Genomic DNA, 576,716 nt, shown 5'->3' on the forward strand with positions numbered 1-576,716 from the left:
ATGAGCTTGCAAGTGGCAGGTGAAACACTGAAAGACTTGCTTGTAAAAGAACATCTAAACCTTGCTGCAGAGAGCTCATACTGCTTGAACAAGACCTGACATTAAAGAAGGGCATAGTCCATCTAGACCACGCTGATGCACAGCTCACTGTTTAAGCTATAGGAGCAGTACAAACATGGCTTAGAGAACAGCCAAGAGAAAACCACAGTACTGCAGACACAACCCCTGGGAAGCTCTGGGAAGGGCAGACGCATGGCAGGAACCAGAGTGTGGCTCGCATCTCAGAAAATCCGCTTTATATGACTTACATTCTTGTGAAGAAAGTTTGATGGGAACACTGCAAAAAACAGTACTTCCTTTTGTTTGGGTGACACAGTCAGTTAATGTTTGGCATTTGTACAGAAACAACATGTCAATGTTTCTGTTGTGTCATCAGGCAGAGAAGAAGTTTATTTAAGTAACATTGGATGCAAATTACTTACTTCCCATAAAATAAAACTGTTTATTTGGAATGTTTAAAACTTGCCCAGCTTCTGTGTAGTTTGTTACCTGAAGATGAAATTCCTGAGAGTGGTTGTTTGCATGTAGATGGGACTATGGGTATGACTTGTGTACTTGCTGAATTCTCTACCAGATAGAGCACACAGGTCCAGGACTACCACAATAAACATGCAAATACATAATGGGAACTGTGCTTGATTACCAGCAGATGTTAATGCAGTGCTGAGCCCAGCCAATTATTTTGACAATCACGGATGAAGGAAATTCTGCTGAAGCATTTGTTCACAGCGGTAAAATTTAGCATAATCCGATCCACGCGACAGAAGTTACTTCAGCAATCTTTTACAGCAAGAGATGATCAATCACAGAAACTTGTGTCATATTTTAGGAGAAACTGAATCTTGTGAATGACAAACTATGGTCTGCAATGACAACAAAGTCGCAGAGCACCAGAGGAGGTCTCTGTGACCAAGAGAGTTCAGGTCTGTAGAGGTAGCAGGGCTAGGAGGGGTATTTGTGAAACTCTACAGGACAAAAATATATTTCAGATTGAATGAGTAACACCAAGATACAATGATGTTAATGACAAAGGACTCCAGATGCTGATGCTTCATTGTAACCTTACAAGCACGAGACAGACCCAGAGAACTGAGGGACAGCGGAAGGGTGAGTGTAACAGCAGGAAAAGGGGTAGGAACTGGAAAACGTGTACATAACAGTTTAAGTTGTATATTATTATTATTAACACTTTCTTTCTGTGTAAAATATTTATTTTCTGGTAGTCCTTCTTTCTTCTTCTGCAATCCTTAAATCTGGGCCAATGGTGATTCTTGGATGAATCTACTAAGGTTTCTATTGTAAAAACATAGATTCCTGACTTTACATAAAAGATGTGTTTCCTATTTGTCCACAGCCAAGATTATAAATTTAACTAATTGCACAGCCTTTCAGGACAGTTGTTTGAGTGCTTCTCAGAAATGGTGCCTATGTTTTTCATTTATCTTCTCCAAAACCCAGTATTGCTTGGATGTTATTTTATTTTATTTTATTTTATTTTATTTTATTTTATTTTATTATTTTATTGTATTTATTTTATTTTTTTATTTTATTTATTTTATTTTTTTATTTGATTTGATTTGATTTATTACTCCTAAGGAATACAGAAGAAAAAGCAGTAGTGGCACCGATCATCTTATCCTGCACCAACTCAGCAGGCCAGAAGCTGAACTTTGCCAGACAACACTTCACGTAGAGAGAGTCATCTTTTCTTAACAATGCAATTCTTCCACCAGGACAAGAATCTAATCTTGACATTATAAACAAATAGTTTGCAGGTATCAAAGTTTATAACTGTCAGAAAAATGACAGGCATATTATTTTTCATAGGCTTATTTCTTGCATGTTTTTAAAGACACTTTGTCCTCATCACTGCTTCAGGTGTAGATCATCACCACCAGAGAATTTCAAGCCTACCCTAGGCAGACCCTGCAGAAATCCATAGAAACAGTGAAATCCTGGATCATAAGTAGCACAACCCCTACCTTATTTATTTTTGTGCTACTGCAGCTCTGATTCCTGATGCCTCAAAAGACGGAGTTCGAGCTCTGCTTAAGTAAGCCTTTGGGATAATAGGAAGGCCACTATATTTGAGGCAAGAACACTTGATAAAACTGAGAGAGTATATTGCTCTTGAAAGACTTGTGAACATAAAAATAGAGAAACTACCCCTCAAGCCATAGATGCAAAAAGCATACAGATTATTTTCTTCTGTGAACAGCAGAGGGATTCAAAGGAGCAGAGATATAAAATGCCTAATGGTCAGTGAGGTAACTTGAATTTACAGGCATAAATTCAGATTTTCACTGACATAAAAAAACCATCAGAAACTGAACACAGGATAGATGTTTCACCTGTCTTTAGTTTTACTAGGTGTCTGGACAATGACATGTAATTGTTGACAGTACTGGCATTGTTGGTGCAATTATTTGAAAGAGAGTCTTTATCACATCTGATTCTACAGAAGTTAAGTGGCTTTCTGTCAACAAGATGGGCTAACAACCCTAAATACCTTAATTTGAGATTACAGATGGATATGCCCCAAATGCAGTTGTGCAGTGTAGGTTACTCACTATCTTGTTATTCATTAAACTGATACACAAAATATATACAATTGGCTCATGCTAAACCTCAACTCATTTTCAGAAGAAAAACCTGACAGCAGAGTGTATATTGGATAGTCTAGTCTGAATTAACATGAAATATTTAATTACTCATAGAGTTCCTAAGAAGATAACAGTGACCAATAAACCAACCTTCCATCCTGAGTCAGAGGCATCATCAAGGCACAAGTGACATGATGGGCCCACGACCTGAGGCACCACTTAACTGCTGCTCTGCTCTGCTCTGGGTAGGAAATTACCAGAAATAGCACAAATTACACAAATTTCACCTGCTACTATAGCTCGCTTTTCTTTCTGCTGCTTTTAGCCAGGAAGACAATCTCAGAATCAACATCTCACCAAGGATCACAATTCATTGTCTCGGGATTTGAACTTCTCTTTAAGGAAGAAAAGCATGATGCAGGGGCACAACTGGAAGCTTACCTTCAGGCAAACCACAGAACCTGAAAATGTCAGAAGAATTTTGAAAGAAATTAACTACAGGAAAGCAGAAAAGTCTTCACTGGAAATTTGCTATAAAGCCTTCTATGGCAAAACAGTAAGATGTTAAGGTGTGATTTTTCAAACATTTTTGAAAGCCTATTCTGCCTTCAGTGGAAGATTCCTTGCTTCTGACATGGGGTGAACTCACCATGGGGCAGAGGGTCACCACAAAGCAGTATTGATATCTCTTTTCAGGCCTTATTCAAGGCAAGGCCTTGCACAACAAAGGGTTCATTTAATTTTGTGGAAGACATTGTGTATTTCCTCAATGGTGAGATCTGCAGTACTTTGCTCACCCCATACTGCTGTGTACTGCTTTGCCTTTCTGATACAGTGTCACTAGATAAGAAAGGATGCTTGTAAAACAGGTACACTGGCAAGCATCACCCATGTTGTGGTTGGAATATTGTGTCTACATTCTGCAGCTAATAAGTATTTCTAGTGTAGTTCTGGAATAGGCAGAGGTGAAATACAGAATAAAGAACTTCAAACATATTACGAAGACTTATGAATTCACTTGGAGTACAAACTGCAGCAGTTACAGAGAAGCAGTTCAGAGCACAAAGTTAAAATGAAGCAGTCTTATGAGAGAAACTGAAGGAGGCAGATGGCAATTAGGTGTCAGTAAGTTCTCATTAAAAGTGGAAGGTTTCCAGACTCAATTAAAAGAAAACTCTTCGAAAAGATCTTTTGGAGCAGTAGAGAGGAAAAAGAAACATTAAACCCCTTACAAGGCTCTTGTGTGTTACAAAATCTTTTTACTCTTATTTGGGAAAAGGGGGAAAAAGTCATATGTGGAATCTGTAGTTCTGTCACAAACTCAGACTTCTGCTGCTATAGGCTTGTGAAACAGATTATGTTCAAACTATTAAAAAAACCCAATAAAGTAGAAAAATAAAAGCATAACTAAAAGATTGTGTTTTGCTTTCTTACAATGTGTTAAAAATAATGAAGTCATTAAAATTTGTGCTCTTAAAAATAACTTGCAGTAGCAATCTTAGGAGAAAACATAGATTTCTCACCTTTAAGACACAAAGTTAAAGATTGCTTTTGCCTCTTATCTTGGACAAATAGTGCTGTGAAAGCCACTGGGCTCAGAGTACGGTTGCTTATTGCCCTCAGAAGTCATGCCAGTAACACCAGCTCTGTTTACAATTCCCTCAAACGCATGAGTTGAACCAAGAGCATCCCCATGACTGCTCAGAATGTATTCATTAGGGCTGAGTGTGGGTCAGAACCATGCCCCTGTGCACCAGGATTTCCAGCAGGTCTTGCTGGTGCATGTCCTCATGGAATGCTTTGTCCCAGATCAAATCCACACTGGGGATGTGTGTGGCCTTCAGGACTTCTGCAGTGTGTACTGGGTGGAGTGCAGGCTGACAAGCCTGAAGGCAACCAGCACCTTCCACGTGAGGCAGAGGAAGAGAGGGCTGAGCTGTTCCCAGATCGCTGATATTCCTGTCAGGCATTTCCGTGCAGCTGCGACAACAAACGGTAACTACACAACTGCTGGGCAGAGCCTCTGCCCCAGGGCCCAAAAGGACAGTCACACAGCTCCTGCTGCTCACTGGGAAGCTGGTTTGTGATGGAAAACTCCACCACAAAGACTGTCAGAGATGTCACTGAAAGAATCTCAAAGGGCACCAGACACTTGTATTTAGACAGCTGAAATGATGCTGGAACATCTACACACCACAGCCACAAACATCGCCTGCATTTCTGGGCTTATAACTTCTCCATCACAAGGTGTCAGAGCAGGGCATTTGGGACCCTTCCACCCAGTTTAGTATAGCTGCATAATGACTGCAAGGGCACTTCAGTAATGTACTCAGCCTACAAGGCTGCCTGGCACTGCTGTCTTCCAGGATTTCCTTTTTCCCCCCTCTTCTTTTCCCCAAGGCTTCTCAGCAGGTCCAAAGACTTGGGGAAAAGAAGCAAAGCCACTTGCCAAGATGAGCACAAAATAACTTACAACTTATTTTGTCCTTATCTTTGGGATGGCAAAATCCAGCTGTACAATGGAATGGGCTTTTCTAGTTACTGTAGCACACTGGGTTAAGGAAGTAAGATGTCAGTGGATTATGGGAGGGTTTATGGTCATACAAATGGAAATGGAAGAGTCTCATGTTCTCTCACTAACAACACTAAGGGATCCTCCAACCCCTGTCCCCAAATAGACTGTGTTCACCTCTACATAACTCTGAGGCAGGCAGACAAGTCAGACAACAGGCTTCTTTGGCCACAGGGAAGCTTGAAAAGGGGCCAGAAAGCTGGAGAAATGCCTCAGAGCTGGGCTTTTTGCTTCTGCTGGTGGGTGACAATGAGAAAGACGCTTTTCCTCCCCTAGAAACCAACATGTCTCACAACCCAATTCCTGTTTGGACAGCAGCAGTGCCTAAACTGGGCATATAGGTATGTGCTCTTCCCCAAATTGGTCTTTTCTCCAGCTAGAACAGGAAGATAAGTATCATAGGGCATTATTTGCCTCCCCTCAGCAGCCTCTGACCTACCCTTGGCACTGTCAGCAAGGCCCACATACAGCCAATTCAGCCAGTGTAAACAGGGACTTCTGTTCTCCCCAGCTGAGAGTCAACTGAACCATGCTAGATATTGCACTTGGATCCTCCTCTTGCTTCTATCCTGACCTAATCTAACACAACTGCATCCCCTTTCCTGGGATGATGTTTTGTGGGTGCAAGAAAGCAAGAACTGAGGACTTGGCACTCCCAAAGCTTGTCTTCATTTGCAATCATTAGTTTAACTTAATACACCTGAATGACTTAATTTGTGCTTAGCTTAGCTTTAGGGAGCACTGGCATTCAGGAAACACCACTCCAGCTACTCGAGTGATTTGATTAGCAGTGCTGAGCGATTAGATTAGCAGAGTGGTTGGACAGACCGTTAATTACTTGTTGTCATTCCAGCTGATGTATCCCCACTGCACCAGCAGCTTGAGCTATCATTTGCATAGACAAAATCTGTGAATGCCTGCACTCAGTGGTTTGTTTGCAATTCACAACCTTGCCTCCAGTCAGTGCTTCTAGTTCACAGCTTACCTAGCAGAGGTCCGTAGTAGCTGCAAGCTCCATTGTTAGCCTTCCGGGAGACCATTGTAAGGTGCCGAAAATATCAGTGAGAGAAACTATTCGTTCTTTGTCATCGCTCCAGCTGAGACGATTTCAGATTCCCTGGGTAATGCTGTTTCTGCAGTGATGTTTCTTGGCAAGCAACAGTGCCTCACTGCAGAAATACAATACTTTTGTGATGCTGTTGCAAATAGCAGTAGTTTTTGCTGTCTCTTAAGCTTTACTGTGTTCCTATCATGGCAAAAAAGCTTCCTAGGAAACAACCCTAGTTTTAAGGCTGGGGCTGCAGAGAAGTGTGTGCCAATTTGCTACTTGTGACCATTTCTGTTAAAGGGCAAATGAAAATAAAGCATATAAGCAGTGAAATCTTAGATTTCCCTCTGTGAACCTAGTCCTCTATGAGTTTAAGCTCATTGGTCACCTGAGCTACAGTTGCCATCAGGACAGAGGAAGACAAGAAGCTTCAACACCTGCTTTTTCTTTGTGATTTCTAGGAAATGCCGTTTACTGAGGGCTTGATGCTTTAATAGATAAAGTTCAGTGAGATGAATCCTACCCTTCCTGATCCCTGCCAAGAGGAAGCAGACCTATGTTGCTGCTCCTCTGCCAAGGAATAGCAGACATTATGTTTGCCCATCTGGAACAGCACTCTGAATTCTTGTGCTTGGAATACATGTGGAATTCCCTCTCTATTAAGAAGCAAAACAAAATAGGCTGTTCAGAAATAATTGGAAGACCTTTAGGAATGTGGAATAGGTGTCCTTTCCAGGATGCCAGGGACAATTTAATGTTCTGTTGGATTGTTAAAAATTTCCTTGTCTCTCTGGGTAGTAAAAGCAGGTAAAGTACAAAGGGAAAACATAGAGTAATGCTGTAAAAATTATCTCAAAATATAACACTGATTAAGAAAAGTCATGTAAGACTGGGCTGAGATGCTTTGCATTGCTGCTAGTAGTTGATTTTTACACAGTAAAAGTGTAAAATCCTTCAATACTGGACCTACACCTCCTTTGCACTGGGAATTTCACTATATGAGGTGTGAGGCAGTGAAAAATCATGGTCATAATATCCTACTGAGCTTCTGAGTCATCTTATTGCATTGAAGTAAAAGCACTTTAGAAAATACAAGCCATCTGTGATGCTAAATGCAATTATCTGATTTGCCTGAATAAATGCTCACAAATCACTGCCAACCACTTCAATTTTTCAACACTGTTCTGAGTCATTCGTAACAGGTAAAGGTCCTCATGCTAAGATGTTATCAATTCTGATCATTATCAAGTTTTCTGCAGTAACACAACTGCTTCCATCCAAATCCAGCACATAAAAGAACTTTAAAGGAGACATGTAATTTTTTTTTTCTCTGTGCTGGTTTTAGCCTAAACCATGACAGCTCTGACATTCAGAGGATGACACTAGGTATGTTATTACATTGTAGTCAACACAGTACTAGTTATTACTTATAGCTTCTTCCTACTGGCATCAAGGTAAGTGGCAAACACCACTGTTGTTAAAGGTCAGATCCCAAGCTCTGTTTTTCAGATTCCTCATGGTTGGAGCTTTGCTTATCAGGAATTATCCAGATATGTCCGTTTTCCATTTGCCCAATAATTTTGCCACAAATACAAATTGTATGTTCTGGTTGTAAGTGCCCTGTGCTCAGGATGCTCAGGATTTTTGGCACATGCATCATGTTCTGCGCAGGCTCTGTACAGATACATGTCACACTGCACAGGTTCATGTCTTTCTTGCCAGAGAGACCCAGAAGAGCTATGATAATGCTACCTAAAACTTTGTTTCTCAGAAGTTATTTACACCTGTAACAAAAGTTACAAATATGAAAGTTAAATCTATTTTGCATAAGTGTAAAAGTTTGCAGTTGCCTATCAGGAAAAGCTGCATAGGTGTTACCAAATCTGAGCACAAAGGCTTCACAATACAAATATCACTGTGCACACTAGTCAATGTCTAATGTGTGAGTGTAGCAGGCGTGGCTCGAATAGTCAATTAGTAAAAACCAGTATAGAATTACCAAAATAAAGACCTTACATAAGCAGAATTGACTTAGTTCCACAGCAGATCCTCAAAACAGCAGAGAAGAAAACTGTTATAACCAAGACGAGACACTGTCTAATCATGCAGAGATGGTGTTAGGAATGCCAAAGCACACCTGGGGATGTATCCAGTGACAGATATGAAGAGCAACAAGAAAAGCTCTACATCCAAATTAATAGGAAGATTGGGGGGAAATATCAGCCAATTGCTGAGTGGGGAATGGGCCCCAGTGACAAATGACATTGAAAAAGTCAGGATACTCAATGCCTGCTTCACTACCTCTTTACTGGTAAGACCAGCCTTCAGGAATCCTAGACCCCCCCAAGAGCAGTGAGAAAGCCTGGAGGAAGGAAGAAAAACCCTTGGCTGGATGAGGATTAGGTTAGGGAACATTTAAACAAACTGGATATATATAAAACCACAGGACTTGATGGGTTGCACCCAACAAGTGCTCTGGGAGTTGGCCGACACCTTTGCAAGATGAGTTTCTGTTTGAAAGCTCACAGCAATTTGGGAAGATTGATGACCACAACAGAGCAAATATAACTCCTTTCTTCAAGAAGAACAAGGAAAATCTGGAGAACTACAGAGGTCGGTTTGAGACGGTCAAAAACTGACTTTATTCAGAGGGAGGAATAAAGACATCTGTTACTGGCGTCGTTTTCAAGTTCTGCTGGTTTTCCAAGGGGCTGCAGACTTCCCAACGAATCTTCCCACATTCGGGGTGGTTTGTGATCCCACATCAGTTGGCCTCCCCTTGAACCCTGTGAAGGTGACGGAGCAACAAATCCTGGAAACCATTTCCCATGTTTAGGATAGGAATGGCGCTGGAGTGGAATCCATGGTCAAAAATGAATTTATAAAGGGGAAATCAAGCCTGACTAGCCCAACAGCCTCCTATGCTGAAATGATTGGCTTTCAGCTCTGTGTCTGATAACACTATCTCAGAAAACTGATAAAGTTCAGATAAGTAGTTGGTGAGGTGGATTGGAACTGGCTGATATTCTGGGATTGGCAGCACAAAGTCCATTTGGAAGCCAGACGTTAGTGGTCTACTCTTGAGGTCAATACTGGGGCCAATACTTTTCTGTCATCATTAATGAACCGGGATGATGTGCACCTTCACCAAGTATTTTTATAATCTAAAACTGGGAGGAGTGGCTGATATACTGGATGGTTGTGCTGCCATTCAGAGGAACTTGGACATGTTGGAGTATGTCCATCTAAGGGACATGTAGATGATTAAGGTATTGGAGCACCTCTTATTCAAGGAGATGCTGAGAGAGATAAGCCTGTTCAGCTTGTAGAAGAAAAGGCTTTGGGGGCATCTCATCAATGTGTATACATACCTGATGATGAGGAGAAGACGGAGACAGATTCTTCTCAGCTGCGAAAGGAAACAAGGCAATGGCCACAAACTGAAATATAGAAAATTCCATTTAGATGGAAAAAGAAGCTGAGGAGTGATCAAACACAGGAGCATGTTGTCCAGAAAGACCATGGCAACATTCAAACCTGAATAGACATAACACTGAGCAACCTCCTCTAGTTGCAGGGGTTAGATGAGCAACCTGCTCTGAGCAGAGAATTAGACTAGCTGATCCCTAGAGCTGCCTTCCAGCCCCAATGGCTCTGTAATTCAGTGCTTGCAGGTTACTGGGAGCACTGAATTGTTCCAGCCCATAATAAGTTGCAGTTCAGCAAATAGCAGGAGTCAGGATTGTTTAAACAACTTACTCAGCTGTTTGCCAACTGGTCACGTGAACCTGCCATAGCAGACTGTTTCTTTAGTTCTGTTGACGTACACATCCTCTGTTAGGTGTGGTTCTTTCCCTTTCTGTGAGTACTGCTTATGTAGTAGGGCTCAGTGATTCGCACCCTCCAATCATTAGCAAGGAGGGCACTGTATGTGCTACTTTTCTCTGCAGAAAAGGGATACAAGCGTTTTCCAGGAAACCACAAATCTCATGCACTGCTCTCAGATCTCCAGTACAAACTAAATCATCTGAGGGTATTGCTGAAACAGACAGATTCTGTATCACTGACACTACTCTTATTTACTTGTTCCCATCTTATACTGCCCAATTCCATATGCTACCACAGTTTGGGAAGTCACCGGTGAATGAGTGCAGGTAACCGATGGGCATTACACTCAAGAGGCTTTGTGCCAGGCTACATTTCAGTAGGAAGGAAGGCTGTTTGAGGTTCATGATGGCAGTAGTCAGCAGGAAGGTAATCCATGACTTTAAATAGCAATGGCTCTTCCAGGGTAGCTAAAAGAGTTTGTAAGATCACAGGAAGATTTACGGTGGGAGGGACCTCAGGGGAGGTCTGTAGTGCAACCCCCTGCTCCCAGCAGGGCTAGATGTGAGATCAGAGCAGGTTGCTTAGGGCTTCATCTAGTGGGAGTTTGGAAATCACCAAGGATGGTGGCTGCAAAACTGCTCTGATCACCAACCGGCTCCAATACATGACTATCCACGAGGTGAAAAAGATTTTCTTTATACACAGCCTGAAGCTCTTTTTTTTAAGTCTATGCCTGGTTTCTCCCAACCTCCCTCCATACATGACTGCAAAAGCCTGACTCCAAAAGCTGTCGTCCAAGGCAGCCACAGCTGTGGTCTCTGCCTGCAGCTCCACTGCTGATTTTGGACTGTACTGCTGGGCAAGTTGTCACAAACTTGCTTCAGGAGGAAGACGTCTGGCAAGTTTCTACATTTGCATGAAAATTTTCTATAGTTTACCACCAAACAATTTCATCAATGATGGCAAAAGTCAATACCATCCTACGTGCATAAGACATTAGTGTTACTGGAGAGTGGAATTAACCTCACACATATAAAAGGAGTGATAATTGTATAGACTGCAGTCTGCCTCAGACATGTATGAATCATGTTAACCCATCCACTTCCTCTCCCTGGTTTTCTGTAACATGAAATAAAACATAATAAATTCTATGAATTTTCTGAGTATTTTAACACTCAAATTCTGTTTGTTCCCTGAAATTAAGAGTGTAGGATATGACTATTTAAGTATCTATTTTTTTCTTTAAAAATTAATCAAAGACTGGAAAAAACAAAATTAGAGAAAACACCAGAAATTGCCACAGTAAGGATAAACTACACCTTGCAGACATCCTGAGATTGCTCCTGAGTCTCCTACAGACCCCCACATGCACTTTCTGTAGTATTATGTATGGATTATAATGCAAAATATTTTTGACAATAAGGAAATGTAGGTGTGTGAGATAAACACTACTCAAAATACATTTCATCAAAAGTATAGACAAAAATTATTAATTATGTAATTAGACTGACCTGTATGTATGTATGGCCAGACTTTGCGAACGAAGATTTGGGAAGGGCTCTCCCCACGTGGGTGTGCCCTTCCAGCCTGCGCAGTGGATTTTTTAGGTGAGGCACAGCATGCACAGAACTGGCCCCACCGCTTAAGTCCTGAGGTCCATTTGCCACGGCCAAGCGAGCTTGGACAGTGACAGTGAAGTCCTTGGGACTGTCTACAGCACCCAGTACTAACCGGGGCTGACCCTGCTGAGCATCCGAGATCTGACAGGATTGGATGGCAGAGAGGCATTGAACTGTCAGGGGATGGTTTCCACTGAGACTCGAACTCAGGATCTCGGGATTCAGACTATTACACTATTAAAACCTCAATTTCATATTAGGTAAATTTTAACCATATTTTATCTATTTTGGGGCAGACTACAACTTCCCTGCAATCCCGTCAGATCTTGGAAGCTAAGCAGGGTCAGCCCTGGTTAGTACTTAAGATAGGAGACCTCCTGGGAATACCGGGGGCTGTAGGTTCTAGTCCTGAGCACTTCACTGTCACCGTCCAAACTCACTTGGCCATGGCAGATGGACCTTAGGACTTAAAACGGTGGGGCCCTGTGCCTCACCTAAAAAATCCACTGCGCAGGCTCGAGGGACACACCCACGCGGGGAGAGCCCTTCCCAAATCTTCGTTGACGAAGCTGACCCATACATACATACAACTTCCCTGACTAATAGCTCATTTGAAGTCATTCTCAGACAGCAGTAAACTGTATCTGAACATTGGTGTTTACACTTTAACACATACTATACCAAGGTTCATTTTGTGGTGGTAAGGCTGGATCACACTAGCATAAGATTCTGTTTTCATGGATCAGAGCATGGGACTTATACCGAAACTCTGCTTCTCCCCTTTTTTCAGTATATGTTTAGTTGAGTTCAAATGTTTCTTTTTATTTGGGGGGGGAGGGGAATGGAGCAATGCACCCAGCATTTTCTCCCTGTACCTTTCAGGAATTTGCACGAAACTGAGCAGGTTTCTTCAGAAATTCCACTTTCTAGACATTAAAAAAAGAGAATGCAGAGAAACTCCACCCCCTTCTCCTCTCACTACAGATCTGGCACCCACTATGCCTCAGACTGTGTTTCCAGCTGTGTGGCTGACTCTGACAAAGAGAGGGAAATTGGAAGGGAATTCTCTGCTTACCACTTCCACACCTGTATTTCCACCTACCTCCCACACTGTAGTGTTTCTGCTGAAACTTCCTTGGTTTTCATTACCAAACAATAGCAGCTTGTGGCCTAGGGTGTGTCCTGAGAGTTTGCCTGAATCACCATTACAGCCCTTCCCTTTTCCTCTTCCAGCCCTTCATACCGGCAGAGGTAGTGAAGTGGAAAGCCCCACTTCTCCCTTCCCATCAGTATCAAATCTGTACAGTCCCCTGCATGTCCCTCCCACACCTTTCCCCAGTCATCAGTTACCTTGGAAATATACACCCATTTCCATGTATTTTTTCACAGGAATATGCAAGGTAACATAAGAGTCTGGATACAGTTATAAGGGAGGTGGTATGGTCCTGTGACAGGGCTGTTTCTGTCACACTTGAGTTTGGTGACAAGCTCTGAATGGTTTTAATCCCACCATCACAGTTTAGGCCCACTCTGCTAAGCAAATCACAGCCAAAAATGTTCAGTCACAGCTGTGTTGCAGTTCACTGCTAGAGACATGTGGTGCCTGACTCGAGGTCAATGATTTTCAAGAGGTTTCTTCAACTGTCTCTGAAAGCTGCCTCTGTGCATGTGTTTGGGCATGTAAAATAATATCCTGTTTGAAAATCTTGGGTCACACTACATGTCAGAAGTACTTTGCTGGCAGGATCATCAGATGAAGATGAGTAAGAATTTCACTGTTTTACAGAAAGGACTTAGGAGAACAAGGGCTTGCTTAAAACTTGACTGTTGAATTTCTGTAAGGTGAAAGGGGAATAAAAAGAGAAAAATTATGATGGATGACAGTGCATGGAAGTTTATATGTCTAAAACTTTGTTTAGACTTCAGAACTCTTGTAGTAGAGCAATGCTGCTGATGAATATACTTTCATCTGATGTTTGCTGGCAGAAGTCCTATTCAGGAATAATTCAAATGGCTAAGGAGCCTCTGGTCAGTATTTCCTATTTCATCTGGTGACCTAGGGCAAAGTACACAGCAAACAGACTTTGGCTGTAACAAACCAAGTCTGTTTAAAGGCAGTTTGCTACACTTTTAAGAGATTGAGAAGAAATCTGCCCAAGAGAGACAAGGTAAAATGAGAAGCAAGAAAGGAAGGCAGAGAAAGAAAAAGAGAGCTCTTTCTGAGCAGAGAAAGCCAGTCTTTTTCTACTCTATAATTTAGCAAGTTGTTATAAGAAAGCTCACTCTCACTGATGTTTTTGAAAGCTGTTCTCAAAACAGCTTGTACTTTACCACAGATTAATTGAATCAATTCACAGCCTCTTTTCTCTAGTGAGTGACGCACAGTAAATTACAATTTGGCTAGTTTTGATCAGAATTTGGTAAGTTTCTGATGGTTTTAGATACTGTTAAATACTAGCTTTCACTAGCTATCATGTAACACTAGATATCAAACACTATACCTTTTAACATCTGTCATGCCCTATTTGCAATCTAGTCATAGCCATAATTTTGCTGTTCTTCAATAGTCACAAAGTTGTAATTAAAACTACAGGATTGTTTAAAGGGCTTAGTAAAACTGTACTCACTGGGGATGTCCTCAGGGCCCACAGCTGACATGCAGTTACCAGTCAGAAATTCAGCATATTAATGGGGATAGAACTCCAGCTCTTCATGTCCATGTCACTTGAACTCTGAGCTTTGATTTATTCTCTCTATGGCTTCCAACTCATTCCAACCAAGAAAGCAGTGCTGCACATATGCATTAGCCAGGTAATTTCTCTAACACACCTCCAAATATTGTCACAGTCAAATAAATTAATATTTGAATACATACGTTTAATAAAAAATGTCATCAAAATGACAGAAGCTTATTATGTAGTGAATACTGTATGTGTCTATTATATATATTTGAAAGCTGTGAAAGCTAGGAATATCCTGTTTTCTTGACAGAAAGTATGTGAAGATGAGCCCATTTCTCCCAGCATAAGGGATCAGGTGTGAGATTGCACTGCACTTGGGAGTACCAACATATCCTCTCAATTACTATTACTTATAATGCACTGTGAGTGTGCCTACCACTCTGCAGACATGTGAATGACAAGGCTGCTGCTCCAGGACGCTTGTATCTTGACTCATGTACAGCACAAAGGCTAATAGTTCAAGTGCTTACGGGAGCAAAGAACAAGTCAGGTCTTCAGGGCAAAGTTGGTTAATAGAGGGTTAGAGGAAACACTTGGGCTTTAAGGCCATTCCCTATAGGCTCTGGTTTTCTTTCATAAAATAAAGAGCGAAGACACAATTTTTAAGTACTTTTAGATATTTCGAGAATGTCAAAATTCCAGAGGTGTATGTACTATATTCACTTGCACACTGAATGTTCTTGCACTCTAATTTGAAATTTGAATTCATGGAGTTTTGTTTGGCAAAAATAACACTTGTTAGCTCCACTAGCCACTACTAATAAACAAAAAGAACATAGGACAATGTTTTCATGCCCTATCTGTATTTGCCCTTGTATACTCAGTCCCTTTGCTGTTGTCATCTTGATTTTAGTAATTACATAACTTTGGCGAGTAAAGTAACTCAGACTCTTTCTGGGCAGGTTAATATTTACTGATACTTTATAAATGAAAAAATGGCTGCTTTCGAAGCAAAAAAAATCTTTAAAACCTTTTTGATAGCTCAAAATGAAACTGAAAAAGGTACAAGCCCACAGCTGTTAATCAGACAACCAATGTCTCAGGACAGATCTGAGCGTGCCAGGCTGTTTGGTGTAAGATTTGTGAGGACTTGAAGTAAAGGGTTTCTATTCTGTGTCCCTCGTCTCCTTCGTTTCCTGGATTTTTAGGACGACCTGTCAGAGTGGGACAGGATGGAGTATGGACAATGAGGGCCGCACTGTGGGCTGAGGTGCTCCCGGTGCTGTGTGCGCCTTCCTCCTTCCCCGCGGGTAAACTCCTCCGGCCGGCGAGGGACAGAGCGGGCTCTCCCCTCAAGCCCGTGGAACCGTCGGCTGATGTCTGAGCCGACCGAAATCCTGCAGGGAAACACTCCCGAGTTGTGAAATGAAGTTTCGTGGGGCGGGAGCCCGCGCAGCCCCTCTCGCACAGGCACCTCAGGGGGCCCAGCCCTGCGCCCCTCCTGGCCCGGCTCTGCCCTCCCTGCTCGGCCGGGACGCGCCGGGGGCCAGCAGTGCCTGGCGGGGCGCCCATTCATTCCCCGGGACTACGTTTCCCAGGGATCCGCGGCGCGGCCCCGCCCGCTGTCAGCGAGCGCTGCAGGTTGATCGCGGCGGCTGCAGATGAGCGGAGCCCGCACGGGCGGGGGGGCCGGGGCAACGCCGCCGGGGCCGGGTCGGCGGCCGCCGCACTATGCGAGGCCGGGAGGATGGCGGTGGAAGGTAAGGGCTCCGCGTCCCATGCCCGGCGCCCCCGGGGTCCCTCCCCTGTCTCCTCCCCCGGGCACTCACCTGCGCCGCGGCGGGGCCGCCCCGGCCCGGCTCGGCTCGGCTCGACGGGAGGGGACGTAGGGCAGTGCCGGCGAGGCCGCCCGCTGCCCCGGCCCCTCCCGCCCCCTCGGCCCGGCCGCCTTCGGCGCTGCGGCTGCCCCGGGCCAGGTGCCGTGGGGCCGGGCCGCGGCTGCCGCCCCCGCCCACGGAGGGTAAGGCGGCGGGGGCTGCCCGGAGGCTTCGGTCGGCAACTTCCCGGCGGGCCCGGAGGTGCCGCCTCTCCCGGCACGGACGGCCGACCTGCGCCGGCTCCCTCCGCAGCGGCCCCGGCGGCCGCGCTCAGCCCCGGCAGCCTCCCCGCCCCGGTCCCCGGAGCGCCCCGGGCCGCGGTGCCCGCGCAGCCCCGGCCGGCCCCGCGTGGGCGCAGAGCTGTGCCCGATCCCTCCTTCCCTCCTGCCAGCGGGATGCAGCAGCCCGAGGGCCGAGGTGCTCAGCGCCTGGGCAGCCGGGAGCTGTGAGGAGTGCCCGGCTCCTGGGGAAGGACCCGGTAACTGAGGCGATGCCTGCCAAGACTTGGAAAGGTGGATGCTTTGCAGAGGTCTTGCGGTACATGCCGGGCTCCTGCAGCCGGTCTGACATTGACTACGTGTTCCCTTTCCGTGTGACTTTGGGGAAGTTGGAGGAGAGAGGTAGCTAGGTGTATGGCAAAAGGCAAATCTGCTTTCCTGCTGTCCACTTCCAAAATTCACTCCGTTGTCTAGTGCTTCAGAGTGGGGCACTGGCAGGGCGGGGGTTTGTGCCTCATCTTGCTTCACTTGGTGTCCTTCAGAAAGTTTAAGAAATCCACAGTGTGTAAACCAGCTATATAGCCCCTTTTCCTGTGCTGAATTTGGGGTATGTCAGTATTTTCAGAGTGTTCATCTTGAGACTACCAGGAGCTTTGCCTCTCAGTCATGCTGAGATCTACAGTTCCTTCAGAAGCACTTGCTTTATAGATGAAAATCATGCTGAAGCTGTCTTTGCTGAGTACCCAAGTGAACAGCACAAATGATCGTCCAACAAAAACTTGGGCTTCCTGAAGGTAGTGTGGAGCTTAACATCCCTGAAAACCATCCTCCTATGGAAATTGAAGTAAAGACCACTGTCTCAAAAGGTGTCTGTGTACCTCCCAAGCTGTTCGAACTAAGCCTCTCCATGAGGCAGAGTTCTTAGGCTGCTTAACTCAAGGGCAGTTTTGAAGCCTGGAATGATACAAAGAAGGCAGGTAGTGGTCCTGAATAAAAGCATTACTTCTTTGGTGGCAAAGAACTGGGCATGCGTGCCCAGTAGTGGGTAAGTAAGTAAGTGAAATGGACTGCCATGCACCAGATGGTTCATATGCCAGCAGCAAACCCTATTTCAGTGTGTTCACTAATGTCATCCTTCTTTATTTACTTGAAGTCCTTCTCAGTCTGTTTGCTAGATCTTTTCAGGTCTATAATAATTCCTGTCGTATCTGCAGTGCCCTCCATCTGAGAATCTCTAAAAGCTTTGTAAATATTAATGAAGGAAAGCTCTGCTAAAGCTTTGAGAAGCAGTGCTTTTCCCTTCTCCTGAGATGGGATTTTTTTCTTTAACTCCTTCTTCCCATTTTGTTCCCTCAGGATGCATCCTGCTGTGGTGTTTCAGTACAGGCTTTCTTGTCTGTGTGTTCTGCATTCCTCCCATTTTGTTTTTTTCTCTCTCAACTTTCTTGCCTTTGCATAGTTCTATTGTCCTCACACTTACCCAGGAATATGACTATTTCAGCATAAGTAGCCGTGTGGCTGTGACTGCCTTGTGTGAACATAGTGCATGTGTATTTCGGGCCTTTTATTATCCATCCTTTTCTATTGGAACTATGTTTCTTTGTGTGACTGTGTTTAAAAGCATGTTTTTATCCTAATGCATATTCTACTGTACTGGAGCCCTGGGAGTGAACTCTGTTGTCTTCCTGAACTGTGACTTTTGGTAGGGAACATGTGGCATTATGACTTGTGTTTGGAAGAGGTTACCTGTTCCTCATGGCTCTGATGTACCACGGTGTACAGATCCTACTTCAGACAAAAGTAAAGTTATTGTCAAATCTTCTAAGTCAATAGTTTTGTAGAAAAATGGCAATTAGCTGAACTCAAAAATTTCCTGAACTCAGAAAGCACAGGCAGTTGGGTTTTTTTATTTTCCTGTTTGTTTGATTTGTTTATTTTAATTAGAAAAGTGTTTTCCTGGTTTGCAGCTTGCTGTACATCAGCTCTGGATGCTTTGAAATATGGAAAGCCCTGAAAACCTGGTTAAGCTGAGGTTGTCTGGCCTTCCAATCTCTGTAGTAGTCAGCTTGGAGCTTGGCTAGGATGGCCTTCCAGGGTTTTCAGAATTTTTTATAGTCTGTAGCAAGGCTTTTGAATGGTTGGGCCAACAGGCTTCTTGTGCAAACTTGCAAGTGGCTGGCTTTGTGATGCAACTGGCAGGGAGTGGGAAGGTCCCTGGGGCACAAGGGAGTCATGGATTCTGGAGCATGGGAGTTCCTGGCTGGAGCCAATATCCGCTGCCCCACCAGCTCCACCACGGCTATTGTTCTATGGAAACTGGCTGTTTGGCAGCTTCAGCCACAAATCCAGAGACTTTCTTTTGTTTCTCCTTTCAGAAATGCTTTGTGTGGCTAAGGTGAAAATAATTTGTAACTTATACTTTGTGGAGAATCTTTGAAAAAATTGTTGTCTAACATTGTTGAAATCCTTCCTCAAATTTGATTGTTTTAATCCTGTCTTAGCGTGGAGTGCTGGGGTCTAGTTATGGCAACAAATGTCCATTGGTTTACTTAAGGAAAATATCCAAAATTTTTTACTGGGATAGCTGACAGTGATAGACTTGCAAATACAAAGGAGGAATTTGGAGGATACTACAGTTACTTGCCAGTTATATATAATACACACTTGAGTGTCCCAGAAGAGATTATGTGGACTGGGAGGTCCTTTGGGCTGCATAGAGCCAGTGCTTCCAAATTGATGAAAAGGATTGGGGTGTGTATGGGAGAAGTGAGTTTGCACTCCTTAATATGAGCCCGTCTAGATGGGAGCACTGCCAAGGTAAGTCTATTTTTAGAGCTAACAGTTTTGACAATGTTCCTTTAAGTGGTTTTTTTCCCTCTAGTAAGAATGAAAGAACTAGGTCAGAGCCAGTAGAAAAAGGCTTTTGATCTCTGCAACAGTGTTCTCAATTTTTTTACAAATTTTGCTCTTGTGCAGCAGAGGTGAAGAGGAAGAGAGAAATGGTGATTTCTTCCCTCCCCCTCTCCATCCCCCCCCTCCCCCGCTCCCCCTCCCGTCCCAGTGTTTATTGCAGGAAAGTGAGAGACTGATGGCACCCACCAGATGACGTGTGTGTGCAGGTGATCCCACACCGTTCTTTTGAGTCCCTGCAGCTCTGACCTGTGGCATCTTTGAGATTTCTGAGCAAAAGAAGGTGCTAATTATATCGTGAAGTTCTTTCATAGTAAGTTTTTAACAAAGTTTAGTCTAACACGTTTCTTGCTGTGTATAGGCTTTGGAAAGTGCACACATACATTTGTTGCAGGTCTTCTCCTGGAAGTTCATGTAAACTTCCACTCTCCTATGGCTCTTCTGTAGTAGGCTTGTGCTATTCAAACCCTGGATCTTCCTACAGGATAATATTTTTTACTAAGAAGGGGAGCCTTGCTGACATAAAATGACAGTGGCTGGCCTTACCCCTTGGTAATCCTCAAGGGATTAAGACTTGAAGGAGTTTAGGGCATTCTGGGGGGTGATGTCAAGGTTACTTGCTGCAGGACTGAAGTTACTTGCAGCTTTTAACCAACTTCATCAAAGTGATCCCTTGACTTTCAGCAGTGTGATGTACCTGCGTGGAATGCCTTCAGTGCCTGGCAACTCCATGCATATTGAATGGTGCCATGTGTTTCCTCAGACTTGAGATACAGTGAGCTCATAGATGTGCTGCACCAACTCTGCCAAGAATGTTAAAGCAAGTTCAGGATCCCCAAAGGACATCTTTGAAGCAGCTCTCAGTGTAGGTACCTATCATGCTGTTCCAGGGTGTGCCCAAAAGTGCAACTCTTTTTGACAGGTATTAATTTATTCAACTTTGTCTTAGCCCTCCACCCACTTCAAGCTCAGACTAGCTGTCTCCATATCTAAGTTTCCAGAGAATGTGATCTAATAGATGGTGTTTCAGCACACTTTCTTGCCTGTGGAGCAAAGAAGTAACAAACCCTCTGACTCAAAAATAGCACATGCTTTCATCAGTGTGTTTGTTTTCATCAGTAATTTCTAACCACTTCTTAGCTAGAGGGACTCCAACATATGGCTTGGAAAGAGCTGCCAGTTGGAAATAGTACTGGGAGATGTCTCATTTCAGTTCTCCATCTGAAACAGTCACATTGGGTCATAGCAGAGGAGATGGATAAGAGCGGTGCTGAAGGTGCACACAGGACAGCAAGGCACAAGATTTGAACATCAGCGCCTGATCTTCTGTTCTGTATGTTATTTTGTGGCCATTTACTGCAAAAATATATTAGCAGTTATGGGATACCAGAGTGGAACATAGATCTTGTATCCACATTCATGTGGCACCCTTCCTTTTGAGCTGTGACATCTACACCATTATTTCCTGCTCAGCAACAGCATAACCTCCCACCCACTCCTGTAGTGTGCATACAGCCTGGCGGCAGTGAAGCTGCTCAGAGCTTTCTAATCTGTGTTGCTGTACTTGAAGTCACAGCTCATGATCCCTATCCAAAGGACTAATGTAACTAAGTCCAGGAGTCTGTTTTGAATTGCTAAGTTCTCATTTTGAGCCATGCTTCTCAGGCAGGTAGGGAGACTGTGAGCTGAAGTTCAGAAGGTGCATTCTGTGGTGGGAATTGGAAACCCCAAAATGAAGCTGTGGTGACAAAGAATGTAATTGCAATGGAGTCTCTTTGGATGTATTCAGACTGAGTGAAGAGTGGATATGACTGCAGATATGTGATCATTCTCCCCTCTCTGCTTTTAGAAATTAACCTGTATTAATCAGGAATCAAGGTACAGTATAGACTTGGTGTGACACTGTTTCCCTTGGATGAAATTTGGTTATGGGGCAAGAATGTTCCTGGAAACTCGGAAGTACTTTCAGATCAACCACTTTTAGGTACAGTTCCTTGAGTGTTTGACCTTACTCTTTAAAATACTTAGAAGACTTAGAAGCTCAAGGAGGACATTGGTTAATATAAATTTACTATTTCAGTACAGTTGAATTCCATCATAAGAATAAAACTTGTCAGGTGGCAAGGGGAAGGAGTGATGCTCTGGAAGTTCATGTCTTTTCCACCAAGGAAGGAATGCAAGTGAGCAAATAACAAGAGTTAGACGTTGAGTGCGTTTCCTAAAGCACTACTGGAAAGTACTGACGAAACCTGTAGCAACATTGTAAGATCTCATGTTTACTGCTTAAATGGAAATTTATAAAATAGAACCGTTCTTGGGAAGTTTTGAGGGCTTTTTCATTCTGTGATATCCAACCATGGCACGCAGCATCCAAGGAGGTTGCGTAGCTTTGTTCCTGTGTTTACAGCTCAGCTTATGAGGCCATGGCAAGCTGCTCTGAGCCGGTCACTAGTACTTCCCAGTATTACTGCGTCACGAGAGTTGTGGCAGGACAGCAGCAGTGACAAGCTCCAAGTAAAGCACTGTAGCTGAATGGTGTCAGAGTTGCAGACTGGTGCTGGTTGTTGAGCTGATAACCCTGGGAAGGTTTCTGTCCAAAACATCCTCTGTGCAGGCTGGTGAGTGCAGACCTATGTATCTGTGAGCACTGCAAGTTTCTCTTTCGCCCTTTAGTCTCTGCAAGTGGTACAGCTACTTTGCAGAGGTAGTAGAGCTGTTAGGAGGCTACTTTTCAGTGCACTGCATATTGAGTTTCTGGATCTGTTAGGGATAGATACTCTGTCTGGTTCTTGAGCCAGCTTTCTCTGCTGTCGTCGCTGGGACAATTTTACCCACTTGTGCCTGGTTTTCTCTCTTCAGTGTCTCTCTCTTTATCCAGACTCTGTGATCTCTGATGCAAGGACGCCCCTTTCTGTGAACAGGAGATACTCTGGGTTTGGAACTGAGCAATCCTGTTGTGGGTTATTTCTCATGAAAGCTGTTGCCTTCGAGTGGATACAGATATTTACCCTTGCAGAGTAACAACTGAACAATTCAGCCCTCAATTACGTGCTCAAAACATGCAGAGAATGTGGAGGGAGTAGTTCTAAAATGTGCCAAAGGGAAAGGTGGAAAAAAAGGCTAGAAAATGGAATAATTTGGAAGTCTTCTGAAACTGGCTGGTAGGTGCTGGTCAAAATAGCAAATAAGATTTTAAGAACTATGAGGAGAGCTCAGAACAAGGCAAGGAAGATCTCTTTTTCGGTATCATATAGTGCTGTTGTATTTTGAATACTCCCTGCGGATTTTGCTTGCCACACCCCAAAAGAGGGAGAGGACTGGAAAGAATACAGAAAAGGGCAGTCAGCTAGTTAGAGACAGGGTGTGTTTTCTGAAGGCAGGTTACAATGTTTATCATTCTTTAAATCGGACAAGAGATGGGCAGGTTACAAAAATTATTATTTTTTTAGCTTGGAAAAGACATGATCATGAGGAGAATCCTTAGGTCTTGATGAATGGTTTGGAGAAGGTAGAAAAAGGAACTGGGTCACAACGTAGAACAATGAAGCTGCAGGGCTTTGTACTTTAAATAAAAAAAGGAAATAGTTTTCCATATAACACAGGATTCCCCAGGTGCACCTTCAACCTTGTGTCATTCCTAACCTGTGGAGGCAGGATCAGTTGATGTATGCCCTGCTCTTACACGATTATCTTAAGAAGTGGCATAAAGGCCTAGACTTCTGGTCTGACTGAGCCTGATGACTTTTATGATAAAGACTGGCTCATGTGGTGTGTATCCAGAACAGTTCCACTCACCACAAGAGCTTGATTTGCATCAAGTAACCGAGAGGAAAGTTTGATCAGGACAGCCCAGAAACAGAGAGGAGATGGGGAATTAGACACAGCTATAAAATTGTTAACAGGCAGGGTCATGATGAATAAGATATGTAGCTCTCATTTTCCCAGTGTATGAGAACTGATACTGTTCTGTAAGAGGAACTGCCTGCTGTGTCAGGTCGATGGGACTGGGGCGAAGGAGGGGTCCCCACATGGGGCTGCAGCTGTACATATGCCATTCTGGAAAATACTGATTCCCCACAGCGGGTAGGGTTGGAAACACCTGTACTGACCTGCATAAATGAGGTGAAGTATGGTCTAAGAAAGACCTTTGGGAAAGCCTGAAGCAGATTGGATCTACAGATCTACCCTTAGTGGCTTCTGCCTTGGGTGGGTTGTGTTCCCTCACCTTTCTCTCTCCAGAAGTGCCCTGTAGCACAAGGACTACTAGTACGGGTCTTGGACAGAGAACATAACAGCTACTGACAGCAGCATGAGCTACACTTGGCATTAAAGGGGGTGTTCATTACTTGAAACAACAAGAATTCACCCTTGTATGTGCTGCTCCTGGATAAGACAAACAGGTGTGCAGGGGACTGAACTTGGGCCGAAGTGAACTCCACATTCGATTACAGGATCTAATATACTTGCAGGCAGTATGTGACTGACCAGGAAAAGGATGCAAGGAAGACATTTGGTGTGGATTTTACGCTGTCTTTAGTGCAGCCCTGTCCATCTTTTATGTAATGTGGAACTTTCGTAGCTCATGTTCTCCAGATGAACGTTCAAGTCATTACTTCATTCCCCCACTCATTTGCTCTCCTCTGCCTTGTTTTTGTGGCTTTTTTAAAAAAAGTTTTATTTTCTTCCCTCAGTGGGTATTTGAGTTGAGTTGCTTTGTTGCTGCTCTGCAAATAACCTAGTAAAAGCAAGAAAGAGACTTTTAATAATGCTGTTTCACAAACATAAAGAAAGAGAATTGTAATGTGTGTCAATAGAATCTTTCTCTTGGGTTGTGCTCTGCATGCTCTTGGCTAGTGGTTTGTTGCTACACAAATCGTCTGGGGTGCTGGAGTGAGTAGGATACAGTGGTATGAGTAAGCAGTAGGAGGTGAAGAATTTTACTGAGGGAAGGAAAGAAGGCATTTCCAGACTCTTCAGTTAAATGTGCAAGGGAAGGGGTAGCCTTGAACAATCATAAAGGAGATAGCATTTAAGCAGTTGAGAGAAATTCAGGACTGAAAACAAGTCAACTGCCAGATTGCAAACTAGTAATACTAGTGACAATGAATAAAGATATTTTCCTTTGCATTTTGGTGACTGTGCATCCTTCATGTGAAAAGAAATAAAGCCTGGATATGGCTGAATTGCAGCCATTTCTGTGCCAGGCATTCAGCAGATATCAGCTTTCATAAGGAGGGCAAAGGCAGCGATCGGTGATACATGCGTGGGACAGTGCACCTCTAGAGCATGTAATTAAGTCTTAATAAAGACTTAACCTGTGTGTCTGAGCTGTTCTTTATGTGCTGGACGGGCTCGCTAGTGTTAAAAATGGTTTTTGATGTAATGCTGGCTGGGTATAGAATTGAACAATAATGCCACTAGGACTGGAGAAGAGGCATTCTCAGAAATATTTGTGATGAAGCATGACTAGCTAATTTCCTAAGTAGTCATTGCAAGACAAGTTTCTTCCAGGAACAGTGAAACCAATGAAGACTTGTTGCACACCCAGGTGTGTTAATTCTCTTTTCTCTCTCTCCGTATTCTCTGTGGAATCTTAAGGGCAACAGCGATACCCAGTCTGGAGTTTGCCTAAGTTGGTGACTGGCAATTGTCATGTATGGTGAATACTTTTCCTTGTGAGCAAGGGAATTATATTAGGTCTTTCTGCCTCTATCTACCAATTCATTGTCTTTGTTTTTCATACTTCTTATCTCTTGTAGCACTCTCTTTGATTGCAAGTCTGTGCATCTCACCATCTTGAAATCCAGAGTTCTTCACTTTTCAAGACAAACTCTGTAAATGCTCACACAAGCTTTCTTATGAACAGAGGATGCAATCAGTTTGCAAAACAAATTAGCAACTATTTTTGACTTTAATCTATTGCTCAAATTATCTTCTAGTGTACATGTGATGCTTGTTACTGACCTTTACTTCTTTGTTCACTAAGATCCATTTTGCTCTCAGCTAATTGCATAGCTCACTTGGTCCTCTTTTGTGCCAGTATTCTGCTCTTCGTCTGTATCTGTACAGGATTTGTGGTAGTCTGGCCTTATTTATTCACTGAATTGGTTCATTTTTCAATGAGCCTCTATTACTAGTGTGAATTCAAGAGCTGCTTGTACCGACTATACCTTTATTAAAATGGAATGAGAAAATGCTTCAGAAATAATTTGGCTGTCCAGTCACTGTGCCTGCTGTTTATAATGAAATCCCTTTGCTGTTACAAGGGCTGAACTTGCTGAGGCTCCAAGGTCTATCTAGCATAGTGACGACATGCAGTCTGTCTCCTGAAGAGCAGGTGTAACAGAAACTGTCTTTTATGTTTACAGCATTTGCTGACGTCTGTGAGATAAGAGGTGACAAGCAGATATTGCCATACATAAAATAAGTAGTTTGCAGGAAGAAAATTGTAAACAATGTACAAGGAAATTTTTTAGCTGAACAAATTTAAGTACTTACATATCCTGGTACAATGAGAGTCTTAGAAGGCAAACAACCCCTACAAGAAGAGCATTTCTTATTCTCAGCTTAGTGTTTATGTTCTGTAGAGAACTAAGGAGGCATCTCTGTCTACACTCAAGATTTGCATGGCCTTCAACAAAATTATGAGTTTCGTTTGATTCTATGTATGAAACTGCTAAGTTATTCATTCTGGTTTCATGATATATTCCTGATGCTATACAAGACTTTATACCATTTTATAGCTGAAGTGTGTTTGGGAGATTGTGTGAAGTCTTGTAGATTGTCTTGGAAAACACACTTTTTCTGCGTTTTTCTATGGCTTTAGTTTTGGGTATGTTTTCATTGTTTCTGGAGAGAGTGAACGGCTTGTAGTAGTAATTGGTTGATACCATGGGATGACTACCCAGTTGTCTAGCCAGAGAGGTTCAGAGATAGTTGCATCAGGAAAATGGTTACTTTTAAGTTTTCTTGCTGCTGATAGTTCTAAAGGGGTAAAAAAAGGCAAAAACCTCACAACTCACAGTTACAAACTAAAATGAACACTCCTCTACTGAGTGTTTTATCCCCTTCTGCCTCTGTCCTCTTCCTGCACCTGTCTCCCCTTTGCTCTGCCCTCTCTGCTCATCTTGACCTAGTTCAATGTCCACTTCCTTGCTGCTGAGCTCTGTCTTCCCTTGTCCTTCAAGATACCTCCCAGCTGTTGGGCATGTCCTACTGCTTGAACCAAATCTTGATTGTAAAATTTCATATCATGTAAAAAAAAATCTTGTTGTTTGTTAAACTGATTAATCCAGTAGATGATTAGTAGTTGTAATAATGAGAGACTCAGAAGACAAGTCCCTGGAGGGACCTGCAGGTACAGCAGTGTGTGTCTGTGCTAAGCCTTGCTGCCGGGGTCCATCTGAGCTTTGTGTTCAAAGCTACAGGCACAGCTCCTCAGTAGCTTATAACACACTCCGCAGCTCAGCACTGGGCTGCCTTTTGCCACAGCCTGTTTGCAATTGCCTCATGCTGATTTTTTGATGCTGACCAGCAGAAGCAGATAGCTAGACACCAATATTACTTCGGCTAAGTACTTTGGGATTTCAGCCTTAGAGCAGGTTTCTGATAAATTCATGTTATCTGTACCGAAGTAGAAAATGTCTTGACTGATTTGCTGGGCTTCTTTGCCCTATGTGAATGCTGCTGATTTGGTGTCCATTAGATAGGCAAGTTTGAGAAACAGAGTGGGCAAAATCTTGAAGCTACTTGCTCAGCAGGTGCCAGCAGTATTTATTAGGTGGCAAAACCCAGCAGATAATATTCGTGTGAAATTTTAACTACAGTTTCAGCTGGTCCAAAGGGATAGGTTGGGGGAACTGTGCCAAGTTACGTTAGGTGAAGATAGGACTGTGTAGAGAAGTAATTCAAAACTGGAAGCTGATTGGTGATGCAGATGGACCATCCATAGCAGTTACGGAAACTGATTACTGGGGAAAAAACTTTCTGCCATACAAATAATTGTAAATTTTATAGTACAAATTAAAGCCATCATTATTAGCTAGTTTTAGTCTTGCTTTTTAGTATTGTAGCAGCCATACTAGCTGCTTAGGTCAAATACAAATCTTGAAATAATACCGTGTTGTCTAGGGTTATTCAGAGTTACTAATGAAGTATGGGCTTTGGGAAATGCAGGAAGGGCATGGCAGTGCAGATCCTTCTTTCTCATTTGACCATCTCCATCTGAACAAGACCTTAGTGTTCTCACTGTAAATGTCTGCTCTGATCAACCCAGTTAAAGCAGGTTGTGAATTTGCAGGCAAAAAGCCTCAGGGATGCTGTTTCACTATTGATATTGAAATGCAGCATCTGGAAGTGTATAGAAATGTGATTGAAGGTGCTGACTGCAAAATTTGATGTGTCTGGAGATTTGCTTTACTTTGGGCAAATAAATGGGCAGAGATAGAAGGAACAGGTCCAGTGAGAACTGCTGTCCAAAGGTCTTTTTCCCTGGAAATACCTTGTAAAACTTCATGATCTTCATGACCTTTATGACTACTGAGATGACAGAAAAGATGTTTGGACCCTGTCTATAAGGTCCCTGCTATGTCCAACCTGATTTTGTTAATGTTCAAACTACATGGATGACCTTCTGTCTGTCCTTTTCAACAATGTGTCATTTTATGGTGGGAGTATGAGGTGTATTGTATGGACTTACCTCTTAGCATTGTGCAGCTAAGTCTGTGAAAGGAATACATAAAATGGAGCTTGCAAGGTTGCCAGTATTTGACACATGAAAGTTTTCTAAGGATTGGTACCAGGTTGATGGGTATCTCCTGTGCCTGCTTTTTGTCTCTGAATAGCAAAAGCAAGCATATGACTATGATGCACAGAGAACAGGGGACATGAGTAAGATGATGCTATTTTTACTCTATCACTTTTTAGAATAGAACAATTGTTATTTCATGTAACTCAAGTACTTGCCAAATATGCTTTAATGTAGCTTTAATTGATCTGCTTAAAATTTTAAGCAGCCCGCAGTATTCCCACTGAAACAAGTAGTTATGAAATGTTTGGCACTGTAGGCAGTGGAGTGCACAGAGGTAGCGATTGATCATAGATTTATCTGATAAGCCTTGAGCCTACAGATGGAGAGACGAAGACTTTCCATCTGCCTGTGCAAAACTTTGGCTATATCAAGGCTATGTTTTGAAGGCTGCCTTCAGGCTTGTTTCCAGACAGGATTCACAGAGTACCCTCTAGGAAAAGGCAAGGCTTGCCCCCAGATGCCAGTAACTTACTATGGCTCTTGGTGACTTCTGTGTACCCTCAAGCATGCTCAGACAAGCTGTCTCTTGGCTGCTTGCCACCCTGGAGGCAGACATGTAAGGGAGGGAGGTGGCGAGGGGAGCAGAGCATTCATGTTGCCCTCTGCGTGCTCCTTTCAAACTGCATGCATGTGTTGTAAGGGATCTGTGTGGGCACGGAGCTCGGCTCACATGTATCTGGCAGCTTCTGCAGGGCAACAAATTCTTATGCTCTTTATGCATGGAAAGGACTTGGGTTTGTGTTCCACAATGTAGAACGAAATACACAGTGTAGTGCATCTATTTTGTTCCTTCCTTATTTTTTAGGACAGACACAGGGTCATTTTTCCAGTTTGAGTGCTCCACTTACTAGTTTTCTCACAGAGCTGTTGACTCTCATGACTTGGCATATCTCAGCAGTCTTTTCTTTAAGTTCTGGAAAAGTGGATACTTTCCAGTAGATTCAGCTCTACTATTGATTTAGGAGTACAAGGGCACTTAAGTACCTTTGTTTTGAATAATAGTTTGTTTCATAAATGTAATCTGTGAATCTATGTTACTGTGTCTGCCAGCACCATTCATCATGTGCTTGTTGATGTGCAGTCAGAGCTCTACAAAACATCCAGCCTCCCTCCCCAAATAGCAGCAAGTTCCCACCACAGAAAGCTTTCCGTGCAAGTTAAATGACAATTGTTGGGGAACATGAAGAGGGATGCGGCATTAATCAACTCTGAGGTGGGGTTTCAGCAGGGAAAGAAGAGAAGTGATCTGAAACTGGATGAAGAGTTGTATTACTGAGACATATGGATATATGAATATTGAGATTGTATGGAAGAATATGGGAAAAGGTTTGGTTTCAAAATCTAATGATACTGCTGATATCTAGTGGTATTAGGCTGATACTTTCAGCTGATTTGGAGGGTGTTTGTTGTCTTAATGGACTTTTAAAGTCTGGGGCTGATGATGTGGATGTAGTTTGGTAGAATGAAGAGATGCTGAGGCAGTAGGAATGTTGTCAAGGCAGTGGTGTGAGAAAATGATCTGAATGCAGAGGGTAGGATGAGCTAGCATTAGGGCAATGAGAAGGGTGTGGACAACACTGTAGCAAGAAACTACTTTTTTCTGTAGGTAGAATCTTTTCCAGATGAATGTCAGAATGTTCAGAAAGAGATTTAAGAAGTGTCGGCTAAGAGGGTCAGAGCACTGTGGTAAAGTTGGTGATTTGTGATTGTTTTTTGAGAGCTGTTTAAACTCAGTTCTGTGGGATGTTAACCCTGGGTTGTGTTAGCCCCCCAAACCCCATTAGGTTTGATAGTTGATCCTGAGTTTATAGATAAAATTATATAAGATGCTGATTTAAGAAGGGAATAAGTTATTATTGACCAAATATTGACCTCTTTCCCTACTTCTAATAAATCTTGAAAGAGACCAATTTTAGTTTCTATTGACATTTAAAAGGAGGGAAGAGCTTCACCTCTGTCTGCCACAGAGAAGGATCTGTGTATTTCTGTGTGGTAACAGGAAGTAACAGACCCATGCAAGCAAATACTCCTTGCTTCCTATCCTGTGTAGCTGATGGGTGGAGAAAACAGTAGAGCTGGTTACCTGAAGATACATCATGACAGAGAGATTAACTTTGCCAAGTGAAAGAGATACTTAATCTCTTTAGGAAATAAATACCAGTAGGAAATAAAAAAGTTGGCTCCCCTCCCCATATTCACAACTCTGCAAAGGTCTCCTGAGACAGCCTTTGTTTTTTTTAATCAGTCACTTGCTTTCAATTAAAAGGTAATGGCCATATATCTGACTGGTAGCAGCCTCTTCCAGTTTTTCTCTTTTATATCCTGAAGGAGCCCAATAAAAAGCACTGCTGAAACTGCACTAACATTTATTACTCTTGGTAGAATGATGAGCTAAGTCAAGCAGCATCTTGCCAAGTGATTTATTAATTTTTAAGCCATTCAGGTGATGCTTATAGAATTATAAAATCATTTGAGATGGAGAAGACCTCAGAGACTGAGTCCAACCCTTAGCCCAGCATTGGCAAGTCCACCACTAAACCATGTCCCCAAGTGCCATGTCTGTATGTCTTTTAAATACTTAGAGGGATGGTGACTCCACCACTTCCATAGGCAGCCTGTTCCAATGCTTGACAACCCTTTCTATGAAGAAATTTTTCCTGAGATCCAATCTAAACCTCCCCTGTCCCAACCTGATGCCATTTTCTCTTATCCTATCACTTGGGAGAAAAGACTGACTCCCACCTGGTTATAACCTCCTTTCAGGTAGTTGTAGGGAGTGATAAGGTTCCCCTGAGCCTCCTTTTCTCTGGGCTGAACACCCTCAGCTCCCTCAGCTGCTCCTTTGCCAGTTTGTTTGGAGACATTCCAGCCCCTCAATGTCTTTATTGTAGTGATAGGCCCAGAAATGAGTCCAGGGTTTGAGGTGTGGCCCTACCAGTGCCAAGTACAAGGGGATGATCACTGCTCTGGTCCTGCTGGCCACACTGTTTCTTATAGCAGCCAGGATGCCCCTGGCCTTCTTAGCTGTGTGGGCACCTGGGCTGGCTCATGTTCACTCCTGGCCATCCAGAGAGCTTTTAACCCAGTGAACAGTATACCTATCTAAGCCATGATAAGCCAGTTTCTTCAGGAGAGTATTGTGGGAGACAGTGTCAAAGTCTTTACTAAAGTCCAGGGAGACAACATCCACAGCCTTTCCCTCATCCACTAAGCAGGTTACCTGGTCATATGTAGAAGATAAGGTTAGTCATCATGCTACCATGTTATCAGAAACCTCTATCATTTGCTTCCTGTAATGCATGGTAAATGAGTGCTGCAACCCAGAAGGATTTCCTTGTTCATTCCCTATCAGCCCCCTCCCAAATCCCTATTGTGTAGGGGCACTGAGAAGGGAGGAGTTGCTATTCACAGGAAACTTGCTGCTGGCAGTGTTCTTCCAGGCAGGCTTGAGTTCCACTGTCCTTTGTCATTTCTCTCTGGTGAGCACTGGAAAGGGCTGACAGCCAAAACCTGCCTGTTTCTGGGTGTTGCTGGGGTCTGTTAGCATTTCAAACATGTGCAGGAGTCTTCTTATTCAGCTGGGCAAGATCCTTGCAGAGGACAGTTGGAGGGATTTTTATGGACCACATTAGATACCACGTGTCTTTATGGCTAATTTCCAGCCCTTGCTGGAGTAGGGTATACTGGGAGTACTTGTACAGGTTGGTTGGTTGGCTACTAACAGAACAGTTTCCATCCTTCTTGTGCTGTGAAAAAAGTCTGTCTTGGTGCATCACATCCATCTTTTCTGTGGTCTGCAGGATAAGCAAAGTAGTTGTTAGTAATTGTTTCTTTCAGGTAAGTAAATATGTTCTAGAGGAGTTAGATAGTAGTAGGTGGATGTGATCTAGGAAAGAAAGAATTTGTTTGGTGTCTTAAGACACACTGGTATAAATATAAAGCACAGAATCACAGCTGATTTTTAAGTTTCTATAGGAGGTATTTCTGTCCTGGCTTGCAGATAAAGGTGTTGTAGAGATCAGAGAGATCACTCATCTTTTATAAATACTTGCTTGTTTTTAAAAGTCCCAAGGATTTTCGCCTCTGCTTTAATTCTGTACCAAGGAATTGCTGTAACTTAGGCTCAAAGTTTTCAATTAAGACTGTGGGCTTTAAGGTGAGTGAATTTTCAAAAGGTGCTGTAGAAGAACCCTTTGCCTTCCCTGGGAACTTGAGCCAGTTCCTCCCGAGAGGCTTTCAAGGGCTGATCTGTAGCTGGTAGAAACTGGCAGTTCTGATTCCTTCCCCTGCTCCTCACCCTTTACTTCTAGGCCAAGCAAGAGTAAAATGGCAGCTTTTATTTTGGCTTTCTATTGTGGTTTAGGTTTCTCTTCAGATTTGTCAAACATTGCATCACAGTATCTGAGCAAAGTTCTTTTGCACATAGAGGATGTTGGGACCATTAATTACAAATAGCATTAAAAGTAGCAGTTATGCAGGAATATAAATTCAAAAGTGGGATAGTCTCATGAAGGGGAAGTTGCCTCAGGATTCACACATTTTAAATCACCACGCATGCCAAGAAGGTTGTTAAGGCTACTGTCTATGTGAGTGCTGGAACTGTGAAAATCTGGGCAGAAAACAAGATATTGACATAGTTCTAAATGGGCATTTCTGTGGTATGGTTTGCATTTGTTTTACTTTTTCCTCTGGATGCTTTCCTTATACTGCTGTCATTAGTCCACACCTCATTATCTACTCTGAGAGAGTACATCTCTCTTGCTTGTTAGGATGGTGTAGGTGGTAACTTGCAGTGGTACAAAGGACTGAAGGAGAGATAATCAGCTGAATAAGTCATTATTCTGTGCAGAGACTGACTTGCTGACTTGCTGTGTACAGCTTACTTATTCCACATTATTTAGGACCTAAAATGTAGGAATTGAAAAGGTAATAAAAAAACTTCAACTTGCTTGCCTAGAAATGAAAAAAAGTACGATCACAATGATGAATACCTAGTTAAAGCTCTTAGGTTGAGGGTCTTGGATGCTGCAGTGAATCTGGTGGAGCACAATTCAACACAGTAGCCTGCACTAAATAGTCTTGTACAGTGCTACATTCCTCTAATTTTCTTTCTCAGATATCTCACCTTGAATCCACATCAAGGTACAGATGGTTCATTTGTTATGGTCTGACATAGCTCTGGTTACCACGTGGTGCTTCTCAGTAGTTTGTGCTTATTGAAACAGTGGATGCACCTTTCCTAAGCAATGTTTCTCTTTCTTGTGTTTTGTTTCCCAGCTATCCATTGCAATCTGAATCCAAATGGTATTGATCACCCTGTCTCCACAGAAGGTATTAATCTACAGCTTGAAGGTGAAGGAGTGGAATCGCCCTCGGTTAAGAACACGAGTGCTCCAAAAGGGCCTGAGTCAAAAGAGACACCCAAGAGACAAGTGGAGCCAGAAATATCTAAGGTGGGTGGGACTGGATTCTTATTTATTTTGCTGAGTCTTAAAGAATCCAGGCTTCTTGAAGTCCTGGCTGGTGGTTACAAAGCGTTTATAATTCTGGTGACATATAAAGATGCAGAAGTAACAGTCTGGGGATGTGGGTGTTACAGAATCAAGGTATTACCGTGGAGTTCTAGCATTGCATTATTTTGTTTTTTGCTAAAGGAAGATAATTAAAATAATGGAATCTCTCTTTTTCAGGCCCTTTGGAGACTTTTTTCCCAAATGACTTGGATAACAATTTGCATGGGAACAGATATGTTTTTCTTGAGTGTTTTTTTGTTTGCTTATTTACTTTTTCCTGGGGCAGGTAAAGGAAGAGAAAGGTTCTATGGGTATATGAATATGTGGATTTTTATATGGGTGACTGATTTTATAAACTGTTAAACTCATTTTAGGTAAAATACTAGGCCAGTTCTTCTGTGTCTGATATGATGGTGAGCTAACATAGTTCAGTGGTGACTTCCTAAAAAACAAACGTAGGGCCTGTTCTCATTCATGAGCTGCTGCCTTTTGTCTGAGTGCAGCAGATATGACTACCAACTGCAGGTAAATGTGTGTGCTCCGGATATTTCGGGTACACGACAAAAATTTGTCATGTGAGATATGTTTTTAACTAGAATACAAAGGAAGAATGTTATAAAAATAATTGTGAGAGATTCTTTAAAAGCCTTATCAGCCTTTTTCATCTTCACAGGCCTAAACCCAGGGTTTGAGGATGATTTCTGCAAAGTGGAAAATAGAGTTTTTGCTGAATCTGACACTTTGAGTTAATAGAGCAAATAAAATGAGTGCCTTTTTTTAAAGTTTCAAAAAAGACTATAGATATTATTTCAATGAGTGAACAAGTAGGAATATTTCCTGCTGCCAACAGTACAATAAATCTAACTAGTAGTACACATACAATTGTGAGGTATTTCACTCCTAGAATAAAACAGCATTAAATGTTTTATGCAGTAGCCTTGAGAACAGAGATTTGGTATAAATTCTCCATTCTGATTTTTATCTAAAATATCTAGTTTTAAATTAATACAATTTAAACTAATTTAATTCTGATTTAATTCATCAAACTAGATCCACTACAGGTTGGCAATGATTGAAATCACTGCTACTTGCAATCTGTTTGGTGGCCACTATGGAGCACATGGCTGGTTTCTCTTGAACCCTTGGAGAACAGGTTTATGCTTACTGCTTTGAGTCATCCATTTGGTAATAAGAACACCAAATTTTGAATGGGCTTTGAGGTAAAGCTCAGCTAATAACTCTTTTACTAAGCTTTTCACAGAGAAAGACAACTTAACCCTTCTCATGTTTCAACATCACCAGATGAAAATCTGCCCTGTATTGAAAGCTGAGGAGGTCTCAGACTTGGAGCAGATCTTTCAGGCTTGGAAGTGGAGAAACTGAAGGATGCAGTGGGGCTCCCAGTTGAAAATGGGCTCCTGTGTAGCTGACATGGAACACAGTCACATCAAACTTGTCTTTGCTTGCAAAAAACTTACCCTAATGAAAAATCAGGATGAAATATATCAGTGGTTTAATGCTATGAACCCTGTTTTCCACTCTCTGAGCTGCAATCATTGGACTGATGAATAGAAAACAGGCTGTCCTTGCTGGAGACAGCTGGGGAAGAGGGGAAACATAGGGCTCTTGAGGTAGTGGAATCCACTGTTGTTTTCCCACATCTGAATGCAGTAGCTTTATGTAGAAAACTGGGGATGCTTCAAATTTAAAACCAAACAAACCAAACAAAATTTTGCTTATTGGAGTAAGCTTGGCATAATTGTATCAAGCTAATGGAATGAACTGTTTTTCGGAATGTATTACTGCCTTGTTAGTATCTTTGTCTTTTATGTATTTAGTGATATTTTTCTTGTGGATTCACATGTTGTAGCCTGAGGTGGCCTGTCTTTTCTGGCTTGCTCTACCTAAATTTAAAGTCATATTTCTTTCTCCTTTAAAATGTGAATATAGAGTTGGATTTTAACTTGTGTGGCTTTAAGAGTTGAATTAAGTTGTTGTTATGAAACCTTATCCTTGCAATCATATCTGTACAGTGGAAAGATGAGCATGAATAGAGGAAAGTATGGTAAATAAAACATTGTGGGCAGAGCCATTTGTTTTATATTTCTGCATTGCTCAGATGTTTTTAAAAAGGTTTCTTTGCAATCCTATGTATCCAAATAATATTAACATACCTCATATCCACAGTAGTGAGACTTACACTGCACAAACCACTGTAATGTATTGAATATAATTTAAGATTCCTTTTAGATCCTTTTCTCTGCTTTCAGCTTTCTAATTTGTCTTCATTGAGGCCACTTCCAGCACTTCATAAACACCTGGTTTTGTTGTCTAAAGAAACAAACAAGATGTTCTTTATAATTAAATGTGTCCTTTTTTCCCGTATCCTCAGCTGTGGAATTACAGAACAATAGTAACTCATGGGTTACAGAGAGATTTAAAGGTACTTTTTATGCAGCTACAGTAATGTAAATATGGGAGTAAAAGTGTTTGTTTCTATAGTTGGGATGCAGATAACAGAAAGTGTAGCATGAGTGAAGGATCACTCATTTAAAAGTTCCTGATGAGTATGGAATCTAATTTTTATAGGCTGACTGAAGCAGAATTTTAATGGAAAATGGAACAATGATCTTGGTCTCCCTCAGCTGGTTCCCTGAGGAACCACTTTGCTCAAATATAAGGAAGCCCAGAAAAGGCCAAGATTATTAATATCTAAACTGATGTGCATAATCTAGTCAGACTCTAATAATGTATGAGATATAATACAAATTAAGAAAAACAGATGGAGTGTAAAAATACTTTGGTTTTTATTTATATAGAATCATAGAATCGTAGAATCGATTGGGTTGGAAAAGACCTCTGAGATCAATCGAGTCCAACCCTTGGTCCAACTCTAGTCCATTTACCAGGTCATGGCACTCAGCGCCACGTCCAATCTGTGTTTAAAAATCTCTAGGGATGGTGAATCCACAACCTCTCTGGGCAGTCCATTCCAATGCCTGATTACTCTCTCTGTAAATAATTTTTTTCTGATATCCAACTTAAATTTCCCCTGGCAGAGCTTAAGCCCGTGCCCCCTTGTCCTATTGCTGAGTGCCTGGGAGAAGAGACCAGCCCCCACCTGGCCAGAACTTCCCTTCAGGTAGTTCTAGACAGTGATGAGGTCACCTCTGAGCCTCCTCTTCTCCAGGCTAAACAACCCCAGCTCCCTCAGCCTCTCCCCATAGGACTTGTGCTCCAGTCCCTTCACCAGCCTTGTTGCTCTTCTCTGGACTTGCTCCAGCACCTCAATATCCTTTCTGAACTGAGGGGCCCAGAACTGAACACAGTACTCAAGGTGTGGCCTCACCAATGCAGAGTACAGGGGAAGGATCACTTCCCTGGTCCTGCTGGCCACGCTATTTTTGATACAGGACATCCCATTGGCCTTCTTGGCCACCTGGGCACACTGTTGGCTCATGTTGAGCTTCCTGTCAATTAGTACCCCCAGGTCCCTTTCTGCCTGGCTGCTTTCCAGCCACTCTGTGCCCAGCCTGTAGCGCTGCAGGGGGTTGTTGTGGCCAAAGTGCAGGTCCCGGCACTTGGCCTTATTGAACTTCATCCCATTGGAATCAGGCCATCTCTCAAGTCTATCCAGATCCCTCTGCAGAGCCCTCCTGCCTTCCAGCAGGTCGACACTCCCTCCCAACTTGGTGTCATCAGCAAATTGCTGATGATGGACTCAATCCCCTCACCTAAATCATCAATAAAGATGTTAAACAGGACTGGACCCAACACAGACCCCTGGGGAACACCACTAGTGACCAGCTGCCAGCTGGATGCAGCTCCATTCACCAGCACTCTCTGGGCCCGACCCTCCATGTGTATATATCAGTATACACATTTTCTTGGTCAGAAATTGTTTTTTCAGCATTTATGGTATATCGAAACAATTCAGGCCGTTGAGTGGTTACTTTTACAAAGCAGAATTCATTGGAAAAAATTCATGGGATGGTTTTTAATACAGATTTTTAAAATATAAATAATAACACCACCTACATCTAACCTCTGTTATGTGTGTTTTCTGGAATTCCTATCTTTTTTTCATTGAAATTCTAATTCTCACCCTTATGTCTGGTCTGTTTGGTTTTAATATCATAGTTACAGAGTAGAGATCTGTTAGCAACAAGTAAACAAAAAGTTTTGCTATGCTTTCAGAGTACTTCTCTGAGTATGGCTTTCACAGAAGGCAACTTTTCTAATAAGGTTCAGAAAATGATCTCTTAGAGAATATTAACTTTTACCGGGGCCTCCCACATGTTGCACTCGCAAATGAACCCTGTTCATTGTAAGCGTGAGACCCAAACCTGGTCTGTCACTTGTTAGAAGATTATTTATTCAGAGAGTGTTGATTCCTAAGTAAGGTGTGCATATCTGGTGAAATACTTTGCCTCATTATGTGATAGCAGCAGTACCAAATAATAAAGGCTTTCTAACAGCAACCAGTTAGACTTTTTAGATTGCGTTTGCAATTGCAGGTTTTTCTATCTGACTCAAGACTGTTTAACAGTCCTTTAAAATACTCATGAAAACTATGAAAAAAACTGGTAAAAGAAGCGAAAAGCTTTGATATTGTCTTCTCTTGCTAAGTGCTGTATAGACACCAATAGAGTATACTTTTTGTTGCAGTGTAGCTCATTAATTATTTTGGTTGGTTTTGCTTTCTTAAAAAATGTCCTTTTTCCCAAAATGACATTGAACAACACTGAAGGGCTGACTGAATTCAGTAACAAGAGGATGAGAACATATCTGAGCTTACTGGGCTCAGTTCAGGACAGACTGGTGTGGAAATAAGTCCTCTGGCTTCCCTGGGAAGGGAGCTCTGCTCTGATCGGAAAGTATTCAGGGTGGGTGTGTGTGTCAAGTATGTAATGAAAAGTCCAAGCACAAAAGAATGAGGCTTTTGAGTAATAAGGATGTTACAGAATTCTTAGAACTACAAAAGTTTTGCCAGTTATTTAAAGAAAAAAATGTCCTGGTGCTATTCTCTAATGAGAGACTAGAAAAAGTGAATTTCTAGAAGAATTCTCTAGGTTTTTTAGTCAGTGGCTTCTGCTTCAGAATGTTTATCCTTTTTGGTCAAACTTATGAAATGGGTGAAATGAGAAAAACAGTATTAGGCCAGGCTGGATGAGGCTTTGAGCAGCCTGGTCTAGTGGAAGTGTTCCTGCCCATGGCAGGAAGGTTGGTACAAGATGAACTTTAAGGTCCCTTCCAACCCAGACCGTTCTATTCCCTCCCCTGCTTTTCTTTTCCTTTTTTTTTTTTTGCAGTTAGTTGAGAAACACCAATGCCCACTGAACTGGGGTTTTAACATTTTGTGTTGTCTTCCTGCTGTCCTCCTGTGATTCTTCTGGTGGCCACAGGATATGGGAACAAGAAGCCAGACTGGACTGACCGAAGTTAACAAACATTTTGCCTATTGAAGGGAAGGTTCATCAAAACCCCAGCTGGGCTGTTCCACTGCTCCAGATTTTGCTGTAAAATTGTGTGTGAGTGTGGGAGGGTGTTTGAATTGCAGACCTGTGTGTTGGCTGGTGGAGGTGCTGACCCTGCATGGTGAAATTTCTTTAGTTACAGAAAGTTTGCTTTTCTTAGTTGATTTTTGTGGAGAAGTATTTTACAGATTACCAATGTCCACATCAGCTCACCACAATGAAAGTGGTGTGAGTGCAATTTTATTTTTTTTCCACTTTTTATTTCCTCTCCCCAGTCTTAAACGGCAACGGTGACAGAACACCACTTACTGCATTGGGTCTCCTTTAATACCAACAAAAATGGGTAGAGAATCTGAGCGTACCATATGCCTGAAGTGGATTTAAAAATGTTTGGTAAATGTTACCATCACATAGCTGAAGTAATTACACTTCAGGGCGATGTGGCTTTCTAATGTCTCCTGTGATTATTAGTAATGCACAGTAATTAGTGTGCTTGCTTCTATCTTCATTTTTAATAGACTTTTTCTTTCATGTGTTGCATAGTTAGGAGTATCCATGTTGTCTTGCTTTCAGGTCTCTCAGTCAGGGGCTGAAACATTTGATGTGTGTGTAGGGCAGTCCCGTGATGTAATGGTGAGCACTCCGAACTCTGGATCACAAGGGGTCGTGAGTTTGAGTCTCAGTGGAGACCGTACTGGGCAGTTAAATGCCTCTCTGCCATCCAATTCCATCAGATCTCGGATGCTCAGCAGGGTCAGCCCCGGTTAGTACCGAGTGCTGTAGACAGTCCTGAGGACTTCACTGTCACTGTCTAAGCTCGCTCAGCTGTGGCAGATGGACCTCAGGACTGAAACGGTGGGGCCAGTTCTGTGCACGCTGTGCCTCACCTAAAAAATCCACTGTGCAGGCTCGAAGGGCACACCCACGTGGGGAGAGCCCTTCCCAAATCTCCGTTCACGCAGTCTGGCCATACATACATACATCTCTTCCTCTCAGCCTGTCATCACAATTGTGACCTCTGGCTGAAGCCTGAAGTTTCAGAACCGTGCAGTGAATAAGCCTCTTATGCTGAGCAGTGAAACAGGAGTGCTGGGTGCCTCCCTACATTTCAAGCAGCTGAGACTGATGTTTTGTTTATCGCTCAGGGATTTCACTGGTGTGAATGAAGTGCTGGAGTAACCCTACCTGTAGTGCAAAATATAGCTGCTTAGTGCAGAATCCACATTCTCATGAGCCAGAAAAACAAGAAACATTTCTCTCTGTTGGGGTCCCATAAACCAGCTTATCACAAATGTCTAGTACAGAATCCCAGTGTATTCTTGGTGTAGCATGTTTTTCACCATTGCTGTATCATCCATTATGTTATAAATAGTGTAATATGAAGGCCCATGTTTTTGCAGCAAGGTTTCTACATTCAGTGTGTAAAAGATCTGGCTTCTCTTGTTCATCCTGACTGCAGAGACTCTGAAAAATATTTGCCCTGACAGCAGCCGTGTGGAAGTGGGAGATCTTGCCCAACTTAGTTTGTAGTGCTCTGTCCAGGCCAGTGGGGGTGAAAGAAGGACAGCTGCAAAGGACCATTACATGTGCTTCTCCTTTGCCCCCCCCCATCAAAAAGTGGGATTATTTTCCTATTGCTTTTCGCCCCATAAGAAGTCAAAATAATTACTTCAGAGGAATACTTAGCTTTTTAGATGGGTGTAAGTGGAATAGGTGAAATTTATTCACAAAGACATTTTTAGAGACCCATTATGAAATTCATCTGTACAAGCATCAGGTGGTAATAGAAATTTCTGTTATGCTTTTTACCCTGCATTGTGACTTTCAGAAAAAAATGAAAGATGAGAACATTTTCAGTAGTTGCATGCACACAATGCATGTATGTGGAGTGTGTCAGGGTGCTGGCCCTTGGGAAGTGGTGCGGTCTGTGACCCTGTGGTGTGCTCGGGGCTGCACAAATGCACAGCAACACAGTGGCTTCTGCTGCAGGGAGTGACTGCAGTCCTTGTATAGGGCTGGCCTGAGCAGATGGTTACAAAGAGGCAGCTGAGAGAGCATAAGGAGGGAAATGTAGTCTGATCTGGCTCCTGTTGTCCTGTGAAAGCTATCAATGTGAAATTTGTGTTCTTTCCCATTACACTTGTGTGAAAACGAGCAGCAATTGCAGTACATATTAGCAAACATAAGCAGTAAAAAGCCAGGGTAGTACTCTAGAAATAAGTGGGATGTCTAATATTATAGACGCATGTAGGCACAGACACCTTATTTAAAAGAACTTCTCTTCAGGGAAAAAGATGGAGCAGCTTTTAGAGGAAAAAGCAATTCCCTGCAGCGTGTGGATGCATAATGTAGTTACAGTGCCAGTTCTGCTGCTTGCCTCATTGTGAAGCTGCTCAACAAAGCCATCCAAACCCTCTGCTTCCACTTTGAAGCTATTTTAAGGATTTCATAGATATTACTTCAAAAATAAAGGAGTATTTTAATGACACAGCTGCCTTGTTAGGGAAGGAATAGTATAGAATTGCCTGGTCAAGAAAATAATAGCATTGTGATTAGAGGGATTACAAAATGTTCTGTAGAACCAATTTAGCCTTTTAAAATGGGAAAGCAGTTTAATGCTCCACTGCTGGCACCGTGGTCTGCAAATGGTGCATCTTGCCTGAGTTACAACAATAATTTCATTAATCTGCCACGTGTTTGCTGGACACTTCGGACAAAACTGATTGGCAGTTGCTGTAGTCATCATAGAATCACAGAATGGTTTGTGTTGGAAGGGACCTTAAAGATCATCTGGTTCCAACCCCTGTGCTGTGAGCAAGGACACGTTCCACTAGACCAGGCTGTTCAGAGCCCCATCCAACCTGGCCTTGAACACTGCCAGGGGTGGAGCACCTTCTCTTAGCAACCTGTTCCAGTGCCCTGCCACCCTCACAGTACAGAACTTCTTCTTAATATCTAATCTAAACCTACTCTCTTTCAGTTTAAAGCCATTTTGCCTTCTCTGGTCACTGCATGTCCTTGTAAAATGTCCCTCTCCATCTTTCTTGTGGGCTCCCTTCAGGTACTGGCAGGCAGCAATTAGATCACCCAGAGCCTTCTCTTTTCAGACAGAACAATTCCAATTCAATCAACCTTTCCCTATAGGAGAGTTGGTCCATCCCTCTCATCCTCTTGGTGGCCTCCTCTGGACTCGCTCCAGTAGGTCCTTGTCATTCCTGTGCTGGGGACCCCAGAGATGGATACAGTACCCAAGGTGGGGTCTCGTGAGAGCAGAGTAGAGGGGCAGAATCACCTCTGTCTTTTCCTCTACAAGTGGGAACATTTTCCATTTTGAAAAATCTTGGAGCACTGGGAGTAAGAATTGTCTCAGACACAAAAGGGGCGTGGGACTGTAGTAGACTTGATAATGTCTAAAGGAGTTTCTGGTGTTATCAGTGCAAAGGAGGGAAAGGATTTCATTAGAAGAGGCTGTAGAAGGTTGGCCAGGGGCAGAATGGAGTCTGTCTTTCCCTGAATTACCATGGGTAGAGTACAGTTTGCTGATGAGAGCAACTTAAATTACGTGTCTGTGTGTAAGCTAGGTGTGTAAGCCCCTCATACATTTGGTGGAGATCTAGTCAGTGTGCTCAGAGGAGCTTAGAAAGGGATCAGACTCTGAAGTAAACACCCCTCAGCTGAACCTGTCTCCACTTTGGGGACTGCTTGGACTCTTGAGCTTACATATTTGGATCTTAAACTCCGTTCTTTACCTTACTGTCTAACCAGCCTCTGTGTTTGATGTTGAAATGGTTATCCATGGCTGACGGAGGTGAGACATTGCATTAGGAGACCATTTCAGAAGCTGCATTTACCTCAAAAATTGTCCTTGGAACAATTAGGATAGACTACTCCCACGTATGTGGATATGTTCAAGATGATATTCTGGCAAGCAAATACTGTGTAATCTGAAAAGCAAGGGTGTCTTTTGGTTCAAAAGGAAATGAGTGGAGTGTGCATGTTTCATTTCCCCCCCCTTTCCTGTAATTGGTCTTGGATTTTAGAAACCTGTTGCTCTTTAGTATAAGTGAAGTTCTTGCTCTCTGGCTAAGTTTACCCAAATATAGAACAATGTTCATAATTAGGACCAGTTAAAACTGTTTTCAAGTAGAAATCTGATATTTGGAATAAATTTACTAACTAAATTTTGCCTTTTGCATGTGTATGTGTATAAAATTGATTGTCCAGGTCAGGCTGTCCAAGAATGACAAATGCAGCAGTGCTTTTGCTGCCTGTTCCAGTTCTTCTCTGCGAGATAGATTCTCCATCTGCTTTCCATACTGGGTAGTGGTAAAAGCCTGCACTGATGCTTTGTCTGTGTCATGCCTCTCATTTTGACTGGCAGCACTTGGTGGATGGAGACTGAAGTGAACTGGAGTTTGGCTCTGAGGGACCTCTAGGCACTGCAAAAATGCCAACAACAATGACCTCAGACCTCAAGGAGGCTTTTCAGTATTCTTTGATTTCATACTTTGCAGATACCAGTTCTTTTTGGCTGTTTCTGAATGTGGACTTCTGTCAGAAGTGTTTTGGTTTTGCCTCTATTCTACAGTCAGCTGCAGATTACTGTGCAGCTGATGTGCCACTGCAGGGAGCAGGGAAACAACTCCCAAATGTTAAAGCATATATTTTCTGTGATACTGTGTATCATCTGTGGGGCAAGCAGAAGGTAAGGCCAATGCTGTGTTTAATGAGAGACAATTTTTCCCTTTTCCTCTTTAGTTTTTTTTTATCAACTCTTTTGTGAGTAGCATGGGGTTTCCTTGGTTGTGATGCCATTAAGTGTAACTTTGATAGAGTGATTCAGCCTGGGGATGGGTTTAAGTGCCTGTGTCCTACTTCTAGTACTTCTGTGCTTCTAGTTGTGTTGATGAGGTGTTCTTACACTGTCATTAACCACTCTGGGCATTTGCAGAGTTAGTTCAAAATTGAGAATGATATCCAAGTATGACAGACTCTTAAACTGAAAGAAGTGTTGCAAGTTTGCAGTAAGAGGGCAGAGGGAGTGAGGAATCAGTACAACAGCATGTTTCTTTGAATTTGGGAGATGTTAATGTGCAACTGAGGCTTTGTGTTAAGGAAACTTTCCTGTCTGACCATTCAGGCCCCACTCTGGCAGTAACACCTGCACTGCCTGAGCTGGGACTGAGGCCCTTTGTCAGCTACACTCACCACCCTAACACAGTCAGACCAGGTTTCCTTACCAGCTCGACCCCAGCTTTCCCATAGCAGAGTCTCAGATGTCTGGATTTTTAAAATAATTTAATCATGGTGCAATAACAAACTTACAGCTTGAGCTGGTGCTTCCAAGGAGGGACCCTGAACAAAGCAGTGCCTGGGCTTTTATACCCTCACAGTCTAAGCACGCAACAGTTGGGTCCTCAGATCCTGCTGTGTCTCTGAGTGTTTGGTCACCTGGATGGTGCCACAAGTCCCTGTGCCCTTTGCTGTCAAAGGGTCAGTGTCAGTTCATGGCCTTTTGCCTTGGGCTCCCACCACCCAGAGCTCAACCTGCAGCTCTCGCTGCAGCTGCACCCCAAGCTGCTGGCACTGAATGTATTCCTGAACAGTTGGAAAAGGCAAATACTGTTGGTGATAGTAGCATGAAACCTCACAAGTAAATTCCATGTAAGAGATTAGAGAATGTGAATCCAATTCCATCAACAAATCAGCAGTTTAAGAAGAGAAAAGAGATTACCTTCTCATTTTAGTCTGTTCACTTATTTTAGGTTTTGAACTCTCATTCATTTATGCAAATTCATGATGTTTTCCTGTCTCTGAATGTTCCAGCTGCCATCTTCTGTCTGCCATGGCTGTGAGACCCTGCAGACCAACACAAACAGCCATCTTCTGCCCACCAGTTCAGTCTTCACTCTATCTGCAAGCTGATTTTATCATCCCTAGAGCATGTATCTTTTCTCCTCATCTATACCTCTATGGAGAGCAAAGATTACACTAGAGTCAGAATTAGCTACAACCAGTTAAAACTGATCTAATAGTCCATCTTGTTTTGCAAACTGTAGCATGGAATGGGAGGTCCTGGTCCTGGTCCCTGTGGTGCAGTGCTAAAGCTGTGCCTGATTCAGACTGAATAACCAGTAGAATCTGCTTAGGGCTTCCCATCAGTCTGGCTGGGAATATGCAGTGGGAGAAGCTGAACATGGGTTTGAGGCAGCTGTGCTCATCTTACATCCCTTGACAGCTCACAGTTGTGACCCTTCTTGCAACTTCAAGAGCTGGAACAGTAGCAGCAGGTGGAGTTTGCAGCCTGGGCTGTGTGGAGAGGGAGCAAGGCCACCTCTCTGGGTTACAGGAAACTATAATATTGGACATTTTTGTCAATGGGAGCATTGCATTTCCTGCTCACACAACTGCTAGCAGTCGCTAACATGCTCTCGATCATCACTTCTTCTGTCTCCACCTCCTAGTTCCTCACCCAGAGATCGTAGTTATTACTGGTAGGGGTTGTCGTCAGATGTACCTGGTAAAATGAATGTTCCCAATTCTACCAAGGTCTGGGGATTAATATTGTGATGATGCATCAAGCTGCACTTCTAGGGTTAAATGTGTCCTTGACATGCATATCTAAAAATAGAAAACCTTCAGCACTGAACAAGGTAGAGTTGCTGCATATCTTGAGGCCTTTTTTCTGTCCTTAGCATAGAGAATCTCGTAAGTGGGTATTATGTTCTGCCAATTTTCCTTTTTTCTCTCTAATGTCTGTAAGTGCATCCATCAATTACTGATGACTTTGCTGACCTAGACACCCTCTACTTTTTTGGCCTTTTTTTCCTTTCTTTAAAGAAAAGCAAGACAATAGAGTCTGTACCTAATGGTTTTAGAACTGCTATTAATTCATTTTTCATTCAAGGCTGATTGCTTTCAATCTGAGCAGTACACTTCAGATTGCAGAAGATTTTGTGAATGTGTTTTCATTATTAAAGGGCAGATGTGGCTGAACTTCAATACACCTATGCTGAAAATACAGTCTTTTAGCTAAATAAAGCTTGTGTGTAGGTTTGAAGATGTACTTTTAAATAATCAATATTCTTACTGATAGAAAAACTTTTTCTGGAGATAAAGAATATCACAATAGTATGTTCTCATTTAGATATAAGACTGTCTCAAACTTACTTATCCTTTAGTAAGTCAGCTTTTTGCCTTTTTTTTCAGGTTTGTTCTAAAAACCAAACAGCTTAATTGTCAACATTTCAGCATTAGGTAGTGATATGTGAAGTTGATGAGGACAACTGAGATTGTTATTTCCTGTACTAAGCTTTCCTGAACCTTTATTGTTGTCTGCAGAAGAAGAATCTGAAGTGCTTGTTAAGGTTCATGCTTATTAAACTGTCACCATGGTTTTCTTTCTCTACAGGGAAGGCTACTTTGTTGCCTGCAAGCTGTAGTTAATTGTCCATACTAACTGGTAGCAGATTATTTTGGAAAAGTTTTTACCTGAATAATTATCTACTTTGTTTTCCATGTTCTTTTGTTGTTTCATGTTCTGTTACTCTCTGTTGAAATAATTATTGAAATACCGAATTATTAGAAAGGCTTAATTTTTAAAGAGTATTTTTGAAGAGGAGAAAGAAAGAACAGTGCCAAATGAATTGCTCAGATCAGGTAGGTACACAGCATGTTGATTAAACTGTTAGATTTAGATGAAATTCAATTAGTTACGTGGATCCATTGTACATACTGTGCCTTCTGCCTTTTGCTGGGAGGAAAACAGTATTACATACTACCTTTTTGTTTGGTTTTAATTGAGTTTTTGTTTATTTTGGGGTTTTTTCCCTAATGACCTTTTCTGTCCTGCCCTGGTTTCCAGGTTCCAAAGGACACAAAAATGCTGATATAAACCATAAAGAAGTATAACTAGAAAGGAAGTTGTCTTAACTTTTGATTCCAAAAAGAATACTGTAAAGCATAGTTAGGCTACATGAGCAGGGCTGACATCTGGGGGGGAAAAGCTCACACCAAGAATGCATGCTATTCCTGAGTTCTGAAATACTTTGTACAAAATGCAAGTAATTCTAAAAACACAAACTGAACAGATGAAATTGAACTTGAAAGTTAAGTTAGCTTCTCTATATGTGACAAAGTGATGACAAATAAAACTGGTGGATCATTGTTAATGAAATTCTTCTTTAACCCTTTTGTGCATGTTTATCATCATCTCCTATACCTCTCCCATGGTTAGGTTTTTGTTCTGGATTTGTGCATGGTCATGTGCTGTTGTATCCCCATTCCCCCCCCCGCCCGCCTCTTTTTTTTTTTTTTTAAAGAAACCTGGTTCCCTTCAGGATCTTACAAAGACTTCTAGAAGTCTGGAGAGGAAACAGGATGCAGTGGAAAGGTTTCCTAGTGAAACTGAGCTGATGATGGAGCACCCCATTTAATGATGTAGCACACTTCAGTCCCCAGCCCCACCTGCTCTCATTTTATTGAGTTGACAGCTCAGCTCTGACTTGATCAATTTATCATCCACCTGAATTATTTCACTCTGGCTTTTGTTAGCAATAGAGTACTCTGTACTAGTTGGTCAAAAGCAACCACTGAGAACTGTCCCCTTTGGCAATGTTTCCATGTTAATTTGGCTTATTTTAATCACTTTGCCATGCTGGCAGTAGTTCAGGAGAGTATTGCTTTGCTGCTGAGAGGAAACTCTGTGGAAGTGCAGTCTAAATAGAGCTAAAGGGAAACTGAATCAGATTAGGAGGAGGAAGAGGGGATATCAATCTGAGAGTAGTAACATAAATAACCAAGCTTTACCAAATGCTTTGGTTTGTCCTAATGCATAAGAGATGAGAATTGGATGATCTTACAGTGAAATGTTATGAACAATTTTTTGTTCAGAGAAATGTGGCAGCCCTCTGTGTCCAGTGCTACAATTATGTGAATAGTATAATGGGGAGCAGTGAAATCATCCATCTCATAGCCTTCAATATATGATTGAGCTCAAAGTATCAAAAGAAAAAGCCAAGGAAAGCGTAGGCTGCCTGCAGGGATAGTGGGTGAGTGATGGAGATTGGACAAGGTAACAGAGAATGTGCAGCAAAAGAGAATTTGACTGCAGAGGATAAAATACGGTGCAAAGGAAGAATAATTTCCAGGACGAGTCTGAATATCCCACTGTATTTATAAATCTTAAAATTGAGAAGGAGATAACAGAAAATTGTTGCTGCTGCATGCAAATACACCAGAAGTATAAAACTGCTGTGCTGACATAAGCAAGTAGGACTATGAAACAAGGCAGAACGTGAAACTTTCCTACCTAAGAGAAAGTTCCTGTCATAATTTTATTAGTGGGTATTAATCTGCCACATGTATAAACAGATTGACTGCAACCTCTCCCTTAGCAAAGCTTCATGAGCTGTTTTTCTTTTAATCCTGGTCTAAATAGATTGACAAGGATTACTGTGTAGGAACAGTAAATTGCGTTTCACTGACCTTTGAAATCACCATGAAATATAAAAATGGAAGTGGGTGAGCTTTAGGTGTGTTACTGATATTTAATCAATGAAGCAACACAAAGGAAAAATCATACATGGATGTTTCTTCTCTACTTTCACTTTTGAGAGTAATCATCACACACAGTTTTTATAATTGTTAGTGGAAACCTTTAAGACCAGTAAATTTTGACCAATTTGTTAGAAAAGTTATTCTGATTTACTCTTTTTATTATTTTGAAGCATATACATAAAAAAAAAATTAACTCTTACTGTGTCGCAGCACAAATTTACAAGGTAAGAAACTGTGATAGTGCTGGCAAGCACTTTCAGATGATGTGCCAGAGTAGATTAGTGCATCTCTACTGTGTGTTATGTCTGGGTTTAGAAGTGATCAAGATGTTATATAGCATTCACAAAGGTTATTTCTGTTAATACTAGCCAAGAGAATTTGTGGATATTGGTAGTATTTTCTAGACTGTCAGGAAACAGCCTTATGTGCACCTGCTAATAATTTTGTGTAGTAAAATAATAAAAGGTTATAGTACTGTGTTCAAAGAAATAAAACAGCAGCAGGATAAAAGTGAGGAAAAAAACTCTGCCTCCATTTAATCTTGTCCATGAGAACATAGAAAAATATTTCATCACATGAAGTAAGACTTGAAGGAGGTGATTGCTTCTCATCTAGGGACAGTTCAAAAGCGTTTGACTTCAGTGGAGAATCCTTGTTGACTAAGCAGGTTTCGGAAATGTCTTCAGCTGGTAATAACCATGTTAATTAATAATTGCAAGGTGGTGGTACAGCAGCTCCATACAAGGGGTGAGCAGCTCCATATGGGCAGCTTCAGTCACACAGTGAAGTGGGAGAGAAATGGGAAGGTGGAAGGGCTGACTGCTAGAACTATGCTGCTGCATCTTGAGCCATTGGGCTGTCTGGTGAGCCACGAGCAAGAGAGCAGCTCAAATGGCATAGCTGAGACAGGGCAGGTGAGAATGTGAAAAGTACTGCACATCTCTAAGGGAAAGCCGATTTCCTTACAAACTAGATTATCTGGACGGCCCATGCAGTACTCTGCAAAACTGTCCAGGGCTGTGAAAGTGCTGCCTGTCAGTAGATGGTGCTCTTTATATCAGATAATTACTCTTGCTGCCAGTGTTTGGCTGTGTTTTCATGTAAAAGGTCTGGTAACATTCTTTAACAGTTCATTTCTCTGAATTCTAATGTTAGGGAGATAAGAAAATGGAGGCTTTTGAGGAACTGCCAAACAAAAAAAAAAAAAAAAAAGAAAAAAAAGAAAAAAGTGTTGACTAGGTCCCTTTGAAAACATTTTACATCCTGGAATTTTTTCAACTTCTTTTTCTGGTGTATGTGTACTGTTTTAAATTTGTACAAATTCAGAAGCTTCCAGCATAAAAACCTTGAACAGACACCGTGGATTGGAGAATATATAGCAGACTGAGAATGTATCATTTTACTGACCTGTGAAACACTGCAGTAATGTGGTCTAAAATAAAACTGCAAAGCAGATTTGTCAAGTCATTTGCGATTTTTTTCTTTTGCATATTGACTTTGTAGTTTTACCTGCTGTTTCTGGATAGATAGGAATGAGCTTATTTCTAAATGTAATGCTTCTCAGAAAGACTTAAATGAATCAATGCAATTCTGAGTTTTACCTGAAGTCATTTATTCATCAGTAGTTGGATGGATGTAAAAAGCAGCATAAAAATGATTTCCTTATTAATGTGATTGGAGTGTTATTGGACCTGCCTGCATTTTTATCATTCAGAAAATATGCCATCTCTGAAGGAAAGGAAGTTAAATATGTTAATAGTGTAAAAATACCATGTGCCAAAGGCTGCTGTTGAGTGAAAAGCCCCGATCTGGGCAGCAGAACAGCATGAAAGATCTAATGGGGAATTTGAGATGCTTAAAGTTACTTCTGTTTTTATGTCATGGTCTTACTGAACATCAGCTACTTAACCAAGAGTTAAATTTTGGCTTGTGAGACGAATTTGCCCCTGAAGTGAATCTTGAGAACTGCCTGCTGTTCACTGCCTGATGCTACTGGTCTTTCTGCAAACAGAAACTGAAGGATTAGCGTGAATTTTTCATGTAATCTTAAACTGCAAGAAAATGGTCCAGGAAAGAGAAGGGAACTGAAAGCTAATTAAAATATTTCTAGTTCTTATTCAGGGCCAGTTTGTCTTCCCAGCACATTAATTTAGTTTTCCGTTCACAGATCTCTCTCCAGAAAGCATATATATTGTATGCACTCAACACATTACAGCAGATGAATATCTTTCCTCAGTATGCTTAATTTGCCTTCCCTCAGCCCTTCTCTCACACTCATCTTATGACCCAGGTTCCTTACACTGAGGCCAGGTGGGCATAATATTTTTCTTGAAAACCTCAACACCACATTTCTGTATTCTCACATGTCACAGGAGGATGTTGCTGGGACATTTTGGGCTGTATTTTTTAATGATATGTAGGACTGAAGATGCAAATCTTCACTGGCATTCCTGCCCTGCTTAGGCTCCCTGTGGTGCTTGCTGGATGTTCCTGGGAAGGTCCCACTTTCCCATGAACGGCCTGATCTAGGAGGTATATTTCACCCCCCCTCATCCCTCTTGCCCCTACCCTTGAATTTGGTCTCCCAAGTGCCATCTGTGTGGGCTTTAGAGCTCCAGATCTTCAGGTTTTTGAGCAGAGACAGTGCTGCTGTCACATCCTTCTGTTTCCTTTTAAAGGACAAGCTTCTGATCTATCTTTTGCTTTTGAGTTTATTTGCGGTACTGCAAGAAGAGATCCTTCCTGTGACTGAGAAGAGATATCTCCTGCTGGCCTGGGCTGGCCTTGATGTGAATACAGGACTTCTGCTCTGTGAGTTTTTCTCCCTCTCTCTTGTTGGCTAGCTTAGGCTGCTTCCTAGCCAGGAGAGGATGGCCTTCATGGATCTCAGTTTGAAGCTTTTGGCTTTCTCTAATAAAGGGGATAAAAGGACATTGTAGTGCTTAAGTTCTTTTTATGAATACAGGACTTCATAAGGATGATAAGTGAATACAGGGATTTTCTTATTAGGGAGCGAAGACTAGTTTCTCAAAAGTAGTTAGCAAGAAATTACATTGACGTCAGAAGTGCCTTGCTTGTTTTGAAAAATAAGTGATGGATCTGCTGTCTAGATATTTATTTGTGGGATACGTTGCGATCTTCTGTACACAGGCATTGTGGTGCTATTGCATGATTCTGATGGTTGGGCTAATCTGCCTCTTCTATCAACATTTGCCTTTTTTCTCTTGTTTTTGCTATAAGTGGAAGCAATGTCTTACTGGGAAGCAAGAGGCTGACCTGTCAGCTGAGGCTCAGAGACCTTTTCTAACTCATGTACATGTCTGGCCTATAAAGTTGTTCTCAAAATGTATTTGGCTCAGGAGAATATAGTTAAGAGTCAACTGGCAAAGATATCTAGAAAACTAGATTGCCATTGAGGTATAAAATGCTTTGGCTGCTGCACTTGCCTTCTGCATATGAATGAGCCCATCCACAAAGACTGAAAGTTGGCATGGAAAGGTTATACTGCTTCTTACAGTACAAGCCTCTTAATTGGCACGTCTGCTGGAAACAAAGGTGCCAAAAATGTGATTCACTCCAAAGGAGTAAACCTTGTAAGAAAGCAACCTGTCATTACTTAATAGGGATTAAGATCCCCTCACAATATTAGATGTTCTTCTACAAATGTACTGTTGTTGAGCTAACAGTGGAATTAACCTCACCACTTGCTAATAACAGAAGTAACAGCTTCTTTTATAGCTCTTCTCATATAGAAATGCTTTGTTGTTTCTGTCTTTAAGGTGAAAAACCTTTCACCTCTTGTACCTTTCACCTCTGACATACATCAGCTATTAAAATACACAGGTAGTACTCAAACTCTTAAGTTATGATGTATAAAGTGTCTTTTCTACAGAATACTGTCATTAGAAATGGAAGGATTGAGGTGTGGTCTGTGCTGGACAGATTTCCTATATCAGAGTAACTCCATCAGTACATCCCAAGAATAAAAAAAATCTGTCAGTATCATTAATAGCAAGAGAAAGGTGTGGCAAAAGCCATATTATGCCATAGATGTCTATTTCTTTAAAAAGCCTGTCTCCAAAAAACCCATAGCCCCTCCTGACACGGTTGGGTACATGTTTCTTAGGTCAGGCTCAACCTGTATTTGAACAGGCTTTTTATTAGACTGTCCTGAATGTTTAGAAACATAGAAACATTTATGTTGCTACTAATGTTACCTGAAATCTCTTGAAACGGTACAGCTATATTACAAGCTCTTGTTCTGCCTCGCCCCCAGCTTTAAATAGGAACCTATTTGTATTGTTGTAGTATTCCGAGTAAAGAAAATTAATTTTTATAAGCCTTAGAATTCTGCCATTAGTCTACACATCATAATTTTTAATTGCCACATTTCAGTTTATATCCATGTTAGTATGGATAATGTGAATATATGCATTTAACACTGTCATGGTCCTGTCTAGTTCTTCTCATTTCAGGGCAGCTGGTTTTGTGCTTCTTATTGCTAACTATTGATAATCGAGAAAGAATCCAGTAAAGTGATTGAAGGGCTGTAGATAAGACATTACCAAATATGTGTAATGCTTATGAGTTAGATGGAGTCTCATGATTCACAAAACAAATACAGGTTGACCAATTTCCTTTAACTCTTTTTATTGGATTTACAAGTGTAAAATCAAAACTTTGTTCTGTCCTTCAGATCTTTCAGTTTTTAGCTCTTCTTTTAGCAGTTTATTTTTCTGTAATTAGAGAGTGACAAGATTTCAGTGTATTTTTTATATTTTTGTGCAAATTAAACCATTTTTCAGACTGGTTTGGTTATTGGAGTCTGTTACTGCTACATGCTGTATTTTAGGTAATAAATCCTTCTATGTGACCTTCTTTAAACAAGTATGTGACAAATTCCAAGAAAAGTGGTGTACCTACTTACATACCTGCTTTGTATGTATTTTAATCTACTTCCAGATAAGTGGTCTTGGTTTAGTTTAATTGCAGATGTAGCTGCCTGAGATGTAACTTGCAGAGGTGCCAGGATTGGTTAAAAAAACAAAATGGGAATGGAGACTCATTTGTAATTGTTTTATATTACAGGTAGGTTTTGGGCTATTTTTTAATTTTTATTTTAATCTAGACAGGGAAAAACTATTTTTTACAAATACTGAACTCCCTCAAAATTGGAATTTCAGTTGCTCTGACAGTATTTTTGAGTTCAGGACAAACTGCCAGGAAATGGGAGCTACATTTCATCATCATCTCCATTATTACATATTCCTGTTTACTTTCCTGTATGTACCTGAATGGATTTGAACTTACAGCTTTCACCAAGATGGGACAGTCTCTTGTGGCTACTACCACTCTGAACAGAGTATTCTGTGGTGAAGACATGCCATATGTCTTCTTCCTAGTGGGTGTAGTACTTAGTCCTTGAGACAGGATAAAAGATGAGCTAACCTGCAAGTTATGTGTACCATGTCAGGGGTAAATGTCTTGAATTTTTATGTTTGCTGAGGGGGATGGTTAAGGGCAGTAAAAAACATTTGCTAGTAGGAAAATGTACTCAATTACTTGTAATTTTCTATTAATCCAGAACTGTTAATTAAAATTCATTCGGTTTCCTCTTTACCTGAATAGTGGTAAGAAGCAGTGTAGAAGAGTTCAAGAAGGAACCTTTTCTCTTCATAGCTGCACAAGGCACCTGCTGTGTGAACAGAAATTGTCTGTTCTGCAGATCTGTGCAGGATACAAAGTTTGTGTTTGTAAAACCAGGAGGATTTGTAGTGACTTGTAACAACTGTAATCTGTGATATAAGATAGTGAGCCAGACTTGGAGAGGTTTGAATTGTCTCAGGTAGAGAAGAGGAATCAGAGCTATATCAGTCAAGAAGCTTCAAACAACTGACATATCTTGTGAAGTAGGAACCTTCACCTTGACAGAGCAACTCTCCCTCTCTGCATTCTCTTGACATATATCCCAAAGCAAATATTTAATTTTTGGACTAGAAGGAATTTTTTGCGGTGAGTGAAATGGATCTCTAGTTTGACAGGATTAAAAATATGGGGTTTTTAGATGAAGTGAAGTTTAAAACATTACTCTTTGATTTGGATTTGGCTGTCAATAGGCTCCTGGCCCTATTTGTGATTTTGTTGTTGGCCTGTCTGTTCCAGTTGTAGCTTTCAGGATTTTTGATACCAATTAGAATGATGTCAGGCAAGGTTCTTGACAATGCTGAGGAATGCTCTGTCTTTTCCTTTCTCATTCTGACACTTCAGTTCTCCACAGTTTGCTGATAGTGCCACTGCCATTTATATCAACACAGGCATCTGCCTATCATGATTCTTGCTTTCAGTGTGGGATACCTCATTGAAAGAGAGTACTCATGGGAAACATGGCACCTTATTTTTTCTTGGTGTTTTGATACTGTCTTTACCCTGATCGGGACAATGCTCAGTGATATTTTTTTGACAAGTTTATCCTGTTTTTGATTATACTCGTGACAGCCTTAAGATGGAGTTAACTCCCTCTAACAACCTCTTACTTTTCAGATACATCTCATTATATTTCATAATTTGTTTCTCCTCCCCTGCATTGTCCCCTTGCAGTCTATTTGTAGTACACCTCTTTGTGGCACTGGTACAGAAGGTACTGGGTTGGGTCAATCCTGGAGTTCCTTGAAAGCCTGGTAAAACTTCCCTCTTTCTTCATCAGTCTTAAGCAAGTGGGGCAACACTGATATGGGTAGAAGGTTCTGTTTGTGCAGAGCATTGTCTTGGCTGGGAGAGCCATTTATAGCAGTCCACTGGAGGCAACAAGGAGCAGCCACTGACTGACCTGGGCCTTGGCAGTGTGAAAAGGTGGAGAGTGGGAGGCTGTGGATCACTGCTGGTACCCTTGAAGGGAGGCCCTTGTAGAAGCATCATTTCAGAAAGTAGAAGCACGGGAATAGAAAATCTACTTTACAGGACTTTTTCCACTTCTTTTGTAGCTTCCATGACTTCCCTGCCTGTCTCCAGTCTTTCCCCTACATGGTCCTTCCTGGAGAGGTCTGACCTGGCCCTGTTCACCAGCTTAGAGCCCTGAGGTGGTCTTGCTCAGCTGTCCTCATCTCTTTCTCTAACTCTCTTCTTTCCCCCCTAGTCTCAGAAGTCTGTCCCCATCTGTGCAGTGGCTATATTGAGTGGGCAGTGATATCTCTGTGGGTCCAGTCTGTGTCTCTCCCTGGACTTCAGAGGTGTTTGAACTAACTTAGTCATTGAGGATATGGTTCTCCTGGGTCCTCAGATACCTTTTCTGGACTTAATTTGTGCTCCTGCCAGAGACAGCAAGTTGGCTGCACTGAGTTGCTTCTCCTAAAATCCCAATGTATTCTGAGTATGTGGATTTAGGTAAACCAGAAGGCATAACAACTCCAATCCTTCTGCTGACCAGTGGTGAAAAACAGTACCCTATTGTGTGCACTTGGTCTTGTCTTTTGTGGGATCCTGCTGTGAGGCAGCACGATGTGCCAGCAGAGTGATCCGTGTATAGGACAGCACAGGTGGGAGTGAGGAGGGGAGGGCTGAGATCTGGGCTGTGCTGCTCTCGCAGCAGTTCTGGTGGCATGCTCTGAGCATCAGGCTGTCCTCATAGATGTGGGTGCCCTGGAGCTGCACAGCCTCCAAGGCTTGCTCATGGTGTCATGCTTTGACTCTGCCACGCTCAGGAGGTAGCAGATTGGGATAAAAAGTTGCATTTTGCATCTTGACACATGGAACAAGTGTTTGGATTGCAAATGTGAGACACAAGCTTGCAACTCAGGCAATGCAAGATGCTAGTGGCCACACTTCCAGCACAGTTTGAGAGTTTTGTTAGGTCTCCCAAGTATCTGTAGGTTTTATTTAAAGCAGACACTGAGTGTTGATTCTGAATTCTGTATAATCAGTTTAATGTTGGAGAAGTAACTTGGAATATATGAAAAAGATTCTTAATTTCTCAGCTTAAGAAATGTAACCCAAGCATGTTTTTAAAAAATCATGCTTTTGAAATTCTTAGCATTGCTGTTCCAGCTGCTCTTGTCATAAAATGATGAAGTTGATGCTGTTAGTCTTGCTTCCAGAGCAGCCTGAAAGATTTGATAATAACTTACGTGGCTCTTGGAACTGTGTAGTTTATGTATCTATACTGGATACACATAAATTTTTATTTTTCTAATTTTTAAATATATCATTGGCCCTTTTTAGTTTGCTTACAGAAATTACTTTTTGATTTAACAAATATTTCCTTCTCAACTTCATGGATGAAACAATCCTATTTCTTTCCTTCCAGTCTCTTGCTCTGGTCACAGACACATCAGTGGTTTTCTGAGGCATTTTAATGTTTCCTGCCCCAGCTGACTCTGTATTATTCTCAGGGTGACATCTTGTTCTCTCTGTCCCTGCTAGGTGGTAACAACCTTTCTACTTCTTTCCCTTGCTCTCCTCACACCTCCCTTCACAGCTCTCAGCCCCCTTTTCCCTCGAAGTGCCTGACTGGGTTAACATCCCAGTTCAACATTGAGCAGCTGTACCCACGTCTACTCCTATGAAGATCTCTGTGTCTGAAACACAGCTGGCAGAACCCACACTATTGGTCTAGTAAATATTTGATGGTGCTTTTCCTTGCAGCCTTGCCTTGCTTGTGTCCTGTCCTGATTTTGTCTGGAGTAGACTTAGCTTTCTTCTCAGCAGCTGGTACAGTGCTGGGATTTGGATTCAGTATGAGAATAATGCTGGTCACAAACTGATGTTTTGGTTGTTGCTAAGCTGTGCTTACCCGAAATCAATTAAGGACTTTTAATTGTCTCATTCTCTGTCCCTGAGGAGCTGCACCAGAAGCTTGGAGGGAGCATAGCCAGGAGCACTGCCCTGAACTGGCCAAAGGGATGGTCCATACTGTGGGATGTCATGCTCAGTATGAAAACTGGGATGGGTGTTGTCTGGAAGGGGCTGATCTCTGCTTGGGGATGGGATGGTCATTGGTGAGCAAGTGGTGAGCAATTGTATTGGTCATCACTTGTTTTAATAGGGGGTTGTTTCTCTCTCTTTCTCCTCTTCCTTTTACTTGTTACTATTTTCATTGATACCATTATCATTAGTATTATTATATTTTACTTTGTTTCACTTATTAAACTGTTCTTAACTCAGGAGTTTAACTGTATTTTCCTAATGCTCCTCCCCATCCCAGTGTGTGAGGGAGAATGAGCAGCTGTGTGGTATTTACTTGCTGTCTGGGCTTAAACTATGACAATCCTTTGATCAACACTGTAATAAAATTGGTTCTGCTTTGTCTTTTTCTAGTTAAACTGGAAACTCCAGAGCTGAGTCTCCCAAGATGTATCTTGGAGCAAAATCTGCCTTAATACTTTCAGCAGTGCCTCTTTTATCTATCTGTTTCATGCAAAAACTGTAGTGTCTGACTTTGGGTAAATTTGAATGCAAATGCGCATTGACTTTGTTTATATGTCAGGATCAGTGTGCTGGCATATTGGATGGTACAAATAGTGTGAGGCAGCCTCCTTCCAGCAGACCTGCAGCACTGTTTGGCTGAGGGCTCTGATCTCCACAATCCCTTGATTTTGTAATCTGAGCAGTTTTGTAAATACACAATATGTTAAGGTTGGAGACGCTCTTCTAAATAACTTGTCTCATGGTATGTAACATAGTTTTAATAATGAGATTGAATCTTTCGTCACTCAAAAATACAGAAGCCCTTCTTTCTTGATGGAGTAATATGATAAATAAAGACAAAGAAATTCTAGTGAATAAATTGACCTTCAGAACTGGCAGGTTTGGTAAACTGCACCTAAAAGGCTGACGAGATAACCTGTATGTCATTGCTTAGGAAGAGCAGAGCTTAGTTGCTAATACTATTCTGAACACTGAAATACACTCTCTAATAATGCACAAGCTGTAATTTTTATTTATTTATTTATTCTTGGATTGGTGATTTAAAATACTGTCTTCCCTATGCCGTGGAACAAAGAGAGTATGGAATTTTGTCATGTAGTAAATGCACTGGTTTCTTCTTCTTGGGAATCATTTTCATACTTTGAGATTCATTCAGCAAAAACTGGGGTTGAGCAAGAAAGAGTTTGTCACAAAGTCCAGAAGGAGCAGGATTTCCTTCAAATATACAAGAAAATATCATAATACTAAAGACTTATTAGGTCTATATCTGGCACATGAGCTGACATAGTGTTTGGTGGGATTAAAACTCTTAAAACGTTGCCAGCAAAGGTGATCCTGTGATGAGTTTATGCCAGGAAAATGGAAGGCAAGGCCAGACCAAAGATAATTTTTTAATGTACTTTTTATTTTAGTCAGTTTGGATCAGTTGTTTGACTGAGCTGATAAGCATAAAGTAAAACATAGTGTGGTTTCCACCTGTCTAGGTAGTTTATATGGAGTTAATGGCAGAGGACTGATTTATTAGGTTTGTTTATGGTAAAGGTAATTTTCCTTGGTTTGCTGGCATTTTTTGTATAGGATCTAGCTCTAGAATAAGGAAGAAATAAGAAATTAATTTTGTGTGAGGGAAGCATATTTTTAATAGTTTTTCATTTAGAGCATCTGCTGGAAAATTATTTTGTGTAAGCTGTTCCAAAAATGAAAGTGACTACAATAGACTTTTTAGAACCATTGCTTTAAAACCCCTGTATTCCTCTAGCTCATTAAGTCCTTATGAATGAGAAAATTAAACCTAATATTTGATGGTGTCAGTGTAAAAATGTACTCTTTGGATGCATTTATAAGCTTAAGTGCAACATGTTTCTGTAATGATTCTGAACAGCGGACAGTAAGAAATCAGTGTGTATGTTTGCAGTGCAGTGATCTGTGTATTGCACGGCATAAAAGCTACATTTGAAAACATCTTTGAGTTACATAGGCACAGAGGGATGTGTTAAATTTGTGCTGTAGTTGTTGATAAACTTGTTCTTCAGCTATTTAACATGATGGTGCTTAAACCTTTTAAGAGGACAGTAGTTGCTGAACTGAAAAGAACAGCCTCTCAGTTAAAACAAACATTGGCACTGCTTGTGTACTTTCAGCGAGGAATAAATAGCTTGTAAATCTATAGCTAGTTATACATATTTGTATACAAATATTTGTCTTTTAAGTATTTCTATGATGTACAAGGAAAACCCATGAAGAATTTATTTTTCAAGGGCTGAGAGACTTTTCTCTAGTCTTCAAAAATTCCAATGCTCAAGAAATATCCTTAAATTTAAGCAGTAACTCAAATATAGATAGACGTTGAAGTCTTGACCCTGTTGTTCAGGGCTTTCTGTGGAATCAGAGAGATTGTGTTATGTGGCTATTTTCACTTGTTTATTTCTTCGATGTAATTGTGAACAACACACATTTATATGTCATAAAACCCAGCTAACTGATACCATAAGATTGGGCTCTTCGTTGAAATTCAGTTTCTTCTTTGACTCAAACAGCAGTAACAAGTAGGCCAGAGAAGTTCAAAGAGGAGCCTTTGATCTTCTGAGTGGCATGAGGAGCTTGGAGTTACAGGGCACTTGCTCTCCCTACAGAGGTTGCCCCTTGTCCAGACCTATGCAGGTTCCTGTATGCGTAGAAGACTGATGAGCTTCTCAGAAAGGACAGAGGTAGAGCAAGGACTGTCCTGCTTATAGTGCATCTTCAATGCCTCTGGAAGTTTCTTTTTCTCTGTCAGTCAAACTTCTGCCTGCTGTAATGTTGGTGGGTGGCAACACAAGATGAGAATGATGATTTGGGGTGTTTTCTGCATTATTGTGATACCTTTAAATGTGAATGATGCCTATCAGTGTTTCCGATGAGTGTATTTGTCTTCAAATCAAAGAAGGCAGAGCTAGGGGATGTGCATTGTTATATATTCAACTATAATTTTTCTGCTAGTTATCTAACTTATACATGGGCAATAAAAAAGAGATAGGGACAACTGTGCATGAGAAATTTTAAGACACATTTGCCTGCTGGATTTTTAGGTCTGCCATATTCCCTCTCCCTAATTTAGTATCTTTGCATGATGTACTTTATGGACTTAATAGGACATGCAAAGTACTGGCTTAAAACTGCTTTGGTCCTTAGGGCTTCTTGTAATGCAAAATTTCAAAGCAACTTTGAAAAGGTTTGTCTGACAGAGTACATCTGTGCAAATGCTGGAATAAACCCTGGCTGTCAATATTGAAGGAATCTGCCATGAGTCCTAATGGAGAAGATGGGTTGAGATGACATTCCTTTTCACCTCAAATTTATGCAGAAAAACTTCTCTTGAACTTCTACATCACCAGAGAGCTGGAGGACAGTATTCTGCATGCATAGAATAGAAACAGAGACACCATGATTTTATTCCCTGGATGCAGTTGCTTGACAAAATAATGAAGTGAAGGAATACATTGGTGTTCACACCCACTTAGATCAGCAGTGTCCAATGTTACACATTTATTGGTAATAACCACCCATCTGTTTAAGATTTTCTTAGTCTCCTAGGCAGACTGTGTTGCAAAAAAAAAAAAAGTAAATCACTTTGAATCTATTTTCTTTTTAGGTTGTTTTGCTGGCTTTGACAAGAGGTTTTAAGTCCCAGCAGTTCAGGTTGCTTAGAACTCAGCATTCTTGTATGGTTAAAAAAAGTCAGTGTGCAAGGGGGAATTGTTTGATAAAATGAATTGTGACTTTGTACATATAATAATGCAATCAATTTATGTATAAACAGTGTATTATAAAACTGAATTTTCAAGAATGTATTGAACAGTGTTCCTTTTTAAATTGTTATTTATTACAAAGGAGCAACTGGTTTAAGTAGGAGTCCTACTTGTTTCATATAAAAGTGATTGTAGGAGGGTTAAAAGTAAAAAGGAAGCCTAAAAACTATAGCTGCTTGTAAAAATCACTCAAATTAGAACCTATGTCATCTGAAATGCTTGGTATGAACCAATATCCCCAGCCCTACACTCTGTTGGTGTGTAGTCTCCTTTTCCCAGGCAGAACTAGTCTTTAGGCTCGTCTCCATTAAAGAACTTTGTTGCAAGATCTTTCCTTATTGTAGCTAAGGCCCATGTCTGGCCTGAGGATATTTCTGGGCTTCCATGGTTAAATCCAGACTGGGACACAAATGGACATATCCCTTGTGAGTTTGAAGGATTCTAAGTGTGCCTCTGTTGCCCTTTGACTGTCATCCGTTGGTCACTCTTTAAACTGTGTTTCAAGTAAGAAATGGTGCAAAATGTTTCTGTGATGCAAGAAACATACATGCAATGCATAGTAATGTTAAAAACCTTTCACTGTGTGCAATTTCTGTGTGATGTATTTGAATAACTGGGTCTTGTGTAACGTGCTGGGGATTATTGGATATCTGCCAGTCAGGGCAGCTCCTATCTTCATTTATTATTTTAATATCCTATATGGGTGTCACAGATAAATATTTCTGAAACTTATGGGTGGACTAAACATCATTTCTGTTCTTCATTCTGTGTTTCTAGTCTGGGACTGTGAAGCTGACCAAGCCTGTGGCGCTATGGACCCAGCAGGATGTCTGCAAATGGCTGAAGAAACATTGCCCTAATCAGTATCAAATCTACAGTGAGTCATTCAAACAGCATGACATAACTGGTAAAGTATGCACTATCAGAAATATTTTACTTATTTAAAATGTGTCAAATTGTTTTATTTTGCTGGTAATAGATTGTGACTGTGCACTGAGGGCTTTTTGTTGATTATATGACTAAAGTGCTGCAAAGTTTAGGGCAGAGAGAATGTTCCAGCTTTCCTAGGATGTGGTAAGTGATTTCCCCATCTCTCTAAAATATAAATTTCGGATTATTCAGGGTCAATGAAACAAGGAAAGAGGCCAGTCTTTATATAGGTAAAGGTCCCACCTTGTTCATTCCAAATAAGTAAAAACCCCAAACCCAAAATAATTAAGAAACATCCTGAGAAAAAATGTCATTTATGTAAATGTTCTTTTTCATTGAGGTGTTTCACCTTGAGTTCCTACTCTTTTTTGTGTCCTCTCCCTCTTTTTAAAAAAAAACCTGAACATTAGAGTCCTTAATGCATAGGATGGGAAGCAAGCCCAACTGAGCCCCTCCCTAGGCCTGGAGCAGGATCAATACAGCAAGTTCATTTCTGGCAGGTGTTTGGCTAACTTTGTTCTGGAAAATTTGCAGTGGAGAAAATTTCTGCATCTCTTTTTTAGTGTTTTGTCTTCGTATTTTATGATCTTTAAAGTTGGTACTTCTTAGTATCAATCTAAACTACTATTTCCAGCAAATGAAACTGCTTTCTGTCTCAAATGTGGTTGGAGTACAACCAACTATTCTTTCCTGCTGCCTTTCCTTCACTGAATAAGGTGCTTCCCAGTTGCACATACTTTCCTTGTCTAGTCTGAAAAATAATTCTTTCTTCTGTCATGGTTTGTCCCTAGATATATGCAGGATCTTCAAACCTTCCAAACTTGGTGTCTTTTCTTAAAAGAATATATTAAAAGCATAATTGTATTTTATTTTCCTATTTTCTTTAGAAGTTGATATTGATTTTATTGATCTGCTTGACTTGTCAGCTCCTACTCAGTTTGCTGTAGTTGTCTTTTTGGCTGACTACTTTGAACTGACATCAGTTTAGCAAATATAACTTGGGAGTTAAATAGGACTTACATACCAGGCAGTAATTAATCTGTAAAAAGTTTAATTTGGAACACTAATTTGTTCTCTGAAGTTTTGGTATATGAAACTGGGAACTGGAATTCAGGCATTTAATGTTAAGCAGAGATTTGAGTTTCACTTACACGTCTCAGTCTTAACAACAATACATTGTTAACTAATGTGTGTTTCAGTCAGTGTCTGTATATATGCACTTGCGGTGTTTCCAGTTTTACCTTGATTCCTGTTGCTGTTTTCTTTCTGATAATACATGAATGATTGCTAGCATGGCAAACTGAACTACCAATATTTGTTTACTCTGTAGCCATGAGTACCTATACACACCTACATGTGAAAGCTGGTTTGTGCTGGTTTGGTAAGTGTTGAGGTTTGGTACATAACCATTTGTGCCCATTTCCTCTCAGTCACCATCTGCTGAATGCAGTCTGTAGGAATGCAGTCTGTGTCTCCACCCATGTGTACAGAGCTGACTGCATCCAGAGCACGACCAGAAGAAACTGAAGCTATTTTGAAATATTTTCTAATACTGTTTTACTATCATATTGTCTGTTTCTAGAATTAAGGACAAAATTGTTTTCATTTCAACAGAAACACAGATGGAAACCTTATAGTTTCCTTGCAGATGTGCAAAACTTTGAACTTTATAGACCTTTGTGAAAAAGTAGAATAGAGATCAATTTTTCTTAATTTACACAAAAGAGGTATAAGGAAAATATTGGTAGAAGTGTTAGAAAGTAAATCTGCAGGAAAGAAAATAACTTCAATTCAGCAACTACCAAAGAAGAAATACAATCACTGTTTGTACGGATTTTATGAAAGTATACTGTAATAGTATTATGAGTGAAATCTTTAACTTGGGAGGATATTTCCAGTGCTGTTTGTCCCCATAACTCTGATTATTTGAATTCTAATAAAGGGATAAAACAATGTGTTTGTGGTTCAGAAAGGAGTACGGAAATTAATATGAAGATGAAGCCAAGGTAGTGTAACTGTTCCCAGACATGGCTATGGAAAACTGATGTGATTTTTGAAAATTTCTCAGGAATTAATATGAATTTACAGGCTATTTTGATATGAAAAAATATGATGGAAAAGAACTTGAAGAAAATGACATGAAAAGATACTTAAACTTTATTTTTGAAGATAAAATCTAAGGCATGATCATAAGCCAGGAAAATAATCTTGAGCAAACGTATCTAACAATTGTTAACCATAGGTGTTGGAAAGTGTGGCATTTCTTTGAGATTGTTAGTTGCTGATTACAGTTTATTTATTTGGGGACAAAAATGCAACCCAAAATGACCTTTCCTTCCACAGATTTTATACCTTTTATTTCTGACAAAGAGCCAGCTGCAGGTGTATAAAAAATGCTTCATCTGGAAACTTACCTAGTAAGAAAAAAATCTTCATATCAACAGTGATCTTGAGGGTGTCATGGGACAGAGTGTCCTCTCATCTGATTTGCAGGTGACAGAAAATCGGAGGTAACAGTCTGTAGACTCAAGAGTTGGGCCCATCCATAAGTATCTGGGCCTAGGGACCAGATGCAGGCTTGGAGGAATGTGTCAATAGGAACCTTATGAAATTGAACAAGGACAATTAAAAGTTCTGCAGCTGGGAAGGCAGAGCCTCTTGCACCCCACCCAGTGTGGGGCTGACTGGCTGGGAAGCGGCTTTGGTGAAGAGGACCTGTGGTCCTGATAGTCAAGAAGATGAAATGAACCAGCATTGTGCCTTGGCAGCAAAGAATGCTAACAGAGTGATGGGCACTACTAACAGGACCATAGTAACCTGATGAGGATTGTCATTATTCCTTTTACTCTGCACTTTTTAGACCTCCAGTGCAAGTTAAGGGGAGGGCCACCAAGATGCTCAGGCCTGGAGCACTTGCCCTGTGACCAGTGGCTGGAGGGAGCTGGGCTTCTTCAGTCTGGGGAAAAGGCAGCTTGCCAGGGTGGAGTGGAATGGGGTGACTAGCAGCAGCCCCTGGTATGCAGAAGAAGGTTGTCAAAAAGATGGAACCTGACCCTTGGCAGTGATGTATAAGAGACACCAGACTTTAGCTGAAACAAGAGTCTGAGGCTGAACATAAGGAGAAACTTTTTCCCCATGTAGACAATGAAGCATTGGAACAGGTTGCTCAGTTTCTGCCCTGGGAAAACTTCAAGCCCTAGCTAAATAAAACCTTGCAAAACCTGATCCAATCTCATAGATGTTCTTGTTTTAAGCAGAAGTTTGGGCCAAAAACTTGCTGGGGTCCCTTCCCATCTAAATTCTTCTGTGGTCCTATGATTTGCTGAGTACTTACTGAGTACTCTAGAACCAGTGAAATGCTTCTTGCAGCCAGTTAGGGAGAATTAAATATGAAAATGTCTAATAAGAAATTGGGATTTTTTTTAATAGGTAACATCCTTGGGTTCAGGGAGCGAAACATTTGGTTGACTTATTCAGCAACAGGTCAGAAGGATTTTTCATGGTGTTGGACACAGAGTGAGAACCAAAAGAATTTGAAGGAGTTATGCTGAGTGAGATCTAAGGGTGTCTGTTAGGAATTAATAGTGATGGGAAAAATAAGACTGAAAGGAGGAATGAAGATGACAGTAGCCTGTGCAACCAAGAAGGCAATGTCATGGTAGGGCCATGTCACTGGAAGCTCTACAACTGGTATTGGTGTTTACACCAGATGGAGGAGACATAAAAAATTGCACTGATTTGCCAGTTTTTCACACACTAATTTTATACTGATATATTCCAGGGGATAAACCTGAGAAATGGAGCTTGCTTTGTGTGCATTTGTGGCTTTGAATTTGCCAGGCAGCAATACTTTTAAATGACTGGGGAGTTGTAGAGATACGAGCTGTTCTTTTATGGTCTTGTCCTGTACCATTGAAACAAATGAAGATTTTTGCAAGGTCATAGCATTAACAGAAACAAGACTGGGCATAGAGTGACTAAGGAATAACCATTTGGGGGCAAACGGTCCATTGAAAAAGTAAGAAAGATGAAATGTAAGCAATGGCTTATGGATGTGTATTTGTTGGAAGGAAGGAAGGAAGGAAGGAATGAAGAAAACCCTGGTTCACCTTTTGTTTTTGTGCCATGTTCCGCATTGTGCTAATGCATGTCTTCAGAGCATGAGGTTTTAATGCTACGATCATTAAACAAACCTCATTCTGTCAAAGTAATACCCAAGAGGTACCTTGGTCCAATTGAAAGAATTTGATAGGAGGTACTTGAAAGGACTGAAGCCTTTTTAAATTAAAATTTTAAGGAGGAAAGGAACAGGACTCAACCTCATTTTAGTTTTAGCAGGGACCAGAACTTTTGAATATTCATTAAGTACCAAATGGCACCACAGAAAATGAAATATGAACTGCTACTGGGAACCTGCTGCAAATAGGCTCAAAATCGGGCTAATCCTATAACCTCTAAAGATGCTTGAATTAAATCAGCTTTATTGACATGTATTTATGAATACTTTTAAAATCTGAATTGATTATTTTTTTTCACTACAGTAATATCTTCATAGATGCTGGAATTTATCATATCAGATGAAATGCTCAAGTTGCTAAGCATGTTGGTGAAGGGATGGTCTTGTGGTTTAAGGTACTACACTGGAATTTGGAGACATCTTGGCTTTGTTTCAGGTTACACTGGTATTCTTTGGGAGCTCACTGAATCCTCAGGGTCTAAGCTACTCTCTCCATACAGAGAAAGTCTGGGGTTTTTTTCATCAAAGCGTTGCTCGATAATCTTTCCAATCTTCAGAACATAAATAATTTAATTCTGCCCTTCATTTCATGAAACTCATCTGAGTTTTGTGGTGCAACCAGTGCAGTGACTTGGGGATGAAGGGTGTGCAGTGGAGCACAGGAGACTTGGGTTTCATTCCTAGCTCTGGGACAGGAAGGGTGACCAAAACCAGGTGGGTTTATTCACCCCATTGTGACCTCCTGATCATGTTCATCCTTTGCCATATTTTTTACGATTATACAACACAGATAAAGATAGCAGTGTTGTTAAATGTGTTGTGATATGTGTACAAAAGATGTTGAGTCAGCTGAGTCTTCCTGTTAGCAGGTCTGTTTCATTTGGAACAATTTCTGCTCATTTTCTGATCCTTCTCCTGGAAGTGATTCCAACATTATCTTTGATCCTTCCATTATTGATGAGTATCACACTGACCCAAATTATCTCCTGTGCCAGTGATGTAGCACACCTAATGTGAGGCCTGATGCAAGAAGCAAAATGAGGTCTTCTGTAAAGTGGCCTCTGTAGGTGTCCCCAGTCTGTTACCTGACACCTATCCCTCAAGAGTCTTCTCACAATTCTGACTGTAGTTACAGTGTAGAAGACTACACAAACTGGCACCTTTATTGGACATTGTTTTGCTGTCCCCTAGAAACTGGTCACAACCTACCCTCTAGGTTGTTATCAGTAGAGGAGTCTTTAGGGTGAAGTGTAGGACTGGTACCAAGGACAGAAGGTCCTGGGTCAGGTCAAGCTGTTCTAGGAAATATTTAAGCCTCCTTTAAAGTATTGTTAAAGTTTTGCTTGCCATGTTTTTCTTTTATTAGTCTCAAACCTGTAGAAAGAAAGAACATTCTTCTAGCACTGTCATGTACCTCAGAAAACACCTTCGTTGTGTCCAAATAGAGGCTATTTCCAATAAAATATTTATTTTTCTTGTTTTGCATGTGACAGTGCTCTTCAGCACAACAGTTGTCTTCTGTGTTTGTCTAGTAGTGGATAGCAGAAAGAACTTCCATCTCCAGCCATCTCTGTGAAGCCCTTCCCTCTCTGTGGTGCAAAGCTTAAGCCAGCCTTACCCTCAGTCCTTACTTATGCCAGTTTTCCATGCTCTTTCTGGGAGCTCTTAATAGACCTTAATAGGTTGGTGGGCTGTCAGATCAATCCATCTGCAGTTTGAAAAATAAAATAAAATCACTGCTTCACCCTGGAGAGAGCTTTTATTCTGCTGCCTGGACAAGGTCAGACCTATTTGCGGCATTCTTTGTGGAGTTGTGATGCTCGTGGTGGAAAATGTGAGGTACTAAAGAGTTTTCCCCATTTCATACTTGCCTCCTCTGAAATTTTTGACATGTGGAACACATCAAAGAATGATGGGAATTGGGATAAGGCTCCTGTTTGCATAATATGTAGCAACTGTTCTTTTTGCATGGAAAAGAGTATCAGAAATTTATTAATGTAACTGTGTTTATATAGTGTAGAATTGAAAGAAGTTTGAAAAGTGGAAATCTTCTTTTCATTATTCAGCCTCCTACTGATACAGAAAATTTTGTGTGAGAGTAATCTCTCATGTCTTAGAAATGGTTTCTGGGTCTGGCTTTTCAGTCAGATTGTAGCTCATGCAATATATAGCCAAATTCCACAACAGGAGACAGGACTGTAATGGCTCATGAGAGATTTGGTATGACCAGGAAGGCTCATCTGCAGTTGAGAAGGGAACAGTGGGACACTGGAACACTTTATGAGAGTTGTAGCTTAAGTATTAACATAGTTTGATTATTTTCTGATCAATTGCCTTTTCTGTGAAAAATAATCTGCCTAGTTTATCAATTAGTAATGAAATGAAGTTATTTTCTGCTCTGTGCACAAACCAGTGGGGAGTGTCTGATGCCATTATTTGTTACATAAAATCCTGTGTGAAAGAAGTGATAATATCAACTGTTCTGTTTGATAGGAAAGGGGAGTTGATAACAGGCGATGGAGGCATTTTTGATCTTGCTTGCCAATGATGTATTAAATTCTATATATACTAAATTCAGAATGAAGTTTCCACTCTCCTGCTCCATTATTAGCTGTGAGATCTGCTGTGCAAGTAACTGATGAATGTTTTACACTGTTTTCTGTCACACTGAGTATTTCTTGGGTCTGGTAGCCTTTCCATGGCAGGTGCTCTCCACTTGAAACTATCTGTGAAGGTCTCTCATGGTCTCAGTAAACAATTGCCCTACAGTGTACTCAGAAGTGAATTGCACTGTAGCCGCTTCTTTTTCTTTCCTCTGTCACTATATAAGAATTCAGTAAGAACCATGGTAGCCAGATTTGCTGTAGCTGTTAACTCCTGCCTGATGTAGAACACAGAATCCAAATCATCTTTGAACTGAAAAATATAATTCCTGTCCTTTAGCTTCAGATTTGAAAATTCCTGTCAACTTAGCTTAGACAAGTTCTTCTGTACTCATAGGGTATGAGTATTTAAGGGACAGAAGAAAAAGATACATCGCTCTTTATTTGAAGCAGTGTTTACTTACTCCTCAGTACTCCTCATGTACTGTCAGTTGTTGGAGAATTAATGATTCATAATTATACATGCAATGATAATTGGATTATTCCTTTCCTCTAACATTAGGGTTTTTCATTTTTAATTTAATCTTGTTTTCTTTATTTAGTAATTTTTTCATAACTACAGATCATATCATGTTTTACCATTCTCCTTGAAAAGATCTTGGTTGTACAGTCTTTGTAAACCTGATCCACTGTTCTCTATAGAACGCTGATTCACATCAATATCGTGTAAAATCCACTGCCAGAACCTCTCACCATGGCAGCCAGTTTCAAAATCAATTTCTGTTTCTTACTCAGAAGGGATCTGAAAATGTGACTTAGGGTAAGATATGGAAAACTGTATCAAATGTCTTAGCAAAGCCTATTTCAGGAATTCTCAATCCAAATTGTAAAGCTTCGTGATATTTCCTGGTTTGCTGATAAGGCTACACAGTATATGTGCAAGAAGAACTGAGCACTGATTGTGATCCACTGACAGAGCCAAAAAGCTTATAAGCTACTGATTTAGCCTTTGGGTGCTTACCAGTCTGTCTTAGGTGATTCAGGCATCCAGCTGAAGTGAGATTTGTAAAACCAAGAATAACAGAATAAGTTGCTGTAGTAATCAGTCAAGAGGCAAGGGATGCCTCCAAGAAGATGAATTTGATGGACTTAATATAGCTAAGAGATGATATTATGAAAACACCCCTTCTATGTTCACCCCGTTTCCTTTGTCCACCTTTTGTTTTGTGACCCTTCGCATGATCTTGACGAAGCATGCTTTCTATCAATTGTTTTTTCCTTAGCTGCTTTGCAAGGGGCTTGATTACTTGATTACAAGTTCTGTCATTTTGGTCAGTATCAAAGCTCTACCCTTTTAGTTCTTAGGATATTCTTTTTCTACACATTTTTGGATCCATCACTGACTGTTACCATCATTACTTTACCATGTTCCTTGATCATTTGCTGGGCTGTGGGATCCCTTTACCCAGAATCTAGGCAAGGTCAAGCACTGTTGTTACTTCAAAGACCTTCAAGAGTAGCCTGAAGCCATAGAATGCAGCATTGCTAACCCTGATGGCACTTCTTTTTTTCCTTTATTTCCCCACTTGATTAATACTGATGAACCACTTCAGTATGGTGCATAATGGTCTGAAGTCTTCCTCCTCAAAGGATGCAATACTTAGTTTAGTACTGGCCATTGAGTATTTAGGCTTTTGCATTAATTGTGTTGGTTCCAAGTGTTGTGCTCTGACTGAAGTCTCATTAGGCTGTTATTCTGTGTTGCTCTTTAAAAACTCTACTGTATCTGTGGAGTCTGGAACTTATATTTCCAGCTCAGTTAAACTGATTGTTAGTACTGCTGAGCTCTCATTTTCCATCAAGTCAAGTTTTCCTGCAGCACTTCAGAAGTTCTGGATCCCATTCTGGTGGGAACCAGGACAAAATGGGAGATACTGCAGGGTCTCCTTTCAGGTTACTTGTGCTATTGTTTGAGAAGAAGTATTTGTCACCTTTGCTGTGCATCTGCAAAGTCAATTTTATGGCTCAGTTGTAGGTAAGAAAAACTTAGGTGAGAAAAACTAGGATGAAGTTGAGAAGTTGTTAGAAGACCTTACTGTTCTTCACTTTGAAAAAGTGAATTAATTTCCTGCTTAGTGGGTGTGTGTTTGAGATACCATTGAGCAGCTAGAGCTGATTCTATTTATTTCAGCTTGTTACTTGCCAGCATGTGCTATTCATGATACGGGGATTTAGTCTTAGTGTAATCTTGTAATTATTTGGCAGTGTTCCTCAGTCTAATAACACAGCCAACCTCATGGTGAAACATGGAAAGAAAACTCTCCTGAAATCTGAACGTTCCTGAGGCCACAGCTAAAAGTTTGACTTCTGTTCTGAACATCAGGAAGAACTTTTCCACTGAAAGGGTGGTCAGGCATTGGGATGAGCTGCCCAGGGAGGTGGTGGAGTCACCATCCCTGGAAAACGTTCAATAAACAAGTGGATATGGCTGGCTCTTAGTGCCACGGTTTAGTTGACATGGAGGTGTTTGGTCAAAGATTGGACTCAACAATCTTGGAGATATTTTTCAACCTTAATGATTCCGTGATTCTAAATGGGTAGTTAATCTCTCTCATCTGGTCAGTCTGCAATACGTTGTGGTCCTTTTCTCGCCTCTGAGTCTCGACATTGCCTGATCCCCAGACCAGTAACGCTGTGGTTCCAGCTTCCATATAGTCTCTGTTTTTAATATATATGTAGACAACAACTCCACTCTTGCACCAGGTCTGACAAACGGGTTAGTCAATCTGTTGCAGCCCTGTATTCTCAGCTGTGTTCTGGTTTCACTCCCCAGACCCTCTGCAGGGACTCAGGGCACGATCTGCAGGAGTTGGGCTCAGCCCCTGCAGCTCACCCCTCCCGAACTTCTCCACTGTGGCTGGACAAACAGCCGTCTGCAGGCTTCATGACTGTCCTGCAGTGCCTCAGCACTGGAGTGGCTGCGGGCTGGTGTTTGGGAAGGGCTGTGGATGCCCCCAGGAACACTGCGGGTTTCCCCTGTGGGTTGCGCAGCGCGCGGACCCGGCGGCCCCGCCGCTGCAGTACCGCGCTCTGCCCCCAGGGGGCGGCGGCGCACCGGCTACAGCCTGAGCCGTGCCCGCGCTGCGGGAGCGATCCCGCGGGATCCCCGCGTTCCTGCATCCCCTGCCATCCATCGGTGACCACTGCCGTCCTCACCCCCGGCCTCCCCGCTCTGCTAATGGGCTTGTCAGCGCCTCGTTTGTCATGTCCCTCTTTGAAAATGATTCTGTTTGTGGAAATACCAGCCCAGCCAGCTGAGCCTTTTGCAGAGAGCAAGGAGACAGGGAGAAAGGATTTCTCCCTTCTCTACCTCCCCTATAGTACAAAAAAAATAAAATCCACAGCTGCTGTTTTGTTGCCTTTTTTTTTGCCTTTTTTTTAAACTGCTGAAGTGCTAAAGCAGCTGCCCTCTGCTCCTCAGGGTTTGCCGAGGGAATAGCCTTCACTAAAAAAGAAGTGCCTCTGGTGCTCCAGTAGAAATTGTTTGATTTGATATAGTTAATTGAACTGGTTGAAAGCTTGGCAGGGTCCAGTGCAGTGTACTTGACACTGAGCTTCGTCCTTGTTATCGTAGAATGCACAGCAGAGGGGAATACCTGGCTCTTTCAGCAAAGATAGGAGGACCCAGCTCCAACATTTTCCTGTGAATTCAGTGGAAGGAGTTCTTGAAACAAACAAAAGAATAAAAAAAAGGAGGCTGGATTCTGTTCAGCCCTTACTGCTTTCAGGAGCTGATTTTCATCCCTTCTCACAGCAAGATCTGTGCATCCTATGAAGCATTTACCTGGTTAGATCCTAGTGGTGACCAGCACAGAACTGATGCAGGACAAAGCTCCCTGTCCTGTGTGCATCCAGACGAATGCTTGTTGCTCAAACAGAGGAATCAGCTATGAGAACCTGTATCTTTTAATTAATTTTATTATCTGTGAACCAAAACCCTACACTTAGAAATATGAGCCTAGAGACACAAAAAACTAGGTTCTTAATAAGCAATTTTGGTCTGAAACATGGACATGTGGATTAATCCATGAACTTTTTTAACAAGGTGCACTAAAGACATGACTCTTTAAGAAAAAACATGACAAAATACAGTCTTTCCTCCCCTGAGATTTCATTAAGGTATGTTACTGAGTCCCAAAGTACTTACTAGAGGCAAACTCTTGTTATGCAGCAACCAACACTAAGTGGTTGGCCTCAGGTAAAACTTAATAATAACTCATCAGAACAGGAATTATCCAACTACAGCTACTATCGAACATAATCCAATATGTGAGTGCTTATATTTGATGTCTGTGTTGCTGCTGAAAATCATGTTCTCTGTTCTTCAGTAGCTGCAGTCTGATGTGGATTCTAGTCTTTCTGTAGTCTTTATTTTAGTCTTTTAGCCTTTCATAAAAGTATGAAAAACAACCCCAACTCAAAGAAAGTAAAATAAATCATGTCACGACATGAGCTGTCTGTTCCACAGAAGTTTTCAAAACCTCAAGAGCCTGCAGCCCATCAGGCTGCACAGACCTCACTCTGCTCCCCAGTGCTTGAAGCACAACGAATTCCTGCCTACCAGGTTGGTAAGAGAAGCCTCCAAGTTCCAGACAATAGTGTTACTTCTTGGTAACTGAAGAAAAGACCTAAATCTTCTCCATGGGGAATTTGAGGTTTTGTTCTGTTTTGTGAAATGCCAAACAATGATACCCTTGAGGAAATGTGTATCTTTTGTCAGTGTGCCATGTGTTTGAGACAAGCTGTCAGTGTAATCCCAGTCCTGTCAGCTGTACTGACATGGCACCTGTGTTGCACAGGGCCCAGTGACATTGTGCTGTGATTAGAGGGAAGCATTGGATCCCCCAAACAAGTTATGTCTATATACCCCAGTCACTTTCTCTGCAGGTTCTGTTGGGTGCAGGGAATTGCAGATTTGAGATGATTTACCTGTTTGTAAGTCAAATCACTAGATCCTGGAGTTATTTTGTTTGGAAGGGTCCTTTTGAAACCAGGTAGTCCACCCCCCCGCTCAAGCAGGGTCAGCTAGAACAGATTGTCCAGGGCTATGTCCAATTGGGTTTTGAATGTTGACACAGTTGTTCTATTTAGTCAAGGTTTACCTTGACAGTAATTTTGAATTTACACTTTTTAATGTTTATTTTACACAGGTTATGTATATTTTATCTTGCAGTATGTGTTTTTGATCTAAATATAACAGCTCAGAACCTGAAGATGGATTAATAAGGTTATTCAAATAACAGTGACAAATGTGGAATAATCCCAAATGGCCTATAAGGAAATGTTTGTTACATGTTCTAATATTTTGTTGCTGTTTATAAACAGTATAAACACTGTCTGGAGAAATGCCAGGAATATGACTGTCTGTTATGAGCATATCAAACCTATGAAGTACTGCAATCCAATCCGCTGTCAAGCACTGGTTGAATTGCCATGCAAAGTTGCTTGTGTCCACTGGTTTATGGATGCTATACACATATAGATAAAGCTTGTCATATATTGGCTTATCAAAAACAAAAGACAGCTTGATTTTGATGAATGTCACCTGTAACCATTATCCTAGGCTAATCTGCTGCTGAATTTGCCATTCACAGATGTGTACAGTCCTATTTTATGTCACATTAAGCCATATTCAAACCCATATCATACTGACTCCTTCCTAGTCTATCTCATGGAGAAAGCTTCTTTCTGTTAATAAATGACAGTTTGGGATTTTTTTTATTGCTGTCAGCAGAAAAAGCAACAGACCTGTTAGCCTCTTGCCAATTCTACCAAAAGAATGGAACAGTTAGTTTGGGTTTCTGTAAACAAAGAATTGCATTGTATAGGTAATACAAGTTATCTTGATGCTCAGTCTGTAAAACTAACCTGGTACTTTTCTTTTTCCCCATTGGCAAGGGTACAAGTTTAGTATTTAACAGCTACCATGTGGAATATAGTACCTTTTTATGCCCCGAAAGCATGCAGCTTAGGATCCCATGACATCTTAATTAAACATGTGCCTTTTAATTCCTTATGCTGTGTGCTGGAATCATGCTGGTTCATTGACAGATGCCCATACACAGTAGGGAGACACTAATGAAAAGGGCCTTTATTGGTGTCCCCTGGTTTAGCTGGTTGTGCAGCATCTTTCAGCCTTCCTGTGTTGGTTGCCTAAGTGTAGCAGCTGATGTGGAAAAAACAATCAGCAGGATGGGTAATGGTACAGGTGTGTTATAAATAATCTAGCTAAATGGTTATAAGAAAGTTTGTTTTATTGTAACCAAATGTAGTGCAGTATATGAGAAAATCCTTCATCCCACAGCTATTGCCCATTCTCCCTTGGAAAGCAGGCTGTCAAGGAAGAAAATTAGTTGGGAGTTAGTATAGGTAGCCAGGTACATGTACTCTGAATGAAAAGCTAATGGGACTAATGTAATCTCTTGTTATAAAAGTTGTATTGAATAGCAGGGATTGTTGTAACATACACAGGTCAGGCTGCTTAAGTCTACAAGGATAGTGTGTGCAGTTGTGATGTTTTAATTCTAAGAACAGTGTAGAAGTAGGTGGAAGGCAGAACACAGCATTTTCCCAAGTCTGGAGGGTGTGCCTTGTGTTGTCCTGTTACAGGAGATGAAGTTGCTGAAAGGAAGGTTGATAGGTGACTTGATAACTGGATATAGGGACTTAGCAGGACAACAGCGTGTGATCAAAAGCTGAAATTGGAAACTTGAGTGATTCAGTAATCAGAAAATGAATCCTGGCTTTGCAGGTCATTCAGCAGTGGAAGCATTTACTAGGAAAAAGGGTAGACTTGACCAAATCGAGTTTTCAAAAGGTGAGGAAGGTGGATGGAAAGATGCATGGTAAAAACATGTCTGCATGCAGCTCCCAGGCTCCATGGTCACAGTGGTCCTTCAGCAGGAATGTCTGCGGACTCTTGATTCTGGTGCACTCTGCAGCCTCGCTGTGTGAATTTGGGTATGTGGGAGATTTGTAATTTTGGCTTTATTTTTCTGCTGCTTGAGAAGCAAACACCCCTCAGAAGCTACAGGCCTTGAATTAGGTATGCCATGTAGCAGGAGAAACTAATTAGCAAAACTGCAGATAAGGTGATCTGCCAATTAACCAGTTGTTCTGGTGCTCTACAGGTATTTTTTCCTGCTTGTTCAATCAGTATGTCAGACTAGGTCTAGGATAATTCTTTTGATATAGAGGCATTCCCACTGTGAGCAGTCCTGCATCGTACTAGATGTACCCCTGTTGTAAACATCATGTTTGGAGTAAATACTTGTACTTAGGAAACTATATGGTGAAACCAGTTAGTAATTTATAGATGTACCGTGGATTTTCCCAACAGCTGTCCTAGGGTTTGAATCTATTTTCTCATGTTTGACCAGAGAGCATGCCAGGCTAGATACATGTAGTATGGAAAATCTAACTCTCAGGTATAAACTCCTCCTCTGTATTTTCTTTGAATTCCCTTGTGACTTGAATTCTGTAAATGTACCAAATGTGACATAGGCAAAGATGACATCTGTAAACAAACTATTACACACTTCTCACGAGCCCAATGGGATGCTGGGACATGCTCACATACCTGCCATTTCTTTAATTCTCTTCTTAGATATGATTAGCCTGTTAATACCATCTGTTTTCCCTGTCTATATACACATTCCTTCTAGAGCAGATAAAAATTTGCTGCTGAGACTGCATGTGATGCTTTTTTTTTGCTGGGATAGGTACCAGAACCTGCAGCCTGGTAGGAGACTCTGACTTCTAGAGCTGTTGCCTGGGAATTTCATTACATTTGCCACTTCAGAAGTGACTCTTGCACTGTCCTAAAAATTATAATGAATAACTATTGAAGACCATTTCTTCTGAAAGCATAGCCATTCAAGTATTTTTTCTGATTCAGAAATGTGTGACCATCAGGTGATGTAGCCTGGATCAGATCAACAGAAGCACTTCAGCTATGAAAGTGTCTTTGGCCTCCATGTGCTGCATGCAGTAGTGCCTGAAGGTTTGCTGATCTAACTGTGGTGCTAGAACATCAAATCAGTCTTGACAGAAAGCAGCAGGGTTCACACTAGCTGTTTGTCCCATTTCTAGGCAAGATTATATTCCACTCGTGCAAATGCTGTTCCTTCTTTTTTTCTGAGTTTACAGCTTCTTTGGGTTTAAATAGACAACCTAATCCTAGGGTTTGAGATTTTGCAAAACCACTTGAGCTATTTGGATTGTGAAGTTCAGGTGTTCTCTGATGTCCATTCAGAAAAGTAATTCAATGACTGCTGGCTGCCAGGAGATTTTACTTTGGAGCATGAATTTTCTTTAACAAAAGCAGAAACAGTTACCTTCTTAGGTCAGAAGACTACATCGGCCATAAAACTGTACAAGACTTCTTTTATAATTTTTAAAGGCTAATTCTTAAACTACTACATGAATGGTTCAAAGAGAAACTGGATCATCTGAATCTTAATTTCCTGCATCTTTAATATTGCTTTCATAATTTGTAGATCTGCATTGTTGCAGCATGGCACAGGTTTGCCTGAGCTCAGCTCCCAGGCCAGTTGAAGGAGCATTCATGAGCAGTCTTCTCTCTGGGCCATGAGTGAGGTGGAGCCTTATGAGGGAATGGTCCATGGTACTGGAGTGAAGCAGTACATTCTTCAGTGCATATGCACCTGCAGACTGCAGCTTTAACGTGCAGTGCTGAACTGCATTGATTCCCACACTGCTCATCGTCAGAGCTGAATTCAGTGGAGCTGTCCCTGACTGCTTATGGTGATTACAGATGTATGTGATGGTTTCTGATCTTCTACAGGGACCAGTCCCTGGAGGACAATGAGCTTCTTTTTGCCAGTGAATTTCAGCAACTGTCTGACAGTGGAGAAAGTCTTGACAGTCTTCTGTTCCTGACTAATGTCCATTCAAAGCACTGCAAATTCAAGCTCTGTTTTGGTCATGCCTAAGTGGGACCCTCCAGTGTTTTTTTATTCTAGTCTTAATCTCTTTTTAGCTCTGTTTTCAGATTTCTTGTCCTATTGAACAATTTTCTTTTCCAGTAGAGGAAACCTCTTAGAAGTACTGGAGATACAGTTCTCTCGTTGTATCCGGCTCCATGAAGCACTACATGGCACTACTCTGTCCTGTAGCCTGGGGTTGGAGCATGCACAGTGTCTTGAAGAGACTTTTTGAGTGGGTCTATTGAGTGGCTGCAGACTGCAAGTTTTAAAGATTCTAACATGAACAAATTTAGGTTGATCTTCATGAAGAGGACACATTGGCACAAAGGCTTACTATCAAATTATATCTTCCAGCTAGAAACTGTGGGGTATTTTTCTTCTTCCCAACAGTTATTTAATTCTTTTAACTGAAATGCAAGTATTTACCCTGACATTGTATTGAAAACCGTTGAAATTTTGGCAACAGCAATGAAGACTGAAAAATCAGTCTGATGCAAAATAACTGACTTGGAAATTTTCAGCCTCGGTGGTTGTGGTTCAGCAGCACTTGATGATTATGAAAGGTGTCAAGTGGCTATAATCATAGTCATTGACACCTGTGCTGTGTGTGTGTACCAAAACATATATTTGTTCTCCTTTGTTAGGAATACATTCAATATCTCATTTTTGCGAGTCTCTGTGTTGGCTGCATTGTGCATTTGTGTCTGTACAGGGAATGTCTGTTTAGAGGGGCTGTTGCTATGTGGTGCATCAAGGGTATAATTTTATGAAAGTTTACATTTTCTTCTCATATAGCTTTATTTAAAAATGAATTTTTCAAACTAAAAATGCACTAGCATTCCTTCTATACGAAATAATTACCAGTAAGTTTTATTTCTTATGCATAATATGTTGTGTATGCAGTTTCCAGGTGTTGTAATGATTTTCATAAGGGCGGACCCGTGGTGTAAAGGAGAGCACTCTGGACTCTGAATCCCAAGGTCCTGAGTTTGAGTCTCAGTAGGGATCATCACCCCCCTGGCAGTTCGATGCCTCCCTGCCATTCCATCCTGTCAGATCTCGGATGCTCAGCAGGGTCAGCCCCGGTTAGTACCGGGTGCTGTGACAGTCCCAAGGACTTCACTGTCACTGTCCAAGCTCGCTCGGCCATGGCAAATGAACCTTAGGACTTAAACAGTGGGGCCAGTTCTGTGCACGCTGTGCCTCACCTAAAAAATCCACTGCACAGGCTGGAAGGGCACGCCCTCGTAGGGAGAGCCTTCCTTGGAGAAGTTTGGCCATACACAATGTTCATGGGTTCTCTCTCAAAACTAAGTACTCAAATACTTTTATGTCCAGAAATTGCAGTCTAAATGAGCACATAAATGCTCATGTGAGTCTGTGTCTGTTTTCATACATGATCCAGATTTGTGGTGCTTGATTCATAGAACAGCTTGGGTTAAATGCAACTTCTAAAGGTCATCTAGATCAACCCTCGGGCCATGGGCAGGAACATCTTCAACTAGATTAGGTTGCTCAGAGCCCTGTCCAGCCTTGAATGTTTCTACGAATGGGGCATCTAAAGCCTCACTGTGCAGCCTGTTCCACTGTTTCACCACTCTCGTCATAAAAAATTTTGATCTATCTAGTCTGAATGTACCCTCTTTTAGGTTAAAAAACAGGCCTTACTAAAAAGTTTGATCCCACCTTTCTTATAGGCCTCTTTTAAGTACTGAAAGGCTGCAATAAGGTCTCTCTGGAGCCTTCTCTTCTACAGACTGAACAGCCAGATTGAGATATTTCTGTCAACACTGATGGAGGTTAGCTTTGAAGAACTTGCAGTATTTACTTACAGATCCCTACTGTTGCAATACAGTTCTGACCTTCAGAGACACCACTTCTGAAGAACTCACAGAGCCTTTTTATTTTGTTGGATTTGATGAATGATGCCTGGCTTTCATTTCCCTGACAGACTGTTTATTTTCACCAGGTGTGCTTCAGGGCTGAATCTTTGTTTGTTTGTTTGTTTTTTCCCTTTATTAGAGAGCTAGTTAGTTGTCAGTAAAATAACAATTACAGTACCTGAGCACTGATTGCTTGCTCTGGAATGCCAGATGCCAGAACACATCTTAAGGAAAAAGATGGAAGCTTTATTTCTTTCTAGTCATAGTAGTCTTGAAAATTTAACGCAAAGTAGAATATGGTTTTTTACATTCCATCTGAGTGAATCCTTCAGTAGTAAGCAAGTATTTGCATACTCTTTATGTAAGCAAGCTCTAGCTAAACAGCATCCACTAAATCTTGTGCAGTCGATTGCTGACTTGCAAGAATTGCTGGGAACTGTTACACCGATATGGTCATCCATCTGGGAGAAAAAAGCGCTGTAAACTGCAGTGCCATTAACACTTTTGTGTGGCAAAAGCTTTGATGTGCTGGATCCATTCTGCACCGCAGTGAATTACCCACAGTAAAAGAGTAGTATAAACAATTGTAGTCTGAAAAACTCCACTGTACAAACCTGCAGTTATAATTGGTAGCAAAAGACTGGGGAAAGCAGGGAGTTTTTATAATATCTCTCAAAAATGTAACAAAATTATTAATCATATTTCCCAAAGAATCTGGGGACTTGATAATTCCAGATTGATATGTGAGTTTAAAAAATACTCAGCTTGCTGTTTTTCAATAATTAATGACTTTTTTGTTTACAGAAAAACGAAGTTGCCAAATTTGTCCTTGAACTAAAATCAGAGCTCGAATATTGAACTTTTTTTGTTTTATGTAAACCACAGTGACAAGTCATGTAATTGTCCTCTGCAGGAGGTTATTGAGAAGCCCTGAACCTGATTGCAACTGCAGTGCCCCAACATGGGCAACAAATCAGTTTGACTCAATTTCAAATTGTTTTGCACTAACATGCCTTTTGTCCATAAACTTTGGGTGTCATCTGGTTGTCAAACCATGTTGGAAGTGGGTTAACTTAGAAGTGGGTTGGATTTGCCCTCAACAAAGTGAGCATGGATGCCCTTGTGTCCTCTTGCAATTTTTGCAAGCATACTAAGTTTTGTTAGTAGTTCTTTATAACTCCTACAACCAGTAAAGCAGCATCTCTTTACAGAGTGATGTGTTCCCTGCTGCTCCAGGGGCATCCAGGCAGATTTTCTTCTCTAGTTTTAAATATTGGTGTGTGGCTGTGACCATCCTGTATTTTTGTCCCGATTAGTCCCCAGCCATGTGTCAGACAACCGTACTATGGTCATGTACTGGAAATGCTCAGTGTAATTGACACCTGGAGAAGGGAACTTTATCTTTGCCATCTGTCAGGCAGTCGTTTAATAGAGCTATAAAGGCAGGAGTCAAGCAGGTTCCAAGTAAAGGAGCAGCCAGGACTCTCTCCAGTTACTTTGTAAAATGGCATAGCTGTGGCTAAACTATATAGTATTGACTATTGCTTCTCAACAATGTGGTGAGAGGTCTGATGCTGTAACTTCAAAATCTTCTGCATCTCTTGTTAGTTGTGACATGTTGCTTTCAAACCTTGTGGTGGTGTGAATAGTATAATTCATATCCAAACCCATGTGCTGTAACCTGCTGAACCAGGTGGAGTCATAGAAATCTTCAGTGAGTCCAAGTTAGAACAGGAGAAACTTGGACCATAGATCTCTGCCTCAACTGATCATGTTTCCAATTCCTGTAAGTATTTAAGACTATGTAGAAATAGAACTTAATGGAAGGAGAAGTGATTTATTTACTGCCTTCCTGCCACACCACCACTGGTCTGAATGTAGCAGGTAGAGGTGATGCAAATTCTTTATTCCTCTTCTAGGGTGATAAGAAAGCTCAGAAAAGTTACACTTATTTGTCTTTCCAATGTGTGAGTCTTTACCACAATCCAAAAATACTAATAAAGGATAAAAAAATAACCGTATCATCTGACTAAAAGAGTTTTAAGAACGACACCGGAGACAACTTGTGTGCTTTATTTTCATTTAGTTTCAGTGTGAGAAGATGGAAATGTAACTGGTAGAGCTCTAATTTAGCCTCCTTAAGCAAATGATGTTCTAGCCTTGGACAGCCTTAGGACTCTGCAATAAAAATGCTTTAATGCTAACAACTATTCAGTTTTTATTATTAAAAATACTATATAATATTCTGAAATGTCATGTCATTTGCTGGCTTTATACTCCTCTCTTTATGTTTTGAAGCACAACTGTCATAACATGCAAGCAGGTCCTATAGCAAATACAGAACAAGAACTGTGTGAAAATAACTTTATAAGTAGCAGCTGATTAAAATTGAAGCTGTAAAATATGAATGAGAGCCTTAATGCCTCAGTTATAAGTAACACTTTGCATGAGTTCACACTCAGGTGTTGTCCTGGTTTTGGCTGGGATAAAGTTCATTTTCTTTTTAGGTGCTGGTACAGTGCTGTGATTTGGATTCAGTGTGAGGATAAAGGTAACACACTGATGTTTTGGTTGTCCCTAAGCTGTGCTTACCCCCAGTCAAGGACTTTCCAGTCTGTCCTTGAGGAGCTGCACCAGAAGCCGGGAGGGAGCATGGCCAGGACAGCTGACCTGAATGGGCCAAAGGGATATTCCATACCAAAGGGACATCCTGCTGTGTATATAACTGTGGGACTTGGCCAAGAGGGGCTGATTGCTGCTGGGGCTGCGCATTGGTCAGTGGTTGGTGAGCAGCTGTGCTGTGCTTCACTTGTTTATCCTGGGTTTTGTTTTCAACCCTTACAATTGTTATCATCAGTAGTAGCAATAGTATATTTTATTACCATTAGTAGTATTATATTTTACGTTGTTTCAATTATTAAACTGTTCTTGTCTCAACCTGTAAGGTTTTTTTCCTGTCCTGATTCTCCTTCCCATCTCATGGCTGTGTGGTACTGAGGTGCCAGCTGGATTAAACCATGACAGTATGTATGGAGCAATATTTTACTTTATCACACAAGTAAAATTTCTTGTCTAAAACCACAGATTTCTTATTCACCCCTCCTGGATTTGAAATGAGTCTCTCTCTCTCATTTTAAAATCCCTTCATTTCATAGTGACTGTTTGTGTAACTGAGGTTATCTGATACTGCATATTAAAGTGTAGCTCTCTCTTGCTTTCAGAAAACTCTTGATTGCTTTGCAAAAGTCAGTCATAGCAAGAAGCATTTCTATGTTAAGTGCCTGTTAACTGCATGCTGATCTATTCTTCTGCTTCTAAAAGCCATTTCTCCCTGTCATTCTGGGACTTCCTAAGGTAGTCTTGAATTGATTCTCTTTTCTAGTTAAGGTTCAGTGAAAGATTTTGCAGACTTTGGTAGTGCACTGAATGGCTGGCAATTCCAAAAAGCTCCAAGTCAGGACTCATCTCAGGAGACGCTCCCCTCTCTCTGTAGATGCAAATGTTTTTGTTGTCAGCATGTGAGTGGGTGTAAGTCACGACCTTTCTAAACTCCTGGCACTGTGGTTCTTTCTAATCTCTTTCATCACCTCTTCAGGTAAACCTTTTGCAGTGGTCAGTGTGGTGCTTTAAAGCTTGATGAAAATATCTGTGGTGAGTCTCAAAACTTGGAGTGGGAAGTGGCAATGTTTCTTATTAACAGTTTTATAACATTCAGAAACCCCAAAAGAATAAACCATTAAGAGCTGTCTCCATACTGACCACTTGTGTGACAGCAGAGTAGTGTTCTTGTCTGTTCCAGCAGTCCCATAGCAGCTCTGCTGGTACCGTGCCATTCTGCAGCAGCAGGACCCTCATCGCTGGCAATGAGCAGGTACTTTCCCATGCTGGGGAAGTTACTTCACAGAAGGTGTTCAGTCTGCAGAATTGTAGGAAGGTGATTTATTACATGGTGTTTATCCTAAGTCTGAAATGGTATCCCCATTAATTAGTGTGCTGAGGTAAAGACCAAAGCCTGGTAACTGACTTTAGAAGTATTAGATTTTTGTCTGTCTTCCTTTCTCTCTCAGATCTTCTATTGCCTTTGCTTTAAAGCTGTTCCAGTGGAGTCTGTGCTAGTGGTCCAGTTGTACTTGCAGGTGGGAGGAGACCAACAACAGTTTTCCCATGTGGCCTGACAGTGCTTCAGAAGCAGTACCAGTTTAGAGGTCTGGATTGTAGAACACATTAAGGGTGCTCCCAAGAATTACAAGTGAACTGACACAGGCATACCCTACAATGATAATTAACGGTCTCTGTGAGTCAGGCATATGTGTAAAAATTCTTGACAGCTCTTCTGACTTGGGCAATGTGATATGCTGCATGTTGCCCTTTGGAAGTAATCCAAAATTGGATGTGACATTACTGCTTTTGGGCTCTTTTTCACACATTGTCTCTTACACGACTTCACTGAAACAGCATTCCTTGAAGAAAGGTGTTGTTTTCCTCAAACACATTATCCCAGTCATTTACACATCTTCTCTTTCTCCTCATTTCCGGTATTTCAAGATGTTGGAACAACTTTCTCATAGGGAAGAGCTGAGACAGGCTTAAAGCCAGCAGAATCCTTAAAATGCCTAAAAGTGAAAATTAAATCTAAATAAAATTACCATAAACACAGAGAGTTCAGGAGGGAGGAAATAATTTTGTCTCACCTCTGAATCTCTAGTTTCTGAGAAACCAGCTTATGCTTTTTTTTTTTTTTCAGGAAGAGAGAATGAATCCTGGAAGTCTTCTTCCTTTTTAAGATGGAACAGACCCTTGTGCAGCAGCTGCATTATGTTAGTGGAGCTGTTTGGATTTTGCCAAGAAAACTTGTGGCTCTGTAATGTTTCTGTGTTGATGTCAGTGATGTTTCCTTAAACATCATTTGGCACTGAGGCTAATTACTAAGGAAAACTTGTGCCCATACTGCTAAGGGCTCTTAAGAAGAGGATGTCTGTGTTCACCCATCTCTGGGGAACAGCCCCCAGTCGCTGCTCATTCCTGAGCTATACCTGGGAGTTTCTGGGAAAGTATTAAGTGGCTCAGGCCACTATCATGCCAGGAAACACTGGGGTTATTTGATAGTACAAACAACTGAGTTCCAGTGCCTGGACCTCAGTGACAGTGGTTAATTTAATGGAGTGGTTGGCAGTGGAGAATGGACATTGTTAGAACCAGCCACAGTCCTCTTTTCAGTGTGTATGAGCTTCAAAGGACTGAAAAATCCCCCATGTTTTACATACTGTGGTAGTTTTGGCTTTAGTTTCAGCTAGGCCTTAGCTAGGCCTCAATTCAGCAGGCCCAAAAGATGTGATATAGATTAGAAAGGACAAACATCACCTGACTTAAGCAACCAAAGAGATATTTCATATCATCTGACATCATCAAGAAGTATCAAGAGGTATAAAAAGAGAAAGAGGTGGAGCTTCTGTCTCTTTTGGTCTTTGCCTCAGACCCGTGAGGATGCACTGCCCTGCCGAGATTAGGCCTTGATGCCAACCCTACTGTGTTATCTAGGGAAGTCAACATTTTCTTGTTAATTTTCTCCTCTCTTGCTGGGAAGGTTTTCTAGAAGAGTTTTTGAGAAGTTTTGTGAAGTTTGGGCGGTTATAATCTGTATTATTTAGTTGGGTGACACAGTAGTTATTGTTGTTAGTTTGTTTTTTCTCACATTTTTATTATTCTCACGTGTTTTATTCTGGGTTTAATTGTCTTTTTTTTGTATAATATAAGAAGCTTGCTACTTCGAGTTTTAGGGTTTTTTTCCTCTCCCTCCTTTTCCCTTGGTTGGGAGGGAGACCCTTTCACTCTGTGTTGGCCAGTTGGCATTTTGTCAGCTCAGCCTAACACACACACCTACTGGTCTCCATCCTTTATAACACTGCTACTTACAGCATTTCCTTTAGAGCAATCCAATGTCTGGATGCTACTACTGAGGGATTCTGCAGATTGTGTACACCTGTATCTGAAAACCTTTGAGTTCCAGGTAGGTGGTAGGTATTTTTTCAGCTGACTCCTTAGTTTGCACATTTCAATTGAATATATTGATATATAAATTATGTAAGACTCTTGTATTCAGTAGCTGCTAATTGTGACCTTGTTAACTGCTTTGAAATTCAGTCAGCCCGATCTGCTGCTCTGTACCTTCATGGAATGGAATCACAGGCACTGAGGTTGGAATGCGCCTCTGGAGGTCATCTTGTCCAGCTCCCTGCCCACAGCAGGGTTAGCTAGAACAGGCTGTCCAGGGCTGTGTCATGTCAGTTGTGAGTATCTCCAAGAAAATCTGCAACTTTTCTGAACATTTGTTCTAATGTTCAAGCACATTCATAGTAAAAAAGGTTATTTACATTTAAATGGAACTTCCTCTTTCAGTTTGTGGCCAATTGTCTCTTTACTCCTTCCCGTCAAGTATTTACACATACTGGAAAGCTCCCCTTGAGCCTTCTCTTCTCCTGGCTCTTGACTCTCTCAGCCTTTCCTTATCTTACAGATGCTCCAGTCCGTTAATAAACTGCATGGTCCTTTGGTGGACTTATCCATTTCTGTCTTCTACTGGGGATTCCAGAAGTGGACACATTACTCCAGGGGTCACGTAGAGGGAAAGGATTATCTCCCTCGCTCTGCTGGAAGCTTTCTGCCCTACTGCAGCCCAGGAGGCTGCCAGCCTTCTTTTCTAAAAGGGCACATTGCTGGGTTACGTTCAGCTTGGATATTCACCAGAATCCCAGGTCCTTTTCTGGCTCACTGAACAACAAAAATGTTTCTTACACCACAGTTCATGGATCTTACATGATCTCATCCTTCTCATTTAAGTAGTGTGAGGCACCTGAGAACAGATACAAGGCCTTGAGACTGTGACTGGGATTGCCCCTGTCTTACTGGATGTTGCAGAAAGAATCTTGGCCTGCTCACCTTCAAGGGTCACCAGAAATTCCTGGGGAACAAGACAGAAATAACTTGATTTAGTTCAGCTTCTAACGTGTCCTGGGTTGAGATGGCAAATGGCCAACTGTCCAGGACAGAGGGAAAAGGGTTCCTCCTCCCCCCAACCAGCCAAGGGAAAAGAAGAGGGAGAGAGGAAAAAAAAACCCTCAAACCAGGTTTATGCTGAAACTAACTTCACGTATTTATACAGAAAGGAGAAAATTAAGAGGAAACTACAATATAACACACACGCACACAAGTTACATATATATAACAAGGAATAACTTCCCACTCCCCAATTAATACAAAGCAAAGTCTATTACACTAGATCTGTAAGTACTCTAAGAGACACATAGCAAGAAACAGAAAGAGTAACAACAAAAATGTTTCTACTTCCCTGAATGTAAACAAAATGCAAGCAGAGGCAGCAGGGGCAGGAGCAAGGCCTGCTCCAAGACAAAAGCTGGATCACGTCCGGCTTGTACCTCGGCCATAACAGAACTGACAAAGCCACTCCCACACACTGGATTTTACACCCTTTGAGATGATGTAGTATGGTATGGAATACAATATTATTAGCTAGAAGAAGTCAGCTGACAATTTCAGGCCTGGTTTGAACTTTGCCAAAGGATTTGTAATTGATTCTTCAATCTATAGACAGGTGTGATGCTACTTACCATCCAACTGATTTAATTCTGGGGTATTGACAGGATTTCATACTGTCAGTGCTCACAGGGTGTACAACATATGGCTTAACCAGGAAAGCTTTGTGGTCTGACCAAACTGCAGAACATAACTTGTTCCAGTGGGAAGAAAACAGAAAAATAGTGGTGAAGAAAACCAAAGCACAATGTGTAACACAAAGAGGACTCACAGGAGAACATTACAGAGGAAATATAAGTAAATTGAGTGAAGAGTATTTACAAATCTGGATATTTGGTGTAGAATTTTAATTATACACTGGATTATGAAGTAAATAATTTCTGAGTATCTGTTGTTGCTTTTTGGGGGTTGTATTGCTGCTATTCAGATCTTGCTGTGTGAATATTGTTACTTGCAGGAGTTTCACAAGATACGTGTCAACAACCCAGGAAAAAGTGTTAAGCCTAAATGTTTATTTATGACATAGAAACAAGAAATTGTGCTTTGTGTATAACCAAAATTACATTTGAAACTAACCCTAAAATGATTTGGTTTTTGTATTGAAGACTGAGTGCAAGCTAATGAATGGAGATGAAGATAAACAATTTAGTACTTGACTGAGGATTAAATTTGTGGCTCAGTGTTAGTAGTCAGAAAACACTCTCTAGACTGTTGTGGTTTAGGAAAGTTTTTGCCAGTTTTTGCTGATCACAGAATCACAGAATATGCAGAGTTGGAAGTGATCCACAAGGATCATCAAGTCCAGCTCCCGGTCCTGCACAGAACCCTCCCCAAGAGTCACTCCATGTGCCCAGAAGTATCATCCAAACACTTCTTGAACTCTGTCAGGCTTGGTGCTGTGACCACCCTTCTGGGGAGCCTCTTCCAGGGCCCAAACACACTTTGGGTGAAAAACCTCTTTCTAATATCCAGCCTAAACCTCCCCTGACACAACTTCAGGCCATTCCCTTGGGTTCTGTCCCTGGCAACCACAGAGAAGAGATCACCGTCTGCCCCTCATCTTCCACTCATGAGCAAGTCATAGACTGCAGTGAGGTCTCCCCTAAGTCTCCTCTTCTCCAGGCTGAACAGATCAAGTGGCCTCAGCTGCTCCTCATGTGGCTTCCCCTCAAGGCCCTTCACCATCTTCATTGCCCTCCTTTGGACACTCTCTAACAGCTTAAAATAACCTGTTTTAGACTGTGGTGCCCAAAACTGCACACAGTATTCAAAGTGAGGCCACCCCAGTGCAGAGTAGAATGGGACAATCCCCTCCCTCGATCGGCTGGTGATGTTTTGCCTGCTGCCCCCCATGACTCAGTTGGCTCTCCTGGCTGTCATGTTCAACTGGCCACTGACCCCCAGGTCCCTTTCTGTGGGACCGCTTTCCACCATCTCATCCCCCAGGCTCTATGTTACACCCTGGATTGCCCCATCCCAGGTGCAGAATCTGGAACTTTCCCTCATTGACTGATGCTTTTCTTTCCTGTGGTCTTTTGTGTGTGTATAAACCAGTGGAAAAATGATTTTGCATATTTGTGTCTGAGCTCTGATACGAGTGAAAGTATCTTCACTGAACCTGTCAGAATAGTCTGTGTTTGCATCAGGAAAGTGTCTCGCTCTAGACTTAACCAGTGTGTCACTGGTACCTAATGCGTACTCTCTAAGGTGAAGCACTGTGTTTAAGCAACGTGTTGTCTGCTCTTTGGGTTTGCTTAGAGAGACAGTCTTCAGTATTACCATAGGTAATTTCTGTGATAACAGTTTCCAGTCGTTTTCCTCTGTATAAATTATTATATGCAAATTATTGATAAGGGTTACACTACATTCACTAGTCACATCTATTGGTTTTCTCTAATATGATTTTGTTGGTTGATTAGTGTTTGCTCAACTCAGTGCTTCTTTAAAAAAACAACTTAAAAGTGGATCATGTCATGTATTCAAATGTGTCCTCTCCATATACTCTTTCTTAAAAATAGGGTGTAAATAAAGATTCATACATAATGCAGTGCTTTAATGTTTGCTGTTCTCTCCGAAAGGAAAAAATTAATTTATAGTAGAAAGAGAACCCACTGAGGCTATAAGAAAGACAACATAAAATAAAGAAAAAGAAACCAAAAATGTGTCCTCAGGTTTGGGATTTTACTGGTACTTGTTTGGTTTATATCAATTTCTTCCTTTTACTCTCTCCCACATTTTTTTTTCCAAGACCTTTTGGGATGTGGGATCTCATTCAGAGGTAAAGCGCCCCCCAGTCCTGCTGCCTCCCTCTTCTGCAGAGCCCAATAACCTGAGCTCTTTTGAACAGGCTCCTCCAAAAACTTCATTTCAAGACCACAAGGACCTGAGAATCATGTATTTCACTGCTAGATGGCTCTGATGGTGAATTAACCTCATTGTTTACAGTCTGGAGAATGAGATGGTGGAAAGCAGTGCCACAGAAAGGGACCTGGAGGTCACTGGCCAGTTGAACATGAGTCAGCAGTGCCCTAGCAGCCAGGAGGGCCAACTGTGTCCTGGGGGCATCAGGCAAAGCATCGCCAACCAATCGAGGGAGGTGATTGTCTTGCTCTGCTCTGCACTGAGGCAGCCTCACCTTGAATATTGTGTGCAGTTTTGAGCACCACAATATAAAAAAGATATTAAGCTGTTAAAGGGTGTCCAAGGGAGGGCAATTAAGACGGTGAAGGCCCTTGAAGGGAAGCCACATGAAGAGCAGCTGAGGTCACTTGGTCTGTTCAGCCTGGAGAAGAGGAGACTTAGGGGAGACCTCACTGCAGTCTATGACTTGCTCATGAGTGGAAGATGAGGGGCAGACGGTGATCTCTTCTCTGTGGTGGCCAGTGACAGGACCCAAGGGAATGGCCTGAAGTTGTGTCAGGGGAGGTTTAGGCTGGATATTAGAAAGAGGTTTTTCACCCAAAGTGTGTTTGGGCCCTGGAAGAGGCTCCCCAGAGAGGTATTCACAGCACCAAGCCTGACAGAGTTCAAGAAGTGTTTGGATGATACTTCTGGGCACGTGGAGTGACTCTTGGGGTGGGTCCTGTGCAGGACCGGGAGCTGGACTTGATGATCCTTGTGGATCCCTTCCAACTCTGCATATTCTGTGATTCTGTGATTGAACTCATTTCTCATTTTAATTTGTTTTAGTTTACCTTGCAGCACTTGTTTCTTGTTTTGCCCCTTCCTGCTAGGTCAAATCTTATTGGAAATGGGAAAATTATTCTTCCATTTATTAAACATTGATGAGGTTCCTCTCACAAGCAGCTCTGTGTGCTGCTGTAGTCACTGGAAGCCATCCACTGACCTTGTGCTCAGCTGTAACTGAAATTAGCCAACTCTGGTTTTGTTAATTAGTCCCTAAACTGCAAGCTTTAGGAGGATGAGAGTATTTTGGGAAAGTGTTGTTATAGTCTTGCTTTGCTCCAAAGTTCTTTGTAAGGAATCCGCTGCTGAACAGCCAGAGTAAGTGACACACACAGATCCCATTACGCCTATCTTAGGACCTAGGTGTGATGATCTTGATTGAAAAGTGAACTCTTAAATTATCACCCAGAACAGTCACTTGTGTGGTTTCTGAAAATGCCTGGAGACACCTGAGCATCTTACTTCCTTTTTTATTGTAGCCATGAATTTACCTCACTGCCTGCAGTTGCTTGCTTGTGCATGCCCAAAATTATCCCGGTCTGAGCAGAAAAGCACAAGCAAAAATAAGTCTGCCTTCCCCTTCAGGCTGAGGGCTTTTAAATCCTGCCTCCAAACTATCCAACTGCCTGGGAAGCTGGTGATTTCCCTGCCATGCAGGAAAGGGAGGGCTGTGTAACACCGCTGCGACCTCCGGGACACCCCTTGAGAACTGGAGTGGGTTCTCTCAGTCTGGTCTTGGAAAGAGGCTGGAAGCCCACAGAGGTTTGAGCCCTTGCACCTTGCATTTACCTTCCCAAGTGCATTGCAGCAAGACCAGTACATCCTTAGCTCAGGAGTACTGGGGCCTCCTGACCTGAAGGAGGAACTGGACTTCAGCATGTTCCCCTGGTAGTTTGAAGATGGGCTGTCTCTCTCTTTTTGGGAGACTTCCCTTGCTCCTATGTATAGCAGTTATTTTTATAAAAAGGGCCACACAGCATTTTCCTGCACCTTATAGTGGAAAATGAGGTTTTATTTTGGGAGAGTGAGACCCAAATCCAGAGTGGGGGATTGGGATGCATATTCTGTTTTGACCACAGTGCCAGGCTGCAGCCTCTGATAAGGCTCCTGTTACTGTTGTATTATTATTGTTGTTGTTTAGTCAAATGCATAGGGTACAAAAGGCAGAATTTCAAAAAACAAGGTCTGGATTCTGTTACAGGGTTGAGTTGCTTACAAACTTAAGTACAAGAAATCATTGTTTAGGTATCTGGGTTTTTTCTGATCCAAAATGACTGTTGTTGTCTCACAGTGTTCTACGGGTCAAGTGCAAGTATTAAATAGGAGGAATAGGCCAGCAGAATAAAATCCTTATGTCCTGATTCTCCTCACAGCTACAGTAATAAAGGCTGAAAGAAATGCAGAGGAGCTCTGCAAGTTGTGTTGTACTACTGAGCCAGCAATGCAGCAACAGATTAGTGCCTGTGTCTGTAAGACTGTGCATATAATTGAGTAGAGGTATCTTTTACAACAGGAAAATTATCTTATTCTAGGTTATAAAATGAGCAGCATAAATTTTAAGTTCAGGGCCCATCAGGAATAGTGTGTGCAGCTTGACAGGTGCCAGACTTCTAATTAAAGCCCCCAGAGAATAATGCTAGAGCAAAAGATGCATCAGGAGAGATGTGGCTGGTTCATCCTTCAGGTCAGGAGAGTTGAAGCAGTCTACAGTGCTTAACCTATGAGCATGCTGCTTTTAATTTTCCATTTTTATTAATATGAATTATTAACATCATGAATATGAACATGAAACTTTTCTCAATTTCATTTTTTATTAAAAAAATGCAGGATAAAGCCAGTATGGGTGTGGAAGAAAGCACCATTGAAAGCTGCCTGGAGATAACAGCGTGGACCAGGAGAGAGCTAAGGGTATGGACAGGGAAAGATTTTAATACTGTATGTACCTAAGCATTGGAATATGAAAGCTTATTTTAATATTTAATAAAATTTTAATTTTTCTCTTTTAAACAAAACAGTGATTGGAAAATCTTATTAGAAAATGTAAGTTCTCAAATTCTGCTCTGCTGCAGCCTCTGATGGCCCCTGTGCAGACCTTTTGCAATGCAGTACAGTAATCTGTCTGGTTGTGTTATATCAGTCCTTCTTGCTTCCCCCAGGTTTGGCATTAAAAGAAACTTTGAAAATTAATTAAACATGTTTGAAATACTTCTTCTTTGTGTAGGTTTTTGCCTAAATGTTTTATGGCAATTAGGGTAAACAGGAGGAAGAGTGGGTGGCTTTCCCAGCATTGCAGAATGAGTGAGTTGGCCCCAACATCAGTTCCTGAGGTGTAACTGTGGTGGGTTCACCTTGACCAGGTGCCCACTCCTCACCTCAGCAAAGTGGGGGAAGAAATAAGATAAGCAAAGGAAAAGCCCAGAAGATTTTATTGTCTACTTCCATCAGCAAGTGACGTCTGACCACTTCCTGGGAAGCAGTGCTTCAACACTTGCAGTTGCTCTGGAAGGCAAACGTTTTAAAAGATTGAATGCCCTCCCTTCCTCTTCCTTTTTCTTAGCTTTTATATCTGCGTAGATGTCATATGGCATGGAATATCCCTTTGCTCAGTTTGGGTCAGCTGTCCTGGCTATGTCTCCTCACAGGATTTTGCCCACCCCAAACCTACTGGTGTGTGGGAAAACGTTGGAGACACAGTCTGGATGCCGTGGGGAGCACTGCTCAGCAGTGGCCAAAGGCACAGCACAGCTCTGTGGGGGCTCCTGTGGGGAAAATCAACTCCATCTCGGCCAGACCCCACACATGAAAACCATGAAAAATTTTACATATAAATGGATTGTTCTTCTTCATCCTTATATATATTGTATAGTGAAGAATCATGTCCTTGCTGTGTATTTAGTGACATAGCACCTTTGGGTTATTGCTTGGATTGCTTTCTAGAAAATCAGAGCAAACAACAATATTGACTGACAGTTTCTGTCACATGGAGAGGAGAAGGCAAGCTCCCAGTGTTTCATACCAGTGCAGTTCAAAGAACTTAGTGGGTACATTTGTCTGTGATAGGAGCAGGTGTTCTTCCTCACTTAATTAAATGGCAGCTTCTGTTGAGTTCACATGTGTACTTCACGGAGCCTGCTCCCTTCTTCGGATGCACAGGCAGAACTCCAAAACCTCTTTGCTTTAGCAAGATCAGTAGGTACGATAGTCTTCTGTGTGATTTCAGGGATTTTCCAGTTCCATTTGGGTTGGCCACTTTGAGGATGAGTGTGAGTTTTGTTTTGTGTGCATGTGTGTAGGCTTAATTTTCTTGTGGTAGTAAATGATCATTTTTTTTCTGGAAGAAGTCGGATTTTTGTGAGGTCCACCATTGTCAGTTAATGGAAAGACTCTTGTTTGAATTTGCTGGAAAGACTTCAGTGGATTCTAGTGCTTTGCAAATTGTCTTTCCCTTTCCTGTTCTGTGTAGAAGCTGTATATTATAACATATGAATATATGTTTACTCCTGAATAAATTAACAGAATTTTTGCCAGCAGGCATGATCTGATGACACTTTTTTAATTAATAAAGGAATGGGATATATAATGCATAATGGGTTGCACACTGAGCAACATTAGATTAACTAGGAATTGAAGAACTGTGTGTCCTGCTGATGGTGGACAAAATCAAAGCTGTTGACAGATTCACTTACTCCTTCATAAACAAAAAAGACCTTGAGGTTGTTTATTTGAATAGAGGGACCATAAATCTAGCACACAGATACCAACAAACAATAGTCCTGGATTTTTTTTCTTAAAAAATATGATCTGCAATATAATAGAAGCTCATTATTATATGCCTATATATTTATATATAGCTGTAGGTGGTATATAATTTTGTATGTCCAGGAAGTAGGTTGGCAAATGTATATACAACAAACAATGTGGATTTATAGACTGCCTGCTAAAGGTTTGCATTTCTCCTTAATTTACTTTGTGGGTCCTATCAGGTCCTTCCTGAGAGCACTAAAAATGGTTGTCTCACATTTTACAGTACACTTGAAAAGTGGTGTAATATGATTTGTGCCTGAATTTATATTTCAGAGGGGAATTCAAGTTATTACTATTTCCTCCTATTAAAATCATCAGGTCCTGAATATGTTCATCTGTAAAACAGGACTGTCTAACAGTCTTTTACTCAAGACTTGTAAGGAATCAATATAGTTCCCATCAGTACAGTAAATTACTAACTGAAACACTTCCAGTAATCATGATGCACAGTCTCTCGTTAACCCCTTCTCTTCTTGTATTGAGATTTGTATTCTAATATTGTCCTAGAATAAAGTTATTTTAGAATAGATCCGTAAATTATTACACACTAGAGTAGTTAATTCAAAACTTGACAGCTAAGGCTGTTGTATACCTGTACCAGTTCTATTTATGTCTTTATTGATGATCTGGACAAAAGGATCAAGGTAGGGGTGTTGACCCTCTGGAGGGCAGGAATGCTCTACGGAGGGATCTGGGCCAAGCAAAAATGTATGAAGTTCAACAAGGTCAAGTGCCAGGTCCTGCACTTGGGTCACAGCACCCCCACCAGGAAAGTTTTAGATTGGATATAAGGAAAAATGTCTTCACAGAAAGGGTTGTGAAGCATTGGAACAGACTGCCCAGGGAAGGGGTGGAGTCACCATCCCTGGAGGTCTTTACAAAATGTGGCACTTGAGGACGTGGTTTAGTGGTGGATTTGCCAGTGCTGGGTTAATGGTTGGACTCCATGATCTTAGAGGTCTTTTCCACCCTAAATGATTCTATGATTCCATGATATAATTATATGGATGCTCCCTCACAATTGAAGTGTACAATTAAATACTTCCTTGAAAATGTGTGGGTCAGTCAAAGACTAGGAATTGTTTGCTTTATTTATGGGAGGAGTTGGAAGTCAGGAGACTCTCACTTCTGAAGAGGGATTTTTAACTCTTTTGAGCTTCTTGGCCAGAAGAAAGTATCTACCAGGGAGAAAGCAAGGGTACTTTTAAAATGCAGTTCCTAAAATGAATATTCAAGATCCATGCTCTGTTAACTTACTGTATTTCAGAGTTTTTACATGACTTCACTATTACTTTAGGTTTGTTGTCTTTGTTCAATAGTATAAATCCATCATTGTTGTGACTGAGCCAATGGACATGCTCGAGCCTGTGTCACAGGGCACAGGAACCCGCAGGGCAGTGGTGGCTGCAGAGAAACAGCTGGAGTAGCGAGCTGGGAGACATCCTTAGGAAGAGCCAAGGGAAAACTGAGTGTGTGAAAGACATCTCCTAACCTGGTGCAATTTAAGACACCATCACTGAACAGGAGGTATATAGCTCGAAGGACTCTTTCAGTATTAAGAGAATAGAAAATGTCAGTGGTACTTTATGGAATATGGAGAGAATTGGGAAAGGCAGCGTTGAGGAGAGAGGAAGTTGTACCAAACTAAGTAAACTGAGTTAAATAGCTTCACAGAGACAACACTGACATCTTAATAAGTTTGTCAGAAACAGACAAATTTAGAAACAAAGTCATTCTTGGTTGTTGCTAATTTTGTATTTGATAATGCTGCTAAATTAAGCATTATGTTGAGTTACTTTTCTTTTGTATCCTGTTAATGCTTGTGGTTCCCAAGTGTGGAGGAAGGACAGAATTATGCAAGAGAACTGTGGCCTGAGAGGGCTTTTATGGAAATAAACTCATTTTATTGTAGATTTATTGGCAGCAGTAACAACTGTCATCATTTCCTCTTGACAGAAATACAAATAGACATGATGTTGAGACAAAGGATGCAGATAATATTCAGAAAGTGCCTTTGTTTACATAACTGGTTTTTTGAGTTTGATCAGACATTTATTGACGAATATGACAGTGTTTTCTTTGAGAAACTTTATTATAGAGATGATCTTATCCAGATCCAGGAAATAATAAATGAGAAAGAGCCAGAGAATCATCTTTGATGGTGCTAACAAATAGAAGTGTCTCCAAAGCTAATCTGATGTGTGAGAATATGCCTTCCTATGCTTTTCTGTGCTTCTGCTGGAGACATACTGGAGTCGTGTGCTTCTCCCATTCATGTGTCTTACCAGAAAGTAATTCCTACACCTTCATGTAAGTGTGCTCCTTTTCTACTTTGGTAATAGGATGGGAAAGCACAAAAATGCTGGATCTGATGTTGGAGAACTTCCTCAGCTGGGGATCTCCTATGTTCATCAAGGTTAAATAGACTCCTTTGTTCCTCCTGGTTCCTATTGTTAGAAATTATTGTTCCTTCTGCTTTACTTTTGTACCAGTATCCCTCGTGTCTCCTCTCTCTTTAAGCTGGTCCCCAGCTGAGAGTTCATTGTATAAGAAGCAGCAGGCAGCTACCAGCAGGTTTGGGAGCCAAATCTTTGCCTAGGCTGCAGGTAGATCAATATGTGTTTGCTGCTATGGTAAGTCTGATGAAAAATGAATCCAATTTTACTTTTAAAGCAAGTAAGTCTTCCCTGAGTAGTGACATACTAGATAGCTAAAATGAGGCAAAGAGGGTGGTAACGCAAGCTGCAGTTTACCAAGAGTCTGCATTAGTCTTCGGGCTAAAATGATTAGTAAGATGAACCATATCTAACTGCTTTTGCAAGAAAAGCTGTGGATTTGCCGCAAGGCATTGATGACAAAGTGGCTGATTTTTCTGGTGACTAGTGATGAGACAGGCATGAGAAGGAGAGATGTGCTCTCAAATTCTCATGCAGAAATCAGACAATGTAGGACTGTAGAAGTTATCAAGAAAAGCATCATGAAGTAATATCAAGTGTGCTCTGAAAATTTCTGGTTTGTGATGCTTCTTTTAAAAGATGTTTCTGAACCCAGTGTCCTCAATTGTATTCATATTCATTTGTTCTTTTTTCAAATCAGTTCCCTATTTTAATAGTTCTCTTTTCCCTGTGTGCATCTCCCTCCACTGCCATCATGAGGCCATTCTCATTCTGTGGGTGACTGTTCTTTTTCTTGCCTATTCTTATAATTTTGCCATTCCTCACTATGAAGTCATAGCCTCTCTCTTTGCCCATTCTTGTTTGAGTTTTTTTCTTGAATATATGATGAGAGTTTTATACTTGTGTCTCACCACCTGAACAATGATATTAATGTCCATGTCTCTGTCATGGAAAGTTCTTACTTGCTGTGTCTAACTAGACTTGGTTTTAAGCACTGAAGACAAGAGAAGCCAACAATCAGCCTATGTAAGCAAGAGGAAAGCTGTGATCAGACTGTTTCAAGTAAACACAAAAGCACTATGTTTGTAAAACCAGAGAAATACACTGTTACCCATTAACTAAGAACAAAACAGCATTTGCAGCATTTAAGTATAAAAGATTAAAAAGTTTTCATCTTGCATAATTTACATGTTCAGTGAATCTCATGTTCCTGTTTTCTCAGGTTTTTTGTCAGCTGAATCCATCCAGAAATATTACCTAAAGGCATATCACTGAAGTTTACAGATCATAGAATCAACAGATAAGCTGAACTGTTAACCAAATACTGCAATGCAAGACCTAGTCAACACTGGAAGCAATTATAGTAGGAAATCAATATAAAACAGACAAAAATGGGCGGTGAGCTTCTGGAATTTGCTACCCCAGGAGGCTACAGAAGCACATAGTACCAGGAAGATCAAAGAAACAAATTTAGGGACATCAGGACAATAAGTAGGTGTCAAAATTCTGTGCTCTCTCATAACTGTAGTATAAAACAGTTCTGGATGTTGGCGTGGTGCAGAGGGAATGACTTCAGAAAATAGCCCTCCCAGTAGCTCTCACAGAATGCATCTCCTACTGACACTGAATACAGGGCTGGATGAGCTGTTGGTCTGGCATTAGGGCCTTTTTCACTGTTCTTGGGATCTCCTCCATGTTTTTAATTTCCTGGGTTCTGTGCCCCATGGTAAGTAAATTGAACGTCTTGTCTTGATAATCAGGTATACCTGTCATGTTGTACTCAGGAGACAAGATCACCTTTCTCAGCCAGATCTCGCACACGTCATTTGTTCCCACTAGCGGGTTATCATTTTCATCAGCCTTAAATTACTCATAATTTTCTTCAGGGTTTTGTGTGAGATCAGCCTCTTACTATCTGCTCTTGTGTCCCTGTATTCCTTCTGTTCTTTCTACATGTTTAGTAAGTCCTTCCTTGCCTGTCTATTCCCTATGTCACAAGTGTTCTTTGAAGGTTTCTTGTGAGGTGCCCCTCTGTGTGTCTGTGAACTGGCAGTCGGGGGAAGAGCAAGAGACTAACCAGTGCAGGGAGGTACAAGCATTTCGGGTTAGGTGCAGCAGACTGTGCCGTGTTCCTTGCTCCAGGCCAATGCCAGCCTCATTGGACCAGTGCTTATACTCATCCTAATGTTCTGTGGCATGCAATGCTTCTCCCTCCATTCAAATTTTCATCTAATCCCAGCTTGATCAGATGAGATCTGCAGCAGCTAAGTCACATTAGAAAAAATTAGGCCATCAATCCATTATTAAGCTGGAAAGTGTTTTATATTTTGTGTCTACCCTCGGGGTGTCTCAGAACATTCCATGGCTGATCTGCCCTAAGTATGAGAGGGCTGGAGTTTATGTGCTAAAAGATGTATACAGATACTGAGGGAGCTGTGGGGTTTTTTGTAAAACATTTGGTTTCCAGCCTTGCAACTTGCTAGGGCCAAGGCCTAGGTGTTTCTCACTGCAATCTTTATGGTTCTATTGGTCAAGGTGCTTTTGAAAAACAGTTTCCTGTTCTCTCTTAGACAGGTAGCTGCTGCATCTAAGACGTGCCAGTTTTGTAGTATTGGGAAATTTTCCTGTGCTGGTAGTCAAGTTCCTTCTACTTGTGTCTGAGCAAAGATCAGTGTACACTTTTAGAAAATGTTGGTTTTGTCACATGTTCTGCTCTTGACAATATATTATATCCAGCACTCTCTGAAAATTAAAAATCTACCCCAAATTTTTATGGTATAGTTGTGTCTCTGTTTAAACCATGATACTTGACAAAATGATCACTCTTTGTGTATTTTTATTAATTGCCTTTGTTCATCTTAGCTTTTTTAAAGAAAATAGATCTTTAGATTGAGATCCCTCATGGAGGTTATTTCATAGGACAGATGATGTTGGAAGGCACCTCTGGCAATCATCTAATCCCACCCTCTACTCAAAGCAGGGGCAAGTACAGCTCAGGACCTTGTCAGACAGGTTTTCAATGCTTCCAAAGACACAGATTCCACAAATTTTCTGGACAATTGGTGTCAATGTTAAATAACATAGAGTTCTTAGCACCAAATGATAACTCTTTCAGATATGTACAGTACAGGAAGCAAGACAGTGAAGCATCCAAAATCATGTCAGGATCTTCGCATTAGTAACTAGTTGGCTTTGGTGACTGATCCAGGCATTAGCAATACAGGCATGATTTAGTATCAGAGTGAAATATTCCAGTTCTGGCTTGGATGTTGTTGTTCTAAGTGCTGAGGAGAAAGAAGGTATGGGGAGGATTGAATTTTCACAGTTCAGGTCACTTACTGCATTCGTGAAATACCACATTTGGATGTTTGCTTTCTTGCCTTAGCATGTCACTTTGGATTTGGTGCAAGAAGGAGTTAATTTAAGGCAACTTGTGCAAGCTGCTGCAGATAGTATGAGTCAAAGACAATTTTTTCCAATGGCATCGTGCTTTGAGCCCAAGCTGGAGGGGAACTGGCATGCCAAGAGTTGAAAAGAGATGTCTCTGTTTTGTGCACACTCAACTTCCAAAGGCAGTGACTGGGGTTGAAAACCTATTTGAATATGAAATAAAGAGTTGCACAGAGGAAGAAGAGAGTAATGACAATATCCATGGCCAAAAAGAGGTGGAGGGCACTGGATAAGATGCATGGCCTCTGTCTGTCCTTTCATATTACTGTTGCTGACTCCCGGCCCTAAGAGGACATGTGTGTTGCCACTCTTTAAACTGATGACTTGTTTTTAGATTTGCTTTCAGTTGCTAGATTGACATTACAGACCATACTCTTGGACTGTTGAACATCCTTTGTAAATTGCTTTAAGATGTTTTAGTGTGATAAGACAATATAAAAATTGAAGTCATTATTGCTGCCTTTATCACCAGGGGAATTGGACAGCTGGCATTGATCTGTAAGAGACTAATTTCCATATTTTGTTATTACATTAACCCTTAGAATTTTTCTTGTTCATGATTTGAAAGAATGTTTTCCTAATCAAAAGGTCATCCTCTGTAGTATGCAGTGCCTGAGAGACACAGAAGGGCAGAAAATACATGAACACTGTCACTTTTATCTGATCAATAACATCTTGCTATATTAATAGTAATATCCCAGTGTTTTGCATTGCATCATATCAAGATTTTGCTAACCACTTCAGAGAAATGCTCATGAGTGAAATCTAGCATTTAGTGAAGAGCATACCAGTAACTGCTTAGTTTGGGGCAAAAATTATGCACCCCTTTAAATTCTTGACATTTATCTTAATTTTTTAAATTAAAATAATTATAAAAATTCTCCACTCATTGCTGTTTTATAAGGAAAGAGATTGAACAAGGGCCTTATCTTGCTGTGTTGAGTAATACTTTCTTATGAGCAAAATTGTACCATTCATCCCAAGCCACAGTAGTGGTAGCACAGAGGCCACTATGTTGCAGAGGGAATAACTTACTCTTTGCTGTCTTCTGGTTTAAGAATAAAGCCTGAGAAATCAAGGAATGGATTTTTAACAATTGAAAAGAACTAGAGGAGGTAAAAAGTTGAATTTGTTTAAAAAATTGAACCAAACAACATATCATTTTTAAGGTAGTATCAATGTAGCTCCAGTTTGATTTGTTGGTATTGGCCAGGGCACCTTTAGATAAAAGATGCATATGCTGGGTATCAAGAGCCACTGTAAGGCTGCTAAGAGACTCCTCCCTGTGCTGCCTCACAGCAGTGGTGAAGACCAAATAAAGCAAGTTTTGGTTTTCTTCTCAGGGTGAAGTTCTGCTTGTTGCTTTGTTTCTCTGCTTGGTCCAAGTGCTTCCTTGGTGTTGGCCCAGCCAGTGTACAGCCTTCCTCCTGTTTATTTATAGCACAGCAATGCCCAAAAGATGGAGTCAGAGTTCCACTAGCAGAATCTGTGGAATGTAGACTGTTAGATTTCTAAACATTTACAATCTGCCTTGGACTCTGGTTCAACATTAACCCAATAGTAAAGATAAGTCACAAACTGGGAATGATGCCTGCAAAGGCCATAGGCTCCTTATAGTTGGGCAGATGTCTTTTTGTAGTTGGACAAAATATTTTTCAGGAATTATTTAGGTATAACTGATAGAAATCTATGACTTTTTTTTCTGTTTTGCTGTGATAATTGACTGTTGAGGGGGATTTGGAAGGCTGAACCATAAAGCACTGTACCATCTTGGGAAATGGTGCTGTTACACTATAGGCATATCTGAATTGCAACAATATTCATCCTCAGTATATCTTACATTGATTTAAATTTTAAAATCTACTGTCACTGGTTTCTTGACAGTAATACAGATGCTTGAAAATAGATGAGAATCTACTTAGGCACCCATGTCAAATGTTGACTTATACGGGACATCCTACCTGTGGGAGGCCAACTGGCACTGAGGAACAGCAGTTGGTTGACACCTATTTTACATTCTTGCATCTCTCACAAAACAGCAAAACAATACAGAAAATCAAAGGCAGGAGTGGCACTAGATCTTTAGAAGGAAGTACCTAATTGATGAAACAGTATCCTCTCAGACTGAGGCAAATCAGAATTTTGGGAATTTTTTCTGTAGCAAACTATCCTGTCAGATTGAGACTATTGCATTAATGGAAATCCTTGGGTGATTTTTAATTTTGCCTTTTGCACACAGGCCGTGCTTTGCTGAGACTCACAGACAAAAAGCTTGAACGAATGGGCATTGCCCAGGAAAGCCTGCGACAGCACATCCTGCAGCAAGTCCTTCACCTGAAGGTGAGAGAAGAAGTCCGAAACCTCCAGCTGCTTACACAAGGTATGAAAAATAATTTTGATACAGACAGTTACTGAGATCAGGTAAGAGACATTTGCCTGAGGGCATAAAAGGTGACTTAACATTCTCTCGCAAGAAATGATGCGTGAAAATGCCTCATAGATTCCACAGCCTTTCCAAGGGGGGAACAAAAGGTAAAATAGTGCATACATAAATAGAGCTGCCTGTTTTGCATGATGAAGAGGCTTGATGGTAGTTTTACTTAACTGTCTGCTTACCAAGATGAAAGTAATTACGTGTATAGGGAACAAGTAGTGAAGATACTGACTTTAAAAACATTGTACATCTTGCATCAATTGTTTACTTTCAGTGTTAGAGAAAAGAGTGATTTCTGTAACCTGTTTTATGGTAAGAGCTGTCAGTGGAAAATTACGTGTTAGACTCAGTTTTTTGCAGAGGGCTGATTCCTCCTTCATGTTGGAGTAATTTTATTGACTTGAATAGAGTTGCTTCTAATGTATGCTGCTAAGAAAATGGAAAACTGGGCTTAATATGGAGTCTACATTAGAAGACAGGGAAGAAGGTGTAATGAAAAAGGTTGCACATGTTTTTCCAGATGAGGTTGAGACGTTTTATGATGACTTGTGTTGCTAGCTCTCTATTAAGGCTTTTAAATGGCTATGGTAACATGGAATAAAAATAATAATTGTGGCAAAACTGTAAAGGAACATTTAGAGATCCTCTACTATATATCTGCAGTACTTTCTCAGTGTTAAATGCTGTTTGGTAGTCCACTGAGATAGCATAAACCACATACTTCTGTGGTGTTTTGGTTCAGTGCCCGTTATATGTCACATCATATGAAAAAATAGAGTTCTCCAGAACATGCAGTGTATTTTTAACAAAATGTCCTTTACACATGACATTATGTTCCTAATTAAGCCTTGCTCACTGTGTTTGGGGAAAAACTCTCTGATTAGTTGAGAAAGCTGCATTTTATCTGAGAGAGCTGATGTCTCAGCTGAATTGTTCCTTCAGGCTTGGTGTCTTGTGGATTGTGATGAGGAGTTTTAGGGCTCCTTCATTTTGCCATGAGCTGTAAATATGAGCTCACCTCATCTTGTGTCATGTCAAAGGCAGTGCACCTGCTGAACCATAAATGTCCTCCCCAGATGTTTAGAACTGTTCTTTTTCCCTTCATCTATTCATCCATTATTCCTTCACCCTATTCTTCAGAGTTGTCCAGGTGCTCTCTTCCCCTGCATCTGGAGGATTTGATAGACTGGTCATCCACCATCACTGTTATGGGCTAGCTCATGAAATCTGGGATTTGACTGATAGGGACGATGAAGACCCACTACCATAATTTGGATCAGTCCAGATATTTGGCATTGAGAACCTTGTGTTTCCTGGCTTCTCCTTTATTGTTCCTCTCTGGTTCTCCTATGGACACATCAACTCATGTACTCAGAATCAATCAGACAGTAGTGACTGCCATTTCATGGAATTCAGGACAGCATCCTCTAAGATCTATTCCTTGCCCATGCAACTGAGGATACAAGTTTGGACATTGGTAAACACGTGCTGGACTATGAAGGACAGGCAAGTAATGGATGTATGGATGTGTGTTTAATGTAGGCCCTCTCTACCATGTAGAGGGAATGTTGTTATTAAGTCTGATAAGATAAAGGCAAGCCATCATATGATCTATGAAAGGCAGCACAAGCTTAACACAAATTTGGTGTTCTGCAGCTCTAGCTGTCTTCCCCCACAGTCGTGCTGGCCACTGTGCTGCACTTCACTGCCACTCTAATATATCCTTGGTGAAATGGGTCAAAGAATTTATTCCTCGTTCTGTCTGTAGTTTGTTACAGCGTAGCCATGAGAGCAAGTACCCACAGCTGGTAACAGAGTGGGTCAGGTCAGAGAGGCAAAACACTCTGCATTCAGAGTTGTGGATTTAGGGCTGGGTCGCTGCTGGTGTGACCACCAGCCACAAGAGCTTGTGACTGCCCTGTTTTCCAGAGCTCAGCTGGGAATGGCTGTATGAGAGAGCAACCTGTCCTTGTGGGGAAGAGAACAGCACTAATGCAAACTCATATCAGTAAAACAACACAAATACCATTTTCGTAAACAAATCCATGAATGGCCCTCATGGACTGTAAAAACTCTTGTCTGAAAGACAGAAGGCAGAAATCTTCATATGCTATTGGTCCACCAAGGGTGATATAAGAGGAGGCTTCTCTCAGGTGTAGAAAAATAGAGTAAACAGAGTGTTTTAAAACTCTTTCTTTTGAAAAGTTAGAGGAACAAAAATTGTGTTTATTTTTATCTTCTTAAATAGAGCTGAACTTATGGGGCAGAGCAACAGTTTGTTTATAAGAACATTCCCCTGGGTAGCAAAGCTGTGTTAATTGTATGATTGCAGAGCTGGGGGAGGGTGAGTGACAAGATGACACCAATATTCCTGCCCTTTATTGCCTCATTTACACCAAGTTGGAGTGTGTGTCTGTTGAAAGTACTTGTTTAAATGTACTAAGGCTAAGATGCTTTTTCTCAGCTACAGTGCAGTCTGTAAAGCTGGTTGTATGTCAGTTGTTCTCCAAAACTGGTTCTGTCGCCTTTCCCAGTTTCTTCAAACTGTGTCCACTGATATTCGTATTATCATTTATATGTTCCTAATCCAGGTTGTTCCTGGAAAAGATTTCTGTAAGTGTTTTTTTGTTTTGGAGAACACTCAGAGAATATTTTTTCTCTGAAAAGCAGTTTCTGCCTTTTGGAAATTCCACTTGCAAAGTCCAGGTCATACAGTAGCTATTGCTATGCTGTGCTTTGCAGTCCTCCAAAAAAGTCCTCAGAAAAGATTGGGGAAAAAGCCCTCTGTCTTTCAGTGCACAGCTCAGGAGATTGTTAGGTGAAAGAAGCCGTTAAAATCCATTTCTGAATTAATGTAGCCCACAAGCTGGGTTGCAAGAAATGAGGTCCTAATTCAGAGCCCATTGATGTCAGCAAAAAGACTTCCACTGACTTTAGTTCATACCCCAGTTGAAACTGGAGCAAGCAGGGAAAGTTTTTAAAAATCATTATATAACACCAGATATTTTAAGTGGTTTTGTGTTCTGTTGTCTGCAGAGAAAGTTCAACTCATTTTAAAATCTCAATAGCATTCTTTTCTACTCCTATTTCAGAAAATTACTTAAAACTGTTTCATTCTTCTTCATTCAAGACACCTTCTGGTCTGTTCTGGAGACCTTAAAGCCCGAAGAGCACATGATTGTGTATTTGAAGTCTTGTCTTCAGTTTTAGGAAGACTTTTCATTGGAGCAAGAACTGCCTGATTGAGGCTATTATTGGCAGAAACACTATTCCAGCCTCCACTAGGATAGAAGGGCATAGGCCTAACTACTGATCTGTGCTTTATTCCCAGACTTACTGATGTTGAGGAACTAATTTGACGAAATATCTTCCAATGTCTCTTGGGGAGAGCTACACACTGTTGGAAACACCATTATTAGACTGTTATCACTGAAAGCCTGAGTTGAAAGATCATTAAAAAAAAAAAGCCTTAGATAACTACACAGAGAAGGAAGAAGTTATTCTGAGATTTTTCAATGCAAGTCCTGCTTTGGGCTAACAGAAGAGACTGTCCTCAATGTGGTAGAATCATAGAATCATAGAATCGATTGGGTTGGAAAAGACCTCCAAGATCATCGAGTCCAACCCTTGGTTCAACTCTAGTCCATTTACCAGATCATGGCACCCAGCACCACGTCCAATCTGCATTTAAAGATCTCTAGGGATGGTGAATCCACCACCTCTCCGGGCAGCCCATTCCAATGCCTGATTACCTTCTCTGTAAAAAATTTTTTTCTGATATCCAACTTAAATTTCCCCTGGCAGAGCTTAAGCCCGTGCCCCCTTGTTCTATTGCTGAGTGCCTGGGAGAAGAGACCAGCCCCCACCTGGCTATAACTTCCCTTCAGGTAGTTATAGACAGTGATGAGGTCACCTCTGAGCCTCCTCTTCTCCAGGCTAAACAACCCCAGCTCCCTCAGCCTCTCCCCATAGGACTTATGCTCCAGTCCCTTCACCAGCCTTGTTGCTCTTCTCTGGACTTGCTCCAGCATCTCAATATCCTTTCTGAACTGAGGGGCCCAGAACTGAACACAGTACTCAAGGTGTGGCCTCACCAATGCAGAGTACAGGGGAAGGATCACTTCCCTGGTCCTGCTAGCCACGCTATTTTTGATACAGGACAGGATCCCATTGGCCTTCTTGGCCACCTGGGCACACTGTTGACTCATGTTGAGCTTCCTGTCAATTAGTACTCCAAGGTCCTTTTCTGCCTGGCTGCTCTCTAGCCACTCTGTGCCCAGCCTGTAGCGCTGCAGGGGGTTGTTGTGGCCAAAGTGCAGGACCCGGCACTTGGCCTTGTTGAACTTCATCCCATTGGAATCAGCCCATCTCTCAAGTCTATCCAGATCCCTCTGCAGAGCCCTCCTGCCTTCCAGCAGGTCGACACTCCCTCCCAACTTGGTGTCATCAGCAAATTTGCTGATGATGGACTCAATCCCCACATCTAAATCATCAATAAAGATGTTAAACAGGACTGGACCCAATACAGACCCCTGGGGAACACCACTGGTGACTGGCCGCCAGCTGGATGCAGCTCCGTTCACCAGCACTCTCTGGGCCCGACCCTCCAGCCAGCTCTTAATCCAGGAGAGGCTACACTTGTCCAAGCCATGGGCTACCAGCTTTTTCAGGAGTATATTATGGGAGACAGTATCAAAGGCCTTGCTGAAGTCCAGATAGACCACATCCACAGCCTTCCCCTCATCCACCAGGTGGGTCACCTGATCGTAGAAAGAGATCAGGTTGGTCAGACAGGACCTGCTCCTCCTAAACCCATGCTGGCTGGGTCTAATCCCTTGTCCACCCTGAAGGTGCTGTGTGATTGCACTCAGGATGAACTGCTCCATAACCCTGCCAGGCACAGAGGTCAGGCTGACAGGCCTGTAGTTGCCAGGGTCCTGCTTGCAGCCCTTTTTGTGGATTGGGGTGACATTCGCCAACCTCCAATCATCTGGGACCTCCCCAGAGAGCCAGGACTGTTGGAAGATGATGGAGAGCGGTTTGGCAAGCTCTTCTGCCAGCTCCTTCATCACCCTGGGATGGATCCCATCTGGTCCCATAGACTTGTTAGGATCCAGCTGGCTCAGTAAGTCGGTCACTATTTCCTCCTGGAATACAGGAGGGGTATTCAGCTCCCTCTCCCTGTCCACCAGCTCCAGAGGCCAGTTGTCTTGAGGGCCACCTGTCTTACTGGTGAAAAGTGAGGCAAAGTAGGTGTTAAGTACCTCAGCCTTCTCCTCATCTTCCTTAACTATATTTCCCTCCAAGTCCAACAGAGAATGGAGGTTTTCCTTGCCCCTCTTTTTGTTATTAATGTATTTATAAAAGGACTTTTTGTTATCCCTAACTGAAATAGCCAAATTTACTTCAAATTCCACTTTTCTTTCCCTAATTTTTTTCCTGCATGACCTATCTCTATCTGTAAATTCTTCATAAGTAGCCAGCCCTTTTTTCCATAGTCTGTAAACTTTCTTTTTATCCCTGATTTCTTGCAGAATCTCCCTATTTAACCAAGCTGGCTGTCTTCCCCTCCGGCTGGCCTTTTGGCACACTGGGACAGCCTGTTGCTGTGCATTCAAAATCTCCCTCTTAAAACATGTCCATCCCTCCTGGACCCCCTTACCTTTAAGGGTTGTTTCCCAGGGTATGCTCTGAATCAGTTCTTTGAATAGGCCAAAATCTGCTCTCCGAAAGTCCAAGGTAGAGGTTTTAATGGTGACTCTCCTTACATCCCTGAGGACTGAAAATTCTATTATTTCATGGTCACTATGCCCCAGGCGGCCTCCAACCACTACATCATCTACCAGCCCCTCTCTGTTTGTAAATAGTAGGTCTAGCAGGGCCTTCCCCCTGGTAGGCTCATTTACCAGTTGATGAAGGAAATTGTCCTCTATACACTCCAGGAACCTCCTTGACTGCCTCTTCTCTGCAGTATGAAGCTCCCAGCAGATATCTGGCAGGTTAAAGTCACCCACAAGAACAAGGGCTGGAGATTTTGAGACATCTGCCAGCTGTTTGTAGAATAATTCATCCCCTTCATCATCCTGGTTGGGTGGTCTGTAACAGACACCCACAAGGGTGTCAGCCTTGTTGGCCTTGCCCCTGATTCTGGCCCACAGGCACTCAACCTTGTCACTGCTGACCTCAACTTCAACAGAGTCAAGAGACTCTCTAACATATAAAGCCACCCCTCCACCTCTCCTTCCCTGCCTGTCTTTTCTGAAGAGCTTGTAGCCCCCCATAGCAGCACTCCAGTCATGTGATTCATCCCACCATGTTTCTGTGACAGCAACTATGTCATAGTTTTCCTGCTGCACTATGGCTTCCAGCTCCTCTTGTTTGTTTCCCATACTGCGTGCATTGGTGTACATGCACTTCAGCTGGGCCATTGATTTCATTCTCAACTCAGGCTCTATGCCCTTAGGCCTGTCTCTGGAGAGCCCAGTTGCCGTCCCTTTCCCCTTCAAACGCAGTGCTGTGTGTGATTCTGTGCAAAGTACCCACAGCAATCTTCATAGGGCTGAGCTGAAGAAGCATTTTTGAATTTGGACTAAATCATACCTGCATTTAAGATGATGTTGGGCCCCTAAGCTCTTCTGTGAGTTTTATGTAGGGCAAAGTGCTACTTGAATATATTACCAGGTGATTATTTCTCCTCCTACCAAAATGTGTTAGAATAAAGCTTTGTGCTTTACTGAAAATCATCTCAGCAGTTGACCTGTTGAAATTACTTCTTCAGTAAGTTTTCTGCTCATCCTGCACTGATGCTTAGCTGCTGAAATTCATACGTGCCCAATGGTAGTCACAATAAGACCGACTTCCTTCCTTCCTGCCTTCCTGCTTCCTTCCTGCCTTGCCTTGCCTTGCCTTCCTGCCTACCTACCTTCTTATTTCCAACATAGTTCCATTCAAAACCTGTTAAGGTAACCCTAGCACTGTATTGTTCCGGGAAGTAGAGGACCATCGAAGTTGCATCTCATCTTTCTTTATGCTCAGGAGCAATGCATTCCAACAAAGAAGTCAGGACAAAGTGCCATAAGGCCTGTGTGGATGAACAAGTTACTCCTAGACAAACTCAAACACAAAAAAGAAGCCTTACAGAGGGTGGAAGCAATGACAGGTGGCCTGGGAGGCATGCAGAGAAACTGTCCCAGCAGTCAGGCATCAGGGTGGGAAAGCTAAAGCTCTTATATAATTAAAGCTGGCCAGAGATGTCAACAGCGACAGAAAAAAACTTTTATAGGTACATCAGATAAAAGGAAGGCTAGGGAAAATGTGAGCTTTCTCTGGAAGGAAACAGGAGATCTGGTTACCTAGCACATAGAGAAAGCTGAGGTTCTCAAGGAGTTTTTTGCCTCAGTCTTCACTGGCAGATGCTCCAGCCACGCTGCCCAAGCTGCAGAAGGCAAAGGCAGGGACTGGGAGAATGAAGAACCACCCACTGTAGATCAGAATTGAGACAATCTAAGGAATCTGAAGGTGCACAAGTCCATGTGTCTTGATGAGGTGCATCTGTGGCTCCTGAGGGACAGATGAAGTGGATAAGCCACTATCCATCTTATTTGAGAAGTTTTGACAGTCTCGTGAAGTTCCTGATGATGGGAAAAGGGGAAATATAACACCCATTTTTAAAAAGGGAAAAAAGGAAGACCAGGAGAACTACCAGGTGGTCAGTCTTATCTTTGTGCCCAGCAAGATCATGGAACAGATGTTAAGGAAACTTTGCTGTCTGACCATTCGGGAGCCACTCTGGGAGTCATGCTCCCACCGTCAGGGACTTTCACTGCTGAGACCCTTCACCACAGGTGGCTCCAGTGAGCTGAAGGGTGCCCCACTTGACTCCCTACACACACCACTCTCACACAGTCAGGCAAGGTTTCCTTACCAGCTCGACCCTGGGTTTCCCATTGCAGAGTCTCAAACCTGGATTCTTTATGTAATTTTATCACAGTGCAGCAACAGAAGAACAACTTGAGCTGATCCCTCTGAAGAGCGACTCTGAACAAAGGAAACCCTGGCTTTTTATACCCTGGTCTAAGCACCTGAAAGTCTGGGCTCTTCCGGCTGAGTCTTTGGCTCCTGATGTGTTTGGTCACCTGGCTGCTGCCAGCTCTGGTGAGGCCTTCTAGTACCTAAAGGGGACATGCAAGGAGCTGGAGAAAGAGTAGTCAAGAGCATGTGGTGGTAAGGCAAGGGATAATGACTTGGCACTGAACTCTCCCTATCTGTCAGAAATGGTGGTGCTACTTCCTGTTCACCTTATCCACTTTTTTCTGTTGAATGTTGAAGCTGGGAGGAACCTGAGCACTGTCATTCCAGCTTGCATCATTGCATGTGAGATTTGTTGTCATTCGCCATCATCAAAGCTTTAAAGTTCTAGACTCACTCCCATCTTCTGAATTCCCACATATCAGGACCTTCCCTGCTGTAGTGGCTCCAGTACACAGCATGAATGATTTGGAGTTACATACCTGCCTGAAAAGGGACTTGACTTGAGTGGTCAGAAATTTTGAGAGCACATGACCTTGCAAAACACAGAACTGGAAGGTCAGTTGGGATTAAGAGAAGGGAATTGCAGCTTCCTGTCCCTCTGCTGTGTAGGCTTTATGGATCCTGTGGTATCTGAACTGTTCTTGCCTACTGTCCTTCACATCCCTTGAAAAAATGTTGCTTGAGATCAGCCCTTTTCTTTGTCACTCCTGTAAAGAAGTCAGTACAACTGAAGCTTGGAATAGAGAGTCATCCTGTTACACTTCCAGGATGTATTATTTTCTTCCCTGGACTCAAGGTTTTGGCACCCGAGTAATCATGAGTCCCTTCCGTCAAAAGTATTCTTTCTTGTCTGTACAAAACAGCAGACAAAACAGCAGATGTTGCTCTGCGAGTGCTCCAGGTAGGCAGTGTGTTTGCCTTCCCAGGCAGCTGGGGGTGAAAGTGTGTAACACTTGAGGGAGGAGTCTTGGTTTCATGTCTCTGTTGTGTTCTGAACCTGCAGCATTTGAAATCTTGGCTATCCTCTTACTAGACACGTTCTTTTGTTTTCATGGTCTTGACCTCACCATTTTCTTTTCCCTAACCCTGAAGCTTCCAGCTAGTTAGGAGGGGCCTTTCTTTTTAAAGCACAAATTACTATGCAAATGTTACGTGCATATGTTGCATATATGGCATCTATCCAAGGCACAGAAAAAACTCACTTGATATTTCAGAAAAGCTCCAGCAAGCTTAATGCCCAGCTGATTTCCTTTACTCTGTGTTCCTGTTATGCTCCCAAACGTCTAAGAGACCTTGTGAGTTGAACACAAAGTGTATCATGGAGACACAGTCAGAAATTACCCAATAGTAGTAGTTTGTCCCTTATCATAGCATGAAAACTGTGTTCCAGAACTCAGCATGCTAAATTGCCTGATTATAGGTAAAGAAATCTTAATCTTCTTCTCAATATGGGTCTATTGTCACTATGCATCCATATCCCTTTTACTCCTTTCCATTTTATGTCCTTTTTTCCTGTACAACTGTAGGAATCATTGCAGTTGTATTTAACCACACTTTCCAAGAAGGTAAAACAACTTTGCTACCATCTTTAGACTACAAAAGAGCAGTCTTGGTTGTATTTTTTTCGACCTACGGCAAAGGACAGTTTCAGCACCTAACAGAGGACGTAGGCTCTGGAGTCAAAATCTGTGGTTGTTCCTGAGAGGCTTTTCAGACTTTAGGCATTGTTAAGACTTCTGAAAATAATTTTTTGCTCAGGTTACAAGTATGCACTTAGGAGTTGTGCACGGTTTTCATTTGTTTTAACTGAAACACAATATGACATTTGGAGTGTGTATATGAGCATAGATAAAATACATGCATCAATGATGATAAATATCAAATTCCATCTATGGCATCACTTGTTTGAATTTCATATGGCTGGTTTCTAACCTGAAGAATATACTTTGCAGTGCAATCAATGGTCCCTGGCAGACCATTGAATTACTGTGGTACTGTTAGTTACCTTTTAGCTATTGCTGTGATGCTAATCCATATTCATACAGAATAACTGAGTGATTCAACTGACAGGTAAAATAAGTTCCAATACACTGGACAATACATTGTAATACACTCTGGATAGGTTGAGCACAGAATTGTCCTTCAATATGTGTAGTATATTAGTTTGGTACATGAATAAGGAAACATGTAGCAACTTTGAAATTTGTATTGATGAACTTCTATGCCAAGAATTTAGCCGTATAATATTATGATGTGCTTGCATTTTTATGTGTTTCTATAAATAATATTGCAACTCATTCTAGTGGGAATGTAGTATTAGCTGTTTTGTATGATTGCAAGAACATGATTGCAGTTGTCTGGTTTTCTTATTATTTTATTAATGTTATTTTTTTCATTCCTGCTTTTCAAATTTCTCAGAACACAGTCTACTGGAAAATTTCGTCTGGAAAGTTTAGTCCTTCTGAGCTAATGCATACCCAAAGCAGTCTTACATGTTAGTGGAAACATATTACATATATATAAACGCACACACATATATGTATGTATTTTCACACTTGTGTAAATTGGAAAGAGAAAAAACAATTTTTCTCAAAGTTTAAGAAAAAAAAGTAAAATAGTGCTGTTTGTGCTGCAGCCAGTCATGAAAGACTTCTAGCTAAATAGGAAAGTTTTCAGCAGTCAAAGTCTGTTATTTAACAACAGCTGTTTTTGATCAGTGCCAGTGGAAATCACTTGTTTACACCCAGCCGAAAAGAACAGGCTGGTAAAAAAGATTCCAGGAATAGGTACAGTCTTTCACACAGATTTTAAATCAAGTTACCTACTCTAAGATGTACATTTACAATGTAACCTATTTGTCATTTCTAACGAGATTTTCCAGAAATCAGATACAGAATTAAATTAGGGTTGTTCATAGAATGGTTTGGGTTGGAAGGGGCCTTAAAGATCATCTAGTTCCAGCCTCTCTCCCACACAGAGACACCTTCCAGTAGAACAGGTTGCTCAAAGCCCCATCCAGCCTGGCCTTGAACATTTCCAGGAACGAGGCATCCACAACTTCCCTGGGCAACCTGTTTCAGTACTTTAGCACCCTCACAGTAAAAACTTTCTTCCTTATATTCAATTTAAACTTACCCTCTTTCAGTCTAAAGCCATTCCCCCTTGATAGTTGCTTTATAAAGGAATTGAGACAGAGCCCCAAATAGACTTCTGACCCCTTAGAAAGTAAATAAAATTTTTCACTGCTAGGCTTCTGTTTCAAACCTGTCTTCATCCACTAAAATTTCTACTGTCAAACAGAGAGGATAGCATCAAAAATAAGAAGATAAGAAATGCCATTCTCAGTTGAATCCAGTGTCCCTGTCCCAGTACTCGGCCTCTAACAGTAGCAAATCCTGTTTAGACGCAGGCCAGAACCCTGGCCTCTCTCTGCAGTCCCATTCACTTGGGCTCCCCAGCACTCTGATTTCTTGCATTTGGAAGAGTATTGCCCTGCTCAAATCTTCTAGTGTCCACTGGCAATCTGTCTCACACTCTTGTGAAACAAGTTGTGCACAAGAAGTTTTCTGCAAACTAAAATACAGTCACCGGCAGCCTCATTCGTGCTGGAAGTGCCAAAGCCTAACTTGGCAAGCCTTCAGCTGGGTATCTTCTGCCTTCCCCAAACACTCCGAGCAATCCTACTGTCGTGTGCACACTGTAGTAGCTCCCCATGCTCTGCATTTCAGATCCACCAGTCACACCTCAGACGCATCAGATGAATCATACCTGTTGTTCTCCATTGATTATTACAGACACTTGGGATGACTGGCAGATGTGTTTGTCTACACAGTAGATGTCTAAATGTGGGTGAGATAAATTACCACTTGCTAAGCCTAGATGTAAGCTCCTTACGCTAAAAAAAGTTGGTCTGAAAGATGGATGGATTGCCCTCTTTGCTCAGATGAGTTTTGGTAATACCATCCTTCTGATTTTATGAATCCAGTATTGCTGGCGCCTGCATGAATGTGTCCTGTTTGTAAAGTGTTCCACTATATTGACTCTTTTAACAAACATGAAAGTCACTTAAAGCCTTTTTGAAAATGTAAAATGAAGTTTTGCTGTTTTGAGTCCCTAAAGGTGAACATTGCTAAAGAGTTCAAAAGCTTTTTTCTTCCTGTTGTTACTGGTGTTTATGGCCAGTGCAATAAAAATTTCTAATTACTGGAAAGATTCAAGGGAGGCAGGAAAAAACCCTCTCCTTTTTATGCCTTTGTAAAGTTGTTTTTCTAAGTGTATAAAAAGAACCTGTTTTATTTAAAAGCTTCTCTTTTTTCATTCACATTCTTTAAAAACCTTTCTGTACTGTAATTTTAAAAATGATTGTGGTTCTATTTAAGCAAAAGTTTACTTTTAATGGCATTTATGCTTCATATGATAGAGCACCTTCATTTACTCAGTTATACATAGGCAGTCAGCAGTGTTATGAACTGCTTCTTTATTACTAAGCAGTATGCAGATCTCTGGCATCTTCCACAAAGGAGAGAGTGGGTTATTTTAAAGCCTTTATTTGACTTGATCATAAAGCATGGGTACTAGCCTAGTGTTTTATGACATGCTCAAGTATGATTAATAATTTTAACTATGCTGGTTCCCCCATAAGATCAATATTATAGAATTTTTCCAGTCACTATTTCAATGGATTTTAATTGAAATTGATTCCCTATAAAATAATAAATTGAAGTGTATTAACAATGATCTTGTGGTCCTTGATGTTCAGGTTTTGAATTATAAGCAAATTCTGAAGAGTTTTTAAAAAAATAGATGATTTACCTCTATACAGCCTAAGTACTCATGAAGCACATGTAAATTATTAAGTGTTAATTCCAGCAGATGACAGCATAAATACAGCACCCTTAATTTTCAACATGAATGTGAATGGAAATGTGTCAAGGATTTTTTTTTAAATGTGTTTCTCTATTTGCAGTTCAGCTACAGTTGTATTGTATCATCCTAAAATTGAAAAATACTTGCATCAGTAAAAATGCATCCCAGTCACCTGAATTATTAGAAGTTACCTGTACAAAGAAAAGATACATTCCGAAAATTTGCAGTGAGTCGCTCTGTAAGAATTTCAGTGTTTTTCCAAAGGTGTCACCTGTAAGGGCATTGAGTCAGTCTTTGACTATTTTTCTCAGTGTCAGTGATGAGTTTAGGCAATACTGCAGTTCTGAAGCTCCTTCACCACACTAAGTTTTCATCCACATCTTACACCTTGTTCTCAGTTAAGATTAACCACATGTTAGAAATGTTGGTTTACATACATTTGGCTTATACAATGACTTCTGCCTGGAGACAGCCTGGTTAGAAAATAGCCAGGCTCAGAAATGGCCTGGCATTTTATATCCAGACATGCATAATATAATATGTATTTATATATTATATATATATATATAATATATAATATAATATATATATTATATATATTATAGTATAATATGTCAGGACTCTGACTTGGCATGTTCACTCAACTACATAAGAGGGCTGGAGCTATTACCCTCATGAACTGTAGGGACAAGCAAGTTGGAGACTTTTGTATGTGAACAAAAAGGCCTGTCGAGGTTCCCCTTCAGGCCTGAGGGCAGTATGAGGGCACATACATTGACATGGTCTTAGAGTTCGGAGTCCTCTCCACTAGAAATAGGATTCAGATCTTCCCAGTCCATTCGTCTGGCACACACAGCTGCCATCAGGTGGCATTTGATGAAATGAGAGGGAGTTGAAGCAACTCCAACACCTGGGCCTTGAAACAAGTAATTTTGACATATTCTTTCACTCTTTAGTGAGACGAGTTGAGAGGCTCACTGCTGGTAATGTCAGCCAGCAGACTCTGAAGTTCAGTTCTCATTTTTCTGTGTTGAAAGAGTGCTGTTGTGTAGGACTTTCAGGAGCTGGATTTGGAGAGAAAGACATGAAGGGAAAAAAAGATCTTGCACAGCACCGAGACATAGTTTTTGCCAACTGATTTTGCCTTTTTCGGGAATGCAAAGCTTCTGTTCCTAAAATTTACTCTCCAAAACCCTCTAAGCTGTATGGGTTTTGTTTTCTTTGCACTTCAGCATATGTCAGAGGTAGAGATGAAGAAGGATGGTCATCACATGTCCTTCATTTTTAAAAGTGTTCGGTCATTCTAATCTTGAGAAATAAAGAGGAAAGACTTTCTTACTCTTATTTCTGTGGTTTTACTCCTTTAAGAACTCCTGAGGAACAGGATGGTTGTTAAAGTTGGGCCATGAGATGAGTATCTCCTGCTCTAGTTTTCTTTTGTTGATTTCCCTTTAGCCTGGATGTTTAAAGGGCTGATTATACTACAGTTGTCTGGTGAGAAATTTCTTTACCATGTGTCAGAGAGCGTAGCTATGTGAAACACTTTTCAGGGTTCCTTGTCATTTCCTGTCATAAGGTGCCAAGATGGTCCAACTGTATTTAAAAGAATATTGAATGACAGAAGAAGCAATCAGCATCATCTTAGACAATGGACCAGCTTTTGAAAGTGTTAGGCAATTAAGGATGAAGAAAAACCTTCGAAAATTCCCTACACTTATCACTGTCAGAGTCACAGCAGTTACAATTCTTAGACCAAACTTGAAAGACTTTGAAGCAAAGTGTGTTCCAGGTGAAAGGGAGAGGAAAGAGGAAGGGAAGGACAGCTCTACCTCTAAAGCTCCACTGACAAATCAGTTGTCACCTAGGTAGTTTCTGAACAGATCTTTCTCTAAACTCAAGAGTTGTTTTCCTTTCCAGCAGTGTGGCCACTGTTCATCTGTTAGAGCTGTTGACTGACACTGACCAGTGATACTGTTGACTTTTGTACATCTCTGCTTAAACCTGGAGCGTGTTTTTTTGAGGGTCATAGAAAGGCAGCCCTTATAGCCCATCAAAGTAATGAATGTCTTTTTGCTGGGATGTAACTTCATTCAATGAGACATCTATAAGCTATTTTTTTGTCTTTTTCTAGAAACGTTTCCTTTAAGTGTGGAGGTTTTTGTCAGATACCATAATGAATATTGTGTTTTATTTTCTTCTAATCCTAATAAGCTCTTTATTTGATACTTGCTTGCTAGATTTGTTGATAAATTTTACTTCTCCTTTCTTCCAAATCAACTGCTGTGATAAGCACTAAAATATGTGACCGTTGCTTTGTCAGCAATTCATGTTTTCCTTTTTTTATACTGTTACTGCTGTTCTTGACATCTTTTTGGTTCTCTCTGGTAATGGCAATGTTACTGTGGGAATTTTGCTTCTACGTGGCTTTGCTCATCACATGATAAATCTAGTATGATAATATATGTTTTACAAATTTCTTTGGTGTTTTCTGTGGATCCAGATGATCGGAATGCAGGCTGTATAGGGAAGGAATGCAAACAGATTCTGGGACCAGAAGAAAGAACTCCTTTTATCAAGGGTGTCTCTAGAAATTAGGAGCACCTAAAGCTAGTGCCTTCCTTAAGCTTCTGCTGCTTATAATTAATTTGACTAGAGTCTTTGAGAAAGTCTTTAGTTGACTTAAAACTGATCCTTACTCTTCATTCAACATTCTGTATCAATTCTAGCACAGTGAACAAATAGCAAGAGTAGCTACTCTACTAAGAAAAATATAAATTTATGTCTAATGCCAGCGACAAATTAGTTATATCCCAATTATCTCTTTCTGAAAATCAGAGACCTCAACTTTGCTCTTGGTTTTGTGAGGGCAGATGAAAGAGTAAGGCTCCATTGGTTACAGCAAAATGTGAAACTAGTAAAAATGAGGACAGGATCAACCCCATTTTTCCTGTGCAGCATGAAAACTATAAAGCCCATTCAAATCAATGAAGGGTACCCATGACTTTGCTGACCTTTGGATCAAATCCATAAGCCTTCTTAGTAACTTAATTAAAACCACAAATACAGAAACATAAGTGTTCTGTTCTCTAACCCAACATAGGTCTTTCTAAAACTGAAAAATACAACGCCTTACCAATTTTGTTGTATCAAAAATACAATTTTTATATTTTATTATCTTTACAACTTTTTTAACTATATAAAACCTATTTTTCGTTTGATCTCAAAATCTCTTTTGATGATGTGTGCTGCCTGTGTTATTTGCAATCCTAATTTCATAATCACTGCTGGAAATGAAACCCAAAAGCTGCTTTTATCTTACTCTTTTTAGTCATGCTCTATACTCAAATGGCATAATCAAAGATAAAAGCAATTATACTGTCTTTTAGCTTGAGCAGTCTGAGGAGTCTTTGTAGCATCTTATATTATCCAGCTAAAACTTTGGTGTCTGGTTGAACTCATTGCTTGCTCTGAGTTGCTCATCATTATGCTCAAATAATCAACAAAGAGCAGCAGCCATCCCCAGAGATAATCTGTACCCTTCTAAAACTGATGTTCATGATAGGTGCAATATATTGCCCCTGGAACTTCCTGCCTCTGGCGGCTGGAGGACTCCTCATTTAATTTGGGATACCTAAATTTAATGGAGAAAAAGTAGACAGTAGCTATTCTTGCTTTTTGCGTTTCAGCATGAAGCATATAACAAGTGATGTTACCCACTGTTCATTTGACACCAAACTTTCACTGCCTTAGTACAGAAATTTTGTTGTCTTTATCAGTACCTGGTAGCAAAATCTGGTTATTCTATGCCTTTAAATTACACCTTTTTTGTGCAATTGATAACATTGTCTTTCATATTCTGTAACTTTTAATTAACATTTTTAAACTGAGCCTAACTGCTGCTCACTGGTAGTAGAACTAAGCAATATTTAGGTGCTTTAAGGAGATGCAAGTTTTGGGTTAAGTGTTTTGAGGTTGTTTTCTTACTCGTGATTTAAATGATCCTTTAGTCTAAAGCAACAAGGACACATTTATATATTGTCTTGGGATAAGTTTATAACTTACCTGCACTTCAGCAATTTTTCTCAGACGTGAGTGCTTTAATAACTGCAGTTAGACAGATTTTAGTCCTCTGAGTTCTTTCATCTGGATGTGGTTGAGCCTGATACAAATATTAAACCATTTTTATTACTTTTTATGATTGTGAATTGTGTTGCCCCTGTGGAGCTGGATCCCATCTTGACAGGAAGGCCAGGACCAGGCTGGGAGCTCCAGATAGAATGCTCACTGTAACTGAACTTTTACCTTACAATTCAGAAAACTCACTGAAAACTTTTTCCCTTTCAGATAATTAATTAGTATGGGCAGAGAAATTGTATGTATGTTGAAAAGCATGAATTGCGTAGTTTCAATTGAAAGCTGGTAAAACCTACCCAAAAATGAAATAATAACGCGGAAGAGTGAAAAAACCCAAGCTTCTCATGTCTTTTGTTTGGTCTTTGTGTGTCTCCCTTAAAGCTCTCTTGCATTCTCATGCAGCTCAGTCGTTTTGTTGAAGCCTTTTACCATCTGCCAAAAGGTTTTATTTTGGGGCTTCCTCTTATGTAGGAGGGTGGTTTCCTCCTTCCCTTCGTGCTACTTTCATTGCTATCTTTAGTACTCAGAGCCTACTGGAGACCTTCCTGTCTCCTTTTCATTACACAGTCTCCTCCTTCCTTGCTGTGAGTTCCTGCTCCCGGGGGCACAGAAGCGAACACGAGCCGAGGATGCCTTTTCGAGCCGCCTGGCTGGTGCCGAGGGCTTTTGTTTCAGACACAGGACCCGTTCCCGCAGCGCGGCGGCTCCTTCCCAGGACCGGCGCTCCCGGCGCTGCGTGTCCCTAGGAACAGTCCTGCGGGAATCCGCCTGTGAGTGCCCTCAGCTTTGGCTTCTGGAAAGGGATGCTGTAAAATGCAGCATTTACTCTAAAAGCAGTTTATTCTTCTGTTTGTGTTTTACTTCAGCACGTGAATCCGTTCTGTTCTGCCCCTGTTAAGGTGTTCTATAGTCATGGCCCTGTAGTTCCTTCCTTTTATGGGAATTTTAGATATTTTTCTCTGAATATATCGATTTCCTATCTTTGCCTTACTTGTTCTGTAGAGAAAAATAAGTGAAATTGGAGGTGTTATATTTTCAGAGGAATAGAATTGCATCTTTTTTTTTATTTTTTTTTCCTGAGAACAAAATTAAGTAGATGGCAGTCTGGGTTTTTCAGCATAGCTCTCAATAATGCAAGGAATGCATCTGCACTGGAATGTGAGTATCCAGGTGTCAAGCCATGAACACAGCAGGAGAAAGCTGTGAGTCCTGATCAGGTATCTCCATTTAAATCTTTGCTGTGGAGATCCTCAGGTACCTGTCATCATGTCTCCTCCTTGAAGTAGATGTTACATGGGGAAAACAAAGAGCCCTGCATTTTCCATTCAGCCTCTGCCTGCTGGGAGCAAGAGCAGTGTCTGTGTGAGGAGCGTGCAGTCCTGTTACTGCCTGTCCTAATTTGCTGTGCAGCTGAGCCTGTGACCGGAGGCAGTCTGAATGTGGAAGGCACAGGCACAGGGGGTTGTGCTGGGTGTCGGATCACCTCCTGAGAGCTCTGCCAGGAGCCATATCAACCACATTATGCCTCTACTGAGTGCATTTCTGGCTCTCCTTTTTTGATTCTTTTCTTAATCACTGGCATTACACCAAACAGCATGTCAGGTAGTAATACGAATGTAATATTATTTTATTTGTGATTGCCTCATCTCTTGGGCACTGAGATGTTCTAATCTCTATCCTTCCATCACCACCCAGTTCTCTCCAAAGCTCAAGCCTTTGGTTTATTTACTCTTCCTCTGTAATTGAGAACTTTACAGTTGATCGCCATGAAAAATTTTCAGTGCTTAAAAATAAATGATCCATTTTCCATCCCTTCAGTGCATCTAGTTTTTTATGACTGTAGGGATCTAATGAAAGGTTGAAGTGTGGATGAGAAGGATGAGGGTGACCCAGGGGTGTTATCTGAGTGCCTGATCTACAGATGAAAAGCGGTGCTGGGATTTCTGTCCAGGAAAGTGCCAGTAAAACTGTCTGTTTCTTAGCATTGGCTATTTTAATGACATTCAATTCCAAACTCCAGGTATAGCATTGCACAGATTGATCAGTGGTGCCCATTTCTAACAACAGAATGGTGCAACATAACACAACAGCCTGAGATGGCATTCTCCTGAAAAATAAGTCAGCTATGTGAAAAAATTCAAGCAGGAGACACATATATCTCCTCATTTAGAGAGCAAGGCATTGTGCTTCTGAATAAACACAGGTTTCCATGTTCTCCCTGTCACAGATGCACACGCATGCATATACTCTAATTGGATAAAAATGTAAACAGTAAATTAGGGATATGATTAAAAATTAAACAGCCACTGCAGAAACCATCAGTACTAAATCAGTACTAAATGCTTATTAACTTACATAGTGCATGCTGGTGTGACAGCTTCAAATTGGCTGCTGAAACTGAATTGGCAGCAAATAAGGCCAGCTTTCCAAAAGGATATTTCTGGGGTTCAATAATCAGACCCTCAGCTCTGATTGCTTAGTTTTCTCCTTCACAATTTTTGCCAGCCTTTTTAAAGTACCTGATAATGAGCATGACTTTCTCGAACTACATTGTGTGATATACTTAATCCATTGCCCCTTCTGCTTAGCAGAATTAGACAGTATGGGTCTGAGCCACCTTTGTCCTCCCTCATGCTTTGCAAGACTTCTGTGGTTTGCCCCATTTTCTGCAGGGCTTCACCTGAGCCCCTATCCATTCTGTGACCCACCTTGGAGGCTGTTTACATATGTGTTACATGATAAGCTGAAGGGCAAAGATGATTTATACAAATTCACCTGCCCATCCAAGTGCCACATCCATATATGCACACCTGTGATCTCCAGACCAGCTCCATCTGGCAATGCGTGCAATGCGTGGCAGAGGCTACTGTTTCTGAAAAGGACACGCCCCAACTCCCTGAGCCCCTTCCATCCCATCTCATAACATTTATACCCTACTCTTGTATGTCCTTGCATGTCTAATCCAGTGCATCAGAGGACAAGTTGTTTGGCCATCCTGCTTTGTGAGAGTTAGGATGGTTTCCAGCTAGAGCAAGTGATATCAGGGGAACCCCTACAGCCTGGGTTCAACACCAGCAGCTTAGTGTTAGCTTGAAATATTTAGGGGAAGTTTTAAAAACTTCTCAAAACTGGGACTCATCGGGAAGGCCCGAGCAAAGCAGGATCTTTTCTAGTGAGCTCTGACTTCTTGCATTGTTGCTTTTCAGGTGGGTTGGATAATGTGGATATTTGACCAGTATATGGTAAAAAGGAGCTTATGGCCAAAACTGAAGGATGCTCCCTCTAGAAAAATCAGCTGAACTTTGTGCCTGTTATTTGGGGCTCCTGTGTTCTTTTAGCCTGGAAATCTCCTTCCCTCTCTTCTCATGCCATTCAAAAGCAGGACATGGATGGGTGTTACTTGACTTAAAGATAATTATAGTAAGCCCGTCATCAGAGGGTGGTATATATCCTGTAAAATTCCTTTAATTCTGTCTTCCTGTGAGAAAGTAGCACATACCCTGAAAGGCTGCCAAACTCCTTGAATGTGGCTGCAGGTGGCTCAAATGTGGTCTCTATTAAAACCCAACTGGAAGATGATTTCTGTCATGAACACCTCAGTCCTGTCACCTGTTTATGCTTGTTCTGCTCCAGCTGGTGTGGTTCATGTTGGAGCCCTGCAGAGGTGGCACTTTCATAGCTGCCAGTGTTGTAGGTCAGTGTTGGCCACAGCTGCGCTTTTGGGAGCTGACAAATGGTGGCACATCCTGGAGCACCTGTTGCCTGCTCAGGGTTGCTTTCAGTATGGGCTTCACTCTTTTTCCTGGGTTTTGTTTCCTGATTTTCCCAAAGCCTTTCCAATATAGTTACATTCTTGTGTCATCAACTAGTAGGGCGGTCCCATGGTATAAAGGAGAGCACTCTGGACTCTGAATCCCAAGGTTCTGAGTTCGAGTCTCAGTAGGGACCGTCCCCTGGCAGTTCGATGCCTCCCTGCCATCCCATCCTGTCAGATCTTGGATGCTGAGCAGGGTCAGCCCCAGTTAGTACCGGGTGCTGTGACAGTCCCGAGGACTTCACTGTCACTGTCCAAGCTCGCTCGGCCGTGGCAAATGGACCTTAGGACTTAAATGGTGGGGCCAGTTCTGTGCACGCTGTGCCTCACCTAAAACATCCACTGTGCAGGCTGGAAGGGCACACCCACGTGGGGAGAGTCCTTCCCAAATCTTCCTTCATGAAGTCTGACCATACATACATCAACTAGTTCTCAGACTGTGGAGAAGAGGGAGAGGAAGCCACGACTACACAACATGCTCAGGTGGAAGGCATGGAACAAGGTTGGAAACCCACTGGCTTATGGTGGTAGAGCTGAATTGCTGTCAGCAGCAGAGGGAAACCTCTCCAGGGTGATCTCAAGTGTACAGAATACCACAGGGAGCAATTCCTTTTCTTCTCCATGTCCTGAAGAACAGATGGATCTGACATGTTTATTGCCGTAAGCTGTCTTGTTTTATCAGCACTTCAGATCTAGGTACTTGACAGATGTGCCAAACAGAAAACAAAATTTATCCATGCCCAGCACTATGGGTTTCAGCATCTCTAGTTGCTATTTAGAACTGTTCTCTTTATTTTCTAACTTAGCTTGGGCATAAATTAGGAGAAATTTTCATTTATAGTTAAGGGAAGAAAGAGACAAAGTATTACAAGTGCACACCAGTTTGTGGGCTTTAAAAGCCTTGTTTGGAACATTCAGCTTTTTCATTAAAAGCTGTGTCTGAGATAGCAAAAATGTCAAACAATGCAAAGAGGCCAGAACCATACTGGCAGTAGTGAAGCAAGATACTTTACTTGTTACAGCTTGAACAGCTTGATATTTTAAAACCTATGTTATAATTGCAAAAGCATGAAATAAAAGCTTTTTGAAGCCAGCAACATGTTTGCCTGAAAATTATTTCAACGCTGTTTTGGATATCAAAAGACAATTGTATTCACATCTACCCCATTCCTGTTTCTTCCCCTCCCCAGCACACACTTGGGTTCTGTGGGGAGGGATGAAAGCTTCTTTGTCTTTTTTCACAGCAAGGTTCCTGTCATGGGGTTAATTTTTCTCTTCAAAAAAATCATAGAACTAAAAATTGATTAACATACTGCAATATTTTCAACAGTTGCAAACTGTGCAGTGCAAAGTCTGTATAAAATGTTTAATGTCACTTTAAATTAAAACTGTGCTACATATTTAATTTTTTAAAGAAAAGTACATTGAATTTATTTGAACTCCAGACTGCAGACTAAAGTTAGATCTTACAGGTTCTTGTAATTACTTAAATTCATATTTTTCTATGTGTAGCAGTGGCTGCTGCTGAAATGCAGCGGAAGTCAGGCAACAGGATTGGTGAAAGTCACTGGTTAAACACCTGTTGTTGAAGAGCTAAACTTTTTTTTACTTCTGCAGGTGCAGAGATAATATCTTTTTCATGTTTGTTCAGCTATTTCAATTCAGTGACTAGTACATTAAAAAATAAGAAACCACTTGGGAGGGGAAAAAAAAGCTGAAAAGCTTGTTTTTGTCTTTGAATCTATAAACAAAATCTGTGTGGTAGAGAATGAGATCTACCAGTTCTATGCTCTTGAGAAATATGGCAACCAGAACTGACATTCAGTTCACCAACATAATGCTTCCTTGCTTAATGAGACTGATTACTTAAAAACAAAACGAGAAGCTTATTTTTGCCTTGATTTTGTAGCTTAATTGTAAAATACTGTTCTTCAGCATTTACATTGCATTTCACTTTTACACTGAGATCTGTCTTACAACTTAATGGGAATCCCAGATAATAAAAAAAATTACCTAGCATAATCTATCATTACTCATACCCAAATATAATGAGAATGTAAGGAGTGGAAATCAAGGAAGAGTTGCATATAAAAGTGCAAATCATGTAAATACATAAGTGTGTGTTGTGTTGACTAAGAAATGCCATACATATTTATATATGCTGTCTTTATATCAACAAGCTGACAAATTACTAACATTTGGAATCTACTGCCCACAAGCTTGACAAGTAGTTTTTGTACTTTTTGAATAATTAACAGAAGTATTGGTAGGAAAGGTGCAAGAGGTAAGAAGCATTTTAACTATCAAGAACTGTTAACAGGATGCAGTTGTATGGATGACACAGTGGAGCAATTAATCTTTTCTGGTTTAGAGGTCTAAGCACATGATGAACAGGGAGGTAGCTAAGAGTATCTGTGTTGTAGTTTGGGATTATTATGTAAATTCTCTCCCCTGCCACTTAACTGCCCAGGCCAGCGGTTAACAAAAGAAGCAGTTAACTGTGATCGCTGGGGTGGGGGCAGGTTTGTCTCTTTTGGGTTTTTTTTTGGATATTCTCCGGAGTCTTGGCTCGGCGGAACGGGGGAGTGGGGGCTCCAAGGAGGCAGGCTGCCCTGCTGGTTACTGCTGGGGTTTTCCCTGGCTGTCTTGCCGCTGCCTACTTCGGACTATTTTTTTTTCCTGCCGTGCTGCTGCCTGCCTTGGATTTGCTGCTGGTTGCTCGTACCTTTCTGCTTCTTGGACGGGGAACACAGGGGAAGAGACTGAGTCCATCTGAAAAGCCCACTGCTCGTCTGTTTCGCTGGAGAGGGACTGAAACTCACTCTGCAGCCAGCTGGGCTGTGACAAGGACACTTAAGTATAACCTTTTCTCCCGGAGGAAAACCTGCTGGGTTTTGTTGTTGTTTTTTTTTTCTCTTATGGTGTTGGGGAAGTGGGTTGCACTAGTCTGTTTACATATATATATATATATATATATATATATATATATATATATATATAGCAGTTATCCTTCTTGTATTAAAATTCCTTTTCTTAAATTTGATAAAGAGTGGTGTGATTATTGTGGAGGAGGCCCCTCCCCTGCCTGTGGGTAAAACATTTTGGTTTTTCCCCTCAAACCCAGACATTTCTTGGCGCCCAACGTGTGGGGCTTGTAAACAAAGAAGGATAACTGCTATTTTGTGGCACCATGTGGGTCTTGAGCTTAGGGTTCATCAGGACCATCCTGTATAATATATTGGCTTTTTGTTGGTACAAATTCATGCCAAAAGGAGCGGCAGGTTTAAGTCTTATCAACAAATCAATGAGCAAAACTCAAATAGCCGCAATTATTATTGAGTTCTTACTCTGGATTTATGGTGCCATGAATTCGATGCCTTTGGATGTCATGTGGGTGGTGCTCTCCAGGCTGTTTTCCTGCCGCAACCTAAGCTGCTACCTCTGGGGATTCAGTGATAATAGTACGGACCCTTGGGAAGGAACAAAGGGGAATCTCTTCTCCCAACCCTTTGTCCATTCCCCATTCAAGTCTGCTACAACAGCTTTTGAGATGTTTAAATTCTCCCTGGATGCCAGAGATATCTTGCTCTTTATGGTTTTTCTGCAGGGTTGTATCCCTGCAGCTTACAGAATGTTTGAAGGTAGGGCCAGGGTTTTTCCAGAATGCATTCAGAAACCTAGCCCAGTGAAGGGGGAAAAGCGAGAGAATAAAACCCCTGATGCCACAGTGAAGGGAGAAAAGGATGAGGCTAAACCAGGAGGACAGGCCAAGCCTATGGAAGTTGCCCCTATTCAGAAAAGGAAATATAAGACCAAATTAGACCATCCAGCAGACGATGAGGGGACTGCTGCACCTCCACAGCAAGCAGACCCAGAGCCTGAGATCATCACTGAGTCATTGTCATTTGATAATCTCCGTAGTTTGCGGAAAGACATTGCTCGACACCCGGGTGAGCCCATCCTGACTTGGTTGATCCGAGTTTGGGACCTTATGGGTGAAACCTTACAACTGGATGGTGCTGAAGCCAGGTTTTTGGGGGCTCTGGCCCAGGACGTGGCTATTGAACAGGTGTTCGTGAGGGAATCAAAGCCCCTTTCACTCTGGGCACGACTTCTAACGAGTGTAAGAGAGAAGTTTGTTTATAGAGAAATCCTGCAGGAACATCATATTAGGAAGACTTGGAAGATGATGGAAGAAGGAATTTTACGTCTGAGGGAGATGGCAATGATGGACGTGCTTTTTGGAAGAGGTGGGCAAGCCAATAATGACCCTGACAAGGTCAGATGCACACCACATATGTGGTGGGACCTTTCACGCTCGGGGCCAGCTGAATACACCGATTTCCTGGCATCCATGTATAGGGAAGAGAACCATGAAACAGTGGGCGCTGTAGCAAATAAGCTCCGGATATATGAAAGCATGACCCACAGCCCAATGCAGGCCCGTATTTCTGCTGTAGAGACATTGGTTGAGAGTCTCAAGACGCTGCCTGCAGAGGTAAAAGCGATCAGAGAGGAAATTAGGGAAAGTCTCCAAGTGGCACCAGTGCGAATGAGAACCTCTGAAGTCAGAGCCAGACGCCCCCCAGCCAGAGGAAGTGGACAGACCTCACGAACTGAGATGTGGTACTTCCTGGCCAAACATGGAGAAGACATGGGACGGTGGGATGGGAAACCCACCCGTGCCCTTGCAGCCCGAGTACAAGAACTGAAGGAGAATGGAAGAAGGTCAGTGAGAGTAAGTGCAGTCCCAGTTTCCCACGGGCAAGAATCTGACCCACAGGAGGGCACCTCCCAGGTGTACTCATCGAGAAAAGGTTCTGACCGCTATGACCAGGATCAGTGTTAGAGGGGCCCTGCCTCTAGCCAGGTAGAGGCACGGGACAACCGTGTCTATTGGACTGTGTGGATTCGATGGCCTGGTACATCAGACCCACAAAAGTATAAGGCTTTGGTTGATACTGGCGCTCAATGCACATTAATGCCATCAGGACATGTGGGCTCAGAAACTATTTCTATTTCTGGGGTGACAGGGGGATCTCAAGAGTTGACTGTGCTAGAAGCTGAAGTGAGCTTGACAGGGAGAGATTGGCAGAAACACCCCATTGTGACTGGTCCAGCCGCCCCATGTATCCTGGGCATTGACTACCTCAGGAATGGATATTTTAAGGACCCAAAGGGGCATAGATGGGCTTTTGGAATAGCCACTGTACAGACAGAAGGGATTGAACAATTGAACTCATTGCCAGGTCTCTCAGAAAGTCCTTCTGCTGTTGGACTGTTGAAAGTTGAGGAACAGCAAGTGCCAATTGCCACCACGACAGTGCACCGTCGGCAATACCGAACGAACCGTGATGCTGTGATCCCCATCCATAAGATGATCCGTGAACTGGAGAGCCAAGGGGTGGTCAGCAAAACCCACTCACCCTTCAACAGCCCCATCTGGCCTGTGCATAAGTCTGATGGAGAATGGAGATTGACTGTGGACTATCGTGGCTTGAATGAAGTTACCCCACCGCTGAGTGCCGCTGTGCCGGACATGCTGGAGCTCCAGTATGAACTGGAGTCCAGGGCAGCAAAGTGGTATGCCACTATTGACATTGCTAATGCGTTCTTCTCCATTCCTCTGGCACCAGAGTGCAGGCCACAGTTTGCTTTCACCTGGAGGGGCGTGCAGTACACCTGGAACCGACTACCCCAGGGGTGGAAACACAGTCCCACCATCTGTCATGGACTGATCCAGACTGCACTGGAGAAGGGTGAGGCTCCAGAACACCTGCAATACATTGATGACATCATTGTGTGGGGGGACACAGCAGAAGAGGTTTTTCAGAAAGGAGAGAAAATCATCCAGATCCTTTTGGGAGCTGGCTTTGCCATCAAACGGAGTAAGGTTAAGGGACCAGCCCAAGAGATCCAGTTCCTGGGAGTGAAGTGGCAGGATGGACGCCGTCAGATTCCAACAGAAGTCATCAATAAGATCACAGCAATGTCTCCACCTACCAGCAAAAAGGAAACACAAGCCTTCCTGGGTGCCATAGGGTTCTGGAGGATGCATATCCCAGCATACAGTCAGATCGTAAGCCCTCTCTACTTGGTAACCCGTAAGAAGAATGATTTCCACTGGGGCCCTGAGCAGCAACAAGCCTTTGACCAGATCAAGCATGAGATTGCTCAGGCTGTAGCCCTTGGACCAGTCAGGACAGGACCAGACGTACAGAACATGCTCTACTCCGCCGCCGGGAATAATGGCCTGTCTTGGAGCCTTTGGCAGAAGGTGCCTGGTGAGACTCGAGGCCGACCACTTGGATTCTGGAGCCGAGGCTACAGAGGATCTGAAGCCAACTATACCCCCACAGAGAAAGAGATCCTAGCCGCCTATGAAGGAGTCCAAGCCGCCTCAGAGGTGATTGGCACAGAAGCACAGCTGTTTCTGGCACCTCGACTACCAGTGCTGAAGTGGATGTTGTCAGGACAGGCTGCCTCTACACATCACGCCACTGATGCTACCTGGAGCAAGTGGATTGCCCTGATTACGCAGCGCGCCCGTATAGGAAAATCAAATCGCCCTGGGATCCTGGAAATCATCACAAACTGGCCTGAAGGTGAAAATTTTGGTCTAGCAGATGAAGAGGAAGAGCAGGTGACACGTGCGGAAGAAGCTCCACCATACAATCAATTGCCAAAAGAGGAAATACGCTACGCCCTCTTCACCGATGGCTCCTGTCGCATTGTAGGGACTAATCGCAAATGGAAAGCAGCTGTATGGAGTCCCACACGACAAGTTGCAGAAGCTACTGAAGGAGAAGGTGGGTCGAGTCAGTTTGCAGAGCTTAAAGCCGTGCAGTTGGCCCTGGACATTGCTGAACGAGAGAAATGGCCAAAGCTTTACCTCTACACCGACTCATGGATGGTGGCCAATGCTCTCTGGGGATGGTTAGACCGATGGAAGAAAACCAATTGGAAACGCAGAGGGAAACCCATCTGGGCTGCCGATATATGGCAAGATATTGCCACCCGAGTAGAGAAGCTGATTGTGAGAGTCCGCCACGTAGACGCACACGTGCCCAAAAATCGGGCCAATGAGGAACATCTCAACAACCAACAGGCAGACCGAGCTGCGCAAGTGAAAGTATCACAGACAGATCTGGATTGGCAGCACAAGGGAGAGCTGTTCTTGGCTCGATGGGCCCATGATGCCTCGGGCCATCAGGGCAGAGATGCCACTTATAAATGGGCACGAGACCGAGGGGTGGATTTAACCATGGACATTATCTCTCAGGTTATCCATGACTGCGAGACATGTGCTGCCATTAAGCAGGCTAAGAGAGTGAAGCCCCTGTGGTATGGTGGACGCTGGGATAAGTATAAGTACGGGGAGGCCTGGCAGGTTGACTACATCACACTGCCACAGACCCGCCAAGGCAAGCGCTATGTGCTCACCATGGTGGAAGCAACCACAGGGTGGCTGGAGACACACCCAGTGCCTCACGCCACTGCTCGGAACACCATCCTAGGCCTGGAAAAACAAGTGCTGTGGCGACATGGCACCCCAGAACGAATTGAGTCAGATAATGGAACTCATTTCAAAAACAGCTTAGTTGCTACCTGGGCGAGAGAACATGGCATTGAGTGGGTGTATCATATCCCCTACCATGCACCAGCTGCCGGGAAAGTTGAGCGGTGTAATGGACTGTTGAAAACCACTTTGAAGGCGTTGGGTGGAGGGACTTTCAAACACTGGGATCAACACTTAGCAAAGGCTACATGGCTAGTCAACACTAGAGGCTCTGTCAATCGAGCCGGCCCTGCCCAATCAGAACCCCTTCACACTGTAGATGGAGACAAAGTCCCTGTAATACACCTGAGAGGTATGCTAGGGAAAACAGTCTGGATCAACCCTGCCTCAGGCAAAGGCAAACCCATTCGTGGGGTTGTCTTTGCTCAAGGATCTGGTTCCACCTGGTGGGTGATGCAGGAAGATGGAGAGACACGATGTGTACCTCAAGGGGAACTTATCTCTGGGAAAACGACTCATATTACTGTATTTGTAAACACTTAATTATTTGAAAGAAAATTTAAGTTTAATGTAGAGTATCGGCATGGAAGAGAATTTAGGGGTGGATAATGTTGTAGTTTGGGATTATTATGTAAATTCTCTCCCCTGCCACTTAACTGCCCAGGCCAGCGGTTAACAAAAGAAGCAGTTAACTGTGATCGCTGGGGTGGGGGCAGGTTTGTCTCTTTTGGGTTTTTTTTTGGATATTCTCCGGAGTCTTGGCTCGGCGGAACGGGGGAGTGGGGGCTCCAAGGAGGCAGGCTGCCCTGCTGGTTACTGCTGGGGTTTTCCCTGGCTGTCTTGCCGCTGCCTACTTCGGACTATTTTTTTTTCCTGCCGTGCTGCTGCCTGCCTTGGATTTGCTGCTGGTTGCTCGTACCTTTCTGCTTCTTGGACGGGGAACACAGGGGAAGAGACTGAGTCCATCTGAAAAGCCCACTGCTCGTCTGTTTCGCTGGAGAGGGACTGAAACTCACTCTGCAGCCAGCTGGGCTGTGACAAGGACACTTAAGTATAACCTTTTCTCCCGGAGGAAAACCTGCTGGGTTTTGTTGTTGTTTTTTTTTTCTCTTATGGTGTTGGGGAAGTGGGTTGCACTAGTCTGTTTACATATATATATATATATATATATATATATATAGCAGTTATCCTTCTTGTATTAAAATTCCTTTTCTTAAATTTGATAAAGAGTGGTGTGATTATTGTGGAGGAGGCCCCTCCCCTGCCTGTGGGTAAAACATTTTGGTTTTTCCCCTCAAACCCAGACAATCTGACATGGATTTACTGAGGAAAAAATACCCTGATTGCCTTCTGTGATGAGAGAACTGGCTGTGTGGGCAAGGGAGAAGCAGTGCACATGGTATACTTTGACCTTAAAAATGCCTTTGATGTGGTCTTCTACTGTGTCCTTGTAACCAAATTGCTGATTTATGGAACAAACATGGAGGCAAGATGTGGATGGAGAGTGTAGTGGAATCCTAAGGGATTGATAAAGGGGACAGCAGTGGCCAAATGGTTTTGTTAGTGACCATGATGATGAGACAGAGTGTGCCCTCTGCAAATTTGTGGGATGATACCAAATTGGAGATGGGGCTTGATGTGCTGCAGGTCAGCACTGTCATTCAGAGGGATCTGGACAGACTGGAGAAATGGGCTGACGGAGACTTGGGAAGTTCAACAAACAGAGTCCTGCATCTGTGGTGGAACAACCCACAGCACCAGGACAGGCTGGGGGCTGGCTGGCTTTGCTGAAAAACACCTTGATAAACAACTATTAAGTATGAACAAGCAGTGTACCCTCCCTGCAAAGGAGGACAGGAGCATCCTGGGCTGTACAAGCAGCAGTGTATCCAGCAGGTCAAGGCAACCCATCGCTCCCTGCCATTTGGCAGTAGCACAATGACAACCTTGAGCACTCTGTGCAGTTTTGTGCTCAGCACAGGAAAGACAATGAAACATGCAGTGGGTCCATGGACAGGTCACCAAGGTGGTCAGGGGCTGGAGCATATTATGCAGAGAAGAGGGTGAGGGCTGGGTTTGTTCAGCCTGAGGACAAGGTTTGGGTGGGTTTACTGCTCTCTGCAGCTGCCTGTTGGGAGGGAGCAGAAAAGACAGAACCAGATTCTTTCCAGATGTGCATGAGACCAGAACAAGAGGCAATGGGCACAAGTTGTAATGCAGAAAAATCTGACTAAATATAAGGAGGGGGGAAAGGCTGGTGAAACAGTGGAATGGGCCCAGAAAAAATGTGAATCTCCTTCGTGGTAGATATGTCAGACTCAACTGGACAGCCCAGGGCAACCTGCTCTAACACTACTCCTGCCCTGCTGATCAGGAAGTTGGACTAGAGGCCTCCAGAGGTCCTTTCCTTCAGGCACACTTCTGTGATTGATGCATGCCAGTGTGTGAGCTGGTTCTCAAAGCTTCCTGTTGTGAGTCACTCTAGGGAAAATAGGAACTATTAGAGATGTTTGATGTGGTTTGGCGTTAGGCATTTACTATGGTATAAGTTGAATCTCAGTCTGGGAGAGCCTTTTCTCTGGGGTGGTGACAAGGTGAAAAGATGCCTACCCTTGGTCGAGTGAATCTTGTCCAGGCTGCCTAATAATCTAAAGAGGGTTACTTTTCTTTCTGAGAGCAAAAGAAATTAGTGAAGGAATTTACTTTATGCTTTATTCTGAGCCATCAGAGGAAAGTGGTTGAGAATTTGAAGACAAGACAACGTGAGTGAAAATGATCACAAAAGAGTTTCTGATCTGAAGGGAAGGAAGGAATGAGTAAAAGCAGCTGAATAATGTCAAAGAATTTTAAAAGAGCTGGTTTCTTTGAACTATGGAATTGATAGGTAAGGGCTAGAAAAGGAGAGAAAAGAAAGTTCAAGGGAGCTGACAGGCTTTTGGAAGACAAGATATTATAGACATGGCAGCAGACCATCCAACTGAAGGAGGAAAACACAAAATATCACAAGTACTTCAGGCCCTCTGCAATTCCTTGAAAATCAGGAATACTGTAACTAATGACAAGAGAATTGCAAAGGGACACATCTAAAAAGTAGCACAATCATCTAGTTTAATGAGTGGAAATTACAAGGAATATTAACATTCAGGTTCTGCAATACTATAGAAATAAGGGGAAAATGCAGGAAATTAGAGTTCTGTTACTTTGTGGACAAGGAAGGGAAAGTTGGTCACAAAGAGGAGGATGAACGCCAGCCTTTCTTGGATTCAGTTTTCCCAAACAGGTTAGTTGTGATGGGGTGCCTGGGACAGTTTAAATTAACTTACATAGAGGGAAAAGAACACAATCTGGAATGGGAGGCAGAGATGAAGTAATAAGAGATAAGCTGGACACAGCCAAATCACCTGGTCTCTTGAAATTGCCCCCTGCATGCCTGGGAGTTAGATGAGACCATCCCTGAACTTTAACTTTTATCTTTAAGAACTTGTGAAGGATGAGGAAGGGCAAATTTGAACAGGAAAATGAGGAAGCCTGTCAGCTTAACTTTGATACATGGTGAAATGCTCCTGAAAATTTTTAATCAATTTGTAAACACCTAGAGGATAATAAGCTGATAGAAAGTGTGGATTTATTAAGAAAAAAATGTGTCAAACCTCTCTAATTTCCTTTTTGAGTGGAATAAGAGGTGTAGGAGATAAAAGTAGTAGGTGTGTCTTTAGTACAGCTTTTGACAGTGTTTTGAAAGCCATATAATCTTCTTAAAAGTAAACAGGTTAAAAAATCATCTGGGGTAGATTACTGTAAGGCCAGGTAAACAAGTTGTTGAAGTACAGTGTTCAAGGCACAGTTATTGTTTTCTTAGCAGGTAGGGAGGGAGCCTGAAGTGCAATGCTGTTAGATTTGCCCCAGGTCTGTCGGGCCCACAGCTTTCATGAAGCATCTTGGACAGTGGGCTGGAGAGCGCAGTGTGCGAGGGACTAAAAGCTCCAGTAGGCTTTGAATATAGTGGAGGGCAGGTTTTTTTCCCAAGTGAACTTCATAAAATGGAGAAATGGTTAAAATGAGTAAGATGGGAATTCAGCACATGTAAGTAAAGCCTGCAGTGAAGTGTTTTCCCCAGGAAGGAAAACAAATATATGTATACAGACAAGGGATACCTGAATAAGTAACAGTGAGAGAGCATGTGGTGTTGGGATATGAGTCACAGTGGGATTATGGCTGGTGGGGAAAAAGGGGAAGAGACCAGACTTTAATGCAACTCTGAGTCTTGTGTGTAAACCATAGGATATCCTTCACTCTTTCTGTTGGCTGTCTGGCACTCTGCTGGGATAGTGTCCAGCCCTGACTTCACACCATGGAACTGTGTAGACAAACTGGAGGATGCCAGAAAAAGAGCTGTAGGAGTATGCAGAGACTTAGGAAAGACCAGTGAGGAAACACTGAAAGAGTTAGGTCCAGGATGCAAGGACAAAGATGGAAAGAGAAACAATCTCAGAGGTATATTAAAGGATTTGTGATACAGAGTGGTGTTTAGCCATGCCCTCTCCATCTACCCAAAAGTAAGAAGGAGAATAATTAGTTCAGTTTGCACCCAGGGAGGTTTCGTTTGGGTATTAGAAACATATTGTAAGCGTATTGCAATGGAGTATTTGGGGGAACTGGAGTAGAACAGGATTGTAGGTATGAGGAATAGGTGAGAGTCACCTGTGTGGATATTTGCCTTGGCCTTAAGTGAAGGGGTAGACTAGATTATTTTTTTAAGTCCATTTCAGTTCTGTTTGTGGTTCTGTCCACTAAAGGAAAACACATATTAAAAATGTAAAATGAGAATAAAACTGATTTAAACTAGGAGTTACTTTTTGTTAATTTGAACTGTGGTTATATTCAACATTTTAAATATCCCTGGTTTAAATGAATCCCTTCTGTTGCAGTGTTACCATCTTCTATTTATGACGGTCTTTTTTATTTATTAAAAAATGCTCCTTGGTGTGATAATCTCTCTGAATATGCATTATACAAGTAATGATGAAGAGACTACAAGGTACTTAAAATTGTTCTGAGGTATTTGCTTTAATGCCACAGTATTTAGTAAATTGGTTGAATCCATACTGTAAAAATTAGACATCTCATGAGACAGTATTGTCCAAATAAATACCAATTTCTTTAACAAGTAACACTTGCATGAAGAAATTTCTGCCCTCTAAAAATGAACTACTCTCCAAACACACAGCTCATCCAGACAATAGCCTTGTATATCTTACTTTATCCAGTGTCATGCTGGTGACATTAATTCAATAAGGAGACCAGAATGTAGGACTGAGAGTTATTTTTCATGTTTGATTTTCTTCTCTATGAATTTAATATAAAGATGTTTATGTTTACCTAATTATACCTGGGCTTTTTGTTTTCTGCTGCTCAAATAATGTAGAAGGATTTTTTTTTTCCTTTTCCCCAAAGACTGGAACATTTGACCACAATTGCTATCTTTTACATGACATAGAGCACTTTACTGTCTATTACCACAAGTGATTTATTAGTACATGGGGCACACTGAGGAGCAGTGTCTGACCAGCCAATGAGACACAGTAATCACACCATGCAATGCCTGCAGAATCAAATTATGTTTAATGTTTAATATTAACCCAAACTTCAAAATAAGATGTAAAACAAACAAATGAAATCTTAAATAAAAGAAAGCCCCAAAGAAAACAGAAACCAGGGAATTGCTTGGATAAATTATTTTTGTACAGGAAATGTGTGTTGAGCAGTGTGTCCTAGTCAAGGGAAGAGCTGCTTTCTGCCCTTTTGCATTCTGCTGTCCCCAGCTGTCCTTCTTCCTGTCTGTCCCTGCACATATGTGCCACCCACCTAAGGAAACAAGTAGAAACGACTGGTCCCAGTTGGCACTTCGATCCTTTGAGTTGATTCTGACCAGGAAGATTTCTTGTGTACAGTAATAGCTTATTCACACACCTAAGGCCTGTGCTTCTCTCAGTGAGTAGGGCACTCACCTGTTGGCACAGGAGCCCTGTTATCCACTGAGTAGCGTTTAGTCAGATGCTGAGCACCTTTCATCTGAGAAAAAGGGATCTTTAACAGCCAGTGCCAAAGATGTTTCTGACCAGAATAACATACTAACAGCAGGGATGAAAGAGTTAATTCATTTTTCCAACTATAATTTTTTTCTTTGTAGAACTGATTTGACACAGTCTAGCAGGGTGCTGTTACTGAAAAATTGAAGCACCAGGTGTGATTAAATAAGATCACACATTTCATTCCCTCTTTAATTTTACATCATCCTTCTGCAGCTGTATCCCTTTGCCTTCTGATAGCTGGAGAACACACTGCTCTTGCAGCAGGCAGGTTGCCGTGTTGGTAGCATGCACCATTGGGCTGTTGTCATTCAAATCTATTTGTGCACACAAATTATTTATTGTTTGATGGGCCAAACTTATTAATCAGTTTGTTTCTCAAGAGCAGAAAATACAGTGTATTTGGGTAACGGAGACAAACCTAGCCTGGCTCCTCAGTATTTCCAGAGGTTCATGTATGCAGCAGAATATGTTTCATTCCACTGCAAAGAGAGTAAAAAGGTAAAGCCAGTGTAGACCTGGGATCACTTTTCTGTTCTTACAAAACGTAGCTCTATAGGATCTGATGATGCCACTTGCTTTGGTGAGATTCTGTGGCCTGCCACTGACACCAGGAGAATGAACCACTGCCCTGGCCACTGCAGCGCGTTAGTGCTGGCCCAATGCACAGACCTGTCCCTTCTCCCTTTGCTGCTGGGTCAGAAAGGTAACACTGAAGCCACAATGGCTATTTGCAGTTAGAATATGATGCCACAAAACGAAAATAATCAGGTTTTTAGCTATCCTTTGCTTTAGAGTAGTGTTCCTATGTAAAACTGAATTGGAGTCTTAGAATATTGCTGGTAGTTATTTCAGGCAATGTTTCCACTTCCAAACTTTGGCTGGCCTCACTTTTCAGCCAAAAGCAGCTCAAACCAGCAGCTTTTTATTCTTTTCAGTCCTCAGAGGAGCAGAAGATTTGTTCGCAATACTCTGACACTGTTACCTGTGGGAAAAAGGTTGTGCAGAAGTGACAGTGCTGTGGTCTCTGCCATAACGAATCCAAAGAACAGAAGTTTGTGCTCTGTTGTGCATCAGAAAATGATCTGATGAATTGCTATGCTGTGGTGTCAGCTCCAAGGCATACAGATCCTGGGAACATGGGTTTGGGTGTTTCTGAAGAGGTCTGCTGCTGTAGCTTTGGCTCCATGTTCTCCTCCTGCACCTCTGGTGCTGCACTCCATTGATTTCCTGCTGCACTCAGTGGTGATATTTGTACAACTGTGGTGTCCATGACACAGTGTGCTAACTCTTCTCAGCAATTCTGAGCAGTGTTTGGCTGTTGCCTGTTTATATATGTGGGTATGCAGCAGCCTTGCCTGTCCTCCAGCACCCTTAGCCCCCTGTGTAAACCAGCCAGTTTTGATTACCGAGAACTTATCAAAAATGCATCCATCAAAATTAAACAAATGAACTAGACAAGCAACAGGGTATCTGAATACCATAGCTCTTTCATTCCTAAGGAAATAGGGTCTTACTTGTGGTAGCATCATTCCCACATAAAAGAAAAAAGATGCTGGGGAGGGTGACAGAAGAAGTTTGGAGGTTCTAGGAATGCATCTAGGCCTGCATTTCAGTACAAATCATGCCTATGAACACCTGTCCCTTCTTAAATTTGATCTTGGAAGCAGCACTGGAACCAGCTCATTTGATGTCTCCTTTTTTTTAAATTGAGCTCTGCAGATAAAACTGGCTGCCTGTAGTACAGGGGTGTCCTTAAAAGTGAGCTGACATTTATGCAAACACGACTTAATTCATGCAGGAGAAGATACTCTTTGATCTATGGGAGAACAAAAATTCAAACTCCAAAAGAAATACTTTTTTCCTTTACATTAGTAGACCAGTCTTCATGGAGATGGAGAAAGCTGGTCTAACCGTTTTACCCCTGTGTGATAGAGACTGAGCATCAGTGTTTCATCCTAAGTGAGCTTAGCATCACGAGGTTGGAACTAACTGTGCCAGTTTCTGTGTAATTATTGCCATATGCAATGGGCTGTGCTTCTGTCATGACTGAGTTGTCTTAAGATTTACTGGTATTAACACAAATACTTTTATTTCCTAGCTGTGGATTCACATATATACAAAGGAAGTGTTCCAAAAGGTGAAATTATATTTAAGTAATTGTTTCTTATTTTACTGGAGAATTTTTAAAGTTATTTTTTGACATCAAAGTAGAAGGGTTCAGAAGATCTTTCAGGTTGTGAAAGTTATCCAGTAATGTGAACCTGAAGTCTTAAAAAAGCCAGTGTTGATCCTTTTCAAAAAAATAAGTTTAAAAGAAACCCACATTTTGCTCTGAATGTTTTGGGAGATGGAGTCTACAGGCTATTCTTGGTTTCAGGCTGAAGCATTAAACCTTTTATAAAACCAAAGTAGACATTTTCGTGCCATTCCCTGTTTTGTAGAACTGTTGCTTTAAGGGAAATGCTGGATTAATATTGGGAAAGTTGGCAGTAGCCCTTGTTCCTCCTGCCAATGCAAAGCAGAGTGGTTTTTTCCCTACTGCTTTCTCCATATTCCTTCTTTTCTTTAGGTGAATGAACTTCTCTTTCTAACTCAAAAGAACAAATGCTTTTGCTATCAGTTTTGCTTTTCCAGCAAGATCCTTTAATGAGGCTCTTTCCTCTCCACACACAAAGCAGCCTTCGCTCACACCTGCTGTGTGATGGGATCCTTCTCCCTGAGGAGAGCACAACATCTGTTTTGTTTCCTCCATGTAGAAGCAGAGAGACATTTTCAAAAATTTCTCCTCCTTTCCTGCTTACTAACAACAAAAGAGATTTAAAAACATTTGGTGTTCCGGGAGAGAGGAAAAACAGCCGAGTCCGAGACAGGAAAAAACCAGCCATGGAAAAGTAAACTGAACATAATTGGAGCTATAATTAAAAGCCTTAAAAAGAAGTCAAGCTGCCAAGTTGGAAAGAAAAATGTGCATCTTGAAATAAAGTACCTTTATGGAAGGATGTGCTTGGGGTTATAGTGCAGAACTGCTATTCAGGACATCTTGGCTCTATTTCTGCTCTGTACTTCCCAAGTGATACCTGACAGAAACTTAACCCGTATTTGCCTTGATGGTCCAGACATAAAATTTGGTGGTATTGTGAGTCTTGGTATTTCATGGTGCTTGAAAGCACAAGGACGTGATAGAAGTTACTTAAATAGAAGCGTCTGTGCCATTGCAGTGATGGCAGATTTTGTTTATGACACTAAAAAGGGTTTATATCCTTTAAAGTGTGGGAAAAACTGTGAAATGGTGTATAACTGCATCCCCAGGGAATCAGTTTGTTGTTAGCATAGTGTAACCTGCAGCTTCAGTAAGGGGCCTACTTCAGAATGAGTTAAAAGGTACAGGAAAAGAGACTTTCTCATGGAACTTCACAGCAAAGGACCTTGTGCTCTGCCACTGATGCCGTCTGTGCATGTTGCACAGACTTTGAAAGCAGCAGATTTTGTTGCATACATTCCCCTTGCTGGTTAGAAGCCAAACTGAAACCAAAGGCTCTGAGTTGAGTTGTCTGTGGTCTGGATGGGGAAAGATTTCACATCTGTGAGGGTGCTGCTTCTGCTGTGGCATGCAGTAAGATATGTGATCAGTGGGAGATAGGGCACTCCTGCTGCTGCCTGGAAAATCCACATGTGCAGCCTTCAGCTACTGAATAAGCATTGCGACTTACCAGTGCTCCCATCTGTGGTATGGTTAGAGCTGATGTCATACAGATGGCTAGTTCCATCATTCATAAGTTTTTAAACCCGTATTTAAATATTCAAATATTTTTATCTTTTAAAGGTGACCCAAAACTCTTTGAATTCTCTTCTGTTTACAGTTTAATACTTCAGCCATTCTGACAATATTACCAATTTGAATTCAGCACATCTGGATTTTGTGAGACAAATGAAAAGTCTATAACTTGCTGTGACTTCCTTCTGCAGTACCCATCAAAATAAATCAAAGATATCTTCTGCTCTCACTACTGGTATCAATACTGTCTCCAAATCAGTATGGAAATATGCTGAGAGGTAAAATGTAGGCTTTAGTGGCATCTTGGTTTAATCTTTTTATAGCTACAGTAGCAAAAATGCACATTCCTTGGTGGTTACTTTGTGTTTAAAGGGCCAGCACAAATAGCATTTTCTGAGGTGTCAAAGTAGGACATAGTTGTTAATTGCATTTTTGGTTTCTCTTAATTCACCAAGTGTATTCTTTTTATATGTTTCTGCGAATCAGTTAGAAAGGTCTTCTGTGTTTAAAAATTCACCTACCAATTTCACAGCCTAGAAGCAATCTTGCATCATGGTATTTGTCCTAGTCTGATGAATTTGGGACACATGCTGTGCTTTAAAATAGTCGAGCTTTTGGGTCCATTTGCTGTAACATTTCCATGGTAATCTGAACTTTGGGCCACTGGTGACAGTTCTGTCTCCTCTGCAGTGCTCACTGGATACATTTCCCAAACCTACCACTCACTTCCATTGTTAGCTCTGTTTGTTACTGGAGGAAAGCACCAGATTTCCATCATCGCCATCCACATGTCCCTCACTGAAGACAGTATAGCTTGCAGATAAGTGACAAAGAACCTGGGACCAGAAACACTTTTAAAGAAAAAAAAAAAGTAACAACCAAAGAAACCCTGACTGCTGGAAACTGAAGATTCAGAACTTAACATTGGTTGAGTTGCAGCAGAAGTAATGGAGCATGAAATGTGCTGTTCCCAACCAGTATGCCATGCTGCTTTAATTTACAGAATATATAATTATATAACATTAACATTCTGGTACATCAGTCTTTGACAAAAGTTGAAATGAAAACAGAAAAATGCATGAATCTATTTTTAAGACAATTATTGTAATAGCAGTGGATAAGAATACAAACATAAATTTTCATTATTTTAAGATTATGTCTTTAAGATCCTTTGATTTTGTGCCCTGGTAAATATTTGCATGCTGTTACAAAACAAGTTAGTTTAGTAAACTTGACAAAACACTTGTGGAAGTCCTTCCAGCATACTTTGAACCTTATCTGAGTCCTGTGAACATAAAACCAGGGATCTGCTTAGCAAACTGCTTTTGTACTTCAGGGATAAACTACATGTGAAATTGGTTTTCCCATCAGACCATGGTCCATTTAAACCTGCATTGAGCCTACAGGAGTGGTCCAAATAAGCTGGTTAACCAGATGCACAGTGCTATAGCAATTACAGCAAAAAGCATCACATCACATCACTCCAGTTATCTGTGTTAACCGCAGTTGTTGGGAGAAGCCCTTTTATTTCATTTGCAAGAGATGTCAAATGTTTATTAGTCATGGTTCCCACTATAGCATTACAGAGAAAGAGGAGAGAATACTTTCCTATTCTGCAGGCAAATTTCTCCTCTGGACACTGTTAGGTCCCAAATTGTCCCACTGTGCTTGTGTCCAAGTATCTTTTGCTTAAACTATTCTTGAGAAAATCCACCAAGTCTGCATTGCTCAGGAGACTCTTAGGAGTCTCTGTGGTCATTCACTTCCATGTAGCTCAGGCCAGAAGTAAACAGATGAATAAAATCAGATTGGATGGCTTAGGAAACACGCCCACTGAAGTGCAAGTGTCCTCATCACAAACTGCCACCAGGGCATCTCTCTCTTTGAACAGCCAAGTAACCACTTTCCAAGGCTAGTCAACCTCTCTTTCTCCTTGGATATGATGCTTTCTTTTAGGGTCAGTTCAGGAGGCCAGGAATTGCATTGTTTGGGGTCCTTTTTTCACTCATACCTTTCAGGTTTTTCTGCTGAAGAAGAACTGAGTCTCCAGGCTTTGTTTTGTTGTGGGGTTTGATTATTTTCTGGTTCAAGTTGTTGTTTCCAGCCCATCCCTCCCCCGTCTCAGAACATGTGTATTAAAAATCAGATTAACTTTTGTCTTTCTACTACTTGGAATTGATTTATACTGAGCCCATAGAGAACCTAGGGGATACAGGGTGCATATGCACAGCCTGGTTGGGTCAGGAGATGACCTTTCTGAGTTCCTGTCTCCAGAGGAAGCAGCGTTGTTTAGTCTCTGAGATGCGCAACAGCGTGGTGCTGAGAGACAAACTAATTTTGGTAGCTTCATGCAGTAAAAAAGCCCCTCTGAAACTTAATGACCTTCTGTAGGGGAAAAAGGCTTTAGGCATGAAGATACAAGCAGAAATCAACAAGGCTGTCATCTGGGAGAGAATACAGAAAAAGAAACAACTGGAATACACTGTATGTTCGAGTTAACTGAAAGTTATTATTTTGACATAGAAGCACAGTTGACAGAGCAGGTAAGGGACAACCTACCACATCACTCTATTTGAAACACAGCTCTTCATCCTTCACAAGGAATGAAGCAGGATTTTTATTAATGAATGCCTAATGGCTAGATATGTTGCATGCACATCATCAAAGGTGTTGAATCGATGCAGCACTAAATTCTCAGAATCATGAAGTGGTATATTATATGCAGGAAGGAAACTGAGGAGCATAGTAGGAGGTTGTACTGTATTTGAGGAAGAGGGATACATTTCTACAGGAACAACAAAAAACTCACACTATTAAGATTATTTTGCAGAACATCGCCAGACTTAAATGTTTTTGTGGGCATAATACTTGAAAAGGTGGACTTTTTAGAACACCTATTCTAGAAGTGTTTAGATTACTTTTATGAGCAAATAGTTTTCTTGCATGTACAGATTATGGCAGTGCTCGTGCAAGAGTCAATGGCAGAGTGGCATGGGGTTATTTGGGAACAGAATTGTTCTCTCTCGCCTTGGACCACGAAGTTTCATAGGAAAACAAAACATCTGGAAAACAGATATCCGAGTTTCACAGCTGATGTAAACCATCTCTTTGCACTAAAACAAAATCAGTGCATACAATTTGTCGTACTATCTGGAAAATGCATAGAGTTATTTTTAGTTGGCAATATTAATGGTTTGATAGTGTATCAAAATGTCAATTATGCAGTGACCTATTATAATACTAAGTGGACATATCATGTAGCAGCCATGTAATTGCTGAAGAACATGATAATGATGTAGTAACTTATGCAAATTAATTTGTATGTCACCAGGCCCCAGCCACACACTTTAGTGGTGACCAAGGGAAATAAGTTTATTCTTCCAGCAATGGTAAGGCTGCAGATCTTCAAGTGTACAGGCCTGGGTACTGATCCTGAGTATTGATTTGGTGTCATTGTTCCTATACCATTGGAGGGACTTCGATATTGGAAGCTGTCTTAATGCAGAGATTGGGATATTGTGCCAAAGCTGTAACTCAGAGGATGAGTTTCTGTGGGACTTCTCTAGCTGGTACTCCACATCAGACAGGTGGTGCAAGGTCTTGCTGAAACTCCTGCTGTGCAAAGGGCTGACAGATGCTTTGAACTGACACAACAATAATACCAACTTCTTATGATACATGTACTAGAGGAAATCAACATTATTTCTGACCTAGCTCAAGTCCTTCTGTGTTCCATTTAAGGAGTATTGACAACATGGGCCACATTATCACTCAAGTCATTAATATGTAACCTATAAAAGGGCCTGGACAAAAAAAAAATAAATAAAGGAAAAACTCTAAACCAAACCTATTTTCTGCTCCTATGCTTCCACTTGCTGGTTATGCAGAAGCAGTAAACAAGCCCTATTCCCAGAGCTGTGCTGACAGCACTGATGATGGTGGTGCACAAATTAGGAGGTAAACAAAAAAGCCATGTTAATTTCAAGCTCCATTAGAAACACAGGCGGTAAAAAAAATCAATGTCTCCCCAACAGAAAAGGTCAAAATTGGCAGGGAAAGAAAGTTGGTTTTCCAGTAGATGTAGGACTTTTTAAATTATTATTTATTTTTAATGGGGTGTGAGCAAGAAGAATCAACTGGTCAGTGTCACGTTAATGACTAATACATTGAAAATAAACAACTAGCAAAAATTGTTTTTAAAGAAAAATATGCTCATGGTTCACTCAGGTCATTCTGGTATTTAAAGGCTGTTTTTTAGTTTAAATTTTGCCTGTAGGTTCTGTGGATATTTGGTTACATTTATAATCTTGGCATGACACATTTGAGGGATCATTCTTTTGAAAAGTGTAATCGTCAGATTTCACTGTTTTCTCTTGGCATAGTCTATTCTTGGATCCAGATCCTTGGGGCCTGCTAGTTTAAATTTTAGGTTTTGTTTTGCATCCAGATTAGGTCTGGAAATACATGTGTGTCAGTTTGTTATCAAGTTGTCTAGCAGAGGATGACAGGAAGAACAAATATGGTTTTGTGTATTTCTGTTTTATGGTAGTTGTCACCTTCAACTCCACTCACATTAAATGTTTATCACTTCATGTGATCTTTGCTTTGCATATTAAAGTAAGCTTCACATGGCCATGTTAAATTATACATGGAGATGGAGTTTTGTGGTATGGTGTTGGTAACCAGTTCTTCAATCGTGAATGCTAAGACCTTGGGATGTAAACACCACAAACTGTGACCTTACAGAGCAAAGTTACACTCTGTCTAAGTGTTTGAGGAACTGGTGGTCTTAGCATAGCCACAGATTTTCTGAAAATTATTATTCTTACTCTTACTAATTATAGAACTGCTATGGTTATATGTATTTAGTATAATCTCTTTTGACCAAGAGCAATGTTGGGCATAAGGCTGTTAATGCTTCTTCCTTCTGCAGCACCACATGGTCACAGCCTTATACTTAACTGGTGTTCCTCCCTGTGTAGTAGGCAATATTCCCCTCTACAGAACAGGACCAAGATGCAGGGACTTCAAAGACCACGTTCTATGTACAAAAATGTATTTGTGTGATATTTAGATTGGTTTTAAACCATCTTGAACAAAAGTACAGTCAATATTTTTGTAGCAGAGTCAGGATGTCAGTGGTAGAGAGCATAGATAAGATCCTGGCTCAACACATTTCTTTCCAAACAACTGCATCTCCTCATTGTCCCTTCATCTCATCCCTAAAACACAGCTTGCTCTTCTAATTGTCATTCCCTTCAGTGAACATTAGCATACTTGTTCAATTGGCCATTTGTATTGCTGAACTCCCCTGCCTGTCCAGTGACTCACTCAGACCTGCATTTCACACACCCTGGGGAAGCCTGGAACAAGTTCTTTCTCTACTTGTAGCTCCTGGTCCTAAAACTATTCCGTATCAAATTCAGTCCTCCTTTATTGCTTCATTAACTGTAGTTCTTGTGAGGAAAAAGGAGACTTTTAAAAAGCAAGTCTAAAAGGTTGTGTTCTCTCCTATGGATTATGTCAACATCTTTATTTCCTTTTGTTGTTCCAACCTACCAGCTGCCCTTTTCCTCCCTGGCTGTGCTGTCCAGCCAATGGTACCTGCCTGCTTCATGTTTCTTAAGATAATCACCACCCAAAGAGACCTACTGTCTCTGGCAGTGCCATAATTAAGGCATGAAGGTAGCATATAGAAGGCTGTTCGCCCATCCATAGTTGCACTGCGAGTATATTGCTAAGAGCAGTCAAGTCTTGTTTGTCCAGGAAAGTAAGCACTAGTCACTTGAGGCTGTGTGGAAAGCTGAGATGTTGAGTGCCAGCTTTTAAAAGTTCCCCTGTTTACTTTTGTGCTTGTTTTAGCTCTCTAGGTTAATGATCACTTGTTTTGAGAACATGAAATTTTTGTTTCCGAAAATGATGCAATTGTCTCTCTAGAGGAGACAGACTTGTGTTCCTTCAAAAGATAAGTTACAAAGAGCCCCTGATCGCCAAGTGTGAGGCCACTGCCCCCTGGAATCACAAGAGGCTAATGTCAGTGAGTCTTGGGGTTTGGCTGGATGGTTTCTGTCTCTGAAAACAAACTATGAACACCATGTTGAAAAAGACTTTGAAACCAGCCTTCATGACATCTAAGTATTAATGACTTCAGTGAAGCTTGAGGGCATACAAAGTGCTCACCATTTGCTACTACAGTGAATTCTTTCACAAGATTTTTCTGTCTTGCAGCACAATTAATTTTATATTTCATTTACTCACATTGGCAAGCACTTAGCTTTGTAATATTAGTTAAAATCGGTTTATGATGTCAGTCTTATTTTTAGTGCACTGAAACCAGGGAAATAATTGAAGTGTGCTATTGTACAATTTAGGGCTTGTGATGGACTGGGAGAGATGAGGACGTGCCATTCCTGCTTCAGCTGGCCTAGAGGGAATAACTCTTGCCTTCAACATTTCACTGTAATCTTTCTGATGATACCTCAGAATGTCAGCTTGTGCCTCATAGTTTGAGTTAAGGTCCAAAATAACTTGTGATGTATCCCAGAAGTTTAAAAATTAAATCTCAGCGATACAAACCAATAATATTTTAATCTGAAAGACAGTTGAATTTCAGTATATCTTTTGGTTTAATTCTTTTTTTAAGTTCAAAGTTGTCTCTTAGAACTGAAGTTCTAAGTTGTTTCCTGTATGTTAATATCATGGAATTGGCTGCCACAGGGTACTCTGCTGGTCAAGATAAAAAGCTTTACCAGATTATGGTGGTGTATTCTAGTGAAGTCTGAGTAACTTTCCAGGATTAAATGAAATTAATAAGTATTTTGTATGGAGTTTTCTTACTTGCTTTGTACAATAGTGTTTTGGTTCTAAAATGCCTTTTTTTCTAATGAAAGTAATTTTTAACTTTTCCATAAAGAAATGACTGCATTAGGAGGTCAGTTGAGTACTAATTAAAATCTGGTTTGGAGCTCACAATGACTTCCACAACCTTCCTGAAATCTTGTGATGACCTGGAGAAAGGGACATTCACAAATGTTTCCTGTCAGGAGTGATGTCTCATCAGGAGTTTGAAGGAGGAAGAACACTCTGAGACATCTACATGTGAAAGGCATCCTGCTTTGACTTGCCTTCAGGGAAAATAATGTGTGTAGATCATAAGGTTGGCTCCGTTTTTGGAATTTATGGAACATTTGCCACTGTGTTTGCTTTTCCCCATGAGATAAGCAACCACTGGGAAGCATTGAAACTCAGTGTATTAGGATGCACAACACAGAGAGCTCAAAGAACAGCAAGACCTTCATCAGCCAAACAAGTTGGTCCACGTGCTGACCTGACCTTACTCACACTTTTTCTGTTAGAAGAGCAGGTTATTTGCCAGTGTCATTCTGAACTCTCACTGAGAAATGTGCTTTTTCTGCTGTGCTCATATCTAAAAACTATCCACTTTTATTGCTGACCCCATCAGAAATATTTCAGGCTAATGAAACAATATGATTGTTTTTATCTCCAAAGTATCTCATTTCTACTGACAAATGTCATACAGAAGAATTCAACTCTAAATCTGAGTGGTTATCTCTGCTGAGCCGCTTTTAAAAAAATGAATTGGCTTAGTAAAGAGCTGGCAGATACAAGCCGAACATTTTGTGAGGATCGCTGATTGTGAAGTTTTGTTAAGCTGTGATTTTTCCAAGCATGGACAAAAATAGCAAGTTTGGAAATCATGAAGCTGAGTCTTTTTCACAACTGACACTATTTAGAGACTGCAGGTAGCATTCTTTTTCCTTCTCTTCCCCTTTGAAAGCTGAACACCATCTTGGAAATGTAAGGGAGAAGTAAACTTGATGTTTAATGTGACTGACTGCTCAAGAAATAGGTACTATTTGCTGTTTTAAGCATTAGCCAGCAATTAGGGTTTGCAGCACTGAGTCTCATTCTTAATCAGGTCATTAACAAAGATACAATACAGTCTTTTCCTACTGTTACATGTGTAACTGAAGTAAGTGAAGATTTCAACATTTTGAGGCCAGTGTTACAGTCTTTATGAACCTTCTTTTGTGATGCCTATCAGTGCAAGCAAAGTGAACTCCAATCTTTGGGAAACTGCAACCCAGTGTGATTGGGAATTCTTTTCAGGCCTGCTTCTTGTGTATGTATTAAACCTAAACTTCTCTTTTGCTCCAGCCCTGCTTAGGCACACTCCCTCCCTGGCAGCTTTATGGGCTAGTGAGGTCATTCCCCATTGCTGCAATTCCACCCATGTCTAAATGATGGTATCACCTCTGCTCTTCCTTGGGAAGAGCTCCCTAGCACAAAGTCACCCCACAGTCTCCTTTAGATCCCACCTGCTGACTGTACCTTTCTGGCTGAAAGCTTGCCAGCATTTGAGCCATTGAAGTGTGCTGGCTGCTTGGTGTCTTGCCGACCAGTGGCTCACTGTTTCCATGTGTCTCTGCATCTGCTCCATTTGTGTTGTCTTTGGGTACGTCTGTACTGCCTTCTGCAGCGTGTCGTGGAGAAACATGACCCAGCCAGGGAGCTCAGAGCAGTCTGCCTGGAGGAGGAAAAGTTTAGTGCTCTGCTACCGTAGCTCCTTGTCTTGAGCCAGCTCATTTAAACTTGGATCGCTGTGCTGTACATTACACTCTAAAGCACAGACTTTCTGTTTATTTTGCACTGAGAACACACTTGACATGAGGAGTAGGGGGATATTTCCATTATTAATAGATCAATATGTTTTCACATGACTTAGCAAGCAATGTATTTCTATAAATCACAGAGATGCCTTATAATGCCAAGAAAAAACATAGAATCATAGAATAACAGGTTGGAAAAGACCTCAAGGATCATCTGTCCAACCTTTCTTGGCAAAAGCATGGCCTAGGCAAGATGACGCAGCACCCTGTCCAGCTGAATCTTAAAGTGTCCTATGTTGGGGAATTCACTTGCTTCCCTGGGGAGGTTATTCCAATTGTTCACACTGTGAAATATTTTCCACTTGTGTCCAGTCAGAATCTCCCCAATAGTAACATATATCCATTACCTCTCCCCTTTCCCCTGTGACTCCCTATAAAAAGGTTGTCTTCATCTTCTTTGTAGCTACCCATTACATGCTGGAACATGATGATAAGGTGCCTTCTTTTCTCAAGGTTGAACAAACTGAGTTCTCCCAGCCTTTTCTTCTTTGTGGCCTCTCTCTGGACCCTCTCCAGCTTGTCCACATCTTTTCTTGTATAGCAGGGACTGAAACTGAATGCAGTATTCCAGGTGTGGCCTGAAAAGCACTTAGTAGGGTGGGATAATGACTTCTTGGTCTCTGCTGGGGATGCACATGTTCGTGCAGGTCAGCATTCTGTGGGCTTTCTTTGCTACAGCAGCACACTGCTCACTCATATTGAGCCCCCAGATCCCTTTCCACAATGCTGCTCCCCAGCCAGGTAGATCCCAGGCTGTGCTGCACTCTTGGGTTATGTTTTGCCAGCTGCAAGACCTTAGACCTGTCCCTGTTTAACTTCATAAGGTTCTTTTTAGCCCACTATTCCAACCTAATCAGTCTACCTGCAGGGTGGCTCTCCCTTCTGAAGTGTCTGCTTGCCCACTCACTTTGGTATCATTAGCAAATTGTACACTTTATCCCATCATCCAGCTTGCATATGAAGATATTAAACACTGGAAGACCACTTTTTTTTTTTTTTTTACTGATGTGCTTCTTCTGTCCTATCTAATTTGTCTTACCAGGCTTCAGATTATCTCAGTTAGAGCATGGTGCTAATAATACCAAGGTTGTGTGTTTGATCCCCACATGGGTCCTTCAGTTAAGAGTTGGTCTTGATGATCTTTGTGTGTCCCTTCCAACTCAGCATATTCTGTGATACTGTTCTGTGATATTGTATCGGTGTAGGCTCCCTGCCTCTCTTGCATGTCTTTCAATAATACATTTATTTAGAGTATCATGTAAGAATTTTAATTTATTCTCAGATTTTGCTGCCTAAAGACCATTACAGGATGATCTCTTAAGGAAACTGCTGTTTTGGCATTTCCCTGTCTCTTGAGTGTTTTGATAAATTTATTATTTTATAGAGCATTTATACTTCTTTCTCCTTGATGCTGCTCCCATTGGACCTAAGAAATGCCTAACTGCTCTGAAACGTTGGTTTTTCTTATTAGCTGGCTAGAAAAGTGAGGGGGAGGGAAGGAATGCAAAAACTTGACATTTGAGAATATTTTTCAGCTCTTTTAGCATTTTTTTTAATTGCTCTTGTACCTGCCACCCTCTGATGACAACGGCTGCATGGGCATGGTGGAAGGCAGTGGCTCTCCTGAAGAGCTTGCTTCTAACCAAAACAAATGGTAGGAAGTGTCACCTGAGCGTTGCTCCCTGGAGGATGAGGCATAGAGGCACCAAGCCAAATGTTTTAGGTGCTGGGACCAGAATAGAATGGCAGCTCAAGGTTCCTTCAATCTCTGTTCCTGAAGGAAAAATCCTCTGCCTGATGGTTTCCAACCCCCTTCAGCAAAACCAATTCTCTGAGAGTCCATATGGGTAAAAACAAAAGCAGTGCCAAGCCTGGTGTCTTCCTTCCTACCTCTGTGCCACCTTCAGAAGGCACTAAAGAGACCTACCAGCCTTTTTCATCCAGCCTACCCACTGAAGACCGGAGGAAGATGTGATTTATTAGCTAGGACCAAAATGGATAGCATCATAAATCTCTTCTAGACAGCAACAATTAAAGTTGCCAGGGCTCTCTCCATTGCTACATGGAGTCCATGCGACTCTGACCAGATTTGACTGGCTTATTTTGCTAAATGAGTTTGTTGAAATGACCGTCTGGATTTTATTAATAAGTGTATAAATCTGATCTATAAGGGGAAAGAAGATGAACTGGTGCTAGTATATCTGTGACATATACTTAATAATAAAACCTAAACTCTTATACAGCCTGATACAAATTACTTGCTCTACTGCGCCAGTTCTGCCACAGCTACACATTTCATTTTTGTGATATGCTCTGCGACCACTCCGCTAGTAAGTGCTGAGAAGGGAGAGAAATAGATAGATAGATGCATCTGGTATTTATAGAGGACTGTTTTAATGGTGCTAAAAAACTGATGTGCTCAGCGTTCCTTGCAGCTGCAGTTGCGTTCGTGTCAGTAATCCTATCAGGAGGGTTGCTGGTTTCCAGAGTAATTAGAACCCTGAAGCAAATAAACAGCAAATGAATTCTCTTCTTTTGAAGTCATCTTCTTTTTTTTCCCTCTTTTAAATAGCCCTTCTCTGGTATAATTATGTACCAGTCATTATAGCATTAAAAATAATTTTAAGTGAATGAATGCTATTTTTGTTTTTGTTGTTCATTGCTAATTATTATGAACTAATTGTAATTTAGGATAGTCTTCTAAAAATCTCATTTCATTACAGAATGGCTACTGACTTGAATTGCTTCCCTCCTTGACCCCAGGGAGAGGCAGGAGCTCTAGGTTGGGTTCATCTAAGCTGGGCTGGTGGTTTATAGCATATGTGGATGGAGCACAAGTTGTTGCTCAAAGCCTTTTTGATAAACTTCTCCCCTTCTAGCATTTAAGCCTTAGGTTAAATATAAATTCACAGTACTGTATGCTTGTCACCAGGGAAGTGATGACAGAGATACTGCGTGATAATATAGGGAGGTAATAGCCCTCCTATCTGGCTCTTTGTGACTTTGTCTAGGGTAATACATTGAGCCCTGAGCACTCTTTCCTGAAAAGGTACTGGCAGGAGTTCAGATGACAATAACAACCCATGCAGTTGTCTGGGGAGGGTTTGACTGTAAGCAGTGGTATCTTCACCATTTATCTGGGTTATTAGTTTTGCAACTGTTGTGGCTTTTGTCAGATGTTTTCAATTTGTGCTCACATGTGCCGAGTTGTGGTGGATACACACTGGGTCATCCTTGTGTAAACTCTGTAGTCTGGTTTGCGTTTTTTGGTTCTTGTATTCAAACTTTGGGTTTCAAGATTAAAATAATAGAATAATAAGGATCGGTTACAGCTGCATAAGCAAGTATACATTAATTGATGTTTTCCTGGTAATGAGGTATGAGAATGAAAAGCCTACTCCACCTCTCAGATCCCAGCTTGAGTTTGTAAGATTGGCGGTTAGAAGAAAAATGTCTTTGTACTCACAAATTGCGCACATTCAGCCAAGAGTTACTAGCACATAATAAACATGGAAACATCTAGTGACGCTTTCTTTAATGGGCTCATTCTTTAGACTAGAACCACAGCTTTTATAACTCAGATTCCTCAAATGCCTTTTATAATGTCATTTCTTAAACAGCCTTAGCTTCTGTTGTCCTGTAATGACAATTGTCTCCTACCAAGAGGACCAAGACAGCACAGCACTCTGGCTGTAACCTGCCATGTTCACAGAAGTACCTGAGAAGGATGGTGTGGAGGTACTAAAGCTTTAAGGGTTTCAAATGTTTCTACTTGACTCAAAGTAGAGTTCAGGAGATATTTCTATAGCTTTGGCTGTGCTCAGGACTTCTCTCCTTTCCTCACCACTCCTGCAATTATTTTTGGGTGAGAGAAATTTTTAGCAATAGAGCAAATTGCCATGTTAAATCTGAGCTAAACTTTCAAATCAGTCATCACCGAGCAAGGTCATATATGCCCAAATACATAGGGGAAAGATAAGCCAAATCTGCTAATGCTTTAATTCTGTGTGATAGAGCTCATAAAATCCTCTAAGGAAAACTACAACATTGAGAGTTATGACTGCTTTATGCTTGAATGAAAGCATCTACTTGTTGGTTTGAGGGACACAACCTCCTACACAGTGACTTCATTCTTTAGGTTGATTACCTTAATTTTCCTCAATGTTTCCATATTTTGGATTGGACCTCATGTATGCTGACTTATAGTGGATAGACCTTAGAATCATAAAATCATAGAATTGATTGGGTTGGAAAAGACCTCTGAGATCATCAAGTCCAACCCTTGGTCCAACTCCAGTCCATTTACTGGATCATGGCACTCAGTGCCACGTCCAATCTCAGTTTAAAAATCTCCAGGGATGGTGAATCCTCCACCTCTCTGGGCAGCCCATTCCAATGCCTGATTACTCTCTCTGTAAAGATTTTTTTTCTGATATCCAACTTAAATTTCCCCTGGCAGAGCTTGAGCCCGTGCCCCCTTGTCCTATTGCTGAGTGCCTGGGAGAAGAGACCAACCCCCACCTGGCCAGAACTTTCCTTCAGGTAGTTCTAGACAGTGACCTCTGAGACTCCTCTTCTCCAGGCTAAACAATCCCAGCTCCCTCAGCCTCTCCCCATAGGACTTGTGCTCCAGTCCCTTCACCAGCCTTGTTGCTCTTCTCTGGACCTGCTCCAGCCCCTCAATATCCTTTCTGAACTGAGGGGCCCAGAACTGAACACAGTACTCAAGGTGTGGCCTCATCAACGCAGAGTACAGGGGAAGGATCACTTCCCTGATCCTGCTGGCCACACTATTCTTGACACAGGCCAGGATCCCATTGGCCTTCTTGGCCACCTGGGCACACTGTTGGCTCATGCTGAGCTTCCTGTCAATTAGTACCCCCAGGTCCCTTTCTGCCTGGCTGCTCTCCAGCCACTCTGTGCCCAGCCTGTAGCGCTGCAGGGGGTTGTTGTGGCCAAAGTGCAGGACCCGGCATTTGGCCTTATTGAACTTCATCCCATTGGAATCAGGCCATCTCTCAAGTCTATACAGATCCCTCTGCAGAGCCCTCCTGCCTTCCAGCAGGTCGACACTCCCTCCCAACTTGGTGTCATCAGCAAATTGCTGATGATGGACTCAATCCCGTCACCTAAATCATCAATAAAGATGTTAAACAGGACTGGACCCAACACAGACCCCTGGGGAACACCACTAGTGACCGGCTGCCAGCTGGATGCAGCTCCGTTCACCAGCACTCTCTGGGCCCGACCCTCCAGCCAGCTCCTAATCTAGGAGAGGGTACACTTGTCCAATCCAAGTAATCTTTTTCTGAACCCTTTATTTTATCATACCTTTTTTGCCTCTTGGCTTTGAAAGGCATCTCCTGAGGATAGAATGTGGTTTTGACACATCTCAGGGGCTATTTAGATAATGATTTCTTGACAAGGACGTGCTTATGGGTTTTTTGCTGTCTTTTTATTCCAATTGTGATAAATTTGTGCTGTATAACAGTGAAAATAAACCCCCTGTAGCTTCTTTTGAAATCATCTTAGGAGTGTACCATCCAAATGCCTCATACTGTCAAAGAAACTCTTTACCACCTACTGCTGCACACACTTCTGCTGATCCAGAAATTTTTAAGCAAGGAAAGTAAGGTATGCTTCATAGATGTCTATCAGCCCCAAAAGAGGAGAAAATTCTCTTTCCAGGAAAAAAAATTAAATTACTGTAGAAGGTTTTAAAATCTTGCAGTGGTCTTCCAGGCAGCAAATCCTGGAAAGATATCTGATCACAAATGGCACTGATATGTCTAGTACAGGCCTCTGACTGGTATTTCAGTGAGCTGGATAGAAGTGAAGATAGAAGTGAAGCAGAGTAAAGAATCTAATCATTCAAAAAACACACGTTCACACAACATTATCTCTCTTCTGAGAGAAAATGAACATAGCAGTTCACTTAGACTCATGGCAAGCATGAGAAACTAGTTTCCTAGTTCAGAGAAAAGTCAACAATATAGGAAAAGGTGCTCTTAATTAATTTTTACTCTCAAGAGCACATTAAAATTTGAACAATTCAGATACAATTAATGGGACTAGAAAATAACTAAAAAAAAGGCTGGGCTGTGATATTGTGCTCCTTGCAATTATTTCTTAATGCAAAATAAACACACTGGTGAAAAAATTGTAATTTGTAATTATTGCACAGTACTAGAAAGAGCAGTGTGACAGCCAGTGCCAGGTAAGCCCTCAGTGAATAAAACAGTTATTGCATTGTGCAGTGCTGCATTCTGACAGTGTATAAAGGGAGTGGATTTGGGTGATGATGTGTATTCAGAAAAAGACCATTGTGCCCACCTGTTCCAGGTTGGTTTTTGGAAGATTGAGAAAGGAGACAGGAGGGATAGCAATGTCTATCACAGAGAAAATGGCAATGAAATGTAACCCTCTTCTAATTAAAGGCTCCCACAAAGTAATTTCTGCCTTTAACTTGTGATAATATGGTTTTGGCAGGAAGAGTAATGTGAACAAAACATTCTTCCTAAAAACAAAATCAAGGAGGGCAGACAAATCGTATTCAGTAGCAATTTGCTGGGGAATTTGTCATTTGTTTTTGAAGAGTTCTTGGAGATGGACAGCAGGAGCAGGGTGTTTTGCTTGTGCCTTGTGAGTGGCAGCAGCAGTGGGGTTTGAAAAGCTTTTAGAGGAGTCAGGGGATAGTTTCCCATGGGAAATTATTGAAAATACCTGTCAGTTTTAATGGCAACTCATCATTCCAACAGGAGATACTCTTTGGAAGTATATTTTATCATCTCTAAGTCCTTTTTGTGGTAACATAAAATAGGGTAAATATAGTCAAGGTAGTGAAGTCTTATAAACGTCTCTCCAGCTTGGGAAATTTAAAGAAGGAGCTACATGGGTTCTCTCTGGATATTTGAACAGGTTGTAAATAAGTACAAAAATTGGCTTTTTTCTCCTATTTTGATAACGTCTGATACATTAATCCACTATTATCTGCCCATTTATGACCAGACTGAATCAATATGATTTATTTTCATTTCCCAGCTTAACAGTGCTTTTCTTGTGAAGGGGCCTGTTAAGGATATATGGCCAGAAGAGGTGAGGACCTTTCTTTTCCCCACTGGTTAGTTACACTTTGGTCTGTATCTTCAGAGGTTTTAGAGAAGTACACCATTCTTTTATATGGGATGTGAGAAATTATACAGCTGATATAACTTAATTAGTTTATCATGTCTCTCACTGTAGGATCTGCTGCATAATATGCCCCAGGAAGGGTTTTTTATAAAGGTGAAGTGCAGCATCCTGTTGAGCAGAGGGTGAATGACCCTGAAGTGGGTCTGCAATTAGTGAGCAGTAGCCAGGAGGAATTGTGCTGCATTTGACACACAATGCAGTGCTTTCCAGCCAGAAGAGACACATGCACAGTGCTAGAGAACAGCTGACAGCAAGCCTTTCTGGAAGAACAAGCTGTAACAGAGCAAAACTTAATCAGTGCTGTCCTCCCTCTTTCCTGCTCTGTATGTCTTTATTTCTGCCTTGTACATCTGCTGCTTCTATTGAAGACGTTATTTTAGACATTAATGTCTAAAACAGGAATCCTCTGGAGGAGTATTGCAGTGTGATGGGTTTAGGTGAAGGCATAGGCTTTAGGAAATGGCTAGAGGTCAGAGATGCAATAGTTGTTGTTACTGTCAAATCTATTAAAATTAGAGGGAAGTGGAAATACAAAGACATGAAGAAAGGCTAAGTGCCGTGCTGGTACTAGACTTTACTATCAGAATGATAATGGTAGGGTTAGATTCAATGTGACAGACTACTGTGCTGGTTTAAAGGTAAACCAGCAGGAGAAATGAACCTGACTCAAGAGAGATTACAAGTCAGTTACAATTTACTAAAAAGATCACAATAAATACAATGATACAGAGAAAAAAATGGTTTTAACCCACAACACCCAGATGTATAACCCAGCACCCTGTGGCACAAACAGAATGGTGTTCATTAGCCCCTGTGCTGAGCCCCATGTAGTTCCCCTGAGTCCAAAGTAAAATAAAGGAAAACCTGTTGGTGAGGATGATGGTTGGAGTCTTGTTGAGGGTGGCAGTCGTAGTCCTGTTGAGGTTCTGGTCCTCCTTTGGGTCTGATGAGTGGTACCCTCAAGTCCCAAAACCTGAGGATTGGACATACTTAAGTTCAGGTGGGAATGCCCAGTACCTCCCCCTGGTCAAGGAGTTTCACAATGGGTGATTTAACATTGTGAGTCATGGGATACTTTTGGAATCGTTGATGGCCCCTTAGCAGACATGACACCTCGGGCTGAGTGTGGAGGATCTAATGCCTCCCTGGAGGGGAGTTATCATGATTCAGTCATTGGTATGAAGCCAGGAATACTCCCCTATCTCACAGGTTCTCTAACACCCAGCTTGTAGCCTGAGGTGTCAGGTGTGCCCTGAGCGGCTGCTGCGAACGATCCATTATTAACAGTTCCTCAGAAATGACACAGAGGATGTAGAGTACACAGTTTTGGTTACACCCACATAGTGATAAATGGGTCCTGGCCGCTCTAACTAGGTCAACTACCTTGAAATAAGTGGTAACAGAGTCTTCGTTTTGATCTGCTGATCCATTTTGGCCCATTTTCTTGAGTCATCTACGCAGAGGAGCAAGGTATGGAGTATCTTGTCCACCTGACCGCCTTCTTGCAAGTTCTAAAAGTCCTCTTAGTAGTAGATCTTCCTTTTTTATTTTATTTATTAGCCTCATTACACCTAATTTGTTCAGCTTTTTGTGAGCCACCATATGGCACCAATGGAAACCTGGTGAGAAAGTGTTTATCATCTCACAGAACGTATATAAAGATGTCAAAAACACAAAATTAAAAGCATTCTTAAAGATATTTTCTTATGAATTAGCCATTTAGAGCCCTAGACCAAGTCTTATCGGCTGTCTGGCAGAGGATGTCTCGAAGATACATGTCATGAGACAGGATGAGATATAAAAGAAGTGTATCAGTAGTGCTATTTCAGGTATCACAAACTAATGCTGAGTTCTTGGAGATCTCACATTAAATGTTTAATTCTTGTTGCTTAGGAAAATCTCTCTTGGCACAGAGGAGCAAATGAGGCACAGTGGAGAAGTGTTGCTTTCCCTGGTATTGGAAACTTGTGGCCATGACATAGTACAGCCTGGGTTTTCCCACCAAACTGGCATTATACACCTGGACTTGCGAGATAAGAAACCGCTTTTAAGCCACCAGTTCAGATGGGCTTCCAGAGAGCTGTTCAAATTTGAGGCAGTATTCTTCCTCCAGTGAATATAAAGTAATCAGGTTCTAAACTTACAAAGGCATTTATTTAAATGTCTTCAGTTTGGTGAGATGAAGTGAGCTTGTAAGGTCTATCCCTGCAGCATGGCTGAATTTACTTGGACAAGAATTTGTCTTCTAGGAAGTGAAAGAGTTCTGTGGAGAAGCCAGGCAGAGCTCTCTTTAGTGGAAGAGAGTTTGCTCCACGGCTTTTGCTTTATGAAAATGTTTGATACCACTACTACTTAGCCCAAGATTTAGGTCAGTTGTTTCTCTCATAAAACTTTCTTCCTGAAAATCAGTTACATCATTCATTCTCCATTCATTAAATAAGGAAACTAATAGATTTATTTTTTGTTTCCTTTGGTGTGAATGTTACATAAATTCATCTGTGAGTCCAGGCTTGAGGCAGGTTGAGTCAGCATCTGCTTTCAAGTGCTGTGCACCTACTGCTGTAGACATGTCCATGATGGCAGCAAGATCCCCACCCATCACAACTTTCCACCTAACACAGCAATTAGATTATTTAGTAGAATGGCTCCGTTTTTGAGATGTTTCTGTAGCAGTTTAATGTCATCTGGTGCAGGCTGCTACAGCTTATCCTCCCCAACTTCTTGCAAGCTCGTAACTCTTCTCTTGAAACTCGTACATCAGTGTGGAGAACTGATTTGCTGAGTTGGTCACTGTAATAACTAATGACTACCAAAGCATTCAGGGGCTTGTGTACAGAAACATTCATCACAAGTATGTTCTCATCTTCTGCCTGCACACAAGCTTGTTCATGTTCCATTTGGAGTATGGAACTGTAGCATTTCTGTTCCATGTTTCCACCTTACTCTGAGAGACAGTACTACCAAAAGCAGAAGGACTTGTACTTTTTGTAAGATGGCACGTTTTGTGTTTGAGCTTTCAGGAATTGCTGCAAAAATTCCAGCTGTGTTTCAGACCACCTCCTGCATGGGCAGGGTATCAGTGTGGGAATGGTGCATAGTGGATTTGGTCTCCTTGAAAATCTGTGCCAAAACACTTGTTGTGTATTTTGGGTCTAGTGGCCCCAAACTCCAGCAGTGGAGTTGCTTACCCACATACACCAGGAGCTCTGTAGATTGTTTGCTCTCTGAAGGTTCTCTGTCACTTGTTCCTTAGGCAGACAGGATAGATCAGCTGCAGGTGCTGTCTGTGGAGAGACAGGTGTAGGTCTCTTCCCAGAGGGAGGCTGGGCAGTTCAGTGGTTCCCCACATCTGTGGAGGGCTCTGTCAGGGGGTGGGGGTGAGAGATGGGCAGGTGGGCAGAAGGAAGAATGAGATAACCTTGGGGCAGGTCACCACATGGCACAGACTTCACCTTCATGTGGACCTCTTTTTGCATGCTTAAGAAGACAAACAGGCAAAAGGTCCTTCCTTGTATATTTACCAATTGTTTGCTGGTGACAAGAGGAAATTTTAGGGAGGTGACTGCTTTCCTGTACCCATCCCCCTCATACCAAAGCCCTCTCTCTCTATGACTTCAGTAATTACTCTTCAGCATTAGAGTGCCTTTCTTTTCTGGTGATGTTATTTAGCACAGTCTTCAATTAAAAGAAAGCCAGGGAATATAGGGGGTGGTTGCCTAGTAACCAATTGCCTTGGGATCTGGAAAGATACAGCAGAATTAAGGGTTAATTTTTGCAGGTGAATGTAGAAATGTCCAGGGATGTGGGTGGTGGAGGTTTTAAGCTAAAAAGCTCTAGGACATTGTTCAGAGAAGTATAGTTCCCTCTGGATTCTTTCTCCAAATAACAACACAAGATGAACGGTGTTTATGTAGTAAGGAGCTACATTGATGAAAATTTAGTGAGAATACAAAAAAGATCCCTGTTTGAGGGTGCTTCCATGTATGTGATATTTACATAATTTGCCCACAGTGTTGCAAGGTCTTCTATCTCTGCATCTCATTCAGAGTTCAGAGCTTGCCTTAAATAAGCAACTGCACGTGGCCACACAGCCTACAAAAAATTGTGACTGCTTTTGTACACATGTTCCCAGGGGTAGCCTGGTTTCTCCAAGGTAACCATGGGTGTCAAAAGTTCAGCTTTAAATCCTTTAAGGTTTATTTTGAGAGAGCAGAGACCTGCAAAGAGCTTCTGGTAGCCCTGCACCTCTGAAAATCAAGCAGCAACTATGCCCCAAACTTCCTAGTTTGCCTTATCAGGTTCATATTTTTCTTTTTTTATTGGTAGTTTTGTAGTAGGATGAACAGAGGAGAGAGGTGGTTTGTGTGACAGTGCATGCCACTAATCCAAATATCCTTGATATCTTGAACCAAAGAGCATGAATCCAGTGAGTGGCCTCTTGAGACTCCTGTGCCCCCACCCCAGTAGAGAGAACTGTGGTGAAGGACCCAAGAATGAGGCAAATCAGACACGAAGGTACCTAAGAGTGCTTCAGCCTGGACTCTCCTTTACCATGTCATCAACAAGTATGAAGTTCCTCTGCAGATCTGCACACTAATTCCCTGTGAAGGCAATCAGGAGGCATCCTGTGAAATCCTTCTTTGCACGTTAACTGGTGCGTGTGGTCTGTGTGCAATATGCACTCCTTATTTTCTGTCCTCTTTTTTTACTGATGAAACCAGAGAGGGCAATTAATCCTTTCCACTTGCTGTTGTTATTTCTTTGCACTTATTTATATTATGACAGCATTCCAGAAGCCCTCCTTGTGGCCAGCCCCTCTCTGCTCTCGGTGCTTTATGAATGTGGACTGCCAAGGCTGCAAAAGATTGCACACTGACTGTCAGAAAGCAGCAGGTAAAAGCAACAAATAGATACGGGAGAAAGATAAGACAGTGGCTCTCTCTTAAATTAAGCCAGAATCCAAACAAATCTGTCAATTTTTTTGTAGACATCATGCTAAAGGAAAGTCTTTCTAGATTTCTTTTAAGATTTTTCAAGATGACAGTATGGGGTGGCTCACAGGTGTTTTGAACAAACTCTGCCCAGAAGTGAGAGCCTCTTGAGAAAAAATCTGATTGTCTTCAGAGATTTTTCTGACAAGGTAGCAAAGGCAGGTGTCCCTGGCAGAATTAGGATCAATAACTCAGTAACAAATTAGAACTGATGGGTAAAGATAGGCTCTACTTGGAGGGACCTTCAGAGTCTTCAGACATTTCTGAGTCTTCTGATGCAAATACAAATCCATTATCATCAAAGCACGGAAACAGAAAATAATCTCTGTGGCAGCATTTTGAATGGAGGGAAAGCAGGACCAGGAGAATCTGTGAACTGTTAGGACCCACAGTTGATGGACCCTACCTCTCCAAACAGCCACAAACCCAGACAAATTTCTGTTTGGAAATGAAAAATATTATAAGTGTAAGAGGGAAATACTGCCAAGACTTAAATATGTTTTTAATCTGTGCAAGATTGCCCAGATCCGTGACACAGCACTGTTGGAACTGTTACATTTTAACTGATGGCTGGATTGTTGTACATCAAATTTTACATCCTTTGGGCCAGATACGGGTACCTAAAGACATCCTAATGCCACAAGCCTTGTTTTAGGTACACCCTGGAGAAGAGGAATGTATATGTTTGGGAATTTTTCAGTGTTTCGTACTAAAATCCTTTGGAGTATAATTTATAAATGTATCCCTTTGCTCCTTCTGTTCCCGCTCAGAAAAGGATGTGTGCTGGGCTTCTGTGCAGGATCCTACTTACAGCACAACAGCCCCTCTGTACAGAGGCATTTTCCTCTGGGACAGCTGTATTTGGTGTTGGGATTTACCAATGGCAAAGCATTTCCCTTTGTCCCCATTTCCAGTAATTGAGCTTTATAAGTAATCCTTGTTCCTGAGCAATGAGGCAACTCTGTTGGTGATGATACAAGTTCCAAGCACAAGGTGTGCTCAACACTGTTTATATAGCACCTACAGGCAAGAATTTTTTTTTAATTAAATTCCTTTGACCTAGAATGAGGTTTAATTAAATACCATATTAAACAGACTTAAACAAAAAGGCATTTAGTAAACCACTATGCAAATTTAAAGGTAATTAAAATTTTAAATCTGTCGGCTTTACATTATCTCTATAATTGATGCTAAATGTGAACAGATCAAATATACTTTTTTATTGTTTCCTTTTTTTTTTCAAGCTAAGATTTCTAATGATTCCTTTGAATTATTTCTCTATTTATCTGATCTGTTGGATTCATCATTAGAGTGGGTGTCTTTGGGGTTGGTAGTTACTGCTTGGTTTGGATCACTAAAGAAATCTTGTGTGATACAGAGGTGACAGGGCACTCATTAGAGAAAATAAGCTAAAATATTAACTGGAGATAATAATGAAGAAAAGACTTCTAACCAGAAATATTGACTACTGGCTTTCCTAGTTAGGCTGAAAAGAGGCTCAATTGTAAAAAGTACATGAAAACGCTAAAAGAGAAAAATGTCCTCCAAGAGTTTCTAGAATTGGAACTGGACCAGCTCCAGTAGACAGGACTGTTGCATTAAGTCCACCGAGACAGCTGGCTAACTTAATCTTTGAGACTAAGGTCAAGAAATCATTGAGCAATATTCATAATTTTCTAGCTAAGAATAACCGACCTGTGCTCTGAGTGGTAAGTAAGTAATCAGTGCTTATTGAGAGGCTGCAGTTTGGGCAATATGGCCCCAAATGTTGAGAAAACTGGTTCTGCTGTCTGAACCAATAGATAAAACAGGTAGTGAAGGGAGTCCCTCTTCACCCAAACCTCACAAGGAGTCAAAAATGAGCATGACATGTGGGACCAGTCTGTGTCTGCCTCTGCAAAACCCAACACTTAACAAAGCCAACATATTTCTGTGCTGGTGACATCTGTTGCAACCACTCCTGCTCTGCAGCAGCTGATGTGACCCAGCTGTGGATCAGCATTTATGAAGGAGCTGAGGATTATGTGCTCAATATCTTTTCAATACATGCTGCTGCAAACTCCACTGATTTCCAGGGCAACCTCTGGAGAACAATCCAAATGTTCACAAAGCTGCCAGCTCTCCCTCTTGTTGACCTCCGCATTGTCCTCTTCTCCTGCTCCCCTGCCTGGCCCCCCTTACTTTGGGAATTCATCCATCCCCAACCACCTCAAGAAAGGACTGTGGTTTTTGCTTTCAGAGTTGCAGTCTGTGTCTCAGAAAATCATAAAATACCCACAGCCAGCTGAACAGGAGGCATTTAAAATGACCTGCAGAAATCTGGAGAGAACAGAATATAACCGTAGATAAAAATTACAATTAAACTTCTATTTTCCGAAAAAGAAAAACCACGTGAAAACAATGGGCTCTCCCATTTACCCTCCAGATTACAAAGTGACAGAAATCAGTTCTTATTGTATTCAGTCCTTAAAAAAGATCTGCCTTTCTCAGCATATTTATAAATTAGTCTGACTTTGAAATTGTGGCATGTGGATGGTTTCAGAGGTGAAAAGAGGAGCATTATTTGCATAATAAAATCACAAAAGGAGTGAGTATGCAAAATGTAATTTATTTAAAATTCACCTATCCAATATGCTGGGCACAGGTGCAGAAGATTAATAATAAAAATAGTCTCCTATGGCATATAAATTAATGGCAATGTCCAGAACTAACAGCTTCCTTTCCCACACTCAGAAAAACCTTTGAAGAAGGGATATGCAGCATGATCTGACTGTGCTAGATCCTGTTAGAGCAGGGAGGGTGAGGACAGGCAGCCCCATGCCTCCCTGGTGCCATCAGCAGACCTGTTGCAACACCCCACAGGGCTCCAAGCAGGAGCTGCTGTGGGCCAGGAGGGCTCAACAAGCAGGTCTGAGTGCAGCAGTGCCTCTGTCCAATGAAGGACATTGTAAGTGTCTTAAAGGTTCTGCTCTTGTGTTCCAGAGATACAAGTTTGTCACTTCTTTTCCTCAGTGAATGTCTCTGCAGTTGGTTGATGCAAAATGTATGACAGGAGGGTATTTGGTAGTCCTAGGACCTTGTTAAAAATAACTTACTTTCGGTTACAAGCATCAGTGACTGTAATGCTTGCAACAATGATGCCACTACATTTCTGACAAAAACTTTCTGAAGTGATGGGACTTTATTTAGTTTTTGTGTTAAGTGGTTAGTGATGTGTTACACTTGAAAGCCCAGAATCAGACACCCTAAATTCTTGTCGTGTGCCCTGCATTTTCTAGGAGATGTTTTCCGAAGCTCTTACCTGATAGGGACTTCCCTATTTGACCAAGGCATAGGGAAGGTCATTTGAGCTTGGATCTGAGAAAGAGTAATTTTGGGCTCTTGTCTTCTAACTATGGACCTGATGATCTGACCTACATCTTGCCTAGTTTAAATGTCTGCCTCTAGATGGAGGAGGTGATCTGCACACCAAAAATGTCTGTTGCTCTCCATTGTGGAAAAAAGGAAGGTACCCACTGACCTCCCGGCTGTTCTGCTCTGTAGAGAGCTGCTGTTGTTTGCATGAAACCTTTCCTAAGGGGACTGAACAATGGCCTGAAAATGTTCAATAAATAACTGTGCTCATGGTATTGAAAATAAGGCTTCATAACAGAGATTAAACTATCTGAATATCAAAGTGTATGGGAAGAACTCATCACTGTCTATAACTACCTGAAGGGAAGTTATAGCCAGGTGGGGACTGGTCTCTTCTCCCAGGCATTCAGCAATAGGACAAGGGGGCATGGGCTTAACCTCTGCCAGGGGAAATTTAAGTTGGATATCAGAAAAAAATTCTTTACAGAGAGAGTAATCAGGCATTGGAATGGCCTGCCCAGAGAGGTGGTGGATTCACCATCCCTGGAGATTTTTAAACTGAGATTGGACGTGGCGCTGAGTGCCATGATCTAGTAAATGGACTGGAGTTGGCCCAAGGGTTGGACTCGATGATCTCAGAGGTCTTTTCCAACCCAATCAATTCTATGGTTCTATGATTCTATGAACTGTTAGATTTTAAATGGTTTTATAGTTTGAATATATGATTTGCAAATATAATTTGGTTAATTTCAGCTGATTTTTTCAAAATCAAGTCCATGCCAAAAAGTACATTTGAGAACTCCTCAAGCAGCTTGAAATAGACAGGGATTGCCTGTTAATTACCATTTTGCTCACTTTACTACTGTGTGATCCATTGATATGAACCTGTCTGCTCACTGATAATGTTTATGGTGTCCATAGTGCATCCATACTGTGAGATCCAGTACTGCTCTCCAGCACCTGGATCTAGCTACTTCTCAGCTCCAAAGTGATGTTCCCTCTTTTCAGTAGACTCAAACACCCACTTCATAAACAGAGAAATCCCAAGCTGCGGAGCCTCACAGGATGCTCCAGCGATCTCTTCAGGTTGTCTGTCGGAGGGGAATAATCATTAAATCATAGAATTGTTTAGGTTAGAAAAGACCTTTAAGATTGTCAAGTCCAACTGTTAACTGAGCACTGCAGAGTTCACCACTAAACCATGTCCCTCAGTGCCACATCTGCATGTCTTTTAAATATCTCCAGGGGTGGTGACTCCACCACTGCCCTGGGCAGATGGTTCCAATGTTTGACAGACCTTTTCCTCATATCCAATCTAAACCTGCCCTGGTGCAATTTGAGACTGTTTCCTCTTGTCCTGTCACTTGTTACTTGGAAGAAGAGACCAATCCCCACCTGGCTACAGCCTCCTTTCAGGTAGTTGTAGAGAGTGATAAGGTCTCCCCTGAGCCTCCTCTTCTCCAGGCTAAACACCCCCAGCTCCCTCATCTGCTCCTCATAATGAGACTTCTGCTCCAGACCTTTTACCAGCTTCATTGTTCTCCTCTGGACTCACTCCAGCCCTTCAATGTTATCTTTCTTGTAGTGAGGGGCCTAAAACTGAGCATGGGATAATTGTGGGTGAGGTGCATTTTATAGCATGTTTCTGCCCTGTATTTTAAACTGAGCCTTGGAGATATAGTTCATCTCAGCCATATATGAGCACAAAGGATAGTACTAATTTAATGCTTGACTTTGCTCCCAAAGTCCATTGTTCAAAGGTTTATAGAACAAATCAGCAAAAGTTTTGTTACGATAGATAACATGATAGATTTTCTTCCTGCTTTGCTTTCTTCACCTTTCCATTTCTTCTGAACTGGTCCATATTGCCTCTTCCTCCTTTACCTCCAGTTCTCCCCGCAGTTCATGAGTGTCACAGAAGTGTCAGCTAACCCTTCTTCCACAGGGTTAGCTGCCACACAGGTGTTTGCAGCACCAGTGCAGGGGCTCCCAGCTTCAGTGACTGACAAATAGTAGTAAATGGCAGCTGAAGAGTCTGCAGCCTGAAAGGAATCAGATGGATGAGAACTGGGCAAGGAAGAGTTGTCCCCTGGGCATGGAGTTGCTCCACATAGGAATATACTCAGAAGCAGCAGCCAGAGGAATGGCAGTTACCATCTGCCTGGCTGCTTTTAAATGGTGCTGAAAAGTAGGAGTTATGGCTAAGACTAAAAAAGCCCTGAAGGTGGGCAATTGTGAGTGCTCTCTTCATTCAGACTGTGAGTCTCTTGCGGGGGAACAAGCAAGCCAGAATACAAGGTGTATGTCTAAGTTGAAAGATCTCTTCTAGGCAAATTTTATAGGTCGGAAGGGCATGTCCATGTGAGAAAGTCAGAGACAAGATGAGATGCTGAGGGTACAAGGGCAGAGCTGTCAGAGGCATGGGCAAGTGATGGCGCCCACATTTTGAGTGCAGCGGGGAATCAGTGGGCAGTGGGAGTGGAAGAGGAGCAGGTGTCAGGCAGAAAATGTGTGATGTGGTCAGAGATTGAAGGATAAATTTCAAAGTGCTGACAGCATATGGATTAATAGATCAGCAGGATCTACTAATCTAGATGCACATCCATAGATCTGCATTGATAGAGTTGAGACCAAATGCTGTCACTGAGAGAGCTGCAGAGCTGAACAGGAATTTAAGAAGAGAGGCAGCAGTAGGAAGGACTGACAAAGAGGCACACACGGGTAAAATGAGCTTAGGAGAGATCATCCAGCTGAGTTCCTCTGCCTTTACTACATTCCCTCTACACTAGAAAAAAAATCTTGAGGAATGAGGCGGGAACAAAAACAATTACCCTCATTTGCCATAAACCTTCTCCTTTTGGCCCAGCTTTCTCTTCCCCAGGTCAGTGGCATAACAGAAGGTCATCTCCTGAGAGCATTCCCTTTTCCAGCTTTTTAGAAGGTGCAGTTCACTGTGAAGGATGAAATGTGGCTGATGCCATTTGCAGAGGAAAATTGTTGAGGGTAGATTTGAGATTTAGTAGTGCTGGCAATACATAGTATCCAATGCTGTCCACATCTGGAGGATGCCTTTTTATTTATTCTTGATCTGGGAAAACTATGAATGATAGTAAATGCTGTCTGCTTCTGAAGAGATTTACGGCATGAGCTTGATGTGGGCTTCTCAAGAAGGTATGAGAGAAGAATATATAATGAAACATGGCTGTTTATAATTGAAGAACATTCTCCCCGGGGGATCATATCACTTTTTTTTTAATGAAAATTCAGTCAACTACATATTTAGTTAGCCCAAGGAAATGTTTTCAGTTATCAATTAAAGGGAGTATGTGTGTTCTGTTGCTTGAAGATGCCATATCTTAAAATGAATCAGGATGCTGGATAATTATCACTTTACTCTTTATTAAATTGCTTCTTTTCCTCCAGCAGTGGCTGTAGCAGCTGTTCAGCCACATTCATTATACTTGTAGAATAAAAAAAAAATACTTTAACCAGAAATACAAGGACTAAGGTTGCTTTTTTAAAATTAGTTTTTCAGCTGTCAGTTGACTACCGGAATCAGGACTTTAATCCATTTACTGTTTAAGTGTGATTTCACATAAAGGCAGATTTCTAAATATGTGTTAAGTTTGGGGTGGACATAATTATAAAATTCCTTTTAGTGCTGTTGTAAAGATCTGCATTTTTGAGAGTTTACATTAAAAATGCAAAAATGGATTGCTGGCTGTTTAAAGCAAGTGAATTGGAAAAAAGCATTTGTAAATGAAAAATGCTTTTTCCTGAATATTAATAAGGCAAGGCTCAAAAAAAATCATTTATTGAGCATTCACTAAGAATTTAAGCCAAAGCAGTTATGATGTAGATGAAAGGATGTTTAAATGCACTGGTCAGGGTGGGATTTCATTGATATTTACAAATGCAGAATGTTTTGAAACTCCGTGGTCATGGAGTAATGCACAGAAATAATGCTTCAGAAGAGTGAAGAGCTACATACATAGACACACACAAAGAAGTATTTAACTGTGATGTTTACTGGTATCCCTGTTTGGTAAGGGCTGAGACAAATTTGTATGCATAGCTTTTGCAGGGGCTGGATCTGGGCTGTAGTTCTGGTAGTTGTATTCCACATTCACACACTGACTCATGGCCATCTTTCCTCTCAGGTCTCGCCCTAAGCCTCCTATCGGTCTCAATAGGTCTGTAAATTTTATTTCTGAAGTTTTTCTGAGGACATTGCTAAACAGTTTTAGTTCTGTAGATTGAGGACAAGATGTTGAATTGGATGTCTACCCACCCCAGATGATGAAGTATGATACATAGAGATTTGAGTAAACTGTGCAATCATAAGCTCACCATAGGGTACCTTATGAGTTGAATTAGCATTAAATTTACTTCTGCTTTATTCCTGAAATATTACACTGTTTTACTTAGAAAATTAGAGGCCTTTAAGTAAAGCACAGCTACAAATCTTAAATTAATTTGCATTGTTGGAAAAACCAATTGCAGAAGAGAATAGCTGAGGTGGGAAGGGACCTCTTTGAGATTGTCTAGTCCAAGCCCCATGCACGAAACAGCGTCCTCTAGAGCAGGGTGCTCAGGACTGCCCAGTCAGGTTTTGAATATCTAGAGGCATACAGACTCCACAGCCACTTCAGGTAACCTTCCAGTGTTTGACCACCAGCACAGGAAAAAAGTATCTTCTTAGGTTTAAGTGGAATTTCCCTTACACTGATGCCAGTTGCCTCTTGACCTGTCACTGGGCACTGCCTAAAAGAGCTCCATCTTCTTCGCTTCTTCATCACATGTTGACACACAGGCACAAGTTTCCCCTAAGCCTCCTCTTCATCAGAGCTGAACAGGCACAGGTCTCAGCCTTTTCTCCAGTGACAGAAGCTCCAGTCCCTTAATCATCTTTGTAGCCTTTTCGTGGACTTGCTCCAGTAAGTCCATGTCTCTGTCATACCAGGGAGCCCAGCAAGGACACGGCACCCCTGACCCCTCACCAGTGGTGAGCAAAAGGAAAGATGACCTCCCTTGCCCTGCTGGCGATGCTGCTTGTTGCAGCCCAGGAGGCTGCAAGGGCCCATTGCTGGCTCATGGACAGCCTCGTGTCCACCAGGACCCCCAGAGCCTTTTTGCAAAGCTGCTTTGCTGACATTTGCCTGAGTTGTGTCCTGGTGCCTGGGGTTATTCCTCCTTGGAGACAGGACTTTATGCTTTCCTTTACTGAAGTTCAAAGAATCACAGAATCAGTTGGGTTGGAAAAGACCTCTGAGATCATCGAGTCCAACCTGTGACCTAACACCACCTTGTTAGCTAGAACATGGAACTGAGTGCCACAGCCAGTCTTTTCTTAAACACTTCCAGGGACAGTGACTCCACTACCTCCCTGGGAAGCCCATTCCAATGCCCAATCACTCTTTCTGTGTACAACTTCTTCCTAATGTCCAACCTAAATGTCCCCTGGTGCAGCTTAAGACTATGTCCTCTTGTCCTATTGCTGGTTGCCCAGGAAGAGACTGACCCCCACCTGGCTACAACCTCCTTTCAGGTAGTTGTAGAGAATGATAAGGACTCTCCTGAACCTCCTTTTCTCCAGGCTGAACAACCCCAGGTCTCTCAGCCACTCTTTGTAGGACTTGTACTCCAGACCTTTCACCAGCCTCGTTGCCCTTCTCTGGACCTGCTCTAACACCTCAATATTCTTCCTAAATTTAGAGGCCCAGAACTGGACACAGCACCTGAGGTGTGGCCTCACCAGTTCCAAGCACAGAGGAAAAATCACTTCCCTGGTCCTGCTGGCCACACTATTCCTCATACAGACCAGGATGCCACTGGTCTTCTTGGCCACCTGGGCACACTGCAGGCTCATGGTCAGCCTGGTGTCAATCCAAACCTCCAGGTCCCTTTTCACCTGGCTGCTCTCCAGCCACTCTGTCCCCAGCCTGTAGCACTGCAGGGGGTTGTTGTGGCCAAAGTGCAGGACCGGGCACTTGGCCTTGTTAAAACTCAACCTGTTGGATTTGGCCCATCTCTCCAGCCTGTCCAGATCCCTCCACAGAGCCCTCCTACCATCCAGCAGATTGAAACTCCTCCTCAACATGGTGTCATCTGCAAATTTTTAATGATACACTTTATCCTCTCGTCCAGATTATCCGTAAAGATATTAAGCAGGACACTGATCCATGCAGGACACCACTGCCAGCTGGATGCAGCACCGTTCACCACCACTTTCTGGGCCCAGCCATCCAGCCAGTTCTTACCCCAGTGGAGAGTGCACCATGGACTGCCAGCTTCTCCAAGAGTTCATGGGAATGACATTAAGACAAGGGGTCATGAGACTCACTGGAGCTCACGTTTGTTTCTTAAGGAGGGGTGCACAGAGTACATTGAATGTAATATGAACGGCTCTGCTTGTTTGCCATGGTAGGGCTGAACCTTGTCGTTCTCTAGACTGGCAGACCAGGAACTCTTTGCTGAACTGCCAGCGTTTGGCTCCCACAGTCAGATGGGAGTTTCTGATTAAGAAGCCTAAGCCTAAAAGTGCTGCAAGTCTGTGGGTGCCATTCCATGAGGTGGAATGTGGGAGTGATCCATCCTTGTTAATGCTGAGTCATTTTTAGATGCAAAAATAGTGTGGTTGGGTACCTAATTTTTGCCTCCTCTTTCTGAAAGCTTTTTCTTTCAAAAAGCTTAAAGAACACTTTTTGGATGATACACATTCATACCCAGATAAGCCCAAATGTACTGCAGCTTTCCCAAAAACTGCAGTCTCAACGTTCCAGCTTTCCTGGCATTCACAGCTGGTGCTTGAAGGCAGTCTGACATGTTCAGTCCAAGTGAAGGTGTTGTGCATACAATGAAAGACCTCTCATTGTTTTTAACCTTAGCTGCAAAATAGTATCAAGCAAGTGCAGGCAGGTTTTCTTTTGTGTGTTTTCAGATTAGCTGAAGTTTGAAAGCAGATTAACTGAATTGCAGTGTAGAGGAGAAGACTGAAAATAAAGGAGAAAAGGTCTCAAAAGGGTTATGAATAAGCATCTGCACAATATTTGAGATCATTATTGTCAAAGATATTAAGATACATAGACATTGCATGCTATTAAATATTTAAGCATTGATGTTAATAATGGCAGGGCCTGATGCTTTTCTGAGAATGTCAGTTCTCCAAGAAAACTGCTTGGCAGGGGTAAAAGAGGGCCCTTTTTCAAACATGACCAAATGCACTCAGAAGTTTGCCTTCTGTAAGTGTGATGAAGGAATGCCTGCTACTTAAGGAGGCTCTCATGATAAAATAGCTCGAAGTCACTCACAGTCCCACAGTGCCTTTGTCTTTGTTAAAAGTTAGTCTAGAACAATGACATGATACATCAAGAGTTGATTTTTGCCTGTCCTGGGTAATTTCAGTTAAAATCATATTTCTTTCTTATGTCATCTTCTGTTTATAAACCCTACCAAAATTACACACCAGGTCCATCACAGTGTTGACAAGCTGGTTATGTTTTCTGTTGGGTCTCCTTGAAATATAATCCAAGATAAACCTTTATGTATCAGTTCTACTGTAAATGAAAGAATGATTGCACTGCTGACTGTCCCACAACCCACGTTGCTGCATATTGTTTTGAAATGTAACACAAAGCCCAAAGAATCAAGATTTCTTGGCATGATAATGTATATTCAAAAAAATGTTGGCTGGTGTCAGGACTTGTTTTTAACTGTTTGGAAGGGGCTGGTGGAAGGAGACGGGGAGCATACGGGGGATGGCTATCTTTCCCAGACAGTTGACTGACGCTGTGAAAAACCCAGTTCACGCACAGGAGGCACGACTTCACAGCTCTGCTTCTCACATGTTGCTGTCAGCAAGTCTTTCAGAAAAAATCAGCACAGAAATAGTCAGGTTTGGTGCTCGCTGCCGATCCCACCCTAACACCATCTGGTGAAAACAAGAAATCCTGGGAGCAGTTTTGCAAGTGGGTTTTGCAAACGGGTTACAACCTCACCTGCAGTACCTGTAAAATGCTGCCTGGTGTCATTTTGCTAAAGGATAATGAAGGAAGGGAAAATATCTTAATATTATGAAAACTATGTTCTTGTGCAAATGTGCAACCTCGTATTTAGATTGACCTCTTCTTATCCTGCAAGATTTTGATTAAATGAGTTACACAATCCCTAGGCAAAAGCAAATTACTTATTTAAGTTTTGAAATTGTGTGTCATTTAGCATACATTTTGTTTAACTTCTTTTCTGTTCTCTAGAAAAACAAGGAATAATTTAGATTTGATTAAGAAGGAATTTATTACTATGAGAGTGGTGAGGCACTGGAGCAGGTTGCCCAAGGAAGTTGTGGATGCCTCATCCTTGGCAATGTTCAAGGCCTGGCAGGATGGCCCCCTGAGCAGCCTGGTCTGGTGGAAGGTTCCCTGCCCATGGCAGAGGGTTCTCTTAGATGGAGATCAGTACGATTCAGACATCACATGCCCTTTTTGGCCACACCTGGCACAGGCTGTGGAGAACTTAATGGGTCTGAACTTCTGTATTGAATGCCTTTCGGTCTTACCCTGTCAACAAAATTGCAGTCTGTAGAATAGGTGTTGAATGCATTGTTTTTGTGTAAAATTCTGTAAAGCAGCTAGTGCATTGCAGGAAACAGAGGGCCTTTGTATCATCATAAAATAGGTTTTAGCAAAAACATTTTAATAATTAGATTTTTCTTGTTTTCTAAAATTTCTTTGTATTTCAGTTTGCTTAAAAGAGCAAACACTGGGGAATATATAGTGAAATACTTTTGCTTCTTCTCTGAAATGAGAGGTTAATCTTTGGACAGTAGTTCTGGTTTTATTCTTCTGCTTTCAGATTCACTGCTAGCAATTTAATCCAAGCTTAACTGTAAATGAACATATGACTCATTCTCTAGATAGCAGTTTGAGAGGGGAGTCTTTACATGTCACACTTGTTACTGTTCTATTTCCTTTTTAATATTTTAAAATTTTCTTTCAATATTAAAAAAGTCTGTAAGAGAAACATGGTACTTCTCCAGAACTGATCAGTCATTAGTATTGACCCTGAAAGTCATTTTTGTGAATAGAAACATCTGATGATCTTTCAGAAGTATTAACATTTTTAGTAAATTTTACATTGCATAGTCCTGGGGATGGCTCTTTCTATTCTCATATTGCAAATCTTTTATACAAATTGTCAGTTTAGGAGAGGAAAGTTTAAAAAGTTCAAGAAAAGCAGTAGGCTCGAAAACAGTAGAAAAAGCACAAGAGGGCAAATAGAATCATAGGAGGGGTTTAATTTTTTTTAGTTCTAAATACATGGTATTGCTGTGTTATTTCTCTGAAGCATTTATTACAGTGGAAGAAAAATTAAGCCAAGTACTTTGGAAAGTAACCTCACTACTCTCCATGTATTTTAAGCTCTCTAATCAGAACTGCAGTTTAAATATTGTTTACTGACTTAATCATAAAATGTTGCAATACAGTAGCAAATGCAATCAAGAACAAGGAACTACATCTGAATCCATGGAAGAGCGTGGGATATCAGATGCATTACTTCCTCTTTGAGAAATCTTCTACCTTAAAATATTGCTACATGTACTGGGTTAAAGTAGGTGAATTTAAAAATAAATTGTGATTGCTGCAGTCCCTGCAGAAAAGTTTATAAAATATCCATGCTGTATTGGAGTTCTTTATAGAATAGCAATATTCTGTCTTTTCTCTTATGAAAAAATTATTTTCCAGATTTTTTTACATGTTATGCCTTGCTTAAAAATCTGTCTGCATGACTTGCTGCTGAAGATTGCGTTTCAACCCTCAAAATCTTAAAACTGTGACCAATCATATAGTTTATCATGACTGTGACAATATTTGTTATTTCTCTATGAGCTACTGCTTCTGAAGTCATGTGAAATTATGAGTTTTCAGCTTTCATTAAGCAATAAAAAAGAAGTTTTTGACCCTTCATGAACTGTAGAGAACAGCTTGGAAATATGACTCTAAAAACTGAAAAATCGGAAAGCAGATCAGTCTCTCAAATTGATTTTTCACCCAGCCTTACGGTTTTGTGAAGGGGAGTCTGACTCTGATCTTCTGCTGAGACTGACAATATTGTCAATATTCCGTGATCTCAGGCAGCGTATTTCGTGGTTTCTATCATCAAGATCAGAGTCTCAAATTTTATACAAAAATAAAACTGTTGATAGACAAAGTGACGGTAGAAATACGAAAAAAAGTGAATACTTCGAAAAGTAATTGTATGTGTGTGCAAGAGCTTCTATTTTTAAATGTGCCTGGAAAGTTCCTTTTCTGCAGCGTTATTGATCCATATGTAATTGTAGGTGTGTATATAAGAGTGAATATATGTATGTGTATATGTATATATATACATATATATGTACCAATGTGTGTGTTTGTTTGTACACACTTTTAAGTTGTCTTACAGAAGAAGAGACAAACCTGCACTGTCTTGGATAAGGCTGTATGGAGTTTATTTCAAGACTTTGGTAGCTCAGACACTTCTAAGACTCTTTTTTGATATTCACTGCTCAGTTTCACATGATCCATCCAAACTTGCATCCTCCAGCCAGGAAAGAAAAGTACAGGGCAAAGTTTTGCTGTAATTATAGATGTAATAAACCACTTTTATATTTCTTCAGGAGCAGCTAAATGAGAACACCCAAAAGTTTATATCCAGCAATCTACTATTTTGAGATTGCCCAGAACAAGTTAATTTTAGGTTTAGTGCTTTGTAATTTAACTACAGAACTGTACCTAAAATCTTGAGTTTTGCAGACCTTAAGAACATTTGCTTCTTTGAGTTTATTTGTATTTATACTTGAAGTGTGTTTAATAATTTGCTGTTAGGTGCACAGAACTACTGCTACAATGCCAGGTTAACTAATGGTAGTTGACAGAATTTTTGTTTTTTCTCTGGGCTTTTTTAGAGACTCTGTACTGATCTTACCCTGATCGTAATGAGATCCAGCCGGGAGCTAAAAGAGCAATACCCACTCCATGCAGACACACACACATACTCCAGAAATGTTGATGTGGCTGTTTCATTGTTGAAAGCAGGGATTTGGGAAGTGGCTGCAGCCCCAGCGGGGCTGTTGCAGGGGCTGGTGACCGGCCGTGGTCAAGAGGCTTCCAGGCAGCACACAGGACCCACGCCCCGGGGGACGGGTGTTTCTGAGGGGCCTGCAAACCTGAGTTTCCAGCTAAATCTGGAGGAAAACCTCAGTCCGTGACTCAAGACTGATCTGATAGTCCCCACCAGTAACAGCCCTGCCTTCATCCCTGTTTTGAGAGGATCAGTCTGTGTACAAGTTCTCCTGCTCCTGCAGAAGGGGAATTACCTGAGAAAGCAAACAACTCTGAGGAACCCGCAGCTGTCTCAGCCCATCCGACAGAAGTGCAAGTTAGCTGAAAAACTAGTCACTGAATTGCATTTATTTGCACATCTGAAGAGAGCAGAGGAAGAGACAGGGGAGCATTAACTGTTGTGGCTTTTGTTGTAAATGGCACAGAAATGTGATTCACGCCTGAGCAGCACATTCATGAGGCTGCTCTCAGTTTGATGTGGAAATCCAACTAGTTTGTACCACGGGCTTTCCCGCAGCCATCAGCTGGCTGTTAAATTTAACTCCCCTGCTTGGAAAACTGTTTATCTGAAAGTGGTTTTCCACACAAAAAAAGTCAGGCTGGATGGCGTGCATGCCGTAGACTTGCTTCATCTGCCTGTGGGTGCCCTTCAGACAGGCTACCTGCAAGAGGAAACTCCGGTTAAGTTTTCATAGATCTAGGGAAGCAGAAAAAAAAAGGAAGGAGAAAATGAACAGGATGAACGCCTGAGCATCTGTGACTACATCCTACCATAGTAAATAAAAAAAAGTTTATACCACTAAGAAACAACCCAAAATCAAAAGTGAAAAAAAGAAACCCAACAAAAAAACAAGGAAAAAGTCAAAGAAAACATGTTTAAACAGCCACGGGTGAGTCAGCATAAAGGAAGGTAATGCACATGACTGGTGAGATTATCCATAAATCTTTTTTCCTCACTTTTTCTCTCCCCCTCTTCCCCTAAATTACAGTTTAATGACTCTGCTTTTTAAAGCATGTTGCTTTCCTGAACCCAAAATTTCCCTCTCTCCTGTGGGAAGGTCAGCTTTCTTGCCCTGCAGCTGCTGAGCCCCAAACACATGTTGAAGCTCATTTGCTAATTATTAAGTTCAGGAGAGAATAACTTTGATTTCACAATAAGCATTTTCAAGGCCACTTTTTTAACCTTGCACAGAAAGAATATTTCAGTACCTTAGGTCATGAGTGTGTGTGTGAGAAGATAATACTGCAGGGTCTGGATTTGTAGCATCTGCTGAGGCCCCGAATGCCAAAGACAACCACACCATCATTAATTCAGGTATCTCATGTAGCTAAAGGTAACTAATAATCATTATAAGTTAAGGTATAAATTAGGTAGGGTGAATGCAGTTGTAAGAAACTCTGGTTGATCTGATTTCTGTGTGTAACAGAGGAAAGGGCTCTCAAGAAGTTCTCGAGCTCCCTTCTAAAGATCTCCTGTAATGTATCTTGCTTAGTTACCAATGCCAAAATCCCTCACAAACCCTTCACATCCCTAATTCAGGCTGTCAGTCCAGCATCTTTCACAATAGTTAATCTTTTACTGGGGAGGTGGGGAGGTGGGGTTTGTTGGGTTTTTTCCTGCCTTCTTCACAGTTGCAGTGCTTCCTGGAACGGATGGAGGCACATGCACTGGCAAGCCTGCTGCGCTGATCCTCACGGGATGCCCAACTGCCTCCCTTGATGAGTACATGCTGTTCAGAAGCGTAGGTTGACTGTGATGCAACTCCAGCCAACACCCTGAGTGTTTCATAGTCTTGACACAACTTGATTCCAGGAATGACTAGAGCCAAATCTGCTTTAACTTTTCTTCTTCCTCATTTGCACTTACTCACTTCGATTTTGTGCTCATGAACCACAGCTCCAGAGGGGAAGGTGTGGTTTCCTCCATTGTTCCTCCAGATAAACTTGAAATAGGAACAGGGAGATGGCAGAATTTCTCTTTCTTTAAAGCAATGCATCAATTCAAAGCATTAGGCACTCAACAGTGTTCATCAGCCTGTTCAAGCAAAGCTCCTACTGACTGAGTTCGGGTTTAGAACCTTGTTCCTTGGCACTGATGGAGATTTCCAGTGCGGGAATCCTGGTACCACATTATTAAGCCTTTAAATAAGGTGCTTAAATAAGTGGCCTCACTTCTATCAACAGCCATGTTTCAATACGAATGTTTGAAACAGCAATAACTGCTGTAGGCTGTTTTAAATGAAAAAGCAAAACCCAAGACCCACCACCACTGCCCTGTGCTGAAACCCTGTTTGTGCCTGCAAGGCACAAAATGCTGCTTCCTAATCACCCCCAAGCAAAGGGTAATAGCCGCTGTTGTGTTACTCTGATCTCAGAGATGACTATTTTTACAAAACAGGCTACAGTACATTTACTAGTACACGATGAAAAGGCATAAATAATTTAAATAACAGTTGTCAAAATAAATGAGCAAAGTGCATTTTGTCATAAATTGCATTTGCTTTTTTAATGTGTTTCTCATTTAGTTGCAAAATTCAGAAATTTGCAGTGGATCTCCCAATCCTTAAAGTGAATTAGCAAGCCTCTACTCTCTTAGCCATAAGTTTAATCTTAACTAGAAAGGAATTATTTAGTATTACTTTGGCAAGGGTTGCTCCTTAATATTCTTTTACAGCCACAGTCTTACAGTGCAATGTAAGTTATGTATTTATCCTGGTGACTTGGATTTTAGAGCTGAAAGCTGATTATGGACAATAAAGAATTTCAGCTGGCATAAATATATAATTGTTTTAATAGAGTTTTAACAGCAATTCATATCACTGGCTGCTTCATTCCTTCCATTGACGTGCAGTTGTCAACCAAATTTATAGTTGCTTGAGGAGTGCATAATGGTAAGTTATTTTGTAGAGGTGTAATACCAACAATATGTATACACAGAGCATGCATCTGCTTAATTTGTCTACTTGCACGTTTTTAGGTATAACTTAAGTGATGGAACTCTATTGTCACTAGTCCATTTTTTTAACGTGTCTATACAGCTGTACTTGTTCTCCTTTATAGTCAGAGTTGTTTTTTCACTTCCTTTCTCCTGAGGCTAAAGGAGGCTGCCACAGTTGAGCATCTCTGCAAATCAGAAATTAAGTCCTTTTCCCCTACCCTTCTGTGGGTGCCTGTGATGGGGTTTTTTTTGTTTTGTTTTGTTTCATTTTGAGACTGGCTTATTTAAGGAGAAAAAACATGGCAGAAAACCTACAAAAATTGGCAGTAGGTTTGCGGTGCACTAGTAATAACCAAAGTATATTTTTAAAGCATTTAGCTTGCATGGGCTAGTTATGGAGATGACAGTATGTTTTTAAATAAATCATCTCTGGATTAGTATTACTGTGAGTCCAGTTTAGTCCAACCTTAAAATCAAAGCACGAATTTCCTACGTGTTGCCCAGAATAAAGAGTGGTAAAACAGAAACACTTAAATACAGACTTCTAGAGGTAAGTCTGGCATGCATGGTGACACACCAAAGATGAACTGGAATAGCTAAAATTATTTTTGTTTGGAGCTGCTGACAGTGTGGGTGTATGCAGTAATCAGTGCCAACACAGAGAGACAAGATAAAAATCTGATATCCAGATAGATAGATAGATAGATAGACAGACAGATAGACAGATAGACAGATAGACAGATAGATAGACAGAAAGACATAGACAGATGTCAACAAGAGACAGATTTGATTGTCTATACAAGTTCAATTTTCATTCCATAGACCCAGATGTCAGAGGTCCTGGTTCCGGCCCTTTCGTCTTGGCCATCAGTGACTCAAATTGGGGCAAATCATCAGCATTACAAAGACCTTTTTTGGGGGGAATAAACCTCAAAAATAAGCCTTTCATTTAAAGGTACAAATAGGATCTTCACCAATCAAGACATCCTACCTTTAAATTGATTTTAATGTTTCTACTGGAGTGAGACTGCCTGTTTATATAATTTGATTTCACATTCCCCATAAAGTTTGCAGACAGTTCCAAATGTGTAACATGAGGAAAGGTGTTGGCTAACACTAGAAACTAGCTACTGGCTATTCTCTGATGCAGCAGGGTAACCTGGCATGCTTGTAGGTCCCCAAAAAGTGCTGGAGAAGTTGCTAATTCCTCATTCATAGTGCATGCATATGCACAAACACAGTTCTGTGCATTAGCTTTGTCCCGTCCTTACATTTAGCAAGTACGCTATGACTTGGGGAAGCAAGATTATAAAGTCCAAAAAACTAGGAGGATTGGGAGCTACTGTCCATTTAGGATGGATGTGCTTCTGGGTGAAGGGAGCTCCATCTGCACCAGTCAGAATAGACTGAGGTGATTTGTTGTGCAGTTTAACTGCTGGCAGATAGCTGGTGTCAGACCTTCACAGATTTCTATTCAGAGAAAGGAGAGGTCCAACAATTGAGGCATCTGTATGGAATTAAGAAAACTGGTCAACAGGGCACAACTCCCATTCAAGTCTTCCAAATCCTTTTTCTCATCCTTAAAATCTAAAACAAAATTTTAACACAATGTGTAGCCAGCTCTAAAGTTGGCAATGATTTATTATAACTTGGTATTTAAGCAAGGAGTCTTGGCTGTTCCCAGCAAAGTCGGTAATTCTGGTGCCATGCAGAGAAATGGACACCAGCCAAACTACTATCAGAAATGATCCAGAAGAGACTAGTTTTCACCTTTCTAGCAGTTGTCATGGTCTTCAAAAGGCAAAGTTTCCAAACTAATTGTGTCTCTCACAATAACTCCTCGAAAACATTTTTAGAAAGTGTTATTACACATCAGTATGTAAAAATGACACTGCCTTACTCAAAAAAAACCCTATTCCCTGTGTATATTCAGATTCATGCATTCAGTCTTGGTTAACTAAAATAGTTTCATTGCTTGTTTTTTCCCCTCAGCTCTGCAGATGCAGCACAACTCACAGTTCATTTTCTCACTTGTTAACTGATGTTGTGCGGTCCTGTGGTGTAAAGGAGAGCACTCTGGACTGTGAATCCCAAGGGCCTGAGTTCGAGTCTCAGTGGGCACCGTCCCCTGGCAGTTCGATGCCTCCCTGCCATCCGATCCTGTCAGATCTCAGATGCTCAGCAGGGTCAGCCCCGGTTAGTACCAGGGGCTGTGACAGTCCTGAGGACTTCACTGTCACTGTCCAAGCTCGCTCAGCCGTGGCAGATGGACCTCAGGACTTAAACGGTGGGGCCAGTTCTGCGCACGCTGTGCCTCACCTAAAACATCCACTGCACAGGCTGGAAGGGCACACCCACGTGGGGAGAGCCCTTCCCAAATCTTTGTCCGCGAAGTCTGGCCATACATACAAACTGAGGTTGGACAGATCAGGCACTTGGACTAGACCATCACTTTAGGTCCCTTCAAACTGAACTGGGCTTCCAGTGAAAGTCTTACTCTTCCGTATTACTAAATCAAATTTTGAGGTCCCATGTACCTGCAGGTACCTCACAGGTTTCCAGGTGTTCCCACTGTAGCCAGCAGTAAGGATGTCCTGAGAGCAGTCAGGCTTGGGGCTGGGCTCAGAGACGGGGCCTGGCTCTGCACTGCATAGACGGTCTGCAGACAGAATATAGGTAATAGCAGTGGGTGTCTAAAAATAGTTGGATGAATCTGGGCCACACTTTCATTTGCAAGACCTTTGCTGGTACAGCAGCCCAAAATACTAAGCATGGTAGGTAGACTTTGTGTTGAATGTGTTACATAATGTAAGTAGCTAATGTTGTGTGATGGGGAACAGACATCTCAAACCATTACCTGCTGTCGCTTCAGTGGTACTTCTGTCCTGCTCTTTGGTAGATGACTCAGTGTGGTTTCATAATGGATCCTTACCACAGATTTTAAAGACCATTTGGAGAGATCCAATTGTACTTTCAGCTGCGAGAAGCATGTAGGGCTGTGCCTTCACCTTGGCTTTAGTGGAGAAGGTTATCAAGCTTTCCAAAAACCTCTTAGAGGCTGCTACGAAGGTTTTGGAAACAGAATCTTGGAACGGGGGAAAAAACATGGTCTCAAAATTTTCATGTCAGATCAGGTGAATTGGATTTGTGTAAAGATATTAGCCACTCAATCATGAGCTAATATCCTAGACACTTGTCCTGCAGGCAGTCTGCTCTCTGGGAATAGGGGTCATCTTCTTTAAAGGTCATTGCAAATGATATCTCAGCATGGTGGTATGGATAAGTTGCTGGATTTGCAGAATATAGGTATTTAGTCATAATCACTTGTGGTTATTTTCTGTATATAGTCATGATCGGTAGATTTTGTGAGATATATATATACACACATAGATATAAATATATATTTATGGGGTTTGTGGCATTTCAGCTAGACGTAGCCTGTCTGGATTCTAGACACAGAACCTGTCTCTATTTTGCATTTATTGCGCGAAAGTGTTTTTAAAGTGTTGTGCATGCTGACGAGCACCTCACGTTGTCACAGCAGAGATGATGTCTGTCTGGTGACAGACACGGTGAGCTCCTTTGTTCACGGGCAAATGAGTGTGCGATTGTGCAGTTGGGTTGTGGAGCACGCCTGGATGAACAGCACTCGATAGAAGCAAGATAATCACTGTTCATTAAAATTTAAGATCGTGTACACATATAGACTTTAATTTCTGTAAGTTCTACTTTAGCTCCAAATCAGTATCATTAATGAAACTGAGTAATTTGCTGTTAGTTCACAATGTGTTTTTCGAGTATCTAAATTTAAATATCAGGGCTATAACTGCAGTGCATATTTTTCCCATGTAGTTTCTTTACAAATGGCATGTGCCCAATTTGTCTAATCCCCACTTCTGTGATTACAAAATAGCCAGGTTACATAAAAACAACTAAATTACATATTTGCACATAATACTGCTGTGGCTCTGCAGAAGCCATTTTGGGCTGTTCCATGCTTACATTTTCCTTCATTAAAATGGCTTGTTATTTCAGCAGCAGTACTGCAGAGTTCTTCCAGTCTTTTGCCTGGAAAGATTTTTTTCATCGTTCTACTCCAATTCCTGCAAATTAAGTAAATAATATTTAGTAAAATAAGTAATAAAATACACTAAAGCAAAGTACTGCTACTGTAGTTCTTTCTGCCATTTAAACCTATGGGATTTTTGCAAGTTGGATTTCAGAGTCTTTGGGCAGAAACCAGCCTTTATTTAAGTGTTTGAATAGCACAGTGGGACCCCATTTCATGGCTGGGCACGGACAAAGTCATGGAACTAAAAATAGTTTGCGGAGTTGGGCCCTCCAGTAGCAAAAGAAAAGTCAGAGAATGCATAATTTCAAGAAATGCTCTGGCTGTTGCCAGTGTGTCTGCTGTCCCTATTGTTATTTAAAACCAGAATTAGCTGTGCCTGTTATCTACAGCACAGTCTATCCATTCACAGCCTGCTGGCCTCGTTCTTTATTACCTTTCTAAATTGAGTTAAACATCGATGCTCTTTGAGAGACCATAGTCAGCATTTGGGGAGACACAAGCTAGGACTCCACGATATGAATACTTCAGTTTTGGAGCTGGCTGGAGAGGCTCCTGCTGCTGCCCACGGCCATTCCTCCTGCGCCCTGCCAGAACCTCTCTAGCTGTGTTGGAGCTCTAAAGCAGATCTGGGAAAGGAATTGGTTTAAAGCTTTGGTCTAGCTTTACTCGTGGGCTTATTTCACAGGTCCATTGTACTGTGCAGCAGAGTTGGCCCAGCAGCAGGTTGGTGGAGGAAGGGAAGGGAAGATGGGAGAACCATCTCCATCACTGCATGTTTCATCACATGGAATTGTGTTCCCAGTACTTTGTGCATGCTGGAAGCAGAGCCATGGTCATCAGCTCACAGGCTGAAGAGGAATCTCTCCATTGCTGAAGAGTGTAAAGAGAAAGCTGGCTTGGCGGGGAACAGAGGAACTCCCCTTAGGCACCCTGAAGGGACACTGAATGTGCATACTCTAACAGCAGATATCCCAAAATGCCATGTGGAGTTTGTATAGGTGGGGATATTCCCAATCCCAGAATCACAGAAACCATGCACTTTAGCATAAGAAGCTAGAACACAAATTAAAATTTGCTTTCCAGGGCAGAAGAGTAGAACTATTGGATCACCTTTTTTATATGCCAGATTCACAAATCTTACCTTTTTACCTGAATGCCACAGGTTACTTACTGGTAAAATTCTTGAAACTGAATCAGAAGCAAAAAGTTTTTTTAAAAAGCGCTTTTTCTTTCTACATAAAGCTATTAGTATCTACAAGATGAGTATCTGGGGTGGATTTCTATCCATGGATTTAGAAGTGCTCACTGGAGTGGTCTGGTCTGTGTAATGAACAATATTCATATGCAATGAAGAAACACCTTTCAGCCATATCAGACCATATAGTTTACTAAGATATTGTAATGAATTTCTCATCTAGAATCTGTTCCAAGAGGTTAGAGACAAAGTTCTTGTTGGCAGGCGGTACCCAGTGATCACAGAGACATCTCCAGGATGCTCCGTTAGGGCCACAGTTACAGTAATCTTACAGGATTCTCTAACCAGAGAAAGCCGGAAAAAACAGGGATGCCTGAGCTGCAGCAACATGTTGTAGTTACACCCTGGTGAGGTGAGATCATTTCCTTTTGTAATCTCAGAATGGAAAGTAGAAGCTGAATGATAGTGTCATTAAGAAGTTGATATTTAACACATTTACAGCTTGCCTGGTTCCCATACCCTTTGGGGCCAAAATTGAGAGTCCTGAGAACTGGGACTTTTTCAGAAAAAACCCCTTTGTTAGTGGGGCAAACCAAGTGGCTGTTCCTGAACATCTCACACTGCTTTTCTGTCAAGGTTGCTGTTCAGTTTTGCAGTCATAGCTTCTTTTTTCTCCATTTAGTCATTTAATGAGTACAGCATTTAAGTACTGTCTTTCCAGGAACATGAGGCATGGATCCTCTTAGCTAAGCTTTTAGCCAACCAGTGCCAGCATCCATTTCTTCATGATGCACCCAGCCTGGTGCAGCCTAAGTGGGGCTGATCACCAGATACAAAATCCTGGAAGGGTGGGTTGGAGGTGACAGTGAACAGGTTAAAATGGCTTTAGTGAAAGCTGTTCTCTCTGTGTTTATTCCTGGGCCATGTGTGATGGAGGCTGGGCTTGTGAAACAAATCTGATGGTGTGGCTACCTGGGCCAGGCAACAGTGAGGCAACTGGAAGATGGAGTGTGAATACTGGACATGTGCTGCCTGCTCCTCTTCAGTGCCCGTGCACTGAGCTGCCCTGCCTGCACCGTGGGGTGAGGGCTCACACATGGGTGGCTGCGGCAGAGCATCTGTTCTGCTGTACATCCAGACGCCCGTTCCCTTGCAGTAATGTGTTCACAGAGGCATGCCCTTAATTACCCTAAATAGACAAATGCACGATGCAGACTGAAGATTCCAGACATATGGACTTGCCAGAAGTTTTCTGTCTCTTGTGGGTGAGGCTTTAGAAATGTCTTGAGGGGTTACCAAAACTTGTTGCTACTCCAGATCTGCTTTTAAATGATGTGTCGGCACTTGTTTAAGATAAATGTTGAAAGTCTTGTAGGAATCATCAGAGAAAATTTTCACAACTAACTCAGAAATCAAAGTCTTGTTAACTTCTAATGAGACTTTGGTGTGCAAATCACTTGGGGATTTTTGAAAATCTTGTCCATCTTCTTTTTAGCCAAAATCTATTTCATGCTTTATGGGTGCAGAAATCCACCCTTCCTTCCTTCCTTCCCTCCCTCCCTCCCTCCCTCCCTCCCTCCCTCCCTCCCTCCCTCCCTCCCTCCCTCCCTCCTTCCTTCCTTCCTTCCTTCCTTCCTTCCTTCCTTCCTTCCTTCCTTCCTTCCTTCCTTCCTTCCTTCCTTCCTTCCTTCCTTCCTTCCTTCCTTCCTTCCTTCCTTCCTTCCTTCCTTCCTTCCTTCCTCCCTCCCTCCCTCCCTCCCTCCCTCCCTCCCTCCTTCCCTTCCTACCTCCCTTCCTCTCCCTGCCTTCCCTTCCGCAAAAGTTGATTTGGGATTTTCTGGCACTGGAAGAGAAATACCACATCCCATTAGATATTTTCCCTGATTTTTGAGGCACAGAGGTTTCTCTCCACATGAATTGTGATAAACTGTTTGGCCTGAGATAAAATGGTAGAACTTTTCCAGTTACACATTCTTACCAACCTAATTTCCTATCCTAGCAAAAATATCAAGGGTGTTTAATAACAAACAAACCATTATTTTTTGTTTACTCAAATTTTACTTACCCATGTGAATTTCTTGACTGTGATGTCCATTTGTTTGTATATTGCAAGAGGAAATGAAAAGCAAATCAGTGGCAAATCAAAACAATTTGGCAGCATGGACACAATAAATTATCCAGCTACAAAATGATACCAATGATGCTGAGTAAATAATTCCTTTACAAAACTTTAGTACTTTGTGGATTGTTTGCAGGAAACATCTCATTATCTCAGTTATGTGTATGAATTTCTAAGAAGATTATTTGGTGTTTAATTTCCTTGTCAAATTCCAGTATCCAAGGCCTCAAAGGAATTGAGGGCTTTTATCCCTCACCAGAATCTATATAATTTCTTATATGAGTAGAAATGTAAGCATTAAACATGCTAATCCTGAACATTGTGGTACCTACATTTCACATGCTAATTGGAAATTGTAACAGTCAAATTAAGCTTGAAGTTGCAATTCCTGTCACCTCTTGTTTGCCATTTAATTGCTGGATACCTACTCTGAGCTCATCATTCAGCTTCCTTGATAATCAGTGAAGAGAGGACCAGCCAAAGAATCAGTTATCCAATATGACAAGTAAGTAGGTGGGTCACTCTTCTAAGGGCCCTGTCTTTCCATTGCTCATTGAAGAAGCCTAGTTAACAGTGCGGGCTGTTTGCCTGTCTAGGATGGGTGAAATGAGTTTGTGCAGCCACCACGCAAACTTCAGAGCCAAAGGAGCTGGTGCTCTGCACAGGGAGTTACAGCTCAGCTGGCATAGGCAGGGATGGATTCTCCCATCCCACTTCTGTGATTTGCGTTTGTCTGGGGTTACAGACTGCAATTACGCATGGAAATACCCAGCTAGCTTTAATCAAGTTATCTGTAGAAGTTCAAGGGAATCATCTCAGAAATCCACACAAGCTTATTTATTTACATCTCTAACCTTAAAGACAAACTTCTGGGTTGAAAAGAGATGGGCTCTCTCTTTTTTTATGCTATTCTCCTTTGTGCAGAACAATTTCATATTTATTTAACTAGACAGCAAAGGGAAGTCTAGTAGTCTATGATATGGCAGATAAAACCTTCACCTTAACCACTGAGTTGCTGCTCTGCTCTATATTTCACTTTATTGTATCCATCAGTCCGTATTGGAGTGTTCTGCAAGCAAAGAAGCTGAATGATCAATGAAATTCTTTTTCCTTGATACGGCATTTAGCCCAAACTCCTTCTCTTTAAAGTGAGGCAATGCCCTTCTGTCTGACTTTAAAAGGTCAACTTCTACCTGGTATTGAATTACTTTCTACCATTAAGTACATTGGTCCCATCCCTGATTTATGCTGGGTGAGGCCCTGCCACAGCACCTGAGGGCCTGTCCAGCCCTGGGTCCTGATGACTGCCTGTGGGGTTGAGGATGGGGAGTGCACCATCCTGCAGGCCTGGGCTTCCTTTGAAAGGAGAACTGGTTTTACAGGCTCTAGGCGATGTGGAATCCTCCAGCGGGTCCTGTAAACTGCCCCACAGGACATAGTTGATACCACTTTGTTTGGGCAAAGGGGGACATTCACAACATCTTGCTTGAAATGGCAGCAACCACTTGCAGGAGCATCTCCGCAGCATATGTGTGCTCTGTCACCAGTTGTATACACCTCTGTGTGAGACAGAAAAACATGCAGATGCTTTGGATAGCCTCCAAATTAAAATGAAAGGAAGGGGCAAATCAGAATAGAGTACAATCTGCAATCCATCAGAGAGTTCCTGTGCTGAGCAGAAACTCCCCAAAACCCTGAATGACCAAACAGCTCATGCATTCTGAACGCTGGCAAGATACTCGTTGTTTCATACCTGTCATGTTCTCATGACTGACTTCTTTTCTTGGCTCTGTGGTCAATACAGCTCACGTAATTTAAGTACTTGGACTTCATGCCTGACTTAAGAACTTACTTGTTGCAATCTGCCCACCCTTTGTTTATCAAGCCCTTCCACCAAAGCAGCATTCCTGATATTTAGGGTCTCTGGTGGGTATACATCCAGATACAGTCTTAGTAATCACCTAGGGTACTCTTCAAATGTGGTAACTCATTCTGAGCTTGTAGTTCACTTTCCAGCTGCCCAGAGAGAGTCATGAAGCCTGATGTGCAGAGGGGCGAGCCCTCTCTGCTGCCTTGTCACAGCATCAGTTGCGGGGTGGAAGAGGATCCCTGCCTCGGATGGGACCTGCCTGCAGCTCTCTCCCTGAGCTTGAGCTGGGAGAATTAGATCAGGGCACTTTGATTCGATTTTATTTTTAAAACAGTAGTGGTGTATGCATCATGGTAGTTATTCTGTAGACCTTTCTGTGGGTGCCTGGGAAGACTTGGTCACTACCAGACTGATGAGGATGAAATGGTGACTGCTTTTTTCCTGCACAACCCAGTGCATGTGGAGGACCATGCTGGATTGTAACATTGATAGTCCAACAATTTCCCTTTCAGATGACAATCAGTAAGGGACAATTTCCAGAAAAAATCAGACTTCAGGCCAGATAAGGAGAATGCATCATTGGAAGCATATTGAGAAGTCTACACAGATGAGCAAACCCAGACTTTGCCATCTTACAGTCCTGCTTGTAATTCTTGCAGTTCCAGTTTCCACACCTGGAGTATGCATTCCAGAAGCCTCCTCAAACCTTTCCTCCATAGGGTTTTCACCTGACTCAGGAGCCCCAAAAGGCTCTGACAGCCTGAAGCTCTTGTGGGACAGAGAAGCTAGGCAGACAGCACCAGTGCAGCCTTGTAACTGTCTTTGTGCCTAACCAGGAACTGTAAAACAAGGCCATGTCTTCTCTCTGATGTATTATGAAACTGAGGCCTATTTTTTTGTGAAATAGTTAGACACTGTGTCCATGAGAATAGCAGTAATTATTTTCCAGATGGACATTGTGCTTTAAATGAAGTGGTGGGGCACATGCTGAACTGCAAGAATAAAGCAAGTACCAAATGGTACCAAAATGCCCTTTCTCTGCCTTCTGTATGTTTGATGCTCAGAGCAGCACAAAGGTCCTAGGAATAACACAATGATAAGACAATGTGATGCAAGTAAAGGGTATATACTGATTAATTCCTGCAAAAAGCTGTTCAATAAAAATGCTTGTTCAACAAATTAAGGAGTGGGAACTGGTTTTGTAGGCTTCATGATGTGTATTTATTTTGTTTTGTGGTAAATGGGTGTGTACATATGTGCAGTCTCTTAGGTGGTTTTAGTAGGTATAATTTCTTTTTTTGCTTGGTTAATCAATTCACAGAATGGAAATTTTTGTTTCAGGAAACCTCACAGTGAATATCTCCCCAAAGGTGGATAGTTTGTTCCACCTATTACTCCTGCATAAGCTCTGCATAACCACCAGGGGAGTTGTAGTTCCAGAGAGTTTCCAAACCTTTTTGCACTAATACTTTGATTTTTCTAGTGAGTATTTGGTTTCATCTGATTATGTTTCTTAATTTACTGCATGTTTCACTGAGGATCCTAAAACGAATAATAGGATGATATAATACACAGAACTAATTTCCAAATGCTGCTGCACACTTAGAAACAGGGCAGGCTCGAAAGTATCCTGCAGAATCTGCAGAAGAAATGCAAATACAAGTTCCAGGTGGTGATCAGAGCAGCCACTAAACCGCTGCAAGCCACTGGGGACTGTGTGGTTAAGCACCTTATGTGCATGCTGAAGATGCCACTGAAGGCTACGTCTTTTTTAAGTTCACTCAGTTTGTGCTGTTCCTGGTGCTTCATATTGAAACCTGGTCTCTGGAGATGAAAGCAATAGATATGCAAAGGCTCACAATGCAGTGCAAATGGCTATACAGAGCCACAGCGTCTGGAATGCCATTCATCTGTGACAACCTTTTTCACTTCCTGCAGAGCACCCCACAAGGACTTGTGAGACCAGGAACTGATTGCAAGCAGGTAGTGAGAGACATGCATGATAAGGCGTAAAGTGAGCAATTTCATCTGCATTTTCAGTTTCAGACAGCACTAGCTAAGACTACCAGACTCCTTAGCATTACATTCCTTTAAATCTTTCTGTTTGCTACAGTTTGAGTCTCTAGAGCAGAAGCTGCTGGACAGCCAGTTCACTGTTCACAGGGATGGGTAAGTGTGCAGTAGATCAAGAGAATACTTTGAAAGAACCTATAAATACCAAGGAAGAAGTTACATGCACTTACTCAAAATATTTTAACTTGCTTGTTAGTTCAAGGAAATCATCATAATCTATGGAATGCAAAAGCATTTTTCTGTTTGCAGCAGCAGGTGGGTGGTGGGATGTATGAAGCAGCATGGTTTGAGATGAGTTAACCCAAGAAGAAAAGAGTCTCTCCCAGGATTTTTCCTGATTTTCGAATCAAACTTCTAAGCTCAGCAAGTTTTCACATGCTGGTTAGGCACAGGTGTAAAAAGAACATCATTTCTTGGGACAGATTTTTATTCTGAGTTTCCCAGATTATGCTGTAAGATCAAGTTCAGAAGATGTAAAAGACTTTTAAGATACGTTTTGGAACAAGGCTAGAGTGTGAGCTCAAGCCCTTTAGAGAGTTGTCTACCAAGAGCTCTGATTTTTGAAGAATGGGGCAAGGAATTGAAATTGCTGCATAAATCATCTGCACATGGAATCAATATGTGTCTTCATTTTGTTTAACCTAGTGAAGTTGCTGAGAGATTTGCCTTGGTAGGGAAGCTGGGGTTGTGTGTGACTTGTGAAGAGGCTCTTGGCTAATCTGTTTGAGGACATTGAAATAGCTTAGAGAAACACATTTTGGACAACTACATTTTCCACCCATCCTGTGTGAACCAACAGTGTTCCACAGAGCAGCTGTGATAACCTCTGACTAATTGGCTTTTCAGAAGGTTACCTGCTGAGAGCATCTGCCATGACATCCATTCTCCCAGAAATGTTTCATCTCAGAATTGCCTGATGCAGGCTGTAGCATCCCAGGCAGGAAGTGAGTTATCTCTAGAGTCAGAATATAGAGGGAAGGGTTTGCCTGACCTTGTTGAATGTTTATCATCTGTCTTGAGGCTCTGAGCATCCTGTCCAAACTGCCTTTTGAAGGCCACCCTGAAGCCTTCCCTGAGATGTGCAGTTGATCCAGACAGAAAGTCTGGGAGCGAGCCAGGATCCCGCATTCCCACATCCTGGATGGCTTATTATGGCTTTCCCGCAGTGCCAGGCAGCATCAGGCCCAGCGCCATGCCCGAGCAGGCTGTGCACAGGCTGAATGCCAGCTGCCACCTCAGAGTCCTTGTGTGGACCTGGGACCACTCAGAGTGAGCAGTGCAGCAATACATAAATAACACCAAGGAGCTTCTTGCATGTAAAGTCATTCTCTCCCCTAGATCTCACACGGGAATATTTATTCAGGAGCGTATTTATGGTGATGGTATCAACAGATATTAAAACTATATCCAGGAGGATTAGGAGTACCTGCTTGTTGGGAGCAAGCTGTCCAGAAGGAGAAAAAGAAATCCTGAATTCATCCTTGCAGAAATAGCAATTCATGTGTCAGCTGCTGTTTGTTTTGAAGACTCTGCATTCGGAGTCTTTTGAAGGCACATCAATGTCCCTGATCATTTCAACAAAAAATCCTTTGTTTCATCATTTGGGTTTCATAGTTCATGACAAATACACCATACCTGTAGCCTAAAAATGTAGAGGTGAAGGGAAAGCAATATTTATTTTTAATTCTATGTATTTTCAGCTGTTATAAGTATTTTGCATGTCTTCATTAAAGTGCATTGAATGCTTGGGATTAGGATTACTGTGTTTGATGCTCTAGGTGTTGTGCTCATAAATCCAGCTTTTCTGTCAAGCTACTCCAAAACCAAAATCTTGGTTTCCTGCTTGGCAAGCAAATTAAAAAATCAAAGTAAGAAGAGCCTTCATTCCTTTTCCCCTTGCTATTTTTCCACCATATTGACAACTGCATTTGACAAACAATATTAAATGACCTTCAAGACTGTATCATCTACCAGTTCTTAGTGATGAGGGGAGAATCAGGCAAGTCAGACCAAGACATGACTAGTTGGGAATCAAAACAAATTTGACAGTCTTATCAAAAACCGTCCACCTCTCTGTATTCTCTCTTGGCTGCTGGGTGTTGCATTCAGTCCATTGATCAATGTGTCACTGCTTGCCACGAGCTGCTGGGCTGTGGCACGTGCAGCGAGGCAGTTTGCTGTCTCTGTGCAGCCCTGAGGCCTGACTTGGTGCCTGTCCAAGCCAGAGCTGCTCCGCTGGGAGGGGGCGGCTGGGGGGGTGCTGGCTCCAGCTGCATGCCTGCGATCCATGGAGTAACCTTGGATCTCTGGCATTGTTGACTCTCATTATCAACAGCCTGTTAGGTAATAAGGATGTGCAGCAATAGCTGCATTTGCCTACAGGTTAAAAGAACTGGTGCTATTCTCCATCCAGAATAGTAGTGGGATGGTTTTGTGATAGAGCGAAACCAAACAGTGGTACAATTTCAGTCTCATCTAACCTGGGGTAAATGGTTCCTGTCCCTTCCAAGGTTGACCCAATGGCAGCACTTCCCTGCCACTCCTAATCCTCCCTCCACCATGGTGACTGATCATGATCAGTTCCCCAAGCAGGTATTTTGCTTTTACAGTGACTTCCATGAGCCTAACAGAGACACCTCATGCTCTCACAGCTCAGAGATAGTAATTCAGTACACTAACAAAGAAAAAGGTAAATCAATGAATGGGCTGCCAGGCATTTTCTTTTACCAGTGTACAAAATTCTTCAAAGGTAGTGATATCTGTTGGGGGGGGCCCAGAGCTGGACACAGACACCACCTGGAGTTTTGTGTCTAGCTCTGGAGTCCCCAGGACAAGAAAGACATAGACCTGTTGGAATAAGTCTAGAGGAGAACCATTACATTCATGATGCGGCTGCAACATCTCTCTTATGAAGGCAGGTTGAGTTGGGGCTGTTCAGCCTGGAAAAGAGGAGGCTCCAGAGAGACCTTATAGCACCGTCCAGTACAGGAAAAATACTACTAAATGTATCTGAATGCAGTTTTTCACAGACTCCAAGGAATAGTTGGTAGACTGATGTTTGGAAATAGGCATTTTTCTTTATAATCGCATGTTTGAAATGTGGTGACTTTAGAAATATAGTATAAAATTAGTTCCAGGAGAGTAAACCTAGCAAAGATAATAGATGCCTGTTTTCTTTATCAGACCCCCCCCAGTCATGAAAATATGACAAAGAGGTAATACCTCTAGGTTGACTTGAATTAACCTGTGTTTAAAATGAATGTAAAATATGTCCCTTTCTCAGTTAAACAAAAATCACATAGTACAGGTACTCAAAAACTGACATACATCTCTGTCTTTGAAATTATTGTTGTCTTTCTACAGCAGCTTCTTGAAAATGTCACATTAGATTAGATCTGTACGCTGTTGTGTTGGTGAGCGTATGAACCCCCTGCAAGGGGCGGTCTTTGTTCCCAGAGCTTACAGTCTCAGGCAAGGTTTTCAAAGACAACTGCTCATTTGTGATACCTTTTACAAAGATCTTAGTTTCAGAAAGCACTGGATAAATACTGTTAGAAAACCAGAGTCCTTAGAGGAGTCTCCAGCTGGGCACCAAAAATTATATAGGTAATGAGGAAGAATAAAAACTCTGTCCTCAAAAGACAAAGTGAGAAGAATAGAAACAAGCTAGATGACCACTAAGTCCTCAGTTTACTTGCTCTAAATACAGAGCTTGACAGAATCACTACTGTTGCCTTACTCAGTGTTGCCAGTTGTATCCTCTGCTGGGTGTCCTGCGCAGCAAAAAGTGGTTGTGCTCTCTCTGCAGCGTGGACAAAGCTTGGGTTGGGAACAGTTCCATTTCTCCTCATTCGTGAGTTTCTGTCTAAAGGGCCACTGGCTCATTTCAGACTTAAGTACACGTACAAGCTGATGTCTGAGACAATGTGGATGATTGGGGAATTTCAGCATGAGTGCAATCCTGAGCCCTGACCTGCTATAATTAGCCAGATCACCCATTTTATTTTAGTCCTGCAACTCTGTGACTAGGCAAGGTATTTTCCATTGCTTGGGAGAGCTTTTCACATTTTCCCTCCTTTGCAGCAGACAAGCTCAAAAAAAGTCCTGTTTCTTCTTTTTGAGACAGGCCTGTCTCTGTTGATGCTAAAGATGGGAGAGATCCTCTAGTTCACCTGAAATCAAACACTTTTTGAGATGAGGTACCAGTTTGCTTCTCTCCAAGTTTAAAACCTCCCCACAGATTTTCCCTTTAACTTCAAACCTGCTGAATATCACCATTGCTTCCTTTTCTGTCCTGAAGAATGCAGTCAGTTACCTGTCCAGATCAGCTGAAGGCTCAAAACCTTCCCTTTGTTCCATGGAATGAAACAGTTGCTTGGTCCCAAATGTCTCTTTCTCAGGCCACTCCTGATGTGGGTATCTCTTGTAGAAGGTGGCAGTAGATGCTGGTGGGATCATTGCCCTAGAGAATCTGGAGAATAAAAGCAAGGCAACTATAAAAACAGATATCAAGAGCAGCACTGTACTCATACCCACATACGGAGGGAAATAACTAAGGAGACTGGTTGTTAATGTTCCTCTGTTTCATAGGGCGTATTTACACTGAGAGGTCAAGTGTTCATGGCAGGGCGTGGGTGGGGTTTTTTAGTTTTATGCAACACCTACTGATCATCACATCCTTTGCCTCTCAATCAGGCCTTCATGTCCATTGCTACAAGAGTTTGGGGTTGTGAGGGGCAAATATGGGCAAAGTGAGAGCTTGGCAGAGCCACTCAGCCCACACCCCACAGAGAAGAGCCCACAAGGCATGATTTTGAAGAAGTGAGAAGCAGAAATCCACTGCCAGCCTGAGTTTCAGCTGATGTGAATGCTGCCTTGGCAGCATCAGTATCCCATTAGCTTCAGAATTTGGAATCTGTCCCAAAACCCCCAACAATCCAGCTCTGCCCACACATACAGACACATACATTCATGAAAGGAGCAGGACATGAGCTGGAAAGGGTGCAAAGCCCACCCTGAGGAGTCCCATCCCAGCACTACCCTGGTGGTGGGTGGGGGCTGTGTAATAAAGAAAGCTGCATCCCAGAACATTTTAGTGGTGATTTGGCAGTGCTGGATTAATGGTTGGACTCAATGATTGTAAAGGTCTTTTCCAACCTAAATGATTTTATGATTCCATGAAATAACACGGTGAACTTGTCTCTGCGTGGTTCCTTGGCCCCAGAGGCCTGAACCTGCCGTGGGTTTGCATGCATTGACATGCTACACACTGAATAAATAAATAAATAAGTGTGCTTCAGTGTGAGCAGTCCTGCCTGGGCACTCGTCTCCTGATCAGAAAGGCAGAACAGGGTGCACAAATCTCCATCAGAAAATGTACAATCGTAAAAATATTTACCTTGGGAGAGGCTTTGGGAGATGGTTCCAGTCAACTGTGCCCAAAGCAGGGCCACGTTAGGTTATGTGGGGCCTCATCTGGTTGAGTTGCAAATATCTCCATGGGTGGAGGTCCAACAGACTGGTCAGGTAACTTGTTCCAAAATTTAACCACCCTTGCTAGGAAGATTTTTAACTTGCATCTAACTGGAATCTCTCTTGTTGCATCTTGTGTCCATTGCCTCGTGTCCTTTTGCTGTGCTTCTCAAGGAAGAGTTTGGGTGAAGGGGAAGAGAAGTTCCAAGTAACCTCCACTTTCTCTTTCTTTGCAAGGGCTTTCAGGCACAGAATAGCAAACAACATTGAGTGTACTGAACTGCTTTGAGCAGGGAAGTAGAAAGTCTCTGCCACCCCCCTCATTATCTCATAGGTTTTGAAGGGGGAAAGGATGTGGGTGAGCTGTTTTCGTATCTTCTACATGCCAATGGCAAATTGTCACCATCCTGGCCAGCAGAAATGGTGGAAGAATATCAAATCCTACTTGTGCACTTGGCAGAGCCTTTCCAGCATTTGGCTATCAAGCCTTCAGTAGTTAATACAAATCCACCCAAAGAGAAGAGCTTGCTCCCTGGGACTCAGACTACAGGAAGAGTAAGCAGTGCTTTCACATGAGGCAAGAAAATTCAAGTAGGATTTGTTAAATCATGCAAATGATTGCTGGTCTGCACTTTATCTAAGGAATTGATTAAGCACTGAGTTTTTTGGTTGGTGAGTAAAGTTGATTAAAATAAGTACTAGGGTCACAATATATATTCTAGGAGTACATTTACTGAGCTCAAACCTGACTTTTTTAATTTTAGTCGAAATACATGATAATTCCTTTGTTCTATACTCACTGTCTGGTTTTGAATTCCTGTTTTGTTTCTTACAGCCCCAGCAGAGAGCTCTCCATAAACATTTCCAGCCTCTAAAGCTGCTGTCCTGCCACTTGATATGAAAGTGAACTTTCCTTCATGAAAAAAACAGAATAAATGGCGCTGCCAGAAAATGACCATGGAGGATTGAAGACAAACTTGAAGTAGAATCAGCCGACTCAGATGATGCTTTCTGGGAAGACCTGGTTTGCTGTGGAGTAAAAACGTGGTGCAAAATATCCAGTGCAAATTTGTTGAAAATGGTCATTTACAGACCTTTAGCTGGAAAATTTCTTCCAGTTTTCATCACTGTGCATAACTTTTGAGTTCCCTTTAGGGGACTGTCTATGCCCTTCACTAGAAGTCCTGTTTTAGCATGGCAACTACTGGATTATTTTATTATGTATGCAGATGGCATGATGTTTTAGGAAAAAGTTACAGCAATTCTCCAATCTCAGTGGATATGTTCACAATATTACACCCTGATAGGAATGTAAACGTCTTGTATGTGTTAGTTTTGCAGTCTAATGGTATTCTGTTAAACAATATCAGCACTTCTTCTGTGCTTTCCTCACAGAACTAGCACAGTCCATATATATATAATGTCTTCTTTTTTAAATACTGAGGATATGTTTCAGTATTTGTGCTGAGACTGCATCCAAACTGAAGCCCACTACTATCATCCCTTCACCAGTTCACAGTAGATTGTGTAGATAGATTTGCACGTGGCAGAGATGTGACTTCTTTTATCAAGACTTAGAGAGCAGCTGTCACAGAGGTAGCCAAGAACAGGGTAGGTTGAATGAGCTGTAGGACACTGTGTCTGCTCTCCCTCTCATCCACCAAATATCAAAGATTCTCGTTTCTAGTGTGCCAATGCATTTTCTTACTCAGAGAGGGAGAGGCAAGGGAGAGAGCCTTTCTTAGAGATGTACATGACCCTGGGTTTGGTCTACAGTAAAACCAGAATAAACTGGAAGAATTCAGGTTCTTTATGCTGGCCACCATTTATGTTTTGGGCAGGGCTTGGGAATCATAGTCCAAACCAAACTCTCTGAAAAAGGTAAAGTGTAAGATTATACTTCTGAGGAGCAAGACACTCCCTTTGGAGAGGGCAGACTTCTTCATTAACGTTTTCCACTTTCTATCCAAAACAATATTTTGGTAGGAACTGGGAATAAGCAAATGGTTCCAATAAGCCTTTCAATATACTGTAGCAGGCTCAAGACTGTTGCATTCAACCTGAACATTGTTTTTTGTTCAGTCTCTGAATGGCTGGCCTCATCACTGGTTGTATCACAGCTGGCTGTGGTACAGTTTCCTCCATGGGAACTCAGTGGAATTACTGTCTGTCCCTTACATCAGGACCTTCTTACCACACTCTTTATAATGAACTGATACCATTGACATACTGAGGGGCTTGCCTATTTGTTCCTTCTTTCTTTAACATCAAAGCTAGGGTTTTGTGGATTTAAATCAAGATCGTCACTCTCTCCAGCCTGATAGATGGGGTACTATAGGGTTGTTGTTAGCGGTCATTCTGAACTGTGCATGAGTATTGTGTGAAGATGCAGCAATGGAGAGAATGTGCAGCTAGAGTGAGTCAAAGGCACCTTTCTAGAGGAAGCTCCTGTGTTACAATTTTTAAAATCTGTTGTGCAGTTCATTGCTAGAGAATGGAAGGTCAACCACTGAGAGTGTCTGTACAACAAACAGATAATTATCTTCAGGGTTTAATATTTTTCAGATGGTTATGGGCTTAGGTTTCAGCTCTCCACCCGTCTCAGATTCAGCATATTGGATGCTTCTATACTATTCAGACCCAAAGCAAATTATTTTTACTGATAACTAGGATTTTCAGAAGTTGCTAGTGATTTCTAATGGTTTGGGTCTTTCCAAGGGTTCTCAAATGGAGCTCCCAAGAATTACAAAGCAGTAAACTTCAACATTCTCTTTCTAAAAATCCTGGTTCCTAATTGTAAATTAAGTGGTGCAAAAATTCTCCTTAAGACATAGGAATCTTTGCCAACAGCAACATTTGCACTTTTTAGAGCTTTTCATAGGGTTGCAGGTTGGAATCTGATGCCAATAGAGCCAACCATGCACATGGCACAGGTCCACTGTAAGCTTTAGCAAATTTTACAGCTCTTTCTGCTACAGGTTTCAAAAATGCACTCTGGCAACTGATACCAATTTCATATTGGTACAGCAATTAAAAACCAAAATACTTTGACTGATATATTAAAAGGAGAATGCTATACTTCTACAGTAAGAATTCTCTTATTTTACTACCCACTGAAAAAATCCAGAATAATTTGAATGATGAGTTTATCAGAGAGTGTTATCTTAAAAGGGTGTATGAGAAGTTGCGTTAGGCAGAGAGCCACTAGAAGCTTTTTTTGTATCAATGTTAGTTTTGAACATCTTCCAGTATATGGGCATGAATTTAGATGTGTGCACTTCTCCTGTTAAAACAGTTTGTTTTAAAAGCTTCCCAGGATTTTAGCTATGGTGACCTAGAAAAGCAGTGTTGTAGGCCCTGAGAAATGTGAAAATCAAGTCCAGACCCTTGAGTAGCCAGACTCAGGGAGAAGTCTGTAGGTGCCTATCAGACAAACCTCCTCTGAAGCTGGTGTGGGTCTCCACCCTGCAGCCAGTCTGTGCATGGGACAACTGCAAGCAGAGTTCCCCCGAGCCCCGTGACACTTCTCATGTGTGTAACTGTCTGCCAGAGCCATAAGGAAGTTACTGTACTTTTTGGCTTGTATTTAACTATTCATTGTGTTTGGATTTTTTTAATCACTGTTATTCTCCCAAAGTAGGCCATGCTTCCTCAGGGATATTTATGAAATTGTTCTACATCTCCTGAACAACTATTTGGATCCCAGCGTATTCTTCTGAAAACTTTTTAATATAAATAAACATGTGGGAGAGATTTTTGTTCTTATGAATGGGGGCAGGTACTGTGTTCTCGGAAAGACTATTGAGTGCAGACAATCAAGTCTATTGCATTTTTTATGCTGAACACCTTATTAATAGCAGACATATCCGCTTTTGACTGGGTCGCAGGAACAGTTCGGGGGAAAGAATGCTTTATCTCTAGTCAATAAATCATTTATGTTGAGAGTGCCAAAGACCAAGTCAACATGAAAGGGAGCGAATAAGTTATTCCGGCAAAGGAAATGAATTTAAACATGTTCAGAGCCATTAGTTCAGTGCAAAAGAGTGGGAGACTAATGCTATTTTCATAAAGCAGCCATTATCAGCCCTGTGGAGATAGATAAATTCGCAAAGGCCAGTGCTGCCATTGCACTGATCACTGGTTATTATCTCTGAGACAGGGCAGCCCTGTGACTGGGGCACTGTTTCCCCATGCAGACCTGCAGCCTCCTCCTCTCCTGCCACCACAATCACCTGGCCTTTTTTGTCCAGAAAGGTTGCAGCATCAGATCCCACTAAGAATCCCTGACAGAAACGCAGCCATTCCAAGAACTCCAAGCCATGAGAAGTCCTCCATCTAAAGGAATTGCTCACTCCAGAAAGCACACTGCAGCTGAAAGCATCCCTTGCTTTTTTCATCTAGGTGGCTTTCCATGCCTGAACAGCCACCATTTATTCTGTTAAGGAAAAAGCAGCCTTCAAGGAGAGGAGTTTGAAAAAGCTTCACAAGCTCTTTGGTGTTGCTTGCCCAGGTGCTCTGCCAGTGAGTTCATCCCTCCCTGTCTGTTCCTTAGGGCAAGTGTTGTCACTTGACAGCAGATGTAACGTTATTGAGGAAATGAAACCATTAAAAATTACAAAATTCTGGTTTGGTTTTGCCTTGAATTTTTGGAAGACCCCAGGCGAGGCCCTGGCTATTCCATCAGTGTCTCCAGAGATGTGTTGATCAGTGCCAGCCATGGAGCCAGGAATGAGGGGGTTTTTTGTCATCACCAAAATGAATCTCCCTCCACCTGCCACAAAGTCACAAGATCTGGATTGTTCAAAATAAAGCAAAGTAAACCCCTGCATCTGTCCCATTGGTGCCCTTTAACAGTTGCCATCTCTGCCATCAGAGTCTCCTTGAATGGCCCTGCTGCAGGACTGTGCTGCATTGACCCTGCTATATTCAGGCTGTGGTCACTAAGATTTTAATTTAAAGAGAGAAGGTCCTTCTGTATAATTAAAATTGATGGGTGAGGGGAAAATATTAACAGCACTACCTGCAACCTCCTGTAGTAAAATTCAAGAGAGTAATCTGGAGTGCAAAAGAAATCACCAATATAATGTATGGGTGATTAGGCAGGCTCATGAGGATAAATCAGCAAGTAAGAAAAGTAGATGTTTAATGAAGGAAGCTAAAAAAAGTATGAGAAGTCAGTGGCAAATAGGTTAAGGCTGGTTAGACCAAAGGCTTTACATATATCCTAATAAATACTGTCATAGCAAATCTAAGTCTGATGTTAGGCAGGCCCAGCACAGTGATTGTTCACAGTACATTGAAAACACAACAAATAGTCTTGTTTTGTACTTGAAAGCAGTAGAAGGAGGGAGTCAAGATTACACATTAAAATGTAATTCCTCCTACTTCATCAGTAATTACAAGTAATATTAAGCAGCAACTATCCAAACATAATTTTAAATTTGTAGAACCATTGACTGAATCCAAAAGTGAAGGAAAACTTGCCTAGCACTCCTCAGAACCAGAAAGCATAAAAGAAGCTTCTAATGACACCAAACACACAATAATTCAAAAGAATGAGAGGTTTGGTCCAGAAAACTATAGGCTCATTAGCTTCCTATCAATCTTAGGCAAAATCATGGAAAAGTTGATATGGCATAATCATTAATACAATTAAAACTTGATAAAACCCTCCAAATTATTTTTACAGAACTGTATCATGCCAAATAAACTCTCTATCATTTTTTGTGATACCAGAGTTGCTGAGAAAAGAAGTTCTGCTGGCACACTGTACTTAGCCTCCTATAGAGCATTTGATCATGATAAAGAACAAAATAGCACAATGCAAAATCAGTATCACCCATATTAAGTGGATTAAAACTGATTACAGGCTAGATCACAAAAAATAACTGTAAATACAAAATTATCCTCAGACTATTTCTGATGAGGTCCTCCCAAGGTATATTCAATATACCTCCCAGGGGAAGAGAAAATTCCTGTTGGCAGCAGCCAGAGATGACAAAAACAGGAGTGCAGTAAATAATGATATGGGCAGGTCAGTGGTGGAGAGTAACCCTGAGGACAGAAAATCCAGGAGACATGGCAGCAAGTCCAATTCAGAAGCATGGGGAGTATGTCTGGAATAATACAGTGGCTGCAAAGCTGAAGCATCCATTCAACATCAGCCCCAGAGATGCTCTTGCCGGCTGGGAGGTAGGACCTGGAAATAGTGATGCTATTCCAGTTCATTTGGTTACTGTCTTTCAAAAAGGGTATTGACAACTTGGAAAGATTATTTTCAATAGCTCCCAGTGTCATTCAAGGGCAGGAAAACAGGTCTTATTATAGTGTCAGACTAATGAAGCTCAAGCTATTAATTTATCAGAGGCAATTTGAAGAGGTGACTTGATCTCAGTCTGCAATCACCGTCTTCTACCTGGGCAAGGAAGTGCTGTCTGAGGGCAGGTAGCTCAGCTCCTCTATTTAGAAGAAAAGGGAATAATGTGCTCTGCTGGTTGGAAACTGATTTCAGGCTAGAAATTAAGTGCAAATACTCAACAGGGAGGATTATTACGCATGGAGACAACTTACTTAGTTACCTGGATGTTCTCCATCACATAAGGTCTTTAAATGTATGCAGAGTATTTTTCTAAATCAATAAGCTCTACCTCAAACTGAAATCCAGGCTCGGTGCAGCAATTACTGGATGAAGTTATTAGGCATGTGTTATGCAAGGATTAGACTAGATCATCAGATGCAAACTTCTAAATTAAAAATATCTTGAAATTTCCAATATTAAAGGAAGGCAGGCAAACCTATAGCGATTTTTTCCCCCACAAAGTGGTCTTAATTTTAACAGCTTATATGAAAAGCTATGCTTACTAACATTTGGTATGAGCATCAGTACCTCTGCTTACAGCTGTAAGGTTCTGCTGCACATAATTAAAGGATGAGAACTGGGCAAGAAAGGATAACAAAACCCTTGGACATACTGAGAAAGTCTGTTGCCTTTCATTATTAGTATCCTGGCACAAAATGCTGCACTCAGATAATGGGGCCATGTGGATGTGTAGTCTGAGCAAGCAGTAACACCTGTGGGTTTGCCTCTTAAGGAGGTAGGATCGTGCTGGCAAGAAACAGATTTTCCCGCCTTCAACAACTGGCAGAGAAGCTGCAGTGCTGATTGAGGACGATTGTATCGCTGTGCAGCTGAGCATGGTGCACAAGTTCCTTGCTTCACACACAGCACTGTTTGCTCTCATGACGAGCCCCATTGCAGCTGGTTAATAAAGCCCTGGAAGTAAAATGGCATCAGTGGAATTACCCAGAGTAATGACAGCTGCTTCCAGCAGTGGGTTTTGCAAGACTGGGCCTTGTTACCATTGGCTGGTTCGAATGGTGTACTCTAGAAATAAGCAGTGGACTACTTGGTGTCTGATTAAGGTTTCACAAAAGTGCTGTTGATAGGTGTAAGGCAAGTGTGAACCTCGAGCATCTTCCATGTGCCTCACCAGGTGGTGGTACCAGCACTAACAGGGATGCACAGTCTGAAGAGTGAACAGTTCACACAAACGAGAAACTATAAAAGCAATGCTTACTGCAGATTGGTAGTGAATCAACATCAAGAAGCTAAAACAGGGAGCTAGCTACAGCCATAACTAAGAAGATAAAGATCTTTGGGGATTCTTGCTCTAATCCAGTGTGAAATCCTAAGAAAATGAGTTTGGGCTAGATTTATTGTTTAAAGAACATTGGTACATGCCTGCTGTCTTTCAAATAAATTGTGAGGAGTCACTGGGTTTGGTGTGTGGTGGCTTATGAGTGTCCTCACGCTGCTGAGACACTGCAGCTCTGGAGGAGGGCATTCCATAACAGGCATGGCTGGGGTCCAGCCAGGCAGAGAAGAAGCTGAACTTGCATATGAGTGGGATTGGCAGCATTATTATAACACAGCCAGGCTTAGTCTGAGAATGAGATGAAAATCTCCTTTCTGATACTAATTCCAAATATATCTAAATAGTTTTTCAGAAGAAAAATCCTCTGTAGCTGCTCTTACATCTCTAATCACATTCTTTCTATTAAGTAACTTGCCTTGAATTTATCTATTTAATATCATGTCACCAAATTACGTAGTGAAACACAGAGGGGTTTTTTTTTAAAGAAGGGAGATTGGTATTGCAGCAAAATGGCATTTAAGCAATAAGAAGCTGTGCAGGGAAGAAAAAAAAACAATTTGTCCCATCAGATGCTTAGAGAACTTGACTGGCTGGTTTTGTCTCAGTTTTGAGAGTGAGGTTTTACATCTAGACAGAAGTTTTCCTTACTGAACAGGCTTTGGTAAAGAAATGTTTGGACTCCTTTTAGCACTTCTGCATCCCTTGTATTCAAGAGGCTCCTTCTCTGTGCTTCTGAGAAAGGAAGAAAAGAGATTGACAGTAGAGAAAGCACAGATGAACAGGAGCTTCATGCACCTCAGCATGAGACCCACATCTCAGCCTTGTCCCCTGAATCCAACACTGCTGACAGGAGAGGAATGGGGCTGTGCTGGGCCAACCTGTGAGTGCAGCCCAGTGCCCTGCACCATGCTGAGCTCTCTCTTGCAGCCATTGCCCAGACATTGCCTGGCAGAATTGTACAATGCTATGGCAATGGCAATGACCAGCTTTTCCCCAAAGAGGCTGCGTGCTCTAAGGAGAAGACTCCTTTGCTTTGCACTGAGCTGCTGGGCTACCTGGTAAGGCTAAAGAGGCGTATTTCCAAATTTTTCACAGTTATTGCAGAATGTGAAAGTGTCAGGGCCATGCCTTAGGATGTGCTGGGCTTTGCTTTCAATTTTGCAGCTATCTGGACCTGCCCTCCAATTAATGTTTCTTTTTCACAAGTGGGGGTAAGTGGGAGGAATGCCTGCCTGGCTCTGCACATCGTAAACTAGCAAAGGCAGCTCTAAATTTGGGCTACTCTCTTCTGGAGAGTTGAATTTATTTGAACATGACTGAGGAAAGCAGGTGACAGCTCGAATTGCAGCCACACCTGAGCTATCTCCAAAGGTTGCCCTTGAATGAGTAGCCCATGGACAGAATCAGATGCCAGGCTGTGCTGGCATGTCAGCATCAGCAGCTGATGATTGATGTCAGCTGCAGGGAGTAAGAGAGAGACTGGGATCAAGGTCCTGGGAGACCTGGCCACCTGATGTAGGACAGCTGGATGCAGAAGACTGACTGCAGGCTCATGGCTGTGCTGCCTGGTCAAAACAGTCTCCTGAAGCCAGCAAGTTGTGTCTGGTCCTGCTGCCTTTGGAGTCAGTTCTGGTTTACATTCACTAAGGAAATATTCTAAGCCAGTGATCTCCCTTTAATGTTAACTTGGTTGATAATCTAGGAAGATGCCAGCACTCTAATGCTTAGAAAGTGACACACTGTTATTCCCAGTGCATCAATAACTGAACTTTTTAATGATGAGCCAAATGAGGTGGCAGGAGACAAAAGTGTGCCTTTTTGTTGGATGTACACTGCGTTTCCCTAGGCATCCAAGGTGTTCACCTGCACAGCAGTGCTTTTTTCCCAAAACAGAAATTACCATGCAATCTAATTTTTAGTATACAAAGTGGCCATCACTGTTAATTCCACCTTACAGTTTTTATAGTTAGCCTTTAATTCCTTCTGTTTTCAAAAATCAACGAAAAATAAAACCCAGGTGGGAGGGAGGAATTCTTTTAAACAATAAATTAAAATCAATATCAAGTTTTTGGTATCTTTGGGCAGGATCTATGGAAGCTTTGGGTATCTGCTTTATCATTTTGTATATTTGACAATTTTGTACTTGCATTGTTGGACTTCATTTGTGCATGGTGATGTATTAAAACATGGAATTTTTATTATACATTAAAAGTATTTTGTTTGATTTAAACGAGGTCAGGGCTCAATCCAGTACATGAACAGAAGGTGAAAAAAACCACAGGTTTTTGCCAGCAACAGCTCTTACCTGACCATGTGACCAGCCTCATTCAGGCAGTTTCCAGCACCTGAAGGGGCAGAGCTTTCTGCCCACCTGCAGGTCTCCCTCCCCAGCTGTGGTCCTTGCGTGTGTACAGTGGTTTGTTGTACAGGCTGCAGGTGGTACCTAAATGCAGCACATCACAGATGTTACAGAAGCAAAGGGCTCTGCTCTGCTGGGCATAGTTTGGGTGTAAATTCAGACCAATTCTACCAATCTTGCATGATTTAGTGCAGTGCAACAGCAAAGAAACACTGTACACGGTGAGGAAGAATCTTCCTTTCACAGCCTTTATTTTTCAAGATTTGGGGGATGCCCTTGTCAGCAGTGAGCCTTCCTCTAAGGGGACAAAGGTGCAAAAGGAGCAGGCACTAGACTGTTTATGGTGTGAGGCATTTCACTCTCATCCCACCCACCCCCATTTACTCAGCATTTATGGCATGTCAGTAATTTAAAAGTCAGTGGATAAGGTAGTTTCCAGAAAAAATGCTGAAATTCTGAAATTCCAGCATGATATCATGCTCCCTATAAATGTGGCTTTTTTTTCTTTTCAGACATATTTCTGAATGGTCTCACATTTGTAAGGCAGAGACTGGTGACATGTTTTGGTGAAACACAAGATACTGGGCTTAATACAAAATAATAGAACAAAATTATATACTGTGCACTATAACTGACAAAGTCAAGATAAATTGTTTTTAAAAAAATCATAAATCATGTTTTTTATTGTGATGGGGCTGCAGTTCACTAAAGTCTGTTTATATCTTTAAAAAGCTTTCTACTCCATAAACTTGGACAGTGAGAAGAATACATTAGCAGGGAAGGCTCTGGTTTTGATCAGATCTGTGCACGGTTATTTCAGGCTGACAGAAATTAGAAAAATCATACAAGAAAAAGTTGCCATGTCACACCCTTTTCACCATTGGGGTCTCCATAGGAGGTACAGTGGCACCATGTTGTTACTACACTTCTGGGTGCTGCACACTAAGAGAATTTCCATTATAAACAATATGCCCCCTAAATCAGATCTGCTTTATCATGAAACAGCAGGTGCCACAATCATGCAATATTTCTCCCTGGAGACAAAGAGAATAGTTACTGAAGCTGTGGACAAGCAGTTTCCATGTGTGCAAGTATGGGTTTTGCATTACAAATCTCAGCAATGGGGTTGCAGTTTCTCTATTCATGATTTGTTAGAATTCATCAGTGGAGCGACCAGTTGTGCAGTTTGTTCCTTCCAGTGACAATTAGTCCTTGATGTAGCTTGTATGATCTTGTGTATACCCATGTACATCCCGTGGCTCCATTAAAGCTTCCCTTACCCTGAGCAGCTGTGGTGGGTTGCAGGCCCAGGTCATGCTACTTGGACCCTTGGGCTCCACTGTCAGGTCCATGTCCAGAAACTGGATTCCTCATCTAAGATCATGTTAGCTGAGCAGATCTGTGCTCATTTGAGCAAAGCTTTCTGATGTGAACACATGTCCTTAGTCCACAGTGAAGTCCAGTGAATGACGTGCAACCCAAGAAACACAAGCGATGTTTGCAATCCCATTGTTGACCTGTTGTGTGTGAAAGAACAAGTTCCCTCACGTTGTCTCTACATGTCTTCATGTCCCAACTCCTTATCTGTAAAACTGGAACTACATTTACATGTCACTGTTAAACCTTGAAACTTAACAGAGGAACTGTAAGTCTTCCAAAAAGATTGTGTAGCAAGTTGGATTGATTTGAACAGACCACGCACCTTGGTGCAAAAGATACACCTTATTTGGGAGACAAGAAGATGCCATCCACAGCTCGTGCTTATCTGACATTTCCCTCTCACTGCACCCAGGCACTGATCTGTCAGAGTCTCAGTGCATAGCGTGACACTTTCACGGGTGAGGTATGGTATCATCCTGGTCTCGCTTTGTCTGAGGTCTCTTCCTCTTTTGTGCACTCCTTCATCTCATTCATGTTACTGCCTTGTCATTGCCTTCTTGCTTTTCTGCACCTGACATGATTTCTTTCCTTCTACTGTTATTAGCATCACATGGGAAATGCACTGAATTACTGCACATGAAAAACACACTGCCAAATAAAAGGGTTTTCTTTTAAATAAATGGCACCAGGGCACTGGCCCTAGGAGATAAAGCAGAGGACAGATTACTACAGGTTTGTTTTAGGGCAACATGTGGATTAACCTCATCTCCACATCAGTGTTGGAGTGAGAGGCTGAAATGGCAGTAAGTAGGATGCACACTGGACACTGGGAAAAGCTTTCTAGGAACAGCAATGCTGCTGCAGTAGCGACTACTTAAAGAGAAGGAGAACAGCTTTGATGAGCATCTCTCAGCATTCCTGACCCTGTGGTAGGGCAGGAGGATGGACCTGTTTTCTACCAAAATCTTGGTTAAGTTTTCCTGCAGGTAAGACTTAAATGGGAAGCAAAGAGTTACCTCTAATAATTAACGTCACTTTACATTTCAAGTTCAACAGGGGAAGTGCTGGATTCTGCACCTGGGATGGGGCAACCCTGGATGTTCATTATCTTGGTTTGAGACATTTTGGAGGGGCAGAAACCTCAGACAGAAGTCTCCTACTCAGATTCAATCCCTGTGGTTTCTCCAGTACAGAGAGGGAGACCAAATAGGCCCAGTTGAAAGTGAAAAAAAAAAAACCCTCTTTACCAAGAAGAATGCTAATAACAATACTGAAAAAAATGAGTTAAACCAAGCGATGAGGAGAAACTTTCCAAGCCCATCTGACCAAATTAAGATGGCAGCTGGCCTTTCCACCTGGAAAAAACACAGTAGAAGGAAAACACACAGTAGGAGGAAAGAAATCATGTCAGGTGCAGAAAAGCCACAGGACAGAGACAAGATGACCACCCTTTCCATACAGTTCACCTGAAAGACCTGGCAGAAATGGTTGGAGAGACAGCAGCATCAGGAAATGGAGGATAACCAGGATTCGATACTGGCAGACAGACGTGTGGTCCTGGAGTGAGGCTGCAGTGCTGGTACAGGCAGTCGGAGCATGGCTGCAGACCCCCCAGGCAACTGGAGGGACCCACAAGACACCCACTGGTTCCAGCAATGACACTGGGTTCGATGTTCATTGGTCGAAGAGGTGGTTGCAGTCCTGTGGACATGGTGGTTGCTGTCCATATCCATCAAGGTGATGATGGAAGCCCCTTGTGGTGAGAGGGAATAGCTCAAAGTGTTGAGTGAAGTCTGACTGTGGCTTAGGCTTGGCAGGAATATCACTTGTACCTCCCTGGGGGCGGGTAGTTCTACACTGGATGATGTATTACTGGATCATGGCACTTCTCAGGAGTCTTTCCCACTTTGTAAGGTGTTAGAGCTGCCCAGTACATCCACAGGTGGATCCATTATGGCCCATCAGCAGAGATGAATATCTTCAGGCTGTGTGTGTGAATTGTCTCAGTGCTTCCAGGGAAGAAGTCATGACAGCTGATCCATTTGCACAGGGACACAGAAACACTACTCTGCCTCACAGGATTTGCCTCTCTGCTCAGCACCCAGCCTGTAGCCTGAGGTGGCAGGTGTGCACACCCTCACACCTGGGTGGCTGCAAAGCACTGCTGCTGATTGAGCCATCAGCTCCAATAGGCCGCTCTCTTACAGCAGGTGGTCAAATGTTTGAGTCAATAATCACTAGCAGTTCAGTCTCCATTGAAGGAAAAACACCAAAAAGCCCAAAAGGCATATTTGGAGAAAAAAGAATACCAGAAGTTTTGTGTAATCCAGGACATTTGTACAGTCTGGGGAATGAGATGCTGGAAACCAGTGCCATGGAAAGGGATGGGGGATCCTGGTCACTGGCAAGTTGAATCTGAGTCAGCAATGCCCTGGCAGCCAGGAGGGCCAGCCGTGTCCTGGAGGGCATCAGACAAAGCATCATCAGCTGGTCGAGGGAGGGGATTGTCTGCTCTGCTCTGTACTGGGGCGGCCTCACCTGGAGTATTTTGTGCTGGTTTGGGTTTCACAGTCTAGAACAGATATTAAGCTGTTACAGAATGTCCAAAGGAGGGCAATGAAGATGGTGAAGGGCCTTGAGGGGAAGCCACATGAGGAGCAGCTGAGGTCACTTGGTCTGTTCAGCCTGGAGAAGAGGAGACTGAGGGGAGACCTCACTGCAGTCTATGACTTGCTCATGAGTGGAAGATGAGGGGTAGACAGTGATCTCTTCTCTGTGGTGACCAGTGACAGAACCCAAGGGAATGGCCTGAAATTGTGTCAGGAGAGGTTTAGGCTGGATATTAGAAAGAGATTCTTCTCCTGGAGGGTGTTTGGTGGTTGGGCACTGGAACAGGCTTCCCAGGGAAGGGGTCACAGCACCAAGCCTGACAGAGTTCAAAAGGCATTTGGATAATACTCTGGGGCACATGGTGTGACTCCTGGGCATGGTCCTGTGCAGGGCAGGAGATGGACTCAATGGCCCTTGTGAGTCCCTTTCAACTCACCATATTCTGTGATTCTGTGGTATCTACTGAAGGTCATGGCAGGCAGGCACTGATCTCTTCTCTGTGGTAACTAGTGACAGGACCTGGCCTGAAGTTGTGTCAGGGGAGGTTTAGAATGGATATCAGAAAACGGTTCTTCACCCAGAGGGTAGTTGGGCCCTGGGACAGGCTCCCCAGGGAAGGGGTCACAGCACCAATCCTGACAGAGTTCAAGAAGTGTTTGGGCAATACTGTCACACACATGGTGTGACTCCTGGGGATGGTTCTGTTCAGGGCCAGGAGCTGGACACGATGATCCTTATGGGTCTCTTCCAACTTATCATATTCTACAAATTTAGCTCTTCTTTTCCTACCCCTTTGAGGTAAAAACCTGCTGTTCTGTAACTATGAGTAAGTCCAGACTCATTTAAATCAGTATGTCGGGCTATCAGCTGAGAAACTGGGACATGACCCTGCTGTGCCCAGTCCAGATGTAGAGTCAGAGCCCAGGGTGACAGCAGGGACTGGGCCACCCTCTCAGCCAAAATCACCAGGCTTGGTGAGAGCCCAATTCCTGCGCTGTATGATGACAAAGAGCAGCAGTTTATGAGTCTTAAGAACAAAATGGGTGGTGCCCTTCAGGGCCAGGGTCAGCCCTTCTTCAACATCCAGGCTTTCATCTGGTCTTTACTAGGCACCATCAGGGGATTAGGGCAAAGAAGAGAAAAGCCTCAGAATGAGGGTTAAAACAACAACAAAAAATTACATTGAGGCCAATTATGAGCTGAAGAGAGGCAGTATTTTATAGCCAGCTGGCAGAGGCCTCGAGAGCTTCAGCTGTCCATTACAGAGGGCAGGATGTCAGGGTGTGCGTGGCCACCTCTGGCCTCCACCAACAGCTCCAGGTGGATTAGGAAAACTGCTTTTCCTTTGCTGGGGAGTTTTACTGCTGAGAAGTGAAGCACTTTAGGGCACATCATAAGTCTCAGCTTGAACACTCTGCTCTGGCACTTTCCTGGCGAGATGGGAGAGCACAGTTGGTGCTGAGTGCTGGATGCTCAGCCCGAGGGGTGCTTTGACTCTCGTCCATGCTGTGAAATGGGACAGAGATGCAGACTATGTGGGAGGCAAATTGTTTTATGGAAAATATTGGGAGCCATTGTACTATGCTGACTAACTCATTTTAATGATTTTATTTAGCTGCAAGAGTTGCCCCACATGAAAAGTGCAGCTGCAAGCATTTGCACAAGAAAATGCTCCCATATGCAGGAAAGCCAGATAAGCCCCTGCCTGCCATCATTTACAGCAAGAAATTTTAGTACTTTGGGGACATTGCAGGGTTATTTCTGCCTCTGTTTAAGTTTTAACTCAGAGCATGAAGGGTACTGTTATGCTAACTGGTTTTGTAGATGTCCCTCACGTCCAAGACTCCGCCTGGTTTAGGCAATTCTTGGCAGGTAAAGTTTTGCCAGAAACATGAGAAATTGCAGGAACCAGGGCTCCCACTGGTTAATTCCACCTGGAGACAACAGCTGCTTGTTTTATCCCGAGACAGTATCTCTTCTGCCCTCCTTCCTTCCCTGAGTTGTACAGTATCAGGCAGGGGAAATTAGGCTTTCTTCATGCTTCCCCCCTTTCTCCATGGCATTAGTCCCATAACAAGCTGCCTCTTAATCCTAAAATATGGACCTTTTGGACAGTGTTCTGCTAATCCCATGAGGGACTTGGCAACCAACAGGAAAACCAAGATTGTCTGGAATATTATCCAAACACGTTGGACCCAGGGACCACCCTCAGCCTTCAGCATTTCTCTTGGGTCACCAGTCACACAACCCTCCACACTAAATTAAAACCACTCTAAAAGCAGTGTGGTTTCAAGCACTAGCAGCAGGGCATTTATATGGGATTTTCAGACTGATCCTTCTCCATGGACCATTTTGGGACCCCCTGAGTGTAGGATATTGTCTCAAAATATTCCCTGAAAGCCACCAAGATGCGTTAGTGTCTAAGCACATAAGTAACGGTTCTGCCACCTCTGAAAGCATGAGCTGCAAATCAGTTTTACCCTCTCTAGATGTTTTGGAGCTCATGGCTGGTGCTTTAGCTCCAATTTCCTGTGTTTCCATTATAGACTTGAAGCAGCAGCAGACCTCCATCAGCAACAGGAGCTGGGGTGCCTGCATGCTCACCTGCTGCCAGCCAAGGCACAGAGACTGTGGGCATGCATCTCCATGGAAATAGGTACCTGGGAAGATCAGAGCGATGCTGGGGGTTACCTTCTGCCATTTGTTTTGTTCTGAATGGTAGCACTGTAAAAATCAATATGGCACTTCTAAAATGGGTTACGAGGCAGTTAAATGACATGTCTCTGAAGAGGAGTTGCAAGTGAAGAGTGATCCTGTGGGAGTTTTTATAGAAGGAATATTCAGGAAGCTGTTCTTGGCTGTTTACCTAAGAGGTCACAATAGATAAACAACTGAACATGAGTTCCACGTGTGATGCTCTTGTTAAAGGGGCTAATATGACCCTAGGATGTATAAATGGGAATATTGAGTGGTAGGGGAAACATATTAGCTCTACACATGACATTAATGAGACAAAACCAGTCTAGTTCCACTGTCAACACTTAAAAATTGTGTTGTAAAACTGAGGAAGGTTGGGAGAAAAGCTATAAGACTGATTGAAGGTGTATCTTATAATGACCCAAAGGAGCACAATCCATTTATATTACCAAAGAGGAGTATAAGAGATGAATTGATCTGTAAGTATCTACACATGGAGGAGGAATACACTATTAGAGATTGCTCAGCCTAGCAGACAAAGGCATATACACCAGGAAGACTGGAGCTAAAAAAAAATCAAGTTGAAAGCAAGGCACATTTTTCTTCATAGTGGCCATGTAATTAACCACTGGAGGAGCTGACATGGGAGATGGTAGGTTCTCCATCACCCCCAAAGATATTTAAATTAGGCGTGGATGTCTTTCTACATGATGTAGCTCATGTATTGGTTTGGGAACTGCTGGACGAAACTCCTCAGCCCACATTATGCAGGAGGGCAGAGGAAACCACCATGGTGGTGCCTTCTGGCTGTGAAATCTATGAAACTATCAAAGTGATGACATCTGTGTATCACATCCCAGCAGCATCCTGCCTGTTTATACAAGATATGTTATGAAGAGACTCTTTTGAGGATATTTAGAGGGCTTTAAATATTTTATTAGAGGTTTTTTATATACTCTGCCTGTAAAACCAGGTAGATGAAATAAACCTTAAAAAAATAATTAAACCCCTCCCCCGAAATAGATTTTCTATACCCCCAAATCCTAGTCTTAAAGCCAGTATCTCAGTATACCCTGGGCTTTCAATGTGATGCTCCAAGGATTCAGCCTCTATTTCATAAATTTATAGATGCTAAACTCAGGAGGGACTACTGTGAACATCTAACCTGACCTCATGCATAACAGAGGCCACAGAGCATCCCTCAATTACTTCCAGGCCGTGCTGAGGCCTTCCAGACTCTTCTTCCTTCATACCATAGCTGAGACAGCCTTCCCCTCCATCCACATGGCTAAACTTCACATCATCTCATGTCTCCCTGCAACATCCTTCCTTCCATCCCTGACAAATTAAATCTTTCCTGGCACATGTCCATTCAAATTGCTGCTACAAAGATCATTTGCCATTCTTATGCCTCCTTGCTGGCTCTCCCTTTTGCCTTTCAACCAACACATCTCCTGTTCCTCACAGCCTTGTCCCTACCTCTGCCTCTTCATCACATTTGGTATCAGCTCATTCCTGCCTCTTATGGCACACTTTGCTACATTATTTTATGAACCCCTTCCTTTTTTCCTGAACAAGCCTCATGTGGTAAAGCATCAGTTGATGGAGAGGGACCCTAAGCCAAGTCAGTGCTGCTAAATGAAAATATTCTGGGAGGATTTACACCCATCAGGGGGGTGGAGAATGGGGGCTGTGGTCATTTCATCACACATTGCTGCTTCTTCCTCCTCAGGAGAAGGGCTCATCCCTGCTCCAGTGTAGGGTTTCTCCTATGGGAGACAGTTCCTCACTAATTTCTCCAACATGAGTGCTTCCCACAGGCTGCAGTTCTTCACAAACTGTTCCAGTGTGGGTCCCTTCCTTGGAGCACAGTCCTTCAGGAATAGTGCTCCAGTGTGGGTCCCCCGCGGGGTCACAAGTCCTACCATCAAACCTTCTCCAGTGTGGCCTCCTTTCTCCGTTGGTCTGCAGGTCCTGACAGGACCCAGCTCCAGCACAGGCTTCCCATGGGATCCCAGCCTCCTTTGGACATCCATCTGCTCCATCAAGGACTCCTCCAGGGGCTGTGGGTGGATCTCTGCACCACCATGGACCTCCATGGGCTGCAGGAGCACAGCTGCCTCACCATGGGCTGCTCTGCTGCCTGGAGCACTTCCTCCCACTCACCTTGATGTCTGCAGAGGTGACACATATTCTCAGTTCTCTTCCTCTGCTGTTATTCTGAACAGGTTTTTTCCCCTTTCTTGAATAAGTTATCCCAAAGGTGCTACCACTGTGGGTGTTGGGCTCAGCCTTGGCCAATGTTGGGTCCGTTTCCGTGCTGGCTGACACTATCAGACACAGGGGAAGCTTCTGGCACCTTCTCACAGAAGCCATTCCAGCAGAGCCTCCACTACCAAAGCTTTGCCACGCAACCCCAGTATAGCATATTTGTGGCAGACCTGGATTCTTGTGAGGGGAGAATTCACTCATGTGAATTATTAAATGCCTATGTATCATTCTAAGACATGCAACAGTGTGGTAGAGTTTGCACCTAGAAAAAGCCTGTATTTTAATGCTCTTCATCCTTCTAAAAGAACCAGCTTGATAAAACTTGAGTACAGGAGACTGGCATCATGGAACTGTGAACAAGGGTGACCTGAATCAAGGACAAGAGGTACCACAGCAGGAGAGCAGGCTGTGCAGGAGGAGAAGTTCAGACCATGGATAACATCATCCCAGACTCTGCTTTTTAGAGAAGAGCTTCTTGTGTCCTGTGTGTGAGTGGTGCTCTGTCTGGGGTGACGGGTGAGAGGAAAGGATGCAGAGAAGCAATCTATTGCCTTCACCGTTTCTGCTCCATGAAAGCTGACAAACATCCACTTTTACAAAGCCTCAGTGCACAGATTTTTTTAACCTAATACTGCTCTACACAACTGCACAAGGTTACCTTACTTTGTGATACAGCAGAGTTTAATCCTTCTGGAGCCAAACTGCGTAAAATTGCCAAAAGCTGACACATGTCTCTGCTCAGCATTGCCTATTGATGAGCAGGCATCTCTGGCCAAACCAAGAGGAAAACATCTGTCAGTAGGTGTTAATGAGACCATCACATGTAGCAGGCAAGACCCAACCAGCTCAGCAAGATCCGACAAAATTCATGTTCTCATCGGGTGATCACAGCTATTTACAGTTGCACTCAGCTGTCAGGTGCCCACTGGCACACATCCTTCCTCACACAGATTTTTTATGAATTTTAGAGGTAGCGGGATGCAAATCTGCCCTTTGAGGCTCATCTGTCAAAAGCAGATCCTTGGCCAGTACCTTGCAGAGGCTTCTGCAGGAAAACAAAGTGATATTAAAGAATGTTGCAAGTGTCCATCTCTCTGAGCCAGCACAGTTGAAGCCTGGGGCGGGAAGTATGTTTTTTAGCAGAGATGTAAAATTAAATGCCGCATTGCTTGTAACTAGTCCTGATACCATGTTGTTTTAGCAGGAAGTCATGGGCAGCTTCAATCTTATCTGGCAGTGGTCCTGAATGAAATGCTGCTGCTGGAGAAGGTGAGTGGCATATTTTCAGGTTGTCAGGCTATGGCATCATGGCTTTGAACACTGGTGAGTTAAGGCAGAAGGAAGGGGAGGTGGGGGGAGAAAGAAAGGGGAGGCAGTAATTCCCAGAGAAAATTTTCATTTAATTTGCTGATTATTTACATCTCACTGTACAAATCAGAGCTAAGTATATCCACCCAAGCCAATGTATATGACTCACAGTTTGTCAGATAGATATTCTGGAAGTGAGAAGTTACAGAAGTAAAAGTCATGAATTATCAGTTGTTCTTTTATTGCTCATGGACATCATCTTTTATTACATGTAAATTCCATTTATAACCATTGGAAACAGGAAAAAAATAGCTAAAGTCAAGTTTGCATGAATAGAAAAATGACACAACAAGAAACTGAGTCTAAGGATGGATTCTGCCCTGTTATTTTAGTGGATCCATCTGACCAGCAGTAAACATCTGCAATGTCTGTTTATGGGCTCTGCCTGGGGATTCTCCATCCCAGTCTAAAACAGGCAGCTGCAATGCCAAGCACACCCTGGAAGCTGCCATTTCCCTCTGCTGAGCATCAGAGGAAGGTCAGATAGACACTGCAGTTTACTAATTAATAAACCATAGAAGACGCCTAATCACTAATGCTTCCTGAAGCCAAGGTCATAGACAAGCTCCTAAAAATTTTGAGAATTTCCAATGAGATACCCAGTTTGGTGCACAAGCCTTTCTCTGCAGTGTGCTGAGCTCCTGCCATACCACCAAAGAAGACAAAAGCAGCAAATGCCTCTCTACACAGGTTCAAAAGTCACACTGCAGAATCTGAACAGCCAAAAAAAAAGGGCTCATTTTTAATGTGACGTCCATGTAAGGTTCACTGTGGACATAACTCAGGCCTGTCCTCTTGAGAACCAACATGGGCTTTCCCATGGCTTGTTGGGAGGATACATATGGTTCATCTGCAGAGGTAGTAAGCTCATTTCTCAATGTTTCTTTAACATATCAAGGAATGTCAAGGGTGTGCACAGTTGGAAAAGGAGCCCCATTCCAAAACATCTCATGGGAGGCACCCCTGTCAAGGCAACCCCTGCCTCATGTCATTCTTTTCTGAAGATGCACCAAACAGGAAAATTGCACTGTGTAATTTTTTATTTTTTCCTCTGGAGCACATCTATCAAGTCTACAAACAGATGGATATAAAGTTAGCTGTTTAACTGTTTAGAAATTCAACAGAAAAATGTGCATACCACTAGGTATCTGGAAACTGGTGTTTTCTGTCTGAGATGGCAAAATTAACAGAGCAATATCCAAACACTGGGAGTTAGCAGACTAGGGACAAAAATATATTGGTTGCTAGGAGATGGCGTTTAATCTGGAATTTTAGGCAATAAATAAAAATTAAATTACAGGAAGAAATATTGTTTAGGACAGAAATCAACTTGAAGCAAGCAGTGGTTTATGAGAGGGAGCAAAGCAAGGATGCTGCCCAACAACACACTGTGGACACAGAGGTGAACAGGGAGGTAGGTTATTGACTTGACTGTGGGAACAAAACCCCTGTCAGTGAAAGACAGCAAGGGCAAAACTCTTTCCTAGTTGAAGTTGCTGGAAGATGCGGCACTAAAGTAAATAAAGGCTGTACTTCAACCTGCAAATATCACCTTTGTGATGGAAACCCAACCAGAACCTACAATGTTGTGAAACTCAGCCTGTTTCCTCTGATCATGAAAATTACAGGAAAAACACAGCAAAAGTTCCTTGCTTGTGAAGTTGGATCCACAAATCCACCACTGTCTACTGGTTTCTTTCCCCACTAAAGAAAGCCCTACTTTATAGTACCAGAATGGATAAAGATTGAGGTTGAAGACGAGAATGTCTTGTGAAACCATATGGGCTTTAACAGCAAGGCCAGCAGGGACTGGGGCTGGCTGCTCCTTACAGCAGCCCAGCCCTTGGTGGGAATTGTCAAAGTGGGATTTTTGTCCTCTTGAAATCAAGGGCAAAATGGCAACAGATCTTAAAAGTCTGTTTTCTCCCACACATGCACAGGTAAAGGTTTGTGTGTAATATAGTCCAGCAAATTGTAATCACCCACACCTTTTCGTTTAGGTAATCGCCTACACCTCTTCTGGTTCCTATAAGTTTATGCAGGTATTAGAAGCAGTGTTTGCCTCAGCACTGCCCCTCAAACCTCCCTTTGACCTAGGCTGGTAAGCATTTCTACAATATTTGGTCACAGTGATTACATTCATTATTCAGATCAAACCATTGGGGTCCCAAGGCCAAGATGGAAATTTAGACCTTTCACAGCTTTCATACTACCTGTAATAATGCCACTGGAGCACTACATGTTTAGACTTGCTTAGGATAGTGCTTGTCAAAGTGATTAATAATTTTCTCTGGGCAGCAGCCAAAGATCAGAGTCCATGCTGACATCTGCAATCTGCCAGAAGACTTCAATATTGTCAACAGGGGTATGGTCAAGCCTAAATAACCACTGGTTGAGAGGACATGTTCTCCTTGCTCAGAAATCCAAAGGACTGTGCTTTCTGCTGGCCCAGCTTGTCTTCCAAAGGATAACTGCTGATTACAGGCATTGCTGTCTGCTTCACTGGCCTCTGCAGGACAGAGTTGCTGGGAGAAAAGCAGTACATCACTGCTGCTGGTGGCATTGGCATCTCCTCTTCACGCAGCCTGGAGAGCAGAGATGGTACCATCACATCTGGATCAGCCTACTTGCCAGGGTCCTCTGCAGTAAGGAAGGGCTGGAAAAAGACTGGTTGATTCTTGTTCAATCCCTCTGACTGATCCCACTGGTTGGGTGGGAGAGTATCCCCCAGTGAGTGCTGGATTATATTTTTGTCATTACCTGTGGCTAAGAGTCCAACTACCACAGGCACTGTCTGCATCTCTCTTATTTTATCATCTGTAGATGGCCCTGCTCGAGTAGGAACATTGGACCAGATGCTCTCCTGGGGTCCTTTTCAATCTCAATCATTCTGTGACTCTCTGATTTTTATGCCAGCAATGATTACTGAATTTATGGAGATCAGTGTAAAGTCCAGTCAGTGGGAGACCTCACCTTTGGGAACCTGCTCCTTCCATGCCTGTGAAAGGCCCAGCCTGTGCTGTAAGGCTTTCCAGTTGCCCTGGAGGGACCTCCAGGAGCTACATGGAGGATGCTGTAAGGTAGGATGATAATGGTGATGTACCCCTAGTGCAGGAAAGCATGGGCCCTTGCAGCAGTGCAGTGATGCACTTGGGTCACAACAACCCCATGCAATACTCCAGGCTTGGGGAAGAGTGGCTGGAAAGCTGTTCAGTGGGAAAGGACCTGGGGTTGCTGCTTGACAGCACCTGAGCACGAGCCAGCCCAGGTGGACAAGAAGGCAAGCGGCATCCTGGCTTGTATCATAAATAGTGTGCCCAGCAGGACCAGGGCAGTGATTATTCCCCTGTACTCAGCACTGGTGAGGCTGCATTTTGAATCCTGGGTTCAGTTTTGGGCCCCTCACTACAAGAAGGACATTTAGGTGCTGGAGATATCCAAAGAAGGGCAAAGAAGCTGATGAAGGGTATGGAACACAAGTCTTATGAGGAGGAGCTCAGGTCACTTTGTCTGTTCAGCCTGGAAAAGAGGAGGCTCGGTGGGTACCTTCCCACTCTCTACAACTACCTGAAAGGAGGCTGTAGCCAGGTGGGAGTTGGTCTCTTCTCCCAAGTGGCAAGAGACAGGACAAGAGGAAATAGCCTCAAGTTGTGCCAGGAGAGGTTTAGACTGGATATGGGGAAAATGTTTTTCACTGAAAGGGCTGTCAAGCATTGGAACTGCTTACCCACAGCAGTGGTGGATTCACCACTTCCAGAGGTCTTTAAAAGATGTGTAGATGTGGCACTTGGGGACATGGTTTAGTGGTGAACTTGTCTGTGCTCAGTTAGTAGTTGGACTTGATGATCTTAAAGGTCTATTGCAACCTAAATGATTCTGCAGTTCCATGGTGGCATGGCCGTTCTGGGCTGCAGTGGACTTTTCTCCCAGAATGGCTGGAACTGCCTTTGCTTCTGCTGGCAGCAAGCACAGCTCTATCAGCGGGTGACAGAGGCAGTAACCTCCATCCCTGCCGTGTCAGGTGGGAAGAGCCAGCTGCCCACACTGTCCATCTGTCCACACAGTGGCCAAGCCTGGGGCTCCCTTCAGCCCAGCGTGGGGTTTGAATGAAGATGAGAAAGAGAAACATAAAATAGCCTTGTGGGAAGTGTGCGGTTTTTCATTTTATTTTAAAAATAGTATGTTCCTCAGCTTCCAAGGCCCAGCAAAAGGCTCTTGTCCATAAAAAGGGCACAAAATATAAAGACAGGATCCAAGAGTATCCTCACTCTTCAGGTTGTAATTATTTGCAGTGATTACAAGCTGGCAAAGTGTGCCAAAGCAAATCGGATCCTGGGCTGCATAAGAAGTTTGGCCAGCAGGTGACACAGGAAATGATGCTCCCCTTCTGTTCTGCTCTTATAAGACTTCACCTGGAATACTGCATCCAGCTCTGAGACCTCAAGTAATGAAAAGGCACAGACCTGTTGGAGAAAGTACAAAGGAAGGCCATGAATTTTAACAGAGGCATGGAGCACCTCTCCTATGAAGACAGGCTGAGAGAGTTGAGCTGTTCAGTCTGGAGAACAGAAGGCTCGAGGGAGACCTCTCAGCAGCATTCCAGTACCTAAAGGGGTTTCATAAGAAAGAAAGAGACTTTTTACCAGGGCCTGTAGAGACAGAACAAGGGGTAATGGTTTTAAACTGAAGAATTGGTAAATTTAGATTAGATATGTGGTGATTTCATCTGGGCTAGATGCCAGGTGCCCACCAAAGCTGCTCTATGACTCTCCTCCTCCCCTGGACAGAGGAGAGAAAATATAATAGAAGGCTCATTGGTTGTGTCAGGCAAAGCATTGCCAGCCAGCTGAGGGAGGGGATTGTCCTGCTCTTCTCTGCACTGAGGCAGCCTCATCTTAAGTATTGTGTGCAGCTTTGGACATCGCAATATAAAAAAGATATTAAGCTATTGTATATGTATGTATGGCCAAACTTCGCGAACGAAGATTTGGGAAGGGCTGTCCCCACGTCGGTGTGCCCTTCCAGCCTGCGCAGTGGATTTTAGGTGAGGCACAGCGTGTGCAGAACTGGCCCCACCGTTTAAGTCCTGAGGTTCACCTGCCACGGCTGAGCGAGCTTGGACAGTGACAGTGAAGTCCTCAGGGCTAGAACCTACAGCACCCAGCATTTCCCAGGAGGTCTCCCATCCAAGTACTAATCCGGGGCTGACCCTGCTTAGCTTCCGAGATCTGATGGGATCGGATGTCAGGGAGGCATTTAACTGCCCTATTAAGCTATTAGAGAGTGTCCAAAGGAGGGCAAACAAACATGGTGAAGGGCCTTGAGGGGAACCTCCATATGAGGAGTGGCTGAGGGCACTTGGTCTGTTCAGCCTGGAGAAGAGGAGACTGAGAGGAGACCTCATTGAAGTTACAGCTTCCTTGTGAGGGGAAGAGGAGGGGTTGGCACTGATCTCTGTGGTGACCCATGACAGGACACAAGAGAATAGCCTAAAGTTGTGTCAAGGGAGGTTTAGGTTGGATATTAGGAAAAGGTTCTTCACCCAGAGGGTGTTTGGGCACTGGAACAGGGAAGTGGTCACAGCACCAAGCCTGATGGAGTTCAAGAAGCATTTGGACAACATTCTTGGGCTCCTGGTGGGACTCTTGGGGATGGTCCTGTGCAGGACCTGGAGCTGGACACAATGATCCTTGTGAGTGCCTTCCAACTTGGCACATTATGTGATTTTTGTGAAATAAGGACAGGGATGGATCACTCAGCAATTACCATCATGGGCTAAACAGACTCAGCTTGGGGCAGTTAGTTAAATTTACTACCAATTACAATCAGAGCAGGATAATGAGAAGTAAACCAGTCCTTAAAAAAACTTCCCCCACCTCTCTCTCCTTCCTGGGCTTACCTTTATTCCCAATTCTCTACCGCCTCCCCACTCCAGTGGAAATGGGGGTTACAGTCAGTTCATCACATGTTTCTGCCACTCCTTTCTCTTCAGGGAGAAGAAACCTTCCCCTGCTCCACCATGAGGCCTCTCCCATGTGAAACAGTTTTCTCTGAACTTCTCCAAAGTCTTTCTCACAGGCTGCAGCTCTCCACCAACTGCTCCAGCATGAGTTCCTTCCACAGGGATCAGTCCTTCAGACACAGGCTGCTCCAGTGTGGGTGCCTCACAGAGTCACAGGTCCTATAAGCAAACCTGATCCAGTGTGGACTCCTCTCTCCACAGGGCCACAGGTCCTGGCAGGACCCTGCTCCAGCACAGGCTTTCGACAGAATCACAGCCTTCTTTGGACATCCACCTGCTCTGGTGTGGGGTTATCCATGAACCTCAGGTGGATCTCTGCACCACGATGGCCCTCCATGGGCTGCAGGGGCACAACCTCCCTGAGCATGATCTGCTCCATGGGCTGCAAGGGAATCTCTGCTCCAGTACTTGGAGCACCTCCTCCCCTCTTCTCTGGCTGTAATTACTTCTGTGTGATAACTTTTTTGTTTCCCTTCTAAAATATGTTATCACAAAGGCATTACTAACATCGCTCATGGGATCAGCCTTGGCCAGTGGTGGATCCATACTGGAGTTGTCTGGCATTGGCTCTGCCAGACATGGGAGAGCTTCCAGCAGCTTTGCAGAGAAGCCAACTCTATCAGAATCTTGCCATGCAAACCAAATAGAGGTATTAGGAGAACGTTCTTTACTGTAAGTGTGGTGAGACAATGGAAGTGGTTGCCCAGGGAAGCTGTGGATAGCCCATCCCTGGAAATGTTTAAGGTCAGTTTGGATGGGGCTTTGAACTTTTGAACAACCTGATCTAGTGTAAGATGACCTGCCCATGGCACAGGGTTGGGTTAGATATTTGTTGAAGGCCCCTTCCAACCCAAACCATTCTGTAGTTCTATGATTTGACTTTTAAGCCCTGTGTATTGGAGGCTTTACAAACCTTTAAGTCAGCCACACAATATATAAGAGGTCTGGAAAGAGACCTCTGTTTCTTTTCTGGTGTCTAGAGCTGAAAATAAAAGACCACTTGATAAGTGCTCTCCAAATTCAGGGACTGGCACACAGACCAGTCAGTGAAACCAGCAGCCACAGGACTTCTCTGTTGCAGCTCACCTCTGAGATCACTGCAGAGCAGCAGCTTCCAAATATTAACAGTGATGTCTGTCTGCCTTCAGCAAAGCTCATCCCCACATGCATGGACTGTGGGCCAGTCAGGCCTGCTTAACTCTGTTACCATTGATATGCAAGGCCTGATACAGTCTGGTGCCCGGTGCCAGCTTAGCAAAGCCAGAGTAAGTGCCGCTGTTCCAATACCAGCTGAAGAAGGAAGCAAAGGGCACTGCTGGGGTCTGATGCCAGCACCAGGGGAATTGAAACAAATATGAAAGGAAGATAGTCTGGTACCAGTTTCCCTCAACTTTCTTATTTATCTTCTTTTAATATTGAATATTTAGGATATGTGTCCTATTGCAACTCCAACTATAACTTAATGTGCAGGTCTAGGGGAGCAAGGGGAGAGAGGGAGAGGTTGCTGTGCTTTTCAAGTGTGTAAAAGGAGACAGGGAACCCAGGGCAAAATATTTCTGAAGTCCACTCAAGGCTCACTGGGCATCCGCAACACCATCAACACCTCATTTGTTTAACGCCACAGAAGTCAGCTGTGCACACCCTGAAGGGACTGAGGTCACACCAGTGAATAGAACTGACTGCTAAAGGCTCCCTCTCCACAGCAGCTGGCTCACAGAACCCAGCAAGCCTGAAGAGCTGAGCTGTGCTCAGCCCAACCCAGCCAATCCCAGCCCAAGTATTCTCCACTTCTCTCTCTGAGTTTAAGGAGTCTTCTTATTTTCTCAAGAGATGCTTTGGGTTTACACTAACCACCTACATATGAAAATGGGAAGTGGGACTCACACCCACTTCCTCCATGCAGCAGAGCAGGCTGTATGGAGAAGATGGATTACTTTCATCTTTGTGACTGCATTTTACCTTTCGATGCCCTGGATGTTTATTCCTTTATTGTGTATTAATTATTGGCATTCTCTAGGCTTCCTTCTGTCTTAATCTGATTTAAAACAGACATTTGCATTTGAAAAGTAGCTATCATGTATAGCAAATCCTTTCCCTCGGTTTGCTATTAATGCAGCCAGCTTTGATGTATTATATTAATGCTGTTTGCCAGGGGTGAAATCAGCACACCACCTATGGAGAGGCACTTCATGGTGAACCTACTGCTTTTACCCACAGGCAAAGCATCTACCTCCCCTGGTGCCAAATCTGGATGCTGAGTGCAGCAGGATGGTCACACAACTGCTCCTCTCCCTGCTGCCTTTGACTCAGTCTGGGGAGGCCCAGAGGCTCTGCACTGTGCCCATGGCACAGAGTGCTGCATGGAAAGCCCAACCTGACAACCTACCACCAGAGAAGGGTGAACTTACAGGAGAGGGATTAAACATCCACTGCAGTGGAGGAAGTGAGAGCTAAACATACTACAGTGCACCAAACCAGCAGCTGAGGGCTTTGCACGAAATTAGGCAGGTGAACTGCAGAGGAGTTTCTGCACAGAAGAGGACTGGATGAGGTCAGGATTTGCCTAATGGTCTTCCCAAGGGTTCTAAGCATGGAGGCTGAAATACATGTGTGCTTCAAAACCTTTTTGGGGAATAGAATAAATCAATCCTCTGGTACCACTATTTCCTTTTCTCCTTTTTTTTTCTTGATTGCACAGTATCACTTACATAATTTAGGGCTTTTGGGAAGTTGCTCTGAGCCTGATTGATTTGTTTGAACTAGTGCAAAGGGCGTATGAAGCCACTGCTGTAACCCACTCGGGCTGGGTTACCTGCAGTGGTGAGTAGTGGCCACAGGACTGGGTTACCAAAGGTGCAGTGCCCAGATTGCTGATTTGACAGTAGCAGAGCTGGCTCAACTCATCAGCCTCAACCCACCATGGCTGCTTGTGCAGGCTTTCCCTCTATTCTGCTGAGGTCTGGCAGTCAAACTGCATGGAGCAGCCTCTCCTCACTCTTCTGTGGCACAATATTCCAGATCAGCTGTGACTCCTTGAATGGCAGGGTTTGCTCACCTGGCTCCTGCTGTTAGGACGGGTGAAAAGCAGTATTTCTGTGTGGCAGAGATGGGGAGGAGATGGCCTTTGGCAAGAGGCAGTGCTGAGCAGCAGGGGCTGGAAACCAGGCTCTCCCAGAACAGCATGTCTGATCATGGTGCTAGATGATGAGGAACAGCTCAAAGTGAACTTTTTTCTTCCTAAATGTTCACACAGAGTTTTCCACCAGGTTGACTTGGTTTTAAACGCATTGAAGTTAAATTATTACAACTTCTGCTCCTGGATGAGATTTAAAGCAGCTTCCAGAGCTCATTTACCAAAGGGGTTGGAAAAGTTATTTCAAGTTAACAGCCTACATTACAGTAGTAGTTATTTGAACAGGTGGGGACTGGGGGAAGTAGGGACATTAGCCAAACCATGAATCATAAGCTAATCAGATTGCCACCCATGTTTGCACCAAAAGGAAAAAAAGCCATGCACGAAAATACACATATTGCCAGCTACAGAACTGAATGAGCAAGGACCCAAACTTTTGTTGGAGTTTGTTGGGATGAGTGGTTACACTTCCACTTGGTAGGGCAGGAGTTGTCTCTGGAAGCCATGGAGGAGGCTGCTTTTCCTCTGCCTCTACCAACTCGGAAGGCCTGGGGATTCTTTGTACTCTTTGCCCCCCACTGCTTTCCTGCTCCTTCCAGGCAGGGAGTCTGGGGCTTTGCACTCTTTACCTTCATGCTTCACTGGGTCTATTCTGCCAGCCCTCGGATTTGAGGCTCTTTCCTCAGGTGAGCAGGCAAGGCAAAGGGTCCAACTTCAGATGTTCCAAGAGGGCACTCCAGTAATACCCATAAGCTTCGACCTTCTCCAGGGAAGCTCCTCTCTTTCATGCAGCAGGATCTGTTTGGCTGTCTGAGAAGCAGCAGGTCACAGAGCTGTTCCTTGACCTGTCCAAAACCCAGGCAAAGGGCTGTGCAGAACCATGCCATGGCCCAGCTATGCTGGGCAGCAAGGGCTGCAGCAGGGCTGCACTGCCCATGCACTGGGGTAGGGATTTGTCTCGCGGAGTGCAGTCTCTGAGAAGTCCTTGGGGGAAAAAATATGGAGATTTAACTGGATTTAAAATAAAATAAAACTACACTATTGAAACCCTGTTGATGTTAGTGGAATTCCTTGTGTCTTACACAAGCAGGCAGAAAATCAGATCTAAAGTGCTGAGGCTGCTGGCAGATACTTGCCTGTTTGTGTGCGCAGTGGAGAAAAGTGCTTGTTTGGTGCTGATTACAGACTATGGAATAAGAGCAATTTCTCATCCCACCTCCATAGAAGCTATTTAAATAGTTCTACACCCACTTCGAAAGATGCTCAGTTAGAAAGGGAGTAAATCTGGAAGTTATTACTCTTCAAAGAAGAGTAAAATAGGCTTTGCTAAGGCTGCCGGTGCTCTCGGGGATAGCACCCGCCTAAGAGCTTTCCCTCTGCCAGCCTGCCTTTGCTGTGAAACAGTTTTTATTAGGCAGCCTGCAGAGAAAACACATGCTGCAGGAAAGAGCCCTGTGACTTGTGTCTGAGGAGTCCTTGGAGCCAACCCTTTATCCCAGTGAGGCTAGGGACCAAAGCCCAGCTGGCCACATGCAGAGGCCTTGCAGGCTGCACAAGCCCCCACATGTTCCCCATCCAGCACAGTAGGGGAAGGAACAACCAGCACAATGCAAGGACTTGCCAGGCAAAGCAATAGGCAGAGTGCTAATTAAAAAAGCCCTTAGGAAATACTGGGGATAGAGTGGCATCATGTGCAGTCATTCAATGCCTCCCTTTCACCTCCTTGGGGATTCCCAGCCACAAACTCACTCACAAAGTAAAAGCATTTACCAGCTCTTTCCCAAAACTGGTGGTGCAGATTTAACCAATGGCACAGCACCTCTGCAGGGCTTGCGGCAGGATGCTGCCCACCACCTGGCCACTCTCCTGGTGCCCATGTCCCCTGTCTCACTCCTTTGCTAGTCCTTCTGACCAGCAGAACAACGCAGGAGGGCAGACTTCCCCAGAGCACTTGCTGGCCAAGTGTCTTCCCAGGGGGTATGAAGGGAAAAGTTAAACTCGGGTGGGGAACGAGGCCACCAGCTCTGTGCACGGAGAGCCAGGTGGGACCTAGGGACCTTCAGCTGGTCACACCTGAGTGTAGGCATTCAGGAAGCCCAGGAGCTTTCCCCACCCCTCCACATTAGATGTTCATGGATTTAAGGCATTTCCAAATTAGGCTGCACCCAAAGAGAGAGTTTTATGAGTTGACGCACTCAAAATAGCCACGGAGTGCTAAATCCTCTGATGAACCTTGTACAAAGCTATGGTCAGAGCCAGCTGCCTTTATTCAGACCCACTCAGCACAGTCATGCTGCGTCTGTAACACAGCACACCAGGGCCCCAACCCTACAGCGAGTTTCAGGCAAAGCCTTGTTTGTCTCTGACTTTCCCCAGCAGAGCTCAGCTGTGAGATTAAGATCTTAATATTTATAAGCCTCTGGTTTTACTCTCTGTTTAATGTCATAGTAACTCAGGTGCCTACACTGCTATCCCTCCATCCCACCTGAAACTCTCACCTTCTTAGCAAAGGGCAGTTATGTTTTTCCTTAAAAATAAACTAATTATAAAACCACTGTGATTTTCTCACATTTAAACAGCCTCTGTAACAGCCAATTATTTCCGAGGACATGAAAAACAGCTGTTGCAATGTCAAAGCTCGAACAGTTACAACTCTGCTATTTCAATGGATAAGAGTTGATATTTTTATTCCCATGTGATATTATCAAGACATGATAAACAACCGTAGTGTTAGTATTAATTTGTGGAGTAAAGATCATTTTAATTTGGACCAAGAAGAGGAATAATTTTAACAGAGTATTATAATTCCACAAACAACTCTTTGAAAGCCTGTTCTGTCTTTCCCTACTTTCCACCTGAATTCTTTGTTTTATGATGAAGCAACACAACCCTGGGCAAAGTTTATTTGAAGGCAGAGACAGTTTGTAAGCCATCCTTAAATCTTTAAAGACTAGCAAGTGGGCTTCAAAAACTGCTTTCCAGAGTTTTACCTGGCCTTGTTGACTACTGAATAAAAGGAGGACACTGACTTTGCCTTCTGGGGACCTTTTTGGCTCCCATCAGAAGGTGAGCAAACATCACACAAGAGTCAGATCCTCTCCCCCAGCCTTCAGGTGAGGACTTCTGTTAAAAGCTTTGCTCTTCAATCTGCATATAATCACCCAAGCCAAAGTGGCATCTGTAGGTCCTCAGCATCCATGGAAACCACACTCACAAATACAGAACCAGGCTGCCGGCTCTGCAAGGTTCTGCTTAATTCTTTGAAAATCCTTGTTGCACTTAACCATGGAAAAGCACACTGTAGCACAAAGAATGGCTGTTTGAGCTAATTAAGCAAGTGAGTAACAATTTTTTACTACACATGTGCTTGTCAATAAGCCCTTCCAAACATCTTAGCTCCACTGTTTTTATGCTTTTTTTTCCCCTAGGACACGCTTGACAACGGTGATAAATCCTATTAGGCAGGAAAGCATTATCAACCCCATTTAGCTGTAAATGTGAGGCCCACAGGTAACCTAACAGGGTGACTGCCCCAGATAGTTACCTATGACAAGCCAGTCCCAGGAAGGGAGTTCTGCTCCACCCATTCTAGGAGGATGCTCTCCTGAAAGGCACAGGGTGATGATAGGTCTCTTACTCTGGCAAACACTTCAAGAACAGAGTTACCAGCACTAAAAAAAAAGCGGGGGGGTGGGGTGGTGTTCAGGACAGGTGAGTCAGTGACAATATTTCAGCATTTTCCTCTTATGTTTTGAGTGGATTTCAATCCAAGAAGCAAAGTTTTATATTCAGGTTTGGCTCTGATGGAGAAACATCTAACGCTTAGTGCACCAGTCATGGGCGTTACTCAACAGCATCAAAACTAACAGGCATCCAAATGGGCCAAGCAGCAGGGAATATTTCACATTTAAAAAGAGGAAGGTACCACCAGATTTAGGTAGCAGCTGAGCCAGAAACTCTGAGGAATTAAATTTTGAAAGCATCTAAAGCTACAGCTAGACACCAAGAGAAAGACACAAAATGAAAAGTACACACTAATCCACCTCTCTAAGAATTCGGCCCCAAGTGACTTGCCACAGATTGGGCAGGTGTTAAGTTGCAAAGCCAGAAATAGAAAACCAATTCCCTCTCCTGGCCTTTCATTTGAAGGCTTGGACAGATTCCCAGACAACTGCCAGACATATGAAGATATAAATTATTTGGAAGAGTGCAAAGGGTAACGAACCAGGGTCAAAAGGCACCTGCAACCTTGCCGATCCTTAGCAGGCAGCAGTGACCAAACCTGCAGGTTGTGACTTGTGTACATGCCACGTGGATACATTGAAATACCCTTTCACCACCAAATCTTCCTTCTCTCCAGGCAGGATATCTGTTATACAGTGGTTTGTGCTCCAACATCCACCTGCCTGGTAGCAGATGCAGGCAGATTTATTACCACAGAGAAGGTAGGCTTCCATTTCTGGAGTGCATTGCCCCAGCACCTGCCCAGGCTGCAGATAACTCTCCAGCCAAAGAGCCAAAGGCAGGCTGTGTGATTCCTGCTGCCTGCCACGTTGCCCACAGGGCAGCAGCAATGAAATGGCTGGAGACAGTCTGATTTGAGTTTGTTACGTAGGAAAACTACAAACGCAGTGATAGCTTAGAAAGGTCTTCATAAAGGCAAATGGTCCCCATAGCCACTCTCTACCAAGTTACAGGCATGCACACACCTCCATAAGTGGGTCTTGCATACCACAATGGAATCCAGACCTCTTTGGAGCAATCATATGCATAAAGTCTGGTAGCAGTGATCTGCAAAAGTTTATTACTCTGTCATGAAAAATGACAACTTCAGAGCCTTATTTCCCAGATCCAAATACTTTAAAGCTAAACTATTCTCTGATGCTGTGAAGTGGGCAACAGTCTGAGTACCTCAAGTGCAGGGCAATGCAGCTGGAAGTCCAACAGCTTTCACTTCCCTCCTACACTTCCCTATTGTGGGGAGCTGCACTTTGGTATCACAGGCTCACCAGCACCCCATCCTGAAAATCTATGTGTGAGAGCTACCATCCTTGGCAGAGGCAGCAAAGTTCACAGCCTTGCTTTTCTGCTTGAAACTGGTCCCCAGAGGCTTAATTTGCAGATAGTAATGGGATTCCACCTTCCTGCACGTGACAGAAGGTGCCTCTGTGAGCAGCCTTGGTTCACCTTTCAAGAAGCTGACCTCTTTTTTCCTGATCAGCATCCCAGTTCTGGTATGTGGGGTGTGACAAACGTTTCAGAGAAGGATTATAGGGTTAACAAATAAATGAATATTTAATCCCACTTCCCTACTTAGGTCATTTTCCAAACCTACTTCCCCTTGTACTCAAATCTACACTGGCCATAAATATAACCTTTGCGTCAGAATATGACTTTTTTATTATTATTCCCAACTTTTTCCTTCAACAGTCCTCCCTACAATTGAATTATTTTGCAAGGAAATTTTCTTCTCTTGGCTCGAATACAGGATTGACCCTCATTTTCTATCAGTAATGCACCCTTCCACAGTAGGCTCTCACCTCTTTTACTGAAGAGGCACACTGTCTTCACACACATTGCCTTGCATTTCTCCTCCTCAGTTCAGCTTAAGTGCAGGGAGAAGACGAAAGGACACAATAGCTCATTCCTGGAACATGTACAGGAGACCACAAGGATGGGGAATCTTTTGGCCAACACAGGGTTTCTTACCCTTAGGTGGTGTAAGACCCCTCTGTGTGTGGCAGGAGGAGAGGGGATTGCAACCCAGGGAAGCAAATCTGTTAGTTTTAATGCTGGATATAAGGCACAAGGAAAGGATGTTGGAACAGGCTTTAGCCCGATATACAGGGCCTCGTCTAAGTTAAACCCAGTTAATTTCCCCGCTATTATCTGGTGAGCTAGCAGGACTGAAACACACACGCTCATGCGCGGGACCATCACCCCGCCCAGCGCGATGGGTGCTGGAGGGAGCCGGGGCTCCCAGCTGTGCTCCTGCCATCCCGTCCAGCCGGGGTTCCCCACACAGACACCTGAGTGATGAGGGCTCTCCCAGGAACACAAGCTGCTGGCGATGGAACTGAACACCAAGGCGCGGATGAGGTTAAGCACAAACACGTAGATGCAGGGATGGTCAGGTGCTTCGGCAGCTCCCGAAAGACCCCTCGTTAACCGGTATCTTTTGGCATCCTGCCAGTCCCGAGCAGCCGCCCCGGCGGACCGCAGGCCGTGCTCCCGGGGGTCGCGGACCCCATGGCACGGGCGATGCCGGGAGCGCCAAGTGCCCCGTGTAGGCTGGAGAACCCCGGCCCTGCCTCTGCCCGCCGGGAGCGCGGCCACGGCTGCCGGCCCTGCCCGCGCACACGGGACGCTCGTTTCCAGGGCCCTCGTAACCGGGTCTCAGCCACGGTTCTGTGCCTGCTCCCGGTGCGCAGCCGAGCCCCGGGGCGGCTCCAGCAGGGGGCGGCGGCACCGCCGGCGGAGAGGGGGGCCGGTCCATGCCCGGCCGGGGCTGCATCGGCGGGGAGCGAAGGAGTGCCGTGCCGGGGCTCACCAGGTGTCGGCCGCAGGGGCAACACGGAACGCTTCGGGCCCAGCGAACGGGCCCCCCCAGCCCCGTTCCCGCACTGCCCTGGGCCCGCCGAATGGGCCCCCTCGTACCGCTCCCGGCAGCGCCCCGGTATCGCCGAACGGGCCGCTGCCAGTACCGCTCCGAGTAGTCCCGAATGGACATCCCTCTACCGCTCCGGGGCCCCCCAGCACCACCTCAGCCCCACTGAACAGACCCCCCCAGCGGCGACGCCCCCCGTCCGCCGGGTTATGAATGGGCGCGGCGGAAGCCCCGCCCCCCGGACGTGACGCCCGCCAATGGGGGCGCGGGGAGCGCGGCGGGGTGAGGTCAGCGCGCGGGCCGGGGCCGGGCGGGGGCGGTGCGGCCGGGCGCGGTGGGAGGGCGGGGGTCGCGGCCCCGGGCGGGCGGAGCGGGGCGCGGCGGCCGCGGGTGCTGCCGCGGCCCGGGGGAGGCGGGGAAGGAGGGAGGGGCGAGCAGGAGAGAGAGGAGGGAGAAGAGAGGGAGGCGGGTCCTCGCCGCCGGCACTCCGTCCCGGGGCCCATTCAGCAGGAGCGAGGCGAGGAGCGAGCGGCGCTGGGGCCGAGCGGGGGGCTCCGGGCGATGCGGGGCTTCGTCAGGCTGCGGCGCGGCGGCCGCGGGCTGTGAGCCGGCGGGGCCGGGCCGGGCTGGGCCGGGCTGGGCTGGGCTGGCGGGGCGGGGAGGGGCGGGCGGGAGCGTGGCGGAGCCGAGCGCCGGCAGCGGCGGGAAGGCGGGAGCGGGGCTGCCCGGTGCCCGCCCCGCGCGGGGGGCCGGCCCTGAGTGCATGCGGGGCGCCCCGCCGGGCCGCCGCCGGGCCGCCGCCCGCCGCCCCTGAGACACCGGCGGCGAGAAAGTTGCGGCGGTCGCCCACATGCGCGACCGCGGCCGGCGGCTTGGGGAACGGCGCCGAGCGGAGGTGGGCGAAGAGAGTTTGAAGCGCTCGCCGGCGGGAAGATGGCGGAGCGGAGCTGAGAGCGGCGCCCGGCGAGCTCGGGCCGCCCCCGCCTTCCTCCGCAGCCCCCCGGACCCCCGCCGGACACATGCAGGCCAAAAAACGCTACCTGACGCTGCTCTCCGCCGGCACCTGTCTCGCCCTGCTGCTCTACCTGGGAGGCGTGCGGCTGCGGGCGGCCCGGCACCCGCCGCCCGGTAGCCGGCATGGCCCGCGCCCCGGCGGCGCCGAGCGGCCCTGGCCCCGCTTCCCCGATGCCCTGCGGCCCTTCGCGCCCGCGGAGCGCCCGGGCCCCGAGGGCGGCGGGCGCGTCTCCCCCCGGCAGCGGCGGGACGCCAGCGCCGGCCTCTACCGCGGGCGCCGCTGCCGCATGGAGTCCTGCTTCGACTTCGCCCAGTGCCGGAAAAACGGCTTCAAGGTCTACGTGTACCCGCAGCAGAAGGGGGAGAAGATCGCCGAGAGCTACCAGAACGTCCTGGCCGCTATCGAGGGCTCCCGCTTTTACACGTCGGACCCCGGGCAGGCCTGCCTCTTCGTCCTCAGCCTGGACACGCTGGACCGGGACCAGCTCTCCCCACAGTACGTGCACAACCTCCGCTCCAAGGTGCAGAGCCTCCACCTGTGGAACAACGGCAGAAACCACCTAATTTTTAATTTATACTCCGGTACCTGGCCAGACTACACCGAGGATGTGGGGTTCGACATTGGCCAGGCCATGCTGGCCAAAGCCAGCATCAGTACTGAAAACTTCAGACCCAACTTTGACGTTTCTATCCCGCTCTTTTCTAAGGATCATCCTAGGACAGGAGGGGAGAAGGGATTTTTGAGGTTTAACACCATCCCTCCTCTCAGGAAGTACATGTTGGTCTTCAAGGGGAAGAGGTACCTGACGGGGATAGGGTCAGACACCAGGAATGCCTTATATCACGTCCATAACGGAGAGGATGTTGTCCTCCTGACCACCTGCAAGCATGGCAAAGACTGGCAAAAGCACAAGGATTCGCGCTGCGATCGAGACAACGCCGAATACGAAAAGTAAGTGAGCGGTGCCCCTTCCCCTTGCTCGTGTCCCCAGGGACATGCTGCAGGGGCCCCGGCCATCGGGCAGATGTGAGCAGATGTGTGCCGATGCGCATTCAGTGGTCGGAGGAAAAGCTTCCAGCTCTCCTTCGGGCATGTCGGTAGCTTCCCCCGACCCCCGTGCGGCTGCCGACTGGCTCAGTGCTGCCTTGGCCGGGGGAGCTGGCGGGGAGGCGTTGAAGGGCGATGCGGTGTCCTGCAGCCGTGGCGTTGCTTGCCCAGGGACTGATGACCTGCATCCGCAGCCCGCTGACTTTCCAAACGTGGCCAGCGGCGGAGGTGCTGCTGGAGGATGCACTGGCATTTGCACTGCCCTTTGTCTCCCCAGCGCCTTAGATGCCCTGTGCCCTCCCTGCCCTGAGACAAAGTTGGATGAGTCCTCAGCCCTCTCCAGGTCCTGTGTGACCCTGGCTCCCGCAGCGGTTCGGTTGCTCAGGGCGATGGCTGGGATGCTCTCCCCAGAAGGCACTACCCGGCATCTGGCCGGTGTTTGTGTATCTCCACAGACAAGCCAGTAACTTGCCTAGCTGTATTTTTCCTCTCAGTTCTAACCAGCAGCATCAGTAAAGAAAGGAGGAAAAACGAATGCTGGTTGTGTTCGTGTCCTGTGTCCGAGTTTCTGTTTTTCACATGTGAGAGGATACACCGGTGATGTGAGCACATCGTGTGCTTTCTGTGAACTCTCGGTTCCTTGACTTTCCCCGGCTTTTGTTTTTATTCTTTGGTAATGTCACAGTGTAGCCAGTTTTTGTCTCGCTGTGCTGCTGCCCTTGTCTTCAGTCTGCTTTTCAGGTTTGTATATATAGCTGCCGGGAAAATCGCTTCCTGGGAATTACCTCCAGGACTGCGATGCTGACTAAGCCGTTTGCAGCTGATTAGTTAATTTAAATGCCGACCGCCACTATGTTTGCTGCAGAGTAGGTGGGTATATATGAAGTTTTTCACATGTGAATGGTTCCTGGGTAGCAGGAATTAGATGCTGAATTAAAACAGACCAGCTGTACAGCACTGGGTGGTGTGCAGTGAAGCTGCACCCAGAGCTGCCAACGGCTGGAGGGTTCTGTGGTGTGCAGGGGAACGTGGGTGGAAAAATACTTCTGGAGAGCAGTTGGGAAGAAACTACATTGGCATTAATAGTGATGAAAATTTCCGACTGGGTGCCTGTTTCTGCACCGAAACTATCCCCAGGGGTTTGGGAGAGATGGGGAAGGTCAGCACGGCAAAGTCGGGAAGCCTCTGTGTGCTTGGGTGAACTCTGCTCACCTTTCAGTTACTGTAATTCTGCTGCAAGGGGGAGGAAACAGCAGTGCAAACACTCAGTGGACTTTTAATCCCATTCACTTCCAGAAAACTGATGGGCGAATGGTGAAATGATGCACACGTGGAAGCGAAACAGCAGCAGTGCTGGGTGATCAGTAGCAATACTAAGCTAAGCTCATGTTATTTGTCACACAGGAGTCCCTTTGGCTTGTGACCTCCTTCAGGGTATATTTTTTTGTGGGGAAGAAGGGAGACCTGACAATTGCAGCCTTGCAGGCTATGCTGGTTTTTGTTTTTTAGATCTCAGCATTGGAGCTGATTTACAGATGGGAAAAGTCCTGGTTATTTGCTGCATACTACAGCGTGTGTGCTGTCAAGTTGTCATAAAACCAAACGTACCCGCCTGTGGTTTGACGTGAGTCAGTTTTTTTACAGCTATGCCATTTGATCTAATAAAAGATAGACCTCTTCTCGTGAGTTCTGCTCCTCCTAAAGTGTCTTTGCCACTTACTTTGTAATGAAAGGTGTACATAACAATCCTCAGGGGATATAATAGCATGAACCCAACTGGTATGCCATGCTATTCATACAAAAAGTACACTTGCTGCTAACATGTGGCCATATCTGGCTGGGGTGGTGTGTGGGGGCTTCAACATTTCTTGCAATGCTGCTATGAAAGACAGGAACTAAGAAGAGATGTTGACAAGAAATCAAGATTACTCCAAGAACTGAGGCAGGCTGTGTCGGTGGTTGGGCTGCTGAGATGAATGGGCTTTGCTCTGGTGAACAACTACAAATGCTGAAGCTTTTGACCCAGCATCTTACCGGAGTGGGTGCACCTGCCACAGTGTGCTGCTTCCCCTTCCCACTCCTGCTTTGGTGCCGATGCACAGCAAAGTATGCCATCTGCTGATCTCCCAGCAGTGCGAGCTGCCGTGGCCTGCTCTGTCTCCTCTGTGCAAATAGGGACCATGCCTGGTGCTCCACTCCCTCCATAAAATGTGACGGGGTCACATCCCTAAGGCAGCGTAGCACAGACAGGCAGTTGAAAAGCTTCTGTGCTGGTCTGTAACCCAGGTGTAGAAGCTGTAGGAGAGACTTGGTTATTTATCCCACCTAAAGGAGCCTCTGATCATCAACGAGGCTGTAGTCACTTGGGAAATAAATGTCTCTAAATACATCTGGGCCTTGAAAACTGCACACAGAGCGGCTCTTGTGAGGCATTTTGGGCTTGGATTTAACAGTGCATCCTCAAGGTTTTAATCAAAAAGGGAAAACATACTCTCCAGGATACATCTGTTTGCATATCCAGCTAGAGTTGGGAGTTGCATATTGTGCTTTTCTGTGCCAATTTTCCCATTCTCTGGTGTGATGCTTATGCCATTTCACTTCACATGAAGGACAGGAGTGTGGGGGCCATGAAGAAGTGGCCCTGAGATACCAGTCCTTGCCAGGATGAAATCTGAATGATTTGGTCTGGGTAGAGGCCTTGCAAAGTTGGGTAAATAGGTGACCAGATTTTAAAACATGCTAACCTCATGCCAGCAGGGTGCTGGTGTTACGTTGTGTTATGCTTGGGGCCAGCACATATTGCAAGTTGCTTGTATTGAGGTTTCATCTACAGTGCAGTATTTGGTGGTGTGTTCACACCAGGTCCACCTGTCTGCAGGATGTGGTGTTTCCTCTCTAGGAGATTGAAGAAACCAACAAAGGTGACTTCTTGACTTGTGGAAACACGTGTAGAATGTCTTACTTCACTTGGAGGAAGGAGGGATGGGCATGTGTGTATTTGACTCTGTAAATTGTATTGAAAGATCCATCTGTATGTCACAGCTAATTAATCTGCATCCTAGTTATGCATCTCAGCAGATAAAGTTAATGCAGACTAAAATGAATTACAGTATCTTGATTAGACTACTAGCAAACCGGATATAAAGGAAAACAAAGAAAACCTCTGGTTGCGTTGCAGTGTCCTTGGTTGTCAAAGTTGGGCTTTGTCACCCAGCACTAAGGCAGTTGGGCTTTCTGAATTCCTCCATGATAGGATTTTTGTCTCAAGCTTTCTGTTTCACAAAGGGTTAAGTGAATAAACACTGCTGCTGCTGAAGTTTGAAGACAGCCTCTTAAATATTTAATGACATTCTAAATATATACATATGTACAATGTGTTTTAAACAAAGGCAGAATTCATATACAGGCTTAACTGGTTCCAAATAATTACTTTCTGGAAGGTAATATAAATGACTACAGATACCGAAAGAAATGGAGGAATGCAATGTTCTCGTAAAGCCAGATGTAGAGAAGAGATTTTCACCAAAATGAGGATCTTTCTAGGAAAGTAAATAACGTTGTCTGTAGCATATTCCCTGATCTGCAGCAACTCTGCCACTGGAAGATGGAGAAGGTAGTGGTGATGGTATCAAAAAACATAAAGTCTCATCAGAAGCTCATTCAAGAAGACTTTCCTCATCCATGCAGGATAGCTGAAGTTAATGATAATGAAAGAAAGGGGAAGAAACAAAAAAAATGAACAGGGTCGAAGAGAGTGGAATGGAGAAGTGAGGAAAAAAATGTATTTTTGGAGAAATGTGAACTATGGTGGAGGACAAATAGTATAGTGAGGTATTCTCTATAGACTTAAGTGATTAGTCAGAGCTCAGAAACCCTGGGTGATCACAACTGAACTTAGAAAGGAAGGCAAAACACACAGGACCTTGTGAGGTGGCACTGGTTTTGCCAGAGGAGGTTGGAGGCATTTATTGGAGAAGGAGCCTATGAAGGAGCTCTCAGAGGTCTACCTGGGGCTGCTGAGCACTGCCAGAGGAGGGAGAGAGCAGCCGACACCATGTGCTTATACCTATGAGACATCTCTGCAGGGCACACGATATCACTAGGCAGGGATGCATGTGTACTTCTACAGGTGCATATATCCAGCTGAACATTTTCACTGATGCCTCATACCCTGTAGGTTTACCTGGTGTGCACTCTACTGGTGGAATGTGTGTCAATCACCACTGAACCTCCCACCCTTGAAAGTCCTGAGTAAAGGTCACAGACGTGCAGTAGGTACAAAATGGGAAGAAAGCAAGTTTTAGTTTAGTTTCCTTCCCACCAGGAATAAAACACACACATTGAAAAAAAGGAAGTGGTAGAAGAAGACACTAGGGATGAGTTTGCCACTCACAAGACTGGCACAAGAATGTGAAGTAAAGGCTTAGGCTTCCGCACCCAACACGTGAGGATAATCTGGGTGCTGCATGTGCATGTATGTACATGTTTCAAACAAAGGTGCAATTCTTGTATTTTCAACATACTGAACTTCCGTGTATTGTATTAAAATACAAATGTAAATGCCACACTTAGTCAGTGGATTATTTTTTGAATTATCTATAGGCCTTCACAAGTCAGATCATTTGCAGCTATTTAGGACAGGTCTGAGAAATCATCCAAGTTCTGGGTGGTGGTTGTTCAGGGCATCTGAACTGAGATGGGAACCAGTCTGTGCATCTTGTATATCACCAGGCTGCTTTGGGAGCTTGGATAAAACTCAAAAACTACTGAGCGAGCTTGGGCATTTTCCCAGAGTATCTTGGCTCCTGCTGAGACCTATCACCACCAGTCTGTGTTTTTAATATTGATTTTCAAAAAACTGGAAATTTGCCTGGTCTACAATACGTTTATTGCAAAATGCAGTAAGCAGGTAAATAACAAAGCTTTAATGTATGTCTGAGAAATACAGGATTTGCTCTATTATGCTCCTCCGCTTGCTCTCTGTATGTATTGCAGTGTCCTTATGTGCCTGTTGATGCTGATTTAATGCAAGTAGGGCCCTGGTGGGTAGGAGCTTCCACCTGGGAGGCTCCAGGCTGCTGCCCTGGCAAGAGCTGGGATCAGGGGCAATGGGAGCATCCCTGAGCTCACAGCCAGCTGTGCAGTCCTCAACCTGAATGTTTGCACCTCTCGGTAGAGGCTTGGGTATAGGTGGATGTGTGTGCATGAGCGTGTTCCCCATGCAGCAGTGCAGGGTGCTGCTGCCTGTGTGGCTGGGTGTGTGTGGTTAGGCGCTGGCAGAGGAGCCCACCCTGCCTGTGGGCATCAAAACAGGTGCCCTTCTCACCTCAAGTAATTAAGTTTTCTTGTGGGGCAAGTTATTATTATAATTGCTTGCCCCAGGACTTTCTGCATCTTTCTTGTGAAGCGCCTCATACGAGGCGCCGGGGTGACAAAGCGTTACTGTAGTTGGGTGATCTGGTCTGCAGCAGGTGTGTCCTGCATGCAGAATGTAGGTGAACGCTGCTTTCACGGCCAGAGGGGTCTGCTTTAATTTTTCCTGCCTAGGAAAACTCTTCTAGGATAGTTTACTGGTAAATGCTCATCACTGAAGAGACACTTGGTGATAGAACAAAACTCAAATAAAAGTTTATCTGAGTCATCATTTTAATTTTAAGTAGAATTAGTCTTGAAACAAGTAGTTGAAGGGCTTGTTGAACCCAGATCAGAACAGAGTTAAAGTAATGTTTCCAACTACCCTGAAAGATGAAGTCCTCCTGTGCCCCCAGTGCAGTGCCCTCAGCTAGAAGGTGCTGCAGAGCATCCTGCACTGCTTCTGCCTGCTTGCCCTCCATGGCCAGGTGTTTCACAGGGCAAACTCCCAACTTCTGCAGGACGTTTTGTAGTGGCATAAGGTAAGCTTCACTGAAACTGCTCCTAAGGGAGGGAGGTGTCTGAATTTGGGGTTCTCCTGGGGGGCTGTGCACAGCTGCCTGCTGCTCCCTGCTGCACTGAGTGTTCCCAGCCGTGGGCATCTTTGCGTCTGTGCAGCTCTGGAGTAGTGCATCTTGCTGGGAGGATGGGATTAAATGATAGCAGTTTCAGCTCAAGACAAACCCGAGCAAAAAAGACTACTGGTTTGACTCTGCTGGAAATAATCCTTTTGCCCCACATACAGCCCTGGAACAGCCCATGGAAAGTAAACCAGAAGCAGCTTGTGGGAGAGGGAAGTAAATGAAACTGGTCAACACAAAGCACTTATTTGCTCAACAGATGTGAGTGAAGAGAATGTGCTGTAATCTGATGATTTCTAGAGTATTATCTGTGATTGTTTTCTTTTTCTCTCTGAAGGGTTTCTTTAGGAAAATCCACAGAGTTTTGTGGTCTCGGGTAAACAAACTGTTTTGCTAACCAGAGAAAAATAATCAGTAGGTAGGTGGATAAATGTCTGTCCAGTGAATGGAGTTAAATGCCATGTTCTGAGCTGTTGAAACTGACCTCTCCAAGACATGATGATGGAAGATGTATACTTCTGTACTACACTCTGTGGAGATTAGTTTAGCCTGTGGGAATGTGTGAGTATAACTTCAGGTTACATTTAAGGTTCTGCAGCTTTCCACATTGCCAAGTATTTTGGGATGTATAGGTTTCAAAACCTTCTTATCTACTACAGAGCAGTAGATTTGTTCCTCTGTTCATCCAGCTGTGCTGTGCTTTTACGTGAGGTTTTGTGTTGCCCCTTTTTCAATCCAAATTTCAGGAGGAATCATTACGGTTTTGCCCTTAATTTAGGAGCATTGTCAGTCAAGCGTCAATGGAGCATCAATGCTATGTAATGCTTATACAATTCATCCCCACATCTCTGGAGCAGGCAGAGAGGGAGGCAGCTGTGGCAGGAGTGCCTGTGACCCCAGGTGTGCACAGGGATGGTTAAAGATCTAAGCCATAGGATGGTGGGACTCCTTTCTTCCACTTATAGAGCAAATTATAACAGTTGACAGCTGTGCATTGGAAGAAAATGTCTTGGGTGCCACAGAGCCTGGAATGGGGTATAGAGGTGGGAGATCAGTACACTGCAGTGGTGCAGGAGAAACAAGGAAATGAATTCCAAATGACAACAAAAGAGAGGAGATTTGTTTCACAGGAGAAGAGGGAAGTAATGTTTTAAGAAATATAGGGCCTATCTCAGCAAAATGTTGTGCCTAACTGCTTTTCTGGGAAAGAACTGGTTGTGAGTGCTGCCAGGCTGATGACTTTCCAAATGCAATCTAACTTCCTAAAATGCTGTCATTTCTTAGAATAAGAAAACATAACTGTAAGCCAGTCAGGAGGGTTAAGCCTCAATAACAGGAGAAAGAAGATGCCATTTTTAAAAACATATTATGTTTTCCCCACTCGTCTTTCCCACCACCTCTTGTTGAGATTTAACCTCAGTTTTTCGAGTGGTGTAGTGCTACCTCCTCAGCCAGGATGCAGACAGGAGTCTAAGTGGGTCTTTGTCTTGGCTACACCAGGCTCTCCTTTTTGTGCTCCACTAAGACAGACTTCTTCATGGTCCTGCAGTCCCTGGGTGAAGTTTAGTGCTGGCAGGGCTGTTGCAGGAGCTCCAACTTTCTCTTGCCTGTAGGACATGTGGTCTCGAGACTGCAGTCTGACAGCCAGGATTGCCACTGGCCATCATGGTTACATTTCCTTGTGCTTTTAAAATGGGAAGAACACTTTGCCTTCCCTAAGTATTTTCAGAGGTTACTGTAGTGCTTTGCAGTGTTTAGAGAAAGTACTGTGTAGAACTGAAATACTACTTATTTGTGTTTTCTGTATCCCCTTCTGAGGAAGCATCAGTGAGTGTAAGTCTAAATTGTGATTTTCCAATAAAAGATGACAGTTGTCAGAAGCAGGGTAAAGCAGCTCTTCTCTATATGTCTGGCAGGGGGAAATCCCCACTAAACCTCTTTCGGTGTTTGACACTAGTACTGGGTGAGGATACGTGGTCACATTTAGTATATGTGAGCCTTGTAACTCTCCCTGTTTCACTCAGCCACTACCAAAGGCCGCTGCTTTTCCAGGTGCTGCAGCACTGTCATTTCTGATCACTCCTCCAAGGGCTGTCCTGGTGCACTTAGCAAATTCAGTAAAGCTCTTCTGCTGTATGTTGACTTTTTTCTCCATGATGCTTTCTAGTCTAGAAATACATGAAAACAGAAGAATTCCTGGGTTCCTAAGTGAATTTCCCATTTGTTCACTTTCCCCCCTCTAATATCCTCTTTGTGTTTGTGAATGAAACAGAATTAGGGCTAATTTAGTTGATTGGCTGCAAAACAAAAGTATTCAATGCTAAGAATGGGAAATGAGAAGGCCTTTCTGAAATGTTACTTCTTTGCATAATTGTAATAGATTATAATTATACAGTTGGGTGTTTAGCAGTGGATTTGCTGTAAACACGGTCATGGGAAATGTCTTGCCGCTCACTTGTGTCGGTTCAAGTCCCAGGGCGGTCCCATCGATGGCTGTACCAGCATCTTTAACAACATTTTCTCTTTGGGCAGGATGGCCTGCTGCAGAGAATGCTGTCTCCAGCTCCCTTCCCAGCTCCTCCTACAAAATTACCACTGGTCGATATGGCCATGTCAGACTGTTGACACAAATCAATAAGATCAATCATTCTTCAGCTCCCAAACAAAATTGAGAGCGTGATGCTGACGGCCTGCTCATAGCTGTAGATTCCTAAAGGAAGAATGCCTGCCATAGTGTTTGCAAAATGTACGTGGGGGACCCTGTCCTGTTAATAATTAGTTCTCCAAAGCTGTAAAAAGGAGCATGGTATAAATAGTTTCCTAGAGCTGCAGTGTGCATTATGACCCCTGCAGCCTTCAGTCTGATGGAGAACATCACCTGACCAACAGTGCTGCTGGAGACAGGGGAGCGTGGCAGTGTTTGGTTAGGAATCTTGTTTTTCTTCATTCTCCTAGAAGGTCTTGACTTCTGATACTGGTTTTTGCCTCGCAAATAATTGCAGGTGTTTTATCACAATATTGGAATTCCTGGTGCAGTCAGGTAGTTCTGTGTGTTAGTACCAGAAAGCTCATCAAAATTGTAGTTGTTGTAGTCTACAAGAATAAAATCAGAGACTGCTTTTAAAAATCAGAATCGCTGTCTGAATGGAGGGACAAATTTCTGTTTGTAATGTGTGAGTTTATATCTCTGAAGGCTTGTTTAGGTGTGTCTGCTCATAGACTCAATCAGCTGTTTCAGGAAGATAAACACATGAATGTTTCATCTTCTGAATTTGCCACCAACCATTGTGCTGGGTGCTAGTAGATTTTTCTTTTAATTAAATGTAATTCATCTAATCCTAATGGGAAACATAATTATAGGATTTACTTTTTAATACTGTGATTTCAGAATTACTTTGTAAAGAAGAGTAACAATTTTCCCTTAAGGGCTGTTTAAAAAGAGCAAACAAAATAAAAAAAACACCAAAGTACACTTTGCTAAAAGTAATAAATCTCAGACAAGATGAAAAAAAGAGCATCTGATATATTGGAGCTGTAATAAAGCTGAAAATTAATGATCAGTAAGTTGCTGCTGCAAGAGACTGAATGCATTATGGATATGAGGAGATGCCTATAGCTTATTAAATGTCAGTGAATTTCTGCAGAAGTAGTAGAAAACTCTGATCAGAAATTGTGAAACGATGCGACCTGCAGCTGGAAGATCCAGGGCCACAAAGGATGTGTGCACCAGGTGTGTGGCTGAAACATAAGAAAGTGCTTTGCAAAATTGGGGTCTGAAGTTGCATGGTAAACTCCTTTAGTTCTTACCGAAGAGGTTTAAATGTTTCAGTAAGGCATGACTGTAGTCTCAGGGAGGAATTTATCATACTTTGCATAAGAAGGTATGTATGACTGTTTAAAATAATTGAAAACAAATAACATCCCTTCGCCCTCCTACACTTCCTTGTGCTTTTTTCCCCTAAAACCAAAAGCTAAGGCTACTACTTGAATTGTAATGGAATAATATATCAAGTGAGTGATCACATCAGGCATGGACACTTACCAAATCACAGCGAGATAACTGTGAATAACTCTCTAGTTTCAACAATTTGCATGGCCATTAACAATTGATGGGTTTCCCTTAGAACTGCATTATCTGTGGCAGCAGGATCTATTCCTGTGCACTGCTCCTGCATACTAAGTGCCAGACAAATCCTCAAAAGTGAGAGTAATAAAAAATCTGATAGCAGCAAGGTGAATGAAGCAGGTAGGAATTTCAAGGCGACACTTTTTGAAAATGGGGAAATATTTCAGGCAATCATGCATTTTCATAACTGCTCTCCATCCCTCTTCTCTGCCTACTTTTTTTACTACAGTTCTGCAAGTTTTCATTCAAGCGGGTTTTGGCTTTTTCTTCACTGCTTGGCATCACTTCAGGCTCGATGTCTGACCTGTGGATCAATTTAAGCAAGATTTTAAAATAGTTCTTACTCTAGTTTTGTATTAAACACGTGTCTTGAGAAGCTTTTATGCATATTCGACAAAAGGTAAAAATGGTGCTGACTTTAGCCATCCTAGATTGTTGGGTGGCTCTTTCATGGGAGTGCTTTTAAGCAGGTGCCAAAGATGTGTTTTCCTTAGGAGAATCATGCCACCATTTTAATAAGCAACACATCCCTTATTCCTCGTGCTTTCATCTCTGCCTGACAGGAAGTCAGTTCTTTCCAGATTCCTCCATCAAGTTGATTTTTCCAGCCCCAAATCTCTTTTCTGTCTCTCTTTTTATTTCTCACTCTCTTCCCTCTCCCGTTCTCCTTTCACTGCGCTGTTGTTGTGGCAAGATGAAAGCAGCTGAGGCAAAGGGGTGGCGGGGAAGGCTCCGGTAATCAAAGCGCGAAGCGGCTGTCGCTGTGTGAAGGCAGGTGGGTGACACATCAGAGCGAGGGGGGGGGGGGGGGGGGGGGCACGGGTGCTCGCTGCTCTCATCTCTCCTTGTAAATGACCTCTCTGCCATAAAGAGAGTTCCTGGGGTTAGTTTGTGAGCTCACACACACACAAATGTGATTGCTTTTCTATGGCCTTCCCAAAATTTGCTGACGGAGAGTGGTGATAAGTCTTGGCTTTGTTCTTTGGAAGGTGGTGTCTGCAGATGTGACGTGTAAGGAGACAAGTACCTGAATTGTTGATTAGCAGGAGGTGGTCATAAACCTTCAGCTGGGAACAACCCACCATCTTATTGTCCAGTTGGCCTGTAAGTGTCGTTTCGGGGTTGCTGTGGGCAGGGTGAGGAGAACTGGAAGGTCTGAGCAGTGCCTGGTTGTTGTCCCCAGTGGGGCATCACATGGTCAGAGACCCAGCATGTCCTGTCTGGGCAAGAGGTCCTGTGGTGGGGCAGGCAGCGCCCATCTCTTGGCCACACGCGGGTGCTGCTCCCCAAGCTCTGCACCCAATGTGAGGTCCCCTCAGCTCAGTGGAAGCCCTAAATTCCTACTCATCTCTAAATTCTCTGGGCATGTCTCTTGATGTGCAGCTACTGGGCAGGCTGTTGTCTCAGCTGCTGCCTCTCCTCAGACCCTGCCCTGTCTTTGCCATGATGCTTGTGTAACACCCCACAGCCTGGGTCGACTTGCTCTGTGTTTGTGCAAGGGGACCTGGTGCTCCGAAGTTGTTAAAAAATCATTGCACTCTGTACGTGCCACCTTTCACAGGACTGTTCTCAGTTACAGTAACTCTTTTCAGTTACTACTGCCCAGAAACAAAATAACCAGTGGAGCCATTGTGATACTGTCTCTTGGCTTTCTGCATCACAACACTGGTGAATTGCAGTGAAAAGAGGTTTTCAGATTTAATTAGCTATTTCTGGCCTGTAATAATAGTCCTTTCTAGCAAAAAGATTTTTTATTCTTTCATTTTTCATGAAAATTCTTTCTGACACAGATCATAGTAAAATAATTCACAGTGAAGTTGTCTATGTTGTTTGGTTATAAAACTGAAGATCTAAGAATCCCAGGTTGCCCTGTTGGTGTAGTTACTGGTTGTAGCAATAGTTTGTATTTACTTTAACTTCAGTCTCAGGGTAACTGTGTTTCACAATAATCAATGCACTGATTACTGTAATTGCAGCTTGTGGTACCATGGTCTTACAATTAAATGACTGGGCCAATAAACCATGGTATTTAATGAATATTTGTAAACAAACTTGATTAGGAAGTAGATTGAGGATATGCACTGGTGCAGGATAATAGAAGAGACCCATCCTCAGCTTTGATAATTAGAACAGATGGAAACCTGAAAACGAGCAACAAAGAACGGAAACCATCCTACAGCTATTTACCTTGCATGTAGTGCTGCACCATGTCTTAAAAATCTCTCTTGAAAGAATAGAAGTTGACTCCCCACTGCAATGAGATCCTGTGTACAGAATGCCAGTCTCTTTTGCAGAACTTTAAAGCATTATCAGATGTGGTGTTGAAAACTGGATTTACAATGTAGGGCTGGTATCAGCCTTAAGTAAGAAGTCCTTATTGTCACCCCATGATTGAATCTTGCTTCAATTAAAATGAAAAAGGAAACCACTATTGAAAATGGGAAGTAGATTTCCTAGTGCTGCCTCTGGGGGATGGATGACTGACATCTGGCAGTTGCTGGAAAGTTGGGTACATTTTACTGTCCTTGAGGAACTATGTCTCATTTTTACTTGTTGTTGGGCATACTTTGTGTGCTTCCCTCTGGTTGTGTCCCTGTATTTCAGATGCATGTCCCTCATCTCGGGCATGAGGTCCTGTCCTACACACTCTGTCAGGCCATTTGGGAGTGTGTTGTGTGAGTCTGGCAAGTTAATAGTTAAAGGATTCATCCCATTTTGGATGGTTGCTTTATTTTAAGGTTGCCAGAAATCCCCTTACACCTCCTTGCCTTCTCTCCTCTTCCCCCATATTTAAGCTACTTGACTCTTACTTTCCTGGCTAAGTACACTTGTGTCTCTTTAACAAAAGTAGTGTTCAATTCTGCTGCCTCCTCCCCCATCCTTTTTTCTTGAAGCCTTTCAGTATCTACAAAGTTTGGTATTAATTTTTCAGGGAAATGCATGTGTAAGGAGCCTTGCTCAGAAAGCAACAACCCTGAGCAATAGGCTGGCAAGTGGCTGCTCTTGCCACAGAAACTTGGAGGGGAGAGGATCTTTCAGCAGTTACAGTTCATCCATTTGCTTCCTACCTGCTGGTTTCCAGCAGTATTAATTTTTATGCATTTATTGTGTTTAATTAAAAGCAGGGCTGCTTACAGCAGTGCTCGCGGAGATTCCTTCTTCCCCCAAATGCAACAAATAGGCATCTGGTATTTGTTTTGTATAACACAATCCTCATAAAATGAAGAGTAATAAAACATAATTATCTGTAAAGGCTTGTTTTATAAGCCTAGGAATGAGCTTGTTCCTGGCTTGTTTTGGTCTAGTTGTAAGATGAAAATACTTCTGTATGGTTTTAGGCCCTCTCCAAATTAGTAGAGAATCAGTTATTACAGTGTTTTAAACCCAGGTATGTAAAGGTGTAAGGTGGTGTGAGTGCATACACAGGATAGCACTTATGGATCTCTGTGGCTGAGAAGAATCTTTTTCTGTTCCTTTTGGAAATTTTTCCCTTATAAACAATGGGTTTCATTTGAAAGTTTTGGTAAGTAAGAGGGAGGAAGATCTGTGGGCTACATGAACAATTCAGCGTTTCTGACCTGTAAGCCTTAAAGTTAGGTTTGAGCCCTTTCCACGTGCTGCTTGTCCTTGGCAGCGTGAGGGACAGTGGTCCATGTTTGTGCTTGGATGTGTGTGAGGACTCCTTGGCTTGGCCCTTGTTGCATTTCTGACAGATGTTACCTGCTGTGTATCTTCATCTCTGGAGCATTGCTGGCTTATCCATCTCCAGTTATCAGGACTCCCAGCACAGGAGTCCATAGTTTTGAAGAGCTAATTATATTCGTTTCACCTTAGATTTGCTGCTTGTTCTGTGTTTGTAGGGCAGTATGCCATTTTGCTTCCCTTTGGCTTGCTGTTACTTTGCAAAAGCTCTTTCTGTCACTACATGCTAGCAGGATATTTTTCTGTGAAAAAGTGAAACTAGATCATTTAAACCAATTAGATAGCAAAGTGAGACATGCAAGTGTCTTATGGCTGTCTAAAGATAAAGTGTGAAAACCAAATCCTTTTAGAAATCTCACAGTCCAAACTTACTGCCTTTTTATTTTCTTTAAAATAGTAATAAGCAAGAATTGAAAACTGAAAGGCATGGGGCTGCAATGCACCTTCAACTTCAGTGTGCTTTGGAATATGTTTGCTTCAGCACTGTTTTTTGCACAGTGATTTAAAGTGACAGAAGAGGAAATACACCTTTGCTCAGCTTTTATGTGAATTATAGCCTTCTTAAAAGCAGATATGTTTTAGGTATTGTTTTCTCCCTGAAAGACAAGCCTTATAATTTTGAATCTCGGAGAGCAGCTGCTTTTGTTCTGTGAATCTCAGAAACAATGGGGTTGGGAGCACATAACAAACTGACAAATGATAGTATTGCGGAGAAAACTCTCCTTCTTGAAGTCCTCATTCCCTGCAGCTTTCAAAGCAGTGATGCAGTCCTGGGCCCAGAGACCCACTGCTGGGCCAAGGAGATCCTCCCCCAGCAAATCCTGATTCCTGGGCAGCAGCAGGGCCTGTACGTGGCATGTGCTGAGCTGCTGCTGCCCTGTGTTGGAGTAATTTCCTTGAAACACGTTTTCCTTGATACACACTTTTCTTTCATCGTATCTGGGGATACTGCTGTAATCTGCACATTGCAAACTGTAGTTGTTTAATAGCACTGTTGTGGCTGCTCTGGGTCCTCAGCCAGTGGATGGCTAGCAGCAGCAGGGATGGTGTTAGGAGGCGTTGTTTTCCAGGGCCAGAAGTCTTTGATCTATTCAAACAGAAGCCTGAGAAGCAGAGCCACGTTGCAGGCTGATGTGTAAATGCATCCTTTGCACCTAAATGTGCCAAGTATGTCAGAGGCTGGAGAGTCCAGCTACAAGTCACATAGTCTGAGATGTTTGTCATCCCCACACAGTATATAATGTTCACCTTACTTATTCATCCTGGGTCTAGAATGCATCTGTCTTTTTTTTTTGTCTGGGGTGTTGCTTCACTTATGTGGAAAATTTACTGGTCCTTAATTCATTAATGTCTCCAGAACATTAATGTCTCCAGAATATTGCTTTGCATTCACAGCAACAGAAATATAAACGTTTGGGTGGTTCCGATTCAGACTTCTGATTTCTCCAGAATAATTGGGTTTTACTTCACCAGTGTAAATGAAGTAAAACTTTTAGCTTCAATCCTGCTGTGTGTGGCATGGACTTGTTATTTGTTCTCTTTCCCATTGTGTATAGAGTGGGTGGCTTCAGGTGCATTTTCTTTTAAATGCCGCATAAAGTGAAATCCCGTTATTTGCACACATTCTGTGGCACTCATGTGCAAAGTACCTAGGCAACCTTTATGTAGATGACACTTCTGACTCAAACTTTTCCCTCATGGCTATGGCCCTGTGAAAAGAAGCAGGATGAAAAAGGTGGGGAAGAAAGAGCTGGCCTGAACTCACTTTGGGCAGCTTGAGTCTCTTGTAAGAAGATTTTGTGGGAAGTACAACACACTGAAGATCTCTGCTCCTTTACACTTAAACCATCTGCTTCTAACTATTCCATGTTTTTCCTTTGAGCTTGGGCAGGTAGGGGATCTCTTGGCCCTGCTGGAGCTTACAGTAGATCTGCCAGGAAAGGGGGATTTCAGGGCTTCTACAATGCAGCACTAAGCAGTGGCCTTCCTTGTGTGGTTCTTTGCTCCAGGGTCAGAAGCATGAGTGGTCCAAAATGTCTGCAGCTGCAGCCCTGGGAGGTTATGTGTGTTCAGACAGCTTTGGAGTTCAGCTGTGCTTCTTAGGAAAGAAAAAATAAATGGAAGTCTTGAAAGACTTGATGGGGAAGCCACTCAGTTTGCTTTCAGCTCTGCAAGGAAGAACTAAAACTTACTCAGGGCAGATTCTTTGAATAAAAATATGTCTGTGGCCTTGGGTGAGACCATGATCCATCAACAGTGCAGATGGAGCAGCCATCACTACCACATCAGGGTGATATCTGGTTGGGAATTGGTCTCCAAAGCCAAAGTCACTCAGATATGCGGCACAGGGGGTGTTGTGGCCCCAGACTTTGTAACAAGGTGGATGTCATCTCCTAGAGCAGTTTTGGTTTCATTAGATCAAATAAGCATCCTAGGGGTTGGCAGGGCCAGTGTAAGCATCACAACATGTGCTGTGGCTGCTTTGGTAGAAATGTGGTTATGTCCTTGTCCTTAATACTGATTGAGTTGGGGCTGCCAGGTGATTGCCAGGGTGTATGTTGGTATGAAGGAGTGCACTGGTAGTGTAGGTCAGTGTACGCAACAGAACAATCACCCCAGCTCCTCAACATACACAAATCTCGCTATCCCCTCCTTACCCTGGCCTGGTGCGTGTTCCCCATCCAACTCTTAACAGGATGGGGTGTTCGTTGGACCAATGCCAAATGTCTGGGACTGTGGTTAGGGGAGATAAAATATTTAGTATCTGTAATTTACACTTGCTGGGAGGTGATTCCTTTGGGCTCCCATTGCATTCATGCTGTCAGCCCAAATACCAGTGACCACAATGGCATCTTCCCACATGCAGCTGGGTTGGCCCAAAGGAGGCGGCTGAGCTGGCGGGGGAGGGACAGGACACACTGTATGCCACTGTTGCCCCAGGTGCTTGGTTTTGGGAGGTGGCAGCCCGAGGCAGCTCATTGAGGTTTCCCTGGAAGCCAGTACAGAACAGAAAATGAAGGTCGGGTTTCTCAGGACTACTGTTGGCCAGATCGCCTTCCCCCATCCTCATGTTACCTGGCTGGTCTATCAGTAGCTGAGCCTGAGTGTTTAACAATAGCAGGACAGTGAATGTAGCTGTTTCGTAGGGAATGCTGAGAGGGAAACATTGGGAATGGCCTGGACAAAATATTTAAAGCATGAGTAGGAAGAAACCGGATTTGCATGTCTGAATGCTTAGGGTAGTAATTGAAAGCTTTCTGTTGCAAGGCAAGTCAACTATGTGTGTAGCCAGAGGTTGGTTTTGTTGGGGTCTTTTATTTTTTATTAATAGGCCAGCTATATATATAATCTTAATTTCTCCATTGCAAAAGGCTAAAATCATCATCTTGGACTTTATGATTAGTGTCTGGTTCACCTGTAATGAGGATGGCTGCTGGTTAAGCATCCCCATGCAGTGATATTTCTTTATTTGACCTCGTGTCCGTGGGTGTGTCATGAAAACTGAGATGGATATTGACTACTCTAATCTTGACTATATACTTAATTACAGGGCAGTAAGAGTCAAGTGGGATAGCATTTCGGGTGGCTTGTGTGGGAATAAAGCAACGTGGTAAGCTGAGCCCTGGGAGTTCACTTGGGACAGTGTCGGGGGTTGGGATTACATTATGGTGGGAGAAGCTGCCAAAGGAATGCTACAGTACAGTTAAGTGGGACTGTTAATGGCATGACTGAGCCAATTCATTAATGGCAATGGTGTATTCTTGTATCTGCTTTCCCTTACAACTGCTGGGTGAAGATACTCAGGTAAAACAAGACCAGTGGGAGTAAGGGAGAAGGAAAAGAGACTCTGAAGATCTAGTACAGATGCAGTGATTTTCTTTAAGCCTTGGTTCCCAGAGCAGCTGTTTCCCAGATAGATATTATGGAATCCTGGCAGTTTGGTGTCAGAGCAATGTACTCCTGATGAAACATCTTCGTGTAGATGCTGTTTCTGTGCATCTGCTTGTTGGGTGGGTTGGAAACAAGGGGAGGAAAGGACAGACTTACTCCTGACTGGTGGAGGCTTCTGTGCAAAAGGACCAAATCAAGGCAACTGCTGCCCTTTGACAGAGGATATTCTCAGCTACTGGTGTTTTCACAGGCAAAATGGTAAACTTGCAGGGGAGTTTGAAGTAGAAAAATGTATAGACAAAGATGCCACCTTTGGGATTCCAAAGGAAAGCCAAAGTGAAGAGCTGGAGGCTGCAGGCAGTGCAATACTTTCTTAAGTATAGACAGAGCTTTTTGTCTGACCTGTTTATCATTGTCTCTTGTTAGGAATTAGTGTGCTGGACCTTGTAATTTTTAAAGTTAGGGGAAAGTAATAAAGATGACCCTAAAGTAGGAATGGCTTTGAAAAAAACCCCACACATTTTGTTTTAAACATAAAATACATGCCTGTAGTAAAGTGTATACTCACCAAAGGTTTATCCTTCCTTCTATTAAACAAAAAAAGGGATCTCTTGTTGAGCTGTGCCACCTTGCATGAGATGGGCTCTGCCCTGCTGGGGTGGCCCAGTGCCTGGGCTGATGTGTGCTCAGTGTGCTCCTGGCCATCAAGAGAAGCAGGGCAAGCTTCAAGGAGCTTTCAAGGAGATAAATGTTGTGTGTGAAAGCCCAAGGATGGAAGGAGAAGAAGAATTAATAATTTGAAAAGCAGCACTACATATTTTAGTACTACAGGTTTTAGTTCCCTCTCAGCTCTTCCTCTTGTATTTACTAGAAGTAGGGTTATACTGTTTGGGTAGTGAGAGGGTGAGAAGGTTCCTCTCCCAGTTTTTAATGTGAGATACAAACTGTAAATCACATGGGCAATGACATAGTTGAAATAAAGACACCTGCAGCAGAGGTGCTTATCATGGCTTGAAACACCTCCATGTTGACCTGGAGAGCTTCTGGTGTGAGGGCTTTTGTGTCTGGCACCTTGAGTCACAAACAAACCAAATCTGAGAGCTGTCAGGGCCGGATGGTGCACCACAAGCATGTGATTTCAAGAGTCAAACCTTGTGTGAACTCACTCCACTGCTCCCAATTTCCTTAGAAACCAAACCAAAACACTGAAGTGTGATGATTTGAGGTAGATCTGGCAGGGTTTGTGCTGAGCCAGCTGTACACTGAGGTACCCAACTCAACTCAGGTGCCATCTCAGCTGAAACTGGTGTGAAACCAGTATGGAGGCAGAGGGGACACAGCTGGTGGGGAGATGTCTTCTCCACCACAGGCTCCCTGGTGTTGCAGCCAGGCCTGGGGGAAAGCCCAGGGCTGGCAGAGCCCTGGACTGAAACAAATGACTCTGGCTTAAAGAGTGTGATTTTCTTTTAAACATGGTAGAAGTGATGTGCAAGATGTATTTTTAAACAGAGTATATTTGTTTTGTGTCCCTTTGGCAGAGAGTTTGTCTGTGTAATCACTTTAGTTAAATTGTCTTATTTTCTGTCTCACTTCCATTATGCAAATTTTATATTACGTGCTTATGTGTTTTAGTTTTGATTTTTATTTTGTACAAAGAATCAGGCATGGTTGCGTTGGGAAGCAGATTTTGCAGTGGTATTGAAGACACTTTGCTGCTCCATGGGAAGAGGGATGCAGGCACCAGGCAGGGGAGTGGAGCAGTTGTAGGGTGATTTTGCCACCTGTCTGGAGGAATTCCTCAGTGCGCCACTCAGAGTGGCTGCACCAAGAGTTTAATGGTGGGTGAGGCTTTGCCATAAGTGATATCTTTGGAGGGAAGATGTAGAAGGTGAGGCACTGCCTGCCTTTGGTCCCTGTGTGGGGCATCAGGTCAAGCAGCTGCCTGAGCCTCAGCTTCTGGAGATGGAAACATTCAAAGGATGTTATTGTTGTCTGTGGTATTAAGATACAGTGCTTGAAAGTGTCTCACAACACCAAGGGCTGTTAGACAGCACATTTGGAGGACACTGGGAAGTACTGAAGTAGCTCTGGGTGTTTCTTTGGGTAACAGAGCACAAATAGGATGCTTTGTACATGATTTTTCTCCCCCTGCTTTCCTTCATGATGTCTATGTGTGTGTCTAAGTACTTGTTAATGAAATATACTCTGATGCTACATCTGACAAAAGCTGATTTATTTTCTTCCTGATTACAAATGCTGCCTGTCTCTTTGCTCCAATTTTTGTAGGATCAGAAAAACTGATCCGACATGCCACACACGTTTTCCCTGTTATGTTATGCCCTGGAAGTTTTGACCCCTAGCATTTCATAGTAGTTTGTAAATTATGTATGGAGATGTTCTGTATTGTTATCATATGAGCTCCATGGAGATGGGGTGTCTTGAGTTGCTTGGTTTGGTGCTGAGCTTGGGAATGTTTCCATGTGCCTGCCCAAACTCCCAGCAGCACACTCTTTTACACTCACTTTTTGTACTGAAGATAACTTTTGTCTGTGTGTGCAGGAAACCTGGAGTTGCTCTCAGCCAGTTTAAAATAATGGATTACTTGAAAGAATATTGCCTAGTATTTATTGCTGCTCACCAGAGGATAATTTCAATAAGAGTTTATCATATTTATTCAGCAGTAGACTAATAAATTCAGATCTGTTTAAACAAAGACTCGAGGAAGAACCTGCTAAATGCTTACAGTTATATTCATTGCAGGCATAAGCTACTCCATTTCTCTCAATGTACTTGTACCTGCAGATGTCACCAGTTAATTTGGCTCTTAATATCTTACTTTCAGCACCTTTTTTCCTCTGGGTACTGCAGTCATGTTCATCCCTGATGTCAGTCTATTGTGGATAATGGCATCTCTGATGCTTTTTGTCTGTGGATGAGTTTGATTTGTTGCTGTGGCAAAGTCTAGATAAAGAAAAATGCTATTGCAGGAAGGAATGATCTAATATGCTGAACTGGAATCCAGGAAGGTTTTGAATATGAATTCTCCTGTGCTGTGTTTGTGGCTTTTAATAGTTTTCTCAATCTGTCTTTCCCCCCATATTTAAATACAATAAAATACAGTGCTTGTATACAGAAAATGTGTGCAAGTGCATTTGTAGTTTGAGATTTTCGTTGGGATTTAATCTAAAAATGAAGAAACCAGGAGGTAAATGAGTAGTCAAACAATGACTGGGAGCACACATGGAATGGGAGCAGGGTACATTTTGACATAATGCAAGCATAAAGTTACGTGTTCATCTGGTATGATTTGATCTACTTGTGTTGGGCATTGCTTCAGGAAGCCACGTGGATGTGACTAAAAAGTAAAGTTTTCACCCAAACTGAAATTTCTTGCTCCAAAGTAAAATTTGCAAAGCTGTGTTCTCTGTGGGAAGGAAAATACTCTTAAGTTGGTGGAGTATGTTAAGTATGGTGGTGTCCAGATTTTTCTCTGTTATGGGGCTTGTGGGGTTGAGATGTCTCTTTGCTCGTTCAGAACTACGTAGACTGTGATTTTCATTTGCACACCTGCGCATACACACAGTTTTTAAATAGAATTGAATACACCGTGACTTTCTCCGCTTTGCTGGTTGTCATTCCACCAACTTGCCCTTCTTTCTTTGCTTTTAATCGTCTTTAATGTTAGGCTACTGCAAACTCTCCAAAATAACGTGCACCACATATGTTAGCTGTGAAAATCAAACCGACTCTCGCACGTTAGAGTTGCTCTTAGAGAGTACATGCACCGCAAACAGACAGCTCAGCACGTGAAACTTGGTGGGCTTTGCAGGCTTTATTCCTATCTGCTTGATGAGTCCATTTGTCAGACCGAGTCAGAGCAGTGGGAGGAGCAGCACAACCTGATCCAGGAGTCCTGTGCCCCTTTCTGTGCAGGGTGGAGTTTAACCAGTGCTTGTGCTCCACAAGAGGTTTTGGCATCCACAGACGACCATGACATCTTGGAAAGCTCTGCCGCAGTGAAAGTCTGGTGTTTGGACCTGCAGAGTGTAGAGGGTTAATAATGTTCAGGAGGAAAATGTGATGGATGGTGACCTTTTCTATGTAAAATCAAACAAAGGAATATTATGGATATTAACCTTAAAAGACCCGCTAACAGCTGTTGGCTTTCTAGGAAATGTTTGCATTTGTTGGTGGTTTCTGTTCCATCACAAATGGATTTTTCTGTGTCTTAAGAGTGAATCACAGTATTTTTTCCACTGTTTTTAGTTATAAAGGAAAAGAGTAGAAACCTTTTCATACAAGTGGTGGGAAAGCTGAGGAAGACATAGGAAATAAATAAACTGGTAAAGATTAATTGAGCCAAGCAATGGAAGTGACAGACTCCTATGCTTTCAAATCCTTGACAAAAAAAAATTAATATGACTAATATGACTTAATGTGACGTGCTCTTGCACTGTAAGCAGTTTTATGTGGGCATGATGCTTTCTGAAATTCAGAGTAAAACAAAGCAACTGGTTTCAACATCTCCAGCTTTAGGAGTAGCAGCGTTAGAAGTCCAGTGCTGATCTAGCAGGATCTGTATTTGGATTAAAATTATTGGCCAACAGGGAGTAAGAGAAATCTGGACAACTTTTTATACTTTGAAGTCTTCCATTTTACATTTAAAACACTTGGAGATGCTTGTCTCTGCTATCTCTGGGCTGCCAGAGGTTATGAGCCTGTTGACCTTCTGCAGGCAGCACTTAGCTGGCAGCCTCAAAGTTACCCTTCCAGTTAGTATTATTGTGTAGATGTTACAGGGTTGTAATTGCTTTTGTGTCCGGACTGGTGACAGGGCTCCGTGATTGTTATTTGCATGGAATTAATGCTGGAAGGGGAATGTCAGAACTGAAACACTGTTGTGCTGGAGTTTGTGAAAGTATAGATGGTATGAGATTGGAGTTTTAATAGAAAGCTGGAAACCTTCTGCTGGAAAGGAGAGGTGAGAGTCAGCGTGTGGTGTTTAAAACTGGTGCTTTTTATTCCAGCTGATGTGATCCTGCAGGACCTTTCCATTAAAATAGCCAGAAGGGGTTTTAAATGATGCTCCCCTGTGTTGTCAACAAAGAGTGTACTGTGACACCAAATTGTTTGGAAATACCCATTCCCTCTGTCTGCGCTGCTGTGGGGAGGTGGATGTGTGATGGGGGAAGCTGGAGTTTGGCTGGCACTGCTTCAGCTCCTGCTCTGCCCAGAAAATCCCAGTGTTCCCCTGCACGGCCTGGAGCGGGTTGGGAAGTTGAACTTCACTGCTATTCAGAATAAAACAGTGATGGAAACCGTGAAGATCAGAGTTTGCAACTGTCAGTCTGGGGTAACTGATTTATTTTTAGGATGAGGGCCAGGAAGAGAACTGGGTGTTTTGGCAAATTGCAGTTGCGGTGGTCTGGTCTTGGAGTATCAGATGTTTTGCTCTTCTAAAAGCACAAGGACACTGAGGTCTGTATATGGCTTCGTTGTGAAATGGAGATAACAAAGACAAGGGGCCTGCATGGTGTTTCTGGAGAGATGTTTTGTGCAGTAACCATGTCAGAGCCTCACTACAGGGTGGAGATTACTGGACCATGTGGATTTCGGTCCTTACCTCTTAGCATAGGACAGGGGAAGGTGGCAGTGGAGCTGTGGAACACTGTTCTTGGGCCTGGGAGGCAACTCTGCCAACAACCGAAATGTGGTGTCAGGTAAGGGCAGGTTTTAATGGCTGTGCAGCTGGGCAGCAGCTACCAGAAATAGTGTTAATGAGCATTTATGACACTTCCTGGTGCCTTCAGTGGTTTTGGTGCAATAAATGAATACCTTTTTAGTGCTAGTTTGAAAAGGGACAAACTATTTTTGTTCAATTGCTGCCGATTTTGCACCAAGCGAGCTGTGACCTCTGCCAGTCTCAGTGCATTAACAAACTTCTTAAAGGTTTTACGGACACTTTCCATTAGCCACACTGTAGCTGTTGCCATGAATATTTAATGTAAAGAGCAGTACTTTTTGTTATTATTACTCTTTTTTTGGTTGCTCTGCTTTGACAAAAGTGGATATTGGCCCTCAGAGACCAGGCAGCAGCACACCCCACTTGTACCTTCCTCTTCACTTTGTATCTGCAGTTAAGCTTCTCCTCCTCCCCCTGGCCCTCCTGCATAGCCCTCAGGGAGCAGTGCCATTTCCGACAGGATTTGCAGTTGAACTTCACTTGAGCACAATGGCTGTCCCGTGCCTTGCCTGGGCGCCTTCATGGGTCGCTGCCCCCTCTTCATCTGCAAAACAGATAAATGAAACAGAGGAATGCCTGCCAGGCAGAGTCACTTCTGAGGCAGAGTGTCTGGGGCCCCCCCAGGCATTTTATTTCTTTGCTGAAGGAAATACATTTTTCTGGTTGGTAGTCTGGTTCCTCTTTCTTTGTAATTTGTTTGACTAATACTCCTTCCCTTGTTATCTTTTGGTGTCTGTGTTGTCTCCTGTTCATCACTTCTTGTGCGCACCCACAGTCAGTGTCCCACCTTTTGCTTTCACAGAAGGTTCTCTTACATTTTCCGGGAGGAAGAGGAATGCATGCCCAGGACATCCAGCTGCATGGGGCAAAGCTGGTGCTGTTCTGGCATTAGGATAAGTTTTGCTAAATGTGTGTGGTGTCTGCTTGGGTACATTTGAACATTTCTTAGTGACTAATGCAGAACAGCCCTGCTGTTGCTGTAGGGGAAGTGTTTGCATTCCCAGCTGGCCCAGTGGAATTGCAGGCTGGGTGATGGAATTTGTCCAAACTTCGCAGCATCTCCGCAACAGAGCCAAGAGCAGGACATGGGACCCCTCGGTGGTCATCTGTATATCTACTTTAGTGCACATCTGGGGGTGAAGCTCTTGAGTTCGTTTTATGGGAACTGTGATCACCAATTCATTGATTTCCAAGTTGTGCTGGTTTATGTATAGATGGCCAAATCTGTGGGAAAACCCCAGCAAGCCCTTTGTGCAGAAGGAGGATCCGACCCCTGCTGTGCTGTGGTCTGTGTCAGCCTCCTATGTCAACACATTTGGGTTTCTCAAGTTTGAGTGAAACTGAAGGGCGTGCTGTAACCATGGAGCATGGATGTAGTAATCTCAACCATGGTCCACACTGGCAAGAGCAGGGGTAGGATGCTGCATGTATGGTTTCTTAGGAGGAGCTCGTGCTGGCTGAAGGCTTTTTCCTGCAGGGGATTGTATCAGTAGGTGTCTTTCTAATTGTTAATGTAGGTGTAATTTGGCCTCTGGTCAGCCAAGTCCTGGATTGGTTTGTATGCCAGCTCTTAAGTGTTAGGGTGGGACTGCGGGATTAAAAATTATTTGTGTGATGGTACAGGGAACGCTTGGAGGCAAGAGGCTTTTCCTTCACCCTCACCCCTGTGAGCAGAGCAGCCACAATGCATTGTTCTCCAAAGCCTCCTGCAAATCCTCTTCCTTTGGTCGCTGTACCTCTGAAGCTGAACTCAACCTGATCCATGGAGAGTTTGGAAACTCCTTCTTTGCAAATTATTTCCTGAAGCCTGTGGTCACAGTCATGACATGGCAGGTATTGTAATTGTAGGGGCCCCATCTGCCTAAGTCTCTTCTGGGTCGCTGTTCCGGGATGTGAAGATTGAAATGTTCTATTCCAGACAGAGGTGCTGAGTGGTGGCTGGGGAAGGAGGGCTGGGGCTTGAGAGGCCAAAGCTCTTCTCTTCGCAACCTCCCTGGGGTGACACTAGATTGTGATGACAGTGAGACTGGGCTCTGCAAAACATTCTTAAAATGTCACCATTTTCTCCACAGGTAAGTAATAGCTCTGAGGCAGCAAAAGCGTTTGTTCTGTCTCCCTGGGATCCAAATTGGCTCCTGTCCATACAGACCTACCAGTCTGCCAGCCAGCAGCTGCTCCTCGCAGCAGTGCAGACACACAGCGGGGAGAGAAAGGGGCTCTGCCCGGCCCCCTTCACCTCTGCCTGGGGAGGGAGGGAGACCTGGTGTCCACAAGACCCTTTCAGGAGGGAAAGGAAGTGCCACTGGTGTCGTGCACACATGGAGAAGTATGCAGAAGGCAGGAGGAGTATAAGCTGTACTGTCAGTGAATATTTAATTGTGGCTTCAGGTTTTTCTTTCTAAGAATAAATAAGAAAACATTTCTTGGGTGGAGAATTGTTAAGAAGTCTAAAGCATTACTAGAAAGCAAGCAGTGACTGTACTGAGCTTGCTTTCTTTCCCATGAAAGAAGCCTTGTCTCCTTGCAGGTAGCCTCCATCACCTATGATATGCCAGATTAAACTGATGTAATTAATCTTATTTCCTGTGGATTGAGGGAGTGAGAACCTGTGCTTGAACTCTTTGCCTCCCTGTCTGTGTTGAGGAAGGGACTGGGCTGGGGAGTGTTTTTTTGGAGGTGAGCCCGGCTGCCACTTTGTCAGCAAAGGGCTGTTAACCTGCAGCCTCTGAATTGGACATGCATAACAAAAATGTACTAACAAGCTCCTCTTTTTTAATTACCTTGATATGACATGCATTGGAAACAGCCAGGCTTCCCCAGTCTTCCCTGTCCTGTCCCTGGGGGAAAAATGTCTCCGATTGCTTAAACCTGGATTTCCCTAAATGAGAGTTTACAAGCAATTGGGACACTTCCAGCACTGCTCTAGCCTTTTATTCAAGATAATATTAAAAGACATCATAACATCACAGTGTCAGAGCAAACAAAGCACTATGTAATTTTATCCCATATTAATGCAGAGTGTCGCAGATGGTGCTATCATTAGACAGCAATCTATAAAAATGGCCCATGAGACAAAGCCCTGGCACAATTATTTATTCTTCAATTATTTATTCAGCCCTTTAGGATGTGTAATACTGACAGACAGCACAGAATGTACTGCCTACCAATTTGCACATTTTGAGTGAGTCCTTCGTCATCAGTGGAATAAAACATGTTTAGGGGGAGGGCCATGTTGCATGGCTTTGGATTTTTTTTTTGCTTGTTTTGCTGTTTATTGCATGGCTTGAAGGCTACCTCTTCTAAGCAATCTCATCCACCCTGTTGTTCATCTATTTATTTCAGTTAATTGCATGGGAGACTTAGTGATCTCAACCCGAGGTTTTTAATCCCCTGTGTGCTCGGAGCCAGGGGTTGGTTTCCCTGCGGGGCTGATATCAGCTGGCCCAGCCTCGTGGGTCAGACTGGCTGGGTGGGCACTGCTCTCCTGCCAGCCCCGTCAGTCCAGGGAGCTCTGCTCTCCTCAGCAGCTGATGGTGCTGGGGATTCTGCATGGACCCTGTGGGGAGCAGGATGGGATCCACTGGTTTCCAGTTGGATTAATGGCTGAAGATGGAGCTTGTTTGGTTAAGACTCTGGCCCAAGATATGGCCTGCTCCTGACGGCTGTTACTGTTGCAGCAGCATTTTCAGAGAGGAATTTGTCACCTGACAAATTTTTACTGTTGCTTTACTGTCAAAATGATGTCATTGCCATGGAGAGGAGCACATTTGCTTCTGACTATACCTTTGCCTCCCCTGTGATAATAAGACAAATGTTTTTGTGATTGCCCAGTGAACCGGAACTGGGAACTTATCTGGTTTAAAGCTAAAGACTGGTTTAGGTTTAGGTTTAGGCTTTGAGTGACTAAGTAAACTGCTTAAGTCTCATTGTCCCAAATGTTTTATATAAATCTGAAAAAATCCTCGTAGGTAGCTATATTACATTAACAGTAACATTAATTCTGTAGGATTTTGGAGTCCCAATAAATTACAAATTTATTTCTCACCAGTGTCTGCTTTCTCTTTCCAGTGTGTGTTGTTTAGGTTCATCTCTTTGACATCCATATTGTCAAAACCCCTGCCTTTATACTGAAGCACACCTGAAACTCCTGCCCCAAAGGCATCCTTCTGTATTGTTGGATTTTTTTTATAAAATAAATCTATAACGTTCTGTTGGAAAGCCTCCCATGCCTTCCCCATAGCACTTCTCTTCATATCCGTGATAAAAATGAACAATGGCCCTTTCACTCAGAAACACCATTTCAGTTATTTATAGATTATATTAACTACATGTCCTTAAAACTGTAAAATCCAACCCTGCCCTTTTATTTGATGTTGAGTCATTCTGGCAAGTCCTATGTATAAAGCTGGTAAACTTTGGACAGGTGTCAGTAAGGTCCTAATTTTTTAATTTTGTGGTAAATCTATAGCAAATGCCGTATAACCAATGAGACAAAGTCTCTAATTAGCTCAGTTTGCAATTTCTAAAGTGCCTATTTGGAGAGCCAAGTGAGCGAGTTCTGTTCCGATGAGCTATCTGGGTCATTTGCTGTCATTTAAGTGATTTCTTAAACTCACCATAAATCTTGATCTGGATTTTAAAAGTCAGTGGAGAAAATGAGAGTGTGGGCTGTACTGTACCCCTTCTGGCTCTTAGCCCTACAGGCAGCCAGAGCTTCTCTTGCTTGGCAGAACATTGTGAGTTGTGTGGAAAGGAGCAGGTTTTGGTTCAGAGTTGAGGGTTGCTGAGCTGTCACTTCTTTAACCTGGGCAACATCCTCTGGCTCCTCACTTCAACAGAGTCCCATTTCCTTTTCTCGCTGCCATGACTGGGGCATCACCTGCTTCAGGATTCCTGTAGCAGCAGGTCCTGATCCAGGACGTGGATGTGTGGAGCTGGTCCTGTGTCCTGTGTGGGGGATGTTTTGTGTGTATTGGGCCCTGGGGACCCCCTGGGACTGGATTGGACACATTTTTTCTGGTGATGGTTTGTGGTGGGAGACCAGCGAAGTTGGGGTGGAGAGCAGCCTGTCTCCCTTCCACTGCTGCCCTCAGCCTGTGTGCAGGTGAGCTGTCCTGCAAGAGTGGGCTCCCCCACTGGGGCAGTTTCACAATTTAACCCCTTTTCAGCCATCTCCTGTTGTGTAGCTCTGAGTCACACAAGCAGAAGTGGGAGAAACCTCACCTCCTTATTGCTCTGGGCTTTTTCCCCCCTGCCCTGGGGTTTTTTAGATTAGAGAAGCCCCTGGAGCGGCTGGGGCAGCAAGGGAGAGGGGCAGGTAGCAGCTGTGGCTGTGCCCACCTGCAGCCAGCCTGGGCCTCCTGCCATTGGGATGGAGAATTTCCCTTTTCTGGAAAGTCACTTCCAAGGAAGTCCCCCAAAGCTTCCTACCATCACCTCCTTATTAAAAGAACGACTAAATGAATTCAGCAAGGGTGACTGGAATAGCCAAGACTCAGTTCCCCCAGCATCATTTTTGGCCTCTCTGCCCCTGAGGAGAGCTATGCCATGGCTAATCCCCCAGGGTCTTCCTCCCACCCACCTTCCCGGGTTCGGGAGGAAAGCCAAAGCCGGATCCTTGATGTGACGCTGCTCTGAAATACCAATTGCTACGGTTGCCCAGGTCTGTTTGTCAGCACTATTCAGCACTGCTTAATCCCCTTTTGTGTCCACTTTGGAAAGAGGGCTGGGATTTTGCAAGTTGGTTCACGCCATATTCACAGCCCTTGGGGAGAAGGAAAGTGAAACCGCACATGGAAAGGTGTGGGTTGCAGGGGTATGTACATATGTGCTTCATCTTCCTGAGGTGTTCATGTAATTTTAAGAGGAATATATATGAGTGGTGCTAGAAACTTAGGCAAAGAAATTGGTGGTGAAGTCTGAAAAATCTCTGCTGACGTTCAGGCTTTAACCCAGGCAGTTGTGCCAAAAGATCCAGAAAAGGCTTAATGGCAGGAGATAATGCTGCTGTGTCAGCACACATTTTCAGCCCTGGCTGTGAATTTTCTGGCTTTTGTCTACTTGAGTTAAACCCTGATGTTAGTAGCCCATCACCCCCTCTAAATAAGTACCCTCAAAGGGAGGACCAAATCTCATCAGTTTGCTACTTAGTGGAGCAGGTTGGTGGGTAATTATGTGTTCAGAGGCAAGAACCTGATGAACAGAGAGAGTGATGTTGCAGTCCATGGGCGACCTACTAAACCTGCAGTAGTTTGGGTCAGTATGAACATTCCTGGCCAGAAATTCCCAGAAAAATATATTTAGTTCGTGGATCAATAGCTAGAGCCAACAAGTCCTTGTGAGTCAGAGGTGCAGCCACCAGTAACCTATGTGCTGATAGTGAAACATCGGTGCATGCTGAAAAACCCACTTCTTAAGCAATTGTTTGGTTGCAATGAATGCAGGCTGCAACCAATCACTTTCATATTCATGATGACTGTATAATCTAATTACTGTAGCAACTTGTCTATGGCTTTTTTGTATTTTGCTGTTTAGTCCTTGCACCCTGCAAGTTCCCAGGCAGGGGCATCTGCTGCAATAACCCCTGTTATGTCCTGGGCCCTGGAAAAGCCACATGAACTCTGGGAGCATAGGAACGGTGGCACCCAGGGCATTCCTGTTTTAATGGAACACAATCATTCTGACAGCACCAAAACAAGAAGACAGATACTGGAAAGAATAACAAAGATACCTAGAAATGTTTCAGCAGCAGCAGGATTTGATTTTGAGACTCAGATTCTGTGCTGGAATCCATTAGGTTTGATCCCCAGGTGTCCTACTCCCTCAATCTCCTCTAACAAGAAACATTCAAGAGAAAGGAAAGGGAAATCTCTCTCTTGAACTTGAAGCTGTAACTGGTGTGTGAGTGAATCTATCTAATCCAGCAAAGTAGGAACAGAGGGAAGGGTTTATCTTCTGCCTCAGCCAAGCCTTTCTCAGAGTCTGCAGTGAGAAAATGTACAAAAGTGTAATGTTCCTGGTAATCCATGCTGTGTGCGTGCCTTGAGGTAGTGCTGGGACAGCTGTGCATTGGGTGTGGTGTGCTCACACCCCTGGTAGCCCATCTGAGCTCAGCCATCCTGCTGGCCCCTTCCCTCAACGCTGGGACTGCTGTGTGTGAGGCACTAATGCTAAATGGGGTGATGCCAGCTGTGTCTGTACCAGTTATACCCCAGGTGGATACATACTGTGACTGCTGTTAAGGCTTAGTATGGTTGGAAGCACGACCTTGAGTATCAGTTCTGCAGACCAAATAAGCTGGAATGAAATGCAGAGGTGTTTTGTGCAAGGTGGGTTGTCTGGATTTGTGTGATAGTTGCTGGAGAGAAATGTGCACTCCAGGGTGCAATTCTCCTCCTGATGTGGCATTAAAAATAGGTCAGATGACTCAGGCCCTGAAGCTTGACCATGAGCTCTGCAGAGACAAGATGACTAGCTCAGATTGTAGTTACCTGATGAGGATATGCCTTGTACCTGGCTTAGATGAATGTGGGCTTGGACTTGTGCTTACAACCAGTCTTAGCAGAGGTAGTGCTTTTATGGAAGAACAAATATTTTTATTTCCACTACCTGTGGAAAAGCTGCATAGTCTGTTTGTCTGGAAAATGAACACTTTCCCTGTTGTTTTGGATGTTGTACTATGGCAAAGTTCAGAAGTATCATTCTGCAATTTTTGGCATTGGAAATTTCCCCAGGCGTGTTTGCCTTTGTCTTACTCTTGCAGCAAGCACCCCCATGGGCATGTGTGACCACTGGTTTGCCCTCTCCTTTGGAACTGTCATGGTGCCCTTTCTACTAAATGGTTATGTGGCAAATAATCTGTAGGAATAAGAATGGGGTCATCTCTGAGTTGTAAGTCATGGGTTCTGTGGGCGTTTGATTTCCAGAACTGGTCTCTAAAAGACCTGATCCCCCTGGTTGTGTGCTGCTTACCATTATGAGTGATGCTTGCACTCCACAGTGAGGAATACAGTACAGGGCCCATGAAATTACAGCTTACGTAATGATTCTGCCTTTGTTTAGTAGGGTTTGAATGGCGTGTGGAATATCTATACTGTGGTGAGTGGAGATACAAGGAGGAAATCTGTCCACAAGCCAGTTCTCCTTCTTTTAGATCACCTTTGCCCCCTGTATCCAGATTGCTGAACAGAGCCTTTGGTCCCACTTCCTTCATCTTCCGTGAAGAATTTCACCTTACACTGTTGTACGTGGGTTCAGGTAATGCTGAGCGTGCACAGCAGCTGGTTAGGGTAAAGTGGCTGCCACGCTTTAATACTGAAAGTGCTTCTTAAAGGCTTCTCTCTGTCCAGGGCAGTGCCTGTGTGCTTGTGTGTACAGAGCTGACTTTGGAAGCTGGTATTTTATGGGTGTGCTCATTCAGAGGCACAGTTTGGAGAGGTGCTGATGGGGCTGACCCAGCTGTTCAGAGGCTCCTGCAGCTGTGTCCAGGGTTTTGGTCTGGAAATCTTCAGCTGCCTTTCACCCAAGCAGTTAAAAACTCCATAAATGACCAGCACTGTCAAGTGAAAAGAAGGAAACGAAGCATCTTCCTCATTTGTGAAACTGTTACAAACCCAAACCTCACTGAGTCAGGCAATCACTTTCTACACATTTTTCTCCAGTGGGCTTTCAACTTCTGAGTCATATGAACAGTATAGATATTTCATGTAGCTTCCATGTAAACATACAGATCATGTTTTCAGTAAAACCAGAATACAATAAATTAGAAAATGAAGTTTGCACCACATTATTCTGCTTATTCTAATTTACATTGAAAACACAATTTCGCTCATTCTTTCCTTGAGTTTTTAAAGAAGTGAAATATTTATTACCCTTCACCTCTGTAGTACTTCAAATATTGCAAATAGGTATAACAACTGTAATAAGTGGGATGTTTTTTTCAGTGGTTTGTTGGTATACAAGAGTTATTTTTAACAGAAAAGAAAGCAGAGAGGTTGGGTGAAGCTCCGTCTTTGAAGATTTCGCTACAGAGTTGTGGTTTTCATTGTTGGTTTCTGTAGTGTGTGGCTTATTCTCCTTCTCAAGGTGGTGGTGGACACAGGCTTTTGTGATTGCTCTGGGGTATGGGTGGTAGCCTGCCTGGGAGCCAGCTCCAAACTATGCAGAGCAGGGATTGCATCATCTAAGTATGTAAGTAAATTAAAATACTTAAAACTAACTGACCAAACAAAACCCAAAAAAAACACACCAAACCCAGGGCAGCAAAATAAAATGAAATCTTACAGAGGGCATGGGAGGAGGCAGGAATGAGGAATGAGGATCTTCTGTTCTCAGTTTCTCCTTCTCCACAAGGTTCTTTTGGATTGTGAAACCTGATGAAAAAGAAGATCCGGGAACCTCATAGTGGTCCCCAGTGCAGCTCTTCTGCATTGGGCCACAGGTATTGAAAATTATCAGTCTGACAGACCTGGAGAAAATTGTATCTTCTCATAACTCCATAGGCTGATTGAAAAAAAGTACCATATATTGGATATAATATTACAGAGCCTTAAGGGTGAGCCATGGTGTGTTGTTCTATAGCTGACTCCTGTCAGGCAGATACAAGTCTTCATTTTGGAGAGCAGCGCTTCCAGGCCATACAGAGAAACATCCAATAGAGGTTTTAATCTGTGGGAAGCTGAATTTCCTCTGTGTTTTGTGAGACCCAGGTGCACTTAATTCCCATGTATCTGTCAAAATACTTCATAGGTGATTTGAAGTAGCATCTTGGCTTTGTGGTGACTCCATGTTTTGGGGACTGTTTCCTCCCTGCGAACATCACAAGGAAAACCAGAGGGATCAGAGGTGTGAAGTGTCTTTGTTGCACTTGGTCAGTCACTTGCCTTTCAGCAGATCTCTTTTTCCAGCCCCTATGGTAGATCAAGAAAAAATAATCCAACGAGCATCTCATGGGGGGGCCCCATGCAGAGCTTGTGTGCTGTGAGAGTCATAGAATAGAGTAGGAAGCTGGATCACCTGGTCCCGCCTTTCTTGGCAAAAACACAGTCAGGACAATATTACCAGTACCCTGTCCATCCAAATCCTAAACACGTCCAATGCTGGAGGATCCACCACTTCCCTGGGGAGATTATTCCAACGGCTGATTGTTCTCATAGTGAAAAATTTTGCTCTTGTTTCCAGCTGGAATGTCCCCACAAGACCTGTGGACATGTTGCAGCCACTCCAGGCACGTCTTCTCTTGCCTCCCAGTTTGGAAAAAGGCTCAAGTTGCCCATCTGCATGAAGGGGGTCTGCGGGATGCTTTGAAACAGTCATGAGAGTTTAATTTTGGGGAAACTAGACTGTGAGAGAAGAGGGGTCTGTGAACAGGGGGCATGGAGTGGGAGAGGGACGCAGGCCAGGCTGGCTCAGTAGCCTGTTTGGGGCTGAGTGTGCTGTGAGTGGTGTGGTGCTTGCGGGGAGATGAGAGCAGTACGGGCTGCAGCATCTCTGAAATGAGAAACAGTCTGGTGTATTGTGCTCACGTTCCTCAGTGAAACTATTTTATAGTGATTCTGGTTAAGGGTTTTAGGGCCAAAGAGAAAACGGGAATGTTTCAATTCTCTTTACAAGGATAGTCTATTTGCATTAATTCTTTTGTGTTACATTGAAGGGAATGTCCTGGCAAAATGCCATTTGAAGGGATTATTTTAGAGTTTAAATGCGTCATTCCAATCCTTTCTTTCCTTCACCCCCAAGAAGAGCAGGGAAATGCACACTAAAATAATTCTTGGCTTCCTAGCTATTTAGGGGTGTATGAGTAAAAATGTGAAAGAACTTAAGGCTTACAGAATGGAAAACATTTGCCTGTGCAGTTTATTGCAGCTGAAGGAATTTGTTATATTTACATCCCACTTTGCAGTTTTGGTGTGAAGTGCTGGGACACAGATTTACAGCTTGACAAAGGGTAGAAGCTTGGCTTGGATGGTCATGCTTATTATACAGTCTTGTCCAGGTCTCCTTTCTCTCCCTGTCTACAACCCTTGTGAAGCTGCTTTTATTGAGATTTCGATGTATGTAAATTCTACAAAGCAGTGATGAATTGAAAGTGAGTAATAATTTAGCTCTTGATTTTGAATAGTACTCTTGACACAGTGAAATTAGACTTTTATTGCATTCTAATTTTAATATATTTTAAAAAGAAAGGAAGATAATTGACTGTTTCTCACAGAATTTTATAAATGGGTTTGTAAATGTTAGTGGTTCCAAAAAGAAATAAACTTGAATGAGGCATAATAGGATCTGCTCTATGACTTTTGGCAGAAGATAAGCAATGCTGCAAGATGTACTTTTCACAGATGCTGCAGTCTTGAACAAAACTTTACCATAGGCTATTCCTAATTTTTTATCCACTTATGATCATATTGTGTTCTTGTGATTGCTTATGAAGAGATAGAACAGTCAAGAACATAAGTATTTTCAACTCTGATTTAGCAGGTAGGCTTGGTGGGGATTGAATGCCACCTGTCCAGCTCTGTAAACCAAAAGCTGTAGTTTGGGAGCTATATATTCACAGTCAACTGGCTCTCCATTTTCTCTGTGTACTCCTGCTGATCTTGCAAAGTCGACTGTTGGTTTTGCCACTGCCCTCCTTTGCTATATGCAGTAATCACAGACTGATGGCTTGCTCGTGTAGCACTTTTGGTTCTTAAAAGATATTTAAAGCTTGTTTCTTTCTTGATGTCCATCCCTGATCCCTTTTGACCTTACAGTGGAGGAGCAGCAGGGGCCAAGAGCAATTCTGATGGGAGAGGCGATAGCAAAGAACCCTTGCACTAGTTAAGATCACAGGGTCCTTCAAACAGAGAGGAAGCTTCTGTCCCACCAAAAAGGCCTCCTGGTAGGTGAACATAAGTGTGCTGTTCTGAGACAAACAAGATGTATACTCTCTTCAATGTGCCCATGTTCATAAAAGGTTTTCCTTGTGGGAAACTGCCTGAGATTTTACATCTGGTTTTGTCTTTCAGGTAAGGTGTCTCATGCAGCATGACCATGGCCTCTACGGTGCCAAAGCAGAACACTTCGGAACTATAAGCCAGTTGACAGAACAGTTATTTTTGATGATTTATGTTTAAAAAAGTGTTTTCTTCTGATGCAATACCTCATAATTTTCTCCCCAAAATAAGAACATCAACACAGAGATGCACGTTGATAACATGCTGTCCATTTCACTTGTGATATTTAGGAAGTATTTCCTCAGTAGGAGGGACAAGAGTAAAAATATAGCCTGGAAAGTGTGACAAGCACCCTGACACACTACTGGTCCAGCAGCCACCCTGCCTAAGCACAAGGCCAAGGTTTCTCAGCTCCTCGGTCAGATCTGTGTGGAGTGGAGTGGTGCTGGGATCCATAAATTAAGGTTATTCAGCAACATCGTCATTAAACTCCATTTGCCTTTCATTCTTCATTTATGGTAAAGAGCCACGTAGAACTGAATATGCAAACAAAAAAATCCTTGATTGTAGGAGCAATTCTTCTCAAAATAAAGGGGAATCCAGAGGAAATGGTGCAAAATATATTTTTGTTTCCAAGGGAAACAGTAAGGAGAAAGAGTTAGGTCATTGTGGAAAAAAATACCCACATAAAAGATCTGTTTCAGCAAGGACATGGAAACAGAGCTTATCTTCTTGGACAGCTTTGCCTAACAGATAAGGGTGGAAGCGGGTTCACATCCCAGCTCTGCTGGAGAATTTTTGTCCACTTAGACCTCTCAGTTTGTGCCCTTGTAATTTCTCTGTGCAAAGAGAAAGTAGTACAGTTTGTTCTAGTTCAGAGCAGAGATGAGGCGCTTCTGTGGCCCCCTAGTGTGGTAGTGCAGGTACCCATCTGTGCAGGGACTTTGGACACAAGGGTTGAGTGTGACAGGTTGTTCTGTTCACTTGTATGTCCTGACTGAGATATTTTCACCCTCCCCTACAGACTGTTGTTACCAATCAATGGCAGCGCTCTCAGGGATCTTTTACAGTATATAAAACACCTCCCTTTCTGATCCTCAACTTCAGAGAAACTGAGTGACTGCGTTGGTCACTTCAGTACCTGTGAGCCAAGGCCCAGATGGGGTTGATCAAGCCTTGTAGCAGACCTGGAGTGTCTAAGCATTATCCCAGCTTTTCAGGTGGTTAATGAAGCATGGGGAAGTTGACTGGTGTGCTCAGGATTATACAGCCATGTGAACAACTCTTTGTATTACTTCTTATGTCTGAGGATGAGATTTAATGTATTTCATGCTACCAAACCCAATCTATGAGGACTGGGTCAGTGTTAGAAAAGGAGTTATCAAAGAGATGGAGAATTGGAACAGATACTGAGACTTTACTTGCTGAATCAGGAGTCTTCAAGACCACAGAAAATGAAATCCTGTGTGCTTGGTGTTACAAAACATAAACTTGCTAACCCAGTGCTGAGCCAACCCCAAAGTGTTGAGTAGCAATGCTTACTTGTTTTTCAGTTTTCAATTTAATGTTTCAGTCTTTAGTTCCTTTTTTCCTGGTACTTCGTGGTTTTGTAAGCACCAGAACAGCTATGGTGATGTTGACAGTGTCATCAGTACAAGTTATGAAATCACAGAATCACAGACTAGTCTGAGTTGGAAGGGACCCACAAGGATCATCGAGTCCAACTCAAGTCAATGGCCCATACAGGGGATTGAACCCATGACCTTGGCCTTATTACAACCAAGTTTTAACCAACTGAGCTAATCTCTGGGTTCTTGAAGTCCATGGCCATGTTGGGAGATGTGGTGGAGAACATGTGTAGAAATGAGCCAGGCACACACTGGTGGGCTGAACTTACTTCCACAATTGTAAACTGGGGGAGAACAAAAACAATTGAATGAGTGTCTTAAGTTTTTATAAAGCAAAGTTAAATTCGGCATCTAATGGATTTTCACAAGGAGTGAGCCCTAAGAAATGGAACACCTCAAAACCTTCAGTTAAAACAAAGGTATCTGTAAGACTTGCATTTCAGTATCCCACTGGGGAAAACAAGATTCCATATATCCTAAGGAAATTAACTGCAAAGCCTAGTGCTGCTTCCCTATCCCTGCAGCTTTCCAGGCCTACTTTAAATCTCCAAAAGAAGGAGAACTACAGGCAATGTATTGGGAAAAACCCCCAACAAACAACAAAAACCAACCATGAAAAAATTGCTAGAAAAATAAACTTCCTTTCTAGTTATCATTAAGGTGGTGATGGGGTCCACCAGTGCTTGTAGCATCAAAAGCACCTGCCACAGGGTTATCCCCAACCCTGCAGCCTCACATTCCCTTCATGCATCTCTGCTTCACAAGGTAAAAACCTTCAAAGGGTGTCTAGGTTCCTCCTGGCATTTTAGCTGTTGGTAAGTCAAAGTCAAGCAGAGTCTTTGTGAGCCTTCTATATTTTAATTTTCACGGGGTGGTGCTAAATTGTCAATACTTATTTTTTGCTGATGTGATTTTGTTTCAAGTGTAGACATGGTTTAATTAGTTTCTAAGTGAGGCAAGTAGTTGAAATCTGCCTGTTGTGAAGAGAAGAATATTGTGGGTTCATCTGTTAGTGAAAACTGACAAAAATGATGTAGTTTTATTTAAAAGGCTGTTCACTCCTTGGTTAATCAGCACAGTCCCAAGCAAAACATGGCCACAGCTTTTGGTATCAGCAGAGTATAGGAAAAAAAATTTCATATTGACCCTTGTCCAAAAGTCAATGGTTAAGTTGCAGGCGACTTCAAAATGCAGTTACTCCCTGCATAAAAAATGAACAGTAGAAAAATAGCAGCCTAACCATGTGGAGAATAAGGCCAGAAGAGAGACTGTATTTTCAGTAGCAATTTAGTGCATGATTGATCTTACTGATAGCAGTAGTGTAGTGTTCATAGCTGAGTAAGCCCACCAGCAACAACTTGCTTGTAATGTGTCTGTGTTGGAAAAATGCAAAGTAAAATAAAAAAAGTTTTAAGTAAAATTTACATTTGTATTAGAAAATCGGCGTTACAGTTTAGCATGCTTAATTCCCTTTCCAAAACTCCTGTTTGTGTATTTGCTTTGCTGTTTCCTCTGACTCTCTTCTGTGTCTGTTTGTCTTGATATCTCTAGTATATCTGTTTTTTATAAGCTTAGCACCTGAAAGCCAAAACCAGTGCTTCCAGATGCAGTTCACTTTCCCCCATGTGTTCATTTTCATATTAAATTCCCTGTAATGCTTCCCACCCTCCCACCAACCTCTCTGATAAGGCAGCTGATAAAGTCACGCAGAGTTTTTATCTGTGAGTGCCCCAAAACAGTTGTCCACTGCTTGGGTCATGCAGACAAGAAACCATTTAGAGGGGCAGAGACAAAGCATGGCATGTCCTGACAGATTGGTCACCCCTGTTCAGACACGATGGCTCTGCAGCAGGGCAGCTCTGAAGGTGGTGTTGGTTTGAAATTGTGCAGCCCTGTGATATGGACTGGGTACCCGGGCATGGTTTTGCTCTGGTCGTGCTTTGTGGCTGAGTTACAACTTTGTGAGCAAAAGCTTCTTCTCCCTGATGATGTGAAGGGAAGTTTGTAAGCTGAAGGAAGACTCTTACCCTGTGGAAATTTGAATATGAAAGTTGTCAAAACCACCTGGCAGGCAGTGAGAGAGATTTCCTTTCTTGCCCTGACTGCTCTTTAACAGTACCTGCATTTTCACGTGTCTGAACAGCCACGGGAATCATAAGGATGGTGTTCAGAAGGGCTCTGGCAGAGGTGGGGAGTCTTGATGGATGCCTTCTCTTTTTCAGCTCTCCCTTTAGTGCTTCCCTTTATAATGAGGGTGCTCAGAGTAACTGGCATGCTTCAGGCATTGTAAAATCAGCATCTTTATATTGGTTTATCCTTTTTCCAGTGCACAGCTTTTTTCCCCATCCAAATGAAAGCAGTGGTTCTTACCTTCCTTTCCAGCCTTTGCAAAGGGTCAATCTGAAAACAGTTCTGGTAATAGCACTGAGTCCTGCATTGAGGCAGCAGTGAGCCACAGTTGTGTCCAGCAGTGACCTTTTCCCTCAAGCTTCTTGTGCTGTTTTGGCAGTTCTGTGCTCCTTGTCTGCAGACCTTCAGAACTACAGTCACTGAGCTAAATTTCAGATCCAAGCTGTTGGCACCTGTGTTCACAAGCCTTAACATGGTCTGGCAGGTTGATGTCTACAAAGCCTGGCTTCTCTTTTGGTTTATCAGTGCTTCTCTGTGGCTGAAGGCATGCTGGTAAGTGTAATTTGCTCCCTCATTGAATTTTTTTGCACGACTGAGACTACTACTTTGTACAGCCTTTTTAGACGCTGCTGCTATCAGCTGTTTATGTGCTGTATTGTAGTAGAGTTGGTTTGTCCCCAAACCCAGACAGTAGGATGGTGAGGGGAAGGCACAGCATGCTTTCCCTTCTACTGGGAGTGCACACATGTTCAGGTGTGCAGTTTGACTCAAGTCTGGAGCGTCCAAATAAAAACGTCCCACTGCCTTGTATGTCTTCATGGCATCTGGCAGAGGTTAGGCTGAGCTCTTCCTAAGCAGTGGGACTGATAAGAATCTGATGTGCAGCTGGGGTATGGCAGCAACAAGGACAGAAAGTGTTCAGTTTACTGGATAAAAGACATGATTGAGCCTGATCCTTATTTGAAGGTACAGAAAATTCAAATACTGGCATAATAATGACAGTATTTTGGAGCACAGAATGGACACAGTGTTATCTAGATCCAGACAGCCTTAACTTTGAAACAACCTTTTTCCCATTTGGTTATAACCAGATACTGTTTATCTTTCTAAACTTTAGTGTTTATTTGTTTTGTGGCAGGACTGTGTTGTTGTTGAGTTTGGTTTTGGTTTTCTTTTCCTGAATGTCTGCAGTAGCTATGCCAGGATCTGTAGATTAATAACACTGGTTCACTGTTTGCATAAGGGCCTTATATATTTCAGTTCCACTTGGGAGGATATGGGTATACAGCTTTTGAGAATGTATCAGCCTATCATTGTGGGTCATAAATTGTTCTTGTGGGCTGTTCACAAAGTGCCATAAGATTTGCATTCTTTGAACTGATGAATAAAATGAGTGATTATGTTCTGAGTAAATTCAGGCTTTCTATCTTACTGCCGTTCCTTTGAGGAGCGACAGGCCTGATGCTGCATGTTGGATTTTGAATGCATGGCATGTGAAGCTAATCTCATTTCATAGGAACTTACTCCACAGCCCTTTACTGTGAGGTGTTACCTTGTGGCCTCGGAACAGCAGGTTGTTTCAGCTTAGTTAGCCCAGTGGCAGCAGTTCTTCAAGACAGCGCTCTTGGGTCGAATGTCCATGGTTTGCACAATGGGCTTTAGACTGTTTTCAGTTCTTTTTGTGTTATTTCCTCTCCCTTTTACTCATCCATGAGTGCCACATCTTTTTTGCTCTGGGAAGAAGAAAGTGAGTTATTTCCTTTGGGAGGTATCTTTGTGTAAAAAAGCTTTCAGTGTTTCTGTTTCCTGCTGCTACACTTCCATCACTAGGTCAGCTTCTGTTTTGTTATAGAGCCTCTGCTTTCAGATTTGCCAATCAGGGCAGTGGTGAGCTATATAGACTGTTACAGGACATGCTCATCTATGCCTGTTCTGGTGTATAATGTAGACCTAAGGCTGCAACATCTGGCTGGCAGGTCTGGATGAGTGGTGGTTGTGTGTCACAACAGGATGGTGCTCTGGTGTGTGGTACTTCCATCAGTAATTCCTTCTAATATCTGTACACAAGAAATGCTGAGATCTGTATATGAAAGTGTATAACATCTCTGAGGTGTATAAAGTACCTGCTATTAAAGAGGAGTTTGTAGTGCTCTGAGTTCATCTTCTGACACCTAAATACTTCATCCATGATGGGCAACTAATCTGTTCTAGACAGTGAAAAGAGCAGCTCCAGGGGCCAGTGTTGCCCTCCTCAGGTTGGTATACACATGGTTTACATTCATGTCACTGTAGCAAATGGAATGAACTGGCTTTTTGGGGAAACCCACCTCTTTCTTTTGGCTCAGAGAGCCTGTAGAGATGACTTACAGTGCCTGACTTCCAGGTGGCCAAAGTTAGGTGTCAGGAGACCCATCTTAAATGTCTCACTCCAGCAATGGATCCCAAATGAAGTTCCAGATCTTTACTTAACAACTTTGTTTCTCATCAAATCCTTTTAATGTATGAGCTGTGGATACTGTAGTTATAATTGTGTTTTATTTTGAGGCAATTTTAAGTACCTTCCTCTTGCCTGGCCTAGTTGTGTCTATGTGTGTCTCCCCTGTTCATTGGAGCATTTCCTGGAGAAGCACATCTAGAATGTGTGGAGCTTCTCAGAAAACGGAACAGAAGGAGATTTCAGAAACGTCTGTTGTGAAGGGAAAGAGGAGCATTTTCTGTGAAGAATGTAGCAAAAATTAACAGACATAAAGCAATCTACCATCTGAAATGTTGAGCTTTTGGGAGGTTTCAAAAGACCAAAGGAGATCATGGAAAATAAATCATTCTACTAATGTAGGACACAGCTTAGTCCATGAAAGTTATTAGTTTTTGGAAACTTTTTGTAATCATGTCAACCTCCTTACTAAACCATCTGGACTTTTTTCCTTTCTTGGCTCAGTTAGTGTGTGTAGCCTCTTTTATTTGGCATGAATAGCATGAGGGCTGAAACAAAAGACTCCAGAGAGGGCCAAGGAGACCTTTTCCAGAGATCAATTCTATTAAGAGATCATGTGAAGCAGAGTTTTGCCCCACTTTGGGAAATTGCAGAATCTCAAGGAGCTGATGTGGCAAGTAGTGAAGCAGCAAGAAACAGTCATGCTAAACTGGGTGCAGGTGCAAGGAGAGAGCTGAACTTCTCCCAGAGTCCTTCCGTGAGTCGTGTGTGTGTGTCTTGCCTCCCAGCAGCATGAACGAAAGAACGTTAAAAACTCGATTATCTAATTAAGATAACAAGGCATTCAAGGAAGGATCTTTCCCATCTGGATGATTTTATTGGATCAACTAAATTGTATGACTTTGTTAGCTGTTATTTTGCCTTGATTGAAAGCTACAGCTTGTGGAAGAAGATGGAAGAGGTGGCCTGGAGTGAGCTCCAAATTGCAAAATTCAAATCCAGATCTCTTGCACCTGTGAAACTACAGGAGTCTGGGCACATGTCTGATCAAGGTGTTTGGCTTATTTGGAAGTGTGTCTTTCTTTTTTCCTCTGATGTTGTTGACTTGTTCAAGATTCAGCTTGCTTTGAAATGGCTGGTCCCTTGCAGTCATCAAATGTCAGGGTAGGAATACTGGAGGGGAGTTATTGTGTCTTGAGCATATATAGATCAAAGATTTGTGTGTGTATGTACGTGAGTGTGTTCTTTTCTCTTGAGATGTCAGATTTCATGTCATGTGGCATGGGAGTGGGGAAGAGATAACCACTTGGGGATGAGAGAGGCAGCAGGTATGGCCAAACATATATTGACAAATGCATTCAAAGTGCCTGTCAGAATAGAGCCTTCTCTCTCAGGTAGAGGGCAGCTGTCCGCTGCTGACTTGAAAGGTGTTTATGAGCAAATAATTCTTTGTCACCTTTCCGTCTGCTGATGTGGATGTGCTGAATCGGTGGAAAGAAGTAGGAGGGAGGCACAGGTGATGGTGTTTTGCCCAGTTCCTTTTCTCTTCAAAAAGCTACCATCAGAACTGTTTTTCTTACCACTTCTAAAAGGTTGTTAAAGCACTGGAAAAGAGAAGGGTTGTATTGCTAGACTGAGTCAAAGTATGATCTATATAGAATATTTTTATAGTAATAAGCCTGGTGTGGTCCTAGACACCAATGAAAAGGCAGCCACACTTGCCAAGGAAGCTTTTCCCTTGTTTGTCCTGTGGTTTGTGGTCTGCTAATTAGGCCAGTTGGTTTATTTGAACTCTGCAGAGATTTGTTGAAGTGTGTGCTTACAAAAGAAGCCATGGCCATCTCCCTGCAACAACATGGCAGTTCGGAACAAAAGTGTTGTTCTGTCTTGATTCCTGGTTGTATTTCTACAAGAACAGGTGGTGCATGCTGGTTCCCTCTGTAGAAACCTCTGCTACTTCTAATAAATGTCAGAAGTCTGGTGTAGAAAACTGGAAATTAAGATATTCTAAGTTTTCAACTGTTTGTGAATGGAATGCGGATTTTGCTTTTAGTCAGAGACTGGATATTTAATTTATAAGAGATGATTCCAATTAAAATGGTTCTTGTTTTGATTTTCCTTTTATATTGGAAAATGCAGTGCCTGTTCTCTAAAAGTTCCCCATTTGCACATCAGCACAAATATATCTATGGTTTTTCCTTCTTCATAGCTCTTCACCACTAATTATAAATCACTGGATCGCTAGTGTCTGACTCTACCTGCAGTTAAGAATTTATCTGTATTATTACGGAATTTATTCTTTTTCCCCAAGGTCTAAACTGGCCATAGCTTCCTCAGATTAGATGGATAAAGATGGAAAAAGAAAATCTACACTCATTATGTAGGTCTAAGTTGAGGACCAGGGACCATGATCTGAGTACACTCATTCATTTTCCCCCCTACTTCTAAAACAAAAATTGGGACATTCTTGCCGAAAGGTAGATTTAATTCCTTGGCACTTCTCAAGGTTCCCTCTTCCCATGCCAGCTGTTCAAAAAGTATCTTGCTATTAAGGATGTTCATGCTGTTAAAGATGTCAATGTTATATGGTCCTCTACTGTGTTCCTTATTTCTCATGATCTCCAGGCACCAATATTACCTGATGTGGGATCCATTGCTTAAAACAGCCATTCCCTCCAGAGCTGCCCAAGAGGGAAAGTGCTGTGCCCAGTGGTCAGGGTTTATAATGGTGGTACGTTGCTGTCAGTGCAAATGTTTGAAACACATAAAGAACTTGTCTTATGCTAATTAAAAGCTTATTACATGGTTAGATGTCACAGTTAGACCAAGACAATGGATGCAAAGTTTTTAAAATTGAATATTTTAGAAATTATTTTGTTTTCACATAAGAAAATGGGTAAAAAGGAATTACTCTTTTTGTTGTTGTTACTTGTTTTCCTATATCATAACTTTGACGATAGATATTAAAGGGTGTTTTTGTCTATTGCAGTCACTAGGCAGATGTTTGTACAGCAAAAATGTTAAACTATGAGATAATCTGTTTGGAGGTGCTGTGAAAGAATTTGTCTTGTTCTACATCTTCTGGAAAACAAAAACAATATTAAGGGTTATTTCATGCCTCTTAGCTTGTTTTCATGGTCATTAAATTAACCATAATTCTTTATTTTCTGTTGGTACCTTGAAGATGAATTTTAAGGGTCACTTTGATACATTTTTAAAAAAAAAAACACCAAATTTTGTAGTACTGGCAGTGGATTCAGGTATGCTGTTACATGAAAATGCTGAAGTTAATGGAAGTTTAAAGTTCTCGTCACCCTTGATGAATTTGATTGATACTCAAACTGCGTCTTATATTCTTGTTTCAAATTAATTTCCGATACACACATTTTTCTAGGCCACTCATTTGAATCTCTTCTGGTTTACTGAGGGTTCAGCCCTGAATGAAGTGACTGTGCCAAAATCCATCTCTGGGATTGGGGGTGGGAAGTAGCCTGGACTCCTTGTGCAGTGAAAGACAATTTAGTAAGAGGTTCCGATTTCTCCCCAAAGACTTACATTTCCTAGCAAAGGCCAGATAGTTGTTACAAAAACCTGTTAATTGGATTGAATATGCTTGCAAACAATCATGGGGATAGTAACAAAGAGCTGTCAGAGCGGATGGACAATGCCTAGTTCTGAGCTTCAGGGTAAATGACAGTCCCATGCTCATTATGAACTGATGGGGTGTTTCTCCATGGTTAAGGTTGCAACTACTTTCCCATTGTATTTTGGTTCATCAGGTTATTTGTTTTGTTGTATGAGAAAACTTGGATTCAAAGGTTTCTTTTGTCAGCTAACTTTATTTTTAACAAAGCTTTTCTTGTGTATTTCCAGTGCTAATTGAGGTCCATCAGTGGCTATATGATTTAATGGCCTTAATAGGAATCTATGAGCACAAACAAAACAGAATGCTATAAATCACAGCATGTGCAGAGAAACGTAATTCTCTTTCCGTGGAGAGGTAAAGAACAAAATTACTGAGCTGTATTATATTACATACCCTGCAGGTCATCTGAAGAACTGGGATTTCAGTAGAATAAGGTCACATAAACAGAGTAGAGTGCAAATAGCAGTGACTTCTTTGTTTCCTTTGTGTGGCCATAGCCAATGCTGCTGTTGTCAGAGAGTTACAGCCCCTTACTGTGCTTCCACGTGCTCATGCACAGGTGTGCTGACAGTGAGTTGGTTGGGCATGTTTGATGGCAAATAGTGTTGTAAAATAATTGAAGGTAAATTGTTTTTCAACTATCCACCTGCCTGTGATTCTGGTAACCAAAGTAACATAATTTCATGGGGGCAACCTCTTATCTATCTTTCTGTCTGTCTATCTATCTATATCTTTCTATCCATCTATCTATCTATCTAATTGTTAAGTAGGTGGCAACTGCAGAAATTTTTATGTGAAAATGATGAGAACTGCTGTGTAATTGTTGGTTTCCTGAGGCATGTGGAATATTATTTTTCAGCATGCTTTATTTTAGTGTATGGACTATAAAATCAATCTTTTTCTCCATTTGCTAGCAAGACAAGTTTTAAATTTAAAAAAGAAATACAGCTAACATTCACAGGCATACGCCAGTAAAGACTGCAGTTGAATAGGTGTGATTTCCTATCTTTTCTCTCTTGACCTTGTTAGCTAGAAAATCTAGGATGTCATCTCAGACTAATTGTGGTGCTGGAGTGTATGCATTTTACTGGGCTGAGAGATGGGTTTTGATGTACATAGAGATTTAATTATCAATATATCTCTTGACAGCATTTCAAGATGCTAGAGAACAGAACTTGTGTGCTATTTTTTAAGCTATCATTGACATCTTCAAACTCCATAGGATGTTGACAATGCATAATATTATATAAAATTCCATTGTGGGATATTGAGAGCTACTGTCAAGACTCAGAATTTTAAAAAAATTGTAGAAGGAAGGAAAGAAGCTGTGGATGGCAGGTTATTTGTTCTTGAAATAATGTGTCAAGAAGTGTGTATTTTATTGCTTCGCTTTGCATCCTTCTGATGCCTTGTATGCAGAACTACTTACTGTGTGTTCTGTGCTACCCCTTCCCAAAGGGAAACCCATGCCTGGTGCAAAGATCAGCTGTTAAAGTTAGTGAGCTGCTAACCCATCGGTCCATGTGCAGTTTCCTGCTCTGCACTCGGAATTTATGGAAAAGGAAGTCAGCGAGTTGCTCTAATGGGAAGCATGCAGAGAGTCTCAGTGTGGGGTGGATGCAACCCAACATCTAAAGAGCAGAGCAGTTCTGGCTGCTGAGTGGGATCAGCTCCGATGAGCAGGAGGTTCACAGGAGGTGAGCAGGGTTTCCTCTAACAAAAAAGGAATAACACTTTATCTTCAAGTAGATTGCAAGTTTTTATCTTGGGTTTGTATTTGTTGTAGGCAGAAGTGATTTTTTTAATAATGATGTTACAAACTTGTATTTGGAATACTTGGGATGAGAGGGTAGGAAATAAACAAGTTTAAAAAAACAACTGCAAAATAGAGTAGGACATTTCTAGTTACACATGCAAAACCAGAACGTAGGATTTGAAAACAAAAGAATTACATTCTCGCTTAAGTGCTCTTACCTTTTGATACGGTATAATGCCATGTGTACATCCTTGAGATAAAGTGCAATAAACCTTCTGTCTTTTTTCTTTTGTTCCAATAATGTTGTAAACCATTTAGGATTAACATTTGTAATCTGTTGCTATTTCCTGGATCAAGTGTCACCATGTAAAGTGTTCACGTGTGTTTGCTGTCGTTCCTCATCACCTACGTGCAGGCATTGTTGGCGGCGCAGCTCTGCCTTGGAGTGTGTGCACAGGAAGGTCCTCTGCCTCAGTTGCAAATATTTCACTTTTAGACCACAAAACCATAACCCCTTTTTTTTTCCACAGAAATGGTTTGATATGGTAATGATCAAAATATGGTGTGATTCCAAAAGAGGTATACAAACTTTCTTGTTCTTGGCATGAAAATATTACTCTCTAGAAACACCTTCTGTGTCAAATGACGGATATGTTCCTGTGATTTATATAAGTGATTGTCAGGAGGTTTTGTGGCTCATCCAATTTTAGCAGTCAAGTACTCTTTCCCTGTCACTTATGACATTCTTGATGAATTTTCACGATTAGCTAATGTACTTTGTAATTGTCAAAACTTTGCAATGGTATTCCTTGGAAATATGGAGAAGGAGGAAGTCAGCTCTGCCTCACAGTTTTTCTGTACAGCCACTAATTTTTTTTTCCAGTTCTCTTTTATTTACCTTGTCCAGTAGCCTTTTGGAAACTCCTCAGTTAACTTTGGTTAACTCTCTCTCTCAGATTCATGCTTTGTTTGTCAGTTCTTTAGCAAACAGCTCTACTATTCTTGACTCGGGTGCAGGAATACCTCCATGCAGGAATATATTAGTCGTATTTAACAGGATGGTTTTGGTAGTAAGACACAGTGCTGCTGAGAATATGACTGTTCATTTTCCATCCCATGTTTTACCACTTGTGTTGTCTAGAGGAATGCTGATAAAAGTCGATTTCCCCCTCTACACACAACCTTTTCAGATGCCCTCAATCTGTTTCAAGTCTGCGTGCACCTCATTGCCTTGCTGTCCCCACCATTAGTTTGGACACTCCAGAGACCTGTCAAGTACGTCCCTTCTGTCACCAGAGAGATGGAGTTGTTTATGGTGCCTTTTATAAATCTTTAAATGTGCAATTCTGTGATTTCTGGCTTGGTGACAGGTGAGGCCCCTAATGGCCAACCTCCGGGGTAGGACCCCACTATTACAGCAGCAAGGCCAGCACCTCCCTGCTGCTCTCTCTGCCCCCATCACTTATCTGTCTGCTGTGGCCGGCGATAATTACAGTGCAGAAAACTGGGAAGGAAGGGAAAATGCAAAGAAGCCTCGTGGCCCTGCTTTGGGTCTTCTCTGCTCTGGAGAAGAGCAGAGAGGGCACTGCAGGGTTCTCCTGGCCAGCTCCTGGTCAGCTCTGGCCGACGGACAAGTGGCTGTGCCCGTGCTCAGTGGGCACCTGTGGTTTCACCCCTCTGGGGTGAGCTGGGCCCCCGCTTGTGCAGGCAGTGCAAGGGGTGCTCCCGCCTCTGCTCTCGGGTCTATGTGCCTATTCTTTAAGCTAAACTCCCTCTGAGAGTGCAGGATTGCTTCTTGAAAGGCAGAGGGATGAGGTTAACCTGCTGTGCCCCCAGGGCTGGTCCCCTAACATCCCTCCCTGGCACTGGGAGTGTGGAGTCCCTCATGCCCCCCTGCCAGGCTCAGCTGGCTGCTGTGTGTGTCCTGGGCTGTCACATGGAGCAGGTGTTTACAGATCCCTGTTTGATACATGACTGGTGTTTAAGGGGAGAATGCATACATTGCATCCTGTGAGGCTCTGAGCATGTATTTTATCAGTTGTTTTCCCTCCTACTTCCCATTTCAAACCTGTGTGTGAACTTAAATCCTCCCATTAATTTGTTTGAAGGAAACACATGTCTGCTATTCTTGACTCTCACCAATGACATCTTCTGGAGGCTGGGGCTGTGGGTTCTGGGGCTGTGGGTGCTGCCACACCATGCCAGCAGTACAGCATCCATCAGGAGTGCTGTGGAAGTGAGACGAAGCAGTCAGTGCTGCCATCATCACATGTGTGACCTGGGCTCTTCTCTGTGCCAGGGATACCAAGAAGTTACTGATGGTACCAATTGGTGCAGCGTTGGTTGTCACTAAAAAAGTGTGATGGGGATTTTTTTCCTTTTTTTTCCCCCATTGGTAAAGTTTTGGAATTGAAGGCTTTGTCCTTGAAAAGTGCCCACAAAAATAAAATCTCTCTGAGAAGAGAAACTGGTGGATGTGCTTTCTGAATTGCTTACATAAATAACTAGAGAACTCATTTTCTTGTCTCTCCAAAGTATCGCAGGTCAGTGTATCTGATGGGGTGCAGTGTTCCAGGCTTTTCTCCTGGGCCATGCAAAGGCCAGTGTGTAATTACGCCAGTCTGTTTGCAGGAAAGTTGCGATGGTGAGACTTATTAGAACCTTTTATGAATGTAAGAAATGTTTCTTCTGCTGGCCTCTCTACTACTTTTTCCTCTCTATGTTGTTTAGCCTTTTTTGTGTCTTCTTCACCAAAACCCGCTTGATTTTGTGCCCTTGAAATCTAAACTCACCAAACCCCATGGATCTCATGGTGAGGGTGCTTGCTTTGTGGAGAAGGGGCACTAAAATATTTTTAAAATTTTAAGAACGAATACTCAGAAAGAAATTTGAAAATAAATGTTCATAGTGGAAGTTCCCCAGCACAGGTGTTACTGGGTGACTGCTGTTCAAAGGCTTTGATGTTTTTACTCTTGGTTTAAATGGGGATGAATTTGTGCCGGAGCTGCTCCTTCTGAAAATCTGGCCCATATGACATTACAGGAGTCCAATATATAAAGGAAGAGCAGTGGGGAGTATTTTAAAGAATGCAAAGCAAGTAGCAGTGAACAATAACCAAAAGCTTTCAAATATCCCATAAACTGAACTTTGGGTTTGATGCACCTTACTGCAGATTTAAAAGCTGTCATTTTAGCAAACGAAGGAGCAAAGCCTTCTCCTTGTAGGTGAGTTAAGCATCAGAAGTGGTTTGAATAGAACTTGAAATTAAAAAATTAAAACTAATATTGAAGAGATTTTCTGCTTTTTCTATTTAAAGCCTTGGCTGCATTAACAAAGTGGTCTAATGGCTCTGTACCAGTCAGGAGACACCCACTGACATGTACACCTGTGTACTGCATCAAAGCCTTTCTGTTTTTCCCTGCCCACGAGCCCTTCCAAGGTCGGGAGGTGAGGACAGGCTGCCTGATGCAGGCATCCATCCCTCACCTTGGTATTTAGGCAGGTCACTTGCTGCAAGGAGACTTCAGACGGAGCTTTCTGTTTGCCTCTGCATTCCTGGATAATTCCTGAAAAGCCCAACACCCCAGCAACTGATCACAGAGCTGCTACAAGTGAATTCCTGGATGACACCCCGGTGTCGGGTTCCAGCCTGTTTCCTCTTTCTGCCCCTGCTGAAGGTGTCCAGGGCTGTGCCTGTGTGGGCACGCTGAGCTCCCTCTGCGCCGGTCCCTCCTGGCCAGGGGCAATGGGTGGCCGTGGCTCTCCTGTGTCTTGTTGATAACACGGAGCTGACAGCAATATTGATGAGCAGTGGCTGTGCCATCCTGAAATAGCTGAGACTGGTAATATTTATGGCTGCATTAAACCTCACAGCCTGAATGCGCTACATCCTGCATTGCCACCTGCTTCAGATGTGTTTCCAGCAGTGGATTTCCAGTATGTTTATGTTTGTGTGTCTGTGTGTATGTATATTGTGTGCATGTGCACAGATTAATCTGCAAAGTGGTAATTTCAAGTGGAGTCTTAATCTTCATTTTCCTTTGTAAGGAGCTGTCTGTCTGGTGAGTAGATTTGAGCCTTTATTCAGTGGGTCACACGCAGGGCAGCCAGCCCCTGTGGATTTTTCTAGTCCTGCTATGCAGGAGACCTAAATCTTTTTACCTGACTGGGTTTTCCTTCTCAGCAGTGACACATCTGTGATCCTTCCCAGCTCAAGCCTAGATTTCTCTCTTGAACAGACATTACCCAATTTGTCTGTGCAGCTTATGCCTTTTTATGCTGGTACCTGTTCTGTGGCCTAGACCTTACAGCTCCTCAAGGACTGAGCTGAGATCAGCAGTTCTGCCTTTTATTTATTGTCCTCCCTCCAGCAAAGCACCATGGATGGTGTTTAAACTACAGCTGTTCCTTCACTTGGCTGCCCCTGTTCTTCTCCCATTCCTTACTGAGTTTGATCTTGTATTACATGAATTGCAGCATCTATTAAAATATCTAAGTACTTTATCCTGGCAAACACTGCATTATGGGTCATGACCATACTGGTAATTGGAAGTTTCCCTGGATGTTCATAATGGTGAGGTTGGTCCTGCAGCATCTTTTTGCCTGTGGTGACCACCAAAGCAGCTGACAGAACTCTTTTGCAAAATTTCATGAAGATAATAGCATTGAGAGGGGTAGGGCTGTGACAGAATGTTCTTTTTCTCAATTACATGATACAAAGTGAGATTAAAGCTAAGTGAAATCTCTGGTCAGTACAAGAGGAATGTCAAACACAAAAGAGGCAGTGACCAGCTTTTAAGAGCAAGCTTTGTTGCTGGAAAATCTGGATAAGCAAAGCCAGCTAGTACTTATGAAAGAAAGAAATTAGATTTTTGTAATGTAGATGAAATTAATTTGATTTTTCTAATGCTTACAAAGTCAGCTTCCTAAATTATATTAATCGACATTGCACAGGAGAGTCACTTGATTTTCCCAGTAACAAGAGCAGCTGTGCCCTGGGCCATGGCCCCAGAGTCTCCAGTTAAGGGATGTTGTAAGAGATGCGATGTGGAGAAAGATAAGAGCAGTGCTGTGCTCTTCTAGGTGAGAGCATTTTGTTCTTTGTTGGGAGCCGAGATTGAAGGTGTGACGAACATTCTGAGAGTACCTGTAAATAATAATTTTTGTTGATAATTATAGTTCCTCTTCTTCCCTTACCTCCTGTTATCTTGAGTTTTCTACCTGTGTGCGGGTGCAGTGGGCAAATGTGAAAGCTGTGATGCACCCAGCTCTGTCCATATTTTGAACAACTCTTGGGTTGAGAAAGGAGTATTTTTCTCTTCTTTTTGTTGTTCAGCTGGCTTGAAGGAATCCTTTGGATTTTTGCACTAAAGCACTTTTTTTCCTGGCTATGTTCTTATGGTCTCTTGAAGTGACATTGTCTTATCTTCATAGGAAATTTTTAATTTTTCCCATGCTTTTCGACATCTATGTCTTTTGATTCTCATTTGCAAACTCCTGGCAAACTGGATGGTGTCACTGGATTTGGCATGGGGATCCTTGCATGTGAAAGGATCCTTACCCCGGGTCACTTGCTGGGTGGTGGCAAGGAGCATTAGGACTTTTCCAGGTGGAGGAGCGGAAAGAGGAGGCAAATCAACATCCCTCGGTGATGCATTTACATTAGAGTGTGAATGGCTTCCTCCAGGTGTGAAATGGCCTTTAGAAGTACTGTCAGGGAAGGAAGTGGTAGCGTTTGCCTTTTTGAAATCTCTCTTAGATCTTGTTTTGCATGAAGACAGTTTAAATGTTAACAGACAATTGTTAACATCCGTAAGTTTAGCAAATGCCTATTTACATCACGAAGGTAAACCTGATCTGAAGAATACACACTAGAGAAAAATCTGCATAATGGATGTTCAGTGGTTCAGTTCATAGTCGCCAGGTGCTGAAATGCTGAATTTCAGGCTGGGAGCCACAGTGATGGGCTGGTCCCCTGGGAGATGAAGGTGGTCTGTGCTGCTGAAGCGGCTGCAGAGGGCTCGAGCCGACTGGGGGGTCTCTGGCCTATCAGCGGGTGGCAGAGGCGGTCCGGCAGAGCCGGGTGATTGGGGCAGTCAGTGTCCACCCTGCCGCAAGTCAGTGACCATCTGCGACAAGAATGGCGCAAGGGGTGGTATCCAGAGTGACAGTTTACATTCAGGAAGTTCTCAGCAATTAAGCACTTTCTTTTTAATGAAAGTTTGCTTTTCCACAGTGAATGATTTATGGCGGGGTTTTAAAATGTCTTACTTTGACTATGCCTACACACTTTAAACACTCTAAATAAAATCAGAAACCTCTGAAATGATCTCGTAAATATTGTCTGAGCATTCAGAATATATTGCCTTCTGGAGGATGTGTAATGTAGTTTATTACCAATCAGTTACAGGAAGATATTTACACTACACAGACATTGTTGCTTAAACCCCTAGTAATATAATAATTATTCCATTGGTTACCAAGTCCTGATATAACACCATTCCTCTGGGATCTGAGGTAGTTAATGCCAGGGGGAAAATGTTGTATTTTAAACAAAACAAGCTATTTTAAATAAGGATTAGTTACTTGTCTTTTGTCTAACACTTTGCAATTGTATATTTGAAAAGAAGATTCAAATTTTCTGTCTGCTCAGATAATACAGTGAAATTTTCTTACTGGATTCTGGAACCATAATATTTCCTAATGAAAAAGCGCTCCCCTCCCCCCAAGTCATTTGAAGTCCTCAGCCCATTTGTCACAGAGAGATAAGTCACCCTAAAACAAATCTGGTATGCAGTAGAGCAATCAGCCAGTGCTCTCTGGGGTAGAACACCAGGACTGGTCACTTAACTGGTGGACCAGTAGATAGCAAGTCATCAGGAGTGTCCACACAAACCAGATTTATGTATGTAAAGCGGATTACTGGGTTGGAGGATGTGCGCCCTGCAAAGCCGGGTTTTCAGGCTGTAGAGGGTTTTGGGTTTTTTTTTTGACAGATGGGGATGATGGGGTAAGGTTATCAGTATAGGGAAGAGCAGGTGAATCCTCTATTGCTGTAACTGTGAGTGGGTGTTTGTTCACAAATGTTTCCTGTGTATTTTTATGGAGCAGGGATCCATAGCTTGGGAGCCTGTGCAGGTGTTTGTTCACACCATCAGTACTGCTGCACTGGGGAGTGTGACACCACAAACATCCACCTGGGTCCCCCTGTGTGGTTTGAGTAATCAAGCATTTAGGTGCTTAAATCCTTGTTCATGTCCCTGGGAGAATCTGAACACACACCCCAGGTGGCTGGAACGTGTCAGACCAGCTGGAGGTTGCTGACCTGCCCCAGCCCCAGGGTGGTTGTGTGACCCGTGGAATGATTTTTGAAGCTGGTGGACTGTGTCTGTCTGTACATGCTGCAGGACTGGGTCCTCCTGACTTGGCTCCTTCACATTGACTGTGCAGGGACATCAACTGGGCCAGAAAACAGGCAGGAAATAGTAGCCAAGTGATTTCCTCAGTTCACCTTGGACTTGATTCCTCCACTTCTGTGCTGGTCTTTTTTGAAATTTTTTAAGCCATATAATGACAGTGAGGGTATAAATATGCTAGAGGAGTTTGAGCCGAAGCTTGGGGCTGAGTTATTTTCAGGCTTGTATTTAACAGATACACTTTCTATTGGGTAATGACAAAGGTATCCTTCATGGGAGTCCTTACATTGTTTCATCCTCTAGTCCAAATTAATTATCGATGTGAAAGGAGGGGCAGGAATAAGACAGGACTTATTTCATACAAGAGTCATCGTCTTAAATATTCGTGTTGTAGACTGTAATTTTCCTTTACTTTGAGCACTGTGTATGTAAGTTTATATCAAGCATTGATCCTATTTTGTTGAAATATTCGCATGGTCCATTGCTTTTCATTTGTTAAATAGCACATCTGAAGTCCTGTGAAGCACACCCATTCAGGAGAGCTGTGCCAGCCAGCTGTAATTTTACTTGATATTAAATTGTACATGATGGCTTTGAAAACAAGCAGCTTGTAGGACTGTGTTCTCTCTCTTTCTTTTGAGTCTCTTCCAGAACTACACTTTAAATGTATTTCTGGTTCTACCTGAAATTTTAACTCTGTGACATTTATGTTCAAAAGACTTATGGTTAGGAAAGGGTCCATGTCCATCCTTAAACTAAAAAGTTAATACTACAGCTCTGTTTGCCTCTAAACTTACATTATCTTTGGGTACTTGAATATATTTTTCTTAATAAGTGCTGACAAGAGACTGAAAACTTCTCAGTAGTCTAGGAGTTAGTGTCAGTAATTAAAATTTCTGTGTGAATAACTAAACGGATTTATTTTTATTTTACTTCTAAAGGGAAACAATCTGATAAGCAGAGTATAAAAAAGTGGCCAGGTGGAAGACAGCTATTTTCTTGTGTTCTTGCATTCATCTCAGGGATTGAGAACAAAATTCAGATGCCTCCAGTGACAGTATTAGAACATGTATGTGCAAGATACTGTTGAAGGAGACAAACCAAATCAAAACTGGAAACTGTTGCATTGCCAGTTAAGTCTTCCTTTGATTCTTTACTGTCTGTAAGTAGACTGAGACATCACTGAATTAAGATCTTGGAGATAAATATTTCTTTGGCAAGTTTAGTGAAATTAATTTTAAACTTAAAACTGAAATGTTCTTATACAAATTTATCTTTATTCTTATTCCATGCTGTGGTCTGTGCATGTCTTTTGAACAGCGTGATTTTTAGTTTGGGGTTATTTTTATTTTTGCAATTAGTGCAGCTACTGCAGCTGTGTAAAACCAGTTCTGCACACAGCCAGAATTTGTCCTCAGGAGGTGCTTCGTGCTCGGTGGGGATGATTTCCTTTCTACCAGCATGAACTCTTTAAGTGCACAATTGCTGCATTTTCTCTGCAATTTGAAAACCTTTTCTAGACTAAAGTGCTTGTGGGCAGAGGTTATGTTTTATCCTGGACATGTCTGGAGCTGTGGACTTGTTAAATACAGACATTTGCTTTAGGTGTAGAGGACAAAACCATGACAGAAGCACAGTCCTGTAGGAATTAACAGGTCTTTTTCCCAAGGTGCTTCTGGTCTTAGTTTTGAAATGTAAAGCCTTTTTTTAGTGAGAGGACTCTTTCCTTCCTCCTCATTTTTCTGGGCACTGCCCTTTATTTTTTGCTTGTTTACCTTAGTAAACTGTAATTACAGTATACTCTCCTGTCACTAACAATGCCATTTTTCCTTCTTTCTGTGAAATACTTCTGCTTGTTGTAATGAAATACATGGTGGCTTGATTTTTTTTTAAATGAGATAGAAATTCTGATTTCAAAGCTCTGAGTATCTGCCTGTACAAGGGAGGGGGCACTGTATCAACTGATTTTCAGGGCCCAGTATTTTATGTGTGAGCAATTAAGTACTTCACCACTTTCTCCTTGGGGATTGCTGGCTACCTGCACTGCTTTGCCTGTTGTGTTGCAGAACGCAGCATAGAGTCATAATCCTGAGTTTGAGAGGCAGTAATTATTAAGCAGATGCAGCATACAATGATAGTGAGGCTTTTAAGCAGCTTACTGATAGAGCAGTTTAAACAATGTTTACCAGCTATAGTAACATTACCTCTGGTTGCCTGTCTTAATTCATTTCAGATTAATCTGTCTTAGAGTCAGAAGGAAAATGAATTGAGTCAGTAACTTCAAGAGTTATGTAAAATCTGTACAGTGCTAAATAATTGTGCAGTTTTATGTATGCTGCCGAAATTGGAATGTCAATTTGACACAAATTCACCAAAACAGAATGCTAGATGATCCGATCCCTTACTCAAATAAAAACCTTGAAACTTTTCTTTATGTGCTGTTTGGGAGTTTACCAATCTCCTTTCTTCTTTCACAGGATGTCTTGGCCTTGTTTGGTTTTCCATATGGCAATTAACGAAGTCTGCCTGTATCCCTGTATGGGAGTGTGGAGGTGTTTCAGAGAATGATGGTCAGAGGTGTATGTGGATATGCACACAAACAGCATATCCCTTTTCCAGCCACTCATGTTGAACAAATATCCAACTGAATCAGATAAGGATATGACAAACCAGAAATGTCTAATTGTATCAAAAGCAAACAGACTAAAAGTGACTAAATATTTTGGCAGTGAGCCCTACTGAGGAAACTAGATTAAGGCTTTCTGTTGCATTACATGGGAAGGAAGTGAGGGTCTGGATTCTCCCCTGCTCCAAAACTCTTAAGCCCAAAATATGATTCTCTGTGACTGTTCAGAGCTGTTGAAAAATTGGTGAAAGGCAAGTTTCAGCATGCCAGTGCCAGCTATTAGAATTCATCATCTGGAACCCATGGCTAAATTCTTTTGCTTGTTGAACTTTCTGTAGTTTGTGACAGTTAGTTTTTCCTATTTATTTTAGAAGAGGGCCAGTGGGAAAAGTCTGGGCTCCCCACCCTAAACAAAATAAATTGTGATTTCATCATGTTTTGGCCTTATCTCTGTTGTTCTTTCTTCATTGCAGGCATTCAGATCTGCCCTGACTGCTGTTCTGCTCTTTCATTGCATCCAACTTAGAGCTTTGCAAACATAGCTTAGGGCTTATTCCAGTGTATATTATCAGCTGCTCTATATCAAAGCTCGTCCAATTTCCTTAGTTGCTTAGTTCCTATTAAACTTCTGGCTCTGAAGGTTACTTAGACAAGAATCTCCTTTTCTTACATTTGATTTTTCCCTCCCCTTTTGGTTAGTGTAAGATACCAGAACAGTAAATACTGGCAATGTGAATTCAGAGGTATGGTGGTCTTTTGGATCCACTACAGGCATAGGGTTACGTGTCCATCTCCTCACTGCTCATCATGGACAGAGGTTTATGCCTGAGTGTTGAATGCAAGACGAGGTATGATGAATTCATTTAGGTTTCAATATGCACAGAATTACATTGCACATAATTATGTCCTCTTTTTTTTAACATCTGTTTCTTTGGTTTTTTGGGAGAGCATAGATGTGATGTCTATATATTTATTAGTCTTTTTCATTGTCATTTATATTAAGCTAAAAGGCAGCTTCAGTGCAGTGCATGTGTTTTGTAGTATCATCAGCAAAGACTACATGACCACTTTTTCGTTAAGCTATTACCAGTGACAGTTCATGAGAAAAATTCCTTTAGCTCAGAGGCCAAATATGTGACTTCATTCTGTGTGCCTTGGTACAACTTTTTTTCTATGGAAACTGGATACACAGACACTATTTTGGTCTTGAGAGCTGAATAATTTTGGTAAGTGATGCTTATCATTGTTTTACTCCATTATCTGGTGTGTAGCTTGTTGCCCTGACCCGAGTTTGTAACATGAGATGCCACGAAATGTGTTGTATCTCAGTCTCTAGATGAGGGTTCTGCCTCCACTGAGATGGACCCCAGGCTGCTTTGTGTGTGGCAGTGCAGAACAAACAGATGTGGAAGGCCCAGCCACTAAGTGCTCTGAGAATATGGGGGGTTGGAGTGGGGAGAGGAAGGAGCTATCTGATTTTAATATATGTCTTGGGACAGAGGAGGTCAGGGAGCATGAAGAGGAAACCTGCTCCTTTGAGAATCCTGGCTCATTGAAAAGAGCAGTATCAGCATGAACCTGACTCTGACTCTGACTCTGCCCCCTCCATGGTCTCTGTCAAAACTTGTTGATTGCACAGCTCCTTCTTGTGTGACCTTGACCTCTGCAAAGATCTTTGCAGAATGAAGAGAAATACCCATCATGCTGATTTTTGCCACAGTTAGGTGCTTGCTTGCTTGCCAAAGTGTTGAGTAACATGTGCCACCTGGAAACGAACTGATAGTTTTTTTCACTCTTGTGTGCTTCTGAACACAAATAACATATATTATGATAATAATAGATCACCTAGAAAACAGCACTTCAGTGATTCTCTGTATATGCTAGGATGTGAATTAAAGCAAAGCAACAAAGACTGGGGGAGCATCCTGTGGGAGGAAAATTGTGTTCTCTGCCTTTTCACAGGAGAATTGAGATTTACATTTGAAAACATTTGGTTCATCAGCTTTTGTGTCTTCTTTTGCCATTGAAAAAGTTGGTGAAATGGGATAGGTTGGCTGTGGAAAAGTAGAACTACAGAAGCAGAGCACAGCCAAGATTTGTTTCTGGCTTGTTAAAGCAGACCATGCAGATGTCTAGGTAAGAATGCCAAGATTCACTCTCAGCAAAGTTTGAGATTTTCAAACTTTCTTACACACTCAAGCCCTGATTTGGTGTAACTTTAAGAGGAAAAATTCACTTTAATGAAGCACTGGTACTGTTTCCTGTACCACTTTGTAACTTCTGTAAAAGGCTTTGCAGACTGAAGGCTTGACCTGTCCTGAACCCATGGAGCCTGGGAGGCCTACTGAGAATGGATGTGCATGGAATGTTTGAAGGTTGGAGTGATCAGACAAGTGTGGGTAGGGAGTGTGGGGGTGAGATTTGAGCTTCTCAAAAATATGATTTTTTTGTGTTTCTTGGGGATTAGGTCATGAAACCACCATTAGTGCTAATAGGAATTTGTGTGGCTTAATATTCATAAACAGCATTAACATGCACCCCACAATACTTAATGTGTTAATGTATGTGCAAACTGGCTTTCAGCTAGCACGTTTGGATGAGGCACGGTGGGGTTTTGGAGGTCATTATTACCACACATTAAAGCAAAATTCATGTTGCACAACTCAAAACTCTCAAACAGATGGAGCTGGAATTGCTCCCAGCATCTGGCCAGAACACCAGAGCTTCCTCAGGAAGGGGGAGAAGTGATGTAAGAATTCAAACCATCCTTCCACTCCTTTTAAGTAAGCCCTAACCAGGCAAAGCAAGGAAGCTGTGGCACAAAAAAGCTTTCTTTGCTACATGGTACGTACTATTTTGTCTTTTCTTGGAGATGTAAAATGAACAGGATGGTCTCCAGGCCACTTGATGCAGGGGTACAGGTTTGCAGCAAAGCTGATGTGTCCTCTGCTCTTATGGGAGGGGGAGACAGACCCTCCAGCCTTGCACTTGCTGTCTGCTGGCATCTCCTGCCTGCCAGAGCAGCAGTGCCAAAGTGTACGGAAATGCAAGGCTTGGGGTCTTTACTGAACAGCGAAAAGCAGCGTCTTGGGTAGAGTTAAAGGTGGAGAGGCACGAAAGGAGTGTAGTTGCAGCTGTAAATCCAAAATGGTGTCACTCCTTGCCTGACCCCAAAGGGAGATGGCTTTGAGGCAAGGCGCTTGCACAGGTGTTCTCCAGGCTTTTTCCCCTGACTTGAAAGATGTGCTGAGCACTGTAAGGGATGTGTAAACCACCACTAACCCGGGAAGCTGGGAGTTTCTGCCATGCATTGATACTGAGGGAGTCAGGTTGACTTTTCTTCTGACAAAGGATGGGAAGTCACCTTTCCATGCAAACTGTTGCTTCTGTACGGTCTCCCTTTTCATACCTGTATACAGTTTTCATGGGATAACCCTCTGTGTGAAAATAAAAACACAGTAAGAATTAGACTTGTGTCAGTTTTTAACTAAGAGATGAGATTACTTTAGCCTCTGCCACACATAATTTAAAATATTGCTCTTTATGTCTTGATGTACATTTTAATGCCCTTTATGTTCCCCTCCATGTAGACAGGATCCTCATGATGAATGGCCACAAACATTACCTATTAAACCAGGAATTCTTGTAGTTTGTAAGCCACACCATAAATTTTAACCTGACCATTTAAATGGAAAAAAGCCCTCTATCCATAATTAGCACTGTGTTCGAAGCCTGCGCTGCTTGCATATTGTTTAAAGAATTTAAGAGAAATGAGTTTCATCTGTGAGGCCTTCTTTGCAAGTAAAGGGTAAACCAAAAGGAATTTCCTGGGATTGTTACATATATTAGATCTGAAGAGCATTTGGGGCGGTGGTGTGTTTAAAATACTCTGAAAAGTGAACCTTAGGCACAGAAATTGAGGTCATTAGGATTTCTTTGTACTGAGAAATGATTGCATATGGACCAGAGCAAGGAGTTTATGTGGCTATATGCCACTGCCTCTTACCTCAATCTATATAGAAAGCATTTTATTCCAAACATTGCAGAATGGGAACTCATAGCTTAAGAGAGCTTGTGGTTTAGATGCCTTTACAATCACTATGCAGACAAGGGGAAAAATGTTTAAAAGTCTTAGTTTTTGACCAAGATCCTGTTACGTAATTCAGGGGCTGCTACATACAGAAAATATGAAACAGAGTCTAGAAAAAAAAACCATCCGCCAAAGACTGTTGTAGTTCAGTCAGGAACAATGCTCTGTTCATGAAGGTGAAGGCTAGGGCAAAAACTTTGGATTAACACAGATTGAATTTGTGATTTCTAGCTTTTGATAAAGTAATGTCAGACAAGTAGAAGAGGAGCTTGAACAAAATCTATACTGCTCCTTATATCAAGATGCAGGACTTAACTGTAACAACAGAAATGATGGCTCTTTTTGTTGAAGTAGCCCATTGCTCTTCCCTCTTGAACAATTTTAATGGCATAGGAGGAACTGTGTGTATTAGTTGCCTTGGGCTTTTGTTAGTTTTGATCTTTGGTGTACTTTAAAATACATGTCCACAGGTTATAATTAGTGGAAGCCCCCCATTATAATTACATGACATCTGCTTTTCATCAGAACCGTGGCTTAGTTAACCCCAGAGCCATTGTTTGTCACAGGCTGTCCATGGGCTCTTTGGTGCTCGGACATGACTGTTTAAATTGCCTCCTGCAGCCGTCATTGCCCAAGAAGATGAACGGAAACAGAGTCTCTTGAGTTGTCCAGTTTGGCAGTGAAGATGTGGAAAGCACCATCTGCATAGCAGCTGCTGTTCCTCTGGCCTCGATTAGTTTATCTCATATTGCATAATAGCCAGCATTTTTTTCCTTTGTGCAGTGTTTGACCTTCTGGGACCATCATTTTCTCTGGTATGTGTGGGTGGGTTTTTTTCCCTTATCTCTTCTATAACAAGCCTCATTTCTTTTCAGGCCATGCTTTTAGGTCCTTTTGCAACATTCTGCTAGTTGATGTGGTTTTGCTCTACTTGTGTGAATGTGGGCTCATGGGGAGAAAAGGCTCATGCAGCTCCTGCCTGCACATATCTATGCAGTCCTTGATGTCCTGCTCCTCTTTTCTCTCCTCCATCCCTAGGAGCTTGTGAGACCTCAACCCTCCAATGGATTAAGAGAGAAGGTCTGCCTGAGGCTTCTTTTGAGACACATACGAGGGAGAGAAATAGAAAGCAGCTGTTGATGAATTTATCTTGGGAGTGCAAGTGGTTGGTCTTGTTGCTTTCAGGCCATCTCACAGGTTGCTTCATTGAAACTCCTACAAATTTCATGTAGCCCCAGTGTTTCTGCTCTTACCAGCTTTGTGTTCCTTAATCAAACAGAAAACCCAAACCAGCTCATTTGGACAGAATTGCAATGCAACATCTGTTTGAAAAGCAAACAGTGTTTGTGAATATTATGGTTATGAAGTGGTTGCTCCGAAACAGAAAACAAACACAAAGTGAAACAACCCCCCTAAAATTCTAGAGTTTTGCTCCACGAATTTACTGCATTTGGGGAAGAGGAGAAGGGAATAAATCCAGAAGGAAAGCAATGCAGCTTGAAAGTAACCCACTTCTTCAGCTGAAGGGTTTTTTCATTACTGTTGTCTAGTTGGAAATAGCTTTGAGGATTACATTCACATGGTCCACACCAGGTTCTTTCACTCTAACCAGAAATTTCTTTTCCCTGGAAATGAAGTTTACTTTGCTGCTTTCTTGAAGCACGTGGCCAGGGAATATATGACTGGAAATTAATGAGGAATGCTTTTGGCTTGCCTTTCTTTGCTCCAGATATGAATGTGGATCTGTCCCATCCCCCCCATCCCTGTGATTTTTTTTTCCCTTTGTGAGGAGAAATTCCTTAAATGACTCAAACTTTAATTGTACCACAGCAGAGCATCATGCACAGAGCAGTAAAACCAGAAGACAGGTAAACGGTTAAATTTTCGGATTCTCCTGTATTTGCTGAAGAATTCTGTTTTCACCAGAGTTGAAAACCTGTTCCAGCTCCAGAGAGTTCTGTCAGTCCTGATCTGTTGCATGAAAAAAACAAGAGTATATAGATAGATTTTACTTTTGTTTCCTCCGGGGGGTTTGCATTCATAGGTTATAGGTATTTGTAGCTGGCTTTGACATGTAAAAAACAACCTTTTTACTTTGGATCAGAAGAAAGATATACATCCTGTCATTTTCAATGCACTGGGGAAATTACATTAAAGTAACATTTCCACACAGAAAAAAAATAATCCATCAGGTTATTGAAGGATTCTTCAAGTGTGCTGAATACTTTCAGATGCTGCTTCTGACTTCAGTAGCACACCAATGCTCTGTAGGTTTGTCAGTTAATCCCTTTTGTACTTTAGTGCTGATTTTAGAGTTTGGCTTATTTGTATAATTTTAGCAAATAGGCTCTGTTCTCCTGTGAGGCACACATGGAGCCAATGGAGGGTGGCCCTGTGTTTTGGAGAGCTTGGGCAGCTGAATCCTCTCTGTGGGCCATTGACTGAAGAGTTGGACTTGATGATCCTTGTGGGTCCCTTCCAACTCAGAATAGTCTGTGTTTCTGTGTTTCTGAAGCCTCTGAGCAGCTGGTCTGGGGGATGCTTCGGCCATGTCAGCAGCACCAAGGTGTGGCTCCATCCAGGGAGCCTGTGACAGGAGCAGAGCTTTGAGGGCCGGGAATCCTGGAGAGGAGGTGGGAAACACAAAGTAAAGACTTGCTGTGATTTAATGTGAAATGCCCATGTGATGCATCTCATTAAGAAGGCTGACAGGAAACCTCCTTTTATTAAGCCCCAGGGTAAAGCACAGTACTGGTTTGCTTGCTTTGTCTCTCCCCAGAGGTTTTTGGAGAGGGTCATGGTATTCCAACCACCAAGTGTAAGACCCTTATGGCTCCCTCCCTCAAGGGAGAGGAGGTCAGGGTGCTTTCAGAATTAGACAGGTAATTCCTTTTGGAAAGAAAAAACATTAATTGGAAAGATTATTTTGTGCTCTGTGTGCTGCTGGACAAATGCAGGACAAGAGCTGGGGCCAAGCCCCCCTTACACCTCCCATCCCAGCTGGTGACAATCCCTGCTGGACTGCCTGTCCCCTGGAGGCATGAGTGGGCAGGCCATGGGCATTCACTGTGCCCCTCTGGCAGCCCTGGAGTCGAAGGTCCTGACAGCTGCCGCCTGACACCAGGTAAAAATGACCAGACGAACCAAGACAATGCTCCTGTGATGCCAGCAGCAGTGTGTCAGGAGAGAAAATATGTTACAGGTGTCTGTCTCATCCCTCAGCCCATAGCAAAGCAGTGGCAGGGGGTAGGATTAAACCCCCAGTGAAAACCAAAAGTCCTTCCATCTGCAGCCTTCAGTTTAATTTCAGTATTTTAAATCAAACTTTTGCTCAGTGGTTTTCAGCCTAGACCTTTTGATAGGAAAGCAAGGGAATAAAAATATCATTGTGTGCAGGTTGTGTTTGCAAAATCAAACACTTTCTCCCCCACTCTCTCTTAAACCAAACAGATCCCTCCCACGAGAAAACTGGCAAATCTCAGAGCTGATCCCTGCCCTGTTAGAAGTGTCAGACCAAAATAAAGACTCTCAAAGCAAGTGATAGTGTGAAAAAGGGAGGGGAGCAAGAAAGCCCCCAACTTCCGTATGAAGCTCTGCTTGCTTGGAGAGCAATAGATGTGTCATCTTTCATGACAGACCCAGTTTCTTGTCCTTGCTCTGGACATCATCACCTCTTCTTTCCCTTTGATCAACAACAAAAATGGAGACAATTTCTCAAAGTCCATGTAAAATATAGTGCAATTGCTACTCATTACTTTTTCTCAATGTTTTGTATTTGGGGTTGGGGAAAGAACAAAGGGGAGAGGGAGAAATGAATGGTGCCAGCAGGAATGAGTCAGAAATTAAGCATTATTGCTGGGAGTTTGGGCTTTCCACATTAGCAACCAATGCCTCTGTTCTACTGGGAGAACAAGTCAGTTTTGGAGCTATCTCAGATGTTGGTTAGTCAAGTTTTCCAGCAGCAGAGGAGAATTTTCCCAGTCTGCTCTCCATGACTATATGCAACTGTGTGGACAGTTTTCCATTCTGGAAAACTTAAAATCAGAGTGGAGTGTGTGTGTCTGTGTCTGTGTGTCCGTGTGTGTCTGTGTGTCTGTCTGTGTCTGTGTGTCTGTGTGTGTCTGTGTCTGTGTGTGTAGGCAGGACTGGGAGAAGGTGGATGGGAGAATCAGCTGCTACATTATTTTGTAGGTGGCATTGGCACCTAGGAAGACAATGCTTCCTTCTGACAACAGAGGTAGAAGGAAACCATGTGTTTACAAAATGCTACACAAATACAATACAAATATTGTGGATTTGATATATGTGCCTTGTAAGGCTTAAGTATACTTTAGATGGGAACAAATTGTCAAACTTAATTATTTTTATTGGGCAACTGTAAAAAAAAAACCCAACTCCAACCCTTCCTGAACTTTGAAAAAATAATTCAACTTTCTGAGTATGGGGCAGAACTTGATTTGCAACACAAAGAGATCTTCTCTGCTGTGCTCCTGGCACAGGCTTGCATTTCATGTAGGTACTTCTATTTATTTTTTGCTTTATGCATCTTCTGTCATGTAGCATATTGCTAGACAGCCCCTTTCTCTCTCTGAGCCCTGCACAAAAACATTTATTTGAAAATGAATGTAGAAACATCTGATGTTCAGTGGTGTTCAAATTTTGGATTCAGCTCGTCTGCTGAGCTCTGCGTTACGCCAGTGGAAAAACGCTGGCTGTGTTTCATCACATCTGACTGTTGACTAAGTTAGATGCATTTTAGCTGTTGCCAGATGTACAAGATACAGTAAAATGAGCATTTCCTGTAGCAAATTAAGACTTTTTGGCTTTGTGACAATATTGGCAGAAGCTGCCTGTTTGCACTGGGGATTTGGCCAGATTGTGCCGGTCAATACAGACAATAACCTGAGTTAGCAGAGGAGATGATCTGATCCAGCCTGAATTAGCTGTATTCCTCTAATTAGCTAAGTTCGGGGGTTGCAGCTTTCTGTTGTGATTGCTAACTGTGATATTGGTTCTAGATACACCCACTGTTAAGCAAAGCCAAATGCCTTGAGGGATTTCCTAACCAGACTGAACCAGTGAAGATAAGTCTCTCTGGAAGTGGGGAGATCTTGGATGAACTGACTGAACAAGTGTGTTTCCTGGGCCAAGTCCCGAGCTGTCATGGACTGAGACACTGTGGAGTCAGGAACATCATGCATGACTCACCACATCATATGACTCAACACATCAAGGTCAGGTTAGATGGGGCACTGAACAACCTGATGTAGTAGAAGACATCCGTTCCTGTGGCAGGGGGGTTGGAACTAGATGATCTTTAAGGTCCCTTCCATCCCCAAACATTCTATGATTCAATGATTCTGTGATTTTGGTGAAGGGATGGCTCATCATCTGAAGGCTTGCTAGTTTGCAGATGAGCTGCCCATGGGCACTGCCAAGCAGGACATCCATGGCTGTCTCCTTGCCCTCAGTTGCTTGGAGGCTGGAGTGCCATTGGATTGTATTTTAGGGTCTTATATAATTCTTCATAGTGCTCATTGATTCCCAGGAGTGGGAACTGTGCACGTATCTGGACTGTGGGGTGTTGTCCTGGAGCTGCTGCTGTTGTGCATTAGCAGACTTGGAGTCTCACAGGGAGCTGATCTTTGCCTTTCTGTGTCTGTGCAATTACTGACTGAAGAGATGCTGCCTGTCCCAAGCAGCAGATGAGCGGCTGTGGTGGATACAAGAAGCAGACCAGGAAAATCACCATGTTAACATGAGGTCACTGATGGGAAGACTAAGCAAGGATCACACAGAGAGCAGAAGAGCTGGGTTAAGGCAAATCTGTCTCTTGTTCTTTAGCTGACTTGGAATTTACTGCTTGAAGAGCTTTTAAGTGCTGTTAGGTAAGGCAAACTGGAAAAAGAAAAAAAGCTGTTTGTGTGTGAGCCCTGGTTATGGTTGTGTATCTCTATCAGAGAGGCCTTAGAAACCCGAGAGGAGCAATGACACTGTAAATACCTGACATTTGCTGAGCTTTAAAGGGGAAGGTTATCTGCCTCTGAAAAAACCCAAAACTACCCACAGAGACACCCAGCTATGAGAACTGGAGCAAAACAAATTAATTTTTTTAACTCGTGCAACATTTAGGATATTTAAAAATATTGCCAACCTGGAAATGGTTTAAAAAAATCATACCCATTCTGTTGGATACAGTAAGTTGACCTGAGTGGTGTCTGAGAGTAAATAAGGCCAGAAAGTGGCATATTCCTGGCCTGACCTGACTGAGAGGATGGATCACAGCAAGGTCTGGCTAATCCTGCCTGAATTTAGATATGCAAGAGAGAAACATTCATGTTAATATCCATAATCTAGTACAGTCAGTGTAGAAACACCGTGGTCTTTGAGGGAACAGTTTAATCCACGTACCTGTTTTGAGCTGGAAGAGCCATGGAGCTGTGCCGGACCTGTGAGACCTTGGGCACTGACAGATCCACCCAGGGCTGAACGAGTTTGCTGTGAAGACAGCAAGTGCCCATGTATATATGTGTGTAAGAGAAAAGAAAGGGTCCAACAAGCTGTGGTCCTCCCCCAGCCAGTACAGCAGTTGCTGAAAGGTGAAGCTGGTGTAAATCTGAACTGAGCTTCACAGCGTGACAGGAGACATGGTTCCTCTCTGCCAGCACCAGCATGTTCACATAATGGGAAAACTCCCAGAAGGTGAAATTCAGAGATTGGAGATCTACAGCTGTCCCTCCACATGTCATCCCTGGTCTTGCTGCTGTTGAAGGAAGACTACCCTGCTCTGGAGCCAGCTGAGCTGCCATGTGGAAGAAGTTACGTGCCTCACACTACTTGTCTTGTCATGAGGCAAAGGGTCTGCAGAGCAGGTGCATGTGGGGTGTCAACAGCAACTCTGCAGGAAGCTGAGACCTTGGAAAGCCTGGGGAGAAAATGCTCTGCTAATAATGTATGAGGTGTCTAAGATAACGCCTCTTATAAACAGAGGTATGGGCGTCTGAGGATTGTAGTAAATGGGGCAAGGGGAAGGTTTGGGCCAAGTTGTGTAGTATTGCTTTATCTGCCTCCTTCAGAAATGAAAACTGGACTAAGGAAGACAGTCCCTTTGCGAATACCTTTTAAAAAATAAATAAATTTACAATTATCTACTATTATCAGATCCCTTGGCTATTCAAAGCAAAGCTCCAGATTTACAATAGTGAACTAACCCTGCTAATTTAAAAAAAAAAAAGGAAAAAAAAGGTTGTATTGTGGAGGGCTGATGGAGGGAGGATATCTCTCTATCGCATTTGGTGACCTGTATTAACACAATGGAAAAGACACTCAGAAATTCATCCAACTGGGGACTTCACTGATAACTCACCCAAAGGCCCCAAATCCTCAGGGCCAGTCTAGGTCCCGTTTACCCCTGTAAATAATCCCATGCAAATCAATTTACTTTCATGGGTAGACTAAACAGGATTTGTCTGTAATTAGCATGAAGTGGAACAGATTGCAGGCATGCTTATCTTCTAATATGGTTGTGCAGCCAGCAGAGGTTGGACACTGGGCCACTTCATCTGCAGAGCAGAGACAGCAGGGCTGGTGCCTACTGGGAAGCTTTGGCTGAACGGAGAACCTTGGCCCTTGTCATGATTCTTTAGTAAATACTGTGAAAACAATCAAAGTAAGTTTGCCAGACCAAAACAGTACAAGATAAAACCTCATGTGGGATTAAAGTCCTTCTGTTTTATTTTTCCCTATCACAGCACTGAATTCAGAGGTTAATGTCACCTTGGTGGTTCTTAGTTATGTTGCATTTTTTCAGATTAAAGCTAGTGGTACTTCTGACTCAAATTATAAAGCACATTTCATCTTTAATTTAGTAGTTCTAATAAATTATTATTTAATCTTTGATCTCCCAATTGGCTTCAAGTTGCTTCTTTCTAATACTTGAATCCCCAAAGCAGTAACAGTTTACTTATTGGATTATTCTTGATTTGTGTTTCTTATGCTGTCAAAATGAGGACAACTTTATTTCATGGTTTGTGACAACAAGCCCCCTTTCAGTTTGTAGATGGGGCTGTTCTGCCTGTTGAGTGTTAAGCAGTGGTGGTCTCACTCGTCACACTGAGTGGGTTATTCTGACACTGGTGTACATTCTGACATGCTGGATGATGCCTCTAGATGTTTTTGGATGGATCTCCGTAGTTGTGTTGAAACTGTTTGTCCTTAGGATCTGAAAAGACACCTGGGCACCTTGCTGCCATAGCTGCTGTGTGAATGCAGCCTTCGTCCTTAAGTTGGCTTCCTAATTTTGTGTGTTGCATCTGAAGTATATTTTGGTTACACTCCCTCAAAATGAACATTTCCTTTGTAGGTTAGATTGGTTCTTCTGGTTTGTTAAGTACCTCTAGTTCCATGCTTGCTGTGGCAGGGATAGCTGCCATGTACAGGGAGGGATTTCCCTCTCATCTGATACAGGTTGAAGGCGTGTTGTGCCGCTTTGCACTGGAGGTAATAAAATGCTTTATTAGTCTTTATTTTTTATATTTATAATGCTTTAAGCATACCTCTTACGAGCTGCATACCAGCACCTACTCTGATAAGGTGAATATTTGCAAGAACTAAGTTCTGTGTCTCTCAAGATACCATATTCTCATCCACATGACTCAAACCTTACTAAGGCAAGTTAAAACAGAAAAATAGGAGTGAGGTTAGTAGAACAGCATTAAATTTACTCATGCAAAACTAACAGGAAAAGTTGGCCTTTACAAAGGTTAGTTTTTGCTAGCAAATGCACAGGGAGTAAATGCATAATGACACAGATTTTTATTGCAGCTTTTCTCTTTCAATGTTTGGTGAAAAATATAGGTTTTGTATTTAACTTGGGACATAGAAAGCGTTGGACTTTCCCTTACCCTAAATGAAATTAGAAGCAAAATAATATTGAATTTAGCAGGAGTTAAATTTGTTCAGGGATGAGTAAACCTGCGTTTTCACTTCTGATTTGTGAGCTGCTAGCTCTAAAGCTTGGGGATTAAACAAACAAAAGTTGAGTGGCTGGCAGTATTGTGAGATTTATTTACACAGTATATGCAGTGAGCTGTTAATTGAGTTGGTTGACGAAAATAAAATTGGATATGTTTGATATATTGATATAAATAAATAAAACAGAATCTGTTTGATAAGTTGAGGACTGGTATTTACATTTGCTCTGTGTATAAATAGGGGTCTGCAGCCTGCTCAGTTCCCTGAAGGGCAGGGTCCACCTCGTCCTAACCACTGAAGAAGCTCTTGATAACCTCTGATACAGGACGGAAAAAATCCAATTTGATGTGATAGCAAGCATTTTGGGGAAGATCTGTCACCAAGGCAGGAAATGACCCAGCACTTAATATCTGGGTTTGACCTTGGGCTGGGTTGTTGGTTTTTCAGTGTAAGTAATAATGAACACATAATATTTGCAGCTAAATCTGCAAATAGCAGAAGGGGAATTACAGGCAGGTTTCAAATCCGTGGGCAGAAATGAGCAACACGGAAATTTTTCATGCCTTGTACTGGATAACATAAATATTTTATTTAGCTTTAAGGAATAACCTTTGAAGTGAAAAGTGACAGCTAGCGGAAAAATGGCCCGGAGTATGGAACTGAAAGGCTTCTACTTGCAGTAGATTTTTAGGGATTTTTAATTTTTTTCATTTTAAAGTTGGGTCGCTTCATACTTTCCAAATGCAAAGCCTCCTGGTTATATTTGGAGGCTCCCCAGTACCAGTTTACCGGTATGGTGTTGTGAGTAGCGCCTGCCAGCAGTGACGCCTCTGGCGCTTTTCCATGGTTGGGAAGTTCCCAAGCAACAGGGTGGGCATTCCATGGACAGCGCCCTTCCCTGCCGGAGCCCCAGGGCACCTAGGAGCAGCCTTTTCACTCAGGGCCGGCTGCCACCTCCTGCTCTGATTGTTCCTTTCCCGCTCAGCCTGACAAAGGCCATTGGAAGGAAAGGCTGGAGCCACAATGGAGCGTCAGACGGGAATGCGGGGCCGTCCCCGGCGTGGGGCAGGCAGGGACAGCCGAGGCCCGGCACCCCCCGGCCCAGAGCGCAGCCCCGGGGGCAGGGGAGCCTGAACCGAGGGGTCTCGGATGTCCGTAGCCTAGCTCTTGTGTTTTTACAGCTTCTTGTTGACAATCGAGGACACCGATCTGTCGCAGAGCCACTGGCATCTGCCGCTTCCCGGGTGGAGACCCTGCCCCTGCCGAGTGTGAGCGGCTGGAGCCAGGCTGGCAGCGCGCCCCGGGGTGGGATGGGATGGGATGGGATGCTGCCGCAGACCCTGCCCGAGCGAGGGAGCAAGCACAGCATGAGTGTGAGTGTGTGTGTGTGTGTGTGTGTGTATGTATGTGTGTGCAGGTGCGTGTCTGTGTGCATGTCAGTCTGTGAGTGTGTGAGTGTATGAGTGTGTGTGTGTGTCTTTGTGTGAGAGTGTGTGTGTGTGCAGGTGCGTGTCTGCGTGCATGTCAGTGTGTGTGTGTGTGTGTGTGTGAGTGGGAGTGTCAGTGTGTATGAGTGTGAGTGTATGAGTGAGTGTGTGCGTGTGTGTGCATGTCTTTGTGTGAGTGTGTGTGTCTGCGTGTATGTGTGTGTCTGTGCATGTCTATATGTGCACGCATCTGTGTATGTGTGTATGTATGTATGTGTGTGTGTGTATTGTGTGTGTATGTATGTATGTGCATGTTTGTGTGTGTGTGTATGTGCACGTGTGTGTGCACCTCCTGGCAGGGAGAAGGGAAGCCCATTGTTCTCTCCCAGCCATCAGATGGGAAGAGCAGCCAGTGGGTAAGGTTGGACAATCTGGAGGATTGCTTTTAAAGCACAGGGGGCTGTCGCCCGTGGTCAGCAGTGTGCAGAGCAGCCTCGGGCAGGTGGCCCCGTGTGCTGAGCGTTGCCCCTGAGTGACACCGAGGTGCTGCCTGCACCCACAGCAAGAGCCTGCCCATGTCCCTGCCCACCTCCCTGCCTGCATCCCAACCACAGGAGTGCAGGGCCCACCAGCCAAATCAGCAGCCGTGCCGAGTACCACCCATAGGCTAAGCTATGGACAATGCACACTTTTATTCCAATTATTAATGTCTTCACTGCCACAGAAACTTCAGGGCTGTTGCATTTATCAGTAGCTGACTGACAGGCCTGGTGTAGCATTTGAGCTGCATATCAAGAAATGGTGCTTGTCCTGGTGCATGTGTTGACATATTTGTCAGGTCTAGATTAATTTTGTAGTTGTTACTGCAGGATTCAAAACTGCTTCTTTTTTTTAATTGTACTGAGAGAGTTGCAAACTTCATTAAGACAGACAGCTGTAAAAGTGTAGCTGAAGATAGCACTGCTTAGGCTAATGGACGGAATGGATTTATTCACCAATGTATTTGCTTCTGTTCACAATATTTGCTAAATTTGTCATGTTTTGCCCAGATCTGAAACCAGAGAGAAGATAAAATCTGCACTTTCAATGTTTCCTCTTCCCATGTGTTTTGTAGCAGATAGGTAAGTACACCATGGTTTGCTGTTGCAGCTGGAAACCAAGTCAGTTTGCATGAGCTGAGGTGACAGGTCAGAGGGGATGGGGCTTGGGAGCCAGTGCCCTGGTCCGTAAGTGTCCATTGATGGGGGACCACGTAGTGCTGCACAAGCAGCAAGCAAGCGTGTGGTGATTCAGTCCATAACAAATTTTCCCATACAGGTTTACAAACCATTGGAACAGGGCTTAAAGCTGGAATTTCTAAGCAGCCCCAGCACTGTATGAACGGCGGCTCTGTTATAATAAGAAACTAGCAGACAACTGCTCCTTCTGCTGTTGTGCAGCTCTCTGCATGGGGTTGCCCTCACAGCAGGACCATGTGTCTGTGTAGGCTATAATGAGACAGAGCTCTGGCTGGTTTTGTTTATGAGTGAAGGGCAGGGCTTTAAAAAAAGCCCTCTTGCTAGTACTGAGTAAAGCTATGTTGTTTGACCAGAGATGCAGATTAAGGTATAAATTCACCCTGGTTCCTTTTTTTTTTTTTAGTTTTAATTAAAAAGAGGAAGATCTGGCCTTTCTATGCCAAGAGAGCCTTTCAAATTAATTTAAAAGGCATTAGTGAGTTCTGCTGAGGTCTACAAGTAGGTGACTCTTCTGTCACCACTGCTGCTCATTCCTTTCCCAAGAAGCAAGAAAGCTCAACTGATAAAACTGCCATCTGATATAGTTTTGAAACCTAGAGTTGAACAGGACATTCATTGGGCAAGCCAAATAAAAAAGAAAAGGTCTTGTTAAAACAAGATAAACAATTTGGAGTGTGTGTAGGAGCTGTGTGAAGGGTCAGAGGAATAGGAGTGCAGCAGCTCAAGTTGGATTTTCACAGTGGTCACTCTGAAGTTGCTTTAAAGAAGTGAAAGACCAGTAATGCAATTCTGTCCTTGATTTAGATCTCATTTTTAAACAGCAAATCTAGCTGAAATGAATAAAGCAATTTCTATGCCATGGGAGTAGCTCCCAGATCTCTCTTTCTTCCCAGCAGCTGGATAAAGAGTCATTTTACAAAGACCTTTTCCCTAATAAATAGCAAAGCAATCTCATAAAGAAAGTAATGTGCTTTTTAGGCTCTGTAACCATATTGAATTAAATGTTATGCACAGTGTAATTACATTTTCCTGTCAGTTGTATTAATGTGAGTTTCCTTGATTAATTTTTCAAGTTAGTTGATATTAAATAGGTAGGAAGTTTAACATCCCCCTAGACCTCCTCTGTCAGCCTGGCTCAGCTAGCAGAGAGAGGGCAAAGCTCAGCACAATCAGTGTTACTTCATTAACTCAACCACTGTAATAAGCACCTGGAATCTTTGTCTTTCCAGTCATTTGCAGTCACCTCGTACAGTGTGGTACAGTGTGAATCCCTGGAGCTGGGAGGAGCAGTCCGGGCAGGCGTGAGGCGCAGCACTTTGAAGCACCATGAATACCCAAATCCACAAATCCACTTGTCTTGTAGAGTTCTTACAAGGCAATGCTGGCAGCGTGGGGTGCAAAATGGTGAATAGGGCACAGTTTTGACCATGCTGCCTGTGCCATATTCAGAGCAGCACACTGAGTGTGCAAGTTCACTCATGAAATTGTGTGGAGTATGTGATTGCCAAGGATACAGAGCAGCAGTTTGAGGCAAGGGGTAACAGAAGGCTTGTTGAGACAAGGTAGTGCACTGCTCACATACACTTTCTAGTTTAAAACTGTTTTCTCCTGGTTATCATCCTCAATGTTAGCTCACTGCCTTTACCAAAAGCTTTCAGTTACTGTGCTGCACGGGCTCAGTTTACCTTTTGAGGAATTGTATTTGGGTCTTGGCCACATGGAGAGTATTCATTCCTCAGACATACCTGACTAGCTGGTTACTGTACCCAGTGATCTCACAATATGCAGCACAAACTCTCTCAAAACCAGTCGATGTTGATATAAGTCTGACCTTCTCTGAATTAATAGAATACTTGAAGCTATTGTAGAGAGGAAGTTTGGAGTCATTTGCACAGTGGGAGTCTGTGCCTTACAGCTGTGCTGCTTTTTGCTTCGTGTCTGCAGACTTCATATTAAGTCTCAGTTACTGATTCATCTCTCAAACATCTGTGTTAACTCATGAGGCTTGGGGCGTCCTGGTGTAAGTGTGAAGTAGGAATGAACTGAAACAAGCTTACTTAAAAGGGTACCCTTCTTGTGTAAATCAGTCTGGATTATAGTGCTCCAAATAAACAATCATTTGGATGAGTACATCCTGCAGTACTTGTTCTATTACACAGCTCTTGGGAGATTAAAAAAGTCTGCTTAGTGTCTACTCAGAAGGAAGAAATGGGATCAGGGCTGTATAAAAATGTTTCAAGATTGGGAGTCTGTTTCATGTTACAGTGGCTTGCCAGATTTGATACAAAATTTCTTAAATATTGGTGCCCTACACACCTGATTGGCAGCTAACAACTGTAAAGCCATGCAGTGCACTGTATTTTTATTTCCAATGCTTCTTAATCCTGTTCTTAAAGTATATTAAAGCAGTTTGGGAAAACACACAAACCCAAATACATATGATCAAGGAAAAAGTGATTTGAGAGTAGCTGGAAGCACTCTATAGGAAGGTCTAACATATACAAGGTTATTGCTTCAGGAGGACTTTTATTTACTCCTCCCCTCTTGTTTCCCTTCTGGTTTTAGCACCCTATGGAGGATATACTGTATCAAACCATATGCTGCAGGCAAAGTTCAAAGTACCCTGCCAAGCTGCAAGGCCGTATGGACAGGAATGGACTCTCTATCCTTTAGGTTTTTTACACTTTTTTGGTTTTTACACCTTTTTTTTTTTTTTTTTACTCTTGCAAAGAGTCAGTACATTTATCATTTTTTAGTTTATTCTTATTTAAAAGAAAAATAAATAAGGTCCCCCCGAGTAACAGTAATTGGGACATATAAGATGACCCCCACCCTGCCCTCTGCCTTTAGGGCTAGTGAGAGGAATATACTGTTCCAGCTGCATTTCAGCTTCAGCTCCCTCCTAGCTGGACTGAGTCCTTACCATGCCATAAAGGAGCTCTTTAGTTTATTGGGAGCAACTGTTTCTTTTTTCCTGTGACCAGTGGCTCATCAAGTAAGAGAAAGTGAGATTCTGGCTCGCTTAAATGATATCATGAAAGTTGTTGGTGAGTTCAATGGAGCCATGTTTGTATCTGGAGTTAAAGATTGCAGAGAATGAAATGGTTAGGGAAACTCAAATCATTGCACTTACTTGTTGTAAGCTTCAGGGTACAAGAAATAAAAATGACCAGACTCCAGTTTTCCTGTGTGACTGGTTGACAACCCATAGGAAATGAGACCGTACACCTTGTCTTTCTACAGAAGTCTTTTCTTCTTTAGAATGGGAGTGTTCATAAATGTTCCATGAGTACTGTGAGGACAAATTAATTTATTATTGTCTAAACATTGACCAAACTTGTATTTTCTTGATTCAGTCATGTTGATACCTAACAATGTGAGCAAAAATTCTAGAAACCAGTGTTAAATGTCATGCTAAGGAAGAGCATCAGCTAAGCCAATGGATACATAGAAAGGTTGCATAATCAATAGAGCAGTTACATATTTTAAGTTAGAGCAGATTTTTTTCACATTTCTTAATAGCCTGCATCTCTTCTGTTCTTTGGATAAATTTCTGTCTCTTTGCTATAGGGCAGAAAAGAAATTGGCAATGTTCCATTTTGAAGGGCAAGAAATAGTTTTGTGGGGAAATCCATTTCTCTAGGGCTGTAATGAGTTGGAAATATTTTGAAATACTTGTGATTTAGATCATAATGAATTATGCTAATGATTCAAGTTAAAACTCTTTTTAATGCTTGAAGGAGATAGACTTACTGGTGTGTGTTGCCAGTGGTGCTAAGTCGTGTTTGGCAGCCTTCACAGGTGTTTTCAGTGTGCCCAGAGTGCCTAAATGCTCCTTGGTGACCAGGAGAGAATAGGCTGGGATTGCTGCAGGCAACTGAAACCTCCAGCAGCGTCTCAGCAGCCAGACAGGACCAAGGCAGGGACCGAAGCAGCATGCTGTGAAAGATCTCGGTTTTCTGTAGGGGTTATCTGGATGGCATTTGATAACCCCCTCCAGATCAGACCCAGACCATACCTCTTATGTTCTCTTCATGTAAATAAAGTCTGTTAAAGCAGGCCCACTGCTCAGGGAAACCCGAGTTATTCAGGCAGTAATGTGCCGTAGGAAAAGAGCTGCAGCATTTTCATGGGGAAAGTCTGATTCATCACTTGTCTGCATGCCTGGACAAGAAAAGGGTCATATTTCTGCTAGACACCAAAGCGAAGGGGGGAGGGTGCTTCTGACTTGATTTATCAACTAGGAGTGATGAATTAGAAGCCTCAGGGGAGGGAAAACTTCACAGAAACTGAAATATTTTTACATTGCAGATGATTGTGGCCTCCAGACTTTTTCTTGTATGGCATTTATGCAAGCACACATTCCAAAACAAAATTAAACAAACAGTCCCTTGAAGACTCCTAATTAGCCGCTTTGCTCAATACTCAATTAGAATAACCACATAGGTAAAATATGACTGCAGTGCAGAGAATTTCATTTGAAGTAGCAGTCCGTAAGTAATGTTTGGGAGCAAGTAATAGAGTTCCATCAGTGAATGTGTTTTGCTCGGAGCAAATTTGACACTGCAAACGATTGGCAGTAGGGGAGGGTGAGATGCTATAAACCTGATGGAGTCTTGTAATTTAAAACAGAGGCCTAGAGTTCAGAAGATTTGGAAAGATTGTGCCTCTGCTAGAAACCTTGATGTGACCTCAGGCAAGTCCCTTTGCCTTTCTGTGCGTTATCTGAATAAGTATCTCTGTTTCCTATCTGTAAAATGAAGATAATGTCTCATGCATGTTCTAAAACTCAAGTGTTAATAAAGTACACAGAAATCATCAGATAGGAAGTCTTCCAAAAGAACAAATGCTGCATTGTGTAAGTTAGTACAGCACTCCATAGCCAAGTGGGTTTTTTATTAGGCCACTTGCAAATACATACTCTACTGGGACTTATTTAGCTTATCCTCTTTGTGAGAAGGGTAGACCTGGACAAGACATTTGGATTCAAATGCTCTGAATACTTGAGGGGTAGCAGCTGGTTTCTCTATCCAGGCTTTGATCTAAAGTGGAATTTTGGATGTAGTTGTCTGCTGCACAGTAAAACTTTGCTTTGGAGCCTGATACCAGAGCCCAGATAGGACATGAGATTTTGTGGCTTGAACCTCTGTCTCTGAAGGCATGAAAACAAAAAGAATATTAAAAAAATTTCATTCCTTAGAAATTGTCATCTTTGCTCGTCTGTTAGTTTCATTTCTGCAAAAGGACACAACTCTCACAACTAGTAAATCACATACTTTCTAAATACCCTCTAAACTGTGCTGGTAGCTAGAGTTTTAGCTGACAAATCTGGTTTTCATAGTACAGAGAGAATTACCTGGAAGTTCTAACATTAGGCTTTCCTCCCCATCCCACATCACCAAGCCACTCTTATGGCCATATTCAAGTGTCTGCTCTATCCATGCTCACACTTTGCTGTTAGTAAAACTGAAGAACTTACTGAGGGATGCTTCCTCAGAAAGACATTATTTTGTCAAGAGCTAATCATGCTTCTGAAATGTTACTCCTCAGGTGAGGCAAAATGCAGAACATGTGAGGAAAGATTAAAGCCTGAACACTTTTGGCAAAAGGCAGGCAAAATCTTATGTGCTTTTAATGATAGGTGTTAAAGCCATGGCTTTAACTTGGTATTAAAGTATTAATACTATTGTATTAAAAGAGGTATCATTTAAAGAACAAAACAACAAAAAAACCTCAACCAAAACAAAACAAAGATATATTGATTTATTAAAATCCCAAAGGTCTGAAAAAACATTTTGTAAAACCCTGGGGAGATTTTAGATCCATCTCAGGTAGTAAGTTCAGTTAGTTAGGGACATATTTTAGCTATATTCTCAAGTAATTCTAAATCACAGGACACTGAGAAGACCAAGATCTTCTTGAAAATAAAATTGCAGTCCAGATCGTGGCTTGGATTGTGCATTTCTGTGTGTGAACTGACCAATTGAAGTCAAAGGCTGCAGAAGTAGCTGCAGAACTGAAGCTGCAGGGACTGGAAGCGTTGGGGGTGTGTGGCCATAGCAGCACAGGCTGAATGAGGGAACACTCAGATTTTTGTGTTTTTCACAGTGTAAGAACATTTGATCATAAAATCCTTTACTTAAATGCAAAAGCAGTATTATGGTTCAAGAAGTTTTAAAAGATTTTGCTTTTCCAAGGTTTGGGAAACTAAGTCACTTTGTAGTTTCTTGGGATTCAGACAACCAAAAATTGAAAAAGGCAGTCATGAAGTATGTGGAAATGTAGTCCTTTATCCATTCTTTATGGAAGACAGGAAAGGAGAGGTCACAATTAGTAACAGTTTGAAGCCAAAACCTTTTAAATATTTTGTATTTTTCCTAGCTTTCTATGTAAAATTCAAATTCAACCTGCAGGGACCTTCAAACAGGTCATTAAGAACAACCCAGCAGTTATGAATCAATTTATTCTAAATTTTAATTTAAAATTGCACTTGCATAGTTTTCCAAAAGGGTTGAAGCCTTTGTAAAACTTATTTTAATAATTTTTATTTTTGTTTTTCAAAAGAAATCAGGTATCTTTACTGATCCTCCTGATTAAATCTCTCCATACTGGAGAGAATTATCCTTTCCTTCCCAACCTTTCCTTGTCTTTTGAAAATACCAATAGGTAATTTTAGCAACTTAGATAAGGAATTCCATTATAACTGGGAAGCCAATTATCTGTCAAGACGTTATTGCAATATTATTAGAAAACTGGATACTTAAGCAGCAGGTAATTTTTTTTGTATTTCCTGCATAACTATCATGCACTCTGTTTTGATTAGATCCTAATGATACCAAGAACATTTTAAACAAATACTCTCAGCCCATGCAAATGAAAAACATTTTACTTCTTCAGTTGCACTTGTGCAGCAATGGTAATTAATATGTCTTGTGATATTCAAACTATATCTGATTAAATCGCAGTGCACCAAAGAGGGCTTTATAAATAATCTTGCCATGAACCCTGCTGAGAGATCTGGGAGAATAAAGGAAATGTGTAAAACAGCTTCATTGTGCCTGAAAGTGTCTACCCACAGTGGCATTGCACCTATAGATTCCAGCTCCTGCCCTGGACCGCTCATGGTGAATGGAACCAACATTTCAGCATTTCTATGATGACTGCAGGCTTTGCAGTGCTGGGCCTGGCAGGCTGGCCAAGTCCTGTCCTACAGTAACTCCTTTCGTTGCATTACCCTGCAGTTTGCCAGTGTTTTGTCCCTGTAATGGACTTCTCCAAAAGAGCAGTCCCAACATCCAAGCATGTGCAGCCTAAGCTGTCTCTCCACAGTATGACCCTCACTGCATTAGTATTAGTCTTGGACACTGGTAGAAGTGTGTTTTGTAACAGTTTGCATAAGGGATATGCCAAGGAGTGTTTGCTTGGAATAAGCTACAGTGGTGAGTTGTCCCTTGAGGATCATTGCCAAGCTTACATGGAAGTGGCCTCCTAGTTTAAGGAACCGTAAATGCACTACTTAATTAATAGTATTGTCCATCCCTTACTTCGGTGATGCAATATCTGCAAGCCAGAAAGAGAATTTTATTTTGGTTTTGAATTAAACATGTTTTAACTTCACCAATGCCCTCTCTGTAGGCTGTGATGAAGGACCCCATCAAGGAAGGGATACATTTTTAAAGGACCACTGCCAACCCTACAACAGCAGAAAAAAAAAGAACCTTTGTGTTATTTTGTGTGAGATCTGTTTTTCTCCATTCCCTTTACGGGAATTTCTTGTGACTATGTGAGTTTAGAGGAAAGAGATCACAGTTTTCCAGATGATTTATTTCACCTTTGTTAGGCAGCTTCACTCTTTCCCCTGTGTCATCAGCTTCCCCTTGTTGTTGGCCAGGCTCTTTTCTATAGCTACAGGAAAGCAGGTTTATAAAAATAGGAAAATGTAGTATTAAAACAAGAAAAAAAAAAAAAATGGAAGGTAGGATAGCTAGTGGGCAGTAATCAGATTTTAGGATTTCCAGTCTCTGTATTTTTGTAACAGCCATCCTCTGTTGCTCTTCATATTGGTACTCAACTGGGTGGTAAGCAGGCATTAGCCTTGAACACTGTCATTTGCAAAACCTCATTTTCTGTGTGTGTTTGGGCATGTCAGCGGCCTTTGAAGATTTATTAATAACAGATTATACTCTTTTTAAGGGGTGTTTTCAAGCTTCTTGCTTAGATGAGGGAGTGGCCCATTTACCTCTGCAACCATCCATATCTAACTGTCTAAACCAAATCACAAATCAAACTCCTAAAACTGGCACAAAGTCCCTCCTCAGTGAAAGGTTGTTCAGAAGAGCATCCATCGTGCTCCTGGGGGTGGCTCCGTGGATCCGTGTCAGGCTGCACAGGAGCTGTGGCACAGAGCCCGGGAGAACCCACAGACCTCTCTGCTGGGCGCCTGCTGCGGAGCTGAAGCTCAGCCAGGTGGGAAAGCTTTCAGGTCTGAGATCTTGGGAGCAATGCCCTGGTGCTTGGCATTGCTAGACTTCTCTACCTGTCTGTCTAGAGCATGAGAACAAACTTGTGCTTGTGCTTTTTTTTCTCTTGGAAAATGGGAAGGCATTTAGTAAGGGCAAAGTATTAAAGTAAGTCAACATGAGTTCACCAGAAGATCTCCCAGTAGACAGGGAAAGGAAAAGATTAGATTTGATTCAATTTAGTACATTCGGTTCAGATGTAGTTTGGTAATTTCTTGTTCAAGTTAACCTTGTAGGATAAGTGCTTCTGAACAGTCCTGAAACAGTCCTGTAAAACAGAGGAAAAAGAAGAAACAGAGCTGAAATACTGCAGAAGTCCTGGTGAACCAGCCCCAGTTTTGCTGCTCCCAGGTTATGCCTTCTCGGTGCTGGTGCCTGTGTTAAGGTTTGCCACAGAGTATACAAATCTTAGATCTCTCTGTGGGTTTTCTGTGGGAAAATACCTCAGACACTGACAATTTTTTTAATTATAGCCCATGGCAATCCCAGATTACGGAAGGAATTTCATGGGGAGTTTTGGCTGGAACTGGCATTTCTGTCCATCAGTGTACTTCATTTGCATTTTTTAAATATTTTGATTGTGGTTAAATAACTGGTAATCATGTGCAGGTGGTAGATTTTAAGTATGATCTTCATTATTTCTGGCAGGGAAGGAGAAAGCTCTTTTTTATGAATAAAACTTATTTCCTGGACTTAAATGCTGAGATTCCATCTTTGTGTGAAAAGAATTTATTTTCTCAGCCCATGGTTCAGATCTATGACTTGCCCTTTTTGGGGCACAGATACTAAATACACTTTTAATTTCACAATATGCCCAGGTGTTCATTTTCTTCTTTTTCTTTCAGCTCTGGAGCTGTAAGTAATTCTGGACTCATTCCATCCACCTGGTTGAGTGCTTTTTTCTATTCTTGATTTCTATTTTTTTCCTTCTCCTTCCCCATCTCTCTCGTGTTTCATTTCCTAAGGTTTTCTGCCAGAACAGCTTTTTATTTCAATCACCTCTGGGAATGGAGTGGACATAATGAATTGGGTATTTGATCCAGGCTCCATGAAGGAATCAGGTATGGCAAGGAGTAGTATTGGGTGCCGCTGCAGCGGTGCTGGGAGCAGGACAGCTGGCAGCGCCCTCCAGCCAAGGGGGGAACCTCTGACTTTTGCAGTTGTTTCTGGTCTGTGAAGCAAGTGTGGGTCTGTCAAGCATCACCCTGCAGTATGGTTGGGGAATATTTCCAGGATCAGAACATAACTGCAGCGGAGATCTGTACTCTTCCACCCTTGCTAATCAAGATTGCTGATGAAACATTCATTTGTCTGGGTTGGATGTTTAGCTAAATATAGGAATACATTTTTGCAGTGTGAAGATGAACATCAAGGATCTTGGCACTGGTCATGTCAGTGAAATGCAGATGCGATGAATGTCCCTTGTCAAGCCATTATGCTCCCCATGATCTAAGGAGGTGCTGGATGGGAGTGATTAATTTCTGTTTGCTTGTTTGTTTGTTTGTTCTGTCCTAGGTTGTTGTTACCTGTATTGGTGTTCCATCCTCAGGCTCAGGAATGGAGCAGGACTCTAGAAGAACTCTAAGCAATGATATACATTTGCAAGAAATGATCTAGTTTCTGGCATTGAGACAGGAAAAAGTCTTGCCCTGATCTCATTTGTCTGGGCTGCTGTTGTAAACTTCCATGAAGTTAATCTCACAGCAGATTTAGGAAGCTCTTGTTCCAGTGTTTCGCTGACCTTAATATTGATTTTTTTTTCAATTAATACCCAACTGAAATGCATTTTGTTGCTGTTCGAGATTTCTTGGTCCATCCACCATTGGACATAGTAATCTTAAACTTATTTTTTTTATATTTTAAATTTTTATTCACCTTGAGTCTTTATGTTTTTACTTCATAACCCTCTTTTATTTTTTACTCTGTATATCCAATTCTATTATCCTTCAGTCATTGGTTAAATTTCTTAAATTTCTTTTGACTTTTGTTCCCCTATTCAGGGTCTGGGCTGTTTTAAATTTGTCTGCTGCTGTATCTGTCTTAATGCATTGTCTGAGCCTGGACACAGGAATGTGGCTGAGGTCTCACAAAGGCTGAGTAAACAGAGCAATTATCTCCCATTTCTTATGTATGCCATTTCTCTTCCTAAAAATCAAGATTCTGGGGTTTTTTGTAGCAGCATAACTTTGTTGACTCATGTTTGTGTTGTGATTCGCCATGACCCTCAGATTCTCATTTCTTGTTTTGCATTTGTGCGTCAGTGTTTGCTTCCAAAGTATATTATTTAGCTTGTTAATTAGTTCTTCTGAGTGTACTAAGTTCTTTGGATTCAAGAGCAGCTCATATTTTCCCATGTGAAGGGTTTTTCCCCTCTTTATCCTTGCTCTTTCTTCTGTTGCTATGTGAAAGACAACACACAGAAAACAAAGAAGCCGCCAGATATTCAGAAGAAACAGAGAAGCTGAGAATATACAAAATAAAACAGGGTAAAAAAAAAAAGAGGAAAATATTTTGCTTTCCTAGCTGTGGTAATTTTAACTGCATTCTTGTGAATAGCAGGGGAAACAGATACCAAACATATAATATTATAGAAATGAGAGCACATTAAAAAAAAAAGTAACAAATGAGCCACAACAAAATGGAAGGAACTATTAGATGTATTGCTTAGTATTTCTAGGGATGATGTTATGATTTAGCCAGCTAGAAATGACCATAGCAGCTTTTGTAAATATGATGGATAGTGGAATAATTCATGGTTGACTTTCATTTTTCAATTCAAATATGTTTGCACATGAATTACCGTTTGTCCTGGGTATATTAAAACATCATCTTACTGGATAAGTAGATAGATCAATGCATTCAGTGTTAATCATGTCTTCAAATTTATTTTAGCTGAGAGTCATGAAGCTGAAGTCTTCCAAACATACGCATTTCTCAGTAATTTGGGGTTTTAATTCAGACAGGAAACAGGGATTTAAAATGGATTGCTAATAGCATTTTATTGGAAAGGGAAAAAACAGGGTGGGATGAGCTGATTCCAGTAAAAATGTTTTGAAATTCACCAGATGGATAGTGAGCCCTCCGTTTGCACCATTTGATACCACAGTGTCAATGCTATTGGCTAATGTAAGCTCTTCAAACGTCCTATACTGCAAATAAATACCTTTTACTGTGGAAATTTTAGGAAAGAATAGCTGAGACTTTCATGCCAAAGTAAATGCTTCACTTTTATCCCAAATTTGTAATAAGAACATTTGTGCTGCTTGTCACTGCTGCTCTCAAACCACTGGACTGTCCTCTCAAAATACAGACCTTACATGGCCATTGGGCAGAGTGCAGGGCTTGCATTTTAGAAGGGTTATCTTCATGAGGCCCCACCAGAAAGGATCCTGATCTGCAGAGCAAAATGCACCTGGCACCTCCTCCTGCTGGGGCAGGAGATCCTGAGTTTGGGCTGTTACTTGCCTGTGGCTTGATTCCTTTTTTTCTACCTGCTGAGGCAGTGGGGTAAGCCCAGGATCAGGAAGATGTAAGAGGGTACACGGCAACATACAACCTTTGGTGGATGATGGAGCCCTTCACTGGCTTCTCTGGAGATGGTCTGCGGTGCAAAAGGTTTCCAAGTACAGTATGTGGGGCTGAGTGGCCTCGGGACAGAGGGGATGGGGCAGGAGCCAGCTGTTGGGTATCTAGTACCTTAGTTCCCTTTTCATGCTGGTGGTGAAGGGCTACTAAACGAATCTTTTGTTTTGACCCTTGACTATTACTGCCATTCACCCTTTTGTTACCCTTTGTCCTTTCCCTTTGCACGAGGAAGCAATTTATGGGTACTCAGGGGTGCAACAGCCAGCACTGGGCAGAGAGGTCATCCAAAGTTTGGAGGGCTGCTAATTAGATTTTTTCTTCATTAATTAGTCAAAGCTAATTAGTGTCTGTCCTTGCAGAGATTCTGATGAAAACATGAGAAGTCAGGAATTTTAAAGCACCCTTGTGTTCCTAGCAGCACCAACAGATATTAACCCCAGCTTGCCCTGTCCTTTTCAGTTTTTCAGACTTTCCCATGGTGGGTAGGATTTACCTGTTGCCAGACAATGCTGCTGCTGAAGTCAAATAATGTGTCTAAATCACCAGCCAAGCCAGACAGGATAGCAATTCCTTCTGTTTACATCTTGGAGGCAACTTTGCATCTGGAGGAAGGAGTCTGAGGCTCACTGGGGGCTCACTTTGAACGCTGCCCCCTCTCTCCCTGCCCTTTTGCCTCCTGGGCTGACCCAGCTGTAACAGTGTCAGCCCGGCTGGAGATCCACAACCAGCCAGACATGATGCATCGTTCCTCAGGCTCTCTGCTGTGTGCCGGTGGCCACCAGGCTCAGGGAATCTTTTGGTTGGGTTGCTGGTGCAGAAGAGAGGCACTGCACTTCCACTGCCAGCCTCCATGCTTATTTTGGGAGGACGTGGACAGAAAATCAATGGATTTGCAGGCACTCCTGTTCCACAGAGCAAGGCTCTGGTGTTGTTTATCAGTGTAAAAGGAAATGAGGATTTACAGCATTACCCGTTAACTTTACAGGGGGAAAAAAGATGCTGGAATTTAAAATTACCCTGTTGGAAATTTTTTCCCATTTTTAATTTTAAATTAACACGCAAATGGTCCAAAGTTACTTTGGCTGCTGTTATAAACTGCAGTGCATGGAAAAAGCTCCCTATCGTAGCTGATATGATGAAAGCACCATGTAGAAAATGCTTGGTAACTGCTAAATGGAGAGAAGGGGAAGAGGGCAAAGACATGAGCTTGTACACAACTCTGTGACACAGATGACCCCTGTGTTTGATTGCGTGGGCCCTGGGGGGCTGTGCTGCTCAGCACGGTTGGAATCAGTCGGTCATGCCGCTGCTGCCGGTCTCACCTGGGGAGGTGTTGTGTGCCGTCAGAATCCAGCCATGGTTGACCAGTGAGGATGTGGCATTCTTCGTGGGAGGCAGTTGGAAATATTTCCACCCCCACACTGATTAACCTCCAGGTACCCACCAAGAGACTTGCCATCTGAAGCAGAAAATGACTCCATGCTGCTTTGTGAAGCAGGGGTGTGGTGTGATCTTATGTGCTAAGTATTTGGGACAGAAATTCCCAGTTCAGGATCCCTTTGCATCCTTGTGCAGACCTCCATGTGTTTTACCACATATCTGCTGTGTACTGGGCGTGACTTGACCAAAATCTCCAGAAGTGATCTTGGTTTACCTTAATGTAGCTGAGATCAGAGTCAGATGTCTGTCTGACCCCTTTGTTTAGCATATAGATACAACAACCCTCCCACCTCTTCCCAGATTAATTATTAATCAAAAAAACCTGCCTTTTTTTTTACACGCAAGGAACATTATATAATTACCATTACCTTTACATACTGATCTCTTTCTTCTTGCTCTTGGCTTGTGAACTGTGGCTGTCACAGAGGTTGTCACATCAGGAAGGTGGCTGTCTACAGCTGTCAGCTGAGAGAGACCATTTTAATTACATTTTTTTCATTTCACATTCAAGTCACAGTTTTAGCCATGCTGAGATTGGCTTCTCAACACGTGGACTTGGAGATGGCTTCTGCTGAGCCCAGTGGGGCGCCCCATCCCTTCTGTGGAGGTCCTTCTTTGTTTCTGTCCCCACTAGTGCTGCTAAGGAGTGGATATAATCCTTTTGATATGCTTAATATTAAAAATTAGCTTTGATTCTTCAATACCCGATACTCCTCAAGATTTCTATTGTACTCTTTACTGCCTGACATTTGTGGTATTGGAATTGTACCTGTGTAATTTTTTTTTTGGCAACGACCAATTGTTAATGAGCGGAAAGTTCAGGAATGTTAACTGAAGCACCAGACAGTCAGGAATATTAGCCTTTCAAGTTTCTCTGCTGCTCTGACTGAATATGTGTGACAGTCTCTTAGAACCTTCCTTCAGGTTATTTAATTAATTGAATGGTGTAGTTTCATGTTGGACGTTTACTGACTGGGAGGAGGACTGGACTGAATCTCAAGTGTTTGGTGTGCCATGCTTAAAATGTATCATGTATGGGAGCTGCTAATTTTGGCGCAGCAGAGGCCCTGCATCAGGGGAAAAGGTGGTGGTGGGAACAACAGGCTTGGCCATTTCTACATCTTGCTTGGCTCTGTGCTGCTGTGTCCTGTCTGCCTAAGCTGCACTGCTGGCTTATGACTCGATGCCCCGGGACTGGAGTTTCCCCACTTCTTGTGTTTTGTTTGCATATTGGGATGGGGGTAAAAGGGCAGGTGCTAATCTCTAACGCCCATGTAAGTCTGGAGTGGTGTTCCATTTGAAGTCAGCAGTGTTTCCTCTACCTTTGCATCTGTGCAACTGAGATCCAGATTCTGTACAAGGTGACAGGAGCTTTTTTTGCTCTTTTTTGTGGTTTTCGTTACTGAAGTGCTGCTACTTAGAGAACATGTTAAGTTTCACTGATGCCTAAATCAACACAGATGTTTCTCTGAACAAAAATTTCCACTACGGGCTGAAGTTAACACAGTTTTTTAAGTCAGATATTTCTGAATTATTTTGAGGTTTTCTGTTTACAAGGGATTCTTGTAAAATCATATAAAATCCTCAGCCACCTCTCCAAGAGGCTTTAATACAGTTGCTTTGTAATATGCTGCCGAGCTTCCTCAGCCCTCCTTCTACCCCAGTGCCTCCCAGATCTTAAAACAAGCTCTAGAGCTCCTGATATCTATTGAAACAGTGACTGCTATGATTTTGTAATAAAAGCTTTGCCTCTCTGTCCTGATGAACTCTGAGCGCTCAGTCTGCCATGCTGGATGGTGAGGTCTGATGCAGAGGCTGCTCTGTCCTGGCTGGCCTGGCTGCTTTCTGGCCCTGCATTTCGTAAAGCTGTTGCTAATAGCTGGATAAATGGATAAGATCACTTTGGCAGTTTAATCCCAATAGCCTTATCTTACTGAGACCGGTTTGCAATTATAACGAAACACCTTTCAATGTAAATGTTTAAGTGAGTTAAACCACTCAGATGCTTTAGTCCTTGAGTGGAAATTCTCATGGGGACATTGTGGAAACAGCCAGTGCATCTCTGCCACTTGCCCTGCTCCCAGAACATTCCCTTGTGGGAAGGGCAACCACTTATGCTGGAGAAGAAGACAAAAGCTTGGAAGATTATGTGCCTTGATCAAGTGAGATACAAAGACCCTTCCAGGAAGGATGCCCAGATTGCTTCTCTTCCTGCCAGTCTGGACATTTTCTGTACCAAAGCAGCACTGCTATAGTTTTTTTCGTGGGAAGGAGTTCCAGCGGTGGGGAAGGACAGCCTGCTGGGTGTCCTGGGAGCAGACGTGGAGCCACACAGAGCCACTCGCTGTTTAAACTGGGTTCTTGCCCCTGCAGGGACCACACAGCTGCAGAGTCTGCATCCCCCCCCACCATCAGCATCACTTGGCTGCCCAAAATGGTTCACAGCTTGGGCAAAAGAAGCTGATTAATCCCTTTGGCTGCCTTAGTCTAGACATTTTAGGCATGTTCTGTTTTGTTTTGATTTGTTGGGGGGGGGGGGTTGTTTTTGTGGTGGGTTTTTTTGTTTTGTTTTTTGGTTTTTTTTTACTGAGGAGTGTAAGATGAGGCTGCATTCTTTGGTATAAAATTAGTGCTGGCTTGCTCTGGCTAAGCAAAGCAGGACGTGAATTCCTCCCTGCAGTTAGCTGGGAGAGCCTGGGAGTCACTTTATAAGGCTTTCAGTTTCATGCTCCTTGCAGCCCCATGTACCTTTCAGAAACATGCACCTAACAGAATTTTTCAGATTGTGGGAGTTTGGTATTCTTTTTATAGAGCTTTTTGTGTGTTCCGGCATTTTGTTCTGTTTAGGGTTTTTTTTACCCTTTTTTTGGGTCTTTGTTTAATGATTACATGCCAAACTATAGTAGAGAAGATTTTAAAGCACTTCAAATCCAAACCTTCCTGATAAGTAGACACTTCAGGGCTGGAACACCAAAACCTAATGGGACAAAAGAAAGGAATCTTAAGATAAAATGAAGGACCTTAAAATAAATGTGAATGTTCACCATCCCAATATGGAAGTACGTCATGCTATTAAACATTTGTTTAGCTGAGACTTCTGGAGGACATTGTCAAGCTTCAAAATAGATGACAGGATAAACTTAGGAAGGTCATTACCAAAATACCATTTTCAGTTGCAAACTACTGGTTTCTATTTCTCAGGCTAAAGAGGAATCTCTGGGAGGTCCCCGGCAGTGGCTCTGGCTCTGCTGCCGGAGGACAAGTGACACCTGTAGGCTTTAACCATTGGTTCAAATGCAGACTGCGACACTTGCACCAGACAGCAGCTCTCAAGTGCTGCTTCAGCAGATGCAATGACGGGGAACAGAACCCAAGCTGGAGGGAAGCAGGACCAGCAGTGTCAGCTCTAAGGCACAGGTTTAGCTCCTGAATTTTCCTGTTTTCTTCCTCTCCCCACTTCTGTCCCCTCACCATGGGACTTGGGTGCATAAGTGGCCTTTGTGCTTTTGAAATTATCCCTCTTAATCTTTTCCACTGTAGATCTCCTTCCGTGCTAGAAGCACCTTGCCTTCTCATTTGAAAAGCAAATAAGGACAAAATAATGGAGGGCCTTTTTTAAATTGTGAAAAGAAAGAAGCCGGGGCTTGTGTGTATGAAAGGAATCACAATGCAGCCTGCCTTGTGCTGTTTATACAGCCTTGGTTTAGATCTAAACACTACCCTAGAAGTGTCAGTGACCATAAATGCGGAGGGTTAAAGCACAGCTGGTTTATTTGGGTAGGTTAAAGCAGAGATCACTGAAGCAAGACTCATAATCCTCGAAGAACTGAATGACTAGCAGCTGCTTAAGGCATTATTTCTATTCATAATGCCTATGCAAGTACACTTGAAGTTGGTTACTCTTTTGGAGACATGAGGTAGAAAATGCATAAACAACTGAGCCAGGGAGAAAATCAAGGAGCTTCTTCCTATTCTGTTAGCCTAAGTTCAAATCTGATTGCTGCAAACCCCAGCAAGTTTAACTCTAATTCGTGTCGGACACCTGCCCCTCGCATGAAGCTGGTTTTGGGGGCCACATGGCAGCTCCGCTCAGCAGAGCTGTCCTCTCACAGGTCAGGTCAGATTCATAAGAGAAATTAACACCCAGTCTTCTGGAGACTGAGTGCATGTTACTCTGAATACTTGACAGTCTGGTAGTTTAATCCTGCACAGGTAGGAAGAGCTGTGCTCTGGAGGCAGAGTCCCTGCTGGGCTTCAGGCGGAGCTCACGCTGCTGCTCGGGCTGCAGAGCCTGCCACGGGTGGGGCCCCGGTTTGGTGTGCACTTGGCATGCCCCTTTCCGTGGATATCTGAGGTGGGGAGTAGCACTAGGGGAGGGGTCCTTCTGGGCTGGGGAGGACATCACCACGGGAGTTGTGCTAAGATGTTGTGGAGCAGGCAGAGCATCTCTGCCTGCTCTTGCTGTGGCAGTGTTCCTGCTCTTCTCCCTGACGCTGCAGAAAGGTCGGTGCTTTCTTCTATAGTGTCTTCTTTTTAATTGTCCTTTTTTAAGATTGTTAAGTATAAAAAGGAGGAAAGCACATTTATATGAACACTGGTTAAAAATAAAGGGGAATGGGATATTTAAGGACACATAAAAAAGCACTGAAGAGTTTGAAATTGTACTGGTTCTGTCAGTGTGGAAATGCAGGGTCTTGTGCACATATGTAGACAGTTTCTCACATGGATTTGTACATGTCTTTCTTGTGCAGTGTTAGTAGTCTGCATATTGAAGAGAACATCCTATAAATGTCTTTAATCAATCTGTTTCTTTCCCTATAATAATAATAAAAAAAATCTTTGCATTACCTTTCCATATGTCTAAGTTTCTAACAGAGTAACTGTGCTGAATGCAAGTTAGGCAAATTAAAAAATAAGCTTTACTTAAGAATGAGAAACTGATGGAGGGCTCAACTCTTTTCTTGCTGAGGGTGATGTAAATCATGAGTAAGTTTATTGGAGTTGATTACATTATGGTGGTGCAAGGAAACTCTAATGAGATGTGAGTCAGGCTCAGAAAGTCCCATGCAGAGATGCCAAATGGCAGCACGGGATCATCAGAAAATCCCACAGAGCAACTTGAAAGTTAATTATTAGGGACATTTTCTCTTCTGGAGCAAAGTCTGTTGTTTATTGAAACAGGTTATGAACCTGCACAAATCCTGCTATGCTTATTTGGCCAAGATCACACCACACCGTGAAAAAAAAGTCTTTTCTTTCTCCAATTTGTTAGTCTTATGTACTATCCTATTTTATGCCTTGGGTTTCTGTTGTGTTTTCCATCTGGCAGCTTCCACTGTGTGTATCTTTTCAAATAAGGATGAGGGTGGAGAAGGCAAGTTTTTCCCTGGAGAAATGAGGGGCAACAGGAAAATCCCCCAAGTCCTTTCTGCTTGCAAATGGATAAACAGTTTAGTCCATATGTACCTTCACTGAACAGCTTCAGAGAATGCAGCATTTTTGAGCTGCTGCACATGGGAAAAGACTCCCTTGGCTCACATCTTTATGTCAGTTCCTACCAAGAGGACCAGAACAGAGTGATACCATCTTATCTGACTTCAGCCATCAGCCAGGGAGGATTTCCCGTTACAGGACGGAGGGATGTTTCAGTTGAACATCATTGGTGCTATTTCTAATCATAAACTAATTAATAAGTAAAGTTATACCCCAGGGGGACATTCTGGTATGTTTTTCATGAATTCACACTTCCTCATGAGTAAAGAATCATTGTGGTTAAAATTGATAGGCGGAAACTGTTACGAGGACTGCAGGATGCTTGTGTGTGGTGGAGGTTGTAGGTGTCCTTCAGTTTGGGTATGAGTAATGCTAGAAGAGTGGCAAGGACAAAAAAAAGATCAGTAAGGGTCCGTGCTATCCCCCCCCCCCCCAAAGAAAACAGAAAAGATGTGACTGCTGTATGCAGGAGCCTATTTCAGGGCTTCCCTCAGAAGACTGAACAGTCTTGGGGCTGGTGGATGCTGGAAGAATCACTGTCACCAGAATAAATACGTGGTGTTCTGAGGCTGTAAGCTCTGGTTGCAAGAACATTTCCATGGAAATCTTTTGGACCAGGAAAATAAAAAGTTTCTGCATGGGAACAGTGAACAAGTCCAGGATGTCTCACCAGCCAAGATGTAGGGATAGCCGAGAGGGTGAGGATGTAAACTCTGGAGGGAAGTGAGTACCATGATGCTGAGACTCGGGCTCCAAGTACAGAGAAAAACTGATGGGGAAGGTAATGCCTGGTAGACCAAACACCCAGGAAGGGGTGAAACAGAGTTGCACATGGGACACTGCTGGCATGAACTGCTCTTTCTGGTATGCTCTGAGAAGATGTCACTCTGCCCCATCTCCTCTATGTTGAATGGTCAAAGAATTTGTGCTTTTTCCTCCACACAGTTTCCCTGGGGAATGGGAAGTTTAGAAGTTTTCTTGACATGGTGACTGATGATATCCTTTGCGGTCCAGAAGGAACCTCCCTGGACCGTGTGAGCAGCTCTGCACTCCCAGCCAGATGCAATACTGCATGTGAGGTTCTGGCCCAAGGGAATGCAAAGCGGGAAGCCAAGTTCTTGGGCATGGTGGAGTGGGAAGCTGAGTCACTGGACAAGCCCGCCCCTGAGCTTTGCTCCTTTTTAATGTTAAAAAGTAAAGGCAAGGCTCTTGCAAGCACAACAATTGTACTCCTTTTGTCCATACTGTTGAAATCAGGCTGGAGAAGTGCTGTGAATTAATCACGTGTTAAGGGAAGATGGATAAAATGGGCTGTCATAGGCAGTGGATGAGAGCAGACCTGCCAGCACATGCAGCCTCCCTGAGCCAGCCCTACCTGGGCAGTGGAGAGAAGCTGGGGAGGCTGGAAGGGTTGGGACTGGGACACAGGAGCTGAGGTGCTGCATGCCTTGTCTGCTACCAGGTTTCCTGCTTGTGCCAGAAGGTATTACAGCCTTCCAGAAAAATCAGACTGGAGGGAAGAGACCCAGTTATTAAAAATATCATTAATACCTAAAAAATGTTTTATGAAAACTTTGTTTCAAAGAAAATTTAAAAAAAATCTTAGTATTATGTGAATGTAATTACAAAGGAAAACATTCACAGGGCTCGTAGCAACTACCCGCTCCTGCATCGTGCTGGGTGCAGTGTCCTTGGAGCTGGCTCTGGGAGAGGAGAGCATTTTTCAGAGGGGGAAGAAGGTTGCTGTCTGACACACTGAATGTTTTTCAAGTAAAAAAAGTCATGCAATTCCCATGAACTTGTAAACTAGCTGTTCATAGCTTTGGCATTACCCTCTTTAGGAGCAATCTGAGCCATCTCTGGCTGTGGATACTGTAGTCATCACAGAATGACTTCAGAAATGTGAGTCAGATCATGACACCGGCTTCCTGCTTGCTGAGTAATCAGTCTGACTTGTGGTATGTGCTGCTTTACTAGCACACCCTGGCCCCTTCTCCCCTCACCATGTGTTTTATCTGTTTTTTTACTTTAGTTTTTATCTTGTATTCATTTATGAGTTGAGTGGTTGAATTGAGCAAAGCACAGCAAAAAGCGTTGCATCCCAGGGTGGATTATTTTATTTATTAATTTTTCTTTTGCAACTGTTATTACTGGTGGTGGTGGGAGCTCTGCAGGGGAGGAGTTTGAAAAGCCTCTGCTTTGTGCTTTGGTGCCGGAGTATCTGCTCACTCAAGCTTTACAGGGGCAAGCAGTGCTGAGAACCGAGGAGAGGCACAGGGGGACTGTGGTGGTCAGACTCACTGAACCGGGGAGCTTTAAAAAGATGCTGTTTGAATTGACTCCCTGCCAGCTAAGCACAATACATCACGGATCTGTGCTAAGGCTGACGTTTTAATGGTTTGATTAGTTTGGGAAGAATACTTTTATTGTGTGTCTTCGATTATGTTAAGTACTGTGTGAAGTTGTTACATCAGGATGAGCTTAGATTGCCTTACTGTATACAGTACAGTCTGCACTGTCTATCCAGGATCCTACCAGTAAGCTGGTGGAATCCTCTTAAGTAAGGAGCTGTTAAATTAATAAAGCTGTTAATCACATGGGGGAAAAAAAAGATAGAGAGGAGGAGAAAATCTTATACAGAAATGCCAAATCATAGCTCGAAGGTTTCCACTTGGGATGGTCTTTCAGGGCTGGGTAGAACAGCTCTTCTGTTACAGAGCTGCTTTTCATATGGTGATTTTTATACATCCTCATTTTCTTAGATATTCTCTGTGTCAGAGTTAGAGCCTTGCTCCTAATCAAATGTAACACTTAGATCGCACTGTGCTTCTTAAATGTTAATCCCAATAGAACCCCTTTATACTCAATAAAACCCTGTTATTATTATCCTCTACACAGACAAGAATTGCAGGCAGAGAAGTGAAGTGAATTGCTAAAGCCCTTCTGCAGAATTGCCATCAGGACCAGTTCAGGATTGACAGCCTGTGTTCAGACCATGGGACTGCCCTTCTGCTCTTAGGTACAGTTTTAGGACTATGTAAGAGGTATTTTAGGTGTATTTAGATGTGACAGAATTGACTTAGATCTTATTGAAATCAATAGGATTGAGGTGGCTTGCCAGATACTCCAGTGCTTTCAAAATTTTACTTTGCATCCATTACTCATCAGAACTGCATGAAAGAAAAGGCATTGAAATGGAGCATGATAAATAATTTACCTACGAAGTAACTGAAAATTTACTTTTTCTGTATGATTAGCTATATGTCGCTGTTACCCATGCAGTTAGTGACCTGGGTCTGATTGCTCTTTATTTGCCAAACATGGCCGTAACAGAGTTTGCAACTGTGGTAGTCATGAATATATGGGTGTCTGATTGCTCATGTGTTGGAACAAACAGGGTCCTTGTCAGACAGTTTGATGTCAGAGTGGTTTTAATCTTTGCTGCCTTTTTCAGGAAGGAAGTGATTGCTATGCCTCAGCCTTTCAGCACAGGATGCCCTGCCTGAAGTGCATATTTTGTCTTAAATCATAGAATCAGAATGGTTTGGGTTGGAAGGGACTTTTAAAGGTCATCTAGTTCCAACTCCCCTGCAATGAGCAGAGACATCTTCAACTAGATCAGGTTGCTCAAAGCCCTCTCCTGCCTAACCCAGAATGGCTTCCATGAACTTGTTCATGTCAAGAAGCAGGCACAATGGTTCCTTCTTGTATGTGAGATGTCCAGCATGACATGCTGGTTGGTAGATGAAAGTAATTACATAAATTTAAAAAATCATAACTAAACTCCCACATCTTTATGGAGCCTTGAGACCTGCAGAGCAAAACAGCAATGCTGGCAATGCTGACCCATGTGCAGGGGCCAGGTCCATACAGAGATGTGAATGGTATGTGTCACCAGGAAACCTACAGGCAATCTTAAGCCATAAACTGCCAGTGTTTTTGCATTTCTCTTTGAAGTTGGGGGAGCTGTGTTCTCCTAACGTGACCTTTGTATCCTCCTTTGGATCTTATTGTATGGACTGGAGGCCAGGGTGTCATTAACAAAGCAGCAGCAAAGCAGAGCTGTCTAGGCTTTTTTGTTGTTTTAAGACCCTTTCTGTTACAAACAGGCATGCCAGCACTTTGCCTGAACAGGCAGGGAGGGAAGGGAAGCAGTAGAGCTAGCACAGCACTGCTGCCCCCGGCAGGGCCCACACGCAGCGTGTGCCCCAGCCTTGGCCAAGCTGCCCTTCTCAGGGTGTGCCCAGCCTTGGCCCATCTGCCCTTCTCCAGCCTCAGCCAAGCTGCCCTTCTCGGGGTGTGCCCCAGCCTTGGCCAAGCTGCCCTTCTCAGGGTGTGCCCAGCCTTGGCCCATCTGCCCTTCTCCAGCCTCAGCCAAGCTGCCCTTCTCGGGTGTGGCCAGCCTCGGCCAAGCTGCCCTTGTTGGTGTGTGCCCCAGCCTTGGCCAAGCTGCCCTTCTTGGAGCATGCCCTGACTCTGCTGGGCTGTCCCTGCCTGGTCTTGTGCCACCCAACTGCTCCTGACTGCCGAGGCTGCACATCCAGATCTGCTCATCAGGGCTGATGAGCTTCAGCTTTTGTCCTGTGAGCAGTTGGCAACAGCACCTAATACCAGTAGCTGATGTTTTTTGGCATGAAGGTCAGGGTATTTGGCCTCATCTCCACTGAATCCCTGCTCTTGGCCTTCTTTCAGAGAGAGGCACTCAGAGCAGATCCAGTTGACTGAGAAAATCTCTTTTTTAGATGATGAGCTCTGTCAGAGGGATAAGGCTTTCGAGGAACGGCACTCCCAAGCCTAACTTTAGCACTTTGGCTTGAACTGCTGTGGTGTGTTTGAGATGAAGCAGGATTAGAAAGGTCAGTCAACAGAAGCACTTTCCTGGCTAATGTGGGGCTTGACAGTGACCCAGAGCTGCTGCCAGCTGTTGGCTACTGGATGGCTGCAGGTCATTTTGGGCTGTCTTGCTCCATTGCCACCAGCAGGGCTGCCAAATTTGATGGCAGCCTCTCAGCATTTCACAGGCAGTCGTGATGAAACACCACATATGCTCTTATAGACGAGAGCCCCATCAACACTGAGACTATGAAGCCACATGGTGGAGGTGCTGGGTCTGATGACTGTCCTGCCACCCCCTGAGCAGCACTGCTGACCAGTGCAATCCCCCTGCACAGGTGCTGGGATGAACAGCCCTGCCCTAGGCTCCTTGGAATCTTCCTCCAGACCATGCATTTCCCAGCAGGAGAGTGCTAGGAGCACCTCATCTTCTCCTGATACTTGGCTTGCATTGTATCCCAGCCAAAAGTAATCCAAACACACCCACCACCAGACCAAGGGATCTGTGTTATCTCCTGCAGCTGAAGTCAACCAAAAAGCCTTGGAGGGCCTTTAAAGAACTCTGAGTTGAGACGATTCTGCCTCTCGGGAAGAGCGAATTATGTTGACCTTAGACCCCAGGCAGAAGTAGTATCTTTAATCTCATGTTGTACTGGATTCTTAATCTCCCTTACATTGCAGTATCTCATTTGCACATATTTTCCTGTGTACGTAGAGATAGGGACTTTATTCAAATATTAATCAGCCTGACTGATGGTGGAGATTTGTGCATCTGACAACTTGACATCAGTACTGTGCAAGCCTGGTTGTTTGCAGGCTTTTACAGAGCACTTCCTTGAAATGAATGTTTCACAGGACAAGTTTGAGCTTTTTAGATGTTAGCTTTCCAACTTTTATTTACTTCAAGAATAGAAGAAGGGACATGATTCTTTGGTACATTAATACCCTTAATATGTTGCCATCTCAAATATTGTTAGCTGTTTATTGAGATCTTAAAATCCAATTTGTATCAGGTTGCCCGGAGCTGTTAAGATTGCCTTGGGGATAAGTGGGAGTGTTGTCTTGCTTTCTCTCCTTCCCTCCCTTCCTCTCTCTCTCTTACATGGTATGTTATCTACAGAGGTAAATTTATGAGCAGCCAAAATAGTGCTTGATTGATCATGGGGCAGGAGCAGCGATAAATGGCACCGTGCGCTGCTGTTGGGAGCTGCCGGGTGTGGAGCTGCCGTGCAGTTTCTGCCAGCGTGTAGATAATCTGCCTTTGGTTACAGAGCAAGGAAGGCAAAATTGGGGTTTGTTTGTTGAGATCTACCACTTTTTTTTTTTTTGTCAATCTGCAGCGGGGACTGAAGCTGCACACTCCTGCCAGTGGGGCTGGGCCAGGTTCCAGCAGGGCCAGGGCAGGGCGGTGGGTCAGGGCCGGATCTGGCCCCTGCCCAGGCTGTGTGCTGGCAGCACAGAGCTGCCTCTGGAGTCCTGCTGGTGTGGGACTGGCCAGGCGCCAGTGGGACAAGAGAGTGTGCAGCTTTCCTTTGCTTGTGAAGCATCCCTGGTTTAGCCAACAGCGCGGCAGCAGCCTACCATCTGGGAGGCACAGAAATGTTCTTAAAATGACCCTTTTTGTTTCCTTTTTTTCCTCCCAGCCCTTTTTCTATGAAATATATTGCATTCTGGCTGCTGTCAATTTAAGAGTTTTTTAAACCATTCCAGACGTGTTTGTAGAATATCTGCTTCGAGTGTAATCTACACCATGCTCCCTGGACCCCTCCTCTCTGTCACAGAAAAATAAGCCTAATAGAGTTAAATGCTAAAATACAGTTTCCACTGAACTATGAGAATTGACTGCATAAGCCTTCTATGTAAACAGACAGCACCAATTTGTACAGCTCTGCAGTTAAATACTGCAGATTAATTTTTTACAAGTGTCAAATGTCTATATTTAAATTTAATATACATGTTAAGTCTTTTCCCTCCTTCCTCAGCCTTTCATTTGTAACAGGAATGGAGTCAGCTAGAATTACTTCTTCCAAAAAACAAAAGGGTCTAATTTCTGAACACTGTACTAGGCATGGAAAAGGTTGTTTCCCTAAACAGGATTTATCTGCTCGCCCTCCCTGACCCCCATGGGCTGGTATATCCCAGGCTGCACAGAACCCTCTACCCTGCACTCCGTGTTCAGCTGAGACAGATGAGCTGCCCCGTGCTGCCCTCACACTGCCTCCTCAGTCTTGCCAGCAGCACCTCTTCCTCCCCCCTCATTTTTGTAATTCTTCAGCTCTTCATGTTATTTTGGGAGTGATGGGTGGAAGAAGGAAAACCTCTCCCCTGTCTCTCTTCACAGTGTCTCCTCGCTTGCATGGGTGTTTTAAAAACAAAATCAATGTGTGTTCTGGCCCAGATTCTGTTGCTGGGCTGTAGGCACTGGGAGGTTTCAGTCATTTGAAATGCTGTCACGTCCGTCAGGCGGTGTGGGCTGTCTGCTGACACGGGGCTGTATCTTGCTGGGGATCGGGGTTCAGAGAGGAGCAGGGCCCCGTTTGTCGCCTCAGCCTCTGCAGCATCTGTGCTCCTGCCCCGCAGACACGCGCAGCCTCTCCAGCGCCTGGCTCTGGGTTTGCTTGTGTAGCATTTTGCTTCCAGAATGAAATTACTCCTTCTCGTGGGAAAAATAAGTCTCCTCAGCTTTATAGGCAAATTAGTCTCAAGGTATTTGAAGAGGACTGACAGGGCAGTAGTTTTGTGGATGACACTGGAGACAAATATGAACACCAGTACCTCTGTTTCTTTTTTATTTTTTTTGTGTGCCACTCATTTATTTAATTAACTTATTCCCTTAATCAAAGCAATAGTAAGAAATAAAATATGCAGCGTCATATTTCATTAATAATCTCAAGAATATTTCTACCACTATATGCTTTAACCTGCGCTTATTTTTTTAAAGAATATTGAACAGGATACATCTTTTGTTATTTTCTACTGTCATATTTGCTGTTACCTTTCTGGTCCTCTTTTTATATTGGAATAATTCCCTTGAATCTACATGATTGGCACACACAAATATTTATGTACATAACCATCTGCAGATCAGGTAATCAGTGGGAATTAATGCTGAAATTCATGTTGATCTAGTTCAGGAAAAAGGAGGCAAAATAGAAATAACCCTTTCAGAAAAGCCATGAAATGTAAAAATGGCCCATGTAGCAGCATCCGAATAACAGAGCTGTACAAGAGAGAAATGATGGTGACATTGAACCTGTCAGTAAACACTTCACAGCTATCCTTTGGCATCACAAACCCTTTGAGTTCTGTTCTCCTCGTTGATGCAAAGTCGGCTGGACCCCATGATGTACTTTACAGCTTGTAATTCTCTTCCCTGGCATATATTCTCTGTATTCATTGGTGCTTCGTGACCCTGCTCCCTGGCCTGCTGAAGACAAATGCCCAACCAAACTCAAACCTGTCGCCCGTGTCCTGTCTGTGTGGCACTTAGTCTTGGGAAGGATCCCCTCTTAATTTTTCTTGTTGGCTGTATTGCTGTAACTCAGGAATACTGAGCCTGTCTGTTGAGGCAGCAATGCTTTATCTCATGAATTAACAGTCTGAATAAAAGGTAGTGTCTCACCAGCTCTCATTATTTATCTATCTATCTCTATGTTTGTCTTATGGAACAAATAAAAGTGCACTGGGCAGTGTTTGATGTGGAACAGCTGAGGAGCCTGGCTTGGCTTTCTCCTACAGTGGCTTCAAAGTTTTGCATGCTCTTCATCAAGTGCCATGCACAAGTTTTGGGCAGCGTTGCAGGAGTGGGGATGGAGGCAGTGGCTGCATTGGTGCGTACTGAGGGCAGTCCCCAGCTAAGCTCCCTGGCTGTACGGATGAAGGTGTCTGCGGGTTTTGTTCCTCAAGCAACAGAAGATCTCCCACGGAGGTGCCGTGTTGATTGTGTCTGAGCATCTGCTAGTTTTGGTTTGGTACCAGCTACACCTTGACTGCTCATCTCCAAGCACAACTAAGCGTGGCAACTTTGTGCACCATCAACTTTTAAGGCAGTAGGGTCACAAACGGGGGCATGCAATTTTTAGTAGGTTGTGAGAGGCGGTTATTGTACTGTTGCTGAGTTATAACATCTTCATACAAGATGCTTGTGGCAGTGGAGATTCAATTTAGGGGTGACTGATTTACGAGATTGCACCAGTGATATATGCAGCAATCTATGCACAGGCTGCTCAAAATGGATGCATGGGGAGTACTTCTCTGGTTATAAATGTACCATATATTATAAATACATAATGCTTATAGAGACCAGTTCAAGCCTTCCAGTAGTATATGGAAGGAGCAGGGAATGGAGAGATATCTGCATCAACTCAAACATGGAGCATATTACTGGAGGTGCCAATATCTCAAGGATCAGAAGGGGCTTCTTAAGTGCATCCATTATACATAAATCTCGCATGTGTGTGCAAAGATATATATGTAAATGAGTACTGGGAGATTGAGTTTTGTATTCAATGTATGTAAATGTCTGCTCATGCTCTTAAAAGTATAGTGTTAGCTGTAGGTTGCAAGTACAGCAAAACCATATGGCTTAAAAAGTAACTTCACCTCTGTGCTGTGAAATGGATGAGAAATGCAGTGTAACGTGCAGAGCTGCAGTCGCTACTTTTACCTCTGGGATTTTGACACATCCATTAACAAGGAGACCTTGATGGCACAGTTGTTTTCAATCACTATGAGTCTCATGGAAAATTCAGGGGAAAAAATTCACAAATAGCTGGTAATATTGTTTAAGCATTAGTGCTGAAACTCATTCATTTAATTTGAGTTATATATGGCCATATAAATAATATATAAGTGTACATGTGTATATAGTATTCTCATATGTATGATTAAATGTTTCTATGGTACCCTCCATTCCAAAGTGTTAAGTTATGTAACTTAGCATAAAGGATCTTAAAATTTGAGAATTAAATTAATTTGCATGCCAACTTGTTTTATTTCTTTTTGTTCATTAGTAAAATTACATGATCACTATGAAACAGGTTGTCCACTCAACAGCATGTAGAAAAAAGCATCATTCAGCTTAGAAAACCCAAGTGGAGTGCAACGCAGTATCCAGCTTAACTGACGACTTGAAAACTGGGTAGGCATTATACCCAGAGTAGGGCTGGAGGGGACTGGGGTCAATAATTTGGTTTTAGATGGAAAAGGATTTTATTGGCTGCAAGATTATCTGTAACTTGAGTATACATAATGGTATATGCATAAAGAAAACTCAATAATAGATATGCAAAAATAATAAAAGAGAATGAAGTAAGATACAGATAAGTCTCAGCAGCAAAATCCAGATGTGGATTTCATAGCAGATACTTTTTTAATGAAAAATTTTGGGAAATATTTTCCCTTTTTCCTTCCAGCTGGCTCTTTCTTGGGCCTCTCTCTAATATAAGCCACATAAGAGAAATGCCAGTCATAATCTAATATTGCACTTGGTGAATATGAAGTATTAAGAAACAATGGTGAAATGAGAAAAAGAGACTGTAGGAGAACTAGTCTCCAGACCTGGCCTCTTTTTCGTGGGCTTATCTGTTCTGGGAAAGAGGATATACAATATTTTTCAGTAATGTTTTCCACAGTTATTCATTTGCAGCGTTGTTTTTAGCCCAGTTCTCGAGTCTGATTTTTTTCTTTCTTCTTATTTGCAATGTGAGTCTGATATGCACCATCATCACCAATAACCTGAAAACAAATTACTTTCATAAACTGGGTGAGTTAAACCTCTTACTGTCCATAGCCTCCACTGCCATTAATGGCCTTTTTGTTCATGCCCCCAGAGGCCAGTCTTAAAAAACCCTTGTGCCTAGATATGACTCAGAGGATAGATGTTCAAGCATGAATGACAAATTGGTTTATCGCAAATATACGAAAAAGTAATGAGGTGCAACGATGTCAAAGTTAGATAGGCTTCTGAAAAGCCAGCATGACCTTGTGCAGTGTGTGTGCCAGTCACTAAATTTAACTGGGCGCAGACTTGTTAAGAAAGTGCTAATGCTTTTTTTCCAGGAGGAAAATGGGCCTTTTGGTTCCCTAGGCACCTGACCTCCTTCAGTGTAAATATTGAATAGCTTGCACATCCCGACTTGCTTCTATTTGCAGTCCTTCCAGCTGAGCCCAAGAAAATACTGCTGGGAGCAGGGGAGGGAGGAGACCAAAGCACAGACCAAGTTGGAGAGTGACCCACATCTTCTCTTCACTGCTTTATACAGTAGGTTTCCTGGAAGTGTAGGAAAGTGTTTTGGCTCAGAATGTTTTACCTGCAGAGTCTTAAAGGTTGTTCTGTTACCTTGCTGGAAATGGGATCCATGCTCAGGCCAAACAGGAATTGCAGAGGTGCAGGAGAGAGCTCATGGCTTTGCCTTTCACAGTTCCTTTTTGGCATCACAGCTGCTGCAGTACCCAGCAGGAACGTGCCATCCCTGGCACACAGCTTTATTTGCAGAGTCTTGGAGGCTGTCTTGAGTGGGCTGACACCTCTAGCTCCAGGTGTTTCCCTGGCTGTTCACTGCCAGGGCAGCTGAATGTCATCCCCATCAGTTGTGCAGCAGTACTGGGCTGGCTAATCCCACCTGCCTGCTCTTGGACACCTCAGTGGAATAATCCACAGCCACCCTGGCAGCGTCGAACTGCAGGGCTGTCTGGTTCAAGGGCTTTTCCTGTTCCCCTGGTGCACAGCGTGGCCTCACTTGGGCTTTTTCTAGAAACTCAATTGCCCTACATATTTCTGGAGACACGTCACCCCTGCTCTGTCAGCTGGGGCCACGCAAGCTGTTGACAGCACTGGAAAGATGACTTCATGCATCTTGCAGCCTGTGCTCCTGTCTCTGCTTTCCAGACTGGGCAGTGTTTAGGGTTTTTCTTTCTGCTCATTGGGGGTTTGGTTTGTTTTAACAGGAGAAGATATCCTGGCTTATACTGCATATGTGATTCACTGTGATCACCAGGTCTTTTTTGAAAGGCTATAATCTAATTAGTCATTCCCCACCCTGCATGGGAGTATATTAATAAGAACAGGAACAGTTCATTTCAGAAAATCCTTTGTAAACTAGCATGTGTCACTTAATGCGTGGCAAAGTAGAAACCTTGCAGAGTACAGTTACAAATCTCAAACAGCTTTACAAAGGAGATGGGTACCCCTGATTGCAATTTGTGGATGTGGAAGCTATCCCATGGAGAAGGCAACCTACAGGTTTTTCACCACCCCAAAGGGAGGTGGAAGGACAGAGCTGGAAAGGAGTCTAGCAGTCTGGAGCTCCTTCCCTGTCCTGTGCCTACCCTGCCTGAATGAAGTGCGTGCTGTTCTCTGCTTATCTCCTATCTGACCCACTTCTTCACATTATTTCCCCCTTAATTCTTGTCTCTCAAGTGGTCTTGGTGCTGTGGGATGGGGATTCTCATCGCTACAGGCAACGGAAAGATAAAGGTTAAGTCGCAGTATTTGTGTAAGCTGGCCCACTACAGTTTTTGCTTTGGAGAGTCAGCTCTTTTCAAAAGTCCCTGTCATGATAGCTCACAAAGGGTACAAATCAGCAAAATAGGAAGATATGTGGTTTACAGCTTGTGTACTGGCTGGAGGTGTTTGCTGCTTTAATCACTCACCATCACTCCACTTTGCATACAAAATGTTGTGTATCAAATTACCTCTGTGCATTTTTGTCCTCTTTTTCTATGCCTCCAAGGTCTGACAGTAACAATTACTCTGCTTTCATAAACCTGCTGGACAGCTTGGTCACATCTCCTATTTATTCAACTTGTTTAGGCTTGTGGTGATAATTGTTTTTTCTCTGAAGCGTATGATATAACCCATGAGGCCATGAGAGTGAGGTTACCATGAGCCATGCAACGCAGCAATCCCTGGCAAATGCTGATTACCTTTGTGCTCAGATGATTTGAGAGGATGTTGCATGAACGTGTAAATAGATAATGTTCTTTTAACTTCTGTTAGCAATGCAACCAAAGGGATCCCCCCTCATTTAGCATTATTCCAGTTCAATTTGCAGCAGCTTTTCCAGCCAAGAAATACCCTGGTGAGTTTCTGGTCAAGAGTGGCTTCCTAAGTAGCACTAGAAAAGCAGCCAGCCCTCCCAGGTAAAATGAGTCCTCTTTCTTGTCCATGTTGGTTGCTGGCCTTAGCATTTTACACTGCCTGGTCACAGTTAAAAGACATTAAAAAATATAAAATAATTTTCCTGCTTTCTTTTACACTTATTTACAGAAGAACAAATTAATAGTTCTCTTTGAACTGGGAGGGATTTTTCTCACTTTGTTGTTTCCTTCTCCTTTTTCTTCCTGGTAAGTCAAGACTCCTGGGTTCTGCAACAAAGAAGAGGACTAGCACCCTTGTTACTAAAACTTGCGAGTTTTGAGAATGAGGTGGAAGTCTCTAAAGGAGACTTCTGTTTTCTTTCCAAGAACAGTTGCAGTTATTCCTAAATGGATTGTCTTCTTCAGCAGGACAGGCCTGCTGAGCGTGAGGGATCATTTTGCTTTTTTATGGGGATTTGAGGGACTTTTTAAATTGCCAGTGTAGCTGCAAAATATTTTTTAATTAAATGTAGGGAAAGATTGGAAGCTGAAGAGTTTACATGGATGGTTAGGGAGGCACTTTGGGCTTTATTTTCACAGATTAGAGAAAATTCTCCTTTTGGTCTTATCCTTGTTTTGCTGCTGGATGGGTGGCTGAGCAGCATGATGGCCATGCCTGTCACAGACTCCTCTCCCAAAAGATCTGCTGCCATTGGAGCTGATCCCTCACTGTGGGATGGATCCAGGCTCCCTTTGATCCCTGTCTCTCTGTTCTGGTTGGGGTGTATAGAGGCAGAGTGACAAATGGATGACCCAGGCTGGGCAGGTGTGAGGCTGGTCTTTAACTGCAAGTGCACATTAGGGTTATTGACATCCTTCTGCCCTGCCCAGTTTTACTCTGTGTCAAGGTCCAGCTGGAGAAAACTTGGTACTTGGACTAGTTGCTGTGACTTGGTTCCAATATTTCCCCATCAGGTATTTTAATTAAACAGGTCTGAGTTCCAGCTTAGCATAAATGCAGACGTCACACTGACTCCCATGATTTTGGCTAAGTTTGTACCCTTCACCAAGAGCCAGCACACTGCCACGCTGGAAATTTTAGACTCACATAGGATGATTGCTGCTTTGAAATTGAGATAAATATCTTTTTACTGCCTCATAAACAGATAAAAAAATCAGAAGGACAAAGATTGCATTCGTGCAGATTCATGTCTGAGTGGGAGCTGGGTCTGGGAAGGAAAACCAGAGTGTTTTTAAGAGGGAGGAAAGGAAAGGTGCACCTGGAGAACCCCTCTTGGGCCAGGGTCTGTGGCTGCACCTCCAAATCACAGCGAAGCTGTGCCCTACGCTGGGGACATCTTCTTCCTTTCCCTCCCCTTGCTCAGCTTGTGGGAAGCTGGTGGTGGTCAGAGCAAAACTGGTAGGATGGAGCCTGTGGATCATGACCGATCTAGAGGGTGAGTAAAAAGTGCTTTATTTATTAAAGGAAATGCCCTAATGACACTAATTCTTCATGCATTTGTTATGAAAGAATTCACTTCAGGCACATTTTAATTTTCCTGCTCACCTTTCAGTTTTAAACATGGTGTTCTTCATTTTAGTTACTTGTCTATCAATGTCATTTCCTCCAAGCCAGTTGTTAGATGAGGGCAGGCATCCTCTAGCTGTGACTGTCCCAGCTGCTGGCAGGTCATGGGCTGCTGCAGGTGTCTGGGGTGGCCTGCCTGGGCTGGGAGTGGCTGGTGGGATTGCCATGACCTGCAAATGCACCCAGAATTTGCCACCACCTTTGGCAAGGGAAGCACTTGTGCTGTGGGAATTACCAGTCCCATTACCACTCTGGTGCCAGGGAAATGAAACTTTGCATTATAAGATCATGGTAAATCACAGGGGGAAACAACAGCCTCGTTAGCATGGGAAAAGATACTGTAATTTATGTATAAATAACTCCTTTGTGACAAGATAATTCAGCTCCCTTGAAATCCCTTCTTACAGTCTGTAGAGATACCTGTAATCTACACATTAGAGTTCATGGCATTTCCTAATTTACACATAGAAATTTTAAAAGATTTTTTTGGGTGTTCACACTTGCAGGTCATCCCTTAGCAGTAGCCCACTTCTGCAGGAGGTCCTGGAGGACATGGGGCAGGATTCTTCTGCCTCTGCTTTTGTGCTGGGACAGTGAAGCCAGTGTGTCCTTTGTCACTGGGGCTGTGCTCAGCAAGTTCACACCATATCCAAGGGCCACAAACTGCCCCAGGAGCAGAGGCACCAGGCAAAGCACACGATGTCCCCTGCAATGATAGGCCGTGTCATTGCTTTCCATCCGTTCTCAGTAACTTCCTTTGGGAAGGATTTTTGCTTATAATTAAGCTTGGATTACAAATGGGGGACGTTTCACCGCTTCCCTTTGGTCACATTGTTTGCTTGCTGAGCAGCAGTACCGGCTGTCAGGTTTAATTCTGCGTCTACGTGAACTTGTTTAGATTTGCCTGCCTCCTGGTGGCTGATGCCAAATGTCTAAAGGCACTGTTTCCTGTTCTACTGTGTGAGAGGAGGTATTTTTTTAAGAAAGGTTTTAAAAGGGCTTGGCATTACTGGGCCTACAAATCGTTGGAGCATTTCATCAGCCTTAATTGTTTTCCAGCACAACTGTGTTTTCAGCTCATTATTGGCACATTTATTAGCATCTGTATTTTTGTGTTAGCAGTGTAGTGCTGCACAGTATTTTACCAAGCATAACCTTTAGCCAGGTGAAACATTCCACACAAACTCTGGGGTACCCCTTGAGCTTGGGGACTCCCCTGAACAGGAAGCCCACGTACCTGCAGCCCCACATAGGTGGACCTGCAGTGCTGATGTTTCTTCCACGTACTTTGCAGGGAAATAAGTCTCAGCCCCTGTGCATAGCCAAGGCACGAAGAAGGCTGGAAGGCGGTGGCAGCAGGGTGACAGGACCCTCTCTGCATTTCTGGTTCTTTTTCCTGGCTATGCAGATCTTGCCATGGCACTCTGTGTAAGGACTACTGGAATTAGGCTCAAAAAGCCACAGTATAAGTCTGCATTACAGTAGTTCTTGGTGGGGTTAATGATTTTACCTTTGTTACAGAAATTTCCACTCCACAGAAGAACCAAGTAGGAAAACAGCTTTCAAGTCATGTGGCTTTCAGTTATGGAGCAGTTAATGGAAGTGCTGCATTCCTCCAGAAATTCATCACATGTTGCAAACAGCATCCGAGTTGCATCATAATCCAGTAAGGTGTGGAAGGCTTCTCTGCCCATTTTAATGACAGCAAAAAAGAGAGGTGGTTCAGGGACCATATGTGGATGCTGAAGGTATGGAGGGAGGACTTCTTGTACACACGCTAACAAGAATAACTGTAAAAAAGCGGAGGCAGCAGCCTCAGCTTGTCTAACACCTTTGTTTGATGGACAAAAGGCATGCTTTTCATTTTTGTTAAGCTTAATATGATTGAACTAACAAGATTGAAATGCCCCCTTCAGCACTGCTGGGACATGCTCCTGTCAGTGGCTGCCATCATAGTGTTGGAGCCTGTTGAGGCCCAATGGCAACATGTCCTGCCTTGCCTTCACCTCATCTGAGCTTGAGGGTATCCTCTGCCATCCCTGACAGAGGAGGTGTGAGGATGTGATGATAGCGCTGTGCCGTGCAAGCAGTGTTAGAGCTGTTCCTTGCAGTTCGCCTCCATCCAGCTCAGAGCAGAGCAGGAGGAAGAAAAAAGAGCTGATGATGATCTGCAGGCAGCCAGGCTGGAGATGAAACACCCTATGAGTCTACTTGAGATAAAAACAAGGCCTTAGATATTGAACAGTTTTGGAAACTTTGGATTATTTTATGGGTTGGAAATGCAGGCCTTGAAGCTCAAGTGGTAGAGCAGGACCTTTTGGTGGGCACACCTTGAGCAGTGTTCAGATAAGGAGCTGTTACAGAGAGGGACTTCAGGGTATGGGTCCAAGTATTTTGAGATGTTTTTTCCTGGCAAAGTAGCACTATTAACCTCTGCTGCTGTATCTACAAAACCAGCCTCTGCAGCCTTCTTTTCCAGTAGGGGATTTTTACCTTAAATACAGGACTTGATAAAAATAATGATTCATCTGGTGTTCTTGCGTGTGAAAACAGTTTGCCAAATAGTTTCAAGTCTGAGCCTTTAAAATAAAAGGGATGACTTAGACATTTTATAAGGTTTTTTAGCTTCAGCCTCAGAAACGGCAAGCAGGGGATTCAACTTGAAGAGAAAAACACATGTGTGCTAAGGGAATCGTGGAGTTTGGGTTTCTTCCCAGGCTTGGGTTTCATGAGCTCCAGCCCCATGGTCCCCCGGCCATGCATCCAGGTGCAGGAGGACTGCAGGGCTCGGAGAAAGCGAAGGTTGCAGTGTCCTTCAGAAGATCCAGCTTTCCGAAGACATGAAATGAAGACTTTGCAACTGAGCTGCAGAGTTTTTAAGGAGAATTCTTTGGGGATGGAAACAAATAGCTCGCCATAGCATTTCACAGGATTTAGCAAAAGATAGTGTTGCAGCAAGGGATGGTGTAGATATGGGTTTTTTTAATAATGGCACAGGGGATTTCTTTATCCTTTTGTCTCATAGTGAGGAGAGCGCGTACAACTGACTTCTGAACCAAATATATTCCTTTTAGAAACTGAAGCTGGTGTTAAACTGTGATTTGACCCACCGATGAATTGGTGAAATGCTGAAGCACTACAGATTTTGAGTAACTCTCCCAGTCCCACAGGAAATTCAGAGCAGGCCCAGGACCAGAGCCCACGTCTGTCGTCATGGGAGCGGCTTCCCCAGGGACCCATTAGGGTGTGAAGTCTCAGGCAATTCCACACCACCATCTATCTGGGAGAAGCTTGATTGAACTGAGCCTCACTGCAGGGAGTCTGAATATTTTGGTTAATCACTTTTTTCCCCACAGTCGATTTCCCTGCCCCCCATTTCAATTTTTTAAAACTGCTTGAATTTCCAGCGAGCTAAAAATGCTCAGGGTGCATGTGATTAGATGCTTCCATAGGTCTCAGTGTACCTTCTCTGGAAATGGTGGAGCAAATTCCAAAATGTGGTGTCAAGAGGATCATTTGCAAGGGAATGAATTTGCTGTCAGCTGTAGCATTGCCATGGTAAACAGGCACAGTCACAGGGGTTTAAAATCCTCAAAGGGTCTTGCAGAGCTCTGGAGATAGAGAGGAAAAATGAGTTTAAAATTGCAAGCTCACTGCCACACTGGGGGAAGGCTGCTGCAGCAAGACATTGTTTAAGGGCTCTGTTTTCAGCATGCTCCTGAAAATGTGCTCTTGGAAACAGGGATTTGTGCCTAAATGGGAATCCAGACATACAAAACACTTCATTTATTCATGTAAATGCTTGCATAAAAATGCAAATGTGGTACCTATGGCTATTGCCTCTGTATTGGGCTACAGTATAGCATATAAAAGGCATACTGATGAGTTTTCAGCAAATTTTCTGAAAATACTTGAGCAGTCCTGGGCTCTGATGTATCAAGTTACCTTTTAAAGTCATTTAAAGAAATAGATACTTGGTTTTGCATCCCAATGGCTCAGCTTCCTCCAAAGTTTGAAAATACTTCCAATTTAAAAGAAATCTGAGGATAAGCTTCATTTCAAATTCTGCTACTGGTTAACTTCACTCTGGGGTGTATTTCCTAAATAGTTCCAACCCCATCTTATGCATTTATTTACTTAATTCAGGGTTTTGTAATTTTTTGAAAAGCATGTTTTGATCTTCAGGCAGTTGCAATGCAGCTGAATCCCAAACACAGTAATTGAAAAGCATGGCTGAGGAATGAAACTGCCTGTGCCTGGCAAAAACAGCAGTAGGTAGTAACACTGAGCTTGCTGAAGAGTCAGTTTAAAATTGATGATTCATTTCACTTTTTAAACTGTCCTTAATTTGATATGATGTCTTACCATGTTGCAAGTGTCATTTGATACTCTCTTGTTAGGAATAGAGAGTAAGAATGTTTTGGCTGACACTTAAATAAAATACCTGCTGATTGGGAAAGACGTGGATGGTGTCTGTGAGTTGTGTGTAACCTGTGCCAGCACTAATACTCTGCTGCCTTTCTTTATCCGTTTCTGTGAGGAAGAGTGGAAATACCGCGCTGCCTGCGCTGCCACTCTCCCCGAGCCGCTTTTGACAGGAACAAGGAGGTTTATCTCCGGTTTAAGGCCAGGCTCTGTCTGAGCTGTCTTCCCACGGGAATAAGAAAGGAAAAATGAGAAGAATAAATGAGAAAAAGGAAACTCCGGCGCGTGAGTGTGCGCATGGAGACAGACACACACCTTCCCACAGCTCGCCCTGGGGAAAGCAGCATTCCTTATCCCCAGTGTACCATAGGGAAAGAATACACAGCAATGTACATGTATGTTCTTTCTCAGTCCATCTGGAGATGTTCAGGTGACTTCCCAGGATATGGGGCTGATCTGGAGGGGTTAAATTTTCATATTTGGACTCTGTTTTACCACAAGGAAGAAAATAACCAAGTTTGGTCACTCCTGGTGGCATATATTTCAAGGTACACCTGACCCACAATGTTAATTTCCAGTCTTAGCTGTTTTTAAACTTCAAATTGAGACCCTGTGCTTTGGCCTATCAGACATAGTAAGGTTATATTTAAATCTCTGAATCCACAATACCCACTCACTCCCTTCACCCTTTGGTGGCTTTCCTGATGATTTTCTCTGCCTGCCTTCCTGGGTGCTTTCTCTCTCCCCACCTGTTTTAAAAAAAAACCAGCCCGGCTGAAACGGATGAGGTTTGTTGCTGCAGGCTCAGATTTCAGGAGCCTTGTCAGACAAACAAAGCAATGCAGTGGGATCGCCTGTATCCAGCCTGGGAAACCACTGTTGATCAGACTTGCTGTGTCCTGGCTGGAGAAGCTTTCCTGGAGGAGGAGCGATCAGCTCTCTCCGCAACAGCCTGGTCACAGGGTGCCTGTTGCCTCCCTTGGCTCTCTGCTTAGCCAAGCCAAACTGCCTGGAGATGCCTAATGAGGGACAAGCCAGGATGCTTTGTGCTCTAATTAATAAAAAATTAACCTCTGGTCGCTGGATGTTTCCAGCCCTCCCAGCAGCACTTGTTTGCAGGGAGATAGCTATTATTGTCTGTCTCATTCTTTTAGGCAGGCACAAATAGGAGACAAGGGAATCACCCTTTGCCAAGAGGTTTTCCAGAGCTTTTTTGGAAAGCATTGTATGTCTATGTATGTGAGTTTTTAATTATCCCGTGTCCAAGTAATGAGCTGTGCTTAAGTTTTGAGCTGCCTGGATCTCACTGCTGCCCTTCAGCAGCAGTAGTTTTGGGTTTCTGCTCTGTTTTACCAAACCACCATCAACTGCTCCCAATCTTTAAGTAATTAAAGATTACCTTAATCTTCAGTACTGGTTCTGGGAGAGTTTTCACCTTCCCACTTTTTCTCTTTTACAGTCATTGTAGTGAGCTTGCAGGGAGGAAATTGTGCAAAATATGTATTTTTTGTTTTTCTTGGGTGGCGGAATATATGACTAGCTGGCTTTGGGAGAACAGACTTTCTGGCCCAGTGTGTGCTCGCTGGAGTAGGTGAATCTGTTGTTGACTGGGAACAGGGAGAGCTTTGGGTTCCACCAGCTGGTTCCTGACCAGCCACTGACTTTCTGTGACCTTGGAGGAGCCATTAAACCTGTCAACGTTATTTTCTCCAACTATAAATCAGCCATTATTTTCATAAGAGAGAAGGAATTTTTGTTTTGAATTGATGGCAGAGGCTTGGGGTCTGACTTCTCAGCTCAATGCAGCATTGTAGACTGTAGAGCAGTTAAATTGCTTGGGCTCAATCTTCACATGTCTTCTGTTACATAGTTGTGAGTATTATAGTTATTTCTGTTAATGGAGTGTGAATTCTTTTTGGAATGACTTCACAGTGTTTTCAGGCTTGTGCAGGATGCAGGGAACCTTGATTTGGTACTTTTGTGCAGAGGCAAGATGACTTTAATACAAGATGGACTATGCTCTTGAGGGGGTCGTGTGCAAGCAGTTTTGGAGTGGTGAGAGAGGCTGTGGTAGTCAGTGTTTGGCCTGATTTTGGATCACTTTCACTGTGCATAATTGTAAGCCTGGAGGCAGGATACAACACTGACCCACAAATGCTACTTTTTTACTCGTTTGTTTCATATGTTCTCAACAGATGAGCAACTTTTGTGATAATACCACTTTCTGAATTTTTCTTTCATTTTGGCTGCTGATAAAGGTTTTATTTGAGAATAGCAGAATAAATCTGAGCTGGTCAGCCTTGATTTCTGTGGCATGATGGCTCTTGAAGGAAGGAGGAGGAAGGAGAAAAGGGAGGTCAAATTTATCATCTTGAGAAGTCAGCCTACCATGGAAGGAAGCAGATATGATCCAGAATATCCCTGGCAGATTTCAGCAAGACAATGCATTAAATATCTCATAGTGGCACAACAGCATAGTCGATTTTAAATTTCTTCCACCTGTGTTAGTGTCTGAGGAGTAGGAGCACTCAGGAGAGCACTGTTGCAGGTTCAACCTGTCTAAAAGGTGATGCTGTGGTGATATGACCCTGGGGATGTAAAAGCAGCCCCAGTAATTGTGCTCCAACACATCACACTTCCAGCCCTGGGCCACCCTCACTGGGCACAGTAGGTTTCATCTTCTCTGTTAGGAATGCTCTGTTTCCTTTTCCATTGCGTTGAAGTGTTACTGTCCACCAGCTAATACTGGAGGTCAGTGTTGGTTCCTTGCTGAAGGTGGAGTTTCATGTAGGCTGGAAAGAGCAGGATGCTCTTTGCAAGTAGGAAGGTCTGTGGGAATGATCAGCTTTTATTGTGAGTAAGGAGGAGGCTCTTCTTGTTCTTTAATTACTTTGATTCTTTTCTGCCTTAAGAAGAAAGGAAAAAACCCACCACCTTTTATGGAATATTCATCAAGGTAAATTAAATTTAGCTAAGAAAGAATGTTTGGGGAATAATTCTTTTAGTGCTAAAGGGAGCTATCTGATGAGAACACTCAGCTGTATTCTTGTGCGAGATATATATATGTGTGTGTGTGTATAGATATATATATATATCTATACACACACACACAGACTTATATGGGTATGCATAGAAACATACACTAGCTTGGTCTTTTTGTTACTGTTGCTTTTGTAGTGATGCAGTTCGTAAAGTGACACAGGAGACTATCTCCCTTGCATTAAGAAATCATAGGAAAAGAATAAAACCATCTCAGTGAATCAAGTGCTGGTGATCTAGCATGCCAATCTTTTACCCTTTTCGAAAGACATCTATCTAATAAAGTGTAACAATTAAAAATGAAACCTTACTTGCTAGGCCTCTGCAAATGTGATAGTAATCTCCCCAAATAACCTGTTTCTAGTCTAAATGTTTCATGAGTAACTGCCTACAAGTGACAGAAATTAATCCAAAGGAGAGTGCTTTTAAGTTATGTCTCTCAGCTTCTTTTCAATAATAGATAATTATTGACATTTCTAGGAAGCTCATGTAGTCCTGGAACAGCAGTAGTACAGTAAACTGCTTTAGTCTTTCTTTTGACTTGAGTGAGGGATTCCTCCTCTCGGATGAAGTGAAATCTTGGGTCTGTTGATGGCAACAGCAATGCCCCTGCAATTGAAAATTGTCTCTTTCCTGGATTTAGTAATTTCTGGTTTGAGGCATATTCAGTCTTTGAGGTCTCTGCTGAGAATTACCAGCAAGGGGAACAATAACCAAGGTTATAATTTTTGTGGTGCAGAAATATTAGCTCTCTGGCAACTGAACTAAACATACTAGACTCATTTCTCATAGGACACCAGAAAAGGTTCAGGGCAGAATGTAACTCAGACAATTTGTTGATATTTGAGAGCACAGACCAGGAAGGATTAATTTGTCCAATAACTCTTGTCATGTGGTCGGAAATTTTGAGTGACAACAACCCATTTGGCAAATGACATTGCTAATGTCATCTGGAAAATCTACCTTCACTCTTAAACTTGAGAATGCAGTTTTTTGTTGATGAGTGCCGCTGTAGGTATAAATTTCCCCCGTATCCAAAATAAGAATGTAACCCTCACCTCAGATGTGTGCACTGAAGGAGAAAGGAAGAGAACTGTTAATGCCTTAAGTCCTTTAGGGCTGTTGGATTGTCAGGCTTGGCGGGATTTGGTTCTGGTTGAAATAGCAGAGATGGCTGCTGAACCTTGTGGGAATTTATTTTTTGGTCTTACATGTTAAGAGAAAGCTGTGGTTCGTCTAAGTTGGGAACACTTTTTCCTGCAATCTCAGGAATTTCTTTCATGGAGGTCCCCAGTGTGTAACATGCACACATTTCTAATGTAAAAGTGCAAACTCACATACATTAAAGGTATTTTTACTGTGTTGAGACTTATATCAAAACAGTAAAAATGTTTTGTGCTTGCTGATATACAGACATATACACATACCTATAAAGGTCCCAAGCCTGAGATGTAGCGAAGGGTGCAGTTCAGTCTGTAAACCTTTCTGTCATTTAAGTTATATTCTGAATTAATTTTGATATTGTTTTTAATCTCAAAGGCATCAACACATTTCTTTAAAAACTATAAATCAGTCCTTCCATGGATTTCCTCACTCTGTCAGGTTCAGGAGTAGTAAAGCCTATTTTGGAAAGTGCTTTTTGCAACATTTCTAAATATGAGCGCAGCTTCTGCAGTTGTTCTTCATGAAAAGCACTTTTTGATAATTTCAGAAAATGTAAATTTAATCTTGATAAGTGCTTTCTCTGAATGCAACCTTTCCTCTGTAGTGGGAGAGTGCATATTACATCAGCATAAATGCACTCAGATAGCTCTACATAAAGGCAAGTGACCTCTCATTCAAAAGACGTTTTAGGATAATTTTGAAGACCCTATTATCCAGCAAAAAGTTTAGTGTAGATTAGGGAAAATGTAATGGAGTTTTAGGTTTTCCATGTTTTTTTCCTTTGTGTGACAAAGTGAATCAGGACTTTGCCTAGAAGTCATTTCCCACACTGTCTTCTGAGGTGATCGCTGTCATTATTTTAGGTCTAGAAAATGCTATTCATTCATTTTTTTCTGCCCTGCAATAAAGCCAGAGTTGGCAGGTAATGCAGAGCTTTCTATTGTAAATAAATAGCACAGGTGAAATGGAAAAACCGGAGTCTTTATTTTTTACATGTTGTTGTTTCTTTTCCACTTACAAATGAAATTTTAAGTTTTTCAACAGCATTTTCAAGAACCTTCACATCATACCTTATCATAAGAGTCACAGGGAAAATTACAGTGAGATTGTTTAAAAACAGTAATTTTTTTAGAGATCTTCTTGTGTACAAGTAGTGTAAGTGTGAATGAACTACCTGGCTTGTAAATGCTGAGACAAATGGTGTGGTGCTGTGGATGGAAAACAATCTCAAATTTGTATTTTCTTCAGGCATTCATTGTCCCAACATCACTTTGGTTTCCACAGATATAATTGAAAGGGAAGATTTCTCAGAGCCCCCGTGCTCTTTTAATGAGGGTCTTGTGTGTCAGCCACGGCTGAGCCGTTGCCCTCCAGACAGCCAAAGCACAGCACCAGCTGGGGCTGAAGGTTCCCACACAGCCTTCCTGCCTCCTCAGCACCATAAGGACCCCAGGAGAGGCATCCAGGCATCCCAAACAGAAAAGATGCATCCAAGGCATCTTCCCCAGCCTGGCAGATGTGGTCCAGGACACAATGAACAGTTGCACCCTTTTGGAGCAGCAGGTGGAGGCTGGGCAGAAGAGCCTGGAATGCCTGAAAAGGTAGCAGACACTTATGTTTGGGCATTTGAGCTGTTCAGGAGAGCAGGAGAGGGGTCAGTACCGGTCAAAGTTAGCCTATTACAATTCTTTGGAGCAAATTTCAGTGTGCACTGGGTGACATCTTTGTGGTGTGTGGATGTTGTGTGTGGGTTATGGTACTATGAAACCTTATGCCAGGTTTTTATCATCATTTTCCCATTGTTGGAAAACAATGGGACAATTAACCCCAGCCAAGCACCTCACAGCCTCTCACAGCCACCACCATAATCAGGGATGGAATCAGAAGGCTGAAAGCTGGAAAACTTATGGGTTGACATAAAGACAGTCCAATAGGGAAACCAAAAGCACAAAGCAAAGCAAAACAAAGAATTCATTTACTACTTCCCAGGGGCAGCAGTTGCTCAGCCATCTCCAGCAAAGCAGGTCCCCATCACATGTAATCATTACTTGGGAAGACAAATGTCATCACACCAAATGTTCTTCCCCCCAGGTTTATATCTTGAGCATGATATCATATGGTATGGAATTTGCCTTTGGTCAGTTTGGGTCACCTGTCCCAACTGAGTCTCCTCCCAGCCTCCCACGTACTCCCAACTTCCCTGCCAGTGTGGCAGTAAAAAAGCAGAAACGGCCTTGGCTCTGTCTAAGCCCTGCTCAGTAATAACAAAAACATCTCTATATTATCCACCCTGTTCTCAGCACAAATCCAAAACACAGTCCCATACCAGCCACTGTGAATAGTGAACTCTACCCCAGCCAAAAGCAGCACACCCCTATATGTTAGTTGAAAGAGCTTTCTCAGATGGCTTGTGCTAGCCCAGAGCAGTGTTCTTGGACTGGTTGAGGGCCCCTAAATCTCTTACTTAAATATTATTATTTCAGTTGTTTTACATTCCTGTCTGGGCCTTGAAACATATTTTGCCTCTTTGTTTTCAAGTCTTCTTAATGACTGTTTAGCTTGTCCAGGCAGTTCCTGTGCCTCAGCAGAAGGCACCCTTGGCTTCTAATCTTGTGACTCTCAAATAAGCTCAATTTCAAAGTTGGTGAAAACCAAGCTTTTTAATCTGATGATTGGATGGGAGCATAAAACTAAGAACTTGGCAGGAGAGAGAAAAACGAGAGGATTCATCTTCTTTAGCTTAACACTTCAGGGGTTTCAGCCTTTGCCCATGGCCTTGAATTCTGGGACGATTCATGCATGTGGATGTGCGGAGGAGTGCCTGGGTAAAGCATGAGTGGGCATATAGATGTGCTGTGGTGAATACCACACTTGATGGTGGTTTCCTTGAATTGTGGGTTTCTATAGACAGTAAGAACAAGAGGGTGAGCTATGGCAAACACAAGCGTGATTAGCATTTCCAGCATGAAACTCTCTGGTCAGCAGGAAAGAGGAAAAAGCAAAGCAGTTTGACACATGAGAACAAGAACATTTCTTATTGCCTAGGCTGCTCCTCGAGACTTTGAAATGCCCCTCTTTGTCGAGGAAGCATGCAAATGTTCTCATTATTTTCTATAATTTGCACTATTAAAGAAAAGTTATTACCCAGGCTCCAACTTTCTTAGAGCACTGAGTCAAAGATACTGTTTTGCTTGCTGACACTGCATGCTCAAATGGACCTAATGGTGTTCTGTGCAGGAGTATTTTATCTTTAAGGACCTGTAATTGCTTTAACATGCCATGCTGTAAACAAACTGAATCATGAATAAACAGCAATCCTTTCCAGCTCTGTTGTTAGGTAGGGTTAAAGGCTCTGGCTTGAATTAGGAGTTAATCCTTATTCTTAAATAACGGGAACTAAGTCCTTAAAAGAAAAAGCAAAAAAACCCCATTTAGTAGTTCCTAATCCTGATTTTTAGCCCTGGGCGCTTCCAGAGCAATCCCATCTCTCATTCTGGAATCCTGTTTCTTACTGTTTTTTCCTGTCGTCTGGGTTTGTTCCTCTCCCTGTTGGTCATGGACCCACGTTGCTTCTCAGAGGCTTGCCAGGCTTTTTTCCTTTTTCTGAAGGTCCATTCCTTTGCAGACACTGTGTCTTTTTTTTATAGGGTAGAGGTGCCTTGATGGAGCAGGGCTCTTCTTTCCTCCAGCTATGCTGAAAAACATGCTTTTCCCAAAGGAGCTGGAGCAAGCTGGATGCTCTCTATGGGGAAATGATGCTCTTGGTCACAGCAGGAGCCCTATGGCTCCTGAGGGCAAGGGATGGGAGGCTACAGTGGTCTGTGAGACTGATTCCCAAAACTGGCACCAGTGCCTCAGATCTTGAAAGCAAATCACTGTAAAATGACTGGAGAGTTTTCCATTGTGTTTTTCTTACCTGGGCTAGGGATGGTCAAAGCAACATGGGCTCGGGGTGAAATGCAGCGGTGGCAGCGGCCACCCCACAGCACTGGCTGCAGTGGGGAGCACGGCTATGGGGAGTGCAGCAGCACTGCCCTGCTGCTCCTTTTTACTCTCCATAAGGAAGAGACAAAACGAGTTGTTGATGTCTGAGAAAGGCAAAGGGCAGGGGAAAAAGCAGTAAAGCACTTGTCTGGCACGAAGGCTGGAGCAGCAGGGAGGGAAGCCATGGGAAATGGAGGGCTGGCACTGATTCCAGCCTTCTCTTCTGCACCAAGCTGCACGGGGGGAGCATGTTTGCCTGCAGAAGTATGGATGCTGATCTGGTCTGCAGGTCAGTTTGCTTATTCTTTTCTCATCACTGGCTTTTCATTTACACCAGGGAGCAATTCAGCTCTCTGAAAGACTTTGCTGGTGTGTGGAGTTTCTCTGGTACCCATGTGGCCATATCACATTCACTTATCTTATCCCAGGCTTTTGTCCCTAAGGATTTGAGTGCTGGTGGGGATGTTTCCCATGGTCTAGCTCCCATACACATGTACACATACATAGTGGGAGGTCTGTGTTGGAGCTTTGACTCCAGCTGTAGGATGACTATGGGATGGGTTGGAGTGCTGTGATAACAAAAAGGCAATTTCTGTAAGCCAGATTGGCCTTTGCTCTGCTTGGAAAATAACTTGTTCACTCTTAGCCCCTCAGATACTCTTCTATAAACAGCACTGAAAAGTGGATCTTCCTAATCTGTCCCAGTCATCGATACAACATGTCCTAGCTCACCAGGATGGTGAATCTGCTTGCTGAAATGGGTATGTGGTTGGCTCCCCTGTAACCCTTGTGTAGAATGGGGATAGCTGGTGATGCTCTGGTCCCAAAATCAAGTCAAAGTGGCCTCCAAGGGGTGAAAGGGCATTTCCCTGGGTTGTGACAAAGCCAGGCTGCACAGGCTGAGGGTCTCTCACTTAGCTCTTTGGCCAAAGAGGGTACTTCTTGCTGTGGCTTCACAGGCTTGCATGATGAAGGGCAGCAGGGGATGCTGGTGGCTCTCTGGAACAAGGGCGTTGCCTGGACACTTGTCAACCTGCAGGACAGACCAGGATGGCATCACATTTTACACAGAGTAATCCAGGAGTCCAGATGAGCATTGAAATACATTGACTCAAGGGAGATGATTGTGATCAGGCCACTTTGTCTTCTTCACTTGGAATATTTTCTCCTCAAGGGCATTTAAAACAATGGAGTTGAGCCTTCAGATTCGTAGCTGCCACCTTATTATTCTATTAGTCAATTATGGCTGCTGAGGAGCCAGGAGTAAGTGACAGTATGGCAGATTACAGCAATTTATTTGCAGTTCTCATAGTCTGGTACCGCATATCATCAGGCTGTTTAAATTTAATGATAGGGTTTTTGCATGTGTTTTAGTGCGGTTAAAGTTGTAATCAAAATGTTTAGGAAAACCCCCACTGACCTGCATAAATACTCCCATCTTCAGCACTGCTTTCATGCCCTGTTGTAATCTTTATTAGCAGAGCTGACTCACTAATTAGGGGAAGCAACCTGCCTTGGAAGTAATAGATTTTTTTCTCCCTATTTTTACCACTTTACAAAGCTTTGAGGAATAAAAGCTGCTGGTAATTCTGTGCCTTGGCTCTGCTTTGGAGATGTTCTCTCACCGCCCACCCAATTTAAATTAAAACCTAGAAACAGGTACATGTTAGCTTGTTTTCCATAAGCCTGACATGGCATATTCTGTGGTGGGGAAAATATGCAGTACCCGCTGGACTTTAAGCATCAGTCACTGGCAGTGGTGATCCTGAGGAGGTGTCTGTGGTCAAACAACGCAGCCCTCAGTGTGGCCCCCTCTCCCATCACGTTTGATCTTCAGACATCACTGTTGGAGAAGAATGGAGAGACTACTAAGATGTTGTCTCATCATGTTTCATGTGTTTGTAGCTTAGGAAATGACATCCATGATGTCTGAAAGCAGGCTCAGGCATCCTCAGCGGCATCCATGGCCTTTTGTCAGGTTTTGTCAGACTTACAAGTTGGCTGCCAGTGACCACCTGCTCACTCAGGACACTCAGCCTGTGGTGGGATGTGGACCAAGATGCCTTGCTGCTTCTGGCCCGATGTAGAGCCATTTAGTGGAGCATCCAAAAGCTTCCTGGCCAGAGTACATCAACACCCGGCTTCTGAAAATTCTAAGAGTTTTTTTTCAAGGATTTAGGGTCTAACCTGGATGTTCAGTCACTTCATCCTGCACTGAAATAAAGGTGTAATCATCAAACCCATGTTCAGCCAGCATGCTCAGAGCCCAGGTGGAGGAGATGGATGAGGTTGCAGCTGCCTGCCACTGCGTGCTTTGATGCAAAGCAGCAACCTAAATGAAATAGGGATTTGTGGGATGAAATTTAGGCATAAAGTATTTTGTGACATATGGGGAGCTCCTGCAAATAGCTGCTAAGCACTGAGTACATAAACCATTTTGCTTACACAGAGCAGAATGGGTGGCTGGGAGAAAAACAGCCTTTGGAAAATACACGAAGAATGTGTTTCTGCTGTAACTCCTAAAACATAGTGGAGGATGATGAGAAAGCCTGGATGGAGATTGTAGCCACAAGTAGACAGACCTTTCTCCTCTTTCACCCTCAAGAGGGGCTAGCAGGCTCCACTTTTGGTTTTCTCCTCTGCAGTTCAGGTTTTTGGACGACTTGGGCAGAGTTTTTTATTTGTGTTTCCATTAATCGCCTGCATTGATTCAGTTACTGCACATGAGCTCCTTGGATCACACTGCCGCCCTTCAGCAGCAGCACTTTGGGTTTTCTACTCGGTTTTACCAAACCACCACCAGCTGCCCCCAAAGGGAGAACCTCACCACCCCCCTCCCACCTGCCTCTCTGCCCTGCACTGGAGCTTTCCCAGTGGGGACCTGGCCAAGCCCCTTTAACTCCTGTTCACAGGAGCCTCATGCACATCGATCTGCAGTCCCATGGCTGTCAGCACAGGAATGCAAAGGGACTGCCTTCCCTGAGGACTTCTGTGAGGCTGGGATAATCCTGCCTTTGCTTTGGAAAGAAGAATGTTCTCAGAGTGGAGTAGCAGCATCAGATTGGGATTTCGAAGTTGCTAATTAGTGAGCAATCATATGTAAAGCTGAGCTGGGCTTCTAGAAATATACCAGTCGTGTGTATGAGTTAGGGGATGGTTTGCAGACAACAGGTGTTACTTTCTGCAAGGGCAGGGACAATGAAATGGATTTTCTTTGAGCTGTTAACCAGGAGGCATAATAGCATTTTTTGCATCCATATTGGGACTATGTCACATAAAAACATAATTGATGGAAGTATTATCTTGCTTAATTGGGAAATCGAAAAAGCCACTTCCCCTTTATTTACAGATTATTAGCAATGGTTTGGTTCAGAATGGTCTCCATGTTAGTCACAGGCTTTGTGCATTATATTCAGTATATGGTTCTCTTAAAGGACTCTGGCTCTTCTCAAAAATGACAACTTCTAGGGGCATGCAGTTGAAGCCTCACAGTGTTTTACAAAGGCTTGGTACAACCAACACTTCAGATAACTGAATGATTCAGAAGCAAAGTAGCAAAAATACTGTTTTCTCTCTTATTATGTGGGTGAATTCCCTAAATCTTTTGTTTCTCTTTATGAGGAGTTTCACCTTGACTCGGTGTGACAGTGCCTTGTGTAGTCAGAATAATTATTTTTCCAGTATTGTTTGGCAGGAAGTTTCTCTCTTGTGATTTTGAAGATGTTCTTCCAGTAACAAGAAACTTATTTTTAATGGGAAAATATGGTTATGAAATCATGAAAATATGGGAAGAGTCTGAGGCAGAGATAAAATTCAAATGGAAGAAAACAGGAAATGAAAGGAGGAGAATTGGCCCCATTTGGATTTTAAGCTCTTGCTTTTATATTTTGTTTTTAAATCAAGAGCCTTTTTAAACAGAAATCCAGACTTTTTCCACCATTTAAAATATTAAAACCAAATATAATGAGTATTTGATTTTGCATCAAAAAATATAAGTGTTTTTATTTAAAACGTCCATTTCAGTGAGTGGGTAGTGCCTGCTGAGAAGAAATTAATCAGTGAACGATCTGAGTTTTTTTCATAATCATCCTTAATGAAGATGTTCTCCTCATTTTAAAGTACTTTTTCTTCCAACTGCGGAACACATGTTAGTGAATGTAAGACAGATTTCCTTCTCATCAGCCAAGGGACATTCATCTCCATAACTACATCCAGAGCATGGCAGAAGAAGGTGGGTGGCAAGGGTGGGACAAGGTGCTTGGACAAGCACTCTGGTGCCCTTCTGCTGGGCATAGACCACAATGGAAATGCACACACTGCCTCAGGGTGTGAACCCAAAGTGAGCCTGTGCCCATGGTTAGCTTTGGGTCCTTATTCAGTGTCTGAGGGGTCTTGTCTTGGAGCAGTGGGAAGGAAGCTGAAAACCAGTTGGTTTTATTTTCTCAGCATGAAAACAGATTTTAAAGAAACTTCTGAGCAGAAGCTCACTGTCTAAAACATATGGACATTTTTCAAGTGAGTAATTATTAACCTCTATTTGACTATACAGAAGCTTGCTGAGATGCTGTTTTCAAGCTTGATACTAAACGAGAGAGAGGTGTATTTCTGAAAGAAAAATTACTCCTTTGGAGTCTCTGCTCTCTGTTGCACATTTTTGCCCTCCCAAGCTAATTTCCATCACAGAAGTTACAAGAAGGAAAGCAATTTAGACAGCGAGCCAAAACTTGTCCACGTGAAACTGGGAGAACATTTCTGAGTTGCAGGCCATCACCTCAAATTGGTCAAAAGCTTTTGGTTGATTTGGGGCTATGGTTGACTTGTTGCAGTTGCCTTGTGGTCTGGTTAATGCACAGTCCTTAAAGGGGCTTGCCATTACACCTCTGTTGTGTTTGGTCTCCACTCCCTGCACTGCAGGAACCAAATTGTGCTCTGTCTCATGGTTCAGCTGTTTCACAGGGGGCCACTGCTGTGCAGCGCAGGTCATTGGCTAATGGGGTGTCAAACCAGGTGGATATTCATCCAGTTCCTAACACGGCTTAGCCAACAAGCACAGCTCCCATTTGCACAACTTTCCCTTCCTTTTGCTCTGTTTTCTAGCCACCTCCTTGAAATACAGGTTTAAATTCTGGCAGTGTTTGGAAATCAGTAGCATTGTGAGTGGTAATGGGTAATGGCTTAAAGCACAGAAAGTTCAAAAGCAGAGTTCATCATCATGGTTGAATAAAACCCAGGTCTCTGAGCACACGGCCAACCCTGCCAAATAACCTTTCAAAAACTGGCTGATTTAAAAACTGGCTTGGGCCAGGATTTGCTTTGGTCCATCAGACATTCATTACTTCTGCTCTTGAGTTGCACAATGTCCTTATCTTTATCAGGAAAACCAGCTCAAATCATTGGGAGCTTCTTCATATGATTGGTGACGTGACAGAGCCTCTTATTTACTCCTGGAATAACCATAAGCATTGTACGAATGCAGCAACATGCCCTGTGCCTGGTGCTGGCTGTTTCCTGGAGCCTGGAGCAGACAGTTGGCTGGGCACTTGCAAGGCAGCTCCCTGGGATCTCAGGGGGACTGGCCTTGCAGAGAGAGCTGCTGGTGTGCAGCACTGACTGGATGTTCTGTGTTAATCTGGAAGCTCTGGAGCCTCAATAATTAGCAGCACTCTGTCTGAAATTGGACAGTATGTAATGTCCTAACCAGGTGATGTCAGAAATTTATTTTCTAGATCACTTTATTAAAAGGAATGTTATTAAACAGTCATTTAAAGTGTCTCAGGATTCATGTTTTCTTACGAGAGGGGAAGGCAGTGTGGAAACTCTGGATGAGTCAGTGCCTTGTCCTTGTCCAGTGCTGCCCAGGCCAAAGGGCTGCAAAAGGTGCAGGGGCCACCTCTCATTCACATGGACACCTATCCAAAAGGTCTCCCTAAACCAGATCAAGGTGACTATTTCTGCTGCTGTCTCTCCCATCCATCCCCCTATTGATGAAAAATGGCTATTTTTAAAATGTCATGGTCATCAGGTACTCTCAGACAAGGTAATATGGAGGTGCCTGCCTGAAATGGGACGTACAATCCACCTTCCATGGCATCCTTGGTGTCCAATTGACTTGTCTACTGAAGTCCAAATAAATAAAAAGTTTCCCTGTTTCTTGCAGTGGACCATGTCAGCATGACACAAATTGCTACTTTGGTTCATTTCTCAGCACTGGGTTCACTCACACCATCTTTCCCACATCTCTTTGTGTGGTAAAGTACCTAAATTTTGAGTTCAAGGGAGGTGTGGTGCTGAGGTGAGTGACAGTAGCAGGGCAAGAGGCAGCTTGGGGCCGTGCTGCAAATGCTCATGATGACTTTGTTTTCCCTGGGGATCCAGAGGGATCCAGCCCCTTTCCAGTGCTCTCAGTGGCCATATTCCAGAACTGAGCAACCACTCCAGGCCAGATACGCAGGAGCACATGATTTATTTCAGTAAGTAAATGTATAGCTTTCACTCTCACTTGGGTTCACCCACTAGGGAGACATAACTGAAAACACTGGCTTTGTAAGTGTTGCAAGTGGTTCTCAGGATTAGACCTTTAAATCTTATTGTGTCAGTCGAACAGACAAATATGAGATTGTGTTTTCTCATTCCCTGGCCAGTTGCGTGGCAGCGAGTCCCTCACACCTGGATGTGCATGGTGTTGGGATGTGTCACATCTCAGTAGCTATCATGGGAGCTTGTCTCCCCCCAGCCTGGATGAAGGGGTGCTGTGTGTTTCAGCTCTGCTGCCGGCTGTTCGGCTTGATGCTGAGGAGGGAGAAGCCCCAGATGACATTTACATCACTAATATTTTCCTTCTTATTGTAATTGCTTTTTAACTGGTGCCAAGTAAAAAAGCAGTAAGTTGTTGTTCAAGCAGCCTTTTTTGGGCCCTCCAACAGCAAGAAATGGCACATGTGTCTGCTAAGAGCCATCCAGTTGCAAGCAAAGTGCAGTTAACCTGGCACTGAAGAGCATGTCTTCAAGGCCAAGGGAAGGAATTTTCTGCCCTTTGGTGTATGGGAATGTGCAGAGTGTGACTCTGAAGGGTTAAAGACATGTTTTTGTGTGGGTTGAAAGGAATTAGGATGGCATTTTCTCTCTGTGTGAAAGGGGGAATGTGTGGTGGATGATGCAAAGCTGCTTCTGGTGTAGACAGATAATTTCCTCCTGTGCAAGGGTTGTGAGTGGCTGGACTCACAGGGAGTCACAAAGCGTGCTTTTAAGAAAACAGTACCTCAGAGTTTTGGGCATCAGCCTGAGAACTGAATCCAGGGTGTCAAGGCTCTGCTGAAACATAACCTTGCAGTCTGTTCAAAAGTGATTTAAAACCAAAATAAAATCAAGAGTCTGATGCAGAAAATCCTGCTAGCTTCACAAAGAAGTGGAGCAGCTCCTGTCATAAAGCCCTCATCATCCCCTTCTGCACTAAAGTGTCTTCCCTCTCTGTATCTTTGTTCTTCCCTTCTCCTCACCCTCTGCTCTCCCCTTCTTGCAGTGCTGGAGGGACGTGAGCGTCCTCTCTGTGTGCCAAGACATCCCTGCCCCTGCTCTGGAGTGTGGCTGGAAAGTACAATGCTTTGACTCAATGAAGCTGTGTCAAAAGGATTGACACTGAGACATTCACACATGATATGTGAATGAAACTGATAATCAGTGCTTTGGATAATTTACTATTTCAAAATACATTAAATTATTCTGCAAGTAATCACAAGGTGCAAATAGGCTGTGGCTAACAAGGATGCATTCCTGGTGCTGAAGTGACTGAGCCGCGCATGCCCCTCGTCACCCCTGCACTGGCTTCAGATGTAGTTTTGTATTTCCAGGGACAACTATCTTCACCCATTCCCCTCTTCTGTAAGCATTATCCTGGATCCAGGTATCTTTACTATAAAAACTTCCCACCGAGAAATTGAAATAAGGAGTTTTTCTGATCTCTTTAATATACAATACTTAAAAATAGACCACGTGGGAACAGTTTTCCACTTGAAGAGCAAAATCGTGCAAAAATGTTTCAATGCAGATTTGGGGCCTAATTATTTTTTCTCACTAACAGATGTAGTTTTGCCACAATGTGAACAGCAAAATGGTAACGCTTCATCCACTTAGATTTTGGTGTTTTCCTTCCTCTCCCTAGGTCTTTATCAAGAAAGCAGAGAATTAGACTAGTGAATGCCATCCCAGTAATCCCAGAGTCAGTCCCCCTATTAGTCCTGCACCCTTCATTTCACCAGGAAATGCCAGCTGGTTCAGCTGGATGGCCCCATTTAGTACAATGAATCCAAAGGTCTATACTGGGCAAAAGAAAAGTGTCCTTAACAGAAAAAGTGTAAGAGAAATGCTATAATTAAACTATGGTGTTTCAGAGTACTCATTAAATCAGTGTTGGGAAGTGTCCAGTATGGGATCACATCATTTTAGAGTTGACTAAAGCACACAGAAACATACAGGCAGTATTGTTAAAGGCTCTTAAAAGGCTTGGTGTTAGTGGCAGGGAGTTAACCAGACTGTTCTGCCTAAACCACAGTGTCAGTCCCATCTTCTTTCCTAATAAACAGGGCAGTACAGCCACTGTGCCAGCAAGGGATGAGGCTCCTCCACCACAGACAGACCCAAAACCAGTTTGAGTTGAAGGAAGTGGGTTGGATCTGAGTGTGTTTGTGAGTGTGAGCCTATGTATGTTGATTCTCCCTACCTACTACAATAGCTGGTACGAGAGATTTTCTAGTCCCTCCTGACATGTCTGTGCTGTCAGCACACTGGTAGGGCAAACAGGGTGCACAACAGGGTGTGCTTAAAAGCCCACATAGCAAAGCATGCAAAAGCCACTCCAGGAGTACATCTGCAGTTTTGCCTGTAAGTATTGTAGAAATATCCAAGTATCAGGCTGCATGCTTGCTGGGGAAAATGTGCAGTAACCATCATGCTTCTTTCATTCTGTGACTTTTGAGAAGCAGAGACCTTCACTGGCTGGTGATTAGCACATTGCAGTGGTGCAGATTAACACACTGTGCTATCTCTTTTGTGTTAAATGTGTTGGTGGCCTCAGACCTTCGTTTCCTCTTTTTCCATGGACAGATGTCTTTATGACCGTGATGTAGAGGCTGGGGTCAGGGCTGAAGCATCAGTCCCTGCAGTGAAGGTGTTAGCAGTCCTTTGCTTCCACCACATGTGTTCCTTCACCCCCTTGGGTCTGGAGGCTATTGGAAACAGGACTGTGTTTCTGGGAGCCTGGGCTGGCACAGCTGCCTCAGCCTTGTGCAGCCCTGCACTGGGAGAGAGGGATGGCTTCCTCTGGAGGCTTTATCACAGCTATTTGTTTTCAATCTGTCAGTAATATGTATAGAAGAAACAGTGCCTGCTTCCAAAAGGCCATCTTGAGAGCCACACAGGACTTCTGGCATGCCTGCAGTGAGAGGACAAGAGGAGATGGCTTTAAGCTGAGACAGGGGAGAATCAGATATTAGAAAAAAATTCTTCACTGTTAGGGTGGTCAGGCATTGAAATAGGCTGCACAGGGAGGTGATGGAGTAACAATCCCTGGAGGTGTTCAAGAGGCATCTGAATCTGGTGCTGGATAATGTGCCTTGGTGGTTTAGGGTAGTGGTGGGTTGATGGTTGGATTGGATTGGATTAGGTTGAAGGCCTCTTCCAAGCTGATTTGTGACAGGACTCAGAGAAAAGGAGGGGATGGAAGCAAGGGCTTGGGGAATGTCTCTGCCCTCTCAGCCTGGTGAAGGGAGAGAATTCAGAATTCTAGAGAGAATTCAGCAGTTTACTGTGAGGAATTCCATCCTCTCCTTCAGTGGGAAATCCCATGTGGTGGGCACATCTATCCTGCCATTGGACAGGATGATGTTTGGCTGCTTCACCAGTGAAGCTGATGTAAAAGTCACAACAAACATGGCGCTTCCCCAATACCAGAGGCACCTGGAGTGCCAAGGCCCCCCTCCTGCTTTCCCTATGAATAAGTAAAGACTTGTGCTCTTTTGACCCATCTCCAGTATGTCTGAATTCAGCCCCAGACAATTCAATTACAGACTGTCACTTGGCTTTACATCACAGCTGCATGATTACAGGCAATGCCTTTTGTTGTTGTGACAATTTCAGACTTTTCCCCACATTATTTTCCTCTCTCAACAGCTAAAATGAAAATACTGAGTGAGTTTTAAATACGCTAAAGCTTGTCAGGAAGATCTGAGAGCATATACTCCCATTTCAGAGTTGAGCCAAAAGCAGTGTGCGTATATATGTATGGTAGGCCCTGCTCGAGCGAGGTAGGAAGTGTCATCTGCTGCATAAGAAAAACATACAAGAAATTGTGCTCTGTTCCTGCAATCCTCTGGGTTGGGACAGTAATTTACTGTGGTTGACACTAAGGCAGATGATACTGACTATACTTCAATAGCTGGTTGCAAACAAGGATTTTAGGTTGCTCAAAGAATCACTGGAAAAGGTATTGACAAAAGCACGTTTAATATAAAAGTGAAAGCATGACAAAGTTCATTGGCCAGGTTCGGTGTACAACACAGAGAAAAATAGAACTAAAATCTAAAATCAATCAGTCTAAAACTAAAATCAACCTAAACTTATCTGTGTGGAGGTTGAGGATGGAAGAAAGGTAAAGATGGGAAAGAGTAAGGATAAAAAGGAATAAAGAAGACCCTGCCATTGAGTCACAAGGTTTGGAGTGGACCCCCTTGCCAAGTGTAGCCCCAGACTTCCAGCATTTTAGGCCTAAAGGTTCTAACAGCACTTAAACTTCACAACACTTAATATATAGCCTAATTTAAAAGATTTAAAAATAGATTCTATAGAATTGGCTATAAGCACAACAGTAACTTACTTATAGGCCTACCTTATGTACGAATCTAATGAACTTTAGGATCTAAGAGAGCAACATTCATAGGACATTTGCTTTAGCATATTCACGCTTGCATGCACACAGGCCTAAAGAGGTATGTATAAGGTACATACCTGTGAAAAATTCCCCTCAAGTTCAGTGACGTTCACTCACGTTCGATGCCTCTGCATCTCCTCAACAGGCGAAGTGTTGAGCCTTGAGCAGTGGGGTATCAGCCCAGGCTCCATTGGGCAGCAGTCCTCCAAGTATAGCAAACTTGAGAGGTCACTCACCCTGAGAGGAGTCCCACTCAGAGGGAGATTGCTGGTCACAACCCAGTTGGGTCCAGAGAAGCTCAAAAGGTCTCACTTTGGACTGCTGTTTTCAGGGTTGCAAAAGAGTTGGCTTTAATCACAGTAATTTTCCAAAGTGGCTACAATTTGGTTCGGTAACTTTCTTTGGACATTCAATAAAAAAATGTAAGTTTCCAAGGCTATTCATTAAAAAACAAGAGCTTGTTGGAGAGCACTGGCCCTTGGGAGCAGACAGTGTTTCTGATAAGCTCAAGAGAAGCTTAGCCCAGGTGCTCTTCATCAAGGCAAGGCCTGACAAGCATTTCTGAGATCATAGTGTGGCCTGAGGAGTGAGAATGCACCATCACATAGCTTAAGCTGGCACTGAAACAGGATCTGGTTCTGATCAACCCTTTTCATGTTTGCCAACTTTTGCATGTTTGGTCAGTGGTGGATGTATCTCTAGGTTATTAATAACTAAACTAAACTAACTGTGCCTGATTGCACATTTTTGAAGTGATGCACTATAGTCAGGTATGTAAATATCTACAGTTTATAGGACAAGAAAGCTTCAAAGTGGGGAATGAAGGCAGTCTCCTGTTGTTACTCTAGGGTTCAAAGGTCTTCAACCAGAGGCTGAGGGTAGAAGGTGGTTCAGGAGTAGCAAGAGTGGCAAAGATTGTCAGGTATTTAATGAAATCAATCCATTTAACTAATTTGTTCTGTTTTCTATTAGGAAATGAGGTTTGTACCCATGTACATTGACAACCACACTGACCCACAAGGCAGCCAACATGAACCAAATGCTCCCCACCTCTCATGAGCTCTGGTGTGTGACAGCATTTCATTGTTCGATCAGCAGGAGCTCAAACAGACAGGGCTTCAAGTCAAAGTCAGGAATAATTGAGATCATTTATGAGATTTTTGTGGTTTATTTGTACAGTCACAAGCGCTTCATTTTCAGACCTTGGTGGTTGTAGGTAGCTTTGTCAGTGAACACTGCAGTAAGTAAATAAGTAGCTGCACTGCTTAATTCTTCAGTTTAACTATGAGCAAAAAATAAATGAATTTGAAAGCTTTTTTAAGGAATAGTTGGCCATGTCAAGCTATGTGGACGAGTGCTCCTGACATAATGGGCCATGTCAGGAAAGTCAAACAGTTCACCTCACTGCCAAAGCCTCTCCTTGTGCTCCTGACCCTCTACCTGTGTGTTTGCTTTCTGCAGGCTTCACCTGCAGCTGTGAAGGAAACACATACAAACAGGTCTTAAAACTAGTTTCAGACCCTGTCTCTGCTCCTCAGTGTCCCACAGTTTGTTTTCCTTTCATTCCATTCCATATCCTTCCTTCTTCTGAAGGCATGGGAGAGGATTCCTCTGCTTCTCCTGAAGGGACTATTTCCTTGCCTGCTGGCATCTGTGGGCAGTCTCCTCCAGCCTCTGGCTGTGGTTGGTACTGCTCTGTGAGGAAGATAATACAGTCCCTAAGGGATGAGTATCAAATTACTCACCCAAGACTGAGCTTCTCCCTCATCTCCAGTCCAAGGTACACCACAGGCATACAGAGGTTAAGCATCCCTCACTCATTTTATGTGAAATATAATACAGCCATTACGGTCATGTTATCTTTTGCTCATACTTTCTCTGATCAGGATCCTAGAAGTTCCTGGCCTCAATTATATTTAGAGACAGTTAGTTCCACGTCTTAATGACAAACTGTGGATTGAAAAAAATTAAAATCATGTAGTGCTTTAAATCCAACTTCTTTTTATTGGCTGTTCTTATTGTACAGCTAAATACAAATAGGATGCCAAGTGTCCCTGCTTTGTATTGCTCATTGTTTTGTATTTCACATGGGTCTGGTTCGGGTCTCCTCCCCAAACTCAAACACTTGCTTTCTCTTTGGGAAACTGTTTCTGCTGCTTTCCATTAGCCATTTTGGACCCAGGCCAGATTCTCTTGTGGGAGCATTCAGGGCTGCCTGAGCAATGCATTCATATCCTATCACTAATCTGGAATGGCCTTTCCTCTTCCTTCATCCCATTGTTTTCATATTTTTCTTGCCCTTCTGACAGTTGCTGTACCTCTCACTATACATCTGGTCACCTGCAGAGTCAGTCACTTTGCAGGTCATCCCCTCTTCCAGGTCAGTGCATGCTCAAAGTAAACACTTTAAAAATGAAGTATAAGGAGGTAGGGGCAGATAGGGCACTTCTGCCTCTTTATGTACTTGCCTTAAATATTGCTGCTAAAAATAAGTGGAGAAAAATGTGAAAAATGTAATTTTAAAACTGATAGTGTGCCCTGAGAGAGGGGTTTCGTTCTCTCCCAGCTTTACTGGTCTTCCAACCCAATTCACCCACCCCCAGAAAAGCTGTCTGCTCCTACTCTTTTTCTTTAATTTAGAAGAGTGCTGCCAGCAGTCTTGATGCCTGCTGAGACCATCCCACTCAGCTGTCAAACCCCATGGGAGGTGCCATGCCCCCTGCAGCCCCCAGCCCCTTTCCCAGGGACTAGGCAATGCTGCTGATGGCTTCCTGATGCTCCAGGGCCTGCAGCCATAAGCAGTGCTTGATTTGTGGTGCCTGCTTGTGAGCATGTAGCCCTGGTGGCATGAAAACAGGCTTGGGTGCACCTCAGCAGCTCGGGGTTTGCAGCACTGAGAGATCTGGATGCTGTTGTAGCTCAGCCACTGATCCGTTGTACGATGGGGAGAAGTCCCTGATTTTGTTATGTGTAACAGAGGGTGCCTTTCAGGACAGGAACAGCCCCTTTTGTACACCTAGAAGAACTGTAGCTTGGTCTTAATTGACTGTGGTACAAGTGGAATGTAATGAACTCTAATAAAAGTGCTAAGTTTCTTGTCAAGCAAAGAAAACAGCTGTTTAGTATTAATGTCTTCAGGAAGTAATTCTGTGCCGTGTATACTGACTAAGTATTTTTGTTTGTGCTAACTCCGTATAATAAAATTCTTGGAGAGTTAGTAACTAGCGAATGGCGCTTTTTTGTGTTTGTTGTTGGGTTTGGGTGGTTATTATTGAGCACAACAGTGCATCTCCTGTGCTTTTGAGAAGGTCAAGTGGAACTGTGACTGATGCCATGTGATGGTGAATGATACAATCTCTAGTAGCTGGCAGAAGTGAAACCAGCTGTTGGAATATGTACTCACACAGCAATTGAGTTGAGAAAGAAAAAAAGTCAGTAGTTCAGTGTAGCAATGAAGAGCTAGGCATTAGCTTTTACCTCTAGACTCTCCTTGCACAACTGTTGTCAATTAGAACTTGAGATTTCTCAGCCAAGGTGCTGCCTGTTGCAAGAGAGGCAAGGAGGGGCAAGGCTGACCAGGACATGGATGTAGTTCTTAGTAATAAATGAGCTGTGGCATTGCTTGGGCTGAGAGAAGAGTGTTATTGGTGGATTATTTGTGTACTGTTACAATTTAAATGGAAGTGGAAACCTCTCAAGATATTCTTGTTTCCACACTATGTGTAGTAGCTTGGTGTTGCAAATGTATTAACCACAGGTTTGCACCAAACATGTGAAAACAAATTAGAAATAGGGAAATACAAACACATTTTCTCATTAGGGGATATAAGTATGTGCTGACTGTAGTACAAATATAATTTTTATTCCATTTGTGTAACCTTTGGTATTTTAATGAAGTCCTGTTCCTGTGTACAGCGTATGGTTCACTGTCAGATAATTTAACACTAAGAAAATCTGTCTTGAATAAATTAGAATATATTTGCAAATTAATTGGTTAATTAGATTTTAGGCATCTCTTGAGGACAGGAGAGAAACAGATGTGTGCAAAAGCCACACAGATAGTTTGGGGATGAGTGTTTCGTGTAGGGTTTTATCACCCAGTTTGGTGAAAAACAACCTTTCACAAGTGCCAAAGATTAAAAAAACCCTTGGCTTTAAATACAGAACATTAAACTCCAATTTCCATGGTGCTGCTGATTGTTTTTCTGGGGCATGGGCAGAGCCATTTGGACCTGTTAGCTGAATGACTGCACTCAGAATAGGCAAGGTACCTCTTGAGCTGCTTTTTTTTTTCTAAGAGTATCCGTGAAGCCGTCTGAAAATCCTCTGAGCTAAACACTGGCAGATCAGCAGAGACATGCCAGCTGGCATTGTGGTAGAGTCAGGCAATTCATAAGAAGAACCAGATCTAAGATGGAGTTCAAGATTTAGAAGAATGGTCATCGAAGAAGGAAAACAGACAGGGCAGGTTTTTTTCTCAGCTACATCGGTGTAAGTCCAGAGCAACTCCACTGAGATTCACACCAGAGTAACTGAGAGCAGAATCTGGCCAACGTCATCCACCTGACCTCAGGAGAGGGCTTGGATGGAGAATAGTTCATTTACCTTCCTCTGGCAAGGCTTTTGCCCTTAATTTTCAGAGAGGTGTGAATTCAGTTTTACTCAGTTTGGGGACATGGTACAATCATATGATAACCACTGATTTACTGATTGGTAAAGGTAATTAGAGATTCTGCTTACGAAAATCTGCACTTGCATATTCATTATTGACTTGGACCTCTTGAAAAGCAAATTCTGATTAAATTGAGGGAATTCAAATTTTTAGGGCTCAAGCTGGTCCAGAAGCTGAGTGGGAGAGGATTTTCAGCTTAAAAGCAGTGCAGCAGGTCCCTGCAATCTGGGCTGATCCTAAGAGCAGCAGAGGTGCGTAGCTGGCATCGCTTGCATCTACTTTTCAGCTCTGCCGAAACAGTACTGCAGGGTAAGGCCCAACCAGAGTTCATTGATCAGTCCCTCTTGAAGTACAGCTGGTGATCACATTACTTTGTTTTTGCACTTTTATCTCCAGGATCCTGTTTTGGATGTGTTCCATTGAGTGAACCATTTGGCAAAAACTTACTTGTTAAAAGCAATATTGGGAGTGTACAGTAAGACAAACAAGAGCCCATTTGTGTGCGTCATCGATCATTTTACAAACAGTCCTCGGGCTGCACACAGAACTCGCCCGGAACTGGCTGTTCGGGGTCACCATACAGACGTCAGAGGCAGCAGCGCTTTTCCTGCTGGCATAACCTCTGCTGGGCACTGGGGCCCTGATGCTGCTGGGAAGAACCTTCAAGTCATGTTCTTTCTTTGACCTTGGTGTGTTTTTCCAAGCAGCAGACAGAGCAAAGTAAAAGCCTTGTTGCTCTTGATGTGTGAAAAATACAGCCAGATTTTTCAAACTCCAGAGGCTGAAGCTCTGGAGCTGAGGTTGCAGGGGATGCCCACTGCTGCACCATGTCTGGGCAGAGGGCACCAAGGGAGGAGTGGGAGATATGGGGCACAGACGCCATGTCCTTGGCCCAGGACTGCTGTCAGCAGCCACATGCCTTCGGGAAGAGAGCACAGCTTTTAGCAGGGCTGTTGCAGACTGGGATGTGCAAAAAACCTGGCCGTGGTGACCTCAGTGCTCTAATTTATGAGAGCATCTGGGCTGGCCCCTGAGGGCAGCATGACTGGAGTTCACGGGTAAGAGCTGAGCACAGCTGGGTCGTGCCAGCAGGCTGCCATCCTACCCTTTGGGCTCCCAGCCGCTGCCGCGTCCCAGCCAGCCCACGGGGATGGGATGTCTCTGCTGGGTGCTTGGCCTTTCAATCCCAGTTAACCCCAGAGCCCAGCACTCCCTTTACAGGCAGGGAGCTTCTGTTCCCACGGAGCATCTGGCTGTCTCCTGAGCCTGCTCCCTTCTGACCTCGGCACTTCTTTTTTCTCCTATGCAGCAGGGCTTGCTAAGAGAGGGTAAGACAGGTACCAGCTTTTAGTGGAATCTAGTTTGTATGACTGGGAAAGCAGCACTGCACCACCATGCATGCCTGGGATGCTGTGGAGCAGCATATCCTCCAGTCTGGTTGACACTGCCCTTCCCTCCACATGTGGCATGTGGGGATTAGTTATGTTCCTGAAAATAAGTAGAATGTAAATGCATTAAGACCTGAGGCTGAGAGACTGCTGGTTTGCAGCAATGATGAATATAAACAGCTACAGTGGATGTACATGGACATTTCCCTGCAGCATTCATCTGAATGCACAGTGTGCTGGTTCCCTGAGCAAAATGAATTTTCACGTTTGTCAGGAGTCTGGGGGTTGAGGAGAGACCCAAAAATTACCAGCTACGATAGAATTCACCGAGTAATGGGTTAACATCATGTCCCATAATTTCTCTATGGGGCTTTTGTCAAATCTCTCATTCAAGCAGTGTTTGCTGAGGCTTTTGACATTTGTGGCAGCACTGGGACAGACAGTAAGGTCGTGTGTCACTTTAAAGGCTTAATTTTTTCGAAATTCCTCACAAAACTGGAGCTGAAAGCTCTCTCATGAATTTCTTGGGGAATCTGCTGAGGCAGCAATTATGTTATCCTTCAAAACTCCATGGGAAAGGTCGCAGCAGAACCATGCTGAACCTGTCAGGCCGAGGGAGAAGGGGTGAGAGGCTGCTCTCCATGCTGGCTGAGCAGAGCTGGGAGACACCTGTGGAAACCACAGCCAGCTCAAATGCCGAGGTGTGGGCAAGGCACAAACCACACGTCTCCTCGCCTGGTCGGGTTTCTGCTGGAGATGTATTTACTCAGCAGAGTGAAAAAGCCCAAAGCAGAGGAGGGTGTAAACCAAGAAAACTGTATTTGTGAGGTGTGACTGCAGTGCTCAGACCTTCCTCCCCTCTGAACACAGACTAACCTGGGGGATGATAAAACAAGCAAGGAGCTGCCTTCGAATTTATTTCTCATTCTCTCTCCATTTCTGCAAACCTCCCATAGCAGAATATTAATGCATGATGAGAAACTAGTTTTAAACAGGGCGTCTCAGTGCAAAAGATAATAAATACTGATGTTCCCAACTAAATTACAAAGGTCTTGGTACATTTCATGGAAGAACTGGCTACATTTCTACCCAGGGATCATAAACCTTTGAAAGGCAGAGAGAGGAGAAAACAAAATATTCCGCATAAGGAAAATGTGATTGTGTTAATGACTTTGCTAATCCCTTGGCTTCCAGTTTTATCCATTCGTGTATCCAGTATCTGCAGATGAACTTGGGAGGGTTTCAGTAATCCATTAAAAAAAGATAATTTTAAAATTTCCATCTGGGCATAATAATTTATTTGTTTCTGGGTTTTTTCCCTCTTCTTTCCTGCTAACTTATGGATGCCTCTCTTAAGTCTGCCAAACCTTCGCATTGGTACTTTGATTGGGATGATCATCCTTGTGGAAAAGTCTTATGGAGAGTTTTATAGGAATGAAATCCGTTGAGAAATATAAAAATACAATACTCATCTCTGTACAAAAATAACCCCCAACAAAACATTTAAACTGTTCCTTCATGAGATAAATAATTCCTGAGTAAGTTGAATGTGTTGGTCTGAAGTAGCAAAAATCCTGAAGATTATTTGTTATCAAGCGTAGGCTGTTATTGCTCAGTCTTACAGAATTCGTTGTAACTCTACTAAAGTGATCCAAGCAGTGCCTAGGCTGCTTACCAGAAGATATCCCCAGGCATTTCAGTACTAATGTAATTGGATGAAGTTTGCATGATGGAGTATTGGAGGAAGAGGTTTTGTGCTCAGGACTATGAAAAAGCACTGGATACTAGTCACTTTTACAGAAAATGGAGGGCCAGATGGACCAGGAGATTACTCTGTCTGATCTTCTGTGCACAGCAGCCCATTCTATGTCACCCGCTTTACCCCCACACTGCATCCAGCAAACTGGGATGAGTTACAGCATGTCCTCTGGCTAAGCACTTCCTTCCAATTTCAAGGGATCACTTAATGGAGGAGCCACCCTCTCTCCTGGCAGTTTGGTTCAGTGCTTAAAATACCTTCGGTGCTAAGCGTTTGTACAGACTTCTATTGATGTTTGTTTCACTTTTAACTTCCACCTCTTGATCCTTGTTGTGCCCTTTTTCAGCAGGTTGAAGAACTCTTGGTTCCTTTTATTTTTCTCCCCGTAGAGCCACTTATGTGCTGTAATCAAGCTGCTTCTTCCTCTTTTCTCTGATAAGTTGAACAAGCTGAGGTCTTTCAGTCTCTCTCAGAACAGTATTTACTACAGTCCCTTTAAATAACTGCTCTGTCCCTTTTCACTGTCTTCAATTATGCAGCACCTTTACAAAATGTGGGGATATTAGCACAGCATGTTTTCTGGTGTCTGCCTCACTGACTCCCGGGTACAAAGGGACAATTTCTTCACTGTGGGTACATGGTTGATGTGACTAAGGATTCATTTACTCTTCCATAACAGCCTTGAGCTGCTTGTCCGTGGTGACCCTCTAATCCTTTACAGAATTGCTCCTTTCTTAGGTAAAAAGTCTTGTTTCAGGTACCAGACATTACAGAGGATTTTTATTTTGCTGCATTTCATAGTCTCTTAAACAGAATGTAGAAATGTCTGTGCTACATGAGGATGCTCCAAGAAACCTGCTCCAGGTCTGCACCTTTGTAGCCTCCGATGTTGGCAGAAATTGCTGACACATCTAACATGTGATTTGAGGCACTGCTGTAGGAAAGTGCCTGGTATCACAGCCCATCTGGAGTCTGAGAGAGGGAGCTGGAAGAGAACAGCTTGCTCAGAAGTTTGCAGGAAGAGCTCATGGTCTCATTTATACCCCTTGGGGACAAGGCACACAAAACGCAGACTCAGCTGGGAACTTGGCAGCCTGTTCTCCCGCTTAGCATGGGGTGCTGCAGTTACAATTTTTAAGAGGTAGGAAGCTGTGGATACCCTGAGAAAGAGGCCTCTTTTACAGATGTATTTTCACCTGATCTGTGCTTATCACTGTAATTTCAAAAATAATATTAAATATTTTAAAACTAATACCAAAATTACCACACCTGTATTAAAAAGCAGTCCAGTTGGGTGTTGCACTGCATCATTGCATGGCCTCCTACAGTCAACATCATTCCCCTCCATCTGTTGGCTGTTAGCATTTGGCCAAAGAGCTGTTATTCCTCCAACTAATCTCATCACTGCTGGCATCCTCTTGTAAACCCTTTTGTCTGGACAGTCATGTTTTCCTTGGCAAACTGCAAAATGCAACAGATCATAGATCTCTCTGAGCACTTGCATGCTGATGCCTTTCCCTTTCCATTTGTCCTTGTGCTTTCACTGCTGGAGGAGGTATAAAAAGACAGGGCAGAGCAAGTAGCAGGGAGAGAGCAAAGGGCATTTTTGACCAGACAGTGTAATTCTGGCCCTGCAAACTTCCCAGTGGGGCCTGAAGAGGTGTCTGGCAATATCCCAGGGCTGGGGCTGATATAGCTGCTCCCAGGTGTCTGTGTATGTAGCTGTGCTTCAGCTACTGACTGCAGAGCAGAGCTGAAAATACACTTGAGAGTTCCCTGTCCTGCAACTCCACAGCTCAGGTGAGGTACTTCAGTGTTTGGCAGATCACAGGAGAGGGTGCCAACATATGCCAAACCTGACCTGTGCTTCTCATTAAGGTTCTGGCTATGAAACATGAAAGCTTTAGATTTCCTTGCTGAAATATAAAATTTCTCATGGTTAAACTTTATTTGGAGAGGAGACTGCAAAAGCAAGAGTCCTTTCAAGTCTGCACACACTAGTCTGTAATTCTAAGACAACTGAATTTGTTGGTTTCTTTAAAGAAACATAATTATTTTAAAATGACAAACTGGTCCCTTTGTTGATAAATGTTTTATATTTTTGCTGCTATGCCTGAATAGTTTGTGTAAATAATTTATTAGCTTGCAAACAGACATAGCACAGTGAGGCAAACACTGCCCAGGAGGGCAGGCATGCAACAAAAAGGGAAACATGATTCTGAGCAGTGCTGAGCACCGGAGGCAGGAGTGAGCATCAATAGGGACTGAGAAACATCAGCTGCATCTCTTAGGCTTGGGCCCAATATAGCTCAGTTGCCTGAGACTCCAGTGAGGCATTAGGGGTACAGATGTGAGCAGTCAGGCATTTACCATCAGCAGGTATGTGGTTTCCTTGGAACTCTTAGAAGCAAAATGAAAAGAGGCACTCAGAGTTACAAAATGGTCTGGTTTGAGAAGTGTTAAACTTTGCACACTGGTTTTCAGGTCTTGCTTTACATCTTTGAGAAGAGGTCTTCAAAACAAGGTTTTCAGTTTGCTGTAGTTGGTTAGTCCTCTAGCTTTGTTCTCAAAATGGGCCTTGATTTTTGAAAAAGTAATTTTGTGAAAATCGTATGTGAGGTTCTTTGTGTGCCAGGGCATGGTCAGGCAGAAGAAGTCTAAGCACATGCATCAGTGGTTTCCAGATGAAAGTCCCTTGTAAATAGTCTGGAAGTGTGTGCATGAAAAGGAGCTGTGCACTTGTTATAGGTGCCTTTTTTTGCTGAGAAGAACAAATAATAGAAAACCTGGATTTTATTGTAGTCAGCAGAAGTGATCAAGCACAGAGATGGAGCAGATCTGCAGAGCAATAGATTCCATTTTACCTGGTCACTCAGTGAAGCACAGTCCTGGTTCTCAAACTGCACATGGTGTGGCTTGATGTAGCTTTATGTTAACAATGAGAATGGAAATAGGAGGCATCACCAAAAAACATTTATCCGTGCATTTTTCCTGCTATATATATCCTCTTAGAAAATGAAAATTATTTTCATACTCACTGTTGACTGCAACAGGGAAAAAAATGGCAGTTTCCTTCCCTTCCACAGTTGACACTCCTGCACTGCTTTATTGCAGAAGTTAGTCCTCATTAAGTCCTGAAGATCAGCACGTGCTGTCAGTCAGTGCTACAAAATCAAAATTCACAGAGTTAGGGTTGTTTCCCCCTCCCCACTTTGTGTCCTAATCCTATTTTTGAGGTAGGTTTGTCTCATTTATAGAAAGGAGAAAAAAAGTGCTTGGAGATCCTGAGATGAAGGCAAATATAAGAACTAAAAATCCACCAGAATACTGAAGTATCTAGATGTGTTGTGGTGTTACTGCTCCTGGGCACTAGCTGCAACTGACTTCATATGAGTAAAAATAAACCACTTCTCTATTTCCCTTGAAGTTGTTCCATGGATTTGCTGAACTAATTTTTCCTCCCAGCACGGTCACATTTTGGGTCAGCATGCCTAGACAACATGGGGCTCTGCCAGCAGTTCCTGTGTGAAGTCCCTCTTTGTCATTTTGGAAACAAATCCAGTCATTCATAGAAATGAACTCCTGCATAATTAGAGCCAGTATTGCACTTCATCTTTGCTTTCCATTTTTAGATGTTGCGTCTGGAGGACTATAACTTTTAAAGATGCCAACAAGCCACTTAGGAGCTCGATAGCCGTAATGGGAAAATCTGTGGAGCTGAATAGAAAATGATAAGCTTCATAAGGACTATTCTAAATCGTTTGGTAAAGAGCTCAGCCAGACATTCAAAGCAAGAATAGAAATGATAACCCCTTCTAATTCGATCTTCAGGGGCTTGTACTTTCTCTGCTATTCTGCTGACATGGAGACACACCATTCATGACACTGCTGCTTCCTTTGAGAACACACGCAGAGTCAGCCTCGAGGAGAAAAGACAACACAGAAAGAACCGTTCCTCGCCAATATCGCCAAAGGAGGCTTTCCACTGTGCCTTTTGGCGGCTAATGGAGAGGATGGTGTTCTTTACTCTGGAGTCCTCTGGACTCTGCTGGATCCAGTTATTGGACTGTGGCATAAATGGGTGCAGAGCACTGATTTCATTCATATTTTACCAACCAGGGCTTGTAATCAACCTCTTCTCTTTCTATGTTAGTTAAAACACTGAGTAACCATAGATACTGAAGCATGAAACTCAGGGAAACTGATCCTCTTTAGTATTTTTAACCTTGAGTTTTCAATAAAGAGCTATGTAAAAATAATTAAGAAAGATTTGGAGGCCTTTTTTTTGACAGACAGGAGGGAATAATCAGCTTCAGAGCCAACAGGTGTGTTGACAGGTGAGAGATCTCACAATAAGTCTTTTATTTCTCTGCACGCTGAGGCTTTCAGGTATGTCCTGTAATCTCAAAATTAGAATGGGTGGCAGATGAACTAAAATTTGTTTCTTTCTTCAGTAAATGCAGTATAGATTTTTCTTTGTTTGGGTCTTTAATCCAAACTGATGCTTTAATAACTGAAATTCTAGTACTGGGATTTTTTTATTTTTCTAAGTTAGAGAATGAATCAATAAGAAAATTGCCTTTGCAGTGGGAAATTACCCTGAAGATGTTCACTGCTGGACTGTCACAGCATGTGAGTTTGGTTAGTAGAACGAAATGGGGCTCTTTAGGACAAGTATTGGACACTGCTTCACTGCTAGAAGGTGGCTGAAGTCCAAACAAAGTCACTGTGTGAAGGACAGAATATAATAGCCCCAAATCATAGAATTACAGAATTATTTGGGTTAGGAAGGATCTTTAAAGATCACCTAGTCCAGCCCCCCAGCCATGGGCAAGGATACCTTCCCACTAGATCGGGTTGCTCAGAGCCCTGTCCAACCTGATCTTGAACACTTCCAGGGTTGGGGCACTTACGGTGTCTCTGGACAACATGTTCTAGTGCCTCACCACCCTCACAGAAGAAAAATTCTTCCTTACGTCCAAAATCTATTCACTTTTAACTTAAAAGCATTACTCTTGTTCTGTAACTACAGAATGTGGTAAAAATCTCTTTCCATCTTTCATATAAGCCCCCTTAATATATTGAAAGGCCACAATAAGGACTCCCCAGAGCCTTCTCCTCTCCAGGCTGAATCCCACCTATCTCAGCCTGTCTTCCTAGGACAAGTGCTCCAGCTGATCATCTCCATGTCCTTCTTCTGGACCTGCTCCAACAGGTCCCTGTCTTTCTTGTGTTGAGAATCACAGAGGTGGACATGGTACTCCAGATGGGGTCTTATGAGAGTAGAAGGTGAGAATCACCTCCCTTAAGATGCTGGTAACACTTTTTTGATGCAGCCCAGGATTAGTTCCCTCTTGAAACACCAAAGCAGACTGTCAAGAGTTAGATACGCCTTTTAACTTACTCCTACATTTTTCTATGCAGAATACTGAGGAACAAAGCTGAGTAGATAAAGCCTAAGTTTAGGCTGCATGGCAATTTCCTCATCAGTGAAATGGAGGTGCTGCTTTGTTGTCCTGCCAGTAGGCTGAGGTTGTTCATATTAAAAAATTCAAAAATGAGTTTGTGATCTCCAGAAAATTGCAAGGTAGAGGTACCATAATGATGCTAAGTGCTGGTGTAATTTATTGTTAGGAGAATCCTGTCAGAAAGAGCCTACCTGAGCCACTGGATCATCTTAACAGGCTGATCTTAGCTTTACCTTGCAAGGGTCCAGCACCTTGGTGGTCAATAAGTGCCAGAGGGGCACATTTCAGACGAAGTGGACTCGTACATGATTTTGTCACTTCAGAGGGTGTGACAGGGACGTGGGTCCAGGTAAAATCTTACCATGTGGCTGTGTGGGTATGTTCCTGTGCGTGTATCCACATGTGTAAGCATCAGCATCTTCACTGCTTTCCCACCAACCTGGAGGGTATTGAATTCACAATATGTGGTCCTGCATTTACATTCCTCACAAGATACAAATGAGTGGTGCATTTGCTTCTCCACAGACTTTTCTTGTGCAGGCACGACGTGAGTTTTCTTGCTGCCAGCAAGGCGAGGAGATGCTGTGAAACAGGCACTCCTGGAGGACTTCAAAGCCTAGGAGCCAGTGTTTGGTTTTAGAGGAAGCACTATACGGTGCCATTAGCAGGTTGCTGGTAACTGGGGCACCAGGCTGCCCAGAGAGGCACCTCAGAAAGGTTTGCCTCTGACACGCCGCTTACGCACCCTCTCTGGCACACTTGTTAAAGAAGCAGTTATCTTGAAACATCGAATTACGCTGGTGGGACCACATTTGCTACTGTGTCAGAGTACTTGTTGTAGGTGGTGTAGCCACCATGCTGGGAGCCAGTTGGATAGTATTTGGCAATCCAAATGTTGTACGTGCTTTGCATGCACCATATAGATTTACAGGACATTGTGTGTAAATATTTAGACAAAAATCTTCAGAGCATTTTTACTTGTTAGATTGCACATTGACTTTAATTATGTACCCAAATGCTTCTGTTCATAATATTGAAGTGAACTGAATCCAATGGTGATGCCACTGAAGACTTTAAAGATGATTTCAGTTTTAATGGTTACTGTCCATTTTAGCTGTAAAATAAAGTTCCTTTAGCAGTGCATTAAAATGATCAAGCACAGAGACGTCTATTTCCCTATTTTTCTTTGTTAATCCAATCTTCCCAACTGAAGGAAGATGCTGGCATGGAAAGGAGAAAGCAGTTGAACTTTGCTGTTAATTGCTGCATGTTTGCAGAGTTTCATTTCCATTGCAAGGCCTAGTAGAATTGTGCAGAATTTTCAGGTTGGGCTCGTGCCCTCAGCTATTACCTGTGTTCCAAAGCTGCTGTTCTTACACAGTGCTGCTGCACTTAGACCATGGCATCCCCTGGAGTCCGGCAGCCAGGGCAGCACGGTGGCAGCGGCTGCGGTAATGAGCTAGGCTGAAAGAAATACTCCAATGGCTGCCTTTCAGCACTTGACAAGAAAATCCTTTTTATGTTAGTTTCAAGGTCGTCAGATATCATTATAGCCAAGTATTAAAAATTTCAAAGAAAGGAGGCAGTGTGTTTGATTTATAGAATAATTATCTAGCTTTCGCTCTAACTTGGCTTTGGCAATGGTTTTGCAAGCACTCGAAAATGAAATCCATTTTTTATGGCACTACAAGGTATTATCTCACAGCAAATGATAATTAAACACCTGTGAAATCAATTAGCCCTTTAAACAGGGAAAAAAAAGTTTTCCAATTATGTTTTTGCACCTCCAAACTTTCTAATTCCAGAACCAGCACTTGCAGAGCAGGAGGTGAACTGGCAGCCAGTAGCCAGTTACGTGGCATTAAGATCACCCCAAAGCATCGCACAGCTGTAAATCCAAGAGCAAGCAGTTCACAGTGACGGCACTCTTCCAGGCAGGATGCGTTAGCCTTCCGAGCTCAGTCTTGGGCAGCTATCTATCTGACACACAGCTGAGCTGTCAGCTCTTCTACAAAGGCAGTTACTCACTTGGTGTTTTCCGTGCCAAGTTTTACTTGACAGTTTATTTAAAACCCAACATACCTTAATGGAAACCAAGCAACGAGACACTTTGTGCGAGTGAGTGGGTTCCTTCTCAGGCTCTCTAGACAGTAGTTCGGAGCCATATGCATTAAGCATTCACACATGGAAAAATGGCCAGTTGGTTAATGGCCGAAACTGAATATACTGGAAAACTGGGAAATGCTCCACCATTTACCCTCATGCTGTAGGTGTTTAATATCTGTCTTTGTTGTAGCACTTGAACTGATGCAGAGACTTCTGGAAGATGCAGTGTGTAGTCGTGGACTTGCAGATTCAGGGAGGGAGCCCTAGACATAGTTGGTTAAGTGCCATCACAATTTTTTGGCTCAGGAAATAAAAGAAACAGCTCTAGTCACATCTGACATCTACAGTGGTATGTGCTGATAATCCCTGCCAAAGAGGAGGTCCAGCATCTTCCAAAAGATGGATTATGTGTGGCATTATGTGTGTCAAAATACGTACTGCTGGGTTAAATCCATTGCATTTGATTTGAGTTAAACCTGTTGTATTTGGCTTGAGTTCTGCTCCTGTATTTCCATCTGAATTTTGATAGCCATAATATGCAACTCTTTCAGTGAATGCTGCATCACCAGAGAGGAAGGAGGCAGGTGAGGATGCTGGGGCTAGCATTCCCGAGGTCTGTTTAGCTGCTGAGAAGCCACCGGTCATCTGTATCTCAGGTTTTCTGTCTCTGAAAAGGGAATGGTGATGGTATCCCATATCAGTGTTCAGAGGATTGGGCAAGAGAAGATGGACCCTATGTGACAAGTGGCGCAGAGCTGGATAAAGTATGATAATCATTGCATCTGGACATATCTGCTGGTCTAAACAACCAGTGTCTCTTTAGACCTCTCTTCAGTCAATGGTGATGAAGATGTGGCTTTCAAAAAAAAAGTTTATATTAAAATTGGTAGTGAAAATGTTTCCCAGGCTAGTTTATAATCTCTAAAGTGTAGTGACAGGGGGAAATGCTAAAGCTGTAAGAAGGAATGTATGGCATGGCTGATTAGTCACTGCAGAGTCTCTGCAGCCTGCCCGGGCTGCTTGGGATAATGGAGAACCAGGAATCCCAAGCAGCCCTCTAATCTATGTGCCGATTGACAAGGTCGGCACATCAGAAGGAAAAAAAAAATGAGGGGGAGACAGAAGCTATGTGTTGGATCAAGAAGTTAAAATGGTGAGAGCATTTGGCTGAGCAGAGTTTCTCCTCCAGGTAATTGCCCACACGGCATTGCAGGGTTTACACCTGTATGATAGATGGGGCTGAACATGTTTTCTCAACTATGGGTGGTAACAGGGAGGGGATAATTCTGTTAAGCTGTGAATAAGTTAGAATTGGTTACAAATAGAGCTATTCTTTCATGCTGCCTAAAAAGGTATTAGCTGTGAACAAGGTACACTTAATCATTACAAAAGAAAGCCTGAAAGTTAATAAAACATGCTGATGATACTTACAGAGGGATGCCAGCTTTGGGTTAAATCTGTAGCTATTTCAGTTTTGAAGACCCAACTGTCATTTTAAAGGCATATGCATTTTGGATTTTAACATGTTTGAATGCTGCAGCTGAGACCCGGGCCAAGCCGACCCTAAAATTGGCAGTAAAATGTTACCTCTGTGCAAGTGTGCAGAATGAAGGAGTCAGGATTGTATGAGCAATAAGCATGTCCCCCAATGCCCTGGCAGTGTTCTAAGGTGGAAACCTGGAGTTTTCTGGAAATAAATACCCTCCCAACAAAGCACAGGTCTCCTCTCTAAGCTCTTCTGCACTAAATGCTTGGTAAGATTATCTACCAAAAGGAAAGGGAAGTGCCAAAAGTACTGCAACACCGAAGCAGCACAAGCAAGGAAGAAGTGCCCGGCCAGCCACCTGTGCAGTGCTCTGTGGTGCTGGCTATTTTTCTGATTCCTCACCCTGCAAAACCTCCATGATTGGGTAAAACCAGAGTGTCTGGAGAGGCAGAGCTGTCCCCACACACTGGCAGCTCAGGGTTTGCAGAAACCACAGCTGTGTAAGCTGGAAGACTGTGACAAATGTCCCTGCCATCTACAGATGTTACCAGCTACTGGAAATAAGTAGGTCTGAATACAGATCTAGCCCCCATTGCCAGGGGAGAAGAATAAGAAGAGACTCCGGAAGAACCTCTTCTAAACACTTGACTACTTTCTCTATAGCTTAAGGCCCTTCTGCCAGTTGTGAGTGGGGTTATAATACTTCATTGCCTCCCTGAGGTCTTGTTGAGATTAGTCACTGGCGATGGTGGGGAAATCAAGCCCATTGCTGAAGTGGTCCCGTGGTGTAATGGTGAGCACTCCGGACTCTGATCACAAGGTCGTGAGTTCGAGTGTCAGTGGAGACCGTACCGGGCAGTTAAATGCCTCCCTGCCATCCCGATCCCGTCAGATCTCGGATGCTCAGCAGGGTCAGGCCCGGTTAGTACCGGGTGCTGTAGACAGTCCTGAGGACTTCACTGTCACTGTCCAAGCTCACTCGGCCGTGGCAGATGGACCTTGGGACTTAAAACGGTGGGGCCAGTTCTGCGCACGCTGAGCCTCACCTAAAAAATCCACTGCGCAGGCGCGAAGGGCACACCCCCACCTGGGGAGAGCCCTTCCCAAATCTTCGTTCACAAAGTTTGGCCATACATACATACATACTGGTATGTGCAGTAGATACCAGGTCGGTGCTTAATGTACAGCATCGGTGCTCTAGATGAGAGGGTGTTCCTGAAGTCTGATTTCTCTCCTGGACAAGTGAAGGAGAAATTTCAAGTCCATCAAAGATTTTAAGTTGGATATCTACCTTTAATCGTAGAGATTATCTCACTGATTTCACTGAAGGTATTTGAAGTCAGAGTAAAGGGAAGTGCAGAGATGCTTTCAGGTGTATGCTGTTTCCTTTCTGTGTGGAAAAAAGTGCTAATCATAACAATTTTCACTCCCTGGCAAAAGTCTGGCAAATCTCAAACCTCCTGCTGTGTGTGTGGTTCCTTCTGAGCCAAATGGGAAGGAGTCTGAAACTGAAAGTTGCCCTGACACTACTTTCTGTCCCTGCCATGGCCTGTGGGCTGGAGTTTCATTTACCATGTGACATCTTTGTGGCTGAGGTCTCCTCCAAATGCTACCTGGCAGTCAGAAAAACATGAAATGGCCTGTCCTGCAACCTCTACTCTGAGATGCTGTTTGGTACATGTAAATGATTTCCTTCACAAGCAATGCTTCAAATTACACAGCTGTGCTTGCAGCTTGACAGAGATGGTTTTGTATTTGTGGCTGTCTAAGTGTGTTGTGTAAAAGGTGTTTCCAAATTTGTATTTAAACATACTGGTCCATCTTTGTCTTCCAGCTAAGGGAGGGTGCCTCCATTGCTTTGCACGCTACCCAGGAATACCCAGGAGTAAAAGTCGCATCTTGTGTTTACAGATTTGAAATAGATCCTAGAGTGGTCTTTGAGGGGATTAAACTGAAAACTGGTTCTTTATCACTGCGCTCAAAGATTCTGTTGAGTCACCTTAAAGCATTTTGGTTGAAATGGCAGGGAAATTTGTTCAATAGAAGAACCTCTGGTGCGGTTCGTTCACTGCAGCAGCTCTTGATGGATATTGCTTTAGTCTGGATCTGCTCCTTCTGTATTTGTGGGTTCTCCCTGAAGTGAGTAGAAATTTTGTGCCAGTGCATCAGGGTTAGGATGAGGCTTTCTGTGTACATATGATGTAGATAAATTGCTTGATGACCATGAACTGTGCTATTACACAGCTCAGCAATAAATCACAACTTTAGTTTTAAAAAGTACAAATGAGCAAGATGCTAACTGGTTTCCAAGTGGAAAATGATCAACAAAATATTTTCTTTTCTTTTGTAAATCTATCCTAATATCAGCAAGTTAGATATGAAAGAAAAGGTGCCCGAGCTGTCTCTGGGATATGGAGGACTCGCTTGCAGTGGCCTTGCTCTCTGTCTTTGTGTTCTGGTTTTGCCATTAATGTTTTGTGGATAATGTAGCATTCTGGGATATTAACAGGATTTTACATTTTTAGTGAGCTAATGGGAAATTTCTGACTAGTGTATTCTAGCCCTATGGCATATTCTATTTTTGGTATTTATTTACATTTTATTTACATTTTCTATCATACAATGTACAGCAAAACCAATGAGCCTCAGACCTCTTGATATGTAAAAAAGTCATGCTTAAAACTGGCGTTTGGGGGTTTTTTCTGGTATTGCAGTTTCCTAATATTTTCCCCTGTGTGCTGTGTCAGTGCTGGCTGGTGAGCTGGGACATGACTGCCAATCTCTATCCCACACAGAGAAAAAGAAATTGCCACTCAGATGGAATGTGTATATATGTATTTTAACCAAAGTTGAGATAGGATTTTTTTTTTTAAAAAGGGACTTTGAAGTCTGTTTTGTAGTTTTAATTAATGCAATGAGGGTTTTTATTTTACTCTCAGTGGAGATAATCTTAATCCATTCACAGTGACCTTTTCTTGTGCAAATTAGCTATACACGCTTGTTTAAGCAAATGGGCCTTTGCAAGATGTCTCTTCCTACAGACAGAGTTTATAATTGAAAATTGGCTTACTCCCATCTGTCTGGCCTGTGTGAGAATACAAACGTAGATCCCGACGTCTTTGTATATAAAACATAATCGTGTATGTATGTATATACATACATATAGACACAAATAGAAAAAAAATTGCCTGAAGGCCATGGTAAAATTACATTATTAGTCTTAGAAAATTTCAGTGCTACAAGTTGTTGTCAAAATAACATCTATCTGCAGAGTTTAGGACCCTCTGGAAAAAGGAATGTTCAGTCTGGATCCTTTTGACTCAGAAGAGGTCGATGCCATTCACAGTTCCATGGATTTGCCAGAAGTACAATTAGCTAATAACAGCCTGGAAACTGTTAGGATTTGATGTGTGTTTTTGGTGAATGGTTTTGCAGTGATTGATGGCATTGAAAAAAACCCCGAAAATGTCTGTGAGCACTTTCATTCAGAGGAGGAGTCATTGCAGCTATGTGGTTAATTGCCAAAATTTGGCAGTTTATCCCTCTCACCACACTTAACAATAACCACCAAGTGAGTCATTGTAAACGCCCATCCCTTCTTTTGTGCCTGATTGATAAGGAAAGGTTTCTTTGGCATAGTTTGGAATTTTTTTGTTTTGTGCAAACTTCTTGTGCAGAAATGAACACAGTTGTGCACGACTTTGGCTAAATCGGAATAGAAATCAGGGTCACAGAAGTGCCACAACAACGCTTTACGTGTCAAAGCATTTAATGTGAGTTTGTTGTTAGAAGTCATGCAAGGCTGTTTATATAGAAATGGCTCATTACCGCAAAGGCAAGATTATTCCCTTACTTACCAGTTTCATTGCCACTCTCCCCAGCTCCCTCCCTTGGTGTTTGCTCCTGAGGATGAACACAAAGGAGCCGGGGTTGATGGCTGACAGTGTGCACGGAGTGAGCTCGTTAACCTGGTGGTGAACGGTCGTGGTTGGGGATGATTTTATCCAGATGTGTCTGTCTCAACAGCTGTTTGCATTTTCATGCCCAGTTACTCTAGAACTCACTGCTAATTGAATTCTCTCTTTTCTCCCCTGTTCTTGTTAGGTATGATTACCGTGAAATGCTGCACAATGCCACTTTCTGTCTGGTTCCCCGTGGCCGCAGGCTTGGCTCTTTCAGGTTTCTGGAAGCCTTGCAGGTAAGAGCTGCAGTTTAAAGCAGTGGCTGTGCTGGTTGCAATTCCGTGTCCAATAGCAGGGATGTGGGGAGGAGGGAAATGTGTTTCATTTCCCTAGTGGACAGTAATCCACTTTGCGAGAGCCTCTATTCATACTTCTGGAGCAATTGGCAGCTTCTTCCCAGGAGGGTCTGAGCTCATCTGAAGGTTGAATTGTGTTACCTCCAGGAAAAAGGTTTCCCTGGATATGGTGAGGCTTAGAGGTTGGACCAGTTGATAACACTATTTTATCAAGCTGTGAGACTTCCCATGGGAGACACTGGCCTTTGCAAGTAAGCCCTGGAGCAGTAAAAATAGCTTTTTGTTTTCACTTAGCCAAAACAGACCTGCTTATGCATTGCTAGTTTTGAGATGGTGCTTGCTGAACATACAGGTGGCCTGGAGGTGGTAAAGCTCCACATGGAAGCTTCACATGAAGGTGGATATAGGCTAATCTCAGAGCACACATGAATCCTCTTCACCTTTTAAAAACATTTTGGTTAGGGGTCTGTTTTTTGCCATGGGCCAGCAGCAAAAGACAATGCCAGGGAGCTCCAGAGTCACTGTGGCAGCGTCCCTGGCAGCACAGTGATCAAGCCTGACACTGGCCTGCTCCAGCTGCACCTTTTTTTTTTTTTTTTTTGGCAAACATCAGCTCGGCCTGAGGTTCTGGATCTTCAGTCAACTCGACAGAGCATGGTTGCATCTAGGACTAGCATCTGGGTTTTCATGAGGGCTGAAGTGAAGAGATGCTGAGGCAGGCTCAGAGGATTTTCCTAGCAGGCTAGCAGCAGTATTCACCAATTATGGTGAATTCCCAATTTCTGTATGGATGCAGAGCACATTGAAAGACATAATCCACATTTTGGAATGTTTTGAATATAAAAACACATTGCTGAGTGTTTTCTGGTTGGCTTTTTTCATGCACTGATGTAATTTCCTTACAGAAGGTCACAGTTCTTTACATATGCTAAGCACTGCTGTAATGGAGACTTGACCAGTCTAAGATGCTGTGTATGAAAATGTTACCAGGGAATGTTCAGGAATCTGAAGGGTTCCTCTTTATACCATCTTTTGGGAGGTATGGGGAGTTCTGGACCAAACTCAGAACACTTAAGCTTGTGTTGATCCAAAAGAAACTGAACCAGAGTACAGGCTTGATGCAAATCCTCTGGTACTGCGTTTTTTTGTCACATCAGGAGGTTTTTGGTTTGGATCTTATGTTGTGATCAAGCTGACCAGAACATGGAAATACTGACCTATTTAGTAAATATGCACAAACTGTGCAGAGGAACTTGCACAACTCGTAAAAGATTAAATAGTTTAGACAGATCATACTGATATGAAATAGACACTGAATGTCTACGCTTTTTGTTTGTTCTAAGACATAAAGCAATTCTTATTTTTGTAGGCAGATGATGACAGATGAGTTGTGTTTGTGCAATTGCCTCTGTTTGGAGAGTTGATAAACAGTATAGGGAATTCCCTCCTCCTTTGTGAGCAAGGTGCTCTAGAATTAAATATGACCTGTATTTTCTGTAGGGTTGTCTAGCAACATATAAAAACAAGGGCAGTTGCTCCATACTGAATGGTTCACAAAGTAGCAATGGGGGTCATCATTTTGTATTACATTCTCCAGTGTTACATGTACAGCATTTAACAGCTCTGCTTCGTCTGGCAGTGTAAGCACCAGCTTGCACACACCACTCTCCATGCAAAGCCCATCTTTCAGTGCCAAATGGAAAACCATAATCCCTTGGGCTGCCCTGCTGTGGCTTCTGGTGTCCTTTGCCATGTTGCCTCTCTGGAGCCTGTGCAGGAGACTGGGGTGGTGTGCTGTGGAACCCCAGGGCTGCCCCTCTGGCCAGTAACGCCCTGCCCTGTGTCCCTGCAGGCCGCCTGCGTCCCGGTGATGCTCAGCAATGGATGGGAGTTGCCGTTCTCGGAGGTGATTGATTGGAACCAAGCTGCCGTCATAGGCGATGAGAGATTGTTATTACAGGTAAGGAAAAGACCATGGCCTTCAGCAGATCAGTTGATTATTGCTGCCACCATCTAAGTGGACAGGGAAGATGAATCCAAAAGGTCAGGCCTATAAAGAAATTTTTATCATGAAGGGATTGTCTGTGTCACACCTGCTGTGAACTCATTTAATATGACATAATTCATTTGTTGACCTGAAGGTCATTGCAGCCACCAGGCCACACTCTTAAATGCAGGAGACTTTTATTTTTGCAGAGAGCATGAAATCTGGTGTGGAGCACTTGGATGCCAATCTGAGGCAGAGCTGTCCTGGTCCAGGTGCTGTGATGAAAGATAAAACATTTGAGGGCAGGTTCTGCTCCAGTCCTTCAGAAGCAGTTTATCCTCAGGGGTCCCACCAGCAATGGGAATGCTCAGGAAAGCAGGGATTTTCTCAGGCAGGAGTTATCACCCAACAGTTTGGTGGGAAGCAGAACTAGTCCTTTTTCTGATGTGTGGACCATATAGCATTGCTTTCTGAAACACCATTCATGTCATTGTTAATCTTGAGATCATAGAACAAAAGCAGGCTGAGAGGTTGCACATTCCCTGCTACCTTCAGCACCTACTTTGGTTTTAAATTCACTAGGTTTGGGGTTTTTTTTACTGTTACCTTAGTGGGTTTTATAGTCTATATATTGTGGAAAAAATGTGGAGAAGAAAAATTGTTTTCCCCAAAGTGGCATTTGATAAAATGTCATTACCCAGCACGAAGGCTGAGTACCATGAGATCTGGAATAACCACTAAATAGCACTAAAAGGGTTTAATCTATTGTTGAATTTAGTGTCATCCACAGAAAAAAGCCCTCAAAGGTACAGGTGTTGTGGCACCCCCAAAACAAAATATCTTTGAAAATCTCATTTCATGCCTGTTAACTTGTCTAAAGAAGTAAATATTTGTGAAGCACTGCATTAGCAAGCCTTGCAAAGTGTTGCCTATTCTATTTAATGTGATACAAGCTACAAATATAAAAGGGCCATTTGATTTTTGCTTCTGTGGACAGCACATTTTTCTGAGGAAAATTATGTCTCTCTTTAAATAATAATACTTTGCTGATCTTCATGCTTTCCGGTACCATGCCATTTGTTCAATTCACAGCTGCTTCCATATTGAACAGCTACTGCACTGTTATTAACAGTGTTTTTAAAGAGCTGGCAGAGGGCCTGAATGTCTGCTCTGGGAAATGTTTTTGTTATGCTACAGTTTTTCATTTCCTGTTTGAGAGCAACTCGGATGTTTTTATTTGCATATTCTGCTCATCATAGCACTGGGAAAGCTTAATCCAGCCTTTCTGCATTTATTTGTGCGAGGTGGTTTTTCCCTCCCCCCTACTCACTGCTGAAATGACCTTTTTATTAAGTTTCTAATAATTCCAGTGTAATCACGCCAGATTATTATTAATACATCATTTTCCCCACCTGTCTTTCTGGACAAGTAGATTAATAACTAATAGGCAAATGCAGTTTAAATGGGAGCTCTGATTTTTCTTTCCAGCTGTTACAACACAGTCTGCACCAAAGCTTTTTCTTTAACCTTGACACTGTGTTTGCTGGCAATCACAAACATGGTGTGGTGTGTAAAATCATAACTTCTTGCAGTAACCTTCACAGTCTGAGCAGCTTCTCCTTTCAAAAGGTATAGTTGGGAATGACAGTTGATTTTATTTGTTGCTTACACATGTACACACATAGACACAAGGTTGCACATATTACAATGAAATGTTTATTGAAAAAATGCTGTATTGCCACTGTGAAGGGTCTCCAATCTTGTCTTTGTTGATGATAATTTTCTTGGATGTGATTAATATACATCTGGGCAGCCAGTACAGGTAATGTTCATTATCCCTCTACTTACTGGAACACATCACAAGTAGTGATGTGATCACTGAGAAAAACATGTACTTCATGTTTCCAGCTTCTATCTTTCACACTAATTTTGCAGGGATTATTTTACCTTAAGACCTGTATTTTACTTAAAAGGGCTGTAGCAAAGGAATGTAAAGAAACATCTTCAACAATCTGACCTTTTTCTTCTGCTCCACCTTGCTGCAGCGCTAACTCTGTCATGGGCTCAAATTCAGTATTATATTAGCAATGTCTCTAAGATGATGGTCTAATAGTTAAAGGTCTGAGAGAGCAAAGATTGTCCCATCTGATGCTGCACCCAGTAAAGCATGAACAAAGTGTCCATACCTGGTGACAAACTGCAGTAAAGAATTTGCTGATTCTTGTGAAAAATTTTTGCCTATAAATTCTGAAAGCATCAAATTTCCTTCAGCAAAAAGGTTTCATGTGAAATCATTTGGTTCAGGAACATGTGAAAGCAAATAATGATCATTGCCACTTCTCAGAATATTTTAGAAATAAGCAAAGTGTGAGAAAGGGTGGATGTGGGGGGATGCAGGCAAACTTTAGAATAAGCTGGGATGCACAAGAACCAACACACAGCCCAGGTTACATGCTTTTACAGCTAATGACTCAGGTAGAAGATTTATGGGAAATGAGTGTCTGAGAAAAAGATGGCCTAATTTAATGTTTGGGCTTGATGGTCTTAGAGGTCTTTTCCAATCTAAATGAATATATGATTGCATTTGGAAATAAAAATAAAAGTAGGTGCAAAAGCACAACTCTTCATTTCTAGGAAAAAAGAAGCACAAATCAGCAACAATGCCTTTCTGGTGCTGTGAGTAGCTCTTGTAAGTGAAGCCAGTTGCAGTGAAATTCCCATGACAATGTCAGTGTGTATTGTCCAAGAGGTGTACAGGGCGGGGGCTGGTCAGAGTCCTAAGTTAAAGCATGGCATGTGTGTACATCAGCTTCACTCCAGTGTGGAAGAAGGACATGGGGATGGGAAAAGATGTAGACATGAAGCCCTTCCCTTCTGATCTAGTGAACAGTTACATTTTTTAATGGAAAGACATTGCAGCAGGACAATTTGGGGTTTATGTGTAAGGCAACTTATACCACAATTAATGTGTAGATTTAATGGAAAGAGAGGAAAACTAAGCACTGTTTTCCCTTGTGAGTCACAGGTGCTGTGGAGGATGTTATTCTTTCCACCTATGGTAATTAGTAAAATGCAATCCAATCCACAGGCTCCCAAAAGGTGAAGTTTTACTTAAGATCTTGCTATGTTTTCTTTAGGGCACTTAGTGTTGCCATCCTGGGGTAAATGAAATTCCAGATCCATTTTATATACTTTGGGTGTGGGGATTACTGTTGAACTCTCAAGACCTGCAGGTACTAGTTTGTTGAAATACCAGTCCATGAAGTGCTGTGTGGGATGAAAAGCAGGAGGGATGTATGGAGGAGCTCCTTACTGTACCACACCACAACACTGCCAGGGGAGGAGTTTTTTACCATACAACAACCAAAAACTAAACAGATTAAAAAAAAACAAAAGCAGATTAAAAAAATCATATATTCAATACCAGAGGTTATAAAGGGTTGTGTCTCATTCATTTTACATCAAGTCTTTAACTGTTGACACACATCTCTATTGGACAGGAGTGCTGGAGCTGCGCAGCTCACTAATAGAGGAGAGGGCTTGTCAGCAGCATATTAATTTGATAAGATTGTGTTGTTTCTAAAGCTTCTGACTATATTACACCTTGTATTACAGATTCCTTCTACAATCAGGTCTATCCATCAGGATAAAATCCTAGCACTTAGACAGCAGACACAGTTCTTGTGGGAGGCTTATTTTTCTTCAGTTGAGAAGATTGTATTGACTACACTAGAGGTGAGTAAAAATTGTCTGGGACTTGCTGAGCAGCAAGATTTCTGTACCTGTCCAGCTGCTCCTGTCCTCAGCTGGAGTCAGACCTTGGTTTTCATGACCTGCAATTGGTTACTAGAAAAAAGCTGGGCATCTTGATGAGTTTTCTCCCCTAAGGAAATACTTTCTTCATTATTGGAATCCACATTAGAAAACTGACGTCGTGAAAAATGGGAGCTACCCAAAACATGGAAAAATTGTCATGTGTGATCTTGACTTCACAAGGCTTTATGGCTTATGAATCACTATCCTTGTCATTGGTAGTGAATGTATTTCTTAAGAAACCCTTCTGAAATTCATTCTGGAAAAAATATTACTGTGGAGCTCCTCCTTGACCATTCCTTAATATTTTGATGCCTTGTGATGGGGCTGTTGGTCTGGCTGAAGAAAAAGGAGAGGCTTGTAAATGCTGTGTCCTGTCTTCACACAGGATAAGGGAAAGGCCTGATCATCCTTATAAATTATTAATAAATAATCATAATTAGACTGCTATTAAAAAGGGAGACAGATGATCTCAAATGTAGAGAGAATCCTTTCTGAATTCAAGAGACAGAGGAAAGATGAAAGGCTCTTCAGAAGTAGGGCCCAGGCTGCAATTTCAAAAGCAGGTTTCTCTTCTAATTGTTTTGCAATTTTTCACATAAATTTCTGACACACTTCTAACACTAAAAGCAGCTCACTTTGTAGGGGCAAATGCACTCATCTTATGCTTAATGCTTCTGCAATAGCATCCATCTTTGTGCACAGTTGCAATGCACAGTTGTAAAGCTCCACATTTCCTACTGTGCCTCCTTTTCCCTGAAAACTGCAAATGAGTGCTTCTGTCTGCAGTACAGGTTGCCCATGGCTGATCTACCTCCAGCTGCTGCAGGACAGTCCCTTAAGTTTTTCTGTGCCAGTGAAAAAAACCAGCCAGGGAACATTTGCAGAGCCCTTCAGTGCTCCCCTCACCCTTAAAAGAGCATGTCTTCATCTGTGCTGCCTGTTGGGAACTACTCTGCATCCTCAAACTCCTCCCCTTAAGCACTGATGAGGTAGTGATAATTACCACAGCCCACACCAGGATCAGACTCACAAAGCTGGGGGAACACTTACAATTGTTCACAGTCTAATTAACCCTTACAGAAGTGCTCCCAGGAACCATCAGGTACCTCGCGCATCATCTGCCCCTTCCTTGCATGCACCTTCTTATCCCTAGGGATTGCTAAATGGGCAGGGGCACGTGGCTCTCTCTATTGCCTCTCTCCTGCCTGCTGGGACTTGTCTCAAGGGACCGTAACCTGCAGCCCTCACAGCCTTGGTGTCCATTGCATCACACAGAGGCGACTTTAGTGCTGCTTTGGGACACATTGGCCAATGTGTTTGCAGGGATGCAAGGGACAGCAAAACCCATGAAGCTGAAGCAGATGGGTAACCAGCAAGCTCGAGTTTCTGCTCAGAGCAGAAGAACTCAAGTGAAGACAAAAGTCTTACTACAAGATTTAGTTTAATGAAACCAATTAATGTATGCCTGGAGTTGAAGTTATGTTCTGGGTTTTTTCATTTGTTTGTAAGTGTGGTTTTAGTTTGAGGTGGTTTTTGCTCATTTTTTAATTCAGGACTCTAAATTTTTTGAGGCAGCTAAGAGGGATTCTGTTCTTATGACCAGATCCTCGCTTCACATTTCAACTCACCTAAGTAAAGTCCTGAGTTATCTTTCCTTAGGAAAGGAGTAAAAGACTTGAGAGCAATTTTTGGTGTCTGAAACCTGCAAGCAGTATATCCTCTTCTTAAAATCTGATGCCTGAAAGTAAATTCATATCAGGATTATTTTTTTCTGGTGGATGTGATCCACCTTTTCTCTGACACTGTTGTGTCAGAAGGCTTGGATGATTCTAGATATCATCAGAATAATCACTTGCCTTCTTACTGCGGTGCCAGTGTATGTCCATGTTCAAGGATATCAGCACAGAAGAAATCTTCAGCACTCAGATGTCTGCAAGAACATCATCGTCTTTTATCCTGCGCACCTCTGAAAACCTGAAGTCACCTCTGAAAACCTGAAGTCACATTTTAAGTTCCTTGATCTTCTCACAGCATTTGGTGGCTTAAGCCAACAGCTCATAGTCCAAAGTAAGAGATTTGAATCATTGCAGTTACAGGGGAACTACCCACTTGGACAGGGTGCGGGTTAAGAAATGATGCTCACAAGTGTCTGCTGCAGGCTGGTGAGTTGGAGTGCTGGGCTGCTGCAGACACCACCCAGATGCACACTCCAGAGTGTCTGCACTTCTTCAGCCTGGTCTTCTCTGTAAGCAAACCTAAAACATCCCTGCGTCCCTGCACAGCATGCGCATCCCTCTGCTCAGGAAGAGGAGTGGAAAGGGACAGCGCAAAGTTCAGACAAGAAATATTGGGTGCTTGGCTGAGGCGTGTTGAAAAGCAGCAATGATTAAGGCAATATGTGAACTTTTTGAAGTGTGAGAATGAGTGAGACAAAAATATTGGACTGTTAATGCATTCCAAAAAGGAAAGGGAGATCTTGCCAGAGATCCTAGCCTCTTTCTTCTCTTATTAAACTTCCTGTCATGCCTCATCAGTGGAGAGACCATGTAGTTTCTGTCTTATGTGCAACAGTGTACACTCTACATTTTCATTCCTTGGTCCTCCATGTTATCTTTTTACACTTTTCTCTTTCTGCCACGTTGTCTTTTCTCCTCTCTGTCCTGACAGACAGCTGAGTTTGTTACTTAGATCAGGAGAGTGATAAATTAGTGAGCCACTTGTTGACTGTGATGACCCATGAAGGCCAGCTCCCCAGCCTGGAGCAGAACCACACTGGTGAGGTTTGTGTGCCTCACATGCACCTCGGGCTGTGTGTGCTCCGTGGCACTGGGACCCTGCTCCTAATGGAGCTGCACTGGCTTCAGGCACACTGAGGCAGCGCTGAAGTGGAGCCATGTGTGTCCCCTGCAGCCCTGTTGGCTACCAGCTCAGTGGAAAACTCCACCGTCTGTGAAAGCCTCCTGACGGTGTAAATTCACAGACTTCTCCTTATCTGACTGTGCCCCAGTTCTGACAAAGCAGGAGGGAGGAGCTGTAGTGTTTAGGCTTTGTGGTAAACACTCAAAAATAGGTACTTTCTAAGTTCTGTCTTTGTTTAGTGGCATAACTTGCAGACAGGGAAACAGCAGTCATTGTCTGTGTTTTTTCCTCTCCCCTCTGCCATGTGGGAGATCTGACAACTGATACCCCCTAACTTTCCAAACAGAAAAACTCAGATACATTCTTGTCAGTTGAAACTACAGTCCTACGTCTGTTACTAAAAAAAAAAAAAGTTAGATTAATTTACTCATGTGAGCGAATTACTGCATATTAGCTATGGTAATTGGCTGTAGGCAAAATTCAGACAAGCATGCACTCAACATCTGCCCCAGTTTAGCAGTACATATATTGCCACCAGCAGTGGATTGTCTAGCACAATGTAACTGGTGTTTTAATCTTTGCTTGTCATGGCAATCAAAAATTCCAGGAAAACCACTGCTTGTGGCAACACTTATTCATGTTCTGTATTGACCAAATGTCCCTGAACTCAACAGCTTACAGAGTTTTTGCTTGTTTAGACTCCAGCAGCTGCTTTTGTGCTGTTTGTGGCGAGGTTTTTTGCTTGCTTTTGGTTTCCCTATGCTTCACTCCAGCTTCGGATGTGGAGTTTTACCCAGATATGCCCGTGTTAAGGCCAGGCACATTAGGTTAGGAGAACCAACATGTTCTTGGCACTTGAGCCCTGTGCACCACATGAACTGCCAGTTATGTGAAATCTCCTTGGGAGATCACAGAAGACGAGCCACAGTAGGCAGGGCATTCCTCCTTAGCCAGCTTAGGCGAAAATTCATTTTTCATCACTCCCTGGCCCTTGCAGTGTCCCATCTCCAGACCTGACAACTTCTTATACTCTGAAGGAAGGCAAATCTGTAAGAACATGTGACACGAGAGCGTATTGCACATAAAAAGTTGCACCTTATTTGGAGGCTGAACTTGTCCTCTTAGAGCTTCCTACCACTGAATCTTGTTATGGCTTTGCAGGAAGTTAAAAAAAGTTCCCATCAGTGTAATAACTACTCTGGTTCTTGCAATCAGGCATTTCATGTGAAGCAACTGTAATTAGTTTCACAAATACATATTAATTGCATGAACTGTATGGCCATGTACTTTTTTTTTGTTTTGCTTCTATTCTAGATGATGAAGTAGGTGACCTAGCAATCTGTTCTGACCTTAAAAATCTAGGAATCTACGTTTGTGGCCCTCTACAGAGACAGACAGTAGTTGCCAAAAGATCCTTTTCTGTTTTATCCAACAAGGAACTGTTACAGAACTGAGATGTGGAATCAGTGATGTATCTGAATGCTAATATCCCTTTATAATTAAGCAAAACCTGATAATTAGTGCAGCCTGATTTGCTGAAAGTCATTGTGGTTTTGAATGCTCTCATTATCTCCAAATAATACCTAGCTTTGTAATGCCATCTTCAAATAATTATCGTCTGTGAGTTCTGAGTAGTAAAACTGACAATGAACTAATCAGGCTTACAACTGCTAAGGTACTCTAATAGACAAAATATTTGACTTGAAATATAAAGTGCAATAAATTGCATGGTCCCCATGTCCAGAGAGACTAATGAGGTGCTCTGAAACCTATGGCACAAAGCCTGAGATGCTGAAGTGGTGTCAGAGTGTGCAGTTTCTGAGTCCTTTTAAGAGAGATCAAGGAGGAATGTCTAGTAATTTGTGTGCCTCAGCTTTTTGCAGAATGGGTGATGATTCCAGTCAGCTGGAGTCCCTGAAGCTTCTACCAGTGACTGTGACAGTCTATTTAAAAATCATTACTTCTCTTGTTTTCCAGATTATTCAGGACAGAATATTTAAGCACATATCACGTAACAGCTTAATATGGAACAAACATCCTGGAGGGTTATTTGTACTGCCACAGTATTCCTCATATCTGGGAGATTTTCCTTACTACTATGCTAATCTCGGTGAGTGAATCCTTGCTATAATGCAGTAGCCTTTGGAACTTCTAGTGGAAATTTGAAATTGGGTCTTTGAGTACCATGTGCCAAGTGACTTGCCATTTGTTTCTAGTTAATGGTGCCTTTCATTTATCCTGTCTCAATCCTTCTTTTCTGCCCATTGTAGACTGGAATGTCTCTGACTCATCAACATGCATCATGTGCCTCTCCCTTGCAAAGATTATTTAAAAAAAATCTATGTCCCTTCATACTTTTCAGTTGCTGGTAATTAATGCCTGAGTTGCTGACCCATTCATAGCTTGAGGGGACATAGGAGGAATAGCTTTTTCCTTTCTTTTTTTATTTGTGTTTGGCAAATTGGAAAAGCGGTAATTTACCCATGACACTTGTTATTGGAGTGCACAGTTGGTATGGATTTATTCTCCACACTATGTGTCTGCATATGGATCCCACTAGAAGGAATGAACAGGGCTTAGGTTCGTGGCTTTTTCCTGAAGCAGAGCTTGAACAATGAGTTCTGCAGGCGAATGTGCCTACAGGCTGAAGTGATCCTGCTTACCAGACTGCTGCTACTTTTGGCTCAGCCTGTGCCATCCCACTTATGTGGATCTGTACTGCTCACCTACTAAAACTTCACAGTTACTGTGTTAAAAAAAGGAGAAGAAGGTTTCTGTGGTAATTTTGATGAAAAATGACTGTGACCCCACACAGATGAATTTAGATGAGGTTGAGAGCAGTACTGAAGGGCAGACACCAGTAGGATCTGTTATTTCAAGCAGAAAAGGAAATCATAGCAAGACAAAAATATCAGAATGGAAGGCAAGGATGCAAGCAGAATTATCATCTCAGAAGCTAATGGAAGATGCATGTGGATGGGTATAACCCAGAAAGAGCAAAAATTTAACAGGGGCTGTAATGGAACTGAAGAAACTGAACAAACTTCTGGAAGTTGTGGAGGTAGTCTGTAGAAAACATCAAGCATCCAGAGCCAGGCAGCAAAACAGAGCCTGTATCAAGAAAGACATTTAGTTGAACAAACCAGATGTCAATATTGTCTGTGGGACAAACTGGATGAAAGAAAGAGATTGCAGGACATCGGTGGAAATGGTGCATAAAAAATGGCAGTAATTGTCTTGGAGGCAGGTATTTCAGAGGGTGTGGGAGTTAACGGGAAGTGTGATCTCCTCATCTGGTATGCTGGTATCTCAGATGAAGGAAGATGGCCTAGAAAAGCGCGGCAAGGTTTGCATTAAGTGCAGATTGTTTTTTCCACCTCTGAAGTCCTTTAACCTGTACTAACTGGGGTGGTTTTGTCTTTACTGAACACGTATGTATCTCTTCACTTCAGGTCTGAAGCCTCTTTCCACATTCACTGCCGTTATCCATGCAGTAACTCCCCTGGTTTCCCAATCTCAGCCTGTGCTGAAACTCCTGGTTGCTGTAGCCAAGTCCCAGTACTGTGCACAGGTAAGCAGTGCTGTTTGACTGTCAGTCACAATGGAGAAAAACCACCCTGCCAGGAATGAAGAGCCCAGTGACTCAGCCCTGTTTCAACCCCCTGTTTCAATGCTAATGTTTCTTTCCTCTGAGATTTCTCCTGCCTGTGACCTACATGGATGGGAAACAAAAATTCTGAGTATAATGGGGAGTGGAACAGAGATAGTAATTAAACCCTTTTGTTACATGAGACAGGTAAAATAATGACGGCACTTTAAAGACCAACATTTAGTATGCTACAGCAAACTGCAAAAGGATGTCTGGGCTTCAAGAACCACTATGTGATCTTCCTTCCTCCCACTGTGGCTCTTAGTGTCATCAGTGCCAGGATTTTGGGTTCTCTCAAAACAACCCTTGGGAGTTCAGTAGTGAAGTGTCACAGGTCATTTGCCATTAATGAGAGCCAAAGTAAATCAGTGACATCTGTATGATCTGGATGAGACAGAGACCTCCCCAGTCCAGCCTATATTTGCCTGAGAGGATGTATCTTTTAAGTAGTCAGATTGGGTGAAATTACTGTAGGAAGTGTTATTTTTGTACAGATTTGTGTCATTACTTTTGATTTTGAAATTCCTACCTTGAATTTAACATGTGTCTGGAGATCTGAGACCTTAGGGTTTGGACTGCATTGCCACTAAGGTCTCTGATCATGGTCCAATATCCTCTTTCAGATTATTGTTTTATGGAATTGTGATAAACCCCTCCCAGCCAAACACCGCTGGCCTGCCACTTCTGTGCCTGTCATAGTCATTGAAGGAGAGAGCAAGGTAGGTGGAGAGAAGCACGGTAAAATGCTGCCTATATTCTCGGATGAGACATGAATTTATTTTTCTGGTTGTTTTGGTGAAAGCTTTGTAGTTCCCAACTGTGTGACAGCTCCTTTCTATTCCTTAGCCTTTTGTACCAGCTTGGTCACGGATCTGAGTTTCTTGCATGGGCCCCATGCTCACAGAAGTCATCAGCATGACAATTAATGCCTTGAATGGGAGATTCACAGGTGGGACTCAGTTTTGAGATGTGGTCGTTAGAGTAGGTAGTGCTGACCCCATCTTTGGAGATTTCTGTCTTTCTGCAGCAGCACAAAGGTAGTGATGCAGCTTCAGCATTGAGTATGAGCGGTCAGATGCAAGATTTAGGGGTCAGCTGTGGACTCAGAAGCATAGGAAAAGATTAGAACTAGCCTGTGAAAAGTGCCTTTTCTTATGGCCTTGTGGGATACTGCTGTCAGTGATGGTATCTCACCACCAAAAAAAAGGAAGGGACAAGGGACATGGGACACTTGTGTGGGAGCAAAACCACCATGTCATCTCTTGCCATGCAACACACATCTGTTTGTACTCTCACAAAGTCAAAACTGACAGCATCAGATGAGAATAGAATGGGTTTTTTAAAATCCACACTGAAGTGGGTGATTCCTTTCCAATGAGAGAAGCAAGACTTCTTGCTTCTAGACTCTGAAACAGATTTGGGCTGGTCCCCTCTGCAGTCTCTGTCAGATGGCTCCTGAGCTCTGCATTGGTGAAGGAAACTTCTAGTTGCTTTGGCTGTACAATCCTACTTTTAGAATTTATAATCCTGTCTCTGGTCTTTTCCCCCTGTCACCTTAACAAGGGGGAAGAGGGAGCCCTGTGAGATTGGCAGCTAAAGGCTCTTGCCTTAACTAGCCATGTAAACAGTATGAGGAGAGTTGCTGCAGGTCCAAGAAAGGCTGTAGTGATTTTTGAGCCTTTTGATCTGGGGTTTTTTATTTTCTTTTTGTAAAACTTGCAGAGATGAGATAGAGGAGAAAATCTTTGACCAGTTTTACAGTGTTTGTAGAATTGGCCCCAGGTGCTGTTTAGATTACAAATGAGTCTCCTGAGTACACAAAGGTGTGTTTATACTGGACAGTCTCTTCCCTCTAATATCCCAACCTATGCCAAATAGCTTCTTGCGTGGAAAGCTGTTTGTTTGGACAAAGCTTGCAGAGCCAGAGCAGTGCAGTTCAAAGGTTGCACCAAGGAACTGCTTCTCATCTCCAGGCTTAACTGAAACATACTGTCAGGCACATTACTCCATGCAGGTGATCACAGAGGTCTGTCTTTACCTAACCTTAACTCTTCCTCATGAAAACAAGATATATTATCACACCCATTTTACAACAAATACATGGCTAGTCCCAACTGTTGTACTATTTGACAATTTTACACGGTCTGTAAAAGATCAGGGGTGAGAACACAGGTCTCCTGCCAACTGTTTGCTCTGCTTTGCCTTAGCACAAGCAAAGCAAAGCCATCAACCCCAGCCAGATCACCTCTTGTACCAGCCCCTGCCTCCCCAGAACAAGGCCATCGTACCAATGAAGAGATGCTCTCCAGGCAGACATTGTGAACACCCTGTTTATGGAGACAAAGCTTTCTCTGAATCAAGGCATAGGTTCTGATGACTTGCTCCCAAACAGGTTGTAAGGAATGCAGAACTGGCCATGTCCATTATTAGAGGTGTGTAAAACTGCTCCATGTCCCTGTTCTCATACAGTGGTTTCCTTTTTCTGGGCTGACTTTTGTAGTGTTTTGTTGACATAAAAAATTGGAAAAGAAGTCCAGTAACTAACCAGGCTATTTTTCCTAGCAAATGAGGGAAACAAATCGTGTTATGTGCTTGTTACATCAGTTGCAAAAGGTGCTAATTAGTCTGCTAAAGATACCAGATAGATTTTCATTTCTTGCTGTTACCTTTTTGATCCAGCTTTCCCATTTATTTCCTGTTCCTTTGAGGCCTGTGCTGTCATATCTTTCAAAAGCTTATTCTGCGTATATGTCTATACATATAGAATGGTTTGAGTTGGAAAGGACCTTAAAGATCATCTAGTGCCAATCCATATGCCATGGACAGGGACACCCCACACTAGACCAGGTTGCTCAGAGCTCCATCCAGCCCGGCCTTGAGCACTTCCAGGGATGGGGCATCCACAACTTCTCTGGGCAACGACTTCCAGTGCCTCACTACCCTCACAGTAAAGCATTTTTCCTAATATCTGATCTAAACCTACTCGTTGTCACTTTAAATAAAGCCATTCTCCCTTCTCTGGTCACTACACGTCCTTGTAAAAAGTCCCTCTCCATCTTTCTTGTGGGCTCCCTTCAGGTGCTAAAAGGTTACTTAGAATGTCACTTTTTAAAATGCTACAATACATATATAATTCTTGATGTAAATAAAACTCGATACATATGTTGCATAGCATATTCTGCTTTTTTGATGGAGGATGTTGTACCATCCTGGTACCATAACATCCTTCACACACAGTCTGAGCTGCTTGGTTTCATAGCCATATGAATTCTGTGAAGTCCTTCTCAGTGTTCGTTATCTTTGATCCTCACACTCTGTAAGAGAGCAGAGGGACAGTCTTAGCTACCAGGGAAAATGTCCTCCCCAGAGAAGCTGCAGGTTCAGCTAATTCTCAGTACCGACCATTGCAGTTTGTCACAAAGGGAAAGCACCGTGCTCCAAAGAGGGAGGTCTTTTTAGAAATTACTCCTCAGGCAGAAGGTGTAGGCTGACTGCTGGAGTGACAAAAATGAAACTCTTTCACTCTTGATATGAAGGGTCCTTTCCATCGGACAGAAATATGTCATGTATCTCAGACAAGAGGAAATAAGTGTTAGGAATAAAGTGGAGTATTTACCTTGAAACTGAGTACTTCAATGACTTTTATTCCTCCCATTCCTGCCTTGGATACCCACAGGTTATGAGCAGTCGCTTCCTGCCCTACGACAATATAGTGACAGATGCAGTGCTAAGCCTGGATGAGGACACCGTGCTCTCAACCACTGAGGTAAGGGTCTCTGGGGGCCTGCTTGGCTCCTGGGCTCAGCCTGAACACAGCAGACACGCTCTTCTCTTGGCTTTGCCAGTGAGCAAATGTTATAAGATTTCCTGCCACACTCCTCAAATTTAACGTGTTGCACTTGTTTCAGCAATGCTGCCACTGCCTGCCATCAGAGGAGCTTTTCACCCTGGTTAATTGGCTCATCATTAGCATATGGTTCTTCCGTTCCTTATTATTTTAGTAACATAGCTGCAGGCGGGTGTAGGCAGCCAAGAGCAGTCAGCTTTAATATTCTGTTCTCACTTTTCTGATTGGGGTAGCTTCCCCTCCCCCACGTTATCAGTAGGGTGTAGGTGGAGAAGGAAGGGTTGTCAGCAGCAGGGGACTGCTATTGCTCCAAAAGACAGCATTGCCATCCTGGTGCAGGATTTCACTGAGGAATGCTCTTTCACCATAGCGCTGGCCCATAAAATTGGAGATCTTTGCTAGTTTAGGTGTTCAAGTGTTTGTGCCAAGAGCAAGATAGCACTAAGAAAAGAAAAATACTGTAGAAAACCAATTTTTACAACTGGGATGAGTATTGATTTTTAGAACCTCTTCCTGAGAACCACAAGGGAAACTGATGACAGTTTATATAGAGTGCAATATTTGGGAAATACATTATTAATGATGGCCAGGGAATAGCTTGAAAAACTCGATTTTCTTTTGTTTTCCCTTCTTTCCCCCTGTTCATGGCCATCCTCTCTCCCCATTTCACCTTTATAAAATAGCATTTTTGTTAGTGACAGGGATGGTACCACTACTTATAAATCAGTGAAGAAATGCATAGCATTAGTCTTCAGTCTCTGCTATATACCCTAAAATTACTGAATTTGTTCTAAATGGATGAGATTGCAACTGCTCATCTTCCCTGTTGTGGTTAGACTGCTCCACAAAGAGCCACAGTGGCCCTCTTTTGCTTCACAAATGGAAGACGTAGTTGACATTGAACCTATCTGATACCAAGGGTACACCCTGGTAGTTTCTGCTAGGTGAGGAAGAACATGGCTGCTGCCAAAGCTGTGTGCAAAGCCCTGCACAGCCCAGTAAAAGGCATTTATCCTAGGGCTGGAGTTCCTAAGGTTGTTGCTCAGTCTGAAGGGTCCTGTCTAAGCTGCCCTGGGGACCATGGTAAGACTTCTCAGAGACTTCTCAGAGACTTCATTCACTGAGAGGTAGTTCACAGCAATCCAGCCTGTGAATTCCATGAGGACTTGGGGCTTTGTTTTGTTTGAAGTGATATTTATTCCTCCTCCAAACTTTGAAGTCATTCAAGCTTCTGGAACACATATAAAATAAATAAATAGTGTTTCTCATTCAGCTTGGCCGTGTTTTACCCTGAACATTCTGAAATGCAAATATTTGTTGTTGAGCAAGATAACATACAGGTTTCTTTGTGGCTTCTTCTCTCCTGTGAGCAACTTGCTCCTGTGTGTTTGCACAGTGGCTATTTGCTCTATGAGCCCCATGGCTTCAGTGCTGCAGACAGAACCAGCTGGCCAGCACTTGCCAGGACCCACCTTGCAGCTTCAGTGTGGCTCTCTGCCAGGGTGCCAGGGTCAGCAGCTCTCTTTGGTGGCTCTCCATGAAGAGCTGATGGCCTCCATTGCTTCCCCTTCCCCGCTGTACAGCTTTTGCAGTTATGGTGTGACATTGTCCCTGAAACGACCTGCTCAGGGGTGGATGTTGTGGCAAAGCTTCAAGGCCCAGAGAAGGCAATTTAGAAACATGGTCAAACACAATCGCACATCCTCTGGCCTGTCTGGCTGTGGGGTAGTAAAGGTTTTCCATTCACAACAGAATAGTGCATAATTGCTCTGTGAGAGGAGCTGTTCCACATGCACAGAGGAATATGTGCATGGAAAGGAATTAGAAATAGGCACAGGTCAGTGATCTGGAGGTTTAAGAGACTGGCAGCTTGGTTGGATTTTCCTGCTGATCAGCTGAGAGTGGCAATACTGCTGGAAATCATACAGGATGAGAACTGAGGGTTTGCTTTTTTTTAATAAAGGGAGTTTTCTCTTAGGGTGGTTGCTTTAGTGTGTCTCCCTGGTAGAAGGGCAGATAGTTGAAAGCACAAGAGAGGGCACTGAGTGCAGAAGCTTTATTATTTATTTAAGTTTGAGATTCTCAGACTTCTCTAAAGAAAACAGATGTCACGTTTTATGGGAAAGTCCTTTATAGGGAAAAAAAACCCCTTTAGTTCTTTCATGTGGTATTGATTTGGATGAGATCAGAACTATCACAACGGTAACTGGTTTGTGCACATTGTCTTTCTAGTTGGCCTCAGATTCCTTGAAACAACTTTAAAGAAAATACCCAGTCCCTAACTTTGTGTTTCAGTCCATGTGCAGCTCTTCTGTTTCATAAAAACACTTGTAAATGTGAGAAGTCTGACAGTAATCAACACGAAATGGGACTGTTCTCAGAGCAGCAATTTTTTATCTAACTTCTTTACTTTTGACTTTGACTGTGCTTTTGGAAGGCTTTACAAACATTTTTGAGCAAAGTTTTAGGTCCCTCTGGTACTGGAGGAACCCAATGTGCAGTGCAGAAACAAAGCCCTCATTTTCTTGGGTTTGACTAGGACAATGACAATTGTCTTTAACTCATATTAAAACTTTAGTCAAGCTAGAGCTCCGAAATCTAAGCTGAAGTGGAAAGACTGCCAACCAACTTTTCTTTGCTAAAAATATTCCCATATGTAGTTACCAAACTCTTTTCAAATAGAATGCTGTCAGGGCCTTTGCAAACCACCCCAGTCATCCCTTTCCTAGTATCACCAGGGTTTGTTTGGTGGGATCCTGGGGTAGCAGTGTCCTGTCACTTCTCCATTCTCAGAGATCTGAGTCATTAAAATAGTTACAGGAAGATAATAAAATAAAAACCACATTGGCAGCATTTGACATCCTCCTGTGGGTCATACAGTATTGAGCATTTTTCTTAAAGTTTAGATTCCTGATACCATTTAACTAAATGGAAATCTTGTCTCCCTCTTTATTAAGCTATTATGTTGAACCTTTTTGGTCATATAGACAATCTTAAAAGTATGACTGACATGGTCTTCAGAACACTCAAAACAGATGAAAGATATAAATGGACTCCACACTGACTGCCTGTTTTAGTCTCCCTGAGCCACCTTTACAACTTGAAGTGTTTGATTTTCCAAGCCTCATGTTAACAGTGCTAAAATGGTAGGTGAGATGCACAAAGAAGTGTAAAAGTTTCAGTTTACCACATAGCTATTACCTCTTGGTATCGCATTGAAGTATAAATACATGCACCTACACCCATTCTTTCTGTAACTTGAAAAGGTTTGATATGTAAAGGCCAAGTTTGAAAATGTTAATGTAATGCTGTGATGCTTTAGACTCCCTTTAACAGAAACCATTAAAATGTGCATAATTATGGGGCAAAATGTCAAGCAGTCAGTTTAATTTACTGATGAATATATGGAATTAATGTTTAGCAACAGTTCCAAGATTTTGAATTGTGAATTAGTGGCAAGGTAATATTTTCTTTTGTTGACATTTATTGAAACAGTTTTGGTGTTCATTTGGCCTGTACCTTTGTCCACAGGTGGATTTTGCCTTTACAGTTTGGCAGAGCTTTCCAGAGAGGATTGTAGGGTACCCTGCACGCAGTCACTTCTGGGACAACACTAAGGAGAGGTGGGGGTACACCTCCAAATGGACTAATGACTATTCCATGGTATTGACAGGAGCTGCTATTTACCACAAGTAAGAACCCAGAGCATCTGCTGTCCTCCTTCTGTATGAAACAAAACAGTAAAGAGGGGGGTAGGGTGTTGGGTGTGAAGAACATTCTTCCGGGGAGGGGAAAAAATGGAAAGATAATACATGGGTCTACTTTTTATGGGGTAATAATTTAAGTTCTTGGTTTAGCTCTGGGGATCTGGTAATCATTATTGCGCTTGTTGGGTCTCTTTGAAGTCACTTGTGTTTTGAGGCAGTCGGACTGCTCTTTTTAACATCAGGAATTACACACTTCAAAGAGTTCCCGAATTCATTAAGCTGCTCGGCTGAATGGCCTGTAGCATAGCAGAAAGGAGGTTACTTCCAGACCAGCTCTGGCTATGTGTTGGCTGACAGCTGCAGACTGCAAAGTCTTCTGGCTACTCTAGAAATGAAGTACAGTGGACATGTCACTGACAGCTCAGCGTATTGCAGCATGTTGGAGAACCCCGCTGTTGTTAGGACTTCAGCAGAGCAAAGTCCTCTATAGATTTTAGAAAAAAGAATATTCTGGGGTGTCTAATCCACATCCCCACAAAGGAGAAGAGAGGTCACAGGGGAATGGTATAGGCCCAAAGGAGAATAATTTCAACAATAAGAACAGTAGTAGGGCAGTTTTACTAGACTTCTTTCCAACTTAACAGTTTGGAGGGAAAATGTGAAGGATGAATTCATCAGTGTTGTATATCACATTATGGCAACGTGGGGCTCTCTTTCCTACTTGTCCTTTATCCCGATACTTAAGTCTGCATTGTTTATTTCAACCCAATTACAAAATGTTCTGTTTCTTCATTAACATTGTTTACTGTCTTAATGAGAAACTGATTTGTTTTCCATTCCTGTTGGAGGATGAGACCAGGGAAAGGAAGTGGCATATTGGGAATTGGTTACAAAACTTGTGTTTGAACTGAAATAGAAATTTCCTGGTGCTTGTAATACCTGAAAGCCCAGTGACTTGCATTAACAACACCACTGTTCATTTCCAGATATTATCACTACCTGTACACTCATTACCTGCCTGCCAGCCTAAAGAATATGGTGGACCAACTGGCCAATTGTGAGGACATTCTAATGAATTTTTTGGTGTCAGCTGTGACAAAATTGCCTCCAATCAAAGTAACACAGAAAAAACAGTACAAGGAGACCATGATGGGACAGGTGTGTATTCCCAGCATGTTTTAGCAGTTGAGATACATTGATAGTATAATGAGTTGTGCTTCTCAGTTAGGCTTAGAAAGTGATACAATTCTGTCAAATTTTTTTGCAGCTTTTATTTTAGCAGAACTGTAAATAGACTTTAGATATGCTTATTATAATGAAAGAAAAAGAAATCTGGCAAACATCTACTGTGGATGCTGCTTACCTTCATAGTTTTCTCACATAGTGTTATTCACAGTGATCTCAAACTCCTGGAACTGACTATTGTGGTGATTGAATTTCAGTTAAACTCTAGTTTTATAATTAAATATTCTAGACCTAAGACCTAGCCATGGAATGCTGGAAGCAGAAGTAAATTCTAAAAGGTTTTCTATTTTTTTATTATTAATTAATATAATGTACCAGACTGTCCCAGTGCTATTTTAAATTACATAGTGTGATTCAAGCACTGACACTGGACTGTCACAACAGAGGTAATTTGTGATAGGCACATGGTGTTTTCCCACAAGGAACATTTTGTCCCACAGTCATGCCATCACTCACTAGCAGCCATGAAATGCTTGCTTTAGATCCTCTTCCAGCTACTGGAAAAGCCCTCTGTCTCTGCAGAAATGGAAATACCTCTAGTAACATGGACACCTGGTAACCTGAGGGCACTGGTCCTCCTACCCTGTGTGAGAGCAATGGGAGGAATAGCAAGTCCTGCAGAACCTGCAAGTCCTGAACAGCTTCCCATCTGTGCTGCCACGGTGTCTGTGATTTTTGTTGCAAACAGTACCATGATTACTAGGGGGTGAAAGAAATAAGGGGCCATCTATTTCCACCTCACATTTCCTCCTATTAGCATTACTTGGATCTTTGACTGGGAGTGGCCATGACAGTTTGTAAACTGCCTTATCTGTATGTCGCTGTGCTTTCACCTGAAGTATAGGTAGCATTCAGCAATTCAGACTCATCTGGGTGCCCAGGAGTCCTTCTGTGAACAAGAAGGTGTCATCCAGAAAGTACCTATTGCTTCCATTTTCAGCTTCACCACTCCACAGGGCTGTGCTTTGGCTGTTTGGCAAAGCCTGAACATTCATTTTTCATCCTACAGCATGGGTGACTCGAGTCAGCCATGAACTATAACTCTCTCCTAAAGACAAGTTGTTCCTGCAGCTTTGGGAAATGTAATGGACCATGTTCATAATTCCTTGAAAGACAAATAAAAAATTAACATAACCTCAGTGTTGTGACAGAGATTAATAGTCGTATGGAAATTCACTGTTAATGGCCAAAATGTCTGCTATAATCCTCTAGCAACAAGCTTTTACTTGCTCTTTAGTGGCTTGGTATAATCAGGAGGCTGTAATCAATGCACATTATAACCTACCACTTGAGCTAGACTGGACAGGCTTGGACAAAGATCAAGTCTGATACCACAGTCATTTGGCAAGTCCCTGACTTTATCCATTTCTTCATGTTTTAATTTACATCCTTTGACTTTATGAATTTGTATTTGTTTTTAAAGTATAGTGGAAACGTAAGTGCTATAGAGAGATGCATGAGAAGTGGCACAGAAAAGCCCCTTCCGTTCTCAGCATTCATATTTATCTTAAGTAATAGTTTTATTATGTTTATAAATGTCCTTTAGGTACAGATAAAGAATAATAACAGCTTTAAAGCTGTTAGAGCCTTTTTTTTCCAGAGCTGCTGCGTTTCAGTGGACTTCCAACAGGCATTACAGGTGCCCTGAACTCTGGAAAATCAAGCCACAGTATTCTGCATGTATGCAGTCAAAGACCTTGGGTCTTTTCCTTGGGTCAGAGTTTAATGTGATGTACTTTGGAACTTCAGTTAATTTTCTTTGTCTGTGAGACAGCATTGACTGGTGCACTTGCTTTGGCCAATGGGATTCCTGGAAGCACCCTGATTTTCACTGCAGGATGTCTACACACATGAGTAATGCCAAGCACATTAGGGCTTCTGCTGAGCTCAGTTACAATCTGCAGATCTGGACTGCAAAAGTGCAGTTTTGACTCTGAGAAACTGTAATAATTATTTTCCTCCTATGGCTGAAGACCATGGGCAGGAGCTGGCCTGGGCTCGGGTGTGCACCTCCTTTCTTTCCTGGTGGTTTTTAAGAACTTGTTCTATCCCTGCAATAACTTGAGTGTTTCAAGGAAAGAAGAGTGAGGGATGGGGTGAAACAATGTGGGAGCTGTGGAGGGGCTGCTCGCGGGTGTTGTGCTCCACGTCAGGCTGGCTCATGGCTGAGCTCCGGTTGCCACATGGCACTGCCCCGTGCTCTGTTTGGAATGCTGGGGGTGTGTGGCTCCCCATGGCTGGCTCTGCACTGGGCAGGGTGTCCCTGCCCCTGTCTAAACCCCCTGAGCGGATTTCAGCCACCCAGAGCCACTGCTCCCGAGCCCCAGCGCGGCTCGGCACCCACCCTGCCATGCTGTGTGTCTGATGTCTGCTCTCTGCTCTCCCCTCCACAGACATCCCGGGCCTCGCGCTGGGCCGACCCCGACCACTTTGCCCAGCGGCAGAGCTGCATGAACACTTTTGCCAGCTGGTTTGGCTATATGCCGTTGATCCACTCGCAGATGAGGCTCGACCCTGTCCTCTTTAAAGACCAGGTCTCCATCCTGAGGAAGAAGTACCGAGATATTGAACGACTCTGAGGAGCGCTGCTGAGGGGCTGAGCCGCCCCTGCCAGACTGTGCCACCGACAGCAAGCGCCAACCCCGCACGCAGCGTCCCGGCTCCGGGCACGCAGCTCCAGACGCACCAAACCGCCCGGCAGGCTGCTGTCGCTGAGACTAGGTCGTGTACAGTTTCATTATGGAACATTAAATAATTATTTTTGAAATGATTGCTATGCAGGTTTAAACTTTTTTAATGATCAAAAAAAAACCTATTAAAAACAGAGTTCTTTCTTTAATCAAAATTGTGTTGGTTGTGACTATTTCAGAGCTGCCATTTCTTTCTTTCATGCATTTGATTGTCAATGCAATTTTCATTCCTTTTCCCCTGCCCAGTTAAATGCTGGAATCTCACAGGGAGAGAATGCAGCAGGTTCAGAAACAACTAAGCACAAGCAGGACAGAACCGAAATATTAACATTTCTCATTTACTGCTGACTTTTTAATTCTTTTCCTGTTTTTCCCAAGCCAGTAGCAGCCACTACAGCTAAACTCCTTTGGACAGATGGAAAACTGGAGAATCCCCAAAGATGCAAACAAGAGGGTAGATCCTTCTGGTTGAGGACCCCATTTTTAAAGGCAATCAGCCTTACCTTGAAGGGAGAGAGGAGCATTTCTGTGGAGGAGCAAACCAGTGACATGGAGTACAGGGACATGCAGGCACAGCAGGGCTGCAGTGCCAGGTGTGTGTATCATGGTTGGAGAGGTGCATCAAGAATGTCCCTGCCCATGGGTGGCTGAGCACCCCAGGGACAGTGAGCACAGCTGGTGTGGTGGTCATGTGGGACACCCAGAGCCCCTGCATGTCCTGCTGCTGGGGGCAGTGGTGCCACTTGGCCATGGCAGCCAAACTTCCAGAAGCAGCTTTGTTCTGAGGGCAAAAGAGGTGTTGACAGAAAACAAGAAAGCATGTTAGTGCTTGCAGTACAGGAACTTGGCCTGTAACAAACTGGATTTTTTGAAATCAAAGCATGGGCTTCTCCTTTTTTTTTTTTTTGGAATTGCTACTATGTCGAGAAATTCCCTCTTGGAGGTCTGACACCTGAAGTGAAGTGTGTGGAAGTAAAGTGTGTGGTCAGACTCTGGGTACTGGGAGGAGTGGGTGCTCCCAGTTATACTTGGGGCAAGGTAACTCACACAAAAAATCTGTCCCTGAAATACTAGTGCTGCTCATGGTCTAAAACAGTTTTAGCATTTCAAATATAATTATTTTTAAATTGCATTATTCCAGTTGTTTATTTCTCTGTAGTCCTTTGCTTATTTATGTGTTTCTTTACGTTGAAGTATGAAAACTGAAGCAGTCATTTGGGTCAGAAAGATGCCATTCCAATTTGACAAGAAAATAAGCACTTTAAAAATGTTTTGAACTCTCATGTTTTGATGGGGTGCATTTGGGGTGCTCTGTAGCTATCGCTACCCCAAGAGCTCTGTGTAAAGTCACAGCAAGCAGGTTTAGTGCCGATGCCCAGAAGACCAGCAAGCCTTTCTATACCTCATTCCTTTATAAACAGGCAATCTGGTAGCAGGGATGAAGAGTAATTGGACCAGAATGATAACCATTTTCATTCAGGCTCAGGCACCAATTTAATATGCAGCTTTAAGCAACTCCCATTACCAGGGCATGCCTCAGTTTCCTCCTTTGTAAAAGTAATAGCTACTGGTTGTAGAGAGAATGCTGTGAAGCTTAAATAGTTTTTGTCACTGGTAAGATCAGAATCCCTAAATGGAAAGTTGCTTTAAAAGTGCAAAGTACATACTGCTAAATGTTTGTATGCAACTTGACATGTTAAGACTTGCAGAGTGCTTTGCTTTGCGTATGTATTGCAATATTTGAACAGAGCACAGCGAGTTAGGGCGGGAACATCAGGTTCCTGCCATTTTGTGTTAGAATCATAGAATGGTTTGGGTTGGAAGGGATCTTAAAGGTCATCTAGTTCCAACCCCCCTGCCATGAGCAGGGACATCTTCCACTAGACCAGGTTGCTCAAGCCCCATCCAACCTGACCTTGAACACCTCCAGGGATGAGGCATCCACAGCTGCTCTGAGCAACCTGTTCCACTGCCACACCACCACCACAGTAAACAATTTCTTCCAAATATCTGATCTAAATCTGCTTTCTTTCAGTTATAAAACCATTACCCCATGTCCCTATCACTAGAGGCCCTTATAAATCTGAACCAAATCTTAAAAGGAATCTGCCAAAATATGTGTGAGAGTGCAGCTAGTGACATGTGCTGCTGAAAGGAAGAGGTGCCACTTTTCCCACTCTTCCTGTTGTTCTCCCATTCCCTGGCCATGCAGTCTCATCTGACACCTTCTGCCATGGTGGTGCCCAACAGATGTTTCTGTGAGCCCATTCAACTCTCTACACTTGTGGTAAACTATCCAGTGATTTACTGGGCTTTTCTAATGCCATTTTAGAGTTAAATCAGTATGTGGAGAGAAGTGTAAAGAGGCAGCAGTAGGTGGGCAGGGCCAGGGACAGAAAGGAAACAGGATATGCTCCAGTCTGTGTAGGGTGAGCTGCTATTTCAGCTGCCCATATCTCTTAAGAACCTGAACCTCACTTCCCTGTGCTCTCAGGTCTGTGTTTGCTGATCTGCAGGGGAAGATGAAATCCAGTGGTTTAATTTTCCAGGGTGAATGGCTCAGTGGCTCCCATGATGCTTTTCCTCTTTCAACAACAGGAATAGACCTTCTCCTTAGACTGTATTTTTGGAGAATGTGCCAAACACTGGATGAGGCTGGCGAGGCTCACACTCTGCTCGTGTCCCGTGTGCAGGTGGCACACAGCCGTGCCCACCAGAGCATCTGTAGCTCTGAGAACCAGTCACTGGTCTGTAGCCAGCTAGAGGGGCCAGGGAGAGGGAAGGAGGGGACCTTGCAGAAACAGGAATTACAATTCTGCTTGGGTTGAGGTAATGCCATTTGGGGGCACGTGGGTTGGGGTTTTCGTTAAAAAGGGAGTAACGATCCGGTTTTGGAGTGCAGTGAGCCAGGCCAAGCTTTTAAGCTGTTTGACATTCTGTTACCATCTCTCTTTGGGGTGGCTGAAAGAGACTGTGCTAAAGCTCACTCTCAGTGCAATTTGAGGCCCCTTCTGTTTACCGATTGCTAATTAAACAAGTGACAATGGAAGGCTTAGCTCCAGAAGGGATGTGGATAGGTAGGAGCATTTCTCTTTGCAGTACGTTACCCAGGCATAGTTGTCTTGCTGGGAAAGAATGTGCCTCAAGAACAGTCATTGGTCTCCGTGCCCACAGCCTGGGGATCCAGGGGAAGAGCTGGATGCAAACTCAGCTTAGAGACTCGTTGTGCTACACTCAGTGAGTGCTGCTCAGGACAGCAGGCAGAGCCACCCGCGTGTACCTGTTCTGGGCAGTCGTGTTGTTTCCTTAGTGAGTGAAATCACCCTTTTGGCATGTCGTAGGTGCAAGTCAATGGTTCTTTATTCTTTTTTTAGCTCCCCTCCCAATTCAGATGGTGCTGAAACAAGGTTCACTCCTTGTTGCTCCTTTTGTAGTTTTTTTTTAATTATTATTATTTTTCATTAACAGCAGGCTATGTTAGCCTTTACTTTACAGGTACTTGAATGCCTGATGACTTGACTGAGTGTTAGGCATGTGGCCTTTTGTAAAGGTTACTGACCTTAATTTAATCAGGGGTGAGATGGGTGGATGAATGTGAATAGATTCATGCCATTATAAAAGAATGGAAGTACGGATTAGAGTTTGGGAGAACTGATTAATTTTTAATTGAATTTATTAAAGGGGAAAAGAAAAAAAAAGAGAAAGAAATCCTTCCCAGTTATAATTGGAATAAGATCTGCTGCTGGAGGAAGGAAAAACAGGGGCAAACTTCCAAGATAGAAAGTGCCTGGCTCTCCTTGCAGTCTCTTGGGCCTGCACAAGATTTTGTTTGCCCTCTTTCTATTTTGTGAGAATCTCTAATTATTATCCTACCTTTTTCTAGATGTGAATGTTTAAGCTTTGTAATAATTTCATAGTGAACACACTGATGTGCTAATGCATGGCTATTGAGAGCTTTGACCTTTTCCATTTCAAAACATCATGGATTTGATCAATTTCAGATTGCAATTTCTCTTTTAGAGCCAGTTTTGACAAAGAAATTAATCTTTCACCAGTGAGCGCCTTTTAAAATAGCTCATTTACCAAAAGATGTTATTTGGAGAATGGAAGTCATCATTTGACACTGAAGCAATGAAAGAAACAGCTAGATGCAAGTTAGGATTTTTTACATGCCCAGTGTAAAATGCTGTGTCCTCCTCTTTTGTACTTGCCTCTTACTGAAACTAGAAGACTACTCAGTGTTTGTCATGACGTCTATATCAATTGACAATTTATTCATTCCTCCAGTGAAACATCCTCTTACAGCAAAGGGTGGATTGGTGGTCTGCTCTATTTTTTTATTTTTTCCAGGCAGGCTCTGATGTCTGTCCTGGAAATGTGGCCTTCAAGGGCATCAGCCTGACAGAGCCATTTCCTTGGGCGTTAGCAGGACTTCATGGGATTGACCTGTGGTCTTCCAAGAAGGGACCTGCCCTGTGCAGGGTCTTAGCTGGTGTCTCCTGGAAATAAAACTGCATCTTCCCAAATTTTGTACATCTCACCCTTGTTTAAAACTAAGTCAAGTTGGCCTTTATACCACTATTTTAACCGTCTTCACACATTTTTTAAGTTGGAGTTAAATTAGGGGGAGTTAAATTAGGCAGGGGTTAAACTGGGGGGAGGGGTTATGGGACTCATCAGATGCTTTGAGATGCTCCCTCCCACTCTTTCACAATGTTTTTAGTGACTATTTCACAGTGGATTAGTGATGATCCAATGGGCCTTGCGACCTTGTACATAATTCTGTATATTTATTTTGAGAGAAAATATGTATAGTGTTTGGATTATGAGAATGGAAACTTGATATGGGAATTCACAGGTTGTCAAATGTAAAGCAAAAAAACAAACAAAAATACAATCTTATTTTGTATAAAATGTACATTTTTGAGAAAAATTTTCTAATGCATTACCAATGTTTTCATAGTGCTGCCACATCTTTTTTAAAGTGTTTCTCCCTCTTTGTTTGACTATTGACAACATGGTGCAATTAAACCTAAAGCAAGTGTGTGAGTGAGAGAAAAAGAGAGAATGACAAATTAAAAAGCCATATAATTTGGTTTACTTCATTAACCTGTATAACATCATAGGTTTACCATCTAAGATAGGTTGTTTTTATAGATAGTGTCACCAAAGACTTTTTTTCTTCAGATTTATTTTGAAAAGTTGTTAATAAAGGACGTACATTTCTGTTGCAGTGTGTTCTTATTTTTAGGGTAGAATAACAAATCTTGCTCTTGTGCTCTTGAGAATGCAAATTTGGGACCGTGACTGCGACGTGTCTCAAGTTCAGGGTAGTTAAATGAAAGGCTCTTTATCTGCTTTCTCCTTGGCCTGAACAGAGCGATGGCTCTGTGTATATCCTGTGTGCATAGAGAATATACGTGGTATAGCGTCTATACACAGTGGTCCCTAGTCCAGCAACACTGACAGGTGTTCACTGTCTTACCTGAGGGCAGAAGAACTTTCAGTCTGTCACTTGTATAAATCCCTACATTGTGACACAGTCATTGGTAGGTAACAGTGACTCTTGGAAGGAGTCATTGTAACATGTATGTGCAAAAATGATCACTCCACCAGCCTGGGGGCCTTTGAAGGCTGATCCCTGCAGGCTGAGGATATATATTGATTATAAATGGATTTAGTGACCCATATTTATTGTTAGGGGCTTATCAGAAACCTGTCACAGTCACAGGGGTTTGCATTCAGCCCACCTAACTCTAGATGGGTATAAAGGACTACTGTCTGTCAGAGTTGGACCTCACTGTCTCCCTGCATGGTCAGTGAACAGAACAAAGTACTGCTGTGGATTATCCTCCTCACCTGTTTCACACAACACATGGGCTTTAGCATGAGGTGAGTTGTGCCTCGTGCTGGTTTCTCTCTGCTGATGGCATAGGCAGCTTGATTGCAGGTTCTGCAGCACAGACGCCAATGTCTGGTCAAATGAATCCCAGCTAAGAAAGTTCCTGACATCGCTGGTGGGCTCAGGATCATGGCTTGTACATTTGAGAGAATAGTCACTGGTTTGTTCCTGTCCGAGATGTTCAGGTTGACCTCATTCCTTTTGGGGTTCAGACTGCCAGAACATGAAGAGATTATGTTGTTGTCTCCTCTGATCTGCCAGTCACAGAAGACTGATGTATCTTGGGAAGAGGCTGAAAGATGTGTGTGCTCTGTTCCTGCTTTACAGAGTCACTACAGATTCCTTCGAAACAGAACATCCCAACAGTCACTGTTGTTTAATATTGGCTATGGGCTTCTTCCTGCCAGAAGATGAACAAAAGATTTTACTCTGAAAATGATCTGAGATCAGTGTTACCACTCATTCAACACTTGAATTCTTGTTGCCATGTTATTTATGCAGAACAGCTTGGGGTAGAATTAATTTGATTAAATGCAGATAGCTACATCTGCAGGAGCCACCAGAAGGCTGTTGTCTCCATTAGCAATTAGTGTGGATTGGCTGGTGTAGAGCTGTAGTCTGAGATCTGACTTTTCAGGCTATGCATGGCTTGGAGGGGGAGTTAAATGTGGGGGTGCAGTTGTCAGGTTCACATCTGTCCCTTTCAGCTTTATTTCATCTGAAAAGGATCCAGTTTGTGTGCTCCATCGCTGTCCTGTGATGTGAACCAAAGTGAGGTAAGGGGAAAATTGGGACAGTCACCTTGGAAGTGCAGTGTTGACCACAACCAAACCACTGCTGTCACAATGCACCCCTTGGTAGCCCGTGGAGAAATTCAGAATAAATGAGATGAGGGGGTCTTTGGAGACTTGTGCCTGCTTACTCTCTGCTGTATAGAAAAGTAGTCTGTAAAGAATGAACAAGCTCCATTGGAGGTCTCAGTGGTGTACATGTTAGGTGAAGAAATTTCATGCTGAGTCATTTTTGCTGGCTAGCCTGGCACACTGGGAATAAAAACTGACTCCTAGCTGGAATATACCAAAGCCATGTCTGTGAAGTCCGTGGGACCTTGCTTTCTTATGTGAACTGAGAATCTACCCCAAGTACTTAGCACATAATCAGTTCAACTTTAAATGCACTCTTGAGAGCGTTTTTGAACAACCTCACTGAAAGCTCATTGTGCTGTCACTTGAATGGAGGTAGATAAGAGGTTTGGCACTGTTCAACGCCTTATTTTATTTTCTCTTTTAAATGATTAGCAGAGAGAAAAGAAACAAGTCTCTGCTTTCCCTTTCTAAAGCTGTTAGCTAATCGTATCCACAACGTTATCGGAGAGAAACAGATTTTGCTCAAGATTTTGAGCAGCGTGAGGTGACATTCTAGTCACTGCGTGATATGGTTTATTCCACACTTCATTTCCCTACATGGCTTCCAGGGCTGTGTGCGGGTTTTATGAGCTGCCTGCTCCAGGTCCTGCTAGTTCTCGGAAGCTGGATCTGCACATCACCTGCATTTCTATGGCGCATTAGGGCTGGTGGGTGCTCCATGCTGCAGAGGCTGCTCTGTGCAGTTTGAGCTCCTCCCCCTTTCCTTTCTGTATTTAACTATAGTCTTGCTGGTGGTGGTGAAGTGAATTAAGGAACAGCTATTTTTCGCCCCAGAGAGCATAAAATGAAGCCATTTCTGGATTTTCACAAGGAGAATGTAATGTTAACAGTAACTGCTGAGGTAATGACTGCAAAAAGATACAACACTCTCTCAAAGTTGCAGTAAATGAGAATTTAGAGTCTGTAAAATATTTTCCCTCAAATTCCTCCCTTCCCCTCTACACAGAATCAGCTCCCATTAATCACATAACAATGCTGAAGTAGACCAGTTGCTGGCAACTGAGGGACATATTTTGGGTTTTCTTTGTTTCTAAACCAGATCCAGAGTCAGTTCCTCCTTGTGTTCAGTAAGCATCCTGAGGCCCGTGGCAGCCCCCGGGGTTTTCAACTGGTAGCCCTGCAGAAGACTGACAAGGTCCTATATTTTTTGGCAGAGTTTAGAATCTTTTAGGACATCTTCATAGAATCATAGAATGGTTAGCTTTGGAAGAGACAGTAAAGATCACCTAGACCATGTTGTTTTGTAGATAGGAGAAACAGAGGCATCTGCAGTAACTCTGCTCTTTTGAAACTACAATCAGATTTTTAAAGGTGTTCAGTTTTTAGTTCTAACACGCTTTCCTATGCACATACAAGGGTGTTTTTTTCTGACAATCTGCCCCATTTTACTGTCTCATCACCTAAACCTGCTGTGGAGCTGCACAGTACAGCAGATAATGTATCAGCAGCCTGATTGCCATAAACACACTATTGCTACCACTGATGGAGCATCAGGGAGCTGGGAAGACAAAAAGAAAATGGACAACGTTAAGAGTACCTTAAACTGTGTTCAAAACCCAAGAATCTAAAACACAATAGTGGAAGTCAATATAGCAGGGAAAAATGGATTTTCCTCTTGCTTAGATTGGTGTAAATCCCTCTTGTTTGTGTTGAAGACAATGGATTGTTTTCAGCCCAAGAAGGGGCAGAATTAGACTTTCAAAGCATGGAGTTAAAATCCCTTTTTATTCAGTGAAGTCTTGATCCTCCTAGATAACAAAGCACATTTACCATGTGAACAGCACATTATGAGAGGCTGCCAGGAAAATACAGTCCTCTGCTTTCTCTGAAACAGGCTCCTAGAGTACTATGTTAATGCCAGCCAGTGACTACATTATTTTTAATATCCAGCAAATCCTCAAGAGAAACTGAAATAAAACATTTGTCACTTCATAATTTTTAAGGAAAATGTATACCAGTTCATTGCAATTCCATTTCCCTCACAGACATAATAGAATTGTCACTATTAGGACTAAAACTGAGTCTAGCTCAGGAAGATCTAAAAATTGGGAATTGCTTGTGATACCAGGCAATAATGTTGTTTTCAGAATCCATGGATGACTTAAATGCAATCCCCTTAAGTATTGAAATCTGTCTAGTTCAAATAAATTCAAGGTATATTTTTCTCTCCCTCTCTTACAGCAGGGCCCAATTCTGCTTTCAGTAACACTAGAGTGAATCCAAAATTATTGCAGTTTTCCTCATGCTTCCCCTGAGCCCGAAGCCGTGGTCCCATGGGAGATCAGTGAGCTTCCTTAGCTTAGTTTGGCGTTGGGGTGAGCATGGGTTGAGGTCACCTTGGGCCAGATGCTGCCCCCCAAAGTGGCTTTGCTGTGCTGATTGTGCTGCTGTGCAATACAGGTCCAGGAGTGGGATATGATGCACAGGGTGGGGGTGGGGCTTAACCTCCCTGAATTCCTTTTTATGGCCCTAGAAACAGGTTTCAAGTCTGATACATTTGGAGGAGTAATGTCAGTAGTAACTGAAGGGCTGAGAAAGCTGTTTTTCATGTAATGAGACCAAGGACTGGTTGATAGGATTCTTGGTCCTTTGGTAGGATTCTTGGTCCTATTCCCAAATCTTCTAATGATTTATTCTGAGGTAACAGCCCATTTAACCCCACTGCACCATACTGTTCCCAAACAGCAAGTGGGAACTCCCTCATTTTGCAAGGAAGAATGTGAGCTTTAGGGGTTCATTGCTGGTTCTTTCTGGTTCTCAGGTGAGGCAATCAGTCTAGGAGTAAATTTTTGTTACATCATGTGAAAGAAGCTCTCCTGGAATATGTATGAGTAGGTGGGAGCACTGCAGGTGGCTGCTTCTAGCTCCTCATTTTGTTGCATGTGTGGTTGTGGGTTCCACTCATTTGTTCTATTTAACCTCTAAGTGAAGAGAAGGATTGGAAAAACATAATGATTTATGGTGACGCACAGCAGTAGCAGTATCACAGTCACAACCACTTACGAGAATGGTTCAAAATCATTAGTCCTGTGTAACAGAGGGCCAGATTTTTGAGGTCCAGTCTTGTAAGGCATGGCCACTCCAGCCTGTTGAGTCCCAGCTCATTACAGTTATAGATATACACTGTCTGCAGCTCCAGCTGTTCTGGAGGCTGCTCCCCATGTCTTCAGGCATCAGTTTAGGAGATGTCTTGGTCAGTGTGATATTCCTCCATCTGCTTGCAGGTGCTCAGCATGCTGCCCCAAAGAAGAATCACTGTGGGGGTAGAAGTGGCAGTGGACAAGTCTGTGGCATGTGCCCATCACACATAAAGTTTGTGGTTCCCTGTAGACCTCCTGACAGAAGCACCCATAGGGGGTTCTTCTCACCCCAGCTAGTCAGAGACAACTTCAGCTCTTGATCTGTGGAGAGTAGCTGCTTGGTTTGTGGGACAGGATTTTGCAGAGCTGGGCAAGGGAGACCTGTACGAGTGCCTGATGTTGTCTCTTGAGGAGTTTCAGAGGTCTCAAAGTGTCTTCAGCATCTTCCCTGATTATGGTGGCAAGAGGAAATAAAAAAAAAAAGGCAAATCAATTCCAGGACCAGAAGAAGAATCCAGTTTTGCCAACAACTAGCATCTTTCTAGAACTGTGTTGTCTTTTTCACATCTCCACATCTCTGGCATTCTATGTCCCCCAGGGCATCAGGTAAATGAATAAATCTGAGCCTTCACATAGCCCTCAGATTTGTGTGTATGAACTGATGCCATGTGAATGAGTGAAGACCTGCTGTATTCTACAGCTGGCACACTTGACCGGTTATTTAATTTTCCAAGATTGCACCAAGTTTTCTTGGATTTTTCATCATTAAAAAAACCAGCTGTGCCATTTCAATCAAATCAAACCAAGGAAACAGTCAGAATTCACACAGAGCTGGAGCCCTGACTGCTGGTCCTGACAAGGCAAACTCAGTAAGACTGTGGAGTCAATGCCAACCTGACCTCTGAAAGGTGCTATCGAATCCAGTGTGCTGTGCAGGAGAGGGTGTGCGTGTGCAGAAATGACGAACAAAAAATGCTGAGGTGCCCAGGCAATTTGTTTTGCATCCTGAGATTTTCCAGCAATGGCCTCTAGTGCTTTTCATGTGTTATGCATCAAATGTGATCAGCCACATGGCACAGTATGATGAAGTAAATGCACTGGGTCACTAAAGTGCATTAAGTGCCATTTACTGCATCGATTTAATTCTGTCCCTAGTCAAACTTATAATAACTGTCTCTATCCCTTACTGCTGCTTTCCCTTTTCCTTTTACTGCTGAGCAGGCAATAGCATCCATTTTCTTACCTGACAGAGTAACTCAGCCTAGCTGATAGCCTGAGCCTGCTGCCATCCATCCTGCCTTGAGCAATGCAGTTCATCAGAGGGCTGTAGATACTCCTGGCTGGCAACCTGCATGGGCCCAGCATGGGTTTGGTGAGCCTGCAAAGCCAAAGGCTTTTCTCACTGCCAAAGCATGGCAGCTCTGGTGCTTGAGAAATTCAAACCTGCCTGCAATGAGGTTTTTTCCTCTTTTAAGCTACACCTTTTTTGCAGATGTTTTCCATTGGCAGAGCAGGAGTTGTGTGCAATGCAAGAGGCAAATATATTAGTGGGGTGGAGTTGAGTCTGGAGAATGGGTGTCTCCATAAGTAGAGTTTCTGCCATGGGAATTTGTTTATGTCACTTGCACTAAGTCTGCATTTCCCCCTGTTCCACTGTGTAAGTGCCAGAGCAGTTTGGAGGTCAGTGCTCAGATTAATTCTCCACATAGAAAAGCTTTTTCTGCCTTACTTTTTTCCCCCTCTCAAGTGCTTACACAACCTCCTTCTTTACTAAAGAGTGCTGAGTCTTTCCTTTTTCACTTTAAATTTCCAAAACACTGGTTTAAGTGTGCTCTATCTTGCACTCCTTTGCAATTATGCCTTTTTATCTGGTTACAAGGTTATACTACTTCAAATTTAAATCACATCATATTAAGGGTTTTGCAAACCTTGTGTGAACAATGAACTTTTCACATGTAACTCCAGGCTAAAAGAATCTCTGTGGTAGAAAGTTAGTATATGAATACTCAGAAGTAGACAACATATGAGCTTTTATTCACCTTATAATTATTTTTTTCCACAGCATAATTAATTTCAGTGCTCCAACATGAGCTGGGGAGCAAGGAAGGTTTTGCTGGCTAAGACCATCGCATCACTGCTGGTCCTGGAAGCCTCAGTTCTCTCTTCTGTGCTCCAAAGCAGCTGACTTTGAAGGCTTTCCCATAAAATACTTGTTCTGGTGTAGTTTTACAGAGAGAGTGCATCATTGTCTTCAACGGATTTAATTGTATTTCTTTTCAGGATGCACAGCTCCTCTCTTTGCCATCTGAAGTGTCCTGATAAAATGAGGGCTACTGTGGACCAAGAATATTGTAGGGGCCAGTTCTACTGGTAAACTCCAGCTGCTTTGTTCCAGTTTACTAACACAAAGCAGCTGTAAACCCAGTTTAGCTGGGTTTATGTCTACTCTGCTGCATCAGAGTGGCTCTCAGCAGCTGGAGCACAGCAGACAATGGTGACCTCAATGTTTAATCTGTCTTCTGCAAGGGGATGTATAACACATGTCTTTCATCTGTAGCTGTTGTGATCATATGAAGGCCCCTAGAAACACCCCACTGGGGCAGCACTGTGCTGTTGCTTTGCTGTTGACAGGAGGGCAGGGGTGAGATTTTCTTCACTGGGTGTCTAGAATATTTAAAATTACTTAAGGGAAAGAAAGAAACAACCTGATTATGCTGAAGTTACCAATAAAAGCATAAAGCTGCCACTGGACTAGCTGAAGAGCAGGAGATACCCCGGAGCTGGCTGTGTCTTAAGTGAGCTGGGGATGTGACAAGAGCCTGGTCTGGACTGTGCCCTTGGCAGTGGAGCCTGACAGGACAGAGATGCTCGTGCAGGGCTGTTGTGTTCTTCAGGGAGCCAGAGCTGCTTCCCAGCTACTTCAGAGGGGGTTTTTCTGCAGACATTTCCACAGAGGAGGAGGAAAGGGGAGGGACAAGGGAAAGCTGTCAGGAGGTGAGAATAAAGGGAAGGGAGGCTTCCAAGCTTTGGCTTCCCACAACCGCCCTCACTGCTTTGCTGCAGAGCCCATTTCTTTGTCTGCTTCTTCTTCTTCTTCACTCTTCTTCTTTTTTCCCCCATTTTTTTGAGAGGTTCACATTTTATGACTAATTAACAATTAATTTGGCTAGAGAGCAAGTGAACAGAAAGATGTGGTAGAACATATGGAGGAACACACTGTGCTTGGTCCCTGCAGATCTGAACTGAGAAGCAAGGTCCAGGAATGATCAGTTTATGAACAGAATAGGCTGGAAATAAACTTTGGAAAAGGAAGAGAAGAGAAATGGGAGGAGAGATCCACATCATTTCTCTCTGAAAGTTGCAGAGAAGGTGAAAAAAAGCCCTGAGGAGTCATTAAAAAGATATGAGACTGCCAGGGGAAGTGGCAAAGGTTTACAGAATGAGAAGGAAGAGGAAGACAAAATGAAACGGATTTTTTGTAAAGAGCAAAAGCATCAAAATTGTGTTTGTATAGTCATGAGAGAACAGCAGATTTTCTGTCATGAGGGACTACAGGGACTAGAGGGAGTCAAACCCATGACCTGCTGGGGGAGGTGAGAAGAAGGTGAGAATTAAGTGAGCAGGGGGAGAAGGTCACTTTCTATTTGCCTGACTTCTTTTGCAAGAAATCCCTGGAGACCAGATTTAGATGGGACAACCTGAGGACTTGAAGAGTGGGAGAAAAAGTCTGTCTGAATGTGGATTGGTTTGCATCAGAAACTGGTTTAGCAGATGAGAGCTGTCTCTGAGGCACAGAAGTTTGACTGGCTCATGTAATTTGCCCTATCAATAGTCCGTAACATGCTAATGAAGGCATCAGGTCCCGCTGCTGGGTAGGACATGCTGGCCCCAGACCTGTGACTTCAGTGTTTGGAGCAAAGAAAGGGAATGGAAGGTACAGAGGAGAGCAGGGAGAGCTTACTGATACCCTAGACTGGAATGGGGAAAGACCAGGAAATGGTTCCAACTATGCAGCTAGAACAGCTCACAGTCTGTTCTCCAGCCCTGAGGCTGTGGTTCATGGACTGGCTTGCTTCCATTCACATCAAGTTTTTCCTCTTCTTCTCTTTCCACCCTCAAAACCATTAAGCATATTGTCAAATACTGCTAGAGACACTCCCTCACCTGTGCCATCCCCAAAGTAGTGTGTGGGTGATGTCTGGGGGACAAGGAGCTGGCACAGGCCAGATCTATGCCAGGCAGTATGCCAGCATGGGCAGCTGGGTGCTCTGCCCTGCAGATATACTGCCAAGATGTTCAAGGACTGAGACGGGATCTGTAACACAAAGGTGATGCCTGAGGTGCTTGAACAGCCAGAAAAGCCACCAGAGCAGAATACATGTTGTACAGATGGATTAGTGCAGTTCTTCAATTTGGAAGATCTGCTTTTGCCTGTTGTGTGTGTGTTGGTGGTGTTGGCCAAGGTCGGGAAGTGGCTTCATGCCCACAGGAGGGAGAGAGTTCTCCCTGGTGCAATGTGGCTGTTGGGTCCCTGCCCTTCCTTCTTCTCCCACTCACGGCTGCCACCTCCTGGGCTGGGGAATATTCCATGAGGTTAGGCTGCTCTCACTGCCCCGACTTGGCCGAGGTTGGATCACAGCCATGCTCTTCTGACAAAGCAACAGTGCTCTGCCATCCTCACTGCCACTTAAAGGGCTATTCAGACACATGATTTTCCCCAGGGCCCAGCTCCCATTTAAGCACCTGCATATAAGGGTCAGATTTCCTGAAGTGCTCATCAGGCAGCTGCCTCCTCTGGGACATAGATTAAAAAAAAATGCTATGCTGAACTGTATTTATAAGCCCTTGGGAGCAAAGAGTGTTCTTTATTCCATGTCTCTGCCTAGTACCATGGTGCCTAGTTTTGGGCGCATGTCCTGATGATTTATACAAAATTACCTCCTTAGCTCCCCCCTTGGAAGAACTGGCAACAGTTTGCTTAGTGTTTTCTTTGGGAGCTGAAGATGTTGATGGACATTCCCTCTGTCCTGGTGCACAAAAAAGCTGTTTGCTCAATTGACACCACCAGGCAGAAATTGAATTCCCATTTTGTGCTGTGTTACTTGAAGGAGAAGTATTAATTTTTAAACATTTCTGAAGAAGTCAGAAGTACACCTGGGGCAAACCTATTTATGTCTTAAAAGGCAGGTTAAAATTTTCTTCTGGGCTGCTTCCTATCAGGGTGAGAAAGTAGCAGTTCTAATAGTTAGGCTGCTGCTCAGCCTCAAAATGACGAGTCTTTCTGCCCTGTAAAGCAACATTCAATGACAAAAGTAATGACTGAATGGGTTAAAGCAGTTGTGTCCCATCTTTCAACTGAGAGATCACACAGCTTAATAGAAAGGCCCTTGAGTTCTGCACACCTTCCTATACCACTGTTTGATGAGTCCTTGTTGCATTAGCAAAAGTATTGATCCCCCAATCACATGAAGGAGCAGGTTACTGCAACCCTTACAGATGTAGGCAGTGAGTTGGTTACGGTCAAAATGGACCATTCAGTCTGTCTGTACCTGGTTTGTGGTCGTAGATTTACGCTGGACTGACAGGGCTTTTCTCCTACTGGGCACAGCTTGAGAAGATGCAGGGAAAGGCTTGATGCAGCAGGGCCACATTGCATTCTTTGGTCTATTACTGAGATGTTGCAAGAATTTGGCCAGATCACTTCTCAATTTCTGGCATCACTTTCTGTGCCAATAAAACAGGAATGATGCCATCAGCTTCCTCTGCAAAGCACTCCAAGATGGAAAGAAAAAGCACTAATGAAGACCTGGCTAAAATTACATCCAAATTTAGAAGGAAAATGGGCTCTTGTTCCCTTGGACTTAATGTAATAAATAAATAAAAGGAGCAGTCCTGCCTTTATTGCCAATTCCATCTGATTAGATGGAACCTAATTTCCGACATTTTTTCAGCTGGTGGCCATATTATAAAGGCCCCCCACAGAACCAGCTTGACCTCTGAGTACCTCATAATTTTCCTGGGTATGAAGTTACTCTCTTACAGAATTAGTTTCCTCAGCATGCCTTTGTGAGGCTGGTGCTTTAAATCAGGCAGACCCAAGCAGCTGTATCCCTGACATGGTCATTTTACAGCTGGCTGCTGTTTGTTGCCTCTCCCTCTTTCCCAGCTGGTAAGTACTGTTTTACCTTTCTTATTGCTGTGGAGATGACATTATCTTACACTGGAGAATTTGCCTGCCATACAGTTGCTTGGGATAATGTTTGTGTACAGATAATGTTTATGAAAGCCAGGGGGCAATTTACTTAGTGCAGTGGGCACTGTTGCAACATGTAAAATCATTGTACACAAATACCATTGACTAAATGGCTCCCTTCCTTCTCATAATTCATTATCAGAAGAAGTTACTCAGGGATGGGAGGGAAATCCACAATTGGAGGTTGTAAATCAGGCCTGACTGTCTTTCCAAGAAGCGTTCTCTTGCCAACCTGCAGAGCATTGGGCTGGGTGGGGGCATTGCCAGGGAAAACTGATGGGCTCCCATATGCAGGTGAACAGATGAGAAAACCATGACAATCCCTCTGGCCTTAAAGCCTGCAAATCCACTGCTGCAACTCTGGCTGTGCCAACACAGAAATCAAAAGACTGATGAATAAAGTATGTCCCTCTTTCTTCCTGAAATCTCTCCAAAGGCCAGGTCTGTGATATGGATTGGTCATACCAGTCTGCTTCCAGAAATGGTAGATCCAGCTTGCATTGAAAACTTAATTACTTTCCCTGCCTGGGCCCCTTGACTTGTTGCTGTCTGTGGAAACCTGAGTAAATGCTATCTGGATTGATGACAGTCAATGGAAAAGCTCTCTCCAGCCAAGAAGGAAAGTGGGTGTTGAGCCAAAGTCCTTTCTCTGGATGCATTGTTCTCCCAAAATCAGCTACTGCTCATGGCCTGAGGAGGGGTTGAACTATCTTACCACTTAGTCCATGAAACCTCTGCTTTCAAATAGTTCTCCAAGCTGGGAAGTGCTGGGTTAAGGGTTGAACTCAATGACCTTGAAGGTCTTTTCCGAGCTAAATGGCTGCTATTTCATGTGGTGCAGGTGATGAGCAACTGTGTCTCTGCTCCAAGCCTACCTGGTGTCTGGGGATATTAAGCTGGTGCCCTGTTCCACCACTCCTGGCAGCCTTCCTTGCTGGTGGGTGAAAGGGAGACTCATGCTCACCCTGGCGCTGACTCCTGTGAGATGAACTGTCTGCAGCCTAAGTCTTCAGAGAGGTGGCCAGAGAACCATTCCATGGGCACCACGTCACTCCAAGCTCCCTGAAAGGTCCCTGTGCTCACTAGGCCAGGAGTAGCAAAAGTGTCCCCCATGGCGGCAGGAAAGGTCTATGCCTGTAGCTGATAAAGACTCTGCAAGGCTCAGGCCCTTCAGTCTCCAGGAAGCTTTTAGGATGTGAAGAGCAATACCATCCCTACTTCACATCCAGAAGTGAGGAATTTGCCGTGCCTGGGCACATCTTGGAACTGAAGCTACATGTCCATAGGACCAGCTCCATTGTACTTCTGTCTGTCAGTGTTTTCCTGTGTTGGGTCCATGCAGACCACTAATAGCTGTGTGACTGCCTCCTGTGCAGCTAATATGAAGCAGCATAATCCATTTTCACTGAACATTGCCCTCAGAAGGCAGAGATTTCAGCAGTCATATTTGTTATCCCTTAGGTTAAAATGGTAAAATCAGCCTTGGAAAGGTGTGCTGAGATGCATCTGTTTGCAACATCACCCCTCTGAAGTTTGACATGGTGGTTACAACACAAGAATCGTCAGCTTGGGTCTCGCTCAAGAACTCAGTGGTCCAAATCTGCATAAGTCCCCATCTCTTGTTGCTTTTTCCTTTTATTCTGTCCTTAGGTGAAACAAGTGAAATTGCTTGCCATAAGAAAATAGGTGGGTTTGAATGGCTGTGCCTGGTCTCCCTCATGACCCACCTCAAACTTGTTTTTTTTTTGGTACTTGACATCCACAAGCACTCTCCAAACTCATCCCCTCCTCTCTCCCACCAAGCACTTAATGTCTTTTGTTGTCCAATGATTTCCAAGGAGTTCCCAGCAAAAGTAACCTGCAAACCCCACTCAAAGCTGATAGAGGAATCCAGCTAACTTGGAGGGCACTTTGTCAGGCCTGACAGATAATAGGGATCACATACAGTGGGACTGAGAAGTTTGAATTGGGGATTTCCCAACAAATGTCTCCTTTTATGAGATGTGTAACAGGATTTCTTCTGTCTAGGGCCCTCATTTTTTTGAGATGGTTTGAAGAACAAGGCTGCAGGGTACAACAGAAAGAGCCTTTTGTTTGCTTGCTTGTCTGTTTGTTTTAAGCCATAGAAGGAGGCTGAACATTTCTGACCCTGCCTGAAGCTGAACACAGGTTGCTGAGATAACTTTGCAATATTCGTTGTGTACTTGGAAGCACTAAAGCTTCCCCTGCTTGCACATAAACCTTCTCATCCTTGTTTTTGTGTCTTCATGCAAACCACTCATTCTGCTCCAAGATTACCAACTGTTTTCTCTTAACTTCGTGTGGTCCAAACAGTAATGGAGTCTGAAAATAGTTTATAACAAACAAAACTTCACTGAGGCAGTAGGAAAGATGCACAACAATGTGCCCATACAATGGGTAATTTCATCACTGATAGCAAACACAGGATCATAAGTGATGCTGTGGTTCCTGTGCACTGCCAGCAACACTCGGGGTCCCATCATCTGGCAGCAGCAGCCAATGCTGCACACACCTTTTGAATGAGGTAAGAGTTGTGCGATTCCTTGGCTCCCCCAGCAGTGGTGAGAGGAGCAAAGTATACCTTAGATCCGCAAGGTAGGACCTAAGGTGGGGCAGTATCCTGCCTACACTACAGGTGTCAAGCAGGGCAGGGTGTTTGCAGTCTGTCTATACTGCCACTGGCACTGGCCGAAGGCAGGATGCTAACAGGCTGCTTACACTGCCAACACTGGCCAGAGGGCAGGATGTCCATAGGCAGGGTGTCATTTGGGCACTGTCCGGTGGCTACAAGTGGCCAATTACTATATTTGGTGCAGATAGGTTTGAGTCCTTTGTTCTCAGCTCATCTGGAAGAATCATCAGGAACCATGGTATCAACAGAAACAGCTCATCTCTACTTTGAAGCCACACCCCTCCCCTTCCATCCCCTGTGCAAACAGAGAAAGAAGGGTCAAACGCTCTTTACTCTTCATGACCTGGCTGTCATTTATGTTTACCCAGTGCTTTACACCACAACATCTCAAAGCCCTTTATGTCACCATAGTAAGCAGGTTTTTTCCTCCGCTCCACAGATGAGGAGAGCGACGATGACAGGGACAGCCCCTGGCGGTAGTGGGGCCAGAGAGCTGAACGTGGGCTCCTTTCTGAGCATGCAGGAAATAAAAAGCACCATCAAGTGCATGCGGTCCAGCTGGAAATTGTGACACCCACCATGCAACACAAAAAGGACAGGGGTAGGACTCCATTTTCATGTCTCCTATGAAACCTCATCCAACCCTTTCCCCTGTTGTGCACCACGGTGCCATGTACTTCCATATTTTTGTCACTCAAGATCTGGGGAGTGTGTGGAATAAGCCTGCAGGCAGCAAGTCAAGCATGGTTTGTAAACCATACTGTGTTTTTTGACATCTCTTGTGTCAAGCTGTGTAGCAGGAAACTCTTCCTCACACTGGTAAGTGCCCGCCCGATAAACAATATGTACTTAGTCAGGGCCTCATTTTACTTCATCTACTTCTCTGTCATGAACAATATTCTTTTAATATTTACAATGTTTTTCTGGTGCTAGCATTCATATCCCCTCAGAAGAAGATCTGTCTTTACCAATGCACTGTACTAACATTCCTAACCCGAACCCTTCAAAAATATTGACTTTTCAGAATAAAGTGGAAGAGGTCCAGCATTGCATGAATCAATGATCTAGGCATATTTACTGAAATTCTCTTAGGCAAGGGCTGACACATCTAAAGATTCACTTAAAAAATCTCTGACTGTACAAGGCACATTATGATCTTACTGAATAAAAATGAGTCTATCCAGGAAAACAATAGAATTCTTTTAAGTACTTTCAGATCCTATGGGACAAAGGTGTTCCACAAATGCGAGATGGTGTTTATTAAGACTGAGCTATATTAAGATCATGTAGTGTGAATAGCTCACTAAAGAGTTACCTGTGTCAAAAAGATACAGAGAAATAGCAACCACAATTTATGCTCTACAGTATCAACCAGTGACAGGAAATACCTGTGCTGGCTTGGTATTACACTGAGAAAAACCAGTTTTCAGTAGAGACCAACTTGCCAAAGTCACATGCAGTGCATATGGCCAACTACAATTAGGAGTTTAACATGTTTGGAAGGAGTAGGGCTGCAATTTTCAGATGTCTTCATCCTTCCACCATTTCAGAAACTCCTTTGCTTGTAGGTCAGAGATGTTCTTCCTGGCTTGTGCAGGTCTCTCTGACCAGAGATTCTACCTCGACTTTCTTTTCCTCCTTTAAAACCTTCATACTGCAATTTACTGTATTCCTGACTCAAAAGCAATATCCACCATGTAAATTGTTGGCAGAAAGAGATCATTTTGTATCCAAGGTCAGCACAAATTTATAATGAATTCATTAAATGGCAATTGGCTTGGAAAGGTTTCTGAATGCTAAGATTGTTTATACAGTTTTTATTTCTTTATCTTATGCAGAGTTGGATTTACACCTAGAAAGATATTTTGATGTTTTAATGGAAATCTCTAGCCATTTTGCACAGAGAATTGGAAAGAAACAGGAGCGCTGAAAAGGGCTCTCTGTCCCTTGCTATTGCTTTCTCTGACTCTGCAAACAAACCAAGAGCAGTTGGCTGCACGTACAGCCCCAGCCTTTGCAGATGCACAGCAGGCAGGTGTAAATGAAAGCCTGTGACTTTAAACCAGACCCTCATGCCAGTCACATGCCCTGGTGACTGTGATTCACTGCGTCAGGCAGGATCTGTCATGGCAAATAATGTGAGTGATGCTGGTTGACATGTTATGTCATCTGAGGAATCTGGAAAATTAACAATGTGATAAAGTTCCTTCTTTTTATGAATCTCTCTTTTAAGGAGATCTTCTTGATAGTCATGCCTCCTGAGAATTTTCTTCCTTTTCTTTCTCTCCTTTTTAGAGGAAAGAATTTCCACATTATTAAAATGAGAAATCTCAATGGCATTCCACTTAAAATTAAAAAAAAAATCCTGACAACCATTCAGTTTGAAAGTATTCAGCAATTTTTGCCACAAAACTCTTCCGCTGGCAATTTTTTTTACCAGCTTTACATGACACTTAACTAAGGAAAAAGTTTCTTCAGAATGAGGATTTAGAAATGAGACTATATAAGAAAAATTACTTCCTGATCACACTTTTACTCAATCGCTTCATGGAGTTTGACTGCCCCGTAGCAGTCTATCTTTAGCAGGATCATTACGAGCTATTGGATACTGAATTAACAAAATGCCAGCTGTATTCCGAGGGTAGAAGGGTGTAAGTCAATAGTAGCTGGAAATAAAGAGTGTTGTCCAATAACTAGATGACGAAAATCAGAGCTCACATGTTTGTACGCTTCGCTCAGCCTGAGCTACCGATTCCTGTTGTGACCTTGGGCAGCCTTTCGACCTCCTTGTATTTGGTACAGGTTTACTGCATAATAGAGAAGCAGCAAGACTTTACTAAGCCCAGATTTATGTATCAAAATATTGTCTATTTGGGGAAAGTGATTTTCAGAAATATTTCTTACTTCTACAGTGGTCCTAAGCAGTCAATTATTTAGAGTGCTTTCCAGTTACTGAAATGAGTGGAGTGGAAAAGCAGGAAACTACCAAGAGAAGACAAGCATATAAATACCAGGAAAGGCAACCAGACTAGTGGCTGCCATACTAAGAGTGCATTCTTCTCCTGGGAGAATATCTTCTTGAATAGGTGAAGCCATGTAGAGTTCCATTAATTCCATCTAGTCTAGAATCTGCTTAATAAGTCAGCTGTTTATTGGCCCTATGATTTACATGAATGCCCAAGGGATATAATACAGGCCCAGATGTGAACAAAAGGGGCTTGACTTGCTTGTCCAGCCTGCACAGGCATACTCAGAGCAGCAGATTAATTTGTATATGCTCTAGAGAAGCAACAATCCCTTTTTATATCCTCTTGCTAGGATGGTTCATGTAACATATTGTAAGCTAACAACCACTGGAGCAGAGTGAATGTAAACTAGAACATTTTCCACTGAAAAACAACTGGGTAGAGAGGGGGAAAGAAGCTGAAATTGTGTGTTCTTTGTCCTGGCTATAGTGCACAGACATTATGAAAAAACAGCACCCAGAACCCTTAGGATACATGGTTCTAAAAGTTGTGTTTATGCATAAATTTTGTATTTCTAGTTTCTGAAAAGATTGTTAGACAATAGTGTATTACACTGTTAAGTTTATTCATTTCTTAGCTTCCTTTTAACTAAGAAGTGTCTTACAGCTAATCTGAGGGAAGGCCCTAGGGAAGGCCTGGGACCAGATGTGACATTTTCACTTACTTAAGGCTGAGAGGTATTTCCTCAATCTCCCAATATTTTAGAGAAACATATGTGTGAAAGGTCTTTCAAATGAAAATGTAAGACCTTAGAGGAGGAGTCCTTGACTATTCAAATACTTCTTTATCCTGTAACACCTGGCAGTGGTGTCTGCTCAGGATGGCCATATATGGAAAAAAGGGGTTAGAAATATTTTATGTTTATTACAGTTCTGATTCGTTTTTGTCCCCAAAGTGCCATCAGGACAGTGAACAAAAGGAACTTACTACCTTGGGAATAATGTAGATTTTATAGCTGGATGATGGTTCCAGGTTAAATTAATCTAGTCACCTGTATTACTTTGAGAAGTGCTAAGAGGAGGGAGCACTGAGATGGAAGCTATGACAGCACGGAAAGCAGGGAATAAGCTTTAAACAGAGCAAAGATCTGTGTAAGGATAGTACATTTTCCAGTTCAATTTTCTGAAATATCTGGGTTTCTTCCACCTAATGCCTTACTGCTCTTTTGTACAAATGGGAATTTGATTGTAGGAATGGGGTCATGTGTGTCTTTCCTCAGCTTTTGTCCCAGACAGTGACCTGCGTGGCTGTGACTAATTTGCCACTTCCTCTTTGTTAAAATAGGATCTCCTCAAATAATTTAATGGAATTTTTGGTTTTCAAAAATAGATTTTTAATTTGGTTCCTTTTTTTAAGTGAGAGGGAAAAATAAAGTCTTATTTCAGTTTCCGCCCCCCCCATTTTTTTCCCTTTCTACAGGAAGAGAGTTGTAAGTTAACAGAGTTGAGTGTTTGCTTAAGAGAAGTACTTTTGATTTTTATTTTTAACTTGTTCACCTCCCTAAAAGAGAGAAGGTCATCCAATTGTTATATGAAGTCTTTCTGTAAGAAATAATTCTCATTCTCCTTTCCAGCTTCTTCCAGCATCCATGCTCTTTAATTCACTCTTTCAAAACAAAGAATTTGCTAAATAAAACCATGGGGTATTTTTTGATCCAGTCCTATATTTTTACTCAGTAAAAGGTTTTCCATTTCATTTTTTTTCAGTTATTAAAAGGTACAAAATAGATCCTTCTTCAATATCTGATCTATTTTTCCTTTCGTAAGTCTACCCACGCTGATTTTTTTCTCCAATTCCATGCAACTTTTTCAGATTGAAATTCCTTACTTTTAAAAAATATATTCCTGGCATGCTTGAATTTGCTTTGTAAGAATAAAATATACATCCATGATACTAATGCTAAGTTTATACAGAAGACACAGGTGTGTTCTTTGAGAGATTGGCAGTGAATACTTGACCTCTAAGGTAGGATGTGGAGGCAAAGGGCGAATGAGAATTGCCTTAGACTGAAGTTAAGCTCTCAGTACATTGCAATGTCTGTTCTCCTTCAGCTTCCCCTCTTGCTTTGACTTTTGTATCCTTCTTGGGGTTACAAACCAAAAGCTGAGCAGTGCCAATTCCACCTATTTATTCTTTCTTGATGAGTTCTGTTTTTGCTACACTTTTTTTGAAATGAGGTGACCCAAGCTAATGCAATTTTCAGGACACTTTTTTTCTTTTTCACCTTTTTGCTCTTTGTACCTCACCTCTAATTGGAAGCTTTCAAAGCACATTAATGGTGTTTCTCCTAGTAGAACATTTCAGTGACTTTTCTGCAGTGTAGTCATTGGTAGGTCATTGCAAAGCTGAGTTTGATTCTTCCATGGACCAATCCCTGACTCCATGACATTGTGGGTGATCTTTAACTCCTCTCTTCTTATTTTCTTGATCTGTATGATGGGGATAGTGATTCCTATTCCCTTTTAACAGTGCAAATGTGAACCACTCCAGCAGATTCAGCATCATTGCTTTGCCATTGACTCCATTCATATGAGCTTTAGCTACTTTTACATAATTTCTTAAAGCCTCCCTCTCTGGCTTTCCATTAGTTTTACTGATTCTTGTCTCAGTAGTATCCTTGCATTTTTTCCTCCTTTTGAGTCTGCAAAACCACCGTATTACTATTGCTGTGAAATTGCATGCACATGACATGGCCTTGACAGGTCAGAGGTTCAGGTCTCCTGCTCGGAGCCTGTCAGCATTGTCCTCCATACATTTCACAGTTAATGCCCTGTGGTTTTCCCATTCAGCACAAACACACAGAAAACATGAAGAAATAGTTTGTAACCTGCAAAATAAACATCCAAAGGCAAAAAAACAGGCAAAACCAGGGATGTGAAATATGGGGACAGCAAGTTGAAATGGTTGGCTCTGAACTTCTGCTACAGCTCTGGATGTCCACCCCTGCTCTTACTGAACCAGTGGCTACAATTCCCCTGGAGCCAACCATTGAAATGCTATTACATATAGATTTTTTGCTATGTATGTGGATGTCTACACACAAACCAAGCTAGCCATCTAGTCATGCTGCTTCCCTTTCAGCAGCCAGCGCAGGCCTTTAATTTGCTTTGCTTTCTTGCTTTTCTCTCCTCTCTCTGGTCTTCTCTAGGCAGAAATTCTCCATCAGTCATGAAGGACTGCAGCCCTCATGCAGACTTCATTTCAGCCCTTTGCTCTTTACTCAGTTTGTGAACAGAGAATCAAATTTATCTCCCCTTGTTATTATTTAATTCTGCAATTAGGCTACTTTGGTTTGCAAGAGACTTGAGGCTGTAGACTTCAGGAGAGGTGGCATACAAAATAAATGTCTATTGACTTGGCGAGGCTGAGGATGTCTCATTGATTCTAATGTTCTCTGTATTATTCTCTGTCTATTCCACACTTGATATCTCCTAGCTTTTTTTCTTTTCCTTCTTTTTTTTTATTGCTGCTGCACATTGAAGACATGTCTTCATTGAGCTGTCCACAGTAATTCCTGTATCTTTTTCCTCGGAGGTTGCAACTAATTCAGAACATATAAATGTTTACAAGTAGTTTTAAAGTGTTTCCCACAAGCCACATGTCTAAGCTGTTTCATCTAGTATGCTACTGTCCAGTTACCTGGTTTGGTTCAGTTTCTTTGGAGCTCCTTACAATCTCATGTCTTGGCTAGGCTGGCTTGGTTTTGTTTCATCAACATGTTGTTTCCTTCCTGCAGGTTAATGAATGTGTATTTTTTATTATACTTTGGTGATGAGTTGCAGTGTGATATATGGCTGTTTCTTTGCAAGGAAAATGAGACAGCTGTCTATTGAGAATGACCCCAGCCTTGGGTTATAATCTTTGGACAGTGCTATTTGCTGATCTCCTGGGAATGGGTTTATTGACTTCTTTTTATGACACTTTAAATCACAATTATTTACAAGCATAAGAACACATGGTTTTTCTTGATCTGCATTTATCTGATGATCTAACAGCCCCTTATTATTGTGAATATAGTCTGACAAAGTCCCTGCATTACTGGAATAAAAGTTGTCCCTTCGTTTTATGGGTAGAAATCAAAATCACTTGGGAAAAAAGATTATAAAAGATAACAGGAAAAAGGTTTACCCATCCCAGTCTCTCATAGGCATGGACAGAAAAGCAGTAATACTTCTATGATACTTTCCAGCCTTCAGAAGCTTAAGTTTCTTAGGGATTTCCACAGGCAGAGTCAGTGTATTTGCATTTATTGTCCCTCCATGGTAAACATTTAACCCAGGATAAAGAAAACCCTGGTAAAATGGTGTAAGTTTTCTGAGTGGTTTTTTCTTTGGTGTCTGCTTCTGAGGGTGAGGTTCTCTGGGTAGTTTCTGCAGCAGTAAGAAAGCTGATCTCAGAGAGGTCAAGGCCTGGACCACAGGTCCCTACTGGAGAGATATGCTGTGGATACACCTGTGTGTCTTCAACACAGTCATCATTATCATACCCTTGGCTCCAGGACAACTCCCACGGTGGGATTGCTGGTTGTCCATATTTTTGCATCAACCGTGAAGGAAAGAAGGGGGCTCAAAAGAGCATAATGTCTAGATGTGGTCCAGCAGGTGCTTATTGGGAGGATAATCCCTTCCCACAAGCTCCTGGCTGTGCTCCTGCTAGCACAGCCCAGCATGCCATTAGCCACCTTTGTTGCCAGGGCACACTCCTGCTGTGTGCTGTCTGCCAGGACTCTCCAGAGTCTTTGCAGAAAAGCCAGGCAGCCCTAGTCTGGCTCTGCATAGAGTGCAACCCATTAATCACTCTCCTCTAACCCTCCAACGAATTTTTACCTACCCAGTTGGTTGCCCACCCATCCAGACCACAGAGTCCAAACCCAGATAAAAATGTTGTTGGAGATTCTGAAAAGCCCTGCTAAAGCTGGCATAAGTATTGTCCACTGATCACCCCTTGTATACAAACCCATTTATTTTACCATAGAAAGCAATGTAAATCCAAGCTGACTCAGTTATAAGGGGCTCCTTGCTGTGCTCTTCCCAATGAGTGGGATGGGACCTGTTGAGCCTTGGAGTTTCAGAAATGTTCTCACAATCTAATAGTTTTATTAGCTTTTATTCTTTGACCTTGAGTTCTTTTGTGTTTCATTTTTCTCACTCAGGAAAGTGCATTTCTCTCTTTGGCAACAGTTCATCCTCCTCCCTCATGAACAGTGAAGCAAAAAGTTCATTTAATTTTTTTGTAGTGCCTACCTCTTCTAGCACCTGGTCTGTGTTCTTCTGTCTCTGGGAGATGTGAATGATTCTTTTGTTGACCTCTTCTTTATATGTTTGAAAAAAATTCTATTATTTACCTCAAGTTCTTGTGTGGTCTTCATTTCACCCTTTCATTAGCTCTTTGAGTTTGTTTGGTGTAGGTTTTTTACTACAGCCATCACCCCATGCTGCCAGATTTCTCTGTCTGCCTTAGCACAGTACCAGCTCGGTTTAATGATTTATATCCCTATCTTTGATTACTTTTTGTTAAATCTGAATTTGCTGCACTTCATCTAGCAGGAGAACAAAAACATTTGACTTTTAAATTATTTTTAGTATCACTTTTTTTTTTCTTTTCTGAGTTATTTTCTAATATTGCTGTTCTCTAAAATGCTGACTACTGGCAGTTCGATACCCATATTAGGAAACCTGCAAAGACACAAGGCTCCATTTTCTTTTTAGTTCTGCTCCTCTCCCCTGTTTGAGGAATATAGGAACAATGGAGCAATGCAGGAGTTCTGCCATGTGGGCTCCACTGAGAACCTCACCACTCTGCAGCACTGCCATCTATTTTACATGCATGTGGTTGTCTCAGTGACCAGAAGTCATGGATGTGGTACTGCCTGTTCAATGTCTTTCTTGCACAAAGCCTGTTGAGGAGGGTAGCATCATTTCATTCACTTCACAAGCAAGCATTCTGAGGAAGACAAGGCTTAATAACATATCTAGGTGTTGGGAGACCAGGATCACAGAATTCTACTCTTTGCCACCTTTATTGGCTGAATCCACCAGTTTCTTCCCATAAAAAAGGCTTAGGTAATATACAATGCAGTACCTAAATATACTTGCCAAAACGGAGCAACTGTCAAAGCAAAGGCCTGGTGTCAGTCCCCAGTATGTCCAGAAGGGCTGGTGTGCAATTTTGAAAGGGTGGGAGCAGTTTTGTTCCCTTGAGTTTTACCCACAGGATTTACAAGCGTGCAGTACAATGCTCTTCCTAGGAAAGAATCACAGACAGATTTGCCCCTAGGTTTGTTTATTGTTTGGTGTTTTTTCAAAAGAAATCTCTGGTATGCTTTTCACTTCCTTAGTTCTTGCACTTGGGTTATTTAGGATTTTAATTCAGTGTGATGTTTTCTTCAGTCAAGACTATTTGTTCTTGGAAGTTCTGGTTACAGTGCGGAGGGCTGCTCCTTTGCTTTAGCACAGAATTTTTCTTTATCTGAATATTTCAAAACATGATAAAGCTCCTTGTAATTAATTCATGGAGTGTTTTACCGAATACCTATGAATTAGTAGGTCTTAAAAAAATAGAGCAGGATAATTGGGAAAAGAATGTTTAAAAAAAAAGTAACAAGTCATATATTAGACACACAACTGTAGCCTGCTCCTTCTACTGTAATCAGAAGCCCACAGTCCTCTTGGAGGTCTAGTTTCCTTCTTTTTCCCTTTCAAGAGCCTTTTTTCTCCCTCAGTGAAGTTTTCTCTAGGGAAGAAGAGCGACTAAAAATAATACACAGCAGCTATAAGTATTCCCAACTGTTAGTCTATTCTGCATCTTTGTACTTTTTTCAAATAGATAGATGCTTGCAATGTGTCTAATATGTACATACAGTATTTACAGAGATAGAGTTTTCTAAAATCAGGCTGATGACCTCAGCTCCAAACCCCTGTAAACAATTGCTTGACATGATTTCTAGATGTGCCCAGTGTCATTTGCTCCTTCTACACTGCTTGGAAGAACTCACTGCTTGAAAGAAGTGCAGTTGCTGCCCTTACCTCCACGGTGCATTCTAACTAGGAAAGAAAGTCTCAGGGTTCAAAGAACTGCTGGAGGCCCCCCTTGAAACCTCAGCAAAAGAAGAAATGGCATTTCTCCAGACTGACAGCCCCTGATCTAGCCATCTAATTTGTGTTTAGGGATTGCTCATACATGCCTTTCTCATTTCATAAAGGAAGGAATTAATAATTCCTGGCAGCGGCCAAGTATTTCCCCCTCAGCTCTTTACCACCCATGAAGACCACAGAATAAAGCCACCAATGAAGGACATTGTCTGACATTCAAACAGTGGAGATTTTTGTTTCTGGCTCTACAGCAGTCACAAGGGGTAACTGTGAGAAGATGCCCAATTCTGGTACTTCTCATGGCTGCCCACACTGTGACTCTGGCTGCCTCACTGTGCATTGCTTCCAGTGTAATTTGGGTGGCCAAGTGAGGAGCACAACACCCCTGCAGGTATTGGTGCCCACTCAGGGCTGAGGGACAGCACGTGCTGGAGGTCCCTGCCAGCAGAGCAGCTCGGCATGGGCCACAAGGCTCATCAGCTCAGTCTCCCGGGGGGTGGCACCCCCAGCAGCATGTGGTAAGCATGGTGGATGTACCTCCCCTTCCTCACCCCAGCTGGAGGCAGTTTTCATTCCAACCTTGTGCTCTTGTGGGACCTTTGAGGAGCCCAGTTCTTGCCTCTAACCAGGTGTGCTGGTTTGGGTTGGGATGGACTCTCCACTTTTGCACTGAACAATGCAAATGGATGTTGGTGGGTTTCGGGGAGGGAGTTACCCTGTCCTCCCCAGCCTACACTGCGCAAAGACTTCCCTTGCACATACCTAGCATAGGTGTTACAAGACACAGATCAAATCTCAGAACTTGCCCTTATGTTACCATTTCAAGTGCTGCCTCAGCAGCCCTTTGGCCAAACCCTTTGGATGCCCAGCCATACCCTGTTGCTGTATTGTATCTGCTATGTCATTCCACCCTGTACTTCTTTACCTCATAATCCTTAACTCATTCCATATGAAAGACGACTGTGATTACCAACTCAGTAAACATTGTTTTAATTTCTGAAACAGGGAAAAAAGGGCGAATAGTGAATTTGAAATGATTCACTTACATTTCCAATGTGAAGCAGAAATCCCAAGTGCTCATGGTGTTGAAGCTGCCCACGGGGAAAGAAAAATAAAACATGTTTTGTTCTTTGTGAATTTGAAATAGAATGTGCTCACCAACATAATAGGAAAATCATCAGACAGCTCTTTTGAATTTGTTTGGTGACCTTTCTACCCTGTCAACAGTTAGTGAAGACATTTTAAAACAAAAAAAAAAAATCAAATACAATGAGAATTGGTATGAAAAATAAAAGAACAATTTTTTAGCATCAGAATTAATTTCTTGGCATGAGAAAATAATTAAAATGAAATCAGCCCATCCAGTGTGATGCATGCATTTAGACTAATATGACAGGGAGATATAGACTCCCACCAGTCACAATTTTTGTGTCTTCCAGGAGATGTTTTATATATATCCATAGTGGCTATACCACTTCTTTTCCCTTGGTCTATACTCTATTCATAAAATTCTGTGTCATTTTGGTTTACATAAAAATATTTTGTTGTAACAGAAACACAAACCCACTGTGTAGCCTGTGGTTCTCTCTGTGAAATTTTAGATCATTAGTTTCAATGTTTTAGAGCTTCAGGCACTGCTTTGCAGTGATGGTCCAGCGAGCTATGTTGCCCATTGCAATTAAAACATGTAAAACTGCTTTAAAAATGTAGTATTTGTGAGAAATGAAATAGTCACTCAAATCTGTTGGGAAAATTTTCTAGCATAGTTACAGTATCTTCTCATCTGTTTTCTGCTTCCATTATTGATCGTAATGGGGAAGACGCATTCAATGGAAATTACTCACACTGGATGACTGTAATTTTGAAACAGAAGGTCACAGGATAAATGAAAATTAGTTTTACATGATTTTGCTTTGTAATTTGAGACATCCTTAACTGGTGTAAAATGGCAAGTGTTGCTGAGATGAAGAGTAGAAAACAAATTTACTCCAGCTAAGCAACTCTGGATTACAAGACTCAATCAGAAATGTAATACTTCTGAGTGAATTGATCTGAAATTTGCTGTTATTCAAATTTATTCAGTTATCTTTAAAAAGAATATTTTTTCAAGATGAGTTAGGTTTCATGGAAGAAATCCCTTCCTTACAGAAGTCAATGGAGAAAAAGACATCCTCTTCACTGAAGCATGTGCAGAATTAGTGCCTTCATATGCTCATAACAAAAATGAAGGGCATGGAGAGAGAAAAACAGGCAGTGGCTACACTGCAGTTCTCAAGACAGAAAATTACTGTGCTGAATTTAATATCTGTGCTTGCATAACATGCAAGTATCCTGAGCTCACTCATACTGAACATTCCATGCCCACTTTAATAGTCATTTTAATAGTCTCAAAAGCCAAAAGCTTACACTTTGGTAGTACATCATGAAAGTACAGGAAAGAGCAAAGAACTACATCTACTGAGGGTGTGGTGTTTTAAGAGAAGACTGGATTAGTGGCCAAAAAGATATAGAGAAATATTACATCCAAGTATGGCTGCTGCAAACTTGGAGATAAGAATAGAAGGCAAAAAACAACGGAGAGGGAATAATCAATCAAGTCTGTCTGCATTTAGCACCAGTGCATGAAGCTTTTGCAAGGTCATGTGAGTGCTCATACAAACACTGTTTCACAAGGTCCTTGAAATGGGATGAATTTTAATATTTTTAAAGAGTTTAAAAAAATTTTGGTAGTATATACTAAATTGTTTTTTGGAGTACTGATTTCTAGAATTGCACAATAATTTTTCTAACATGGTCTTGCAGATGGACTTGGCCATAAATCCATGCATGGGATGTACAAGGATGTCATATAAACCTTTCAGCCTGGGAAGTTATGGTTATTTTACTGAGGGGAACTGCAGCTGCTGGTATCTGTGAGTCAAATAAACCTCTGCCTTATTATCATATTGTTGTTTAAAAATATGGAACAAACATCTTTCTTCAGATAATAATAGAAAAAGTTGATTGTTCCATGTCTTGAGGGGAAGAATTTTTGAGGTCAGTAGGGACAGGAAAAAAGTTTTGAAATATAATGAAAATGTTGGAGGTTTGTAGATCTCTCTGAAAGATAATTGAGCTTCAGCTTCATTTCACTGGGGCCTGGGGATCTGGAAACTATTTCTAATCTACCAGACATTTGCAAGTTAGTGCTCTTTAAAAAAAAAGAAATGTTTTCATATGATTCCTAATTATATTCTTTTCTAATGAATGGAGACAATTTCAGATGATTTGTGGCAGGAGATAGATAGATATGATGAAAAATCAAATGGGAACAATGTACACTGATGACTTTCCTTGAGTCTCTGTGGGATTTTTATTATTGCCTTTTACCAGACATGGAAAGGAAAATGTATCAGTGAATTGGTAAAAAGTCGTTCTACATTTCTTTCTCATTTCCCTAAGAATACAAAGGTTAATTTTTATTAAACTCTCTTCTCTCTGAAGTAGATCCATTAGCAAGTTAAGAATCAAGCTATTGAGATAGACATCCTCAGTGCTGTCACACACTGATGATTTCCTTCCCCTCCTTCCATGGTCTGTATGGAGCTGGTGGCATCCAGCACTGGCTCTTACATGCACATGAAGTCCTGGAGAGCCCAGGGCTTGTCCACACTGTCATTCCTATGCCGAGTCCATTTCCTGTCTTTTCTTCCCTCGTTTTGCTGGACAAGTTGTAATGATATTGAGGTATGAATGTTTACCTGGCTCTGTGCTGAAGTACAGGAGGCCATCAGATACATGTGAGCAGCTGTTCTAACCTCGTACTCTGAGCAGGGCTATCTTTCTCCAGGTTGCTCAGACCCTTGTTGAGACTGGTTTTGAACACTTCCAAAGATGGAGGTGGTACTGCCTCTCGTGGCCCCCTTCTCCCTGTCTGAGATCTTCTTTCCTTGTGCTGGGTTGAAGTTTCCCTTGTTGGAACCTGTGACCTTTGCCTTGTCCTTTCACCGTGACCCTGAGCAGAGGGATACTGAGACCATCCTGGGGCTGCAGCCCGATGGGGCTGGCAATGAGCAGAGGAGGCAATCCACTGCACCAGCTCTGATGGGACATTGGGAAGTGTTCCACTCTTCTCTATTTAAAGGAAGGTGTCAAAAGACCCCCCTTGATGAGAGTTACTGCTTTAGGCACCCTTTTCATGCTACTCATTACATATTGGCTCAAGCAATGAAGTGAGTCTTCAAAGTAAGCATAAGAAAGACTACTACTCTTAGCAAGGGTCAAAACTGTAGCAATTGTCACTCACACCACCTTTAGCAAAGCAGTATTCACACCCAGTTCTCTCACCTTCTCACACTGTCACCATCAATAGTGTCGTGCAGTATCAAGGTCCATAGCATACATTCACCTGTCAGGAAGGAATTTTCTCTTGTATTTGAGTTGATTCAGTGTTTAATTTCATTGCTATTCCCTTTTTACCACCTCCATTCCTGCTTTCAGCTTGTGCCTTGAGACAGGAAAGCACAAATGACCCTTCTGCCTTCTCTGAGGTCTTCACTTCATAGCCCAAAAGGGAGCTGTCCCTAGTGGTCCCCCCTCAGCTGACCTGCACCACAGGGCTCACAGTAGCTCTACAAACATCTCTGATAACACTGCTGCACAAATGGGATCTTCCAAGAGGACAGAGCCAACATCTGGAGGCCAGAAACCACTTCAGCCATCCTAAGCTATCTGGTTGCTATTCTTGAATGGGAACTTTCAGGTAAATAACTCCAATCATTGCAATTTCTTCTCCTAGAAGAATGTTTCCAAGACTTTTATTGTTTCTATTGACCCGCCTTGCCTTCTTATAGCCCTGCAGCTCTGCAATATTCTTTCCGAAATAAGGGGACCCGTAATTCACACAGTGTTTATTTGACAGCCTTTGTAGTCAGAGTCAGGGAAGACAATGCGGGGAGGCAGATTTTCCCTGTTCCACTTGCTGTGATCCCAGTGTGTTTTGTCTCTTATGCCTGAGTTGATGGGGTCATGTAGTAGGCACAGACTGAAAATGTCCTGTGATTGTAATGTTCAGCTCTTCAGCTTCAGACTGCTGAGCCTGAATCCTGAACAAGTGTAACAATCAAGACAGGGTGAATATTTTGTCAATGTGACATTTTTAGAATAATAAATAGACCAGTAATTTATTTAAAAGATGTTCTAATTTCATAAATATTTCCATAAAAGCTTGAAGAAGCTTAATTATATGGCAATCCTTCACCCTATTGTGGAGGAGCAGAATTATAACTAGCTTCACTTTCCCTACTCAGCAGCTCTATGATTTCTGATCATACTCTAATTGCTCAGAAGCAGAACCTGCTTTGCTTTAAATGATTGTTAAATGATTCAGGAATCATATTTACATGGAGCAATTGTTCCACAGATCTTCACAAAAACCCATAATGGGAAAAGCATCATTCATTTTATAAATGGCAGTTCTTAAATCTGTTGTATTTCTTCTTTTCACAGAATGTGCATCTTCTATAGTATGGCTTTGGGTCATTTTTAATTTTTCTCTAAAGAAAACCATGCTAATTACAGCTTGATGAGATAAGTACTTAGTGAGACAGCAAGTTGCTTGCATAGCCTGGAAGAGCTGTTAGAAAAGGTTTTAGCAATTGGAACTCATGGGAATATACAGCTTAAACTTTTCAGAATGAGAGCAGGCATCCAATCAATATTTAAGCCTATTTCATGACCTTTTCTCCCTGTGATTTTAACTTGCTGCTCAGCTAACCAAAAGCCTGTGGTATGACACTTTCTATTTTAGCATGTCTTTTTCTTTTGCAAAGATTGAGAGGGGAATTCTTAATACTGAAAATCATTAGAAGTAGTTCACCTCACAATTTCTTTGTTGGACTATAAACAGAATTATAAATGGATTCAGGAATATGGAGTCTGAATACCTCATATTGACAAGAGGTAGACTCTCAGCTACACCAGCGCAAATCAGACAAATTTTATTTACTTTTTTTTAATTCAGTGTAGTTACTTTACTTTTAGCTAGTATAACTTTTAGGACTATTTTCAGGAAGAAAGTTTTACAAAGTAAAAAGTGGTACATTGTTATAGTCTGAGCTGGCAAAATGCCAACTGCCTGGTACCCAGTCAAAAAGTCCACTCCCAGAGCAGGAGAGTGAGGGAAAACAGCAGAAACGAGGCTTTAGACACAGTGAGGTTTTTATATTTATACAGAGAAGAGGAGAGCTCAACACAGAATATGAAATAGCACATAGTGACAGGAAACAACAACAGGCTCACCGAGGTCGCCCCAGCTAACAGGTGAAACTCCAAACCAGCCAAACCTCCTCCCCAAAGGAAACCTCCCAGCAAGAGGGAAAGAGGAATTAACAGGAATGTGCTCACATCCCCGGGTAAACAGACGTGCGGACCGGCAGCAGGGCCTGATATCAGCAGTCAGGGAGCGGGAACCGTCTTGGTCAGAAGCATGGACCAAAAAGAGGGCGAGACTCCTCCCACCTTGCTTGTTACACTCCCCGACACTTCCTGATGATGTCAGATGATATGAAATACCTCTTTGGCTGCTTAAGTCAGATGATGCCTGTCCCCTCTAATCTGTGTCACAGCCTTTGAGGCCTGCTAAAAACTGAGGCCTAAATGGGGACCTATGCTGACTAAAGCCAAAACTACTACATACATTTATAAATTGCTATTCTTTGTATTTATCAATTTGCACTTTTATTTTCCACTGAATAATCATTTGCTGGTGAAGTTTAGGTTTTCAGACAGACATCTGGTAGCTCCACAAAGGAAAAATACAAAAGGCAATGAAGACTCTCTATAATTTCCCTTAATCTCATGCCAAGTTACTACCAGCATGACCCTGAAAGTAGTATTACTTCCTAAATACATAGCCTTGATGAACAATAAATTTTTCTTTCATGACAGGTTTATTGTTTTGCCAAGGAATTGCTTGAGAGCTATTTCATTGTATATCATGAAGGTGTAATTGGGCTACAGCAGGCTTATTCGTTTAATAGCTTAGGCAATAATTTCATGCCAGCTTTTAGAACACAGGGATTTCATTCTGTTCAAGTGATTGATTACTTTATCAGGATTCATTTTCTGGCATTTGTATAAAGCAGTGTCTTGCTGAAGGGAGACACTCCCTTTGCCAAGAGGGAGGATCTGTGTGAGAGAGGACAACATCAAAGCAGTCTGTGCTTCACAGAGAGATCTGCAGAGCATTTGGACTAAGAAGTTGTCCAGTCTCTCTGTCTATCCAAGACAGACACAATTAAGCCCATCATTTGCCTTCCCTGTTAGACATCTATGTAATTTGTTCTTAAAAGTCCTGATCATGCTTTGTGGCCCGAAATTGCAGATACACAAATCTCTCTTACGCTTCTTTCTGCTGCCATGAGGAAGCCAATGTTGATGCCCAAAGAGGAAAGGACATACTCTTGGCAAATGCACCTTGTCATGACTGAGCAGTGCCTCACCATCCATGAAAAAGAATTGTCCCTAACTTCTGAAAAATATTTATCACTGGTTTTTCAAAAGCATCTCCTGCTGTTCTGACAATCATCTAAATTGGATTGTGCTGAGGAAAAGCTGACCTTCTCCTTTCCCCAGTGAGGTCTTCTATTGGAATTCAATAAATGAAATCAGTCAAAACCTACTTAAATTTCCTCTTAGAATATTTCCCTAGATGGAAGCCAGAGTGAGGAATATTAGGCTAAATTCTCTCTTGACATATATCCATTGAACCTAAATTAATCTATCTCTTGGAACAACCTGATTCTTGCATCAGGTGAAATATCCTTTTGGCATGGCACCCAGGACCTAAACTCAGTTACATCAGCAGAGAATTTGTTTTGCTATCACTGGAGTCAGAGAACCAGCTCTTGTTTTACTGCCACACTAATAAATGCTCCTCATTGCTGCATGATGAGGATTCAGCAATAAAAACTTATTTGTGTTTCCTTACAATTTTAATTCACAAAATTGATCCAGACAGAAAACTGAAGATTTTCTTTCAGAACCAAGAAGGATGTTCCTGTGAAGTTTTGAAGAAAATCTATTAAGCTCTGTTTGAATCTCACTTCATTAAACATTTAGGCAGACTTGTTGTTTTGATATTTGTTGTAATAGCTTTTGTGTCTTGTTGAAAAACTTGTTATACTGTTGCTCTCAGTCAGGATTTCCAGAGAGCTACAAGTTTTCAGAAAGCAGAGTGCTAGTTATGTGTGAAGTAGCAGTCATAAACGAAAGCACTGAAGTAACTATTTCTGCTTGGATGTTTTTGCCTAATGTTCTTTTGAGGAGCCCAATGCATAGCCTGCAGTCGTGAGGGTTCCCAGCTGGTAACAAACCTAAATTCCCCTGGATGAAGCAAGACAGACTTTTGCCTCTATATTGTCCGTCTAGTCTCTGTGTTTGTCTGTGTAAGGTCTTCTTATTGAGGTGCAGTTTTCATGCACATTAGTCACCCCGAGCAGTCTGCACAAAGTTGATCCTGACCTGCACTGTGCCATCACTTGCCAGCGGGCTCCACTGCTAATCCACCATGAAAGATGCTTCATTTGCCGCCAGGTGGGTTGCACAGAGGGGCTGTGTTGTCCCAGTTTCCTTGCCCCTGTCCAGAAAATTGCAATCATGCTTTAAAATGGGCAAGTGGAAAAAGGCAGCCTCGCATACCATGCACACATTCTGCCTCATTTAGCACCTACATACAAAAAAAAAAGTTAATAGAGCTGCCAAACCAATTACATTAGACTAAATTAGATTAGCGAGCCAAAAAATTAAGACATCATGGCAGGCAGGTCTAGGGATGCCGTGGCAAAAGGAAGTATGGGATACTCAGCTCTAGAAAAAATGACTTTACTCAGTGAGCTACCACTGAAATAAAAATATTTTTAAAATGTCAGATGGAACTAAAACATTTTAGACATATGGTGCATTAACCAAATGTTTAAACATTTGCCTTTAGTTGCATAAATGTAAAACTGATGGGATGACTTTAGCAGGCGATACAGATTATCTTTAACTGCATTATAGCCCACATGTTCATTGTAGTGCAGGCCAGTTACAAACGCAATACAGACCACATCTCTCTAATCTCGTCTATTGATGATATCTACATTTTTCTCTTACTTTGAAAATTGTTGATCATATCTATCTTGGGGTATTATTATGGTTAATTGAAAATATGAATATTGGAACACTAATGATCAACACTTCCCCAACACCCAAATCAAACAATGCTTTGATTTCTCTAATTAGGCTGCTGGACTTGGTGTCAGATGGAGCCTTCGCTACATTTATTATAAATAATCTTGGGAAATCACTGCAGTTCTCTGAATTTAGGATTGCAGAGGTAGCCATCTGATAAAGCAGAATAAGCTTCCTCTGTCATCCCCTGTCTGGTTTAGATATGCACTGGGAATTGTAGGGTGCTTGGACACTTCAGACAATAACTGCAGAAAACATGAACTCAGTGGGTGTTCTCAGATAGACAGCCAGCCCTCCCAGAATGTGTAACACCTCCAGGGTTTTCATAAATATCCTCCAATTGTCTGAATAGAGACAATGAGAGAGAAAACCAAGCTTCCTATTGTTATGAGTAAATCCGTGAGAAAAGATTCAACTTTTTCTCATATACGACCGTTATAATCTTTCTAAAAATTATATTATTTAAGAAGTGCCAACACAAACAATTTTCTGGACTTTAAAAATAGATGTCTTGACAATCTTTATGTTTATTCACCATGAAATCTTCTCAGCAAAACAATTGTATGATGCTGGAGATGGTGTTTTGAGCTGGTTAGGATTCCTGCATTCTATTATTGAAACCTTCAGACAGGCACTCAGACCTATTAGATGGAAAAGAACAGGGCCGGTAAAGTCAAAGTGGAAGAACTGTAATTGCTGTGATACCAGTTAGAAAGTGAGGGAACTGAGTGCAAGAAGGGGAAAGGGTCTGAGTTCATCTGTGTCTAAATAGTGGCTTCAGTCTATCAAAACCAACTGTGGCTGCTGCAGAAATGTTTGAGGAAGGCCACTGAGCAAAGCATGCTAGTAATTTATGGTCTGGGTCAGAAATGCTGTAAGTCTTGTTTTAAAGTCAGGCAGCATCAGAAAGCTGGTGACACTGTGTGGCAGTGATGGATTAACCCTTTGCTCAACTGGTGATGAGACTTAATAGGACACTTCCTCAATCTGTTTGCCCAGGAACAAGAAGCAAAAAGCTTATCATATTGGCATAGCTGTGCTGGGGGTACAAGCGCTGAGCAGGCACAGCACAGCCCCAGATGGGTGGCAGAAACTGCTGGGGGCTTTGAGGCCCTTTGTGCCTGTTCCAGCACAACTCTTCCCCTCCTCCTCCTCCTCCTCCCTGCTCTTGTCTAGTGTTTAAGTACAGGTGTTTTTCTCAGTTGTCAGGATCACCAGAGGGAAGTTTTGGATTTTGTCTCCTTCTCTTTATCCTCTGGGCTTGCTAGGAAAGATCAGAGGAGGAGCTTTTCCTTCCCAATTATCTCACATCACACCATAACTCTGAACACCATGTGGGGGATCTGTTTGCTCCAAAGAGCATAAGCAGGTACACTGTTCTGGCACAGGTATGAGCTTCAGGTGAGATGGCTTGATTCAACATGACTTCCAAAGCAGAGGAGAATGCAGCACGCTCAGGACAAGTTAAACATGGTTGGCAGCCATTCTGATGTCTGTGCTTTCCAGCTGCACTCCCCAGGCATGTCACAGGCTCGCTGGCCAGCAGAGGTGCTGCTCTGCCTGCTCAGGGCAGCCCAGCGCGGCCTGACAACCAGCCTGCCTCTCCTGCACAGCCTGCAGCTGCCAGCGCCGGCCAGGCTGGAGCCGGGCCTCTCCCTGGGGTGCTTGGATAGATACCTTCCTCCAGATGCCCACCACGGGGAAGGTAGAGCTGGGCTAGGAGGTGGAGACCAAGCCCAGCGAGCTCCTGGCTGCTGGAGATGCTGCTCGTTCCAGCTGACAGAAACATGCCCAAAGCAATCACTCATCCGCCTGAGGCAGAGGAAGCCCATATGTAATGGGATGGTTTGGCCGTTGGCTGGTTCAGCAGGTTTCCATCTCACACTAAGAAGTGTTCAACAGTATCAAAACTGACATTTTTCTACATTTGTATGTGGTACAGACAAGGACAACCCAAAAAGTAAGTAAGTGTAAGAGCAAGCTGACAGTTACTGGCTCAGGTTACCTTCAAGAGAGCTGGAGGGAAAGGATAGGGATACCCGTGGCAGAGGGAAACAGGAATGTCCAGAGTCAGTTTGTCAGATTAAACTGTTGTCTTCCTCTCTAAGCCAAGTGCCTCCAGGAGCTGAGCCTGGGTTCATCTCTTCAGATGGACTCCGTGAGTCAGGATGACTCTGGACCCACAGAACACATCTGGTGGCACCTTGGGAGATGGTGGCCAGGTGAGGAAGGTCACTAGCTAAATTCATGCAATACAAGAGGACAGCTCGTACTCGCATGAGCTTTTTCTTCTGTCTTTCCCCCTCTCTTTCTCCTTCTTGTGTAACTTTACAGGCATTTGAACCAAAGCAGACATAAACCATGCCCAAAAAATGTGCAACAGCTTAGACTGCAGGAAGAAACCACTGCCTAGAGAAACTTCGCAGCCCTGTTTACCATGATATTAAATTGCTGTTTTGGATTTCTTCCATCTTTGTTCACCAATTTGTATCCTAAGGTCTTGGAGCAGGAGCAAAGGTGGATAAATGCTGTTTGCTGATTAGGGCATGGCAGCAAGACTGGTGGCACAAAAGGGCAATAAACTCTCAAATTTATGTGGCAATTGAATCTCCTGCACAGATAGATGTTTATTTAGCTCTTGAGAGTAAATCTCTCTAGTGAATTTCAGAATCTCCCTGACACAGGAATACCAAGCCCAAGGGATTTTGCTGTCTTAATACTGAGCTTCTCCAAGAAGTATTTCTGTGTGAATTGGACTTGTTACTTCAGGTCATTACAGTTCCTTTCCCAAAGAGCACAACTGCACTAGAGAAACCCATATAATTTAGAAAGAGACAACCAGAAGCCAGATGTTTTATGTGACAATAATAAATTTGGGTGTGACAGACATACTGAAGGAAAACTGCTTTAAAGTAACACGTGTGCCTCAGAAGTTGTGGCTATCTGCCCATCCTGTCCTGCTTGCACTAACTTACCTAGATGTATGTGTGCCTCCTTGCTTGGAAAATACTTTCTATCTCCCCTTTACGACTGACTGGCCTAAGTCCAAAGTCTTGGTAGTATCATTTTTCTGTCTGCATGCCTCAGTGTTCACAGTTAATCTAATCATGGCAACTAGCATTGGGTAAGTACCTTAGTGTCTGGATGGATGGATGGATGGATGGATGGATGGATGGATGGATGGATGGATGGATGAAGAACAATACTGGAGATTTGTTTTTCTGCATTAACACTAAAATCCATAAGAAGGATTTTAGTCTTAGTCTTTTACTGTGAGACCATTCCAATGGACATTTTCCTGTCTTATATAGAACAGGAGGGGATGGATTTTTACCCATTTTTGGTTAAGTTGTGTGCTCAGCAGTTGATATGTGATATTGGGCAATGGGCAGATGGCATTTACTGGACACAAGAGGCTGATGTCCAAGAAACATTTTTGCATGAAATACGGTAAGAGTAACATCTTCTTTTTTTATGAATGTGGACCTTGCTTGAATGGTGCCCTTATGGCCTCATAACTGTACCTCTCAGGTGGTTGCTTGGCATTACCCTTGAGATGTTTCAGAAGTTGAAGCAAGACCATGATGCAGAACACTATTTGCTATGGCATTTTTTACACTGTCAGCATGGATAAAATGCACACCACCTGTCCATGAGCTTGTAAACTGAACTCAAAAGCTTGGATGACATACCAGAGAGATGACTTTTCTTCTTGAAAGACAGTTACCATTTTTCTATACTTAACCAAAAACATAGGGTCTTTATTTTTTACCCATTGACTGCCATAAACAGCTCCTAGCACAAGTCTATAAACTGATTTCCCTTATCAAACCGAATGAAATCTGTGGCTCTCACTAGGTTCTGTCATGACTAATAAGAATGGATGCCATTGTTATTAATCACTGTTCAGGTTTTAAAGTGTACATTTGTACAGTGGTAGCTCTGACTTATTATAGCATGGTGCATCTTCAGATAGTTTCACCTTCTGCTTTGCCATAACTCCTTGCTTTTCCCTGATCCTACTACTTCTCTGAAAACAAAACATCTTTGGAGAGTAGCAAATCAGGAAGCATATGTTTTGCTGCCATCTTTAATGTGACACTAGTGTGTGATGGTAAAGCAGCTAAATTAGGTCAAAATGTGGAAAATGAAATAAACAAGATAAATGAACCTATATCAGAGGGATGTGGTCTAGTGGTGATCACTTTGAAAACATTGGCCTTATGCCCATGAAGATAAAGGAGTCTTTGTTTCCACAACTGAAAAATCAAGGTGAAAGGGCCTGTATTTACAGGTGTGGTGCTACATTTGTGTATCAAAAAAAATCTGCTTACTTATGATAGAAGTGACAGTATGACAAGCAAAACTAGAATAGAAATGGTATTGCTATGGTAAAAAAATGTCTAGTCAATAAGGAACATTCAGTATAACTGTAAAACAGATACATGTTTTTATAAGGGAAATGTTTATTAGAGAAGCACTCTCTTCATAAGGTGTGGGGTTTTTTGAGACATTGTGCTAAAATTAATTTATTGAGATGAATCACAGCATCTTATTTATATCATAGTACATCACTGTATTGCTCACTGGGGTCTTCGGAGCTTTTGACACATCAGCCTTGATATGCATAAGTTTATTGCTTCTTTTGTTATGCTGATGGTCATGAATTCCTAACTCCTTTGAACTAGATTTTTAAAAGACTGAGTGGAAAAAAGTGCTCTCAGTAAACATCTGTTAAGATCCTGAGACACGAAAAAGGAAACTTTGGTGTCACGGCAGCCTTCTTTGTTCAGTGTAATCTAACTAGTCATCTCCTGTACTTGGAGCTATCTTGTCAGCTAGGTATTGTTTCTCTTCTGCTGAGCAAAATCAGACTGACTTCTGTGTTACTAATTCCCTGAAGAAACCAGAACCCTTACACTTCTGAACCCTTTCTCAAAGTATTACCACTTTATTTCACATTCTAAGCCAGATCTGGGATTTCCATTACTTATCTAGGTCCTCAGTGTACAGCCCCTGTACCCCCTTCATACCTCCCTCCACCTGATGTGAATACCATTAGGATTTCCTCTCCATGCATAGCATATACAACAAGGACTTTTTTTCCTCAGTGGCCTTTCCCCCAGCTCCCCAGCTAGCATTTGCCTGAAGGAAAGCCAGCTGTGTCTGAAATCACTGAGAGAATACCAGTATCAAAAGACACCGCCAAATAATGCAGGAGGGAGCTGAAAAAGATGCTCTGAGATAAGATCTCAAGTCAGCCTAAGCTTTCTGCTACCTTTTCTTTTGAATCAGCCTGCAACACAGGTGAGGTTCAATCAGATTTCAGGATGTAAAACCATATTTCTAAGGCTTTTCTCCTCCTTACCTTATTATACTGTAGTCTTCAGGTGGCCATTCTTGACCAGATCAAGATACATCTTTGGGGCTGGTAGTGAGTGCTCTGCAGATTGCTTCAGAAGTGAGGCAGATTGCTGCACAGTCTCCTTTTCCACTCTTTTCTGATAAAATCATTAATGTTTTTCATAAGCAAGCTGTGGCCGTGTGTGAACCATTAACCTTAATCCATTTGACATTCTCCTTTCCATGTTTTAATTATATTTACAGATTTCCAGGAGGTTGTTAGCCTTTCTCTTTTTATCATGGACTTTTCTCAGTTGACTCCAGTTTTCACTTCTCCTTCTGTACTCAGTAACATGTGCAATGTGCCCACCTTGTGTCCACAAGATTTGGCTTCTAAGAAGTGATTTGAAGAACACGAACATAAGTATATTTTTATACTTCTATTTCCAGGGCACTTATTTACTAGGGATTCTCTGAACCTTTTGCATAAAACCACACTAAATCAGGTAAAAACAGAAAAAAATTGAATCCATGCTGGACGCTGTCCAACAGAAATGGCTCTTCCACTGTTTGCACCTTGACATTGATTCTTCCTTGGTTTCTGGAACTTGCTCCTTGCAGCACAGCTGCATCTGATGGTTGCTGTAGCCCCAAGTAAAGGCACATATATTGATCTATAGTGTATGTTTTTTCACAGAGGTGCTGGGCTTTATATAGAAGGAATCTGGTTTGCACTGTGGAAAAGTAGCTCACAGCAGTTTTGAAAAGAAAAGGTCAGCAGCTCTGTGAAGCTGATGGTCCTTGTCTGTGGGAAGTGATTCACAGCTACCAGAGCATCTCTTCTGTCACTGCAGAGGACAAAAGTCCCATCCATGCTGACCAGTGGGGCAGTCCTCTGCTGTCACTCTGGTCCTCAGATGACAAAATCCAACTTGAGTCATTTTGTGGCTGTAGCAAAGTGAGTGCAGTTGATTGTGCCACACAGGTGCCCTCAGTACTTCTTTCTCTGTGGCTGGCATGGTGAAAGTGATGGGTCCCCTGGAAATTTGGAGACTCATCTGACAGTCTCGTGTGGTTGTCCTGGGTACCCAAAGGCACCTCAAAAGATAGTAGATGGCTTTTTGCCATATTTGTCTCTCTTAGAACCAAGAGCAGACCATGTCTATATTTCCACAACATATTTTTTCCTGTCCTTTAACTATAGGGTGCCTACTCTCCCTCGTTACTGAAAAGTCAAGGCACCTCTCAGTCCTTCACATAATGTCACTGAGGTAGAGAAACAGAAAGACTGCCATTTAATGAGTAGGAGTTAAAGTCCAGCAGAAAATTGAAAAAAGAGAGATTCAAACTAATTTCCAACCGTATTTCCAATTTTGTTTCTTACTCTGATGATGATCCTTTATTGGCAATTAGTGAAAGATGCTGAAATGATCAACAGCTGAATAAAATGGCAAATAGTCAGATCAAAGGCCTATGGTACTCTTGTGTGTGCATGGTTGTAAAATGAAGACTATAAGAATGAGACAAATATACCTGATACTGGGAGCTGCTTTCAATCATTTTTAGCTCAGAGGTTTCTGTGCAAGAAATGACTGTTACTCCCTCTCCCATTAACATGTTGGGTTTCATGTGAAACTAGGCAACAAAATTTCATGCAGAAAGTGCTTTGGCAAAGAACAAGCCCTTATCAACTGATCCCTTTTACCTCTTTTACCTCTCCTTCAAATATTTCTAAGTCAGCAATTGCATTTATAATAACTGTGATATCTTCCAAAAATACATCACATGTATTCAAGCATCCAATTTCTTTTTTACTACAATTCCTCCTAATTTGTCTCTTTACCTGTGTTAGTTTTAGTCACCAATATCTCCCTTGATCTCCCCTATAGAAGGGAACATTGCAGTTTTCCTGTTCCATAATGGTTTTAAGGCAGAAGTTGGCTAAATAGCTCAGTACTCAGATTTTTAATCTACATATGTTCATCTTGAGAGTATCTGAATGACCTGCACTGATGCCTTAAGTGATGTAATTAATATCTGTCATGTGGTGTTTACTCTTCACCCCTGCTTTGGAGAGAAGTGTGTTCTCTGGAATGTCTTATTTTGGTACAGCTTTATCAGGTTTTGTTTTGTTTAGCTTTGCTTTTCTGGAAAAATGCACATGTTAGTTGGTATTTATTTTAGAAAAAGCAAGGTTAGAGAAACAGGGACCTTAGGTCTGCAGGGAGCTCATTCCACAGTCCCAGGCTGACCGGTTCTGCCTCCACAGATAAAATTTGCCCTAGTTTTAGAGGGGTTCAGTTCCAGCAGAGGAGCAAAGTTATGAGTACATTGAGGGCTTTATGCAGTATTTGAGATACTTTGGGCTCAAGATAAGAATTATGTGAATGATAACATCACATACTGAACTCTATTTTTGTAGTCTTTGGGAAGACAACACAACACAGGGAGTTAAAATCTGATTTCCCATGGTCAGCTCTATTATACGAAGTGCTGTGTGAACCTCTGGTGTACAACCTGAATGTCTTACACCACATATATCACACTAGTGACATAGGAGTAAATGGCTGAAGTGGGTCAAAGCTAGGCCTGCAACACATTCCAGCCAACTGCAGAATCCATGTGGAAGTGCTCATGAAACAAGTTAATCTTGACAGGAAATTACTACTCCACCAAGAAAGATCAAGAGGATCATCCCAGGGGAGGTGGGTTTGGGCCCCAAACTTCTCAGCCCTGTGACACACCAGATTCTCTCTTCACATGGAGTCTGCATGTGGTTTCAGATTCATGGAACATGGAATGGCTGAGAAGAAGTTCAGCAGAGGGAGCTTTCTCATTAATATTAATCTCTGTTCTGATGTGTTGTGGGTTGCCTGAACAATAGCATTCCATGGTGTTAAGGAACTGACTTTGTGTTGGTGGTAGTGTTCTCTGGGATACTCTGAGCAGCCACCAAAAGGGCTCTTTAAAAACAACTTGAAGTCTTTTCATGTTGAAGAGGCTGACTGATGCTTTCTATCCCTGCTAGCTCAGGTGCCTCTGCTGTATGTTCATCTAAAATACTCTCAGGCTGAAGCTGAGCCACAGAAACCAATAAACCCCAACGAAGTACTCACTAGGAATTTGGTATGAATGGAGGCCATCTCAGCTTGTTGGTGCACTCAATAGATTTTTTCAGGCATACATCCAGTATGACTCAGACTCTTAATTTCCTTTAGCTATGATTTCATGTGTCTCAGTTTATTCATAGGTACCCAGAAAGTTTAAAAGTCTCATACAATCCAGAAAATTCCTAATGTCCCCAGACAGCTTCATAAAGTAAGCAAGCACTGGAAAAGTAATAGCAACCATAATAGCTGCAGATTACTTCGTAGAGTTTTACATGCTCCCTTCAGAGCACACAGCCAGGCAAGGGTAGCTGGTCATCCACAGGTTGGGATGCACCCAGGTGGCAGCCTGCACTGGGCCCTTTTGTAGCCTTCAGAGCTGACTCTGAGGTATTGCTCTTTACTCCCACCTGAGCCATGAGGGGGCTAAGCAGTTTAATATGAGGTGTAAGAGATAAACCAGGTTTTAGCTCCTTCCAACCACTGGTACATTGCAGCCACTGTTGTGCTACTGATAGTGTTGCCCCCGGCTCCTTGGCCTGGTTACAGCTTGGGTAGCTGCAATCTGCCTACTTAGTCTCCCCAGAGTTCCTGCTGGCAGCACTTTTCTTTTTCCACTTCTTGTCCTAATTTAGTTGGGTTATCTTGCTGTGCACTGCTAAATGCTACCACAATCCATATCAGAGGTGGCTACATGTCAGGTTTGGGTAAAGCAATCTCTCATTAAGGGAAGCCTGATCTTACAGGCTTCGCTCCTGTGAATAATCCAGAGGTGTGTAATTAAGCTTCCAGAGGTCCAGCACTGCTACTGGGCAGTGCACTCAGAAGAATAACATCACTCGAGTGCCTGGAGTTTTATGCACATCTACACAACATCCTTGCAGCAAACATGAAATCTTTTTTTTAAATTTACTGGTTTAAGCCAATTGGAAAATAAACATAACATTGGGGAAAAAAGTGAGAAACTGAAGGGATTTATTTTGCTTGGCCTGAAACCATTAAAACCTGAGTCTTTGAATAGTCCTGTATACTGAACAATATCTGCAGCCTTTCAGCTCAGTCTGGGTTCAGTGGAAGACAGAATTAAAAATGCAGCCCACTGGGCCTGAGTGTAAATGAATTAAAACCAGTGAAGCAAAGACTCCACCATTCTTGAGATTTTTGCACAGATCTACAAACTATAAAGATGCTGATAAACAACTTTGACAAAACACTTTTTAAACAAAGGCAAAATGCTTGTATGTCTCTTTTACCAGTAGACATTCACTTTTCTTCCCTTCAGAAGTCTCTTTAGGCTCAGAAGCAGCTCATTAGCAGTCCATGGCGAGAGGTGGGCACCTCCAGAGAACAACCCTTCCTTCTTCAGGCAAGATATACGATGGAGAAGGTGAATTATCCCTGGGGCTACCTTTTGTTCTGTTCTGCCTCTAGAGGAAGCTTTTATTCCTCAATTGACAGGACGGAGTGCAGGCACCCTGTCTCAGTAAATAATGGGAAAGGCATCTAAATTTCCTGCATGTGATGTAAAATATAACCTTGATCTTTCTTCCTTGTGCAATGAGACATACCAGCTGTGAGTTTCATCCAACAGGAAATATATACAGTGTGTATGCACATATTTAAAAATCACACAACTTTAAGGTAAGTTACACATGCATTTGTTTTCTGATGCAGTCAATATCTACGCTGGCAAGAGATTTTTAGGTTTTGATATACGGCTCTGATGACTGCCTATGTATGGAGGAAAGCATCCTTAAACACCGCGCTGTCAAAGTAATATCCACAAATCATTCAGTGCCCATCACTGGCAGATAGTAAATATTTTATACCTTATTGAAAAATAATATTTCTTCTTCTCAAGTGTTGCTCATGTGTTCCCTTTGGGCAACTCTGAGAATAGCCTTTTGGGATTCATAAAAACTAATAGTTCCCTTTATGCTTTTAAAGCTTTCTTCACATGGGCTCCCCAAAGCACTTCCACAGCAGCAATTCTAGTCACTTAGTTTGAAAAACGAATATGCATTAAGGGGAGCATAGGGAGAGTAAAACTTCCTTTCTCTGTTCCAGCATGAGGATGTCACCTAAGCTGTGTGTAGGACTAGCATGGATAGTCTCTCTGCAGGGGTGCCACGAGGAATGGCCCTGCTCTGGGAAGATACTTGAAGCTTTGTACAAAGGAAATTAATTGTGTGCCTGCAGCAGGCTGTTAGGCTCAGAGGAAAGGTTATGAAAAAGGGTGTTATATTTACTTTTGCTTTTTAATCCACTCTGTTGTTGTTTCCCACATACTGATCCATCTTTTTATTGCTGTGTTTGCAGCTGGATTGAAATAATTTGGTTTGATGATAATTCTTTTTCTTTAGAGACAGATGCCACTCACATTATTTCAGATAAGACTGACACAAGCAGGATTGCTGCAGGGGCACTCAGGCTGGTCCACAGGCACATCTGCCTTCTCTGTATTCAGGTTTCAGGTTGTGATGATGCTGGCCCAAGTTTCAGTTGCCATGCTTATGGTTTTGAGAAGCAGCAGTGTGGCATTATGTTCCTGGAAGCTGCAGATTATAAAAGAAAGAACAGAAATAACAATAACAACAACAACAACAACAACAACAACAATAATAATAATAATAATAATAATAATAATAATAATAATAATAATAATAATAGTTAATATGGCTTCCAGAACACTGTGACAACAGTCTGACATTCTGCCCTTGAGCTATTCCTCCAAACAAAATTCCAGCATGTATTCTTCCCTTTCAAATGTCTAATGGAGTGTTGAGCCAGCAAGACAGCTGGGAAATTTGAGTTTCTGCCTGCACAATGGCAGCAGTGTCTGTGCTGTCAAAATTAACTCTGTATTTTTTCCTGCTCATGCTGGAAAAAAGATCTTTCTAACATTTGAAAAATATACCATGTGCTCAAAAATCTTACATGCCTTTGCTGGTTTACTTCAAGTAAAGTTGATTACAAAATTAAATTCTAGTGTCATGCAAAGAGTGAGTGATATTCAAATATTGGTATCATGAAGGTCTGTTTTAAACACATGACCTCACAGTGTGTGAAAGGATAAGCACAGCAGATCACTGCTTAGCTAATGAGTGAGTGGACACTGCACAAAAACCTGAAAAGAAGTATCATCCCAGCTCTATAGGTATATCCAGAGTAGGTTGACACAATACCTGCTGATACTGCCACTTGTCAGGGTAAATCCAGCTCTGGGTTGCACTTACCAGAGGAATTTCATCATGCTCTGTGGCATTTTGCAGCTGAAAGGATGAACAGGATCTAGCCCCTTTTATTACATACTTAATTGCTGTTGAATGGTGGATTTTGTGATTTATTTTTCAGCCAATGCACAAACTGCATCAAAACATCAGACATGTGAATTGGCGCTTCTTGACCTGAGCTGATAGACAAGGAAGGTTTGTACAGATTTGTATTACCCATTTTAACCTTTCTGCCTTTGATGGCAATAGCACATGTTCAGCATGAGCTCAGTTTCTAAAATATAAGTGACCCCCTTGAGGATCAATTCTAAAAAAACTTGGGCTTCTCAATGATGGAGAGAAATGTTTTTCTCTTTAAGGGAAGGAGGGAAGCAGGTAAGAAGGAGTGAGTACTCCGTTCCTTGGATATGGAAGGCACATGTAAATACAAGATGCCATTTATCATTATTTGATATATAGCAAAATACAGTAATTTCATTTAGCAGCAGGTTTTAAGAAGATTAAACATGCTAGGAAAATTGTTTTAGAATAACAATGTAACAGGCTATTGTAAATTATTTTGCAGTAGGCTGTCATGCCATGTCACCATAATTCCTCAATATTTAATTAAAACCCGCAGCAAATTAATATTCAGGTCCTGTCAAGAAAACTAATTGGATACAGGGACCAGCTGCTGGAGAAGTTTGGATGTCATCTTCAAATGCTAATGTGAAAGGTTCACAGTGGCTTGTGGGTATACGTTTGAAACACTCTTCATAGAATTAGAGAATCGTGGATAGAATGGTTTGGGTTGGAAGGGACATTAAAGATCATCTAGTTTCCAAGTCCTCTCCCATGAGCAGGGACAGCTTCCACTACACCAGGTTACTCAAAGATCCATCCAGCTTGGCTTGTACACTTACAGGGATGGCTCATCCACAAATTCTCTAAGGACCCTGTGTCAGTGCCTCACCCACCTCACAGTGAAGATCATCATGGACTTACGGAAAAGACTGAGTTTGTTTATAACAAAGTCTTGGCATTTTAGAGAGAAAAGACTCATATTTAATGCTATTTAATTAGAGACTGGGAGTTTTAGTAAAACAATTCTGAGATGATATTTTGTGATAGAAAATTCTCTACTGGGAAAGGTCACAGCTCCCGGTGTCCATGGCCTTAGGCACATCTGCTTCCGCATAGCTGATAGACCTTCCGTTTCGCCACTGTCTCTGAGATTAAAATCTTTTAAGGTAAGGGTGGATACTTCAAATCAGTAGTGCCCCTTTTAGCACTGTAATCATTGCACTGGGCTGAGCCACCACTAGGTCAAGCTACATGATTATGGTGGAGTGAGCATGGAAATTGTAGTAGCCATTGGAATAGGACCAGCCACACTGACTAGGTTTCATGTTAAATAATGAAAGCCCTGACATTACAGGCATCACAAGGAATCACACACCTTTTCAAGGAGATATTTTAGAGCTCTGTAGTTTCAAAGGTGTGTATGTTTTTTAAAAAGTAAGTTTTAAATTACTAATGCTTTGTAGAGCTCACAGGTACCAGTACTGCAAGGTATTTGTATTTCAGTGTTTATCAGAACACAGAGCACTGTTTGCAAATGGTTCAGGAATAGAAAAAAAAGTTTATGGAAACAAGCATAATACAGGTTTATAAATGGGCTATGTAATTCTCTTACTTTTGCAGCACTATAAAATACCCACAATAAAAGATATTAGTTTTTCCAGTAAACTGTTACCATTTTTTTCCATCATTGATTTATACGGAAGTGCTGAACTCCAACACTTTTGTTGCTGGCTAGCAATTAAGATGAAAGCACTGTCCTTTCTGAGAATGGCATTCATTCAGGCAATACACAAATCTGACACAGTTTTGCTCTTTTACTCAGCAGTTGTTTGCAAAACAATAGAAAGGAACTCTATTTAATTGCCTCTAAAATACAGAAAGAGAAAAAAAAGAAAAAAGGCTATAAAAATTTAGTGTACAAAGAGATGAAAAATGGGGTTTGCAGGGAGCCAATGTCATGCTGTATGGAAGCTTATATAGCAAATTCAGAGTAAATGCAAATTCAGTATGTTAGGCAAATTAGTGATGGTTGAATTAATCTTGAGTAAGTGACCAACATTGTGCAGCTTCTGTCTGGGCTTTCCAGTTGATGCTGATCTCTACTTATGCTCTTGTTGCTATTTAGGCAGATTCTTCTGTGGATTAATCTTGTGGGTACCTGAACTGCTTGCAGGCATCAAGGACATCAAGAATTCTCTTGACACAGTGAGGAAATGCCTGTCCTGAGTGGGACGGTGCTGAACCCCAGCAGCAGTCCTGGCCCTAGGAATTGCTCCCAGCTCCTCTGAGACAGTTGAGGACCTCAGCCTAAGCCTTAGTGGCCTGGATCTGCCCTACTGATCCTTGTGTTGGTGTCGTGGCCAGGGAGACACATACACAATGGAAGAGTTCTAGCAGAGCAGAAGCCATGTGACTTCCCTGGCTGAGAGGTTTTCATCATCCTCATCTAGAGAGTGATGCTGGATGAGCTGTATGCCAAATGGGTGAAACACTCAGTGTTAGTCCCTTTTCTGTCTTGCCAGTGCTTGGGCAGGGTCAGTCTGCAGCCCAGTGGCACAACTGCCATGGGGAGGGAGAGCAGCTGTCCTTGTACACTGTGATGAAGAATAAACATCCATGAGGGTAGGCAATGAGATTTTATCCCACACTAAATTCATTGGAGCAAGACCAATATCCTTCTAGGTTTTGATTTGAGATCAGGTGGCAAATACTTCATCTTGTAAAGCTTGTTCTACCATAGACAACAGTGTTCCTCTGCACCGTATTAGTGTACATCTTTCATGTGCAACTTCCACTAATTCAATGAATTATTTAGCAGTGCCGTGCTCACAGGCTCATGCCAACACGGTAATGGAATTTTGTACTGGCTGTGGGTATAGCCAGATGTTCACAATTTTTCTCCCTCCTTCTGCACAGATTTTATGCAAATTTCAGGAATAACAGCACTGCCATCACCACCTTCTCTGTTAATAAATCCCATAATGGGCCTCCATGCCTGTACAACTCACCCCACAGGGGACAAGTTGCTGGGTGTGATTCCTATTCTTTGAGAGTTAAGGATGCTCAGTGGTGGGAAGGTAAGGGCTCCTGGGCACATTCCTTCACTTGCCTGCTCCTGCTGGTGTAAATCGCATGTAAGCGCAGAGGGTGGATTTACACTCAAGCATTGTCAGGAGAGAACCAGGACTGGCAAACTCAGAAAAAATTAGATAAGCTACAAAGCTAAAGGGAGATCAGAAGTTGATGACAGAAGCATAGTAGGAAATCCAGAGGTGTAGGGTGTGACAGTTTTACAGAAACTTTTTTCTTTTTATTATTTTTTCCTAGAAATTGTTTTTCCAGTGCTGCTGTGGTTTTACTGAGTACCTATGGAGAGAAGAGAAGAGTTAGCCTCACTCTCTCCATTTTTCACTATTCAGTCTCCTCCTCAGAGGATTTACTTGTGATTTACACTTACAGAAGTGAGAAAATATTCAAGCTGTGCTCATGCAATTATACCAAAGAGGGGAAAGAGGCCAGCAGAACTGGAGTTGGTGGATTCTGGGGCTGAGGCTCCTTCTGCACAGCTGTGTTCCCTGCTCAGCCATTCAAACCACTCTACAGTGAGACAGAGCAGATGCAGCCGCTCTGGAGTCAGAGCAGTTTCAGTCCAGGGCTGGTTTTCAATCCATAATGACATCCCTGCTCTGCAAAGTATTTAAATCTGAGCTTTACTTGCATCAACTTCATTGCTGTAGTTAAGCTTAAGCACATGCTTAATGTTTTTCTGAAGTGGGTCCTCAGTTTTTATACACAGCAATGAAGTTAATAAGCATCAGGCCCACTGCTCAACAGTGTGAGAGTTACCCATTTATAGAGATCTGGAAATGTAATTTGTAATTCAAGCCTTTCAAGGGAAGGATAATTGTCCAATTTTGCACTGCTGCACAGGAGAAAACAAAAGCGAGTTATGTTTGTGTGTGTGCTGTGCTTGTTGGGTTTATGTTATTTTGCTTTATAAATTACTCCAGGTTTTGGGGCATTGAAATCTACCTGATGCTCTAAAATGCTTCATATAAAGCAAAGTCTTGCATCTTCCTGTAGCTGTGGGATTTTGTGGAAGTGCTGTGCTTGGTCCAGACATCTGTGGTCCTGCTCACCCTGAGTGCCCAATAATAACAGGCTAACTTCATACCCTGGCACAGGGACTGATGATGGATGATCTCTGGCCAGAGTGACCCCTGCTCTCTGGTCACTTGAGTTGCCTTGCCAATGAGGCTGCATTTCTGTTTACTCAGTTAATGAGGATCAGCATTACAAAATGCATGGCAGGAATTCAGCATACATACACTAGTTAATAGAGATAATTGAGTGAAAGGAAAACTAGTTTCTGATGTCACAAAATGTCTCTTGTGATAAAGCATTTGGAATATAATGGTTAACATTTCATTTAGCACTTATGGAGATTTGTGTACCGGTTAATATGTATTGTTTGTGAAATTATAATGACATAATAATTGCTTGCAGATACATTCCTATCATATTGGGTGAAGACTTCCTCTCCATTTTTCTTGTCTTTCAGGCTTACTAATTCTCCAAACATGCCATCAGACATCTAGTGCCAGGATTTGAGTATCTTTTTCTGGCTCCACCTCTAGACTCCTGAAAAGATAGCCAAATCTTTCTTGTTTTGTTTGTGGTTTGTTTTCCTTTTCCCAGAAACCTAAACACTAAGATCAGTGGGAGTTGAAGACTGAGTAATATTTCAAATTGGGCAACTTAACTATGCTATAGCACATATGTTTGTAGCAGCTAAATAGATAAGAGCCAGGAAAGGACACTCAGAGCATGTAGCATATTTTTTAGGATTGGTAGGACCACTAAAACTTTCTGTTCTGCATTGTGCAGACTTTCTTTGGCTCCTAGTGACACTCATCTTGGGCACCATTAAAACTTTTGGCTCTGGTTTGGTAAAATGGTTAGCAAATTAACATTGTTTACCTGATTGTTGACTATCCATATTCTTGACAAGTATTCATCAATACAGATTTTATTTGGGAAAAAAATAAGACTCAACTGAGACACCATTTTACCTTATTATTTTTTTCCCAGTAAGTCCTTATATCAGTTTCAACTAAAAAGATATATTTAACTCACAGATATATTTGCTTTTTCAGCATGAAAACCTTGAGAATACAAGGAAAACAAGAATACATTAGGGGACATAAACAGTAGTTTCCTCTATATATAGGAATAAATAACATCTAAAAATCTTTTTGCCTCCTACTTGAGTAGATTAAAATCCTAAAAGCTTCTTGTATGTGCTGGCTGACTAAAAATAAAGAGCATTTATCACATTATCATTCATACAAAAACTGCCTGCATGGCCTGTGTAGTGCCCAAGCTGCTGGAGGCAGGAAGGATATTTCGTGTCAGTACCAGTTGATGTGGCTGAGCTCTTCCTCTTCTTTTCCTCAAAAACAAGATTTTGGACAGCACAGGCTATCAGACTGATGTGCTATGACCAATGTTAGCTTCTCAAGCTTGAAAATGCAAGTTGCTATTCAAAATACTGGCAATTATTTTAGTGCTGGTGTTAGGGTTTTTTTAAGTATTAATCAAAGTAAGAAAGAAAGGAAATATCAAAAAAATAAAGCAGTTAACTTGAGGCTTTGCATGCTGCATGAGTTGTACTTTGCTTCATTCTGTGCAGTGGCAGGCTAGTGCTCTCCATGGACTTGTCTTAGGAGCCAAGCACGTGCTGCTGAAAACACCTCTGTGAGTCTCCAGGCTGCTAGTTCAGCTAAGGAGGGACTACAGGGGCTGTGGATGGAATGGAGAAGCTCATTTGTTCTACCAAGTAGAAAAGTAATAAGGAAGTAATATTCTGGTGAGGGAGGACCTGGGGTATTGAGAGTCGCCCTTTATATAGTCCAAGCCAAGAGACTGCGTGAGCTGAACTTTCTGATGTTACATCTGATTTCTTGAGGTGCAGCTGGAGGATTAGGGAGTTCTTGAACTGACGCTGGCTGGACTTTACCTCAGATGGACTGTAATTGTTCCCACTGGCATCCAAAGAAAGCTGACTTTTCCAAGATGACTTGGATGGAGAGACCAGGGACAGGAACAATTTACAGAAAAGGAGTAAGGGACCCACCATTCTCTGCCTGTTGTGCTGGTATCCTGCTTCAAGCAGGGAGGCAAGAGCAACACATGGGTGAGTCCAGTACGTTAGCAATAGCTAGTAATGTTAGCAATAACTAGTGTCAGTTGGGTCAAAATATCCTGTGAAGGGGTGGTCAGGTGTGCTGCAACATCCTGAAGCATCCACTGCAGCTGTCTGTAAGTTGTCCAGCCTTTGCTGATACTACCTGCTTTTGAGGAATTTGTAGAGATGTAAGAGATGAAAAGAAGGCCGCCATGAAAAGCTAACTATAAAAACCATCCATTCTCCTAGTGTTCAATGCATTTTAAAGCATTGAATCTCCATTCATTTGAGCAGACCTCCCTGATTCACTCTGGTAACTTGGTGCACCATCAGTTCTCATGATATTGTTTTAGTCTAAGTGCAGATGGCTAACACTGCAGAAATGGATGGACATTCAACCAGTTTTCTCTGTCTATGATCTACAAAGGCTTCCTGCTCACTTGACACAGGAAAATCATTCTTGAACACCAGCACAGGCTGTCAGTCAGGCCTGCCACACCTTGGGGAACATTAACCTAAATATACTTTTAAAAATATATGAGAATGGCTCAGGGAAAATCTCTGTCTCAGACAATTTCCAGACAGGGTTAGTACCTTCATTTTCCTTTGTTCCAACATGAAAGTTTTGTTTAGACCTAGAAACTGTTAATGGTCCAGGGATGAGTGAGGTGATCAGGATACAAAGGTGAAAAGTGAAAAGGAAAAAGTTGGGTAAAAAACAAGAAGTAGGATGGAAGCTACTGGTTGTGTGATCCAACCCACGCTGTGGCTCATTATTATTACTTGCAACAGCAAATGTTGATGAAGTGCTGCAGAATGCCAATAATTAGTAGACATGGCTCTCCAACTGCTGCAGCATGTGGTCAATGAGTTCCTGCCTCCAAGAGATGTTCTGCACTGTAAGAAAAGAGATTTAGGTTATGATAAACATGAAGAGAGGCAGAAATACAACCTATATACCACATTAGGAATGAGACTTCTCCTACACCTACACATCCAGAGAAATGATGTCAGGCTGAAGAGCTAGTGGAAGGTAAGGTTTAGCATCTAGGATGCAAGTGAGAACACAAATCTGTTTTCTTCTCCTCACACTCCCACCAATCTGTTCAGCAGTATCTGGGAAAAAGAAATCAAACCCATGTAACATGGAATGCTGTTGGGTGGCTTAGTGACAATCAATTACGTGTGTCCAGCATTGTTATTATGGCTGATGCCTTCCAGTTTCCACATTTGCATTGTATAGAATTCTCTTAAATAAATTTTTAGTCAAACTCTTTCTGCCAGTTGTAGGCTATACACATTTTACAAGCCCAGTAAATAGGGTATGAGCAAAGAAAGTGCTGAAGCTCATGAAACAGGATAGAGCACTTGTTGGAGGTGGCAAGTACCTGGACAAGCAGGAATGAAGGAGGGCGAGGGATCGCCGGACAGAGTTGGACGTCTGGAAGGTCCAGGAGGACCATTCCTGAACTGGACTGTGCCCCTTTGCTACGGACTTTGCTTGTTTCTACCCCTGTTCTTTTCTCTTGGATCCATATTGCCCCTGTCTCCCTGTTCCAGAACCTTCTCCTTGGCAGGCAGGAGCTGTCACCAAGGGTGCAGCTACCATTGGTCGGCTCCCTCTGGGGGGCGGGCCCAGCCCTGCCTGTCATCAGTTCACACCCCAGTTCACTCCCCCTCAGTTCTCCTACCCTATAGTTGTTAGCGGATTTGCATGCTCCACCTTAGTTCCTCCCCTTTTCCAGAACCTTCCCTGTCCCAAGTTATATAAACCCCTGTTCCCCTCAATAAAGTGATCAGCGGATCAGCCTGGATCTTCGGATCAGGTCAGACCATCCTTGGCTCCTGGGTGTTTGTTCTCTGCTCGCGAGGCAAACCTTACCTAGGGCCTAGGAATCCCGGCGAACGATACCTCAGTCGGCAGTCTGCGAACCCCGTCGCTGGTCTGGTCCCTTCCCAAAGAGACCAAGACTGCGACAAGCACTGTGTTCACTAATTGCACAGCCTTTAACAGGAGTTGACATGGTGCCAGGTTAAGCAGGAGCAGTGACAGGGCTACAGTCACATCACTTGGAGGCTTACATGAAGTGCTACTTGGTATGTTGTGTAGGGGAATTGGGCCTACATTCCCCATTATTCCTGGGTAGATCCCAATCTTCCTTCAATGGAGAATGCGGTTTTGCACTTCAGACCCATCATTGTTTTTCCAGTATAGCGTACAGCTCAGTTTCAGATATCCAGCCTCTGAACTGCTGAACAAAGTCCTTTCGAACTTCATGAGGATAAAGAACATCTTGGGTTGCAAAGCCCAAGTTCTTCTAGTCACAGACCACTACATGAAACACCTTCCTGGCAATCTTTTCTTAAGCTAGACCTCAACATGAGTTTGTTACTTACTCCCACTTGTGCTAAAATGCAGATCCAGGAATTAACTCCCCTGCTCACTAGGTAGCTTCTTTTGACTTTCTGTTCTAATTTCAGATTATCTTACAACTGTGAGCTCTTAGGCTGTCAATAATCTCCACATTTAACCAGTTCTTATACTGTTTATATTTGCCCCCAATATCTTTATAGAGAATGACTATATTCTCTCCCAACCTTCACTTTGATAAGCTAAACAAGTCAACCTTCCTAATGTCCCCTCAAAAAATAAGTGCTAAAATCTCTGAACATCCTACAAGGCCTGATCTAATGCATTCCAGCTTGAATTCTTTATTATCACATGGCAGTAGAACTGGGTATGGGACTCCACTTACCATCTTAGCAAAGTCTTACTCAGCTTATTGTGCCTTGTGCATGTGGGAACTACCTTGCCTGTACACTCTTTGGTGAGGATGTGGGACTACTACAGGAATGTAACTGTCCTCCAGCTTTCAAATCTGTGAACAGTTACACATTTGCCTCTTGTTCAGCTCTTAGGAGGGGCATCTCTTCTTTTCTCCTATGGAAAGAACCCGATTCTAAATTAAGAACAGACTGACAAATATTTTAGTAAACTACATTCTGCTGTTTTGCTTCACTCTGGGTATGAGCAGCTTATAGATCAGAGAGCTTTTTACATATTCTTTTAGGCTTGGCTTCCTACGAGCCCATGCTTCTGGAAGCACGTGCTGCATGTGTGTGCGTGTATGTATGTGTATGTGTTACTAATAAATTTTCAACTTCTTGGCTAATTTCAAACATATTTGACAATCTCAGTGGTTCTGTCTCCCTACAGATTTAATGAAAATCAGCAGCCAAGCAGAGGAAAGAGCTATGCTGTCATCTCCACTGATGGAAAGGTTGCAGCACAAGCTTTGCCTAACCCTTTCCTAGATGCTAGGAAACCCTGTCAGGTTTCTAGACATGGGAAATAGTAATTTGGAGCTCACAGGTTGTTATATATTGTATAGTCAAGCCAGGACACAAGTGTATATGAAACCAGCCTGCATTAGTTCTGCTGCTCTGAGCTATTTGCTATATTTGAGTATTTTCCCTGCTTAGAGAATTGGATCTCTGAAAATGCATATCCACCCTTCTTTTTCTGCTGTCTTGTAATATATATGGAAATTGTGTATCTATGGACATATATTTGAATACATCTCATGAATGAGTTTATCTTTTCCTCACCCTCCTTCTCTGTATCTCTACATCTCTGTATAATTCAGCTGTTTAGATGATCCATATTTACTTCTCAATCTATGGATTTTATTGACAACCTCACAGACAACTACATTGCCACCATCTACATCTTCTCTCTGCTCACCACCAGGTGTTGGACCTATGGATAGGTATGGTGTGGCCATTTACAGGACACAGAAACAATAACATAAATAGGAGATAAAAGGCTCTCTGTGGAAGGGGGAGATGTGTTGGTGGTGTACAGCCATGGCATTGCACAGGTTATAGCTAGCCCAGAGGCTCTGCCTAGAACCAAGATTTGGCCCCAAGTCAAGTGATAGATCAATAGATATTCTAATAACAATGCAAAACATTGGTCCAATTTACTTATCCCAATAGTTCAGTAACTGCAATACTACACATGGTGCTGGGAAGCTGTTCTCCCTTTTAAAGAGAAAATAACAGCCCTTCTTTGGTGCTCTGTATTTTCACAATAAACAACCATAAATAAGATTCTGCTAGTAGACTCCATTTTCTCTGATTACATAGCTACCTGACTTTCTGTCTATCAGTCACACAGTAAATCTCTCTCTTACCATGAAGTACCTTATGTTGTGCAAAATCAATATGCTGTCAGAGCACTTTGCTACCTTAGCAGTGACACCATGGCATCTCCTCTGGGGAGCCTGACTTCGTGTGGGGAAAAAGAAAATCACCCTGTCTTAGGGCTAGATTTAGAAAGGGTCTGACAGGCCATATCCCCATGGCGACTTTGGTGGCACTTTTTTTGCTCCAGCTCACTTCATTTAGTGCTCTGGATCCCTCCACCTGGCCCCTTTGGTTTACAGCCCCCAGGGGCCTCTGACATCCCATGCCTCAGCAAACTTCGCCAGACCACAGCAACAGCAGTGGCACAGGGTGTTTCTGCCAGCTCCCAGTTCAGCATTATCAGTGTTAAAACATTTACTGCATGTGCAATTCTCAACAGCTCTTAACTCTGGCAAATCCAAACCGATTTTAACCGGAACACTCCAAGACACTTCTCTGCAATGAGGGCTATCTATCTGTCTGAAAAATTCAGACTTGTTTCCCCCAGCTGCTTTGGCATTAAAGAAGTTTAAACAAATAAAAACTGAGTTGCAACAATTTTCTTCTTTACAGATGTTACGAAAAAAATTCATTCTCTTTGTATTAAAAGCCAGTGATGCCTTCATGCCAACAAATCAAATGAGATTTCAATTGCAGGAGCAAATAGAAAAAATTCTGTCTGATCAATAGACATTCAAAGTGTTATCAGGAATTAGCCAGAGGGAGCTGGGATGGAAATGCCTGCTGATCTCAGCCACTGTATCTAATGTCCTGTCTCAGGGCAGTCTGAACCCCTCAGGACTGTGCATTGATCTAGGTTTTAGGGCACAGAACCATAAATCCCTGTGGTCCGACAAGTCACTCACATATGTGATGCCAGGCATGTGATTGAACCCCACTCCTTCCAACTGAGCACCCAGGCACTCACTCAGTTCGCAGCTGGGGTATCCAATGAGCTCTTTGAGCACTCCAGTCAGCCTAAAATATGTAAAATTTAGCTTGTGTTTTGCTTCCCACTTTGTTTAGCTTCATTATTGCATTTGCAGGTTCAATGTGTGTGTGACCAAGCTGTGAAAACAGCAACCAAACAAAATGATACCCTGAGGTCTGATCAGCAGCACACTGGGATTTACTTCTTTTAGGCTATCATCCTTGATTTTAAATTGGAGCAAAGAGCACAGCATGGTCATTTTATTGATTGGATTAGAGAAAAATTGAGCTGGTTGATCTGTATGATGACATTATTGAGTTGTGTTTGCAGCTGTGATAGAAACAAAAAAAAATTATTGGATTACTGGAGCACAGAAAGAAAAGGCACAAGAAAAGGTAATACAGAGGTGAGCAAGCATTAGACTTGCTGCCTTTGTGCTCACTCTCTCCAGCAAGGGCTCTCTCCTTCTCTGCTGCTGTGCCTACCCAGCTCACTGCTTCTGTGGCTGCTGCTGCTGCCTTTCCAAACACAACCGACCCCGTATCCAAAGAGACGGGAATGAGTTGTAGTCCCTCATTAGTGGATGTTCACATTACGCTTGTTCATCACTCAGATAAAAATATTTGTGATTTTAAAAAACAACAAAAAAAGCCGTTTGGAGGTGAATGTCCTCTTGAAGGGATATCTTTGTGCAAGCCAGATGTTTAAAAATTGTGGTGTTGCATGACACCTACTGACAAGCAGAGCATACCACAGTTCAGTGTGTGGGCAGCTGAGTAGCTTAGTTTATTTTTACTGATGATTTATTTTTACATTTGCAACAGTATATGATTGAGCAGGAAGACGTTGGTATTTTGTACCATGTGAATATGTGACAGTGATTGAGTGACCGGCACATATATATGTGTGTGTGTGTGTGTCTAGATGTACCCTACCTTATGTTTTATATACCTCTTTTAAATGTTTAGTTTATAGACTGCTTTTAAAACTCCTGTGTCTAGCAGCTTCATTGATTCATTTTATTTGTGGCTGAGGAAGAATGTTAGTAGCAAATTTACTCAGCACAAGAGAACAACCTACAGGTATGCTTTTGAAATGATCATATAATTTATTTATATGGTGTCTGTCAGTCATAGAAGCCTTCTGTGAAATATTACTAAAATGAAACACAGCTAAATCTTCATATTAAAATGACACAGTCTGATTCTCCACTGCCTTGCATGCTGTGCCCTTACACTGCAGACATCAAACCATGTGGAGAAGAAAACAATATGGGTATGAAGTGGCCTTACAAAATAAGAACATTTTTCAATTGCTTTACTCTGGCGTGTTTTGTCCTACTAAATGATCAGGAAGAATTCAGAGCCATGACTGTGCTGGGTTCCTACGGGGGTTTTATTCTCAGATCAAAACATTCATTATCTTGTCAGCTCTCCTGTGGCACAGGTGAGAGGTCTGAGGGACAGATGACCAGGTGTCAGATTCTGAGCCCCACCAAAGTACCATTGCCCTCCTCACTTTGCTGCAGCCTGCATCACGATTTCACCCAGGAGCTGTTTAAACATGAGGAGTTCCTGCATTGCAGCTCAACCCAGTTCAGCACCAATGTCTCAACAGAAGACAGAGAAGGAAATGGATCTTGTGAGGCTCATCAGCACAATTCAAACCTTAAATGAAACCAACAAGCAAACAAATGAGCTGTAATTTTATCAGGTGGAAACAGAAATCAGAGGACCTATTAAGTTTGTAGCAGCTGAGATTCTGCTCCTTAAATAAGTTGCACAAAGCCACTGCTACAACTGGAGTATTTTTCAGCTCAGAAGGCAGCAAGTGGGCCCCATGCCCAAGGAAAAGATACCGACAATGTACATTTTTGGAAACATCATTTCCATGCTGTGAAATTGCCCATGTGCGAGACTTGTATGGATTTCATTGGGAAAGCTCACCATCAAACCACATGGCATGCAGCCCATGCAAAGCTTTGAAAAAGATGCTAGAGATAGTGTCAAAATCGCCATGAAAATGGAACCAGTACAGCCAAAATTGCTTCCATAATTCATTTAAAATGCTGTCAAAATAAGGCTAGAGCTGAAAGAAACTTAACAAACATCATCATCAGCTGCAGTTTTCTTCTAAGAAGGAAATACAATGGGAAAAATGTGTCTCTGTGGATAATCCAGTGCTGCAAGGTAAAAAGACCCCCCAAAATTGCTCTATTAAGATTTAGAAGTTGACATCTCAGGCTACAGAATTCCATACAAACCACACACCTCTCTTTGAAAAGGAAAAATATCATGGGCAGTGATGGCATATTCACCCAAACTCCCCAAACAGCTCTGTTTTCCCCATTGCTGGACACATCTGTGTATATCCCCACATGTGTCTGACTTTCACAGACAGTGAGTGCATTATACATATTGGCTTCCTCAGCCTTGCTGAAAAACAGGCCCTAACTGTTGCCCAGAATGACCCTAAATCAGAAGTTCTTGGAACTAAGCATACCACTTGGAGGTTGAGAGCTCCTATCTCCCTATGACAACTGGTCTTTCTGCTTTGTCTAGAGGACAGGCCCAGGATGCCCAGACCAGTAACCATGCTGTAGTTAACTGGGAGTGCTACCACAGCTTCAGCAGGCACTGAACTCAGCCTTTTAAGACATTGATGTGATCAGTTTCTTACTGTAAAAGATACCAGTGATGGAGCCTGTGAGAAGCAGTAAAGATAAGATTTAATGAGAAAAATCTGAACATTGGTAAAACTTTCCCATAGGTGAGGTCTAATTGATCATGGCATGAACCTGTCAGACGTTTCTTTTTTGATCCTCTGGAAGATGTCTGAAAAAAACAGCAAGAAGACTATTACAAAGAATTCTGCATTGGCATGGCATCCTGCCCTTGTTTGCTTCATCCTTGCACTGTTAGGATCACTTTACTCAGGAGACGTTCACCTACTTAATTTTAGTTTGGAAATAAAAAGAAGGCTTTAAACCTTCAGGGAAGAATTATCAGCTTAAATATTAGTTTTTTAATTTAATGGTTATGTTTTTATACTGATTGTTGAAAGTTGCTTGAATGCCCATGGGGGAATAGGGTAGTGTTATGTTTACACCAGAAACACTGTGAACACAATTCCCCTCTAATTTACTCTGTACGACTCTGTGGACTTCAAACAGGTTGTAGAGGAAGCAAAAGAGAGCAGAAGTTAACCCTCCAGATGTTTGTCTTCCTGGACTTGATTAGTTTATCTGCTGGTGCTCACCTGGCACATGGTTTGCATTAAAGGAGCATTCACCTGGCTGGGGACAGCCACAGCAGTGGCATTGCTGTGCACAGGGACAGTGTTAGCTGGGGACACTTGTGCTATGACAGAGACTGAGATAGTACTTTAGTTTTTCAGCAACCCCAAGGTTGTTTTACATAAATAAAGTTTGTGTGTGATAGTTAATTTAACTAACATGTTTATTTACTGTCTTGCTGTCTTTTTGTGTTTGGAAAAGATGACTCATCTGCTACTTGATCCTGTCAATGTTTATTCTGCTGGTGGGCTAACTTTTTACTGAGTAATGAGAGTAATCCCTCTCCTATCGGGCCTATTAGTGAGGATACTTTCATGGGATCAGGTCACAGGCTAAATGTAAATAAAAATATCCACATCCTCGCCCTCAGCTAGAGTGGAATTTCAGGGATGCTCATGTCAACATGGCCTGTTATTAGGTCTCAAAAACACCCAATTAGGTACGCCCAGTTTTTCTAGAGATAACATTTTAAAAGGCACAACAGGCAAGAAGGGATTTTGTTGTCGCTCAGCTGAGCTCACAACAGTGAAACTCTCATAGGACTTTCTGCCTCATGCTCTGTGGTGTTCAGGTTCCTTCAGTGCCCGGAGGCAGATAAATGTCTGAGACACAGTGGCTGGCCAGCAAAGCAGGGAGTTGTCTGAGGTTTAGAGAAATAGCAAGAAAGCAGCTGCATGCACAAAGAAGTCAAGGCTCCTGAGGCCAGGAGGAGGGCATAAAGTGAGCCTGCCATGCTCCAGCCTGGGAGTCAGGGCACCTGGTGAAGGTGGATAGAAGATCTCTTCTTCCACCACTGCTGCTCCCTGCCAAGGGTTGTATTGACAGTCTATGTCTCTCTCTGTGCTGGCCAGGTATGGAGTGCCAGGGGATCTCCATGACTAATTCAGTCATGGGTACTTTTTTTTCCTGGAAACCTTTTTGGCTTAAGCCACCTCTTCATCTCTGAATGGTTTGGGTTGGAAGGGACCTTAATGATCATCCAGTTTCAACCTCTTGACCATGGGCAGGGATGCCAAGCACCAGATCAGGTTGCTCAGGGCCCCATCTGCCCTGGCTTTGAACACTTCTTACTCTGCTAAAGAGCATCTAGTCACAGCCTGGGAGCAGGAATGGTCCAGGTCCTCCCCAAGGAGTCAGTCTACTTGTGGCTCTCTGCCTCTGCAAGCTTTGATGCTGGCTGGCCTTTGTGACATCATGCCTTTGCTGGCATTTAATGTACCAGATGTCTGCAATCTCTGTATGTCCACTCGGGTTCTCCACCAGGGACATCTAAAAACTAAGTGTTTTGTTCCTTATTTGTAATTGCGTGAGTTTTCCTCTTAATTGCCAACTACATGAACATACTGAAAGCTTGGAGCCCTTGAGGATCTGTCTGGGCCTTGAATTTTTGATTACACAGATATTAAACACCTAAGAATGAAAACAGATATTTAGTACTTGCAGATATAAATGCAATATCATAGGGGTGGTTGAAAAAGAGCTGATGGATATTTAGCAAACATCAATGTTGTGCACTTTGGTACTTTAACTTGGACTACCTAGGTGTTTTTGAAAACCTATTTGATTCCAACTGGAGTCAGATTTGGAATATTTTGGTGTCTAAAAAGATATCTAAGTCTACCCTGAGGACATCCCCAAGATCTCCCAGCTAAGGCCCTGAATAACCTCCATTCTCCACAAGTTACACTATTTGTGAACCACAGGGTGGCCCAGTAAATATTCCTGGGAAGGGCTGGCAAAGCCCAAGAAACCAGCCTTGTGGTGCTCCCTGTAGCTGAAGCAGCAATTATCTGAGCACCACTGAGGAGAGGAGATAAGAGGACATAGAGCACCAAAACAAGAGAGACCTGAGAATAAGTTGCCAAATTGTTCTGCATGCAGCAGAGCAATGCCACTTCTATTTAATAGACTCATTGATTCATAGAATGGTTTGGTTTGGAAGGCACCTGAAAATAATCTATTTCCAGCCCCCCTGCCATGGACAGGGATCCAACCACTAGATCAGGTCACGTGGACAGTCTTTTTTGATGACTTCCAGGAGCAGGTTTGGAAACAGGCTCTTCAGCTGTAGAAGGTGCTGATCTTCAAATCCCAGCCTGCTCAGGCAGTTCCAGCTCTCACCTCACCTTACTCCTGTATCTCCCCCCTCCAGGTTTTAATCACAGGCACTCTGCTTGCCCCAGACAAGCCAACTTTAAATTTGTGGCCCTTGTGTTGTGCAGAGTTACATGTTTTCCTTGCTTTCCTTACACTGGGATACTACAGCACACAATATAATGGGATAATGTGCTAAAATGAGATGCCAGGGCTGTCTCTTCTGAGGACTAGGCTGCCAAACATTACACCCACTGGATGTTAAATGAAGGTGATGACTAAGTATTCACACAGTGCCTTGCTTTCGCTGAAGAGTTTGGCAGACTGACGTAAATTGAAAGTCTGCTGCGGGCAGATTTCCTCCTACTATTTTTGATTTCATGCAAATAAGAATTGCAGGACGCCAGGCAATTTCTACCTGTGACTGACATATTTAGTGTTGACAGTCCCACACTGTTTTTATATCTAAAAGTGAGTATCTAATGATACATGTAGGGCAACTGCAGTTTGTGATATCTCTTCCCAGACCCATCTCCAGTCCCACTCCCTCCCCTGCTCCCAGCAGGGTGCATCCAGCCCCATGGCACAGCCTCCTTGGACACACATGTCTGTAAAGTGTTGCAGTCTGCTGCCAAGGTGCCAAAGAAAACACAACAGTGCAATATTTTCTGCTAACAAGTCTTTATCCTGTGTGTTTCACTCCCCAGTTCTGCTGGATAAAAGCTTCCTGTTAAAGGATTAAAGGACAGCTTAGTCAAACAAGCATTCCCTGCCTTTTAACTGATCCAGGCAAGGAAGCATCAAGCTAATCTGTAAGAGTCTGGGAGGAAGGCTCAGAAGGTGCAGGACTTTGGGGAGAGGAGTGGAGACATCAGCTTTTAGGGTGATGGGAAGACAGTAGGAAGCAGCTGCATGGGGAAGTAGTGAGCCCTGCAAGAGTGAAATGTGTTGGAAGAGTCTGAAGTCAAGAAGGTGCACCTGTGGTTTCATTCTCTCATCTCTGAGTTGCATATGGATGCCACAAGAAGTGCTGGGAAAGGACAACAGCAACATCCTGGGCATGAAGAGCCCAGCCACCTGTGAGCATCACTGCTGTCTCCCAAGGCCAGGAGGCCGTGCTTGGAGACAGAGGCTGGCTGCAGATACCTTTGGAAAAGCTCACTCTGGGATAAATAGTATATGTGCTCTTTTATGGTTGTCCCTGCCAGCTCAGAAATCTTCCTCCCTGTATTTTAATGCACTGTCGAGCCAACATGAAATGTGGTGGTTTCACATTATCTTTTCCCCACAGTCACCAGCTATGAAGCCAAAATCTCAAGGACAGGAGATTAGGTAGTCAGGATGCTCATCAGAGTAGGTGACATCATTGCCTCATTCAGACCAGGATCATCCACCACAGCAACTGCCTGTCCGGAGACATGTGCCCTCCCCTTGCAGGTATTCTGCAGCAGATGCCAGTCTTTCCCCATCACATTTTAAACAAGGCTTAGGCTGTGCCTGCCTGCCTACAGGTATTTGCTACAGGCTACACACACCTTGGCCAGTGGCACAGTGTGGATTGCAGCCTGACAGTTCAGGGCTTGTCCTAGAGGCAACTGGTAATCCGCACATCTAGCATGCAGCCTCAATCTCCACCACCTCTTCATGGAGAACCTAATACATAGCAATTTTTGGTGTTTTTCCTCCAAGACTTTGAACTGGTATGAGACTGTTTCCCACAGTGGTGTTTTGGTATGGTGTGGTCTGTGGCTTGAGGAGTAGAAGGGAAGCTTCAAGTCTTTCTGGGATAGTGGTAACTAATGGATGGTGGACAGACCCAAACGTGGGAGAACCTTGCTCATTAATGCCTGTGGAAAAGTGTCTCTGAATGAACTATCCTTAGTTATTTAGTACTGCATATGTCTGTGGGAAGCTAACTGGAAAGGGACCTGAGGGCCACTGTTCCGAGCAGATAGTGGCATCCTGGGTACCTAACCTCTTATTCTATAGTTCACAAAGGCTCTTGAGATATCTCCTCCCTCCAGGAGTAGGAAAACAGGTGACAAATAAGTCTGAAGGTGTCTTCACCAATGTGCCTCAGAAACAGCCTTGGCACTACCCCTATGGCTAGCACAATGTCCCATGATGTTGCATTGACACTGATATGCTCACAAGACAACCATTTTCCTTGAGCTTTCCAGTTCCACTGGGAGTGAACAAGTAGAACAAAAGTGAGAAAACTCATGAATTGAGATAATGATAGTTTTACAGGTGAGGGAAAGAGAAAAAGACAAGTGAGAGCAAGGAGATTACTCCACCTGTCCCACAGGCAGACCAGCTAAGCAATGGCCATACTGGAAGCCAAAACTCCACCGTTTTTTTCCTTTACCCCAGCGTTTCTTCCTGAGCGTGTCAATCACTATGCAGTAGAGAATACACCTTTGGCCAGTGTGCATCAGCTGTGGCTACAGGCTGGGCACAGAGTGGCTGGAGAGCAGCCAGGCAGAAACGGACCTTGGAGTACTAATTGACAGGAAGCTCAACATGAGCCAACAGTGTGCCCAGGTGGCCAAGAAGGCCAATGGGATCCTGTCCTGTATCAAAAATAGCGTGGCCAGCAGGACCAGGGAAGTGATCCTTCCCCTGTACTCTGCATTGGTGAGGCCACACCTTGAGTACTGTGTTCAGTTCTGGGCCCCTCAGTTCAGAAAGGATATTGAGGTGCTGGAGTGAGTCCAGAGAAGAGCAACAAGGCTGGTGAAGGGACTGGAGCACAAGTCCTGTGGGGAGAGGCTGAGGGAGCTGGGGTTGTTTAGCCTGGAGAAGAGGAGGCTCAGAGGTGACCTCATCACTGTCTATATGTCCTAGTTCAGCAGGAGGGACCAGCTAACCCTGTGTGGGGGTGATCAAAGCTGTGTATTCTACCCCCTCTATTCATTCCCCAAGGTCAATGGGCCATTAGCAGCAGCTGCCCAGGGAGCCATTATCACTTCACACCCAGCCTGAGGGGGGCGGAGCTGCTAATGGGCCATCAACAGTTCAACACCCCCTGGCTCCCAGAGTTAATCACCCATTGTGTGAGTCCCCGCCCAGGGGGAGGGACTGAGAGCTCCCTGAGGGTACATAAGGGGTGGGTAAGAAGACCTCGGGAACCTCTCGTCGGATCCAGAGCAGCAGCAGGACCTTGACAGGAGGAGATCCCCGCTCTCGCCCAGACCACAGCCCTCGCCTGCACCAACAGGTTTTTCTTTTCCTTTTGCTCTGGACTTGGGGGAACCACATGGGTCTCAGCACAAGGGCAAACAAACCCCCTTGGGTTTGTGCCCCAGGACACTGGGTTATACCGCTGGGGTTTTGTGAGTTGAAAGCAATTTCCCTTGTGTGTCAGTGTTGCTATTGTAATATTATTATTAAATTTTAGGTCTGACTTATAATCTCTCTCGTGGTGAGTTCATTTCCCCTGCTGGTTTACCTTTAAACCAGCACACTATAACTACCCGAAGGGAAGTTATAGCCAGGTGGGGGCTGGTCTCTTCTCCCAGGCACTCAGCAATAGGACAAGGGGGCACGGGCTTAAGCTCTGCCAGGGGAAATTTAAGTTGGATATCAGAAAAAAATTCTTTCCAGAGAGAGAAATCAGGCACTGGAATGGGCTGCCCAGAGAGGTGGTGGATTCACCATCCCTAGAGATTTTTAAACACAGATTGGACGTGGCGCTGAGTGCCATGATCTAGTAAATGGACTAGAGTTGGACCAGGGGTTGGACTCGATGATCTTGGAGGTCTTTTCCAACCCAATCGATTCTATGATTCTGTGATTCTATGATTCTACTGCCAGCTGGTTCTGAGCGCTGCAGTTCAGGTAATGGACACAGGACTTCAGTGATAACGCTCCATGTCCCAAAGATATGCACAAACCAGCTAATGGTCAAACTACTCACACCTGGAGGTGGCTAAAATGTCTTTTTTATAGTTACATATTTCATAGGATAGTTCTTACTTATATGTTTGAACTGTTCTATCTGAAACAGTGAGTCGGGGCTACAATACTGAGACCACAGACTTCAGTAAGTGTTTATGTTTACAGTCCAGCTCCTATTTACATTCTTCCCTTCAGCAGCTGACATCAAAGTGGGAAAGAGAAGTGGGTGGTCTGTCCCAAAGGCTGGTACTAATTATTGCAATTAGGAAGCTTCATAAGAATACACCCAACATTCAAACACAGCATCCAGTGTTTTGTAGCTTTACTACACTACTTAACTGTGAGTGTTAATTTAACCAAATGCTTGACCTGTTTTTTATCACAAACATCCAGTTTGTTTAGGACTCCCTGGATTTCCAAGAGCTCATGAACAAAAAAAAGCTGCACTGGATCCACCATGCTCATTATTCCTTCTAATCTACCAAGTTAAAATTTTTTGAGAAAACAGAACATCATTTGAGCCCATTGCATGCACCACATCAGGGAGAAAACACAGCTGCATCCTGTCACCATGCCTCTGCCTGTCTGTGCAGACTGTCTGCCTCTTTATTGACATTCAAAGCATTGACAGGAATCAGCCCACCTTGCCTCAGCTATGCCCACTAGTTCATCAGCTTCATTGTTTAGTATCTCTTCTAGTGCCTGCTGCTTATTTTCCATGCTCCTTGCATCCACGTACAGACATTTCAGTACATTAATATTCTTCATCTTCTCTTGTAGAGCTACTCCAGCTTCCGTCTTATCTGTAGGCTGGAAGTACATGTCAGATTATTTGAGTTAGAAGAAAATTTCTCCTCTTTCCTTCACACTGAGTTTTATAGCTATCCAATAAACTTGCCTGATTTGAAACTGGGAGTTTGGTACCCTGTTCTGGCAGAATAACATTAACCACAAATTGCTTGCATCTAAAAATAATACATGATAATTTCATTCCCTCTCAGAAACTGGCACACTGCATTCTCTAAAGGGAGGCAAATGAATATGTGAAAATATTTTCAGAACAGTTGCTTGTCTATAACAAGTCAATATGAAATCAAGACAGAATTTATATTTTATCTCTCCATAAAAGTTTACTGAGCTATGTTTCCAAACAACATTCAGCATGAACCTTTCAGAGGCCAAAGAAAGGGCTTGATCTTTCTAGAGCTTTCTATTAAGAGGGAGACAACAGGTCTGAACATTCACCTCCTGGACAGCAAGCAGAGATTGCAACTCCTGCAGAACTTCTCTGTGAAGTGAGGAAATCGTGACCATTCTTCATTTTGCTTTCTATTTCCTGAGAAACTTCTAGGAACACAACTCTTAGGAATTTCCTACAAGCAGTCCTACATGTTAATTAAATCTCCTCAGACTCATCTCTCCCAGTCTGAAACAAGAGCCAGACATTTTCCAAATTACATCACTTCACCATGAGCAACTTCTCTAAGTCTCGCCTGTGTCAGCCATGTGACAAAAATCGTGGTCATGCCCTGATCATTTTTCCTTGAGATTACTAGAGCCTCCTCTTCATTTTCACCTTTTTCCTTTGTAACCTATTTCAAATGTCTCAGTAAATCATCTGCCTCAACAATGGCACCTCTGAATTCTTCCACTGTTTTCCTTTGGCCTTCTGCATTAAATTTGAGCTACTTGTACTTCCCTTCAAGGATCCCCAGAACACTGCTCTGACCTTTAGCATCAACTGCGATATTTCCTGTTCTCATTTCCACTCAGCCAGTACATCACATCTCGGTGATGCCTTAAATCATGTCCTCCATGCTCCAGACTATCCTCAATGACTGTTAGAAAGGTATGCACTCCTGTTTTCATACATACATCCTTTCTCAAAGCATACCTTCCTCTGTTGCTATGTGTTCCTTCAGCCCTCCCTGCTCCATGATGACATTCAGACAAGGGCAAACATTGCCAAAACTGTCACACTTGGGCCACTGATGAGCTCCAGGCTTGCATTTACAATTCATTGGTTAAAAGCCCCTGGAAGCAGCAGCATTCTTCAAGCCTTGTGCAACCTACTTCAAGACATCAATAACTGATAAAATTAAGAGGCTTGGAACAAAGTTTTATTATCCTTCTTATTTTACAGATGGAGTCATGTTACATTTCTCAAATCAAAGACCCTTCCAAGGTACAAGAAGAGTCCAGGTGAAGATTGGGGTTTCCTGAGAACTCCTCAATCCTTAGCTAACTAGCTGAGGCTACACCCAGGACGCTTCAGTTTCGCCTTAGCTGCTGTAAGCCAAGGCAAACACTTGCTTGCTCTCATTCTCTGATTATGATGGGTTGACCCTGCCTGGATGCCAGGTGCCCACCCAAGCTGCTCTATCACTCCTCTCCTCAGCTGGGCAGAGGAGAGAAAATAAAACAAAAGAGTTTGTTGGTTGAGATAAGGACAGGGAGAAATCATCCAGGAGTTGCTGTCACAGGCAAAGGAGACTTGGGGAAATTAGTTTAATTTATTACCAACAAAAATCAGAGTAAAGGAGAGATAAATAAAATAAAATCTTAAATCACCTTTCCCCCACTTGTCCCTTCTTCTCAGGCTCAACTTTACACCTAAGTTCTCTGTCTCTTCCCCACAGCAGCGCAGGGAAATGAGGAATGGGGAATGTGAGGTCAGTTCATCACACCTTGTCTCTGCTACTCCTTTCTTAAAATGAGGACTCCTCACATCCCCTCCCCTGCTCCAGCATGGGTCCCTTCTGCAGGGTGCAGTCTGTCAGGAGCAGGCTGCTCCAGTGCAGGTCCCATGCAGTGTCACAAGTCCTGCCAGCAAACCTGTTCCAGTGTGGGCTGCTGTCTCCACAGGTCCACTGGTCCTGTCAGGAGCCCATTCCAGCTCAGGTTTCCCGTGGGGTCACAGCCTCCTTTGGGGATCCACCTGTTCCTTCATGGGGTCCTTTGTGACCTCCACGAGCTGCAGGGGCACAGCTGCCTCAGCACAGTCTGTACCAACGGCTGCTGGGGAATTTCTGCTCCAGCACCTGGAGTATCTCCTCCCACTCCCTCCTCACTGACCTTGGTGTCTGCAGGGCTGTTTCTCTCACAGATTCCCACTCCTCTGTCCACTGCTATTATTCTGAGCAGTTTTTGCCCCTTCTTGAATACGTTATCCAAGAGGTGCTACCACCGTGGCTGTTGAGCTCAGCCTTGGCCAGCGTCGGGTCCATCTCAAAGCTGGTTGACATTGGCTCTGTCAGACTTGGGGGAAGTTTCCATTAGCTTCTTACAGAAACCACCTCTGTAGCCCCCCACTGCCAAAACTCTGCCGCACAAACTCAACAGAGCAATATTTTCTACTCTTCTCTGTTCTGGTTACAGATATTTGATTTGCTCTCAGGAACTGCATCTTCCAACAAATACAAATTATGCATGTACTCTGTGTCACCTCTCAGTTTTCATGACATACATGTTTGCCTTCTCTCTCTGCAGTGAGGCTTCTGTGTATGTAAAAGCAAAAGACCTGCGTATGAGAGCACCTTCCAGACTCAAAGTTGGCTCCTTTCAGCCATGAATCACTCTGCTGCATCCCTCTTTGCCTCAAGCTGAGCCTGATGTGCTCCCAGAAGTCGAAGACCTGAGTTTGGGTCTTTCAAGGAAGTGTTTTAATGAGCAGTGGGACGAGTGTTGCATCCCATTGTGCAGTCTCTCGTGCCTTACTTACAAAATGCCTACTAGCGCTAGTTCCCACGAGTGAGAGGTGACAAAAGGGTCAGTATGGGAGTTCTGCCAAGACTCAGATCCTATGTAGGGATCACAGCAGCTCCATTACATCAAGGCTTAGCAAGCCTGTGAATTCCTGTAAGCAAAACCCAGGCTTTGTTACAGTAATATTGACATCTACAGGTTAAAATGGGATTTGATCACAAGATTTGCAACAAATATTAGTGTCACTGCAGTTGTTGGGCACAACACTCAAAGCAGTCATACAGCTCTTGAATTACTCAAATTTCAAGTGCCCAACACTTTAATAACAAAGTAATTGCAGGCATAAATGGCCAGAATTACCATGTTATGTACTGATGTAACAAAACATCACAGTTATTGTATTTAACAAATTGGTTCCTTTACAGTTGTTCCAGTGAGATGTAGGCTAATGAAGCAACTTTCTGTCAGGGACTCAAGAGGCAGAAACTTCTCTATTTAGGTATTTTAAAAAGACTCTTGTCTGAAGGATTCATGTTGATAGAATAAAATGAAGATCAGAACATGCTCTCTAGTCAAGCAACTCTTCCTATCACAGCTATCCTTTACAAATCACATATATGTTCCCAAAGATGTCTTCTGGAAATTTTCAGGAAATTTATGGGCCTTAAAAGTCAAAGTTCTTAGACATAGCCAGACCCAGAAGACAGGCAAAATCAAGAACAGAAGACTCTCTCAATTAAATGCTAAAATCTTCCAGTAATAAACTCCTCCACATTAAACTAGATGACAACTAACTGAGGCGTTTCTGATGCACTCAGCTGCTTTGGTGCTATACAAGCAGAGATGGTCTCTAAAATGTACAAGATCCAGCCTACAAAGGAGACTTTGTGCAGTGTCTCTCTGAAACAGTTTTTACAGCAATTACTTGAAAATTAAGTTCTGCATTTGCCATCAGCCTCAGTGGAATCAGGCTTTTATCAGTTTTGTATCAGCTTTAGGGTTGTTTCTTTTTCTTCTGTTTCTCCATTTCTGGCATGTTCCAGTTCAGAGAGTAGCTGCAATCTGTCATCTGGTGGTGGATACTAAATGTATGTAGGGGGGAGGGAGGGAATTAAAAAAAAACCCCAATCTGCCAAGTCTTGCACCCTTCAACCTTTGGTGCAGTATAAGGTTTACAAGATTTAAAATCTGCATGTGTAGGAAATAAGGAAGATGGGCTGACTCTACACAGAAAATAGGTTTGGAACAGACTGAGATTGATGGCTTTGTGACAATGACACTAAAGTTAATGGCTGATATAGGCAGACAACAGAGTCTATTTTAAATTTAAAATTGAACTGTGTGTCACTGACAGCATCATACTGACCATTCATTGCTAGACCTAATTTCTCTCTGGTAATGACTACAAGCAGAATAGATAATGATGTGCACTGTAGAACATCTGGGAAATGGGATTAACTGATTTGCTTGGGTTTTTTTCCCTTGTTTTAAAAACAACTATTTAATGATTAGTAGAGGTGGCTATCCTTGAACACTCCTGAAGGGTAAAGATTAGTCACTCCTCTGGGAACATCTCTGTCACCTCTATTTCCTTTCCTCTTAGGAGACAGAAGGGGTGTAAATTGTGCTTGCAACAGACTGGGAAGGCTGACACTGTTAAAATATAAGACCTTGACAAAAACCCTGGAGATGATGTATCACCAGTCTCCTGGGCAGTTGCACTCCACGTTCACATTTGCACACTGCAGATAATTCCTGCCTCTCAACAGCCTGAACCCAAACTTCAAATGCAAATTGTCTTGGAGCTGGAAATGGAAACTTGCATGCACTGACAGGAGGCAGTTATTCACATATTTAAATAAAAAGCTGACCAAAAAAAAAAAAGTGAAACAAAGGAAAAACAAATCCTTCAGTCCTGGGGGAAGCATTTCTTTGCCATCTATTTCTGTCATTATTCTGTCCTGTTTATCCGTCCTTTTCTTCAGGGACAAAGATGGTTTTGTACATCTCCATCCATACAAATAGAGATCTTTATTGGCATACCAGTATAGGGTTGATTGCCAGAGACGTGACTTTCTTATGTCTCAGTGAAAGGCCTTTAAAAGAGCACACAAACCATAATACAAGGGGCTTCTGAAATTTTACACCCATGGCTCATGGAAGCAGTCGACTTCAGGAATAAATATTTGTACCTCAAACCTGAATGCAGCCAGCATGAGGATGAATGTTGCTGGCTTTATGCTACAAATTTGAACTCTGTCCTTGAAACCACCTTTCGTTGGTAGGTGCTGTGTTAATGTAGCAAAATGCTAGTAGTACCTTCCATAATGTGCTTGGTAACTGTATTTCAGAGTTATCAGAGGGCTGAAATTTCCACCTGTTTTCCTTACTCCTGTCTGTGACACCAGTTTGAAGACCTGCAGGATTTACTGTTTCTCTGCTTGCTTTTTTGTTTAGCAGGAAAACTACCTGAATTGTTCAAGTTCAAAAGCTCAGATTTGAAAGCTGTATACTCTTTGCTTGAATTAATTCCAACTCCACTCTGGCTTTGTAAAGCTAATTTAAATTACAGTGGTCTCTGCAACTTCACACTGTAAAATAAAGAAATAAATCTAATTGCATTTGGCTTAACTACTGTGAATCTGCTTATTACTTTCCAAATGGTATGGTGGGGTTCATAGTTTTTATAAACTAAAATACCAAATGATTTTCATGAGAAATTGGGACTGTGGAAATAGCAATTACACATAAAAAAATCCCATTTTCTTCCCTGTGAGAAAGTGCAGTGCCTGTGTTCTACTTCCATCTCTTACTTCTGTGAGTGCTGGAGGGCATTTTAGATGTGGTTGCTCAGACTATTTGAGACCTTTAAAAACACTTCTTGTTTCCTAGAAAGTAATTGAAAACTCCCACACCAAACAAAAATATATGTTACATATTTAAATGCTGCAAAAGTAACATGTGGTTTACATAACAATTTATAACACTGCTTTATATCTGAGGCAAAATACAATCACATATTTTACAGTGTTGGATCACCCCTGTGTGTCTGTGCTGGAACAAACATGCTCCTTTTGGTGCAGAATGTGACACCAGCTCACACTTTAAGGCATGCCAGCATTACAGCTGGTTTTCTTATCAGCTGGGGAAGGGTGGAAAAAAGCATCATGTTTCCCATTAGTAAAAGGCTTCCTAAGTTCTACGAAGTCAACAGACAGTAATCAGGCATCAGTTACTTCACTAGGAAATGAATCAAAACTAAGAGTGGGAGGCTTGGGATGTGGGGTGGGGAAGCAGGGAAGGTGGGAGACACAAGGTACTGCTTCATTTCTTTGTCTGCTCTGATTCCTGTAATAGAAATTTCATGAAGGCATATTAACCTGAAGAGGAATTTCAGCAACAAATCAACACAAAGAAGCCATGAAAGCCTGTTTAATACTTGCAGGTGGCATCTAGTCCAGGTGCTCTCAGAAGATCATCACCTGACAGTCATCCAATAAACAGATGCTCTACTAGTGTACAAGGTATAAGTGGAAAAACCAGTCAAGTCAGTTCAGTCGACCTTTTGCTCTGTCAGTGCAAGATAGGATTTTTTTTTCCTTTTCCCAAAGCATTTGTTTAGCCTTTTTGTGCTGTTTCATTTTCAGATTTCCAAGTAAACCAAGAGGCATCTTCTAAACTGCTATGGAAATTAGTATTTCATATCTTAGAATTAAGAAGTTTCCCATCTCTCTTCACTGCTGCTTGGTGAAGTTCTTGCTTACCTTCTTTCACTGTTTGATATATTACAGCTGCTCAAATCACTCTAATTACTTCCCCTTCACATCTACCCAAGAATTTCTACACTGAGCCTCATCTTCACTTTTACACGTTATTCTGATGATTATTTATATGATAGCATATCAGTATTCTTCTCTTCCACTGTGTTAGTAACATGCTGACCCCAAAACTGATGCGGCATTTCATGCAGAATTACTGGATCAGAACTACCAGTCTCTGAGCAAGAGCTATCACATTCACACTCCTTTCTATGCAATATTTGGACATGCACCCCAAAACTGCAGAGGCTTTTTCCTCTCACTGCATCCAAATTTATCTCTGTAATGCAGGTTTAAAATGTGTTTTCTCAAAAGCCCTTTCATTGCCTCTATTTTATGGCCAGTGTGTACTCCCCTAAGTTTTGATTGTTTCTGTTATATTTCTGTGTATTTTCCCCTTATTGTTTCAAAGTCTTCCCACTCCAACAATGTATTTTGGGGACAGACTGCCTTCATGACCCTCCTCCCCTCTCTCCAGGACTGTAAACACCACTAAAACTTCTATATGGTTAACAACTGAATTGCTATCCACTGCTACTCAGACAACTTTAAAATCACCAATCTTTCTTCTATTTAGGCAAATCCGAATTATTTTTCAAGCAAGATTTCATGATAAGCACACAGAGGCCTAGGAAAAAGATTTAGCACAGATGTGTATGTAATTTGTTCCTTTCAGCCACTCAGTTTCAACTCCATTCCAGAACATTGCTCCCTAGCTTTGAAGTAGGGGCAGTCAGCTGAAAGCGAGAGCACAAGGGGCCAAAGAGGGCCTCAGAACATCAGGCCTCTTGCAGGATTTGGGCAGAAAAACCAGAGTTCACACAACCTCAGCAGTGATTATCCAATATCATCAGCTGCTGGGAACATGTGCAGAAGCAGAACTCTAAGCAATTAGGTAGCTTGCAAATTGAACATGAAGGCAGATAACGAGCTGTGATGCTCCCAGAGTTAAGGAGACACACAAAAATGTGCCTCTGCTTATTCACCTCAAATATGCTGATGGTTCTTACTGGGCCTAGTCTGGTGAGAAGCACTGGAAAACATTGATTCTACATCTGACTACATTCAATCAATACAAACACTGTTCCAGGCTGTCAGTAGTGTTATTTGTTCTGTAGTAACAGATGCCAGAATGTGTCCCTTATATAATATGAGTAAGAAAAATCCTTAAATAAACACAGAAGTTAAATTCAACAAGACAAAAGTTTTACTGTGTTGTATTTATTTACCTCCTATATTTCACTTATCCATTACATTTTCTTAAATAAAAAGTGGCATTAGTACATACTTTTTGTCCTTTTCATTAATATCCTGCAATACATATCAGCCAGCTCATTTTTATGTACAGAGTAACCTTCCAACTCAGAAAAAAACCCTTCTCTTTTAAAGGTATGATGCTCTGCCATCAGTCTCCATTACTATTAAAATAAGGAAAGTGAGAAAACTACTCACTTTCCTGCCTAAATATTTTTCTGCACTGATGTATTTGAAAATTCCTCTATAATCCCCCATTTCCTTTGTTAGCCTGAAGCAATTAAACTAATCCATCCTCTGTGAACCTCCGTTGACTCAGTGTCCTTGGCTGTCCCTAAATCCTTTTTTTTTAAAATGATTTCTTAATTTCAGGTCTTCAAATCTACATCTGGAGCCTACTGTTTTCCACAGCAGTTGTCAGGCATCCTCCAGCTGTAGCCTTTTAGGCTTGTGCAGCTGCTTTGAACACCAATGAAATCTTGGTTCCTGTGAGGTCAGAATTCTTGTCCTCCACCCTCTAAATCCATTCTTTACAGTGATTAATCCAAGTAGCATTTGTGCACAAGTTCCAGTTTCTCCATCAATAAGAAATACTACAATCAGAGCACGGTTTTTCTCTACAAGACAAGAAGAACAATCATGGCCTTGCTATCTCTATGGAAGAGGAAAGGTAAACTCCTTGCATCTTTCCTGAATAAGGCATAAATCTGCTCTGCACTTTTGTCTTTTCATGTAAGAAAAACCTTGGACCTTTGCACTGTGCCTTGCAGGCATTTCTAGCATTGTGCACAGTCAATGTCTGTTATTTGCCTACAAAGGTGTTGGATTAATGGTTGCATTTTGAGTGTGTGTGTTAACTTGGGGTGCTCCCACAAATATGGTATAAAGTATTCTGCATTGTAGCTCCACTCCCCCAAGTCCTGTCTGGGCAAAACAGAGCTCTAAGAACCCCAACCCTCTCAAATATTTTTGTATTCCAAAAATATAATGAACTTACATCCTGGTATTTGCTTCTGGGACTGTCTGTATGTTTGTCCAGCTTCTGCCTTACCAAAAATACAAATATAGCCATAGAATCACAGAACTATTTAAGCTGGAAAATACCTTTAAGATCATGGAGACCAACCATTAATAAGCAGCTGTACTTATTACAAGTCACACAAAGATGACCCTCAAAGTGAACAGGGTGTGGTTCCAGAGAGCTGTGTGTTCAGGAGGGACAGCAAGCCCAGCACTCTTGCAGGGAGCAATTTCGAGAGCCACCAGTCTGCTGAGGAAAGTAGAGGAATGCCAGAAGCATGAAGATAATTTCAATGATACATAATGATATTACAGAGAATGATAAATATATAAACCAAACATTGAAACATCTGTGTTGGTATTGCTTTACTGGTGTTTGTAAATACTTCATCTGGTGCCATTTCATTAACCAGCAGTTAGTTCAGTTAGCATTAACTAAAAGATTAAATTTCAGCACATGTTGATGCCCTGCAATTCCTTCAAAAGCATTTCACAGCTGAGGAATTGCCACTTTTCTTAAAACTGTCATCTTCTTGGCCAAATCCTGTACTTATTCATGGACCCGGTAGCACATGAATTACATTCACTACCCTTACTTTCATCTGTGTAAGTCAAAGTGTACAGTTTTGGTCCAACACCTCACAAAGTTCCTGCTTTGACAGTATTTACTGTGATAATTTACAATACTGTCAATTTCTGCACTTTGTAATTTAGCTACTGCCCATCTATTCTGGTAGTAGTTTGAAGTGTTTCTCCTCTCCGATGAAAAATTGTATTATAGACCTTGGCTACTGCAAGCAGCTGCACAGAGACAGCTGAATATTTTATCAGCCAGACATCCACTTGCAATAGCTGCACTCTTATTCACACTTTAGGCTACTTGTGTACTGTTTGTATGCAATAAAAAAGTGAAAAAATTTGAAACACATCTGGGAAAAAGATGTAGATAGTACACAAGCAGTAGAGCAAAGTCTAGGCTAATCTCCATTTTCCAGAATTGTTCCAAAAATAGAACAAAAATTCAAAGAACTGAGAATTTCACAGGCACAGTTAAGAGGATGGTGCCATTTCAAAATTCACTTCAAATACTTCTTCAAGACTGGATGCATAATACATGCACAAACCAGAAAGCTGCCACTACACCTTGCAAAGAGAAAAATGCATTTGCATTTTAAACTACCAACAAAATAAAATCTCTACTTGCAGTCATCCCCTTTTCAAAAGCTTTGCATCTAAAAATAGTTATGACTCTCACTGCTGCAGAAATCTATTGCTTCTGACCAACAAGTCTGCCATAGTGGACAATCTATATGGGGAATGAACACTTCTGCTGTTAGTAATGAGTGGAGTAAGACAGCCACTCTTTCATTTGCAATGTGGGAGAAAACAGAGAGACCTTATTTGTAAGGTGTTTTGACATCTACTCACATTTAGGTGTCATAGTTGACTTTCAACACTGGGTAAACTGATCAAAAATTAACATTTCCTAACACTTTATTTGCAATAATAAGACAGGATATCCATTCACCTGTTAATACTTACAGCCTTCCAAAGGAGAAATGGAAGACAATTATATTGTGTTGAATTTCAGGGAAAATTCACATATTGTTAACCAGGTGCAATCCCATCTATTACAAGTGATTTTTACCTCAAGGAGAAGACAAATGGGTTGAAATTATTAAAAAACAAACCAAAAGGACTGACGGAACAACAAAACATATGTGATGGTGGTGAGGCACTGTGCTGGTTTAAAGGTGAACCAGCAGGGGAAATGAACTCACCACAAGAGAGATTGTAAGTCAGAGCTGAAATTTAATAATAATATTACAATAACACTGACACACAAGGGAAATTGCTTTCAACTCACAAAACCCCAGCAGTATAACCCAGTGTCCTGGGGCACAAACCCAAGGGGGTTTGTTTGCCCTTGTGCTGAGACCCCTGTGGCTCCCCCAAGTCCAGAGCAAAAGGAAAAGAAAAACCTGTTGGTGCGGGTGAGGGCTGTGGTCTGGGCGAGAGCAGTGATCTCCTCCTGTCAAGGTCCTGCTGCTCCTCTGGATCCAACGAGAAGTTTTTGAGGTCTTCTTACCCAGCACTTATGTACCCTCAGGGAGCACCCAGTCCCTCCTCCTGGGCGGGGACTCGCACAATGGGTGATTAACTCTGGGAGCCAGGGGGTGTTGAACTGTTGATGGCCCATTAGCAGCTCTGCCCCCCTCAGGCTGGGTGTGAAGGTGATAATGGCTCCCTGGGCAGCTGCTGCTAATGGCCCATTGACCTTGGGGAATGAATAGAGGGGGTGGAATACACAGCTTTGATCACCCCCACACAGGGTTAGCTGGTCCCTCCTGCTGAACTAGGACAGGAACTGGAACAGGTTGCCCAGAGAAGCTGTGGATGTCCCATCCTGGAATGTGTTCAAGAACAGGCTGGATGAAGCTCTGAACAACCTGGTTAGTGGAAGGTTCCCTGTCCATGGTAGGGAGTTGGAACTAGATGGTCTTTAAGGTCCCTTCCAAACAAAATCATTCTAGGATTCTATGAAAACCAGTATAACAGCATGCAGTATCACACACCCAAACTGTAAAAAGGGTATCTTTTAAAAGGATACCATTTAACTGGATGCTTCAGAAGGTTCTGAACAAATCTTTTACAGAAAACCATTAGGGAACTTGACCGGACCTGGAATGAGTGTTAAAAGTAATATGCAAGAAGCAGTCCATGAGGATGGGCATTTTCAACTTGACAAATATTAAGAATAAAGTGCCCTATGGGTTTGTACTGAAACTATTTTTTTTACATATTCTTTTGTCTGGAGAAAGAGACAGTCCACTGGCAGCATCTGTGGAAAAGAAAGATTTTCAGGACTAGTTTCAGGGCTAACAAAAATTGTGAAGAATAGCAAGGGCAGAACAAAGAAAGATGAAGGTGGATGGATAACTCAAATAACAAACTGCTTGTATACACCAAAGTTTTCTAGGACTGACAGTCATATGGAAAAGATTAATGAGGTGTTTATTAAGTATGTTTTGGTAAACAACACCAAAGTATTCCAACTATACATATTCTACAGGAATACATTACTGGTCACAGTCAGTCAGCCACAGCCAGCATGACTTCATGAGAGGGAAGTCCTGCTTGCTGAACCTAACTTACCTCTACAACAGGGTAACCCAGCTAGGAAAGCTAGTACATGTAGTCTTTTTGGACTTCAGCAAAGGTTTTGATACTGTCTCTTACCTGGACAAAATGCACAGCACACAGCAAGATAACTGTGCTAGGCAATGGGTGATCAAGTGTCTCACGGGTCGAGCACAAAGAGATACAGTGAATGTGGTGACATCAGGATGGTGTCTGGTCACTACAGGGGTTCTGCAGGTCTCCATCCTCAGCCCAGTTACCTTCAACACCTTCATTAACGACCTGGATGCAGGACTCAAAGGAACAATAGGTTTGCCAACAACACTAAATTGGAAGAAGCCGCCAACTCGCTCAAGGGCAGGGAGGCCTTGCAGAGGGACCTTATAAATCAGAGGGCTGGGCAATCACCAACCATACAGAGTTTAACAAGGAACGTGCTGGATTCTGCTCCTGGAATGGGACAACCCTGATTGTGTGTACAAACCAGGGAATGAGAGGCTGGAGAGCAGCACTGTGAAAAGGGACCTGTGGATCCTGGTCGATGGCCAGTTGACTAAGAGTCAGCAGTGCCTTGGAAACCAGGAGGGCCAACTGCGCCCTCCAGGGGTATCAGGCACAGCACTGCCACCCTGTTGTCCCACTCTGCTCTGTACTGGTGTAGCCTCACCTTGAGTGTTGTGGCAGTTTTGGGCATCACAATACAAAGAAGATATTAAGGTATTAGAGAGTGTCCAAAGGAGGGCAATGAGGATGGTCAATGGCCTTGAGGGGAAGCTGTATGAGGAGTGGCTTGAGGGCTCTTGGTCTGTTCAGCCTGGAGAAGAGGAGACTGAGGGGAGAGCTCAGTGTGGTCTTCAACATCTCTTGAGGGGAAGGGGAGGGGCAGGTACCAATCCCTTCACTCTTGTGACCAGTGACTGGACTTGAGGAAACAACATGAAGCTCAGTCAGGGGAGGTTTAGGTCACATATCCAAACAGAACAGAACAGAAAATGCCAAGTTGGAAGGGACCCACAACAGACTCCCCAAGGAAGTGGTCACTGCACCAAACCTGCCAGAGTTGAAGAAGTGCTTTCAGGCTCATGGTGTAATTCTCAGGGACTTCTGTGCAGGGACTTGATGATCCTCCTCACTCAGCATTTTCTATGATTCACCACACAATAGTTATAGGAGTACTTACAAAATTATAACACAATTACAAAAGAAGTTAAGTAGTCTTCCCTTAAAAAGACTTAATTGTATTCATATCGGGGTCATTTTTATGTGGCTTTTGAATTTTGCTTCGATTTATCTGATGTATCATATATCCAGGGATAGATATGGAATAAAATGAACTTGTTATGGCATTGTAGCCTATAGTGTATGTTCCCATAACAGGGACACATATCTGATCACTGATTTCAGCCCTGTTGCTTACAGGAGCAACTTTTCTCTCTTGCAACTTTTCCTGTCTGCAGAGGCTTTTTGCACTGTAGAATGGCATACAAACAAACACATGTTTTTAAAATTAATTGTACTATAAAGAAAATCCAGAAACACTTCATTTATAAAACCCTTGATTTGAACAGCAATCCAAATTATTACTGTAAATTATAGGACGCTCTATGGCCTAAGTGAATCATTCAGGTAAAACCTGCAGGATGAAACTACTATAAAAACAAACCCGACACCATTCAAGTTATTAGAAAAAACCCAACATTTTATTCTTGAAGACTTTTCAAATATTACTGCAATATGATTGTAGGAAAATGTGTTTCTTCTTAAAAGGAAGTTCTGTATATCCAAACAGATTTATATCTTCTTCAAATACAAACTTTGATTTTCCTTATTCAATTCCTCATTGCCAACATGGCATTTATGTCCCAAATAAGATTCCGTAACTGATCCATGATCTGCTTCAGCTGCTGATTCTTCTGTTTCAGTTTCTGTGGGAAGAGTTTATTATCAGATTATTTTTGTTATCAGTTCAAATAGAGTAACTCAAAAATTGAACAAAAGTTACAGTGTTATGAAATACTGTATAAATCTTTTCCTCAGTTGTCTGTGAGCACTATTAGTGGGATAATATAACCCCTGAAAAGCACACACTAAAAATACAAGAAATATTCATAAGTTAAGGATCATTACTAAGAGAGGGAATGCTGTTTCTCTTCTCAGCAGTCTTTTTATCAAAACACCTGAGGCATTCCAAAGCTGACGCATTGTGGGGATCATTCCTCATTTTTCAAATCCAAAAGACTGCATCCTAAGTAGGAAGAAAGAATTTGGGAACAGGTAAACTGATGTGAATATATGTTTTGTCACTTGGGTTTACAGAAAAATGAGGAATTAACAGTAGAAGTTTGAAAAAAGCACAAGGTATAGGCGAAGCAAATCAAGCTTTTGCAGCCTTTCTGCCTGTGTAGGTCAACTTTGATGTTCTTAAGAGTCTTGGCTTGAAAAAGGTTTTCCCAAGTGTGCTGAATTCTTTAAAATGATGTATTTGTTTTTGCAAACTCCAGGAGCATTTGAAGGAAAACAAGAACAGCAAATTCACTTTTATTTGATTGCATAAGCAAAACTTAAAAATTATGTCTTTACAGAAGAAAGATCTGGGCATCAGACATCACACAATTTCCCTAACCTTCCATGTTTCACAATAATACCCATATTTATTGTCTCATTTATTCATTTTCATGCTCAAATCAAAGCTGTTGAAAACTAAGTGAGGTTGTTAACAATACACAGTATGTCCTTCATTTCATTCTGATTTGATAAGATGTCAGCCTTCTCACATCAGAGATCAAACTACTTATTCATCAGGGAAGTCCAGAGTTCCCAGTACAGTGAAAGCAGAAGAATGACCTGCTACCATCAAAAGAGAACAAGGTGTTTCAGGTTTGACATAACTTGGTTATTTACACCACACAAATGGCAATACATTAAAAGGGTGACTCAGATCAGTAATACAGCCAAAGCAACTGGAACGGTGATAAAATGAAGCAACAAAAGCAGCAATATCCCGAAAATTAGTTGCCTAATTCTGACACAGACAACACAGCACTTTCAGGTTGCCCAGCTGATCAGCTGGGAAAGAAGTTCAGAGTGAAAAAGGAAGCCTATTCACTTCAGACCTGTAAAAACAGTCTGAAGTAATACAGTAATTAGGCTTAGATTATATGGGGAACATAGTAAGGGAAATATTCCTGAACACACACTTTGGGGGACCCATTTCCTGGAAGAGACAATACTCAGTTCCAGATTCCTGAGAAAAACATGAAAACAGAGGGAGGACAGTTCATGTGCCCTAACATGGAATTTCTAACCAAGCATTTGACAGACTAAAAAGTGTTCTAAAGATAACTATGTGCATTTATCTAATGCTTCTTTCTTTCCCATTTGCTGATCTAACAGTATAGAGCAAAGATCCAACTCCTAGAGACAAGAGAGAAAACCAAGAATCATGTAGTTACCACAGCATCCAAATGACAGAATTGCATGTGTCTTCCTTCAAAAAGTCATAATGTAAGATCTCGATGCTTGAGAAAGTGCAAGAGGGATAAGTGTGTTCACACCTGTGGCAATTTTAAACACATTTCTGTTTGCCATCCTCAACATTCAGTCTTAAAGACATCAGTGAATGTTACATCAAAACTACTAGTTTAATGCAAGCTGTCACTCACTGATATTGAGGGCATGCCATTTCAAGACTTTTCAAAACCTTCATCAATAGAAATGAAGCCTGAACTGTCAGTGATGGTTATGTCAGACAGAAATAAGAACCATTGACCAGACTGTATTCTCTCTTCATCCATGCCTAATTGTATTGTTAAATACTGTTACTTATGTTATCTCACAAGAACTTAATATAAGTTATGCCCAGAAGACTCATTTTGTAAGACTGTTTTCCTTTCCTGTGCAAGCATTATGACACTGTAAATTGCTTGATCTTTATTTGATGCTAAACAAGGGAACCTTCAAACTGGATTTCATTTGTTTTCAAAGCATCTGTAAAGACAAGAAGTATAAAGTTGTTTCTTTATTTATCTGAAGATAATTTTAGATCCTTGTTTTCAGTGAAGAGCTATTTTCTTAGCTCTTCTGCTTTTTCTAGAGACAGAAAAAACATCTAAGATGAAGCACCATCCCTGGATTGCTTGGCTGTTGAAAGTACAAAGAGATGAGAAAAAAACACTTCAGAGAGCATGGTCTCCTAATTGAAATGCATACAGTGATCTTTGTTACTGATCTTTGACAGGCAGTGGTTCACACCACAAAGTAATACATAATTAATATGTTCTGCAGCACTGGAAGTGCTGGCCTCTGCTTAAGACTTTGCTGAGCCAGTAAGAACATCTCAACTCAGATCTAACCTTGGAAAGAGGTGAAATGGCCTTTGTGGGAAATGGGTAAGTTCTGTAAGCAGCTTCTGCAGTAATGACAGATTTTCCTTTGAACAGATTGCTTGCAAGTTGTCTCCCACTCTTTCCTCCTTCTACTGAAATGACTTAGCTGAACTCTGGACTACTTCTCACGATTAACAGTTACGTGAAACAAGAAAAAGTACTCCATCCTACATATATGCTGCAGCTTCTCACTTTATCTGTTTTAAGATAGCACAGGGAAATTATCTTATATGAGGCAGTTTACAGTGAGTTTAAGAGACCTAAATTCAAATTATATCTGACAGGCATGTTTCTGTTAGTCCCCTTCTGTCAGAAAAAAAGGATCTGACCGAAAACCAATACTAATTGTCAATGTGATTATTTATCCATTTTGACTGAGCCTGCAAATACTATGGCCAACATGATGGAGCTGCAAGGACTGCATCTTCTAGTAACCAATGAGACCTTAGTAAGCACAAGTCAGGTAGGTCATTTATGAAAACATGTATTGAAGCACAAAAGCCACATAAATGAAATGAAGTGTAAGAACTATAACACAAATCCAGAAAATAGCTGTCTTTCAAGGAAAAGAAAAGCTGCCATAAAGAACTTGCCATGTTCCATAAAAATTTGGGTTCAGTAGGACAGTAATTTCAACTTTGACTGAAATAAATTTTCTACTCAAACTAATTTGTGGTTCACTTTCATTTCATTTGAAATCAGGGCTGTCTAGACCACTTCACAACTTACTATGAAAGACATATCAGAACTTTCCTTCACACATTGTTCCATCTCCCTCCTCATTTTAAGCTCATCTATCCTTCACATTTCAAGACCAAAATATCACTATGGGTCATTATCCTGCACTCAATCTATGTGTTAGAAGTTTGTTCTTCAGGCAAAGAAAATAGTGTAAACACTGTGGAAGAGTAAGATCATATTCCCACTGGTGCCTGTAAAAACATCAACAGTATTTGCCTATGTTGTATAGGCTCTCCTGTTTAAGAAAAAAAGCAAATGGAGAGGTTTTTCCACCTTGAAAATCTTAAATAAAAGACCATTCTCCTGAGTGCTGAGACTGATATAGTTTTTACATGCTCTATTCAAGATCTACAACAGTAAAGGCCAGAAGGCCATCTCAGTGTAATAAACCATTAAATATTAATAACAGTAGTACCTTATCTTGCATAAATCTTAGAAGAATTAAAAAATTATGTTTACTTTGTTGATTATGACTCTACTACAGAGAACTTCCATCACGTTCTTTTCCATGAGCACAGAATCATGGAACTGTTTGGGTTGGAAGGGATGTGTAATGGTCATCTAGTCCAACCCCCCAAAGAGAATATTCAGCTAGATCAGGTTGCTCAGAGCCCCATCCAGCCTGACCGTGAGTTTCCAGGGATGGGGCATCTACCTCCTCTCTGGACAAGTGTTTCACCACCCTCAGCATAAAAAATTTCTACCTTATATCTAAGCTAAATTGACCTTCTTTTAGTTTAAAGCCATTACCCCTTTTCCTACCACAACAGGCTCTGCTAAAAAGTTTGTTCCCATCTTTCTTGCAGGCCCTTTTAGGTACTGAAAGGCTGCTATAAGGTCTGCCTGGAGTTTTCTCTCCTCCAGACCAAACAGTCCCAACTCTCTTAGTCCCTTGTCTTCAGAGGGGTGCTCCACCTCTCTGATCATTTCTTTAGCCCTCCTATGGACCTCCTCCAACAGGTCCATGTCCTTCCTGTACTGAGGACCCCAGAGCTGGAGACAGAACTCATATTACTCCTTCTGACCATTAAACTGCTGTAGGAAGTGATTGTGGAAAGCCTTATGAACGTGACAGTGGCCTTTGTGTTTCCATGTAAGACAAGCCCCAGAAATTTCTACAGAAACACCATGTTTGTGACAGGAAAGTGCAATTTATACTGTTCCTTTTTTAAATGAGTCCTTCATAGTGAAATCTCTGAAGTAAGGTGGAAAAACCTTCTCTTTATTTCTTTGGTTTTATAGTCAAAAGAATTGCAATGTTATATGCATACAGCTGGGAAAAAATATGACAGAAAAAATGCCATCAACATTTTGCTCAAACTCTCTTAAAGCTGACAGGTGATGTCCTAACTTATGTCTGCTCAACTGATACCAAGGCCCACTTTCCATTGTAATAAACTCATTTATCAATCTATGTATAATTTTTTTCCCAAAGGGATAAAAAATATGCATCACTAATGGAGTAACTGCTGTGCAATTAAACATTAACACGGCTTTTCCTGATGTCATTCACAGGCATAACTTTTCTACCCTTAGAAGAAATGAGAGACTGGGTTTTCCATCTCTATTCTCACCTGATAGCTGAAAGGAAAACTGCTGCTTCTGCAAGCGTAACTCAGTGCTCCTGAACCATGCAGAGGCAGCAGTGACAGCCTGTGCTCAACACATTTCACCTGCTGACCCACAGAGAACGGCGCGTATCCAGTGCCTTGTTGTTAGAGAGGAACAGGCATGTTCATTCAGATAGAGGGATGTTTGCTTCATACCAATTATTTATCATTAAACTATGAGGTCTGAGGTCTTATTTACTGAACTTGTAATGGAATTACCCACTCCCCAAGGTGCTTCTCCACCACGGTTCTCAATGTTACATCCCCATTCTTAACATGAAAATCATACAGACGTATGATCCTCAGTTACAGATAGCAAACTGAGAACACCACAGATAAAACTGGAATGCCTACTGACTTTGTCCAGAGACATTTAAGTTCATCACTAAACTTCGTATTTTAACAGCTTCCCACATATTCAAAGTTACCATGAACCATAAGGGGAAGAATGAACAACTGCCACAGATATTTTGTGGGAGAGAAAAAAAAACCACCAGTTATCAGAAGCTGCCTTCAATTAGTTACTCACTACTCACAATAAATCCTTACTTCTCATTCCCAAAAACCCTGCTTATTCAATACCCCCATGCCAGTTACAAAATATGCAAACCAGGATTTTTATGATCTTATTTACTACAATACTGATGCAATCTAAACAGTGCCTAGACTGCAACAAAAGCAGAATAACTCAAGGACTTTTTGAGAAAAGAAAGCAGGGAGGGGTGTAGCGGAACCAAATGTGATAATGCAATAAAGGTTGTACAATATGCACCTATGTGAGGACCAAGGGGGACAACTGGGAATGTACAGACAGCTTTAAGATCAGTTTTTTAACTTTTTTCAACTTTGTAATCATGATATCGTTCTGATAGAAGATACAATGTGAAAAACTTTGCATGCAACATTTTATAGAAAACTGAAATAAAACGCGTCTGAGAGCTGTGAGAGCTGTTTGATGACATTACAAGACCACTCTACGTAATTTTCTACTGGAGAGGGAAGGAGGCTCCTGACAAAAAAGCAAACATCCCAATTTATCTGCAAGAAAGTTAAGGAGTGGTATCCAGAAAAGTACGGGCTGACTCCAGAAAGACTATGCAGCAAATCCTTCTGGCAGTCATATCCAGACACATGAGTGGTAAGGTCCTGGTGACTGGGAAGAGTTACCTTGGATTTACCAAAGAGGTGTTGTGCCTGAACAACATGACATCCCTCTCTTGAGAAATGACTGGCTGTGTGGTGAGGGGAGAGCATGGGCTTTTCTTTACTTTCATATTAGTCAGGCTTTTGACACAGGCTCTCAAAGTCCTGTAACCAAATTGGAAAGATGTGGTTTGGATAGGTCTGGCTATGTCTGGGCTATGGAATTCTAAATGCTGAGGATCATCAGTATTAAGACCAAGTGGTAGCCGGTCACTCTTGAAGTTTCTCAGGATTGGTACTAAGGTGAGTATTCTTAATACCCTCATTAATGACTTAATGACCTAGTTACTCCCCCAAATTTGTGGACAATGACAAGTAAGGGAAAGTGATAAAGATAAGCAGTGGTAGGATTATCTGAGTCAGAGGGACTGATTTTGTGAACAATTAAAGCAAAATCCTACATCTGCACTCACACAACGGCACAGGCAAAGAGCTGATTGAATAGAAACCAGATTTGCAGGAAAGATCCAAGGTCCTTTTTGATAGTTTTTGACAAGTTGCACATGAGTCAGCAGCATATCTTTTTGCAACAATGAAGACTAACTGCAGGCTGTGCTGTATTAGCAAGAGTGCACCCATCAGGTCAGATGACACTGTTATTGCCCTCTATTTGGTTCTGAAGAATTTTCGTCCAATTTGGGGATCAATATAAAGCACTAACATACTGAATAACACCTAGTGGAAGGCCATCAAGATGATTAAAGCTGTATTTGTTCAGTCTCAAGCAGAGAAGGCCATAAGGCATGATCATCACTGTCTTCAGCTTCCTACTGAACATCACAGAAAAGACAAAGCTGGACTCTTCCCGAATATACACGGCACAAGGATGAAGGACAGTGGACACACAAGTTACAACAAAATTCCAACGTAAGACTAGGAAAAATTTCACAGTGAAAGTCAACCCTTAAGAAGGGCCCAAAAAAGGCAGAATTTCCATTCTTAGAGATATTTGAAATGCTACTGGATATGAGCCAGAGCAACAGGATCTAACTTTGGTGGTTGACCCTGCTTTGAGTTGGAGGCTGAACCAGATGATTTCCACACCTCCCGCTGAGTCCAACTTCCTCTGATTCTACCATTGCAGAGCCCGTTTGGGTACCCAGTGCAGATCAACCTGCCAAGAAGGTGTCCAAATAAAGAATTCTTCCCCTCTTGCCAAAGCATTCCTTGGTGCACATTCATATTTTGGGTGAAAAACAACTCTACACATACAAAAATTAAAAATACATGCAAATAGTGTGAAAGGTACTTTAAAAGGAATTTAGGTTTTCAGTATAGTTCAAAAAGTAGTTTTCAAGTAAAGTTTTCCAAAGAGAAAGACTAATTGCAAATTGCTGTAATTTTAAGGATACTTCCCTAAACAACATCAGCTGCAGTGCACAATGTTTGTGGCATCAAAAAAAGCCCAGAACAAAACTTGTAACAGCTTAACTTAACAGTTTGTCATGTAGACTGTCTTTTCTTCTCTTAGAAAGATCACTGTTCAACACTTAGCAAATGTTAATTAAGAATATCAAACATGATTGTTTTCTAAAGGGTCACCTGCAATGTTCTAATGCCATTTCACATAATTTCATTTTCATCCAAATGTAGAGTACCAATTACATGATAGTTTTTACAAGTGCTTCACTTGAAACCAGACCTGTAGCATCTAGAAACCTTAGCTGTACGTGCTCCACACAGATTAAAGTATTCTCAGTTTCTGATTTGATATTTTCTAAGTCCTGTCAAATGTAGATCAGAGACCTAAGGTGACCCTGACACCTTGAAAATAATACTGATGATGCTTTACTTAGAAGGTAAAAAACCTGCAGACAGAACATGAAACACTCAAAAAATATGAAGACAAGTGAGGTTTCCACTTGTTGCAAATAGATTAATTTCAATGAAAACTGGATCAAGACTTGTACTAGTAGACCAATGCAAATGCTAAACTGATTCTGGAATGGTAAAGTTTTTATTCCAAAAAGGAGTCAAACACCCCAGCAATTTATAAGCCCAGAAAGCAAATACAGTTAAAAAAGAATAAGCTACATTTTTGGGAACTCCAAGAGAGAGTTTTTACGTACAAAAGGTAGAGGTAGTTCAGTGCTCAAGAAATGGTTTGTTTGTTTTATAATGGTACATGCTTCTTAGTGATGGCAAAACTCCCCTGTGGTATTAAGCTTAATGGGTTTCATTTAAACCTACGGTTGCTAATTATTACTGAACTGCCAGGACAGAAATTCGTTACCTTGTAAATTGATCTATACTTTAAATTAACAGATAAGTACTTCCATAGCCAAGGTGAGCACATTAAACTTTCTGACCTAAAATGTAAGTCCAATATAGCAGAAAGATGTCACTACTCAGTAGATCAACACCAAAAGCTTCTGTGTATTTAGGAACTCTGCTCTGTGAACAGGTTTTCCTGCCTCATGAATAAGATGATGAGTATGGGAAGTACGTGATGCTCCTCTGCTCCTCCACTAAGGATGCCCTTCACAGCTGTGGCAGCAAAGCAGAGCTGCCATAGTTCGAGTCAGTGGTTCACAGAATGAGGGGGACATTTTTGTGTGAGAATATATGATCCACAAGATTTGTATGAGCTACTACTAGTTTTGTCTGTGCTCCACACAGAGGTGCAGTTAGTGCCTTTCACACAGACCCAGAGCCACTAAAAGAAATCAGACTGGCTGGGATATCACAGCAAGAAGGGTAAAATTAAGAGACCCATGGCAGGCCTAAGAATTCAAATATCTCAGCAGCGTCAAAGTATGGGTTGTTGCAATAATGCTTTTTATGGTACCAATAACATCCAATGCTAAAAAAAAAATGCCTATCACGGCAAAAAGGATCGGGTGAGAACAGAACAATGAGCTGAAAGAGAAAAGACAGTGGGTCAAGAAGATAAAAAGTTTCCCTATCACAGCATCTTCATCAACATTTTGTATAAGAAAATTTTTCTAAAATTAATCCAATTGAGTTGGTAGAGGAACTGAAAAGCTGTCAGGAGTACCACCTAAGAATCAGAGAGGGGTAGTTAAGTCCAGCAGTCAGTGTCAGAAATTACCAATTCATCTGACTCTGGTGATTTTTCTTTGCAAAAAGAATTTCTTTATTTCTAATTATAAACTCCAAAGTATATCCTGTTCTGTAAGGTACTAGAATTTGAACTTTGAATGGGGTAGAGGATGTGCTTACACAGGTGAAGGGAGACAAAAGAAAAAAAATCAGTGCACTTTCAAAAAACAAGAGTTTAACTTTCTTTTGCACCAGTTACTAAGTACTTGTCAACTAGAATAGTACAGAAAGATTTACTATGGAAAATCTGGAAAACTAGGTATAGACATTTAAGTGTAAATACAGGATTTTAGACACGATTTAAGTGAAGGTTTTAATGCATTCTTAATTACCAATTTGTTACCAACATCGTGTAACACACCATCAACCTTTTTAAGGTTCAAAACTCATCATAAAAATTTATGGAAGTCTTTTCACAAGATCACACCAAGGAGGTTTAGAAACGTATTAGCATATAAGTACAACAACAAGGGCAAAAAGATGTCACAGAACTATTAAAACCACAGCAAATATGGACAGTTAAGCTTATTAACACTTAAAGATTGCAAATAAATGTGCATAAATTCACAGTACAACATTGCATACAGTGTAATACATACAACTCTGCTACATCAGCACTTAAGAGAACGATTACAACAGGAAAGCTGACAACTGCTTTTCTCTAAATACAAGCAGTCCTCATTTTTCTAAATTAATGGGTTATGAAAAATTCAATACATCTCTGAGTGTTGAAGGTGAATTAAAAAATTGGAAATATTTTAAAAGCTAAAAAACCACCAATTCCTCTCTAAATAAACATCTCATCCCTTTATTTCCTCTGTTCAGTTATTTTTGTAGATTATATGTCCTTTTTACTGAGTATTTATAGATGTTACAGACATAGAAATATTTAATTAATCCTATCTTTGTAGTTTACAGATTTAAGAAACAACATTCAAAACTGTGGTCTGGTAAAACTACATATTTTTTATCTCAATATTATATTAGCATTTACTACAGCATATTTAGTTTGAGATTTGAATCCATCTTTAGTAATTGTACCTGACTGCATACTGCCAGTCAAACTGAAAATTTAACAGCATCTTTATAATTCATAGTACATTTTTTTCTGAATGTATGAAGATTCATTAATTCTTCCTCTTAACAAAAGGAATGGTCTTCCTCAAACTGTCAAAATATACAGAAGGTAGCCCTGAGAATCCTTGCAATTGTAATAATATTTACACATCTGGTGTTCAATATCCTTTTTTCTTAAACCTGAGGTTTATGAAGAGAAATCAGTCCAACATGCACCTTACCTCAGTGTGTAGTGCTGATATCTAGTGGGCTAAGTATAAATATAATATCCTGTACTCAGAAGAATATATGTTGGTTTTAAAAGAGGCATAAGTAAAAATTGTCAGGGAAACTTAACTCTACAGCCAGAGGTGCAGCTAAAAAATAATTGTTTTCTAAAAGCTAATTCTAAAATAATTACATGCAAGAAGTACTTATCCCCAATTTTGATGGCAGTCATCACACATTCTGCATTTCGTAAAGCAATGTAGAAATTTAAGCTCTGTAACATTGTCCTAGTTCAGCAAGCTGGGACCAGTTTATGATTGTGTGGGTGTGACCAAAGCTGTGTATTCTAAACCATGTACGTAATTGTGTGGGTGTGACCAAAGCTGTGTATTCTAAACCATGTACGTAATTTCTCATAACAGTGGACCATTTGCAGCAGCTGCCCAGGGCACACCTGACCCCTCAGGATGTGAGCTGGGTGTTAAAGAAGTCTGTGACATAGAGCCTTGATAATTTCCCTCGAGGGAGTCATTTGCTCCTTCACACCCAGCCTGAGGGGTCATGTCTGCCAATGGGCCATCAACAATCCCAAAAATACCCCATGACTCACATAGTTAAATCACCCATTGTGGAACTCCCTGCCCTGGGAGAGGCACTGGGCGTTCCCACCTACACTTGAGGGTATATAATCTTGGGGTTTGGGGACTTCTGGGACCATTCATTGGATCCAGAGGAGGATCAGAACCTCGAAAGGAGACCACCACTCTCAACCAGACTGCGACCATCATCTGCACCAACGGGCTGTTCTCACTTCCTTTTGTTTTGGACTCAGAGGAACCACGTGGGTCTCAGCATAGGGGCAAACAAACACCATTCTGTTTGTGCCCCCGGGTGCTGGATTATACTTCTGGGTTTTGTGGGTTAAAACCAATTTCTCTTTGTGTCATTGCATTTATTTTAATATTTTTATTAAATTGTAACTCGGACTTATAATCTCTTTTGTGCTGGGTTCATTTCTCCTGCCGGGTTACCCTTAAACCAGCACAACATCAAGGTGACATTTCCCATTTTATGAACACTAGAGTAACTTTGTTACCTTATTTACTTCCATAATTTCCCTTCTCTCTTCACTAGCAAAACGAAGCTGACTTGCAGCACCACGATCATCATGCTTGGAGCCATCTTCTTCAACATATGGAATAAGTTGCTGTAAAGACAAGAAACATCAGCTTTATTAAAAATAAAAGAAAAATTAAAAGGAAAAAAATTAAGAAATCAAACCCAGGAGACACATAAGGTCCTATCATTTTCTCCGCAGGCTCAAACTGCCCAAGAGAAAGTGGACACAAGCTTACTTTGTCACCTCAGATCCAGAGGCCTTGGAATGACCTCAGTCGGTTCTCCAGAAAAATGATGTGCTTCAAAAGGGCACAATCTCACCTACTACCACGCCTAGACCCAAGCAATTTCACAACTGCATGCAGAACACAGACTTTCCATTTCAAGTTACTGCATACAAGACAACACACCATGGAAAAAGTTTTATTCTTTAAAATGGGAAAGTTATCTTATTCCCTCGCTTGCTGTCAGGTTTCTTTGAAACCCTTGGCAATGATTGCCGACAGTAGTAGTCTAGACTGGGCTGTACAGAATGAATGAATGGACTTAATTGCATTATTTTTATTCAGTGAAGAGATTCAAATATAAAATATAATGCTTATATGGTTATAATTCAATTGACAATAACAAGCCTCTTAATAAAGTTGCTTCAGAATCCAAAGGTCAACATTTAAAGGACTTCATAGTTCTGGGTAATATATAGCAGTAGTAACTCGAATCATAACACAAAACAGGGTTTAAGAGTATTACTAGGAATTAGAAACAACTTAACTTATGGGGGGAGGGGGCAACAAAGTTCTGATTTTACTACTAATAGCAGTTTCATTAAGAAAAACTTTGTCCAATCCTCCTTCCTGGAAGTCCTATGCTGTAACTTTTCCACCACCACTGCACATTTATGTTTGGTTCATACTGGACCAGCAGGTTAGGAGTAGCAGAATGAGGGAACTAAGGAGGCACAGAGTGATGGACAGAGAAAGAGAATGCTACTTATACTTTTTTAAAAATTACCCTGACCCATTTTTTTCCTAGGGGAAACAAATTGATGAAGGAACAAGAAGCCTGAGAAAAAAGGCTAAAATTTTAAAATTATATCACCAAGTCAAAGAATCAATTAGGCTGGAAAAGACCTTTGAAATCATCCAAGTCCAATCTATGATCAAACACCACCTTGTGAGCTAGACCATGGCACCATGTGCTATGTCCAGCCTTTCCTTAAACACCTCCTGGGACGGTGACTCCACCATCTCCCTAGACAGTGCATTCCAATGTTTAATCACCCCGTGAAGAAATTCTTCCTAATGTCTAACTTAAACCCACCCTGCACAGCTCAAGGCCATTTCCACTTGTCACTTGTTGCCTGGGAGAAGAGGCCAAACCCTACCTTGCTACAATTTCTTTTCAGGAGGCTGTGGAGTGAGAAGGTCCCCACTGAGCCTCCTCTTCTCCAGGCTAAAAAATCCCAGCCTTATCAGCCACTCCCCATCAGACTTGTGCTCCAGACCCTTCACCAGCTTCACTGTCCCTCTCTGGACTTGTTCTAGCACTTCAATGTCCTTCCTGAATTGAGGGGCCCAGAACTGGACAGAGCACTCAAGGTGCTGCCAAACCACCACTGAGTACAGAGGGAAAATGTCAAATTGGAATTCAATTTCAAAACTGGATCCCTCCCAGATGGTAAGAACTGATGATGTTAATGTGAAATTTCAGAGTCTTTCAACCAGCTCTAACTAATAAAGAGAATTCAGTCCAACGAATTTCTTCTCATTAGAACTTGTTATGAGTCTCCTCCAACTGAGAATGGAGGATGTTATGCAGAAAGTGGTTCCTCTCAGTTGTAATGTATGTAAACATAAAGATACTTACTTCTATGGGAATAGGATCGAGCCCAGCACAGTTTTCATTGCATTTGTCATAGACTAATCTCAGTTTTCTGAAGAGTATTGATAACTGACGGAGATGTTCCTGCAGCTTTCCCAATCTGTCTTGATATGTTGCAGTATGATAAGTAACACCATTTGGTAACTTAAAAGAACCAAACATTAAAATATTACATTATTACATTAAAGTTTCTGTCACATGAAATAAACACACCACGAGAAATCAGATGGGGTTTCGTACATTTTAAAATCAGACAATCACATTATTCCCACAGCAATCACTGAAGCTTTTATGTTATTTACTGGAAAAATTCTGTATTTTATGTTCTCAATCACAGCTATCAAACAGCTTCATGTATTCTGTATTTTGATCACTGTCAATCCTTTCAACTTTTTTCAGTGAGTGTCTTCACAATGCTTAAGTACGATGCTGTTGTGATCCAGGTATTACACTGGATTTGTATCTCAACCCCAGGGCACACAATTCAGAAACAAGAGTCATGAAAATGCAGAGGGAATGGAGGTGATTGTTTATCTTCTGCCTTCCACAGAGAGAACACAACAAAGCTTGTACATTTTCTCAGTAACCATAAATAAATATTATGTGCATTTTCATAAAGAAAAAAAACTTCAAAAGTTTTAGGTGGGAAATACTAATAAAAAAGATCAATGAAAATTCCTCTAAAATTATGTTAAAATAAACAGAGAAATATAACCAGCATATAAACAAACCTCTATTCATAAAGGAAAACACAGTTCTTAGTGTATTTAGACTTTATTTACTCTGGGTACAATAACAATTCAGCATTTCTGAATATTCTACATCTTCACCTAATCTACAGGAGTAAACAAATACATTAAGACCAGCATTCACTTCTCCAATCAAATCTCCTTTGTAAAGCAGTTTGATCAAGTTACCTAAACGTCCTAAGCTGTAGCTGTCTATAAATACTGGCAGTCAGTGATAAAAACACGGGAAGCAAGTGCCATGCTTGCTTGGAAGAGCTGCTTTTCACCTGCATGTTCCTCAGCAGCTGGAAGATTTCCATGGTCCGGAACACGATGTCCTGCACGGTCTCCTGGCCGATGCGGCAGAGGGACGCGGTGTTCACCTCGCGGGCCGCCTGTGCCTGCGGCCCCGAGAACGGCCCCGGCGGCATCCCCGCCCCGGCCAGAGGCGGCGTGGACATCTCCCTGCGGCACCCAGTCCCTCCGGGGCGAGCTGCGGGAACAACTTAGGATGGAACGATCAAGTACTTGTCTTAGTCTACCCTAATAAACTTCTGAAGGGCAGCTATCCCATTCCTCTTCCCCGTACGCGGCCCTATCCCTGCTGCGGCCGGCCGAGCGCCGCACCCCGGGGTCGGACCAGCCCTTCGGGTAGGTCACCGCTCCCGCACCCACCACAGCCCTGCGGGCCGGGGGGCTGCTCCTCAAGTAACTCCTCCCCCTCAGCGCGGCCACTGCCCCGCTCCGTGGCGAGGGGACATGGCAGTGGCTTTTGCCCGGCTCCCGCACAAACACCGCCCCGCGCTCCCGGACCAGCACCTGCCCCACAGCTTCTCCCTCCGCAGACCGGCCCGCACCCGGGGCCGAGGCGAGGCGGTATCCGGGGCCCCGAGGGTCCTCCCCGGTCCCGCTCCCGTCCGGCAGTCCGAGCTGGAGGCGCAGCCGCCCCGGCCGAGCCGGCCTAGCGGAGCCTGCCCTAGCCCCGCACTCACGGACCCCCCCACCCCAGATTCCGGGCCCGGCTCCGCACGCGCAGGCGGAAGCGCTGCCCGGCGCGCTGCCGTCACAGCCGCCGGGGGCGGGCCCGCGCCGGGGGCGCGGTTGCCGATCGCCGTAAGGGGCTCGGTCGGACTCCGGGTGTGTTTCTGGCTTGCTGATGAATCCAGTGGGGGGTTGCGGGCAGGTCAGTGCGGGGGGGTGTCGGCCCCCGGCCCTGCACGCGGTCTCTTGGGGTTGTAAAGTTTCATCAGAATCCCCCAGTGATGTCCACGCAAGTCGCACCACCCCCGCGGTACATCGTAGAACCATGGAACAGTTTGGGTTGGAGGTGACTTTAAAGGTCGTTTAGTTCCAAATGCTCAGTCCGTGGGCAGGGACACTTTCCACTAGACCAGTCTGCTCAGAGCCCGCCCAGCCTGGCTTTGTACACTGCCAGGGGTGCGGCATCAATCTTCCTGGCAACCTGTGCCGGTGCCTCCCCACCCTGCAGTACAGAACTTCCTGACATCTGATATAAACCTCCTCATGCAGTTTGAAGCCATTCACCTTTGTCCTGTCACTGCAGTGCCTGGTAAAGAGTCTCTACGCCTTCTTGTAGGTGCCCTTTAGACACTGGAAGGTTTCTGTGAGGTCTCCACACGACCTTCTCCAGGCTGAACAGCTCCAACTTTCTCAGCCTGTCTTCGTAGGAGAGGTGATCTGGTCCCAGTCACGCAGATAAATGACGATCTGTTTTGAGAGGTAGATGTGTATAGTCAGTATACACATGCGCACGTGTATTTATTTTACAGCTTTATAGGTGTACTGGTACTCCTTCTTGTATAGAAGCATTATTGCTAATATGGAAAAGCCTTAACACTTGACCTTCCTGTGTCACAGTATTTGAGTAGGTATAAAATGTCAGAGTGCTTGTACCACAATATTACAATTGAATGGACTTGGTTTCGAAATACAAGGCTACCTATGTGAGGGAGAAGGAATGCTGTCAGAAAGAAACTGGGTGAGATCTGTCAGGACTGGTAGATATGAACTATCTATACTATACCTAGTGCTTACTGTCTGCCTTATGAAAATTTCTTTATATGCAAAAATCAGTAAGTACCAAAGTTTCTCTTTTTTTCCCTCCAGTTGACGCCATACTTAGGACTCTGTATTTGACTGATTTTGACAATAAGTATCTGGAAATGTAGAGGACAACATTTATAGAACCTGTGGCTTCTTATGGATTCTTAGTAAGTCCAGTCAAGGTAGTTGTGCTGTATTAAAACTGATGTTACGAATGATCTTTTGTGTGGAATGCATTGCATTTGTAATGCTGTAAAAATAAATCAGAAATTTGACATGTGGTGTGGGGAGGCAAGGGGTTACAAGCACATGAAATTGGGTAAGGAGACAAGCTGAGCTGTTTAAGGATTTTCCTTTGCTCAAGAGACCTTCTGCATCTGGAATGTTTAAGTCTAGAAGAAATAATGTGGGAAATAGCAAGATTTTGTCTTTCCCTCCGGCTCTTTTTGCTGAAACAGACAAAGTTTCTATCAAGAGAGATAATTGCAGGTTGTGTAAAACTTCAATGCATTCTTTCACACAGGCTGAAAAAGGGGAAATAAGAAGAGAAAGTGAAAACTGTAAAAAGCAGTCCAGAGAGCCTTCTGCCAGTGTGTTGGGCCTTTGATACATAAGGCAGGAGCCCAGCTCCAGGGTGTGTGTGTCTTCTCTCCCACCTGGCTGAGTTCTCACAGTCTGTTCTAGCATTTCTGAATTTGGAATTAAATTTTCGTCAAGGCTGGAGCTAATAGCTTAGTTTTCTGGTTACCTGCATGCATATCAAATCATACATGTGGTATACAACCTTAGTTAAAGAAAGAAGAAAGCAGTCAAGGAACATCCAGGAACAGAATCATACAAACTTGCTGTCAGAGGAGTTTTGCTGCAGAAAATATTTTTACCTCAGAAACAGACTAATGAGGATTAACACCATTCCCTTTCCTAAACTGAAACTTTTTGCTGCCTGGCTAAGTTCTCTCTAGCACTCTGCCTCAGCCAGGGTACAATGTAAATTACTACATTTTAACTGAGATCTTCATGTAAAGAATACAAAGTGGTTTTTTAAACAGATATGAAAAAAAGCAGTTTATAAAAATAAGAGTGGGATATTTTCAGACAGCAAAAGAACATCCCATGATATCTGGCTAGACAGTGCTTGGGGAGAGAAGCCCCTGGAGAATTTCAAAGGGCATCTTTGAAGACTTGCATCTCAGTTCACTGTACATTGAGAAAATGATTCAAAAACTGCTCAAGAGTTGAGCACAAAGGATAATGTTTTCCTCTTCCGATTGCATGGCCAAGAGCTCTGTTCACACTGCTTAACTGGCCCCAGATCCGATGGCGTAAGAGTAATGAGCGACTCAGACCACCTACTATTGAGGGCTGCCAGACAGACTCGGTATGCGGTTGTATCCTGAAGTACAGGGCTGTCACTTACGGTAGGCAGTTGAAATACAGAGCCAAGTCTACATGTGGAGAGTGCTGAGGAACATTGCTAGGAGGCCTAATGTTCTTCATTGTCAGTCTGTGGAGCCATCCAAATCTGATATTTCACTCCCAGACAAGGGAATCTCTTCCTTTAAATAAGAATGTTTTCTTGGTCGAATGAGAAAAGGATTAATATATATTTTTCTTTTTAAAAGCAATCTGTTAAGCAGCCACTATCTGACTTCAGTTCGAGCCAAGTGCTTTCATCAGGAAGGTGTCCAACTTAGAGGTCATCTTTCACATCCATTTCAATTTCTGTGGCATCAGTTTCACCAGTGACTTAGGATTCTGCAATCTTTGTTGTTGCATTGTAGAGAAACTACAAAAAACCTAGCAAAAATCCTATCTGCATGAAATATTCTAGTTCAATGAGCTTTAACTGAAATTTGAAATTAGGACTCTTTAAAGAGTAATTACTTCAGTGATTGTTGTTATTATTTTTGTGATTATATCATAATTATAATGGCTATTGTTTTTTTCTATTTTAAGTGATTCTCACTCATATACCCTGAGCAACTCCAGAGTGGTATAGTTGTGCTCTATCAGGAGAATAAAAATCCTCAGAAGTGAGTGAAGAGGATAATTGTTACTTTTGTTGAAATAATTTTCTCTAAATCAGTTGATATGCTTGCAAGGCAATGAATCATTCTGTTTAAAAATAAACAGAACTGGTGAAATCCCTGGATCATCCTTTGTTTTCCTTGAATAAAAGAGTGTACTCCCTCACAAGTTTTCTCATACTATTCCTTAGCAGCAGTGGTTTGATACTGCTCTGTGGGTGACAGATGGGCTTGGGGGAAATGTGTTAGCCAGGAAAGGACTTTCATTCTCCACCCTGTCCCATTCAGTGTTTATGTGTTCATTCAAGGAGAAATAATGGGACTTTACAGAACCTTTGCCAACAATAAACAGACAAGGCACAGTTTTACTGTTACCAAGCTGTCATAGGTAATGGTATGGCACATAACTATTTTAGCATGTGGCCAATACAGACAGTTAAGGTAGGGTGAGTTTAATTCATCAGAGATCACATTTGTGGGCCAGATGAAACAGTAAATGGCTGTAATTAAGTGAGGAGGATTGGGGGTTTGTGGGGGTTTTTTTTGTGTGTGTGTGATGCAGGGTTTTTTGAACGGTGTTTTCCTCATTCAGGAAGGTATTTTCATGAGCTATGAAAGCATCCATTTAGAAGGAAGCAGGATCATCTGTGCAAGTGCTAGATGAGATGAGATGAGAAAAATAGGCAGGATCAGAGCCCAAAACATCAGAGCAGGGGGCAGTACTCCGTTCCTTTGCTCACTACAGGATGAACATAGCTGTTTTCTGGACCAAGTGATATCTGGGGCTGAGCAATTAAGACCTTTCTGCCTTTATGTGATTCTGTTGCACAGCTCTTTGGAGCTGCAAATGGTAGAAGGACAGCAAGGAAAGCAAGATGGAAGGGGTTCAGCCTCCTTGCCTACCTCATCTCCTCCATCCTCTATGTATCTGTAAGCAAACTTGTGTATATGTTACATGTGTTAATGGCACCTTCTGCAGGGGTACAGAAAAGCAGAGTGTCATGCCTACTGGGTTTCATACAGGTAGTAACCAACTGCAGTGGTTTGCCACAGTCCAGCCTCTAAATGTTCACAGAGTGGTCGGAAAAAATGATCTGTAAATTCCTAATTTCAGACTGGCCTTGTGTGGTGGCGTGGCTACCAGATGCCCACCACACCGCTCCAGTATCACACTCCTTCATTCCCTGACTCCCTCATTCCCCTTCTCAGCAGTACAGGGGAAAAAATATTAAATACTCATGGCTTGAGATGAAGTCAGTTTACTGAAAGAAAGCAAAGACTGAATGTTGAAGCACAGTCATGGCACAGGCTGATCCAAACAGCACTGCAACAGGTGTTCTCTGAAAGCTTAGACACTGTCAGGACTTGCATTGCCTCCATAAATCAGGGTCACATCCGTTTCCCATGATATAAAAATAAGCATTAATGAATGATGAGGAAGTCAGATGAAGTGTGATAGTTCAGCCTATATATGGGAGGCTTAAAGCGTAATGTAGCTTTTTGGTTTTCACTTTGTGGGTCCTACACACCCATTTCTTGACCTTGGCAGGTATGTTGTATCATCAAAGTTCTTAGAAGTTTGCTTCTTGATGTTCAGCTCAGAAATGTTGCCCTTGGCCCCTTTGTTCCTTTAAACACCAAAGAACTAGGTTCATAGTCAGTTCTTTCTGGCGTGAAGATTGCTGTCCTTCCCTGTTATGCCCAGCAGCTGGTATTCTCCCTGTAACTGTGACAGAAGAAAAAGGAGTAACAGGAAGTCCCCAGCCTTCCTCCGGGGTATCCCAATGCAGAAATCTCATGAGCTTTCTGCTTATAAGCAGAAAGTTACTTATTTCCAAAGAGACATCTGAAAGTTCCAGTATAGTATAGACATTGTGACTTTAGACCCAAGGCCAGAAGAAGATGTATGACGTCTGCTTCTCGTCTCACTCCCCAGCACCTTTCCTGCACCCTCCCACTGTATTGGTGCTCCAAATGCTGACACTGAAAGTTATTTAAACAGAATGGTACCAAGTTTCTCTTTTTGCCACAAAATATCTGTGGGCAGTCTGTGACTTCCTCTACTGGACTTTCAGCTATTTTCCCTGGTCCTATTTTTCCTGAGCAAATGGTGTCTTGTGGGACTAGCTGTTTGGAAGAAGAGGCATTTCGAATTGCAGTTTATATGAACTCTATGTCTTCATCAGCCAAATGTGCATTAATGATGCCTGTGGATAAATTTTCAGCATGCTTGTTTGATGGCTTCTCTTGGGGCTTGCACAAAAATGGCTTGGAAATGGAACATTTGCAAAGAAGCGGATACTGACAAAAGAAAACATTACAATGAGATGTAAAATATGTGCACTGTAATTTATACAGGCAACTAGCTTCTGGAGAACTTGACCTATGGCCAGTAGAGGACAGAAACATATCCAAAGAGACCACTGAAGCTGTGACTGGTACCCAGTGGGATAGAGATGGAGGGACTAATTATATTTTCGCAGCTGTTACACCAATGCCAAAAGTATGTTGGTGACAAATGACTTTGTGGTGGACTTCACAGTAGTTATTACTGGAAAAAAGCTAGTCTGCCCTGTGGTTTGACTGCTTATGTGCTATTAACATTATAAGCAGGATTGCAAGAGTGCTTTTTCCCTTCAGGGGTCATTGCCGGTATGCAGTTTCCCACTGTTGCTCCACAGCTGGAGGCAATAGTTCTCATTAACATGTTGACAGATGATACTCCTGTGACTTGCTTAATAGTAGGATGGAGAGAGAGGTCCTGTGTTTTTTTCCTTCCCAAAACATGTCCTAGTTATGTGAGGGGATCCCTGCTCTACTCTGTAGTACTGGCTTTTGTTCCTAGACCCTGAAAAATGCAGCAGGGGTTTCTCTCTTCATGTGCCTCTACTGATGTTTTATTTCTCTCCCTAACTCTAAATCCCTAGTAGTAGGTTGTGGGTTGACGTTGTTGGGATGCCAGGTAGGCACTAAAGCTGCTCTTGTTCCCCTCTGCAACGGGATGGAAGAGAGAAAATATAATGAAGGGTTCATGAACTGACACAAGAACTGAGAGAGATCACTCACCAATCACCATCGCAGGCAAACAAGACTCAAAGTAGGGATACTATTAAATTTATTACTAACAGAATCAGAGCAGGAGAATAAGAAGAAAAAATAAAACTTAAAAACCCATTCCCTTCCCTCCTTCCAAGTTCTACCTCCTCTGCCACAGCGGCACAGGGAGATGGAATGGGGGTTATAGTCAGCTGTTTCCACTGCTGCTCAGGAAGAGGAGTCCTTCCCCTGCTCCCTGTGGGGTCCTTCACAAACTTTTCCAGCTTGAGACCATCTCATGGACAATAGTTCTGCACAAACTGCTGCAAAGTGGGTCATTTTTTCCCATGGGGTGCAGTTGTTCAGGCACAGGCTGCTCCAGCTGGGGTCCCCCAAACCTTCTCCAGTGTAAGCTCCAATCCCCACAGGTCAGCTGGTCCCTGCCAGGACCCTGCTCCAGCATGGTCCTCCCATGGGATCACAGTCTCCTTCAGGCATCCACCTCCTTCAGTGTGGGCTCTACTGCAGACTGCAGGTGGATCTCTGGACCCCGATGGTCCTCCATGGGCTGCAGGGGCACAGCTGCCTCACCATGGGCTGGACCATGGGCTGCAGAAGAACCTTAGCTCTAGTGCCTGGAGCACCTCCTGCCCCTCCTTTTCCACTGACCTTGGTGTCTGCACAGTTGTTCACATGTTCACATTCTGCTCTCCTCTGGGTGCAATATTCATCTGTCCCACAGTTCTGCCCCTCCTCCTCCCCCATCCCTTCTTAAATATGTTATCACAGAGATATTACTATCATTCCTGATGGGCTCAGCCTTGGCCAGTGGCAGGTCCATCCTGGAGCTAGCTGGCATTGGCTCTACTGGACATAGAGGGGGTTCCAGCAGCTTCCCACAGAAGCCACCCCTGTAGCTCCCCACTACCAAAACCTGGCCACTGAAATCCAATACACAGGTGAAAACTTTCTCTGTGACTTTACAGGAACAAGCCTACCCCACTGTCATTTGGGAGAGCACTGACCAACCATCAGCTGATTGCAAGGAATATCTGTATTCCTGAAGCATTATAAGGCTCACTGTTGTTTCTTGTATCTGTGGCAAGAGATATTTTCTTTCACCTTAACTTCCTTCTTATGAGCAAAATTACTTGTGAATTATTCGGTGTCAATCAATTTAGATTCTCTAGTCTCATTTCTTATTCAGAGGTTCCACAACCCTTCCTGCATGTGAATCAGGTATTGCATGCACACATGGATAGCATGTAAAAGAGGTATTAACAAGATAGTGAGATCAGCCCTTCTGGTGCTACAAATCTGGTCCTGGGAATTTTTGCATTCTGGTCAGTAGCTCCATTCATGGACTCTGTCCTTCACTCTCTCGTTTGGACATTCATTCACACAATCTATTCATTGCAAGGTAAATTTTGCTCTTCTTGTTTTCCTCTTAGTAACTTTAGAATGATTTAAACAAACCCAGACCTACCTTATGTGGTCATGTCAGATGTGTTATGGTAGCAGCAGAAGACTCCAGGCAAAAGTATAACCTCATTCTACTCTGTGAGTACAGAGTGTCCGTGTCCTCAATGGTTTACAGTTCAGATTGTATATTTCACAGCAAAGAAGAAGATGCGTTAAAAAGGGACCTAATAGTTTCTAGATAAGGAGGTTGGAATGTCCTAATTTATCAGGAGAAGTCATCAACAATAGAGATGGCAATGCAGGGAAAATTATAAGGGCATGAAAGATATATAGTGTAGATCCTGTCCACAAAAGCCATCATCTCTTGATGCAAGTCAAATGCCACTTGTGTCTTCCCCGTGATATAAGACTATGTGAAATTGGGAATGGAATAATAGATAGGGAAAAAAGCATAGCTGGAGGCAGATGTTTGAACACAAATCACTCCTTTAGGCTGATGCATTATTGCAGGGTTCCTGGATTGACTCATTGACATTTTTTATGCAAAATTTCTGGCCACATTCTCTCTGTACAATATTACAAGCAATACATTGTAGAATGGAGAATGTGCCCTATTTCCCCAGAGTTTTCCATCCTGTTCCCATATAACCTTCCAGGAGTATGTCACAAATAATAGAAGTAGTATATTTCTCATTATAGCCTGAAATCTAGATACAACATCTGGCCATTTTTAATGACCACATTCCCAACTAGTGTGGGCTTGGACAATGGCAAAAATCATTGTCTTGCTCGATCAGTATTAATTGCACATTAGGTTTTAGCCATTTTTCCTTAAACGTTGTCTGTTATGACATGTTGGAAAGTGTTTTGTATCTTGTAGGGTATGCTGTGCATGAAACAGATGCTCAGTAGACTCTGTATGCCTGCAACTATACTAATAAATGCTCATCACGCTGTTCTCTCTGGCTGCAAGGCCAGTTGGCATGGAACAGTCTGTATGCATACTATTTGACTCTTTTTAAACTTTGCAAAAGTGTAGCAACACACATGTTGCCTACTGGAAATTATTTCCGTACCCTGTTACCTCCCAGACCATTGGTGGTAAAGTGCTACTGACCAGGATAGGCCACTCTTCCTTTTGCAATAAGGTCTTACCTATGAGTATACAATAACAAATGTTTTTTTTTCCCTTGTTCTTGTGACTAGTGTCTTTGAAATGCAGAGTGGGATGGAAGAAAATTGAACTACTAAAGAAGAAACCTCATAATCTTGTAATCTGGGTCAATTTTAAGAGGATAATGGAATTTGTGGAGTTGTTTCTTCAATTGTAATAGGTTTGGGGGTTTTTTAACATGAAATGTAGCATGAGCAAGTGCTTTCTCCATGAGCTGTGTGAAGTGAGTGAGAAGTCTGGTGTTATTTCAGTTTCACAGGTTTGTCAGTATCTGGAACAAGCCTTTTCCTGGAATGAAGATGATAATTAGTGATCTGAGATCTAAGCGTGTTCTAAGGTTACAACTCAAAAACTCTTATTAGCACAGTGAACACACTGTCAGGTGCAGTGTGACAGTATGAAGATCTCCAAACATGGTAACTCTTGGAGAATTTGAAGAATTTGTGCTTTGGGTGGGAATGGCTTACTTCCAGTTGTCTGTGAGAAGAGACTCAACCATAGGTAGTAGCAATGCTTTTACTGAAAATAATGACAACAAGAGGAAGAAAGGAGTGTCAGCCACACAGAGCTCAAATACCAGTCTCTGCTGCTGTATCAGGCTGTTGCAGATGGGAAGTGATGTTCCTGTGAAAGGAGCTGCCATAGACTTGCTGGTGGAGGTGCTTTGACAGGGACAGCAAAGGAGCTGTTTCAAACCTAAGAAAACTTTCACGGCTGCTTCTGATTTTACAGATATGTGAAGAGTAAGAATGCAGACAGACAAATTGTAAGGATAGAGAGGCAGAATACATTAAAATTACATGATATGGTAGTGAAAGATTTTGAGAAAATCCAGCTGGTTTAAACCAATATAATGAATTCTCAAAGAGAAGGAGCAATAGAATAAATGTACATGCCCTCTTATGTAAAACCCTAGTACTGAGTCCTTCAAATGGGTCTCAGCTCCTCTGTGGTTAAACCTGAAATCTTGCTGCATTAGCAGATGGCATGATATGCTTTTTATTTGCACTGGCAGTGCTGACAAATCACCTTGGCTTCATCACTGTATACTGTGACTGTTGCAGCAAGGTGCTACCATCCTGTACCTCCCTCACGGAACTTAAAGCAACCATTTTGTGGCTCTTCAGCTGTAGTTACCTGCTTTCTGTAATGCAGGAAGATTTGATCTGGGTTTTAAAAACCCCAATTAAAAAAATATTAAGAAGGCCCTAAATGTAGATCTTAAAAAACCCCAAATTATGCCAAAAGTCAATTAAGACATTACCACCAGGGATTTTCAATATTTAGTGAGAACTGTGTGTGTGGTGATAGCAAACAGAATTTGTTAAAAAACATATTCTCCTCCTTTCCAGTTTTTTCCACCTGATCTGCAGTGACTCCAGTAAAATGATTAAATTTATTTTTGTTGTTTGTTTTTCAATGTTTTTTTTTACTTCATAAATGTGCAAGAGGGAGGTTTCTCTTTGAAAGTGCTCATGTTTTAATAAATGATGTGAGGAATAGCTACAGTTTTTTCATTTAACTGAATAAAGGCTTTTCATTAAATGAAAGGTTTTGATGGAAAATTTCTGGCCAGCACTGTCTGAATGACATATCACATATCATATTTTTGATAATAATTGGAGAGAAAGGCTGAAGTGAAACAGACCATAAAGTAGTAACATGAAAAAGAGAACATGACTAATTAGTTTGATTGTTCAAGCAAAGAAACCACAACAAAGCAAGATAATTGAATGCCTTCAAGCTTAGTATTTATTGTTCAACTAGACATCTGAAAATTCTTCCATTTTAATGCTGTAAGGGCATTGTTGTCACATGTGATGAGTATTGCAGCTTTGGGGTAAGAAGCGTGACTTTTAAATAATGCTATTTTAACCACTACTAACCCTCTAGAAGTTGCCTTTTTAGAAAGCATTAACAAATACCATCCATGTGGTTATCCATAAAAGAAAGACTCAGTATACTCTCTTGTTGTGAGGCTAGTAACAATAAAAACAACCCATGATTCACTGTGAAACAGAAAAAATGAAAGTAATGTTATGGTAGGCTTCTTTTTCTGTTTTGGTTTGGTTTGGTTTGGTTTGGTTTCATTTTTAATTTCTAGAGTTGTTATCCTTAGCTCTTGTTACTTAAGCTGAGGATCTTCAGGCCCATATGTCTTGATTTCTCATGTGCTCATGCTGAATTAGTGTATAGAAAGAAGGCATAAATAATGCAGAAAGGATTAAATATTTTTAAGTCAGAAAAATCTGAATAAAAGTCTGGGTCTAGATGGAGTGCTTACAGTTAAAATCTGTGCCTGGTTGCTACTTCTTCAGCTGACATTAGATGACGTTGTAGTTTCACATAGAAAGATTGTAGTATACAAGGCTGTGTTCCTCACACCTTAGAATGGGGTGGTCCTTCACTTGGACCTTTAAAAACACATCTTTCAAATATACTTTTTTGCTCTGTCCACCTGTGCACATGTCCCCATCAGAGATGCAATGCTGCTATTCCATTTTTCTTCTCAATCTTATTATTTAATGATGGAATTCTATTTAGGGATGCTTCTTCCATTAGTGCCAGAAGTGACAGAGAAAACATACAGTGTTGAGGGTGTGGGAAGAGGTCCTTCAGCAGATGATATCTGCTGAGTAATAGATGCAGGCATAAAGAGAATTAAAAGCTTATACTCAAGCATGAAGAGAAAAAATCTACAGTGCTAAAGTCAATTCAGTGTTTCATCATTTGTTATTTCAGTCAAACTACTTTTTCCAGTCCACATCCTCTGATAGCATGAAATGTGAAGTTTTCTAGGTGACTTATCTTTTATCTGTATGGCACTATATGACAGCAGTGGCAGCATCTAGTGATTCATGTCTTTGGGGAAGTGGGTAACAGGAGGGAAAAAAATGAATATTGGGGTTGATGGCAATTGTCATGGTTCCACTGACGTCAAAGAGACAGCTCTCAAGTGTCAGGAGTCAGGAAAATTTACATAAGTTGAGCATCTGTGCCATCCTGTATTTTATTAACTGACAATCCTGACTGAAAACTAATGAGGGAGAAACTTAAAAAGGTTTGATTCCTACAGATTCAAAATGTTAACTGCAGAATTTGAGTCTTAGTTTGGTGGGATTGATCAATGTGGTCTAGCTGACAGTAAATACAGGGACATTTCTAAGATGCATAACTTTGCTGGGATAACTATTTGAAAGCCAGACTGAGGGCACATTATTCCTGTATTATCCAGCTAACACAAGTTTAGTGGGAGAATACTGTCTTCTTTACAAGACACCTAAGCACAAATGGGATCCTAATGAAGTATGATAAAGTCTTTCTATGAATTTACATTTTTTCATTTAATTTTTAAAATGTCTTTGTTTATGGTTAAAATTCTTCAGAATTAATTAACCCTATCATTCTGTCTTCCATGACCAATAGAGTTTAAAAGTTGTAATATGTCAGGTAAATTAATTAACACCAACCCAAGTAATATATTTCAGATGTTAATCACATCAAATCCTCGGGCTAAATGGGAAAAAAATTACGTTAGGGACAGAACTGCGGCTCCTGAAGTAAAAGAAAAGGCTGCATTGAATCATTAATAGCCTTAACATCAGGTCTGAAATAACAGTGCTTCTCAGACTCATAATCCCAGAGGGACCAACCATCTTTCATTCTTATAGAGTAAATATTCTAGGAGTCAGTACTTTGCTATGCTTCAGTCCTTAGCCTTAGAATTTAAGTATCTTGTGTTTTATATGAACAGTGCAGATCTTATGGGAAGAGCATGTTTTAGTTCATCCAATCTGCCATCATTTTCACCATTTCTTTCAATCTGCATATCCTTCACTTTGAGTTTTTCAATGGTGCAGCAAAGTTGCAACAGGAGGGATGTGAAATCTCTGAGTGCAAAGCAAGAATCCAGGCTTATGGCAGTGCTAGCAACTATTGCACTGAAAATACTGAAATAATTCTGCATACAAACAGAGGTTAATTAATCTGTTAAACTGGATTAGAGAACATGGTTGATATTTTTATACCAAGTATATACAAAATGGTTTATATTGACTAATAGATGATGCTGTTGCATCACTCCAGCTGCACATCTGGAGCATGTTTTTGGTTTTTTGAGGGAGTTCCAGGCTTGGTTTCCATCAACATGTTAATGTTTTTGCAGACCTTTAATATCTATTTAAGTGATGGATGCAAACACATATGCAATCCCCAGTACTGCAAGATTGCTCCTGAATCTCCTGGCTTGACACCTTGCCCCATTTTTAGGGCCACATTAAGGTCAGGGGAAAGCAGTAGAAGTCTTACTTTCATATATGGTCTAAGGGAACTGAGACAGGTTCTTACTGGGATGCCTTGGCCAGATCCTTCTTCTGACCTCAGCTTCATGTCGTATCCAACGGGGCAGTTATTAGTGTCTTTCTCTTTGTCTGTGTTCAGTCTCTCTATGCAATCCACTTTAAAGGGTTCCATGACCATTTCCATGCTAATGATTCATAACTCTACCTTTAATGAATCCCTGGTCTCAACTGGTTTTATTGGCGCTGGTCCAGGGAGGTATTTATGCATGTGCTTAGCTTTGGGTTTATTGACATTCCAAACTCAGGCCAACATCACACTTTGGAGAAATGTAAAAATAATAAGTAATTTTATTACTGAAATTGCCACACTTTGTACTGTAAGGTAAAAAAATGGGTTTGTATTGACCCATCTAAATAAGGGATGTTAGGCAGTCATTTAGGACATGAGTGATTTCTGAAAAATTGTAGAAACAAACAACATAAATAAATTTAAAATGTGTTATGTGCAATGGAATGCCACATCTTAATAATATATCCTATACACATACTTGCATTTAGGAGAATGTGTTTATAAAAACATAGGAACCATATAAGCTAATATTACATATTCTGTATTGCAGGTTAAATGTGTATGTGTGTGTGTATCTGTATTGGTTTGCATGTAATTGTGTATCCGTATGAAATGTATACATCTGCCCCATCACCTGTGTGTTGGAAACCATTGTATTAAAAATGCAGATGATGGAAACAATTCTTTCTGACCCCTCATGTATTTCAACTGCTTGACTAAAATTCTGAGAATAGTCTGAACAAAACTGTTTGTCCATCTGTCTTCACACTGAGGGGAGAATGATAGCAGCTCTTGTCTGGTGGTTATTTAGTGAATGTCAGCAGGATAATTGGTCTGTAGGAATTGTGCTACAGCTGGCAATGCCCATGCATTGATATGTGTACCAAGATAAGATGCCAGTGTATACTAATTGTGTTTATAATGGGGAGAACATTTCCAGAATGAATCTAACTGAAGTGTTCCTTAGCTAAAGGAGAAAGGAAGAGTAGAAAATAGCTTCACACTAAATGTTTCTTAAGCACAGTTACAATCCTTATTTGGCCATATAAGGCAAGACCTAAATTTGAACACAGCCTTCATATAAGCATGAGAGCCAGGAACAGATTGTCTTCCTGGTGAAAAGTGAGTGAATTTCTTCAACAGCCTCTCCTTATTATGTTGTTCCTGATACCATAAACTTTTTTATAGTGATAATCGCTGGTTCTGGATTCTTAAGCTTTCTCAACATTGGGCCAAGAGCTCAAGCCAAGCTACCTGAGAAAATATGAGATTGGAAGTTGAAAATAATGAGTGACAGCTGAGCATAGCAGGCCAAGCAATTGCATGTATTTGAATGCTGAACCTATGATGTAATACTAACAAATTCAGTAAATATGAAAGATTTGCAGAATATAAACTGAATATAGCCAAATTTAAAGGATACTGAAAATCATTCTCAAGTGATTTTCCTACTGGCTAACAGAAGAAAGCTGGATGGATGTGGTCAGCTGCTGGCAGAGCTCTTCATCTGCCCTTGGAGGGTGGTTGTGTCCTCCTCTGTTTGGTCTGATGTTTAACAGGACCTAGAGTGATGCTTCAACCTTTCCTGCAGTGGAGGCATGCAGAGTCCCTTGTTCATCTAACTCTGCACTCTTCAGACATAGAATATGAGTGTTACAATATTGTGTATTCTGAACAGAGATGGCTGATAACATATGGAAGAAGGTCTTGGTTGTTATTACCATATTAGAGATCTGGGGTGGAGAGTAGGTAAGGATAGGATTTCCTTGTAAATATTAGGCATGTGAAAGTTGCAGTGTGGAGACCAACTCTGTTGTCCACACTCTCCCACTTATCAAGGAAAAGTGAAAGAAATCTGCAGTGACTGATGCTTCCAAGACTGCTGGTCATACCTCTCTCTTGACTGTAGAGAACAGCATACACTGCACAGCTGAGTCAGGGAAGGCAAGTCCCATTCCCAGTGACAATGGCAAACCTCCTGGAAAAGGCTGTGACATAGTTAAAAACTGGAAGCAGGTATCCAGAATCCAGTCTCTTGTGTGCGGTGCTGTTCTTTACTTTTAAAGATGAATGTTTGATGACAAAGAAGGATGAAAGAGGAAGAATTCTGCTGAAGCAAAACTGGGGTCATCAGCATAGATCTGTAGTTTAATCTTAAGGAATCATATCCAATTCTGAGATTTGAAATAGATGTATGGAAAGCAAAGTGAAAATGTGACTTTGAGGCAGACAAAGTGTGATTAGTTAGCAGACAGGCAGGTTCTAATTGCACTAGAGAGCTGAATGTGACAAAACAGACAGTCCCCCTCATCCTCTAAAGATGTCGTACTGTGCCATATGACAATGACAGATAAAGGAGTGTCATTGGAAATAATATAAATTGGAAAGTGTTCGCTTTGTGGGTCTGACTGATGAAGCCACCCAGAAAGTGAGACCTCCTCAAAAGGGGATTAGTGATTTAAAAAAAAGACTTGGTGTCCTCGAAAGGATCACAAAGGTGAAAGACTGTCATACCAAAGGAAAATAGCACTTTGGTACTTAGTCTCTGTTCTCAGGATGGAATGCAGGCAAGAGAAAGGAGACTGAAGATGTCAAAAAATAAAACATCACTAAAAGGATAACAAAAAAGAAAGAATTGTATAAGCATTTTAAGTTCCTTTGTGATAAAATAGAACCTATTTGCAGAAATGTCTACAGCAGCTTTCTTTCATCTGAAAAAAACAAATACTCATGCATCAGGCTGAAGTTAACAGGATTCATGTTTGAGTAAGATTTGATTTTTATACAGGAGCAGTTTCTTTGATACAATTTTATTTGTTTTCTGGTACTGTCTGCCCTGCCATGTACTTACATTCAATTTTGTCTTCTGTGGAACAGGTTTTTTTGCTACTTGTACAATAGTGGTTGTGCTTTACAAAACAGCTGACAGTCCCTACATGTGGGATGAATGTGTGCATGAGTACTCTGGTCCAGTCCAGTGAGGGTGCTCTCTTTACAGTGTGCCACTGGCAAGTCTCTTAAACTCTGGTGCTTGTCACTGGAATGGGGACTTCACTGTGATCTGTCATCTTCACAACCACTGTAGGTTCTTCACTTTTCTTGCACTGTAAGAAGAGGAAAGTGTGTAGGTAACTCTGTTATGTTGAGCTGGCAAAATGCCAACTGCCTAATACAGAATCAAAATCTCCCTCCCCCCATTGAGGAAAGAGTGGAGAAAAAAACTCTTAAAACTGGTTTATATATTTATAAGAAAAAGAGATAATTAAAAGAAAACTAGAATATAACACACACCTACACAAGTTAGACATAATAAATAACTCTTTCATCTCCCCATCAAACACAGGTCCCACCATTCTAGCCACAAATCACCCAAGAAAACTCAATCCCAAGGGATAGATCCAAGCAGAGAAAAAGACTAAGAATAAACATTTTACTCTCCTAAGATACCATAGCAGCAAGCAGCAGTGGGGCCTGATCCAAGAAAACAACACAATACGTCCTTCCCAGATGAATAGCCATGAAGGAACTGACCAGGCACCTCCTACACCCACTTTTATACTTGAGATGACATCGGAATATGGTATGGAATACCACTGGCCAGTAGAAGTCACTGTCAGCTGCCTGACCCAGCTCGAATCAGCTGATAATCTGAGGCCTACTCTGAAAACTAAAGCCTAAATTTAGGCCTAGCTAAACCCATAACAGTAACCCTGTATTACTCTGACATGAAAGCTTGTATTTTCAGAGAGCTGATTAAGGAGACAGTGGGAGTCATGCTGGAGAGTCCATTTGCATAACAACAAAGCTTCCTCAAAATGACCATCTAGTGAAGATGAGACACAGAGACTAGTGACTGGAAATGCCTCACTCATTGTGGGGACATGAGGATTTTGCCTTTGTTGGTGTCCTCACCCCTACCTTATCCAGTCTTTGTTTCACTTCCTCCATCTTGTCTCATAAAATGTTTGTTCTGTCTCAAAGATACCTTAAGGGTACTGATGGTGTGATTTGATTCACTGATAATACACCCAGTCTGAAATCTCTTTCAGGGAGTGCCAGGTGGTTCTCTCTAAATGTACCAGCTTTTTGTATGGCAGTGGTTGGAAATCCTGAAATCCAGCAATTCTAGAAGCCAGCTCTGAGAGTTTTTGGCTTAGTCTTATGAGTTTTGAAGTCTGAAATAGGATCTCTGAGTGTGGTTCACATGGCACTAAACAAAGGACACAGTTTGTGTTGTTTGTGGTGTTGTATTATCTAACAGACACACCTGGCAAAAGCCCACACACCCCTTGCATCTCCTGCCCCTTCCCACTCATGGCAGAGCTCTTTTAGTCCTGGTCAGGTAAGGGGTTCGGTTTTCATTCCCATGCTCCCTGTATTGACAGATTATTTCAGATGAAAGAGACAAAGCAAAGGCAACAGGAATTACCACAAGCAGCTTGGAACGACAAGAGATACATGTTGCCAAATTCCCAATCTATCACCATCAGCATCACTGAGTCCAGCATCTTTCTGCACTTTTGAATCATCACAGACTTTATACACCACCTCTCTCCCAGTTTCTAAATATCTTTGTTGCCCTGTAACATTTTTCTTAATAGTGGATATTATTTTCTTGGGTTTTTCTTTGCTTATACACATTTTTTTTTCAAGTCAGAAAAGATGTTTTGTCACCTGCAGCTAAACTGTCAGCTGAAACTGGCTGGCATGTGCAGGTTAGGCCAGGAATCTGCTGACTGCACTGGCTGCTAATAAAGTGGCAGATTGATGTTAATGTTAAGATTGTCTGACTTTTAAGTCCCTATATATAGAGTCAGCCTTGTTAGCCTTCTTATTTATTTATATAGTACTTATTCATGTCACTTTACTAACAAGCAGATGAAGTCCCTCCACTGAATCACTTATAGCGGCTAGTTAAAATTGCTACGATATATGAAAGATTAGTGGACACATGCAGAAGGCTGGGGAAGTAACACTGAAGTGGAACTGAGTCATGCAAGGCTCCATGGAAGCAGCAAAGATTTAATGCTGTTGGTTTTAAGGACATCCTTTATGGTGACTGTGGGTAAAGTCTTCAAGACTGCAGCTCCAGAGAGCTGGATTTAACAGCTGAGTCTTCAATAAATCTTCTCTTCAAGCCCTAACAGTGTATAATGTGTACTGCTGCTGTGCTTCAAAATATGGTGTTAACTATGTGCTTAGTTTTAACTCTGGGCATCTTGGCTTCAGTAGACCTGTGCCAGCTTACATCAGCTGAGGATCTGTCCCTAAAAGCAGAAAACCACAATCTACCTTAGTTGAGTTCTGAAGAGACATCTGCAAACATTTGTGTTATTTTGTCTGTTGTCACAAGAGTTTATTTGTAACTTACCTGGCAGAAAAAGGTAGAATACTCCTTGCATACCATTTCCAGGGCAGGCATGTTAGAGAGTACGTATGGCCAGACTTCATGAAAGAAGATTTGGGAAAGGCTCTCCCGACATGGGTGTGCCCTTCCAGCCCGCGCAGTGGATTTTTTAGGTAAGGCACAGCGTGCACAGAACTGGCCCCACCGTTTAAGTCCTAAGGTCCATTTGCCACGGCCGAGCGAGCTTGGACAGTGACAGTGAAGTCCTTGGGACTGTCACAGCACCCGGTACTAACCGGGGCTCACCCTGCCGAGCATCCGAGATCTGAGGGGATGGGATGGCAGGGAGGCATTGAACTGCCAGGGGATGGTCCCCACTGAGACTCGAACTCAGGACCTTGGGATTCAGAGTCCAGAGTGCTCTCCTTTATGCCACGGGACTGCCATGTTAGAGAGTAAATCACAGTTAACATACTTTATTTTTTTTCAGTCTTAATGTGCATTTTCTTCTGCTATTGTACAAGACACATAAACTATTTCCTTTTTTTTTCTCTTGTTGACAAAGCAATGAGCCAGTTCTAATGCTGATCTCTAAGGTATGCAGGCATGCTTTTTAGCAGTGAAAGGATTTGTTTATGACAACCTGTTATTCTTAGCCCATTGTTCCACTTTCTGCCTTATCTGTTGATGCTTCTTTTTTCACATTAGACATTTGTTGCTGGTGGGCTGTGTTATCAAGTGCTCTAGGACATCTTAGCTAAGGGCTGCATCTCTCATGAGCAGGGTGTCAGAGGGATCTTCAAAGAAGTCTTAACAAAGGATGCATTTGAAGCATGAGAAGTCTGGCTATTTTGACTATTTTTCCTTTTGATCTTGCAAAGTAGATTGTGAATGTGACTGCTCTTTATTTTCCTGTTGAGTCCCTTGACTCTTTTTCTGAAAGGTTATCTTAGTTACTTTCTACTCCAAAGGGACTCTTTCCTGTACTAAGTGCATTTCTGAAAATGTCAACTGAAACTCCTCTGTTTTTTATTCTTGCTTGTTTTCAATAGTCACCGTTTCCTATAGCCTGAATCTCAGAGCACCATCAATTTTCAGGTCTGTCAAACTTTTCAGAGAAGTTTGGTGCTATTGAATGTCTTGTTTTTCCTTATCACTTTGCTGACTGACAACAAAAGTGATTCACCTTTTGCATTTCAGAATGTGAGTCATCACTTTATTTCCACTGTTGTTACTCCTCCTCCTCTGCAGCCACTCCTGCCCTTGTGCAGCAAAAGAGGTTTGAAACCTGCTTGCCAGACTTTAGTTTTTTTACTGATTCTTTGCTTAAATTTTCACTTCTTTCATTTAAAGGTAGCAGCAACCCATCACTGTTTCAAGGTAAACTGAAATATAACTTACTCTTAAAGACTAATAAGCAGAATCATCTTCCTTTCAGTTTTAGTGGCTTTTGTCTATAAATTGCCTCATGTTGTTGAATTAGAATAGGTAGAGCTGTACAGGAATTGATTTACTGGGTATTTTATTCTTTCTTCTAAAATAAAAATAAAAATGGCAAATTAAGAAAAAATTTCTTCAGTAAAAATATTTCATTCTGGTCCACTGACACATTTTTTTTCCAGTAAAATCAGAAATCTAATGGTAGTTTTGACAATCTTAATTCTTCAGAATTTCTTCAAAGATCAATGGGATTTGAAAAGAAAAACTGATGCATTTATTGCTCAAAATGGGAAACATTCAATTTTTACACTGTATTCAAGCTTCTCTTTTTTCCTTAATTGCACCATCTGGGCTAATAAAATTTGTTGCATCTCGTTGTAAACTGATTCAGTGGTGGATATGGGTAACTTTTACTTATTTCAAAATCTTAAATGGTTTGCTGTTTATAAAATTGTTGCAGTTTTATTTATGTGATCATCAGAATGACTAGTGTTAAGAAGGGTGAGAAAGAGACATGGTTTTCTTAGAGGATGCAATAGTGTTAGTGAGGGAGGCTGTGCCAGAATGTGGGGACTTCAGAATTAAGACTGAAATGGCTGTAGACCTACATGCAAATGTGTTTGCTTCTCTGAAATCTAAAGACTAATGTGGATTTCTTGTCAAGTTCTTTTATTAACCATTTTAGAGGTAGCTGGCTACTGCATCTGATGGGAAAATCTCTTGATGGCTGTAATCTGCCACTTCACTGGAGTCAAGTGCATCCCTGGGACTGCTTGATTCCATTTCTTCCTGCTTCAGACATCAGAAACAACGTATCAGCAACCTGCATGGGTGATGTGGTTAATCCATCCAGAAGGGAGCTGACAGGTGGGAAGAATTTTAATTAATAATCTATTATTCATAATAAAAGTAAATGCTGTTCATTTTTTCATTTTATTGCTGTTTTCCAGTCAACCTGGAGCTGAGTCCCAGCCTAACAGGGCATGGTAGTGATCAATTTACACAGGTGAAATCAGAGAGACACAAGAAAAGTCAATGTGTAGCACTGAAAGATAGTACAAGACTTGGCATCTTCAATAGCAAACAGTTTTACCATGTACTTCCTTACATATATATGTTTGTAGGGAAGGAAGTCATGAAGAGGAACAAATTTTTCCACTTTGCCAGGGGTATTTTGACACACCCAAAATCACAGCAGAAATGAAAGGTGGACAGATACAGGCATGATTTCTAGTACTCACTGTCCTCCACATGGTGTAACTGGAGCACATAGTGCCTGGAGTGACTATTTTAATCCAGGTAGCCTGGGGCTTACAACTTGCAAATCAGTCTCTACCTGTGTCATGTACTTCGCTGTGGATTAGTTAATATCTTGAAGGCATTTTGGAGTACCAGCATTCCCAACGCTTTAAATTAGACACCATTTTGCTATTTGCAGCTTTATATTATATTATTTTGTCTCATTCCTATTTTTAAGGAGAAGACAGTCAAGAACAGAAATACTCAACATCAGGTTTATTCCTGGAGATGTGCAGCAGCAACTGTGGGTACCACAGAACAGCTGACACAGAAGAAGGGGCATCTCAGGACTGGAAGTTTCTCTGTGGGGAAAGACACATATGCTGGAAGGTCACTGTGCTAAAAGAGAAGACTGCACTGAAAGAAAATTCAGACTCTTATTTATTAAAAGTCACTAACAGTGTGAAAAAGCTAGTGAGAATCTCAATTTAGAAGGCTCTACCAAGTTTCAAGAGGATGAACACCTCTCTCCACCCCTTTAAATAATGCCAAAAACTATCAGTTAATGTTGAATTTCTATCTGATCCAGAAACATCCTATTAATCTAGTAAAATGAAGATACTTTTACCTTAGGAGACTCAGAAAATTATCTTACTATTTCCAGGTTTGTTATATATAAAATATGTCCTCATGTTTGGTATATAAGAATATTAGACTACATTGTTAATGAAATACGATTATTTTTCACCATGTGCAATAATTTTCAGTGCTTTAATCACTTTGTTACACCATTTTCTCTATTGTCTAACCTAAATATCCCCTATGTTACTTTTTGTACTGTTTCCAGAGAATGCAAGGGGCAGTGCATCCCTGCAGTGCTTTGTAAGATTTTTTACATAGCTGGAAAATGTTACTGTCTCTCTTTTCTGTCTTCTCTAGGGATGAGCCTCTAATGGTAGATACACAAAGGTAAGTAACAGTAATAATAACTATCAAGTCCTATTCACTGATACAGCCTTGCAGTTATCTACATTGTGTATCCTACACCCTCACGGCGAGATAAAGATAGAATAGTAATCTGAATTAGAGTACTTCTTTCTGATTGGAGTACTCCTACTCTAAAGGCTTCTGTCTGATCACCTTTCCAGAACATAAATGCTGTTTGCGACCAGGGCAGAGCCCCCATCCCTCCGGGATGACCTCGCAGCCGCCGGGGCTGGAGATGGCGCTGCGGCGGCAGAACCGTGGGCCGGTGGTGCCACCTGGTGCCAGCCCTGCCCACAGCGGGACAGGGATGGATACCGCGAGAGACGGAGGGGATGGCAGGGGCACATGACCAAACAGCCCAAGACTAGCCTAATGAAAATAAATTCACTAAAACAGTATGTAGGACAAAAATCCCCTTGCTGTGAAGAAGTCCAAACTCTCCGAGTTTAATTTCTTTATGACCCAAGCTATGAAAGACTTTTCAGAGCTAAATATTTTCCTAAGTAATTTGAAGTCAGTATGAGACACTGGCATGCAAGCTCAAACCAAGGAAAATCTCCAGGTATAATCTCTGGCCCCAATTTCCAATGTCAAGGTTTTATCTTAAACAAAGTTGACTTGATACCAATTAGCAAGCAAACAGCTGAGGAAAATAATAATTGTTCTGTACTTTGTGATCTGTCTCAAGCAAAGCAGAAAATTTCTAAGAGGTTTGATTTGGCCTGGAAAAGTATAGAACATCCATGTTTTCCAGCTTCCCCTGGTGGGCCATGGTGTTAACCAGGTTTAACACCTGGTATTCAGGTTACAGTCTCTAAAAGAGAATAAATTACTGTTGCTGTTGACAACACTCCAACAGGGAAATAATAAACATAAATAGAACTGGCCAATAATTTCAATCAGAAAATGCTAATTCTAGGGAAAAAATCCTAATTAAATATGTTGGCTGCTCAGATTTCTTAATGAAAAAATATTAAAACATCATGTTCTGGCAGAGGAAAAATATTTTACATTAAGCTTATCAAAATGCTTATTTTCTATGTGGCTGCATATTAGGAAAGGTTAAGAAAAAGGAGCTAAGACTACTTCAGCAATACTGAAATAATTAAATGAAAAATCTTCTTAGTAATTTGCTTTCTATATTTCTAAAACTTGCATGGTGCAAGAAATGCATTTCAAGTTTTTTAATATTTTAAACTATCTGTAGAAAATCCGTGTTCTATATGGCAGAAAACTGGGGAAGTGGGAATGGCAATTGCTGAAGTTACATGGAGAACTGGAAATTAAATTGCACAAAGCAGTAAGACAGAAGGGGAGACTGCAAGAAATTAATATGATGAGTCAGAGACATAAATAATTGAACTAGCAAAGGAGTGAAGAAGGAACATGATCATCTTTAAAAGGCCGTGGATGTTACTATTGTATTATGTAGTAGCTCATATCTGTTCCTGCATTACAGTATGAATTTTACATTATATTTACCCAAGTACTCATCCTGTACAGCAGCAACCAATTGTGTTTCTGCCTTGTGTATGTATTTTTGCTATGTGTATGGAGCAACAGTCAGGGAGGGGAGCTGAGCCTTAAAGGTTTCATATCCATCTACTTTGGTATGTGCACATATGCCCTGGAAACTGCACAGTGCCCCTGCACTCTCTCATCATCTAGAGCATCCTTGGCACAGTGAGGTTAGCATACGAAAGTCAAAGGAACAACAGACTTTTAGTCATGAGCAAGAAAATACCAAATTAGCTGCAACAGGAAAATTACCTGGAACATCAGCTTAAACATGATGTAGCGAATTATTTTGGCTGCTGTGCTTGCCATTTACTTTAGCAGCTATGAAGAATGAGCAACACCTCATGTGGCTTCATAGGAGAAACTGATCTTGCTCATTCTCCTGTCAGCAATTAAAGAAGATTCATTAGGAGATGCCGACATAGAAAGTGATTTTTGTTGTAAAGCATGCAGAGGCAGCTGTGTGAAGGGAGTTTCATCAAGATAAATGGAAGTAGTGGATGTTGGATGGGCTTTGGGTAGCACAGATTTTTGTCATATATTAAAACAACTTGTGATTTTGAATGCACAGCAACAGGCTGTCCCAGTGTGCCAAAAGGCCAGCCGAAGGGGAAGACGGCCAGCTTGGTTAAATAGGGAGATTCTGCAAGAAATCAGGGATAAAAAAAAAGTTTACAGACTATGGAAAAAAGGGCTGGCTACTTACGAAGAATTTACAGATAGAACTAGGTCATGCAGGAAAAAAATTAGGGAAAGAAAAGTGGAATTTGAAGTAAATTTGGCTATTTCAGTTAGGGATAACAAAAAGTCCTTTTATAAATACATTGATAACAAAAGGAGGGGCAAGGAAAACCTCCATTCTCTGTTGGACTTGGAGTGAAATATAGTTAAGGAAGATGAGGAGAAGGCTGAGGTACTTAACACCTACTTTGCCTCACTTTTCACCAGTAAGACAGGTGGCCCTCAAGACAACTGGCCTCTGGAGCTGGTGGACAGGGAGAGGGAGCTGAATACCCCTCCTGTATTCCAGGAGGAAATAGTGACCGACTTACTGAGCCAGCTGGATCCTAACAAGTCTATGGGACCAGACAGGATCCACCCCAGGGTGATGAAGGAGCTGGCAGAAGAGCTTGCCAAACCGCTCTCCATCATCTTCCAACAGTCCTGGCTCTCTGGGGAGGTTCCAGATGATTGGAGGTTGGCGAATGTCACCCCAATCCACAAAAAGGGCTGCAAGCAGGACCCTGGCAACTACAGGCCTGTCAGCCTGACCTCCGTGCCTGGCAGGGTTATGGAGCAGATCATCCTGAGTGCAATCACACAGCACCTTCAGGGTGGACAAGGGATTAGACCCAGCCAGCATGGGTTTAGGAGGGGCAGGTCCTGTCTGACCAACCTGATCTCTTTCTACGATCAGGTGACCCACCCGGTGGATGAGGGGAAGGCTGTGGATGTGGTCTATCTGGACTTCAGCAAGGCCTTTGACACTGTCTCCCATAATATACTCCTGGAAAAGCTGGTAGCCCATGGCCTGGACAAGTGTACCCTCTCCTGGATTAAGAGCTGGCTGGAGGGTCGGGCCCAGAGAGTGCTGGTGAACGGAGCTGCATCCAGCTGGCGGCCAGTCACCAGTGGTGTTCCCCAGGGGTCTGTATTGGGTCCAGTCCTGTTTAACATCTTTATTGATGATTTAGATGAGGGGATTGAGTCCATCATCAGCAAATTTGCTGATGACACCAAGCTGGGAGGGAGTGTCGACCTGCTGGAAGGCAGGAGGGCTCTGCAGAGGGATCTGGATAGACTTGAGAGATGGGCTGATTCCAATGGGATGAAGTTCAACAAGGCCAAGTGCCGGGTCCTGCACTTTGGCCACAACAACCCCCTGCAGCGCTACAGGCTGGGCACAGAGTGGCTGGAGAGCAGCCAGGCAGAAAGGGACCTTGAGTACTAATTGACAGGAAGCTCAACATGAGCCAACAGTGTGCCCAGGTGGCCAAGAAGGCCAATGGGATCCTGTCCTGTATCAAAAATAGCGTGGCCAGCAGGACCAGGGAAGTGATCCTTCCCCTGTACTCTGCATTGGTGAGGCCACACCTTGAGTACTGTGTTCAGTTCTGGGCCCCTCAGTTCAGAAAGGATATTGAGGTGCTGGAGCGGGTCCAGAGAAGAGCAACAAGGCTGGTGAAGGGACTGGAGCACAAGTCCTGTGGGGAGAGGCTGAGGGAGCTGGGGTTGTTTAGCCTGGAGAAGAGGAGGCTCAGAGGTGACCTCATCACTGTCTGTAACTACCTGAAGGGAAGTTATAGCCAGGTGGGGGTTGGTCTCTTCTCCCAGGCACTCAGCAATAGGACAAGGGGGCACGGGCTTAAGCTCTGCCAGGGAAAATTTAAGTTGGATATCAGAAAAAAATTCTTTCCAGAGAGAGTAATCAGGCATTGGAATGGGCTGCCCAGAGAGGTGGTGGATTCACCATCCCTAGAGATTTTTAAACACAGATTGGACGTGGCGCTGGGTGCCATGATCTAGTAAATAGACTAGAGTTGGACCAAGGGTTGGACTCGATGATCTTGGAGGTCTTTTCCAACCCAATCGATTCTATGATTCTATGATTCTATGATCCATTGCTGTCATCTGTAACAGTACAGATTATGCAGATTGTCTGATTAGAGGCAGGTGCTGTAGGTAGCAAGCTGGTCTCTCTAGCTCTTCAACCCATATGTCTTCCACCATCATCAAGTCCAACTCCCTGTTCCTCACAGGACTATCTAAAACTAAACCATATGATTAAAAGCAACATCCAGATACCCTTTGAACTCTGACAGACTTAGTGTGGCAACCACTTCCCTGGAGAGCCTCTTCCAGCGACTGACCACCCTCCCAGTGAACCTTTTCCTAATGTCCAGTCTGAACTTCCTCTGGCAGCTTCATTCAGTTTCCTTGGCTCCTATAGCTGGCAATCAGAGAGAAGATCAGTGTCTTCCCCTACACAGCTCCCCTTGAGGAAGCTGTAACCTGCAGTGAAGTCACACTTTAGCCTTCTTTTCTCCAATATGAACAAATGACCTCAGCTTCTCTTCATAAGTCTTCCCCTTGCATTCTTTCACCGTCTTGGTCATGGTCCTCTGGGCATACTATAATAGCTATATATCCTTCATATATCTCTGCTCCCAAACTGCACACAGCAGTCAAGATGAGGCCACAGCAGCACAAAGCAGAGCAGAACAGAACAATCACCTCCCTTGACCAGTTGGCCATGCAGTGCTTGATACACCTCAGGATATTTGTGGCCCTTTTGGCTGCATGGACACACTTGACTCATATTCAGCTTGCTTTGTACTGAAACCCCCAGATCTCTTGTTCCCCAATATGTACATATAACCAATTTTACTCCATCCCAGGTGGACAATCTGGCACTTGGTCTTGTTAAATTTCATATGGTTGGTGATTGCCCAGCTTTCTAGTCTATCCATATCTCTCTGTAAGACCTCTCTACCCTTGAGGGAATCCACAACTCCTCCTACTTTAGCATTGTCAGCAAATTTGCTTAATGTACATATGAGTCCTCTGTTAGGTCATTTATAAAAACGTTAGGGAAAGAACTATCCCTAAAGAGAACTGGCACTAAAATGAAGCCCTGTGGAACCCCAGTGGTGACTGGCTGCCATCATGATATAACCCCATTTACTGGAGCCCTATGAGCCTGATTTGTCAGCCAATTGATCACTAGCTTACAATGTCCAGCTGTCTGATGGCCATTTTGTCCAGAAGAATACTGTGAGGGACAGTATCAGATGTTGTGCTAAAATCCCAAAACATCTCATCTACTGGTTTTGCTTGGTTAACCAGGTGGGTGGCCTTGCTGTAAAAGGGAATTAAGTTTGTCAAACAGGGCTTTCCCCTCCTTGCTGGCTATGGTCAATGACTGCATTGTCTCTCAAGTGTTTTTCAAGATCTTCCAGAATAATCTCCATAATTATACCAGGCACTGAAGTGAGACTGACAGGCCTGAAGTTTCCAGGGTCTTCTTTCTTACCCTCCTTGAAAATTGAGACATCTGCCAACTTTCAGTTAACTCCCAAGGCAGTTGAAAAATAATGCAGAGAGATTCCATGATGAAACAGCCAGCTTTATCAGTACCATGGGATGAATTCCACTGGGCCATCTATGCACATCCAGATGGACCAGCAAGTCTCGATCAAGTTCAGAGTCAGCTGAGAGTTTGGCATCTCCCCTGTCATGGTCTTCCAACAATGGGCTCTGGGAGTCCATTCAATGTTGAAGGCAGAAGCAAGGAAGGCGTTATTATCATGTGAAAAGTTCCTAACAATCAATTAATCTTAAATTATTTGCTTAAGTCTGCTTTGTCTTACCTATGTAAAAGACAGGTAGCTACTCTGTGCTGCTCATCCAGCTTCCCTCTGTAGTGAGAGAGGCACTTGAAGAAAAAAATCAGACTATCTGTGATGGGCTTTTGCTGAAATCCTTGGGAGAAGCTCATTTCCATTAGCTACATAACTCTGAAAACTAGTCCTCCAGTTGCCATTGGCACTTACAGTTAGGCAGTGAGAACTCTTACTTGTGCTTTTATGACTTTATTTCTATGACATAAACCATTAGACAACAAATTATAAGTTTTATATGCAAGTCTCTGGGACATCTCAAATAGGAACTCTCAGGGATATCCAAACCAGCTGCCCTCCAAACAATAACTACTTCAGATCCCCTCCCAACAATCATTCCTATGTGAATTCCTCATATCTAGAAATTCCCTGACACTATGATGCCATCTCAGTTCTGCTTCCTCCTCAGCCTCCAAACCTTTCTAATTCCCAAGGTTAGTCTCCTTCTAAAGTGCCAAGCCCATGGTGTATCTCCAGAATTAATGCCTCCTTTCTATTGAAACCCCTGCTATAGCTGGTATCTCTGTAGCAAAGTCTTGTCTCATGCCTTGCCCAAGGACCAAATACTGTGTGCTTAGTAATCAACTGGCTTTTCTTCTCCAGTAGTCTGCAATCTCTACTTCTCCATTTTAATGCCTGTGGCAAAACCAGAGATGGGGTGAAAAAAAAGGTCTCATCACAGGACAGGGGCTGTTTTCAATTGAACTCTTCCTTACACACCATCACTCCAAGCGCACCCATTCCTACCTGAGGGTGCAGGGAATGAAGCACCCTTAACCCTGTGTGTCTGCTCTCCTCTGTTCTTACTGTACCGTGGCATCATCGGGAATATCCCTACTTATTGGGGTTCTGAAGATGACCATTAAAGTGCTTTACTTAATGAATAATTGCAGCAAAGACGTTTCCTTCACCTTCCTCCCCCTCTTGTCTTCTTCTTGCCATAGGTATCTCAGTCAATATTCAGCTTTGTGCATTTGGCAGCTGGCAACCCCCGAGTCCAAGTGGCTGAGGGGATGAAACCTGCCAGACTGGAAGGAAGATGTTGTGCTTCTAATTGATCCCTGAAGCAGTGTGCAGGAATCCAGAGTAGGATATTCTGGTGATTACACAGCTTAAATATTTGATACCCAGTGTAAGGTTTAGAGATTTGTTTGGTTTTGTTTGTTTTACATCATAAGCAGACAAGTCTCCAAAGTGAAGTCTGGCTCTGAGGGGTGACTCTGAGCAGCTATCCCATATTCCACATTGCGGTATCTCTTGGGTTTCCTTATTGAGTTTTCACCTGCTTAGAAATGGTTTTTTCACCTTCAGTGTTGCGTCTGATATCTAATATGGGTCTTTTTTACTTCCTCAGCAACGAAGTTTATAGGATTCGATCATTTATACCTTGGTTTCTGTTTGTTGGACATAGAAATATGGTTGCAGGTGCATCACAGCTAGTTTTGCCCCATACTGCAGGGTTAATAGTGGCCATAAGCTGGAAAATATTTTCCTTTCTTAGATATGCTCTTGGGTACACACCAGAGCATATTTCTGAATAAATGTGCTTGCCCAGGTTTTTAATTTTGTGCTTCATTTTTATCGCCCTTCTTTTTCCTGCACTCCCACTTTTACTACATTAACTTTGAAAGTGTTTTTCCTGATGTGAGAAGGGTCAAGATGTGAATTTCTAATGACCTTAATATTAAAGAAAAGAAAAGACACTGCAGCTGGAGACTTTGGGTCCATGCAGAGCCAGTTCATTTGCCACCACCCAAGAGCTCTGGGCTTCTTGTCCACCACGACAGTTCCTGAAGAGTTAAACTCCACAACACCAGTATAGAAATAGTAATTCCAATTAAGGTAATCGCTTGGGAGCAATTGAAGGAGAAATAAAAATGTGGTGTTCTCATTTCCATAAGCAAATGAAAATAATTTAGATGACTTTTATCTAGATGAAGGAAAACGCCTATGTAAAAACTAATTACCCTCTGTGCTAATTATGACAAAGAGGATAAAGGACAAACCTTTTGAAAAATATCCAAGGATATTAAATGGAGTTTTATTAATAGATGAAATAAGATGAAAATGAAAGTTGTGATATATCGTGTTTGGGCCTAGATTTAATAAAAACTCTCTCTGGCTTCCGCTTCACAGCAGCCCCATAAAATCAATTTATTGTATGAAGCCAGATGGGTCTTTTATTGAACCTGGACCTTATTCATTAAATAAAAGTAATTATCATGAGAGTTAAAAGAAACAATACGTACTGCTTCATGAATCAGTTACTATCCCATACATTTAAGTGACAATAAGAAAGAAAAATATATTTTTAAATCAATAGACATACAGTTCATCAAATGTAAGAGCAAGATCCGTAATATATTATCTGGTGTAATTTGTTCCTAAGCACAGGGATCATTTAAATCCTAATATCTGCTTTGGATCAACCATGGCATCAGCCACATGGAGTGTGGTGCTCTTGGCCTTTTCCCTGGACTTGCAACTTCAAACACAGGAGGAAGAACTGGGTCTGAGATGAGGAATTTGAAAAAACAGAAATGTTACCAAACAGAACTCACCTTTCTTTACACCACTCTGTTTGACATGAGCTTTGTTCTACCTCCTGTGCTGGCAGTGCTTTACCCCAGAGACCAACTGCCCCTGATTGCTCAGATCCTCTCCATACCTCCAACACTGTTACAGGGAGAACCTAGCATGAAACACAAAGATACTGTGTTGGGTTTGTGTGACAAGGTTTTGGTAGCAGGTGGTGACTACTGGGGTGGCCTCTGTGAGAACGTGCTAGACTCTTCTCCCTTGTCCAACAGATCCAAGGCGGACTCACCTCTGGCCAAGGCTGAGCCCATCAGTGAAGGGATAGCGCCTCTGGGATAATGTATTCAAGAAAGCAATAAAACAACAGTGAAGAAAGGAGTAAGAATATATGAGAAACCGCCCTGCAGACACCAGTGTCAGCAGAGGGAAGAGGCACTCTTGGTGCATCCTTACCTGGACCCACAAGCCTTTAGGTATATTTTCTCTTCCCTGCCCAGCTGAGGAAGGGAGTGATAAAGTAGCTTTTGTTGGCACCTGGCATCTGATTTATCTTAGATGACATCTCAGATGGGACATCAGTAGATGCCAAAACTTAATGCTAGGAAGGCTGTAGGATGAAGGTATAGCTAAATCATGCTGCCTGACCTCAGCTACCATTATGGTAGTGAATGGGAAGTGGCCATGCATGGTAAAATTTTTGCTTCACACAACTAAAAATAGTATATTGTGCAGAAGAATTGGAGGAAGACCCAGGGAAGAGCTATCCACGCTACAGGACTGACTACGACCATGGTGTTTCAACAGGACTAGGAGAGCAATTAAAAGTGGACTGAATTCAGACAAGGAAGGACCTTCCAGCAGGGTTTTGTCATTGCTGCTTGCACAGACGACAGGCACAAATTTTATACCTGTAACCAAATGGTGTTAATAGACTTAGCTTTTGGTATTTTCAAAATTCGGTATTTTTAACATTACCATTTTTCATTATTTCATTGTCACCAATTAATCACTTTCATGAATTTAATAATTTCAAATCAATACCAGTGACTATAGTGTAATTCCATTTATTAATAGTTAAAAAACAAAATACAGGTCTTGAAATTTTAGGCATTGTCTTCAGCTGTTGTTTCTAGCAGAGTGCTTTTCTCCTGCTTCCCTGGTGAAGTTTTTATGTGGGTTATGTCTATTTAGTCACATCTTGCTGTTTATTTTATAGCACACAGAGGATGAAAAGTTCCTTCAGTTAAATCACAACGCACTTGAGTGCAGCCTCTAGTTTAAAAGCTGACCTGGAAAGTATGCTTCCCTTTTCAATTTTGTTCCTTTAGGTATTTTTCCCTCTATCTTTCAGGATGATAATAATGATGATTTGTGTTGCTGCTATCCCACTGTGTTAGCCACTTTGTGTGCACTGAATAAAAAGGTTACTCTGCAGGATATTTCTACTGCTTGTTTATGGCCTTTATTCCTGGGACACCAGTAGTGGGATTCCTGCTTGGCAGAAGAGCTGAAGTGCTTAACAGATCAAGATGCAAGTCAACTTTTCCTAAAACTTTAAAGGACTCAGTGGGGTCACACCTGAGCACTGGGAGGCAGCCTCATAGCACAGCAAATCCTTTAAAGGCTGATGAACTAGATGAGCTTAACCAGTCACCAGAGTAGTTCCTGGTGTCTTCAAAAGAGACAAATTTCAGAGAACCCATTGCTTGTGCCTGCTGGGAGAGATGCACTTTGTGCTGGTAAATGTTTCCTTGCCTCCCACTATCACACAAAAACCAGTGAGGTCTTTCTCTGGCACTTGTGCTTCTTCCTGGACCTGAGCTGGCTTGGGGCATGCAATAAAAGCAGAGGCTCAGGAGTGCCTCAGTCACTCAGACTCTGATACCCCTGTGCTCCTCTTCTCTCTCTCATGTTTTCTTCTGAGCTCTTACCAGCATTAGGGCACTGCTTATGCCTGATGACTGTATTTACTTTATTGGACAGCAGAAATAGGTAACAGGTTCAGAGTACTCCTTCAGGTCACAAAAGACTTCGTCTAGATCAACAGGTTCTGAACAGCAAGGGATTATTTAGGGCGTGCATAACCTTCAGAATTGAACCCAATATTCAGTATTAAGGTATATAAATCCTGCACAGCGATTGAAAATTTATTGAAAGGGACATATCCAGAGCAGGGAGAAATGCAGAACAAGTCAGCAGGAATACATAACATAGAGCTATTACTGAAAACTGCCCCTTCAGAGCCTTGTGAGGAGGCACATTGGTGTTCAGGACCCAGAATTTACCCCTAAGAATGGACCTGGCCTTCTCTTCTTTCAAAAGCAGAACAGAGCTCACTTTTATAGTGTAGGCACTGAGGGACTTTGTTCTTCAGTGCTAAGAGCATGGCCCCAGAAAGGTGCACATTGCTTCCCAAGCCTTCTCCTTGCACCATGCATTACACTGAAAATTCAGACAACCTCCTCCACCCATTCTATTAAAAAAAAAATCCACAGTCCTATGTTGTTTGTAGGTTGATCCTGTTGTGCATTAGATATTTGCCAAACATGGGTCTTGGCTGTGGTTGCTGAGGGCACTTGGACCTTGCTCCCCACCAGCTTCGAGGTTCAAGCAGGGCTTCAGGAGTAGCAGGAGATTTTCAGACACAGCTGCAGGCAGATCCAGATCTTCCAGGTGAACTTTCAGGTGAACATGAATTTCAGGGTTTTATTTTAACTGAGGCAGCTGACATTTGAGTGAGTATATTGCACTGCATTTGATGGGTGGATGGATTTGATGGGTGCACAAGAGCAACCAGGAGTATACGGGATCATGGTCCACTTGCCTTCAGACTATTCTGTACATAGCCTGAACACGACCTCTCCCTGTGTGCTTGACAACATGTTGCCAGATGTACTTGGCTCACAAACACCATGCAGGGCAGCCTTTAGCTGTTGCTGGAGCTCAGCTTTCTTACTTGCCATTAAATCAGGGCAGAGTGGTGTTAAGGCCAACCTTGAAGCAGCCCCCATATCCAAGTACCAAGATGTATCCTAAACCCCGATTTACATCCTGCCTTGGGGCTTTCAACCTTGCCGCACTTACCTCTCCTGTTCAGTTTTCTCCTGTGTAATCTCTCTCCTAATGTAGCAGTGAGTAGTTTCTTAATGAGGGAGGAGGAGGAACAGACACTGGCTTTTAAATAGGAAATGTGAACATAGCAGGGGTGCTCAAAGCTTACACGGATAGTATGTAGCTGAGCTAATGAGACTGCCTTCCCACTTTCATCAGCAGCCGGTGATGCTGAAAGATGTACTAAGTATGTCTTGGGAGTCAGAGTTAACCATATGAGATGGGTTGTTGTGTGATGGGGTGACTGGAGGGATTTGTTACATAAATGCCCTTACCTTTATGTGCTTAGGGATGTTTAGCTGGAGTGTCTCAGCAATACGGTTTGTAAAAAGTTTGTATTATCACAGGATAAACCTTCATTGCAATTACTATTATCTATGATTATTTTGTGTGTGATAACAAATATTTTTATATTCCAGACTCAGAGACCATTAAAAATACAGGTGTCTTGCACTGGGTTTTTTAGATTTTTTGATTTAGGTCTCCTGTATTTAGGTCTCCTTTTGTTTTATTTCAGAGGAATTGTGATCAAACCTGCAGTCCACCAAAACAATGACTAAAAAAACCCCTTTTTTATACTTCCAACTTATTCTTAATTCTAGTGTAGTCATATGTGATATCAATCTTAGTGTTGCCATCCGTTAATCAGAGGTTTGATACCTGATTAGAAATGTTTTGAGATACAGAAGGGAAAAAACCCCTCTCCTTGAAGAGATTTTCAGCAGGGCAGCAAAGCCTCTAGATGGCAGAAGTGCACTGCACAAAACTCCAAACTTTAATTAAGCAACAAGCTGCAAAGGGTTGTGTGCCAGCTGTGGGGGAAAGGTGCTCTGATTATTGACTGGTCCACTGACCTCTTCCTACTCCTCCAACTTTAATTGCTGCTCCAGATGATCTGTGCATTACTGCCACACAGACATGATGCCAAACTGAGTCTGAACAAGTTTGCTCATGGATGTAGTTTTTGTCTTTCTGCAAAGTGACACTGTGGCTGGTTTTTTAAAGGTGAAGTGAAATGCTCTGACAGCTGGTACTATCTGGAGTTTGGGATGACTTCTGTTAGCAGTTAATGCTGCCCCTAAAACTTCACAAGGAGCAGCATTCTTTATGAGGCTTCATGACTACCCCTTGGGAGATGATTGGCAGTCTGCAGTCTTTCAAAAATAAAATCTCACCCTCTGTGGAGGTGGGCAGCACACATCTTAAGGTATTTTTGACCTAGAAATAGTGCAGAGAAGTTTCAAGTGCCTTATCTGTCTGATAGAATTGTCAGCAACTCCTATTGTAATCAGTTACACAAGAAGAATCCAGTAAATTCTTCTGAAGCACAGAGAAGAAAATCCTTGTGTAAATCTGAGGCTTAAGCAGTATTAATGGCTGACACATTGCTAAGTTCTGTGTCTGTGAATATGGTTACAGCTTGGTCAGGAGCCCTCTGCACAGTCACCTTGAGAGAAAACCCAACTGCGCAGGTTTGTGTGATGCCAGATAACTGAACGCAGATAAAAGTCCAATTTCTAGCTCTGAAGTCTTACACCTCAGTCTGGGTAGGAAATAATTTGATATTTCAGAGTATTTTGTTTCAAAGGAAGGCCTTTTGATGTTGACTTTTGGTTGCTGGTTAAAAGCAATTAAATGGTACTCAAAATACTTGGATGGGTATTCAGTCCACCATATGGTAGGCATGTCCTAACCTTGAGGCAGCTGTAAGGATAAAATACAGTCTTTGTTGAGATTTCACTTGGTATTAAATACATACCAAGGGCTTGAATCTTTTCCTCCCTTACACATGCTCAACTGGCCAGATTGAGACCCAGTCCCATGATTGTGTGGAAGTGTGGGACACTCCTTAAACTGAACGATCCCGGTGTTAGTTCCTGGTCCAAAGCAGAAACTGGTACCCAAGGCAATGCCTGGCTAATTTTGTTTTGGAATTGAAACATATTCCTGCATCAAGGCCTGAAATGAGTGTTCCAGACTGCAGGAGCCCCACAGCCTTCACATATGCCTCCAGACATTTGTGATGGCCATGAGTCATCTGGGCTTTGAATTATCTGCAACAGGGTGGCAAGAAAACAAACATAGGAAAATCTTTGTTGCTTTCAGACCAGTTGCTTTTGACAATACCTACAAAAGATATACTTTTTATGACAGTGCTTGCTCACCAGGTCTTTCTCCCTTCCATGGACTCTGGGTACAGGTCAGAAACCAGGTGACAGTCAATAATATTGATTGTAGACCACAGCCTTGATAGTGTCTTAATGGAAGTCTTGTGAACTACCAAGTGCTGTTTAGCTGTGTAAAAAGCCGTGTAAGGTGTCCCAGGAAATTCTGAAGTTTTATCTTCTGTTGTAGCAAAACCAAGTTAGAAATTTTAAAGAGATGTGCCATCTCTGTTATAGGTGACTCTTGACAGCCTCATGCAGTCAGCAGGACTGAAGCCACTGGGCCTTCTCTTTCTAAGCTGTCATTTGTACTTCAAGCAGGAGATTTCACTTCAAGCAAAGGACCTCAGTGCTTGGCTTGGAGACTCCCAAAAGTATTGTAACAAGATGTGTGACTACAGTAAAGACAGATATACACAATATAGCTGGCTGGGCAGCAGTGAAGATGTGGCAGCACAATTTTGAGTGAAGCCTAGTGACTCAAGTAGCTGTTATTAGCATTACTGTCTAGATAGAAGCTTCTGTAATTATTTCTTCCTGCTTCTGCGGCATTTATAGCATTTGTCCTTGTTCTCAAGATACCAGTGCTAATGACAGGAGACAGAATTGTTTATCTATTGGATCTCACATTTTTTCAACCGCACAGCATTAAATCAATGCATCATCATGAGGTTTGAGGGCTGCCAGCCAATCCTTCGAGTGAGAAATAGAATAAATAACCTCGCCATATTTTATCAAAACCAAAGATCCTTGCGTATTTTTAAACTGATCCAGGCTTTAGACCTGATTAGGCCAGAACTTGGGTAATCACAGGGTATCTACCCAGTTTTAGATAGACTTGTCTTCATGGCTGTGTACCCAAGGTATTTTCTCCAGCCTTGCATTTCAAGAATAACTGCATGTCAGGGAAAAATTATCTTTTTTTCCAGGTAGTCTGTGAAGGGCACAAATATTTTAGTTCCTTCAGTAGATTCTCCATGATTCACTCAGATTCTCATAGAGGTACTGGTAGACACAAAAGTTTATACTATGTGTTGCATTTCTGCTGGGGAAAGTTTGCATTGCAGACAGCTTGGCCAATGTTAAATAAAATGCCTAGTGCTCTGTAGTGATTAAACTAAAATCCTCAATCCCATTCACATTTAGAGGACACTTGAATAGCTATTATTTGAGGCTTGATTTAACCTGAGAGTTTGTGAAAAGAAACACATACTGTATTTTTGGCAGCAGTTGATAGTTTTAGAATACTCTTCCCTCTGAGAAACTGTCAAAGCACATAACATCCAGAGTGAGCAAAACCCTTGAAGGGCTGGAGGGTGTATTACCTCCCGTTAATGGCTGTGAAAGCAATCCAGAGCACTCACAGTGAAACAAGGCTGGGAAACACAGGTGGGATGGCCCCTTTGATCTGCTGCTTTGCTCTGAGCACACCCTGCACCTGCTGCCTTTCAGAAGGTTGTTAGGATCTCTGGGTTCTGGTTGGGTATTTAGCTTCTGTGACTCCTCAAGATTACCCCTATTCAGATTATAGTTTTTTAACTTCCCACTTAAATTTGTTCGTTGCTTTGTTCTTTCATTTTGTTCGCTAACTTTAGCAATTCTTCCCTGGTTGAGCTTCCCAAGATTTCATTTTCTGGATTTGAACAAACCTCCATTATTGTAATTTCCACAGAGCCAGCCTTCCTTCTGAATCAGCACATCCCAGCATGTTAGGGCTAGGAGGGAGTGAGTCTGAGGCTGGAGATAGCCACAAAAGCCTTGGAAAGCTGCACTCAGGTTCTGCATTTTCTGGTGGGTGTCCTGGGGCTCAAGTACAGCTACACACAGAATGGCTGGTTTGCTGGTTTGAAACCTCTATAGAAACCTGGCCCCAGGAAAAAAACCAGGCTGTATTGTACTTTCAGAATTTCTTTTCAGAGTCCAGAGACCAGTCTTAGACTCCTATTTTCTTACTGACATCCTGCTGAGGAATTAGCTCAGGGTATTGACAGGCTGTTTCTGTGAACACGACCCGCAGTGCTGCTGCTGGTTCCAGCAGCGGGATGACAGCTTTCCAGGAGCTGGAGCAGCACTGTCATGCTGAGCCCTAAAGTACATGAATATACAGAGATAGAGGCATGTCCCCAGCTTCCCAAAATCCAGCCCTTCAAATGGGTGCATAAATTTAAATATTTCTTTACACAAGGAGGGATTAATATTTTCTACTGTGTTATATTTAAATCTTTTATTAATTCACAGGTAAGCAAACCTCATGAGCAATGTTACTCCACTGGTGCGATATTGGTAAAAAGATATTTAGACGGACAGAGGGATAGATATCTTACATAGAAAAGCTCCAATACCTTCCTGAAGTTTGCAAATTTAATTATTTCACAATAATTATAAAGTTCTCTTAGCTTTGGTCTCCATGTGCATGTAACTTATTATATATATATAATTTCCTGTAAAATTATGTAGTATATACAGATGATACCATTCTAAGGCCTGTTTTGATGTAGATCCTAGTCTTTGTCCCCATGCAGAAGAAATACTACTTAGTAGGCAAACAGGCATACAAAACTTTGTCTTTCCTTCATTATCCATTAAGTGATATTATTCAATACAGGTTATTATTACAATATTTTTGCCAAACTTTCTTTTTTCCCTCTCAGCTCTATAGTATGTGAATACTTTTTATAAGTTCATTAGTTTTTGTCACACTTCTGTGAGGTTAGAACATGCTGTAATTCTCATCTCAAATGAGAGATCAAATTGGAGACTTTAACACCAAACCTGTTAATGATTCTCCATGACAACTTGAGAGGGAGAACAATGTTTCTTCTTCATGGTGTGCAACAGCAGGTTATAGTGAGTAGAGCTACTCACATGCCAAGAACTCTGCTGCAGAGAGCCTTTTGACACAAGCTTGGTATGTTGGAGACTCTGAGTACAACCACATTAATATTTTAGTTTTGGTTAGAGATAAGTTGAAGTGACTCTTTATCATCCTCTTTGAATTAATTATTTTTGGGTGAAACTTAGCTAAAGGATGTACTTTGGAGGACACTTGATGCTTTCTGACCTGGTGGTTAGCATTCAGTCCCAAAAACTAGACTGGCATTAACCCTGGAAACACTTTTAATTTGAGCCTTGTCCCTCAGCTCTGGTTACTCTGCTGTACAGTTTCATCCCCATCACACTGCATTCTGAGTCAGTGTCACCTTAGCCTCAGACTAATGTCCCTGCCCACCTGCCTGCTAAAAAAGCAAAGCTTTCCATGTGAGTATGATAGCCTTGAATCTGGCAGAGTGGGGACTTGACCCTCCTGCTACGGTGCTGTGCTTGTGCCCTTACCAACAGGTTCTCTTTTCCTCAAAATAAAGATCATTAAAGCCATCTATTCAATATTTGGACTTGGATAAAGTGTCATCATGCCAAAACATTTTGAACACCTCTAATTAATGTGCTCTGATCAGAGTTATCGCTGATTTCAGCTGACGTGGTGCATACACAGATCATTGCCCCAGCACTGCAAGCTTGCCCAGCCAGAAAATGAAGAATAGACCATCAGAGGCTCTGAAATGTCTGGTGTGTGCAGTTTGCTTAGCAGGCGACCAGAGAACATTGGCTGGGTCACCTGCTGATCTGGTTTCTCAGGGCAACGGTCCACTGCTGGAACTGTGAGTCCATCCTCTTGCCTTCAGTACACTTCATTTGCAGATGTTGGGAGGTGTTGGCATGACAAATAACAGTTTCTACAACTGCACAATTTTGATTTGTGCCCAGAATACAGTCAGCTGGTACACTCAGTATCTGGGTTCAGCAGCCTTTATCCTTACATTGAAGACTGACTACATCCAACCCTTCTTAGCAATTATGTTATTCAAGCAACCTCCTTCCTGACCATGTGAAGATTATAACTTCTCAAAGTCTTATACTCCTTGATCAAATTTCAGTAAATATTCCCTAAGACAGGAAACAGTACCAGCCCGGATTACCATCTCCGGTCAGTTGTCTCCCTCTCCTTGTTTCTTCTTTATCCTCCCACATAGGTATGAATGTCCAGAGGTTTTCAAAGAAATAATAACCAGAATTTTTATTTTTATTTGTGGACAAAAGAGCATGTCATTTTTCCATTTAATGCCCCAAAGTGGTGTCACTATTTCACCTCATATTTCTTCTGTAAGTGTGCAAGCTCTCTGTGAACAAAATGGTATTCAAACTGAGATATGCTTAAACATAATGACAACTGAACAGCATTATAAGAATCTTCAAGCAAAAAAAATATCAACCTCAGGAAACACAGGGAGACTCTATTCAGAATATTGGGACATAGCACTGTTTTCCCAAATATACAGGAATGTGTCCTTTAGGGAGCTGATATAGCTGGTGCATTGGGCAGGCCCACAGTGGGTGGAAAGCAGAGGGCTCTTAGAGAAGACCTAGATGTTCTTTGGACCAAACGCTGACTGAGGAACTCCAAATTAAGCTCTGGAGTTTGTGTCATTTTCTTCTCATACTCCTCTGTTTTTAAAGAATTCAATTGATGCACCTAAATTCCCTTGAGCTTTACTTAGACTCAGAGGAGGAGAGGAGGGGAGCACTTGCAGAGGGGTTCGGATAAACTGAGGGGTTTTTCCTTCATGGATTAAAGTGTTGAAAATTACCTGGGTGGTTTTATATTGCTGGCTTCAGTCCTGCTAAGCAAACTCTCATAGTGAGTTTTGTAGTATCCTAGGACAGTGGTACATTGAAAAAAGTATTTTTAAATAAAGTTCTGCTAGTATGGTTTTTTTCTTTTCTATAAGCTATAATAGGAATGAGGAGAATTAAAGTACACTTGTGCATCAGTCTTTATGGTGGAACTTAGGAAAAAATCTATTTAAAGGGCACTCTTTATTTAAAATCACATGTGGCCTTTAATAGACTGAAGCTCTGGTACAACTTGTGAAACCCAGGAGCAGTAAATCACAAGGACTGACTGATACTCATCCAAGGATTTAAAAACAAACAAAGCATTAAAGAGGTGCTACATTGACAAGGATATATTACAGTCTTTACAGCAAGGAAGCCTGAAAACTTAAAACTCATTAGCATGATGCTTATCTTCAAAATGAGGCTCTGGGCCATCTGAGGATTTAGGGATAGAATAGCACAATGCTTGGATAAGTATAGCTTCTCAGGATCAAAGCAGCACTGCTTCTCTAAGAAAAAAATGTGCTTCTTTGCCTTGTTAGAGCTCTTTTCAGTGTTAATGCAGGGGACCTGGTGGAAACAGCATACTTGGGTTTTCAAAAGACTTTTTGATAAGAAGCCTCATAAGGGACTATGAAAGTATAATTGGACACCATCAGGTAATTCACATTAGTAAAAATAGGCTAAACTTCTGAGAGGCTGACGGGCACAGAATTTTCAAGGTCTCCCTGAGGACAGAGACATAAAAATTGTCACACAGAGCTCTGAGCAGAGATGTGCAGCAAAAGTTGAAAAATAAAGGGGAGGGGGCTGGAACTGAGATAAAGAAAATTATACAAGGGTGGGCTACACTTGGAAAACTGACACTGAATTCGGGTGAGGCAGACTGCTCCATGCTCTCCTTCCTAATATAAATAAATGGAAGCCAACTCTAAAAAAGGTGCTTTTCCCTCCTACCAGCTTCTTGAGGATGTGAATTTATGGGTCAAAATGTGGATATGCAAAGGAAAAGTGGGAGGAAGAACCAGAGAGCAGCTTCTGGGCTTGCTCCTAGCAGGGGTATTGATCATACTGAATTTAGAGCAGCTCCAAGTAGAATTCTACCTCAGCAAATAATAGTTAGCAATAGACAATATAATTCCTAGGAATCTGTAGGCACAAATGCTTCAAGATGTTCTTCCTGATGAGCCCAGAGTAGTTTTGGAAATATTTGTAACTCATGGTGGTCAATTCTGCATTTTCAGGGGTATTATGGTTGTTTCCTGGCCAGTTCTTTTTAACAAGCTCTGTTTTATGCAGTTTAAGGAAAGATTTTAATCAGTGTGTTTTTAATATGGTTTGTATTTATTGTGGATTGACCAAATTAAAAAATCACAATAATAATATATTATTTATGTATGACATTATTAAGTAATTCTGTAGAGGCCTGATGTAATAAGAAAGAAATCCAAATGGGGAGGTTGGGCAAATTCACATTAATTCAATGTCTTATTCATTTTCATTATTTTAAATAATGGCAAAACCAAATATCTGTTTCTTAATCAGTGTAACCCCAGTAGATCTTAAAATGTTTTATAGAGGAGGAAGAGCTCATTATTCTGTCTTACTAGTGGGAAAACAGAGGCACAAAGTAGCAATTCCTACAACTAGAATTTAAGCTTTTGTGTTTTGTGTCCTAGGGCTGGGAGCTACCTGATAAGCTGTATCTCATAGATGCTTTTCCCACCAAATGTCTGCGGATGCAAGATATATTGTTAATATAGTCTTATACAGATGTATTAATTTGGATTTAGTGATGTCATATTTTTCTAGCTTCATGCTGAATTTTACAGTTGGGCAAAAATCTCAGCATCAATAGGACCTAAAGGCAGTTTCCTGGTAATGATTTCTGGACAGGACCTCTGTTCAGTTCCCTGCAAATTCAAACAGCATTTGCACTTCCCTAAAAGCAGTGTTTCTGCATTGTTAAGAAGTTTCTTTTTTTAAAAGGTTGAATTTGATAAGAAACATAAAATTCCCAAGCTTTCTGTGAAAGGTGCCTTCCCAGACTTTGTAGGTCTGTGTCTAGTGAAGTTGGTGAAGCTTGATTTCAACAAACAGTAACTCTAACGAATATGTCAAGATTGTTAATTTTATTGAGGATCCTTATGAGTGATGCTGCAGCTTCTAAGATACTTAAATTGAGGACAGACCGGCAGGAATTAATTTGATTAAAGTCTGTAAAACCTGAAATGTACCAAATTAATTCTTCCCACTCTGTAAATCTGCATCATCTGATGCAAAATTGCATTGCTAGCAAAGTTTTGTTCATCTCCAGGCATTCTGGAATCCCTTACGGATCCAGGTGTTTACAGAGGTTATGGCAAGAGACTTGGTTCAGGAACAAGAACCTTTTATGTCTGTGTTTATTGTAAAGTTTCTTTAGTAATATGTTGGGGTTTTTTTCTATAAGTTGATTGACCTGTAGTAAGTTAAGCACAGTTCTAATGCGCAGCAGAAATGGGATGGACTGAAAAAACATTCTTCTCTTCTGCATGAGCCAAAATTCAGTCCATATTTACATACGTGTCTGAGCATAACTCAGGATGCTCTAAAAAATTCAAGATATCAATTAGATGGGGGATAAAGATCTTACAGTACTGCTTCTAAGAGTTATGCAGGGAGAGACTGACCTGAAAACTAATTACGATGACTGTGATAGTCAAATATATGAATGTATCTTGAGATTCTTTAGATGTTTTTCCAACACAAAAATGGGAAAGAAAAGAGCTGTGACTGGCATAATCTAAAAGTCTTAAACAAGTTTAGTTCTCTATTATCTCCTGATGGCTGAAGACAACAATAAATCTTTCATTGTTATTGAATGTGTGGTCCCCCAACCTAGTACTTCTTATTCTGCCTGATAGGCATCTCTTATTTGTCAAAATTCCTCAAGTTACCTACTCTGGGTGGCAGACTGCAACTCCTACATTCTTGGACAGGCTACTGTATCCTCAGAATCATTTGCATGCCTCTCTGTTTCAGAGGTTCTTCACCTCTGGGTACTGCAGGCATGCAAGCAGCATGCAAACAGCCTCCTGCAAACCAAGCTAGTTCTTATATTGCTACATAAACAGAATTTATTAAAAGAAAATAATTTTAAAACTAGAAAACTTCTGCACAGTTTCCATTGTGCTTGCAACCCTACAGTACCTTGAGGTGAGTCATAAATAAGTGCCATGAGGTTCTTTTCTACAATGCTTTTTAAAGTGTGTTGTTCTCTTTTCCTGGGCTTTGACCAGTCCTGAATGCTCATCAGGAAGAGTAACCTGGTGTATCAACATCCTCAACAGCTCTGAAATGTTTGGCTGTTTTTCTTAAGACACATCTGAGACTGGATGGCAGCACTGGAGATCACTAGTCCAACCTTCCTGCTCAAAGCAGGGTCAGCTACAGTGGGTTTCTCAGGGCCATGTCCAGTCATGTGTCCAAGGATGGAGACTCCACAACCTCTCTGGGCCACTTTCTTCAGTGCTTAGTCACTCTCACAGTAGAACACTTTTCCTTACTTTTAAGTGGAGTTTCCTGCAGTTCAATTTGTGCTCTTTATCTCTTTTCCTCTCACTGGGCACCACCAACAATAACTTGACTTTTCTTCTTTACTCCCCCATCAGGTATTTGGGTTAAGACTTCTCTTGAGTGTTCTCTGCTCCAGACTGGACACTTCAACTGCTCAGCCTCACATCATGTGACAGATGCTCCAGTCCCTTAATGACTGTTGTGGCCGTGTGTGGGACTCACCCCCGTATGTCATGTCTCCTTTGCACTGAGAAGTCCAGTGCTGGACATGGTATCCAGATGTTTCTCACCAATGCTGAGCAGAGAGGAGTGATCACCTCCCATGAGTGGCTCCCAGTGCTCTGTCAGCCCATTTCTTCAGTCTGTCGTGACCCCAGTGTCATGATGCTCATGTCAGAAACTTCCAGCCTTGGTCATTGTGGAAGTCTCCATTTCCCAACCAGACACTGCCTGTGTTTCCTTCAGTACAGTTGAATGTTCAGACTCAACAGGGTCTTGGAAAAGTTCTGGACAACTTCTTATCTCTCACTCCATGGTCTGCAGATCTGCTCCAACTGCTCCTTCCTTATAGAGAAGAAAGTCTCTCCACCAGTGAACACTTCCTGTGGGTAGTGAGCCCACCCTCCCACCAAAGCACCAGTGAAAGGCCCCAGACATCCCTTCAGGTCTGTGTCCTCCATTGGGAGCTTCATCTGGGCCAAGATCCTGGTGTACAGGGACAATGCTGCAGCAGCTGCTGGGACCTTGCATTGCACCACCACCACTGCTCAGCCCACGTACACTGCCCTTAGCAGGGCTCCTGGCTCCCTTTCTGCAAAAACGATTGCTGCTACCAATCGTGGTACACTGTCAGGTGGTTTCATGTGTCTTTCCTTCATGCAGCATCCCAGACTTCCCCCTATTGTGCCAGTGCTCTGCAGCCACCTCAGAGAGCTAATGAGCTCTATTAATAACTGATTGCAGAACAGCTCCACATTTATAGCACTGAATGAGTAGGTAGCACCCCACCGGGACTGCAGAAAAGGATTAATTCAGACAAGTTACAGTCTCATCTGGCCAATTTTGGGCTATAAAATAAGGGCTATGTTTTCTGTAAAGAAAAGAGGAAATCACAATAAAAGAGCAAAATGTGTTAGGGGTGAAGCTCTGTTCAGATTCCAAGAGGACTAACAAAGGCAAAAGAAAACTTCTGTCTTTACCAGAAATAGTTTAATATGAACAAAGGAAAATGATGCAAAGTAAAAGTAATTCATTCTATTACCTATTAATAAGGTCCTAGTTTCCAGAGACTGAAAAGGTTTGAGAAACCATGGTGAAGTGGAACAAAATGTGATTCATGCAGGCTTACATGGAATTCTCTCGAAAATTGCCTAACATGAGTGCTAAAGGTTTTGAATCAGTTCAAATACTCATGGGAAGTGGTGTAAGTGACATCTGATTCCATCACAGTCAGAAGAGCAGTGAGAGAGAAGGGAAGTACAGAAGTTTATGTAAAACACAAAACTGACATTCATAGTCTAAGAAAGATACCGTGACAATTTTTAGATGTACCCTTTATTAATATTTGGTTACAGCATTCCATTTTTAACTACATTTTAGGAAAACAAACTCTCACCTAACTGTCTATGGAAATAGATACAAGGGGATGAAATATAGGAGTCAATTTAGAGAGAAAGAAGTAGGAAACAGGGATAATTTGAACACCTGAGAAATTTAGGGGCAACAGTCTGAGCAAACCTCTTCATGCTGCAAATTCATTTAGCTTTCAGAGCTGAAACTCAACCTGCTTGAAGCACTGGGGTGTCATTGTTTTCTTCTCATTTTACCTGCTCTCTGCTCTCAGAGGAGGTTAGTTTTAAATGGCCGTGTCAAAACCTAATTGCAGTTTTGTAATGGCTAATTCCCAGGCTATTTAAGTACTGAAGAATCAATTCTGAAACATGTCTATGAGGGGTTTGTTAAGAAATGGAGAATGCTGCTGAGATCAATCAGCATTCCAGTTTTTAAATCACACAGGAAATTCAGGTTAAAATCTCCATTCTGGTTGATTGATCCCATGTCTCAGGGAAATGCCCTCAGTAACCACCTTTATTCTTGCAAATGTGTGACTCTGTAAATTAATTAACTGTTCACTGGGTGAGAAAGAAGATTCATGTTGAAAGCCTGACTCATGTTAGTCTATGGTTTGGGAACTAGAATAAGGACTTCTGCCCTGTTCTCCTACGTCTCAAATGAGTGCTCCAGCCACAGGCAGTTCCATGTGGGACACACATAACTTTGTACTGGCCACTTGAGGCACCACTACTCCATTCACATACCTATGGGATGTCAAGTAGTCTGCCAAAAATGTGGGAGATTTTAAAGTAACCCATATAATACTACCCTTACAAACCATTTCTTTACCAAGAGGGTGGTCAAACACTTGAACAGGCTTCCTTTCCTGAAGAGGTAGTTGATGCCTCAGACCTGTCATTGTTTAAGAGACTTTTGGACACAACCCTTGATAATAGACTTTAACTTGGTGAGCCCTGGACTGGTCAGGCAGTTGGGCTAGATGATCCTTCTAGGTCCTTTGCAATGGAAATATTCTATTCTATTCTATTCTAGTCTAGTCTAGTCTAGTCTAGTCTAGTCTAGAATATTCTATTCTATTCTATTCTAGTCTAGTCTATTCTAGTCTATTCTAAGTCTAGTCTAGTCTAGTCTAGTCTATTCATTTTCTATTCTATTCTATTCTATTCTATTCTATTCTATTCTATTCTATTCTATTCTGTCCTGTTCTGTTCTATTCCATTCTATTCTATTCTAAAGTCAGCATGTTGTTGACTGCATTGAAAATGCTTTACTGTTTACAAACACATTGAGTACAGCTGCAGATTCCTGCTGTAAGTCAGGCGTACACCGAGGTGACTCAGTGATGGGTATTCAACAATTCATTTACAGTCAACCAGCAGAAATACTGCCCTTGAATTCAATGAGAACTGGCACAGGACCTGCCTAGAGCTAATCAAATGTTGCCAGTCTATCACCTATTTGCCTCTTTTAAAGCAGTTGAAATAGTTGATTTTACTATGAGAAACACAATATGTTTTTACTTTAAATCATCCCTTTTCTTTTTATACATACTTCCAATATTTTGCCTTGATTTCCCCTTTTGAAGTCCAGAGGAATGATGTCACAGGTGGATTTCCATCTGTCCATCACTTAGTAGATGGTATAAAAAAGAGAAATAACTGCATGGTAATAGAATAATTGTAGAAATTTAAGTGAGACTTCTGCAAGGGATGGTTATCCACCAATCCCATTTCCACTTACTGCTGTTCAATCTTTCATTTTTTTTTACTTATGAGCAGAGGGCAACTCACTTGTAACTGCATAAATTAAAGTGAAATAGTAAAATTTCATCAGGTTTTCATTGCAGAGCTTCAGGTCAAAAGAATTCAACCATGTTGTATAAATCAATACAAGGAAATTTGAGTCCCACCAGAGTGTGGTTAGATAAGCCCAAAAGAAAAAAGAGGCTTTCTCATCTTTGTCAAAAATAATTATCCCTTTAAATATAGCTGTGGACAGTCTGTAGATGTAGACATCTACCTGGCTCAGTGTTCTTTGGGTGAGAAAAAAAGAGAGTAAGAGAGAAATGAAATAAAAAGTCCAGTTTGTAATAACTTTTACCAGCTTTTGCCAAGTCCACCATACCATGGTACTGTATTCTGAAGTTCCTCCTAGCCATGCCTGGATAATTTCTGAGTTAGCTGTTGGCATAAATTGGACTGTACAGCATAGAGAGATTTTAAGGGGTCTGGAGGGAGACGGTTGGGAGGAAAAAAGAATGAATTTTTCTCAATCACTTTAGCCTTTTAAACTAAAATGTATCTGCAGTTTCTTAATAGAAAACTGCCTCATGCTTACCATGAAGAGCAGTTAGCACTGTATGGAAGGCCAGGAGAACTGCTTTCATTTTAAAAGGCTGAGTGGCTCACATGTTCATGCATACACAGTATTCATTCACTGCTAAAAAAAGTAACAGGACCAAGAATCATGAAAGCCATTGTAATTATTAGTCTTGCAATTGCAGTATGGGATTTGAATATAGCTATATTTAGTCCATTTAATCAGGAATTGGTTAACTGTTGCTTGCTTGTTCAAGAAATAAAATAAGTAAGATATGAAACCTTAATATATGAGATTTTTACATCATTTGTTTATGGAGATTGTCACGTGAAAGGGAGGAGGGAGACAGAAATGCAAAGATTTCTAGTCTTAACTGTATTAATAAGAAATTATTAGTTATAAGCGATTCCAGACAATCAGAGCCTTATGTCCCCAACACTGCCTATCAACTACAGCCAGCACACAGGTTGGAAGAGTTTTTGACCTCTGCTTATGAAGCTACACTTAAGCCAAGGAGAAATTATAACTATATTAGCGCCTCCAGAAAAATTAGAGCCTTATGAACCCAGCACTGCCTGCCAACTGCTGGACAGAACACAGGCTGGAAGGTTTTCTAATCTCTGCTATGAGGACCACACTTAATAGCTAGAAAAGAACTTTCCCCACAACAGCTCCCAAAATAACATTTATTAATACAAATATGAGACAGTTATTGTGGGTTCCGCTTTGCTGGTGATAACGTTCAGCTGCAAGATTGTATTTAATTGATAATGAAAGACCCCAAAATAAACCAGCACAAAACACATTTTACAGCAACAAACACACTAAACTCAAGTTACAATAGAGCAATGTATCCCATTTTCACGACAGACAGAAACTAGCAACAAAGAACTACTAACTAAAAACACAGCCACCTAAAACACTTATCCAAACACTCTCTCAATAACATAGGACAATAAAATATCTTGCACACCATTCTCTGTGTAACACAAAACAAAAGGAAAGAACAGAACTGCTTCTTATCAACACACATGTTGAAAAAGAAACTGCACATTGATAGTAAAGCAAGTTACTGTAGTTGCAAAACAAAGCTGCTCTTATAAAGTAAGAATGGCAAAAAGCAATAACCAATATTAAGTAAAGTAAGAATCAAAGTAGCTGTAAGCATAAGATGTAAGATAGAATGTATAAAGGAATAAGCTTTGCAAGAAAGTAAAGTTAAGAAAGTTAAGTATAGAAAAATAGAAAGCACATGGTCTTCTCATCCTACATTGTTCCAGGAGGTAGGAGGAGACAGGATAAGCTGCAGCAGTTACCTTCACAGAGTTGTGGCATTTTCCCCTTTCTGCTGGAGTTTAAACTCCACACTTTTTATACTGTTGCTGTAAAAGTCTGTAAAAAAGACTCTGAGCCAAGTTTTGTAGGAGATAAGATAATGGGCAGGCACTTTAATGAGCAACCCCGCTCATCCAGGAATACATCGACGCGCGTGCAAGCAAGCTCTAAGTTCTATAGTTTTTATAATATAACCTATCCAATCACTACTGTCCACATGTCCAGTTCCACCTCTGTCCCCTCCCAGTTCCCACCCCTGTTGAATTGGGGCTGGGGTCGTTGGCACCCTCTGTCTTCATCCACCTCCTCTTCTTCAGCACACAAAGGTCTCTTGGACGCTCTCCAGGGCTTCGGGTCACACTGCTCCATGTTTATGTTCTCTTCTGATATGCTTTAATCAGGCACCTTGAGTAAGAGACTAAATAGCTGGCAGATCTTAGCTGCCTGTTCTGGAGCAGGGGTAGAGATAGAAGGATTTTATGCTACAAGCTGCTAAATATTAATTCACTAAAATCTACAGCATTACATCTACTGTGTCTCTAAAATCTACAAAATATGAAAATTGAAAAATTAAAAAAACCCTTTTGGCATCAATACCTTTTTTTTCCTTCATGTGGTTTTGTGTGACTAAAAGTCAATCTTTTGGTGGAGTGATACAGATGCCCAAGCGGGATAGCTCCTTTGAGTGGTCACAGAAGATATCGCAAAGGGAGGCCATGTCATTTTTAATGCTCCCTTTGTTAATCTCATCAGTTTGAAAGCTTTTGTTCTCTGCTGGAGTACCACTCCAGGGGGCTGAGGAGTCTCCCTCAATCCATCCAGGTTTATCAGGGGCCATCACCCCACAGAGATAAAACAAATTGGTGGATTATAATTTGAAGGAATTATCACATAGAAAACTATAAAGCTAGTAGGGGCTTTTCTCATTCCCTATCTGGGGAAAACAAACAATAACCCATAGTTTTGTTTAATACTGTTTTTACATATGTACTCCAAATAAGCATGGTGTTTACATGGTGTTTATTTGTATTGCAAGAATAGCTGTTTTATACCAACTAGCTGGAGCTCTCTCAATGTTTTCCTTGCATTATGTGCTCCACATGCTTACATATTAGTAGTTCTGTTCCAGATTCTCACTTTCTTAAATCTGTGTAAACAATCTCAATATGCAGTAGGCTGCAGGCACACCTTACACCTATAGTGACTTATCCTCTCTCTCTCTGAGAATGAAAGCAGTGTCCAGAGTGTTCTTTCAGTCACATCACAGAGTCACAGAATCACAGAATGGGTCAGGCTGGAAGGCACCATGGTGGGTCAGCTGGTCCAACCTCCTTGTTCAAGCAGGGTTATCCCAGAGCACATTGCACAGGATTGTGTCCAGACATTTCTGTAATATCTCTCTGATTGACACCCGCCTTTCAAATACTTACAGACATTGATGAGGTCCTCTCTCAGTTGTCTCTTCTTGAGGTTGAGCATGCCCAATTCTCTCAACATATCCTTGTAAGAGAGATGCTAATCTTTCTGGGAGGAGGAGTGGTAATTAAGCTTACTTTCTGGCATCATATGAATGTTAAAAGAGGTTCTTTTATTTAACTTCTTGTTTGTTCCAGCAACTGAATGTTAACCTTTTTCCTCATGTCCCCAATATCTGGCAATGGAATGGTTGTTTCTATAAGATTATTTATTGCCTGCTAATAAGCTGCTTGTGAAGCAGATTTGTTAGTCTTTGTCAAACAGTTGTGTAAAATGTTTCTTGAAGTGAATTATTTACCAGACATAAAAACAACTCCCTACTTTTAGTTCTGGCCCTCTGACACCATGTAGCATTTCTCAGGTCACACTTGATTGCTTTAGAAGGGTGTATTCAGAAAGTTTGCAAATGAAGCCACCTGTGCTGTAACAGATGAGAATTCAGTACCTGAAGATAATTTTATCCTATTTCTGATCTGATGCACCTAATTTTTGTCATATTTCCAGAAATTGACATTGGCAGATTATTTTGATAAACTAAGTATTCAAAAAACTTTAAATCATGAAGCTATTTTTCTTCTTTGCAGGAGTGTTTGCTTCAAATGTTACTTAATAACATCCAATTTTCTCTACTGCTGTGTTATAAATACTGATTTTTACCTCCAGTCTAAAACCCAGACTCCAAGCTTAAAGCTGAGCTGAGCTTTTGTTCATATTTGCAACATCACCAATAACCCCCAGCCAGCCAATTCGGTTTCTGGATACAACATCAGATTGTGCATGTTAGTGTGTTCATGGTTTCTGTGAGTATAAGATTACAGTCTGACCTTCAGAAATGAAGGGCAAGTTTCATAAGCTGACAATTAGAAAAATACCTTAACTTGAAACTTGAATAATATGATTATTCAAGACAGCATAAACCCAGGAGGACACTGAAGCATAAATTTGCAGTCATATGGACTATCTGAAATCAGTAAACATTCCAGTTTGAGACTGGTATATTAAGAAAAAAGCTGTTCCATTATAGGAATAGTTACATGCTGGAGCAGCCTCATTTGCTGGAAGAATTGTGAAATCCCATTTCTGGAGGTCTTTTAAAGCAGCTAAAGCAAATATCTGTCAGGCATGTCTGGCATGATTCATCCTGTCTCAAAGCAAGAGGAGAGACAAAGTGATTCCCCCAAGGTCTCTCTCAACCCTATGTATGTGGAATTCCAAAATGGCCTGTTACTCATTAAAAAAGGTAAGTTTGTCTATAATGTATATCTGCTATTTCCATAGACCAGCAACAGTGGCAAGCTCTCGAGGTGAGCTGTACCAGCGAGAGGCTTATAATGATGCCAGGCCAGTAGAGTTGACACCCGGCTGAAACGCGTGTGTGCAATAATTACTGTAGCAGCACACAAGTGTTGTCTCCAGCCTGCTCAGGCAGTTGCAATTTATGATCAGTTGAATTGTCTTACTCTTAGTGATAGATATTTTGAATTCACTTGCAGGTTCTAATATTACTTGCCAAATATAACAGTTGTGGTTCAATGTTCTTCTGAGCATGACAAAGAAAAGACCGATGAGGGGATTTTCAGTGAGTATTTCATGCAGTTTAGCTGCTAGCACTTTATGGATAGAAAAGCTTTAATGGGAAACCTGTATTGCTTTTTTGTGTGTTGTGCCTTCCTGATACATATTTCAGAGCTTTGTGAAGTAACTCTGGCAAGTTATTTAGCTTTCAAAGTGACCACAGCACAATTCTGCTATCTTATTCATACAGCTGTGCAAGTGAATATGTTATCCTGGAAATTATTAATATTTGAATTCTTTGCAAGATCTACAGTATTTATTCCAGGGAATGACAAAATTTTGGTCTGGGAGCTTCTGAAGACTCCAGTATTGCTGAGATTAAGAGTCACTTGTTCTGATTTCTTACACCTTCATATTTTAAACCTTGGGGAACTATGGGTTAATGGAGCTAATGCAGTCAAGTAATGAATTCTGGAATAGCCATGTGCATCTGTTACTAATACAATACTTTTTATGTAGTCATATCCAATTAAATGGAAGTTGATGTTTTTCTTTTTGTTGCAATAGTCTCCAAGATTTTTTAGTTTGTAGACTCCTGGCAAGGTATCAGTGAAGTTCAACCTCCTGAAATAAGCTTCTCAGTCTTAATGTGGACCTCTAAGTTCTCAGTTGTCAGGATGTCCTTATCTAACTCTTTATCTGCTGGTTTTAGCCAACTGACTCTCCTTCATATCTGTGATGGGAAGGCATAGGAAGGAATCGATTTGCACAAGAACTGCAGTTTTCACAAGTTAACACTAGTATTTTTCTCTTCTAGCATTGTTATTCCCAGTTCAGATAGAGGAAGAGCAGCACATGATTTCCACAGTCTGTCTTAAAGGCTGAGTACAGATATGTAGTTTCAAGAAAACTCTTCTTCTGTGTTTAGCAGTCATGTCACAGAGGTCATTACCAGCAGATGTGCCATGCAACATAAGAATTTGCAGCCTTTCTTAGCAATGTGGGAGCAGCCTCTGCAGAAGATTATGGGTTCCAAATCTCTAAAGAAATTCTTTGTATTTTATCTCTGAAGCATCTATGTAATGTGTAGATTCTTGCCATAAAATATCCAGGTGGACTGTGAAAGCAGGATCTTGCTTTGAGTGTTTTATGTAACCTGTGGAGAAGCTTTTTGCTGTTCACTAACTTGAGGGAATCTATGAGGCCTAACTGGGACTGAGAGCTACAAGTGGGAACATCCTTCTGAGGGCCAGATCGGCTTTCAGGTACGATGAGACCCTGAGACATGGGCTTGCAACAGATGGGCCAAAGAGTCATGGCTGGCTCCATGGCTTGCGTGCAGAGAGGCAGTGCAAAGTTAATTCTCAGGGCCATAAATTAAGGCAGTTAGAAAAGTCCTTTCTGTTTTTTTATTTCTTTTCATAGCACCTTCTATTCACATTCCTTTGCACAGAACTGACCCCAGGAGTCAATCTTGTGCCACTGAAATTAGTGTCAACTTCAGAGAATACCATGGCCTGTGTTCACCCGAGTCTATAGCATCTTGAACATCCATTCTGCTAGGAGAGATAATGCACTGTTTCCATCCAATTTCCCACACCAGTTTTATGAACCCTTTCAAGTGGCTACTCTCAGATCCATTCTGTTCATCTTTGTTTTCTTGCCACTGTTGAGCTCCTTTTCCAGAATGCCATTCCCAACACAGTTACAGTGGCTTTGGCAGTGCTAATCCAGTCACTGCTATCCAGTAAAGGAGTGTTATAACTTTAACTAATAGAGCTCAGTATGTCTGCTCAGTTTTTGTGTAAAGTTTATCAAGGGTTCTTCTTTACTATGATGATTCACTTTCATGTCCATCCAATGCATCTAAAATCTGCTTCCAGATAATGGGTTCATGACACCAGGTCATTTTCTGGCCTCTGAAAGCTCTGATACTTCATATTCTAAGGGAAAACTCTGTGTCATCTAACAAAACAATCAAGTTAGCCTCTTAAAAATGTAGGTTTTTTATGCCTTCTAGTTCCCTCCAAGCCCCCATCCCTCTAGTTGGTGGTTTCATTACATAACACATGGGAAATGGTCTTGTTGAATCCCTGACACTCCATATTGTAATTGAACAACTCTTTGGATATTTGTTAAATAATTAATTTGGCAGCCATACTAAAAAATAAAACTATCTCTGGCCACAGAAGTCCAAAGAGTTAGATGGATTTGCTACAAACAGAAGAGATTTCTAGGAATAGTTCATTGAAGTTTAAATCTCTTAACCTCGATTTATTGAAGCTCACATTAGCCAGACTGACCTGTTTACATTGCTCTGTTGGGGCAGTCCTGAGAAACAACTATCCTGTTCAAAAACAGAAACTTAGGGCAACTCCAGGCATGATGATTGGGACATCTTGTGTAATAACATGTACCCTAGAAGCCCCTCATCCCAAATCTTGATTTTCCGTCTTAAATTTTATGGCACCATAATATGGTATCCCCGCCAGGGAAATAATCTCACCTTTAAATGCTTTAAAGAAAAAGATGTGGGCAGCCCAGAACCAGAGCTCATACTTTATTCCTGTCAAGAAAATAAATATGTTGGTATGTGAGGTCCATCACACAGGTCATGGGCAAGCAACAAGCTCAACAGTCTGTCCCCAAGGAACAGCACTTGTGTGGCCATAAAAGTATCCATAGATCTGGAGAGACAGGACTGTATCTTTTAGGGAGGGTGGTGGAGGATATGTACGGTTGGGCCCTGGAAGGGGGAAATCATCTTAGGTTCAGACAGCTGGGGTTTGCTTGCTTCCATACGGTCAGTTCTGTAATATTTCAGGAAATTTCAGGGAACACTTTCAGGAAAATACCTATACCTGTGGCTGCACAGAAACTCCTGATAGAGGCGCTCTCTTCTACAGGCAGCTGGGGAAGGCAATGCCAGACCTCTCACTGGTATACCTGCACCAAAAGGATGTGCCTCCTTGGCAAGTCCTTTTCAGGAAAAGATCCCTGTGCAGGGAACCACTGTGGATGCCAGGATGGGAAGGCAGGCTGGCTCTGAGAGTGCAGCAGAGGGGAAGGCAGCACAAAGTGGGTGGCACGGTCAACCTCAACCAGACAATGAGCTGGCTCAGAAGTGGGGCAGCTCCATGGGGGTCCTGGCTATTTTCCCTTTATCCTGGCAGTGTAGCATGTGGGAATGAAAGGTCAGGCTGTTGGCAGCAACAGAGATGGAAAGTTTGAGGCATCAAGGATGTTGGGTTCTGAAAGGAAAATAAAAAAATGCCACAGACAGATGCTGTTTGAAATATATGAATTCATGAATTCCGAATGTTATCTTTGCGCTATCTGCAAGAAGACAGTGTAGTGTCTGTTCCGCCTGGCTCCTGCTCTCTGGTGGCAGAGGATCTGGGTCAGCCTTTTGGGCAGACAGGAGGCTTGGTCTTGGGAATGGGCTGCATACACTGCCCTTCAGTGGAGGCAGCCTGGTATGGAATTCTCCCATGCATTGAAGGACCTGCCATCTGGGAGGGAGGGCTGCTTGTGTGATGTTGCAGCCAGGACAATCCAAGAGACAACTGAGTACTCTGCATGGACCGTGTGGCTTTACAGAAAGCAGGTTACCAGGGTGTGATGTGACAGTGTGAACACACAAGAAATTTGATCTTGCAGGTACAGCTGGAGAGCAGCCTGGATGCAGAATGAACCAAAGAGTCCAGGGAATTAGACCACCCTCCTTGCTAAAGTGTTTGAGCCATGTGCAGCCCGAGGCACCCATGATTACCAAAATACGGGAGTGAAGAGGAAATACCCTGGAACCAAGATAGCTGTGAGTGGTGACATGAGAGGAAAGTGCTGGCACAGGACCAGCCTACTTATATATCTGGTCCTAGTCTTGTCAGCAGGACTTATTAGCTTGGGCAGAGTGCCACAGTAATACTGCCTTTGGACCCATGCTAGAATGTATCTGGCTATTTCAGAGTGTTAGCAGAGGGAGTATGGTTCAGTTTGCTCCTTCCTATGCAGACATGTCCTAAGGGAGTTGGAATAGAGTCACTCCTCATGGTGGAATTTTCTCAGGAGATTGTTAAGTTTTAATACAGAAATTTACCAAATTATATTGACTAATAAATGGCATAGTTCACTTCTGACTGATATTTAATAGAGCTTGTCTCTTTTTAGCAAGTCCAAGGACATTTCAATTATTTTTAATAAAGCAAAAACTTATTTAATTTGCCAAGAATCACACATGTATGGGATTTGCAATGTGGTAGATTAAGCTTGAATATCAAATGTTCTAGGCACGTACTGAATGCCAGACTGAACCTTACAAGGGATTGATATAAACCAGTACTGAGGTCAAGTAGCTATTCCCTAAGAACAATGCAGCTCCCCAAGAATCCTATTTTTTTATAATCTTCAGTCATCTGTTGTTTAATATTTCTAAAAAGAAAAAAAAATAATAATTGTCAATCTGCTAGGAATTCTCCAAAGAATAAAAATGCATTTATCTTAAGGCAATCTAAGGCACATGGTCCCATTGGGAGGAAAAAGGATTAATTTAAAACACCAAAGACAAATGTTTGAAATTATTGTTTAAAAGACAAATTGACAGGGAGGAAATGTGAGGGGGCAAATGTGTAAGGGGGCAAATGTGTACAATAGAGCAGTTAAATAAAAAGGTCACAATTAAAGAAGCAGAGATAGAACCAAGGTATTCAAGTCATGCTTGACATCTACATGTCTGGTGTGACTCAGTTTGTGTCTAAACACAGAATTTCATCTACAGTGCCTTTATATGTGTATATGTGCAAACAACTTTGTGTGCTAGTACCAGCAAAGTTGTTAACCTGGTGGGCCTGGCCAGTCATGCAATGGATCCAGCAGGAATTCAGACAGCATAATAAAGGATTTGGAATCCAGGAACTGCAAGCATTGCAAGTTCTCCAAAGGGTGCTGGCGGTGGCCAAAATATAAGATTTATGGTTCCAATGGTGGTACTCAATGAAATATGTCAATTCAGTAAGATGGCCATTTTTTTCAATGAAATGCTCTAGGAAATGCATTGCAGTCAGCATGCTGTCTTTCTTATGTTACACACCAAGTTCCAGAATACTTCCTCACCATCTTCCTAGCAAGAACCTTGATAACTAGATTAATTCACTCGTATTTTTTGTATAAATGCACTTAGGTTGGAGGGAAACAACTTCACCAGAGGAAGGAACAATGCCCTTTTGCAATGATAGTGCTGAGTTTGGAAAGGAAAAGATTTTTCTTCCACCTTTGTCTGATGAAGGATTTGAAACACTGTCCTTCAAGAAGATAAACTCACTGGGGAAAAAAACAGAACCAAGAGGAGCCACTACTGATGCAGCCCAATATGGAGCACAACTGCCTACAGTCCTCTGAAACTGTTCTTCAGGTAAGATAGAAAGGGGATTAAAAATGTGGATCCCAAAGGGTTTAGAAGTGAGGTGGATGTCAAGTCATGCAGCACTACCATCTGAACTGAACAGCCTCTGGGAGAACTTTGGGACTCTCTAGAACACTCTAGAAGTGGTCATTACTGGTGATGTTCCTGACAGTCACACCTTTGAGCAGAGCAACACGAGGTGACAGCTGACTTGCTATCTCCTTTTGCTGCTCTTTTACCTATCACACAGTAGTCTCATACTCTTTCCCAAGTGAATCTGTATTTTATCACAGCCTTATTGCAGATCAAGTAAACTGTTGCTCTGGGGAGTATGTGTAGATTGCAGAGCTCCAAGGCAGCACCAGGAACAATGGAAGCATTTGGAGACTGGTATGAAATTGTTACTTAGCAGCAGCAAGTAAACTAACAAAGTGAGCAAGGATAGAGTTAGCAAGCCAAGGATAAGAAAAATAAAAGACGGCAAGAACAGAAAATTTTAATAGAAAGAAATATCATAAGAATCAATAAAATGGGCCAGAGAACTGTTTCTTTCTACATTGAGTGATGCAGACAGTGTGAAACAGATGCTCTTTCAATGTCATCAGCAACTTGACAAGCTGGGTAAATAATTGTTGCCAAGAAAAATAAAAGCATGTGCTGTCAGTGTGGGTGGTTGCCATGATTGCCATGGCCTCTGATTCAAATGCAGTTACAGAGATGATGAAAAGGAAAATAAATATGGAAGTGGCTGAGGAAAAACAATTAGATTCCCACAGATGGGCCTTCAGCATACCATAAATTGTAGCTTCCTTTTTCATCATTAGTTTGGGTGGCAACCTGGGAAATAATAAAAGGTAGGAGAATTATGGGTACAGCCATTTCCTGAGTCCTCTCCATAAAAAAGGAGAAACTGTTGATGTGAAATAAGATTGGTTATGAGGAAATTGCAACAGACATTTCAGCTGCAAAACGATGAGACACAAAATTCCCACCTGACTTCTGCCAAAATAGTGATACTTTCAGAGCTCCAGCTCTGCAACCACATACCATGAGGGACCTGATATGTCATCAGTAGTTCTCTTCTGGACTTAGAGACCTTTTTCAAGACATTTCTAGACTTGCAGCTAGCAGTTCCTACACAAGCACCCTAAGGATCCAGCAGGAGGCACTCCAATGCTTTAGAGTATCCTTCTCAGATAATACCTGGATATTAGATGTTCATATAAAACATGAAAGGAGGAAGCGTTTGCTCAGGTCACTTGTGCTAGACATGTTTGTTCCATTCCCATCTTTGTCTGAGGAGAGTAATTCCACATCTACAGCCTCTTGGCTGAAAATAGGGCATCTTCTATGTAGAGTCACAGACAGAATCACCTATCACTGTTCATACTCTATACACATCCGCTAAATCCCATAAAACCTGAGAAACAGTCAGATTTATATTGATGTCAATCCCACTTAAATCTCACTTTAGGAAGGTGAGAGATAGAAAAGACATACATCGAGTCAGTTACTTGGAAATCTTGTCTCTATCTCGAGGACAAACAATGTATTTTTATACTTCCTCTATAATTTTTAATTCCTTAAGCATTTCAGCCATTACAAATCTTCATCTCAGTCCCTAAGCAATTTCACTCACATAAATACAGAAGTGGATGTTGGTATAATTTGCTGCAGTCCCACATAATCTGTGGGGTAAATTGTCAATAACAAAGCAGTGAGTGATTATCAAATAAATGGCAATGTTGTTCTTTACACATGACACTTTGTGTAAGAAATCAAGTTGGCTTCAATTACTTGGGATGCTGATTTTTGATGTGTATTGAATGATGAGAGAAAAGAGTATAAAACTTTAGACTACTGACAGGATTCATCCAGTTAAAATATATGCCTTGCCTACAAGCATATTAAAATATTACTGTAATATGCATTAACAATGGTGACAGCAGTGACAGAAAACATTTAGTGTAAGATAAAATTTCAGGCTGTTTGTTGGTTCTTGATCTGGGACTTAAATCCACTAAAGCTGGGTTTACATATTTTGGCTAGAAGGAAGAACAACAAACCAGATATCTGAACTGTCAGTGTGGCTTTGTCCTGCATAGGAAAAATCTGCTGGCCTGGGTGGGCTAGCCTTGGCAGAAGAGGTGGCACAGGTTTGAGTCCCTGGAAAGGTCTGGGGTCCCTGGGAGGAATGGAGGAACTGGCAGATAACTTGGCTTTCTGGTACTACCCTGATCCAGGCGGTGTAAATTTCAAATTTTCAAAGGGTATTCCCAGTTTTAGGCTTGCCTGAAATTTTTGAGTGTTTACATGCTTAATCCTTTTCATATTTAGCAAGAGAGCTGAAACCTTTCATGGGAACACTTTTGAACTTCAGCATCCAGAATACAATTCAAGATTTAGCTTTATCCCTCATTCTTGCATGCATATGATGACCTTGCTCCATCCTCAGTGTAGCTGAAGTCACAGATTTTGTGTTGCTCTCTGATTTTGTTCCCAGATGAGGCAGAAATATCAACTGTTTTATTTCAGAACTTTGCTCTAACATCTGTAGAATAAAAACAGAGTTTTAATAGTCATACCTGTTGTTTCCTCTGAATACTTTTCATAAACAGAGCTGGTAAAGAGGCATATTTAGTGGCCAGTTGGGAACAAGATGGATCTCAGAAGATTTAGGGGAGGACAACGGATTCCTACCTGCTGCTCCTCTGAAGTCACTGTTTTACACAAGATGATACGGTTAATGCCTTTCTGATTCTTGAATGGCTGCCCAGTTTCTCTGTGTGATACTATCACTAACGTTGATAAATAGGTCTGCCTAAAGCAATAAGACCAAAACATCTTTGCCTCCTTGAACTAGAGTAATTCTGCTGCCAAACCAGAGCTCCCAGCCTTTCAAGGTTCAGCTAGCAGTTACATGTGTATTGACATTTCTTTTTACCTCAGGCCAGATGAGGGAGAAACAGTTTCTTACTTTGTAAAGCACTTTTCTTCCCACTGGGTGACAGCTTTTGATACTACATTTTGGAGAGTGAAGGTGTTTTCCACAGAGATACAGAGATCTTCAAACTTTTCTGTTTCCAAAGAGGGACTTCATTGAAAGAAACAGGAACAGAAACACTTTTAAACTTATCTTTCCAGTAACCTACAGTGTCATTTCTTTGAAAGCTGTCCTCTGAACTTAATCAAGATCCTTCCCAGCCTATTTGCTGATATCCTATGCAGGAGAGGAGCTTTCCTTAATACATTGCTTTGGTATACATTACTTCTTTGTATCAGATCATCCAAGAGGTTTTGAGAAGGACTTATGAAAAAAGGTAAATGTGTGTGTCATGTCACAGAAAGAAACTGCAGCCCATTCCATCATCTGTTGTTCAGAGGATTTAGTCATAATGCTGCAACAAAGTTTTATTTGTTTGGAAAGATTACACTTCTGCTATGTTTCTCAACAGGTTTAATTCTATTTTATGCAACCTTATTTATATGGAAAGAAATGTAGGTCAGGCTTCTTTCTCGGAAGAGCAAGTTCTCAATAAGAGCCTGGATCTGATGTCTGCCTAAACCAGCATTTTTATATTATAGTATAAAATACATACCTATATGCCCATGGATTCTATTCTTGGTGACAATTTCCTATTCTTCAGCAAAGCCAATTTCAAATAGATTTATCTACTAAAGGTCTGATGGTCATCCAGCCACCTGCACTTACTCTCAGCATGTCAAATATACTTTTTAATGAACAGTGTAGTGGTATCTCTTCACCTTTCCTTATCTCTCCAGAACTTTTCATATCATATTTTTTATTTTTGTGTGATTTTACTGAAACATTCAGGAAGTAGGAATTTCAGTATTAGGAATTTCAAGCAGATGTTGAGAAAACTAGCATAACTATCAGAATAGCTATGGCATCTCTTCATATAAAGTTGTTCATTATTCCTATATTAATGGTATTATGTCTGAAGTAATTCGATGGTTTGAGTTTAATGCCAAGGCAGAAACAAGCAGAGTGACGTGCACAGTGTGCTTCATTCTAGTCTCTGTCAAAAATGGTCTGTGTCAGAAATGTGCTAATTTCACCTTATTTTAATCCCCTAGTTATAGCATTACAGCAGCTGCAGATGGAACAGACCTACCAGATCTTGCTTGTGATTTAAAGCCATGGACCAAAACAGGGTGTTTATCATATACTTCATGAGTCTTGTCCTCTCAAATTTTAAATATAGCTTGATTGGTGGCTATGTGTTGTCACTTGTCAAATCTTTAAGAGTTGTTAGGGGCAACGGCAATTACACAGAGGAACTGCAGTTTAGAAACCTTGTGGGAATGGTTCTATTTTGGGCTCCAGTAGACTTTCTCTGCTAGAGGAGGTAGACAAGGCTGACAGTATGGAGAAACAGTTGTAAACTGGAAGGTGTTGGAAGATCCAGATTTGTTCTTATAAAACCTGTCAGTTCAAGAGTCTGATTTTATTTTTCAAAACAAGCTCCATGAAGCTGTGAGTAGTCTCTCTTTTATAGCATACCCATGTGGTCTTGAGAAAGAAAGAGAACCAGTGAACCACAGAATATAGTTAAAGACTTGCATACACTCCACCACCATGGCACAATTTAGCTTTACAGTCCATTCCTCTACTTAAAAAGAAGAACTCAAACCCGAAATAATTGATCTAAAAGAGTAGACTTTGTATATGGTACTTTAAGGGATAAATAGTGCAATAGCTTTTCTGAGTGAAGACACTTTCATGGACATGAATGGTACATAAGTAAGTCTTTAGATGACTTATTTTGGTTTATTTTGAAGTAATTTTTTAAAAATGTGACCACATAATCACACACCTATTTGCAGTGCACTGTTTTCTCAGATCTAAAGGCACAAGCACAACCATGTGGCGGTGACTCTGCAAGGAACACTGACCCAGGACTAAGCATGAGACCTTTAGTATTCTTGTACACGGTGAGCGCCTCATCCTGCATTTGGGAGCCACTTCCTCTGAATCCCCCTGTAATCTCATGCCTCTAATGCCAAGTGTCACAGTCTCTTTTTGGTTCTAACACCTGCAAATTGCCTGACAGCGACATGACAAGCACTCAGTGCTGTGAACAGGTTTACCTTCAGATGTAAGCTGGGTCTCCTGCCCTCTAATCAGCCAGAAAACACCTCCTGGGATGTATGAGGTGGGTGGGAGGATGTGGCTGGCTTTTCCTCAGGGCATCAAGTTCTCACTAGGGCAATTCCCAGGCACAGGAAGAAGGTTTCACTGCAGTAGTGTAGCTGCAGCATCAGTCACTTGTGAAGGTCAAAAAAATACACAATCCCAGTATGGGGAACAAAACTGGAATACTTTATTGAACACTTGACCACTTTTTAAGGTTTCAGGGAGACACATGCTAATAAGTAGGAAGGGTTATGGCAATTTCAGGAATTTATGGAGGGAAGACAGCAGAGGATTACAACACAATCTGATAACATTCATTCTAGACTCTTTTCTTATGTTAAGGCAGGAGACAGCTTATCTTCAATTTGAGCATTACCAAGCCTTCTCTGTTCTTGGTGATGGAATTTCTCTCAGCCTTGTTGACTAAGGCTTGCTATTTAAGATTTCTAGCTCTTTTTGCTGTAAACTGGATTTCAGATTCCTACAGTCACTGGTTCCTCTGGCCTCTCCAAATATATGCTTGTTTTTTCAGGGATTAGAGTAGAACTACCCTATGCTTAGACTAAGCATGTGCTTAAGAATGCTGCTGGTGAACAGAGCATTCTATTCTCCATAGCACCGACACACAAACCAGTAAGATAGTTTAGCATATAAGTCCAAAGGACTTCAAGGGAGTCATTCTTATGTTGAAAGGTAAGTACATTCTAAAGCGTTTTGCTGGATGAGGGCATTTAAAAATATTTTTTCATATTTCTTGCACTTGAAAAATCATAAGCAAAGTTGATAAGGCTAAGAAATAAAAAGGAAAAAAAAACCCTGGAAAAAATATGTGATGATATTTGGGATTCTAGACATAAAGTATCTGCAGCACCTATTTTATGCAGCCATGCCCATTTGTGACTGTATAAAGCAGGATTTTTTATTGTATTTTATGAATTGACTGTAGACTATGTAATACAAGAAGAACATAATAATGAAAAGAACAAGACACAACTGACTCCTAAAAGTCTCCTAAAAGTTTTCATGGCCTTTGTCAGAAGAACAAACACACCTTGCTTTCGAACTGTCATTTCCTTCACATAAATATGCAATACTAGAACAAAATCTGTTCAGAATTTTCTTTCAGTTGTTCCCCACACAAAAGCATTAGAATCAGTCATAACATGAATATAATGATGCTGGTTACAAACAACACAACCTGCTTATTCATTTTGCTAACTGAAATTGGATGTTGAAAAGGTGAAAAATGAATTATTTTCAATGCCAAATTTCTGCATCTTGTTAGTCTTGTGCTGCTATTTTACTTGAATGATCCTGTAAGGATGAAAAGATAAATGGTAAGAATATTCTGGCTGATGAGCATACAAAGAGCTAATGTTGTGAGAAACAGACAGCTTGGGGATGTGGCATTTGTGTATAAGGCCATTTGGTGGAAAAAAGACCATCTTCACCACAAAACCATCTTAGCTTTGCTGGATAATGAAGCAGTTGAATGATTTGTGTGATATAGTCAGAATGCTCTATGATAAAAATGAGGTATTGATTCAAGGAGATTTTAATTTAGATTAGTTCACTTAAAATGAGTAATAAATGGAAATGAACTCTACTGAGCTCACAGTCAGAATGAATTGTCGTGCCACCTCATTGAAATCTTAGGGAGGAGTAGTTCTAGTTATGACCCTAACCCAAATCACTAATTTTAAATAAGAATGGTACAAATAATTTGGACAAGAGAATGACAGATGTGATATCTGATTTGTAAATGAATTATAGGGAAAGGAAAAAGAAGAAAAAGTTATTTTTCTAAAATAAATCAGAAGGACAAATGCTAGTAATTTCAATACTATGCTTTAATATTAACAGCTCTGCATCTGTCAAGTGCTGTGTTAATATTTGACAAAACCTTGTATATTACCGCCAGTATTTCTTTCCAATAATACTTTTTTCCTTTCCCTCTCCATCTATATGGATAGGATTTTTAATGAGTTATTCCTGTACTGAAGCATTTTACAATAGTCCACAGTTTTGTTTGCTAGGATGTCTTGGACTGATTTAAACTATTTTGCTTTGCATATTGTTTATTTGTGCATGTTTACAACAGGCATACTCATCACCCACACTCAGCCTGTTAATGTATGTAAGCATATGTTCACACACTTCAATGTATGTTTTTTCTTGACTCACTTCTAAAGCCTACAGTTCCCTGTCCATTTTTTTATTACACTTCTGATTAAGATTTTTTCTAATCATTTCCATGTATATTGCTGGATTTGCTTTCTACATTTGTTGATTTGGAAATAGGGAGTTCTAAAACAAGTAACAGAATTGAACAAATATAAGATGTATTTTACTTTTGTATTTTTTTCTGTACTAACATCTTGCTCTTTAATTTTCGTCATTTATTTTATGGGGGTTTTTTTGTTGTTGTTGGCATTGCTAATAGTAAGTTTTCATTTTAGAACTGATGGTCTTTGTCTGACTGTCATGGTTTAAGCCCAGACAGAGACTAAGTTTTATGCAACCACTTACTAGCTCCTCTCACAGTGGGATGGGGCAGAGAATCAGAAGGGTAAAGATGAGAAAACTCATGAGTTGAGACAATTGTCTTTGTCTCAATAGGTAAATCAAAACAAGGAGTTTATTCACTGCTTCTCAGGGGCAGGCAGGTGTTCAGCCATCTCCAGGAAAGCAGGGCTCCATCACAAGTAACAGTGACAGAGGAACAAAGCTATCACTTTGTCCCCCACAGAGGGGACACACTCCAGGGATGGGGCACCTACAACTCTGTACAACCTATTCCAGTGCTTCACCACCCTCACAGCAAATTCCTTCCTGGTAGGTAATCTAAACCTGTCCTCTTTCAGTTTAAAACTGTTGCACCTTGCTCTGACACCATCTGCCCATTTAAGAAGTCACTCTCCCTCCTTTTCGTAAGCTCCCTGGAGCTACTGCAAGGCTACAATGAGGTCTCCCTGAAGACTTCTTTTCTCCAGGCTGAACAACCCCAGCTCTCTCAGCCTGACTTTGAAGAAGTGCTTCATCTCCTCAGTCATCTTCATGTCCCTATTCATGTAACTTACTTCAGGAGCAATAAGATCTCCTCTGAGCCTTGTCATAATGCATGTATAAGAAAATATATGTATTCCACTGTCCATAGCATGGCTGCTTGCATCTTTTCCTGCCAGTAGGTAGTCACCCTGAGCACCCAGCTCATCTCTGGATCATGGCCTGCTCTTGCTGCCTCCGACAATGGGACTGGGAGGTTATTGACTTTAAAACAATGATGATTTAACCCATGTGCTCTCACAGTTCCACAGACAAACACCTGGATTTACATACACCAGTGGTCTGTCCAGGATCAAAGATGCCTGAATTCAGGTGATCTGTTCAGGGTTCCTAGTGGAGCACAGGTCACCATCTATTGAGTCCTCATCTTATCTCCTTTTTTGGGAACGGCCTGCTGAGTTCTGTATGTGCCTTTCTGTATTCCTCTGGGCATGATGGTCCTTTGTTTCTCCACCCTAACCCACCTCTGAGTTGCCAGGATTTACTCACTGTCCTTCCCCAGTTGGATGAGGTGTGAAGTTGCACTTTGCTACATGCTAGGATTGTTATGAGCTGCTGATCTCTAGGTGTCTTTAAACCATGGTCAGACATTTCTATTCATTCCCCATTCACACCAGTCACAACATTCCTATTACTTTTCTTTACATGTTCTGCACCATTTTTTTAATTCACTGAACACTTTCAGTGGTGGTCAGATCTAAAAATGTATCTGGGTGCCCCTTCTCTTCCCCATGGAATAAATCAAATGACACTAGCAAATTTTAGACACTTTAATTTAAGGAGCGATACATTTCCAGAAGCAGAGATAAAGGGAAAATTAATAAATTTTCTCCATGTCACAAAATAAATTCATGTCTAGACTTAGAATGGATTGTATTTGGCAACAGAAAAACACCATCCTTACTGTCTGACTCAAAAGCTAGCAAGAATTCTGGATAGGAAAAAAAGCCACTAGCTCTTTGACAGCAGTTTCTGGGCTGCAAATGCAATAATCCCTGTAAGCCAGCAGCATGACAAAGGAAGGCATTTAGAAAAAAAAATCAGACATCCACTTTCAACAAGATTTTTAACTGGGATCCATTGCAGTTTGGTCCTTTCTGTCACACTCATGTGTCTGTTTGCAGCTTCTTCAGGTAGTGAGAAGATCCTAAATGTATTGGATGCTATCAACCAAATTTACAGTT

General features: G+C 42.4%; 3 protein-coding genes across 5 annotated transcripts; 2 read left to right on the forward strand and 1 right to left on the reverse strand.

Moving 5' to 3' along the window:
• Positions 1-16,679: 16,679 nt before the first annotated feature.
• On the forward strand, positions 16,680-206,115 carry SAMD12 (sterile alpha motif domain containing 12). Its single transcript, XM_071553945.1, has 5 exons — positions 16,680-16,800; positions 33,503-33,678; positions 62,258-62,387; positions 102,768-102,908; positions 197,093-206,115. The coding sequence occupies exons 1-5, from the start codon at positions 16,779-16,781 to the stop codon at positions 197,113-197,115; spliced, it is 492 nt and encodes a 163-aa protein (XP_071410046.1). The 5' UTR covers positions 16,680-16,778; the 3' UTR covers positions 197,116-206,115.
• Positions 206,116-233,036: 26,921 nt separating this feature from the next.
• On the forward strand, positions 233,037-414,409 carry EXT1 (exostosin glycosyltransferase 1). Its single transcript, XM_071553946.1, has 11 exons — positions 233,037-234,325; positions 385,226-385,319; positions 387,232-387,339; positions 390,982-391,101; positions 396,019-396,151; positions 397,494-397,612; positions 398,314-398,409; positions 401,367-401,456; positions 405,069-405,229; positions 406,231-406,402; positions 408,883-414,409. Exons 1-11 carry the CDS (start codon positions 233,379-233,381, stop codon positions 409,066-409,068), a joined length of 2,226 nt encoding a protein of 741 aa, XP_071410047.1. The 5' UTR covers positions 233,037-233,378; the 3' UTR covers positions 409,069-414,409.
• A 79,870-nt stretch (positions 414,410-494,279) lies between these two features.
• MED30 (mediator complex subunit 30) lies at positions 494,280-509,547 on the reverse strand. 3 transcript variants are annotated; one of them, XM_071553949.1, is made up of 5 exons: positions 509,474-509,547; positions 508,904-509,109; positions 507,874-508,032; positions 505,985-506,095; positions 494,280-494,527 (listed from the first exon to the last, which is right to left on the reverse strand). In XM_071553949.1, exons 2-5 carry the CDS (start codon positions 509,075-509,077, stop codon positions 494,432-494,434), a joined length of 540 nt encoding a protein of 179 aa, XP_071410050.1. In that variant the 5' UTR covers positions 509,078-509,109; positions 509,474-509,547; the 3' UTR covers positions 494,280-494,431. The 3 variants fall into 3 exon arrangements, with proteins under 3 accessions (XP_071410050.1, XP_071410049.1, XP_071410048.1); XM_071553948.1 differs by having other exon boundaries at positions 509,436-509,522; XM_071553947.1 differs by having other exon boundaries at positions 508,904-509,121; positions 509,436-509,521.
• Positions 509,548-576,716: the final 67,169 nt, after the last annotated feature.

Source organism: Pithys albifrons, chromosome 4, assembly GCF_047495875.1.
Source record: "Pithys albifrons albifrons isolate INPA30051 chromosome 4, PitAlb_v1, whole genome shotgun sequence".
NCBI classification, from domain to species: Eukaryota; Metazoa; Chordata; class Aves; order Passeriformes; family Thamnophilidae; genus Pithys; species Pithys albifrons.

Coding starts and splice junctions, on each gene's coding strand:
- MED30 (XM_071553949.1), bottom strand. CDS start 509,077: ATGTCCACGCCGCCTCTGGCCGGGGCGGGGATGCCGCCGGGGCCGTTC. Junction 506,096..507,873: donor TCGATCCTATTCCCATAGAA/GTAAGTATCTTT, acceptor TTGTCTTTACAG/CAACTTATTCCATATGTTGA. Junction 494,528..505,984: donor AAATTATGGAAGTAAATAAG/GTAACAAAGTTA, acceptor CTCTTCCCACAG/AAACTGAAACAGAAGAATCA.
- SAMD12 (XM_071553945.1), top strand. CDS start 16,779: ATGCCTGCCAAGACTTGGAAAG. Junction 62,388..102,767: donor CAAACAGCATGACATAACTG/GTAAAGTATGCA, acceptor TTTTGCACACAG/GCCGTGCTTTGCTGAGACTC. Junction 102,909..197,092: donor CCTCCAGCTGCTTACACAAG/GTATGAAAAATA, acceptor TGTTTCTTACAG/CCCCAGCAGAGAGCTCTCCA.
- EXT1 (XM_071553946.1), top strand. CDS start 233,379: ATGCAGGCCAAAAAACGCTACCTGACGCTGCTCTCCGCCGGCACCTGT. Junction 234,326..385,225: donor GACAACGCCGAATACGAAAA/GTAAGTGAGCGG, acceptor TGTTCTTGTTAG/GTATGATTACCGTGAAATGC. Junction 391,102..396,018: donor TTGTATTGACTACACTAGAG/GTGAGTAAAAAT, acceptor CTTGTTTTCCAG/ATTATTCAGGACAGAATATT.